This window comes from Balaenoptera physalus (assembly GCF_965194825.1).
Source record: "Balaenoptera physalus genome assembly, chromosome: 6".
NCBI classification, from domain to species: Eukaryota; Metazoa; Chordata; class Mammalia; order Artiodactyla; family Balaenopteridae; genus Balaenoptera; species Balaenoptera physalus.
This window is the reverse complement of record NC_138885.1, coordinates 99,827,173-100,299,002: the sequence shown is the minus strand read 5'-3', so window position 1 is coordinate 100,299,002 and position 471,830 is coordinate 99,827,173. Positions and strand designations below refer to the sequence as shown.

The 471,830-nt window shown below is 36.2% G+C and overlaps 3 protein-coding genes across 49 annotated transcripts; 2 read left to right on the top strand and 1 right to left on the bottom strand.

Moving 5' to 3' along the window:
* Positions 1–13,989: 13,989 nt before the first annotated feature.
* On the bottom strand, positions 13,990–292,224 carry MAP2 (microtubule associated protein 2). 47 transcript variants are annotated; one of them, XM_082466895.1, is made up of 21 exons: positions 291,986–292,223; positions 281,020–281,100; positions 262,389–262,496; positions 259,741–259,848; positions 158,739–158,806; positions 118,939–119,016; positions 89,828–90,112; positions 66,595–66,708; positions 63,827–63,904; positions 53,718–53,963; positions 48,235–51,993; positions 47,832–48,038; positions 47,525–47,659; positions 44,585–44,646; positions 40,971–41,141; positions 39,884–40,031; positions 35,067–35,407; positions 23,965–24,057; positions 21,928–22,009; positions 18,094–18,206; positions 13,990–17,875 (listed from the first exon to the last, which is right to left on the bottom strand). In XM_082466895.1, exons 7-21 carry the CDS (start codon positions 90,087–90,089, stop codon positions 17,660–17,662), a joined length of 6,027 nt encoding a protein of 2,008 aa, XP_082323021.1. In that variant the 5' UTR covers positions 90,090–90,112; positions 118,939–119,016; positions 158,739–158,806; positions 259,741–259,848; positions 262,389–262,496; positions 281,020–281,100; positions 291,986–292,223; the 3' UTR covers positions 13,990–17,659. The 47 variants fall into 47 exon arrangements, with proteins under 47 accessions (XP_082323021.1, XP_082323043.1, XP_082323053.1 ...); XM_082466917.1 differs by lacking the exons at positions 259,741–259,848; positions 262,389–262,496 and adding an exon at positions 267,795–267,880; XM_082466927.1 differs by lacking the exons at positions 259,741–259,848; positions 262,389–262,496.
* On the top strand, positions 291,988–394,017 carry LOC309663367 (uncharacterized protein). Its single transcript, XM_082467361.1, has 4 exons — positions 291,988–293,313; positions 294,638–294,762; positions 355,930–365,228; positions 386,016–394,017. Exon 1 carries the CDS (start codon positions 292,050–292,052, stop codon positions 292,632–292,634), a length of 585 nt encoding a protein of 194 aa, XP_082323487.1. The 5' UTR covers positions 291,988–292,049; the 3' UTR covers positions 292,635–293,313; positions 294,638–294,762; positions 355,930–365,228; positions 386,016–394,017.
* A 43,407-nt stretch (positions 394,018–437,424) lies between these two features.
* On the top strand, positions 437,425–447,595 carry LOC309663370 (uncharacterized protein). Its single transcript, XM_082467362.1, has 2 exons — positions 437,425–438,696; positions 447,577–447,595. Exon 1 carries the CDS (start codon positions 438,128–438,130, stop codon positions 438,644–438,646), a length of 519 nt encoding a protein of 172 aa, XP_082323488.1. The 5' UTR covers positions 437,425–438,127; the 3' UTR covers positions 438,647–438,696; positions 447,577–447,595.
* Positions 447,596–471,830: the final 24,235 nt, after the last annotated feature.

Below are 471,830 nucleotides of genomic sequence, written 5' to 3'. Positions count from 1 at the left end.
CCAGACCATCAGTTCGGGCTACAGCTCCCTAGTTAGTGAGACTGGCTATGCTCTGTGGGCCTGCTCCTCCCTGCCCCTTTGCCAGGGTTTAGCTGTCTTTGACTCACAGTGTCCTTAGTGGTTCCATAAACTGTGGTGGAGTTGGGAGGAGAAAGGTCATGTTCTAAACCGTGACTAAGACAGCAGGAACTGTGGGCAGAGGGGCGGACCCGCTTTGAATCTCTGTGACAGTCAGGCCATGACTGACAGCTTCAGGATAAGGGGACAGCAGAAAAGGCAGCTGCCTAGTCTTTTCAAATATGAGAGGAGCCATCTGGATGTGAAAAAGAGAAGCCTGGACTTGGGGTTAGAAAACCTGGGTTCAACCATAGCTCTTTCATTAACTAGCTGTCTTCTGTATAATCTTGCAACATTACTTCATGTCAGTTTTCACTACAGAAAATGTGGCAAGAATATATACCCGCCAGGATTGACTTAAGGATTAAATAAATAAAAGGTTGAAAATGCTTCGTAAATCTGAAAGCATCAGACAAATGCAAAGGAATAATTACTTCAATGGACCAGAATGTCAGGTTAATTACTACTGTAAGGAAGGCAATGCAAGGTGACGGCTTATAAATAAATATCAGCTTGGCTGTCTATTTTAACTCATGTATCCAATATATTAATGTAATACCTCATGTGTGAATTTTCCAAAACACTGAAGAATGAATACTGGCCATTACTTAACTGCTTTCACATGAATTAAGGGCATCATGTGGATGATTTCAACTTCATTATAAGTGAGGAAAAGCTGACTTTCAGAGAGGCTAAGTTGCTTAAGTCTACACTGGTGGTAAATTACAGAGCAGGATTTGCAGTCATTTTGGACTGTGGGAGGGTGCAGCTCTTTCCTTAAGACTAAAGGGCACCAGTCTCTTCAACCAGTTGACCTCCTATCTATGTTGTCTCCTCCCTTGCCTTTGTTACATGAAAATCAGGCAGCATGAATCACATGTAATCACATTACATCTATTCAAATTGGGGTCTGCAAACGACAGCCTAGGCCAAATCCAGTCCTCTGTCTGTGTGGGCTAATAATGGTTTCTACATTTTTAAATGAAAAGAAAATTGAAATAAGAATAAAATTATGAGAAGTGAAAATTATATGAAATTCAAATTTCCATGTTGATCATTTGTTTACATGCTGTTCGTGGCTGGTTTCACATTACCAAGCAGAGTTGAGGAGACAGAGAAGGTATGGCTTGCAAAAACCTAAAATATTTACTATCTGGCTCTTTACAGAACAAGTTTACAGATTCCTGATCTCAATTACTGGTTGCTTTTCATTTGTTTTCTTATTAATAAGAAAATAGTGTCTCATCAATTGTTATCAGAAGCATTTAAAGTGAAAAACTAATGGATGTACAACAAATTGGCAAAGCTAAAAAAACTGCAGTGGGGAAAATCCCTCTATTGTGGGAATAAAAAGTAGCACATGATTTCTGGAGACAATTTTGCTACATGTCTAAAAGTTCACATAAATCTGGATACCCTCTGACTCAATAATTCCATTTCTATAAAATTTTGCCAAGGAAATAGATATCTGTACAGAGATGTAGGAAAGGAGAATCATTTATAACAGTGAAATTTATAAACAGACCAAGTGTCCAAACATGTATAATTAGCTAAGTAACTTAGAGTATATCCATCAAATGGAATGTAATAAAGTCATTAAAAAGAATAATGCAAACCTACGTTTATTGAGTTGAAAGATGTGCATAATACGTGCTTAGGGGAAAACATCATGGTACACAAGAACGTGTATAGTATGTTCTTTTAGTAAAATTATATGTTGTGGTATTTCATTAAATGCGATTTTTAGAAATATAAAAAGTGGAACAGCAGAAAATATAGCATTTACGGAGTTTTAAGTACTCTATTAGACAAACCTACACATTATTTCATTTAAAATTCCCAACAATCCTGTAAGCTATTCACTCATTTTTAATTTAATTATATTTTTAATGTACTTAAAATTGTCTCCATTTTATGAGTGTTGAAACTGAGGCACAAAAAATTAATTGCCCAAAGTTACATAACCAATAAGCAGTAAGGCCAGGATTAGAAAGCTCATGTTCTTTATATCCTACACCACAGTTTCCTTTCAGGGGTCAGGTTGAATATTTTACTTTAATAAAAATCAAACAGTAAACTTTAGTATGTTCTTTTACTATAAATGGCTGAGGCCCTTCCTGAGATACAGCAAAGTTTAATGGGAAAACTGTGGGAATTCCAATCAGAGAGATCCATGTAATTCACTGCTTAACCATTTACTGTTTGTGTGATACTGGACGAGTTATTTAGCCCTATGAGTTCTTCTTTCCTTAAAATAAAATGGACATAATGATATTTATCTCATAGTTATTGTGACGATTAAAAGCAATATAAGCACGTAAAAAAAAAGCATATTAAAAAAGCATGGGGCTTCCCTGGTGGCGCAGTGGTTGAGAGTCTGCCTGCCAGTGCGGGGGACACGGGTTCGAGCCCTGGTCTGGGAGGATCCCACATGCCGCGGAGCGACTGGGCCCGTGAGCCACAACTGCTGAGCCTGCGCGTCTGGAGCCTGTGCTCCACAACAAGAGAGGCCACTATAGTGAGGGGCCCGTGCACCGCGATGAAGAGTGGCCCCCACTTGCCGCAACTGGAGAAAGCCCTCACACAGAAACGAAGACCCAACACAGCCAAAAGTAAATAAATAAATAAATTTAAAAAAGCATGTAAGACATATTTGAAAAGCAATAAACTTTGATTCCCTTAAGAATGTAATAAACAATGAGTACCATAATTTATCCCTGTGTGTCTACATATGGATTTCTAAAATACTAAGCAGTGACCATGTAATTTAATTTTGCACCTTAAGACTGGCTGTCATCAGTTTAGAGCTACTAATTTAGAAATCATTAGTTTGTCTTTTTGAAGGAAATGATGCTAAAGGAAGAGACTGACTTATCACACACATAGCAATCATTCTCTGAGTCCTTGATGTAAAATTTATACAGCCCTTCCATTACAGATAAGCACAATTTACATCTAGAGATATTACTTAGCATGCCTAAGAATGACATTTGTCTGCTAAGAAAAATATGTTAGCTGGCAAGAAAAATATCTAATTCTTCAAAAGAATGACTTGGGAAATTTCCTTTCTGATAGTGTTAGGACTACAACTTAGCAAGTTAGAAAAATACCAAAAATCGAGGATTGGTTGCTATGGGATCCTCTTGTAGGTGTCATGGCTGGGGCACCGAAATAGCTGAGTACAGTCCTAGCCACTGGTTCAAACACAAGAAAACAGATTCAGTCAAGTGTCTTGAGTAGGGAAAAGTGGCACCTGTGATTGATACACCTTTAAAACAACAAGGGAGTTTCATCTTGTTCCATGATTTGTGCTGTGCCACATCTGGTAATTTTCATCTCTATTTTTCTAGCATTTTTTAAAACAAGCCGAACAGACTTCTCTTGATGTTTACTTCTTTTACTGATATCACACCTACTTCTTTTACTGATATCCCACCTAGAGTCTTCCTTTCCAGTGTCTGAAATTGATTCTGTGAAACTTTGATGTCTCTGTAGAAAATTGGTGAGAAATTTCGCTATAAAAATGGAATGACATTGGATGTGGCTGTGAAATTCAGGAAGAAGTATTCTACTTCCTCTCCTATATTTAATCCATGTTCCAAAAAGAGTGGAAGGCCCATTTATACTCTGATATTTAATATGATTTCATTTTTTATTGGTAAAAATTTTCCTTACAAAGCAGAGGTAAATGCCCCATCTCCTCTTGGATTTTTCTTGAAGTAAGTTGTGTTGCTGCTAATGTGGTTCTCCAATTAAGCACCACAATGCTTGATCCAGATGATTCCTCTGACATCAGGAATGAAAGAAAGCACAGGCAACATAATTGGGAAGAACTACAACCCTGCTGTAAGAGCTGGCTGCAGACTGAGCCCCCTTTTTATAAATCCAGAGTCATCAGAAACTCTTCTCATTTCCCAAGAAATTGAAAACTAACTTAATTTTAGGATGGGCATGTCATAGACTATTTAAAGTGTGCTCACATGCACGTATGTGCAAAACCAGGAATGAGATCAAAATATCAATAGAATATAATTCAAAGGCGATTACGTACAAATGATTGCATGATTGTATAATGCAGTCAAGTCTATCTAGAGAAGAAATCACAATAAATTATGTAGCCAAAATTAATCTAGTGTGGTTTTCCAGACTGTCCCTGAAGGCAGAGGTTTTTAAATTCATCAACTCATCATCTATTACTATTCTAATGTTTAAATGAGAAAACTCAGTAATCTTCATCTGAGAATCACAAATCACTCTGCAAATCTAATTGGCTAAAACACAAGGACATAAAGAAGAATTATTATCTTCATTTCATTGGTTAAAAGATTTAATCTAAGACCAACAAATGAAGCAGTTATGAAACAGACATTAATCTCTTCCTTTTAACCCCTGAGATCCTACTGAGATGCTTCATATACTTACGAAGTCTGTTTACTCTTTTTTAAAATTTTAGCCATGCTATTACATAAGAAATAAATCTACTTATATTCATTTAGAAGCCAGTATAGAGTGAGCAGTCATGTGCCAGCAAGATAGGAAATGCAAGTGTTTGTGAATCAGGGGAAATAGAAACTAGTTTTCAAAAATAGTCATCGGACTGATAGGGTGAGTTGCCAAAGTGAAGAGAGATTGCCTTTTCACCCTTGACAATGCTGACAAATACTGTGTGCCCTGGATGAAGGGCGTTTCCAGAAGAAAACATTTATATTCAAAGTTCCCCAAGCTATGAGTGGGAAATGCATTGCAGATTGCCCTTTCGGAGTGGAGAAGATATTCCTTTGCCAATGGCTCAGTTATGTAATTTGCCCCAGGTCATATGTAAGTGAAATGAAGAAGTACAGCCCAAGAAGCCTGTTCTATCTTCAGCATCCACCATCGTTCTGCAAAGTCACTGATCTATTCTAGAATTCAACAGCTTCTCATTTCTCACGTTTGGCAGACTCCCTGCAGATTTTAACCCTATGCAACATCTACTCCTGTGGTTTCTGTGACATTTTCTCTTAGTCCCATCCCTCAAATGGCTGGTCCTCAGTTTTTATGATTACCCCCCCCTTTTTTCCTCTCTGCTTGTCCCTTAAGTATAGGAATTACACTAAGTTTCATTTTGGACTTTTTAACTCCTCTCTTTTGTGAGCCCAGCCTACATGAGCTCATCCATTCTCCAGGACTAATATCATCATTCGTATGTTAGGAATTTTTCAAAGCCCTGTTTCATATTATGAGGAAAGGAGAACAAATGTCAAGTATTATGGGAACACAGCAAAATTAATAACACTGTACTGGTCCTTGCTGACATGAAAAATGTTATTTCTAGATGACTTGATGTTTCATCCCTAAACAAAATAAATGGAGCCAAGGTAACTGATGTTTAATGAGTGGATGTCAAGAACAAATAAAAAAGTGGAAAAAAAGACCTTTTCCCTACTTAAGATCAAACAGTCTTAGGGGCAATGGACAAATTAAGAATTAGCGTTGATGATGACATAGGAAGAGTTAAGTATAAAATCACTGAACCAAGGAGGGACTGTTGCAGCCTGCATCCTACCGACTCATGATGTTTTAAAACGTAGCACCTCTAACTTTCCTTAAAACTAGTAACATCTGCAGAGATTTACAACAGGGAAGTTGTGGACCTAGGGTGGTCACCAACATTGCATTCATGTCGACTGAATTCATTCATCCTACGGGATGATGCCTGAACTCAGAGAGAACCACACTCTGGGATGAATGGCGAGAGCATTGCTCATTATTGAGCAGTATGGTCGGGTTAGAAATGATTGGGGCAAGCCACCCCCTTCCTCTTATTTACTCCCCCTGGCTTGGAACCATCTGGAATCTGGGGTGGTATTCATATACCCATCTCTGGTCATGATTCTACTTCTAAGATCTAGATATGAATTGACAAATTTCTGAGATTTGAATACTAGTAGCCTAATGAATACTCCACTGACACCACGTCCTTTCCACCTGCCTACTTCATTTTTGTTAATGGCAGTATCATCCACTTGGTTACCCAAGTTATAAACCTCAAGTTTATTTCTCCTTCTCTATTAACCAATTCACATTCTGTGGTCTCCAAGTTCTGTCCCTTTTATGCTGAGGGTCTTATGCATCTTTCTTCCTCTAGATCTTCGCTGCTGCTCTCCTAGCTCAGGCTCTTAGTCACCTCTCCCTGGTTTTCCCAGCTCTAGCCCCTTCTTTCCAGTCCAATCTCCACACTGCTGCCAAAATTACTCTTCTAAGACTCAGATCTGATCACATCATTTCTCCTCCTCACCTTTAATGACTGCTCTAGCTTACACAATAGAATCCCCGAGCTTGTGAATATGATAGAAGACCCAATATCTATCTCCAAGCTTTTTTTTTTTTTCCCTTGGCCTCATTTCCTCTGACCCACCTATGCTCCAGGTATACCAAACAGTTTCATGTTCTCAGAATGTGTCCTCCACTCATGCCTTTATGCATTGCTTTAGAAATTCCCTTCTATTCCCTCCCCCTGCTGGACTCCTTTTTCCCCATAGGTTTTGTGTAAACTTGAGTTTCCACCACTTATCACTGTTTATCCTGGGCTGTGGTGTGTCGTATATGATCTGCCTCCCTCATTTGACTCTCAATGCCTTAAGGCCATTGGACCAGATGAGGATGTAGCATTCAGTAAGTGTTTGTGGCATTTATTCATTTCCTATTTAAAAAGGTATACACATTTTGAGACTACTCTAGCCAAAAGTGCAGAAAAGCCAGAAGAATGTTAGAATTGGATTTTTTTTTCTTTTTTTTTTGGCCTGAGAATCTACTGTGGGGCTGGCCTGACAGCAGGACACAAAAGTGAGAGTGAAAAATTGTCCCTGTCCATGTGCAGATTTATAAAGGAAATGGTCTCCAGGACTTTGTTTCTGTCTGATTAAGGACACAAAAAGGGGATATAGAGATGGATTGGATAGAGGAGGTTGACGAGGGGGATTCTTTGGACAGAGATGCCATGCCATCTGTCACACTTTTGGGGGAGGTCTGGGGAGCTGTTGCCTTCTAACCCTAAGTTTAATAAAAAGAGGATTTAAATGCTTGGAGAGCATTGAAATGTGTTCCCTGATGTTGGGAGACACACATGTTGGGAGACACTAGATTTCTACAGGCTGGAGAAATCCAGCAGCCAGAGAAGGGCTGATGGCTCTGGTTCTGGTACCCTTCAGCGTTTTTTGTTTTTTTTTTAACCCTATGCAACATCTACCCTATGCGATCCCACCTCGCGGCCTGTGGGATCCTAGCTCCCCGACCAGGGATTGAACCTGGGCCCTGGGCAGTGAAAGCATGGAGTCCTAACCACTGGACCACCAGGGAATTCCCTAGAAGCGCTTCTGAGTTGGGATTTGCCTCGACTCCCAGTGTAAGGAGGGTTGGTAATACAAGAGGGCCAGGCGAGGGCCAGGTGAGGGCCAGGCGGGAGAGGGAGCTGGAGAAAGTTGTCTTAGGTCCTGTCCAGTAAGGCTGCCTGGATGGGAGAGAAGCCTCAGCAGAAAGAGGCTGGAGGTACACCACTGGAAGCCCACAGAGAAAGAGAAAGAAATCTGCTAAACCACCTGCCTGTCATGGGATGCCCAGTCTCCAATCAAGGAAGACATCTCCTATTCCCTTATTTTTCCTTATTCCCCCAGCTTTATCCCTAGAAGGAGCAAAAGCAGCTTTGTCAGGAAGAAGAGAAAGTGACTCCACAGAGAAGAAAGCAGGCTTGATGCCTGAGGCAAATCTGTGCTATAAATCTTATAACATCAGCTTCGGAGTTTTGACTATTCCATGGGCTGTGTATTTTAATTTCTGAATTGAGACTTTTTAATAATTGAGATTCTTTTTATAGCCAGAAGAATGTTATTATCTGAGAGTGACTAAAAAGTCACGAGTCCGTCCAAGTCTTCAGCTTGAGGCAGGGGAAGATTTCTTTCACTGCATAATGTTTAAAGGAATGGCGAGAGACAAAACGAAATTTGTGTTTTGATCACAACTTACATGCGTCATGCTTGTTCAACACACTGGTTACACAGGAAAAGACAACATATTAATATTTGGGTGTCCACATAATGAGTGCTTTCTGATTTTTCTACAGTTGAAGCAAAAAAAATGGCTGAGGAGTTCCTCTTGGTATCTATTTGTGTCTTACTTTTCTGATGTTAATGAAAATCATTTTTTTTGTTTACTATTATTAAAAGTCAGACTATCAGAAGTGTGTATTGCACATCTAAAGCTTGATCAGGCATTCTTACATTTTATGCTATGAATTGTAGATACTTGTTTTATAAGGAAAATCTAAGTGACACACCATGCTTGTAATGAAAACAAGAAATTTAATTCAGTTATTGGTGTCATAATAGAGAAAGAAAAACAGCCTTTAAGAAAGCTGCATGGCGCTGGAAGCAAAAGTAATGTTAAAATACAGTCATCCCTCAGTATCTGCTGGGGACTGGTTCCAGGATCGGCCTCACTGCAGATACCAAAATCTGGGGATGCTTAAATCCTCTATGTAAAATGGTCTGGTACAGTCGGCCCTCTGCATCCGCAGATTCTGCATCTGCAGGTTCTGTGGTTGGTTGAATCCAAGGATGCAGGACACATGGATACGGAGAGCCAACAGTATTTAGCAACTAGCACATCATCATAAATTAATATATACAATAGAAAAAAATGTTTTTATTCTCTAAACAATATGAATTACGAAATTGCTTGTCAAGTGATGTGTGTTTTGGCACAAATAGTTCATCCAATTTTCCTAATAATTTCCAAATATATTGGTGATTTTCAGAAATGTCTGGTTGAACTTTGCTTGACATAGGAGTCACTCGCTAAATGATGCCTTTGTATGAGCCATGACTTGACATAGAGAAGGGCAGAAAATTGTTCCAATAGTTCCCATTTAATTGTCATTGAATGACTTGCATTTATTTTTTTAAAAAAGAAAATTTCTCTTTACATACATGATATTGTTTAGGATCCACAATCCTCTGTCATTGTTTGCTGAATTAACAGGAAAATATGAACATTTTTCTAGCCCTCATAATGCTGAGATTTTTACATAATATCTATTTGGTATCTTTATCACTGTCAGGAAAATTGTTTATTAGAATATTTAATTGGATCAAACCTAATCCATTAGACCAGATGAGACATCTCGGGCTGCTTAGGTTCAAATTCCAGCTTTGCCCATTAACTTTTAAACAACCTCTCTATTTTTCTCATCTGTTAAATGGGGACGCTGATAATTACAGTACTCATAGGAGTTAACATATGTTTATAAGGATGCCTATAAGAGGCAATCACTAAATAAGTATAAAATTAATGTTAAGGCCCACTCCATTTGGGCTTTTGGTGGGTTTTAGATGGAGGTGAATTTCAACAGGGACCATAAAAGGCTTTCCCTTAGGCACTGTTAACCCTGCATGGTCCCATGGGGCCTATATGTTGCTCACAACCTCCTGTTGTTGGCCTCAGGAGCCCCCATTACCTCCTCAGTGCCTGTTGCCCGTCCCTATACTCTGGTGAGAGTTAAAAGTCTTGTGGTGACTGCAGTTCCTACAGGCAACTGTAGGAGAGGAGTCTGGGGAAAAATGAAGACTGGTACCAGCTGGCCATAGCCAAAGTATGGTTATATGAGCACCAGGTACTCGCCTACCAGGATGCCCAAAAGTGCTGTCTCCCCTGTAGGGTTCCGGTCTTCTTCTGACTTGGAGGACAATGCATGCATAGCAGTAGTTGACAAAAAGCTGTGGCAGGCTGGCTGGCGGCCAGCAGGTTGCTAGAAGCCAGCGTAGACAATCTGGACTTCCTTGAACTGGTGCGCACAGGCCAGTCCTCCAGAGCCCCGAGGGGATCATAGCAACTGGTGATGCCTGGAAGGCAGGACTTTTGGGGGCACTGGAACAGGATCTTGGAAGCTCTCTGCTGTACCAAGCATTAACTTCATAGAGGCTAGGAACTGGAGGTGTCTATGACACCTGTGGGAATAGGCCTCGGTGGCAAAGGGCAGGCACTGATGAGGAGAAGGCTTGGAAAGCAAGTCTTTTAATATTATAACAACTTATTCAACTGAATAAGGTGTATGTTGACTGAAAATCAGCCCTGGGTTTAAGAACATGTCACTCGCTTGACTAGGTTAGAACATCTTTCCTCTATGCCTTTCTTCTACTTCTAAAAGTAATAGGCAAGGATCCCATAAGTTCAGGGCTACTAAGTAAGATGATAGTTTTTGCCATTTCTCACTTGACAAGGAGATTTCTATTTATCATAGGGTGGGGAAACAAGGAAATATACTCCACTGTATTCTTCTTTTTTCTCTGCTTTATGATAAAGGTGGGAGCAGAATCTTAAATGTGTTTATTACGAACATGAAATTACCAGTTTATTTAATGGTAAATAATTACCAATTATTTACCATCAAATAAACATACTAGTTAAAAGGGTGTTTTTTTCTTTTTTCTTGAGACAGGGCAAAATCTATTAAATATTGATTTCTCAGTCTCCCAGTCTCCTTGAGGATTCTGATCTGACCCACCCCATCTGACCTTTTCCTTCTCCCACTCTAGGATTGGGGCTTATGCTTTTGGGTTTTTGTTTCACAGAATGAGGAAGAAATTGGGAGGTAGAGAGGGAGGGAGAAACAAGTGGGTCTAGGCCAGAGGTTACAAACTCTAAATCCCACAATAATAAGTGAAAGGGAATAATGTGGGCTGGGAGGAATAATAGGCACAGATGGGTGGGGTGGCCGAGCAGAGGCCACACGATTTTATTTCATCATTCATGGACCAGCTCCAGCTAATTATGAATGCGGGCCTACTGTTGCCAAATCTTTTAACTTTTCAAAGATCCAAATCTGGGATTTTGTGTGTATGTGTGTGTGTGAACCTTCTTGAGTTTGCAAACCAAACAAAGCACAGCTGGAGGCCACAGGTCTATTACCTCAACGAGGCCTGGGGGTAGGAGATTTTAATGGAATTTGAGGGCGAAGTGGGAACAGCTGTGGTGTGTTTGTGAAGGAAAAGGCATGAGAAGAAAAAAGGCAGCTTTAAGGGTGTGTCTGTGATGTTTCTTCAAGGTACTTAAGAAAACCTAGCGAAGGACGGTACTTTGAAACAATTTTAGGTTGCTGGAAAGAGTACTTTTGACAGGGACAACATTCTAGCCTTGAATTACTTGGGTCATAGTTCTACAAGTAAGTGCCACATCACAAAAGAGGAACATTTCCTCCCCATAAGCTACATAGAGGGTTATCCTGCCCTCCTACATTATATCTGAGTTAATTTGTCTCTTCTTTGTCTTGTTAATTAATAAAAAAAAGACTTTCATTGTGTCACATAGCTAATTATTAGAGAAATGCAAATCAAAACCTCAGTGAGGTGTCACCTCACACCTGTCAGAATGGCCATCATTAAAAAGTCTACAAACAGCAAACGTTGGAGAGAATGTGGAGAAAAGGTAACCCTTGTACACTGTTGGTGGGAATGTAAATTGGTGCAGCCACTCTGAAAGACAGCATGGAGGTTCCTTAAAAAACTAAAATTAGAACCACCATATGACCCAGCAATCCCACTCCTGGGTATATATCTGAAAAAATTGAAAACACTAATTCAAAAAGATACATGCACCCCAAATCTTCATAGCAGCACTATTTATAATAGCCAAGACATGGAAGACATCCCAGTGCCTATCAACAGATGACTGGATTAAGAAGCTGTGGTATACATACAATGGAATATTACTCAGCCATAAAAAAGAATAAGATATTGCCATTTGCAGCAACATGATTGGACCTAGAGTTCTATGCTTAGTGGAATAAGTTGGACAGAGAAAGCCAAATACTATATGATATCACTTATATGTGGAATCTAAAATATGATACAAATGAATGTATTTACAAGACAGAAAAAGACTCACAGACATAGAAAACAAACTTATGGTTACCAAAGGGGAGAAGGAGGTGGGGAGGGACAAATTAGAACTACAGTATTAACAGATACAAACTACTATACCTAAAATAGATAAGCAACAAGGATTTACTGTATGGCACAGGGAATTATACCCAATATTTTATAATAACCTATAATGGAATATCATCTGCAAAAATACTTAATCAGTATACTGTACACCTGAAACTAACACAATATTGTAAATCAACTATACTTCAATTAGCAAAAAACAAAAAGACTTTCATCGTGATTCCTGCTACCAAATGTCTTAATACCTTGTGGTTTAAAGACTTCCTTTAGGAAGTATAACACAGATGCTAATCTTAAAAAATTATTAAAGAAAAACTCTAATGATCTTGGCTATATTGTTCCAACTCTGTATTATTACCAAAGGAAGAGTAAACAGAAGGTGATGACACTATTGGTAGAAGTAGGTTTCAGTGAAGTGAGAACATGAGTCTGGAAAACCTTCAGTACAAAAGTAATTCTTCCACCAGTCACACGTTTCTACCACTTGAAAACTAACCTCTTCGACATCGGAGTTGGTGACGTTGTCTCAAACAGTTTTAGGGGTGATTTTTACCTGTAAGCGGTCTGCCACGGAGCTCTTTCTCCTTAAACGCGTTAGCAGCGACTGGATGAGCTGACGCTTCTCAAGCTTTAACGTGCAGATGAAAGCACCTACGGGAATGTTGTAAATTGGCCTGGGCGGAGCCTGAGGATTTGCATTTGGAACAAGCTCCCAGGTGAAGCTGGGCACAATCTAAGCAGCAAGGAGCTAAAGGATGAATAAAGATAGAGAGTAGGGCTTGTGGATGTCGAGGATGTCTGTTTTCACAGCCTACACAGCACTGATTTCTCTCTCTTCTGGCAGTAGCAGCCTCACTTGACTTTGGAGGAAATAGTTTCTCTCCATGGTTAGTTTATGGAGTTCAGACGAGGCCACTTCTCCCTTTACTCTCCACCTACCCCAACCACCTGCGATAGAGTTAGGTCTGTGACCCACCCTTGCCAATCAGCACAAGTGAGCAGGTGACCCATATAATGCAATGATTTTCAGACCCTGGATTTTGGCTAGTGCTGTTGGGAAAGAGGCTTTCTTTGGGAGGCTGTGAAGCCTGGAGCTCCCAGGGATCATCAGGAGGGGGGTGCCTGCCTGAGGATGAAGCCAACATAGAGGAAGCAGAACTAAAATTTGGAAAAAGAAAAATTCCTGATGACATCTTTTGAGAGCCTAGATCCAGAGTTGAAGAAAGAAAGTCTTTTCTATTTTATAATTTAAAAAAAAAATTATTTATTTATTTATTTTTGGCTGCACTGGGTCTTCATTGCTGCGCGCAGGCCCCCTCCAGCTGCCGGGAGCGGTGGCCTCTCCTGCCGCGGAGCACAGGCTCCAGGTGCACGGGCTTCAGCAGTCGTAGCACGCCGGCTCAGTGCTTGTGGCTCGTGGGCTCCAGAGCGCAGGGTCAGTAGTTGTGGCGCAGGGGCCCAGTTGCTCCGCGGCATGTGGGATCTCCCGGACCAGGACTCGAACCCGTGTCCCCTGCATTGGCAGGCGGACTCCCAACCACTGCGCCACCAGGGAAGCCTCAAGAAAGAGTCTAAATGACATTTCTTGAGTGCCTGGATACATCCTTGACTGAGGCAGATACTCCTGCCTAGTTGGATAGTTGATCCAATAAATTTGTTTTTATGCTTAGGCCAATTCGAGTTTCTGTCACTTGCAACAGATAGCATCCTGCTAATACAGTAGCGACAGGGCCGGACACATAGTAGGCATTCAGCAGATAACTGAATGCCTTCTCTTCATAATTTTTCTTTGGTTGGATTGAGCAATTTATATTAGATTAGATTAGATTAGATCATATTATATTATATATTATGGTTTTTTTCCAGAGAAGAAGAAACAATCTGAAACTATCAGTTAGGTGACAAGCAACTTTATTTTGCAAAACAATCACTATACAGCAACAAATACATTTGCAAATTTTGCTTGAAAAACATGAACTAACTACAACCAGCCATTGAAGAAATGCCTTTCTATGGTAACAGGCTCTAGAATTATCAGAAGAAAGAAACCCCCACAGATTTGTAGCGGCATGTTGGAACCTTGGAATCCCAGCATACAGAGTATAACTTTTTGTTGATTTTTTTTCTTTTTGCTAAAGTTGAAGTAGATCTTCATGATTGACATTTTAAGAGTCTAAAAATAAGCTTTTTCCTGCTAGGGACTTGGCCTCAACCTACATACCCAGGCTAAAAATCCTAGGTGTTAGAAAACAAACATCAGTGCTGATTTTAGCACATCAGTCTTTGAAGGAATGTCTAGAATTTGCCTTTCCAAGCCATGGATCTATCTTTTCTGGCCACTTAGACCATGAATAGTTTATTTTCCTCCTTTCTGTGGCATGAAGAATAGGAGAAAATACTATACTTGCAGCTATGTCAGAATCAACCACATTGAGCTTATTTCTTTAATAATATTGACATGATATTATATTTTGGCTGATGATCCCATTTCCTGCTCTATAACCATATGAGTGTGTGGAGAAGGTCAGCTACCATCAGTACATTTTTCCATTTAACCAAGTTCTCTCTTCAGCCTTCTTCAGCTATACCTAGTTAGTGTTACACAGGTGTCTTGCTTGTGGGTGGGATTTTAGCCCATCACCCTGCTGGAACTCAGCAGGAGAATCCAGAGAGAGTTGGTTCCTAAATGAACATGGCCTTTGAGACTCATCATGAACTCGGATCTCTCCTGCATCATTGTAAGGTACCCAATTATTGGTTGCAGGTGACCCAGAGAGAGTGAGTGGGCCTTTTAACTCTTCACAGCTCTGGATTACTTATGTTTCCTTAAACAGGTTCTCAAAGGCTAAAGCCAGAGAGAAACTGGCATTAATAGATCTAGAATTGGAACTATGAAGCCTTAATTTCTAGATCAGCGTATGGATGTCCCCACAAGAGTGGTGTTCAAAAAGCTTAATTTGTGTCGTTAATCTTGAGTGTAAAGGCAAGATGGGTTCCACCCCTTATCCCCATAAGAAGACATTTAGCCTGTGTTTCTTTCTTTTACTTGTACAAATTATCAGGTTCATTTTGTTAACTTTTTATAAAGAATTGTATTTCCATACGAAGCAAGGGCATTTATTCATTATAATTTTGCTGTGATTTGAAGTAAACATTTGTTTTAATGCCAAATCTAATAACTTGGTACTTTATATAATCTTTATTTTAGACACGTATTTGTAAGAAACAATTTTAATATGTAGATCATGTTTACTTATTCTTAATGCTTATAAACAATTTAAACCAGGTTGAAAAAAAATACTTGTTTCACAGGTTAAAACTGTTGTAACCAGCTGTTAACTTCAGCTTTAATCACTATCTAACACTACCAAACACATAAGAAAATACTGTTAAGTCTCCACACTCCTATTCTTTCTTCTCCTATTTTCTGGTGCATTTCAAGGGAAGCTGATGAATAAAATGCCCAGATGGGACAAATCAAACCTCACAGCAACAATTAGGCAGAAAACAGACACATCCACAGTCCTATCAGTCATTTCTAAATCTTTGTCCTATAAAATAACTGATCTATAAATAGTTTCAGAAATGTTTGCCTACGTAAAACCTCTTAGTTGAGAATGAATGGTGCACTTTTGCTCCTAGAGTTTCTTTTACGGAAGTCGCATTGGTTGTAATTTCCAACGGGTCACAAAATGGCACCCGCGTCTCTGTCTTTGCATCCCTTGGCTTCTTTCTTAGATGCTACTATACTAGCTTGTTGCCTCAGTCCATGTTCACTATTTCCTCCTTTATATTCGAGAACTGATTTGGCTCAAAGGAATCAAACGCCTACTGGACCATTTGCCTTTAACTGTTCAGATCCAGCCTACCATCCCTGAGCAAGAAAAAGAACAGATAAAATACTAAAAAGCATCCATCTAGCCTGGTAACCCACTGCCTTATTCAGGCTATTGACTATTTCATTGCTTATTCATACATCTAAGATGAATGATTTGTAAAGTGAATTAATTAATAGGTTTGTGATTTCTAGACCGTATCTAAAGTCAGAATGGTATTATCTACTGATAAATAATAGTGTTCCTTTACAGAGTACAATGTTGGAGTTATGAAAAACCTGATTTAGATATCTGCATCTCCAATGTTTTATAGCTATAGCTTCTCAAAATACCGTATTTTTCCCTTCTGATCAAGGGATCTTTGGGTATGGAGGTCAAACATTTTCTATAAGAGAATTTAATAAACAGGTACTATTTGGAAGAATGGGATAACATGCCCCCAAATCCCACTGTTAGTTTCAACTTTAGCAAATGGAAAAAAAAAAAAAAGAAAAAGAAATCTTAAGAAGTCTGTTTCATGAATGATTACAGGAATAAAACCCAAACTATCCTGTGATTCAAAATAAGATAAATCCATAATCTTACACCAACAATCTGTAAACCCTTTTATGTATAACTGGACCCACCCCCACAAACTCCATGTTGGTGAAAGCAAAGAAAAACAAATTTTTTCTAGCATCACGGGAGAGACTTGGGAGAGACTTGTATCTGGCACTAAAACAGGGTTACAGCTTTGAGTTGTTACAGAAAGCAACTTCATGCTAAAACTTTTTGTCTTTTTAAACTTTTTTTTAATAGGGAAAGAACCCTGCTAACACCTACTTTCACATACTTAAAACTGCAACACCAAAGGGTGCAGGAGACACAGATGCTGTGAATAAGGAAGTATAATATTCAAGTATATGAGGAAGTATCACAAATGGCCACAGAGAAATATATATATATATTTATATCTATAATACTGTATCAAACAGATGGAAAGGGGGTGTGAAACTGGTAGTGTGTACACAAATCTAGCTGATCAACCAACGTTCTAATCAGACACGAGTCCACCCTAATGAAAGTGCTTCTTTCCTAAGAGATGCACTTTAGACCACTTCCTCAACCACAGCTCAAATGCTTCGTAACTATTTTTTAATTAGTTAAATAATTTATTGGATTGACTTATACTCTGATATAATTATCCAGGTCCCAAATGTTAATAACTTAATTGAATCTTTCTTCCCATTTATACAAAATAACGCTTTAAAAAAAACTTATTTCTTACATGCTCTTCCCTTCCTGCAATCAGACTCCTTGATTTAATTTAACCTGTAATAAGTTACAATGGGCAGCTTTTTATCTTTTCACCCAGCAACAAAATAGTGAAATGAGCAGCTTGGATTTTAACAAGGCCTTTCAGGATGTAGTGGATAGCCTTCAGGCACATGAAAGGTAGAAATGCAATTTTTAAAATAATAATACTCCATGCAAAACAGAGCAGAGCAAAAATAATTGTCCAATTGTACTCATGTAAAGCCAGTATCTTCCTGTTACAAATGGAAATCAAGTCAATTTCTGCATATACTATTCTTTTTTTTAATATAAAATTGTAACAATTACTACATTTTGGGAATGAGATTATTTCTTTTATGGTTTGTAAAGAATGAATATAACACCTGCTCAGAGCCCACTCCTGCCAAGAGCTCATGCCTAAATAGTATTACTTCAATGCTAAACGAGAAATATTCACAAGCCCTGCTTAGCGAGTGCGGCAGTGACATCCTCGGCCAGGGTGGCAAGCTGGGGGGATTCGAGCAGGTTGATGCTTCCAGAAGAGGAGACGTTGCTGAGTCGTCGGGGGGATGCCACGCTGGATCTGCCTGGGGACTGCGTAATGATCTCAGCCCCGTGGTCCACACGGGCCTTAGCATGCTCTCTGAAGTTCAACTTTTGGCTGTCAATCTGTTTAAGACAAGCATCAGTCCTCGTTAACTCAAGCATCTTAACTGTCGCTTAGCTCTTTCTCTATATCCCAGAGCTGATGTTCATGTCACTTCTATTCAGCTCTACCATCCCTACTTCTAGATGTCCGGGCCTTCAATTTGGGACCCATTTTGATGAAGAGTATTTCAGAAGGATTTTTTAAAAAGGCAAGATCGGCTCACGATCTTGTTTCTTACCTTGACATTACCACCTCCAGGTACGTGGTGAGCATTGTCAAGTGAACCAACTTTAGCCTGGGCCTTTTCTTTGAAATCCAGTTTCACACTCTCAATTTTCACACGCCCACCACCTACGTAGGAGAGGAGAAAGGCTTTTAAATGCCTTGCTAAAATTAAATCTTATATTTGTGGTGACTAGTTCCCCAAAATGATTATAGTAGATAGACCATGGCAAACGACAAACTTAATGAACTCTACTATCCCTCCGACCATGGATGTGAAAGGAATCTTTTAGAATTTCTAGTCTATACCATTTTCCCCACACCATCTACGGTAGTGACATACTTTTTGTACCATTACGTGGATTGCTCTACATGTTAATTCCTTTCTCCTCTACTCATGTCTAACCTAAAATATCAGAGGGGTTTTTCTTATCTATGTGATAAAAACTCTAAAAATGACACAATGAAAATATCCTATGTAACCTTTCTCAAACTTGGCACATTTAGTCTCTTATTTCTAAGGGAGCAAACTAAATTGCAATGAAGCTCTTCTTTATTTTTCTTAATGGTAATAGGTCACTTGTTCAAAGAACTATTAGGCTAGCAATGGAGTGCATGTGGGTAATAATACCATTTGTCAATTTTCAGCATTGATAGCTTGACTGATGAAACTGGAGTCAGGGGCTAAGTTGATTAAGAGCTTCCATTTTAATTAGCAGATGGAGTGATAGGAAGAGACTCTTAGGAGAGCCCATTCTTTTCCAGATGCCATAGGACGAATGTGACTCTGACTTTGATCTGATAATACTGAGACTGAGTTTTGACCATGCCATTTCCTTAAATGCTAATTAGTCTGAAACTCGAGGATCTGCTGATAGATGAGAGTGCCATGAGCCACCCTTCTGTGGCACTCCCCATTTCTGCACACCTTTCTCAGGCTTATGAATGCAAGGAGTTCTACATTGAGTAGGTATCTGTTGTCCTTTAGCCTGTTCTTGAGCCTGTCTGCTGATGTCTTTGACCTGGAAGGAAGCTGGATTAGACACCTTTACCTGTCTCCACCTAAGAGATTAGCTTTGACTTGCATTATTAACTTGGTTTTGGCTCTATGCATTTTTTTGGAAGGCCAGTGGTAAGCCATGTGACCCTCTACTATCATTGCATCTCTCTTGGGGATTTTGATTTGGGAAAAATACCTGAGGGACTCTATGGAAACATGGAAAAGATTTTTCAGTTTTGGACTCTTGATGCTTATTTATCTCTGTAGACGAGAGAAAGGTCTGTTAAAACTTTACAGGTCTCTTAGGCCTGTGGTGTTTTTCTCATGTGATACCTGGACATTTATATTAACACCCAATTACCTGGCCAGGGGCCTCTTGAAATTGTATGGTGTTACTGGATTAAATTTTGAAGATTCATTCATTCTCCTCCTGAAGGCTTAGGATGTGCATGATGTTATTTAACTCATGCTTACAGAAGACATGTAGTTGTCCTTCCCTCAAAAGATGCATAACTGCAGGAGTGCTATCCTTCCAACATTTTACTTGGCCCCATGGGTCTCACTTGTTGGTTGTTACAGGATTAGTGTGATTCATAAAACATAATTATATTGGTTAGAGTCTAGAAGATGTTGAGCTTTCAGCTACATGAGATCAGCTTTCTTAGGATCTTACTTTTCTATTTTTTGGTGGCCTCTGATAGAAATTGCCTTTTCAAGTTTTCTTTTATGTTATATATTGTGTATATATAAAACCTTGTTAAAATTTTTTTGAACTGTATTTTGAGAGAGAGAGAAAAAAAAATAACAATGTAACATTGATCCAAAATATATTCAGAAAAGGAAGATTGAGAAGTCTATTTCTGTTGAAGTCCTACTAGGTATTTTTACGTAACTCTTAGAGAAGCCCATTTGAATTGAGACATCTCTGCCTTTGGTTCTGAAAAATTCTGGCCCCATCAGAAGCAGTAACTGCAGAAGACTATAATCCCCATCAAGCTTCATATGCCCCAAAGTGAAGTCGACAAGACCGGATATTTCAATTTGTGGCTCCAGGTGTCAAATTGTTTCCTTTATTTTCTCCTTAGATATTCCACAATCCAAAGTAACTTTGTGAAAAGCTTGCTGTTGTCAAGGATCATTGTGTTAATACATCTTTATGAACTTAGTCATCTGGTTCATTTATTACGAAGTAAGAGCTAGATTTAGAAAAAGGTGGGAGTCCATGACAATAGCCTTTTATGACCAGTAAAACATACACAGAATATTTTCTTATCTATATAAGATTTTTCTGTGCATCTAGACCCCAGGTGAATTTAACTAAATGTATACTTACTGTCTGGAATGAAAGACTCCAATATTGTCTTTTGTATTCTGGAAGAAAGTAGGCAGTGTAGCCAAATACTTCCATCATACTGTTGACACAGTACAAAGTCAACTAAATGTCTGTAGACTTAAGTAATAGATGGGGGGTTGTGAAGATACCCACATGGGAACATATCCCTGCTGTTTCCTAAATGACAGAGAGCTAATTCCAGGGTAGCAATTCTGAAACCAGGAATGGAGATTCCTTACTCGTAGTTTCTAACTCCTTGACTTGCCTTATGAACACCCTTTGCCAAAGCGAAGCCCGATTTCTAGATATGCTTCCAATTCATTTATCTATTTTGAAACGTATCCTATCTACCTTTGTTTTTCAACTAATAAATTCTTCTTAATAATCTCCTGGTCAGAAATCTCACTGGGCTCAATTGTTCTTATACCTTGTTTTGATAACATTTGAGACAATGATTAATGGGAATAACCTATTACCTGGTTTAATTAAGATGCCAAGCATAGACGGTTAAAACCAATTGCTTCCTCTTGTCTGTCAATGGTATATATAAATTGTGTCAAAATGTTCTCAAGAAAATTTACAAATTTGACAGTTGTCCATTATTTACATATGCATGGAGGTGGAACTTAGCAAAAACATAATACATGATACTCAGAAAAAATGACTCATAATACATTAGAGGGAATTAAAGAGGGAAAAATCCCCAGCAAGATGAGTAGAAGTTCTACCTTAGAGCATCAGTCTTATGAGATATTCTAGAAAAACAAGAAGTCCATGGTCAAATAAGTTGGGGGAAACATTGCATTCTGAGGATTCACAATACTTATTGACGTGGATCTGAGAAATTCAGCAGAAAAGTTAATTTCTTCAGCTTTGCTTAAGCATAATCCTTTTTTCACATAATGTAGAAAAACAATTTCTTGAAAAATCTTTGGAAATGCTTCTTTCAGTGCATGTATTATGTATAAATACATGGCCCAATGTATTTTATAGACTATATATTTCCAACGAGCTCCAACATGCATGTTGAGTACATAGAGATAAACCCATCTTATGTACCTTTTAATTTTTATTTATTTATTTTATTTTATTTTTGTGACTTTTTCTCTTTTTTTTGTACCTTTTAATTTTTTTTTTTAAACATCTTTATTGAAGTATAATTGCTTTACAATGGTGTGTTAGTTTCTGCTTTATAACAAAGTGAATCAGTTATACATATACATATGTTCTCATATCTCTTCCCTCTTGCATCTCCCTCCCTCCCACCCTCCCCATGTACCTTTTAATTTTTAACATGTCCTATGATACGTGGCCTGTTTGTGGTAACTAAGTTTACTTGTCCAAGTGAAGATGCCTTGAAATTTCTAATTTAAATTTCTATTAATAAAAGCATGAAGTATCAGGATTTGGAAAAGTCCTTCCAATTAGATATTTCATTCACAGCAACACAAATTTTGCTTGTCAATTTCTTGAATCCAATCTAATATCTCTCAGACTACTAAAAAGTACTGATTTACCTGGCCTGTGGCGGATGTTTTTCAGAGAGCCGCATTTGGATGTCACGTGGCTTAGGTCTATCTTCTTGGTGACAATCTGTACCTGTGTGAACCACATAAAATGTGCTTAAAATAGTTTAGACATAAACAACCCCAAGATCATACATCAAATCTAGAAACATATCCAAACTCACAACATACAACAACATATACACACAAATGGGAAAGCACAATTTTCCATAGATCCTCCCATATGTTTGGTTGGAAAGAAAAACCAAAGTGAAGGAAAATCCTAGAATAGAAGATTTTATTAGCAGAAAACAGATCATGCCACAAGGGGATAGAAACACCTGGATTCATAAGGCAAGCTTCCACCCAGAGAATGAAGCCACATCGTGTCAAACCTTTCCATAAGCAAAGAGCCAAGTGAAGAGAGAAATCATTCTTTAAAAAGTGATTTTTACATAAAAGTGACCAACTTTGCTCATAGAAACAAGAAGCCCAACACTGCTTTAAGATAACAAGAAGAAGAAAGCTCTAAACATGCTTTTCTAAAATACGATCGTCATGCCTTGGCTAAATGGAATTTTTATTGCACACCAAATTATCAATATAAAATGACAGCATTTTTTCTTCTTTGTGTCTTATTGAAATTATTTCATCTCCCAATATTTGAAACAGTGCTCTCCAAGTGTGGTTCCTGGTCCATTTGCATCAGAAATACATGGGAATTACTTAATTGAACACTGGAAATGGCGTCAGGGAATCTGCACATTTGAACAAGTGATTCTTCTCTAGCGGAAGACTACTGTTTTGGAGGTTGGAAGCTCCCCTACTTACTTTAGAGATCATTAGTTACCTCAATTTATCCTTTTCCATGTAGGTGTTTTGACAGGCAGCACCCGTAGTAGAGGGCAGCTGGGTCTACCCTCTGATACCCTCAAATTATTTACTAGGACCAAGATTGCTTCTGTGAGAGTACCACGTGGTGTGTGCTTACAGTCAGGGCAACAGGAAGGAGGGCAACCTTGTCAGTGTAAATGCTGAGCCTGAGGCTTAGCCCTGCACTCTGGAAAGAGCCCAGAAAACCTTGCTGTGGTCCTCCCACATGGCGTATTTTCACGCCCAGTGCAGCTACTTTGAACATCAGGTGACAGCTCCTGCTAGAAGGCACTTGTTTGTCTCTCCTTTCACTGTCTGACTCCATCTCTGCCCAGTTGAGGAGCAAGGAACCAAGAGTTATTAGACAGGTGAGAATTCCGGATTTGATAATCTATAAATTACTTGGGTCACAGATGGCCAGAATCTGAAGTTTAGATGACAGGATCTGTAGTATAGAGAGTCACCCAGTTCGCCTTTTTTGTTATTCTAATTTTACAAAGAACCATGCTTTCTTTAGCTTGAGTTTGCCTGTTTCAACTCTTCCTCAACTACATTTGAGAAACATGGATTCATCTTTCCCTGCCTCTCATAGGATATTATTTTCACTCAATTTAAGAGACAGGAAAAAATCCCATCAAGACAGAGTATACTGGGACTTGAATCTTTTCATTGAATTACAGACGAGCCATGCTTCACCAGTTTTGTGTTATTCCAAATGATATCCCAACTCTTATGAATAATGAAGCACAAAGTATTGACGTTATACAGTTTGGGTACTTTCAAGTACATCAGTCTTTGCCTCAAGAGTAACTTAAATGGAGCTAGAAAAGTGTGTGCACAGCTGACTTTTGCAGGGGAGTAGAGACAGCATGAGAAAATACCTTGAAGCCAAAGGCCAGCAAACAAATTGGCAAGTGAAGTGGGTTTTCCATCTCCCTGAAAACCATGGTGTACCCCATTGAAAAAGCAAGAAATTCACCAGTGATCTTAGAGGGAAGGATGGGAAGCCCATCACCAAAACTGCAAGGCTGACAAGCTCCCAAACCAGGGGGACGTGTGGAGCAGCAACAAGAAGGGGGGAGCGTGTTGGGAGGGACGCAGGAAAGGAGACGCAGTGCCTGCTGTGCAGATGGCTCCACACAATCAGGACGGCTCCTAACAGAAGCTTCTACTTACATTTCCGCCCCCAGCAGAATGTTTGATGTTATCCTTGGAACCACATCTGGACTGAACCTTGCTAAAATCAATCTTCTTGTTTAAAATCCTAACCTAAAAGGAATTGGAAGTAACTTCACTGTGCATTTTTCTTTCATTATGCTGGGTATAGGGAACCAGAAATGGGTAGCACCAAAGAGGCTCCAAACTCCCTTCCAGCTACGTAATCATTGAAGAGAAAAAACTAACACTGAAACTGAAGAGCAGATCTATCATATGAATATGAGCCCCTTTTCTCCTGCACCCCCAAGGGCCAAATGCTTGAGAGCCTTAGATATCCCAGCTGTAGGCTGCTATAATCTGGAAACAATATAGGAAAAGAAAAATAAAACTTGAATTTTCTGTGAGGAGGAGGCTTCTGATATTGTGGGCGACGCTGGGACTCAGGTCCACTCTGTGGAAGGTCCAGTAGTGTAGTTCAGCCCAGGATCCTGAAGGATACACCAGTGCCCCCTCCCCCCCCAATCCCTACGGTGTTACCCATCACAATTGTGAATCACCTGGTACGCTTGACTTGACTACGATTGGTCCACGTAGAACACGTGAGGTTCACATTGGTCTGGCTGAATGCTACAGGTGAGGGTTCTCATTCATCCAGGGGAAGAAGCCCTGGTTTCCCAAGACGGTCAACAAGGAGGCTCTGGGCCTTCTCTGCTGAAAGGATTTATGATTCCCTCGCTGGTTTGGCTTGGTAGCCTTTTGAAAGGCCTCTCTCTCTGACAACTGCTCATAAATAGCCGTTATTCTTGGATTTGGTGTGAAAGCATTATTTACATTTTTAGAGGGGAGAAAACCAAGGACCATTAGTTAGCTGACTTGTACTGAGTCGTGAACAGGTAGTCCAGGCCTTGGTTGGGCCCAACAGGTTTGAGGTTAGGTGTTCTATTTCTATTTTCAGGAAGTCCAGTACTCACCTTGAAGGCAATAGCAAATCCAGATAATAGCAAATCCAGATCTGGAAAGATATTACTCTGGTGAAATGTAATGTGCAAAGTAATAACTCTTGTAGCTTCTTTCATGTGTTTTTGAATTGTGCATGTTTTGGAGGGCCAACAAGCAATGTAAGAATGGAAAGAAAGGTTTATTTTTGTTTGTTTTATTTTACTTTGGCTACAACTACCCCCCAATAGCTAAAGAGAAATCACGTATTTAGTGCTTTAGGGGACAATTTATCCTTTTACATATGAAAAAAAAAAGCTTAATAAAATTACCCTAGATATACAGCTGTCTCTAAGAATGGTATCACATCTCTTGGTATTCGCAAAAAAGAGTAAAAAATTCAAAAGCACGTTGAATCCTGACTATTTTTAACTAGACAAAGCTTAAATTGCAGCATCTGCCTAACATTGACAAGACAGCTTGTTCCTTACAGGGAAGTATCATCGACAGCTCTCATCGGCAGCCCAAGGGAAGGGCCTCTCGTCAAAATCTGAATTCAGAAGACATGATGATTGGGTCACTCTTTAGGGCATAATAAAAATTCCTATTAAAAAAAGGGGGGCTATCACAGAGTCTATATCTAACCATACGTGTAGTTGCACTGTAAGAGTTTCACATAAATTGTAGATGCAGATAATGAAGTTAGTAAGGGCCACTACATTTCAAACCTCACAGGTAAGTTATTTTTAGAAAGCAAATAATTTTGATTTGTTATTTCTAATAATAATACTTTAAATTATTCTCCATAAGGATCTATTTATTTTGGCAATGAAATAGAATTCATCTAAGCCATTTTTCTAATCCTTGGGGATATACAGAGTCTCATATTTCATTTACAAATTTTAATTTAGAGATCATAAGAGTACCAATCAAGTGACTCATTACCAAGCGATCAAAAGCCAAATGTTAAATCTGACTCATTTGTTGCAAAAATGGAAATTCCAAATTCAGTTACATAAATTTGTTTGACTCTAACTTTTAATTAATTGTCTGACAATTTTTATGATTTCCAAAACAAATGATTCAAACCCAAAGGGGACACATTGCCTGCATTATTTAGAGATGATTCAAATCTTAAATTCTAAAACTTCAAGGCCAACTTCAAAGTTGATTTTCCTGAGAATCATAGATTTTCTAGTGAAAAAACTAGCTGGCCTTTTTTGATGGTAGACTATATTAACCCATGTTTGCTCAATTTGACATGCATTAATAGCACATTCTTTACATATTTCCATAATTGCAAAAACTTCATAGTATATCGCTTTTGTCTAAAATGAGGCAAAGTACGACATTCATTTTGCTTAATGGTTGAGTGGACAGAAATAAAACCACTCTGGGCAATGAATGTTTGATGTTCAGTAAGTTTTACACTCTAGCTTGACAACTTGTATCTGAGCCATGTGACTCACATTTATGCCTTAGCAAAATTACAAAATATTTCATGCCAAATATCTCTAGGATCATTGGCAAATAACACCTTAGAGAGTTAATTCCACAAATACTGGCAGTCCTCAGAAACCATCCCATAAAATAGAAAAATAGATGACTGCTGTGAAGGATAAGGCTTTATTTCAGATTAGTTTTTTTTATCAGAGAGTTGAGTTTAACTTTCTGTTCTCTGTGGATAGATTGAAATAAAAACTACTTTCTTTGGGAAGAAATTTTCATTGGACTTTGTTTTCCTAAAGCTTATGTCAAGAAAAATTATTTTAACATCTTAGAGACTGCCTAGAAAAAATATAATGAACTTCTGTTTTACAAATGAACTAATTTTCTATTTAAATGATATGAAGGAAAAATTATTTGAATAATCATTATCCAACATTAACTCTAAATCACACTTTAATCTTTGTTAATTTCTTTCAATCAAAATTTTTACTTGCTCTATTAATGCAAAGAATATGACAACCTTTCCTTCTGCATACTTCATAGCGGAAGTGAAACGTATTATTGTATCAATCAACTGGATCATCCTCCTAAAACTCTGCCTTATTCAAAATTCTACCAAACTCCCTATTTCCTATTAAATGCAACAAAACTTTTAGCCAGGCAACCAGGGTTTGTAGCAATTCTGACTTTTGAGTCCTCTCTTAATACTTTACATTTCATCCAGACTGTATTCTGGTCCATATTAAGGGCCTTGTTACATTTTCAGGTTCACCCCCATGCTTTCTTCATGTTATTATCTCTTGACAGAATGCCCTCTTTCCAAGTTTAGTCTGGAACAGATCATCCTTCAAGGCTCAGCCAAATGAGTCCCTCCAAGTGGGAGGCTGGCAAAAAAGGATTTTACTCTCATGGGCATACATTGATTACTTGTATGCACACACCACTGATTTTTCATTCATATAAGGATCTTATAAGCATGAAGAGTTATAAAGAATAGGTTAATGTAATTGAATAATTAATCAGAGTTATTTAATTTTAATTTAAATTAATTCTATGTATTCCTCTACAATGCTAGGAAAGAACAGAATAGTTACTTTCTGGATATTCTTGATGTGACTCTAGTTGAATTTTACCATAATGGTTCAATTGAAGCTATCTGCCACTGTACTCTCTCTGCATATAAGTTTAATTGTTCCTTTAGAGAAATGAGCTTTTTGTTTCCCCCCCCAATATGGGGTTACTCTAAGAAAGGGCAGGAATACAAAATGCAGGCTATGCCTGTAGACAGGAAAAGATCTCTCTTACTAGAGATTAGTTGGAAATATGAAACATGAAAAATGAAAGAAAATACAATCCTAACACAGTTTTTAGTAAAACAGTTTATAAACCAGAGGCATTAATCACAGTGTCAACTTGGATTTCTTGAGCAACAGAAACTTTATTTTTTTTGACACTCTCTGCTGCTGTTTATTTAAGTAAAAATATTCCCATGTCAGCTCAAGATAGCAAGATATGGAAAGTAATTGGGAGTCCAAAAGTTTGGATTCTGTTCTCAGCTCCTTTACAATCTGGTACTAGGTCCTTCAGGTATCTTCTCGGTATGAACCTCAATTACAAGAAATTTCTTTCTTTCTCCATCCAAGGTTGTCTTAGAAAGAAATTCTTTTTGAAAGGTAGTGGACGGTGACACTCAACTGACTTCCCTTCAACATTATAGGGGATTAAGCTTTTCCTTTGGGTTTGCATCATTTCTCAGGAATGCTTACGAAGCTTTTCTTTATACTTGTATTATAAAAACATTTTTCTGTCTTTCCCAAAAGTATTTCCTATTCCATAGCATTCAATTTTAATGAAAACTATTTATCTAGCCTCTATAGAGTCCAGAGGTATCATATATTAAAACAAAAATATTATTATATCATATATTCCTGAAGATTGAAAGTTCTCTGGAACAGATGATGTTTTTCAAACATTCATCTGTTAACAACCCTGTGCTCTGGTCAAAATGCATACAGGTATACAAACATTATAGTCCATTCTGAATTTTAATTAACTCTACCAACACTGATCAATAACTTCTTCAAAACTAAGTATATAAATATAAACAACAAGTATATTTCAATACACATTTAAATAGAAATAATAGTTTATGTCAAAACATACAATTCCACAGATCTCTAAGGAAAAGAATATGGAAGAGGGCCTATTCAGGCATCAGCCCAATTTTCCTGTGCAGACTGTCAAAAAGCACAGAAGGTAAAACCTTGTTGAGAAACCTTGGGGTGAATGCATAATGCTGAAAAATTTGGAAAGAACTTTTTGGTGAAACAGACATTGAGTTTAGCCATTAGAACCACTGTTAAATATTTTAAGTGGTCTGTCCATAGGCACTGGAAGGAAAGTTATGAATATAGCAGTCATTGTGACTCATGAGAATTAACAGATAATGAGCTTTATCAAGCTCATATGCCAAAATCTTGACATTACATTTTTTTCTTTAGTTTAAAATTTTAAGATATTTTAAGGAATACTGGACCAAGTTGGTAAGAAAGTAACTTTTTGAGAGTCTGTTCAGTTGTTTGAAAACAACCTGAGATTCAGTGCTGTTCCCATGTCCTTGCTTGGTTTGTAAATGAACAGCAAACAAAAAGAGACTCTACAGGCCGCAACTTTGTAAACCCAAAGTAAGAATTTTTCCATAGTTTTTAATAATTAATATTTATGAAGCTTAGCTCGATAACTTTTCATTACCTTCATTAGAAAAGATACTTGAATTACAGTTATAAAATTCTATTGCATAAAGACAGGGTCCCTGATCTCAAGGAGCTTTCATTTTGAGATAATGATGAATTTGATAGCAAAAATATGCCTTGTAATGTATTTTGGTGAACAGTTTTTCTTCATGCTGGGTTGTATTTTACAGTTAATGGGGTATTTTATTACACTTCTTATTTAGCATTTATTTGGAGGCCTAAGGAGATGGAAAGAATGGCTTGGAAAAAACTTAAAATTAAATAAAGGCAGGGCACTAGGGGAGGACAAGAAAAAACAAACAAACAAACAAACACTTTTTTTCTGCCTAGATTGTAGAGGCCAGTGGATGTTATTGTCATCTATTCCCCTTTTATCGTATAGTGCCCAGCATAGTCTCTGTAAATGATGAAAGAATAAATAAATATACAAATGAGAAAAAAGATCTAAATAAGCTTGTCTTTCTCTTTTTTTATAAAATTTATAATTTGTAAATTTGCCGATATATTAATAGCACTCAGTAGACGTTCACAGTGGTGACCATCATAATTTTATATAATGAGAAAAAAATCCTGTTTTACTATAACTTATCAGTTGCCTCCAGAATTAATTCCATTTTTTCATTTGAATATAAAATTGAAAGCAACTCATTCAAGTTAGCATGTGAAAGGCCAAAAAAGTCTCAGGATAATGCCTAAAACTTTATAAGAAAATATATAAAAGATTCCACTCTCCATTTCACACATTTCATTCTCTCCTTCCTCTTTCCCATTGCTCCCCCTTCCTCAATTACACTCCTATTTCAGAAACACTGCTTTTTCACTCAACTTCAGCTTGCCCTTTGTGGCACAAATATTTATGGAGTCTATTAGAGTACCTAAATGAATGTTTTTTGATGAGCTGCAATGCAAAAACACTGTAGAACCATGGATCTGAGAGCTTAAAGTATCCACATAGTCTATTTAAATGAGGTGGTGCTATATACAGAAATAAGTATTATTTTGTTGCGTCTATCCTACAAATAAGAAAGTCGAGGGCTTCCCTGGTGGTGCAGTGGTTAAGAATCTGCCTGCCAATGCAGGGGACACGGGTTCGAGCCCTGGTCTGGGAAGATCCCACATGCCGCGGTGCAACTAAGCCCGTGCACCACAACTACTGAGCCTGCGTGTGCTCTAGAGTCCGCGAGCCACAACTACTGAAGCCCGTGCGCCTAGAGCCCGTGCTCCACAACAGGAGAAGCCACCGCAATGAAAAGCCTGTGCACTGCAACTAGAGAAAGCCCGTGCACAGCAACGAAGACCCAACGCAGCCAAAAATAAATAAATAAATAATTAAAAAAATAATAATAAACTATAAAAAAAAAAAGTCGAGGACTAGAGAGGTCAGTATCTAAGGTCACACAATAATTTAGCAAAAAAGCTGGACCAAGAGCTCAGCTCTTACATTCTGATCCAATATTCTCTCAGCCAAAATTCACTGTGGTCCCAGTGTGGGGTGTTTCTTTGGGTAATAACTGTAAGAGCTTTAGGCAGTCACACTCATTCAACAAGTCACTAGAAAGAATGCATCTCTCGATGCATATAGTATACTACATTCATTCAACTTTCACTCAACAAATATGCCAAATGCCTACCATATACTGAACCCTGAGGACAAAATAGACCTCATCCCTGATTTTATGGAGCTTATGGTCTAGTAGGTGAGACAAGATAGACATTAAATAATCAATTATACAACGGAATGTATAAATATGGTGAGAAGCCCTGGCTACAGTATCGAGAGTATATCAGATAGAGAAAAGAACAGAAGTATTCTACTCAATATTCTGTAATAACCTATATGGGAAAAGAATCTGAAAATAATGGATATATGTATATGTATAACTGAATCACTTTGCTGTACACCTGCTACTAAGACAACATTGTAAATCAACTACACTCCAATATAAAATAAAAATTTAAAAAAAAAAGAGAAAAGAACAGATGAAGGGAGACTAGTTAACAACTATTGCAGTGATATCAACAAGAAATAACATATCCTGTGCTAGGGTGGTGGAGAGTGGACTGAAAGAAATGGGTAGAATAAGTGCTGTTTGGAGCACAAAATCATTAGCACTTAAAGATGGCCAGGATATGGAATGAAGGAAAGGGAGATGAAAAGAAAACTCTTAGTTCTGATTTGTGAAACCACCTCATTAGTAACTTTCAACTATCACAAGGTGCTTTGTATACTGATCTTCATAAAGCTGAGGGAGAAAAAACAAGAAACCTGTCAAAACATGTAGGAGTATTCCATATAAATCAAAGTGCCTATAAAAAAAATCTGATCCACAGATAGAAAAAGTACCATTCATTGAGTTGTTGCTTAAATTTTTTATGCCACACATTTAGAGAAATTGTTTATTTTCTTATCTTTGTTTAAATCAAGCAGCCAAGTCCTTAAAAAGCTAACACTATTTATTCTAAAATTTAGCTTTAGATTTAATGTAGATTAGGGAGCTAGGTACATTGACAGTTTTAAATAAATACACTTAATAAGATAGCTTTACCTATGCCTTGAGTTAAATCAACCAAGCTTACTATCTATAGTGAATCTGAGATTGCATATGTTTTTTACAGTAGAATGAATTTATATTTTAGCTGAAAAGATTAACTTTATTGCTTTTTGTAAAGCTCCTCATATCTTCAGCTAGCTTATCTATTCCATTAGGCATTGATTTTGCCTCACTGAACTGAGCCCTGAGCTAAGCCTCTTTGCCAATAGAAAATTGGACTTCAACAGAAGAAATAATAGCCATAAGCACAAAACTTATACATATGGAAGAGCAATAAATGTTCAAACTGGGGCAAATAATAAAGCTTCCCAGCTTGGAAAGTTGTTGAATTCCTAAGACACTATATCTTTCATTATACATTTCCTCTCCCTAATATTAGTGATTGCACAAATTTTAAAACAACAATAATACAGCTTCTAAAATTAAATTATTTACATACAATTAAACCACTCTGAATATTATGACAATAGAGTCTGTGCAGATGGTTTGAATTAATTAAATTAAGGTTACAACTACCAATTTACTCCCATCTTCACCAATAAGAGTTGTGTGACTTTTTTTCTCAATAACTATAGATGACATATGTCTGTTACAAAACTGGGCTCCTACAGAAGGTATCAATATTGTCTTGGTCCTCTTCAGTGATTCTGGGTTGGTCACTGTCCATTCAAATATCCTAGTATATGCAATTACTACTGGGGACAACATGCCACTGGCTTCAATTTCCCCAACAGGGTGCATTTATGGATTCTCTGTCAGATAACAAGGGTCTTTAGCATATCATCTTGACAATTTCTAAGAAGCTTTAACATAAAAATTCTCTTAGTCATTTTATAAAGTTGAACCTTTAAAACCCAATCAAAATTCCTAGTTTAACATGTACAGAAAAAGACCCTTTCCTCACTCCTTGTATTTGAGAAGATCATATACTATAAGGAGGCTTTTAGGGGGATAGTGTTAAAGTGTTGAGTGAAATACTTTTCCTACAAAAACAGTTCAACTGTAGTGCATCTCAATTTCCCAACTCATTTTCCTTTCCAATTTAAATGCATTGATGCCATCTATCACAAAATAGAAGGCAAGTATGTTCCCTCCATCTATTTCTTATCCTGGAGAGGAAATACCTCCTGCTTCTCCAACAAAAGTCACTTTATATCTCCACTGTTGTAGATTTTTTCCAAGTCATCTGAAGATGCAATAGGATAATTTTGCATCAGGTTACTACTTGCCTCATGGAACAAGAGATTTTCTTCAAATGACATGATGATTTGAGGCTATTTTTGTTCCTTCTGTAATTTTTTTGCGTCATATGTCTTTACTAACCCTTAATTACCATAATCTCTAGGGCAGCATTAGTTCAGCTCAAACGAGTGAGACATCTTTATATCAATTTTATCAATTAACAAATATAGTAGAAGTCAATTAAAATTAGACATAGAAATATTCAGAGCCAGATATCATAATGAAGTAGAAAGAGAAAATAAATAAGTCTTCATATTTTGGGCTTCGTTTAACTTAATGGTTCTAGCAAAGCTGAGGCCAAAACAACTTTTTGTCTGTCTTGAAAAGTCCTTTGAATAAAATCATTTATTGTCAAATTATATCAATAATTATTCCCTTTTTATTAGATTTTTTTTAGTTTCAATAAAATATCTTTGAGGTACTTAATATTCCCTTGTGATTCTAAGAAGAAACAGGTTCTTTTAAGTATCAGTATTTTCCAGAAGATAAGCAAGTAAACCTCGCATTTAGTTAAGGAGAATACCAGGACACTGGGATATTTATAAAAAGAGAATTGATTTTAAATACACATGATAATTACTCTATTTTAGGGGGTAGCTCAAAAGAGCTAAAATAATAAACTTGCAAATTGGTACTAAATTTATTTTATTCAACTTACTCTTTTCAATTATTTATGTATAAATATAAAAATAATATGACATTTGGATATTTCCAAAAGGCTCAAAATATTTCCTTCTCTGGGATGTGCAAAACTATGATAAAGGCAAGAGTATGAGATTTTTCGAATTACAGGCTTAAACTTGGTAGAACTATTTTTGTTTTATGCTTAAAAACGGTTTCTTCTAGCTCATATTTTAATAACATTTTTCTATGAAAAAGCATCTTTCTGTGACTATATTATTATAGAATGTTATAGTTGTTCTGAAAATGGCATACTGAGTCCTTTGTCCCTTCTTTGGTTGATTTTTGCTTAACTCTTTGGACTTTCTTGAACAGAATCACAATGAGAAAGCAAAGAAGTCTGTTGCTAAGGGAAGAAGCAATATTAAATTTTTGTTTCAACACTGAGTTAGGAGTCTTCGACAGCCTCACGTTTTGGCAAGACATTTCTTCTAAACCTGCTGAAAATACATTTTCTTTGGCATGAGAGAGGGATACCAGAAATCAGTGGCAGGGAATATAAGAGATAAGAAAAAAAGTGGAAGAAAATAATATTGAGGTTAAAAAGAAAAGCTTTTTTAGTATATTGAAAGGGCATTACAAGTTTGCTAATGTATAAAGGAAATTATTGCTTTCTTTCTCTCTTCTTTCACTAACGGATGGGTGTTTTATCTCTTCATTGACAATAAAAGTCAAACTATGGGTATATCAATATCACAAGGGAAATATTAAATGATATTTGTATTATCTCCTTCCAGGCTAATTGCTTTGTCCAAACACATAGTGTAAAAGCAAGGTTCAGGTTAAGGTAGAACTCAAAGCCCTCTGGTTGGAAAAAAATGTGAATGTTTGCTCTGAAGCTGAAGTTAAGAGTTAGTAGGTAGAATTTTACTAAGAACCCTATTCAATACAATTAATCTGAAATAGATTTTCCAATAGAACCATACAGAACTGTCTATTAATTATCAACATGAATATTTGCCCTTTGCAATGTTTAGGCAATAGCAGCCAGAGAAGAAACTTGGGGAACCATGCTCTGATTTGGAATGAACATGGGAAAATGGTAGAAGATGTCATAGGAAATCCCTGGGGAGAAGGAAGGAGATAAAAGTGGAATTACTAAAAGATGGTCAAAGGAACTCACAGTCAGGATCTAAAATAGATCACTCAAATTCATATCAGAAATGTAACTTTAATCTCTTAAGTTAAAATCCACAAGGCAACAGAGATACATTTAGAAAAGATCTGTTAGGTAGTCAACTAGAAGATTCTCTTACATGGTTAAATCAATTTTTATCTAGTAATAACCACAAGGAATGGACATGCCATATGATTTCCATCATATTTCATAAGGTACCTTTCTCAGATAAGATCCATACTCTCAGCAATAAATCATAACCTGTAATGCTTTAAAACCTCCATCTCCCTTTTGTTTTAAGAACCGTTAGCCTATAATATGAGGATGGCAACATAATAAGTAACGGGATTTTACTTTGGCAGCAAATACGTGTGTTCCTGTGATTCTTACCTGCCCCCCTTTAGGCTGGTATTTTATGTTGTCTGTTGATCCAATTTTGGATTTGACATTCTTCAGGTCTGGCAGTGGTTGGTTGATAAGCCGAAGTTGCTTGGGAGTAGCAGGAGATTTTGGAGGCGTACGTATAATGGCAACTTTCTTCTCACTGGGCACCAAGATGGCAGACTTGGGGGTTCCTGGTGTGTGAGGGGTCCTGGGGTAGCTAGGGGTTCCAGGAGTGCCTGGTGTGCGTGAAGAATAGCTTGGTGGGGTGCCAGGAGTGATGGCGGTTGATCCGGGGGTAGTGGGTGTTGAAGTGCCACTTTTTCCTGCTCTGCGAATTGGCTCTGACCCTATATTAACAAACAAAACAGAACCCAAACCACAGTGTCAGAAAGTTCTCCTGGAGACACCCCTCTTCCCATCCATTGTTAGAACTCATAATTCATTAAATTTCTAAAGGATTTAGAATATTTATGAATTACAACAATGCTCGAAAAGGTGAGAACCTCCTATTTTTAGGCCCATAAACTGGTGACATTCTTTTGATTCTATCAATGTGAAGATAATACTTGGGTTTTCCTGATTTATTCTTAATTCTCATTATGAATGTGTCAAAAGTATTTTCTTCTTGTGTGATCATTTAGGCATATGGATCTGCCTTTAGTTGGAAAAAGAGTCTGCACTTAACGTTCTTTGTGGGCTCATATTTACTGAAGAGTCCTTGAATGACATGCAGACCACTCGTTCTTTTGTGTAGTAAGTTTATTCCGAGATCCAGGTGGATACACAACATAAAATTGTATATTTAGATCACATGCTTTTGGCCTGCATAGAAAATTATTTAACTCTAAATAAAAAAAAAAATCTAGTTCTCTCCTTAGAAAAGTGGGATGTTATAAAAATTTATTCACAGTGACTCTTGTACCTGATTGTGTTTGCAAATATTTCCTTTATAAGGAAATATATCTTAGCTCTTATTAGAAAAAACAAAACAAAACAATTCCTTTCCTTAGAAAAGTAGGGTGTTGTAGCAATATGCTCACAGTGAATCTTGTACCAGATTCTGTTTTCTCCCATACTTTCATTACTAGTTTGCAGTTTGGAGTCAAATCAATAATCCTTCACTGTCTATTAATAATAAAGATATTGTGAGGTGTATTTCTTTGCCTCAACTTGATGTTAACCTCATTTTATCATTTAACTCATTTCCCCTCATTTTCCTATGCTATGTTTCTCACATTATTTTTTTAATGTGGGGTTAAATGCCATTTCAAATGCTTTTTTGAAAGAATAATGATATAAATCAGTATACACCTTAACAGATTTCAAAGCACTTTTGTGAATACCGAACATTTGATAACCAAACATACACACACGCAGTAGAGGCAGCTCTTATTATGTCTAATTTAACAGTAAGGACATTGAGGTTCATTTACCCAGATGATACTAAATGCTAAGCCAGATATGATATTTAGCTTCTTAATATTTGTTGAACTTTCTCTTAACTCTAAAAATCTTTTGTCTAAAATAATACATTGATTCCAATAATAGAACACTGATTTACATTGTTTACATTTATTATACAAATTCTTTCACTTTTTAAAATATTTTATAGAAGGGCATGATTTTTATTTTTTACTACTGAGTATGTAACTTTGTAAAATCAATGAATCTTCTGGAAATTTTGTAGAGGATAAAGATAAAACTCATTAATTTTAAAATCAATGAAGTAAAAGGGATCGTAGAGTCATCTGATGTAATTCATCATCAGTGCAGAAAGTTCTTCCTGAGAAAGGAGACAATTAATCTTTGCTTAAATATTTACAAGGAGTGAGCTCAAGAGCGCTTCTGAGATAATTGTAGTCTGCAGACAAAGTAAATCTACCCATTGGTCTAGACTCTGTCTCCTGGATAACCAGAATAATTTTACTTCCTCTCTCAGTGAACAGTTTTCACGTATCAAGGCAAAGTTGCCCTGTGTCCTTTTGGTCTTTTAGTAGAAGGGCAAGACATGGGTAGACTATTCAACTGGCAATATGAAATGGGATCTGAGAAGAGTAAAGTGATAAATTAGTGATTTTTATTGCTTTCCACAAATATGACATTTCAAGACCAGGATAATACAATCACATTCAACTTGTCTTTTTGCAGATTCCTGGTATAACATTTGTTTATGGTAAGGTTTTGATGTTGGTTTGAGTCAGTCACTATGTCCTGAAAAATCTCTTCAGAAACTTATTTCTTCCTCAGATGTATTCTCCATCACGTCATCACTTTTAAATAGCTCAGGTCTTTTGGGGAGAGGGATCATCTCTGTATTATTTGCTGCTCTACCTAACACTGGTGTCTTTTATGGGGCCTGAACACAGCAGGAGCTCAACATATTTTTTTTTAATGGTATGAATTTGATTCAGAATATATCCAAGTGTGCTGAGGTATTTTTCACTTCATGAAGACTGAGTTAAAGCAATAATCTGGATGTGCATAACAATATTTACTAAAAGAAACATTTGTGTAAAAGTAAGAGTTATTTCTACACCCCTAGAAAATGGCTTTAAGTTTTGAAAAAGTAAAGGAGGAAGGTTCTGTGTTATATCTGGAGAATGAGAAAAAAACACAAGTATTAAGAAGCTCTTAATGCTGCTGTTCAATAGATATGATCAATTTTTATTGTAATAAATTATGTTCTAGTCATCAAAAATGACAAATTTTTGTTTGTGTTTCTTATTAGTTCTGAAATAGAAAAGATTAAATCTAAATTACTAAAATGATTTAAAAAATATTTATGAGTTACTCTATGACACTATGTTCTTATCTATCTTGTCAACTCTTCAATGACAATGTCTTTCCCTCCTCTTGGGCTGAATGAACTTCCTGCATAGCACTTTCTTTCAAATCTTTTCAATAGCTGTACAAAATGCTAGAATATTCCTGTGCGCAGTTAAGGAGATGATAGGCAAATGGGAGGAGGCAAACTGATTGTTCTGCTAATTGCTATGCCTTTTAGCTATTGCTATGTAGAGCTAAAATAGACCCTATGTCCCAGATTATCAGAGTATCCGTTATGTTCATTACCAAATAATATAATGCTGTATGCTTATGAGCATTAAGTAAAGGTAAAAAGTCAAAACAGAATTGGCTCAGAACATAAAAAGCAATTTGTATACAGATACATTTTAAAAGGCAGAGTACAGTGGCTCAAAGATGTGGATTTATGTAAGAAAATGTCATTTTGCTTCCATAGCAACACATACAAGCATAATTCAAGGTGTGCCTTTGGGAAGCACTCGGTGCCTTTGTGTTGGGTCAACATCCCTGGGGTAATTGCTGATGCCCAATTCCAACTCCAGGTATTTGGAGTTAAATTCTCTTCTCTGGAGATTACTCTTAAACATCTTCTTTGCTAGTTCATTTGCATACTTTACATGCGTTAAGGTGAAAAAGAGTTTTAGTGATTTCAAAGTGTTCCTAGCATGTATTTCAAAGGATGTTAATGCTTCATGAATCCAAACGGTGTGGGACACAATGGCTTTAATTATAATAAACACTTTCACTGTAGGCAAAAAACACTGTTTAAGTGTCATACAAAACAGTCACATTTGAAGTGGGGCAATTATTATTAAATACTTAGAAAATAAGTGGTGAAATCAACTATAATGTGTTAGTAGTAGCAATTTCCAACACCTTTGTAATGGATTTTAAATGACAGAGATGCTATTCTCCAAATGTTTCCACCATTTTGTAATAGTTTTTAAATGACAGGGATACTATTCTCCAAGTGATTCTACAGAACAGTTCCCTAATACTATTTCTTCTAAATAAATACAGAGAAGACATTTAGAGGATAGGTTGTGAACTTATCAGTGGGCTGAAAACCAAATTCAACCATTTACTAGCTGTGTAGTATTGAACAAGTTACTGTCTTTAAAAGGTCAGTTTTCTCATCAGTAGATTTAATGAGGTTATTAATACCTAACCATCAGCATTGTTAATTAAACTGACTGAAAAATGTGTCTTAAGATTTTAGCACATATATGTGATTAATAAATGGTAGTATTTTTGTGGTAACAGAAACATGTTTATGAAAATAATTTAAACTACTAGATAGTCTTGGTAGCAACACGGCACATAAGTGGGTAATGATTGGAAATTTTTATATTCTTTACATAAACTGTGATAATTGCTGACCATTACATTATGAAATCAAAAGAAATTGAAGCTATTGCACAGAACACGCTATGTTTACAGCCTCACTGGAATGCAAATTCTTACCAAATTGAGCAGGATCCTTAATTTTGATTGTTGATTTTCTAGTGAGATTTTAGGACTTGGAATTCTAATAAAAGTTAAGCTTTTATATTTAAAAAGTCCCTGGACTTCCCTGGTGGTCCAGTGGTTAAGACTCCGAGCTTCCACTGAAGAGGGCACGGGTTCCAGCCCTGGTCGGGGAAGTTCGGTACACCGTGTGGTGTGGCCAAAAAAAAAACAAACCCTGACTATTGGTTTTCTCTACTAATTAGTTCTTTCGAATTTTCTTTTTTACTTTAAACTTGAAGAGAGAAAATATATTCTGAAAACGACTTTATTTCAATCCTATCTAATGGATAATGAGGTAGTATGTACTCATTTCCTCCATCAGTTGTTTTGACTCAAATAATTGTTTTGGACCCATTGAGAGTCTGGATCTCTGATTCTTAGGACAAATATAATCTGATTTTAATGCATATTTTATTTGCAAATGTAAAATATAAGTACATTATAAGCTACTCCACTTAAGGGATTTTTAAAAAATGAATGAAAACGAAGCCAAAGCAAAATAAACCTACTAGTGGTCCGCCGTGCAGAAGAGGAGATAGAACTGTTGAGAGAGAAGGAGTTCTCATCTCTGTCTCCTGATACGCCTCGGCGAGGAGGGAGAATGGAGGACGGTCTCGGCAGAGAAGAGCGCTTTTCTGGGCTCTTGGTTACTCCATCCTGATTGGGGAAAATAAAACGACGTTGGGTTCCTGTGAATCTTCGTTTTAATTATACAAAGTAATTACATTGATCTGGCTAATTTTCCTCCTGTGCTGATAGATGAATTTCTTTTAATCCACACTACTGACTTTTATATACTTATAAGCATTTCTGCTTCAAAACTTAGAAAGAATTCAGATTTGCCTAGAGGTTTTATAAAAATATATTATTTTGGAGTTAGTGCTAAAAATCGATGGTGAAATTCAAATTCTAAATGATAACATGGATAAAAATAATGTGCTCAAGTAGTCTCCAGGTAATTAATAATCTTAACTGAGAAGTCTTCATCAGCATGGTAATATATTAATCAGAAAGGACCGGCAGAAGGGCACTGCATGAGCAGTATTTAGCAATGATCACCACCATATACCGTGCACTTACGTGACAGGAGTGCTAAGCACTTTACATCCATTTATGATTTAATTTTTACAAAAAATTTTATATGCATTTTAGAGCTGAGGAAACAGCTTTCATCAGTTTATGTAATTTTTTCAAAAATCACTGAGTTGAGAGGTAGCAGAGTTAGTATTAAATCTTGATGTGTCTGACACTGAGCCCAAACTATTATATTATATATAATATAATTTGGTACAATATTATATATAATATGCCATATGTAACATCATATATATATTTTGTATTTGAAATTTTATTAAATATCAAATAAATAATAAATAAATTATGCATTGCATATCTTACAAAAAGACATCTATTTTTTAATGATTAGACTAGTTATAACTATTGAAACACTTAATTTGTACTTGTTTTTAATAAGGTCTATTGTTTATATGTCAAACACTTCAGAACTGAAAGTCTTTGCTTTCATACATTTACTGAATTGTGTCCTTCTCCCAAATTATGTTCCTTTCTGCACCTTTGATTGGCTTGCTGCCTTACCTTGTTCCCTGATTCTGAGTATGGTAAACGGTCTGTGGAGCCCGCTGAGGTGGGCTGTATGAATAAACTGTCAGAAAATGTAGCCCTTTTAGTCGTACTAGGGCAGGCTGAGCTGCATCGTGGGGACTTTGTGCTACCCTGTAAGGCAGGAATCTTTGACAAGGTAGAATTCTAGCCATGAAAGAAAACAAAGAAAAGCACAAAATAAACCAAACTATGAAGTAAAAAGAAAATTAAAAAAAAATATGTAAACATATAAGAAATTAAATGTCTGCTTTTAATAAGAACACATGATAAATGGTTATAATCAATGATAGAGATGTATATTATGTGAGAACAAGAGATTTTCATTGAACACATCTTTTTAACTGGAACTAACTTAAGAATACATATATAATGAGAATATAGATTAAAATATTATTTATAAATTCTATGTATAAGGTCTCTGATTAAGCCATAAACCTTATAATGACACCATATTTGGAAAATATCTTGAGAGTCTGTTGGAATTGTTCCTTTAATAAACACAGCCCTTAAATGGTATATATAATCAACATTTTGATCACATTTCAAGAACTTTAGAACAAAGTATATTTAAGGCCTAATATTGGAAAATAGTTCTTTTTTAAGTTGAGAAAATGCATTTTCAGATTATCTACACTGATTTCATCAGAAAATTGCAGATTTTATATATAATGAGTTTATTTTATGAGTCAAACGCATACCAGGGACCAAGTTATACCATAGAATTAATAACATTTTTATGCAGAGACCACAGTTTGTATGATGTGTTATAAATTCTAAAAATGAAAGTCAACACTGACTAGATTGCCCATAAAAATCACAAGACTTATTTCACAGGTATTGATAATCCCTGGGAAGATTGTCAGCAAGAGCAAGTGTACGTGGGTTGGACATATATATACAGCTTTTGGAGAAAGTTATGCTGGCATGCCACATGTCTCAGGGGAGACTGTTAAAAATACAGACAAGTATGACAAAGCCGAGGAGATTTTTATCTTTAAATAATTAATATGATTTAGCCAATACAAAAATAGCAGTTGAAACTAAGATTTTTATCTCAAGTTGTAACCTCCGTAGACACTCAAAGAGGCATAAGTATTCACAGATTGCACGAATCACTTCTTGTTTTACAGACCCAGCACCCTGAGTGGGAAGTATAACTGGGTCAGCACAAGTCATTCTTTTTTGACTGATGCTACCCACAAATTAGTGAATTTCAAAAGTGTGGAATAGGAAAGAAAAATGGAGTAATTGGATTGCCTCAAATTATGAAAGACATCTACTAATCTCCTGCTAAAAACAAAAACAAAATAAAATGAACAAACAAACAAACTCAAATGAAATGAAAGATTATAGGTTAGGTTCACAATAAAGATCAATTGAAAAATCGGAGAGAACTGTTCTGATGGATGTACTGAGTTAATCCTGAGGTTTTAGGAAACATAGGAAGAGGATGAGGTTACAAGGAAAAAGGAGGATTTTAAATGAGAAAATTAGAAAGAATGGTGGTCTAATCTCTCTTCTTCAGAAGGATGAGATGGGTATTTACAAGGAAAAAAAGTTAGTTCTTGTGTCAGATGTATATGGTCTCTGTCCAAGTGTAAGCATTGAATGCTAATTCTTGTTGAGTTACTTGAAGACCAACGGACTTGAAAATTTCTGAAACATTTTGCAAACAATGCAATCTTAAAAATTATTTTCCTACCAAGAGAAAGCTCAGACTTACTTTCTGTATCTGCTCAGAGAGAAAGCTCGGACTTACTTTCTGTATCTGCTCCTAAAGACTTCCACTTTTAAAATAATAATAATAATAATAATAACTATTGCTGCTTATTGAATAAATACTATGTTCTAAGCACTATAGAATATACTATTTCATAAAATTACTGTACTTAGTGTTTACAACTCACTTATGACATAGGAATTTTTACTCCTCCCCTTATTTTTGGAAAATTAAGACACAGGAAGAAAAAGACCATATAGTTAATAAACGTTCAAAACTTGGATCTGGCCTGTTTCATGGCCCTGCTCTTAACCAACACAACCCACTAGTTCCCCATCAGAAACAGAAGGTAAAGAGATACAAATCTTGAAATAGCAGTGTGGTCAAAATAAGGACTAAAATTACCAAAGCAATAAATGGATTCTATTGCTTGCCATAAGTTCAGGAATATGTCTGAAAACATTTACATAATAATCAAATACACATATATTTTTTAATCAACATAAAGTCCCTTGGCTTCAATATGATATAAAAGGTTTGGCTGTCATTGAAAATGAATTCCTATTTTTCACAATAAATAAAGAGAAGTCTAAAATTTTCTTAGTTTTTAGAAAGCTAAACAAAGAATTGTGATTTACATATCATACATGATGGCTAAGACCCAGAACACTGTGATACATTACTAATTATCATCACTCAAATTATTTGTTGTAATTTTAGGATTCCATGAGAAGTCTTTTAATTTTTTTCTTTCAATGAGAAAGAAGTAAAATACTTTGTGTTGGTTTTGGTCTTTTTAAAGTTTAAAAAACATGATTAATAATATAAAAATAAAATTTGCAAAATAAGAAATATAAAAGATTTATAAACATAGAAGAAGCTAAACATCATTAATACAACCAAATTAAAACAACAAAATATTTCATCTCCATAGCTTGGTAAATATAGAAAAAGTATAGAGATATCTAGTAATAACGAATATAAGCATGTTCATATACAGCTGGAGGACATATAAGCTGTAGAACCTTTCTGGAGGGCTATTTGACAATATGCAGCAAAAAGTTTAAATGCGGACTTTCTTTTTGAAACAATGATTTTGCTACTAGAAAATTATCCTAAGGAAATGCATATGGATACATTCATAGATGTAGCCAAAAAGATTTCCACAGTAATACTGCTAAAATAACAGAAAACTAGTTTGAATGTTAAGTAATGGGAAATTGATTAAGTACATCACTGTAAAAATATAAAATGCAATATTATGTAGTCATTAAAATGATGTACAAGCATGTTTAATGACATGGAAATCTGTTTATTGTTTAATTAAAAAACCGATATGTGGTGTTTCCATCTGTGTTATTAAACCTATAAATGTGTAAAAAAAATTAAGATTTTATGTCAAAATGGTAACTGCAGTTATCTTTAGATAAGGAGATAATATATTTTTACTTATTTTTCTCATCTACATTAATTTTCTCATATTCTGATTTTGTAAAACAACAATGAAAATGTGTTGTAAAATACAGTTTAGTGTTGATTATAATGGTCTATCTTGATTCTATGAAAAGTAAATAAATTGGGCTCCCCCGCTTTTGCCAGATCATTATGGTGTTTCACATGTTTTTGTCTTACTAACAAAGAGGCAGCCTAAATCCCAGCTCTGCCCTCACCAGCTACCATCACATTCCAGAAGACATTCGGACATGCTTGAATGCCATCGAGAATCAATCTGGGTGAGTGAATGATGTAAAATGTTTTAAAAGAGTAAACATCTAAAGTCTAAATTTTATCTAAAATTATTAAAACATTGCCACTAATACCAAAGGGAATGTTGAATAAAGAACAAGGAAAAAGTTATTTTACTCACAGACACTTTGTCCTTTGCCTGTTTAAATACACTGGGAGCCTGAGCTGATTCAGCACCTGCTGCTGTTGAAAGAGGAGACAAAAACAACCCCACACTTAGTGGCTAAAGACCACGTAAATGCATTTTTAATGCCTTCTGGATATTCAGTTGTGGCAACAGACTAATGCAAAGCGAATTTTGTTTATATTGAGACTCAAATTCAGTAACTGAAGAAACCCGAATAATAAGAACATTATAGCCTGTGGCTCCCACTATAGAGTGTGCTAATTACTATAACCCAGTGTTTACCAAAGCACAGGTAAGCACACCAACTAATTTTCTGTTACCAATGTACCCTTAAATTACTATTGATCCTTCAGAATGGAAATCATAGGACAGTAATCCGAATGCTGCAGAATTTAAGGAAAAGGGGAGTGATTGGTTTCTAGGGTGGGCATCACATAAGAATATTCACGGAGATTCCCAAACCTTCTTTATGTAGCCACTGTCATATCTACAGATATTTCTGCATTTTATATTTTAAACTGTCATGGTCTGCCAACCCCTTTCCCTCTGCACCCCTTCATTTCACAATATGAATGACACACTTGTTTGACGTGAAACGGACCACATGAGAAGGGAAGGGAAGAAAAATGGCTTGTCAAGAAGAGAAAACATGAGAGGAATTTTAAGTTCAGTAAAATAGACCATGTTCTACACATGCACTTCCTGTATGAAATTATTACCACATCTGTTACTGTTGTTTCTCTTGCTGCTGTTTTATACTTCTGGTTTCAATTTTAAACTCCATCATCTCTAGCATAATTTCTGCTGATGACTTACCTGACTTGACTTAAATATCTTTCATGATTGAACACAACCCTTTGTGTTTGGGGAAACTGTCCCTATTTAACAATTAGGCTAAAAAATAAAAGGCATAAACTTGTGTGTTTACTTCCACCTTAATTTTCTTTCCAAGAGAGAAATCCTCTGGAAAAAAAATACTTATCCTTATAAGTGCTCCAAATGAATTTCAAAAAGGTTTCTTATGCCATGTGCAGTTCTAACACAAAAATAGTAATGGTCTACAATATGTTCTATGCTATTTAGGACTGGCTAGTAAGATTATTCGCAGACTCTGAAACTAATTTTTTTTTTAAAAGAAGCAGTGCAAATTATGCCTCTTTACTATTTCTACAATAGAGCTCATTTTTCTGCGACATATATACTTTGCTTTAAGTCAATGAAACTCATGTTTGGTATATGCTTTCTGTTTGAGTATCTTAATATTTGAATAAAAAAGGAAGATCCTAATTAGTCCAAAGATCTTAAATTTCCTTTAATGAATGAAATAAAAAGGCAAGTTATTCTCAGTGTGGCATATTGAATACTACTGACATGCAGGTACTTCACCAAACCATTTGACATTTCCTCTGAAACTGTACAATCCTAATATATTTTTCATCTTTTTAGGTGGCATATAGGACTTTTATGCCCCAACCAAGAGATTCTGCCTGTGCAAGCATTTTTCTAACTAGAAGAAAAATTCCAAGTTTAATGAAAATGTACTAAGTAAGATGCACTATAAGATTTAGAGATGTCATGTTAATTCCTAACTCTTAACTTAGAGGAACCCTTCATTCTAAACTTTCATCATCAAGGTGTGTGTATAATTATGTCTTCTACTTTCAAATCCTGCCTTACATACTAGTTCTTGAAGGATGCTCATGAGATATTTCCTATATGAAGAACACAAATTAAAAATACTTGAAACTTTTAGTGGCTATCATGAAACCATCAACCTTGATTTTTTTTCTTACAAGGGTTAATGCTGTTCCTAACCCTTTAAAGCCATCCAAAGATTCATATAAAGGCACTTCTAATGTATAATGGATTGGGAAATATTCCTTTCTGACTTAAGAACTCTGATGCCTTCTTTTGTAGACTGCAATTGTGCCATTTAATCAATGCTAAAATAAAATATATTCTAAATGAAGAGTATCCTAATATAATTATACATTTAAAATAAATACTTTGCACTGAAATTTAGGAATAGAGTTTACATTATAGATATTATGTATGGTCTTTTATGATGATTTGTAACATGTTTCACTCCTTCATTCTACTACTTTTTTAAACAGTAAAAAACAAGTATATCTGAAGAAGACAGAACAATAAGAAGGTAGGAAAATAGAAATAAACCTAAATTCTAAGATATTGGGAGGGAAGGGGTTTATTAAATTTTAAATTTATTAAATTTTTGAATGCTACATTATGTAGGGGAATTTAGCAGTTTGGATCCAACACATTTAAGAAAATCCCAAGGACAAAATGTCAGCTAAGAGATGTAGTATCATCAGAAAGCCTGGCTAATTTTGGATATGAAAAATAAAATCTGATGGGATTACCAGACAATTTCCTTTTCCTTTTTTTTCTTTCATCCAAAAGCAAAGTAATTTTTCAACCACAATTTTACCCCAGATTTGCTTTTCATTTTCCATCTCAAAATCACTATGCATTCTTGGTGGTTCTCAGTAAATTCATCAACATCAGTAACAGATTTGGCAATAACAATATAGAAAATAGGACAAATACACATGGGTTTTTAAGCATGAGGGAGATAAATAAGCAAAATAATGAGAATGCATACCACGGTTATATTCATCGCCATCGTCTAACCAAACACACAGAATGAAAATAGGAATCCCCAGAACGTGACACTAGAGCACAATGCCAAGATACAATCACTGTTAAGTCTGAGCATGACAAAGAAACAGATGGTCATGACCTCTTCTGCAGGGAGGGAAAAAAAAAAAATAATGATACAAGACACTTAATAGCGAAATTGTTCATGACTGCTGAGATTCTTGGAAGAAAAACAAAACGAAGCTGCTACGGTAATGACATAAAAAAAAATACATGTCTATGTTTGCCAGCCACATTGCAGAATTGAACAGTCACCTGTCGTTTTCCGCTTAACACAGGAGAGATGAGTTGGTCTAGTATATTTGATAGCAGGTTTTAAAATGAATTTCCTGGAGGGAGAGTGGGCCTGAACTTCTGTTTTTTTAGCAAGTTCAGCCTTCTTATAAACTGCTATGAATAAGAAAACACAAAAAGCATACCATCAGGAAAAAATAAACACTTGGAGCAAAACCGAATGAAATTTCATCAATAATTAGTTACCACGGTTAGGCAGTTTCTTCTACAAAAGAGTAATAATGAATTACTTCAAAAACATTTTTAAAGAAGTGATTGTTAAATGAACCTTTTTTCCTTCTCACTTCATCTCTGGAGACTGTGCTAGGTTCCTTTTTAGCTATTTTTCTTTCAGGAGTGGAAATTCTGCCTCTCCCGGTTTTAAAAGGCTTTTCTTTTCTATGTTTCTCAAGAGATGGTCTCCGAGCTTCCTTTTCAGCTTTCTCCTCTTTAGGAATAGTTTCTAACTGTTCTGTCATGATGCTCCTATCATCATCTGCGGATCAAAGCAAACCATGACAACAACAACAACGAAAACATTAGTAACAAATGTACAAAATCCTTCATCTATTTAAAAAAATGCAAAATCAAGAGATAAAGGGTCATTTTAAAATGTTTAAAATGAAAAAAAAAATTCCACTAGGTTACTGGATTTTATTTGGGAGTAGAAAATTTAAAAAAATAATGCACACCTTGAGTGTCCACCCAGAGGCTGTCAGCATCCATGATGGAGTCATCAATGGTGGTCTCGTCTTTGTAATCGTCATAGGTTTCTGTCTTATATTCTGAGAGTCCAACCTCTTCTCGCTCAGGGGAAGCCGGAGCTTCTGGGGAGCCATCCTTGGGTTCAGCCTGGGCTTCAGCTGCCTCTTCTACATCAAGCTCTTCTTCAGCATGGGGGGATGGTCTCCTTTCTACCTCAGGCTGCTCTAAGGCTGCAAAGCGCACACTGTGGGAACCCGACTCCCCTTCATCAGTTGTGGTTTGCACGACAGTGATGAAATCGTCCTCGATGGTTACAACGGACTCAATCACTCCCTTGTGTTCGCCAGGGCAGGTCTCCACAAATTCCTCCCTGACACCTGGGACACCCAGGTCAGTAATCTGAAGGGTGTCTGAGCGGAAGAGCAGTTTATCATATTCTCCCCGGGCTTCTATCTCTTCTTCCTCATTCTCAGCCTCTGCTGGTTCAGCTCCAGTGGCTTCAGGCAATGGTTCTGTAACATCAGAGGGCGTGATAGATATATCTGGGGTCTCCTTATTTTCTTCTTTTGGCAGCTGAATAAATTCCATCTGGACGTCAGCTCTCTCATCTGCGGCTAAATCAGCCTCTGAAACAGCAGGTGCACAGGGTATTTCCACAGACAATTTGATGGCAATCTCGTCTTGAATTAGAGAAGATTCTGGGGAAATTTCCTTCTTGCCCTCATCAGCTTTCAAGGACTCCATGGTGAGGCTTTCATGCTCACCGCTGGACTCATAGGACTCCTCTTTGTCTACAGCCTCCTGGTGCACCAGGTCAGGCTTGGCCACCTTCTCCTTGACTTCTGTTTCACTAACTTTTGTGCCTTCTTTCACGTGGCCAGACTCAACACCTATAAATGCATCTGCCTCCTGAGGTGCTGTGGATGAGGGGGCGAGGTCTTGGGTAGCCTTGAGTTTAAGCTCTGTTGCCTTTCCAGCATCTATGTGTAGCCCTGAGGCCATCTGTCCAAAGTCACTGATTTTAACATCTATCTGACCCTGGTCAGCTTTCTTTGCGGCAAAATCCAGTTCTGGTTCAGCTTTTTGGGATGGTTCTACTTCAGCTACCTCTGGCACGGAACTAAGACCTTTCTCTGCTTTCTCAGCTATGAGAGGTGACACATCTTTTGAGACTGTCAGTTCTTTGGCTGAAGCTTGCTCATGGGTTACTCCTAATCCAAAAGTTTCAACTTTATCACCAGCCTCTTCTGTTTCCTTGGCATGTTCTTTTGAATCGGCATGTTCTTCACTTTTTTCTAGTAAAGTATCCAGCTTATCATTCGCTTTCTTCTCCTGATCAAACTCCCTACTCAGTCCTGATTTGTCACCAGAGATAGGCGGGGATGCTTCTTTCTCAGCACTGAGTTCATCTTTGACTCTTCCAGCAGCTGCCAGTTTGACTTCAATCAGTGAAAGATCCGTGACCAAATCTCTTCGTGCTTTATCATCAGTGCCTTCATAAAAGGAACCACTCTCCCCAGATAAATTCTCACTGTCTTGAACAGGTGATGGGAGTGGGACTGTGTATTTATTGAACACACAGTAGCCCAGGTCTTCGAGCTGACTGTCAGTTTTAACGATGACGTGGTTTTCATCAGTGACAGGGGGGAAGCCAGTACTACTCTCCTCCACCACAGTCTCTGATGGGACTGATTTTCTCCTGGCAACCTCAGCATCTGCACTCACGGAAGCTAATCTGGACCTTGTGCCTGCCAGGTCTAGCATCTCAGGCAGGTCAGGTGCCATGACAGTACCATTTTTGTAATAATCTTTGGCTAGGAAAGGTGATTCACACGATGTCTCGACTTGGGTGTTTTCCTCTCCAGTAGCTTTTTCCCCCTTTATCTGTTCTTTTTCTTCCTTGCTTTCTGTTGGGAAGCAAGGGGCTTTGTCCGCTGCAGGTGTTGTGGCTGGAAGGTAATCATCTCCTTCGTCCATACTTCCACTAGTGTTGGTTAGAATATCAGAAGCAAGGGGAGAAAGATCATGCCCCCGACCAAAGTTAAATCCAAGGGCTATGGAATCCAGGCAAGACATGGGCAAATTGATTGACATGCTTCTTTGCTCTATTGCAGACCTACCACCAAGTCCTAAACTCCTGCTTAGTGTCAAGTCATCCTTATTCTTACTGTGGAGATCCCTTTTCTCCCCATACACTTTTGGATCAATAGTGAACATTCTTTCTTGAGGAGAGCTGGGCTCTTCAGGTAAGTCAGATGGATAACTCTGTGTGAGAGTGCTATACCCTGCTTCTTGTGCTGGAGCACTGGGCTGGGAGTCTTTCTCTGCCGGAAGTGCCTTGTCGCCGTTTTTATACATGGAAGATACGGTATCAAAAGACTCTTGGGCACTTTCTCTTGTGTCACTCAGTTCATAGTAATCACTGCCTGGCTGGATACTTTTTGTCACTTCTTCTTTCAAGGCAGATGTTTCAAAGTACTTGGACATTCCTGACTTATCTTCATAAAATGGCATGTCAAGCTCAGCTGACGTGACAGCTCCAACTCCTTCAACCTTATTATCTTTGTCAGCAACTTTTTCTTCAAAAAGCTCCTGGGTGGCACTCTTTTCACTTAGTGCAGCTGGTTCAGTCATGACTTTTTCCGGTGTCTTAGAGGTCACGGCTGAATCAGTAACTGCTTGCTCCAAACTTACAGGGAATGAGTCCTGTTTTAATATATCTGTGGGAAGCTCCTGGCCTTTCGGTTCTTCTTTGGAGTAAGTGTGCTCTGTGGAGGGCTGAATTACACCTGTTTCTTCATCTGTCAATTTTGGGGCTTCGCTCTCTTTTGACACAGCTTCTTCGTCAGAAATGGTTGTTTGTTCTTCAAGCTTTAGGTGAGGTTCCTTTTCAGTAAGCACAGATTCCTGTTCACTGAAGGTGGGAGTCTCTTTTATCTGCACACTCTCTTGCTTTATGGTCCCTTTCTCTTCTCCTAAACCTTTCTCCAGACCATAATCTTCCACAATCGAAATGTGAGCATCTTTGGGTGATGTAACTGCCTCTGAGGCTGGTGCTTCTGCCATTTTGTCAGGTTGACCCTTACGGGGCTCTTCAACTTTAGAACTATCTTTGGCAGTCGCTGGGCTACCAGTTTCTTCCAAAGATTTTTTGTCATCTGGCTGTAATAGGGCGGGGGCAAAGGGTGATGTTGCTGCAACAATGTCATTCTTTGTGACATCTAAAGGAAGAGTGAAGCTTCCACCCTGAAAGGGACTTGGCATGGGAGAATCAAATTGTTTCCCTTCCCATTTTGGGATGTCCTCAAGTACGTCTTTTTCCTTCATGGGTGTTAGGGGGCCAGGAGATACTGGAGCAACTAAACCCCACTCATCCTTTTTTGCTTCCATTGGCATTTGGATGAACCAGTCCTTTTGCTCTTTTGCAGCTGAGGGCTCTGCGGGAAGGCCAATATCAGGTACCACTAGGCTCGGTTCTGTCTTCTGTTTTGTGTCTTCTAGGCTGGCACCCAGAGTATGCCCAAACAGAGTGGGAGGTACTTTTTCTTCTTCTGTGTCTTGCATGTCCTTTTTATCAGGGGAAGTTTTAGTTGTCTCAGGCTGAGAAACTAAGGCAGCATGTTGAAGGTCTTCACCAGGCTTACTTTCTTTCTCTGACTCCTTTTCCTTCTTGTCTAATGGCTCAGCTGGAGAGGGAGTCAATTCCTGTTGATCATGAAACTCCATCTTCGAGGCTGTAAGCAAACCTGAAGTAATTGGGTTGATTTTTAAACAAATAATAGGCAAGTGCTTTCAGGCAGTAAGCTTAAAATTATATTTTGAAATGGCAAATGAATGGTAGGGTATAAAGAAAAACTATGAAACATGCAAGCATGCTACTCATTTAAAAACCAATATGAAAATGTCAGGACTGAGATATATTTGTACGATTGCTAAAATGAACTCCCATTGTGAATTAATGTGTACAGAAATTGTAATAAGAGTATATTTTGAATACTCTTTTTTCCTTTGTTTGGTCTCTCTAAACAGTATGTGATGTGTACTGTAATAGAAAAAAAATTTCATGTGCTTTCTACAGATAAAATTACAAATTAAAGAATATTGAATAAGTAACTAACATTAAGGTACAAAAGAATCTATATAGTAATCTAAATATGGAAAAGAATTGATTTCTACTGACCTTTTTCTTTTGTTTTCTAATTTGTAAGTGAATTGGCAGGCCATGGGCAGAAGGCCAATTAAGTTACAGTTATATGTGTTAAATAAATTCAGTTAACTGGATTGACAAGTTTAGGATCAATTTTGGGGGCACTGAAAGGTTACTAGAATAAATTTTTAGAAGTCATCTGAGATTAAATTTCTGTAATACAAATAAACGATTACTACTGACTTTATATGATATGACCTAAATATTGACAAGTCAATTTCTACCACATATCAAAATTCTTAAGTCCTAATCATTACTTACTCTGTATGGTAGATGTAAGAAAATCTGAATTATACTGATAATACTGGGAAGTCATGTGACTAACAAAATTTTAAAGAGTCAACTATTAAAATTCTTTCTCTCCTTGGTCATGACCTCATTCCCTGGAATGTGACCAACTGGTGAAGCACTGACCAGTATTGGCTTTAGAGATGCTTCACAGAGATTAAATGACTCTTTTTAATTTTTACTTGTTCACCAATCCAAAAGGCTTCAGAGTCTCAATTGTATTTTAAGGTCAAAGTTATTTCACTGTGGTCAATAGGGCTAAACGTAATTATCTGGAAAATAAAACTCAGTCATGTCCTGAAGAGCAAGTGTAAGGATCATTATTACCTTATATACTTGTGTGTCTTGTTGTCACAATAGAAAAGAAATACTTTACGAACTTTCTAATAAAGGTTAGATGAATGAAAACTCAAGAGATATGGTGATTATCAAAGGGGTTGGCTGCCATGGAAAGGAAATGATATGAGAAGCATCAGCAGGCGCTTTTAAGGAAACCAAACCAGTATTCACTGAAGCGTAAAAAAATACAGCACACTGCGGTTGCAAACAAAAGCGATTCTACCGTTTAAGCCTGTATGTGCCAAAATCCATCTCTACAGTTTGAAAGAAAAGCACATGAATTGCTGTCCCCCAAAATAAAAATAAAAATATACATGTATTAGCAATGTGACTGGCAAACATTTGAGATGAAGAGGGGGGGGTGGAAAAAAGCTCACATAGTGTCATCAGCCTGGCTGCAAAGCGTATTGTATCATGGCAAAGTAAAACCAGGAATCAGCTGCAGCAGTGGAAAATCAAGCTGCCACACAGCACCTGCACAAGCCACACTCTCTGCTCATTAAGTCTCAAACAGTGGTTTTGGGATCATGAGAAGACCCAGCGATGGAATAGCATTGGAAAGGCATCAGGTTGGTAAGCTGCTGGAGAGATCTATCTTTTGCAACAAAACACATGCAAATCCTAAGAAAGACACACCTTCCCCGGCAGAGGAAGGGGTTTTTACTTCTGGAGACGCCTCCGCGACCTCTTTTATACTTTTCTCCTGTGGGGTCCCTGCTGGGGCGCTCTCTTCAGGAGCTATTTGGGCCTCCGCACTAGACTCCACTTGGACCTCACTGAGGCCCTTGGGCTGGTCTGAGGCCTTGGCAGCCTCACACTCTTTCCCAGGAAGAGTGGCAGGTTTCTCTTCCTCAGCCATTGGACTCGCTAGCGTTTCTTCTTCTTAGGGAGGAAAAAGATGTTGACATCATGACCACAGAAACATACATGAAACAACAGAAATATTATTCAAGGAACACTTTCAGCTCGATTATATTGACCTCACAAGAACCTCTTTTACCATTTGGATGAGCAAATTAATATCCTAATGCAATGGACATTATGTATTGCTTGGAAAATTATTATGCATAATCTGCAAATCATGATGCCTTTTACAGTCTCATGAAAAGGCTCTTTATTTTAAAACTTGAGAGCTGAAAGGGTTTTATTGCTCTATTACCCTCAGTGGAAATGGCAGTAAGTTGCACACAATGTGGAAAGCTGGCTGGAAATAAGAGATGGTACTGCCAGATAACAGATGGTTGTGAAAAGATAGAAGCATTGATGTGCTGAAACAAGCCTTTAAATTTGTTAGACATGTGCTGTTTTCTCCAATGCAGGAAGCCCCTACATACGAATTTCTGATTACTTAATTTAAAACACGCAAACTTCGCTAAAGAAATCTTTGAGAATAAAAAGCCTGGCCTCAAAATAATATCCAATCAACTACCTTATTATCAGCTTTATCACGAAATCCATCAAAACTCTTTAAAATATAATTTATTTAGTATTTTTAAGGCCAAAGACTACCTAACTTAATTTATTTTACCTTCATTGCATTATATGATTGGAGAATGTAAAAATTTTCGAGAAGTAAGTAAAATATTTTGAAAAACAAGGTCCAGGTAAGAGTTAATTTCACTACTATTTCGAAAAGTCTACCTCTGGGACACGACTGTTATCAGATTGTTCAAACCATTGAAATATCAGTAATATAGTTCTTGTATAGTTCTCTTTGACACTGAAGAAAGAAAATGTGCATATTATAAAGCATCATTTCTGCAATTCAAAGCAAAACCACCAAGGAAAGATAATTGAGTGGCAATAAAACTGCCAAAATATCCTCCCCAAAGATGTATATCACAGAGAAAGATGTTAACAATTAAAATGTAAAAAACAAATTTACGAAGGCCATGAATTATCGTGTTCATTTGTTTCTCATTTACACTTCAAATGTTAGTAAAATAAATCCCATTTTATTGCTTAAGAAATTAGAGGGAGGGACTTCCCTGGTGGCGCAGTGGTTAAGAATCCGCCTGCCAATGCAGGGGACACGGGTTCGAGCCCTGGTCCGGGAAGATCCCACATGCCGTGGAGCAACTAAGCCCATGCGCCACAACTACTGAGCCTGCTCTCTAGAACCCACGAGCCACAACTACCAAGCCAAGGGGCTCTCTAGAGCCCGTGGGCTACAACTACTGAAGCCTGAACGCCTAGAGCCCGTGCTTCACAACAAGAGAAGCCACCACAATGAGAAGCCCGTGCACCGCATAGAACAGTAGCCCCCGCTCGCCACAACAAGAAAAAGACTACACGCAGCAATGGAGACCCAATGCAGACAAAAATAATAAATAAATAAATTTATATATACAAAAAAAAGAAATTAGAGGGAAATATATAAGCTGTTTTCTAGTTCTGCAAATGAATGACTCTTACGAAATTCCTATGAAACAATTATACATTGTTTAAATGGACCTGTGAGAAAGACTACAGATGGAAAGGAAAGAAATTTTTTGAGAAATATTAAAATCCTTAGAGGGGGGAAGAAAAGAGGACTACTTCTATTTTCTCACATTTAGCACTCAGAAACTTTCATTGTTGTAATTTAATTATGTCAGTAACATTTTAAGCATTCCGATTCTAACTCATTATTAAGGCAATTTTTATAATGCCATAGAATTAGAGATTTTGATTAAAGCTAAGAGACTTTTAATATAGCTGCTTTAATATAGCACCTTATTGGATGAAATCTTATCAATTTAATTTACATGTTTTCCAAATCCATGTAATTTTTTAGCTTTCCATTTTCTCATTTTGTCTAAATCATGTTTATTTCCACACCTGTTCTTTATTCAAAAATTCACATAGTTTTCTGAATTGTTTTAAGTTCACTTAGTTGTACTCAATATGGGTTATATTTCTCCATCAGAGTGTCTGAGGCACTGGTGCTCTTGCCTTGGAACTATCTGCCCTTACATTAAATATTGTGCCATATAAAAATAAACTCTTCATTTAAGCAAGTTATTTTTCCTCATTTGAAAATAACTTCTTCACCTAAGCAAAAAAAAAAAATTGAGCTCTATTTTTTTTCCTTATAAAACTACCTTGTTAGAATGAGTCAAATTGCAGCCCACTGCCCACTTATTTTATCCTCACCAGAGCCAACGATACATAGGGTCTCCACCTTCATGAGACTGGAATGACAAAAGCTTTGGAGCATTTCCCTCATTTTAGCCCACTTCTACTTATTTGAAGCAAGATTTAGGTCACCTGGGGAAGCCTCTGTAGTTTCTGTAGATGATTAAGTGATTTGGAGAAATAAATTCATTCCATAACATGTATTCTACCCTAAACAGACCTTTCTCTTTTAAAGAGCTATCACATTAACATAGCACTAAAAAGAAGCCTAACTCTATTTAAGTCTGGTCCTAGTAATATTACGTATCGAAGAGGATAAAATTATATTAAAGTTCATCTTCTTTGGTTTGGGTAAGAGAATATATTCTTCCCCCACTGATTTATTTGCAAGGGGCAGGAAGAAGTCATACTTTCATTTGAACTTTTTTTGCTTCCTTCTCAGAAGCCGTGAAAAAAAAAAGGAAGTACTCACATGTCTCAAATAAGGCTTCTTAGACATAAATTGTTGAGGCATTTGGATGGACATGAGCTATACAGGGACTTCACTTTCATATGGACAAAACAGGCTCCTGTCCCTCCCACTCCACACATGAAGGCACACTTAGTATGATGCGTGTGGTCAAAGCTGCAGGCAGGGGAGGAGGAGCAAAAGGGGACCATGCTGGGTTCACCTTTCTCCTGGTCTAAGTGGGCCTCGGCACTCTGCGCTGGGACCCTGGGGAGCACACGAGGTATTCCACTGCGAACTGAACAAAGGATGCTTACAGTACTCCTCATCGGAACTGGAAGGGTCATCATCAGGCACAGACACCGAGATGGAGGGGGCTACGAGTCTACGCCTCTCCCCACCGGTGGCAGGTCCGTGGCTGGGGAACCTGTGTAGAGGACCCACTTGACCCTCAGCCCCTTCATCTACAAACAGACACACAGGAAGAAACTGCAGGGAGAACTGGACAAGACAGACACAAGATCAGACAGACGAGACAGACACCTGCACGAGGACATGGGGCCATGGAAGCAGCAGAGCAGGATTGGAGAATGAGCAAGACCAAGCTGATGGAGGATGGGAGACAGTGAAGTCTCATGCTTCAGTAGCCGCTGCATTTCAACTATCCCTTCAGTAATCTTGCCATTGATCTAAATGAATCAAATGCTCTGACGCCCCCACTGCATAATAGAAATTATCTTTACATTCCCCTCAAACAAGTTAAAACAACAACAGGACACTGGAATAGAAACAAAGCACTCTCAAACAAATACACTTGTTAGAAGAAATTCTTTCAAGTACATAAATTTTTCTCATGCTTTTATCAATATATTTATAAGTTAAAAAAGAGGAAAGCTGTTAGGATCTGATGCCTGCACAACTGTGGGGGAAATCAGTCCTGTTGAAGTACAACCTTAATTATCTAGTATGCTCACATGGTTAGCATTTTGGTTGATTTAATTTTTAGTTAATGACTTCAACCAGAAAGTAATTTTTAATTTCAATCCTGTTAAGAAAAATCTACAATGCATTATCTTTCTTTCCTGTCTTGCTTAGGGGAGCACAGTTGGCACAGCTTTTTCTTTGGACGCAAACTCCTAGGCATCTTTTTGAACCCTGGTTCTCATTTGCATGACTGTGAAAATATTAGAAAGTTTTAGAAAGTACCTAGCAATATACAGTTGTTTTCCTGTGTTCTGCTTCTCTTCTGAAAGCTTAATAGAGATTACAATTAGCTGAGAATTTCTACTGAGTTGGCTTCAGATTCATCAGTATTTTATTCTTTGCAGTTTCACTTGCACTACTGGCTTCTGACTGTTTTTATATCTCAAACACCTCATTGCATATTTCTCATTGAAATGCCAAAGGAACTGCTCTCATTTCTCTCCTTTCCTGTGTCTTGGCTTAGAAATCTGCATTATTTAAATATACTTCCTTAGTTACACGATTGTAGATCAATCAGCTTGCTTAGCATTTGGATTCTTGCATATTTCAGTAAGCCTTAAGGATGATGACAAAGAACAATATTTGGCTGCTGATGTAGTGCAGACACTACACCTCAGGCCTACATGGCAGGTTACTAAATTTGCTAATCACTATTTATTTACTTACATAGAGAAATAATTTTAAAATTTTGTAATTTTCAAAATCTGTACTAGCTATATAATTTTCATTTCTATCAAAATTTAAGTTGACAAAATTACAGCAATAATTTGAAAATGCACTGTATTTTTAGGGCAATAACTTATTTTCAGCTGACATTATATTACTGCTGACAACTGGAAATGAACCTGAAATCATAAGGATGCTAAAATAACATTTTGAAAGGAGAATACTTTTAATCTTTTGAGCACATTATTCACTGATTGTTCCGTGGAAGTTGTTTCTGGATGGGTGCTCAGAACTTTCTCAGCCAGGATGCTTATTATAACATGGGATAGAAGAAACCTAAAATTACATTTGATATTCTTAGTTCAACTCAGCATGATTTCTCAGCTGAGCAGACAACTGGCTGAGATGTGGCCTACAATGCTGGCTGAATCCTGAGTCCTGGGCTTGTCACAAGTCCCAGCCATTCATATTTCCTCTAGTGACTCCTGAGGCTGTAGACTCCCTATGGACACAAGTTCCTCCTAAAACTTCTAATACTTTCAACAGATTGCATGGACAATCAATTAGTGAAAATGACATATTTGCCTCTCTGCTTTTCAACATGTTCTGGGAAGTAGAGCAGACTACAGTTCAAAACTAAAGAAGTTAAAGCTGAGAGCTGATAGTTTAAAGGCAATACACCGTGGATGTTTTAACCTTTTGAAGATTTTGGTTTCCTTTCTTGTTGCTTGTTGCTCTTTTTTGCAAGTGCCAAAATGTGAAAACAGTCCAGAGTCTTGCTTCTGATCTATAATATTTCAAAGAAACAGTACTTGCTATTCTGAAAACTTTGACTAATCAGAGAACAACAAAAACAACAAAAACTTTAAGTGCTTCAGTGGAAAAGTAGCTTCTCTGCAGTATTTGTCTGGCCCTTAGCCAGGCAATGCCAAAAAGAATGTCTGGCAAAGCCCAGTCCTGTCTGGGTACTGTGAGCTGTATGCACTCCAAGTCTCTGTTTAGGACCTATGAGCCTGCAGTCCATCTACATTACAAGTCCCAGAGATGTGCCAGGCAAGTGACACTTAGAGGATCATGGCTGGCTAAGTTCAGACAGTGTACCAGTGCATGGGCTTCCAATGATAATGCTAGAAGACAAGAGATCCTCATTTGCTACAGAACTGTGTATGGCAGGTGGTCTCAGTTCATACCCAAATAGAGGTGGGACACATAATAAATAAACTGTAAATGAGTGAATTATAAATACATAATAATTATAAATAAATACATTATAAATGAATGAATTATTTACATGGGAGTGGTTTGTATAAAAAGGAAATCAGTCCAGTGGCTTGTAACCAATAAACTCTCATTAGAAGATCACTTCACTTTCATTGTCCCACAGTAAAAGCCTAGATAACATACAACTTTAGGGATGCAGTGAGGCTGTGTTTGTAGGGAGTTAGATTTGGATTTAAATTCTGGATAAGCCACTTACTAGCCATGACACCCTGGGCAAGAGTGGAAGTGAGTATTATCTGTGTGGGTTGCTTGGAGGATTAAATGGGAAGGTATTTGAAGAAAGCACCAAGTATCATGCTCAATTCCATATACGTTAGCATCTCTGTCTTCAGTATATCAGACAAGTTGTCATGCACCTTTGCTCTTTACTTTCATTTGACACATCAAAGCTAGACTTGAGAGATTTATGAAAAATGAATTCATAACAGTTTTGTTCTTTAAGGCCAGGATTGAATGTCTCCTTTTACTATAAGTACACTTGCTTATGGAGTCTCTGCTTCTGCCACAAAATAGTCTGTTTCATTTAATAATGTGATATTTTAAAGGACAGGGTAGCCTTATGAACCTTGGAGTTTTACATAAATTTCTTTGCGTAATGATAATCTTTAAAAATGAAGTTTACCTGGTTTCAGTGGAAGAATACATTTTCCCTAATTGGCTTTCACACAAACCTTTTTTTTTTTTTTTTTTTAAAGCATTTGAAAATGTATATTGGGTAAAGTTTGCCACACAAAATTCAGTCTTGGTATGTCAGTCCCCTTTGGTACAAATGAGTAGTCACTTTTACGAGAGACTGAGTCTCTTGGGGTATCAATGACTCAGTGATTTTGCCTGTCCTGGCATCACAGCCTCTGCCCCATGCCCTAGGGCAGCTGGCTCCACTTATATTGTTTCCTACCATCGCTAAGCCCTTTCCATTCTACAAGCTTTTGATGAGGACTCCTCAGTTGGCCCACTGTGTCTGCTGCCCCAGAATGTTATGGAGGGAAACTGCTTCAGATCAGCAGTTATAATGTGGCCAAATCATTGACACAGGAAATCATCACCCTAGGATTTGGAGCAAACCTAAGAGGGCAGAAGGATTCCTGGTTCTGTTTTCAGATGTTTCCACTGTTCGTGCACGGGCTTCCAAATTCTAACAGTTCGGTCCAAATGACAACTATTATGGTTAGGCCAAAAAGAAAAAGGAGATTAATTTGAAAATATCATAAATAGTACAGTATTGGTTCACTGTACCTGGGTTTCCTTTCTAAGCCTGCTACTTATTTAATTTTTTCATTAAAATCCCTTTGTTTCCCAGAATAAGCACAAATTCTGGGAATTATGAATATTAAATCAGTTATAATAAATGGATATTCATAAATGACAGTAATTAACATCTTAAATTATTTTTAGTGAGAGCTTTCATGCTTCCCCTTTGGGAAAGAACAGCTTTTAAAATGTTTGATAATTAATAAAAAGTAAGTATAGCCTCAAAATCATTGAATTACTCAATTTAAGAACTCTTTTACATTTGTACAACAGGATTGAATTGTGACATTCACTGTGCCTTTAGATTAAAGTTGCTTTGAGAGTGTTTTGAGGAGGGTAAAAAATCTCCTAGATGAAAAAATCCACGTGCTTTCCTTCCACCCAGTGTACTATGAGCAGTATATCAATGGAATTTTGGCTTGGTCTTTACAAACCGACTGGTTTGAATAATTGAAAAGCTGAATCCTGTCTTGCGGTCTTTCACTAATTTTTTCTGATAAAACAAAACAAATAAGTTGTTATACGTACTCTAAGAGCGGTTTAAAATAAAAGAGAGGGACTAGTTTGATTGCCTAGATCACATATCTTTCATATATTTAAGGTGAGAATATCTGATCTTTTAAATGAATGAGGTTGAGTTTTTAAAATACATACTTTTTTTCTATATAACTCAAAAATATGGTTATCCTTTTAAAAGCAAATCATTAGGCCTTCGTATAGGTTAATGCTTTCGTTTGAAAAAAAAAATAATTCAATAAAAATACAGGTTTGGTTTGAAAAATGTTAAAAATAAAATATCTTCCAATTACTTTCAGTAGGAAGTAAGTTGACATTTTCCCTAAATATACTGAAACGGCTCGAAGAAAACAATCCCGAAATGTGAAGGAACAGTTACTTGGGAAAGTGACACCTAAGTTACCAAAATGTGAAAGTGATTCTATATTTTATTTATATTTTCATTATATCCACTGTACCACCCTCCAGAAACAGACTGGGTGAATCTCAGATGGATGGGAGGACCCTGCTGCCCTTTCGGTTCCAACTCCCATAAAAGAGTAAGAAGAATAAATTACGTGACCTCTAGCTGACTTTGGAGTCAACATCATACCCTTCTCTGGGCTAAGAGGATTCTCTGACACTTGGAAGGTTTTAAGTACGGGTTCAGAAACATTTTCAGTGACCTGAGGGAAGCACAGCTGTCACGGAAGGCTTTCTACTGCATCCAGAGTAAAATCCAGGTCCCTGAACCAAGTCGGCTGCTAGTTACTCCCAAGCTCCTTCAATCCTCTACCCTTCCTCACACATTAGTCATGGGACTCCTTCAGTTCCTAGAGCACTTCATGCGCTTGCCCACCTGAGAGCCCTTGCACATCCTGGACCCTCTGCCCAAAATGCCCCTTTCCTCTTTCTTTGCTTGGCCAACACCTCCTCAGGCTTCTGAGATCAGCTCCCAAGTTGTCTTCTCCCCATCCAATAAACTAAGATTACTTTTCTATCTTAAAGCTCCCTGTTCTTTTCCTTCCTAGTGCTAAGCTTATTTATTGGATATCTGTTCTCCACCAGACTGCATGCTTCTTATAAGCAGGGATCACGTCTGTTTTGTTCACTACTGTATACCTAGAATTTGAAGAGTGCAAGGAACCTTGGGCTTCATAGGTATGTGCCGAATAAACAGAAGAACATAAGGCCAAGAAGGATCTTTCAAATCTATGAATTAAAAGATCAAGTCACATTTCCAGGGAGTTAACTAATAATCAGTGGCTATAATGACACTGATTATATGCAATGCTTATAGTCCTCAAATTTTCTTTTATTCCTTAGACTAATTTAGTTTAACATGATATCAGGCAGCAAAATTAGAAAAAGAGGCCTCAATTTAAGAAAAAAAAGACCTTGCTAAAAAAAGGTTTAAGTTTATAAATCTGTGACAAAAATAAATTATGTTTATTGATAGTTTATAGTTCAGTAATTTAGAATAATCTCCATTTAGGAATTCAAAGAGTATTTTAAACAAACCTAATTACAGATTATGAAAAGACAGTGAGTCTTTTGTGACATTATTCCATTTTTAGCACAACAAAATGAGCTCTAAAAGGGACAACAAAAGGAAAAATAAGTGAAGAAATAAATGAATAAAATGGAGAAGTATCAACATTCTGATTTTAGTATACAAAAACTAAATTATATTGAAACAAGTGAGCTTTCAATATATTTTAAAAGCTTTCTTCTGCCTTCTCCTGTAACTCTCAAACAATAGACGAAAGTTACCTGATCTAAGTCAGAGAACCAATAATAGTTTGCTTTTAAATAGTGCCTTTCATCTCAGATTCTAAATGAATATTCTTCAAAGGCTGCTTCATCACTGAGAACTGAAAAGCTGACATGGCATTCCATGTTGAGTAAATGCATTAAAAGATTCATGGACAATAAAAGGTCTCAGCAGGAAAGAAGCCATGATCTCAGTTTCCAGTTCACTACTCTCAATATCAGATTCATTCACTGACTTCTTCATTTATTCATTAATATTTATTGAGAGTTTGCTACAGCCCATGCCCTGGGGAAGCCCTTGGCAATACAATAGTGAGCACAACAGAGACAGTTCCTGCCAACCCTTCCATAAAAATGTGTTGATTTCATCAATAAATGTATTTTGGTTCAGTCACTTATAAAATTAAATTGTGTCTTCTCTGTCAAAACATTCTACATGAAGTAAACTGGTTCTCTGTAGTTATTCTAGTTAGCAATTTAAACACAAAGTTATCTTTTCCTTTAGCGAGCAGATTTTTCCTTTCTTCTTTTACCCTATTCATCTACTTTTGATTTTGTAGAGAGAAATGATAATACATTTAATTAAAGTCTTTGTCTCTTCTTGACTATTTGAAACAGACAGCTCCCAAACTGGGTCACATACTAACCCATACAGAAGTCCAGCGCTTATGGGTTGAGGTTTATTTACCCTTATTAGAAGACAAACCTCAAAGAGTCCAGCAAGCCTTACCTTCCTCCACTGTGACAGTCTGTTCTGAGGCTGGTGATGGGGGTGGAGAAGGAGGCAGATTAGCTGTCTCTTCAGCTGCTGAAGAGCAAACAAACGAAAAAATGAGATACAACAATTAATCCTATTACGCCAGTAGATGTGTAGGCAGTTCTACTATCTGTAAAAGGGACTCTTTATTAAATTCAGGGAAAGACTCAATAGCAAGCTGCGTTTGACTTATTTTTAGCCCCATTACCTGGTTCACATATTTTTGAAAACCTAAAAAAAAGAAGAGCATTTAATATTAAAAAAAAATCATTCTGTCCTCTCCATAAAAATGGATTAGAGATGGCTGCTAAAATTATGTCATTAATCCCATTAATTTGTGTCTGCTTGTTCAATTAATAAAATATTTCATTCTGGTCCTAATTTACTATATTCAAACCTACCCAGGCAAGCATTTTAGTTTGGATTTGGCTTGACTGATTAAAAAAATGTTAGAGCTCTCTATTGTTCATTTTGATCTGGAAACTAATCACAGTTATTTTAGGAGATGTATTTTTTAAACAACATTTTGTCCACTGATGATAATGTTGAAACCCATCCTCTGTATGTAGAAAAGAAAAATGAAGCTGTCACAGCTTGAGGCAACCTTAGATAGAAACGTACTAGTGGGAGCTGAGAAATATTCTAGCCTTGGCACTACACATCAAGAAGGACCAAAGAGAGAAAGGTTCTAAAAGATGGAATTCATTCACATTTAACTCCAAGTTTTCCTCTTCAAGGCCCTTACCTTCTTTATGACCACTCATATGAAGGTAAGGGATTTTAAAAGGAAATATTTATCAATCAAGGCCAGTGGTAAATTTTATTTTAAATAAGCCCTGTGGGCTTCTAAGGCATATTTTAAAGTTTCAATTTTTAAAAAAAATTTATTTATTTTATTTATTTATTTTTGGCTGCGTTGGGTCTTCATTGCTGTGCGCAGGCTTTCTCTAGTTGAGGCAAGCGGGGGCTTCTCTTCGTTGCGGTGTGCGGGCTTCTCATTGCCGTGGCTTCTCTTGTTGCGGAGCATGGGCTCTAGGCACGCAGGCTTAGTAGTTGTGGCATGCGGGCTCAGTAGTTGAGGCTCATGGGCTCTAGAGCACAGGCTCAGTAGTTGTGGCGCACGGGCTTAGCTGCTCCGTGGCATGTGGGATCTTCCCAGACCAGGGCTGGAACCCGTGTCCCCTGCATTGGCAGGTGGATTCTTAACCACTGCGCCATCAGGGAAGCCCTCAATCTTTTTTTTAAAAGGGAGATTTTTCTTTTAAAAAAGAATGACATTTTGTCATTTGTAGCACCATGGGTGGACTTGGCGGGCATTATGCTAAGTGAAAGAAGTCAGAGAAAGACAAATAGTGTATATCACTTACATGTGGAATCTAAAAAATATAGCAAACTAGTGAATGTAACAAAAAAGAAGCGACTCACATATACAGAGAACAAACTGGTGGTTACCAGTGAGGAGGGGGAAGGGGCAACATAGGGGTGAGGGTGTGGGAGCTATAAACTACTGGTTGTAAGATAGGCTCAAGGATGTATTGTACAGTTCGGGGAATATAGCCCATATTTTGTAATAACTGTAAATGGAAAGTAACCTTTAAATTGTATAAAAAATTAAAAATTAAAAAAAATTTAAAAAGGTGGGTTTTGTTTTATTTGAAAGAATACAAGTAAACCACAGAAAGAAGGTTAATGTTTTAGATAAGTTTTTCCCTCTCTGTTTTAGAAGAAAATAATCCTTGATAATCAAAGAACATTTTATTGACTGTAATGAGATTATTTTTAACTATTATTCTGGGAGAGGAGAAATTTTTATTGTTTAATTTTTAATAGACAGTGGAGTGCTAATCAGAAAATCAAATATTAAGGATACATTAGATTGAAAGACAGAAAAATAGATATGTACTATTTTTAGGCTTTAAAAACCATACCTTTCAATGGGTTAGTTATATGCACCTGTGAAATAAACATATATGTTGAACGTAAGAGAATTTCCTTTTTTATGCGTCTCTGCATGTACATACATCTACATTTAGCATCTATCTATCTATCTATCTGTCTATCCAGAGTAAGGACAGGGAGCCTTTGGCTAAGAGTGTTTTCCTTGGTGAGCACCATTATATTACCTGTTTGGCCCTGCAGGGCATTTGACTTGTGATGGAGTGAGAGGGCAAATGTTATCTCATTTTCCTTAAATGAACCAAGTGAAGACCAGTACCATATATGAAATACAATGTCACTGATGATTCTAACAATCTCTGGCTATAGGTTTTGTGTAGCCTGTTCAGGGAGACCAAAAAGAGACTGTAGTATAGACAATAATTAACGAAAACTCATAAAGGGAAAAAATCATCTCTAATTAAAGCATTAGAACATTTTCCTTATGAGTAGGGGCCATGACATCAAAATGCACTTTTATTTTAGTTATTATTAGTTATAATAATTATAATATTAGTTATTATTTTTATAATAACTATCTCCAGTGGTCTGGAAAAGGAAAATTAAGGGCAATTTAGGGGCAAAGTCTAATTATAAGTTGACTGTCCTAAAGACTACCGAAATACCACAATGCATCTGTTGAGAAAGGTGAAAATAGATCCCAGTGCATCCCAACAGAGATGTTTGATGAATGTCACAGTTAGGGATGAAGTATGAGATATGGCCTATCTTTGAACGTGAAGACTTGATCCTGTGATCAGGGTGCAGCAGACACCGCCCCTGACCTGAGGCTCTTTCTCATTTACCTAAAGGCAGAGCTGCAGGCTGATCTTTATGCTGAGCTTCTTTCTCTTGTTCACCTTTCAGAACTGCTACAGCTTCCGCCGTGACGACTTGAACTATCCTTGCAGACACCTCCTCTGTAATAAATAGTAACAAAAGAAAATACAATGATGAGCCACCCAAAACAGGTAGCAATGAGGAAAAATAATCAAACAATGTAGTCAATTAGGATTTTATTTTCACTGTCTTTCTCCCAAAGAAGTACAACAGAATTTATTAAATTGCAGATAAATACACACACACACACATAAACCAAAAAAAAAAAAAAAAAAAGTGAGAAAGAGAGAAAGTAAAAGGAGTTGCATTCTGGGAGCTAAGCAAAATGAACACAGAACTAAAGAGAAATAATTAACCTGTATGGCAGCTTAAATTTTAAAAACTGTTTATACAAACAGAAACAATGTAATATTTTATACCTAGTAAAACAAATTCTAAGAGGAGGATTCATTTTAGATTTAACTTAAAATACTGTTTTATAGTTTTCTTACAGTTTTATAGAAAAGTATATTAAAATAATCTTCTATGCTAATTTGCAGAAATACCATGATTTAAAATCGAAAGATGCTTCAAAATGTGAATGTGTGATTAAACAGCAGTATCTGGGGTTAGTTTGAACACGAGAGATTAAGAAAAATCTGGGAAGATAAAATCTAAGTGAAATACATGGAAATGATATATCAGATGGTCTCTTTCTAAAGAGCTACTACTTTTCTAGGTAGTGGATGGTTTAAAGATCTTTAAGGCCATATGATATATATTCAACCTAGTCAGTGCAATAGTTTCATTAAAAAAAAGCCAGGGTGGGAGGGAGGTTCATCATTAAAATGATCAGTCTGTGAGATGCCTGATAACTAGTTTTTGGCCTGAAATGGCATCCGCTGAACCATTAACAATGCTAACTTCATATAACCTAGTCAGAAAAAATTCAGGAAATGATGTTCCATATATCATCAACTAAAAAGGAAAGAAGCCTTTTGAAATTAAAAATATTTTCTAAATTAGAAATAAATTCTACAGAATTTAACTTTTCATCATCTTTATATAAAAACATCTACCATACTAGGAAATAAACCCACGTATAGCCTTAATAGAAACAAGTTGTCCTGGATAAGGGGATGGCTAGGGATTTGTTCTCATAATTTTAATCAAGATTTTAGAATAAATATTTCATTGAAATTATGGTTCCTGATTGGAATTTACACATTCACAAGCAGGTTGGGGGAGATCTGCCTGTTTTTACCTGGCTGGTTCATTTAGACACAGCCTCCTCTAGAAAGGCTTCGTCACCCCACCCAGGATGGCAGAGACCATAGTGCTTGAGAAGCAGGCTTTTGGGTAAGCAATCCACTTGGACATCATTTATCTGAATTTTAAAAGCTGGATTACCTGATTGAATACATTTGCCTCTATATGTTTAACTTCCTGCTTTTTTAAATAGCCACTTGACACTGTACCCTATGTATATAGTCTTAAGGGATGCGCTGTAAACACTCTTATCTACAGCCAGTAGCAGTAATAGCAGGAGAAGCAGTATTTTAAAAATATTATAGTGCTCACTACGTGACAAACACTTTACTAAGGTGGTTGCTCTCATCATTCTAATGCATTATTTACTATTATTACTCCCATCTTTCAGATGAGGAAGCAGAGGACAATAGGATTAGATCATATAATCAGACATTCTTATAAATATCATAGTTAGAATACCAATTTTCAAGTAATTAGTATATTATAAAATGCCTTAAATACTAAAACTAAACTAAGTGTGATTTAATTTTTTTTTAAAATTATTTATTTTGTTTATTTTTATTTTTGGCTGTGTTGAGTCTTCGTTGCTGCGCATGGGCTTTCTCTAGTTGCGGCGAGCAGGGGCTACTCTTCGTTGCGGTGTGCGGGCTTCTCATTGCGGTGGCTTCTCTTGTTGCAGAGCACGGGCTCTAGGTGCGTGGGCTTCAGCAGTTGCGGCTCGCGAGCTCAGTAGTTGTGGCTCACGGGCTCTAGAGCGCAGGCTCAGTAGTTGTGGCACACGGGCTTAGTTGCTCCGCAGCATGTGGGATCTTCCCAGACCAGGGCACAAACCCGTGTCCCCTGCATTGGCAGGCAGATTCTTAACCACTGCGCCACCAGGAAAGCCCTGATTTAATATTTTTTTATGTTTGAAGTATAATTTTAAGAAGCTGGAGTCCTAATTTAAATTTCAAGTATCCAAAGAGCAAGTATGGATAGGCTACTTAAAATTATTTCTGAAAAAGCTTTAATTTCTAAGCAAGGCTCCAGCAAATTCATTTCATACATTTATATACCAAGTATTTTTCATAAAGCAATTTTTTAGACAATACACTTTGCACTCAATTTAGTTTCAACAAGGAAGGATCTTTTTTCTTTACTATTGCAAAAATGTACAGAATAATTACAATATCAAATAGTAATGATACAATTCATTCTTATAAGGATGTTTTAAACTATACAATTTAATTCATAGCAGCACACAATTTTAGAGCTAAAAGAGCTCTGAGAGAAGATTTTGTCTAAATCCTCTCATTTTGCAGATGAGGAAACAAAGGCTGGGTATACTGATGAGATTTGCTCAAGTTCAGACAGCTGATGGAGGCAAACAGACTAGAACCCAGGTTTCCTACTATGATGTTTTTTCTCTTAAATAGAAGAACAGAAGGACTAATGGAAAAACAACCAGAAAATTCTCTAGCAGTCGTGTGAATGGCTAATGGAAATATATGAACTTTAAAGGTATGAACCAAGGAAACATACTCTCAGACCTGCTTGTCTATTCATCTATCTAATGTACACTATTACCATTCCTGATTATATTTTGAGACTATGTAACAAGTGATTGACCATGATTGAGTAATTATCTATCTATCTATCTGTGAGTAATTATCTATCTATTTATCTATCTAATCATCTACCTATCTACCTATATATCTTGTAGACCATGTTAGATACTGTAATAGATAATTTAACTCAAGAAGATGAATATTTTATTTCTGAGACAGTACTATTTTATTAGAATTTTTGTTCTATTTTAGTGTTTGAGAAGAAATTTTCATAGTTGTTCCAGGTAAATAAATGACAATAACAATCATCAAAGCACTGTAAGGAATACTAACTGCTACGCTATTTGGTGGGGAGGGCAGAAGAGGAGGAAGTGCTACGTGTTTTCATGAAGCCAGGCTGTTGGGGAGGGTTTCTCTGAAAAATCCCTGAAAGGCTAGTCTCCCAAAGCGACATTTTCAATGGGAAAGAACACTGCAAAAAGGGTTACAGAAAGTTAAATCCACTTTGAGACACCTCTTTGTTGTTTATACTGCTTAATAATATTGCAAAAAGAATTATTTTATGTTTTGCGAATTGTCACTTGCATATATTAATTTTCAATGCAATTCAGACCTTTAAAAATCAAGAGTGATTTTTAGCACTTCTAGCATCCAGGTGTTTTATGGAAAACTGGATATAATGGAGAGGTGGAGCAAGAATTGCAGAAAATGGGACATATATAGAACCCATGCGCCTTCTGGATCATTCCCGCATCTCCTTGTTGGCACGGATGAAAATTTAGTATCTCTCTATGGCATTTAGTAAATACATCTTGTATGGAATTGTGTCAGTACACAAGCCTTATCTCCACTACTATGTAAAGTTTCCCAAGTCAAGGACTTTCTCTCTGTCATTGCTGCAATTCTCGAAGCTTCTCTCATTGAACTTTACCCAGATTGGATGCTTAACACAAGTTTTTGAAAGGATGAAAAATTAACATGAAAGGCTTGTTTATGATGCTTACACAAATTCAGAAATAATCCGTGCTTGTTACTATATTTACTAACTTAACCCCAATTTATATCATTTATTGTACTCTTGTTTAAGTTTTTGATGCATTTTAGAATACTGCTTCTTAAATGGGGGTTCCAAATTCTTCTGTACCTACTGAAGAATTTTCCAGGATCTGAGAGTAGTTAACATAAATTAAATTTGTTTAAATTGGGAAAATAATCCAATAAAAATAAGTATCTACTAGTTTATGTGAACAAATTACAACTGAGCTATACTACATTATTCCAGTCTTTCTGTTTCAGATTGTATTTAGAATAATTTTGACACCGTGGAGAATTAGTTTATATGTTGTTGGCTAATGAGAACAGAGGTGAACTTAATAAAGAATGCATTCACATGAGGTGTAGGCCAAATGACATCATTAGGCACTGTACAGACTTTCAAAATATTCTAAACAGAGATAAGTAAAGGGAAAATTGAATCATTACTTATTTCCAGTCAGTATAGACATGTCCAACCTAAATAAAATGCACTGTATCAGCTGGTACCACGTATCTTGTGAGTGATAATTTAGTCTTAGCAAAACAATATTATTTATTTAGATGGGAAGAGGCAGGACATTTGAATTTTACTGGTTTTGTTGTTTCAGAGGACATTAATTTATAAATGTGTTTGAGTTTCATAGTTGAATAAGCTGATTTTATATTTGTATGTATTTAATCAAAACTAGTAAGAAAATAATTTAGCCCATTCTTGGGATAATTGATCATTTTTTTTCTTTAAAAGAATTTAACAGATTATAAGAAATGTTACTTTAGAATAATCAAACGGGCTGTATGGGAGTCAAGTTCATGACATGTTATCTTCCGTTTGGGGGAAAAATAATACTGTTAAAACTTTAAAAATAGAAAAATAAGTATTTTCTAATATTAATTTCATAGTGTATTTAGGAAAACATAAGTACAGGATTGCTCTGGGGGTTTCAATTGGTCCAGTCAATTCAAAAATCTTCCTCTAAGAAAGGGCTGTCATCAGTGCAGAGATGGTAGCTTCCCCCACGGAGGATGGCCTTTTCACAATGGAGGCCTAAGCAGCAGATCTCCTGAGTGAGGCTCACCCTTATAGCCTGGCTCCTGGAACAGGAGCAAATTCACTCAGGGTTCAGGTAAAGTTCAGGGAAGGTTAATGGTAAACGTGTCAAACATATACAAAAGATAAAGGAAGGCAGTCACAGAATCAGACCTATAAAAATGATAACATAAGAGTTACAATGTGTGTGTGTGATTATATATGTGTATATATATATAATTATATGTACTTAATTTTATAATTATATATATAATTTCTTTATTCATTCTACAAGTATTTATTAAATGCCTCCATCCATGCTCCCATCCATCCATCCACCCATCTACAGTATCTTTCTATCTAGAGGATTACTGTCTTTTACTTTTATTTATTTATTTATTTATTATAAATTTATTTTTTTTAATTTATTTATTTTTGGCTGCGTTGGGTCTTCGTTGCCGTGCACGGGCTTTCTCTAGTTGCGGCGAGCGGGGGCTACTCTTTGTTGCGGTGCGCGAGCTTCTCATTGCGGTGGCTTCTCTTGTTGCGGAGCACGGGCTCTAGGTGTGCAGGCTTCAGCATTTGTGGCTCACAGGCTCTAGAGCACAGGCTCAGTAGTTGTGGTGCACGGGCTTAGTTGCTCCGCGGCATGTGGGATCTTCCCAGACCAGGGCTCGAACCCATGTCCACTGCATTGGCAGGCGGATTCTTAACAACTGCGCCACCAGGGAAGCCCTACTGTCTTTTATAGTGTGCATTAGACAAAGTCACATGGACTTTAATTCAGAGAAATGTGGGTATAAACTCCAGCATTGCTACTTTCTAGTTACTTCATCCTAGGAATTTTACTCAAACTCATTGAGTTTCAACTCTTCAATCAAAAAATGGAATGATAATAGTACCCATCTCACAGGTTTTTGTGAGGAACTCAATTACAAAAATATATAACAGGCCTGGCACATCAAGGAACTCAAATAAAAAGAAGATCTCCCACTAGTTCTTTACCAAGATGTTTTTATTTTCTCTCAGCCATATATTGTTCTGAGTCTTCTACCTTTATATTTCTACTTTAAAGAAAGAGCAACAGCGATATGCCCTAACGGTCCAGCCCAACTAGGCTATCATTATGATGAATATCAGATAATATGCTTAGTCTGCAATCATCTATGTTGATGGCTAAGGGCAGTTTTTTTTTTTTTCTAGACAAAGCTAGAGGGATGTTATTATTTATTCTCTGGCTTTATACTCACTTCTTTGGCAGTGTAGGTTCTGGTCTACCATCTGCTTTAGAGTCCAGCCAGTAAGTCCCAATTTAGGACTGTCTTCTAGACAGTGTTCCTAAAGGCATGATAACCCCTATCTACTGCTGAGGACAATTAGCAACATGAAACATTCTTTTTGTAATTAAGACATTAGATATTTTAATTTTTCATTGCTCACTTGTTCTACCTCCTTATTGCCTTTCCTACTTTCTAGTCTAATTCTTTGTTGTTATTTTTTCTTCCAAACATTATACGTATAAAATTTTGAATAGGACATAGCTGTTCAGAAGATTAAAGATGAATACAGATTATGCATAAATTGAAAAAGTACTATTCAATATACTTCATTGAAAGTTAGCATTGATCTTCACAGCTGAAAACATGACACATCTTACTGTAATCTGAAATTTTGAAAGGCTCAGTTATGTTGCTTTTGAATGTCTAAAATTTTCTGGAAGTGGACATTTTTAGTCTGTTAGAAATTGTCTTAGTTAAGGAGCTTGTATAATATGTGTTTTATTCTCTCTTTTGTTAATGTCAAGGATTTCGAATTTCAGTGAAAACCTTACAACCAGTATTTGGGTATTAACTTGGTGTTATTTTATTAGCAGTGTCATTATGGTAATGATACAGTTTTTATAAATAATACAAAAATGGCTCATGATGTGGCTGTAAAGTCTTGTCATGCCTAAGCAAATGAATAACTTGGAATTGATTTGATAAATGATCTCCCTGTAAATCAGCTGGAATAAAAACATTAAAAGCCTCATTTTTTTAAAACAAATTCATCCTGTAACCTCTAAATAATGTTATTGATTATCGGCTGATATAAAACAAGGGATTTAAAGACACAGCCCAGGGAATAGAGCAACAGGTGATATCATATCATCACTATATAGATAAACAGCTACAGGTAAAAAGTGAAGTCTGTCTTGTAAATGTGTTCTGGATAAGATAACAGATATGGGGTCAGTATTCACAAGAGGATCAAAGCAGTCCTCAGTAGACTGAATTGAATTCTGGAAAGAAGAATGTTTTTTCTTGTTATTGGATAAATATATTGGTGGAAACATACCACCAATAGGAGTAAATAGGTATAAGAAACTAATTGAGGGACTTCCCTGTTGACTCAGTGGTTAAGAATCCCCTGCATCAGGTTCGAGCCCTGGTCCGGGAAGATCCCACATGCTGCGGAGCAACTAAGCCCGTGCGCCACAATTACTGAGCCTGCGCTCTAGAGTCCGTGAGCCACAACTACTGAGCCCGCGCGCCTAGAGTCTGTGCTCCGCAACAACAGAAGCCACCGCAATGAGAAGCCTGCACACCGCAACGAAGAGTAGCCCCTGCTCGCTGCAACTAGAGAAAGTCCGCACGCAGCAACGAAGACCCAATGCAGCCAAAAATAAATAAATAAATTTATAAAAAAAAAAAAGAAGAAACTAATTGAGACATGCTTTCATCCACAGAAACCTACTTGATAATACCTCAAAGACATGATGCTAAGATACTTACATTATCATAAATAATGAATAAGCATCATACTGCAATACAAGGTTATTAAACAAGTTGCTACACTAGGCACTTTTATTTCCTGTCAATATTATTTAATCCACACAGTAACACATTTCCCAGGTTGGAAAACTGGCAAAATAATGGATAAAGGCAATTTACTGTCTCATTTGACTATCACTTTGATTTACGTCAGTGCAGTACAAATATTTTATATCATAGTAGATTCTGGTGTCAGAAAATCTGGAATAAAATTCTCTCTTTCTCTCTTACTATCTACAAGTAAGTGACAATCTCTCTAACCTTCAGTTTCCCCATCTGTGAAGGGGAATAGAAGTGATATTCATCTTTTGGTATGTTGTGACAATTAAATGAAATTTATATATCAAGTGCTTATTTAAATTACATATTACTGTTTTAATCACTTTTACAGTCTTGTTATCACCAAGTCTACTATCATCATTTGATTGCAAAATGTAGGTAAATGCCTGAGAGTTTTTGTTATACATTAGGACGATTCTCTCATTTTTCCCAGTGAGTACCTTCTTGCCTGAATTTTGGGTCACTGTCTAACAGACTCTATCAGGCTCCTGCCACTTATTATTTAAACTAAAATGATGAAGTAAATTTTACTCTACCCTTGTACCATACTATTCAGTATTTACAGTTGGGTTGCAGTCCTCTGTTTTCTTCCATGATGCTGATTCATGCTACACCATTGCTATGCTCTGCCGGTCACATTATTTTATCACGTCAAATTTTGTTGCCGGTCTCAGAACCAGTTTTTAGCACCTATTTTTAATTTAGTTATTTTGTTATATTAATCTATCAAGATTGTTTCATTGATTTATAACAAAAACAATGGAGTTGAAACTTTCTCAGTGGTCCTGACAATTCCAACTTTGTCCTGAGCAACATAGGACATTGTTGGTTTGCACAGAAGTCTGATTTTGAATGTGTACCTTTTGGGTTTTCATCAGAACCAGCTGTGATTACTTGAACATGTAAAGCCTCATCAATTAGACAGTGAACAAAAAATCCAAGCAAGTTGGCATATGCCTGAGAACATATTTTTGTTGATTTCTTTCAGGTTGTTTAAGAGAAAAGTATGAGACATCAACAATAAATTCAACCACATGGAATATAAAAGCCAGTAAGTGTTTCTGCTTTTAAGAATAATGAGCATAATAGTGCTGTGTTAAAAGAAATGACAAGTAAGCCTACCGTACACTTGTGAAAGAAGGAAAACAAAACAATTTTAGAATGCTTCTGTCAAGAAAAGGTTATTCTCAGTAGGGTACAGAATGGTTGCCTAGGAAACCGATGCTAATTGCTGCTGCTGATGGAAACTAGTCAACAAGGAAAGCACTGTGTTCGAAGCGCTCTGCCAAACAAATACCTTAGATAAATTCATAAAAACAGGGAAAGAAGGAAAGTTCTTGCTTCTACTCCTTGCTTAATTTGGAGAGTAAATATTCTCTCTGAAGCTATTTCCTGTAATCAACTGGTGATGAAGGAAATTAAAAGAGCAGATTGGATTTTTTTTGTTGTTGTTGTTTTGTTTGTTTCTCTGGCACCTTAGCACTTATTAAAGAGGCCAGTGTTGGCATATCCCTCGCTAGTCAGACTCCCATTGATTTCAAAGGGTCACCCTGGCCAACACTACAGCTGTAGATCTCTGCATACCAGCTTTTTCAAAGATTTCTTCCTAAGATTTACTGACTAAAACCAGGATAAATTCAATCTATGGGGGGAAATGCTTTTGCAGTAAAGTTAGTCTATGGAGATAAATGCATTTAAGATACACGATCATGATTGCACAAAGTTCATTCTGATGGGTACTTAAATTTAAGAGAATTTATATCGCATCCACTATAGACGATGGAACTATGCTTAGTCATTACAGGGGCCACAAACATGAGTAAGACATGGTGTTCCTACATTTAAATTGTTCTTGAAAGCGGGGCAATCTCATAGAAGGGCATGGTTTTGTTTTTTAAGATTTTTCTAGCAATGGCCACAGATTTTAGCTGATCTCACCATAGTCACTCATATGGTCCTCTTCTGAAATGCATTTGGGCTAGGATTAGGAGTACAGTGTACGATTATAGGAGAATTTTCCCTCTTTCGCTCTCTTTTTTCCTATTTCAACCTGTGTGCTTAAATCCATAATCTTGTTTAGACTGACAATTTAATTTACTCAAATGAAATTTTTAGAACTTGGATAGAATTGGCTTAACATTTAAATTTAGTCAAAGGGAAAGGCTTAGTAAATTAAGATGGTTATCAGTGAAAGGATACTGCAAGTTAAGGATATTATAGTATGGAATCAAAAGTAACTAGAAAAGCAAAGCATGGATCAAAAATAGTACCTACTGGAAAATTTTACTTGTAATTTTAAGGGTACAGCAGAAGAAAAATAGTAAGCAAATATGGTCTAGCTTTATATTTACATATTCTAGTTAAAGATTTTTGCTGTTGTTGGTATTGGGGGATCCCAATATAGTAATGTGTGTATATTTATATTGTTGTTTGTACTTCATATATTAAACATTTACTAATTAAATCAGCTTGTAATATTTTATTGATCTTAAATTAATTTGAGAAAGAAATGTCTTGGGGAATATGCCCCTCTGAAAATTTCAAATAGCTTAATATTAATAAATTGAATACAATAATTAAGGCACTGAGGGAATTGATAAAATGCTTTTAGAGCTTTGAAATGCTCAGTTTTGCATTTTGTCAAAACCATTACAAATGTACTACTTCTTGTAGACTTTGAGAATTTGGATTATCTTCTGCATTATCTTGAACACATCACACTCTTGAAGGAATGTAGCCTGAGACATTATTAATAACATTAATGAAAAGGTGAAATATCAATAAATCTAAGAGAGCTTGAAAAAATTCATCCTTAGAGTAACTGTGGGATAAACAATACAAAATGTACTGTGCGTGCAGAACAGCACTTGCGCACACGCGTGCTTATGTATGTGTGAATTTTGCGTATGTGTGTGTATGAATTTATGTATGTGCCATCATTCATGCACATAAGGGTCTCTCCATGTCTTCAAAGCTTCATCTGTATTTGGGTACCTCAAAGGACTTGGGCACCAGGCGCAAGTCTACGATTTCATATGGGGAAATCATTGCTTCTACAGTTGCAAAACCTAGGAATGTCTGAGGCAGAGGATACAATGGAAAAATGGAAAAACATTCTAGATTCCAAAAAAAGTCACTGAAGTGAACTTTTAAAGTATAAGTGCTCCATACACCAGGAAGAGTCTTTATTAGTTACCTCTATTAATTTAAATATTTCATCTAGGGAAAAACTGTTACAATAAAATGGTAAAAATCACCGGCTTAGCTACCTTTTGTTTGCTCCTTCTAACTCATCCCCAGCATAATAACTTAAGTAAATCTTTGGAGGCCTTGTGACCTAGAGGCATACGGAATCAGGAACTATGTGATGAGAAAATCACTTTGTTCACAATACACCATAGCGTGCATTCAATCAGCAAACAGATAAACCAACATGACTTCTGTGCAATTACAGTTTGCTTAAGCCTCTAGTCCTAACATCATTCTGAGAATGAACGTGCAAATAGCAACATAACAGCATCTACCTTATGTGCTTTCTTCTTAGCCAGTCTCTCGTGAACTGTAAATATTTTAAATAAGTGATTCTCCATCTTCTACAACTGCCTATTTTATTTTTGCCATTGGAGCTATATAAAATATTGTCCACAAATATTCTCTTTGTATCAGTCCTAAAAGGACTTGGCAGACTTTAAGTCACTAAGTGCACATGGTAATTCTTTATAATTTTCAAATTATAACTGAATATATATAACCTGAGAACAATGTTTCAATTATACTGTGGGTAAAGGGGACAATGGAATTAATTACACTGTGAAATTCTGAAACTAAAATGCTATGGTGAAAAAGAAAACAAAAAAAAAATGAGAAGAAAGATAATTTTGAGTCATCCTTCTTTTATCCTTTACTAATGTTTGTTAAATTAAGCTCAGTCACAACCTGAGAGAAGGAGGACCGCTTCTCTGGAAAAATTCCAAACAAGCAAAACTGTTGATAGTTAAAGACTTTTTTCCATGGTCTCTGAGTAGCAAAATCAATAGACTTTGCAAGTGAGAAAATAATTTTTTAAAGTAAGAAAATAAGTGTTAGGTCCAATGTTATATTTGTACTATTATGATAGTATTTAAAAAGCAAAGACTTTAATATAATTTTAAAATTTCTTTATGTCAAAAATTATTCTAGAATAAAATTTTCTTTTGTGTTCTGGATTAATACATCCCATGGAAAATACTATTAAATGAATTTCTCTCCAATCATGGGATACAAAAGTTCATTATGTTAAGACAAACAAGAATAATAGTAACTTCAAAGTTATCTTCAGAAATTTTAAAATAACATACAAATCCTACTTTAGAAAATGTCCCTTAGGGATCTGTTGAAATAAAATTTTACATTGATGATTCTGCTTCAATGCTGTTTACTTATTTCAGTCTATACCTCTTCTCAGTGTAGTGGGTCTCACTGTTACCAATCACACCTCTAGAAATACTTGCCAATTGTGGGTGCCAAGGGTGATATATCACATTTAAAACTGTCAAAATATTCATTCTTTATTTGAAGACACTAACGCTTTATATCAGAAAGCAAATGATATCTAGGAAGCGTAAAATTGTAACTCACTACGGCAATAGCTCTGGTTGTTCTACTGTAGGAATGCAGCAGAAAGAGAAAGGTAGATCAATTTTGATGGAGTGGCAGTGTTGAGAAAAATGCAAGAATGTAATGATAACTAGGTAGGTAGCCTAACGTGGGGCAAGGCAACTGTACTTTGCAAATGGCATTGAGAGTGGGATCCTGGGCATATGTGGTATCTGCAGGTGACTGCTGACAACCTGAAGAAAATGAAGAAATAGGATTCAGGAAGCAAATGGAAAGGTGCTCAAGGCAAGTTCTATTTACTTCATAATTTAGCTTCGGATTGGCAGATGCTACTGTAATCATACACTATGCAAAGTCAAAAAACACAGAGCTTCATTTGGCATAAAAAACACAGTCCTAGGGAAGAGTTATAAGGGGCTTCCTGATGATATGAAAATTCAAGTTCCCTAAAAAGGTCCTGAATTTTTCTTAGTAAAATATAGCAATAAAAATTCAATTTTTATTCTATGAAAATATCTATTATTTTCTTCCTGACATATAAAAAAAATTTCTAAATCAGGACTTGTATTTTTTCAAAATGAAATTACAATTTCAATATTTCATATACAATAGCCCTGATTATGGAGAGGCTGACCAAGTTTTGGTTCTAAGAATATGACCAAAAATAGCTTGGTTTCTCTGATTCATTTTCATTCCCCTGCTACATTATCAGTCACTCCTTCCCAACTTTTACAGAGGTCCTCCACCCTTCAAAAATGTTTTATTTGAGCTTGTATTTGGGTCTGATTTCCTAAAGAGAAGTTTGTTGTATAAGTAAGAACTCTTATGAAACCAGGGAACTTTGTGGTTTCTGCTCTTTTTTTTCTTGGATAATTCTGAAATGCAACATGAAATGCAGAAGCAGGGTTGACTTGGTCTGACAGTAACAAGGTGATCAAAAGCTATGGGAAGAGAAGTGCAGTTTTAATGCAATCATTATATTAATTGAAGCATTATAGTTAAAATTTTATAGAAAAAAATAAAAGAAACACCTTGACATTTTAATCAAATAGCTATTAAAAATACTTTCTAACATTTTCCACAGACCTAACGAAGAAAGGCATTTTGTATTTGTAGTTTTTTTCACACCCATTTGTATCAGAGAACATAAGGGAGAGTTGAAACACCATTATTTGAGCATAGGAGACTCAAGCATTTCTAGTTAGAATTGAAGAAATGCTCATTATTTTAAAATTTACTTTAAAAAAGTTAAACATAATTTGGGAGGTTTTTATTCCTTCATTTAAAAAAAATAAATCAACTTTCTCTGGTGATTCCAGTCCTAAGACGCTAAACTATCAGCTAGGGTAGCTTCAATTCACTCATAAACAGTGAAATCCAACTAGAAAGGAAGCGTGTGTCACCAAAACAGCCAAGTCCTTGAGCAGTGTTTTCAATACAGCATTCAGATCATATGTGCAAGTTCACTGTGGTCCAAAAGCATTTCAAGTACTAAATTTTTCTGAGGTCGGAGAGCAGATATTTTCACGAGGTCAGAAATCACTGTTATCCTGATTGAATGAACTTCCTCTCCTAAAATGTGACTTTTGAAAGTGGCATCTGTATTTGCTTCAAACCCATTTCTCTGTTTCTTTTTTTCCTACGATCAAGACGTAAGAATTGGGTGAGAACTGGCCTGGAGGAACTATCTTACATGCTTTGTGACTTAGGCCAAATTAGTGCAATTTTTTTTGAGAAAAGGCAATTCTGGTAAAGCTCTCAGGGGAGTAGGTTTATTCCAATCTTTTCAGTGCATTAGTCACAAACCTTGGTTTTTCAAGCTGATGAGAAAAACATCCAATAGATAATTTTTAAAGAGAGAGAAAAATATAATTTGGCTTTAAGATAAAGAATAGTAACATGCAAAATGCAACAAGGAGAAAAAGTATCCAATGAATTGATTCATTTCAAAAATTGCTTATAAAAGTAATAGTAGTTGTTTTTCTTGTCATTTTATTATTTTCCTCCTTGGAGAAAAAGAAAGTCCTTTAAATATTGAAAAAATTAATAATTAGAATTAGAAAATGTAAATGGGAGCATCTTTTATTTTAATATGTCAAAAAGAAAAGAAAATTATCGATTATGAACAGCTTTTATCATTTTTTAAAATAACGAAACTAGAGAAGTATATCTAATTGAAACATTTTCCCTAAACTTAGTGAATAAATATCCCTGTTATTCAATAGGGAAATGCTGTTTATTAGCTAAGAACTTATCATTTTCAAATAATTTTATAGACTCACAGATGAAGTAGAGTAAAAAAGAACATTGGTGATATTTTATTCAGGTTAACCTTCAGAAGCAGGGTATGTAACATCTCTCCAAGACGATACTGCTATATTCCTTTACAGAAGTATAATTAAGTCTATGATTTAGAACATCAATTTACTTTAAGATTCAGTTTGTCCATTTGTCAGAAATGAAATTTATGTGACCTCCTGATCTATAGCAGTGAGGCAATCCTTACCTTACAGCCAGAGGATAGGATCAACAAAGACGTGCATTTTAGAGTTTTGTTTGCAGGATATTTCAGTATCATTTTCTATCGAGGCCAACTCTATTACATGAGGCTCAATTTTGCAGGAATGAACAAGAAAAATTGTTCAATATCTGTATACTTCTTAGCTGTTATTGATGTCTCTTAGAAAGGTCATTTATCCTGTTTTTTCATATTCTTCCCAGTTCAGCTGTTTTCATCATCAAGACAGTATTTCTAATCAAATGTTTTACTGCTATCTTAAGTCAAAGATATATTTTCTTTCTTTGCTTCAAACCTTCACTCCTATTTTCAGAACATATCAAGTCTTCTGCTATATCCCTCCATGACATTCCCTTTATAACCATATTTCAGAGTTCCTACTTGATTGTCCTAATCAAGTTCTATAGTCTTTACTTTGAATCTAGCCTCCTCTCGTTGTTTCTCCATCTGCCTCTTTAGTTCCAGTGTTCCTTTCTAACATCATCTTTCCCACAAAGGTATTGCTTACACTGTGGTGTAATTTTTGTAGCCCCATTTTGTTGATGTGATTTCCATTCTCAAAACCGAACATGGATACTAACGCTCTCTTTCTTTATCTCACTTCAAAAAATGTTTATTAGCACCTACTATGGAACATAAGCATTGCATTATATACCAGAAGGAACATGAAGATGAATGAAGCACAGCTTCTACCTCAAAACACTTAGAACCTAGTGATGGGGATTAAAACAAGTAACAAGTAACCTCAGTAAAATGTTTTGATACGATCAATGCTATTATTAGCAAGATATAAACATGGTACATGGGGGTGTTTGAAAAAAGAAGAGATTCATTTGAGAGAATAAAATGAATCAGCTCTGGATCTTTGATCATGGACTTCTGATAATCTCTTCTGTTATATGTACCCTTTCAAAATATTTTTCCATCACTTGTTTCACGATGCTGCACACGAATGAAACCATAACAGATTGCTTGGGCAAATTATCTTTGTTTGCAAAAGAGAAGATTGTTAGTTCAATCAAAGGACTGACCATTCATGCTAGAGTCACTTATGCAAGAATCAGAGGTGCTCAGCTCCCAGCACCGCTTTGACCTATGTTTCCAAACACAAAATCTGGACTGAAAATATTGAGTCTAATTTTCAGGCTGCTGAGGCTGAATCATCTCTATTATACATGATTTTTCTCTGAACCTTGATTCCTCCCTTGGTATCCATTTTGCCTAATATCTTCTGAAGTCTGAGTTTTGCTGAAATCAACTGTAAAAGTGGATATTTAACTCTCATTTCTGTGTTCTAATAACCACCTACCATTTGCATATTTGTTAAAAGTTGCCATGAGAGCCTAGGACATATGCTTTCCTCTTTCTCTGCTTATCAGCATGGCTGGTTTTAGAACTGTATTTTCTCTGAGTGTTGTTGAACGGTGACTCATTCTGTGAGGCGAGTAACACAGTGAGAGGGCAGGGAGCGGTTCAGTGTCCTTTTCCCCCGGGGGACTCATGATGCCAAGTCAGATCATGCTTAAACAACCAGGTCTGCAATGCAGCACTAGTTGTTCTGTTCATCTGCTCCTGGTATGAATTTCCAGGCTCCCCAGACAGTCAAAGCAGTGTCTTACGTAACTTGCTAAGGTGCAGTGAAGTGTGAGGGAGCAAGAGGGCTTGATATACTGAAGCAGAAAGTCAGTTCATCTCAAGTAGCTTGGGGGGAAAAGAGGGAGGTGTGATGACTGTTAGGTACTCCCCGGCCTACTAACCTCCCAACAGCAACAAAACCAAACCTGAAGCCAACCCTCAAGGGGGTATTTGGTATACAGAGACAGATATTTTTCTCAGGTATATACAAGCAATATAATCAATTTATATATACATCATACTTTTCAAAAAACGCATTATTGATTGATGATGAATATATTCCCCAGATATTAGGGAAATTTATTTGTTCAAAATTAGTATTAAAGTTTTTCTCATCTTTTTTTTTTTTTTTTTTTTTGTCTTTCCTCTTTTGTGAGGAGAGAATGCTTAGAAATTGAACAAGGGACAGATAAAGGCTGTGCATAATCCTAACCAAAACACGGGTTTAGAGGGTTGAAAAATGAATCAAGGAAAACTTGTTTCCATGACTGATTACTGTCATCTACTCACTACAAATAAAAAAGATTTTATGAACTGCTTAGAGATCTTCTCTTAGCGGAGATTTTAAAAACCTCAAATAATTGGAATATATTAAAAGAAAAATATGATGACCCACCATGACAGCAAATTAGGAGAAAATTTGATAAGGTCTTGAAAAATACAGGATTAGGAGAAAGGCTCAAGGAAAAACTACAATGGTATTAAATTATATTTACATCTAGAAACAAGAGAGACAATAATTTTTACAAGTAGTTCTGAACTATTCTTAGCTCAAATCTGTTGCATTGATTAAGACTCAAATTCAAAACAATTTTTCAAAGTGTCAGTGGACCAAACAAAATGATAAAATAGCTTTTTTTTAAGTGTTTGTGACGTGGTTCTGACATTTAACACCAAACAAGACAATAAGGAAAAGAGAATGATTTCCACAAGTGCATGGGAGGAATTTTCTGGAGGACCATACATGGGAGTAAATGCGTATGCAAATTAATCTTAATTTTAAAATATCATATTATATTGTGTTACATCGAGCCTTGCTTTTCACAACTCTAAGTGTTTGTAGGCAATTAAAATTCCAAGGAATAAAATCATGTTTTATTTGTTGCGTCATTGGGTTTAGTTAAAAGGAGTCTAGAGAAACCAAGTTTTCCTTAAATTTTGATTCATAATTACCAGCTTAAGACAATCACATTCTACACTAAGACTTCGGCTGAAGAGCAAAGAAAGATATAAGGTAATTTTATATAGGAAGAACTACCCTCTAACTGCACATTTAAATAAACAACTGTATCTGGTACCTGTCTTTTCTTCTAATTTGTAAAACATTATAAGCTCTAGTTAGCAATACATGCCATAAAGAAGCTCATACCTTACCTAGATTAAGAGAGGCAGTTCTTTATTACAATGTCCCCGCAAGCTAGCCCCCAGTTAGGTTCAGATCCTTCTATTTACCAACAAGACAAGTCACATATGATTGAAGCCAATTCTCCAAACCTGCCTTCAAATAGTATAGAGACCGCATAGGACAAAGCAAACGCGACAAATACAAACCTCATGCCTTTTCTATCAATCCTTGTCTTTCTCACTCTTTCTAGCCCCCGATGCCTAACCTTTCGAAGGAAAACACTGAAAAGATCCCCATTCTCTGTCCTCATCCATCGGCGCCGCCAGGCCCAGACACTTCGCAGCGAGGCCGTGTGCTTTTCTGCAGATCCGCCCTGAATGCTAAATAACTGCTCGGCACGCTCCTCTCTGTGGAGCTCAGGGAAATGGCAGCCAGAGCAATGAGTGGTTGGCATGGCAACAAGGAAAGGAAAATCTGCAACCTCTTGTATTGTTAGGCCAGCTTGTTTATTTGCCTTAGGGGGTCTTCCGGATGGCTTCAGTCGTTTCACAGGAGAAATGGTCCTGTACTATTTCGCTCTGCCTACATTAATATATATTATATACCATATGCCACAGTTTGAATGGGATGGTGACTCCTACCAGTAACTCTCAAATCTGGGGATGGAGGAGGGGAGAATGGGGAGGTAAGAAAAGGCAGAATTTTCCAAGATTGAAAAGGGAAAGAGAGAAGTTTAAAGGTATATTCAGATTTTTGTCTTGTGAGTGATGACAACATTTTTCTCCACTGTGCATTTTCAAGCTTAAATTTATAATTTCAGCAACAATAAACTTAGATATCCGAGTATGTCCATGACTTGGCTGCTTGAGTCATGCAGATGTGAAAGGGCAGCCCAGGCTTTAGAAGGCACATCTCCATTGGAAAGCTCTAGAAAAACTGACCATGGATAACCCAGAAGAGCTTTTACAGATCTCACTGCTTTGACAGGGAGTAGACCTGGAAAGAATCCCGGGAAATGCTGGGGAAATACAGCAGCCCTGGGAAATCAAGGGGCAGTTACTGCAGGAATGCCCTTTAATCTTTAAGTTTACTCAAGGAGATACCTGATGCTGGCTTTTGATGATCACGAAGGCACTTTATACTGTGAGTGGTGTTTTTACTAGTATTCAAAGCATTGTACCTTAAAACAGTCAAAAATCACGAAAGCATGATTTAAAATACTTCAAAGTTTTGGTATCTGTAAACGTCTCAGAATTGCCTCCTTTCTTTCTCCATTCACGCTGAAAACTGGGAATAAAGGTCTCATTTTCTGTCATGCTTCAAGGTACATAGGTGTGACCGTTCTGCAATGGAAGAAGAATTGCCTTCTCTGCCTATGACTGGTAACAGCCGCAGCTGGGCGTGCAGCCCTGAATCAGGCTGCGTGGGGCAGTGGAAAGAGCACTCGCCTATAAAGCAGGAGACCTGCATGTTGGCTGTAGCCATGTGATCTTGGATGGGTCGCTAAACCCATAAAGAGGAGGAGTGTGAAAGGTCATCTTACAAGCTAACATCCAGTTATCTTGATGTTATCATGATATAAATTCTCATATGAGTTTGGGCCCCACCCACGAATAAGAAGCTTAAAGATGAGCCTCCTAATTTTCACTCAGATCAAACTCTATAGGGACAAAAATGCATTCTGCTTGCTTTCTTCAATGAAGATAAGGTGGAAAAGAGAGGAAGGGATTATTACAAGACTTTACTCTTATTATTCACGTAGGGAAAACAATTTAAAAATGACTGCTTTAGTCACATGTTTTATTCGCTTATCAATAATAATAACTTTACTACATGGCCTGATTCTCAATGTTTTCTCACTTCTTTTGTTAGGCTTCTGTGGCATGGCTTCTAAAAAGGACACGTCAATAAGCAAATGTAAGAAAAATTCTTAAAGTAATAAGTGAGCATTTAATACTATCTGCCTTTCTATGGATTAGCTTTAAATTGGAAGGAAAGAGACAAAAATCTAGAAGGGTAAGCTGTAAAGAAATATAATGTAAAGTATAATTTCCTTCCAGCTTTTCCTGTGCAACTCCTATCCTCCTGCTGCCTCCCCCACCACCTCAGGGCACAAGATCAAAGATAAGCTGACTATATGGCCTTGCACCTTTAAAAATTAAAAGTTATTATGGCCCAGAAATGAAGGTGCACATTGAAAAGGGTGGATGAGAGACAATGAGGTAGACCTTCGGGTGAAGTAAGCCCACTCTGATAAAGGAAGGAAGAAGGAGGGGGAACTGATGATTACAATTCATTTGTTATGTGATCTTGTTTATAAATAAAAATAAACAATGTTGAGGAAAAGATTTATTTCTAAGAATGAAGAGAAGGCTACAGCAAAGAAGGAAAGCAGAAGAAAGATCTTCGGCTTCAACCAGGAATGGTCTGGACACTATAGCATATAGCTGAGGATGTCACTGGGAAATGTTTCATGTTCACAATGTCCTGAGAAATATCCATTATAGGGGAAATTGCAATATAACAATACATTATATGGAATGATAAAAGAGTGGGCTAATATACAGCCTGGTCCTCTTTCAAATAATCACCTCAAAATATTGATATAATGCCAGCTCATATCAATGGTCTCCATCATCAAAGGATAGCATTTTTAAAGAACATATCTAAGATTTGAGAACATTTCTTTTTACTGGGGATAATTTTTGTTTGTGATTTGTGAAACAGTTATATATAAACCATCAATAATATAATTTATTCTTTTATTAAGCTAAAGTTTGGAGAGAAATTTAATTGCACATTAACTTATCACTGGGAAATCCTCTGTAGGTTTGAGAAGATAATATTTTACACTTTTCCCTCTCCTACTGCTTTCCACATGTGGATAATTGATGGATTCAATACTTGGCCTGTTCTTTCTGGAGGGACATTGATTTAAAATCACATCATAATTTGGATTGAAACATCACTCTGGTAACCTAGAGCAGGCTGTTTACACAACCTTTGTCACTTTGAATATACATATAAAACTTACATAATTAGTCTCCCAAAGGTAATGTAATATTCATTTGATACATATTAGGTTGAATTCAAAATTATCTCTGGATGGTCCTGAACCCACAATTTAAAGAAACATCTGTTAGTCTCTTTTTCATTTATATTATTTTCTCAAAGAAGCTGGCAAGGACACACTGACCTGGCAAACAGATTTTTCTGATGCTCTTAAATACTTAATTAAGACCATTGAAAAAATGAAATAGTGAATGATGTTGGTTCTCTACTGCTTGACCAAGCATGCTACAGTGATTTTTTACTGGAGTATGTAATAAGCCTCCATAATAGTCAGTGAGAGTCAGCTAGGGAAAGTTCAAGAGACAAAATAAGACTTTCCAATAGTTTTCACCATTAATTTGAAAAAGACTTTCTTCTTTTTGCATCATTCATTCAACCACTCACTCAACACACATTTATTGAGTCCTCGAGGTATAATGTCAAGTGCTGCAGGGGAAGATGATGAGAAAAATCTTGGTCTCACGTTATCTCCTTCCTTCCCACAACCATTTTGTTCTAACATGTCCTCAACTCTTCATGCCTCAATCCCTTCAAAAGTTTCCCAGTTAGTGCTCCTGACACCCAAGTCCCACCCTCTTCAAGTTGAATTACACTCAGCTGTAGAAGAATATTCCTAGACCCAGAATGCCCTGTTGTCCATATAGATACAACTACCACCACTGATAATCATAATAATAATAATGGTAATTAATAGACTATTTCTTGAGTCATTCATTTTATATACTCTACTATCTCTTTCAATCCTCCTTGTAACCATGAAAAGTAAAAATAATATTTTTATTTCATTCTTAACCACAATTTCTTACTAATGGGACATTTGTGTCTATAGGGCACTGAACAGCTTTTCAAATCTTTGAATTAGATTGGACACTGCCACCCTGTTTTTCCATTCCACATACATCTCTGCAGGGTATTTGTTTTTTATCACAGCAACTGCCAAAATCCAGCTTCACAAAGACAGGGCATCTTGAGAAGGAATGTGGTGTGATCTAATAGTGAAATGGAACTATCTTGAACTAATAGTTCATGTAGTATTTGAAAGCCATTGAGTATCACAGTGTTTCTTCTGAGTATTTAGAACACTCTGCCATACTCTTGTGCCTTTGCTGTGGCACCTCAAGATGCTTCTGTGCACAATCTGGGAATTTTGTTTGGAAACAATCCCTCTTTAGCTTTGTCTTCCTATATTGCTTATTTGGCACTTAACACACTGTGTTCTGCATCTGAATTAATTGTACACACACGTCTAATGTCTGCTACTAGATCATCTGCTCTGTGAAGTTCAGAGTCCATTCCTTGCACACGCCCTGGCACAGCTTGTACGTAGAAAATGCCCAATAGTAGTTTGTTGAATGACTGGATTTAAAAAAAAAAATCATACTATATTTGAAATGCCTTTCATACTTGCCCATTAAAATTTAAATATATTTTTTGAACTGAGTGTACAGTGCACGTGTTGCTAACTAATTGAGTGTAGAAAACCAATCTTTGAATAAGTAAGGGATGATTTTGAAGGGGGTATAGCCTTTCTTACTAATAGTTTACTTACTCTCTTTGGAGTAGCATGTCAGCAAGTTGCTGTGTTCAAATGCATTAAATTCTGAATTATGGAAAAAAGGGAAATAATGGTGTAGAATATTATAGGGCAGGCTAGTGTTTCTCTAAGCCATTAATGACAGTATCATCAATAGTAAAGAGGACTATTGGTAGAAATTACACTTTGAAAGGAAGTACTTAAGATTAAATTATATTATGTTCTCCTTTAAGCATCTGTATATTAGTTCTTAAAAAGCTATCTGAGGAAGTATTAAATGGTTCCTGTGTATGTATGTGTGTGTTTGTTTTCTTTGCCTTTTCTCTTTTATTTTTTAAAGGCTGGGAGATAGACTCTACATTCCTTTCTGCCCTAAAAAGTAAATATGCTTCTTATCAGTTAATTGATTTAAGTCCAGTATCACTCAAGAGTATCAATAAGAAACTATTTGTGAAGTTTTCTTTCAGTAATTTACAATGCTGACAGTTACTAGCAAAACATGCATACATCAAGCCATTTGTCTACTAAAATTAAAGTGGTAAAAACTAAATAGAGAGATGAGATTGAGCATACAACTAATTTGGGGGAAATGTCAGGCTAGTTCCCATGATTTTTCTCTCCTTTTGGTGTCTATTTCCCCTGACTGACTGGAATTTCAGTCCTAGCACTAGTGAAAGAAGATCAGTGCTGTAAATTAATTCACTTTCAGCCTAAACAGACTTCAAAGCACAAAGCAAGCCCTGGTGACAGAAGAGCCGTTAGTTACCTGCTGTTTCTCTGTCAGCTGAGGTCAGCTCTCCATTGATCCCATTCTCTTTGGTATTTGAGTAGGTGCCCTGTGACCCATGTTCTCCAAAGGCGCCCTCTTCATCCTCCCTGTACGGGAATCCATTGGCGCTTCTGACAAGTCCTTCCCCTGCCCCACCTTGATCCTTGATCTCAGGTGGATGTGGGTGGGCGGATGCCTCTGTTAGTTGAGCTGAAGTCCAGTGAGGCGCCTTTGCTTCATCTTTCCGATCATCTGCCATTCTTCAACGTGCTGTGACTTCTCCTGTGATTGGAAGAGGAAAAATGGCAGCCATGACTTTGGAGAAAGCTTATCTGATATTAGTAGTACTAAGATAGGGAAAATTTATAGCAAACTCACTAGTTAGCTACGGTCAAAAAACATATTCGACAACCCACTTTTAATATCAAGAGATAGCTATTGTTAACACCTTGGTTTATACAGATCTTTTCTGGAATATCTATTCTTTTAATATAAGATCACCATCAGTTTACATATACTCTTTTTTTTTTTTTTTAAACTAGTGCTTGGCATTTAAAGACATATCTGAGCTAACTTTCATTGACATGTGACATTGTACAGTAAAGGAATTCTTTAGTACAGGGAAAATCTGTAGGGTGACAAAACTGGATAGAAAACAGTGGGGAAGAGAATGGCTGCGGGGAAATGCTGGATTATGGAAAATTATCCCAAATACTCTTTTAAACCACAACTCTCTGCGAAACCTAGAAAAGACAATGGCCAATATATTAGCCCTTTCAGTTTCAAAGATGATCAATTCAAACCAGAGGTAGATATGTTTTTCTGGATACTGTGTATTAAGAGAAAGATAGTTTTGACAATTTTTCAGCAAACTTTTCTAAGCCCTATGTATAGATTAAAAGGGAATGAATTTTTCTCAGTATAAATCTTACATAGAGAATAAAAATTATAATATCAGGCCTATGTCATAACTTACAGTTTTATTTCACAATTAAGTCAATTAAGTTAAACCACTAACATATATTAGGTGGCCGTAAATTATAGTAAAGTTTGAATAAGTCGTGGAGTAGGTGTTCTGTACGTGTTAAGCAAATGGCAGATACCGCAAGGCCTTCATTTATATGCCGATGCCACTAAATTTAGAGATGTAGTTGATGAGAGGTGATAAATCACTCAGTTTTGAAAAGCTGTTGCCAGCAATGTAGCTTTGTTGATGGTCTATTGTCCCCACACTCATGATGACATAGACAGTGAGAGTCTCTGATGGAAACTAAGAACACTTTCCTTTCTTTCAAAAACAGTAACTCAAGCAAAACCCTCCAAACAAGGAAACAAAAACTGTATTAAAACAAATCTACTTTTGGCTACCAAGCTCTGTTTAGAGACATCACAAATAAATTAAGCTGTAAAGAAAGTAAGCTTCCTATCAGATTCCTAGTAAGGATCTGTCTGTTTTTTACTGAATTTCAATCTATTCTCAGGTCCCTATTCTAATTTTCTGTTCATACCAGGAAGAACTAGATGAATCAATTCATTTAAACTAATTTGATGATAACACACCCCTAACCCCAGCAATTGCTTCCCATAAGGATTCTGTTTATTGTCTCTAAGAGCATATTTAAATAGGAGATAAGAAGTTTAACTTTTAAAACATTGATTGAAGGGCTTGTGAATAAACCAAAGAGCATCCCCACAGCACTGATGATGTACAAAGAACTGTATGCACGGAAGAGTTTCCTCATATGTCAAATGAGGACAAGGATGCCTAGTTTTGGTTTGTTGCGAAGTTTGAACAGAATAAAATAAAGGGCTCAGCACAAGTCCCTGGCAAGCTCAATAAATAGTAGTTACTACCTTTGTTATTATTATTATAATTATACTAACAGTCATCATACCACCAGTCATTACATATAAAATATTTTCAGTAGTTTTTCTGGAATTGCTGGCATAGGGAGAAGAGCCTGAAAACTTGGTAAGTCCAATAATAAAGAGTTACTTGCAAATCTGCTCCCAAATATCACAGAGAACTGAATGAACGTTCCAAGACAGACATGGCAGGTGTCTGGGACATGAGAGCCTGATGGGAGGAATGTGTCCCAGAACTAACCACTCCATATGTACATCTGAAAACTTAGCTACGTCTTTTATAAATACAGGTCTGCAGTGTTCTAGACTCCACTCTGCCATGGTCTTCTAGTCAACTATCAAAGGACCTAAATTGGGAGTCTGAAGATTATGTTTCTTCTGAGAAACATAATCTTGTTTTGGCATCCTCATATATCTAATGGGCTGAATAAATTATTTACATTCAAAGCGTGACTTTGATCACAATAGTTTATTGCTAGCGAGACTGTTGGCTCAGCATCCTTATCTTTACATGCCTTGATTTCTTTACTTTTCCTTTACCAGAACAGCTTAAATAAAATTTCCATATTCTTACACGGTCCAAAATATTTTTTGTGCAGAGTGAACACCTGTAAATAGAAAAAGTTTCCCACAAAAAAGTACATGCCTGGCTAATATTGTTTTTTAAAAAATTTATATTTTTAGAACAGTTTTAGATTTACAGAAAAATTGAGCAGATAGTACAGAGATTTCCTATGTATCCCCTGCACGCAATTTTCTGTTATTAATATCTTGCAGTAGTATGATACATTTGTTATAATTAATGAAACAATACTGATGCATTATTATTAACTAAAGTCCGTAGTTTATTTAGATTATCTTAGTTTTTTCCTAATGTCCCCTTTTGCTTCTAGAACCCCCATCCAGGATTTTACACTACATTTAGTTTTCCTGTCTCTTCAGGTTCTTCTTGGCTGTGAGAGGTTCTCAGACTTTCCTTGTTTTTGAGGACCTTGAGAAATACTGGTCAGGTAAATTATAGATGCCCCTCTATTGAAATTTGTCTGATATTTTTTCATGAAGAGTCTTTGATTATGTGTTTTGGCAAGGAAGATCACCAGCGGTAAAGTGCTCAAATAAGCTTGAGAGATGCTGAGATACATGGGCATGTATAACACAAGCTTTCTGAGAGCTTTTGCTATTCTACTGCACATGGCAATCTTCAGGGAAGGTCAGTGGCGTGCAAAGCATCTCAAGCAATTGGCTACAGAACCTTCATCGGATGCCATGTTTATTAACATCTCCAAAAGGATCTGGAATATACTTAGGTTTGCACTTTAGCCCGTGTTTAACTCTGCGTGCTCTAGCCATCGATATTCAAAGGAAATAAAATAATATGAGCACTCATAACTCCCAGGTAAAACTGGCAATTCTTCCCCTAGGGCTATCTGGAAAAGAGTTTTCAGTGACTAAAAGCCTTCATTTTGAACCTAAAAATCCAACATGGAAATGAGCAGTGTGTTACTTGGCAATCACCCATTTAAAAATGTTATGATACTTTGTCTTCAAGAGACCAGGCATTCAAAAAGTGAATTCCTTAGCGTTCAATACTTTAGCGTTTTTAATTCTTTCTTTTTAAGTAATCAGTAAAAACTAATGTTGGAAGAAGAAAGGGCAGGCTGGCTACACTGATTTCACTTACTATCAGAGGCACAAATAAAGTGAATTTAGTATCTGAAATGCATCATCTGCCTTCCTGGTAAGACTATTCAGATAATACTCCTTAAAATGTACACAGATCAGTCAGATATGACTTTCTACTTTGTTGGGCTTTTGAAATGTACATAGTCTAGCTCTCTATTAAGTGACAATCATTTTAGGAGATTTCAAGCTAGAACTGGCATTGCTCTGACAAAACTACTTTGACAGAAAATATGATTTGGAAAGATTTCCTTAGGTTTTACTGAAAAGCAGCTGGAAACAGAGGAGACGCCATTTAGCTTCCCTCGCTTACAATCACAACATGGTATTATTAAAATACCACCCATTCATGGTAAATTTCACTTAAACTCCCAATCAATGTTTTGGGGTCACAGATTATCTCTACTCTTCAAAATGGTGTTAAAACATAGTTAAAAGTGATCACAGCTTCCTTTAATTTCTTCTTCCTGATGTATAATATTACTTTTACCTGAATCTCTCTGAAAATTGTGCTTGTGGAATTAAAGAAGATAAGAAAACTGAGATAAAGGCAAATTCTCTCCAAATCTATTAAAGAAAACTTGTGAGGTACCAGGAATTGTAACATCCCATTCCTACTGTGTAATGGAAAAGACTCCTCTCTCCCTATTGCAAAAGATCACATATCCTCTTGCTCCTAACTGCTGAACAGCTGGGCATCCGCCATACAATCTTCTGGATGGATAAAGCAAGCTGAGAAGCTACCTACACTCTTCTCCTTCTCCTCCTCCCAAAAGCCTAGCTTGATAATGCGAGCAAGGAAATTCCTGAGTTTTAAAAAAAAGGTACTAAGTCCAAGACATTGACCTACAATTCATAATAAGTTGCAATGGAATCTTAGCTGTTAGGGCTAAACACAAATGCCAATATGAATGAGGATACTGATACCTGTAATATGGATTTTTAAAAAGAAATCCAAGAAGTTCAAATTTCTATTTATTTGATTTGAGAATGAGATATTTCACTGGACTCTATCATATCATGGCTATTATGCTACATAAAACAGGGCCCCAGTCTTCTTCCCAATTAAGATATACAGTTGGAAAAAAAAGCTAAGAGGAGGTCTTGTGCCACCACAAATGTTAGTTATAGACTTGAGTGGTGAGCTTCAATCTTTGCCACCATTTGCTATTAAACAATTTCCTTTTGATATTTGAAAGTTCTCTAAGGACAGACATTTCTTCTTTCATCAAAATCCCAGCTTTTAAAATTCCAGTTCTTCCAGTTTTTCCCTTAATAAGCCTTAGACCTGGCTCTGTCGATCTAGTGCTCCTTGGCAAGAGCATGCAGGTTTTTTTTCATGCCAGCTGTTGAACCCACTAATCATGGCTATACTCTGATTCATATCACTGATGGATAATTATGAAAAAATATAAGGTTCTTTAGTGTTTGGCAACCTGTCATTATCCTTTGATTACAATGACATGAGCCAGACATTATGACATGGCATTGATCAGATTTCTAACTTGCTGAAGATTCAACCTGTATCCTCTTATATCATGATAATAAAACTGCTATAACCTGAATGAAAACAGTCTTTCTACAGAGTAATTTCTAAGTTGAAACGGTATACAAACTAATTTCTTGTCTATTTAATATATGTAAAATTCATCAGTTTTGTTTTTAGGTAGATTTAATGCATACATGTTTACTGTTGCAGAGTAAAAATAAGTACCTTCCCGCATGTTGATTAGAAGGTTTTTAATTCTATGGATCAGGAGCCTAACAATTAGCCAAGGTCCTTAGATAATTCTAATTAAGAAATACTGAGAGAGAGAGAAAAAGCAAATAAAAGAGTGGAAGGAACAACAACAAAGAGCAAAAGAAAGAACAGGGAAAAAAAAACAAGGAAATATCCAGCTCAACATAAAACAAGGCTATGATGGCAAAACTCAATTCATGGTTTGGGATAGACATATGCTAATTTTCAATTACTTAATAGAAAACGTTTACCTTATATGATAATTAATGTAGGTTCTTGGAGACCCATTTTGTAGCTTATGGGTAGGTCTGTCAATCAGTACTGCTATTACTTAGATTACTAGAATATTGACTACAACATCAATAATTAGATTTCTACTATATTGAGAGTCACTTGTATTTAAATGCATCTGCTTTAAAAATTTTCCAGGCCTAAGACTATAATGTTCCATGTTTCAAAACTCTGGGACTTTACTTGAGTACCTGTCCAGATACTTAAATAAATTCATATTTTTGTGTGTGTAAGAAAAAATTTGGATTTGCCCACAAGCAACCTAAAAGTCTGCCTCCAAATCACTCTTGAAAACAGTCTTTTGTGATATGATTGTTCCTTGCATAAGGATACATCCAATAAGTTAATTTATATTAGAATTTAGAAATAAGATGAGATAATGTGTATTTTGCTGATTTCTGATATTTCTTAGTCAGGTAATATATCTGTTCCCACATTTCCCCTTAATTACCAGGAACTCTTTTAATGCTTAACTGCAGTATTTACCTCATTCTAAGTCTTCGGTACTGTGTCTGTTTATAGAAATAAATTATATATAAATATAATTTATATATAATTTAATTGTAAAACTTATCAAATCTTTCCTCAAGTCAGGCAGGATATATATTATAAATAAATAATAACTGTATCTGTTGCCTTCTGACATTTTATTTTAGGGTATCATTCTTTTGAGCAAATTACATAATATTATTTAGCACACAATAGCTCTGATATTATCCTTCATGTATATAAAGTGAATAAAATACAAAACAGACATTGATCTTTTTCATACAACATGTTTTATAAAACTTCGCTTAATATTCTAGATCTTTCAGACAGGTTATAAGTTAAATTCTAATAAAAATATAATTTCTTAGAAAAAATAACATTACTTGGCTTTTTAAAAAAGTTTCTCTCCTTTATCCATTTTCCCTAGAATACTCTTTTAATTACCATCCAAGCAAATGTTGCTAATAAGTGAATGATAACTTTAGAACGACGAAGTATTTATTACTTTGAAGGTGGCCAAATAATACAGTTTTGTTGGTTCTCCCTAAAGGTTACAAAACCATATGTGTACATTAAAACTTAATGTGTTTAAAGGCTAGTTTAAAAAGAGAAGCATTTTCATCTGGACCTTGATCTATCATTGAACTGCCTGCATATTGTACATTAAAAAAAATTTGATATGCTTTGATAGTTCCTGGAGTTTCTGTTCTTTAAAGCAAGTGGTGAATGTATTTATTTAAGTGAACCAAACAGTAGTTCCTGAGCATATATGTCCCAAGGGCTTGCAGATACAAAGAAATAAAATAAAATAAGGTACATCTGTCACATTTCCTCCACTATAAAGAGAAGAAATAAGAACTAAACAGAAACACTCAGAAGAAAATGTCCCTGACAGCTCTGCTGTCTGGGCTACCAATGCATTTCATTCCTCAGGGCAAATCCAGGACTAAGAATGCAAATCAGAGATACATTTTTACTAAAAGAAACCATTCTCTAATTTTCTGCCTACTTAGTTGGAGCTTTTCATATTTTTCCTTCAAAGTATGAAAAGGGTTATGTAAAAGTAAGATGCACACAAGCAAACCATGACAGTAATATTCAAACCTACCAAAGGGCCATTTAGTCATAAGCTGGGCTTCAAACATTTGTTGAATATTGAATTAATTAATATATCCAGATAAACACAGGGAAAAAGGTTCTGTCAGCTATAGATATTTGGCCAACATTAGCTCAATCAGTGAGAGAAGAATGGTTTTGAAACCTAATTTTCAGGCATGGTAGAAGAAGTGAGACTCAAGTTCTAACTCCACTGAGAGCATATGAAAAATAATGCTAAGTAGAACAAACTTCTAGACCTGAATATGACCTAGCATACATAGTAGTGACCATGCAACATACAGGTTCAGAAATATCTTTAAGATAAACCGTTTCATCCCTCTCAGAAAAAGGCTTTAAAACATGAAACTAAAACGCTCTTTGGGGATCATCCATTCCAATGTAACTTAAAGTGTCTTCAGCCAATCACCTCCAACATCCATCCAATAAATGAGAATTTCTGGGTATAGGGCTTGGAGATTGGTATTTTAACAGGTTTAACAGATGACTCTGAAACAATGAAGTTGGAAGACTGGTGCTTTCAGGCAAGCCTGCTGCACAGGACCTCAGGAAAGAACGGGGAGTGATAGAAATGCACACATGAAATATCCCTGTAGAATAACAGGAGTAAGGGGTTAAGGCAATTATCTTGATAGGTCAGGCAGTCATTCTCAAAAATAGAAGCTGAATCTTTCATTGCCTTAGTCCAGGACATTTATGATGATGGGATGGAGTCCAATCACTGCTTTCAGTCAGCTTCCTGGGAACACGCCAGTTCTTTGTTGTGTCTAATCCTACTTGAGGGAAGCAGAAATGTCTCAGAAGCATGTTTAAAGTTACCCACTTTCTGTGGTAAAAAACCTACTGCACACTGTAAAAACAGTGACTAGTCCTTGGTCAGTTTAACAACACCTTCAAGATGTCTTTAGAATATTTATTTTAGATACTTCTTGGCACTGAGTAACGGTTTAGGACAAAAATACACTTTGCCTAAAATACCTCAAATCCAGTTATAATCTTCTTTATCTGTTAGATCACTTTGGAGATGGATGTGGGGTAATAGGCATGGTGTGAATATGTGATATTCTGAACTAGCAAAGCCCTCAAAGGAGTAACTGAAGGATTTAATATCTAGATCGTTGAGATGTGTGCCGAAAATGTCATTTAGTCAAGAAGAACTTTTTTCTCTTGGGATTCCCATAAAACCACAAACCTCACTGTTTTTCTTTGGATTACAACATTAGAAAGATCACAAAGCACAGAAAGAGTCACTGATTATAGTTATTACCAGGCAACATTAAATACTCTCAAAAATTGGCAAAAGGAGAAACAGTGAAAGCTTGGAAAATCTAAAGGAAAAATACACTGTGTGCTAGATAAGCATGTCTCCATTTTTATAATGCACTTGGCATTAGCAATTCTAGAATGTTTTCTGTGATATGTTCTGCCCTGTCATCATGTAATGTGCCAGTTCAATAAAAACACTGGGATTCTAATTTTGTACTGATACGTATCCAAGGATGAACAAAAGAATACAACAACAAGTTATATAATACAATTAAGCATATGAATATTGTTTCCCTTTTCCACGTAGGCTCAATTATGCTTTATACTACTAACTATCCATATCAGTACTACAAAACAGAAACTTTTGTTTTGGTCCCTAACAATATAAGAAATTTATGCAGAATCTGTATCTTTCTTAACAAATGCTGAGGAGTTCTAAGCTTAAATAGCTGTTGACTAACAAATTACAACCCTACGTATTTTCTCTTTATCTCTATACAAAACTGAGGAAAAGTTCTTGATGACATGAAAATTTGAAAATCCAGATATTTGTTTCATGTCTTTTCTGCTCTTTTCAGGCTGACTGTAAAATACCGATAAGGATGATTCATTCTTCACCACACACCATGACTAATAAACAATTCACATCAAGAGAGTTGTTGAGTGCATCATTATTTCTGATGATAATGGACACAGAGTATACAACAAGCCAGTGCTATGTTATTGATAGAATTAGATAAGGTAATGCAAGTAAAGCATAATGCCAGGCAAGTTGGAAGTGCTCAACAAATGTTACCTATTATTTGTTATTATTTTGTGGCTTTTATTTGAACATTTTTAGCAATAGGATTCAATGTATGGTTTGCCACATATTGAAAAACTGAGGCCAGAGAGAGAAAATTATTTGACAAAGTTAGACACTTCCAGGGAGATCTGGAATGAGAAGCTCAATCTACTAATATCCATTCCATTGCTTGCTCTTTTGCCAAGGAGTGAGTTGGTGGAATGGGGTAGGAACTAGGAGAATCCAGTCCAGATAAGGACACTAACTTCATACACCCATTCCACTGATAACAGTCTGTCACATTAAACTGGGTAAGGAGCTTTATGTGACCATGGCATACAACCTGTACTTCACAGTTGTATATTATTTCTGGCCCTTTTTCATATTATATAAGAGAACTAATAAATACAGTATACATATCAGAAATAAATAACATTTAAATGCTCTAAAGCTTTAGCCTCTACTGATGATATTTCACTAAGGACCTGGAGACATAGTGTAATAAGTAATAGATTTCTATTACAAACTTCATGTCTAAGTGTACAAACTTAGACATGAACAAAACCTGAGTGTCAGTTTCATAAGCAAGGGAACTATTGAATGGATAAATTTTGACCCTTACATCAATACTTTTCTTTTACCATATAAAGAGAAATTCAATCATAATAATTTTAATACGATTTTCTTTAAGCATAAATAAAAAGGATAAAAAGCATAGGAGGGAAATTGTAATTTGGATTTTGACAATTAATAATTTTGTTTTAAACTTTTTCCAGTTTGAAATCTGACTCCAGATTTGTCAGACTTTGTCCAGTGTCACATAATAAAGCACTGTAAAAATAAATCTCCTTTGGGTACAAAGCTAAGACCTATTCTATAGAATTACAGGTTTTCCAAAAAAAAAAGTATGTCCTAAGTATTTACTGGCACCACCATCAAATGAAGATCCTTTAGTTCCAGACACCTGAGAACCACCTTATAGGGAACTGGTTGGGTGTTAAAGGGGCTACAACCTAAAAACAGCAATCAGTGCTCGAGGGCAAGATGCTTCAGAGATTTCTTTACAGGAGGGGGGAGGAGGGTCATGACCCAGGTAAACTTGGAGGCTGTGCTATATATCACAAAATAAGATGCTAGAAATAAAGACAAACAAACAAAAAAAGTTGGAGAAGAAAATAGGAATTATGAAAAGAAAAAAAAAAAGGATGGAGAGTTGGAAGTGAAGGATTTATTTAAAAACTAAATACTTTATGGTTTTCCATGAATAGGATCTGCTTTTAGCTATTTAAGACAAGAAAGGATGAAGTCCTGGGAAGTTATAAACAAGATGCCATTTGTGCTCTTTTCTGCCACTTTATCTGATCTGCTCAGTCCCTTTATCTTTTGATGAACAATTCCTCTTTCACAAACACAAGCCATGCGACTGAAGCTCTGCCTCTGAACATGTTCAGATTAAAATCTTGTTCTAAATATAGTAAGTGTATGTGGACTTCTAGGATAATGAGTTGCCGCATTTGTTTTCTGCACTTCTTTGAACTTAACGCACTCCTTGTCAGTGGACGTGTTCAAGCACAAGTTGAATGCCCATCCTGTCATGAACGTTATAGAATCAAGGGGATGTTGGCCTATATGACTTCTAAAATGCCTTCCAACTGAGGTTACAAATCTTAATTCATTAAGCAATTATTAATTGTTTGAGAAGTGTCTCCCAAACATTAATGGAAAGGCTCTATGTATCATAGGGAATGCACTGGGGATACAAGAAAAAATATATAGCACTTATGCTGAAGGAGCTCACAGACAAACCAACAACAAAAAGTCATGTGGTCCACGCTGTGACGCAGATAAGGACAGGAAATTGTGGAGGCACACAGGCAGTTCTTACCACACTGGGAAGTCAATACTTCCCGGAGGAGGTAACATCGAGTTGAGTTTAAAGGACAAGTAGGAGTTAGCCAAAGAAAGGAGGGGAAGCTTTCTAGGAAGAAAGAGTCTGGGTGACCACATCCTATGCTATTTTTGACTTGGGCGAGGCGACACCTTCCAGGAAGATACCATAATGAGCACTATTTTGGCATCCCTAACTCCAGTTTTCACTCTGTGTTAGATGTTCCTCCCTATTCTGTCTGTCTTCCTCAAGAAGCGTGGGCTCTTGGAGGGGGAGGGTTTCATATCTGCATCACCGGCACCTAGTACAGTGTGTCGCACAGAGTAAGCTCAACAACACGTTTACTACACGAATGAATGAGGAACATGGGTAGAGCACAGGATTGTTCACTGTGGTCCAGAAGTGAAGTGGGACATGGGGAAAGGAGGCTGACAGGCAGGGGTGGAATCATAAAGGGGTACAGTAAGCCATACACTTAGACTCTCCTGAAGGCCAGAGGGCACCCACAAAAGATGTGACATAATCAAGTTTATTTTTTAGAATGATTGATCCAGCAATGGTATTAAAAGTGAATTGGAAGGATGCGTGATTAAATATGGAAGCAACTCTTAGAGAAAGCAACTTTAGAAAAGGAGTACATAGACCTGGACTTGGTGATGAGATCAGGATTGAAATGAGAGGCTAGGTTCCATGTTCGAAAACTTAATTAATTAAAATAAAACCTGTCTTCTTTTACCAGACTGCTTATAAATTAGAGTTTCTCTATTTTACCTATCCATCTATCTACCTATCTATCATCTACCTACTTACAAACCTTACTACCGATCTGTTTGTTGTGAGAAGTATCATGTTTTATACTATTTTGACAGGCATTTACTTTATTATTTTCTTGAGGTCAGTTTGGAACTCAAGTTCAGATTTCTTAAGTTCAGTCACATACCGTGTTGTGAAGAGTGCTTGCTCTTCCATTAAACTACACAGCGTTAGGGGATATTTTGCTTGATTTTTGATGAACACTGTAAGATGGAATTCTTTTTGTTTTTTGTTTTTTTTGGTTTGTTTTTGTTCAGTGTGAGTCTCATGAGGTTCTTCTAGACACCACTTTTAAAATTTTATTTATTTTGTTTTTATTTGAAATGTGATAGTGGCTTACAGAGACACATGAGCCCGGTCAGATCTGGATTCATCTGATGAGACACTGAAGCAAGAAAATGGAGAAAGCTGAGAAAAAAGAGAGCCTGAACAGACTAAAGAACTGGACTTTTCCTTAAGAGGCACTATTTATAAATTGCTTTAACAAAGCATGTATTGAGCCTTCATTTAACTTTCAGATTGTCATCAATTATCGATTTATTTATTGTGCTTTCTAGAATCTCATTCAATAAACATTTATTAAATACCAGCTTCATACCAAGCTATTAGGCACTAGGAATACAATGATGATTAAATTATGGATTCTGGCCACAAACAGCTCACGCTATACTGAAGAGCTCAGATGTGTTTGAAATATATATGCTACAAGATAACACAGTTAATGCAATGATAGAGGCCATCACAGGCACTACATGAATATAGACCTTCTAAGTCACATATATTTAGAAAGAAAAATGGATAGATGCAAAATATTTGTATAACATCCATTTTTAAATATACTAAACTACTGCATCCAGGGAGAGTCCAAAATCTAGTTAATTATAATACATACTAATTTTCTTCTAGGGAAAGGTAAAATATGAGTCATATAAAAGTAAAGTATGAGTCATATAAAGCAGATCAACTTTTTTCTATTTTCTTTCTTTTCGGATTTGGGTCAGGCTGTGTGCCATGTTGCACAGTGCATCTGCTGGCTGTAATTGTGACTCAGGAGAATTCTGAGTTAAGCTGAAAGTAGCTTTGTTCACTCCATCAGCTGAGTTGGGCCGAAAAAAAAAACACCTCACAGAAGCCTTATCATTTGGAATTCCCTCACAACTCATGTCTGATCCAAGTGGGTCAGTCAGTCCTCATATACTGTTTGAGATATTTCTTTGAGCTGACATATCTTTATGTACCCTGGAGTGAATTCTAGAAATCAGTTCAACTTTTATGGCTTGCGACTTGTATTCTGCTAACCTTCTGGAGTGATATGATGTGACATAAATTTGCTAAATCCTCCAGGCCTGAAATATATGTAATTAGACTATGTTTATGAGATGATTAAAAACTGAGCTGAAAAAAATATTCAAGTAAAGAAATATTCACAATAATTAATTTTTCTACGAAGACAAATATTCCAATCTTACATGTAGAAGTCTTAATGCATGTATAGGCATTGATGTGGCAAAATTATATGGTAAGCTCACAGATAAAAACATTCTGATATAAAAACAGACCCATCTTAGGCAATTAAGGCAAATGGGACCTGGCCAAGAGCAAATAAAAACATGGTTTGGAATGTAAAAAATGCTAAATTAATTTTTAAATGAAACACATTTCTACGAAAGTCACAAGAATTTTGAGGAAGCACGTTAATTTTTTAAATATATTCTTTGGGCCGTGCTTACTTTTTTTACTAAACCCAATACGTTTTTAACACTTCATTATAACCATTGCATTGTTAAAGGATAGGAACTTTATGCTTTTTTAATGGCAGTAGGAGAAGGGGAGAAAAGGGGACAGATAAGGCTGATGATAAACCTCTGGGCAGGTTAGAGGTGTTGCTGGTGATAACATCTCTGAAAAGGAAAGAGAAAAAGGGCTGCTGTGGACTGTGCCTCGTCTGCCTGGGACTGCAGATGACCTGAGGCAAGAGGAACAGAGTAGCAGTAAACCTGATTCATTCAGGTAGGTTGTGTCTGAGCTTTTGGTTGGCACTCTTTGATTTTTAGATTTATAATCTATACATCCAAGAATTCACCTTAGTGTTCTTACAGAAGCAATAAATAGGCAAATCTGGAGAATCTTTCTGTCTCTGCCACTGTTAATCTCTAAAATGTTTTCTGAAATTCTTTTCAATTCCATGCTGAAGAACTTGGGTACCACAAGTAAATCTATAGATTAAGAATTGGCTTCTCAGCAAGAAGCAAGCATATGGATTATGTCTACATTGTCTTCTTTTTAAATGCTTAGAACCTATTGTATTAGAACCTATTGTTTCAATACAATAGGGTTTTTTTTTCAAAACGAAGAAAAGTTCACAAAAGTTCTACTTAGTAAGGTTTCTCAAAACCCTTAGACATTGATCATTACAATGAGAAATTTTTATTATTTCTGGAAGCCTATAAAGAAAGTGATGTACTGTTATAAAAGAGAAATATCAGACTGTGGCATCAGATTAGAGGACATGGGTGATGGGACTTTCAGAGCATGGCTCATGGGTCTCCATTTGGTCAAACCAAGTACTAACAGACCACTCATTTCCACTTGGCAGTTCTCTTGACACTAGATGAGTCTATTGAAAAGTGTCGGACAGAAATAGATGGAAAAAGCACTACCCTCACCCACTGAAGTATGGGACCAAAAGAATTTGCTTCTTTTATTTTTTCAAAATCTTTTACTTTAACTAAACTAGGAGGTAAACCAAGGCGAGGAAATTCTCCAAATTTAGGTTAGAAAGTCAGCGTTAAGCTACGTAAAAAATGTGAACTCAGGATGGGATCAAGAAATTCAGTGAAATAAGGTAACTGCATTACTCCAAGAAAATGGCCATAAACAATTGTCATTTAGCTTCACATGAGATCCATATTTCCAGTAGGCATTTTGGTTGAGAATTTCTAGCAGCAAGATTTAATTTTATCTTTGTTACCTTGTTTTATCTTTTAAAAATTAGAATGAATAGTTTAGTTTTTAAAACTAAAACTATATTCCACGTCTGGCATTTTAATTGTAGAGGTCAAGGGAAACAGACATTTCAGTTAAACATAAATATTTTCTTGGTAAGGTCAGGATAATGCAAATTACGATGCACAGATATATCTCCTTTGAGGAACCACAGATCTCAAATGTAAAGGAAACCAAAATTTCTTAGGAAAAAATAAAAGTCTGTTCAGAAATAATTTTTAAATAAGAAAGAGACTGCCTCACTCATTCTTAACTAAATGAAAAAAAAGTGACACAAATGCCTTAATCATGAGCAGTAGAAGAGAGACATATGAGGTTAGAAAATGCTCTCTTCTGGTGAAATTTAACAATATTTATTAAACACCTATTACGTCACAGGCATGGTTCTAGATGCTCAGGATATGTAAGTACTAGCAAGGCTCAGCTTTTGGTCTTAAGAAGCTACTGAGAGAAATCAACATGACATCATGCAGTTAAGTGACGATATGATAAGTGTTTTAATAGAAGTATACAGGGATTCTGTGGAAGTGCCTATGAAATCAAAAAATCTGTGGGAGACTTCATAATGGCAAAATGTGCTTTCAGTCTTCAAGGGCATTCATGGTGGACAAGGGCATAATTCTAACCACAAAATCAGCAACACTAAGACATGGGGGTAGAAGAGAACTGGCAACATGCTAGAAAACATCAAGGATGTTTCAGAATGCCAGAAATAGGAGAGTGGATGTGCTGCAGAGAAGCAAGTGTCCAGATGATGAAGCATCTTGTCAGCCTGTGTAGGATAAATTTAAGCATTATTAACGGTACATCACTGAGAAACTTTAAGCCAATGATGAATGAGAAAATGAGCCATAGAAAGGGTTATAGAAGGTTATGATCAGAAACAGGAAAAGTAGATAGATGGTCAATAATGTGATAATCAATGAGAGTGCATATAAGACTTTGAATTAAAGTAGTGCTGGTGGGATTGGAGATGGGGGAAGGATATAAGATATTTATTTTGAAACACAGGTAGGTCACTCAATGCCCCACAGGTCATGCAAAATTCCCATCCTCGTGAAAGTTACATTTTAATGAGGTAATCATATAGTTACCAAACACCTAATTAAAATATTAAATTTCATATGATTAAATATTAATTTATATTAAATTATTAAATCTTGCATTTCATATATTTAGTATAAAATTAAAAATGAGAAGATAGCAAGGCAAAAGGAAGCCACTCTTTTCCATAGGGTGGTCAGAGAAACATCTCTGAGGAGGTGAGTTTGGAGGAGGGATTCAGATGATATGGAGGATGCTAGCTATGTAAAGAACCAGGTAAGGATGCTCCAGGAAGGAGGTGGTGCTATAAGTACGGAGGTTTTGGGGTGGGAATGAGCTTCGTGTGTTTGAGGCTGACTTGGAGTAAGATGCAGGAAGAGTGCTGTGAGAGCTAAGCAGAGCCAGGTTGTGTAGAATCCTGTAGAACTTGGTCAAGAGTTTGGATTTATTTCTAAGTAATGTACGATGGGAAGGGGAGAAATGGGGAGATGTTGATCAAAGGGTATAAACTTCCAGTGATAAGACCAATAATGTCTGGGGATCCAAAGTACACCGTGGTGACTATAGTTAATAATACTGTATATTATATACTTTAAAGTTGCTAACAGAGTAGATCTTAAATGTTCTCACCACAAAAAAGAAAGGATAATTATGTGGGGTGATAGAGGTGTTAGTTAATGCTATGATAGTAATCATTTTGCAATATGTAAATGTATCAAATCACATTGAACACCTTAAATTTACATGTTACATGCCAATTATATCTCAGTAAAGCTGGGGGAAAAATGTATGATGCAAAGTCCTTGCAGGATTTTGAGGAGGATGGTAATAACTGTTTAAAATGCCTTATGGCTGCTGTGTGGAAGGTAGAGCACAACAAGGCAAAAGGGGAAACAGAGAGGCAAGTAGGAGGCTACTGCTGTTGTCATCTGAGAGACTATGGCAGCTTTGATCACAGCACACTAAGAGGATAAGAAGTCAGTATATTCTGGATTCAAGAAACAATAGTTGCAAGGTAGGCTTGTCATGATTTAAACTCTTGAAAAATAAGAGAAGGGTTTTCAATGTATTACCTATGTATAAATATTTCAAATAGAAAGATACACCATGTTCTTGGGTTGCAAGAATCAATATTGTTAAAATGACCATACCACCCAAGGCAATCTACAGATTCAGTGAAATCCCTATCAAAATACCAATGGCATTTTTCACGGAACTAGAACAAATAATTTTAAAATTTGTTTGGAAACACAAAAGATCCCGAATAGCCAAAATAATCTTGAGAAAGAAGAACAGAGCTGGAGGACTCACACTCCCTGACTTCAGACTATACTACAAAGCTACAGTAATCAAAACAGTATAATACGGGCACAAAAACAGACACAGATCAGTGGAACAGAATAGAGAAGCCAGAAATAAACCCACACACTTACGGTCAATCAATCCATGACAAAGGATGCAAGAATATACAATGGAGAAAAGACAGTCTCTTCAATAAGTGGTGCTGGGAAAACTGGACAGCTACATGTAAAAAAATGAAATTAGAACATTCTCTAACACCAGATACAAAAATAAACCCAAAATGGATTAAAGACCAAAATGTAAGACCAGATACTATAAAACTCCTAGAGGAAAACAGGCAGAACACTCTGACATAAATTGCAGCAATATTTTTTTGGATCTGTCTCCTAAAGTAAAGAAAACAAAAGCAAAAACAAACAAATGGGATCTATATTACATAATATAGTTACTCAGCTCTGTAATGAGAAAATTATATAAAAATTATACATCAGTATGTTACTTCCCTACAGAGCTTCATTGAAGAACTTCCCTGCCCTCGTGCTGCATTCAAATAACACTTTTGTAGTGTATATTTAAATGATCCGTAGATATATGTCTGTATATTATAGTTGAGTGTGCATGTATGTTATATTATCTTACATTACTCTATTTTTCAATTCCTCTTCCTTTTAAAACAAAGGTTCCTTTAGAATTCTTAGGTTCCAAAAACAAGACCTGCTCCAGTTGTAAACATATGTCAAAAAGGAATACACAAGCCTGAAACAAAGAGGCTTACACACTGCTTCCCAGTAGCAAGAACTTTCTAGTATCACAGCAGTCTGTCTTGGAAAAAGGTCTTTTTGATTGTTTTGGTCCTTTGCTCTTTATTCAAGATTGATTACTACCGGATCTTTCCTAGAGCGCTGTTCACAATGGTTTTAAATGACTCAAGCTTTGGCACCCCCTCACTAAAGTATTTGCTTTAGTGAATTCTAAATTTCTCTTACAGAGACTACAACTGTCTCGGAATCAGACTGCCTTCTGTAGTAATTACTGAGCACGTGGTACAACGGGAGTCCTTGACATTCATTAAAAAAAGTGCAGGGGGTGGGTAAGGAAAAACAAGAGTAAGAAAAATTAATCACAAGAAATTAGCATGTTTAAGTAAATCATTATAGTGCTCAGGAAGAAAGATCTGACAGAGACACTCAGAAGGAATCAGCCTCCAGGTTCAGCCAAGTTGGAGTTTTGCTTATCACTTATTCTTCTTACACAGGCTGACGCACTAAACCATTTTTCCTTATATACTTGCAGGAAGGGCCATTTTTATTAGGGTTCCTTCATTTTAAAATGCTCTCTGATGCCATGAGAACTTGATTAAATTGCTACCCATTCTTAAAGGGAAAAGGAGTTTTAATCTTCAAGGAAAAAACAGTGATCATACACTTACTGCAATGCAATATGCTCACAAAGACCCAAGCGTTCCACAGTCACAGGAACCTGAAGTGTTGTGGCAGAATTATTAGCAGGCAAGTTGATTTTGCAGAATGTTTACCTGATTGAATGGCTTTTAAACAACACTGTAACACAATATTCTGGTCACATAAAATTATATGCACAGCTACCCTCCATATAAACAGCAATATTTACTACTCTCCAAATAAATGGTACTGATAAAACAAATAAAAAATATAATATGGGGCCTATATTATTTGTGAGTTCATCCAAAAATCAAAATTCTTTAAAAATTTTTGCAAAAGTACAAACTGTGGGGTTTTTCCTCAATATTTTACCTTTACTTATTTTTCTTTAAAAGGGCACCTCTTTTGTCAGTTCAAAATGAGTTTTTATTTTACCATCCCAACTCATGTCTTTTTATAATGCATTTTAGAAACTCATCAGAGTACAAATATTTATTTTGTTCTACAATGATGCTTTCTACATTTATCAATTAATAATTTGATTCTTTTAGCAAGCAGTTATTGAAGAAAACCAAGAGTAGTACCAGGCACTATACTTTTTGAGACATTATCCTTTTGGATACAACATATATTTCTATAAGGAGCGTTTTAAAAAATATCTTATTTGTGTACTATTGTATGAATTAACTTTGATAAACTGATGTATCTACTATATTTACTATTTTAACATGATACTGAGATTATGATTCATAGATTTATCTCTATGGTATGAATGGCATCTATTCTTGTCAGGGCTTGAACTATTTGATCCATATGTTCAAATATATTAATTCCATAGACAGATTTTCTTTGGGTATAACAGAGACTGCTAGCAGTTTATCAAAATCTCTGTCTTCTTTTTCCTCAGCACACAGCAGGATTACATCTCCTAACCTCCTTTGCAGTTAGATGTGGTCACACGACCCAGCTCTAATGGAACGTGAGGAGATGTCATACGTTCACTTCTAGGTTTCACTCATACACATTTCCATGTGCTCCTCCTTGGTCTCTGCCCTTCTACCAGCTGGACGGAGACAATAACAAAGCCACAAATAAAAGGAGTCTGGATACCTAGTTGACTATGAAGAGGGAAGACAGCTTCCCAACCCAAACACTCAGCTAGGACTGTTAAATGAGCAAGAAATAAAGTGATAACACACTTCTGAATCTACTTGTTTTAGCAATTAGCCAATCCTAACTAATATACTTGGAGAAAAGTTTGAAGAACTATATAATGAGATTAGAAAAAAAATAAAAAAAGCATGAGACTAATAGAAGCAACAGGGTTAAATGAAACAAATTTCAGTAACTATCCTCCATTTGTTGCCAACACAGCAAATCCCGACAGCACTAGGACAGTCCATGGGTGTTGGAGTGGGAGAAGGGAGAGAGTCAACTTGCGGCAAGAGCATTTCCTGCTGCTCTTCCTAAATTACCTTCTTCATGCCCCTCACTTTTTCTGGTATGGATGGTGCAAAGAGCCCAGCCTTCAGGTTGGTCCTATTCTAATGCCTGCCTTGAGGCCAAGGTGGAGACAGAATTTGCAATCATTTTCAGAGAATCTTAGGACAGTTTGATGTTTGCCAAGGACAAAGTGAAAGCACTGCCTTTCCTGAGATGATAGAAGACTTTACACCTGGTCTATTTCCTGTCTCCACAGTCCTTCTTCATCCTCCCTTATTGTCTTCACTTTATCTTAGAATAGGTGGCCCTTGCTTTTGTTAATATTAATATCTCCACTTGTTCTTTAGCAGATCTTTTCCCGCCTCCTCCAAAGCTTTGTTTCCTTAAATATTCCCTTTTGGAATCAGTGTCAGCTTTCTCCTTCCTTCTGACTATAAACATACTCTTTTTTCTTATCCACAACAAACACTCACACACACAAGAGAAATGACAATTAAAAAACAACTACCGGGGCTTCCCTGGTGGCGCAGTGGTTGAGAATCTGCCTGCCAATGCAGGGGACACGGGTTCGAGCCCCGGTCTGGGAAGATCCCACATGCCACGGAGCAACTAGGCCCGTGAGCCACAATTACTGAGCCTGCGCGTCTGGAGCCTGTGCTCCGCAACAAGAGAGGCCACGATAGTGAGAGGCCCGCGCACCGCGATGAAGAGTGGCCCCCGCTTGCCGCAACTGGAGAAAGCCCTCGCACAGAAACGAAGACCCAACACAGCCATAAATAAATAAATAAAATTTAAAAAAAAAAAAAAAAACAACTACCATCATAAAACCTATTTTGTAAATCTGCTACCTTGGGCTACAGCTCATTTGTTTTTCACCTCTTTAACCCCTCATTTATATACCACCTACTCACTCTTTCAATCATTATTTACTTATTATTTATTGTTGTTATTAGCTATTAACAACAATTTATTAAATATTAATTTGTTTCACATCAAATAACACGTTTCCGGAGGCACAAATATGATGAAGACAAAACTTTTGCCTTTGAGGACTTCACAGAGCTGGGGAGAAAGACAGATGAAAATAATTACACAGCAAGATGATTTTTCTGTAGTCTAGATACACTTAAAGGGCTATGAAAGTGGCTCCTCCCTCAAAAGGCACAATTAATACTACTTTTCAGCCTGGAGAAGAAAGCTTCATAGAAGGAATGACATTTGAATTGAAAAGACATAAGCTTTTGTAAGCCAGACAAGAGGAAAATGAGTATTTAGGCAGGAGTTGCAGAAATAACAAAGGCAATAAGTAATATGAGAAAAACATGGTGTACAAAGAAATAATTAAGTTGAAGAAACAACAAGTAGTCTGCTGTGGTTAGAATGAAGGAAAGGCAATTGAATTAGAGACGGGGATTGGAGATTGTCCAGAAGTGGCTACTTAGAGCCCTCGTTTGAAGGGTCTTTAGTGAGTTTGGACCTTTATATTATAGAAAAGTTTTAAATAGGGAAAAGAAGTGATATGATCTATATGAAAAAGTCACATGATGGAGAGTCAGGTTATACAAGAGTCAGGAAGAGGGAAACTCATCAAAGGCCATTGAAAGCTTCAGGTAAATGTACTGGAGGCCCGTACTGAGGGTTAAGAGTGTCTGGCACTTGCATTATGAAGTACCTCAGTGACCATAAAATAATTTTCCCTCTTCTGCTTGAGCAAAAAGTAGACTTATTGACTTTGACTCCTTCCCCAAATTGACTGAGAAAAGGCTACTGCAACAGGTCTACAGAATTTTCTAAAGGCAAACATCCAACAAGATTTGGCTTTTAAGACCGCCCACAGTAAGCCTCCCTTATTAAGTGACTTGTAGTCATGGCCAAATGAAAGAACTAAATGCATAATAACTATTACTTATTCTAAGCATTAAAAAAGTGCTCATCAGCACCCAATTTTTGTCTTTTCCTATCTCCATCTGGCCAAACTGTTAAAAGGCAAGACTTAATAACAGCACCCTCATGAACGAGAACTAGAGCCTTTTGCAGCAGGTGGTGCCCACCTCTGCCTACAGAATTGCAGCCCAAACAATCTGCTTGGAATTGCAGAGAACTCAGTAGAATGTGCTTATGACTCAGCCTGTTAAGTAGGAGGACTGTTATTGTTATTTTAACTCCTGCCAGAGTATGTGGGCAACTCTCCCTCTTTCTGTCTTGAGTTAACCAAGAGACATCCCTCTTCAAAACCTCACCCCGGAATAGGTTCTTGCTCAGTTAGAGCCAGAACAGTTTGGGGTCTGGGTATGACTGCCAGCTGATAGTGCAGATTAGAAAAGGCTTTCATAAAGGGAACATCTGATATCCTAATTTACCAATAGAATTTTATTTTTAGAATGTTTAATCTGCCTTTAAAATTATTCACACAGAGTGCCATAGACCAGAGCTGAATGCTGATGAGACAGTAATCAGCACAAGTCAAGGTACTTATTTTCGGAAAGGATGGTGAAAATACCAGGGTTTCTTTCTCTTTCCCTTAACTCTGGGGCTATTGTGGTCCTACTGTTTGTCTTTCTCTTGCCAAATGTTCTCAACAGTGTAAACATTCATCAAGTGCTGCTCCTAAGGAATACTGTAAAAATGAAACAAAAATCAGCCTATTTTACAGAACATTGTCTTAAAGGATAAACTTCACCCATCAATGTATGATGAAAAGATGTAAATCTATTTGAAGATAAAGCAAAATCTAAGCAATGTCAGGTTGTGGCAAGTCTTATTATTACGTAGACAAAAGACGGCATGGAATAGGAAAATAAATATGTTCTGCTTTCAAAATGGTTTTCTCACTTCCACTCAGCTAATTTTTCTCTGTGTTTCTGGTGCTATAAATTAAGATTCAAGATTACATATCAGTAGAATAAAATTTTGTCATAATGCTATAAAATCATGTGTCAAAAAGATGCAGGAAAGCTCCTCAGCATTCCAGAAGCGAGGGACTCTATTAAGACAAACTGAAAGAATCCTGAAAAGGGCAATGACCGTCACTGGTGTGCGTGAAAGATAGCATGTGTATTCCAAAGCAACCTTTGCATGCCTCTCTAGTCCTTCAAAAAGTGAGGGTCCACCAAGATAGAGATACCATTCTAGACACAGCTCAGAACATCACATAGTCTCTGCCCTCAGTGGGGAGAGAGGATGCTGAGATGACATCAGGGAGGTAGAAGATGTCAGCTTATATAGCACCTTCCTGGCCACAGCAGGAGTGTGGGTTTCCTTCTGACTATTAAGGGCAGTCATTGGTGGATTCTGAACAAAAGAGTCATATCAATTGATTTATAAAACATCAGACTATATGTGAACAATACATTATACAAGAGCAATACTGAGCACAGGAGGTTACTGCATTCGCTAAAATGAGAGAGAGTAGATTCCAATGATACAGGTAAAGACAACGAGAAAAGATTAGATTCTGGACAGAGGTGAGCTTGTCACTGTTATTATCTGCAATGAGGCTTAAGAAGGTTAAATAATCTGCCTCTAATAGGTAGTGGAGGCCAGAAATAAAGCAATGGTCAGGGTCGTTCACTACGCTTTAAATGTCTACGTGGGACTTTTGCGTCAAAAAGATGCTGAGATTATATGAAGTAGGCAGACTTAAATGTTAGAGAGATATAACAACCTTCATACTAAGAACTACACGTATTAGGTTTGAAAAATTCAATTCTAAATTTTACAGAATTAGTAATATTAGCACATGATTATAAAGATTTTGCCATTTACAAAGCATTTTCACTCCTATTATCCCATTCAATGTTAGCATAGCAAAATAGAGATATCTAACAGTCACATTTATGATATCACTGAAGTGTCGACTACAAATTGGCACTTGCCATTGGCACTTGTTATCTACCTCTACAAGGATTAGATCAGGTACTGCAGCTGCTGATTTTCAACATCCCCTGAAAGGAGTTCAGGGTGGACAGCAGAAATGAGGTACTCTGTGCTCCGGGGAGGGGGGGGTGGCGTAAACAGGCAGAACAGGTCTTCAGATAGTTAGATATTTTCAGGAGCCGATTTTATGAGCCCAATTCTTATATCTCCTCAGATCTAGAAAAGCAGTAAAATCCTTCATGGTGACTTCTGCTTTCCGTGACTAGCAGTACCCTGCACAACACTAGCAGAAACCTTCTGTAAAAAAATATATGCTTGATTGCATGTACTCCCCCTTCACCAAAATCACATATATACTGACCTTCCCCCCTGCCTCCTTGGAGCAGTTTCTCAGAGCTATCTGAAATGCTGTCTCCCGGGCTGCAGTCCTCATTTTGCCCCAAATAAAACTTAACTTGCAACTCTCATGTTGTGCATTTTTTAAGACGACAGAAGGAATTTTTGCCATTCTCAATAGCTTGTTTTCTTTTTTTAACATCTTTATTGGAGTATTATTGCTTTACAATGGTGTGTTAGTTTCTGCTGTATAACAAACTGGATCAGCTATACGTATACATATATCCCCATATCTCCTCCCTCTTGCGTCTCCCTCCCACCCTCCCTATCCCACCCTTCTAGTTGGACACAAAGCACCAAGCTGATCTCCCTGTGCTATGCGGCTCCTTCCCACTAGCTATCTATTTTACATTTTGTAGTGTATATATAAGTCCATGCCACTCTCTCACTTCGTCCCAACTTACCCTTCCCCCTCCCTGTGTCCTCAAGTCCATTCTCTATGTCTGCATCTTTATTCCTGTCCTGCTGCTAGGTTCTTCAGAAGCATTTTTTACTTTTTTTTAGATTCCATATATATGTGTTAACATATGGTATTTGTTTTTCCCTTTCTGACTTACTTCACTCTGTTTGACAGTCTCTAGGTATATCCACCTTGCTACAAATAACTCAATTTCATTTCTTTTTATGGCTGAGTAATATTCCATTGTGTATATGTGCCACATCTTCTTTATCCACTCATCTGTCAATGGACACTTAGGTTGCTTCCATGTCCTGGCTATTGTAAATAGAGCTGCAATTCACATTGTGGTACATGACTCTTTTTGAATTATGGTTTTCTCAGGGTATATGCCCAGTAGTGGGACTGCTGGGTCATATGGTAGTACTTTTTTTAGTTTTTTGAGGAAACTCCATATTGTTCTCCATAGTGGATGTATCAATTTACACTCCCACCAACAGTGCAGGAGGGTTCCCTTTTCTCCACACCCTCTCCAGCATTTATTGTTTGTACATTTTTTGATGATGGTCATTCTGATCGGTGTGAGGTGATACCTCCTTGTAGTTTTGATTTGCATTTCTCTAATGATTAGTGATGTTGAGCATTCTTTCATGTGTTTGTTGGCAATCTGTATATCTTCTTTGGAGAAATGTCTATTTAGGTCTTCTGCCCATTTTTGGATTGGGTTGTTTGGTTTTTTGATATTGAGCTGCATGAGCTGCCTGTAAGTTTTGGAGATTAATCCTTTGTCAGTTGCTTCATTTGCAAATATTTTCTCCCATTCTGAGGGTTGTCTTTTTGTCTTGTTTATGGTTTCCTTTGCTGTGCAAAGCTTTTAAGTTTCATTAGGTCCCATTTGTTTATTTTTGTTTTTATTTCCATTGCTCTAAGAGGTGGGTCAAAAAGGATCTTGCTGTGATTTATGTCATAGAGTGTTCTGCCTATGATTTCCTCTAAGAGTTTTACAGGGTCTGGCCTTACATTTAGGTCTTTAATCCATTTTGAGCTTACTTTTGTGTATGGTGTTAGGGAGTGTTCTAATTTCATTCTTTTACATGTAGCTGTCCAGTTCTCACTGCACCACTTATTGAAGATGCTATCTTTTCTCCATTGTATATTCTTGCTTCCTTTATCAAAGATAAGGTGACCATATGTGCATGGGTTTATCTCTGGGCTTTCTGTCCTGTTCCATTGATCTATATTTCTGTTTTTGTGCCAGTACCATACTGTCTTGATTAATGTAGCTTTGTAGTATAGTCTGAAGTCAGGGAGCCTGATTCTTCCAGCGCCGTTTTTCTTTCTCAAGATTGCTTGCGTATTCAGGGTCTTTTGTGTTTCCAGACAAATTGTGAAATCTTTTGTTCTAGTTCTATGAAAAATGCCATTGGTAGTTTGATAGGGATTGCACTGAATCTGTAGATTGCTTTGGGTAGTATAGTCATTTCCAGAATGTTGATTCTTCCAATCCAAGAACATGGTATATCTCTCCATCACTTTGTATCATCTTTAATTTCTTTCATCAGTGTCTTATAGTTTTTTGCATACAGGTCTTTTTTCTCCTTAGGTAGGTTTATTCCTAAGTATTTTATTCTTTTTGTTGCAATGGTAAATGGGAGTGCTTCTTTAATTTCTCTTTCAGATTTTTCATCATTAGTATATAGGCATGCAAGAGATTTCTGTGCATTAATTTTGTATTCTGCTACTTTACCAAATTCATTGATTAGCTCTAGTAGTTTTCTGGTAGCATCTTTAGGATTCTCTATGTATAGTATCATGTCATCTGCAAACAGTGACAGTGTTACTTCTTCTTTTCCAATTTGGATTCCTTTTATTTCTTTTTCTTCTCTGATTACTGTGGCCAAAACTTCCAAAACTATGTTGAATAATAGTGGTGAGAGTGGGCAACCTTGCCTTGTTCCTGATCTTAGTGGAAATGGTTTCAGTTTTTCACCATTGAGAACGATGTTGAATAGCTTGTTTTCTCTCTCTGGGTAGATATTGTGCCTTCCTTACTTTTCTAACACCAGTCCCCTCAACTCTCATAAATGAATCCTAATAATATTGGTGGAACAAATGAAACTGCAATTGAGGTATCAAACAGGTTAAGTTTTCCCCATTCTTTTTCTGGTAGGAGTATAGCTTTGAAGTCTGAGAGAGATGAATTTGAATCTGGGCTCTGCAATCACTATATGATCTTAGTAAGTTACCCGACATATGCTGGCCTTGATTTCCCATCTGCAAAATTGCATTGCACTTGTGACCTGCAAGGCTTGCATCAAATCTTACATGTACTCATATTTGCCCAGCAAAGGTTAGTTAATCTCTTCTTTCTCTCCCAACTCCGTCAGAGCAGTAATTTACTCCCTTCAGAAAACAAAATGGTTATGAAATATTCTATGTCTATAAATATTATTATATATTGATATTTCTTTTACCTTAAACGAATTGTAAAATTAAATGTATTGATACAGAAAATTAGAAAAAAATCCTTTTTAAAAAGTTTCTCTCATGATTTTTGAAGGGCATATGAACAGCTAACATGGGCCAAACAAGAGTGTTTTTCTTTTATGTATCTTTCAAATTTCAAGGGTAGTATTTACATTGTGTTTGGGAATAGTCAGTATTTCACCTATGGGGAAATAAAACAAATTTCAATATTGTGTTATGGCAAAAGCAGTAAAAAGTATGAGTACCATTAGTTAGCAAGATCCTTGCAGCCAAAAAAAACAAAACAACAAAAAAACTTTTCTAATAGGAAAAATTGAAACAAACAGAATTGGCATGATATCACATATTAAGATATTTGGATCTCTTATATAGAAATCTGGGAGATGCTTTGAAAGCCATACTTAACCCATTGTAGCATTAAACCTTCAAAATGCTGAAAGTTATTTAGAAATAATAGTTAATAAGACTGAGCACCAGACTGAAACATTACAATGAGTCAACTTTACCACAGAATGAGTCAACCAGATCTTTATGTATCAATATGGATGAATCTCTAAATATAATGTTGGGTGAAGGCAAGGTGCAAAAGAATATCTGCAGTATGATGCCATTTATACAAACTTTCAAAATGTAAATGATTATATGGGATATTGTTTCATACATATGTCATTAAATTTAGGACATCATTAAACATAGGAAGGTTATATCATCTTCAGGATTACGACACATTTTAGGAAGAAGGGAAAGGTTTATTTCTTTAGAAAAGATTTCAACACAGCTGAATGTTAGCATTTTTTTCAAATTCATGTGGCTGATACTCAGGTATTTCTTATAATATTTCCCATATTTCACTTTGGAAATTTTGTAAGCTTTCTTGATTAAAAATAAAATAATAAAGAAATAATGAAAAGAGAAAAGTGCATACTGCTCCAGCAGATTTAAGACTGGATATTCAGTACTTCCAGTGACAAGAGATTACATGAAAATGCAGCCTTCATTTCCTAGAATAAGAAATCATTCATCTGTACTCTTTCCGTAATATTATTCTGCTTTTATCAGAGGAATTTTGAGTTCAAAGACGTAACATGAAAGAAAACATTCTTTCTGCTTGTAAACTGAGCTAAAGTGTACACACTCCTTTATTTACTCATGCAACAACTGTAAAGTAACAAGTACAAACCTAGAGTAAATGTTTCCCTGCCGTCTCTTTGGGCAAGTGCATTGTCTTTTTTTCTTCCTTAATCAGAGACAACCAACTCAACACAAACAAGAATCTGATGACTAGGCATTTCTACCACAACTAGCCTCACAATAATAGCTGGGCTGACGTTCTTTCCAGTGCCTTGATCCCAGACCCCAGGATACAACCTTGGGTGAACTTCTATACCTACCTACCTCCTCTGTGTCGGCCTCATGCCCCTAATCTATAAAAGGCGCACCCTTATATCTACTCACAGGGTTGTTATACAGAATAAATGGGTTAGTTTATGTGAAGTAAGTCATGTAGGACCACAAATGGCACATAGTAGGTGTTGAGAAGACACTATTGGTATTGTTAACCACAGCAGGAGAGACAGGCTTAGTTCAATCCTCATTTCAGAGAAAGATTTTTTCATTCATTTACTATGAAATCATTCAAAACATTGTGAAATGCTATTTTAATAATCCTAAATCTATTAGCTGTAGAATGCATGTATATTTTTCCCTTATCAAAATGCATTGATACTTATTTAATAAAGATTTTTTTAAAAATGTGGTTAACAAAGGTTTAGTTTCCACAATTGTGGGTAAACTCGTTTATTGTAGAGAGGATAGGGTCTTACCTAGTCAAAGAAGTGGTAAAATGGTAAAGTTCGTTATATTGTGTTCTCAAAGGGTTGATAATATGTTCTGGTTTCTTTCTGTAAAAAAAAGAAGTTAGGAAATTAATAATTTAATCTCTGATCTATGTATATCAATTACATCATGTAAGTCAATACTAAATTCAACTCATGGCTTTATTCTTATATTGGGTAACTGAGACTATGAGATGAATTTCATGATGGTTCCTTATAGTCATACACTGAGCATTTACAAACAGCTAGGTCCTTTTCTGAGTGTTTTGAATAGAGAAGTGAAAATGCTAACTGTTGCAGACTTTTTCTTACTTTTTAGCTTCACTCCAGTGAAGCTTTTATAAAGAAAATATAATATTTTAACTTGTTTAAATTGTTTTCAGCTAATAAATAGTAGGGAATTGTATTCTCTCCCAAGAGAATATATTTGTCCTGGTAAATTGTTAACTACACCCAGTAAGTTTTAAAGGACTGGGCCTCTAGCCCAGTCTGCACTGATTCTCTACAGCACAGGATGGAAGGGAATTTTTTTTACCAACTAATTACATTTTCTGTCTAGAGTACTAAACTTATTTTGACATTCAGAATCCTAAAAGTCATTCTGGATTAGTAGTAGTTCTGCTTAGAAATTCCACTAGAACAATACAAAGTATTTCTTACTGAAATAAACACAATTACTAGAAGGCACTAGCTTTGTTTTGTACCTTATAAGCCATTCATGTGTACTCGCCCTCAATACATGAGTGTCCTTAAATGCAAGGGGCAGAGCTGAGGCTCATTTTTAAGTCCTGCTCTCTTACAATAGATGTCTAAATCTACACATCACTATGTGTCTCCACCAAGGCCTGTGTGATTTTCACGTCTGGTAAAACAGACCCCATCCTGTTCTCAAGGAAGATGTTGCTCTACAAGTAAGGAGCCCTAAGAGTTAAACTGAGAGCTATTAATTCTTCTTCAAGACCCAGAAGGAAAGGTAAACTTGGAAAGACATAAAGCAGGTGCCTCAGTTCTTCTCTGTGACCCTTCAAAGAAAAATGTGTATATGGATATGAGCAGACAAGGTTTTGATTCAAAAGTGACAAACACTGACTGGGCCAGGACCTGTATTAAGTGCTTTTACATGTATTAGCTCACTTAATTTGTGAGCATTCACATACAATGTACAGTAGCAAACAAATCTATTAACGCATATTAAAGATAGAAAGGCTTAACATTTAAAAAAAATAAAGAAAATTCTGCAGGCAAGAAGAAACACAGTAGAATTTTCCATTCCCTCAAATAACTTGATATTTTAGGAAAAAAAAAATTGACTACCCTTTAGTCCAGCTCAGTGGTTCTCAACTTTGGAATATATATAACATTATTATACAGAGTGCTATACACAATAACAAGACTCTATAATACAGAGTTCTATGCACAATAACAAGACTAAAGAACTTTTTTTTTTGCAAATGCTCAATAACTTTTATTGAATTGTTAATGATTTCAATAATTGGAAACAACATCAATAAATTAGTTAAATAAATGACAATACATTTGAAGACTAGAATATTTTGCAGCTTTTAAACAGTATCAACTAGTGTTATGAGTACTGGTATGAAAAGATAACCAAAATATAAAACAAATGTTTAAACAGAATGTAAAGTGAAAATAGCAAGTTGGAGAATGCTATACATATAGTAAGACTAAAGAATTTTTAAGCGTAGTTTTGATCAAAAGCAAATTAAACCTCACAGGTTGATTTTAGAAGAAAAAGAAAATGGTAAATCAGCTCTGGACCTTGTTCAGAAAGAAAGAGTTTTTGGGTAATTAATCAATGAATACTGAATAAAATATCATCCTTTATTTCTTCTTTAAGTTCCTTCTTTTCCTTAAATTCTTTAACGTGCATAGTTTTTTCACTTCATCTACATGATTTTCAAATTAATGTGCACACACATATATGTGTGCAAGTACACAATTATATATGTGTGCATGTATATTTTACTCTAGTAAAAATAAGAAAAATTGGAATTCTCTAAGAACGGGGGTCAGCTAACTATGGCCCATGGACCCAGTCCATCCTGATGCTGCCTGTTTTTCCAAATATAGTGTTCTGGGCACCCAGCCACGTCCATTCATTTCCTTGTTGTCTATGGCTGCATTCATGCTCCACTGCCAGAGCGGAGTAGTTGTGACAGAGACCGTGTGGTCCTTTATATATTTATGTATCACCTCAAATGTTTACTATCTGGCCCTTTACAGAAAATGTTTATTTACACCTGCTATCAAGGAACATGTTCGTCATTTGAGTAACACTAAAAACAATATTGAAAAATAATCCCCCGTCTTTTAAAGTTTTTCCAAAAATTAACTCAATAGTTATATATGAATGAGAGAAATTCCAGCCTTAAACACTTAAAAACTAATTTCATTCCAACAGAACTGGAGAATTATTGGCCAAAGGATGAGATGATTATTTGAAAGTTGACCGTGCCCAGGACCTATTAGCCATAAAAATAATGCCCCATTTACCCATCATCCAGACTTTTGTGTGTTTTTTTTGTTTGCTATAAAATTAAAATGACTTTGTTTTTTCTAGGCTTTATTTTATGAGAAAAAGATAAATACCATCTGGGAATTATTACTATTATTATTTTTTTTTAGTTAATTTTTTATTTGTTTTATTTTGGGCTGTTTTGGGTCTTCGTTGCTGCGTGCAGGCTTTCTCTGGTTGTGTCGAGCAGGGGCTACTCCTCGTTGCAGTGTGGGGGCTTCTCATTGTGGTGGCTTCTCTTGTTGCGGAGCATGGGCTCTAGGTGTGCGGGCTTCAGTAGTTGTGGCGCTCGGGCTCAGTAGTTGTGGCTCGTGGGCTCTGGAGCGCAGGCTCAGTAGTTGTGGCACACAGACTTAGTTATTCCGCAGCATGTAGGATCTTCCCGGACCAGGGCTCGAACCCGTGTCCCCTGCATTGGCAGGTGGATTCTTGACCACTGCACCACCAGGGAAGTCCCTGGGAATTATTTTTAAAAAGCAACTTATGGTCTATTCCATAAGGCACATAAATTGAATAGTCATTTTAAATTAACACAGTGCAGTTAGAGGTGATCATTTTTATTCCATACCAAAAGGTTTAAATTAACACAGTTTTTGTTAAGAATATTATTTGGCACAGTTTTAGTATTTGATATATTATATAGACTGGCTGCAACACCCCTAAAATAATATTAGCAAACACTTACACAGCACTTATTATGTGTCAGACAATGTTCCAAGCACTTCATATACATTAATTCACTTATTCCTCACAATCACCCTCTAAGGAGGCAACTGTTATTATCCCCATTTTACAGATGAGAAAACTGAGGTCAAGAGACTTTAAATGCCCTTCCCAGCATTACACAGCTAGAAAGTAGTCAAGCCTTTCAGCCTTTATAGACCCTGAGAGTTGGTTTTAGATCTTCAACTCTGGTTAATGACAAGTTCAGACATAAAGGCTTTGTGGCTTCTCTGAGAAGTGGTATTTCACCAATGGAAAATTGCAGTTTACTGGAAATACTTAGCACATCTATTATTCAGTATATTCAGCTTCTTGAACAAATTGAAATTTACTCAGCTGCTCCATTATTTCTATCAGGTTTGCTTATGCCACTTTCCAGAACTTCTTAGAGCTGGGTCTGAACATTGTCGAGAATCATGACTGACACCTGACAAAATCAACTGGTTGACAACAATATTTACGGGCTGCCTACCCATGATAGAGAACAGGATGTGCACTGGCATCACAAAGTAAGATGTGTGAATCATTTAAGGAGGAACCCAAGACAAACACTTGTTCAGCTATAAACAAAATCAGCTTTTATCAGCTGGTTACTCAGATAAATAGGACGTGCAGTCAATGCACTTAGGCTGCATATAATACATGTTTGGCTGTGGTATATTTATATGCAAGTTATGTGACACCTATAGGGTTGACGTTAGAATGATAAATTCATGCAGACTTTCAGAATCTCATGAAGAAAATATTGCCAAGGCGTGGTTTTCCCAACTGATATAAGAACCCAAGTTTCATTAAGCAACAAAGTAATGATGAAACCTTTCCTGGATTGCCAGACCAGGATATACTTTTCATTAACCTTTGAAATACATTCTAGCATTAAGTATCATTTGATTATTTTTCACGTTTTGACAGACTTTGTTAGGTAACCTAAACGCTGAGATGCTTGAAGTTGCTGGAATCTTGAATAGCATTTCTGCCGGCTAAGCTTAACCTCGTCGGCTAGCGTTAGCCTACTCGGTTAGCTCTCAAATAAACAATATTAACATCGTTCTCCACCTATATCAATCTGCTTTGTGAGGTTTTGAACAGTTCATGTAATTCAGTGCACTTGTCCAGGATAACAAGATTGCAACTAAGTTGCCAATACCGCTGGGAAAATATCCACAATCCAAGCAGTCTTTAAACAGGAGAGCAGCTACGCACGTAAACCATTTAGTCGAACATACTACTAAACCATTTCTATTCCCTAAAGGTCCAGAAGCAGTTCATTAGCACTGGTTATTTGTGAGTAGCTGAAAGTCACAGTGAACCAAACTCACTGATAGTTGGACAGATCAGAGAAAAGATCTTCCTTTCTTAGCGCTTTTGCCAAAGATCTTTTAGGAGAACATTATGTTTCTTGCAAAGGAAACATGCTTAAAAATATACACTGGAAAGAACTAAGGACAGTTAACACAAGCCCTATTCAGAACATACGGTCTCCAGTTGACCAGAGAATCTACGTAAGGTAGACAGTAAGAATTTCCCCTTTTAATACTCAAACCTGCTACTCCAGGCTATTGCCAAGGACTAGCTGACTGCATGAAGGTGACTTAAGAGAAATTATCTAGTCTTGTCCAAAGAATCTCAACATAATTCAGAAAAGTAAAAATAGGCTACAAATAGGTGAAGGGTAAAGGATTGGATCAGTCAGAAAAGTCAGTCAAGTTTCTGAGTCTTCACAAAATAAAGGTTTATGTACTGTTCATACAAATCCTGATGTGAGTAGGGTAACTCTCCTGGTGGAGACCCAGTAATCTGGCTGCATTCTTCTCATTGCTCAACTAACTCATGGCCTCAAGATTGCTGCAGCAGGAGAGGAAGCCATCTGGAGGGCTGTGCATTGGTTCCCCCATGCTTAAACACGGAAGTGACACACCTCACTGGCTCTCACAGCCTCCTGGACTGAACCAACCACACGGCTGTGCCTCAGTGCAAGGGGCTGAGAAACAGGAAAGACACACGGAGGTTTGCTGAGCAGTACGAGTCTCCACTGCACGAGGGGAAAAGGCACGATGAGATGCCCAGTGGCTGTTTTAGGGCCCTGTTTAGATTCCTTCCTTGTTATTATCACTGAGAAATAATGCTCAGTGATATCAGCTAAAAACTTGTTTTGCTAAATTAACGCGTGCTGACTCGTGTGTGTGTGTGTGTGTGTGTGTGTGTGTGTGTGTGTATAAATAAATAAATAAATAAATAAATAAATATTTATTTTCTTAACATGAATTGGCACTGCAATACAGAGAACCTTAGGGGGCAAGAAGGCACCTGTGTCAGTGTTTCCACTTGCTGATGTATTGCACTGATGTTTTCTGCTCAGAATCAGACACAGCTGAAGAACTAACACTTCTTTGCTTGACTGAAAGCCATCTGTTCATTTGTTTCTAATTTTTATACAAACACAAACCATTTTAAAAATGGTAGAATAAGTTAATGCAGATGCTCAGGTTCATGAGGTGTAAGGGAAGGGACTGGGTGGGGAGGGGCACAGAGGAAACAAGGCTGCCACAAAACTTATCGTGCCAGATGTCACAGAATGATTTGACTGTCATGTTCAAAACTTTTCTGTCAAAGTGATAAAAACTAAGTTTCTTGGCCTGGCCTCAAGGGCTTCCATACGGTGACTATACTCTACTTTTTCAAGTTTATCCCCAACTTTCTACCATCACAAGCGCTCACAGCTTCTTAGACTAGTTATTTTGTAGACCTATTAATTGCCCTTTTCATTGCAGCTTCATATTCTTCTTCTTCCCTTCTGCAAAGTCCTCTTCTTTCTCTTTTCCGTCTCTTCTTGCCTCCCTGCCTCCCCCTCTTCTCTCCCTTCCTTACGCCCTCTAGGTTTGGCAACACCTTGTGGAACTGAAGCCCTCTTCTCTAAGATCTCTTCCCCCTGTCACTTCCAAGAATGCCCACTGCTGTCTGGCTCTTGTTTTTATCACTTATTTGGCATTCATATGAACTACTTTGTGTTGTCACTTAAGCTTATTGACATGGAAACAAGTTCACATCCCCACCCTTTTTTCTGCTTTATTTCAATTCTAGAAGTCATTGGTTTCTATCAAATATATGAATTTTTTTTTCATAGTATTTTGAGTTCAAAACAAATACAAATGAAGGACAAAAAATATTAAGCCATATAAGAATATACAATGCACTTCAAGTAAGGCTGCCATATTATTAAATTGTCTCAAGAGGTATTAGCAATTTACACTTCTGTTTCCTTACACCATCAGCAGCACTGTGTACTATTAATCTGTTTAATGTCTGCCCCACCTCACCTCAACTAATCTGTAAACTCTAGATGGCCAGGGGCCATTTTCTTTTGTATGTACTCTCTTTTGTATTACTGTACTCCCTGGCTGGGAGCAAGTACTTAACAACTATTCATCAAATGAATGAAAAATTGAAGTATGTACTCCAAAAATGGAAAAGTATGCTGATACTTTAATCGTGTGTATATGAACTCCTCTGTTTCAAGCAATGAAATCTCCTTATCGACCTGGCTCACTGTTTCCCTGATTTGAAAGTGGGTTCAATGAATGAAAGAATGATAGCAGTTTATTTCCCTAAACATTCTGGTTAGAACTTGGTTAAATTAGATCTTTGAAATAAAAATAACACAAACTTTAGATATGGAAGCTGTTTTGGAACCCTGGCCTATCAGCTACTGGCTGTGGAATACTGGGCAGAACTTCTGACTTTTTTGGATCCTCCGTTTTATCATCAGTAAAATAGAGATTATCCATGCTATTTCCCTTACAGAGCTGCTGCAAGAATTAAATAAAATCATCTGTAGAAAAGTGCTCTGACAATTGTGGGAAATTGTGATGTGTCAATATCAGTCTTCTAATAGTATTTCTTCACCACTTAGCACAACTACATACACTTGCGAAAAGATTATGTATTAACTTGAACAAACTTTATGCCAATACAAGATTTCTTAGCTTCAACTCTTCTCTTTACTTTTGCTTAGCTGCCAAATCCCTTTTGTAAGTTCTGAGGACACAGGATGTCTTTGGGAAGGACTGTGTCAGATAAAGAATCTCCTTCACTAACAGCCCCAAGCTCACCTGCTGGGAGCCATCTGTCAACCTGCAGCAGCGTGTAGAGATTTCACCAGGAAGGCATTTGGCTGAACCCGGGTGACAGAGCACCAGGCTATTTTTGAGGTCACAGTGAGCACTCAAATTCCAGCTGTGGCCTAAAGAAATAAGAATTCAGCCCACTGATGACGTCCTTTGCCTGAGCTTCTGCACTCTCTGAGGATGACATTCTTGACTGCTGTTATCATTTTAAAAGGCACGCATTTAGAAAAGAAGACTCCACCAGAGAGAGGAAAATACATGCTGTGCTATAGTCATCTGACCAGAAAAATAAAATTCTGGCAAATCTACTTTTCATCCGAAGAGCTGAAAGCTCTGGAAGCAGAGGGATTTCATCAACTCACTGGAGTGCTGGGGAGGAGTTTACAATTAAGGGTGATCTCCAGCTGATTCAGGTCCTTCATCTTTTGCTGCATATTGTTCAAGAGGCAACCCATGATAACTTAATTAGCACAGTGGGAGCTAAGTTGCCACCCACCCCTCCCCCTTCTGTAATGCTAATTTGAAATATCTTCTTTTCCTGCTCAAGTTATTTTCTTAACAGTGGCAGCCAACATTTCATTACTAAAGAAATTGTCAGTAATGACCTATTTTAAAAAGTGAAGATTTCTTAATGGAGTGAGGATATTACTTGCTTGCTGAGAGAATGTATCAAGATAAAAGCTGGCCTTGAAAGGTATCTGACTCTCCAACATTAGCACTCCAAGGTGTTCTGGAAATTCTGTAACAATATTTATGCATGCATGATATGTCCCATCAATAATCTTAAAAATATTAAAACACACAAGGATAAATCATTAAGATTTCACCAAACAAAAGGGGAGGACTTGGCATGGAGATGCTACTAAAAAAAAAGAAAAGAAAAAAAAAAACAGTTTCAGGACTTCCCTGGTGGCGCAGTGGTTAGGAATCCTCCTGCCAATGCAGGGGACATGGGTTCGAGCCCTGGTCCGGGAAGATCCCGCATGCCGCGGAGCAACGAAGCCCGTGTGCCCCAACTACTGAGCCTGCGCTCTAGAGCCCTCGAGCCACAACTACCGAAGCCCACGCGCCTAGAGCCTGTGCTCCGCAACAAGAGAAGCCACCTCAGTGAGAAGCCTGCACACCACAACGAATAGTGCCCGCTCGCTGCAGCTAGAGAAAGCCCGCACGCAGCAACGAAGACCCAATGCAGCCATAAATAAATAAATAAATAAATAAATAAATAAATAAATAAATAAATAAATATATTAAAAAAAAAAAAAAAAAGAGTTTGCCTCCCTATAAATAGGAGGCAAAGGAGGAGGCAGATCATCTGCTGGGGGAGCTCTTTAAAGCATTTTCTCCCCCTCTTCTATTATTCTGTCGGTGGCCATGTAATTTCCCTCCTTTCTACTCTTTTCAGGAGGGTGTTCTATTATTATGCTTTATTTAATTGGCTTAGATTTAAGTAAATAAATAGACACCACTGAGTTGAAGGGCAGTCGGAATGGAGGGAAGAGGAAAGCAGAAATCAACACAGGAGGAGGGGCACAGAGAGATAGGGACTGCAGGACTGGAGCCAGATACCAGAGAACCCAAGCACTGCATGTTAGTGAAAGGCTTTTATCTAAAGCTCCTAGTGGCCACTTAACATCTATAATCAAGCCATATGTGTCTGATTTATACAGAAATATATGAAAATAAGATTAAAGTCTAAGCATTAAAGAAAACAGCAAGGGAGCCAATGAGATTGCAAATATTCCAGCTGCTCTAATTACTGTGGTTCCAAAGGAAATGTGAGGGCTGCTGATGCCTTGCTTGGGTTCCCCTGGGACCACATCAGCCACCTTTGGTATTTGCAGGCACAGAAGTTTGCTTCAGAGGTAAGGTTTTACCCTCACACTCTGAGAGTGGTTTTTAGAGCTACTCTAGGCCAATGAAGAGGCAACAGTCTTTAAACAAAATTATTGCAACTTTAAAGGTGTATAACTGGATCACTTTGCTGTATACCTGAAACTAACACAACACTGTTAATCAACTATATTCTGATATAAAATAAAAATTTTTTAAAAATTTATTATCTTTTTAAAATTGTGGCTTCCCATAAGTACACTAAAAAGTCTTGGAGTCTTAGGGTGGGCTAACTCCACGTGCCAGTCTACTCTCCCCCAATCCCACTGACCACCCCCATCTCTCAGGATCTTCCTAACACAGTGAAGTCCAGCAGCCTGTCCTGTGAGTACCCCCTGCACCTAGTGACTGGCATTATGTCATCTTTAGCAGAGGCTTGACTTCAAAGACTTCAGAAGTACCTTCTTAGTGAAGGAGCCCAGATCCTACAGGACAGTGGTTTTGTTTAATTTATTAATGATTTTACTTCTCCCGTCTCACATCCATCCTATTTTTAATGTAATGCCAAGCTGAAAGTCATTCAGCTAAAAGAAAACTCATGCAGCTAAAGAAAAACAACGAAAAAATAAAAACAGATAAAAAAAGAGACTGGAAGCCATTTGTGACCTTCTCTTTGCCTCACGTTTCGGATGCTCTGTCTGGTTAGCATGAACTTGAAATTTTCGCCAGGCATAGCAAGTCTGCTCCAAGTTCTCCACTGGTTCTTTGGAGATCTCCTAGTGACCACAGAGGGGGCTAGGCCCTGATCTAATGGAAGGTAATCTTACCAACAGCCTCCAGAAATTCACTGAAAGCCATTAGAGTAGAGCACAGACATGAAGGAGTGAGGACTCATTAGGTCCAGATATAACTTTAAAATAATACTAAAATCTGGAATACAGATTTCTACTAAATTGTTTGTAAGAAAATACATATACCTCCACTGCAGGAACAAAAGATACAGAACTTTAAGTGTCAGAAGGAAGTTATAAGCTTCGCTGTCCTCAAGATTCCCTTGGAAACTTGTTCCAATATGATTTTATGCCTTAAAGGAGCCCATGCACAATCACAAAAGGCCCTTCATTTCTCACCATGTTCTTGAATCTTATATTGACTGAGTGTAGCATCACCTAACAGTTTCTAAAGTTTCAGTGTAAATATAAATGTGTATTTAATAGTTCTCTCATTCACTTAACTACTTGCTATAGGTGGCGACTGAAGAGCAAAGTTTCCAATGGGGACCATAAGGAATAGCACTTATGCCATTATATGGCTGGTGATAAGCCCAGTCATAACAGACCCAGGTGAAATTTCTGGTTTCCAGTTTCCCAGAGAATTCGTTTTGAACATTATACAAACCAACAGTCATTTCTCTTAAATAATTAAAATTCTTTTCACCCCAAAGAAATAGTCTGTGAAGGTATCTTCAAATAAATCATTGTCATTGTAAGAAAACCTCCTTAAAAGTCAAATTAAATTTCTTAATCTGATGATTTCATAACTGAAATGCCAACATTTAAAAAATTACAACTGAAATAATAATTAGAAAATTTGTTTTTTGTCACTCTCAAAATTTCAAGAATTGATTAAATTATATTTATTATATTAGCAAAGAGATTTAAGCTCTTCTCAAGTAAAAGCCTATAAAATAGATGATTGTGAGGATTTTAAAAATTTGAGTAACTTCATTATTAATGCCCAATGAAGGCGTTGAATTAAGTGAAGCATAATTCAGGTGACATAGCACACACATATCACAGATTGATCAACCTTAGGCAAAAATCTGATAAAAGCTCATGTTTTAAAGAAGCCCCACAGACCTCTCTTCCAGCACCTTTATTGGGTTACACAGAGCTTTCTTCCTTTTTTTTTTTTTTTTTTTTTTTTGTTCGATGGTGATACATGCTGGTAGATTTTAAGGTCACTTTACAGGATGTAAGGCTTGGTTTTCCTGTATATTTTCTGCTTGTTAAATTGTTACAACTGGAAGCAATTTTCTTATATTCACACTATTTCTGACTATAAAGTGTTACCTCTGGAAGCTTCTTTTAGACATGTGTCAGCCAGTTGTACTTAGCAAAAGAGGCTCATGTGTTCAACTTTATTACAAATTTGTAATTTTGTTGATGACCGTGGACTTCAGTGGATGTTGACTAGGGTTGTGAGACTCATATATAACTCCATTCATTTTCTTTTTTCTGGATACTTCTTGCAGTGGGTCACTAGTATAGCAGTTACAGCAAGAGGCTACTTGACAGAGTGGTAAAAAAGGCTTTGGAGCCAGCAAGACCCCTATGTAGCAAGTTATTCAATTTCTTCATCTATATATTGTGGATAATAATATCTACTTTCCTGCAGAATGGTTTTAAGAACTAGGGGTAGGTTAGGGAACGTTTCTGATACATATCAGTGTTTGTTACATGGTAGTAGTATTGGGTACTAGTACCATTACTACTATACCTAATGAATTGGGTAAGGCTGGTTTATGAAGACACTGAACAGAGAAAGGGTATTGCTATTTACTATGTTTTTTAGCACTTTACAAACATGGGTAGACATCACAATCAGCCGGGATCCTGGTTAAAAATTCAGACTCTTGGCTTCCATTCTAGGGATTCTGACTTCAGAGGTCTGAAGTGGGTCCAGGAATCTATACCCCTAACAAGTGCTCAATACAATCCCTAAGAGGGTGATCTGGGGGTCACAATTTGAGAATAACTGCCATATAACAGAGAATTAATCCTATTGGTATAATCATGATTATTCTGACTGTCACTATATCAGTTTAAAAAAAATAAGAATATTGTTCTCAAGATATTACCTTAGTTTAAATGTTGTTGTTATTGTTTTTTTAACTGTACAGGCTTTAACTTCTATAAGTGATACAAAATAAGTCCCAATATTTTTTCCTAATAATTTATGGATTGTTTCTCTTGTTAAAAAGCCTGATTTTTAGCTTTTTGTGCATGATAGACTCTAAAATTTCATGAAAGCTTTGGATTCACACCCACGTAGGCATGACCTTTATTTGTATAAAGGCTTCCTGGGTACCATTCATATACTTCCTGGGAGGCAATGGACGCCAAGTTAAAAGAATTTAGGCTAAAGAATTTGGTATTAACCATTTGCTGTTTAGAGAACTATTTCTGTACTCTTTAGATTTTACAGGTCTAAAACATGGTTATTGTGCAATCGAAAAATAAATGTGACCTTTAAATATCTATTTATTCCTTCTCAAATAGCTTTGATTGCTTATCCTGTAGGAGGATTGGAAAGAATAGTTCTTTACAAAATTGAATTGGAAAATTCTAATAATGAGGCTGTTCATTCTGTGAAAAGAACACAAGTTTCTACTTTGGATAACAAGGAATTCGGTAAAAGCAAACTTTAAATGCTACCACATTAAATTCTACCACAAGTTTTGGCAAAGCAGATATGTATTACCCAGCAAGTTTGATAGTTTGTAATGCAACTAAGCCTTAGGAGAGAAATGTAGGCAATGCCCAGTTTCTTTTTGCTTGCATTACCCGGGGGATTAAAATACTTCAACGGTCCAGTGCTCTTAGGAAAAAGACCAAAACCATTTCCTTGTCTTGGAATACCTGGCTTTATTTATCGCTCCAGCCTCATTTTATACCATGCTCCCCTTCTCCTCAGTTCTTCTGTTACACTGGACTCCTGGCATCCCCCCCTTATATGCCATGCTCCTATAGCCACAGGGCCTTTGCATGTGCTTTTGCTCCACTTGGAATGCTCTTTTCTGCCCTCTTTGCTTACTTAATTATCACTTACTCAAAGATCACAGCTAAATTATCCTCCCTGACAAGGTCAATTCATGAATCTCTCTTACACAGCCCTCATCATAGTTCTAATTTTGCATTTATTTATGACTATTTGATTATAAGCTTATTCCCCACTAGACTGTAAGTTTCATAAGGACAAGGACCATAACTGTTTTTGCTACCCAGACTGTTAAGGACTTGGTGCTCTCAGACTATTAACTATATGGAAGAATGAATAAAAGAATGAATGAAGGCTTGCATCATATTGTATCAACCTAGCATCTAAAATAATAAGAAACAATAAGTATCTAGATAAAGGTCTAGGAGTACCTCTTTGAGCTTTAGTTTCATGTGCATAAAAGGAGAGCATCTGAGTAAATAATCACTGGGTTCCTTTTCAGTTTTAAAAATCAGTGATTTAACAACCAAATGTTCATCAACTGACGAACTAATTAACAAAATGAGGCAGATCCATTTGGTAGATTATTCAGTCAGGAAAAGCAATAAGTACTGATACTTGCTACATCATGAATGACCCCTGGAAATACTATGCTGAGTAAGAGAAGCCTCTCACAAAAGACTATATTTTATTACTTTATTTATATGAAATGTCCAGAAGAAGAGGCAAATCCACAGAGACAGAAACTAGATTAGCAATTGCCAAGAGTACATGGGAGGTAGAAATGGGGAGTGACTGCTAATAGGTATGGGGTTTCTATCGGGGTGATGAAAATGTTCTAAAATTAGATAGTAGAGATGATTACATAACTCTGAATATACTAAAATCACTGAATTGTGTATTTAAAAGGCTGAATTTTATATGTGAATTATGTCTCAATGTAGCTATTATTAAAAAATCAATGACCCAGTGGCTACATTAATTCATAGCTTTAAAATTAAAATCTAAAATAGTTCAGTAAATATTAATTTTTTAAAACATTTGTTTTCAAAGAGTTAAGCCTATCTTCCCATAATAGAGCCAAACATTCAGAATATCTATTCTGAATATTTCTTCATTTGTTACCATATATTAGACACTGAATTATACCCCGTCTACTTAGACCTTATCAAAAAATGCAGGAAACACCCTCACTGATTTCAAGGAGCTTATATAATCATATCTGGGATATGATTATAACTGTAACACAAAACACTGGGTTGAGAGTTTTGTACAGAAGAAAAAGCACAAATCAGGGATTATGCTGAGCCAAAGGAAAGATTATACTCAATTCCAATTATTCAGGAGAGCCTGGTATTTCAGATGAGCTTTATAAGGTTACATATGATTTGGGCAAGCAGAGGATGAGGGATAGAAGAAGAAGAAACTGAGAAAATAGCAGAAGCAAAAGAAAAGAAGCAGGAGAGAATGAGGAAAGTAGTTCTCATTAGAACTACAAGTGATTGGTGACACAAGGAATTTGGGGAGATAGAATGGGAAATATAGGCTGGGGCCATATGACAGGGAGCTTGGAATCCTAGTTGGAAGACTGTATATCCATTCTGTAGTAATAGGGTTTTAACTGGAGGTTTTAGGTAAAATATCATAAATTAGTTGTGTTTTAGGAAGATTAATCTTGAATTGAAATGGATGAGTTCATCAACTATGTGTGGAACGAATGTCTTGGGATGGACCAACAGTCTTGGGATAGACCAATGGTAGGGTGGCAGGGTGAGGAAAGCTAGTAAACAATAATGAAGGAACAAGACAAATCAACATTGCAGAATCTAATGAAAAAAAGATTTCAAGGAGAAATGGATGGCCATGAATAATATATTTTATGTACATGTACAGTATTTAATCTTTAACAGTCTTCTGATGTATTATAACCTGTCTGAAGTCTCACCGTCAGTTGTGGGTGGCACAGTCAAGACTGAAATCAAGTTTTCAGTATTCTTTTCGCGGTATCATTGCTGTGACAAAGAGAAGTCATTCAGCATAAAGGCTAAGAGGCAACCGTTCAGTATTTTAATAAGATTCAGGGGATCTCTCAAAAAGTGTTTCACCAAGTAGTAGGGTGAGAAAAAGAACCATTTAGCAAAACGCTAAGAGGAGAATGGGACAGATAAACGAGGCAGTAAGTGGAGTGGCCATGTTACAGGAGTTTGGATAGCAAAGGGAATGAGAAGACGGTAGCTAGAAATATTAGCAGGTTTAAGCAGTACGCTTTTAGTCTGGGACTTTCAGAATACGGATTCTGGAGGATTCTGGAGTAAAAAGGTACCAGACTGGTCAGGATCCAGCAATAGAGCACACTCACAGGAGTAAGGCAGCCATGTGACGTCACACTGAAGACCACTGAAAGGGAGGGAATGATTTACCTTATTTCCAAAATCTGTTTGATATGGACTACTGACCCTGATATCAAATTTTATATTTTCTCCTCATTAATTCATCTTAGTCGATGGTACAGTTGTTTCTCCTTGTATTTAAGTATATCTCTTAGGACAGTGGAAGGAAAAAAATTAAATATTCAGACATCCCTCAACTTTTGAAAACGTTTTAAATGTTAAATTGTATCCAACGTTTATACAGTTCCCAACTCTATTTGAAAGTGGAATGCCACCTACTGGAAATGTATCTTGAATATGTACACTATAACACAAAAAGTGTTGGAGATCAGATGAGCTTTGTTATCATTTCATTATACTACCTGGCAGATGCTATTAGTTTTTCTGATCATTAAAAATAGAACAACTTCAAAATACATTTAAGGTTAACACATACTTCTGCTGGAGTTTAACAGGAACACAACAGCAAATGATACATTTAATGTCATAATGCTATAAGTTCACTGTGGAGTCCTCTTAAAATAAAAATATCAGTCCTGCTTTACCACATGTCATTTGAGTCTCTTGAGCATTTGACTACCTGCTGTGGTTATTGTTTCTTTAAATGACAATTTAATTATGGGGTTACTCAGCTTCAAAAAGGAGCATCATAGATGCAAAAATAAATGACTCATAGACATGATCTCAACTATCAAATGTCAATTATTTATTAGATTCAAAATGATGTCATCAAAACAAAAGAATGATTTGTACAGATTTTTCTAAAGCTTCCCTATATGCCCAACTTAATAGAGATGGATGCTAATTAGTTTCTGATTACAGTGGGTCCACAAAGTGAATCTGCTATATTTTTAACACCTTTTCAATTTCCTTATTCTTTCTTCACATGTTACTACAAAGAGGAAACCTGCCCTTTAACTGTGCCTGAAAACAAAATATGTGTAGTCATGGCTGGCAACTCTATTTCTTTCTTTCTCTCTTTTTTTTTTTTCCTTTTTTAACCCTTGGCCATATATTTAGAAACAGTTTTCAAGTAAGTTTTCTGAAAAAGCCAGAAATCAGAAAGACTGAATAACATTACTAATGGCCCTCTGTTGTGGTGTTAAGCAAATGGATACTTTCTCAAAGAAAAGCCTTGATATATGATTTTAAGTGAGGAAGACTATTTTCCAAATTTGGAAAATTTCTTTTCAATTTGATTCTTTCATCATAGCATGAACATAGGTCACGGACTAATGAACTGACCATTTATAAAATGAGTATGCACACGAACAGCCATCTGTTCTCTGGTCAACACTAGCTTCTATCCCTTCTCAAAAGGTCAAGGTCTTGCTCTTTGGCTGATTCCCAGATGACTGTCTGAAGTTGTTAATATCTAACAATGCTACCTGAATTTGATACCATCAATTGCAAGCTGAAATTGCAACTCGTGCAAAAGATGCAGGATTTCTTGAAGAGCATGAAGGCAACGTTGGAGAAATGCTCAAGTAACAGACAAATCATGGAAAAATAAATATCTGGTATAGTTAGATCAGTTCCCCAGGGAAGAACAGAAAATCCATAAGGATGAGGACATAATATTCACTTTAGCAGATAATTATTTGTATGTCACAGTAATTATAAAGAAACTAGGGAATATTGATTAAGCTCTTGAAATTTTTATAAAAACAGCTTTTCTAAGGAGACACAAAAGGTCAAATGAGACATGAAGGATGTTGAACTGTACTATACTAAAATTTGTAGGGAAATGATTCTCAACAAAACCAAACAACACTTGATTCATTCCTTTTTCTTAGAATCAGCATATTGTTGTAATTATAATATAAATATTTCTATGAATAGTGATAACAAACTTATTTCATAACATCTAATTTTACTTTTTCAAATTAAAGGTTGCCTCACACTTTTTTCACTGCTTTTAGTGAAATTTGATCTGTGTTTGAAGAAGAGGTACTTCAAGTGTCCCCTATTCTGATACCAATTATTGTCAGTTAATGAGGGCCTTTTGTACATGTTTAACACAAAAGATCTAATTTTGAATAAATCTATTTCCATAAGTGCTACCTGGAAGTCGTACAAAACTGTCTAAGATATTGAATTATCACCAAAATAGTTTAGTGGAGAAAACTACTAACGAATAGCAGCTAGAAGAAACCGCATTTAAAAAATTGTTTTCTAGAACAGTCCAGTTACTTCTATTTAAATATTTTTCTTTCAGAGCTTATTTATTCATGTTTGCAGTCTCTCTCTCAGAATATTTCTGCTGCATTAACTAAAATATAGTGGGAAATTCCTGATTATGTTTAAAATCTCCATCTCTTTGGTTGTGCATAATATACCATAACTCTATAGTCTTGTCAACAGCCCCTGAAGTTCTCAGCATTTCTGTGGGGAGGCCATTAGATGAGGGAGTTTATTTCAGTAGCAAAAGTATTCTGTTTTGGGATTTGCCGACACTAGCACTTTGTCTTTCCTGCCCCCTTCTGCAACATGCCTGGCAAACTATAATTATCAGTATTTTCTTCTATAGCGGATAATTATTTGTTATTTTTGCTTAAGCAATAAAAGAACCTAACAGTGTTCTCCCCACAAACAAGACTCACGTGCAAAGGGTTATAGCCTTGTCTGCCTGCACAATATGGAAAGATCCCAACTGCTCTCCATAAAACAGACTGCCGTTGTAAGTCACTCCAGTGAAATATCAGACAATTTTATGGAAATCCTTGATAAAAGGCTTCCAAGAGAAAGCAAGATAGTCACATTTAAGAAGATCTCCCTTTTCTTAGTTCCAATTATCTTTTAACTGCTGATGTTCATACCAGAGAATGTATCAACAAAATGAATGCTGGTAAGATTCTTAAGGCCAGGAGCAAAATTCTTTTTGCTAGAATTTATGATTATGTAGCTAGGGTACTGAACTCCCTATGTGACAGTCATTTTAGTTAACTCAAGGGTCAAACTACCAAATTAGCTCATCTGGATTAGGGCAGATTAAGACAGGGATTTGTGCAGAATTCTCGTCTCAACGGCGTTGGGCACAGACTTAATGAATACCTCAGTATCTGCTAGGAATACTAAATTGAAGTTATGATTAAACAAATGCAATGATCCTAAGATTACAAGTCTGTTCATCCGTCTTAGTCCCTACCCTGATCTATAGCCTCTTTTTGGTACCTCTCCTTAAGGCTGGAAAGATCCAGTGGATCTCAAGGTAAAGTAGTACAAACTGGTGCAAACTAGTGAATGCACGTGGTATGCAAAACAAAATCCTTCAGCAGACCATGGGACCTGCCAAAGCTCAGCAAGGCAGAGCCCTTAGCTTACCGGAATGTGTAACACGTCCCCCCAGGCGACTGCACATTCCTCTCTCCAGCAAAAGCAGGACATCTGTGGTTTTACTGTGGCGTTATACAAGCTTTTCCAAATCTCTTTTTTTGCCACCTGAGCATACATAGCCCTAAGATTGTTAGATCAATTTTGAAACCAGTAGTAGTAATCGTGGGTTGTTCCACAGATGAAAAGACTGGGATGGTTACTAACAAGAAATGTTCTCTTATAGTATTATATTTACTTCAAAAATTGAGAGATTCTGTCAAAAATGTGCAAAACTGTGGCTTCTCTGTTATGTGGTCAAAAAAGGATGATACAAAGAGACAGAAACAGCTATAGAGGGATTAAAGAGTGGGTAATTCCTCTCCCCAATTAGCTGTTAACATGGAGCAAAAGGACCTGCCCACCATCAAGCAGAAAAGCTTTGAATATGTGCCCTTAAATTACTCTGTGCCCTGTTTCCCTCTTCTACACATACAACAAGGTCAATGGTCTGTGCTAAGCCCCACTTTCTTTAAGTTTCTACATCAAATGAGACAATAACTATGAAGGCACATTGGAGGTGATAAAGTTCTTTCTGTTGATTATTGATTAGTACTTGGGCATCTGTCATGAGCAACATGCTAGGTAGAAAAGATAATAATAGCCATGCCATACTGTACTTTCTACATTGTACTTCAGCCTTAAATAAATGGAGGGGTTTATTTTTCCCAGAAACTTCTTATTTAGACCAGGTCTGAACCCAAGGTCTGAACAGGCAATCCTATTCAACTAACTATTATTGTCCCCATGATTGAAGCCAGCTGGACTCCTGGTGGAGTTGAATGAAAGAATGACAGTGCACAGCCAGTAGTCCTCTTTGTTAAGGATGTCTTATCTTTCTTTGATATTTGAGGTTAAGCAGTTTCTTTTGTAAATGGTCTCAGTTCAAGCTACTGATTTTTGAACTTGAGATGTCTGCCTGAATCATTAGCCTCCCTCCTAGGGCTGCCAGTGAGGTGTGGTCGCCAAAGCATCTCTTGACACTTTGCTTCCTATTTCCAGAAAATGGGGCAAGTTGTGAAGCCATTTTAAGATTTGGTAGTAAATTTCCAATGTGTAATATTTACTTCAGCGAAGTGGCCCCAAGCACCATAGGTAGCTCTTCACTTTCATGAAAACCCCAATGGAGTGGAGATGAAAGCAGCTCTTTTGCCCCTTTCTTGTTTACCTATTTCTGTCCCCCTGTAACCTTATAACCCTAATTATAGGAATGAGATCACTAAGCAGTTGAAACTAACTCCTGATTTATGCTTTTCTGAATGCACACCATGCCCTGCCTAACCTGCCAATTCTTTTCCTAGATAAAAAGAAGTAAGAATGAAGAATTAAGTAGTTAAAGAATGATTAGTTATCTACAGGCAACAGCCCCCTACGGAGTCCTGCAGGCAGATCACTCCAGCAAGATAACATCTGAAGAGAGAGTCAGCCAGTCTGCATGCAATGGAGAATGATGCAGAACCCAACCTCCTGCCTTGATGATTCACTTTCTTCCCCCCACCTTTTCCTTTAAAAACTGTCCTGGCTGAGCAGAATCTTCCAAGTTGGTCTCTGAACACGAGTCCACTTTCTCCCCAGATTGCCCGCTTTTCTGATTAAAGCACCTTTGCTTTCTACTGACACTTGCCTCTCAAATTATTGGCTTTTGAGCAGTGAGCAGCCGAACCTGAGTTTGGTAACAGAGTTAGTCCAGTTTTGGCGTGCTCAGAATCTACTAAGGTTCTTACAATAACCTGAGTCTTCCTGGTCTCTTTCAGTTGTCAGGAGAGCTGGTTCCTGTTCTTCGAGCTCATTAAAAGAGATCGCCAGTACAAATATGTACTTTTATCGGTAGTAGGTATTAACTATCAATACTAGTAAAAGAGGTTTAGGATTTATTTCCGTATTCATCTTCCTATTTACAGTAGCTCTTCAAAGTGCTGGGATTCTGATCCAGAGAGCTTACAAAAGGCTCAATCTTCTGACAGCTCAGGGAGGCCAAGGTGACTCCAAGCCAGCTGAAGAGGAGCATGTGAAATCAAATGCAGTGTTTTCATCAGCATTTAGTTTATCACCGAATGGGTAGCCTACTGCATCTTGGCATGTTTGCTAATTCTACCTAAATGAATTTGAAGATAAAAAATTTTAGTAGTTTTATATTTGTTTTAAAAGCCAACGACATTTTTAACCTCCGTAGTAAATGCGATCTGCCAACTTTTTCTTTTTAACTGAGAGTTGATTTGTTTCATTTTGGGGGAGAATATAAAAAGCAAATAAATGGTTGACCTTCATTTGAGCTGAAAACTGAAGCTTAGGCATATCAGGCAATTTCCTTTCAGACTAGATAAAATTTAAAAGATGAACAGGTAGTTTAGAAAAGCAACAATGACAACATTATATGCTTGAGTCAGATGTTGTATAAATTAGTTTGCGAGATTTTTCACACAAAATGTCTGTGAAAAGAGGAATTTATAAAGATGAAACTTGAAGCTTGGAAGAGTTTATGCATGTCACATAAGTAAACAAATGGCCTTTCTTTAAATGCCATTAAGTAGAAAGTCTGTTTTACAATTTAATTTTAGTTTGTAGATACAAGGTGTCTTTGAAAATTAAGATTTATCTTTAAAAATATAAGTAGTACTCCTTCAAAGGGGACTAAGATGCTGAATATCCCTTATCCTTTCTTATCTGCAGGTCCTAACAGTAAAATATATTGCCAGTCAAATGTGATTTAACCTTCCAGAACTGATTCGCAGTAAACTTAAGAACCATTATTGATGGAACCCAGAATCAATCAATATTTTTCTCATTTACATACTTGGTAAGTCATTAGCAACAAAAGGGGGAAAAGACACTAAAATAATTAAACTCCCAGGAACAGACCTCTATAGCATACTGATCTCCAAGCTCACTATTATTTTGGCCATAATTCATTAAAGTTCTCTTTATAAATAATGAATAGCTATCTACCTCTTTTTAAAGTTATGTTTTACATGTCAAAGATTATTAAATATCTTATGAAAATCAATAGCATTTTCCCTCTAGATTCAAAAAATTATTTTCCTGAAGTATGAAACATGGTCAGAGTTAAGCCTAAAAAGAATAAGGAATAATTCTTCGTGAAAATGTTCCAAAAATAAAATCCTACACTATTTTGACTAAAAAAATAAAAGAAAGAAAAAAAGAGGGAGAACTAGAAAAGATTAATTGATGAACTAGAACTAGTGTATGTCACTAAATATAAATAAATACAAATAAAATCATTGGAATACCAGCCTCCATTTATTGACCATCTCTAAGTACATACTGATTTGTAGTAGAAACGTCGTTAAGTAGAGTCTGTTTTATAACCTAATTTTAATTTATAGATACAAAGTCTAAGTCTTTAAAAATTAAAATTTGTAAAGTAAAAGTACTTCACAATCTTGCTAGGTACTTCACAATCAAAGTGACATTTATTCCTCACAACAACTCTGAGGCAAGTATGATTGAAATTTACTGGTGAGAAACCTATCCCCCCAGAGTCACTGGCCAAGAGCACACACCTGTCAATGGGAGACGCTTAAACCTGAACTGACATGAGCTATTAGCCTCTCAACAATATGCTTGCTAGTCATAAAAAACTGAGCATGAATCTTTGCATGCAAATTAAGCATAACCTGAACCTGCAGGAAGGGTTGCATAGTCACAATCCTGGCTTAACTGATGGAGTCCTGCAGAGAAGCAACAGCAGAGCATTTGAAATCAGTCGGCCCCAAGCAGCACTAACACCTGGGGAAGGCTGCAAATTCTAGGCAGTGGCCTCCGAGCTACACATGGTGTCTCAACTCCACCAGCCCTACAAAGATATGTGTCACTTTTGATTCTGCAACAGGGGCTGACGGAGAGCTCCTGCAAAAGATCACATCTATGAGGCCAAAGGCAGAGAGTGGAAAATAATTACTCAATAATTCACCTTTCTTTGAGTCAGGCAATAATGGACCCTTGCAACTCCGGGGATTGGTAGGGATTTTGTTACAAATTCGGAGGGGACAAACATCTATCCAGAATAGGTTCTGATGGTGGATGACACAGGAAGCGTGTTGTAGAGAAGATAAATCCTATGAAGCCAGCTGGGAGGAGTGAGAGCAGCTGGTCGGTGTAGAGGCTGAAATAGCTAGGAAAGGCTCAGAAAAATCTGCATTGCAGATAAGACTTAAGGGAGACAGCTGAAACTCTTAACATCTCCCCAAGCCAGCTTCTCTCCAGGGAGCAGAGTGGCCTCAGGTGGTGTAATTTAGAATGTATATAATTTTCAGGCTTTTCTGGTGACCTTGGGTGATTTAACACGATTCTACCTTTTGTCTTGCTGCTTTTCACCTGTCATTGTCTTTTTTGTTTTGGTGGGGTGGGGTGGGCAGAAAGGAGAGGGGCACAGTAAACAGAACTGTGCAGTACCTTCCACACTTCTTTTATAAGTCTTATTTTTTAGTTAGTGTTAGGTTTTACCTTTATCAAATTTATATCACTCAGCATCAAAACAACATAAAGAACTGAGCATCCACCTCGTCTATTAAGAAGGGGGTGGAGAAATATAAACTTGGAAAGTCATAATAATCACTACCAAACATAGAGCTTCTGCTATGTAAATTATCTTCATTAATTCCTGCAATATCCTAATGAGGTTGTTATTATCATTCCTGTTTTATACAACCGAGTCTTGGTAAGTTCCCAATTTCTCATAGCTGATGAGGGCCAGATCCTGGATTTGAACCCAAGGGTATCTAACTTCAAAGTCTGTACTTATGTCACTGCATTATAACCCAGCATTTGTTAAATGCCTTTTATGCGCCAGACATTCTGCTTGCAAAAGGCAATAATAGCCATAGCTTCCAGAAGTTTCTGCTCTGTTGGGATGAAGGCAATTATAATAAACAACTTTTTAAATAGAGGCTGTTATTATGAAAAAATAAACTTTTTTTAAGACTTCATATTTTCTAGAATGTGTTCCCAAATAGTAATTCAAGTCTAGTATATGATCTCAAGAAAAGTAGTTATTGGTAGGAGGGAGAGATGAATAGGTGGAGCACAGAGGATTTTTTAGGGCAGTGACAATACTCTGTATGATCCAATGATGCATATATATCATTATATATTTGTCAAACCCACTGAATGTACAACACCAAGAGTGAACCTTAAGGTAAAAACTATGGACTTTGGTGATTATGATGTGTCAATGTTCACCCGTGGTGAAAAATGTACCATTTTTTAGTAAGTGATGCTGATAATGGGGGAGCTATGCATGTGTGGTGGCAGGAGGTATATGGGAAACCCCTCCCTGTACCTCCCTTTCAATTTTGTTGTAAACCTAAAGCTGCTCTAAAAAAAATAAAGTCTTTAAAAAAATGGGTGGGGGGCAGAAAAAATAAAATAAATATCTAATTAAAAGGTGAGAGCACATGCATGGTTTGGATGACCCAGAGAATGCATGGGATTTTGATACGTGGAACTCTGGTTGCGATGTCAGTTAGCTATGCTTTTTAGGGAAAAAGAAGAAAATAAAGGATCAGTTTGTCAGTCAGTCAACATTGTTCTTTGAGCACCTACTCTGTCCCAGTTCTTTCAGCGGGTTCTGGGGTTACGGTCAGGAATGGGACAGACACTCAATGGGCATTCTAGTCTTGTGGGACAGACATGCATTAAATTGATAAATATAAGTGAGAGAAATGCAGAGTGCTATGAGAGCATGTGATACACAGGCCTATATTAGACCAGAGGCTGGGAGATGGCTTAAGGCTTAACCATGAAATCTGAGACCTAACTAACGAGCAGGACTTAGTAAGTAGAGGGACAGAAGAAACAGGAGTGGAATGGGAGGTGAGGAGAGTAGAGAGAGTGCTCCAGGCAAAGAGAAAAATAAGTGCAATAACCCCAAGGCAGTAAACTCAGGATGGGCTGGAGAGTGAGGCAGAGGCCACATCATGGATGGCCTTGTAGCACGGTTTATAGATTCCTGACTTTACTATGAATACTATGGTTTTCAATACAGGCATATCATGATTATATTGTATTTTTAAAAGATACGTCCAGCTACTACGTGTATAACAGCTTGTATGGAGCAAGTGTCCATGCAGGAATCTGTCACGGTTGTTAAGATCAGAGATGACGGGAGACAGACTAACACAGTCTTTGGGGATAGAGAAATGGATGGATTTGAAAAATGTTTAGGAAGTGGAACTGATGGGACTTAGTAACTGACTGGACAGGTATATTTTAGGTAGCAAATTTAATATAGTCAACTATTTATATAGTCAACAATAATACTTGCTAAAATGACGTTTCAGAGTTTTCAAAAGTAAATATAAGGTTGCAAAGTTGGTATACAAATGATGACTAGGGTAGGCTGTAAGTAATGGGAAAACTCCAAATAACAGTGGCTTAAACGAAATGGAAATTCATTACAAGATTATTTCATATTCAGAATGGTTGCTGAAGCTCTAGCCATTACGTATGAATTCCCACCAGCAGAAAGGAGGAAGGAGTGATGAATAGCACACTCCTTCTTTTTAAGCAGTTGAGTTAAGTTTCACACACAACTTTTGTTCATATCTTACTGGCCAGAAATTAGTCATATGGTTACACCTATATACAAGGGAGGCTGGGATTCTGGATCTTATTCTGAATGGCCATGTGATCATGAATCCTCCAAAAAGTTGTGGTCCTATTCTTACTGAGGAAGAAAGAGATAATCGATATTGGGGGCAAAAGTAATCTGTACCACCTTAATTATGAGCTAAGGTCTTACGCATGAATTAGAAAAAAAATAAAACTTATAAATTGTACCAGGCTTTTAAAACAACAGAACTTTAAACCACATCAAAATGAACTCACTTTGAATTAGCACTATGCATTTTGCCTAAGTTGCCAAGTACATTTTTAAACCTTAATTATAATATAGATGGGCTGGGTAAGTTAAACAGAGCTTCCCCATCAATAAATATGGTTTTGTACTGCCACAAAGCAGACTCAGCTATGCCAATATTTGAACATAGTTGTTTATGGTTTCATTTCCTTTACTTTTAATAGTGGCCATAAAAAGCCAAACAAATTCATTTTATTCACATTCCTTTGAATGAGGCCTTGAATTTAAATTATGTCACCGGATCCACTAACATTTAACTATGGCTGGTGACTTATCCTCTACAGACATTCAACTTTGGAATAATAACTGTATGCAGATAATGAGGATTAATAGCAGTCAGATAGCACATTGTATATGCATCACTCAGCATACATTCACATTGATTTATTTCATGTTTCGTCTGTTTCATGTGTTCTCAGTTTGTTTCTAATAATAAAGGCTATCAATAAGATGCTGGGTTTTAAGAATTTAGGAAAAATAGTCCTTTTATCAATTATCCACAAATGGTTCCCAGTACGCTGAAGTCAAAGACTGCTGTGATTCTTAACTTTCTTTCTACATTTAAATTTTTCTTAACATTTTTTCAGCTTTTACAATTAAGCCACTCTACTGTTATTGCCATTTAAAAATTTTTCCTTTTCCTGGGTGCTTCAAGTCCCAACTTCATTGAGAGAGAAGAAACTTTCAATGAACTGAAGCCACATGAAATAATATTTTTGATAGCTAATTAACAGCACTACATTATACTCATTATTACCTAAATATTCACATTCTTAATTTTGTCAAGCAAAAGGATCACACAAAATTAAGTTGTACATTCTATGCTAAACCTAAAATTCACATTTGTTTAATTTAACTGCAGTATTTCAACTACATTCTTGATCTGCTTTTATCTTCGTCTTTCCATTAGGTAAAAAAATATATCCATGAACAACTGCTTATTTTAGTATTGCTACTAATACATAATTTCTGGTTCTTCTGCATCACATATAGCATTTTAGTTCTAATATCAACTTGGCATCACCTTGCAATTTCTACTGGGTAGGGAAGGGGTTTTCCTGTAACTGTGGCTCATCTCCAGGTTTGGATTTACTGGTTACTCTGGATCCTTGACAAAGTCTTATATATAAAGATAGCTTATATTTGTTTTCCACTTTACAGCTTTCAACATGCATTCATAAGTTCCATCTCAACCCTCAAAATCAGATACCATCATTATTTTATAGGAAAAATAAGGCCCAGAAAAGGGAAATAATTTTTCCATTCGCTAGTAAATAGTAAAGGTAGAACAAGGTAACTAGCACAAAAAAGTGCAGTGTAAACATATATGGATGCTATGAAAATGATAAAAATGTTGAAAAATAATGTAACTCTAAAAAAAAATTTGAAGATATTCTAGAAGTCAGAATGCAGATAGGCTGAGATATAGAAAAAACACCAGGGAAACTGCTGCTAGGAGTTTCAGCAGGTCCATCCCAAGGAAACCTGGAGAAACTCCAAGCTGAAAGTCTTCAAATACAGAGTCCGAGGGGGCTGTGAGACCAATATCATGGCAATTCACTAAGAAACGTATTCAGAACAATTGAGACCCTTTCTCTTCTTCTCCTTTGCTACTACATTTTTAGCTGAAGGAAGAAGCTTTTGCCCCCAACAGTAAAAATAAAAACTAGTCTTTAATGAAAGCGGGTGATCAGTTTTGGAAACAGTTCTGGTACGGATAAATCCATGCAGAACTGAAACACATTGCGGAATTGTAGGGACCCTAACCTGCTCACTTGCTAGTTCCACCTCCATGCTCCTTCTGGGATGCCTGCTCCTGACGAAGTCAGCTCACTTACCTAGAACTTGCGGTCAGCCTTCACGGTGAGGAAACTTACAATAGCTACCTATGATCCTCAGCCTAGTTCTTCATTCATTAAAACAAACAAACAAACACAAACCCTTCAAATCAAGGCATTTGAGAAAAACCAGAGGCATGAATAGAAAAGTACTTTTAAAAATGACTCCTGGAAATATTTTCTCCCATTTTGAGGGTTGTCTTTTCTGCGGCAAAGTGAGGGTAGCATCGACATATGTACACTACCGAATGTAAAATAGATAGCTAGTGGGAAGCAGCAGCATAGCACAGGGAGATCAGCTTGGTGGTTTGTGATGACCTAGAGGGGTGGGATAGGAAGGATGGGAGGGAGGCTCAAGAGGGAGGGGACATGGGGACATATGTATGCATATGGCTGATTCGCTTTGGTGTACAACAGAGACTAACACAGTATTGTGAAGCAATTATACTCCAATAATGATCTATTAAAAAAAAAATGACTCCTGGAGAAATAGAGATGATTGAGGGAACAAAAGAAAACTTACAGTTATAGGTGTCTTTCTCAGAGGCATGTGAAAGAATATTGCATACTTTAAAAATAAACTTCCTTCCAAAAATGAATTACAGAAAATTATCAGAGAATAAGAAAAAAATTCCTGTAAATTAACATATGATTTAAAATATATAATTAAAAAATAGAATTGGCAGGATTAAAGGCAAATAATAATTCAGCTGATTAGAAGAAGAAAAAAACTCCTTGAATGTAGAAAAAGTGAAAAAGGGATTTTAAAAATATGTGAAAAAGGAGATGAAACAGATCAATCCAGTAAGTCCAGCATTTATAAATAGAAATCCTCTAAATATGGGACAGAGGCAGAGATAACCAGAAAAAGAAGAGAGGAAAGTGTCTGTTAGTTTAAAAGGTTTAAATAATTTAAACTAATAACTAATTTTAAATAATCTTATTGCCAAATTAGATGACTATTAAAAGACCTACATATAGACACATCCTTTTGAAATTGCACAAAACTCCTAAAACTGACTATAAAGAAAAAGAAAATCAAGGTTATTCACAGAAGAATGAGAACCTGACTGATATCAGAATTCTTATCAATAACACTAGATGCTAAAATATAATAGAGCAAAACTGCAGATCTAGCCAAATTACCAATCAAGTATGAGTACTATATGAAGACATGGTTTGAGACATGTAAGGACTCAAACTTATCAATAACCTGCCATATATGAATAAATGCCTTTAGAAGAAGCTCCAATAAAACAGAAATGGAATATAATAAAAGATAACATGGGATAGAAAGTACAGGGAGAGAGGAATATAGCCTAGAAGAAGGGTTGGAAAATTATGGTCCATGGGCCAAATACAGCCACCACCTGTTTTTGTAAATTACGTTTTATTGTCACACAGCCATGCCTATTCATTTACTTACTATCCATGTTTCTTTTGGGCCACAATGGCAGAGCACACTGTAGCTGTATGATTAGCTGTAATGGAGACTGTATAGCCCTCATAAACTAAGAGTATTTACTATCTGTCCCTTTAGAAAAAGTGTGCTGACCTCAGTCTACAAGAAAGGAATTTGGTTGCAAGAGATTAAAGTCACTGAATCAGAATCAGAAGAATTCTTAGAGTATAACAATTATTAAATTGGCTTTCACTGGGATATGAGGTTGAGGATGGGTTTAGGGAAGAAGACTCTAATTTTATTTTGGTCCCTTTGTTTGGCTTGATTTTTTTTTTACCATGTGCAGGTATTTGATTAATTCAAAAATAATAAATTCAGCACTCATTCAAAAATATACATTGCATGCCTACTCTACAGTAAGTAGTTGTCAATGCACTGGGGAAATAGCAGTGGACAAAGCAAAGTCCCCATACTTTTAGAATTTAAATTCGTTTGTGGGGGGAGACAGAAAACATACAATCTTGGCATTATTATTGACATTTTGAGCCAGATAATTCTTGGTTGTAAGGAGTTCATCCATTGTAGGATACTTAGCAGCGTCTCTGGCCTCTACCCTTTAGATATCAATAGCTCTTGTCCAGTTACGACAATCAAAAATGTCTCTGGACATTTCCAAATGAGCCCTGGCAGGGGAACAAATTGTCTTTGGTTAAGAACCACTGGTACAGAGTAAAAGGTCTGGCTTTGGGGCCAGCAGACCTGGGTCTTACTTCATCCTCCACTAATTATTAGCTATTTATCCTTGGGAAATATACTGAACTTCATTAAACCTCATCTTCCTCTTCTGTGAACTGGGGATAAAAAAACTACTGTGCGGGTGGCTTCTGCTGCTGCTTCTCCTTTTCCTTCTTCTTTTCCTTCTTCCTCCCCTTCCTCTTCCTTTTCTTTTTCTTCTGAAAATGTATGTCCTTGGCACAAAATACACATTAAATAAATAAGAGCTATTATTATTTAATTATAATTGTAGCAATGAGGATGAGGAAGAGGAGGAGAGAAGTGTGTGGAGTGGAGTGTGTGCAAGGGTATTGAGGGATGCAGAGGAGTCACTGTAGGCCTTGGATATTTGGGTGAGGGTCTGGTTATGCTCTCGCCAAAGAAGCACTGTGGTGATGGACTTGTACTATGATATGTAATGTTCTATAAAAATAACGTGGCTAGGGAGCACTTGAAATGTGGTTAGTATGACTAAGGAAGTAAACCTCAATTATTTTTTGTTTTAATTCATTTAAATTTAAGTAGTTGCCTATGGCTAGCTGCTACCACATTGACCAGCACAGCTCAAGAGAGCAAACAAGAACCACTGGAAGGAAAAACATGGGAACACAAAGAAGAGCTTATATTACAGTTTTTCTGTGAGATGAACGGGGTGGTGGTGTTCAGGGCAGGGAGAGCAGATAAAAACATTTCGGTACCTCTGGCACTGAGAGCCTGGATGAGGGTGGTGGACAGAAGAATCTGGGCAAGAGGTGGGCCACTGCAATGAGGATGTCCTCAGTGGATTCATTCCTATTGGTGCTGCCTTGAGATACTGACCTCAGCTCTGACCCTACTCAGTGGCCTCTGAGGTTATCGTTTTTCTTTACATGTGCCACCCTGAGGTCAGAACTGAGATCCACAGCTTCCAGCTCAAAATTCTTCATAAGCTCTTATAATTATCCTAATATTAGGCAAAATACAATGCCTGCTTTTTAAAATGTTTTTCCATAGATCTGATTTTCTGAAGCTTTAATCATTTTCTTTGTGATCCTGGGTTCTTGCTGAGCTGTCTACTACTTGACTAAAATTCTGTGAAACTTAGAACTAAATCATGAATTCTTATTAATCTATCCCTCCAGCAAATGCTTTTTAAATCAGTAAGATGACATGTTCTGTGATATATTTAGACTTAGCTCCTTTTCATACTGAAAAGTTTAAAACCATTTCAGTAATAACTGATATTTTTTACTAGTATTTACTGAGCTCCACGCCCTGCTCATCCAGGATTCTAAAGGGAGAGCGGGGAAATCCATTTAGTGGAGGTCACAGCTACCTTGGAATGGGTTATTTTAGCAGTCAAGTCAATGCATTATTAAAATAGTCTAGACTTAGAACAATATACTCATTCATCTGTTTTGGCTGCATGGCAGTAGAAAGTAAAGGTTTCAGGGCCAGAACAAGTATACAAGCCCAGGTTAACTATCTTCTAGTGGAGTGACTTGGGTAGGTCACTGCATTCTTTACACTTCAGTTTTCTCATCTGTAATAAATATAACAAGATCTGCCGTTCCCATTCCAGAGATTGTTGTGAGCTTTGTGATGTCATGTATTAGAAAATGCTTTGTATCACTTAAAAAGAGGTACTGATTTTTTTTTTTTCTTAAAATCTAAATGCAACTTCTTAGCCGGTCACATTAGTTTAACAATTTTATATTCCAAAGTCTACATCCTGGGTCTTTTTGTGAGCATAACATACAGAGTAGAACTAAAAATGCATGCACATATTAAGCTATATATTACATTTATTATGTCCCTTTGATTTATTGGACTATCCACCGTCCTGTAGAGGAAAAGTGCAGCAGTGTGACCAGAATTATTTGAATTACTCAGGACCATGAGTGCTTGTATGATTTAAAATTTTTTTTAATTGTTAGATCTCATATTTCCTCAAGTACCAATAAAAATCTTGGAAAGTCAGTCATTTTAGGGATTTCTGTCCTCAACTATTTAAAGTATTGGCAGTGTAGGTGTGCTTTTTAAGATTCTAGAATATCACAAATTCACCTGCAGCTATACCCAAAATTGTGCTAACCAGTTGCTCTTAGACACTATGTGAGAAGAATCCTAAATGCCTACGTGTTGCATCTTATTCTGTATACGTAACAATGAACTCTTAGCATGAGAAAATTCTACAATGAGCAATAAAATATTTTTAAAGAAAACTAAGTACAAATATGGTTCACCTTGGAAATAAAACATAAGATCTTCCCGAAATGAAACATCATTTCCTAAATTCCTACACAATGCAAAGAAATATATGTTCGTTGTAATCTGTTAAATGGAGTAGCTTTCTTTTAACATTTGCCAGATGTGGATCAATGTACTTCCTCTGCTTTAAATGGTCATAATCCAGAGTCATTAACACCAGAGAGAATCTGAAGAAAGGTTAATTCAAACCATCTGAGGCAGACCCAAGTGGAATTCACAAAAAATGACGATTGATTCAGACTTTTTTTTTTTTTTTTTTTGAGAGAGGGAGAGTTTGCGTCAGAAACACCAGAGATTATCCTGTCTACTCTGAGACTCTTAACAATTGAATGAATGATGAAAGGGCACAGACATGGTATTCAAACTCTGGCAGTTTTACCAATCCCAGTTTGACTGTGCAAAGAAGACCAGCACTGTCCATTACAGAAAAACTACAGTTTCACACACACTTATTTTCTTAGCTTCAACTTGGCACATGTATTAAGGGCATTTTCTGTGTAGTCAGCAAGGAAGTACTAAGAAGTACTAAGATGCCTTAAGACATGGTCTCTCTCCTCAAGGATTTTCCCCAAGTTTTCTCCTTGAAGAAATGTGTTTTTCTATTTAAGTTGACTTCTGTTCATATGAAAACGAATTTGATATTTCCCTGGAAGTTTCAATTTAAAGTTTCTAATGACACTGCCCCTGCCTACTTGGCTGTTAAACACCAAATTACAAAATGACAGTGGCAAAGTCTAAAGATCAGGTCATGACATGGCTTAGAGATAGAACCAGCCTTTTAGCAAAGGATAAATGCTGATAAATGTGAGGATATCACAGGTGTTCAATATGCACTTAAGCTGTTTTTCCTTGATGACGAGTATGCCGTATTTCTTTGACTTGTTATTTTCTTAGATATTGCATAGCTGAAACATGTGCTGTGGAAGGAATCAGCCAAGTATAGGCACCCATGTTCCTACAGCTATAAGGGAAGATTGAGAGTTACAGCCTAGCAGTGAGGCAGAAAGATAACACTCCTCCAGATGGAGTCTGTCAAGGCTTCTTGTGAACACTTAGCCCCTCTGAACACTCTAATCGTCTACAAACACATGCATCCTTCCTTCAGAGGAATGCAGGTTGCTGTCACCAACCGAAACAGTCCTCCAAAGGGAAATGATTTTGTTGGAAAAAAAAAATGCATTCTTTAAATCAGAGACTATACTCAATAGCCTCCTGTGACTTTAAGGAGAGTCCTCCAAGGCTTGTACTAGGCTGTGTGTGGCAAGAAGACGGGATGTAAAAATTGGGAAGCTCTGCTACTAAGCACAGAAGAACATAAGGGATGTGAAGAGCTAGCAGGCCAGAGAATTTAGCAGGCTAGGACTGTGCTGATCATCCAGGCAGAGAGGAGTCCAACGAAATTATGAAGCAGGGAACAGAACTGGAGTTAAGAAACTGGCCCAGGGTTATATGCACTCACATTCCCAAACCTGAGCCACAAGAATTCATTATATGGCTTGATAAAGCATTGAGCGTGGGCGGAAAGAATGAAATGTCAGTAGCTCATTAGGACTGGTTCAATGGCTTTCATAAAATAACTGATTGGAATTGAAAAAGCTTAGAGCTAAAGAGGGACAAATCTCTCTCACCATCAAAGAGGCTTAAAAGTATGTAGTGCTACTGCAGGAAGAGAAGGACTCACATTTGACTTGCTCATAACAACAGCTCCTATCATATCGATTTTTTTTTTTTTGGTCTGGAAATTTGCCTTCTAACTTCTTGCTAATCAAAGCATGCTCCACGGTCCAAAAGTAACAACATCACCTGGGAGTTTGTTAAAATATAGAATCTCAGGCCCCTCCTCAGACCCACTGATTCCAAATCTGCATTTTAATAAGATCCCCAGTTGATTCATCTCTGCTGTAAAGTTTGAGACGCTTATCTCCCAGTATCTACCCTTATACCTTATCACCCATTCTCTGCATAGCTGACTCAGTAATCTTTTAATTTGGTTTACCGACTGATTATTTCCCCTCACTAGAAAGAAAGTTCCATTAGGGAAGGAAAAGGGCATGGAATTGGTGTTCAAGAAATATTCACTGAATGAATAAGTGAATTTTCCTCCAGTCTGAGATAAAGTCTGGATGATATGTTAAGGTCCCCGTATCTTTACCACTAGACAATCTCACTCTCTTTTCTTTCACTTTTATCTGTAGGGAAGATGAATTTTGCTTGCCAAGCCCAAATCCCTGCCTGTGCTCTTCATCTCCCTTCCATTAGGACCTTGCTCTTTAAGTGTGTCCTTCTTCTGCTTCCATACATAGCACACCCCCCTGACCCCCCCCAGCCCGTCTCTATCTGCCCCCTCCCCTTCAGTTTAGGACTCTACTTGTTAGTAAGAGAAGGGGAAGTCACAGCCCTCCTTGCCTTACATATTCTATCTCTTTCCTGTGAACCCTGGCCTTCTTAAAAATGTTTCCTATTATTTTCATATCCTTATTTACTTATTTACTTCTCGAGGTCTTGCTTCTGTCCCCACAGTTTGATTGGTTTGAGTCAGACCCAGATTCAAAACTTGTCCTAAAACTTGTGCAATTCTCTCAGTCCCTGGTCCTTCATTTTTTAAGAGGAGATATAAGACTCTACATTGGAGTCACTGGGATAATTAAAGTGCCAGAGGCTGGCACATGGCAGGTGCTAAAGTAATTTTAGATTCTCTTTCTTGGAAGAAAGCTGAGGCTAATTTTGAAACCAGTAAATTATATCTGACCAGGAACTTGACAATATAGAATACTGTGATTCTTTTGTTAGGAAATATCTATTGGAAATCACTTGAAATATCATGTAAAAGTGACATAACGAAGTATCTCATTGCACTATTGTGATGACAGTGAAAAATTAGGAACAATGGGGAATAAACATATCCAACGTCTACATGACAGAACATTATGCAGGTGGCAAAATGCTGTAAGAGATGAGTGGAAAAAAGGCAGAATTCAAATTGTATGGTTCTGATCCTGATTATGTAAATTTAAATGCAATAGAGGAAAAGAAACAAGCTAAAAGGTTTAGAAAATGTTAACCATAATCTCTGGATTGTGTAATTATGGATTACACAAGGAAGGATTATTTCCTTCCTTACAGTCTTCTAAATTTTATAAACTTTACAAAATGTTGATGTATTGTTTTTATAACAGAAAACATTACTGAAATAAATAATAAATCCAGCGGTCTCTTATTTATTCTCATTCTTCAATTTTTCTGGAGAATTTGCATTTTAGCCTTGTTTTCTGTTACTTCAACCGTCTTCTTTTTTCTTTGCTTTAAAAAAAAAAAAAATCTTCCTTGAACTTTGTCAACCCTTCCCTCATTCTGCATCCTAAATGTGAATGCTGTCAAGAATTTCCTCTCTGGTCCTCTTCTCATCTTTCTTGATAATGTCATCCACCTCCTATTTCCCTAATTTCTCTTCTCAGCTTTGGATCTACATGTTCTGCAATCTAGTAGACCAGTCCACCCACATCCAGCCAACATGGCCTAAACTGGCCTCTTCATTTTATTCACTCTCTCACTCATTCAGTCAGCATGTATTGGCTGTCTACTACGTACTAGGCTGTCTGCTAGAGACTAGGGATACAATAAAGATAAAAGTGGGGGGGCTCTTTCCTCAAGCAAGTTTTACCTACCTTTCTCCCCTGATTTTTCCAGCTGTCAAATTCAAATGTTAGAGTCACCATTGAGTCCTTCCGCTTTTCATCCCTCCTACCAATCAAGAGGTTGCAATTCTCAGGGTATAAATTTGAGTTCGGAAACAACTTTCACTTTCATGACCTCTTTTTTAATGCCCACTGTCAACACCCTCTTTGAGCCTTTATTTTTTCCTGGATTATCCTATGACAGCTTCCAAAGTGATGTTTTCTTCAATATGCTCTCACACACAACCCTGTCATATACAGAGCTATAAAATAAGTCCTGTGAAAACAGTGTAGGTAATTGTGGTCTCCTATCCAGAATACAGTCAATAGCTTTTCAGTGAATACTGAAAAACATCTCCTCAACTTGGCATTTACAGTCCTCTTTCAATGTGTTAGGTTGAACTGAATGAAATTTTCATTTTGTAGTTCAAAAAGGGTAGAATATTAGGCATTCCTAATATTAGGAATATTAGGCATGGTACAACCTAACAGTATTCACGTATATTTCCATCCTTATCTTCTAAGAATCCCCTTCTTTTGTCCTGCATTCCAGAATATAAATGGGATCAGTCTATGCTTTTCTTGCATGTTCACTTCCTTTGGATCCTTTGCTAATGTCATTTGTTCTTCGGAGCTCCTCCAGGCATTATCTGTCCCTTGAATATTTCTATTCGTCCCTAAGTTCCACCTCAAAAGACTCATCCTCCACTGCTGAGTCTCTTCTCAATTTTTAGTAATCCTGCCCTTCAATGAGCCTGGGTGCTACTTCCTGGTTTTAATCCGCTGCACCCAGCTGAGCTCAGAAGGTGTTCTCTTGTATATACTCCCTTTCAAGTAGACCATCCTAATACATATTTGTGTAATTGTTAGTGCCCTCAGTTGTTTTTCTGGGTTAGTGAGTTGTACTTTACGGGTGCATGCGCATTTTCACACTGTTTTCTGCTTCTTTATCTATTTTGGCCGTATGAAACTTCGGCCATGATTTCAATTAAAAAAAAAAAAAAGCCTTTGCAAGATATGGCATCAGTTATACTATTTAGCACTTGAATTTTCTGGCTAATTTTCTTATATAGATGATGCAATTCAGTAATATGACTTCACTGTAATGACATAGGAGATATTTTATGAATCCACTTATTTCAAAACTAATTTATCTCTGACATTCTTCTTTCAAGAATAAAAATCCTCAGGTTAAATATAAAATATATATTTAAAATATAAAATATACCAGAGCTTGAACATTACAGTTAAGTATTTTAAGATGTATTCACTCCTACCTTATATATATAAAAACAAGAATCTACAAGCATTCTGTTTTAACCTTATTTCAGTAACATATATTTCATGTGCATAATAAAACATTAAAATGATGATTATGAGCCAAAAAATCTACTAGAAAAAAATGTAGTATTCTGTGATTAATATGAAGGACTTTGGGCCAGACTTGCGTTGACTGTCCAATTGGAATCTCAGTTCATTCATAGTATGGAGACCATACCCATCTCCCCGGATTGTAGAGAGAGTTAAAATGTAATAACGTATGTTAAGGGCTTAGGATATTATCTAGCACATAGTTAATAACAAAAATTATAGCTTTATTAATAAAAATAAATGACAAGAATAGCATTCCCTAAAGCTATTATGATTCTAGAAATTTCCTTACAGATTATATATATGTATATAAGCATATATATATAAAATGATGTCATACTTAGTAGTTCATAATAAGCAACCAAGCGTTTAAGAAGATTATGACGTCATTCCTAGTATTACATTGAGAGAGAAAGAGAACGGCCTCCCCGCCCCGTCTGCTGCAGCAAAATTTTGGCTGAAGACGTGAAGAGCAGTAAACAATGCCAAGCCTCGGAGTAGTATTTAGGAAGCGTCCATAACGCAAAACTCATACTGCAGTTTGGGGTCTTTCCCTTAGCTGGTGAAAGTGAAAGGGGACATTTCAAAAATTCTTTCCATCTTAACCTAAGACCAGAAAAACCCTTTTGCATATAGCCTGAAGAAATTTTGGCACATGGTTTGCTTGATTTTCTACCTGATATTAATTATTTAATTAATTTTGATTAATTAGAAACATATAATGAATATTTGGGGTAACTGAAAAAAAATGTACCAAATGTCTGTTTTAGAGTCTGTCATCTCATGAAAAACAAGAACAAAAAAGTAATGGGGGGAAATATCGACAAAGTCATTTATCCATCAAATAATTAAATAAATATTTATTGAACTCCTGCTGTTGTCCAGGGACTATTCTATATGCTGAAGATTTCAGTGAAAAAATCAGTAAAGGGATTAACTAATGTCAAGACGATATTGATTAGAAAAACCATGATACAGGTCCCTGACTCTCTGAGAGTCCAATAGCCAAATTCTATTTTGATTTGACAATGTAACAGACTATTTGAATAAACCCTGATTTATTACACAAAATCTATTAACATACCACAAGATGAATTTTAAAATGGTCCTAGAAAATTTAGGAATCAAGAAACTTTTGATGAGGTAATATGCCACTTCTCTAATACCCAGATAAATCATAACAGAGCTGATTAATGCCTAGCGACAATATACTGAATACATCTTTTAGTGGTTAAAAAACAACTTCATCCTTTTCCAATTCACGTAAATACCCCAAAGTTCAAAATTAATTTAGTGAGTTGCTAAATGAGTCTGAAGATCAGGAAACAGTTTCTCACCTGAAATATATCCTGTAGAAATTTAGTTAGATGGTAAAATACCAAATATATATATATATATATATATTTTTTTTTTTTTCACCAAATATGAAATGTTTTCACTTACTCTGAGTGAAACCTAAAAAGAGAGAATGGTCCTAAGGGTTTTATAGTATCCAAGAGGAATAGTAAGTCCTGTTTGGAAATTTCATACATGATTCCACTGAGAAATTTCTGAGGAAAAAAACACAATCTATTTCACATATCTCTGAGACTAGCCTATTAGATTTTGTTCAATGTCTGAAATAATGCAGCTTCCTTTTTTAGAACACACAGATTTATTTTAATGAATTCATTCTCCTGTGCAAAAATATTATGTGAAGTTGCCTACACTCTGGAAGGGGGGGGGGGTGACAGTGGCATCTGCCCCTTCCTTCTCTCCCACAATAACTACCCACAGCAGCAAGGCTCTTAATAAGTGCTTGTGGAATGAATAAATTAAGGCTCTCATAATTACACATTGCGGAGAAAATTAAATAAGCACAATGCGTTCATCTCCTTCAACTGCTACAAATATTCACACTCACAGGTGTACACTTGCATACTTCTGGTATTTCAAGATCAGTCGTTAAACATTAGCCATTTTTAAAGTACATTTAAGAAAACAAACCTTACTGCATAAAATATTTTGGACTGATACTCGAGGTGAATGCTAAGGAAAGACTTAACAGATGTATTGATCTTCTCAGCAAGGTGGAAAATGTCTTCCGTTTTTTAAAAGGCAAATTATAAATATTGGTTTTACTGACATGAGCATATGTTCAAGTCAAAGATCATCATAAAGAATTAACGATCCCATAATTGGCATCTCCGATCAATATATATCCTGATGTTGAATTTGAAGATTAATATTTTTCACATAAGGCATAGGGCCCAGGATCAATGATTCAACTGCTTTCACGGCAAGATGAAAGATTACTTTCTTATGCTGTCAATGCTAAATAAAGCATATGTAAAATCGGTTCTTTCAATAACAAACAACCTCAACCTTTAAATATATACAGTGTTGAAGACTAAAGCATCAGTGAAGAAGTTACAATATTTTATTCGCAAAACCCAACAATACTGAGTCATTCCTGGGCTTTCGTCTCTAGTGCTCATTCTACCTGGGAAGGGCAAGCCATTTTATTTAGCCATTTAAAAAATATCACTTACTAGCAGGATTCCCTCAGATAAAATCATTACTTAGCATATTTCTCTTAAATTCAAATTATTTAATTTTTCATTAAGAGAGAATTTTGGATATTTTTTTAAAGCTGTTACAGTGATGAAAATACCTAAAAAAGCCAGAAATATTGATATTTGCTAACAACTTGCAGCACAGACAAAAAACATAATTCTTTAGACATCTTAGAATCAAAATAGCCTTGGACAATGGCATTCTCGGCATAGCAAATCATACATGCTATAGACAATGATCAATGTAGGCTTAAGGATAAAAGACCAACCATAGAGAGATTAATTTAAATAAAACATTCCAAATCCTCCCTGATTTTCCCTCATTTAAACACCCAAACAAAACATGTGGTACCTTTTACTTTTCTGAATGAGTAGTTTCCAATCAATGTTTCCTCGGTTAGAGACAACAAGCTGAAGAACCTACCGAAACAAAACAAAAGAAAAAAATTCATATATAGATTTATTAGCTAAATATTGAAAACTGTAACTCACCAGCAAGCAAACGCATTCTTATATCCAGATAATAAATCTACGTCTTGAGATCTGTAGCACAAAAAATGCAGTACTTGAATTTTTAGGAAGCCCAGGAAGGAATTTAAAAGCATTTTACTGTGAGATCACATATAGCAGATGCTTTGAAAAATGGATTAAAAAGAAAACAAAATAAAATGTAAAAAAACCCAAACCATTACCAGAGCATATGCAGCGATACCACCCAAGTCTAGCCTTTGAGAATTGCTGCAGAATCCTTCTCCCCTAGCATTATCTCCGCGGGCTGGCTCAGGCTCTCTAGCTCCAGACAGACGCAGTCTGCAAGCCACCAGCTCCTGTCTGTGTGTGTCGGGGAAAGGGAAGCTGCAAATTAGAAAAAGTCCCCGCAGTGGCGAAAAGGAAAATAAGGCGAGTGGGAGAGGGTGAGAGAGCTCACTAGCCTCAGAATTTTCGAGAATGATGACAAGCCACCCAGTTCCGCCATCATTCACTGACAATAAGATGTAGCCCTGGCGTATGATTTAGAGGTTTGCATAGGGGCTTCTGGTATCAAATGCCTGACAGGCATCTTAATTGCCTCCATCCAAGTGTGTCCCCAGGAGTCGAGTCTATAAGCCTATGAATGTCATCATCTGTTCTCCTTTGTGTTAATGCCAGACACAGACACATACATACACACGCGCGCACACACACACACACACACACACACACACACACACACACCCCGTGCTTAAATAGAGAAACCGTTTTCCGGCATATAGGATTACAAAGAAGTTGGGCTACATAAACTGGACATGACAAAACAATAGTTTATGGGAATTTTTATTATCTGCATTCATGGCATCAGAGATTTTTGAGGTTTTGTCATTAGCAGAAAATTACAATATTTTTAAAAACTGAGTGTCACATATTGCTTATTTATATTCCAAATAAATAACTGTGTTCATTAGAGACATGTTTATATTTATGTATATTTTTAATGGAAAATTCAATCCCCTTGTAACTGTGATAATTACGCACTTGGCAATGGTTTCCTTACAAGGGAGAATGCAGCAAAAAACAAAGAGGATTAGGAAACCAGGGTTGATGTGTGATTTCTGGGGGCAATCTATTTTATTCCCTTCACATAAACAAGCAAAAAAGAGGTAGCAACCAGCTTGAGTATCGAGACTTTACAGTCCCTGAGGACCAAGACAGGGAATTGAATCTCTGACATAATCAGTATCCCCTTTATGTTAGCAACTGAAAGTAACAGTTGAATATCCCAGTTTTACAGTGCCCCTTATGTAGGCAGGTTAAGTATGGAATAATTCCCTGCATTTATTTCCTGGACAAAAGGGATGGGGAAAATGTTAATAAATAAATTAACTTTTACAGCATTCTTAGCTCCCTGCATCAGTGAATGTAGCAAAATTCCATGTGTACCAAAAGGTCCGGCTGTGAAGAAGATTGCTGGGAGGGAGCATCACCATGGTTACCGGAAACAGAAAGTAGGAAAAAAAATAAGGTGATGATAGAGAAGATGGAAGGAGACTACAGTGGAGGAAATTCAGAGACAGAATGATAGGCTTCATTTTCTTCTTTCTGGAAAGAACTGTCTATCAGTTTTATATTAGATTTCAAATGCATTAGGATGAATCTGCATTCTCTATCAGCCACCTTTCTTCTCTACTTTTTGATCACTAGGTAATTTTGCTTTCGTAAGTTTGGTTCTTTTGTATGACATGGATCCTGAGACTCCTTGCCTCTGACCCCATCCTGGACTCACGGACACCTCCCAGCCTAGTCCACACCCTTTGCCTCACAGTTGTGAAAGCTGAGGCCCAGGGAATCTGACCAAGGTCACAAAACTGACAGGAGATCCAATAGAGACACCATCCCATTTTCCTGGTTCGGGTCCCTTGTTTTTCTTCTCTCACCAAGTGACTTTCTTTCTGTGCTCTCTTCCATTCTGTTTGCAAGCATAACAAATTCCAGAAACATCCTTCGTCTTTCATTTTGTAAGCCTTCTTCTATTTGTTAAAGCAGAGATCTTCCTCTTTAAAATTAGGCATTGCAATCAATCCGAGGACTAGCTTTGTTTAATAGCTGTGCTGTACTGTACTGGACGTCTGGAGAATCTGGGGTAATTATGTCACTGCTTTTCTTTCATTTCCAGTCTGGCAGTCAGATTGGCATGATCGCCCTTTTGTGAACCTATCTTGTACAGCCTGAACTTAATCAGCATATACTAGGCACTCCATCCTCCCTGGCATCATTCTTTCTGCAAGCATGAAATTGGGCAATCGAATTGAATCAGCCTCCCAAGGTTCTTCCTAGTTACAGACAATGTGAACCTTCCTGGGGTTACCCAAATAATGAAGCTGCAAAATTGGGAGCTCATGTAAAATTAAAAAAAAAAAAAAAAAAAAAAATCACTCAAAGCAACCACTGGGGGGCATATTTCTGTTCTACTCAGTAAAAAATGGGAGTAGGGTTTTGACCTTGATGTTTTACTGCTTTTATTTCCTTTATAAAATGTTCTTTCAATATTCGGTTCTTATGACTCATTGCTTTTAGGTTAACTCATTGATAAGTAGAGCCATATTGCCTTTTTTGATGTCTAAAATACAGTTGCTGCCACCACTATTACCCTCTGTCCCCAGTTGTCATCTATAAAATAAATTAGTGACAGTAAAAAATATATATATATGATTACCCTAGGTAATAATTACAAGAGATTTCAGGTTTCAGTGAATCCTACATAGTGGTTAGGATTCTTTTCCCCCCAAAAGTATCCTTTTAAATATGATCTTTCTATTAAACGTCTATTTTTTTCTTCAGTGATTTTGGACATGAAGGTTACTTTTCAAAGCAAATGTTTTAATATGCTGTCCTCTATTGTTCACTTCTGAGCATAAAAAATGATGCACAAGACTGTCATTTCTTGAAACATGAATCATATTTTATCAGGATCTCATAAAGCACACATAGTGGTCTTGGTCAGTTTAGAAATTAGCTCAGCTTCCAAACATATTTGATACTCCTCGGGAGTCATTTAATATTTGGGGATACCTGGTTCAATCATTGAGAATGAGTAGGCATATTCTTTTTCTTTCCTTTTGTTAGTAGAACTATTACTTTAACTTATCTGTTGTAGAATAAGCACCATATGTAAAACATAATTCTTGCCTTTAAGTATGTTATATTCTGAGAACTCAAGATAACAGATATTTGAGAGACTTTCATGATTTTTTATATTTATGCTTATGAGCCTCAACTATAGTCTAGCACCCTTTGTCGGCTCATTTAACCAATTTTAATGGCACACACACATATATTTCAGACATTTGACAGGTTCTAGGTATGGGAAAAAAGAGAACAACATTCCTCCTCAAGGAACTTCAGTTATACTGAGTGGAACACAGAAGTAAACAGAAATCTAAGTTCACAGTTCTTTTTCTCACTTTGATGAGACATGATGTCTCTGCCACTCTGGTATATCTGCTTTATCTCAGGTCCTGATCTTTATGAATCCCCTGATCCCAAATTCAGTTAGCTCACCCCTGTGGCTCTTCTGGAAGACTCTTGGTTTTGTTCCTTAAGTATACTAGTCTGTGTATTTCTTAAGCACTTTAGGAGAGGATAATGGAGGTACTTCTTCCTTACGTCCTTGAAGCCTTTGGTCATATCAGTTTCCCAGCTAGGGCTTTCATACCTTGCCCATTAGAGCCCACCATAACCACTAGTTTATTTCAGCAATAGTCTACTGTTTTTTCTCCAACCCCAATCTTACGCTTCCTTTTTAGTCCATTTAAAGTTCTGTCCTCTTTTATAATGGCTTCCAGGACTCTCCCAGGACACAGTGCCACAAAGCTCTTTCCTTCCTCTGAATCACCATGATATCAAAAAAAAAAAAAAAATCACTGTGATACTATAATGCCTGATATATATGACCTCTGGCTGGTCTTCAGTTGTGTATACTCAGTTATTCTGGTATTGACCAATTAAAAAGGCATAAGATATGCTTCTCATATAAATTATTAAGTTCCTATAATGTGCCAACCTCTTTGAACACATTATTTTATTCAACAACTCTGAGAGTTAGGAACCTCCCTTTCACAGTTGAGGAAACAGGTCCAATTAGGTTTAGTTAAATGCTAAGGACACACAGCTGGTAAGTGGTGGAGCAGAAATTCAGTCCCTGGACTTCTGAGCTAATTAGGTTGTAATTCAGCTTAACACTTCTAAGGTATCAGAATAGGAGAGATAAATTCAACATAGAATTAAGACTTTTCCATTTTTCTAGGACAGGTACTTAAGACAGACTACGTATTGCTCTAGGTGTGCATGAAAGAGATAGTAGCAGAAACAAGAATTTTTACTTTCAGGATTATTTCAAATTCCATCAGTTCATATTTAAATGATGTATAGTGTGAACACAAACATTCCTATAGCTGAGGAAGACATGGTAATTTTATTTACTACTATCTGGTCTATTCTTGGCAGAGTATACAGAGCCACATGCATGGGATACATGCTCATGTGTTTTTAAAAAACTTCATTGTTTGACAATTTGAGTTTATTGTGTATGTTTTTAAATATCTTGTTGCAATTAACCTATGTCTAAGCATAGATTATAATAATAAAATACCTGTCTCACCTAGTCAATCACTACCCTCATTTCATTATATCAAGTTAGAAATAATCAAATACCATGGTGAATCTTAAAGGTTACATCAGAGAACATTATATCAACACCATATTATATAATGCCTGTCTTATTTAAATTGAATTTATTTAGTCAGATTTTGGCTGTGGACACTTTTCTTCCAAATAACTCCATTCCCTCTCTCAAGCCTTTCCTCAAACATTATCTTCTCAAGGACGCTTAACCTAACCATCCTATTTAATACTGCAGTCTGCAATTCCCATTCTTTTTATTTTTATAATTAAAAAAAAATTTTAAACATCTTTATTGGAGTATAATTGCTTTACAATGGTGTGTTAGTTTCTGCTGTATAACAAAGTGAATCAGCTGTATGTGTACATATATCCCCATATCTCCTCCCCCTTGCATCTCCCTCCCACCCTCCCTATGCAATTCCCATTCTTAATCTCCTTTATCCTATTTTGTATAATACTTATCATTGTCTAATATATTATATAATTTACTTATGTTTATTCTTTATTATCTTCTCTCCTCATTCACTTGTAAGCTCCATGAAGGCAAACTCTTTGCCTGTTCTGTTCACTAACGTATCCCAGGTACCTAGAACTGGGCCTGGTACATAACTGATACACAATAAATATTCATTGAGCTCATGCTTATATGAATAAATAATTAAAATTATAACACTAAAATTCATATAAAGAGCATGAATTACCTCCTAAAATTTCTGAATTCTGAGCTCATCAGTTGAGTACATTCAGTTTCAGAAATCACTAGACAAAACTCATGGTTTAAGTATTTCATTTAGTTTATGTCTTGGTTAACAAATATACAACTTTTAGGTTTTTCATCTTTGGCACATTTATAGCCATTCTGAGTACATCTCTCCTTTTACTTCAGATGTTTAAAAATGCTTATTATCTATGTGTTTATTATTTATTTGTACAAAAATTCTTCTAGCAATTTTTTTACTTGCTTGTGAATTCTTAGTTATGACTTGCATATTTATCTTCATCTTTCCAATCACTTAAAAGTTGATACAAACTGCTTCCTTTCACTACCGGAGATACAACCAGCCTGTGGGGAAACCATATTTACTGGAGAAATGGGCAAGCCATGAAAGAAAATTATAAGAATTAGTGTTGAGGAATTCTCACTTAATAAAATTTTAATTTAAGTCAAGCAGAATCAACTTCAGGAGTTATGAATTGCTTGGCGGATCATCCTGGAAGCAGGAAATGAACCTTCATTTTATCTAATGTCTCCACAAGTGGGAACATTACAGTTTAATGGAAGACTGGATAAGGACACAAAATCAGATGCTGCAAAATCAAATGCTGCGTTGCATGACATTAGATCTAAAATCCTGATTTCTTTTTGAAAACTGCTAAAAGGAGTTATTTTGTTTACTGCTCTCCAAGCCTTGAAGACTGTTACCTCGATATTCTAAATCTTTGTCATTCCTTCAATACTCAGAAACCTTGGAGAATTGGAGAACTAGCAGTAATTGAGAGGTAAGCTAGAGCCAATCCATTTGAGTTAGGCAGTCTTTAACCTGAACATCACTAGATTATTCTGAAAAGGTTTAAATTCTGCAAGCTCCTATGGCATTTTTTTTTGCAGTGTTTAGTATTTCCAGTTCAAATCATAAAACGTCTGCTGTGATGGTTTAATAAATGCAATGTCATATGTGAAATGATTTCGGAAAATGTATATATTACAGGAATTTATTTCGTGAATAGCCAAAATCCACATTCTGAAAATTCATGAAATCCATACTTATTCTCTCTGCTGTTTAGGAGAGAGTAGACGTTAAGGTGATCGCCAGCAAGAAATACATATGAAATTTCTTAGTCCTTGTCATTCCTCTTCCTCTAGTCCTTGTACCAGGGGTACATGAGAGATGGGAGGAGAGAATTAAGGGATATGGGTATGTAGTTACACATAGTTTAAATAAAACTGCTTGTCAGAACTACATACACTTTGACTGTTTAGAATACGTTCAATGGTATATCTATCTAAAAGTGCACTAAGGTCCTAAATCCTCCTATTGATTGGAACCAAAAAATATAATGATGGATACCAAATCCCTGTGTGAAAAGAAAGGAGAACTGTAATGTAGAGTGGGGACACTTTTATGTTTCATCCTATCATCAGATTTCTAAGCTACGAAAGACATACTAACTTTTAATTTAAAAGGAAATATTATACCTGATCAATGTCTATAAATGAATATTCTTTCTCAACTGTACCATCAAGTTGGCTAGAAAGAGTTCATGTGGGAAGGATTCTATATGGCAATGTTTGAAATTACATTATATTTATACTATGATTTTTCCATAGTTTTGTGGCTTTTTTTCCCTCTTTTGCTTCTAATAGCAAACCTATAATTGAAGAAATAAGAGTGTTTTATTTAATACTCCGGAAAAAATAACTCAAGATTTTTTTTCTAGACATTTTCCATCTACTGTGACTTATTTTTCAAGAGGATTGTGACAATATGCTGTTTGCAAAGGTAGCCATTGTAAATATCTGGGCCAACAAATGTGTCTGGGAGAGAAATTTCCACATCCCTAAGACCCTTAACTTTTTTTTCTTAAACTGCCTCATTCTTATTGGTTTTTTTCCTTCCTTTCTAATTCTTTATGTTTTGCCTACCCTTTTCCAACTCTTCCTTCTCCTTTTACCCCAAAGTCAGGGGGAGCATGGTCAAGGAAACAGGAAAATATTTAAGGAATTATTTAAACAAACTTTCTACCAAGGTCCTGCGGTTTCAAGTTAGTTGAGGGCAGACTCCATGTGTTTTACACCACTTTCTTTCTATAATATCTAGTGACTCTTTCTGCATTGGTGCACAATAAATAATATTAATTCGTTTTGTGGATGTTGACTTAGAAAAAAATGGAATTGGAGATGGGGAGAAAAACATGTGGTTATTGTGATCACTGTACAGAGTACTACAGCACGGTATCTATTTATTTTGAACCCAGTAGAAGTAAAGAAATAAAGAAAAGGGAATAGAGTGCCCAGCTTATAGACACCTTCTGCTGAAACACCTGTGGGCACATAGATGCCACACAAGAAAAAGCAGAAGGTGCTAAATGACATGTTTTTCTAGATAGCAAAGGCTGATTATAATTTTCTCATTACTTCATATTTTAATTTGGCGCTGCTCAATAAAATGTATGATCGATTGATTGGCTGATGAGAGAAGGGGACGTGAAAGCTGTGTTAAATGAACAAAGACTGCACAAAGGGAAACCTTGAGAAACTGGCAGTCAGGACATTCCATTAAAAGCCAAGTGCAATGAAAGAGAAACTTATTTTACAATTGGGGAAAAGTGAAAATGATAAAATAGCATAGAAATTCTAAGATGGACCCAGTGCTGTATGTACCACCTGAAGAAAAAAAAGTAAATGAAAAATTATGGTGTGTGTTAGGAAAGTTAAGACGTTCAGATCAAAAGGGGAAAAGTAAGAATATGTGAGAAGGGCAGAGAAGGGTTAGAGGATCAAAAGCTTTGGAAGCAAACAGGGTTTCAATTATAAACCAGTGAGCTAGTCTGACAGGTGAGGCGGGCTGAGGCACTTGAAAGATCTCATTCAATGGCTGGCATTACTGAATGCCCAGCTGAGTCTGAACAAGAGTAGTTTTAAACAGACACATTGTTCTAAAGAAATCTTAAGTTTCATGGGCCCTCCAATGCAGCCTTATAAATCTTGAACAGCATCTATATTCACCAACCACCTGCAATTAGCTTTACTCCAGAATTTGCTAGACACAGCAAGTCCTTGACAGGGAATATTTTAATTTGGATGGCTGGCCCTCTACTCAGGATTTACACGTATTGATGATATGCAAATCAGTTCAGTTCAGTCTCATCAACAGCATAAATTAAGTGCATCCTATCATGAGGATTATCTTGGAAAGAGAGAATGTCACCATCAATATGCCTATGGCCTGGAGGTGAATAGTCTGTCTCTGAGTGAGGGAGAGTGAAAAACAGACAAAGAGCATTTCCTCACTATTGATGGGCTGCCTGCATGCTTCTTTAGGTTAAATGCTTGATTACTTACAGAAAATACCTTTGCTCGGAATAATTTTCTTTTTAACACCTGTTCATAGAGATAAGAGATCCAAAGATAGCATTTTGATTTAGAATCCCTGATACTGCACATAGGCAAATAATAGGAGAAAACAATCTTCAATTTTGACCTTTGTTTAAAGAGTGCATATTTCATTAATAAATGATACCCTTTAGCATAGGACACATGTTTTGTACTAGTGAGGATGGATTTACATCTTCCTGTTACACATTCTAAGTAACTTAGTAAACAAAGAGCTAAAGGCTCTAAAGAGGAAGGTCACAAAATTATATGACAAATGTAAGAAAAAAACCCTATGGTTTAGGAAGTACTACCAGTGACTGATATTTTTAAGAATTTATAAATCATGCCTGGAAATAGCTGATGAAAGGAAAACCACATACAGCTCATTCTACAGAGTAATTTAAAGACATTTTCCATGGAGTTTGCAATTCCCCCCAATATACGTTATCCAGCCAGCTTGTTAGGACACCATCAATGTAAAATAATTTTTAAAGTCTGGATTTAATAACAGACAAAAGAAAATGGTGAAAGTATTCTTGAGGCCCAATTACAAGTGGACTGGTCAAGTGGTGAACCTGTGTGAGGTACCTGGACTCGGTGTTTCTGATGCCGGGCATTGAAGACACTGCGGTGCTTACAGTGAGGGGTAAGAACAAGTCAAAGGTGGTGGTAGAAGGAGGCCTGGAGTCCTGCACAGCTGTTGGAAGCTTTGAACTAGGTGAATGTATGACAGTATTGAATGGAAAAGGCATAAGCAGAATGGCATCTCTACCAAGGATAGATGTACATCAAGCATGTTGCAATGAGGGTATATGGGGAGAGGGAAATAGAAGTGGAGGTCAGAGATAAAAGGGAAAAATTTTAATAATGTGAAGCAAGAATAGGCACTGTCATGTTCTGATGATCAGGTGCCCTCAAGATGAAGACTATGAAGAACTCAATTCTTTGCCCCTGGGGTTCACATTACCACCACTGCCACCAGCAACAACAAACAACAAAAGGTTATGAAAAAACACCACGACAGAAGATTGAAAAAAAATAGGATAATTTCCACCAAATGTAAAGGTATTTCGTCTCTTATGCCAGTGAAGCCAACAGGAGTTCCATGAAAAGAGGGGTGAGGGGTCAAATTATGTGTGAATATGAATTTGTGCCAAGAACAAGCACATATCTTCTATAACTAAAGATTATATTAAAATTAGAAAATTCATTTTTTAAAAAACATGACATTTTATTGTTTCCTTTTATTTTTTTAAATTCATGTTTCCTTTCCTATTATTCCTTCTTTACTAGCTACAATCAGTAATGCCAGGTAGCATCCAGAAAAAAAAAAAATTGTTCTAATCAAGGACATTTTAAGATGAACTAACTTTCATTTCACACTGACTATTAAGAGTCAAATGAGGATACAAAGAGGATTCCAAGATTGGATTTATGACATACACTTTAAATAAAATCTGCAAATCTTGCTCATAAAATTATAACGTTGTCTTCACCATTCTTGCTGTATTTCTATCACCTACCACAAGTTTTGCTCTTGATGCTTGTAAACTGACAGCCACAGAAGAAAGCTTACTCTTTCAAGTACAAAGTAACTATAAGATGAATAAAAAACCTGTTTATGTCAGATGAGTGCAACGTTACTTTAGCTTTCACAGTTTTATCTTGATTAAAGACCAAAACCTCTATCTGGGATTTGGGGACAGCACAGCTCATACACATGTTAATATTAACTTGGTCTGTAGAGCTTGGGACTGATTTCAGAGCTTGGGAGTTCCACTGTTGATTTAGTTTGAGAGGCCAAGAGATTCCACTATGAGCTAGAGAACTATTCTGGGTTTGGATGGGGAGGCTGGTGTGGGGGGATGGCAGGCGATGGGGGTGTCCTTAATCCTAAACTTGATTCAGATGGCCTTTGAAGGAGGATTTTTTGAAGATTATTTGATTCATTTGTTGACTGGATTGTTTCAAAATTTTCTAATGTTGATGAGAAGTGATATTATTTTCTTAATATTTCTATTTAGGCAAATGTAAATAGTAACAGTAAGAGCTAATGTTTGTTGGGTGCTTAGTATTTGCCTACACTATAGTAAGCACTTCACACATATTAATAGGGCCTTACAAAGAAAATCTTTTATTACTTCCATTTTATAAGGGGGCAAGTGGAGACACAGAGGGGTTAGATAACTTCCTCAAGGACAAACTGCTAGTAAACTGAAGAGTCTTCACGAACTAGAAGATCTAACATGAGTTTCACCATGAGCCTAAATTTTTCTGCCTATGTTTTGAATTCTTGATAGGAGTAGCCCATTCTGTTCACTATTGGGAAATGGGGAATTCCTGAAACAGTTCAAACAGAGCACTACCAAACCCAATCACTTTCCTCACTTAGCTCAGCCTTCCCAACAAACACACAGGCATTCAACATCCCTTCATCTGAATTTTATGCAAAACCAAAAATATAGAAGTAAAGGACATTCCAACATAGACCATACAATCACATCTCCTTTGTTCTTCGCCATCTTTAGCCTGGCTTCCTCTGAAAAGAGAACTTGTAAAACCATTGGGTCTCTGTGTACGTCTTCCTTACTCCATCCTCATCCCTCCCTTTACCACCACTGTCAAAAGAAATAGTCCTGGCAAAGTTAAAAAGAAAAGAATTGCTGTTTCCTGGACATCTGGGCTATTTTGCATTCCTTCCCTGAAATTAATGAGATGCTAAGTGTCACCTGTTTACCGATCTCTGTCCTCTGTCCAATTTATCATAATGTATGATCTCACAGGAGATTGTCATAAAAAAGTTTTAATTTGAGAGTATAAAGAGATGCAGCACAAGCAGGAAAGCCTGGAAATTGAACCAAATGGTATTTCTGGCATAAATCATAAAAATGAAATTATAGACAAGTAGGCATGCTCTTTATTTGTAATAAAGTCACAAAAAGCAAAACCCTCACCAATCTATTTGCCCACAACGAAACTCAAAGATGCCACCACACTAACTCAAACATGACATAGGTACTACATCCACTGGGGAAAAAGAAGTTATATATTTGCAAATTTGTAAAGATCTCAGAATTCTTTAAACTACACTGTTCCTTCGGAACCTACTAAATAAATGCAAGAAAGGTAAAAGCAGAAGAAATCACACATTTATGTCTCATCATTTTTCAGATGAATGTTTCAAAAAGATTACAATTGATCCACAAAATAAAATGCTTTATACTTTTCTATCTGAAGAATTAAATAACAAAGCAACCTCAGGAAAAGGTGAGAATACAGTCAACAGTCTTTTCTTCTGTTCTATTTACTATCCTAAAGCTGTAAGACAGGATTCACATTGCATCTGACAAAGCTAGCTTATTTCTCCCCCTGCTTCCCATGTGTCCTGTGTCTCCTAATTATCCTCTAAACACAGAAAGACTCACTATTTAGCATTGCTCCAAATAACTGAATGCTTGTTTGATGACATGAGTAACAATCATGATAGTGTGGTACTTTACGTTTTTTTACTAAGCACTCTCACATCAATTACTTCATTTTACCCCCAAAGCAATGGCATCCCAGTCTTAATTTCTAAATACCATTTATCACTAAAAGGAACCAGAACTTCTTAGAAAAAAGTGGGTGACCCCAGGTCCAGGGCAGGGAAAGTACAAAGAGTCCCTGGACATCTTGTTGCCCCACAAAACAGGGAAGTGCTGAAGGATTAACGGGGCTTGTCAGAAGGACACCACTGCTGTCTTGGAAGGGCTCCCAGTGGCCAAATTTGAGATAATTTAGGCATCAAATATAATAATGATGGCGCTAGATTATAAGGCATTGAATAAAATAAAATCCTTGAGTCTATAGTGGTACTCTGTCAGAGGTGGAGGAGGGGACAGACAGGTGGTGAGAGGGAGGGAAGAAAGAGAGAGAGAGAGAATCCTAGAGAACGGGAGTGGTGCAAAAGTCTTCTTTAAAGAAGAATGCTAGTTAACAGGAGTAGAATGATATATATATATACATATATATGTATTTTTTTTCAAATCACCATTGCATCCCTCAATATAACAATGAACACAGGCAAGAATCATGAATGTATGCTGAAACTACTGGGTGAAAGGTTGTTAGGAAAAGATATTCCCATGGCCTCAAAGTATCACCCACAGATTCCTTCTTCATTACAGAGTGAGAAAGGTGCTTTAAACAATTAAGTGCCAGAAAGTTCCAAGATTGCCAATTTCCCCCACAAAATATATACTCTGAAACTAATCATGAGGAAGCTAACAGAAAGTTCCATCATGTGGAACATTCTACAAGACACCTGGCCTGGAATTTCCAGAAATATTAATGTCATGAAAGAAAAAATAAAAGGTAGGAGCTCTCCACTGTATTAAATGAGACTAAAGAAACATGGCAATCTTGACTGACTCTTGGATTAAAAAAAAAAAAAAAGCAATATGGGATGTTTTTGAGACAACTGAGGAAATCTAAATATAGGTTGTACACTAGAAGATATTACAGAATATATGTTAAATTTCTTGTTTCTGGTAAAGGTATTGTGGATCTGAGGATGTCTGGGTCTTTAAAGAAAAAAAATGAATATTTAAAGGTGAAGTATCATAATGTCTGCAACTTACTTTCAAATGGTTGAGAAGAAAATTGAGTATATAGATAATATGTAGTAAGAGAGGGATAACATTAACATGGCAACATGTTAACAATTAGTAAATCTAGTGAAAAATACATAGACATTGTACTATTCTTTCAACTTTTCTATAGCTGTAAAATTATTCAATATTAAAAGTTGGGAGGATAAAGATATTGTTTATGTTGCAAAAGGCTCACAATAAAGTGGTGGAGAAAGGTAGGTTAAATTGTTTAGAGTTCAATGTCATCAGCCCTTCAATAGAGTTTCTCATAGGAAGTCAGGAAAGCACAGAGCAGGATGAGCTGGATTCTAACTCCAGGCTCCTGAGACCATATCCTGAGCTTCTTCTACTCTTCTGCACTGCTCCTCACCTCTATCCTCACCTCTACATCACTTCAACCTCTTATCTTTACCTGCCTAATAAAAGGAGACCTAACCTAAGCTGAAGACCACCTGATTCCTCCTCAGTCCCCAGGTCCCTTTGGATCCAGGACTTCTGAAGATTCCAGGACAAGGAACTCATCTTACAGACTTATTTTGGTATTTGTAAGCCCACTTGGAAGAAGACTAGGTGAGGCTCCCAGCGATGTTTGAGACTAGAGTTGGATAGTAGCTGCGCTGGACAAGAGCCTTCACACCAGATTCACTCTTGGGTATAATTATATTCTGTGACTGAGTTGGAATGTGGCTGTTTAAACAGAAAGAAAATAATTTTCCTGCTATTTACCTTTATACTATCCGTGAAGAACTGGACATTAGTCTTCTCTTCTGACCAGATATGTAACACAGACATCATTTTGCCATCAGAGTAGCATTCTACACTAAGTTTTAGTCTTTTATTGCTTCAAACACGGTCACATTTCGTGGGTGAGCAAGAAGATGCCATAAGTTGTCTGATCTCATTATTAGAATTAAAAGTCATAGAATTCAAGAATTTAGATGAACCTCAATGGTAATTCACTGAATGTATTTTGAATTAATAGTGAATGTGAGATTGCAGATTTTTCAAAGCCTACTGGGTGTTATTAATGTCTTAACTATGTTAATTTTTTAAATTAAGATTTTATTTTTTTAGAGCATTTTTAGGTTTACAGCAAATTGAGGGGAAGGTACTGAGATTTCCAGTATACTTCCTGCCTCCACACATGCATAGCCTTTCCCTTTATCCATATTCCTCATTTCCCACTAGAGTGGTACATTTGTTACAACTGATGAACTATACTGACCCATCATAATTACCCGAAGTCCACAGTTCACATTACGGTTTGACTATTTCTGTTGTACATGTTATGGGTTTGGACAAATATATAATGACATGTATCCATCAATACAGTGGCATACAGAGTATTTTCACTGCCCTAAAAATCCTCTGTGCTCTACCTATTCATCCCTCCCTCATGCCTCTGCCTCCGCCACCAACCCCTGGCTACCACTGATCTTTTTTACTGTCTCCACATTTTTTGCCTTTTCCAGAATGTCATATAGTTGGAATCATACAAAGTGTGTAGCCTTTTCAGATTGGCTTCATTCACTTAGTAATATGCATTTAAGATGAAGTTTCCTCTATGTCCTTTCATGGCTAGATAGCTCACTTCTTTTTAGCACTGAATAAGATTCCATTGACTGGGTAAACCATAGTTTATTTATTCTTTCACCTCCTGAAGGACATCTTGTTTCCTTCCAACTTTTGGTAACTATGAATAAAGCTACAATAAATATCCATATGTAAGTTTTTGTGTGAACATAAGTTTTCAAATTCTTAGGGTAAATACCAAGGAGCGTGATTACTGGATCATTTAGTAAGAGTATGTTTAGTTATGTAAGAAACCTCCAAACTGCCTTCCAAAATGGCTGTACCATTTTGCATTCACACCAGCAATGAATGAGAGTTCCTGTTCCTCCATATCCTGACAAGCATTTGGTGTTGTCAGTGTTCCAGAGTTTGGCCATTCTAACAGGTGTGTAGTGAAATCTCATTGATGTTTAAATTTGTATTTCTCTAATGACATATAATATAGAGCATCTTTCCAAATGCTTATTTACCATCTGTATATCTTTTTTGGTGAGGTGTCTCTTAAGGTTCTTGGTGCATTTTTTAATTGGGTTGTTTGTTTTCATATTGTTGAGTTTTAAGTGTTCTTTATATATTTGTATACTAGTCCTCTATCAGCTATGTCTTTTGCAAATATTTTCTCCATGTCTATGACTTATCTTCTCATTCTCTTGACATTCTCCTTTTTAGAACAGAAGTTTTTAATTTTAATGAAGTCCAGCTTATTATTTCTTTTATGATTCATGTCTTTGGTGTTGTATCTAAAAAGGGTCACCATACCTAAGATCATCTAGATTTTCTCCTATGTCATCTAATAGGAGTTTTAAATCCTTGTTTATCAAGTATTTTCTATCAAACGAACCTCCCTGGGGTTCTAGGCAGTAACATAGAATCAAACAAAAAAACAGACATAAGGTCATAAAATTAAGGATAATCATGATTTCGGTGGGCAGTGAGCACTCTTTTGCTGTCTTCCTGTACACATCATCTGCTATTTTCTAGTTCTTTAGTTAGGAGCCCTGTGAACCAAGACTGTATAATTGTTTGGCCATTCAATGGCTAACCTTAAATTCTTTCTGACACTTTAAATCCCTTCTGAAACAAGGCAGAAAATAAGTAAGTAAATAAATGAATAAATGTGTGTGTGTGTGTGTACACAGATTGGCTCCCCTTTGTAGTTCAGTGCCTCCATAAGATTTACTAGGGGCATCCAAAGCAAACAGTCCTGATCTTCTACATAAGATGTGCCAAGCAAACATTAAATATATTTCTGGATTGTGTGTGTGTGTGTGTGTGTGTGTGTGTGTGTGTGTGTATAACAAACAGTAACTGTTTTAAATCCTGAGGTCTCAGTTTACCTGTTGTTAAAATGAATCTAAAATTTTAGCCCCAGAATAACCTTTTAGACGTTCATTCTTCTCCACTCTAATACTCAGCAGCCTAGTGTGGCGGCATTTAATAGTAACTCACAATGGACCGGACCATGGTTATACCTGTCTGAATCTTGTACCCTTGGGGAGAGGGACAGTGGAGAGGAACCACATAGCTAGAATGTAGGACACTTGTGGCCAGAACGGGGGGCTGCATTTGGAGGGGACAGAATAAGAGCAGAGGATTCCTCCTGGAGACAACAGGCTGCCACAGGCTACGAGGCTGGGCCAAACCAGGGTCTCCTGGGGAGAGTTTAGAATTAATACCCAAAAGAATGAATTTAAATGCTCCATTGGAGACCATAAGTAGGTATTGTGGTGACAGTCAAAGACCCAAAAGATCATCAACTGAAGTAGAACTGTATATTTCTGTCCATGCCTTTGTTCTCAGTAGGTTCCTCTGTGAACAGGTATCTGGAAGCCGTCACCTTGAACACACCCATCTGATTCAGGACCACGGTGTGTGCGTGCTGGACTTGGCTCCCTCCTGCTTGCAAGAGCCAGGTATGTGAGTCTCTTCCTAACTCTGTGGTCAGTGACATTACGATGGCAGCTTGAAACTGGCCCCAGGGGTAGTGTTTACACACAGAAATTGGCGAACTCTACAAATCAGAGTTTGTTTTCATCCTATCCTACTCAACCTCCTTCCCCTTGAGAGCTAGGTTAACAACACACGACTAACTCTCAAAAGTTTGAGATTCTTCCTCCTTTTGGCATAACTTTTACACTTCTTTAGGCAGTGGTAACATTTCCAAATACCTCAGTTTGGGATGAGGACCAACTAGCTAAATGTAGTAGGGACAGTCCAAAAATAAGAGAGGTACAAACACAGGAAAAAAAAATTACTTGAAATGACCTGTTGGTCCTGCCATCACTAGTTTAGGTGATGGTATTCATAAGAGCAACAGTCATTGACACCTGGATATCAATGTACTGTTTACCAAGCATTTTCTGTGTGTTGTCTCTTATATTCTCCATGAGAATCTTGTAAAGGTGCTGGGCCCAGGGATTGTTTCATTCCCATACATACATTCATAAACTCAAGCATCTGATTTCTGGAGAAGGCAATACCAGGACCTGTGTTTCATGATTTCCAGTACAGGGCTCTTCTCACTATACCACTCTACCTCTTAAAAATAAATGTGTATGTGTTTTATTAATATTTCTAACTCTGTTTTGTGATGACCCAGTTCTCTCAAATAGTGTTTGTTAGATTTTCAAAAATCCACCAAGTGTAATTAACCTTAATTTTAGTTAATGTTAAAAGTAGGTATTTTGAAAGCAAGTATAGGACTTTTAAAAGAAGAGATTATATAGGAAAAGGAAATGACAGTGACACACAACTGCAAAAAGGGTTAGAGACATAGGATTGCGTACTTTAAACTCCGACGTTATTAAGAGCATAAATTCAACTTTATTTAAATATATTATATTCCTGGCACTGTGCTAAGTCTGTCTCTAAACCCCAATGTTAAAAATAGAAGTAGATGGAATGAATGCAGGAAGTCGTTTTAAGCAAAGTTTCCAAATGGCTGGAAAGACGGTTTTGCTCATAACAGGCGAGGGATCGACAATTTTACAGTGAGTTAGGAACAGTGAAAAGAACTAAGTCTATAATTAAACCTTATTTTATTATAGGTATTTTTATTTATAAAAGTTCCTATCTACACTTTTCACAGTAGAGAAAATAATTAGAATACATGCTCTCAGTAAACACTTACGCAACCTTTCTGCTCGGCAGAAACTTCATGTGCCATCATTCCATAATAGAAATAATTAATCAAATCATAAAGTGTATTTATTCACTTTGAGTCATTTAATCTTCCTGGCCGTATGGTGCACTGAGTGGTGCATGGCTTTGGGAGGAGACTTAAGTTTAAAATTGAGTTCTGTTATTTGCTAGCTGTAAAGCCTTGAGGAAATTAAGTAGCCTAGACTCAATAAAGACCTCACAAGATCATCATGTGAAATAAATAATTTGATGTGTACAAAGTAACAGCACATCATACCCTCCGAATAAAGGTAGCCTCCTTTCTTTCTTAATAGGCCACACCATACTCTGGTTTCCCTAAAAAGAAATCAATTTTGACTTCCACAGAGAGAGCCTTTCAGTGCCTGTAAGTTGCTCAAAACGTAAGTGCTTTCTCTACCAGACTGCCAGTCTTGAAAACGGAAATTCTTACTTAAATCAGAAAGCAAAATCTTGAAAATTAATATCATTAAGCATTTCACCTACATTAACTCTGAATACAACGAAATTATCAAAATGTTTTCTAAAACAGAACAGGTACTTTAGAGCTCTCTGGGCTCTATGCAAGGACATGATAAGCACATTTAAAACTAAACTCTTGAACAATTATGAAATTTACCTTAGTAACTTAGTAAATACAGTCAGCTTGCCAGAATTAATAATGCAATATAAAAGAATGTTTTTAAAAAGACAGTATTTTATGTATGCTACTCTTGAAAGGAACAAAATGAAAACTGATAGATAAAACTAGTAAGAGTAATTGATCCAAAACAAAAGACTGAGGAAGAGATGGACCCCCCAGGACAACACATTCTGTAACAGATACCCACACACAATCTATTTCTATCTAATAATAAGCGAGCCTTTCTTCTTTGTAGGCCTCAATTTTCCATTAATAAAAAAGCGTGGATTGTATTTATTTCTATCTAGCCCTTTAACTTTGTACCCAGTCAAACCTTTATTCCCTGTGCTAATAGAGAGTTAGTGGCACGATAACATGAAATCCTTTATAAGATGTCCTTTATGGTGTTTGAAATTGGACAGCATCAGCATCACATATCTTCTTCTGATTGTTTTGTTTAGAACAAAACTGAAATGAGGATGTGACAAGAAGAAATATGAGAAGGGATCAGGGTGGCCTCCTCAATGTGACTAGGAGATCCTACCTACATTAAAATCCCTGATGCAAGTTATATATACAATTTAGCGTTCATTCGGAGGGAACTGAGATGACTAAACTTTGTGAGGTTTTATTACTTAATTTATATTAAATCAAGCAAAAGTACATTATGAGAACTGTGACAAGTAGGAAGTGTATCCAGAAATATTTTATCCATGACAAAACCAGTTCTATTCTTGGGTCTTCTGAATGTTGCAACTGTTACACCCTTTAGTTAACTGCAATAACTAATCTTGATTATTTATTAATCATCTAAAAATTGTATCCTTGCAACATTTCCCAAAGGTTCTAGCTATGTCTGGTTAACTCTGGCTTAGAAATTAAGAAATACTAGCCAGGAGTCTGTTTCATATTCATCACCAGTGTTTCAGAAGTACTGCTTCAGGTTCAGAGAAAATATCAAGTATAGGAGTTAGTATCAGAGAGATCAAATATTTTTTTGGAAGAATATGCAACAAACTTCTGATTTCTTTGAATCTTTCAGTTAACTTTTCTAACTAGACCTAATAATACATTTTTAATACAGCACTCATGACAGCCTACTGCTGAAATTTAGAATAAACATTACTTTATAAAGCAGGATGTATTTTATTGCTATAAACATAAACACATGGACTCCCTGCACATTTCTTTTTCCATCAAATAGATATTGTGAACAGCTTTAATGTTTTGAATACAGTTTGATAGTCTCAGAGGAGGAGAGGGAGACAGGGGCTGTTGTTTAAAATCTGGCGTTTTATTAAGTATCTTATTCCAACAGCAATCATACTTTTAGTGTTTCTGATGTAAAATACAAAGCTGACTAATTAACAGCTATAGCTTCCACCAGGATTGATAATAATGAAATTAACCAAATGTTTGCTTCCTTTCTCTAAACAGTCAAAAATCCCTTTTCAAAATATTCTGGGAAGATTTACAAACAGATTATGTTGGAACTTTGTGTTATAAAGAATCAGCATTTTTTCCAGCATTTGAAGCAGCACAGAATCGAACGTTACTAAACAGTGTCCAGGTAGCCTTCTCTACATAACGTCAATGGGCAAAACATGCAATTAAGATTAGCTTGGCTTTGTTCACTACCAGTTGCTAAGATGCATAAAACCTGTAGTTCCCAGAGGGTTAGAAAGAGAAGCTGAGTAAACTGAAGCTGCTTTTGAAGTGTTTAACAAGGCAGAAACTGGAACGGATGTGCCACAAACCAATATCCATTACCACAAAGTGATTGCCAAATTTTCTTGTAAAATAGCTCTCAGCTGGCCTATTCAGCATCGTCCTGTTATAGCTAAAAAGAGCATCCAACTTGTGATTGTTACCATGAAAATAAGCAGGCAGCAGAATATACAGTAGCTGCAGAGAAGAAAACAATAGGCTTCAAGAAGTTTTCTGACAGATTTAAATCTACATCACTTTCTTTAAAGGTCTAAAGAAAATAGAAATATCTCTTTACCAAGGATTTTTTCCAGACATTCAGTATGGTGATATACTATAATATATATTATATGTTTCCAATTATTGCTTAAAGGTAATTAAAATTGGCTTTCAAGAATAATAACATAGTTCTAGAGAGAATTTCAATGAAGTCTTGATTGATTAATGGAGGGGTACACAGCTTGTAAGGTAGAAGCCACCAGAGTTAACTAACACTTCTCTGCAGCTAACCGTGAGACGTGTGTAAGTCTGTTCTAGGGAATAGACTGGTTTCCTCACTAATCAAAGAGAGATGCAACAGATACTCTCCACTGTCTACTCAGTAGACAATTCCCTTGGCCAGTGATTGGTTGGCTTAGAGGAATGGTCCAGTTCTGGCTAATAATATACAAGGGAGAAACACTTAGAGAAAGCCTTTCATCCTAAGTTAAAACACAAATTTTGGGAAAGACAATGCTTTTTTACCATTCTTTTTTTCCTGCCTGGAATACAAATATGATGCTTAAAGGTGTAGCAGCCATCTTGTGACCATGAGGCAAAAAGTAGGATTGAAAAAGTCAACATTCTAAAAATATAGAAAGATGTAAAAAAGATATAAGGACACTAGATGGCTAATGGTATCATTGAACAATTGATTTCATTTTTGACTCACATATTTCTGACATTTTGTACTTGTGTCATAGTTTCTATGACATCTGAAAAAGCTTCTCCATCCAGATTTGCCAAAATGATTCATAAATTCATGTGTGGATCCAGCCAAGAGCATAAGTTCTCCTATTTGTTTAGCAAAGAAAAAATACAGAAAGGAGATAGAAGTTCTGGTGAATAGCAGGAAGAGGACAAATTAAAAAATGCAATTAATTTGTGGCTGGTCATCATCTTAATTGTCCCTCTGAGCACAAGTTAAATGTACCTAGATAAAAATACAAGGTTTGTGGAACTCCTCACGTTCCCCACCAAAGCTGAGTACATTGTTCCTTGTAGGACTGCCTTAGGAGTTTTTATTACAATAATGTACATTTGGTTAATCGACTCAGGAAATATTTTCCTACTGATGCTTGGATCCTAAAGCCTAATTTAGTGTGGAACAATTTACATGCCTAGATGAACTGAAGCAATCAGGACACTTTGTGTCCAGATAATGAACAGCAGTCAATTTATTTCTGGTGCTTTATTGAGAAAAACACTATATAAAGCTTCACTGTTTGAGTGGAAAAAAATGGAAAAAGGAGAAGCCTTGTGTTCTTATTTCTTTTCTTTCTTCCATTTAAAGACCGTTGCACAATGAATATCATTTTTGGTAAAAAGACTGACTATTTTCTAGTATTAAAAATGTGAAAGAATTCTAGCATTCAAGCACAGTCTTTGCTTCTATGCAATATGACAAATATTTAATAATAGCAATAATGGAAATTACGGCAACAACTAATCCTTATTTTAACATCACTGCACTAAGTAACATGGATTTCCTTTTTTTATTATTGAGATATAATAGAATTTCTCATGTAATTCTTATAACATTTATACAACCACTATGAGCTCAGTGGTTTTATTTTCCTACTTGATAGCGGGAACTCAGGCACAGAGAGGTTAGGTAACATGTTCAAAGACACACAGCAGATAAATGGTATAGCAGGAATATGAACCCAGGTGATGTGATTCTGGAACCCTTGATATTAATATGAAATACAACTATTTTTATCACCAACGTCATTTTTCTTCTTTAGATCTTTCAAGCTCTAAAATCTGCTGGTATTTTAAGCATTGCTGTCACTGAATGTCTGATTATTTGGAGCTCACTTACCATGAAAGTATTGATAACTACAAAATTATAGGAACTTAAGGACTGAGTAGAAGAAGGTGGTTTGGGGACTTTTACATTGGCCAAGCAAACATACTGCTTTTAATTCAAATGTATATTTTGTTGGTTTTCTGTTTTTGGGGAGTGGCTTTCTGAGAGGATCGGGTGGGGAGCAGTAGAATGCTGAAGCCTTCCAAGTGGTCACTCCAAAGCCACCGCTGCTCAAGGGTCATCATTCTGGCAGCAGATCTCTCCACACGACCTCTGCACCAGCCAACATGGGTGTCTTAGAAAGAGAGGATGAGTTTTTGCCAGTTTATAATATCTAAAATATCTTAGAAAGAGAGGATGCATTTTTGCCAGTTTATAATATCTAAAATAAAAACAAAATTTAGGATATGTATAATTGGAGTAATTGTTTTCCAGTTGAACAGGTAATGTGAGTGTTTCAATTATTTTTTTTTTAACATGTATCAAGTTAAAAAAATTGTTCTCCTATTTATTTATTCACTGGAAAGATATAACGTGTGCTCCATGCTTGAAGCATTTTCTTGGCCACTGGACTATTTAAATCCATAATTTCATATTTTCATCAATCTTCCTATTTGACTCAAAGACAAAACTAGTAAAAAACGAAAAGAGAGTTTTAGTTATTTAATTCTTCTAAAATCTGGATTATTTGGAGAATTGTTACATAACAGAACTACATGATTTTGGAAGCCATAGCATATTATATTCTTCATCTCATTTTTAACAAAGAATGGCTTTTTGAGACTCAAATTTTGTATTTCTTCTCTCTTATGGGAAGGTCAGCTAACTCTGAAAGCCTTGTTCTGTGCCTGACACGTTTCATATTGTCTCATTTACTTTACACTGATATTCTTTTTTATATGCATTAAACTTACAGCCGAGGCAATTGAGGATCAAAGAGATGAAAAAATTATGTAAGAAGTAAAGGGCAGACTCAATTGAATTCAGCTTTATCTGACTCCACAGACCAAGCTTTTTCCTCTATAACAATATTGATAATACATAACTACATAATCATTTGACTTTTTAGATGTAGCATTAAAGATACTCCCAACACACACATATAGATACACATGCATATATAAAGACACACACATTTAGTTATATAATTGAATATATATGTATATACGTAGTGTGTACCTACATGCATATACGTATATACAAGTACGTATGTATATATGCAAACACCCTTACACATGTGAAACGAACAGGACCATAAATTATAAAAAGCTGCATTTCTTAAATTAGGGTTTTTAAATATCATCAAGTGTTATATGTGGATTTAATTTAATACCATTCACTTTCTCACAGTCAACCCACAATTTATGGAACATAACTATGCAGTTTTGACGTCACAAAAAAGTCCCGAACTTCACCTAACTTCTTTTTTATTTAATTAGGAGTTTAAATTGTAACAAAAATAAAATACAAATGCACTAATTTTTGTGCTATAAACAAGCAATAAGGTAAGTTTTAATTTGATTTTTTTTATCATCTCTGTAGGAGAAAAAAGCCATGATTAATTTATATCGAAAACAAACTCTCAGGTTAATAGGACACTAGCCATGTGACTTGACTAATAATGTTACAATACTCTCAGCTGCACTGTTACCATAATACTGTTATCACTAGGACAACTGATTAATATTTATTCAATGCCCTACACTCTAAAAATAAGAAAAAAACAAAGTGGCATTAAAAGTAATCATTACTTGCCTCTTGTATTTTACTAGGACTTGTGTCTCTAATTTAGAGACCCAATATTACAGTTTTGGTAATTTACAAAAGTGGATGCCTTTCCAAAGGTGGATTACATCTGCAGTAGGATTCTATTGCACAGAATCTATTAAATCCTTAAGACATAGACAAATGGTAAAGTGTAAACTAAGGTGCAGCAAATTGCAAGAAATTCACAACTACCTTTAGTAATTGGTAGAGTTTAAATAACCTAACTAATATGTGTAAAATAATGCAATCACTGCCAGATTCCCCCCACCCACCCAAAAAAGAAAAGTCTTACAAGTATCCCATAGCTGAAATCCTCCTTAAAAAATTAACAGCAGTGTTTTTCTTTAAAAAGTGACAAAAATAGTTTGGATTTTACTTTATCTACTTTCCTTTCCATTGCTCATGTTCTAATAGATAGTTTAATGAGCAGTGAAATGGCCAGAAGAAGAATATTCCTGTTCAAAAAAGGCTGATGCAATCTAGATACTATTCCAGTCCTATTCCAGTCCTGAAAAATCAAGCACTTGCTGCACTTGTACTTTAATGTACGCATAATATCTGTTTCAATCTCTATAAAAATATTGGTGGTTTGCAGTGCTGACTATACACAGAATTAAATCATATGATTGGGTTAGCATATTTTTTGAAAACGGATGAGGAATCTAGGGTGAGAAGTCCACGATTGTGATTTCATTTTTCTGCCTTTACCCAGTAATTCAACAGTTTCTAAGCAAAAAATTGCTAATATATGTTAGTGTTTACTGAGCGCTAGTACTTTACATAGGTTATCTCTTTTAATTCTCAGAAAAGAAAATATCTATGGTGAGGGTATTACTCTTTTATAGAAGAAGAGCTGTGGCTTCAGAGGTAAATGACTTGCTCAAGGTTCCATCCCCCTATGCTGACCTAAGTAGTGACATGGGAAGACAGAGGACATCAACGGAAGACAGAAGAAGGGACCAGCTTCAAAAGATATGCATAAAACAATAATTATTTTAAAGTCTTTAGTCTCCTATAAATAAAATTATCCCATGTATAGCCCTCCCCTCCATAGTAAAGGTGAAAAAGTGTTGCTTTTCCTTCCCCACTGCCATAATGACGCCTCTCACTGCCATTTTGTTATTCTTGTCATTTTCAAGATTGTCTTGATACTGTTGGGGTGGAGGACAGGAAGGAAGGAAGGAAGGAAGGAAGGAAGGAAGGAAGGAAGGAAGGAAAAGAGGGGAAAAAAGAAAAAGAAAAAAGAAAAGGAAGGTTAAAAAATGATTCAAATAGAATGAAACCTCTTAGAGAAGGAGAACTTATATATTTATGACACAATTATTATTTTTAAATAATTATAAAATAAAACCTGATACCACATTTTCATGCAGCTTTAAAGCCAAGATTTCAATGATCTGTTTTCTACAGGGAGATGTATTGAGAGAAAAAAAAGTATCATTCTAAACTGCCCTTAAAATCTTTAAAACATGTATGACATCTAAAGAAACTTGAAACAATCCTAAAATAGAGAAACAGATGCAAAATAGTTTTAAATGTTTTCCAAATGTTATTTTACCCACAATGTTAGTTAAGGTAGCATTGATTATGTACAGAGAAGAGTTGTATTCTAAGGACATTTGTGAACACTATAACCCGTTATATAATTAATATGTACAGGATGTTTATATCTACCACCAAATAGGACTTGTTACAGTTTTATTTCATTAAGTGATGATAAATATATTACATTGTATCTTTATTTTTACTGAATATATTTTGTTATATCTATGATTTATAGACATTGAGATTTTAGTCCAAAATACATGGTGAAAATACCAAATTATTCCCTTGCAAAACAATCCATCTAAACCAATCTATCCTATGTTGTCAGTTTCAGGTTCACTTATAAGTAAAAGATACAGTAAATAAAGTGAATTATATTAAAGAAGGGTGAAGTGAAAATACCTCAGGAATTGGAATCACACAAATCTGGATAGGAATCCTGGCCGTGACATAAACTGTATGTTCTTGGGCAAGTTGTTTAATCTCTCTGACCTTCAGGTGTCTCATAGGGGAACTATAACACCTACTTTGAAGAACTATAGGGAAGAAGAAATGAGAGTCTCTCTATAAAAGTACAACAGAATTTCTGCCCAGAGATTTCAGTCAATAAATGGTAGTTACGATGAATAATTAAGACTTCATTTCTTTTGTAAAGTATAGATTTCTGCCTACTGTATGCCTAAGTACCCTAAGTTTCTTAAATTACAGAAAATCTTTATTCAAAAATTCTATATTCTGAATTAAAATGATGATCAAGTGAAACAACTTTTTTTCAAGATAAACTCATATTCTCCATGCCAAATTTTAAACTGAACACTAATGCAGATCCAAGTTTAACTAAAAAGTGAGTCACTAAAAGGAATGAAACAATAAAATTTTCAACTTAATTTGAATTAATTTATACCTGAGAAGGCTCATTTGTAAATTAACAAGGCAACCAGAAGCATACAGAAGCATAATGAAGAAAAACAAATTCTGGTTATTTCTACACTGTGACTATATTTAGATTAAATGGTTAAATGAACCAAAAACTCTCATCCCATCTTCATAAAAGACAAATTGTATGATTCTGTAGATAATGCACTTTAGAAACTAATCACAGGTTTGTGTATGTGTGTGTAGTGTATGATTTCTGTGTGTATATTAGCTTTGTCTCCTTGAATTGCAAAGGCTTTGAGGGCAATGACATTGTTTATGGGCCGGTACTATGGTCCTCATCACTATCTAGCACAGTATTGAAAAATCAGTAGTCATTCCATTAGTATTTGTTGATCAATTTGTAATTAAGCTAAGTCCTTTTAAAGGTCTGAAATAACTCTGGGGTCACAGCGAACACTCTCTAGTTGATATTCTTGAATATATTACTTATTTCCTTCACTTGCCTCTGATTCAGTCTTCAATGCATTTTATCAGGAAGGTGCATTACTGACCAATATGAGCTTAAATTCCTTTCCCTTCGGCTGCTCATAGCGGCATCAATGAGCACTGAAATGATAATAGAGACCAAATTTAGTGTTTGGCACCTGTGCCGAACACACTGCATATGACTTTATCTCTCATCTTCAGGTGGAAAACAGGATCTCGCTCACCAAGATTAAGTAACTCGCTCAAGGTCACAGTCTGTTGGATTCAACCGATCCACTTCACTTGAGCATTAGTGTAGAATATTTTGATCATGAACACAGATCATCTCTGGCTGAGTCTCACACACAAACCTGTTGGTTAATTTTTGCTGAGGGGACTTTGACTTTTTGGATTTGTGCCTGTGAATATTGTCTCTGTGGGATAATTTACAGGTGGTTAATACAATTTATGATACGATGAGATAAATTAATTGCATGTTGAAAGTAACGTTTGGAGAAGGAAGGGAAGAAGGCAGTGGAGTAGGTTGATATTTTGGATTCATGACCTTTGTGGTGACAGACATTAAGACAAAGAGTTAGTGAATTTCCTACCACGACTTTGACATTTTTGCTATTTTATATCATTGACTCACATGCCAAGTTCGTCAAATCCTTTTCAGCAAAATAATACTGTAATGAAGTGTACTTAATGTTTGCTATTTTTTATCCAAAAAATTGATGAATCAGTGAGTCAGAGCAAAAGGGCAGAAGAGTACCCTTTTGTCTTTTCTCTGCACCTAACTTTGGGGACAAATGGAACTGGTCATGAATTGGTTGTGGAAAAATGCGGTACACATTGGAAAACATGGATGCAAAAGGCAGGTATACTTTGGATTAAAATATATACTAAATTTCCATATTATTCCCCTCTGCCTTTGCCGTTGATAAAAACACATTGTGTAACTGGGATCCTGATAAAACAAGAAGGTATTTCTTTCCCAGCACAGATCACATTGATTTAATCAAATTATTGTTGACTACCCTAATGTTTGCTCATTGAGAAGGAAGTTAACCAGCTCCTAAATAGGTATGTGTTAGAATAGCTAACAAAGAACATCACTGTTGTTAATAAGTTAGTTGTGGAAAAATAATCAGTGGTTTCCTTCTGTAAGAATCAAGTACATTTTAATAGCTTAATTAACTTTTAAATCAAGACTATACCTGTACAACTGGTTTTCAACAAAATATTAAAATGATATCTTTCCTATGTGATCCTGATGTTTAAGAGAGAAAGCAATATCATTTTGGTAACTGATGGTATTCTAGACCAAAAACTTAAATTTTTATTTAAATCCTATGTTCATTTAACCTGCCCATCCTATGATTGTCCAGGGTCATTATCCTTTGGGGGTTACCTTAAAATTTATGGATTTTTTTCTGTTCCTACAGAAAGAGTGCCAAGTATAAAGACCAGAGTAAATAACTTTAGTATTAACTGAACAATGTTTCTGTAATATATTTGAATCTACTCTGTATATAATAAACTGTTGAGCGTAATTAATTCTGTATTCATCTCCACTCCTTCATGATTCAGCCACTTGTGACCTAATTTATGACACGAATCAGAATATATGGACTAGACCTTTAAAATAGCTAATATTTTCTGCAGGAAAAAATATTTTCAATTCTGAGTACCTAAGGAAAACAATGTATTGGCCTTTATGCTGAGATGCTCATTTGAGTATTAAATACAGAAGCAATTTTGTGATCTTATTATTCCTAAAGGACTCTTTTCCCTAAAGAATACCCCCAAATGGGGACTTAATTTTAGGACTAAAGATTTCATTGGTTTTCTTTTTCTACGGTTTTGTGATCCTCATCATTGTTGTTGACTGTTCTGAAAAGAACTCACTGATCATCAATATTATTTAAATGAATATTGTAGTCTAATTATATTTACATTTAACAATAATGTCAAAAATTTAAATATGAATTTTAAAATAACAATCTGCTTTCTTATGCCTGTAATGAGAGAACAGTGCAAATTTGTTCTTGACAAACTCAAGGAAGACATATTTGTTTACTTGCCCAAACCACACAAAAGCCATGTTGGTTTTTGAATAGTAGATTTGGCCCCAAATCTGTCACTGACAGTGAGCTCAGAGGACACCAGAAATATGCAGTAACCACTTTCCGTGATTACTGGCTTGAAGAAAAGTTACAGAAAATTGTAAGGGGAGTAAAAAAGATATATTTTGAAGTTTAGCATTTATATAATACATTCTTGGGTATTTTCTCCATTAAAAATTTAATAAAAAGCTATGGCACTTTATAAGGTCATGATCATTAACTAAGCCCTTTTAATTCACAAGTCAGTGAAGTATATCTTTTTTCATGTAATTGATGAAACTGATGTCTAGGGCTGATAAACCTCATTCTAGGTTTACATATGTATTACTAAATAGTTGTATAATTATTTGCTAAGTTACAATGAATGGAGCAAAGATCTAAACATTTAATCCCAGTTCAGTTACTGTTATGTAGAAGGTCAGTTTATGGAAAAGACAGTGAAGAACAAAGAATAAGTAAAATTTGAAATTATACTAGCTTCCATATTAATCAAACATTATATTTAATTTGGTATAGCTGAGAATACCTAAAAAGCAATACACACAACATATTAATACATACAACATAGTAATACATACAGCACACAAACAGCATAGTACAACTGAGAAAACCTAAAAAGTAGTACACAAGTAATACATTATTTATCAGCAGTTTTACTCTGGCTTTGCAATTTTATTAATGGAGGTTAAAACTATAAACCTCCTCCAACCCTTTGATTAGTTTTCCTCTGCGGTAAAAGATACTTCACAAGATTATAAAGAAAGACTGCACTGAACCAAACATGCATGGCTGAAAAACACATTTATGATGGATGAAAAGGTACTGAGGAGGACATGACCATCTCTGAATTAGTACAGAGTGTTCTTGGAGCTCTGCAAGAACCAGACCTGCCTACAACACTGCAAAATTTAGGATTCTAAGTGCTCCCAAAACTGAGTCCCCATAAAACAGAGTTCCCCTACCGAGTTTATGATTAACCTCTCTATCTAAAACGTTATTCCCTTTTTTGTCCAACACCTGTTCCCCTCAAGATTCAGGAATATCAAAGAAAAGGGGGGACTGAAACTGAGCAGGACCCTGTGGGGCCCTCCCAGATACAAAAGTCTTTCCGTGCCCCCTGTTTCATGTTTGTAGGAAAAAGGCTTCAGGCTCCTAGACCTTCCCTGTGTTCCAAAGGGCAGATTCAAACAGTTACTAATTAGGGAAGGAAGGGAATGCAGAAACAAAGGAGAAGCATTCAAGAAACTATAGTGCAGAGATAAAGCAGGGTCGTGGTTCTTCCTCAAGAGATACACATAAAAGTATATCTCTGAGTTCTTCTACAGGAACTAAGGCCCCCACCCAGGTGGAAAAGGTAACTTCAGGCTGAGCAAAAGCACTGGTTGGAACCAGGAAGCTGATGATTGAGATTCCCACAGTTACCTCACCACCAACCAATCAGAGGAGGGTTACACACCCTGCAGACCTCCCCGTAAATTTTGCCTATAAAAACTCTTCCCTGAAAGCTATCAAGCACGAGCCGCCTGTTCTCCTTGCTCAGCCCTGCAATAAAACTTTCTTTGCTCTAGACTCTGATGTATCCATTTGTTTGGCCTCATTGTGCATTGGGCACATGAACTTGCATTTGGCAACACTCCTTGGAAATGTTATGGATATCCAGTGTTGTTTTCAAGCATAAATAGGGACTCACATTTTAGTGCCATCAAGGGTGAGAACCCTTAGATAAAAATATAATACACAGAGCAATTGAGTGGATGTTACAAACTGGACGAACTTAGAAAATAGTATGTAAACTGGAAGAAGTCAGTCACAAAAACCCACAAATTACATGATTCTATTCATATGAAAATTTAGAACAGGGAAATCTCTATAGAGGCAGAAAGTAGATTAATGGTTGGTTAGGATGGATTGGGGGTGCAATTTGAGGAGGTAACAGCTGAAAGGTTCAAGATTTCTTTTTTGACATGACAAAAATATTCTAAAGTTGTCTGTGGTAATAGTTGCACATACCTGTGAATAAACTAAAAGCCACTAAATTGTATACTTTAAATGAGTGAAATGTATGGTACATGAATTTTATCCCCCCAAAACTATTTTTAAAAAGTAAAATGCAAATATTCCATTTAATAGAATATGCAAGTATTCTATTCAATAAAATGTAAGCCAGGGTACATGACCTTGTGATCTCATGGACATTTCTTAATGTCACTACAGATTACCTTTGGAACTACTGCTATGTCAGAGCAGTAATTCACTTAAGTACTGAATTATAACTCTTGTGGTATTTGTGGCAATTGAAAACAGTATTCTTGTTAAATAATTCTATGTTCTATCTGAATAAAACTGAGGTTCAGCTCAAAAGAAAAAAGGTGTTGACAGAATCAAGAGCCCAGGATACATCAAAGTCAGGAGATAGTTTGAATAACTGATGTATTTATAGATGAGGTTTTCATAAAGTAACTTAGAAGGGCTAAGCAACGTTACCTTTGTGTATTAATTTGAGGACCTCCACAAAATCCACCCCCCCAACAACACACAGACACACACACACACACACATACACACACACACAGCAATTTCTTCTAACAGATTAGAATCCCACCATAAACCCTAGACAAAAGACTAAATCATAGACCATGCGACAGTTTACATACAGTAAGAGCTCTGGAGTGAGACAATCCCTGGATTGCAACTCCTATTCCTCTATTTATCCTAGTGGCCTTGGGCAAAGCCATCAATTCTCAAGGCCTCTGACTCCTTATCTGTAAAATGGAGATCCTAACAGTAACTGACTTCTTTTAAGAGCTAAATCAGATAACACCAGGAAATAGATTAGCCAGTGCTGGACACATACTCAAGAAATGTTAGCTGTTATTAATGGCAAACTAACAAAAGTTACTTACGGGGCTCAGAAATAATCAAGCTGGCCTATGTTTTAAGGTGGAGGTTCCACCTGCTTTGGCAGGTTATCTTGGTATTTGCATAGACCCTTGGGGCAGCCAGGCAGCTGGCTGGCCCTTTGGAGCTCTGGTCTTTTGAGATCCCCTGGTTTTTTCTGCCAATGCTCAGCTCCCATTCCCTCCAGCTGGGTCAGGTCCCTGCTTCTACCCTCCTTGTGTTAAAAGAATTCCTAGAAACACCTCTCTTAGCTGAACCAGCTACCCTCACCCTGTCTCACCCCAGTTCTCTCAGAAACGGTCTTGACCTGTGATCAACTCTCCTGTCCTCCCCTGGAGGGGAGGCATTACATCAATTTCTCTAACACAAACCAATTCAGTTCCTAACTGAACCCCCAGAACCACCAGAAACTTGTGTCTAATCTGAACTGGAAGTAAGCCCTAACAATCAAGTCTTTGTTTTAAAGGGCTGTATCCTATTAAAATAATTCCTTATGGCTCAGAAATTTTTCATACAGCCAAAGAAGGCTAGAAGGAAATTTGCCAAAATGCGTACTGTAGCAGAATCTGGGTGGTAGAGTCAGGGGCTCTGTTTCTTTCTGCTTCTTTATACTGTTCTGTCTGTACTTTCTAAAATTTCCACAGTGAAAACAGAACTATTCAGAAACCAGAAAAAAACCCCAATATTTTAAAACATATCTTGACTAGGGAGGTGTGGGCAGTAGGGAAGAATAGTGTGTCAGTAAAGTCTTATTTTACGAGACTTGGATCGAAGTGGTGAAAGGGGGCATTGAGCACAGAATGCAGTGTAGAATCCTTGAGAGAAAAAAGAAAGGGAAAGTGGTGTGTGGGGAAGTGTGAGAGGTGGGCAAACTGAAGCTATTTCATGAGTTCACCAAAGAGCAGGGTAAGCCTAGTTTTTAAGGTACATTAAAAATCACCACTCAATTCATTGGTGAAAAATTCATCAAGTTTGTTAGTCAACTAAAACGATCAACCATTTGAGTCAAAATGGCAAATGCAAAAAGCCTGTAGATGTAGGGTGTAGGGTCTAGGGTGTCATTTTGTGACCCTGAATTGCAGGGGGCCAGCTAAAAATGGAGATAGAAGATTTAGTGAGAAAGCACTAAAACAGGGTCATGTAAACGTGGACAATTCCAGAGTTAAGAATCTGTGAGTTAGTGTATACGGGTGTCATGTGGACCGGCTCCGGATTTCAGACTGTCTCCACTTAAATCCAGGCCTAGCTAGTTATAAGCTGTGAGACCATGGAAAAATTGTTAAACATCATCTTTAAAATGGGATAATGATATGACCTAGTTCTTAGAATCGTTAGAAAGATTTAATGAAATAACACATGGTCAGGGTTTAGCACTTATTAAAAATTAGGCATGATGATGAAAAAATTGATTATGATGATGAAGAGCTTATATGAAATAAGTAAAACCTAGATCATATGAGAGTTGAAATCATATCAAGGGCTCCTATTCTCCAATTAGTCAAAGGAAGGAAATGATCACATGTATATTTTAAAAAGGAATGACATTGTTTAAAGACACGTTTTCTCAATAAGACTTCCCTGAGGAACCTAAGGTTGGTTGCGTAAGAGTACCCTATTTTGTTTAACGACCAAAACTGTTTGTTCGTGGCTAATTAAACTCACTTAAATTTAGCATTATAAACAGAAAGAATAAATATCTGCAAAAATAATTTAAACCAGTGATCCATATACTGTAAATTTCATTATTCAAATTTCAGCATTTACTTCAAATAAATTTTAAAAACCATTTAAACCCTACTGACAAATGAGTCATATTAGCCAACCAATAAACATCTCAAGAGTATTGAAGGCAAATTTTATTCAACTTCTGTTTCAGTATTCTCAAGGCTAATATGCATAAATGTGGCAAATGCACATATAATTATTTTATAACTTATTTCATGAAGTCTGTTTTAGGCTCATAGAAGTACTGTTTGCATTTTCTTTACTGTGGCACTCAAATGTAATAAGCACTCAATGGCACTGATATGCTTTCTTAAATTAAATAGCTTTAAAAGCTATGCTATGAAATGAGGAAAACATTTTGAAAGAGGAAGAGCAGATGTTTCGGGATACAGAACATGGACAAAGTGAGCTGACAACATGAGGAGACTCAGGTGCAAGAAAAACTGAGAAACAAAGAGAAGGAAATTGTCTTTTCTTTCCTACTAATCTGTTTTTTTCTTTCCTCTGTTTTTTTATGAAGAAAAAACTGGAGTTTCCTACTTATCATGTCAGCTAATTTGCTCAATAAGATTTTAGCCATTATCTTGATTTGGTCAGAAATTAACATACCAAAGGTACTATATGGCTTTGGATAGTCTATAAGTTAACGAAATATATATTTCATAGCATCAGCAAAATTAGTAGATTCAGTGTGTCATTTATTCAGTCAGTAGCTACAGGTACTATCCTTAACAAGTAGGATCTAAAGATGGATGAAATAAATCAAATGCAGTGCCAGTGACACTGAGAAGCTTCTAGGAAACAGAAAAATATGGGGGGGAACACATTTTATAATCTTACAGACATGGGTTAAAATTCAACTGCATTTCTTATCTATGTGACCTTGAGCAAGTTAATTCTTCTAATGCCCAGATTCTTCAACTATAAAAAAACGTAAAAACCTGTATTATTAGATGGTTATAAAGAAAAAGATGTTTGTACATATCAGGAACCTAGCATGCTGCCTGTAACTTCATAAATGTTTGATCTCTTATCAACACAAATTACTAGGATTTATGATTTAATTCAAGCTGGGAAAAATACTCAGCCTCATAAATAATAGGCAACTTTAAGATCTCAAATTACACAATTTGCAGGAGATATTTAATTTCCTGTCTATATTTGTCCTATAATCATGTAACTGAACAGTGAACATTCACTGCAGGCCTAATAATCTGCACTTCCTCCTCTGATTAACAGAGTAAATAGAGCTAATTCTAGTGAGGCAGAGCTACAAACTGTCTTCTGTTATCCATTCTCCTCTTCTTCTTCATCAAAAGAATCTTCAAATGTTAGTTGGGCATATGTTTACTCTGAACAAAGGCCCATTTCACCTTGATAGCAAAGTATGACCAAATAACTAAGTTCTGGTCAATAGGATTGAGAATAAGAGGTGCGTCTGGTCAAAGGGTAGGATCATGCCTTTTCCCTGCTCTTTCCTCTTCCTGCTCTCCAGGATGTATGTGTGATGAGACAGTGGAAGCTGAAGCAGCCATCTTGGACGTAAAATGGAAGGTGCATGTTGAGGGTGGCAGGGCAAAAATATAGAGGGCATCTGGGTCCTTGGTGATGATGGAGCACTATCCCAAACTAGGATTGGCTTAAATTTACTGTTATTTCAGGTTTTTTTCATCATTCTCCCACGGATCTAGTCAAAATTACTATACCTAAGAAAAACTCTGCTCTCAGCACTCACAGAATTATTGGATTTGTTTTCCTTCCACAGTTACTAATGGAAAAGAAAAATCCTAACAAATTACTTCAGCTGCTCAGAAGTGAGTGACTGATCTAAAATAGACAGGAGTATAATTAAAGTTGATAGTCAAAATGAGAAATAAATAGCTTATAGGTACCTACTGACATATGGATTTGCTCAAAGTATTTATTGCTTCTCTCTGAAGCATTTTTCATCTTGCTAATATCCTTTAGGGATTGATGAATCGGCTTACCTTTTACTTATTTTAAATGGAATTCTACTTTCAAAACAATTAAAAAGGAATTTTAGAGGACAATTTGTAATTATAAGACTGGATACAATACTAACATTTCTGATTATTAGACCCATATTTTCTTCCTAAGGAGCTATTTTAATGGACTTAACAGTAATGTCATGATTTTCAAAGGAAATGTATGATTTTTTTTCCCTCACACCAGGCAATGTCCCTCATCCCATGAGTTCAATTACTATCACATTATCAGAGCACACACACAATTGTTTGCTGAGTAGTTTACTTACTCAGTTTAGTCAACATGCAATGCATTGACTACATGTTGATTTGGACTGAATGCTCTACTAATTAAATATAATCTTGAAAACAATAGAACTCCAGCCAGACCTTCAAGATGGCGGAGGAGTAATACGTGGAGATCACCTTCCTCCCCACAAATACAACAGAAATACATCTACATGTGGAACAACTCATACAGAACACCTACTGAATGCTGGTAGAAGACCTCAGACTTCCTAAAAGGCAAGAAACTCCCCACCTACCTGGGTAGGGCAGAAGAAAAAAGAAAAAAGAGACAAAAAAAATAGGGACGGGACCTGCCCCTCTGGGAGGGAGCTGTGAAGGAGGAAAAGTTTCCAAACACTAGGAAGCCCCTTCATCGGCGGACACAGGGGGTGGCGTGGGGGACGCTTTGGAGCCATGGAGGAGGGTGCAGCAGCAGGGGTGCAGAGGGCAAAGTGGAGAGATTCCCACACAGAGGATCTGTGCCGACCAGCACTCACCAGCCTGAGAAGCTTGTCTGCTCAGCCGCTGGGGCGGGTGGGGGCTGGGAGCTGAGGCTCGGGCTTCAGAGGTCAGATCCCAGGGAGAGGACTGGGGTTGGCTGCGTGAACACAGCCTGAAGGGGGCTAGGGCGCCACAGCTAGCCAGGACGGAGTCTGGGAAAAAGTCTGGACCTGCCTAAGAGGCAAGAGACCATTGTTTTGGGGTGCGTGAGGAGAGGGGATTCAGAGCACTGCCTAAACGAGCTCCAGAGACGAGTGTGAGCTGTGGCTATCAGCGCGGACCCCAGAGACAGGCATGAAAGGCTAAGGCTGATGCTTCAGTCACCAAGAATCCTGCGTGCAAGCACAGGTCACTATCCACACCTCCCCTCCTGGGAACCTGTGCAGCCCTCCACTGCCAAGGTCCTGTGATCCACAGACACCTTCCCCGGGAAAACACACGGCACACCTCAGACAGTTGCAACATCATTCTGACCACAACGTTATGAGACTAGATATAAATTACAGGAAAAAATCTGTAAAAAAATACAAACACATGGAGGCTAAACAATACACTACTAAATAACCAAGAGATCACTGAAGAAATCAAAGAGGAAATCAAAAAATACCTAGAAACAAATGACAATGAAAACATGATGACCCAAAACCTATGGGATGCAGCAAAAGCAGTTCTAAAAGGGAAGTTTATAGCAATACAATCCTACCTCAAGAAACAAGAAACATTTCAAATAAACAACCTAACCTTATACCTAAAGCAATTAGAGAAAGAAGAACAAAGAAACCCCAAAGTTAGCAGAAGGAAAGAAATCATAAAGGTCAGATCAGAAATAAATGAAAAAAAAAAAGAAGGAAACAAGAGCTAAGATCAATAAAACTAAAAGCTGGTTCTTTGAGATCATAAACAAAACTGATAAACCACTAGCCAGACTCATCAAGAAAAAAAGAGAGAAGACTCAAATCAACAGAATTAGAAATGAAAAAGGAGAAGTAACAACTGACACTGCAGAAATACAAAGGATCATGAGAGATTACTACAAGCAACTATATGCCAATAAAGTGGACAACCTGGAAGAAATGGACAAATTCTTAGAAAAGCACAACCTCCCGACACTGAACCAGGAGAAATAGAAAATATAAACATTCACTGAAATTGAAACTGGATTAAAAATCTTCCATCAAACAAAAACCCAGGACCACATGGCTTCACAGGCAAATTCTATCAAACATTTGGAGAAGAGTTAACACCTATCCTTCTCAAACTCTTCCAAAATATAGCAGAGGGAGGAACACTCCCAAATGAGGCCACCATCACCCTGATACCAAAAGCAAAGATGTCACAAAAAAAGAAAACTACAGGCCAATATCACTGATGAACATAGATGCAAAAATCCTCAACAAAATACTAGCAAACAGAATCCCACAGCACATTAAAAGGATCATACACCATGATCAAGTGAGGTTTATCCCAGGAATGCAAGGATTCTTCAATGTACGCAAATCAAGCAATGTGATACACCATGTTATCAAACTGAAGGATAAAAACCATATGATAATCTCGATAGATGCAGAAAAAGCTATCAACAAAATTCAGCACCCATTTATGATAAAAACCCACAGAAAGTAAACATAGCGGGAACTTACCTCAACATAATGAAGGCCGTATATGACAAAACCACAGCTGACATCATTCTCAATGGTGAAAAACTGAAACCATTTCCATTAAGGTCAGGACTATGAAACTAACAATGGCATTTTTCACAGAACTAGAACAAAAATTTTCACAATTTTTATGGAAACACAAAAGACCCTGAATAGCCACTGCAATCTTGAGAAAGAAAAATGGAGTTGGAGGAATCAGGCTCCCTGACTTCAGACTATACTACAAAGCTACAGTAATCAAGACAGTATGGTACTGGCATAAAAACAGAAATAGAGATCAACGGAACAGGATAGAAAGCCCAGAGATAAACCCACACACATATGGTCACCTTATCTTTGATAAAGGAGTCAAGAATATACAATGGAGAAAAGACAGCCTCTTCAATAAATGGTGCTGGGAAAACTGGACAGCTACATGTAAAAGAATGAAATTAGAACACTCCCTAACACCATACACAAAAATAAACTCACAATGGATTAAAGACCTAAATGTAAGGCCAGACACTGTAAAACTCTTAGAGGAAAACATAGGCAGAATACTCTATGACATAAATCACAGCAAGATCCTTTTTGACCCACCTCCTAGTAAATTGGAAATAAAAACAAAAATAAACAAATGGGACCTAATGAAACATAAAAGCGTTTGCACAGCAAAGGAAATCATACGAAAGGCGAAAAGTCAACCCTCAGAATGGGAGGAAATATTTGCAAATGAAGCATCTGACAAAGGATTAATCTCCAAAATTTACAAGCAGCTCATGCAGCTCAATATCAAAAAAACAAACAACCCAATCCAAAAATGGGCAGAAGACTTAAATAGACATTTCTCCAAAGAAGATATACAAATTGCTAAAAAACACATGAAAGGATGCTCAACATCACTATCATTAGAGAAATGCAAATCAAAACTACAATGAGGTATCACCTCACACCGATCAGAATGGCCATCATCAAAAAATCTACAAACAATAAATGCTGTAGAGGGTGTGGAGAAAAGGGAACACTCTTGCACTGTCGGTGGGAATGTAAATTGATACTGCCACTATGGAGAACAGTATGGAGGTTCCTTAAAAAACTAAAAATAGAATTACCATACGACCTAGTAATCCCACTCCTGGGCATATACCCTGAGAAAACCATAATTCAAAAAGAGTCATTTACCACGATGTTCATTGCAGCACTATTTGCAAGAGCCAGGACATGGAAGCAATCTAAGTGTCCATCAACAGATGAATGGATAAAGAAGATGTGGCACATATATACAATGGAATATTACTCAAACATAAAAAGAAATGAAATTGAGTTGTTTGTAGTGAGGTGGATGGACCTAGAGACTGTCATACAGAGTGAAGTAAGTCAGAAAGAGAAAAACAAATACCATATGCTAACACATATATATGGAATCTAAAAAAAAAAAAAAAAAAAAAAATCTGAAGAACCTAGGGGCAGGACAGAAATAAAGACACAGATGCAGAGAATGGACTTGAGGACTCGGGGAGGGGGAAGGGTAAGCTGGGATGAAGTGAGAGAGTGGCATGGACATATACACACTACCAAATGTAAAACAGCTAGTGGGAAGCAGCCGCATAGCACAGGGAGATCAGCTCCATGCTTTGTGTCCACCTAAAGGGGTTGGATAGAGAGGGTGGGAGAGAGACGCAAGAGGGAGGAGATATGGGGATATATGTATACATATAGCTGATTCACTTTGTTATACAGCAGGAATTAACAAAACATTGTAAAGGAATTATACTCCAATAAAGATGTTAAAAAATAAAACAAACAAACAAAAAAACAACAGAATTCCAGTCTTCCCAAATGTGCTTATTTCCCTTCAATATTCAATGCCCTTGTTGCTCTAATGTTGCGCGTTTGACATGCTGCTGCTTTAGCCACAACCCCATTTTCTTAGCTACAACCCCCATCAATGTTCATCTAAACCAGGCAAATTCCATTCTGAAGGACAAATAAATAGCACCTCCTCACTCAGTTCAGATACAAAGATTCTTAAGAAACCATAATTTATTGGTCTTCTCCAGAAAGAGAGGCTAGAGATGTGATTCTGCTTTTAAAAGTGTAAAAAAAAACGACTGAGGAAAAATATGTGTATGTATTTCTGCAGGTCCTAAGATAACACGGGTTCCACTACGCTTCCAGTTGCTTTTATGAAGGAGAGCCCTAATCCTGGTGCTCTTTTAAGCCACAGTGAAAGGTCTGGGGGCTCGAAGCCACGTCTGCAAAGACTGAACTGTCAATATGTTAACCAAATTATAATCAAGTTAAGAGTGAAATGTGGCGTCTGAAAGATCGTCTCAGAAATGATAGAAATGGTTTCAATTAAAAAAGAAATGCAATATTGTATTATTATTTTGTAAATCAAAGCAGATTTAGTACACAAAAATTAAAAGATGGACATTCATTCCTGTCTCTAAAACAGAATTATATAGAATTTCCAGGGGGAAAAATAATATCTGTGTAGTATTTTGTTCTAAAATATTTTATTTTTTAGCCTTAGACCCAATTAATTATTTTGAATGTTTTCCCTGAAGGACTATGGCTCACATCTAGCAGGTTCTGGGGTTGAAGTTACATGTGCCATGAGGATGAAGGAGGCAGGCATATAACAAGGAGTCGTGGACTATAGTTGAGTCTTCCAGAAGCTTGACTTTAGATGTTTTCAGGAAAAAAAAATAACGACTACAGTGCAAAATTCTACAGAAGCACATAATTTAATAGGTTCTGTCCAGCATGCCCACAATTTACTAAATAAATTTTAAGCCCCTGTATTTATTAACCCACATAGAGAACTTAGCATAATAAGTCCTATTGGATCCCTTGAAAAAATGAACTCCGAGAAATTACAGGGTTTTTGAAAGTTAAAAACAAAGTCAGGGATGCAGCCTGTGTCTTATCACTGATTCTCAAATTTTAGCATCAGAATCACTTGGAGGGCATGATAAAACAGGTTGTTGTACTGCAATCCACACGTTTCTGATTCACTAGGTCTGGAGCAGGGCCCAAGAATTCACATGGCTAATAAGTTCCCAGGTGATGCTGATGTTGCTGGTCTATGGACCACACCTCGAGAGCCACTGTCCAACCTGAGGAAGAACATAAGGAAGCCAAAGAAGGAGCTCAAACTTCACCTCTAGGAGGGCACAGCCACATGTGGCATCACACTAAGCACCTGAGAAAAATCTAGAAGACATGGCTCCTTAATCAATTGTGTAAACTCACTGTAGTGAAGAAAGCCACTACCGAGTACAGGAATTGTGGGAAGTGGAGAGAAAGAGAAGAGAGGCAGAGTGATGTGTTTGAGGGGGAAGACCAAAGACCAGTGGACATCAGTGAATGTGTGAAGATAGCTACTAGATTTATTCTTTCAACAAATATTGATTGAGCATGTACTCTGTGCCCCAAAACTGAGCTGGGGGCTAGGGACTCATCAGTGTCCTATCAAAACAGAAAATGCCCCTGCTTTCTTGAACATGGTGGCTAGGAGAAATAAACTATAAATAGTTACACAAATAAATATAAAACACATAAGATATATCTGCAATATATAACAGCTATGGAGAAGAAGAACAGGGCAGGGTAAGTTGAATTTAAGTGTTCATTTTTCACACAGGTGATGTGGTGATGTGGGAAGGATGCCCACCAGATATCAGACGTAAGAGCTGCCACAAGAAACTGAGACAATTCCAACTGGTAACTTTATTAATTACTTATCCTCCAGATGCCAAGATTAATATAAAGAACTCCATATAGTGAGGGTGTAGACTTCATGAGAGCCCTCCAGCTTAGAGGTCTAGTATATTCATATATTCACAGATCTCGTTTAAGTCGGTCTGGGAGAGAAGAGAAAGTATGTACTGGTTTTGTGGTGGTCAGCTTTACAGATTCAGAACTATATCCCATCCACAGATGTGCTGTGGAGGATCAGGCTTAGAAAAGAGGTTTGCATATTTCATATTTCAGGTCTCAAATGAAATTTTTCCAACACACAATGATCATGATCAGAAAACAGTAATTCTGTTTGACTTAGTTTTAATTCTAATTATAGCAACAGTTCCTTCTTTCACTTTCAGGATGGCAAAAAATAGTCAGGACTTAGGTCAGCCAATACTTCTGAAAGGATCTAGCACAGATGGTTCAATGAAGAGAAAAATTATATGAACTCTAAGGTAACTTCTTGGTTATTTTTCATCCTATAGTACAAAGGCAGAAGGACAGAGGATTCCCTCCCAGGCAGAGTCCTAGCCTTTTTAAATTTATAAATGCTTACGTCATGGAATGCAAATGCTCATGTGTCTTATCCAAATAAGTCTAGTATGCTCTAAACATACCAAAAAAAGGGGGAAAAAAAGGAAAGAAAAAAAAAAAAACCAAAAACAAAGACTGAAAAAACTCTCAAACACTTACTGCAGTACCTCTTTCCATGTACTCCTTTGTGGACACTCGTTTGCATATTTGAATTGCGTTTCCCTCCACTTTGAGAATTCTCCTACACTCAGACAGTGAAATACGCTGTTTGAATATTATTATTATTTAAGCTCTTAGTTTTCTGCGTTCTTATGAGGTCACTTCCTAGACTCCTTTCTAGTTTCCTCTTTTAAACCACAGCTACATCAAGCTGACTGCTACTCTCAAAAGCATAGGACTTATGAAAAAAGTGGTTGGACAGTTCCAATCCACTGATGGTTTAAAATACTTTCTAAATTATCAGATCTTTTTTAAAAGCCCATGGTATGTTTAATTATGCAGACATATCTCCTCTGCGTTGCTTTTTAAGCTTTGAAAATATCAAAATCATGACAAGACATGAGAAGAATTCTATTTTGACAAAATGAAAAACACAAAAATTCTTCTACTCAGAAAAGAAGGAATGTAACGGAGAAAATAAACGCAAAAATAGAATTGGCTGAAAACCAGCAACCACAAGAAAAGAAGTACTGCAGGAAATGGAACTAATCAGTTATTATAGTGAAGATTTTTTTCCCAGACTTTCTTGGGGTAAAAAAAAAATTTAAATTAATGTAGAAACTAGGAGTTTGGACAAAGCTACATATGTAATCAAAGAATTCCATGTGAATATTTATTTTTTGAAAGGACAATAGAATTTTTATTGAGGGAACTTCCAAATTTAATCTCCTTGAGATTCTTGTGATATCTTAGTGAAACTTTAATTAGAAGCGTTGGAGCTTTTGAGGAGTAAGGTCTGTATAATTATGCCATGATATCCTTTCTAAAGATATAACTGTTTATGTCCCTAATTCAAGTCTCTTCAAGGGTCAGTCCATTCAGGAAGAGACTTGCTTTGGCTGAATCCCCCCTCAGCTCAGCAATAATCATTGCCTATAGATTAGGCTTCCTTGAATTAACAGTCATTCCCACACTGGCAAATTTTGTAATATGAAAGCTGCTTCTTCCAGTTATCCTCTCATCATAGCTTACCCATATCATTTGGTTATTTTGGTATAAAATATACCAATCGTTTTTTAACTGTGTTATGCCTAAGCAATGCCATTTCTAAATATGGATATGGAAAATTGATCTCTGTATATGTTAAAATAGATTTAGAGATAATTGTCATTTACTTGTTAGGGGTTTTTGGAAAACCAGTATCATCAAACTTGCCAAATAGTCTGTGATTCTAAGTTTTTTTTTTAAAAAATTATTAGCTAATTTACTTAACAATGGCATTTACAAAAGTGTGACAGCCTCTGGGCATATCTGCAGAGACGGCAGATTCAGGACTGTAAAGGATGGAAAATAATGTATACATAATCTCCAATATCATAATTGAACTTAGTGTGTGGTGTCAAGAAAAAATGGTGCCCAGAAACTCAGACCTTGTCCTGATATCTTGGGCTGTTACAATCAACATATTTAAAAACTATATACGTTAGAAACCATGTGACTTATCTCCACTTGATTTATACACAAGAAAACACAGGTCTCAAGAGTTGAAATTCATTATTCAAGGTCACACAGCTACTTACTGGCAAGAATTGGACCCAGGTCTCCGTATGTCAAGGGACATTAATGGTCACTAATAATCATGGGGTAAGAGAGCTCCAGTCAGTTACAGAATAACACAACAGGTAATGAGTTGAAAAAAAATTAATATGGACCTTTTTTCACACCCTTGTTTTAACTCACAGAAGCTTATTCATATATAAATTAGTGAAGGTTTGAGACATTTTAGTCACCATTTCACAATATTCAGGCAAAACACATTAAGGACTGAAAAGAGTTTGGCTGATGAAGAGGACTCTGAGTCAAAGTATTTTGTGGAATATTTTTTTTAACTCATTCTCTTTGTATTTCATAAATATAAGAATGAAAGTTGATGAATGTGCACTTTCTGCAAGACACTCTGCTAAAGAGCATTATATATATTACATCATTTATTTCCTTTGATTACTATTAAATCAATTTTTAACCTCAATTTTTTGAGACTATTAACATAGCAATTGTCATATAGCCAGTAAGTGCTGGAACCAGCATTTGAACCCATATGGTTCCACAGTCTTTATTTGTATCCAACAAATTAAATTGCTTAACTCTTAAAAGTTATCCCCTGACCCTGCCTACCTCCTTATTATTTTCTAATAAAATGTGTTTCTTTTAAACAATTAGACTAAAGAAGCTGCTTCTGCCCAAGGAAAAATTTATATTCCTAAAATAAGACAGAAACAAACATTAAAATTGATTCTAAATAGGAATAAATAAGATAACCAGGATGTTCAATTGAAAATCTTTATGTATCGAGCATCTAAGATGCCTTCTCTGGGTTTCCATGCCAACCTTTCTAGAATGCTAAAACAAGCTGTGCAACAACATTTACTCACACTGCATTATGTAGGCTTTTGATACATTAAAAATTATTTTTAATAAGCCCAATTAAATTTTGAATATTTAGCACATGGGAGAAGTAGCATTGGCACAAGTCATTGGTGAGGCAAGCAATGTAGCTTTTGTTTTTCTAAATGAGAGGAGCCTTAAAAAACAGATTTGAAGGAGATTTTTTATTTCCGTTAACTTTCTTTTTATGTATATCCATAGTTAGTCATAGCTTTTCAAAATAGAGTTTTATAAAAGTTATGCTTAAAATATAAACAGCTCTAAGTGTTTAACACTGAATCTGTAGAAGACAAATCTGGAAATCTAGGGCACTTCCATCCTCGATTCTGACCACCTGATAAAAGAAAAATAAATAAATAAATAACCACATGGAGCTGAATAGGTCTCTGACCCTCTCAACAGTTTGAAGAGATTTCTTTTTATTTACCAAGCTCATTAAGGACAAATATATTGTGGCTTGACTGACTGTTAAGTATGATAGGGGCCTCTAATGGAGAAGAAGGGACTACTGCAGGTCAAGAGAGGAGAGAAGGGGGACCTGGCAGGTAGGTTCAGCCTTCAACATGCAGAAGGCCCAGACTGATGGCAGTACAGACAGGGTGGTTAGAAAGGGGATGCTCAGATAGGACATTCTATCCAAAAACAGCAGATTACACTTTATTCTCAAGTGCACATGGAACATTCCCCAAGACAGATCACATCTTGGGTCACAAATCAAGCCTCAGTAAATTTAAGAAAATTGAAATCATATCAAGTATCTTTTCCAACAACAACAGTATGAGATTAGAAATCAATTACAGGAAAAAAACTGTAAAAAACACAAACACATGGAGGTTAAACAATATGCTACTAAATAACCAACAGATCACTGAAGAAATCAAAGAAGTAATAAAAAATACCTAGAGACAAATGACAACGAAAACACGATGACCCAAAACCTATGAGATGCAGCAAAAGCAGTTATAAGAGGGAAGTTTATAGCAATACAATCCTACCTCAAGAAACAAGAAAAATCTCAAATAAACAATTGAACCTTACACCTAAAGGAACTAGAAAAAGAACAAACAAAACCCAAAGTTAGCAGAAGGAAAGAAATCATAAAGATCAGAGCAGAAATAAATGAAATACAAACAAAGAAAACAATAGCAAAGATCAATAAAACTAAAAGCTGGTTCTTTGAGAAGATAAACAAAATTGATAAACCTTTAGCCAGACTCATCAAGAAAAAGAGGGAGAGGACTCAAATCAATAAAACTAGAAATGAAAAAGGAGAAGTTACAATGGACACCTCAGAAATACAAAGCATCATAAGAAACTACTGCAAGCAACTATATCCCAATAAAATGGACAACCTGGAAGAAATGGACGAATTCCTAGAAAGGCATAACCTTCCAAGACTGAACCAAGAAGAAATAGAAAATACAAACAGACCAATTACAAGTAATGAAATTGAAACTGTGATTAAAAATCTTCCAACAAACAAAAGTCCAGGACCAGATGGCTTCACAGGTAAATTCTATCAAGCATTTACAGAAGAGCTAACACCTATCCTTCTCAAACTCTTCCAAAAAATTGCAGAGGAAAGAACACTCCCAAACTCATTCTATGAGGCCACCATCACCCTGACACCAAAACCAGACAAGGATATTACAAAAAAAGAAAATTACACAGACCAATATCACTGATGAATATAGATGCAAAAATCCTCAACAAACTACTAGCAAACAGAATCCAACAACACATTAAAAGGATCATACACCATTATCAAGTGGGATTTATCTCAGGTATGCAAGGATTTTTCAATGTATGCTAGTCAATCAATGTGATACACCATATTGACAAACTGAAGAAAAAAAAACATGATCTTCTCAATAGATGAAGAAAAAGCTTTTGACAAACTTCAACACCGATTTATGACAAAAACTCTTGAGAAAGTGGGCATAGAGGGAACCTACCTCAACATAATAAAGGCCATATACAGCAAACCCACAGCAAACATCATTCTCAATGGTGAAAAACTGAAGGCATTTCCTCTAAGATCAGGAACAAGACAAGGATGTCCACTCATACCACTATTATTCAACATAATTTTGAAAGTCGTAGCCATGGTAATCAGAGAAGAAAAATAAATAAAAGGAATACAAATTGGAAAAGAAGAAGTAAAACTGTCACTGCTTGCAGATGACATGATACTATACATAGAAAATCCTAAAGATGTCACCAGAAAACTATTAGTGCTAATTAATGAAGTTGGTAAAGTTGCAGGATACAGAGTTAATGCACAGAAATCTCTTGCATTCCTATACACTAACAACAAAAGATCAGAAAGAGAAATTAAGGAAACACTCCCATTCACCATTGCAACAAAAAGGTTTACCTCCTTAAACCTACCTAAGAAGGTAAAAAACCTGTACTCAGAAAACTAAAAGACACTGATGAAAGAAATCAAAGATGACACATACAGATGGAGAGATATACCATGTTATTGGATTGGAAGAATCAGCAATTGAAAATGACTATACTACCCAAAGCAATCCACAGATTCAATGCAACCCCTATCAAATTACCAATGGCAGTTTTCACAGAACTAGAACAAAAAAATCTTAAAATTTGTATGGAGACACAAAAGACCCTGAATAGCCAACACAATCTTGAGGAAAAAAAAAAAAAACGGAGCTGGAGGAATCAGACCCCCTGACTTCAGACTATACTACAAAGCTACAGTAATCAAGACAGTATGGTACTGGCACAAAAACAGAAATATAGATCAATGGTACAGGATAGAAAGCCCAGAGATAAACCCACTCACCTATGGTCAACTAATCTATGACAAAGGAGGCAACGATATAAAATGGGGAAAAGACAGTCTCTTCAATAAGGGGTGCTTGGAAAACTGGACAACTACATGTAAAAGAATGAAATTGGAACACTCCCTAACACCGTACATAAAAGTAAACTCAAAATGGATTAAAGACCTAAATGTAAGACCAGACACTATAAAACTCTTAGAGGAAAACATAGGCAGAAAACTCTGTGACATAAATCACAGCAAGATCTTTTTTGACCCACCTCCTAGAGTAATGGAAATAAAAACAAAAATAAGCAAATGGGACCTAATGAAACTTCAAAGCTTTTGCACAGCAAAAGAGAACATAAGATGAAAAGACAACCCTCAGAATGGGAGAAAATATTTGCAAATGAATCAATGGACAAAGGATTAATGTCCAAAATATATACACTGCTTATGCAGCTCAATATCAAAAAAACAAACAACCAAATCCAAAAATGGGCAGAAGATCTAAATAGACATTTCTCCAAAGAAGACATACAGATGGTCAAGAGGCACATGAAAAGCTGCTCAACATCACTAATTATTAGAGAAATACAAATCAAAACTACAATGAGCTATTACCTCACACCAGTCAGAATGGCCATCATCAGAAAATCTACAAACAATAAATGCTGGAGAGGGTGTGGAGATAAGGGAACCCTCTTGCACTGGTGGTGGGAATGTAAATTGATACGGCCACTATGGAGAACAGTATGGAGGTTCCTTAAAAAACTAAAAATAGAACTACCATACGACCCAGCAATCCCACTACTGGGCATATACCCAGAGAAAACCATAATTCAAAAGGACACATGCACCCAATGTTCATTGCAGCACTATTTACAATAGCCGGGTCATGGAAGCAACCTACATTTCCATCGACAGACGAATGGATAAAGAAGATGTGGTACATATATACAATGGAATATTACTCAGCCATAAAAAGGAATGAAATTGGATCATTTGTAGAGATGTGGATGGACCTAGAGACTGTCATAGAGAGTGAAGTAAGTCAGAAAGAGAAAAACAAATATCGTATATTAACACATATATGTGGAATCTAGAAAAATGGTACAGATGGACCGGTTTGCAAGCCAGAAATAGAGACATAAATGTAGAGAACAAATGTATGGACACCAAGGGGAGAAGGGGAGGAAGGGATGAATTGGGAGACTGGGATTGACATATATACACTAATATGTATAAAATAGATAACAATTGAGAACCCGCTGTATAGCACAGGGAACTCTAATTCACTTTGCTGTACAGTAGAAAATAACACAACATTGTAAAACAACTATAGCCCAATAAAAAATAAATAATAAAAAATAAATAAAATTTAAAAAAGAAAGACAGAGGATGCTCAGGAGAGCAGTAGAGAGGGGCACACAAAGCACTGGGAAGAATAACAATCCAGCAATAGCAATGAGAATGACAGTGAAAGTAATCAACACTTAACAACTACAAAAATTGTATTGGGCAGGGTGTAAGTTTCCAGAAAGATAGAAATGACAAGGCATATATGGTCTCTGCCTCAAAGAACTTAGAATCTAATGAAAAAGAAAAATAAACGTTGATTAAGGAATGAGAATAAAGTGAAATGCCATGACATATCAGATTTGGAGTGTTATCGGAGTGCAGAGCCAAGACATATAGCCCAGTGGAGCGAAGGCTGCCCTGAGAAACTGATGACTAAGCATGCATCTCAACAGGAAAAATGGAGAATAAAGGGGAGGAGGTGACAAGAGATGAGGCTGAGAATTACTTACAGGTGCTAACTAATTTAAGGTGAATACAAATATAAGAATTTAATTTGTGCCTTACCAGGCTATGCAGAAGCACTTAATATGTCATATCTAAAGACCAGATTTAGGCAACCATAGATAAACAGGAAAAGACAACTGTAAATTCGTTAGAGTCATGACTACTCTTATTTCATCACCCATAATTGTGGACTGCACTGAGCTGACGTCTCATTGATCTACTGGCCTGTGTTTCCTGTCCATAAGTTGTAATATGTTTGAATGGAATACTTTTATTTCTGAGAAGGTAGCATCAACTATTACTTTCTCCAAATGAGGAAGATTTAAAATCTGACCAAAGGTAAATAGACAAAAATTTCCACGTAAGAACTTTTTAAAAGACCCTAATTAATGACTCCTCGGATGACAATTTCGTGGATTGAAGTCACAGGCCATACCCCTCTCCATGGGAGAGACCTACAGCTGCAAGCCTCTTATACATATTAATAATTTTGAAAATTATTTTATGTATTGATTTGAACCCTGAATCAGTGACTCCAAATCATAAAATACTTTTGATAGTCATAGCAGTTTCAAGTTATTTTGAAAAGTATTTGTCACGAACATTTCCTGAAATATCATATAGAATGGGGACAATATTTTCTTCAATCTGAGATTTAAGATTCATCAACCGACTTCGGTTACATGATTTAGTATCATTTATAGTTATCTGTAACACTTCTTGCAGCTCACTATTCTTCCTCTGCTTTTAGAGTTCAAAATACTGTCTTAAGGAAATGTCCATCATTTTTGCCCTGGCCATATTTATAATGCTGTGACGTCTGCCTTGATTCAGATGTGCATGGCCATGCCTTTCTGCTCTGATTAGTTCTTGATGTCTAAGTTTCTCTCTTTTCCTAATACATTCTGTCATATCACAGATGAGATCCAGTTGGTGAAACAAAAGGGGCCCCACCCTTTGTACCAGAGCACTGGTAGAAATGATGCTGCAGTGAGCTGTCTGGTTTTATACTCAGTGTGAGGAGTAGCTCGCCACCGTTTTGCTGCTTCTCTAAAGGTGAGCAGACAAACTCTCCTCGTTTGAATTATGTTTATGAAGACAACATTTTTTTTTTTTAACATCTTTACTGGAGTATAATTGCTTTACAATGGTGTGTTAGTTTCTGCTTTATAACAAAGTGAATCAGTTATACATATACATATGTTCCCATATCTCTTCCCTCTTGCCTCTCCCTCCCTCCCACCCTCCCTATCCCACCCCTATAGGTGGTCACAGAGCACCGAGCTGATCTCCCTGTGCTATGTGGCTGCTTCCCACTAGCTATCTATTTTACATTTGGTAGTGTATATATGTCCATGCCACTCTCTCACTTTGTCACATCTTACCCTTCCCCCTCCCCGTTAGAGTCTGTCATACAGAGTGAAGTAAGTCAGAAAGAGAAAAACAAATACAATATGCTAACACATATATATGGAATCTAAGGAAAAAAAAAAGGTCATGAAGAACCTAGTGGCAAGACGGGAATAAAGACACAGACCTACTAGAGAATGGACTTGAAGACAACATTTTCTGAACTCCAACTCTAAACATATGGTCTGTCAAAAGATTTTTCTGTGTGATTTATGATTTTATTTATATGAAGTCTCATAAAGCTGAACAACTGAACTACATCATCAAATATTTAATCTATCATTTATTGAAAATAATAATATCAGGGGGGTGCTGGTACTTATGAAAACAATAATTATTGAATTTAGCATGTGAAGCTTCTCCTTAAAAATATGCTATAGAATGGAATATGTGAAGCTTAAACTATTGATCTCAAAATCCCAATTTCTTGGCTTAAAGGGTCAGATGGATCATAAATGTGCTTCTAATGTAATCTTTACAAAAGGCACAGAGTCCCAGTTGACAGAGTTCTAATATGGCAAACTCTCTTTCCTGTTTTTTTCCTGAGAAGTCAGAAGGGAGAGATATCCATCCTTACAGCTGAAGCAGCTTTTTTTAATTTTTATTTTTTAAAAGAAGATTAAAGAGTTTACAAGAAGCAAGGAGGAAGCATAAAGACAGACAGATGAAGGTGGGAGGAAAAGGTTATGATCCAATCAAACATCCTTTATTCCTGAAGAATAAATTGTGTCGTTTCCTAGTAATGATAAAAAAGGAAGGGGGGGAACTTGACAGGTGCTGCCACAAAAATGCTTTTAAAAGCCATCGGTTGCTGCATTTTAAAATTCTTAATAGATGAGGACAAACCATTTAGCAAACTGCACATTATATTTAGGGGCATCACATAAACGTGCTGTACAGCACATGGATGCACTTCGAAGGCTGTTCGAGTTACCGCCTCAAAAAGAAAGGGCAAGACTGTGCCTGCCATGTTCCCTTCTAGCACACTTCCTGGCACACTGTGGTGTTCACAACAGCATTTCTTTAATGAATAAATAATTTACTAAGTGTCCATTTACACAGGCTAGAAATAAGGTTAGTCTGACCCAATACTAAAATAGGAAATTATAAAAAGCTCTAAACTTGACTTTGGAGGCAGATTGGCATAATGAGTGATTTTCAAAAGAAGGTGCCATGCGTTATCTTTCATCGCACTGACATTAATCAACATAATTGCAACCAGACAGTATTGACAAGAGACTGTCACATATCCCAATGTGCAGTCAGCATGAGCAGTTTTGTTCAAAGGTTTCTGTGTGATATGGGCCAGGTTCAAAATAAACCCAATGACACTCAATGAAATTTAAAACTGTGAGTCTGAAAAGTGTAATAGGGAGCAAGGTAAACAATACTGCTAAAAACTAGCCTATGAAATTATAATTCATCGAGAAGTAAATGGCCTTATGAAAGGGAAAATATTTTGCCTTGTTAAAGAATGACTCTCAGAAGGCCTTAGGTTGTCTGAAGAATTTTCCCTTAAATACACACCCTTATAATTAGAAGTTAGGTCTTCTTGCACTTTCTTAATCCCCAAATTAAGAAATCAAAGCAAAATAAAATAATATGAAATAATACTTCTGCTGGAAAAATTGAGCCCTGGCGACATTCTTTTCTCTTTGCACAGAGAAATAAAATTTGTGTAGGTGAAGGCTGCTGCTTCATTATTAGTCATTATTAGAGTTTTCTCCATGTCCTTCCTTAGAATAATAATTATATTCACACACACAAAAATATGCATTTTAAACTGTTTCTACTAAATTTAAACAGAAATTGAAAGAAAAAAGTAACCCATATGGAAAAAGTATGCTCTTATTAGAGCATATGGGTTTTAGCTCTGTATAAGTATACATATTAAGAAACGAATCATTGAATGTCTTACAGGGAAGCCTGGACTTAGTAATCTCCTGATCTATTTATCATCAGCAGATGCTTACTCTGGTTGCAAGCTGAATGATTGATTATTCCCAGAAAGCTCATAATTGCTGTAATTAGGGTCACATGACCTCCAGCTTGCCTTGCTTAGAAAAAAAAGCAGATGGCCAAATATTAACATTTGAATGAGCACCAAAGATCCTTTAGTTAAGGAGAGTTTAAGTTAAATGCACCAGAAAGCTGTGAATGTCTGATCTCAAACACACTTAGAGGAGTAGTTTAAATTCTTTTTATATTGTCCATTCTGCTCTCTGCAGAGGCCCGCCTTCCCTTACAAAGGCCAAATCTGAGCAGTCCTACTCCTCTAGTCTACCCAGCAACCAGGCTACTATAGAGTGAGGAAGGAGTGATGACTCTACTTAAAATCTTTCCATTTTAAATTCTACTTTTTCTTTGTTTTAGAGTATATTAGCAGAATATTTGAAAAACTGAAATCATTCATTGACTTTTCTTAGTAAATAATGATATTACTCATTGTAAGGGCAAATACAAATTAAAAATAAGGGGCTTAGTTCTCCCCGTTGAAAATTAGGGTAGAGACTTTCCCCTTTCTTTTTTCTTTTAGAATTTCTTGCACCTTCCTTTTCAAATACATGTAAATCTTTATAATAGCTAATTAAGTCTCCAGCCATCCTCACATTCAGAAATGTTTTTTTCAAAGACCTGGGAGCCACCTTTTTGAAATGCAAACATTGAAGGGGAATAGCTCCTCTATCTCCCAATTCTTGCTGGAGAGTATTAGAGCCTAATTTAGGTTGGCTTCTTGCTCCAAGTTGTAAAACTACTTCCTGTTGGAAAGGTACCAGAAGTCTCTCCCTCCACTAAAGAAAGCCAATTAGCTAACACAGATGGTCACCCCAGTTGCCAAGTAAATTCGGTCCTCTTACTTGAGAACTAGTTATTGTTTCCCTTGAAAGCATGCATGTAATGGGTTGTATCTGCTTGGCTATTTAGAAGGGTGAAATTTCTTTTGGTCTTTGCAATCTCTTAGTGGATTGCCTCTGATGCCCATCACATTCTAATTTAGCACTTATTCATTAACAGAAGTGTTTTCTTTCTCTACTAACTTTGTGGAAAGGATTTTTGGGTTGGGAGAAGTTTTTGTTTTTAATTATACTTCCCCAACAATTTGAATTCCAATTAACCCTTCTCCCTGGAGTGGAGGCCTTTTAGAAAATTTAACAGATAATTCAGATGGTGAAATTCCAAATTTCCCATGTGAAATTTATTAAAGAGATATTTAATTTTACTATTTCATTTACCTTTAATTATGAACAAGCTTGGTAATATTAATACCAAAATAAAACAAATCCAGATAGCATGAATGTCAGTTAGAACATTTGGCTCCCATGTGTCAAGATATTGATGTTTATTTTTTCTTCTAAAAAAACCTAACATATAACATAATTTTATTAATGGAAGCTCTTAGAACAGACCTTCAGATTAATATTTCTCTATGTAACTATTCTTTGTGCACAAAAGGAGCAGGAGAAGTCTCATGACGGATTGGATTCCTGCTCATAGTTTAAAAAAATAGATACACATAAAAGTTCAACAAATATTTGCTGAAAGAGAAAAAATGGAAGGTTGAGACAGAAGGGGAGATGGAAGAGGCAAAATCCAGGTCCAAAGTAAACTTGTCCTGCATTCTCTGTTCCAGGTCTCCTAACTTCCCAGTCCTTTCTCTGTGCCTAGGCTTCTGTAGACCCCTTTTAAGAAATGCCCTTCTTTTTCTAGTTCTCACATTCTATGTCTATTTAAATTTTATTCACTTTTAAACCCAGCTGAAATTCCTTTTTTTTTTAATGTGGTCCTTGTAAATCACGATGAATTATACCTTTTCTGGATCTCTCTAGAAAGTTATATCTGTACTTAGTATTTGATTGTATTGTCATGTATTAGTTGCTATTTATATGCATTCATTTTCCCTTCCCTTAACTTGACTACAAGTTACTGGAGACCAAAGGAACCATTTTTAATACTTCTAAAGCATCCATAGAACCTAGGACTCAAATGAACCACAAGTGTATTCTCAAAACTTGATTTAGTAATAACTGCTCTGTTTCATTAGAACTGTATCTTCTTGTGTAGGCTTACTTTATATATGCAGAGATTTTACTATGAAAGTACTGGTAGTAACCCATGATTTAGAAATACCATCATTTATGAATTTCCATGGAAGTACGAAACTGAAAGAAGCAATCTGATTCCCCAAAGTCTAGATCAGAAAAAAAAAAAAGGTTATCATCTGGGCTGTTTTATTTTTTATTTTTTCTTTCCTTTTAAAAATTTGTTTGGCTATCAGGCATTTATCTGTGACTACGATTTTTTTATACAAACTCTTCTCTTCCTTGGGCACACTTCTTCCTTTCCCCACTCCTCATCATCCTCCCACCCTGAAGTGGTAGACTTCCACATGGGGCACCTTCCACATGGAGCTAATGACTTCTACATCCAAGAAAGCAGTACACTGTTTGACTAGTTGAGTGGGACACCATTTACGATAGTGTCAAAATGGTGAAATAAAGAGCTAAGTATCAAGAACAGTATCAGTGTGGTCTTTATGAGATAAATAATGAACTGGTAAAAATATCTTTGATCAAACCATGACACAGAAGATACGATGTTTAATCCAAAGAGAAACCATTTACCTGAGAAAACTTTCTGAAAGCAAAACCAAATCAAATCACGTTTCAAACACTTTTACTGTCTCCCACTGGCATTTTGCCATATGTTGCGGTGACAAAACATATTCCATTTCTGAAAGTTTCCTATGTTGCCTTGTTGAATGATGAAGTAATTGACTTTTGCATCTTCTTTATATTTATGTAAAGGTAAAGAGCTTCTATATTTTCTAAACTCAAAGTTAAAACAACTTTTGCCACTTGGTCCCGTTCTTCTTCTGCAACTGAGCACCTGAGTAGTAACCAAGAAAGTTTATGAAAACTGCCCAGATATGGGAAAATCAGAAAATTAACAAATATTTATTCAGCCCCTATAATATAAAAGAAAAACAGCAATTCCAGGTATGGTAGAGGAGAAGAATCATGTTTGATAGAGAGGAATAACAACTATTTAGGTAACTCCTTGGTGGTGGTGGGGTTTCCATTTATACTTGATACATGATTATTCAAGTACCATAAGATATTTTAGAGTAACTTAAGTAATTATTAAGTAACATGGATTTTCTATGTTGTGCAATACTTGTATGAAATAGAAGGAAAGCTGATTACATTCCACTGAAACACCTATATAATATCCTAGCCTGAATATATAAGTATAATTTCTCAAATTAATTTCACCTAGCCTACACGGCTGCTTGTACGTGCCTCAAACATACTACTAACAGGAAAAGATTTACATCTTCATTTCCAAATAGTTAAAAGAGGTAGAAAACCCCAAAAGGTAATTATTATTATTATGTGATATTAATGCCAGATGGCCTATTAGATCTCTGAGTCCCTAAAAGAAATGGAAAGTCAAAGTGAAATTTGCAAGTGTTTGGATCGATAAAGTTGCCTATCAAATCAAACATCCTACTCACTGACCTACTTTTTCCATATTTCCAAACTTACCTAAAATTCTTAAACAATGAAAAAAACTTGGAAATAAAAATCACAATTAGAGAACGGAATTCTTGTAATTTTACTTTGCCTAATGGTTTCAGAAATGAAGCCCTCCTTTCCTCCATGGACACATATATGTTTTCTACCGCTTTTGTCTAGTTTAGTCTCATTTATGGGGCTGATATTCTTTAAGACAGTCTTAAGACCCCTTAAAGATGCCAGCATAGGTGTTTTTTAAAAGTGGACTAACTCATTCTTGTACCTTCATCTTGTACCTAGAGAGCTACTTCTGGCAAGGCACTACTATGTGATAACAGATTTAGGGACAAGACTGAAAAAGTATTTCCACTCTATAAGCAAAACATCTTCAGTCAAACGATATCAAGTTCACTCTCATTTATCATTCTGAAGATTAATATCTTATAAATGAAGCCACTATTGAATGGCATATACACATATACTATAAGCAAGTAATTACATTTGGGTAAATATGTATTTTTCTACTTATTTTTATCCTCCAAAAGACTGTTCTGTATTTTAAGAACTATTACATTTCACAGAGGAATAGTTTATTATAAAAATTGTGTCTGATTTAGTGACTAGGTATCTCTATTCATAAAATGAAGATGATAATATTTAAAGTTCCAAATATGTATTTATATTCTAAAAATTAGCTAATAGACTTCCTCTATATTTGAACTCTAAACTTTATTTGACAGACATACAACTTTTACTGGAAGATAGAAAGGAGAGAGAGGGAGGAGAAGAGAAAGAACAAGAGAGAGACATGGGTAGATACACAAATATAGATGTATGTGTATAATGCATTTTTTTTTTATTCGGCTCTTCCCTAAATAGATTTAAAATAGGGGAAAGAAAAGTAAACAAAGACTCTAAAGTAACATAAGTTGACGGTCATAAGACACTGAATAATATGGAGTGAAACCAAATCCACTTTGGTTTATTAGCACAAAATGGTTTTTTAACTAACATTTTTATATTGCTAAATAACTAGAAGGAATGATTTCAGAAAAGGCAGATAATTTTAGCTGCTTTAACAGGAATGGCCCATCAAGTATGCTCCAAAGTGAAGCCCTTGTATTGTTCACTGGCAAAACTGTCCAACATCAGCATGCATATCTATGTATCTATCTAATGTATGCGTATTATACACTGTATTACTTTTTCTACCATGCAACTGATGATTTTCTATCCTTGGATGAATAACTGATGAAACTTAGTAAGTCTCATGTAGATTTATAGAAGCTGAGGAACAAGAAAGCAGATCCCATTTTAATAATATAAAGTTCTTACTTTGCAATATGTAGGCCATAAAAGCAATAAAGGATTTCAAAATGAACAGACTCCTTCCTACACAAGAAGAAAATGCACTTCTTATGTTTTTAAATTCTCTAAACTGCCTTAATAAGATATAGGCCCAAATTAAAGTCATGGTATTCTTTAATGATAAAAATGATATAAAAAGATCAGCTGTGCTATTCTTTGGAATGGTATTCTTTCTTTCAGATGAATTCAGGAAAAGAATAAAAATTAGCTGGTCAGTGAATTAAATCCATAGGATTGATTTCATAAGCATGGGGTTTGTATGAAAATATATCCAAGAGGTTGTCTCTTGTAGCCATTTGACACTACAAACATTTAGTTAAGACAAAAAGAATCAGCTAGAATATTTTTTTCTCATGTGGGAAAAACATATCTGTTACTTGTTATTTAAGATGTTTCCAATGGGTTGTATTTTCCTATTTGTCCTCTGGGGCATCAACAAGCCTATTTCCTCAGTATGTTAAGACTGTCAAAATAAAGGAGCAATTCTGGAAACATACATTCCTGGGGTATTTCACTGGGTCATATGAGGAGATTGAGAGGTGATAACAAGTTTGCCTCTCACCCTCACTCCAACTGCCTCCCCACCAATCCCATTCCATATCATGTCATGAGGCTTATTTCTTGATTGGCATGTTTGTAATGGGAAAGGATTACTTTTTATAAAAAGGAGAAAGTAAGTATGTATGATGCTTCAGATTTCAGAAAGCTGCACAAAAGAAAACAAATTCTCCAAAGACTAACTGGCCTTTCCAGTTTGAAGTGTGATTCTAGCAGCTTTGCATCTCTCCTTAAAGTGGTAAAGAAATAATTAGGTAGTCTACAAATCTTTCCAGAATCTCAGTCACTTTATCACGTCAATCCAATAATTAGAATTCTGAATATGTTTTCATCCATAAGTATATCATCATTATATTATGCTCAATGTAGGAATAAAGTAGAATGACAAAGCAATCACCCTTCTCATACCTTTACTTTTTTAAATTTCCCAAATTAAACCAAGTAATTATTACTATCTCAAATGTCTTTTGGGTGATCTGGTTCCTACTTCTTTTTTTTTTTTTTTTTTTAATTTTATTTATTTATTTATTTATTTATGGCTGTGTTGGGTCTTCGTTTCTGTGCGAGGGCTTTCTCTAGTTGTGGCAAGTGGGGGCCACTCTTCATCGCGGTGCGCGGGCCTCTCACTATCGCGGCCTCTCTTGTTGCAGAGCACAGGCTCCAGACGCGCAGGCTCAGCAATTGTGGCTCACGGGGCCAGTTGCTCCGCGACATGTGGGATCTTCCCAGACCAGGGCTCGAACCCGTGTCCCCTGCATTGGCAGGCAGATTCTCAACCACTGTGCCACCAGGGAAGCCCTGGTCCCTACTTCTTTGCTCAACTTTTTTCTATCACCAAGGGAAAGAATACAGTGATTAAAAATTATTATAACATATATACACATATGTGTATATATATATATATATATATATATATATATATATATACACACACATATATATTTAGCTATATATTTAGTTTACAAATATATAATAAAATTGTCCATTGTTGCTTCTACTCTTTACAATTCATTCAATAAGCATTTTCGGGGTGTCCACTCCTATGAGGCCCTACCAGGGCAGGAAGCAGAAGAGTGAAGACCCCAGTTGCTGAGTTGCTAGCGAAGATAAGACATATCTGGAAATAATCATAACATATAACATAAAGAAGCATGAATGAATGCTATGAGAGATGTGTGAAGCAACATGAAGCAAGTTAGAGGGGAAATAGAACTTCTTCTTGAGGCGGTAACTGAAGGTTGACTATGTAGCTGATCAAAGACTTGTTTATCTTGACTCTGGAAAGCAACCCACTGCAGCTTACTAGTAAGATTTAAGGGTATCCTCAAAGTGTTAGCATTTTATACACTGGTTTTTTTTTTTTCTAAGTGAAAATCTGCTTAATTGTGCAATACGCTGCTTAGTTTGCTAAGAGTATCTTTAATAAAAGATATAATACCACTCAGCAGAGCACAGAGAAATTACTTCCTGATCAGTTTAAAACAAAATATTTATATTCCAGCTTTTTCATTTATGTATTTTATTTTATGACAATAATTTAAAGATCTTCATTGGTTTTATTCCCTGTCTTGGGAGAAACACCAGAATGTATTACTCATGTAAAAACTATGAAAAGAAAAGGCCTTTGACAGAGAAATTAAAAATGAATTGAAATCTTCCCTATTTAAGATCCATAAATATGCATTATCTCATTTAATCCTTAAATGAAGTATAAGTTATTTTTATTCCCATTTTACAGATAAAATAATAAAGTCAGACAATGTGACTACAAGCAGCTGAATTCAAGGCAGAGGGATAAACTAGAATAAGGAGAGAAATCCAGGTCCAGGTAGAAATAATGAGATATTGAAAATAGTCTGAATGCCCAACAGTGGGTAAATGGTGAAAAGAATTATGGAATAGGGTGAAATATTACACAGTTGTTAAAATCACATTTTCAAGAAACCAGGAGTCACAGGATACAAAGTGGAAGTTCACTTTTGTGAAAACAAAGCAAGACAAAAACTGGAGGGAAGTATGCCAAAATACTGGTAGCAGTATTAATAATAAAAAAGAAAAATATCAGAAAAATCAATACATGTTTTTTAAAAGGTAAAAATTGTGGTATAAAGTGTTTTTAAGAATCAATATCAAGCTTGACTTTCTAGTTTCTGGACTTCACTCTGATTTCCTTTTGCAATAACTTGAGGAAATTTAAATTGTTTTCCAATCTGAATTCAGTAATACTATATTTCAAAGAATCTAAGATAGAATCCATTGTAGGGCACACTTTGCCACCAAGAAAGAAAAGAAAATTGCCAATTTAACTATGGCATTTTTTGATTTTACATAGCTTAATGTAAAAAAATGTATATCTTAGAGTTGATGAAATATTGCAAGGACATTTAAAAAATTTTTATTGAGGTACAACTGACATACACCATTATATTAGTTTCAGGTGTACAACATGATTCAATATTTGTATATATTGTGAAATGATCACCACAGTAAGTCTAGTTAATATTCATCACCATTTATAGCTACACAATCTTTTTTTTGTGATGAGAACTTTTAAGATCTAGTCTCTCAGCAACTTTCAAATGTGCAACATAGTATTATTAACAGTAGTCTCCATGCTGTACATTACATCCCACAATTTATTTTATAACTGGAAGACTGTAAATTTTGCCTCCCTTCACCCATTTCACATTTATATGATATCTTCTTTATCCATTCATCCATTGATGGACATTTAGGTTGTTTCCATATCTTGGCTCTTGTAAATAATGCTGCAGTGTACATGGGGGTGCATATATCTTTTCAAATTAGTGTTTTCACATTCTTCAGAAAAATATTCAGAAGTGGAATTGCTGGATCATATGGTAGCTCTATTTTTAAATTTTTGAGGAACCTCCCTACTGTTTTCTGTAGTGGCTGGGCCAATTTACACTCCCACCAACAGTGCACAAGGATTCCCTTTTCTCCACATCCTCTCCAACAGTTATTTCTTGTCTCTTTGATAGTAACCATTTTAACAGGTATGAGGTGACATCTCATTGCGGTTTTGATTTGCATTTCCCTGATGATTAATGATGTTGAGCATCTTTTCATGTACCTGTTGGCCGTCTGTACGTCTTCTTTGGAAAAATATCTATCGTATCTTCTTCCCATTTATTAATTGGATTGTTTGTTTTTTGCTCTTGAGTTATATATGTTTTATATATATTGTGGATATTAGCCCCTTATAAGATATATGATTTGCAAGTGTTTTCTCCCATCCAGGAGGTTGCCTTCTCATTTTGTTGATGGTTTCCTTTACTGTGCAGAAGTGCAAGCACATTTCTGATATCCCATTTTATATATCTCTATCTATAACTTGCTTTTATCTAGCAACACTAGTTATTTTGCTCAGGTAATATTATAGAAAAAGAAGCTTTTCTATGAGGGAAACCCCTTTTTTTCCTGAAGCAAAATAACCTGGCTCTAGTTGAGAAAAGAATAGCAATTCTATTATATATCATATTTTGTGTTGAGAATCTCGCTATTTCTGGTGAATTAATGTATCTTGAAAAAGTCTTGTTATATCTAGCTGCTTTTCCAAAATGTAATTTAGATAACTGATTACCAAATTTAATTTAAATATCTTATCATTCTCAGCTGGAAAGAGAAATAATACAAATTGTACTGAACCATACATATCCAAGTGAAAAGACTTGGTAATATGAGACGTTTAAACATGCTTCCATTTCTATGCACACTTTATATATTTTAATAGATATATATTTATTTTGGAGTAAGTCATCCTGACTTTTCACAATCAGACCAAACACACCTAAATTATGTTCACACTCTCACAAAAGAAACACTCCATATGGAAGATGAGTAGAGGATTACATTAAGAAAAGTTTTTGTGTATTACTCTTAGTTATTTACGCTTCTATTTAGCAAAATCTTTTATTTCTTTTCTTTTTACATGTTTCTTTTTAGCTTTTTTTTTCTGAAAAGTAGCCAAAATGAAATGAAATTTCAAGTTGTCATGTTGACCATACCAACCATAAAACAAAAATCCAAAAGGAAGAGGACAAAATACAATTTACTTTTTTTTTTTTAATTTTATTTATTTATTTTTGGCTGTGTTGGGTCTTTGCTGCTGCACACGGGATTTCTCTATTTGCGGCGAGTGGGGGCTACTCTTCGGTGCAGTGTGTGGGCTTCTCACTGCAGAGCACGGGCTCTAGGTGCGCAGGCTTCAGTAGTTGTGGCACGCGGGCTCAGTAGTTGTGGCTTGCAGGCTCTAGAGCGCAGGCTCAGTAGCTGCGGCACACGGGCTTAGTTGCTCCGCGGCATGTGGGATCTTCCCAGACCAGGGATCAAACCGGTGTCCCCTGCATTGGCAGGTGGATTCTTAACCACTGCGCCACCAGGGAAGCCCCAATTTACTTTTTTTTTTTTTTAATTTATTTATTAATTTATTTATTTTTGGCTGTGTTGGTTCTTTGTTTCTGTGTGAGGGCTTTCTCCAGTTGTGGCGAGCAGGGGCCACTCTTCATCGCGGTGCGTGGGCCTCTCACTGTCGCGGCCTCTCGTTGCGGAGCACAGGCTCCAGACACACAGGCTCAGCAGTTGTGGCACACGGGCTTAGCTGCTCCACGGCATGTGGGATCTTCCCAGACCAGGGCTTGAACCCGTGTCCCCTGCATCAGCAGGCAGACTCTCAACCACTGCGCCACCAGGGAAGCCCCCCCAATTTACTTTTAATTAAAATTTAAAAATAACAATTCAAACTTAACCCTTTGCATTGAAAATATTCCTGATTCAAAGATTTTTACTTTGCCAAAAATCTCATTCCACTTGTAATTTTTGATTGGCAGATGGGTAGAAGCTGGCAGAGAAAGAAGAGCAGGAAAAAGTCCAAAATAGTCTTACAAGAAATTCCATGTTTAAATGTGTGCAAGTTTACATAGACTATACTGAGTGAATATAAAAGGGAGTCAGCCTAAGTGTCTTCAATAAATTCAACTCTAAACTATATGAACACATAACGAAACAATGAAAGATACAGAGACTTTTAGCTATGACTATTATAGACATGTTCCTTTTATTACTTATTAAGTTGCCAATTATCAGTAGTCATGATTCCAGTATATCCTATTTGCGTCAATCCATCCAGATTTCAAGGATAAGAAAGCACAGTTTGTACATGAAAAGGAGAAATAATAGTAGTCGTGTGTGTGTGTGTGTGTGTGTGTGTGTGATATATTGGGGGTGGAAGAGTGAGGTCAGAATTGAGGCCAGAAAAGGTACATATTTACTGTGTGCCTGCTATGTGTTAGACACTGCAATCTGAAGGGTAAATATGGGCTTTTGAAGGCTAAATGCCTGATTAATGTACACATAAAGGAAAAGCCTATGTTTTTCTTTATGTTAATTATTAATCAAAAGCCTATACAAAAAGTTTAGCAGAACCTGGCATTTTGCTCTTTTATAAGCAACAAAAGTCCTTATTTTATTCAGGGTTTAGTTTTTTTTTTTTTTAAACTTACTTTTTTTTTTTAATTAATTTATTTATTTATTTATTTTTGTCTGTGTTGGGTCTTTGTCTCTGTGCGAGGGCTTTCTCTAGTTGTGGCGAGCGGGGGCCACTCTTCATCGCGGTGCGAGGGCCTCTTCACTATCGCGGCCTCTCTTGTTGCGGAGCACAGGCTCCAGACGCGCAGGATCAGCAATTGTGGCTCACGGGCCTAGTTACTCCGCGGCATATGGGATCTTCCCAGACCAGGGCTCGAACCCGTGTCCCCTGCATTGGCAGGCAGATTCTCAACCACTGCGCCACCAGGGAAGCCCAGGGTTTAGTTTTTTTATTTTGTTTTAAAATATAAATACATGTTCTAGAGAAGAAAAGAGAAGGGATAAATGAAAGTCTAAGCCAACTGATGTGAGTGCCCTCTAAGGCTGTGTTATTACTCTAAACTCAGTTAAGCTGTTTTTGAGCCTCCCTTAAAACCAATTAACAAGGAAATAGAACAAAAGGAATGGCACCTTAAAACTCTGCTAATTAACTGAAATTTGCAATTGATGAGCAATTTTTCAACCCCCATTCTTAGGAAATGTGGCTACCCAGTTGTGGGTTTCAAAAGTATTTTTTTGCATATTCAGAAAGCTGACCATTCTTTAAAAGGCTAGTCAGCTTTACAAAGAAATCATTCTTTTGATATGTTTATTAAATGAATGAATTATATCTTTTTACTTCATCAAAATTTAGCAAGTAAGACAGGTAAGATAAATGAAACTCGATAATCCAAGAAATACTAACTACGAAAACAAACACTGTTCAGGAAAACATGTCTGTAAGTGCCCCAAGTCTGAAATGTATCCAGTTCTCAACAAGTTTCAGCTTTCTACCACAACCTGCAAAAGTACTCTGACCCAACTGTCCAAAGGCCCATGATGCCTCTATTTTATTTCACAGTTTATTCAAAATCAATATATAAACACACCACCAAACTTAATTCCAGCCAGCAGTCACAAGACACCTGGGATCAGATCAATAAAATGTGAAAGATAAACAGAAAACATCCCATAAATTAAATCAATGGAATGATTTAGTCTTTTATTTTACTAAAGAGGAAGATGATGTTAAGTTACTTGGATCCCTGCACATAAAATTTACTGGCTGACCATATATCCAATCCATTTACAACAAGGGGGTTATGTAGTTATAGAACTTTAAACTTAAAATTATCTTCTGGATTTCATTTAAAAGCATATATTAGATGTCCAAATTAGATACTATTTTTATTTTCAGCAGTTTCTATTTATTTAAAGTAGGACAATTCTTATATTCCAAAACATCAACCCAAAGTATTTTTTAACAAATTCTGTACTGAATATACTACCATTTAACTTAAAAGATGTTTAATTAAAAATAATAAAACTGAGGGATTTCCCTGGTGGCACAGTGGTTAAGAATCCACCTGCCAATGCAGGGGACATGGGTTCCATGCTGGTCCAGGAAGATCCCACACGCCACAGAGCAACTAGGCCCGTGCGCCACAACTACTGAGCCTGCGCTCTAGAGCCCACGAGCCACAACTACTGAGCCCACGCACTGCAACTACTGAAGTCCGCACACCTAGAGCCCATGCTCAGCAACAAAAGAAGCCACCGCAATGAGAAGCCCATGCACCATAAGGAAGAGTAGCCCCCGCTTGCTGCAAATAGAGAAAGCCTGCGAGTAGCAACGAAGACCCAAGGTAGCCAAAAAAAAAAAAAAAAAAGAAATGGTCCACTTAAAAAAAAAATCTTTAAAAAAGAAGTAATAGGGGCTTCCCTGGTGGTGCAGTGGTTGGGAGTCCGACTGCTAGTGCAGGGGACACGGGTTCGAGCCCTGGTCTGGGAGGATCCCACGTGCTGTGGAGCAACTGGGCCCGTGCGCCACAGCTGCTGAGCCTGTGCTCTGGAGCCTGAGAGCCACAACTACTGAAGCCCACGTGCCTGGAACTCATGCTCCACAAGAAGAGAAGCCACCGCAATGAAAATAAAAAAAAATAAAAAAAATTTAAAAAAAAGAAGTAATAATAAAACGGATGTATTTGGATCCTTAATCTGATTTAACATCCACAGACGGTCTGCAGATTCAAAGTGCACATCAACAATCTGTTTAAAGGCAACAAAAGTCAAGTGTGACAATTCCAATGGCAACCTAGCAATCTTCCCATCATTTTCTTACATCTAAGTCTTAACCACCAAATCATGCTGAGAAGCGCATTGTCAAGTGGAAGTAACAAGAAAGTAAACCAAGGACAAAAGCAAACCCCAAACTTCTGTGCCAAAAGTCAGCCTGTCTTTTGGACAGTTAGTAAAGAAAATAACTTTAAAATGACAGAGTGAGACGCTTGGCTTGCTGCAGGGAGCATCCATGGCTAAATCTCCAATTAAAAAAAATCAAGTTAGGTTCTAGAAGTGTGTTTGTGACTAACTGGTTGGAAATTGGAATATGTTCCACATGATATTGTTAGAAATGGTTCATTATTAGACTCCTAGGTTACGTCCAAAAGCTAATTAACCTAAAAATCATAATTATTTAATGAAAAGAACCATCTAAAATAATATTAATATATTTTGAGATAATATGTTAATTAGCTTGATTGTAAGAATCATTCCACTATGCATCTGTATATCAAATTATGTTGTACACCTTAAATATACACAATTTTATTAAAAAGTAATATAAAGGGAATACTAGTAAAAATACGATTGAAAATGAAAGTCTTGATTTTTAGTCTTAAGAGCAGGTGCTTAAGACAAGTGAATTTTATCACACAAGAATGAAATTGTATCCATACAACTTGGATAAAATTGTGGAAATTAAAAAATAAGGCTTGGGCTTCCCTGGTGGTGCAGTGGTTGAGAATCTGCCTGCCAATGCAGGGGACACGGGTTCGAGCCCTGGTCTGGGAAGATCCCACATGCTGCGGAGCAGCTGGGCCCGTGAGCCACAGTTACTGAGCCTGCGCATCTGGAGCCTGTGCTCCGCAACAAGAGAGGCCGCGACAGTGAGAGGCCCACGCACCGCAATGAAGAGTGGCCCCCACTTGCCACAACTAGAGAAAGCCCTCACACAGAAATGAAGACCCAACACAGCCATAAATAAATAAATTAAAAAAAAAAAGAAGAATGCAGGATCTAGCTATTAAAAAAAAAAAAAAAATAAGGCTTTGTAGGCATTTTGAGGGACTTCAAGACTAATGGTGTTGATATGCCTACTTCCACTTCAAATATCTGACTTTATTTTACTTTGATACAAATATTATTTTAGTATAAAACCATCACTTCCCAAACCATGTGCTATCGTACCCCAGGATGCCACAGTAAATTCACTGAAGGATGAAATATTTTCAATATGTGAAAAAATACAGCAACATCCATCAGGCACCACACAAACTACTAGCCTGGAGTAATTCACAGTTTCAATATTGGATTATACTACATTCCTTTCAATGATACCACAGCTTTGCAAAGTTTGGGTTTTGATGGTGTTTGTGATATAATAGCAAATACTAACACTGCATGAAAACCAATGTGGAGTAAGAAATGAGCATGACAATACCCGATCTGGCTCTTAGGTTTGAGGGCTGGGCAGTAGTCAACAGGCACACATATCCCATTAGTAAATAATTGTGAGTTTCTAAGTATAAAATAAAAAGATTCTTTTCAATTTATGTGTAATTTTTTTTTTCAAAAGATGACTAAGTTAAGACCTAAATACTTCCTATGTAATTAAATAAAACTGTGAGGTACTACTTTTAGCCTAGGGGTGCCATGAAAAAAATTACTGAGAAACTCAGAATGCCATAAACTGAAAAAGTCTGGGACATTCTCTATTAAGCATAGTTGTTTTGTTTCAGTTTTGCTCCACAAATTTAAAGAAAAGAGAAAGTAGGAGAGATTATTAAAAAAAAAAAAAAAAAAAAAAAGACTGGTAAAGAGAGAGAGATGTAAAAGGAGAGGAAGAAAAATATTTTCCTAAAATCAGAGAAAAAAATACTAGGAGAGTGGGAAGGACAGTGGTTCAACACACTGGGCATGTGGACTGTGTATGCACGTACATGTATGTGTGCATGTTCATGTGTGCTACTGGGTGTGCAAGAGGTGGCTAAAATAGTACACGTGAACATTAGGGGATGAAAGACAAAGGACAAGGAGTGGGTATGCCGTATATGCATACATGCTAACCTTGTTGATCATCAGTCATCATTCCCTAAGAAAAAGTTCCCTAGTTGCCCGGAGACAAGGGAAAACCACATAGAACCACATGTTAATTTGTGTGCAGTTTTAAGTCAATTTACTGTTTGATCACAATCTCTTCTTGCTAAGAGCTCTTTGGCATGCTAGATTGATGTCCTGATATCTTTAGATTCTTTTAAATAGATTGGATTTTATCTGTTCTGCAGGCACTTTCAAATATACACTGTCATAGTAAAAACAAAATAAGATTTGTGGAATTTTTCAAAAGTCAGGCTTTATGATACATGAACCTGGCTGCTTTATATGTTCCATAATGTGACTGGGTGGGGGGACATTCCGACCTGCCCCCATCACTGTCCCCCAACCCATCCCCTTCTCCAAAAAATTCTATTTATTTTCTTTTCAATACAGCATGTGTCAAATACAAACTTTAAGATATTAACACTATTTCAGTTATGTGAACCTTGTATTTGAACCCGCAGGTTTAGCAAGGTGTTCAGTGAAGGTGCTTAGTGTTGTACTTTTCTGATGCTGTTGTCAAATTTAAAGAAAGAGTTGAAAATTGCCGTTTTGGCAGAAATAAGAAAAAAAAAAATCCCATCCTTAACCCACCTGATCTGCATTGAAAATATGTAATGGAAACAGTTCTGAAGGAGAAGAGTTCATTTTTGACCCGGTGAGCTCACACTGTCTAAGGATTTGTGTTTGCTTGTTTGCTTTTCTTATCTTAAGGGGAGCACATCCATTTGCAGTGCCTAGAGCAGCTGCTTTGTAAAAAACTCTCTGAACCTTTTTTTTTCCCCCACTCAACCCATTTAGTGAACAAATAGGCACAGAATAGTGAAGATTTATGTTTCCCTAAGGCTCAGTCCTCACTGTGAACATCTGCCATTTCAAACACAGAGGTCAAGACTCTTTTTGTGTAGTATTTTGCTGAACAATGCTCTCCGCATAACTCAAATGAAATTCTTTTCAGTAGGATTCAGCATCTGCTTCTAGGCAGCTTAACTTATCAGCATATTCAGAGCACCACTTCTTCATTCTCCAAGTCTCTTTCTCCACACCAAAAAGGTAGGGAACATGTCAGCAATCTTGAGAGTCAACTGCTAAAGCTTTTTTCCCCCTCTTTTTCCAATGAGAAATAATCTTATACCTGTTTATCACAAATCATGTTGTGTTGGTCAGATCAAATTATAAATCCTATATCAGGCTGAAGTATTTCTGTTTACATCTCACAAGGAATAAAAATTGAAAATAAAAAAAAAAAAAAATTGAAAATAACAGACACATTTTCAGTATTAGGTTATCCAGGTCAATTGAAAAGCCACTTTTCACACTTCCTGTGCTTCTCCCTCCTTAAAGTTACACAGGAGTCTCAATTTACAGAAACTATGACTGCTTGAGTCATAGAAAAGTTAGTGCTTGAGCTTCAATTTACAGATACACAAGTAGGAAATACTATAGTTGCAAATTAAAATTAAAAATTGATTCTATTTAAAAATACATATTTAAGTGTTTTCTATTTGTTAATAATAAATATAATCCTTACGTTTTTAAAATACAGAACAGTTTTTTTTTAAATAGTATTGTTTACTATTTCAAGGACCCAAAGTTCCTTGCCATCAAAGAGCTTACTTAGAATCTAGTGGGATAGAGGTGGTCATGAAAAGTCAAAAGACAAAAAGCCAAAAGCAGAACATGCCTGCTGTCACCAAGAAATACCAACAAAGAGCTATGGGAGACAGGAGATCAAAGAAGGAAAAAAACCAAAATCCTGTTATATATTGATCGATAAGGATTCACAGAGGAGGTGTAATTGAGTTGGGCCTTGAAGGAGCCAAAGGATTTTTTTTTTTTATTGTGGTAAAAGTCACATAATATAAAACATACTATTTTAACCATATTTAACGGTACAGTTCAGTGGCACTAAGTACATTCACATTGTTGTGCAACTCTCACCATCATCCACCTCCCGAATTTTTCACCTTCCTAAACTGAAACTCTGTCCCGTTTAAACACTAACTCCCCATTCCCCGCACTCCCCCCACCCCCGGTCCCCTGGCATCTACCAACGTACTTTCTGACTCTATGAATTTGACTATTCTAGGTACCTCGTATAAGTGGAATCAAACAGTATTTGTCTGCACCTAATGTATATTGGAATGCATGTTTAAGGTTAATATATGTGCTGCAAACAGAGTATACCTTTTTTTTTTCCCCTTGTACAGTCAGCCCTCACCAGTCATCTACTTCATACATTGTAGTGTACATACGTCAATCCCAATCTCCCAGTCCATCCCCCACACCCCCTTGGTGTCCATATCTTCGTTCTCTACGTCAGGATTTTGATAGGTGGAGACAGAATGGGAATGAGACCAACTCAGACAATGGACTCAGCAGAAAAAAGTAATGAAAGAAGCAAATCCCAAGGCGTATTTGGAAAAACACCTGCAGTCCCACCTGGCTGGAGTAAAATACACAAGAAAAGCAATAACTGGGTGAAAGGCTAGGTTGGGTCTGTATAGGCAGTAATGATCTTGAATGACAATCTGAGGAGGATACAGAATTTAATACATTTAATTTTGTATGCCAAAGTGAACCACTGAAGGTTTTCTATTCAAGAATGACATAATTAGGACATTTAAATGGCAAGGCTGTGTAGACTGGATCAGAGATGAGGAGAGATTAAAGAATAGACCATCTAGGTGACTCCTTCAGAAGTCCAAGTGATGGGTAATGAAGAGTCAGCTTGGGGAGAGGCAGTATCAGTGTCAATGCAAAGAAGGAAGAGTGCTCCAACTACTGCAGAGGCGAATGTCTTAGACCGTTCAGGCTATATAACAAAATACCATAGGCTGAGTGACTTAAACAATAGAAATGTATTTCTCACAGTTTGGGATGCTGGAAGTCTGAGATCAGGATGCCAGCTTGATCAGATTTTGGTAAGGGCCCTCTTATTGGCTTGTAGATAGCTTTCCTCTCACTATGTCCTCCCATGGTCACTGTCAAATTAGGGTCACCTTTGTCACCTTGTTTAATATTAACATCTTGAAAACCTTATCTCTAAATTCAGTCACGCTGATGGGTTAGGGCTTCAACATATGGAGTTTGAGGGGACAAAGTTCCGTCCATGGTAGTGTCTATAACCTGTGGGAATTAGGGATTGGTTGGATATGAAAGGCACGTGACAGAGAAAAGGAGCAAAGAGAATCCTGAGGGTTGAAGACACAGACTCCCAGAAAGATGGTATCGTTCTTAGAAACAGGGAAGGCTGAAGGAAGAACAGGTTGCTGAGCAAGAGGAGAGGGTGACAGGCTTTTTTAGACACATTAAGTTTGAGTTTCTGGCAGGATAATCAAGTGAAGATATGTATCAGACAACTAACTTACTCATGAAAGGTATGATTTTATGCGATATACAAAAGAGTGAAAATTTACTTAACATTAAAACAAAAATGAATGAACATTGTGGTAATATAATTAGAACCAGCCCACATTACTGTATATTTAATCACACTTCGACTTGACAGACAGGGATAACATTAATAGAGCACTGGCTGTGTGGAAGCCCATATTGTTCGTAGTGAATGCCACATCCTGCTGCCCAGACTGTGGGCTGCTCTGGGTCAGCAATCCAGCAAATCCATGTTTGTATCTCAAGCACTTAGAGTGGTGGATGGCACAAAGTCCGGGATCTATAAATGCAGAATGAGTCACTCCCGAGGAAAAGAGGCTGAGTCATGGGCACTTCAACTAACTTCACCTCTAGACTTGGTATTATTCACATAAAACAACATCATAGGAAGCGAGGCACTAGGTATAGAACCTAATGGAATGTTCTGAACACGTGCGCTGACATGTTCACTGTAGCTGCTGTGACAAATGCTTAGAAACAGAGATTAAGGCTAAAGGGGAGCAGTTCCACGCTGGGATTTTGTATCTCCGTCACCCATCTACTGTCACAACAGAGGAAAAAAAAAAAATAACCAGGTGATGCAGCAACTAAAAATAATAATAACTACCCATTTGAATTGAAGAAGTTTTAAATGCCTCAATTATGGAATTTGTTTTATGAAAACTACAGTACTATCTCTAATACAAAAACAACAGTATAGGAAATAATCTTTAATACAACCCAGGCATTGTATAAACTATGTTGCAACCATTATTAATTTAATCCTCACAAGAACAAATAAAGCAGATACCATTATTATTCCCAAGAGAAAACTAAGCTTATAAAGATTAACTATCTAGTACCTATGGATTAAGATTGGTAATTAATTGATTTTACAAAAATGCCATTTAATAAGGCAAAAAATGACAACTGTAGTCAGAGATAAGGTGAAATATATACATATATTTGGTATATGCCCTGTGTATATTTATATACGTTTTTTTCATTTTTAAGTTAAGACACTAATGGTTTTTCCTAACTGTGCAATTCCTTAAGGAATTCTGGCATATTCAAATTCAGGCAGAAACAATAAGGGTAAGCATGCTTTGTAAACACTATATGAAAACAAATGACAAAATTTTGAAGTAGAAAGCACCCAGACTCCTGTAGTTCTAAGCATTTTTAGTGGGACAAAAATTTTGGAAGAGGCAGCATTTTTATTTTTTAAGAAATGTTTGCTGTATATGTATAACTGAATCACTTTGCTGTACACTTGAAAGTAACACAACATTGTAAATTAACTATACCTTAATATAACATAAATATTAAATTAAAAAAAGAATTCCAAACTCAGAAAAAAAAAAGAAACTTTTTGCTGACACTACCTCAAAGGTCTATGGCAAAAAAGCCTAATATATTCTTATCCCAGATCGTTTCATTTTTCCTTCTTTGTAATTTTTGTATTATGGATGTTAGGCACATAAATTAAGAAGTTGATCTATTCAAGGCTTATGATGAAAAACCGCAGTAAGAAGTATGTTTTATTTGAGAGCTAAAATGCATCTGACTAATGCTATATTTATTTTGATAATGAGATAGTACAGTTGAGTGAAGATGGAATCTGCAAAAGCCAATAAGCTTTTTTTTTGCAGTATGAAAACCTATCTGCTCGCTCAGATCATTAGTCTTTAAAGTCTAAAGTTTCCTTTGAAATGGTTTTGTAGTAAAGTGAGTGCATTATCAACTACTTGTTCAAAATCTTTAATGGAGCACCTTCTCATCAATACTTGGATTTACAACTGAGATTTGAAAAGATGTGGGATATATGTGAGGCATTCACTGAGCAGGCAGTATGTACCTTGGGTCTAACATCAGGATTTTTTTTAAGATTAATGCTACAACCTAGATTTTTTTTCTAATTCAGAAAGTACACATTCTCCTAAGATTATCAAAAAGCCATTTTGTCATCTCAGTTAAACTTGAATTTCAAAGGAATATAGGCAGTTATAGGCAATCCTTAAATAATAAAGTGAATCTCTTCCCCAAAGCTCTAATTTCCTGAAAACTCTAGTAAGGCACTAAGAAGCCAAACTGGAGCATTCCACACATTTCTGGACCCACTTCTCTGAGTCAGAGGCTTTCTCCAGGGTGAATCCAGGGGTATTTAACTCCTACATATGTTGTTATTATAACTAATTTCCAGCATAATTTAATTAATTTAATAAAAAAATTTCAACCCCCCCCGCAAAGAGGTATAAAAGGATTGACTTCAGAACTATTTATTGAATATCATAAAGAACATTTTCATCAATTTTAATATTCTTGTCACATTGCATGTTATATACAAGGGACCAAAAATGAGGTCAGAATTTATACATTACAATCAAAAATCCTACGTCTGGAACAAATACAGCTACAACAAAATTTAGGATTTCCTGTAAGTCTAAAAGCATTCATGTAGAAAACATCTGCTGTTACCACATGTTAAATATTAAGTAGTTTCTCAGACTCTGTCATCCCTCAACTGTATTAATCAAGGGTTAGAGTTTCAAATTTTCCCTGAAGTAACAGTGGACCAAAAAGCATTACAGTAGAATAAAAATAGCTTAAATTAACTGAACATCTTTTCCCTATTATTTACATACAGGTAGTCCTATACTTATAATCTGTTAACCATTTATTTAAAGCTATAAGGAAAATATTACAAATGGTGGTTAAATTCCTAATCTGGTCTATTTAATCCTTAGTATAACTGAAGTACTACTGCATAGCTAAATTAAATGTTGATGGCCTGACTGTGATGCAAGACACAGCTTCATCATGATTTTACTGTAAGAATGTTTTCCCAAGCAAATGGAGTACGCTGGGGAATTAGTTATTCACTCTTTTGACTAATGATTTTTGAATAACTGCTTCATGGCAGGCACTTTTCTAAGGACTGGGATATAATGGTGGGCAATAAGTTATCAAAAGTTTCCTGTCCTTTTGGAGCTTGATTCCCTTGTGAACATAAATACATAAGAGAATGATGACCTCTATAAGGAAAATAAAGCAGGGTAGGGGGTGAGGTCTGAATGGTGGTGGGAGCTTTCTCCATGCCCAATTTCAGCAGCAAGAAAGAGGGAGAAGCTGAAATGACATTTATCACAGCAAGAAAGCTAGACCCTCACCTGCTGCTTTTTCAGACGAAAACATTTCAACGGGCAGATCCCTGACCTACAACTGTTCTTAAGTTGGAAAGTATAAATATAGCAAATACATGTGAATTCTGAAAGTGCACAAAAAGTGCAATTTGGGAACTAGTGTGGGTTTTACTAGTAGTGTTGGTGCCAACACTAAAACTAATGTCTTGTATGTGTAGGACATTAAGTTTTTCCACATATATAGTCTTGCTTAATCCTGTAAATTAAGGTACCTTTACTGACCTAGATTTAGTTGGCTCTAACTCATTATCAGACATGACACCTGTTTTCCAATGAAAGGTAATCTCTAGTATGGGTTATCTTCAATTGTTAGCTTGCCAAAGTGTCAAGCGTCATGCAGGAAAGAAAATACTCGAGAGACAAAAAGAAACAAATTACCTAATGTTTGATATCCTTATGAAATGAAATGTTTCCAAATAATAGCATGTGCTTCATTTCCAAACCTTTGACATAATCAAAAAAAAAAAAGGTTACAGAAGGTGGGATCTGTAATCCATCCGTAATGAATTGCTTAACTCTTCTTGCTTGGGCCAGGGACAAAATCATTTACAATATACCACTGACTGATAAAATTCCTCTTGGTACACACATCTTCAGCCAGTTAGCAGAGAAGGAAATAAGCTTTGACAGCAGTCAAGCAACACCAAAATGCTGTCCCCTGTAACTCATATGAGCAAAGCCAGCACTAGCCTGTACAGCAGGTCACCTTGTCACTTCTCAGAGCACTCGGTGTTTGATGGCCCTAGTGCCACAGCAGAGTAACTGTATACACTCTTTAGCACTAGAGAAAGTCAACAGGCCCTTCCCTGTCTGTAATGAGGAACTCAATTACCAACTTCTGTTGTGTGTGTGTCAGGGTTACAGTCATGCTGCACAATTGCTATTGTGTTTCCATCTGCCAGTTTCAGTGAGCTTTGGAAACAGAGCTAGAAGACTTAAGTTCTTTCACACACAATTTTTTTTTTTTAACTATTCCTAATAGTTGACAAGGGACATTAAAATAACTGAGGAGAGGGTGGGAGGGAGATGCAAGAGGGAGGAGATATGAGGATATATGTATACGTATAGCTGATTCACTTTGTTATACAGCAGAAACTAACACACCATTGTAAAGCAATTATACTCCAATAAAAGATGTTAAAAAGAAAAAAAAAAAGCGAAAATAAATAAATAAATAAATAACTGGGGAGGCATTATTTTCTAGCCAATCCCAAATCAAGAAGGCCAAGTTGCTAAAGGAAGAGTGAAAACACAAAATAAGTATGTCCTGACTTGCAATAATTCATTCCCAAGCAAATGCACTGAGAAAGATAAGATTCAGTGTAATGATGCATCAAAGAAACTACCTTGACTTCCTGGTACAGAAATGAAAAATATCAACCACATATCAGTAAACGTTCACTGCTGTAAGAAGGCAGCCTGTGCTTCCTACTGCATTCAGGGCAAGTTAGTTTACTGTTTTAACAGTCAATACAAATGGTACCCATAAGAGTTAAAACATTTTTTTTCCAAACACAAATGAATTTTTCTTTATAACATCCTTAGATGGATTAGAGGGTCTAAGGGTCTTTACTCTTACTTTTGAAAAAGAGAATCAAGCTTGAGAAGATTAAAGGAATGTCCTAAGGTCATCTAAATTGTCAGACACATGATAAGCACCAAGTTTCCTGATGGGATGATAACCTGGGTAAAGCTAAAGGAACTGGCAGAAAATGCTGCATAATCAATCTTCTGGAAGGGCTCTGTGGAAGGGCTCTGAGGCCTCTTAAGAAAATCTCTCCCAGCTGTCACCCACCTTTCCAGGCTCCATGCATTCTGTTTAATCTTCCCCATGACGAAAGGATGGTTAAAAGTAAATGGTGTCTGCTCTCTGAAGGCAAAGCACACTGATGTGACTTGGAAACTTTTCAAATGATTACTACAAAGTCTGGTATTGCCGTAAGGCAAATTGAGCAGTGAATTATGACATTTTGACTTCAACTTTCAAAACACATTTTTTCCTATATATAAACAGGAACCATAATAGGTAGGATGTACCAACAAAACACAGTAAGTAATTTCAAGAACAACTTTTTTTTCAACAAAGGGTGAATGTGCCATTGAATCTTGGTACTAGTACTAGTTAAAAAAATCAACATTAAAACACTGTACATTTGTCAATGCTGGGATTTTTTTTCTTTTAGATTTATCTCACTTTTCTGTATTTGTAAGTTTTTTTTTAAATGAACATGCATTATATCTAGCAATAAAAATATAAGCAAAAATATTTGTTACAAAATATTTTCCTCTGTTGTTAAAGTACAAAAGTCCTGCATTAAGAAAATATTCTAAAAACAGAATTTCAGATCATGTTGACAGTCATTAGCGTGATATCAATAATTTAGATTTTAAAAAGTCTTAAGGGCACCTTCATGACTTTATTTCTAAATGCATTGCTTTGTTAACATGAAACTTTGTGCTTCTGTTTCTAAGTTCTAAAATAAGGATACTAAAATCCACTCCTACTTAATTGCTAGGGTAAGTGTAGCAATAACAAGATAACAATCACAGGAATAATAAGACAATTACAACCTGTTTCAGGTGGTAATATTTCCTTAAAAACTGGCTACGATTCTGAAAAAGTGGATAGTTCATTTTAATCAGAATACTATCATGTGGTTTATTAGTATTCAAATGTTATTACTACAAATATTTTTTAATCTTCCAGAAGCAAACAAAATTCAAGGCAGCTGGTGAGATGGAAAGAGCCCAGGCTATGTGTTTGAATCCCCCAATTTTCTTAGAAGTTAGTGTTTAAGTACGTCTGAGCCTCGGTCTCCTCATTTTTAGAATGGGGATAACAATACCTATTTCCCAGAGTACTTTGAGGATTAAATGAGATAATATGTTCACAGCCATTCAGAAGGTTTGGCATATAATAGGGGCTCCATAAATAAATTTTCTTCATTCTATAACATGCTTGTGCAAGTCTGCTTACATTTTGTGATTGATACTTATCCTCACTAATAATATATTGCCCCATATGTCAAATGACAAAGGGTTGACCTAGTTTTTCCTAAGGCTGAGTCTGATAGGCTAAATGTACTAACACTGAAGTCAATGAAGATGATATTGGATTTCTGATGGTGACATTAATGATTTTACTTAATATAAGGCTTAACTATCCATGATTACTCTCTTTGTTTTCCATCAGCATAAACTTACACACTATGCAAATATTCTATATATCTACACTGTGCAGGGTTGGATGTTATGTGATCTAAGAGATACAAGGCATGCAAAGCACTCCATCTTCAAAGAGTTACAATTTAGTAAGAGCTAAAACACATGATCAATCTTTACAAGGGAACTACAAATATTATTATGAATAGATGGGGTGATTCTACTACTGTCTTTGAGATTCTGGTCAAATCACTTAACCTCAACTTTTCTTACGTGCGTTCCCTTGTAAGATTTATTCATATACACAAGAATACATTATTTTGGGGAAAAAATGAATAGGATTTTTATATACTTTAACTCAGAAAAAAAATGTAACATCATAAACTTTATATGAACAAGAAGTTCATGCAAGCCAACTGTCCTTTTACTTATATTGTGAGGTAATAAATGCTTTATAACAAAGGAGAGGATAGGTTTAGAACTAAAACATATCCAAATTCTATCTTCTGAATAAAAATCTATCATCATATTTCCCTTTATTTTAGAAACCTAAAGACAACCTGGCTTCATAATTAAGGGACCTAAGTCAGGGATCTTCATGTATATGTTGGTACAACACCTCCTCTTCCTTCTTCTGGAGTTGAATTCACCTTTTTTTTGTGGGGAACCAATTTTACATGCTTTAGATGGGGTTGACAGCACACCATCCAATCCCACCCCAGCCATAGGAAAATACAGGTCAATTCATGGACTCCATTCTTTGGACACACCGATTGGTTGAGTGCTGGGAATTCAGAACAAACTAAGCTAGGGTGGCCACTGTGATGCACTGCCAAAAGACATGTCTCAGCTGTGGGAAGTGCTGTCAGTAGTAGAAGCTCAGTGTTGGGCCCCTTCTGATTGTCTCTCTTTCCCTGGGTGACCCACATCCAATGATGGATCCACTCAGGGATGTAAAGACCCAGCCACCTTCACCCAATGGGAGGCAACTCTGAAAAGCATTCCCTCATTGGGGGAGTCCGTCACTGGGCCAGCACAGCAGCTCAACTTCTCCCTCTGCCCACTCCAGTTTCTCTCTGTCTTCCATTAGCATTGATCCCAACAAATATCCTGTCAGCTAAACTCTGTCTCAGAGTCGGCCTCATAGAAACCCAATTTGTGACACAAGCCAAAGGGAGTCTTCCCCTACAGAGAATGCTGCAGGGAGACAGTTTCTTTACCACTGGGTTAACTATGTTACAATCATGGCAGCTTGAAGCTGCTGTTATCTATCTTTTCACCACAGAAAGGTTCATCCTGAGGTTCATTGTCTCAGGATGAACCCAGTACTTCAAGATAAAACAGAGCAGAGGGGAGTGGAGAGAGAATGAGAGGGGGAGGCAGAGAGGGAGGAAAGGCTAGAGGAAGGGAGAGAGGGAGAGACAGGGACAGGGAGAGGGAGAAAGAGAACACAAGTGACAGCAAGAGTAAGAACAAGACTGATGTAATGATTTCATTGGAAAACCTGGATCCTGCGGTCCCTGTACCAGTAGCACTTCTGGATATTTTTATTTTAGTTTAAACTTATTTAAGTTTTTTCCTATTTATACATGAAAGATAATGATTACTAGGGGTAAATACTGATATCAAATATTATAATTAACTTCAAATAATACGTTTCGACTGACACATAAAGCAGGGTCATGTTTGTCCAATGCCTGCCAATGGACTATATAACAAAAGTAGGTATAAGGAAAAGAAAGTTTTAGATCATCTCGATTGCAAGTTACTTTTTAAAGCAAAACATATGTGATTCCAACAACAAATAAAGCAACACTAGCTTATAATCATACTTGAATATTTTGCCACGTATCCACAGACTCAGCCAGCAATTCAACACTATTCAAAAGTAAATGTAAAAAAACAAAAAGTATACAATAGCCTTCTTGCTCCTTGTGTAAACTAGAATCCAGTAATTTACCTCCAAATGGAATAAAAGATTCTAGTTAATAAATCCAATTAGTTATAGTACCACATGGAGTCTACCAACCTAGAAGACTAAATTATTATATTCTCAAGTTCCTTCTCCTAAGGAAGCATCCCATCTTTGGCTGAACATCATCATGCTTTCCCTTTGATACACTGATTGTGTACTTATTTTAAGTTTTAATTAACTACTCTTAGTCAATGTGCAAACGTCACTAAAAGCCTATCAGCTATTTCAGTATGTACATTACTAAGTAAGGAATGGTGAGGAAAATTGTGAAAAATGTCAAATGCAGCTTCAACTGTCACACCATAATTAAATTTATATGACTTATTCAAGTAAAACAGAGGAAACAGCAGCAGTAATAAAAAAGTTCATGAGTTCAATAGTACAAAAATCATTTGGGCTTCCTACTAGTAACTCAATTTTATTTTGATGTATACTTTGAGAAAGGTTGTAATGTTCAACTATTACACCTGCTGAGGCTGAGAGGTTATGATTGACAGTCTTTCTTAAAGATTTAATTAACAAACTAAAAATTTATTTGGCTGCATTTTTTTCTTCCTTTTTTTTTGGTGATGGAACACTGAGTACTAACATATTTTTTTAATCTTTTTTTTTTATTGGAATATAATTGCTTTACAATGTTGTGTTAGTTTCGGCTGTACAACAAAGTGAATCAGCTATATGTATACATATATCTCCTCCCTGGTGGACCTCCTTCCCACCCACCCCTCCATCCCACCCATCTAGGTCATCACAGAACATCGAGCTAAGCTCCCTGTGCTAAAATATCTACCAACAACAAATGCTGGAGAGGGTGTGGAGAAAAGGGAACCCTCCTGCAATGCTGATGGGAATGTAAATTGATACAGCCACTATGGAGAACAGTATGGAGGTTCCTTAAAAACCTAACATATTGTTTCATATAGTGCAAAGTTATGATGTTTTCCATCTCAAGCTAGAAACAGATCTACTGCATTTAAATACCAAAATCTCTGAATATTTCTGTAATGTTTTGTCTCCAACCTCTTATTACTCATTCATGTACCATGCCCTTGGCTCAGAGAACTCTCTGAAGTCAGCACTGTCACTTTAAGAGATAGGAACGAGCCCAGCAAATCTAACTACCTTATCATTTGAGCATGAGATTTTTAAGCTCTTTCTTTATTGAGTGTCTAGTCCTATACAACTGATCAAATAATATCTTTATTAGTGTAAAGATAAATAAATAAAATACAGATAAATAGTGTAGTTCAATAAAGTTGAACCACACTAATCAAATCGTAACATGACTTAAAATATAATTAGACTGACCATTGATGGAGTAGTGTAAATGTCAGTGTAGTTGCTGTAATGAAGTTTTATATAAGTTATCTATAGTATTAACAATATTATTTCAGCAGATTCCTATGACAATTTCAATGAAAACCCACAGAATTCCTTCTTTGGTTAATTCTAATTAAATATAGAGCCTTATAAAAATGAGAGATGTGTGTCCTTTGCAGAACTACTTCAAGGAGAATAATCACTTGCTTTTGTAACTTGAAAATAAATCAGTATATGCTAGGACATCAGAAATTAATATTCATCTTATTCATTATCCAGAACACTTTGCTGTTTCTCAATAAAGAAAACTGCTTAAGTGAAGGCAAGTCAATAAAACTGTGTGACTGGGTAAATGCTAGATACTTCTTTACAAAGTTGTCTTGGAAAAGTTTATTCACCTTATTGAATTTCATCTCTAGTTACAGTGAATAAGTCCAGTAAAATATAGGCAACTCCTTCAAATTTAAGACAAATATCCCAGGACATCAATTAAAAAAATGTATACTCAGATAATTAATACTGGAGAAGAAATGGGAAACGTACCAGCAAAGTAAAAATGTAGAACCTTATAGTGATTTGAAGATAGCAGTTGTCAAGTTACCAATTTGAAGATACCTACTGCAAGTTGGCATTTTAATAATGTATGATAAACACCAGCAGAAACTGGTGCCTGCCTGACATATATTTGGAAAGTGGATTGTGCAACAAGAGAGTCAAAGTAGCTGTGATGTGCTGGGTGTCAACGACACAACAGTCTTTTACTGTTCGTATTTCAGGATCTTCTCAAGTGAGGTTTTATAAGCTGTATTTCAAATATCCAGAAACACTCTGAAGACTCGGCAGTACTAAATATTTGCCTTTAGTTAGCTAAATACGTTAATACACACTGAATATTCTATGTTGGGCACTCTTCTAAGTACTTTAAATATATTAATTCACATGGTCCTTTCAATAGGCTTAAGAGGTAGATAATATTATGGTCAGCCCCGTTTTAAAGATGAGATATTAAGCACTAAAGGTCACATATGAGAGCCACGATGAGGATTTGAATCTGAGCCGTTTGATTTCAGAAGCTGGGCTCCTTACCACTGTAACTGGCGTCCTTCCTTTACAGGTAACTATAGCAATAACGACATGTTTGTTACGATTTTGTGTTTTTCCTTTTCTTCTCCCCATATCTAACTGATCTAAACCAGGCTCTACAAAACTTTGGCCTGAGTGGTACTTTCCTAATGCAACCGAATTAGAGTAATCTAGCAATATTTTTAACGTCAGAACTGTCAGAGTAGAGGGAGAGAAGGAGAAAAGAGAGGTGGGGGAAGAGATGGAGACAGAGACAGAGACAGACTTAAATACCATTTAAAATCTACTTTGCTTTGGTTAAACAATAACCTAATGCTCTTTTTTCCCCACTAAGTGTAATTATAAAGGATTTAAGGCATAGTAAGTTAAGGCTCATATGTATGTAGCTAAACCAATAGAAAGAAAAAAAAAACTTGTTTTATTTTTATTCTGTTCTTATTTTTTTTATTTATTTTTTAAAGATAGAGCCATACTTAGGTATTACAGTTTGGTTTCGTCACATTTAGTTGTTCTGGTTATCCTTTTTTTTTTTTTTTTTTTTTTAATATGACTCTTTATTTTGAAATTGTTTAAGCCTCACAAGAGGTTGCAAAATTGGCCCCGGGTTATTGCGCACTTTTCACCCAGAATCCTGCAATTCCTTCATTCATTTTTTTGCATGAGAGAAAGTGAATGGATCTCTTTCTTTGTTTCCAAATCTACCATCTGAAAAGCAGAGACAATAATACTTGTGCAGGAGGCATGCCCCTGGCCTGCAAGGTGGCTTCACTGCAGACTCTTGAAGAAGCCGAACAGATGCAGTCAAACCCTGGCCTTGAACGTGAAATCTGCTGGCAACCCGCCCTCGCACAGGATGGTCCTCGTCACGGGTGCCAACAAGACTTGGCCTCATTTAAAAAGAAAAATAGTTCAGCCAATCTTTGTGGTGAAGTTTCTGAACGCGTAACTGAATTCAATTAAGACAGGAAAAAGGATTTGCCTTAATACACACAGAATGAAAAAAATCTTTTGTATTTTTTCCTCCCAAGAGCTCACTTTTCTCGCATGAAAGAGGACGTTTCGTTTGGTATATAAGGAAGATGAATTGTAAAAAAGAAAACTTAAAAGGCTTTGTATCAAGACAGGTCACATTCAAGAGCAATATTTAGGTGCTGGGTTAAGAGAACAGCTGACACAATTAAGGCCTGGATGTGCAGCCTATGGTTGAAAAGAAACTGAAGAGCATTTAATCATATGGACATTGTGTATTTTTCAAGAAATAAAACCTGCAATGTTGCTTTTCCCAGACGAAGGTTAGTGGAAAAGCTCTGAGACTGTTTTTATTACATCCGCTTCTCTGTCCAGTTTTAATCTCCATTAGGGAAATGGGGCTTTGACCAGAATAGTACGTTTCATTTTCAAGACAGCTAGTGGTAAGCAGTGATGTATTTCCTAAACGACGGCCTACATTGGAAGTACAGCAGAATGAAAAAAAAAAAAAAAAACAATTGTGGGGAGACTGCTTCAGGTTTGGGTATTTTACCTCCTTCTGTGGATGAACCTCTTTCTTCAGCATCTGTTTACCGAGATGCTTCATTCCAAAGTAAGGGAGACAATCTCATGTTAGAAGTCAATGGATCTTATTTCTAACTCACTGCTTGCTATCTCTTTTAGATGGACATGACTCTTATTTCCAAAATTAGGATCTACAATCATGTCCTCGGAGAAGGCCCTAGCTTAAAATTCATAACAATTTTTTTTTTAACTTTTTTTGGGGGTGCTGCATCGGCTCTTAGTTGCGGCACGCAGGATCTTCATTGAGGCATTCGGGATCTTTCCTTGCAAGCACCAGCTTCTCTCTAATTGTGGTGTGTGGGCTTCTATCTAGTTGTGGCGTGTGGGTTTTCTCTCTCTAGTTGTGGCATGCGGGCTCCAGGGAGCATGGGCTCTGTAGTTTGCAGCACGCAGGCTCTCTCGTTGAAGCATGAGAGCTCAGTAGTTGTGACGCATGGGCTTAGTTGCCCCCATGGCATATGGGATCTTAGTTCCCTGACCAGGGATCAAACCCATGTCCCCTGCATTGGAAGGCAGATTCTTTACCACTGCACCACCAGGGAAGTCCCTAAAATTCATAGCAATTTTTAAAGGATTTTTTAAATGTTTGTTTATTCTAAAGGCTTTCCTCTATCTTGGAAGATAAAGAATTTGTTTCTTAAGACAAGAAGTTCTCACTATAATAAAATACATTCAACATAAAAGGATAAAACTATTTTACTATTGAAAGTGTCTTCTCTGAGGGAGAAGAAACAGAAGTTTTGCTAAAAACAGCGTGTACTAACTGACTTTATATTAGTTCTCTCTTACAGTGCTCCTAGAGACTCTTCATAGAAGGCTCTAGAATACTACATCATGACCTACCCAATTCATGTCTCTTGTTGTAATTAGCATATATATATGTCAACAAAGTTGAGATAATTGTATAATATTAAAATACAAAATGTGTGAAAAAACAGAAGAATGCATAGACACAAACACTGATACTCATTTAGAATTGATACATAAATAGAAGCTAAGAACTATAGTTCAAAAAAAATTATTTTTAATGTATATGCCTAAAATGAGAAAAGTATTTGTTCCCATTTGAACATAGGAATATTGATTTGACCTCTAAGTTGTACTTCACTATTTGACATAATTTCTGGTTATAAGTTTTGTAAGGCTTTTCCTATTATATATATCCTTAGTTAAAATAAAAATATATCTATTAAACATTTATTACTAAATAAATTTTTTTTTTGGCCTTAATGTTATAAAAGATTGTGCTCTCAGGACAATTGCATTGGGGTAGGAATGAAAGGGAGCACTTTACTTGGCTTTTCAGTTGAGCTGAATACAGTGGTTTAAATAAAGAGTAAGAATAAAATTCCATCCATAATTTATATTTTTTGCAATAAATAAGAGACAAAATCTTGCAAATATGTGTTTTTAAGAACTGATTAGAAGGTTGTTTTACATTCATTAACTTGTGATTTATCTATGATATGTATATGTGTACAATTACATAGTAGGATGTTACGTCCTTAACGAAAACTTCATTATATAAGCAAATTGCTTCACTATAATAGATTGCATTTAAGGATATATAACTATAAATCAATTTTTCAGTCTGCTGGACCTATATAAGGGATAGAGCTAAAACTCATTCCTCTCTGTACACATAGAGAATTATTAGGTAGAGAAAATATGCTTTCAACTCAAGGAAGGGTAACATAGTGAAAAGCCATCACTTGCAAAAGTCTCTCTTTTAAAATATATTTGAAATTATACCGGTTAGGAGGGAAAGGATAAATCATAGCTAAATTGTATTCAGAAATGCTGTTGTTTGAATTAAGAAAATGATCTGCGCTCTCTTTGTGCCTATTTATAGGTTTAAAGTGTATGTATATATGTAAGCTTGAAGTAACAATTTTCATGCATTTTACTCACTGTGTAGTAAAATATAACTTAATTTTATTTATCTGAAAATTACCTATTTCAAACTGCAAGCAGCATCCCTTTGTCCTATTATTTTGTGACTTAGTGAAGTTGTTATTTGTTATTTATATGCACATTCAATTTTTGTAGTAATGTTTATTTTTGTAATAACACATAAAATTTGTAATATATATAACATACAAAATTTGCAGTATCTTTGTAAAAATATATACAAAAAACAGCTTCCCCCTCTCTCTTTCTCATAACAATACTGATCTCCAAATGTGGGAGTACTGAATATAATGGGAAACCATTTGTCAGAAACCGATACTAATAATTTTCCTATAGATTAAGTATTGTTCCTGGGCTAATGGAATAATCAATTATTAACTCTTTTAAAAGCTATATGATTGCCTTTCTACTATCAAATAAATTATATGAAGAACTCATAATTTTCCTTCTGGCTAAGAAAAAATATCCAGCTGATAAAACATATGCACTAAAGTCACTGTCTTCAGGCACTTACCACATTTGGCTCCCCTGAATTGCAATGACTTCCTAAAAGTTAGATCAAAGTGAAGTACATCTTCAAAGATCAAACCACAAATCAGCTGTAACCAAAATTGCTTTGGTTCACCTCCTGGCAGAATGCCCGTATCTCAAGCTCTTCTTGGGTTAACCACTATAGGGTGCATCTAAGGTAATGAATACTCAATTCTAAATTTGACCCCGGATTGGTTCAATGTCAGAAAACACCACGAATCAGGTTTGTGAAATGTAAGTAAAGCACCGGGAGGTAGACCCTCCACTGGTGAAACCAAAGAAAATAGTAATGCAAGGATTGCATGGGGTAAATAAATACAGTAAGCTGGAAATATTAATATTTTCCCCCAGTGAAATCTTAAGAGGAAATACACGATACTATTTTTAAAGAATACATGCTATGAAACTCCAGGGTATAATTATGTGTTCGGTCATTGACAAGGTGCTTTTAAGAGAGTATTTTATAATTTTAGTTTTATTCTCCAATATGTTCTAATTTATTATTAGTTTCTTCATATCTAAGTTCTGTATTAAATATGTCATAAACTAGTCTCATACACACTTCGGAGGGCTCTATTAAGAATTTTTGTAACTTTTTACTTAATAGGCCAAAGCTATCTTATAAGGGTAGACAACTGTACATCTCTATTGTATCTCATATCTATTTCTCTTCCCAAGCACAAAATTTTAAATTAAAATTCAGACATTTCAGAATGATAAATCATACTATAAAGTTGTACAGATCCCCTGATGAAAACATTTTTGATTAATGTAAAACCCTCAAATATACATGCTCCTTCTTCCCCCTAGGCTCTGCTCTAGCCTCTTCACTCTCAAGTCCCTCACTCTGTAACAAATGGATTTTCATCAACTAATTAATCTCCATAAAAATATGCAGAAAAATGAAGGAAAAAAATCATTTCTACTTGTAGATAAATCTTCTAAATGTAACTGAGTAGAAAGCTATAATTCAGTTTTTGATCACTTATTTTCACAGCAAAGAATAATTATTGCACACCACAGCTTGCCAATCACTGTATAAAACATGTGGGATTCACAGAAGAACAAAACACAGTTCCAGTGATGATATTAGGTGGTGGAGACAGACCAGACCAAACACACCACTGTACTAGGTAGAAAGTCCAATAATGGTTGAGGTGGGGACGGTGTGACCTTGAGAAGGGTCTGACCCAAGGTAGGCCAGAGAGCAGTACCCTGGTCCTGGAACTCAGATCGCAATCCTAGCCATCAAAACTCTCAGTCTGATATTGGGAGAATCAGAAGAATGCAAAACAATAAATATGTATCCAAACCACCTGGAATTCCTTCGTATTGGCTTGACAATTGCCAATCCATTAATTTTCTTTTCTATAAAACAAGACTAGACTTGAAGATCTCGAAACTCCCTTCTAACTCAATGCTAGGATTTTATCAAATAGTGTAACTATTTTATACAAATTTACAGTTGCCTGTTCTTATATGCAAAACGATGACAAAGCAATTTCAGTATTGGCAATAACTTTCTTTTGAGTGGTCCGAACCATTCATTTCTGTGTTCACAAACCTCTGCTTTTATTCCTCCTCCCTCAAACCCGTTTCAGGGGGCAAATAGTCAATAGTAATTAGTGTTTAACTTCTCTTTCAGTACGAAGAGACATTTCAAGGTTGATGCGTCTGTCAGTAATTTGATGGATTTTTCTTTCAGTCTTTTGGAAATGAAAACTGTGGACTGAAAGCCTTCGCTTTTCCTGAGAGTCACCTAGCCCTGAGCTTTAGGAGGGTCACTTTACAAGTCCAACAAAACTCAGGGCTGGCTCCCTGAGTTAGAACTCTGGCCAAAATGAAGCAGAAAGCCTGACTCTACTTTTCAGCTTGCTGCTATATACCTGCAGTAATCCTAAGGGACCCATTTTCTCCTTAAAAAACCTAGTTGCCGACTTAAATCCCTGACTAATGGCCCAGACACACATATGCTCTGAGAGCATCACTAGTAACATCCCAGAGGGGCTCCAAATGAAAATTAAAAATCAATTGCTCTATAATATGTATTTGCCTGCTTTTCATAACTTATCTAGTATATTAACCCTAGTGGAAAGTCTTTACAACGAAGAGGAAGGGAGTAAACAGCAGCTCAATTGACTTTGAAACCCTTTTGACTGCAAAATTTGACTTATCCCTCTTCACTGTAGCAGCGAGAATGAAATATCTCATTTACATGAGCTTCTGTTAGGACTTTTTAAAGCCAGAAAATGCTAGAGACCAGGTTTATGTGTTTTCAAGGTTATCATTAAAATGTTTCCTTATTTGGCATTTTTAAAAGTAACAACCCCTTATTCTCAAAGAATGGTAAACACTTTCGAGGTAATAACATATATCCAATGAAGGAAAGTGGACTTCCTTGTAGAATACGTTTTCCCTCTTTATTCTGTTATTAAATGGGGGGGGGGGCAGGAGCATGATACAAATTATTGAAGTATTCGGATACAATGCTCCTACTGCTTTAAAAAACTTTTAGTAAGTAATTTTTTTTTTTTAAAGATTGATTGATTGATTGATTGATTGTTATGTTGGGTCTTCGTTTCTGTGCTAGGGCTTTCTCTAGTTGCGGCAAGCGGGGGCCACTCTTCATCGCGGTGCGTGGGCCTCTCACTATCGCGGCCTCTCCTGTTGTGGAGCACAGGCTACAGACGCGCAGGCTCAGTAGTTGTGGCTCACGGGCCTAGTTGCTCCGCGGCATGTGGGATCTTCCCAGACCAGGGCTCGAACCCGTGTCCCCTGCACCAGCAGGCAGACTCTCAACCATTGCGCCACCAGGGAAGCCCCCTAGTAAGTAATCTTAAGATACTAACCTCCTTTACTAAATTTACCTACAATTTTAGAACAATTGATCAACAACTAATTACTATCTCTCCCCTTCCATAGAAGCTCCTACCTTTATTTATTAATTCTCTGTAACTATTATTTAATTATTATTAATTAATCCTCTGTAACTATTGATATTAATATGTATATAATGTATGAATACGTTAAATATATGCCAGACCATGCTAGGTACCGGGGAGATCATGGTGACCAAAAAAAGACTCAGTTTCCACCCTCAAAAGGCTTATAATCTCATAAGGGACACAGGTATTAATAAAATAATCAAATAATCAATATTTAAAATAGTTCTAAAGTAATTAAGAACTGAAAGAGATGTTCTGAGGAAAAAGAACATGAAATGGTTCGGGTAAGGATTCCCTGAATATGTAGGATGAATCAGAGTTAACCAGAAAGAGGGAAAGTGGGTGAAAGCATGAACTAGAAGAAACTGCATCGAGCCAAAGGAAGGAGAAAGGAGGCAAATTTGAGTAAATTGTGGCAAAGTGGAGACTGGTGTGAGACTAAGGAAGCAGACAAGAGTCAGACCATCTGGAACCTTGTAACCCAGGGGAAGATCTGTATTTATACCAGAAGACAAATGGGAAGCCACTAAAGACCTTTATTCAGGGACATGGAAACTGATAGATTTGTGTTTTTACAAAATTAGTCTACTCCAATATGGTGGACACGTAGGAGGGCAGGTAGAGTGGATGCAGGGAAATTGGTTAGTAAGAGGTTATTAAAGCAAGACTTTGTGTTCCTTAGATAGAATAAAGGGAGAAAAATCTCATGCAAGTGGTTTTGACCCTCAGGAAGGTGTTCAATTTTGGAATCCAGATGTCTTAGCCTGGGGAGAAGATGGACCAGAGAGGTAGTGTGGCCACACTCAGTCCCCCTAGCTAACCTTGGAGTTGAAAGCATAATGTGAATCAGAGCCAAGATGGAGACAGGACAGTCAAGGGTGCTGATGGAGTTGAGGTTGAAAAACTGTTGGTGAGAAAGATGAGGTCTCTTACTGATTAGGTTTTGCTATTGCCCACTGTGGTTCAGTGACATTATCTTTTTCAAACACAAGAAGGCGAAAGGGAATTATTGAAGAAAAAAAATGTTTAATGAATTTTTTTCTAAATAGGGCAGAAGAGAAGTCTGCAAGAGGGAAGAAAAAAAGTATGTGTAATTACAGTATAGCACAAGCTCAAGCTGCTAAAGAAGACACATTAATAATATGCCCAGCTGGATAAATATACATAAGCACTTTGCCATATGTAAAATCTATTTTTTTTTTTTTTTGCTTTTAAAACAGTGCCAAGGGGCATTGCTCATCTATATGACTGTTTCCAATGATCATCTCCTCCTGCAGAGCATTTGCCTCACCCAAAGCATTGTTTGGATTTTCACTTCTTTCAATTACAAGTGTTTAAATTCAAACATGCTATACTAATTTTGAACACTGAAGATTTGCTGTATTAAAAAAATATGGGATGACTAAGTTCTGAAAGCAAACATATGTGTTTGATGCAGCAAACCATAATAAAACTGGTAGGTGGGCTCTTGAGAATGTAGACCCACAGTAGAACGGAAACTCATAGTTCTTGAGCACTTATTATTAGAAGCCAGGCACTCTCACATTTACTATTTCATTTAATAGTCACCACTTGCCAGTGTGAAAAGAATTCAATTTTCCATTTTGCAGATGAAGAAATAGAAGTGCACTGAGTTAGCTAGTAAGTGGCAATGCTGGAATTCAAATCTTCCTGTGTGCAGCTGAAAGCCAAATTATTTTTATAATACTAGTCTGCAGGCATGAGCTACACTTGCTTAGGCAATTCTTAGTCTGAGCAGGAACCAAGGCACTGAAGTTTGTGTGTGTGTGTGTGCGTGTGTTTGTGTAAGAGACGGAGATAGAAAAATAAAGAAAGAGATGGAGAGACAAACAGGTTGAGTGTGAAGGGAGGAAGCAGCATATCACTGCTTTTTCTCTTCCTAAGAAAATGGAGAAGAAAAGAAAGTAGGGCTCATTAGTCACCACCATAAACAGTATACTGTGCATATACTTACTTGAGTATGATCAAAAAAAGAGGTTTTTAAAAATGAAATATAAAAATTTGTGCCACATTAAAAACATTTGAGAGAACTAAGGATATTTAGCCTAAGGAAGAGGACTCAGAGAAGGGGTATGGTATTTATCTTCTCATCCTGGAACAATCATCCTATGGAGGAATACGAGACATATCGTGGGTAGTTTAAGAGAAGAGCTTGCACAAATGAATGAAAACTGAAAGAACACGAGCTATGGCATAACTCTAAGAAGCCTTTCTAGCAATGAGGAAAATGTGGTAAGCTGACTTAAGAGATAATGAGTTCCCTAACACTGGAGGAATTCAAATAAGGACTGAATGAACTCAGATCATAAATTTGTTTAAAAAGGATTCATGCATAAGTAATTGAACAAGATGATATCCAAGATCTTTTCTAACGCTCTGATTCTTATTAATCAAATTCCATGATCTGGTTCAGTCTGGGGCTCACAGTGTGGTCCTGATAGTAATATTCCCAGAAGTTATCCTGGAACCTTCAGAAGCAACATATCCTGGAAGTTCAGCACAACAGAGAAATGCTCCCACATGGCAGCCCCGGGTACTGGAGTAGTCAGAATGGCTCCAAGTCCCATCCACATCGCTTGACTGCCCTGTGCCTCTGCTTCCTGTTTCCTCACCTAATAAGTAAGGGTAATGTGTACTCAGATTAAAGACATCTACATGGGATAATTGGATACAATCCATAAAACGCTTGGGCAAGGATACCGTATCATTGTCTGTATAGTTTGCGCAAAGACACAGGAACCATAAAACCTGTGAGGTTGAGAGCTGAGGGGATAAACTCCCAATCAGTTGAATCCAAGTCTTTGTGTGCTTAAAAAACACTGTACTGAAAAAAATCCTCTTTTTAGTTTTCTTAAACATTCAATTACCTTGCTTGGAGAGGTATGACACAATGAATAACCAGATAAGGCTGGCCCAAATCTTAGAGCAATTCTATTGAGAATGGACTATTCTCAAGGTAGAAGTTCACTCTTTCAAGAACCAAGTACCGAACCCCATTATGTGCAAATACAAGCATGACAAAACAGACAGGGTTGGGAGGAGGTGATGAGTTCTGGTTGGGATATACTAAGTTTGAAGTACCAGCGGAACATTCAGGGGAAAATGTGAACCGCCGGCTGGAAATGTTAGGGATAGGGATAGGGATCGGGATGGGGGGGTATGGGGGGGTTGGGGGATGGGGGGGTATGGGGGGAGAGGGAGCTAATACTAGAGATTCCATTTCATTGGTGGCAAAGGCAGGCACTAATAGCTGAGAGAATCTAATTTTCTTCTCAAATTTTACTCTACCAGTACTTTAGACAAAATCTGTGATAGTATTCTTTGGACTAAAAACTGTTTCTTCAGAAGTGTTACAGGATTTTTATAGGCACCAGCCTGTTCAGAGTTTGATGATATTTAAATTTATACATTAAATGATAGCTTTAAGTAATTTGGCAAGGAAATGTTCTCCACAGCCTAGAATAACTGCCAGTATTTCTGATTCTTTTGACTCTTTGTCCAGTTGTCTTAACTGGGTCTAGACATTAGAAGACCTAGGCCTTCATCAGTGAAGAGGCTTGGTTTCACCATCACACTGCTCTTGGAAAATAAAGCATAGCTCATTGATGTACCTACTTAAAAAAAAAAAATCACACCTCTGGATACCATTAGAACAGAAAAGGCAAAACTCTCAAGAACTGACATGTGCCTTAAACCTCCGGGCATTTTCCAACTAAACTGTCGTTTAGAATGATGAAGAAGCCATAAATTAGTGTTCACAACACTCTATAAGGAAATGAAATGTAAGTTAAATGCCAAGTAGTTACATCCTAGAGTGGAAAAAGTATTATTGTTCTTGCAATAACTTAGATTATTAGAATGGAAAGAATTTTAAAAGCCAAGTTTACTTTTCAACGTGTGCTTACTTTATAGCCATGCAGTTAACCTACCTTGAAGAAAGTAGACTGGAAATTCATTTTCTGATTTTCATACAATGCCATATTTTGTGTGTCCCTCTCCTACAGTGATAGAGACTATAAAAGTTGTCACATGAATGCATTTTGCCTTTAAAATGGGAAGAAAATATTTACAGCGAATGATATATTAGTCACCGCAGTGAGATTACTCAGCCACATTTTTTATTCTATTTTGAATGTGCCTTGACAATTAAGTTTATTTTTCTTTCACTTCTATTTTTTTAAAGAAAAAACGTATTTCTGGAATTACATAACTCGTATTTATTTTCTAAAGAAAAAAAAAAATCTCTAAGTCAATTAACCTTTCTAGACCTTAGTCCTAACTATAAAATCTAATTATATAAGGAAAGGGACTGGATTAAATCTTCTCTAAGCCCCCTTCCAACTCTATGATTATATTAATCCATGACCTTTGGAAATAACTAAAGTGCCCAATAGCAAGAGAATGGTTACAGCCCACTCTTATGATAAAATGCATGTAGCATTTTATGACATGACATGAACAGGGTGGGGTACAGAACAGTGTACAGTTATTCACACACAACTATAATCATCTGTGGGTGTTAGTGTACAAACACACACACATAGACACAGCCACATACACTAATTTTAAAAAGAACACTTTTTAAAGAAAATGTTACAAAACTATTTCAGTTGTTAGGGGAATAATACAGGCAATTTTAATTTATGTCTTTGTATTTTTTTAATTTTATTAGTTGTCCGTAACAACTTTATGTTATGATATTAGCAGATAAAGTTGTTTTTAAAAATCCATGTTATTTTAACTTTTAATATAAGCTGATTTTTTAATCTGGGCATTTTTATTATTAAAATATTAGTGATAAATATGGTATAAGTAACTGAATATAGGACAGTCAATTGAATGCTGGATTAGAAAAAATCACTCACTACTGAAATCAACCAATAGTGTAAAATTCAATGTCTATAGAATTATATCTCTGTTTACCAGTTCATTCTTTTAGGAAAACAGAAATAAGGTCTCCTCCTTCAAGCTTTCTCAAACTCTCCCCAAACAACAAATATTGCCTGATAATATTACAAAAAAAGTCTGTCCACAATCATTTTTCTTCCTTAAACAGCATAGTTTAAATAAATCTAAGTCATTTCATTGAAATTACTGTAAGTAATCACATGTAGGGATTTTTAACACATTAATTCAAGGGTAGGGAATAGATGGCTATGAACATCTAATGAAATCTATATTATTTTCATTCGAAGTACCTATGCCATTTACTCCTCAGAAATCAGATTAAAATTAAAGCCACGTCAACAAGAAAAAAGCTAGTCCTATCTTGGTACTGAGATGCAATGATTAATGTATTTTAGTAGGCCATTTCAATCACTCATGAAATTTGGAATGGGAATGGCAAAGAGTACATTCTCAAATTCCAGACTTGATATTGTAGACAGATCTGTTCATGATAAAGAATAATATAGTCCATCTGCCCTGGTCATTCGTTGAACATTCCCAAACACTGTGATTTGAGCACCTGTAACATTCATCATGCTGAGAACTGGACGTTCCAGAATGAGGGAGACGTTTTCCTGCCTGAAACCTTGTAAACCACCCAAATCTAGGGACCAAGAGATAGTTCAGAAGTGATCCCTATATCGACAATTTTATTTACTTCAGTAAATCTACACTCTCTAATTTGACTTACACAAATAACAGTGTTTTACAAATTTTCGAACCTTCAGTAAAGAGGTACCTACAGAGATAAGGATGGAAAAGGGACTAGACAACTATCATAGATTATTTCAATTATTTGTTTTAGTAACAGTTTAAAAAAATGGTGTTGCAGTAGGTGACCTGTGGGGTAACTGGAGGCTAAATCTATTCCTGATTTTTCCTACAGTTTCTTTGATATAACCCCGGTTTTCTCTCTGATCCTGTGCAATTGAGTTTGTCTTTCTAGATTCCAGTTTCCTGATATGTGAAATATGGGCATTGGTCTTTTGGTACATACATTTTTATGATTTTTTTACTTTAAATGTGTCATTATTGTACCTCATTGATATATATTATGTATGTTATAATGATGATTACTAATTAACTAGCATGTATTTTAATTTTTAAAAATCCAAAAGAAAAGAATAAGTTAAAACCTGTTTTCTCCTCAGAGACAAATCAAAAAAAGAAGAAAAACATTCTCAGGTATCCACTGGCTGGGGAAGTCAGACCTTACCTAGACGGGGACCCTAAAGCGCTAAAGGGATGCATTGCTAAAAGGACACGTTTTGTGAGACAATAAAAGTTAAGAAATGGTAGGAAGTTGGGTTTTATTAGTTTCTATAAAGTAAAACAAATTAGACATAGCATGACTTATCAGAACAAAATTTAAAAGGCCATACTACTAAGTGAAGAATAAGTTTGAGGTGATGAGAACCAAGTTATAGAAAGACTATATAATGATTCAGTATAAAAACAGTTTTCTTCAACCTTTCTTCCCTCTCTCCCTGCCTTTCCTCTTTTCATCATCTATCAAATAACCATTATGGGATAGATACTGAGAACACAGAACATAGAACTTGTCTTCAAGTTGCTCATGAGCGTGTGTGTGGGTTTGTCTGTGCTCGTGCATGTGTGTCATTGTGCTGGGGGTTGACAGAGGAGCAGGCAAGTAAACAGATAATTACAAGTTCCTCCTCATTTAAAGGCGCTGGACTCCTGAAAGCCACCATGGTAAGCTTATCTACAACTGAAGATTTTAAAACTAAGTTGAGAGAAACAGTGCCAGAAAAAATTTAAGTAATCTCTTTAAAATATATTTGTGTTTCCTAAAACCAAGAACTTTCTGAGCTGACTAATATGGTAGCCACTAGCCATATGGAACCTTCAAAGGATGCAATTGAGGAACTAAATTTTAAGTTTCCTTTAATTTTAATTAATTCAAATTTAAGTAGCCTCTTGAGGTTAATTTTGGAAGCACAGACTTTCGAACAAAAGCTTTACTTTTACTTTGAATTATTATGAATGATTTTCTAGTAATAATTACATTTATTTAATTATTAGGTTTTATGGAGTATTATAATAAGTTTTTTGTTTTTACTTTCTAGTAGAACTAGTTTATATCTTTAAATTTTTCATTTTTTAATGACCCATTTAAACAATCCTACTCACCACAACCAATGAAATTTGTTTAAAATTATTTAAAAGATGAAAAAAGAGAGTAAGAAAGGAAGAAATCATTCCTTCCCAGTTTACCCAGATCATAGCTACTAAGAAAATTTTTTTCTCCTTGAGATCTAAGGCACCTGAGTCAATTTATTGCACTGCAATGATTTTCTGGGGCAAACCAATGTCTCCATTATGAAACCAGAATTCATACCCAAAAGGACCAGTTTGTTCTTTATCAAACCACCCATGTTGTTTTCCCATGGATAGGTATAACATTACATAGACTGTCACTGAGAACAAAATTAGTCATATGTTAGTAATCTCCATACATTACGATGGCGAATTTCTCTCATCTATTCTATGTATCTCTCCCTTCATTAAAGATATAATTCCAAAATTTACTGAGGAAACTATGCACATCCAAGTGCACACACACACACACCAATGAAATACCACTTGTACTCACAAGTATAAATATGTCACTTCATAAACACTGAGATATAATTTCTAACAAGGAGAATTTGATGCTGAGTTGAGAAAATCTGGTCTACTTATTGTATCTTCAAGTATTTGTTGTTATAAGGGAAGTTGGAATCATGGAATATGAATTAATGTAGCAATAGATCTTGCTTGTTCATTGAGGCTATAATTAGTGAGCAAGGCAGACAATAAGGGGCTGAGACCTGGATAGACTTTTCATGGAGATGGGAAGATTTCAAGTACTAATAGAGGCTCCTTTGAATAGTCAGACATAACAGGATCAAGACCTGTGGCACATACAGCACAATCCTGTAGGCACAAGGACTAGGGCCTGGAAGTCCTCAATTGCTACCACTCAAAAATGCACGGTGGCCTGGCAGGTTGTGAATAGCAGAGAGGTTTGCCAATGAATCTCAGCTATGTGCCTGTCCTGCAGGGCAGAAAAGGACCCCAGGGGCAAGAGAGTCCAGGGAGTATCAGCAGAGTGCTAGAGTAGAAATCAGGACACTTGAACCATAATAGAAAGCCACATATGAAAGCCAGACAAGATCATGATTTGTCTGGAGGACAAGATGATGTAATCCTGAGGCATAGAGTGATGACTTAAAGATTACCTGTATCTTTCAATTTAGACCAGGTTGGCCTTGAATATTAGGGAAAGGGTAGATACTAGGGGAGTATTTAGTGGTCCCAGTTACAGAGAGGAAGAAAGTTGCAGAGGAAAATAATGATAACAATAGTTAACACTGAATGAGCAGCTAGCGTGTGCCAGACATTGTTCTACGGCTTTCCATGTCTTATCTCACTTACTCATTACTTAACCTCAGAAAAACTTTCTGATTTTTATCATCCCTGTTTCACAGATGAAGAAACAGAGGTATAAGAGATTAAGTAATTTACCCAAGATTACAGCTAATAAAGAGTGGAGCCACAATCTCAACACAAGCAATCTGACTTCATAACTCATGCTTTTAATCACTACATCCTACAGATTGGACATGAAAGGGCCCAAATACTGGAAGAGAAATAAAAGTCTTATGGAGGTAAAATTAATTTCATAATAGCAATAGATTGATTTAAATTTGCTTGTCATTCAAACTTGTTCAATAATTATTCATCAGGTAATGTTACCCTTATTTATTCTAAGGGTTTTACATATGCGAAATCATCTAATCTTCCCACAGCCCTATGTGATAGGTGTAATTATTACCCCTGCTTGACACATGAGGAAACTAAGATATAGAAAGGTTCAGTAACTAAACCAAAGACACTCCAGATGCTATGCTCTTGGCCAGTGCCCTCTACTGCTTCTCAGGAAGGTAGAGGGTGGATTGTATTTATCATATACCTTTATAAGACTTCCAACGTGCAAAAGGTAGTCTGTGTGATTTGGGGCCTAAAATTTCCAGGTTTGGGACTATAGAGCTCTACTTATATGAATTATTATTGTGATTGGTAGTAAACAAGACTGACTTGGGGGGAAATCTGTGATTCAGAATATCTTTCAGCTTTTCCAAACTCCCACTTGCTTTATTATTCCAATTCAGACACCCATCCCCTGAGCCAATCCCAACCATTTCTCAATGGGCAGTCTGACCCCTTAGTGTGAGTGAGTTCTAGTTACTGAATGATTTTGTATGGACCATATTTTGGTTGGTATTAATCTCTATATCTGTCTCCCTGTTTCCTTTGCTTCCAATATTACTTCTACCCTTTTTTTAAAAAGTTTGAATCAACAGAGGGTATAGTTGGAATATATCCTATCATCTAACAGAGGTATAACTCTAAAGTCTTTGAATTGTGTCGGGGAAGTAATTTCCCTCCAGATCTTCTGTGTTGCTTTCTCTGGATAATGTAGATTCTTCCATGACTCCAAACAGTGAGATGAAGACTTTGCTAACAAGTGGACTCTCACTGGGGAACCTCCTGTTCTGGGAGTCAAGCTAAGCCCTTTATAATGATTCTACTTTATTAAATGGGATTCCTGGCATCTTAACAAAAGGGACTTCTGTCAGAGAGAAAAATTTTACCTGTTTATTTGTATTATTATCTTGATTCTTAAGACACACTAATAACCATTAGTGGTTACACAGTGTGACATTTTTTAAGTTAATAAAAAGACAAGTTTGCCAGTCACAGCAAAATCAAGGAAAAAAACATGCCCTGAAGATGTCTTCCTTTGCAGGTGCAAGTCATTTGAATGGTTGAGATGGATAGTGGCATATTGTGGCCCATGGTTCTTAACTCACTTTGGACCATCCTAACTCAAGAAGGAAGGGCAAAGGTGGTGAGGACTTTGGACCATCCTAACTCAAGAAGGAAGGGCAAAGGTGGTGAGTAAACTCAGGTCCCTACACCTTTAGGACACATCCTGGCCTAACCTCTCCCCCACCTCCATCCCTCACCCCCAGAACACTTCTCAAGTATCCTTCAGTTTTAAAAGAACCTTCATATGTTGCATTGAATTTGGTCTTCTCAAGGATCCTATGAAGTTTACAGAGTGGATATTCCCATCCTATTTAATGGATGAGAAATTGATGCTTGGAGAGAAGAAGTTAAATGTTCAAGTCACAGGAAAACTGGAGTTGAAACCTTCCTATTTTGGCCATGAATTCAGCACTCTTTCCATTACACTAAGTAGCCCACTCATTCAAAAAAATTTAAACTGAAAGAATTTCTGTAGGCCACATTAGTTTGTTGTGTTTTGACATTCTTGCTTCCAAAAATGGGTGATGACATAGGGTTCTCTTGTGCATGTATGCAGTAATTTCCTGCTGGCTGGCTCACTGCTCTCTAGTTGAGATAATTCAGTCAACAGGTACCTCTCCAAAATGGGTAATTTAATATTTTACAAGACCCAGCGAAGTGCAGAACAGGTATGCCAATACCCACGTAAAAGCTATTCTGGGCAGCTGCCATAAACAAACCATTCATGCTCTTCAAGATTCATTCTCTTTAAGACTCAAGGTCCTCATCTATAAAGCCAAGAAAATAATAACTACCGCTTCAAAAGAGGTTGTAATGATTAAATGAAATAATGTACGTAAAGTACACTTTTACACAATGAAGCACTAAATAAATATTGTGATTAAGACTGTCACTTATTGGTGGAGATAGGGTTCTTATTAAAATGATCCATCTGCTTTCTTTGATCCGTGTGCGTTTGCGTGTGTGTGTGTCTGTGTGTGTGTGCATGCATGCACGTATGTATGTGTTGGGACAGGGGAAACTACTAATTTTCTTCTCCTAAAATTCCTGCAATGTGACCATTTTTCTATTCCAAAGATTAATTTCCTTTAGTAAAATAAAGTCCTTCCCAGCCCTGCCATTCTTTAATTCAATGAGCAGGGAACCAATTCTCCCAGCCTGAGACTATAATTCCTAGGCTACACTGGAAGGTTTTATAAACCATTTCAGCTCACTCTGTCAAAATGGGAAGATTCACCATTTAGCATCTCAAACGTGCCTCACGACATGAAAGAGGCCATTCAAAGAGTACTCAGAGGCATGAGAGGGACAAGATGTCCAGGAACTTAAGTGACAGTTGCTTCTTTTTATTGCTGCTTTAGATTAAAGATGCTGAGGTTTGATAATAAAACTAGGGTAAACTAATCTAACAAAATCACTATGAGAATGAAGTGAAATGTAGATCTAGTGCTTAGTAGTATGCCTGGTACTTACAACATCTAAGTAACTTTACAGTAATGCTTATAGTAGTGGTGGTGGTGGTAGTAGTAGTGGTAGTATTAGTAGCAGCAGCAGCAGTAGAGCGGTAGTTAGTACTCACAAGGACGATGTCAGTCAAGTTCAGAGCCAGGTGAATGATTAACAGGTAAGAATCAGAATCCAGTTATTCTCCACGAATCACCATGACCATTCTTCAGGCCTAGGATTTCTAAGCAGATTTTCTAAACATTACTGGAAGTTTTCTTTAAAATATTTATATGGCAGGGTCATCCAGCTCTAAATATATTAGAAATCTGAAGCAGCAATTTTTACTAATGCACTACGTATTACAGGAGTATTTAACACTAATAATTTTTGCACTCTGTCAGGAAATCTTTCTAAAGATGCATCTATATTTCAAGCATTTGGGGATCATTACAAGGAATGGTAAATATGGAATATAGGTAAACAAAATTTGCTCTTCACCTTGGTTATCATGAGTACAGACCTGCATTCACATAACTGCGAACAGAGCTTGAGCAATTTCAAAGATAAGACAACTTGTCAATCCATTATATTTTAACGTACCTTTAAAATATGATAGTTGAGAAAGACTAAATACCAGACATAATGTAGAATAATTTCATAAAAGGAAAAACATTACCTAGGTAACCTAACCTAAATATTTCTTTGAAACACAAAAAACTAGAAATCCATTAACACAATTATATCAAGAAATCAAGGATGAGCAAATGGACATCCTGAACTCAAACCCACATGAAAGAGAACAGACATGATTTGATTTTAGAGAAGAAAGTTAGTTCTAGTTAAGATTATGAAATAGAATTATAACCTTACTACTAACTACCAGTGTGATCTTGGACAAAGTATTTAACATCTCCTTCTCCTCAACTTCATCATTTGTATAATAAGGTTAATAATAGTACCTACGTAACAAGGTTCTTGTAAGGAGTAAATGATTACACACACACTGGAAAAAGTGCAAGGCACATGCTTAAACCTTATACAGTATGTAAACATTAGCTATTATCACATATTTACATATCACATGCTACTAGATATTATTATATATTGCATATTTTAAAACAGATGGCTTTATTTGAAATTTAAACAAATTTTAAGATATTTAGCACTCAGTGAATATACTGATGATTTTCTAACACAGTAGTTTTATTTTTTATAACTTTATTTATTTTTGGCTGTGTTGGGTCTTCGTTGCTGCACACGGGCTTTCTCTAGTTGCGGCGAGCGGGGGCTACTCTTCGTTGCGGTGCGCAGGCTTCTCATTGTGCTGGCTTCTCTTAGCTGCAGAGCATGGGCTCTAGGTGCACGGGCTTCAGTAGTTGTGGCTCACGGGCTCTAGAACGTAGGCTCAATAGTTGTGGCGCACGGGTTTAATCACTCCTCAGCATGTGGGATCTTCCCAGACCAGGGCTCGAACCAATGTCCCCTGCATTGGCAGGCAGATTCTTAACCACTGTGCCACCAGGGAAGTCCTAACACATTAGTTTTAGATGAACAAAATTCTGCCTCACACCATGAAGAACATAGAATTCCTTTTTTCTGATTTTAGGATTGAGCTTTTTCACTCACTGCTGGGCTGAGCTAACGGCATTAAAATTTGCTATTTAAAAAAAAAATTCCAGTATAAGGGTGACTCTATCTAGTCCCATCTGTGTATGCTACTAATGCCCACAACAAGACAATTACTCATGTGAGAAACACTGCTTTTCATAACATGACACTCCATCTGAGTAAATACAGAACCAGGGAGCCCTTGGTTGGAAAAATAATTTATTTATATAAAATAATTCTAAATAAGAATTTTGGTTACTACGAGAATGAATGTACGGAATCTTTCTCTGGAAGACTTTCAGTGTTAAGATGAACACAAAAATGTTTGGGATGATTTAGGTTTTACTCTTTTGGAAAACAAATATAATCAGTAACAGTCATAGGTATTTATATGTAATCCTAACCTTCTTCTAGCCCATCTTAAATTATGTTGCATTGTTGTTTACTAAAACTGTATATTTCAATTTTAAAATATTTTTATATTAAATGATCCCTCTGATATTTTATTTCTTAGGGGGAAAAAACCTTGCTTTTTGACATATGAAATCTGACTAAATTAGGACTGAATGTGCCAAGAAAAGTGCCAAATTATTATTATCATTGCCAGTCTGTCATTAATTTCTTAATCAAAAGCATAAACACAAGATGGATACTGGCTAATTATGCATCATTAAAGCCGAGAAATATCCAGGGGTTTGGATAGTTTACAAAAGAAACAATAAAATCTCTGTAATTATATTGTCATTCTGAGATGTGATAACAGAGTATACAACACAAAATCCGTAAGGCACACTTCCACTCTGTCTAAAATGTGTCTTTATGTAAGCTCAGAATTCATTTTTTGGCTATTCAATATTCAAAATATAAATGAGTAGGAGAAAACAGGAACAAAGAAAACAACTGTAGGACTGGAACATGAGAATTATGAGGGAAAAAATAAAGGTTAAGGCTAAATATTCTCAATTTCTTTTATAGTTAAGAGGAAAAAGATGGATAGATGTAAATTATTATTTATATACACGAAAGATCAACAGTGTTTGTAGAGAGGATGGTGACCAACTAAGTGCATCCCCTTTGATTATTAAACAAAATAATGCTATAACGTTGCAGCAAAGGTGTTTATGTAAGATATTAAAAACATACCTTTCTGCATCCCTCCATGTTTCAACTTACATTGACAACTGTCAGCTGGTACAGAGGTGTGTCTACAGCCTAGGAACTGAAGGGATGGCGGTACATCATGACAGATGGGGCTGTGTGCTGCTGGTACCAAACGTACTGCTATGGAGGATGCAAAAATTTGGGTCAATCCTTTAATATGCTTTTATTCTAATCCAACTGACAGTTTCCTTCTGAAGATGTACTTCGTCAGAAATGTCATTATCAAAGATAGAAAGAAAATAGGATGCCTAGGGATACGCCCCAGGGTACCATAAAAGGATACTAAAATACCACTTTTTTTTTTCCTTAGGTGTGTGAGAGAATACAAAATGTATAAGGAGGTCCTTAAATTAAAGAAACTGATCTGTGCTCAAAAAGGGAGAGGAGAGTTCCAGATAGAATGCCTTTCTAGGGAGAACGACCTGCCAGGGGACTAGATGAAAGTGGGTTTTATCTCCTTGAAGAAGCTGGGGAAACCAAATAGCTCCTAGAAATAGGTCTTTAGCATTTGCATATAGGTCAACCCTCCCCCTACTCTGTCAGCTTCTAGAGATCACAGGTACATCCCTAGAGGAGAAAAATACCTAGACTGTCACTTCATACCCTTCCTACTCTTACCCTCAAAGACACTATCAGGTTTACTCTGAAGGCTAGGCTTCAGAAAAGACCTATTTTGATTTCAAGATTTTCTTTTGGGTCCTTAATAATGTCCACATCAACTTAGTGCTGCCTAAAATTTCATTAACAGTCAATACAGTCTTTCTATATAAAATTAGATAGAGAAAGTTGTAAAGGTAAATGCAAGGCTGCGGTACGCTTCTTCAAAATTCATCAATTCCAAAATACTGTGTAGGCAAGTAACATGGGTAACTTCTAATATCAAGCTCTTTTGAGAGTAGAGAGAGGATCAGATTGCAAGAGAAAAGCTGGAAGTGAAAGATAAAGTCCTTACTGAGCCCCCCAAAAGGAGTTTAGAATTGCAAAAGATTCTGAGGAAAAAAAGGATGCTTTGGACAGAGCTATTCTTAGCTTCCTGCAGCTGTGCCTACATATACCCGAAAGCAAATTATCTGCAGATCTGTATTAAACGCTCCAAACTTGTTCAGCATGTGTATCTGTCATAGTCCGATTAGAAAAGTAGGGTGTTGATGAGGGGATTCCTTACAGAGGTGTGGATAAAGTTAAGGAAACCAACAAGGGATGTTGCCAGACCAGGAACTAGAAAAGTAGTAAGCAAGGGGAAAGAACAGTGTAACCAGACTCCACAAAAGCTATAGCCAGGGATAGGGGCCTGCCCTATCTACCAGAGAGACACAGGTATCCTTAGCAGCAAGAGGGAAGTGGGGGAGGGTGGATAAATACCTGATTATCCATTCTTGCTTCCTATTAGCTGAACCCACAAGAAGCCAGAGAGAACAGGAACCTGGATGAGGCAGATCCTGAGGGTTATACTCAACACCCCCACCCCCCCCCCAAACCAGGTAGACAGAGTCACTAGAGGTGAGGAGTAAATGATGAATCTTTTTTTTTTTTAATTTATTTTTATGTACTTATTTTTGGCTGCGTTGGGTCGTCGTTGTCGCACGCGGGCTTCCTCTGGTTGCAGAGAGCAGAGTCTACTCTTCGTTGTGGTGCGCGGGCTTCTCATTGCCATGGCTTCTCTTTGTTGCGTAGCACGGGCTCTAGGTGCGCAGGTTTCAGTAGTTGTGGCACGCAGGCTTCAGTAGTTGTGGCTCACGGGCTCTAGAGCTCAGGCTCAGCAGTTGTGGCGCACGGGCTTAGTTGCTCCGTGGCATGTGGGATCTTCCCGGACCAGGGCTTGAACCCGTGTCCCCTACATTGGCAGGCGGATTCTTAACCACTGCACCACCAGGGAAGCCCCAGTGATGAATCTTTTATAAATTTCTTTCCCCCTTAACATGGCCCAACTTCATTTTAACAAATCCTCAGTACCAAAAGGTATAATATGGCGGTATCAGTGAATAAATAACTCAGTTGTTCAGATGCAAATTATGTGGGTTTGGATTATATCTCTCAGGTTACCAGTCCAAGGGATACTGTCTTACTCAGCAGAGGAAATAAAAGGTAAAACTCAAACTTGCTAATAGCTTTGAAAAAAAGAAAACTCTTTCAAAAAAGAACTTAGAAATTCTAATAATTATAGCTGACTACTGTATAGTAGCCCATAGTTTGCAAGACAATTCAAATATTTTTTCATACCATCTACTATACTGCCTATTTTAATAAGCTACATCAAGATGATTCCTATTAGATTCTGATTTTTAAAATTATTACAATGAATCAAAAAAAAATCATAGAGAAATTGGGTTTTCCAATTAGCTATAGACCTTAATTACTGTTTTTGAACATTATTTACAGGTGCTTTCAGATGATATGTAGGTACTGATGTGTAAGATATGACCTTCATGTTCTTTACAGATATTCTGAGGAGTACGTATATAAACATACTTGAGCAAAGGCAAATAATAAAAAGGTTTAGATATTCAAGTACTAAGTGATATAGTAAAAATATGTGGGCTGTACTGCAGTGTAGGAAGTAAATGTTAGAAATTCCATTTATAAATTTTTTCTTAAGAGGGAAAAACGAAATGAAATGTTACTAATATTTAATATGTAAGTTAATATTGACCCCTTCACTTGGTCTATATGTCAAATGCCACATATTACCAAGACTACGTTACCTATCTAGCAGAAAACTGCATGGTCCCTAATAAAGGGAGTGAGAGCAGTTTCCACTTGTTCAGGGCTCTTGGCTTATAAAATGTGTAACAGTTTACATGTGCCCAGGTCAGTGGATATGAGGTTTCTATTTAAACACTCTGATGCAAAATGGATAAGTGAATTTAAAATGTCTCTATTCAGAAACAGAAAATGGAAAAAAAATCAAAGTACATGAAAAAAACCAATAAAAACAGAATGCCTCTAGCCTTTAATCTAAAATCTCTTCAGATAAAGACAATGGAAGCCTATACACATCTGACAAGAAGTCAGACAAAGAAATCAGAAATCATCAAGTTGGTTATTTACAATATAGATTTATATCCAAATTCATTAATAAGAAACTCATATTTTCCTTTGAGATGTTAATAAAGCCATTGTGATTTTCAAGAAAAAAGTCATTCTTTCACACTTAATTCACTTTTTAATTTCTTTTTTTATATTTATAACAGTTCAATCTACAGAACTTTTTAAAATATAGTAAAATTAATATGCATTAGGTAGTATGTTCACTGCTGTTTAAGTAATAGGGTATGCTATCAAAATAGTTTGAGGTCACTGGTATAGACTGTGAAGGTAGGAAGGCTTGATGGAGGAGGTGGGACTTGAGATGAAAACATAGGGTTTGGTTATAGAGAGGCGAGGGAAAAGCTTCTCTGAACATCTGGTTTTCTTAATCTGTCCTTCTCAAAAGCATTTCTGTAGTTCTGGGATAAGGAGCACGACAGCTTGTTGCTTGCTAAACGTTTGCATCTGTTGGGGCTGAAACAGCTTTCTGACCCTATTGTTCCTTCCTTCATTTAAGAAAATGTATTCTCTGCATCTATTATGATCCAGCCAATGTGCTAGGTGATATACTGGTAAATAAGACTCAAGGGATTTATAGTCTAAGAGTTAGATCTTCAGTTGCCTCTTCAGGCCAAGGTGCTGAACTTGGGTAGTTCCATTTCTAACCCCTAGAAATTCAGGCATTAAATCAAAGTGGACTGAATGGAAGTAGGTTCAAGACATATCAGAGTTAGTTGTGGGGTTCTAATAATGACATTATGAAGGCGGCCTTTAGGTACGGTGTCTTCATATCTCTCTAGTCCAAAAACCACAGGCATAAGCATCAGTGGTATGCAGTGGCTACCACATTTTCCAGAAAGACCAGAGTAATGGGCTGAATGATGATCCCTCAGAAGGTAAGTCCACACCATAATCACCAGAACCTGTGAATGTTACCTTATTTGGAAAAAGAATCTTCGAAGATGTAATTAAGTTAAAGATTGAGATGAAGAGATCATCCTATATTATCAGGATGGACCCTAAATCCAATGGCAAGTGTCCTTATAAGAGACAGACAGGGGAGATTTTAGAGACAGAAGAGAAGGCCATGTGATAACGGAGGCAGAGTGATGTACCCACAAGCTACAGCTGAAGGAGGCAAGGAACGGAATCTCCCCTAGAACCTCTACATCTTAATTTCAGAATTCTGGTCTTCAGAACTGTGAGTGAATAAATTTCTGTCGTTTTAAGGCACCAAATTAGTGGTAATTTGTTACAGCAGCCACAAGAAATTAATACAACCAGTGAAGACTCTGGAGTCCAAGTATGTGGTCCAGGGATGTTGTTCTAGTCATCCTTGGCATTATTAAGAATTCTAGTTTGGCAGGCATGCAAGAGAATGGCTTGCATCTCTCTGAGCTAGGGCATGGAATATCTGAGTGATCAGGACATAACTGGCACTCTGTTTCTCATTTGGAAGCACTGATAGTACAGGTCTCTCAAATTTAGAGGGTCAGAAACAACCTGACATTGGCTTAAATAATCATCTGCTACATGACCCTTGGGAGTTAGCAAAATCACTACAGAGAGTATCAAAACATACATGGCTGCTCTTTCCAACACCAAGTGTGTCCCTTGAGACTTTCTAGACTAAACAATATTGCTTCTTTCACTAACCACTTGGATTTTTAGCAAAACTTTCTCCATATGAATGAGGAAGTTTTACTAAAGTGCAAGGGAGATTTCTGTAGCTTGACATTATGTATCATGTTATATTTTAGCCCCAGCCAAGTGGAAAAGGTCCTCAAGGAGCCACAACAGCTAGGTTAAGGAGACATGGCTATCAAAACCTCAGTGGTTCAAGGTATACTGGTGGGGTAGGATTTGGTAGTTCCATGAAGGTGGTCTCCTGCGTATGATCAAACGTGAAGGCTTGTAAGCCACTAAAAAGCCACATTTTTACCAAATAGAAAGTTCATGATCAATTGAGTGGAATATCACTTAGAGCGGAACACAAAGGGTGTCTTAGTCTAGACACTAGGAAGGCCACAGTCTCAGGTCCATGTAGAACTCAGGTCTGGGAAAAGAAGCCAGGCAGCTACTTTGGTGTCTCACTGCATTCCTCCAGTTCTTCAGCTAGATATTAGCTCCAGAAATGGTAAGCAAGATGTAGGCGGTGGCAAACTGCAGCTTTGCCAGAAGAAAAGAATCGTTGGCCTTAAAGGACCTATGCAGTCTTAAACTACCTACAGTACCTAGATAGGTAAGATCCAGGAAAATATCTGCTATCCAACTGACACTGTCAAAGCTTTGAAGTCTTGGAAAATGAATACAGCTTTCTGTCCTTGAACTTGGCAAGGATTAATTAAATTTCCATAGGAGGCCAAAGATTTTAAATTCTGCAGAATTTACTTAAATGGAATAGTAGGATGGTGTGAGGGAACAGGCTCTTTGACTCTCTCTGTTGTTAGTTTCACAAAGGAAACAATTACCAGGATCTGAAAAAAACAAGGTGTATTTATTCACACTTGGGTGGAGAGATAGGACAGCGAGACCCTCCTCTCCCTCCCACTCATTTTAATAACGTAATTTTAGATGTTTTTGTTGTTACTATAAAATTGTTTTCCTTGGCTCATTCATGTCCAGATAATTCTAGGTTGACTATCAACACAAAAAAATTTCCACCATTGTAAATTTAAAGTGTGTTTCATTTTTATTCATTAAATAGCCAACATTTTCAAAACAATTTAATGTAGCAGCTTTTTTTTTCTTTTTAAACTGAAATTGGTGATGGTGGCAGGGAGGGTAAATATATCCAAGCTATCCTTGGGATTTTTCTTTTTCAATAAAAAGGATAAAATATACACTGTAACATTAAAGCTAAGTAAGTCAAAGGAGGAAAAAAATCCAAGGCAGACCCTTGGATGCAACTACAATCAAACTGTTGACTAAAGGTTGACATGAATCTAAAGAAAACCAGGTATGGTCTGCCAGGACCACATTCAGCAGTCTACTAAAGTTTCCTTTACTTCTGTTTGTTAGTCAATGAATAGAACTGCGAGGAAGTATATGAAAAGTGACACTTTTCTAAAATAATTTCACTTTTTCTAAAAACATGTCAAGCTTATAACCATAGTATGGCATTAAACTGAGCAACTGTAAACAATTACCAACTCCCCAAATCCAAACGTTTTCTAGCATTTGGTTGTTTGGCATCTTGCAGATGCATCTTGTGATGGAAAACTAATTTTTTTATGGCATTTTATAACAGGCAGGAAGCAGAGTTACTCAGGTTATGACCATCAAAAAAAAATGTGGCTTTTTGTTCATTTAGTTTACGGTATGTTCCATGTTCTGTAGACAAAAAGAAAAGAACTGCTTTGTTTTCTGGTTGAGTTTAAACCCACATATTATTAAAACATGCTGCTTAATACCTCAATGCAAAATTGCTATTATGAGTAATTTTCTTGGAAGATGTGGGTGTCTGAATGGTTTGCCAATGCTTCTGATTATTATTCCCAAGTTCAGTCCTGTTGGTAGAACATGATTTTCTCCATCATATATTATAGGCCATAATAGTTAAGATGTCACATAAAAATGACATCTTACTCTCTCAGTGCAGACTATGTGCCCAGCAGAATCTTATGTTCTGAGTGATTTTGCTTTTCCATAAGAAACAAGAGTACCAACTCTTCTCTTGCTCCATCCATATTTTTGGCTACATGTTTTAAATGTGTTGCAATTTCTCTGCAGAAAAACCAGTGCCACATAGCTTTAGGGTTTTAAGAAACCACAAACACTGAAACCACACTCTTGTCAATCTATCCTGAACAATGATTATGATGTAGGTTTTACTTTCATATATATTCACTATCTATCTCCCTTGCCAAATCAGAAATTTACATTGTTCATCCCACAGTCAGTTTGGTTGTTTTTTTTTTTTTTAAAGTGTAAACATAAACCCCTCTCTAGAGAGCAAAAAGACAATAATGATATTAGTGTCCTTATTGCCCATTAGATATGCTAGAATAGGACAGTGCTTTATTAGTGATTTTTAAAATTTCTTAAAGAGGGAGCCATTTTTAAGTGGAGCTAACTAGATATTATGTGACTAGGTATCACAATCTGAATATTCTCATAGATCATAAATCCAAATCTGAATGATCCAGAAATATTATGCTTTAATTCCAAAGGCTTTAAAACCATATAATTCTTGGAAATTTACTAATTATAGAATCAGACAAAAGGTTGTATACAAACTAAAATGATGAACCACGTCTTCTTCAGAGTAATGCTGATAATCCATCCATCTTCACAGCTCCTTGATTTATGCTTTTTTAAATGTAACAACCAAATATTTTTGAAAGTGTGGCATTTTATAAAATTTTTTGAATTTTAAAATGCACTGTTTAAAACTTGCTCCCAATTAAAAAATTTTAATGCAGAATCCAAGTGTTTTCCACATTTCTTCCAAGGATATTTGAATAGCAAACTAAGTCTCAATGATGGCTCTGTTTGAAAAATATTCATTATAATTAAATTCCAGGTTAAATAAATAACTTACATACCCCTGTAGAAGTTACTGTGATGGGATCTAAATTATACTATAATTTTCATTTTCCCTCTAACAAACTATTTTAAAGTAATTTTATTAAGCTGCAACCAAAAACTTACTAAAGATCTCGATTCAAATTATCAACCCAGTTCAAGTTCACATTTTAGACAGATAGCTCTGCCTCCTCATACATAACACTGACTGGCTCGATTTAATTGGAATGTACGTTTATACTTGACCTGAGAGTGCCCCATAAATGTAATTCAAGTCTTTTAATTACAAGATACTAATTAGTATTCCAAATATGTTCACTATATATTATTTAGGCATAAATTATTAATTTTCTTATTCACTGAGACTGAACATTATAATGAATCCTAGAGCAAAGACAAATATTGAATGCAAAAGTTATACAAATTTCATATTTTATTCCCCAAGAAAGACTTAAAGTTTAAAGACTTAAAGGTCCTAGTTCCCTTCACTGATGTGAAACAAATGCCCTAAACTTCTGATGGGTTTGCTGGTTTTAATGGTTAATCTTCTTGGTAAATCACTTATTGCCATTAAATTAAGTTAACCTAAGCAAAACAATATAGATTTCAAGCATACTAGCATCCTTGTTGACCTTATGAAATGCTAATATCATTGCCATTTAAGTTCTCCATCACAGCGAACTCTCACAAGAACCCACTGAGAAAGCAATTATCTAAGGTAAAGAAGCCTTTAGTTTACCCAGGGTTGGGTGTAAAAATGAAGTAACTGCTCTTTGAGAGTGGATGGAGAAGAGACTGGGAGCATAAGTCAAGAAGCATGAGGAAATTACTTGGTATACTTAAGTATTTGACCAAAGTTAACTCCCAGGATGGAAACTCAATGTAGTAGACAAGCACCTATTTAATCAATCAGCAGCAAAAGGTAAACAGAACCATAAACCAGCATTGTTCAGTTCAACAAATAATTACTGAGTGTGTAGTGTGTGCCAGGCCCTCTGCTAGGTACTGGCTTTACAATAATGAATATGATAGTTCCTTCCCTCAAGCATAAATATCCAGTAGGAGAGAAATACAAAAGCTGACCTGGTTTTGAAAGATGAAAAGCAATTAGTCATAGGGAAAAAATCTATAATGGGAAGGATAGAGCAAGTAATGTGTGGGGAGAACTATAATAGTTTGGTAGTTCTGAGGGAGGCCAAAAAGATAGGCAAGGAGTGGCTGAAAATAAGATGGAAGAGATAGCATGCTTATAGATTTGCATGGCTTTACTGGTCATGTTAAAAAGACACTGAAGGGAGGATTTTAAACAGAAGAGTGATCTGGTTAGACATACAGCTTAGAAAGATCACTTTGGTTCATCTAAAGACTGAATATAATGTGGAAAGATTGGAGGTAGGAAAATCAATAAGCTAACTGGAGAATCAATTCAGTAAGAGTAGAGTGGAAAAGAAGAAAACTTTGAAAGAAATTTATATTTTGGAAATACATTAGGAGTCTAGGATAACTTTTGGTTTCTGACTTGGAATAGGTCCATTACCTAAAACAGGGACTGTAAAAGGAATGTAGGATAGATGTTGAAATAAGTTTCGTTATGAACATGATGAGTTTCAGGTGCCTACAGAACACTGAGTAGAGCCACTTGGCAGGCAGTGGAGTATATGAGTCTGACTCTCAGAAAGAAGCCCAAACTGGAGATACCGATTAGAGAGTTGTCAGAATACAGGTGATTGTAAAGCTTTGAAAACAGAAGAAATCAACCAGTAAGAGTGATGGATCCAAACCAAACCAAACACTGTGTGTATGTGTGTGTGTGTGTGTGTGTGTGTGTGTGTACGTGTGTGTAGGTGATGATGGGGGGAGAGGGGAGATGCCAAAATTTAAGCTGGTAATTAAACATTTATTTGCTAATCAAACCCCTTACTATTTCAAGCATTAACTGAGACCTGGTCTTTAGCTGTTTCAACACTAAAGAAATTATTCATTAGCTCATATAAACTTTATGGTCATATGAAAGGCAAAGTCATGGATGAATGTTTCATAAAAATGTGTATAAAACCCCCCAGACCCCAAAATTTTAAAGTTCTATTATTCCTTCACTTCCGTAGTTTGTGTAAAACCCAATTATAAATCAATATATTTATAGTTTTCTTTCCTCATTGATATTTGATTTCTTCATTACGGAACCATGATGTCTGATTGACACCAAATACTAGGATTAGATCAGTTCAAATAAGCATATACCTATATGAGTTATGTGTAGCCCTTTGGACTTTTTCTGAAGTACTTAAATTTGTATAAAAATACAAATAAAAACTAATTTATTTGTGAAAATCCTTGGATTTGAAAGCTTTCATAGATTTTTGTTCTATGGTGAACATAAAAAATTTTGACCAAGCTCTTGCATAATCTTCCTATTTTGTTCCCATGTGGCACTGCCTATTGTATTCAAAGACCACTGTTTTGATTCATAAAACCACATGAATTGAAATGCAACTCATGCCAGCACTATAGTTCAATTTACAATCCTGCTATGGTACTAATGCAGTGACTTCCTCAGTTCTGTGCACGGTTATCTCGTCATTTGGATTCAGTCCCAGCAGAATACGAAGTTCCGTTCCTCTATTAATTCAACTGCCCAGAGTATTAGACAATCTATAGGTTGTGTCCACTTAGTTCCTTGTAAGTCACTTCCCTCCTAGCCTTTCAATTCATCTGTGACTTATGCATAGTAGAAAATCTCCCTGAACCCTTTTCTCACTGTGATTGCATTGGGCATTGTCTGAAAAGAATGGCTCTCATTATTCCCCTTTGATCAATTACATTTTAATTCTAGTTCCCAAACAGCTGGCCTCTGCTTTGAAAAATAGTACAACAAATCCTTTGGGCACACTGCCCTCTTCTTCCCTTCTTTTCCAAAGCACCATGCCTTCCAAAGGACTTACATTAGAAGTGGAAGACATTCTCAGAGAATTTAAGGGATATATGAAGATCATCTAGAGCTAACAAGAAATTTAAAGGATTTATGAGAAATGTTTTCTCCATAAGTCTGATGGATTGTTTTAAGACTTACTACACAAGGAATATCCATGGCATCATATATATTAGTGAATAAAACATTTTTGCCTGTCTATTGCAAAATAATTTTTTTCAAAAGCAATCCTTTTCTTTTTAAAATCCACACTTGCTATGAGAAGGGCAAATATCTGCCATGCGTGTAGAGTTGCATCCATCTTTTCCTAAAGCCTTGTCTTAGTCTCATCTTTCCAACAGCTCTGATTATTTGTATCACCCATTTTCGCACATAACCATATTATAACTTGGCTCTTATTTAAGGCTATCACATATATGTTTCCTCCCCTAAGTGCTTTAACAGGTAAATTAGTGATGTGATGTGGTAAGTGTTCATGTATACCCTGTTTAGTTATCCAAAGGATGTGAAAGTGCTGTCTTCCTCAACTCCAGAACAAGCTCCTGGAGGGTACGGATGCAGTCTTGTGTTTTTCTTCCTTCTGCTAACATGGTTCATCACAGTCAGGGGCTCATAACAGATTCTTAATAAACATTTGCTGAATATAAAGTAGATGCTCACAATGGATACCTGTGTTCCTCTGAAAGACACATAATTCCAACCTTCCTTTGTGACATTCAGTTTTCCTTAATAAAAAAACTTATCTGTCAGCATTCTAATCACTGAAACCTTTACTGGACAAATAGCTATTTAACATGACAAACTGATTTGTGCAAAAGTATGAAATTAATGCAATGTCCTTTCAATTAACCATAGAATGTGAAGCAGTCTTGGAGACAATTAGATTTATCCCCTCATTTTGTAGATTAGACAACTGAGGCCCAGAGAGTCAAATGACTTTCCCAAGGACTCAATAAGAGGGGAGAGTGCTAATGTTTAATATGGCTTAAAGAAAGGTAAAGATTGGGTGTTTTAGACATATGGAATTGGTTGATTTTTTTTTTTTCTTTTAAGAGAAAGAGACAGTGTTGATTCCTTCAAACCTTACCACCCCAAAAAAGAGTGATTATTTCCTTTTTGGTATAGTACTAAACAGGCTGTGTTAAACTTTTTGGGGTTCTAAACTAATTTCTCTAAAACCATTCATTGATTCAAAAATATTTATTGATCACTCCCTTAATCCACATAATTTTCTGGACAGTAGGGATATCTTGCACTGTGCAAGCAAGCAAATAAAATTATATAGTGACTAAGGTCTCATATTCTCTACCTTAAAAATGAGATTATTGAAGTTTTCAAAGATATTTAAAAAGTGACCTACTCTATGAAAATGTACACAGCCTACATACAATGATCTAGATGGATAAATCTAAACACAATATAACAAATAGTGTTTAATTCATCGTGATAAAATCACTGTGTATACTATAACATACAATAAAATAAATAAGGGTCTGTAAGATATTACTTTCATTTACATCTCCTTCCAAATAAATTCAGTGCATTGCCCATGTCTATTCATGTTGTTTATCCCAGTATCAACTAGTGGGATGACTTAACATTGATTTAAAATTTCATGAATGCTTAGCTTTATGCCCCTTAGTCCAAGAATGGCTGATATGACCCATAGGTGTTAGACATCTCTTATGTATGGTAAATCTGTCCACATTGCCTTTTTCATTGGAGTTACAATTGTGGCATGTAGATCATTTTGTTAATTTTGTTACTTCCTGAGGAACAATACATCCTGGTTCTAAAAGACAGCCTTAATTTGACTTCCAGGTTCTTAGATCTAAAACAAACAAAACAGAACAAAACACAAAAAACTTGAGAGATGTTTTGGAACTTTCCTCATTTTAAAGATAATGAAACAAGGGCCAACGAGGTTGTAGTTTGGTTTGGACTTACATTTTTTTTTTGGTACTTCCTTTAGGAGTCCATGCAAAGACAGTTGCCCTTTGTAAATCTCACACACACACACACACCATCTTGCTCAAAGGATTAAAAGTATTAATAAATGTGGACCTTAGCAATCACGAGTAGTTGTGGAACTAAGTAATTAAGTATGTGTAGTCTCATAAACGACAAAACAGAGCATCAATGTGGACTCACAGAAATAACAGAGCAAAGCAAAGCTGGAGTTACACAAAGTATTGCCATATGCTTCCCCTCTCTGTTCTCTATTTTATCCTCTCTATCCTCAAAAATGGAGAAGAAACTTTTATAGACCTTCGGTGATGAGTCATCATAATGTCTGTGTACAATTTCAAATGTTTAACTTTCCAATTTTATTAAGTTAAGTGATGACAGAATAAAAGTCAGTAAATTATATTTAAGTATAAAATAAAATGAAATGAAATTTTTATTAGAGTTGCATAGATTTTTTCCAATATGGGGTCCATTTTTATTCTATTTTTAGGTTATATTATAACTAACTATATAACACAGTTATCCCAAATTTGAAGTACTGTTTGTATGTTAACTATATCTTGTGCTGTGGATACATGTACCCCTAGATTTTATGAAGATGGTATGTAATAGTAAATCTGACCACCAAAGAGCTGTGTCATTTTAAGGTTAGTTTTCACTCCATCTGGAGGACTCCAACCTGAGTTCAGAAACGGCCTGATTAAGTGCCACTCTGTCTAAGTCAACAGCAGGAACATTTTTCACACACGTCTTGGCCTAAACCAGGGCTCCTCGGCTCACTGGTGGGAGCAGATTCTCCACATACATAACCTTCTCTACAGATCTAAGAACCTCTGAGGGGCATAATAATTTGGGGAAGGCAACTGCAGTTGTTCACTATCTTTTCCTCATTCTCTTTCCAGAAAAAGGATTCTGAATAAATTCAGTAGAATTACTCAAACAATAAACTATTGATATATTTTATCACAAGATATAAAGTCAGTTATTTCATTTGTTACAAAAATCTCCAGTGGTTGCTCCCACGTTTTTGATATGTCTTGTGATGTGAAAAATAACCCCACATAATACAGAGGCCTTAAGCAATTTTCACCTTGAAATAGTTATTTTAAAATAAAATGGATGTTCTCAAGGTTAAATATGCATACTCCATTTACATCCTTCTTTACAGACTGTCTCCATTTACATCTGATATATACAATAAAATGTAATTTTTTTTTAGCATGAGAAATTCAAATCGAATTTGCTTTAGGAAAATATGATGCCACTTTTTCATTATGACTAACTTAATACTATTTAACCTAACCCTCTTGCTAATGTTAGAGATACTTTGTATATTTCACTAACAATGAAATTAGAACAGTATCACACCTATTATGATCCCTATAAATATGCCTAGGCCATGATATTTTTTAAACCTGGCTCTAACTATATCCATGGCCCATCACTCACCGTTCTATGTTCCAGTCTAACTGAAATGCAACTTCTTATAATTTCTAATTCTCTGTGATGCTAAACCACAGAAAACTATTACAGTGAAACAATCTAAACACAAGTATACTGATAAAGTGGAACAAACCTCTAACTAATACCAGGGGCTTTCTAATTTATCCTTTTCTTATACGGTATTCTTCTCTCTCTTTTTCTTAACTTTTAAAGAAGAATATTGTCATTTCCCATGACACTTCCCTGATTATGTCTAAGAATCATTTTTAAGTCACATCTAATTGATAATATATTTTTCAGGTGAATGGTCACATGAAGAGCTCTCTTGACCACTATACCATTTCCAGAAGAGTCAAACAAATACATTTCACTATTAATTGAACAGGACAGTCAAAATTAGACCAATTATTTAATTCCAATGTATTAAAAAGACCTATTATTAAAAATAAAAGGCAACAGTATCATTTCACATGATGAGTATTTAAAACAAAACAAAAAAAAGTCAAAACTCATTACTTATACCATGAGTCCAAGATTTCACTTTGAAGTGAGAAATCTCATGTAGCATTCTGTAGAGAAAGAACAGTATTTAAATATCTGATTTCTAATCCCTAGAATATTTCCGTGTTCATGCATTCATAAAAGAGAGAATATATTTGAAACTCAAAATGGATTAAAGACCTAAGTGTAAGGGCAGACACTATCAAACTCTTAGAGGAAAACATAGGCAGAACACTCTATGACATACATCACAGCAAGATTCTTTTTGACCCAGCTCCCAGAGAAATGGAAATAAGAACACAAATAAACAAATGGGACCTAATGAAACTTAAAAGCTTTTGCACAGCAAAGGAAACCATAAACAAGACCAAAAGACAACCATCAGAATGGGAGAAAATATTTGCAAATGAAGCAACTGACAAAGGATTAATCTCCAAGATTTACAAGCAGCTCATGCAGCTCAATAACAAAAAAACGAACAACCCAATCCAAAAATGGGCCGAAGACCTAAATAGACATTTCTCCAAAGAAGATATACAGATGGCCTACAGACACATGAAAGAATGCTCAACATCATTAATCATTAGAGAAATGCAAATCAAAACTACAATGAGATATCATCTCACGCCGGTCAGAATGGCCATCATCAAAAAATCTAGAAACAATAAATGCTGGAGAGGGTGTGGAGAAAAGGGAACACTCTTGCACTGTTGGTGGGAATGTAAATTGATACAGCCACTATGGAGAACAGTATGGAGGTTCCTTAAAAAACTACAAATAGAACTACCATACGACCCAGCAATCCCAATATTGGGCATATACCCTGAGAAAACCATAGGTCAAAAAGAGTCATGTACCAAAATGTTCATTGCAGCTCTATTTACAATAGCCAGGACATGGAAGCAACCTAAATGTCCATCGACAGATGAATGGATAAAGAAGATGTGGCACATATATACAATGGAATATTACTCAGCCATAAAAAGAAATGAAATGGAGGTATTTGTAATGAGGTGGATGGAGTTAGAGTCTGTCATACAGAGTGACGTAAGTCAGAAAGAGAAAAACAAATACAGTATGCTAACACATATATACGGAATCTAAGGGAAAAAAAAAAAAAAAAAAGGCCACGAAGAACCTAGTGGCAAGACGGGAATAAAGACACAGACCTACTAGAGAATGGACTTGAGGATATGGGGAGGGGGTGGGGTGAGATGTGACAGGGTAAGAGAGTGTCATGGACATATATACACTACCAAATGTAAAATAGATAACTAGTGGGAAGCAGCCGCATAGCACAGGGAGATCAGCTCGGTGCTTTGTGACCATCTAGAGGGGTGGGATGGGGAGGGTGGGAGGGAGGGAGATGCAAGAGGGAAGAGAAATGGGAACATATTGTATATGTATAACTGATTCACTTTGTTATAAAGCAGAAGCTAACACACCATTGTAAGGCAATTATACTTCAATAAAGATGTTAAAAAAAAAAAAAAAAAAGAGAGAATATATTTGGATCTTAGTAGCTTCCTACCAGGACTACTGAGGTCCTGGGGGTTGAAAAATGGTTTGAAAAGCATTTGTGGTAAAACAAACACAGCAAAAGGTTTAGCAGCAACAATCCCATTTTTTTAAAGTATGAGGGTAACAGATCTAATAGTTGCTCTGCAATAGCATATTCACACAAAAGTCACAGGTTATTTTTGAGAAAATGATTTCAGTTGTGGAAACTGAATAACACGAGCAATGCAATCTGTCCTAATTGAATAGCAAACATGATTGAAATGCCATGTCACCTTTACTCCTGGAAAGGAAGAACTCTGGTCAAAGACTTTAATTGTAAGTGGATCTCTGATGAAAATATAGAATGTAGCTTTATTTATACCTTACACCTTGTTCTAAAAAGGATTTAAAAAAATTACAAATGGAAATCTAAGAAAGTAAAGCATGAAATAGTTAGCATGTGAAATGTATACTTTAGGTTCTGCCCAGTTACTTGAAGTAGGACACAACTTTATTCTGAGGTTATTAGAGGCCAAGGAAAAAACAGAAACACAATTAGTGTCCATATGATAAAACCAAGCCAGTGGTTTAAGACAAAGTCAAGTAGTTTTTAACACGCTCTGACTTGAAAGAAACCTAAAGATTCCATGGGTCTTCATAAAGAGAAATATATAACTATTGTCCTTACATAGTCTTTATGTATTTGTGACCTCTTAAAAGTATGGTTATTATAATTTTAAAGACATTTTCTAGATTCACGTTCAACCAAGACAGTATATGTCAGGTGGTGCCAAACTACAATCCACTGCTCAATGGACCTGTCATGTGTTTTTATAAATAAAGCTTTACTGGAATACTGCAATACCCATTTGTTTACATATTGTTTATGGCTGCTTTCTTGCTACAACAGCAGAGCTAAGCAATTTCAACAGAGACTATATATGGCCCACAAAGCCTGAAAATTTTTCTGTCTGACCCTTTACAGAATAGCTTGCTAACCCTGACATTTGATATTATTTATAAAAACATTTTTAGAATGCAACTATTTAAAATCAGAAATAAATATCTAACAAAAATGTTTGTAATCTTTTGCAAGAAAATCTGTTTACTTAATTTTAGACACTCATACCATTGATTTTCAATAATTGTTTACTAAAGTAATTTGTGTAGTCACATAGTTCATTTCCAATATGGCCTAGAAATCAGAGGAGTTGAATTGAAATTTGTCCTTATTTCTTTGCTTTGTCTTCCAAGGCCAATGTCTTTTTAAAAATACATATTTTGCATGCACATGACATAACCCCAATAGGAGAGCATACTATTCACTGACTACAGTTCTACATGGCTTCTAACTCTTTGGGGCTATTTCAAGCCTGTATTTCTGAAATTTTTGACACTGGCATTCCTCACCCCATCTTTATCAGTGTCACCACCTCCATTCTTTGGTATTGATATTTTCTTAGCTGTTTGTGAAAATGTCTGCAACCATAGCTCCCAAACAAGTCCCTTAGTCTCTGCCTCTAAATAGGTTGATGTCTCTATGCCACACCATATGTAGAAATTCTAGACCTGCCACTACATCCTCTCAAATTTTTCTTGCTAATCTTAAAACATCACACTCCTTACCCTCCTCCCCAAGTCAAAATCCTTCACTGACTCCAATGGCCTTATGATAAAACCAAAATCCCAAGTAAGCCTGGTATTTAAGGACCTCTACAAATCCAAGACCACCTACCCATCTTACTCTTCTCCAAAAGGAATCCCCCACTGCAGGCAATACGGTTTACCTTGCTCTTTGTCACCTCAGTGTCTTTGCTTTTGCTATTATCCTACCTGGGTGCTTTCCAAACCAAGCCACTTATGCAGCACCACTCCACATCCTGCTTCCCACATGAAATCTTTAGCTTCTGCACATGGTGATATACTTCCCTCCTCTAGATTTGTATAGCACTTACAAGACATGCTATTCTTTACCATTTACCTTATTGTGCATTATATTCTTTTTAATATTAGTTTTATGTCTTGTGTCTCTAGCGAGTGGCAACTAGAGGAGAACAACATGCTGTATATTTTACATCCCATAGCATAAGCATGGTTGTACATATAGAAGAAAATCAATCACTTTCTTGTTTTTCTTAAAGCCTTTCATCAGTTCTTCGAAATAACAGTTTATATTTGATATTTAGTGATATCTCAATATTAAAAGGCCTACATTTAAATAAAATTCCAAGAATGCTATTTAGAGTTTAATATATATTTGAATTATTTGTTGGTTTGTTATTCATATATTTAATATTTAACTTGAGTAATTGCAAGTCTGGGAGATAGATATATCATTCTACCTAACTGTTCCACATTAAAGCAATTTACATCATATAATTAATTAATCCTAAAAACAAAACAAAGTGGAAGTCAAGAAAAGAAGCTTGAAGAAAAATCAACAGTAATTCAATTCTTCATTATAAAATAAAAATACTACTTTCTCCTAAATTATGTGATATTTTGAAAATGCCCTATAAATAATATTACATGAAAGAATAAAAAAATTAATAGTTTTGTTTTCTATTGAGGAAATGCCTAGGAAAAAAGTAAACAGCCTTGAATTATGCCAAAAGTACAATCAATCAAAAGTCTGGCAAACTGTGTTTAATGCTAAGTTCAGTAGAGCATTATACTAGGTCTACAAATATTTGAAAAGTACATTTAAGTATTTTAGCATAAGCAATATACATGAAGAGGTAAACTAACCATTAATCTCAAAGGTGATTCAAGATCATCATGAAATTGGATCAGCTCACTTACTGAATTTCAGGACATTTAGGCCATTACCTGTAAAAAGCAAAATATGTGTAACTCCGTTATTTAATTCATTTATAAATTTCAGTACCATATTGGTTGTTGCTTGGCACCTGGCCTTGTTTATAACTAAAGCTGCTGTGGGGAAATAGCCAAAGAACACATTCATATTGACACTGGAGTGATTTTTGTGACTACTTTCCTCAAACATGGATTTATAATTTTCTGTTTAGATTTTTTTAAAAACTTAGTTTCAGGTACAAAAAAGCTGCAGGGGTTAAAATCACTTACATATGTAATTCTCCAATATCTCAAGAAAATGACACAATTTGGGTTGCCCATGTTTAGAGCATTTTATATCAACAAAAATCTAATCTTATCTCTATCACTGATTTCTAATTTTCTAAATGATTTCTCTCTTGTGATTTAATGCATTAGTGATGTTAACAAATATATCTACAGAGATTTAGAAGACATAATTAATCTTTGAAAGCTCTTATGAGATTCTCAAAAAAAATTTTGCTTCTACTACCTTAAAAATTAGAACGTACTGCCAATTAAATAAAAGTCAACCCCCCTTATCATGGTCAAGAGAACCTTGTGGCCTGCTATCTGCCTTCTGCCCTGATTTCCTCTCCCATCACCCTCTACCACGTTCATCAGACTCCAGGGCCACTGGCTTTGTATTTGTTTCTCAAATATTCCAGGCTTCTTCCTGCTTTAAGGCTATTGATTTTTCTGTTCCCTCTGCTTGAAAACTTTTCCCCCAGATATTCATATGCCTGGCTACTTCTCATTACTCATGTCTCCAAGAACAGCCTATGCCATCCCAGACAAGCTCTATTATGTGTTCTTGTTTTCTATTTCTTGCAGCATTTTTTTTGTGTCTGTAATTTGGTTTACATGTTAATTTCTATCTCCCACTACTAGAATATTATCTCCATGAGGGCAGGAATTTGTGTGGTTTGTCCCAATATCCTATATATTCAAAAAAGTTCCTCCTGTATATTAGGGATCTAATAACCATTTGGTAAATAAATAAATGATTATGGACCATGATATTAGAAGTACTTTGGGCACACCAGCGTGATATTTAAGTGGAAGAAAAATAAAGAGTATCTATTTGCCCTGTAGTGTTTACGTTTAAAATTTTGTGACATGAATTTTTCTTTTATAAATTTTCTCCTATTTAAAAATTTAAAAATCTGCAAGACAAAAGCTATGTTTCTTTCTTTTTTTAACTTTTTGTTTCATCCAAAAGAATACCTGTGCAACATTTTTTACATTTCAGAGAGTTTGGCAGTTTAAGAAAGATTATAGGGTATCATTTTTCAAGTATGGAGATGAATAATATCCTTGTTGCACACACTAACTTTTCATGAGCAATTATACAAATATGTATTGTCTGTAAAATACCACATATAGATTATACATAATACAAAAGTTAAAATTAAAAAACGAATTATTCCCAAGAACATCATTTACTAAAAAATATTATTATTATTTTTAACATCTTTACTGGGGTATAATTGCTTTACAATGGTGTATTAGTTTCTGCTCTATAACAAAGTGAATTAGCTGTACATATACATATATCGCCATATCTCCTCCCTCTTGTGTCTCCCTCCCATCCTCCCTATCCCACCCCTCTAGGTGGTCACAAAGCACCAAGCTGATCTCCCTGTGCTATGCAGCTGCTTCCCACTAGCTACCTATTTTACATTTGGTAGTGTATATATGCCCATGCCACTCTCTCACTTAGTCCCAGCTTACCCTTCCCCCTCCCTGTGTCCTCAAGTCTATTCTCTACGGCGGCGTCTTTATTCCTGTCCTGCCCCTAGGTTCTTCGGAACCATTTTTTTTTTTTTTTTAGATTCCATATATATGTGTTAGCATACGGTATTTGTTTTTCTCTTTCTGACTTACTTCACTCTGTATGACAGACTCTAGGTCCATCCACCTCACTACAAATAACTCAGTTTTTACTCTTTATGGATCATTTAGATTTTCAGACTATCAAATTCAATAAACCACATCTAAGAAGAAAAGCATAAAATATCTTATTTTAAAAGATGTGCCTTCATAGGTATACATTCGTGATGTGCAATTAAGATGGCTTTTTCCTATATTTATGGCTCAAAATAAAGATACTTCAGGAGAAGCCAATATGTATAGCCCATCCTTTCTCAAATGTTCATGGAAAATATTTTAAGGAATTGTTCCAGCTACTCAGTGATAAAACGGTAACTCCAATTCTGATTAATGACTAAGTACATTCATTTAGAGAATTAGGACATACTATATGACATTCTTTAACAGAAGGATGACATTAGAATTCCTTCACTCCCTAGATAGTGGTATACAGTTTCAGTTTTCAGTGACTAGGAGTATACTTCTCTTTAAATATTTAAGCATGCTTTCTGCTTAATTTCTTTCCTCCAAGATGCTCTTCATGCCTTTCATGTATTTGTCAGCTTAAGACTCTATAATGCCTAAGCAGTGTGGGTACGGGTGAAGCTCTGCTGAACACAGTAACCATGGAAACAACTAATTCTTATTTAATTTGCTGTCTCCTTGGATGAAGCAAAGAAACAAGAGGACTGGAACACTGGAGGCAGAGAAACAGGAAGACATACGAGAGTAGAAAAGTTAAGAGGGAAACAGACACAGAGGCCACAGCCTTTCTAGCTCACTTCCTTTTAGCTAAAAATGTTAAAGTTGCAGAGACACAAAAGGAAAGCTATTTTTGAGAAAATTTCATAGTGTTATAGGTCATAAAAAAGTTTCAACCTGGCTATTTTTGTTGGATTCCCCTTGAACACAGAGCCAAGTTTAAACACAAACTCAATCAATCTGGAGGCATCAGTACGGATATTTCAAGTTCAGAGGAAAGCTCCTTGGCTTTTTAAGTACCTTGAGTCTGGGCACACAACCCCAGAGAGTTTAAACTTCTGTCCTAAGAGATCCAAACCACAAGAATGAACCTGGTGCAGCAGCCCTGTCAGTGTTTCCTGGACCGGGTTTAGCCTCACCACGTTCCGCAGTGGAGCTGGCATGGGGCTGGATGGAATGGCCTGAGTCCCTCCCTCTTTTATATTCATGTGAAAGTCACAGTTGAGTCACAAAGTGGGGCAGGTATGACTGCCAGATCACCCCACCCTTAGGTCAGAGAACAAAAATATAACCAGAATTGGAAGCAGAGAGTCCGAGTGAGATGGTTCTTTACTGGCATCCCCTTACCAGGCTGCGTTTGACCTGAATAACTAAATCTTAGGCCCGGTTCCACTACTCAGAACCTCAGGAAAGTCACTTAACCACTCCCTGTCCCAGTTTACTTATATGTACATCAGAGGTTCACACCATTTGCTCCTAAGGGTCCCTCTTCCTCTCCAAACATCTAAGTCATATATAATTAGCAAGTCTTAAGAACTGATGTCCCTTCTGTCACAGGGCAGAGGCACAGAACAATAGACTTTGTTTCCAGATGTATAAGCACACAGTCCTTCTAGGCCACCAATTATTAGGGTTACAAAAAGCTACTGTTACACGGACTATAAATATATTAGGAAGGAAAAGGAAAAGATTTCATTAATAAGTTTACTCATTTCAATATCAGTTTTTTAATGGAAAACTTTGGATTCTTATCACAAAACTTGATGGTAGTCTTTGGGAAGAGGCTGAAATAGGGCAGTGAGACTGTCCAAGATTGTACCAAGTTGTCATAATTTACAATTTTGATATGGACCACCCTCACTTAATGTGGTATTTTTCAAAATAAAACAAAAAAACCCCAAATAATGGAACTAGTGATTGGTCTGAAAGTGATAAGAACATTAAAAAAACCCCCACAAAACCTCAGTTTCACCAAAGACCACTTAATGGTCTATAATAATTTTCATCATGTAATCTATGAATGAGGCAAGCTTTAGTTTGAGGCACAATGGCCAAACCCATTAAAATAAACCCTAGATCATACTCACTTGGTTGTTTTATAAGAGATTTAGCTTCCAATAGGATGCTCAGTGCTTTCTTAATGCTTTCTTAGCAGCAAAATTTCTAATGTTCCTGGCTTCTGCTGTTTAAATGAAGATAAACTGCATTTTCCATGCAATAGCAGTGCCACCTGCACTTCTTAAAAGATAAATTTAAGGGACCAGTATTTCAATTCAGGACATCTGATCAACATGGAGATGCTTTGATTTTGAGCACAAGATTTAGCTGTATCATTTGATTTTAATAATGGGCAGTGAAATTTGGACTATATCTCTCCAAACAGAAAAATATAGTAATTGTTTGAAATTCATCTGATTTGATTTCGTTAATGAATAATTATGTCATTGTTTGTCCTATAAAATTTTATTTACTACCAAATATTCTCATATGCATCAAAGCATCAAAGTATAATTTTAAATTTTCTATAAATCAACTGATTATATAACAATTTATCTCAACTATAGAAAATGGCATAAACATAAGGCTAACTCTGTGATTATTACACACATACACAGCGCCGCCCCCCCCCCCAACAAATACCACCATGCTAGCCCTTTGTGAAACACAAGGTAGACACATTTGGTGGACTAATAAGTTGTTACAGGTGTTATAACTCCATATTCTTGTCCACTGAGCAAAGAAATTGTATGCTACAGATTGCAGATTTTTGTTTGAACAATATAAGTATGTGTAGTAAATTACAGAATCAGATCTTTTCCTAGCTATATTAGATGACATTAACATAAAAAGAATGCATAACTGAATCCTAAAAACTTTTTATTTGCTTGTTTGTTTTCAAAGTGGGCCAAAGGAATGTGGTCTCATAAACACCAGAAAAACAGGCAGCATATTGTTTAAAATATTGTTCTGCTCAAAAATGTATACTCTAAAGGAAAGACTAAATTACAATTTTGAGAGGCACAATACCCAAATAAAATAATACAGTTTCAAAGCTGAGCATTATTTAATTGTGCTGCTTTCTAGCCAATAAAATTAGAAAACATTTTCTCATACCAATTTATTATATAATTTCACTGCTGTCCATTAACAACATAATACAGTATGTTGCAATTGTTACAACATGGCCAACTATAAATCCATTAATACCTAAAGTAATGTGATATAAAAGGTTCATATTGGCATGATTATTCTATCTCAAACTAAAAGAGCTTGTTTGTATATTTACTTATAAGTTAGCTTTAAATATAAGAGAGCTAGATATTTAAGCAACGAAATATACTCATGGATATTCAAGTACTGTGTTTTATGATCATTTTGAGATGGATTCAAGATGGCTAATGCTGATGCTGTACAAAGCAATGTAACTAGGAATATTTCATTTAAAATTAAATTAATGTAGTTCAACTTAGGTGAACATCAGTGTAGTTAGCTAGCATAAAACGAAGACAGTGGATTGCCTGACACATAATGACTTTACCAATCAATTTCAATTTTAAAAAACAGTCAAACCATTTTATTTGATATCAGGTTAATAAAATAACAAAATACAGTTGGCCAATCAAATTTTTCATTTTGAAAGCAATAAGTTGTACAGGTGTACCATATTTTTCTTTTTTTAACTAATTTGAAGAAGGCTGGAAAGGACACAATTGGGATAAGCAATTGTCTGTAAGATAAGGGAGTCTGAGTCAACTTGGGTACAAATAATGGGAAGAAACAAGGAAGTAACTTTTCTTCCTGGTTCAGAAAGGCCTTCTAGAGGAAGGAAGCATGATCAAAGACTGGTATACAAGGAAAAGATTGTTCAATGCTAGAGAATATAAAAGTCAAGATCAAAGAAGGGGCCAAGATAGGGATGGAGCCCTGAAAAGGAGGAGAAATTGGCATAAAACCGCATGTTAAATGAGAAATATAGATATAATAGAAAATAAACTGCAAGAAAAATAGCAGGCTATATTTGCATTTTCTAATGATCAGTGATTTTTTTTTTGCCAGTACAAATTGAAAGGAAGGAGCAAAGGAAGAAAAGGAGAAAGGAAGGAAGGGAAAGACAGTGAGAGAGAAGAAAGGAAGAAAAGAAGAAAGCAGGAGGAAAGTTAAGTTGTGTGATCTTAGTTAAATTATTTTCTCTAAAAGGCCTATTAACATAACAAAAAGCAAAACATAAGAGTTGTCCCCTCTGGTGTATATTAATGAAAATCAAATTGTTTAAAACTTTCTTTAAAATCCACAATATAAATTTAACAACTGACTGAAAAAGGAAATCCTGAGCTCTGTCTTAACTTCCACAGAATTTCACTGAAACGTCTATGTAAAACGTATCACAGTTAAAAAGTATCACCACTCAAAGAGTTTACCTCTCTTGAACAGGAAAGACTAAGTTCAAAGATTACATTCACAGTGTTTCTCATAAAAAGTCAACTAATTGTGTTCATATTGTTTTAAAAATTTTAATTCACTATAGAATTGCTTCCAAAAAGCACCCTGTATAAATTTTACAAGAAAACACCTATGGCCTTAGTTCAAAGTAATGACAGGGGAGGGATTCAAAGAAAATATTATGTTGAGGTAGAAAAACAAAACAGATTTTTTCCCTCTTCACCCACTTAGACAAAGGCTCATCTCCAGCCTAAAGGGAATATAGCTGAGAATTTGCTTTCGTTCCTCATCTCCCTCTGCCCCCACCTATTCACCCAAACTTTCTCACAGACCCTCTCCCATGATTTTGGCCCTTCGTGTGCCACTTCTTACTTTGTAGTTCTTTAACTGCTTTGGTGCCTGGAATCAATTCCTGGGACTGATAATTTCTTGAGACACCAAAAGTTGCTTAGAATAATCTGAATTGAGATTTTCATGTGCTGTCCAGCATTTAATGATCTGACCTTCTACAGCTGATTCAGCTGACTGGCTGAAGCATTTGAGATACTTAGTACTTCCACTGTGTGTCAGAAATGTTATATTTACAATTCCCTAGTTTATATATACAAATATTTATATAATTATATAGAGAGAATACATATATGGAAAAAGAAGGATATACAGGGTGTACATTAGGACATTTACATAACTGATACATAAAAGCTTGTCTTTGAGGTGTTGGGACATTACCCTGCCCAAGTGCAGTCCCTCGCACTTATGTATCATACCTGAAACACAATAGCTGCTCATTTAAATGTTACTTCTTAGTTATTCCCCATTACAAAAGAAACAAATCCCTCTAACTTTATTTGTAAGTTTCCTTTTTTTTTTTATATATCTTTATTGGAGTATAATTGCTTTACATAAGTTTCTTAAAGTCAGGAGCCCTGTAGTATTTTTTGTGTCTCTATACATAGTCCCCAGTACAATATCCTACATCCAATAGAAACTTAAGAGATACATAATAAAATAAATAAATAAATCAGAATAAATACTCTCCTAAATGAAAAGTTAAGGCTAAATTTGTATTGAGAGTAACAGTATTGAAGACAAAATGCCTAGAGAAGACTAACATTCAAATATGAGATTTTAAAGAATGGAATGAAAAGAGAGGGAAAAAAAATCAGTGAAATGATCAAAATACTGCTCACACATAAGAAGGTCTAGATTGAGCAGATCATCAAGGCAATGGCATTAAGAAAGGCATAGGGAGAACTAAAGTAGAAAAAGAACAGACATATCTGAGAGAATCAGATATGACTCAAAGAGCGTAACAGCATCTTTACCTGATGTTTCAGAGACATAAGAGTTTATGACTGTTCCAGAATGTTATCTTTGGATAACTTTTACTAATGCATTACTAATAACTTACTTAAATGACTACTTTTAGCATTAAGGGATATGGTATTGACCTGGGGGTGGTGTTATCACCCACTGTAACTGTTATTTCAGATTCTTTATCTTAATCTGTCAAGAGGAAATTAAGCATTGAAAGGAATTCATTAACCAAAGTGATCAACTGGAATACTAAAATCCCCAAGTTGGTTTCATATGGTCAGTCTTATGGGGACATCAATGAATATTTTAAGTATCCACATATTGTCATGTATACATCTAAGCAAACGTTGTAACTATTTCATTTTAAAATCCAACAGTGCAACTCCATTTTTCAAAAGCGTAACAATCCAGTCTGTTATCTAGTTGCTAGTAAAATTCCACAAAAAAAATGGGTGTCATAAGAAAACATGCAAAAATACACCAACAAGCATTTTTCTTCCTTCTCCCTCCTGATGTTTAGAAAATTTGCAAATCGATTTAAGCCAAAAGTGGTAAAGGAATGAAATTATTCCTTCGGGTATGCTGTGCCAAGTTTCATTTCTGGTTGCAATACTTATGACCAAGTTCAAGATCCTTGAAAAGAAATCCATAAAAGAGAAAATATCCCTTTAACCTCAGCAGAGCAACACAGTAGAGGCTGCTATGGGAGGAGAAAGGCTTCTGCCTTGAGATGGGTGTGCTCCTGGTGTTTGGTTTCCACTGAGAGGATGCCTGCTCTCTCAATGAATCTGAAGTAGCTACTAGGATGAGGTAATGGCTGTGCCAGTTTCACTGGGTCATGCTCTCTCAGCACATTTTTTCTCCTTTTCCTCCCTGAGAAGGTGCTGTAAACAAGTCATCCTGGGAGAGTTGCTACAGAGAATTAACAAATCCTAAATTTGAAATTCCTGAGAACACTGGCTCTACTTTTGATAGTCTAGACATAACTAGAAGCTGAAAGCAGCATTGACAGAGTCACAAAGAAACAGGTTACTTGATGGGGGCGAGGGAAATGAAAAGAGGAGGGAAACAAAGAAAATGAAAATTCATGTATATAAAATACTATTTTTTTAAAAAAAAGGAAGCTCAATTTTTAAATTGCTTAGATCTCCAGATGTATGTTAAGCAAATTTCTGCTTATGGGTAAAATAAAAACAACAACAAAAAGAATTCTGGAAATTAAATAACATTATAGCATATTGTGAAATACTAAAATTAAATAAAGCACGGACAGATAAACAGCATGTACCACTGATCCTAAAGGCACAATAGCTCTATCACATGCAAATCGTGATTCCAGATGTAAACCTACGATAACCAGATAAAATTACCAGGAAAGCAACGTAAAATCACACACACAAGCATGCACAGGCATATGGTGGTACACACCACATACATACACACGCAAATATAACACTTTTTAGTGAAAGACAAAAACGCCTTTCACCTTTCCTTGAAAAGGAAATGCTTTTGTGCATGAAGAGGGGGTGACTGAAATGCCCATGATTTTTTACAGATTCATAAAGATTTCTACCAAAATATGTAGACACCAATTGCTCAGTTAAATGGGTGTTTTGAGTCACATTCAAGTGAAAGGCTATAATCTTCCTCCTGGGCATTCTCAAGAGCTTTTATTTATTTAATCTATTTTCATTGCCAAAAAAATTATAATTGCCCACAGTGAAATGACAGGGTTACAGAGCTATGCTTTATACTAGGCTGGTACCTGCAGCTCAAGCATGGGACATTTTGCATAATGTGGCTCACATAAAAGGCTTTGTTCTCCATCGCCTCACTGAGGCTGCAAACCTCAATTTCAGTTAGCAGTCATTTCCTCTCCCAGACCGATCATTTTAAAATAAATTATATTTTTAACATTTAAGTTAGTACCTTACCGATATTCATTAATCCTTTCGCCTCACATCCAAAATTATATACCACCCAACAACATATATTTATTTGTTTTGCTCTACAAATTTCATTCACACCATAATCCCAAACCTTCAAGGATAAATATTTAAAGATTCGTCTTTAAGTATCCACTCCCTTTTGCAACATTAGGTATATAGTGTATTATATATGCAAATGTGTTTATGTGTGTGTGTGTGTATGTGGTGTGTACCACCATACCCCTGTGCATGCTTGTGTGTGTGAGCTCATTTAAACAAAAACCCTTCACATCGAGTCAGTTTTAAAGGGTCTATGTGCTGGAAGCATTATGCTAAGGGCTTACAGCTGATGGCACACAGCAATTGTTACAAACGGGCTTGTTGCTAATAAAGCTTTTTTTATTTTCTGACAAAATCTTGAAACCCTGATGCTAGGCAGTAATAACATCCATTTCCAGTTTTCGAGGATTTTTTTTCTGACCCCATGCGTTTTACTACCCCCTCCCCCCTACATACACCCAAACACACACAGGAGCCCCACTCCTGGCTCCTCTCACACACTCCTTTAAATTTCCATCCTTAAACAAAAGACGAGGTTGGGGAAGGAAGGCATCCAGCACTGCAGCCCCCAAAGCACCTTTTAAGAAGAAAAAGAAAATAGATGCACTGTATATGCTGCTTCCCACCCCCATCGTTTAAAAAGAGACTACGTGGACGCTCAGGCTCACCCAGACTCATTTTTTCGTGTCCCGCCCTCCAACAAGACCAGACATTAATTTTTCATTTTCCTAAAATTATAAATATTCATCAATCTTGCTCTTCCAAGCTGTTTCTGGGAGAATTACAGGGAAAATGATGTCAACTTGACAAGGCTTCTCTAACTTACTCATTCGTCAGTGTGCAGTTCTCTGCAGTTAGATGGACAAAACAAACAAACAAAAAACAAACAAACAAAAAACCCCAGAAAACAAAATACCTCTATCTCGAAATTCTTTCACAAGTATATCTCTCAAGACAGATATCCTAACCCGACGTAAATTCCCGGGCGTTTCAAAGTGGTACTTACCGAGGTCACACACCCTTCTACAAATCTAGAGCCCAGGTAGCAGCCCTGGTCCCCTGCTGCGTAGTAGTGACACCTAGAGAGGCCGGGCCTGAAGCTTCCGCCAGCTGGAAGACTGGACAGCTCGGCCAACCTGTGCCTGCTTCCAAGGCACAGAGGACGAGACAACCCCTCCCCATTCCCATTCCTCTCCTGGGCTCCTTCTCCTCCCTCTACGCGGTGGGCGAGGCAGGAGAAAGACAAGCACCCTATACAGAGGTGGGGACGGCTCTCTTACCTGGGCGCAGAAACTGGATGCACCCGCGGTCGTCGCTGCCACCGTTCAGGGACCTGAGGACCTAATGTCCTCCGGAGAAGGAGCAGAGCGGGGGACGGGGCAGGGGAAGAAGGAGAAAGAAAAGAAAGAAGCGGAGGGGAAGAAAAGAAAGAGAGGAGGAGGATGCTGTCGCCGCGGCGCCCGAGAGCCCGCGCAGCCGGAGCGCCCGGCCCAGTCTGAGCGTCGCCCTGGCCGCCGGCTCCCCGCGCGGCCGCCCCGCCCCCTGCAGGCCCCGCCTCCCTCCCCCCCACAAGCCCCGCCCGATCGGCGGCCGGGTCGGCGGCGGGGGAGGGGCGGGGGCGAGCACAGCCGCAGTGTCCCGGAGGGGAGCGCGACCGCCCCGCCTTTCGCCGCTGCCAGCCAGCCGCCAGGCGGGAACCGCGCGGGTGGCAGCCTCAGCGCGCCGGCCAAACCCGGGCCACCTTGGGCCTGGGACCATGGGGCCCTCTTTAGAGAATCCCTCCACCCTCACCGCCCACCTCCGCCACCAGAAGCTGTGCGAGACCAGCATCCTCGGGACAGAGGGACCCAGCGAACCTTCTTTTCTGACGTCCTTGGTAAACTCAGGGGAGTGTCAGCTTTAGTCTCTCAAGGAGGAGTTCCCCCATAGACGCCCCTCCTTTCCCTGCTCCATCTCTGTGAGATGGGGGTTCCGGTTACCCCCCAGTGGCGAGGGCTCACAGGCCTTGCCTCTGCAAACCTCCGGACAGTTGCTTCCAGAAAAGACAGGAAAATTGGGACGAGCATGAGGACAGAGAACAACGCTTGTCAATACTAAAGGAACAATGGTTGAGGGTTTAGAGAATTATTGGACCTCTTCCGTCACTAATCAAATTTGTTCATTCATTTATTCGTTCAACAAATGTGTATTAAATCTGCTATATGTCAGGCACTGTTCTAGGCACTATGGAAACATCAGTGAATAAAACAGGACGCCCCTCCCCCCCAAAAATCCCTGCCTTCTTGGATATTACATTCTAGGTACCCAGGTGTATGATCCAGAGTCAATTCATTTCATCTAAATCTCATGTATGACTGTGTCAAATGAGGATTTAAAAATGTCATCCCTACCCCATGGCATATTTAATATGAAGATATAATTAGATAATGAATAAGAAGAGTCTGTGAAGAATATGAAGCACAGAAAACGTTGACCTTGAAATGTCACCATTTAAAAGAATTACCTCTTAAATACTTTTGAAAGAGATGTGCCCAACTGAGAAAACAGATGATTGTTTACCATGGAATCTTCATAATCATAGAACATCACTTCATTGTAAGCAAGACAGGTAAGATGCAACTTAGAATTGTTTCAAGCTCTATATGGAGTACTAACAAGGTGTTTTTGAGGTTACCAAGATAATGGGGTATGGTCTGTGCAGTTTCAACAGTAGCTATAATTTGGTTTTGTCACTTAAATTATCCATAGAATCATAAAACCATAGAACATTAGAGTTGATTTCTCAGACATTTGGTCCAATTCCCTCAATTTTCAGATTGAAACAGAGACCTAATGATGGGACACTGTAAAGATTAGAAACCATAACAGAACAAAGTCTGAAACCCTGGTCTCCAAAATCATACCCCACGCTCTGAGTATTGTTTCCCTCTGTCCAGTTTCATCCCACATCCCAGTGCTCGAAGTGAGATTGGAAGTATCAGGGCATACCAAGTAACAGAGAGGTTGGAGGATTTAGGGCTCCTCCTCAGAAAGTGACCCGATTGAGAAGAAGGAGGTCTTAGGGGACTATGAAATGATATGGTTGGAAAGAAGGAGTAAGAGTCCTGCTAGAGTGTTAGCAGTTGACATTCTTGACCTGGCACACAGCTACAGATGCTCATCGAGAGTATATCTTCAATCCTGTATAGTCCTATTATTGAGTATTTCTCAGTTCCTATTAGTTCTGTGCTATTTGACGCAACAATAAAGTTCTAAGGTGGTGTTGCTCTTTCTGCCTTCCTTCATTTCAGGTAGAACTACCCTGGGTCTGCATCAACTCTGAGTTTAAAGTAAAAAGATATTGTGTTCCAGCATTGAACACAATCCTGCCCAACCTCATTGTCTGCAAACCAAAATATTTCTTTGATTACTTTAGTTTTACTGTTAGTCTTGAAGTCAGGTATTGTCAGGTCCTACAGTCTTACTCTTCTTTTTCAAAATTCTTTTGAATCATCTAGTACTTTGCATTTTTACATAAGTTTTGGGGCCTTGTCAATTTCTATTAATACTGTTTTTAATTGGAATTGTGGTGAACTTATAAGTCAATTTTGGCAGAATTGCCATCTTAATAATATTGTCTTCTAATCCATGAGCGTGGTATAGATCTTGATTTATTTAAGTCTTCTTGAGGTTGTTGTTTTTTTTTAAATTATTATTAACAGGTTTTATTTCTCAGAGCAGTTTTACATTTCAAAAAAAACAGATAAAATTGAACAGAAGGTACAGAGTTCCCATTACTCTGTGGGAGTGGCTTTATGCCACTTCTCTTTTACAAAAGACCTACATTAGTACGTGTTTTCACTAACTGAAAGAAATCAAAAAGGATTTTTGCTTTTACAAAAAAAAAAAAGACAAAAAAAGAGCGAAAATAGCATTCAATGTTTGTTTTGCAGCCAGCCGTTATAGAGGCAGACACACCCGAGAAGTGAGAGTGACACCGCCCAACTCCATCAAGCCCCCGTAGCTTTGAACTGTGTCTATGAGCATCTGTGCATCCATTAGCAAGCCGTGTCCTAAGGTAATTTCTTCTTCACTTTATGCCGTTCAGCTTACAAAAGGTCTTATAGAAACGTTGTACTTTCGGTTAGCAGGGGAAAATGTGTCTTTCACAGAGCAAAAGTTTTTAATTTTAATGAAGTCCAACTTATCAATTTTTCTTTCATGAATCATGCTTTTAGTGTCATATTTAAAAACTCATTGTCAAACCCAAGATTTCTAGGATTTTCTCCTACATTATCTTACAAAGTTTAAGAACTTTGTGTTTTACATTTAGCTCTTAGTCCATTCAGTCTGCTATAATAAAAATACCATAAACTGAGTGGCTTATAAACAACACTTATTTCTCAGTTCTGGAGGCTGGGAAGTCCAAGAGCATGGTGTCAGCAGATTCAGTGTCTGGTGAGGGCCCATATCCTCATGAACAGAACCTTCTTTGGTGTCCTCACATGGTTAAAGGGGCAAGGGAGCTTTCTAGGGCCTCTTTTATAAAAGCACCAATCCCATTCATGAGGACTCCACCCTCATGACCAAAGCACCTCCCCAAACCCCACCTCCCAGTACCATCACATTGGGCATTAGGTTTCAGTGTATGAATTTTGGGGGAGATACAAATATTCGGCTTATAGCAAGGTCTATGATTCATTTTGAGTTAATTATTGTAAGGGGTGCAAGGTCTGTGTCTAGATTCATTTTTTGCATGTGTATGTCCAGTTGTTCTAGCAACCTTTGTTGAAAAGATTATATTTTCTCCATTGATTTGCCTTTACTTCTTCATCAAAGATCAGTTGAATATATTTGTGTGAGTCTATTTTTGGGCTCTCTGTTGTGTTGCATTGGTCTATTTGCTCCTTCGCCAATACTATCCTGTCTTGATTACTGTAGCTTTATAATAAGCCTTGATGTCAGGTAATATCAGTCCTCCAACTTTGTTCTTCAAACTTACATTGGCTGTTCTGGGTCTCTTTCCTTTTCATATAAACTTTTGGATAACCTGTCCATATGCACAAAGTAACTTGCTAGGATTTTGCTTGTGATTGCATTGAATCTATAGATCAAGTTGGTAAGAACTGATATATTGACAATATTGAATCTTCCTACTCATTTATTTATATCTTCTTTGATTTTCTTAATGAGAGTTTTTTTAGTTTTTCTTATACAGATCTTACACATAATTTGCTAGATTTATACCTAAGTATTTTATTCTCTTGGTACTAATGTGAATGATACTATGTTGTTTTTTTGTTTTTTTGTTTTTTTAACATGTTAACCCCACCAACTAGCTGACATTAAGACACTATTTTTTTTTTTTATAGCTACTTTTTAATTTTTATTTTTATTTATTTATTTTTGGCTGTGCTGGGTCTTCGGTTCGTGCGAGGGCTTTCTCTAGTTGCGGCAAGCGGGGGCCACTCTTCATCGCGGTGCGGGGACCGCTCTTCATCGCGGTGCGTGGGCCTTTTCACTATCGCGGCCCCTCCCGTTGCGGGGTACAGGCTCCAGACGCGCAGGCTCAGTAGTTGTGGCTCACGGGCCCAGCTGCTCCACGGCACGTGGGATCTTCCCAGACCAGGGCTCGAACCCGTGTCCCCTGCATTAGCAGGCAGATTCTCAACCACTGCTCCACCAGGGAAGCCCAATGTTTTTAATTTCAAATGTAAATTGCTCATTGCTGTATATAAGAAAGAAATTGACTTTTGTATATTAACCATGTATCCTGCAACCTAGTTATAAACTCTTATTAGTTCCAGGCAAATTTTTTTAGTCCATCCTTTGGAATTTTCTACATATACAAAGAGTTTTACACCTGCAAACAAAGAGTTTTATTTCTGCTGTCCTAATCTGTATACCTTTTATTTGCTTTTATTGTCTTATTGCATTAACTAGGCCTTCCAGTATGATGTTGAACAGGAGAGATGAGCGGGGACAATTTTACCTTGTTCCCAGTCTTAGGGGGAAAGCATCTAATTTCTCACCATTAAATATGATGTTAGCTGTAGGTTGTTTGTAGATGTTCATTATAAAGTTGAGGAAGTTCCCCTCTATTCTTAGTTTGCGGAGAGTTTTACTCATGAATGGGAATTCGATTTTATCAAATGATTTTCCTACAACTATTGATAAGATCATATGACCTTTCTTTTTTATCCTCTTGATGTGAGACGTAAAATCGATTGATCTTTTAATGTTAAAACAGTATTGCATACCTGGAATAAATTCCACTTGGTCATGGTGTATAATTATTTTTATACATTGTGGGTTTAATTTGCTAATATTTTATTGAAGAGTTTTGCATCTATGTTCATGAAAGATATTAGCTGTAGTTCTCCAGTTCTTGTAATTTCTTTGTCTGTTTTTGGTATTTAAAGTTATGCTGACCTTGTAGAATGAGTTAGGAAGTGCTCCCTCTTCTTCTACTTTGTGGAATAGATTGAATAAAAATGGTGTCATTTGTTTAAATATTTGATAGACTTCACCAGTGAAACCTTTTAAGCCTGTTGCTGTATGTTTTGGAAGATTATTAATTATTTATTCAATGTATTTAATAGATTTAAGCCTATTCAGATTGTTTTTCTTTGTGTGGGTTTTGATAGATTGTGTCTTTCGAAGAATTGGTCCATTTCATCTTTGTTATCAATATGTGAGCATAGAGTTGTTGGTAATATTCCTTTATTTCCTTCTAATGTCTGTGGGATCAGTAGTGATGGCACTCTTTCATTTCTTATAATAATTATAATAATTTATAATTTATATCTTCTCTCTTTTTCTTGATTGTAGGGCTAGGGGTTTATCAATTTTATTGAACTTTTCAAAAACCAACTTTTGATTTTGTTGATTTTCTGAATTATTTTCCTGTTTTCATTGATTTCTGCACTGGTTTTTATGATTAATAATAATTTTATTATTAATATATACATTTAATGCTATAAATTTTCCTCTAAGCACTGCTTCGACTGTTTCCCACAAATTTTGATAGGTTGTATTTTCGTTTTCATTTACTTCAAAATATTTTTAAATTTCTCCCAAGGCTTTTCTTTGACCCATGAGTTATTTTGGTCTGTTGTTTAATCTACAAATATTTGGAAATTTTCCAAATATTTTTGGAGTGATCTGTTATAAATTTCTAGTTTAATTCCATTGTAGTCTGATAGCATAATTCTTATAGTGTCTACTCTTCCAAATTTGTTAAGCTGTCTTATTGAATATTTATCTGCAATGTTTTGTTGTGTTTGTGGACAAGTTTCACATATACGTCTTTAAAATTATCTCTAAATTCCTCATGTTTCCTGAAGCTATTGTAAATGGTACTGGTTTTTTATTTTAATTTCTAAGTATACATTGCTTGTACATAGAAATACACTTAATTTTTTAGAGGAATCTTGCATCCTATGAATTTTCTAAACTTGCTTGTAAGTTCAAGAAGCTGTTTGGTACATTTAGTAGGGTTTTCTATGTACATGATGATATCTACAAAGAACTTTTTTTCTAAACTGTATGCCTATTTTTTTTTCTTCTTTTCTTGCTGCAATGTCTAGCTCCTCCAGTACAATGTTAAACAGAACTGATGAGAGAGGATGTCTTTGCATTTTTTTCTGATCTTAGAGGGATAATTCACATTTTAAACTTTGCCTGTCATGTTAGCTATAAATTTTGTTACTTGCGTTTTATAAGATTGAGGAAGTTCCCTTCTATTACTACTTTGCTGAGAGTTTTTATCATAAATTTGTATTTGAATATTGTTAAATGTTTTATCTCTATTGAAATAAAAAAATTTTTTTCCATTATTATCCATTATTCTAAATGTATGATGAATTACATAAATTTTTGTATGCTAAACCAATGTAGAATACTGTCATAAATCTTGATTTGTCATTATATACATATATGTTATATATATGTTAGAATAGTTTTGCAAGTATATCTCACAGAAATTTTGCATCTGTGTTCAAGAGGGATATTGGTCAGTAGTTTTCTTTTTTGTAAAATCTTTGCTTATTTTAATCGGGTATTGCTGGACTTCTAAAATAATTGGTGAGGTATTTTTTTCTTTTCTCCTCATATATATTTGGAAAAATATATATATATATAATTAGTGTTATTTCTTCCTTAAATGTTTGATAAAATTTACCACTGAAGTGATATGAGTCTGAAGTTTTCTTTGTGGGAAAGTTTTTTATAACAAATTCAATTTTCTTAATAGATATAGTACTATTCAACTTTCCTGTTCTTTTTTTTTTTTTTAACAAATTTATTTATTTATTTATTTTTGGCTGCATCGGGTCTTCGTTGCTGCGCGTGGGCTTTCTCTAGCTGTGGCGAGCGGGGGCTATTCGTTGCGGTGCACAGGCTTCTCATTGCAGTGGCTTTTCTTGTTGTGGAGCATGGGCTCTAGGTGCACCGGCTTCAGTAGTTGTGACACACGGGCTCAGTAGTTGTGGCTCACGGGTTCTAGAGCACAAGCTCAGTAGTTGTAGCACAAGGGCTTCGTTGCTCTGCAGCATGTGAGATCTTCCCAGACCAGGGCTCGAACCCGTGTCCCCTGCATTGGCAGGTGGATTCTTAACCACTGCGCCACCAGGGAAACCCCTCCTGTTTCTTCTTGATTCAGGGATAATTTGTGTCCTTTGAAGAATTTTCTCATTTTATGTAAATTATTGTCAAATTTTATTCGAATTATTTATTATCCTTTTTTATCTTTAGGATCAGTTTGTATCATTTAGTGTTGCCCCTGCTTTTATTCTTGTTATTGATAACATGTCTTCTATTTTTTATCTTTATAAGTCTGCATAGAGCCTTATGAATTTTAATGATTTTCAGAGAGCTATCTTTTAGTTTCATTGCTTTTCTCAATCAGTTTTCTCTTTTCCGTTTCATTTATTTCTGCACTTATCTTGATAATTTTCTTTCTTCTTCTTTCATTGTATTTAATTTGCTACTTTTTGTTGGCTTCCTAGGATAGAAGTTTATATCAATGAGTCTAGGCTTTCTTGTCTCCAAAAATAAGCATTAAAACTATAAACTTCTCTCTGGACACAGCATTACCTGCATTCCACAAATTTTGACATTATGTTTTCATTATCATTTAGTTCAAAATACATTGTGACTGTCTAATTTGCATATAGAAATGGATTTGAAAGATACTAATTGATAATCAATTTCTAATTTAATTCCATTGTGGTAGAAAACATACCTTGCATGATTTTAATTCTCTTAAATGTTTTGAGGCTTGTTTTATGGCCAAGCATAGAGTCTATCTTGGTTAATATTCTATGTGACCCTAAAAAAGTGTATCAGAAGTTGACTCAAAATGGATCAGAGATGTAAATATAAGAGATAAAATTGCAAAACTAGAATAAAACAAGAGAAAGATCTTTGTGACTTCAGATTAGGCAAAGAATTCTTAGGTAGGTCACCAAAACTGTGATACTAAATGAAAAAAAATGATATAACCAAAATTAAAAGCTTTTACTCTTGAAAAGGCTCCATTAAGAAAAAAATAAAAATAAAAAACCAAGGACTGGGAGGAAATACTTCTAAATTGTTGTTGGAGGTGATCATCAAGAGGGCCTGATGACCAATTGCCCATTGAGCTGGACCCAGGCAATCAGAGGCTCCTCACCCCCACCCCTATCCTTGGGATGTACTTTCTGCCCACCGTTTGCACCATGGGATCCATTTTCAAGTATGAAGCCTTGAGAGAGCAATGTGTTGTTGAGACCATCTGGTTGGTATATGTGACTGAACCCAGTTAAGGCCTCTATATAAACTTTTAAGATTCTGGCAGGCAGGTGCCCAAGACAAGTCTTGCAGGTAAATTCCCTTGCTTATTAATCCTGCAACCTAACAATCTGGAGTACTGTGCCTCTTTTTTTAGTCTCTCCCTCCATGTACAAGGGCCAATTTCAGATTTTGCCTGGGAAACTCCGAAGTTTACAAAACGACAATTATGTATCCTGTAAATGTTCTTGTGTATAAAAATTATAAAGAACTCTTCAGAACTCAGTAATAAGAAGATAAACAGCCTATCTTACTCGCTCTAAAGAGTAAAAATTTGAATAGATACTTTACCACAAAATATATGGTAATGGCTACTAAGACATAAAAAGATGCTTAATATCATTAACCATTAGGAAAACGCAAATTCAAAACATGAAATACCAGTACATACACACTGGAAAGGATATAATCACAAAGAATGGAAATATGAAGTGTTGGTGTGGATGTGAAGAAACTGGAACTCTCATACAGTGCTGGTAAAAGTATAAAATTGTATACCCGCTTTGGAAAAGAGTTTGTCAGGTTTTAAAAAATTTAATGTGCACTTATATATAACCTCGGTATTCCACTCTCAGCTATCTCCCCAAGAAAAATGAAAACGTGTCCACACAAAGATGTTTATCTTCATGTTCATAGCAGCATAATTCATAATAGCTAAAAATTGGAAACCATCCGTATGATCCTAAACTAGTGAATGCATAGACAAATTGTGATATAGTTCTCCACTAGAATGCTACTACAGAATTAATGGGACAGAATACTGATACCTGCAACAATCAAGATAAACCTCAAGGACATTTTGCTAAGTTAAAGCAGCCAGACACATTTAGGTGTTTGCTTCATTTTGAGTTAATTTTTTACATGGTGTGTGGTACAGGTCCGACCAGTTGCCCCAGTACCATTTCCTGAAAACCATTTCTTTGCCATTGAATTGTTTTTGGCATATCCTTTGAAAATCAATTGACCAAAAATATGAGGGTTTATTTCTGGAATCTCACTTCTGTTCCATTGGTCTATATGTCCATCCTTATGCAAACACTACACATTGTAATAGATTTTGAAATTGGGAAATATGAGTCTCAATGATAGGGATTACGTTAAATCTATAGATTAGTTTGGGAATATTGCTGTTATAACAATACTGTCTTCCAGTCCATGAACCCAGGATGTGTTTACATTTCTTTAGGTTTTTATTAATTTTTCTGTGTTATTTTTAGTGTACAAGTCTTACACTTCTTTTTTTTTTTTTGGCCAAGACAATTCGGTGCAGGGTGGGAAGAGTAGCCTTTTTTTTTTTTTTTCCACACACACACACTGTATGTTATTTTTACAAGAGATAAATAAACTGACACCAAGCATTGTACATGGATGACCACAACAAAAGCAACAATGATTGCAATTACCAAACACGAAACACACCCATACTATGTCATAATATTGACATTCAGTCCAGTAATCCTCCACTGTAACAGCTCCTTTACTTTGCAGTGAAAATTGATTTGTATATTTTTTGCCTCTGAGTCCTTGTGGGATTTTTTTTTTTATTCAAACAGAAAGTCACAAAAATTATAATCATCCTCATCAGTTCACTCAGTCCCATGTAATTAATTTTTTTTTATCTTGATCTTTTGTTAGCACTTTTATGAATTCATCAGTTTTCCATTAGAGTTCTGAAAATGCTTATTCATTCTGTTCAGCAGTATAGTCAGTTACCAGAAACCTGTACTTGTCAGAGTCTTTTCCATGAATTCCTTGAAGATGAAACCCTTTTATAGGAACATTTTTGCAAAAGCATCAGAGTACACCCAGAACTGTCTGTAAATGACAAAAGACTTAAAAATGACCACAGTTAAAGATTTGATGAAAGTTCATAATAATGCAATTGACAAGGAAATTTAGTTATTTCTGAGATATACATTTTAAAGTAATAACTAGAATTATGACTTATAACATTGTACCAGAACATATAAGATTTTTAGAAATTTCATGTAATGTCTGAAACATTTATATTAACATATTTCCATACAAATAACCCAAAGAAAGTTTAGTATTACTTGTTTTTTATTTGTTTGTTTTCTTATACTGCAGGTTCTTATTAGTCATCAATATTATACACATCAGTGTGTACATGTCAATCCCAATAGCCCAATTCAGCACACCAACATCCCCACCCCACCGCGGTTTTCCCCCCTTGGTGTCCATACGTTTGTTCTCTACATCTGTGTCTCAACTTCTGCCCTGCAAGCCGGTTCACCTGTACCATTTTTCTAGGTTCCACATACATGCGTTAATATACAATATTTGTTTTTCTCTTTCTGACTTACTTCACTCCGTATGACAGTCTCTAGGTCCATCCACATCTCAACAAATGACTCAATTTCGTTCTTTTTTTATGACTGAGTAGTATTCCATTGTATATATGTACCACAACTTCTTTATCCATTCATCTGTCGATGGCCATTTAGGTTGCTTCCATGACCTGGCTATTGTAAATAGTGCTGCAATGAACATTGGGGTGCATGTGTCTTTTTGAATTATGGTTTTCTCTGGGTATATGCCCAGTAGTGGGATTGCTGGACCATATGGTAATTCTAGTTTTAGATTTTAAGGAACCTCCATACTGTTCTCCATAGTGGCTGTATCAATTTACATTCCCACCAACAGTGCAAGAGGATTCCCTTTTCTCCACATCCTCTCCAGCATTTGTTGTTTGCAGATTTTCTGATGATGCCCATTCTAACTGGTGTGAGGTGATACCTCATTGTACTTTTCATTTACATTTCTCTAATAATTAGTGATGTTGAGCAGCTTTTCATGTGCTTCTTGGACATCTGTATGTCTTCTTCAGAGAAATGTCTATTTAAGTCTTCTGCCCATTTTTGGATTGGGTTGTTTGTTTCTTTAATATTGAGCTGCATGAGCTGTTTATATATTTTGGAGATTAATCCTTTGTCCGTTGATTCGTTTGCAAATATTTTCTCCCATTCAGAGGGTTGTCTTTTCATCTTGTTTATGGTTTCCTTTGCTGTGCAAAAGCTTTGAAGTTTCATTAGGTCCCATTTTTTTATTTTTGTTTTTATTTCCATTACTCTAGGAGGTGGATCAAAAAAGATCTTGCTGTGATTTATGTCAAAGAGTGTTCTTCCTACGTTTTCCTCTAAGAGTTTTATAGTGTACAGTCTTACATTTAGGTCTCAAATCCATTTTGAGTTTATTTTTGTGTATGGTGTTAGGGAGTGTTCTAATTTCATTCTTTTACATGTAGATGTTCAGTTTTCCCAGCACCACGTACTGAAGAGACTGTCTTTTCTCCATTGTATATCTTTGCCTCCTTTGTCATAGATTAGTTGACCATAGGTGCATGGGTTTATCTCTGGGCTTTCTATTTTGTTCCATTGATCTATGTTTCTGTTTTTGTGCCAGTACCATATTGTCTTGATTACTGTAGCTTTGTAGTATAGTCTGAAGTCAGGGAGTCTGATTCCTCCAGCTCCGTTTTTTTCCCTCAAGACTGCTTTGGATATTCGGGGTCTATTGTGTCTTCATACAAATTTTAAGATGATTTGTTCTAGTTCTGTAAAAAATGCCATTGGTAATTTTATAGGGATTGCATTGAATCTGTAGATTGCTTTGGGTAGTAGAGTCATTTTCACAATGTTGATTCTTCCAATCCAAGAACATGGTATATCTCTCCACCTGTTGGTATCATCTTTAATTTCTTTCATCAGTGTCTTATAGTTTTCTGCATACAGGTCTTTTGTCTCCCTAGGTAGGTTTATTCCTAGGTATTTTATTCTTTTTGTTGCAATGGTAAATGGGAGTGTTTCCATAATTTCTCTTTCAGGTTTTTCATCATTAGTGTATAGGAATGCAAGAGATTTCTGTGCATTAATTTTGTATCCTGCAACTTTACCAAATTCATTGATTAGCTCTAGTAGTTTTCTGGTGGCATTTTTAGGATTCTCTATGTATAGTATCATGTAATCTGCAAACAGTGACAGCTTTACTTCTTCTTTTCCAATTTGTATTATTTCTTTTTATTTCTTTTTCTTCTCTGATTGCCGTGGCTAGGACTTCCAAAACTCTGTTGAATAATAGCGCTGAGAGTGGACATCCTTGTCTCGTTCCTGATCTTAGAGGAAATGCTTTCAGTGTTTCACCATTGAGAACGATGTTTGCTGTGGGTTTGTCATATATGACCTTTATTACGTTGAGGTAGGTTCCCTCTATGCCCACTTTCTGGAGAGTTTTTTTCATAAATGGGTGTTGAATTTTGTCAAAAGCTTTTTCTGCATCTATTGAGATGATCATATGGTTTTTCTTCTTCAATTTGTTAATATGGTGTATCACATTGATTGATTTGCATATATTGAAGAATCCTTGCATCCCTGGGATAAATCTCACTTGATCATGGTATATGATCCTTTTAATGTGTTGTTGGATTCTGTTTGCTAGTAGTTTGTTGAGGATTTTTTCATCTATATTCATCAGTGATATTGGTCTGTAATTTTCTTTTTTTGTACTATCTTTGTCTGGTTTTGTATGAGGGTGATGGTGGCCTCATAGAATGAGTTTGGGAGAGTTCCTTCCTCTGCTATTTTTTGGAAGAGTTTGAGAAGGATGGGTGTTAGCTCTTCTCTAAATGTTTGATAGAATTCACCTGTAAAGCAATCTGGTCCTGGACTTTTGTTTGTTGGACGTTTTTTAATCACAGTTTCAATTTCATTACTTGTGTTTGGTCTGTTCATACTTTCTGTTTCTTCCTGGTTCAGTCTTGGAAGGTTATACCTTTCTAAGAATTTGTCCATTTCTTCCAGGTTTTCCATTTTATTGGAATAGAGTTGCTTGTAGTAGTCTGTTAGGATGCTTTGTATTTCTGCAGTGTCTGTTGTAACTTCTCCTTTTTCATTTCTAATTTTATTGATTTGAGTCCTCTCCCTCTTTTTCTTGATGAGTCTGGCTAATGGCTTATCAATTTTGTTTATCTTCTCAAAGAACCAGCTTTTAGTTTTATTGATCTTTGCTATTGTTTTCTTTGTTTGTATTTCATTTATTTCTGCTCTGATCTTTATGATTTCTTTCCTTCTGCTAACTTTGGGTTTTGTTTGTTCTTCTTTCTCTAGTTCCTTTAGGTGTAAGATTAGATTGTTTATTTGAGATGTTTGTTATTTCTTGAGGTAGGATGGTATTGCTATAAACTTCCCTCTTAGAACTGCTTTTGCTGCATCCCATAGGTTTTGGATCATCGTGTTTTCATTGTCATCTGTCTCTAGGTATTTTCTGATTTCCTCTTTGATTTCTTCAGTGATCTCTTGGTTGTTTAGTAACGTATTGTTTAGCCTCCACGTGTTTGTGCTTTTTACGTTTCTTTTCCCTGTAATTCATTTCTAATCTCATAGCGTTGTGGTCAGAAAAGATGCTTGATATGATTTCAGTTTTCTTAAGTTCACTGAGGCTTGATTTGTGACCCAAGATGTGATCTATCCTGGAGAATGTTCAGTGCACACCTGAGAAGAAAGTGTAGTCTGCTGTTTTTGGATGGAATGTGCTATAAATATCAATTAAATCTATCTGGTCTATTGTGTCATTTAAAGCTTCTGTTTCCTTATTTATTTTCACTTTGGATGATCGGTCCATTGGTGTAAGTGAGGTGTTAAAGTCCCCCACTATTATTGTGTTGCTGTCGATTTCCTCTTTTATAGCTGTTAGCAGTTGCCTTATGTATTGAGGTGCTCCTATGTTGGGTGCATATATATTTATAATTGTTATAGCTTCTTCTTGGATTGATCCCTTGATCATCATTTAGTGTCCTTCCTTGTCTCTTGTAACATTCTTTGTTTTAAAGTCTATTTTATCTGATATGAGTATAGCTACTCCAGCTTTCTTTTGATTTCCATTTGCATGGAATATCTTTTTCCATCTCCTCACTTTCAGTCTGTATGTGTCCCTAGGTCTGAAGTGGGTCTCTTTTAGACAGCATATATATGGGTCTTGTTTTTGTATCCATTCAGCAAGCCTGTGTCTTTTGGTTGGAGCATTTAATCCATTCACGTTTAAGGTAATTATCGATATGTATGTTCCTATGACCCTTTTCTCAATTGTTTTGGGTTTGTTTTTGTAGATCCTGTTCTTCTCTTGTGTTTCCCACTTAGAGAAGTTCCTTTAGCATTTGTTGTAGAGCTTGTTTGGTGGTGCTGAATTCTCTTAGCTTTTGCTTGTCTGTAAAGCTTTTGATTTCTCCATCGAATCTGAATGAGATCCTTGCTGGGTAGAGTAATCTTGATTGTAAATTCTTCCCTTTCATCACTTTAAGTATATCATGCCACTCCCTTCTGGCTTGTAGAGTTTCTCCTGAGAAATCAGCTGTTAACCTTATGGGAGTTCCCTTGTATGTTATTTGTCGTTTTTCCCTTGCTGCTTTCAATAATTTTTCTTTGTCTTTAATTTTTGCCAATTTGATTACTATGTTTCTCGGCATGTTTCTCCTTGGGTTTATCCTGTATGGGACTCACTCTGCTTCCTGGACTTGGGTGGCTATTTTCTTTCCCATGTTAGGGAAGTTTTCGACTATAATCTCTTCAGATATTCTCCCTGGTCCTTTCTCTCTCTGTTCTCCTCCTGGGACTCCTATAATGCGAATGTTGTTGCGTTTAATGTTGTCCCAGAGGTCTCTTAGGCTGTCTTCATTTCTTTTCATTCTTTTTTCTTTATTCTGTTCCGCAGCAGTGAATTCCACTATCTTGTCTTCCAGGTCACTTTTCCGTTCTTCTGCCTCAGTTATTCTGCTATTTATTCCTTCTAGTGTATTTTTCATTTCAGTTATTGTATTGTTCATCTCTGTTTGTTTGTTCTTTAATTCTTCTGGGTCTTTGTTAAACATTTCTTGCATCTTCTCGATCTTTGCCTCCATTGTTTTTCCGAGGTCCTGGATCATCTTCACTATCATTATTCTGAATTCTTTTTCTGGAAGGTTGCCTATCTCCACTTCATGTAGTTGTTTTTCTGGGGTTTTATCTTGTTCCTTCATCTGGTACATAGCCCTCTGCTTTTTCATCTTGTCTATCTTTCTGTGAATGTGGTTTTTGTTCCACAGGCTGCAGGACTGTAGTTCTTCTTGCTTCTCCTTACACTTCTTTTGTTAATTTTATTTCTATGTATCTTATTCTTTTTGATATTATTACAAATGGAACTGTTTTCTTAATTATATTTTTGGATTGTTTGTTGATAATTTAGAGAAATATAATGGATCTTGTTTTCTGCAGACTTGCTGAACTCATTTATTAGCTCTGATAGTTTTTAAAAAATTCCTATGCTTTTCTATAATTAATACCATGTTATCTGCAGATAGATATAGTTTTGCTTCTTCCTTTTTAATATACATGCCATTATTTTTTCTGATTTCCCTGACTAGAAACTTCAGTACAATGATGAATATCAGTGAAAGCATATATCCTTTTCATGTTCCTAATTTTAGAAGTAAATATTTCAGTCTTTCACTAGTAAGTGTGATGTTATCTGTGGGTTTTTCATGGATATCCTTTATCAGGTTCAGAAAATTCACATGTGTTCTTGGTTTGTTGAGTTTTTTTTTTTTAATTTTATTTATTTATTTATTTATTTATTTTTATTTTTGGCTGTGTTGGGTCTTCATTTCTGTGCGAGGGCTTTCTAGTTGTGGCAAGTGGGGGCCACTCTTCATCGTGGTGCGTGGGCCTCTCACTATCGTGGCCTCTCTCGTTGCGGAGCGCAAGCTCCAGATGCACAGGCTCAGTAGTTGTGGCTCATGGGCCCAGTTGCTCCATGGCATGTGGGATCTTCCCAGACCAGGGCTCAAACCCGTGTCCCCTGCACCAGCAGGCAGATTCTCAACCACTGCACCACCAGTGAAGCCCTGTTGAATATTTTTATCATGAAAGAGTATTGGGTTTTGTCAAATGCTTTTTCTGCAGCAATTGAGATGATCATGTGGTTGTTGTCCTTTATCATATTAAAATGGTTTATTATATTGTTTGATTTTTATATGTTGAAGCAATCTTGAATTTTCTGAGATTAATCACATGATCCTAGTGTATAATCCTTTTTATATGTTTTTGGACTTGAATTGTTAGAAGTTTGTAGAGGATTTTATTTACATATTCATATTTCAGACTTTTTGTATCTGACTATAAAATGTTTCTCATATAGACAGCATATATTTGAAACAATTTTTAAAATTAATTTTGCCAATATCTGCATTGTAAAAATTCATTATATTTAATATCATTACTGATAATTATAATTTACATTTACATTACTGATAATTTACATTTGTGATGCATCTAGAAGTTCCATTGTTTTTGACTCTTCCATTTTTCTCTTCATTGTGTTCATGTTTTCCTTCAAATATTTGAACATTAACATTTTTGCCTTTTTAAGACCCATTCATTCCTAGTTTCATCATCTCTCTTATCTCTGCTTTCCTTTACTTTTGAGTGACATTTCTCTTGGCTATAAGTCCTATTTTCTTTCTTCTTAGCCTATCTGGTAATTTTTTTTTTTTTTGGCTGCACCGTGCAGCATGCAGGATCTTAGTTCCCTAACCAGGGATCAGACTCATGCCCCCTGCATTGGGAGTGTGGAGTCTTAGCCACTCTGGACATTTATTTCTAATATAAGCAGTTAAATTGAAATCCTCTCTAAATATTACTTTAGTTGCATCTCACCATTTTTTATGTTGCATTTTAATTATCTTTAGGTTTAAAGTATTTTCTAATTTCTTTTGTGATTATAATTGTCATTTAAATTCAAAATACTGTGTTGTTTAGTATCCTAGATATCTTAGTTTATTGATTTCTAATTTATTTACACTGTAGTCAGAGAGCATATTCTGAAGGACATTCTTCAGCCTGGCTGTCCCCAACATAAGGTTGTAAGGCATTTTTCCACGTTAATTTCCAGAAGTCTTTTGATTAAGTTTTATATGTAGATGTACAGTATACCTAAAATTAATGCTGATGGCATGATATAAAATTCCTTTTTTAAACCATGTATTTCCTATTCACTAAGCACCATTTATTGAAAACACTTTCCCTTTTCAAATGATCTGAGTATCACTTTCACCATATTTCAAGGATCTAATATCTGTGATTCTGTTCCTGTATTCTCTATTTTATTCTGTTGGTCTGTTTATCTAGTCTTGTGACAAGAGCACACTATCTTAATTACTATAGCTTTATTTTAAGTTTTGATAATTCATAGAGTATACACTCAAAATTGTTCTTCTTTAAAATTGTATGTTTTACCCTTGAACCTATACATATTCATATACAATTCAGAATTAGTAAACTAAATTATATATTACATTGAATTTATAGATCATTTTAGGAAAAATCAACAACTTCAACTAGGTCTTATTTGATACATTTCAATAATTTTGTATAGTTTTATGTGAAGAGATATTGGATATCTTGCATGAGGTAATTTGTAGGCATTGATGTTTTCCTCATGTAAATGGTATAATTTTTTAAAATTTTGTTTTCTAATTTTTTGTTGCTGATATATAAAAATATAGTTAATTTTTATATAACCTTGCATCCAGTGAAATGGATAATATAAAAAAACTTCAATTTTTAATTCCAGTACTTTCCCTTAGATTCTTTTAGAATTTTGTGTTCGCAATCATTTTATCTGTTTTATTCTTTATTTCCAATCCTTATAAATTTTACTTCTTTTGCTCAGCTTTGTTACTGGCTAGGACCTCCAGAACACTGTTGGATATGAGTCATGATATTGTACAACTTTGTCTCATTTCTCATTCCAGGGAGAATTCTTTCAATATTTTACTACTAAGTATGATGTTTATATAAATATACGTGTTTTTTTGTAGACATCCATCATCAGATTAAAACGACTACTTATATTTTTATTTTGCAAATAATATTAAAAATTATGAATGGGTATTGAAATCTATCAAAAGCTTTTTTATCTTTGTATTACTTTTCTATTGCTGCCATAACAAATTGCCACAAATTAAGTAGCTTAAAACAAAACAAATTTATTTTACACTTTTGTAGGTCAGAAGCCCGGCATGAGTCTTTCAGGGTTAAAATCAGAGTGTCCACAGACCTGCCTTCATTACTAGAGGTTGTAGGGGAGAATCAGTTTCCTTGCTCATTCCAGGTATTGGCAGAATTCAGTTCCTTGTGGTTGTATAACTAAGGTCCCCATATATTTATTTGTTTATTTTTTGTTGGTTGTAAGCTGAAGGCTATTTCCAGCTTCCAGATTCTGCTGCATTTTTTGGCCTCCTTCCTCAGTCTTTAAAGCCAGTATGGGTGGAGGCAGGTGGGGGTGGGGGGTTCAGTCTTTCTCACATTGCATCTCTCTGACCAGAGCGGGGAGAGGTTCTTCACTCTTAAGGACTCATGTTATTAGAATGGACCCACCTGGTATTCCAGGTTGATCACCCCATCTCAAGGTCCTTAACCTAATCACATCTGCAAAGTTGTCTTGCCATGTAAAGTAACACATTCACAGGTTTTGAAGATTGGGTGTGGACAGCCTCAGGGGAGGGGAATATTAGTCTATCTGCCACAACATCTAATGAGATAATCATATAATTTTTCTTTTTTATGATGTTAATATGGTAAGGAGATTTGTTTATTTTTGAATGTTATACCAATCCTGAGTTCCTGGAATAAATTCAACTGCATTATGATGTGTATCACCTTTGTTCTATGTGGTTAGACTTGGTATAATACTTTATATTCATGTTTCATATTCATTGTCCAACATCTATGTTTATGAGAGGAATTGATCTATAACTTTTCTTTACTGTAATATTCGTATCAAGCTTTGGTATCAAGTTTATTTGGCCCTATAAAGTCTGTTTGGAAATTTTCCTTCTTTTCTATCTCTGGATGAATTTGCATAGGTTTGGTGTTCTTTCAAAAATGACTGGAAAGGGCTTCCCTGGTGGCGCAGTGGTTGAGCGTCTGCCTACCAATGCAGGGGACACGGGTTCGAGCCCTGATCTGGGAAGATCCCACATGCCACGGAGCAGCTGGGCCCGTGAGCCACAACTACTGAGCCTGCGCGTCTGGAGCCTGTGCTCCGCAACAAGAGAGGCCACGATAGTGAGAGGCCCGCGCACCGCGATGAAGAGTGGACCCCGCTTGCCACAACTAGAGAAAGCCCTCGCACAGAAATGAAGACCTAACACAGCCATAAATAAGTAAATTAATTAATTAAAAAAATTAAAAAAAAAATGACTGGAAGAATTTGCCAGTGATGCCACCTACGCCTGGTGTTTTCTTTGTGGCAAGTTGTTCAATTAGAAATTAAATTTATTTATTAAATGTACTTAGATTTTTATTTCTACTTAGATGTGTTTTTAATATGTTGTGTTTTTCCAGATTGTTGTCTTGCTCTTCTAAATTTCCAGATTTATTGGTATTAAGTTGTTTATGATATCTTAATTATTTTACATGTAATTTTCTTTCATACTATTGGTAATTTGTACCTTTTATATTTCTTTTTCATCAACTTTCCAAGGCTCTATCATTTAAAAAAAGTTTTTCTGGTAAAAACTATTGCACAACTTTATTTTCTTTAAATTAACAGCAGATCTAAGTAAAATCTCATCACACTTCTGGGCTGGCAGGAATTAAAACTAATTATTTATTAGTGCTTTCCTGTCCCGAGCATTGTGTAAAGGTTCAGTATCTTAAATGGTGCCAGAGCAGAGTGAAGATCATAGCTCTGGTCATTGATCATTGGATCTCACTGGATAATATGGAGAAAGCCATTATCCAGCTACCTTGGTCCTTTTAGACTTTGCTTCTCCACTGCTTCTAATCCATGCTTGGTGCTCAGGAACCTCTGAAAGTACTGGGGGCAAAGCATCCAACCTCTCTGGGTGTACCACGCTGACACTCCTTGTCTTACCAGATTCTGTATCTCACTGGACCTTCTAAATCCTGACCTCTTTCCAATATTGAGAAAACTTTTCCTCTTCCCTTATGTTGCCCTAGAAGGTACTCCAGCTATCCCATCTGCTTCCAGGCCACATGGACATACCTCTTCAGTGAGTGTAGACATTGACAAGAGTCAGGAAGAGCTGTAGAATCCAAGTGGCTTCCACTCTGTGCCCTTTAAGATATTAAGGGTTTGGCCACCTTCTTGGAACTACTGAGGTGTGCATAGAGCAAAACACGAACCCAAGTTATTCTACTCCAGTGGCATAACAAAGGCCTTCTCTTGGCTTCAGCAAGGCAGAGTTTTGGTGAGTATACTACAGATCATGGGTGTCCTTTTATCTGGGTAAACAGAGCACACAACATTCTCTTCTTGATTTCTTGACTGTACATAGACTAAAGAACTGTTTTTCTTTTTTCATCTAGCTGCTATAATCTCAGTACAAGAGAAAAAGGAAAACACTTCTTTATTAACTCTAAATAGCAATAATTATAATAGTTTATAATTTATACTTGTTGATAAATACCTCCCATAACATTAGTGAACATCACTTCTCTGGGCTGGTTATTATTTTATCTTATTTTTTTATTGAAGTATAGTTGATGTGCAATATATAAGTTACAGGTACACAGTATAGTGATTCACAATTTTTTAAGGTTATACTCCATTTATAGTTATTATAAAATATTGGCTATAGAGTCTGTCATACAGAGTGAAGTAAGTCAGAAAGAGAAAAACAAATACCGTATGCTAACACATATATATGGAATCTAAGAAAAAAAAATGGTTCTGAAGAACCTAGGGGCAGGATAAGAATAAAGAGGCAGATGTAGAGAATGGACTTGAGGACACGGGGAGGGGGAAGGGTAAGCTGGGATGAAGTGAGAGAGTGGCATGGACATATATACACTACCAAATGTAAAATAGATAGCTAGTAGGAAGCAGCCGCATAGCACAGGGAGATCAGCTCAGTGTTTTGTGTCCACTTAGAGGGGTGGGATAGGGAGGGCGGGAGGGAGACGCAAGAGGGCGGAGGTATGGGGATATATGTATATGTATAGCTGATTCACTTTGTTATAAAGCAGAAACTAACACACCATTGTAAAGCAGTTATACTCCAACAAAGATATTAAAAAAAATATTGGCTATATTCCTTGTGTTGTACAATATATCCTTGTAGCTTATTCTGTACATAATAGTTTGTACCTCTTAAACCTCAAATTCTATATTGCCCCTCCTCCCTTCCCTCTCCCCAATGGTAGCCACTAGTTTGTTCTCTATATCTGTTAGTCTCCTTCTTTTTTGTTATATTCACTAGTTTGTTGTATTTTTTTAGATTCCATATATAAGTGATGTCATACATATTTGTCTTTCTCTGTCTGACTTATTTTACTTAGCATAATGCCCTCCCAAGTCCTTCCATGTTGCTGCAAGTGACAAAATTCCATTCTTTTTAATGGCTGAGCGTTATTCCATTGTGTGTATATATATTACCACATCTTCTTTATCCATTCATCTGTTGGTAGACACTTAGGTTGCTTCTATAGCTTGGTAATTGTAAATAATGCTGCTATGACTATTGGGTGCATGTATCTTTTCAGATTAATGTTTTTGTTTTGGGGGGATATATACCAAGGAGCAAGGCTCTATCATTTTTAAAGTCACTTTGAAAAACCAGTTTTTGCCTTTGTTGAAATAGAAAACAATTCTTTCCTATCATATTGATTTTTTTCTATTATTTTTCTTATTACTTTGTACTACTTTCTTTGAGTTTTATTTGGCATTCTTTTCCTAGCTTCCTGATATAGAAGGTGAGATTCTTTTCTAATATATGCATTTAAGGCAATAACTGTCTAAACATGGCTGTAGGGCTATCTCATAAATATAATATGTCATATTTGAATTCTCAGTCTTTATTTCTATTTTCCATTGTGATTTCCTTCTTGAACCATAGGTTATTTAGTAGAGTATTATTTCATTTCTAAACATTTTAGTATTTTTTACATTATAGTTTTGTTATTGACTTCTAGCTTTTTTTTTTTTTTTATTTAATTATTTTTGTCTGTGTTGGGTCTTCGTTTCTGTGCGAGGGCTTTCTCCAGTTGCGGCAAGCGGGGACCACTCTTCATTGCGGTGTGCGGGCCTCTCATTATCGCGGCCTCTCTTGTCGCGGAGCACAGGCTCCAGACGCACAGGCTCAGTAGTTGTGGCTCACGGGCCTAGTTGCTCCGCGGCATGTGGGATCTTCCCAGACCAGGGCTCGAACCCGTGTCCCCTGCATTAGCAGGCAGACTCTCAACCATTGCGCCACCAGGGAAGCCCCACTTCTAGCTTTTTTTAAAAAAAAATTTCTCTACTCTGATCAGAAACTATACTCTTTTATTTTACCAAATATCCCATTTACACTTAAAAATAATGTGTAGTCTGCAGTTGTTCAAGTCATTATTTTTTGTATATATCTACTAGATCAGCTTTTAATTTGTGCTTTTAAATCGTTTCTTTCCTACTGATTTTTTTGTTAGCTTGTTCTATTAATTTCTGAGGGCTGTGTGTTGAAGTCTCCCATTGTGATTATCTAAGTCTTCTTTTAATTTCACCAATTTTTGCTTTACATATTTGAGGTTATGCCAGACATTCAGAATGATCATCATTCTTGGTTGATTTGGCTATTTTATAATTATGAAATATTCCTCTTTTTGTGGTAATGTCTTAAAACCTCCTTTGTCTTATAATAGAACACTTCCATCAACTTTCTTTTGGCTGGTGTTCACATGGCATATCCTTTTTCCATTCTCTTTTCTTTTGGTCTTTTTATTTTAAGTCATGAGCAATTTGTATGCAACATTGAATTGAGTTTTGTTCTTTTTCCAGCCTGACAGTTTTGATCTGTTTTGTCTGTTTCCATTTACTATAATTCATTTACTTTGAGGTTTTAATCTATCATCTTATTATTTGTTTTATATTTGTCCAAACTGATTTATGTTCCTTTTTCTTTTCTTTCTTTCCTTTACCTGGATTAATCAACTATTTGTTAATTTCATATTACCTCTATTAGATTGTTAGTTGTACATTTTTTATTGGCCTTTTTGTGGTTATGCTAGTGATTACAACCTGCATACATCCTTTTACAATTTCCTGGAAATGCAAGAAACTTAGAACACTTCAGTTCCACTTATATCCCCTCCTGACTCATGTGCAACTGTCATACATTTTATTTCTCTGGATATTTTAAACTCTAAAATACCTTATTATTGTTTCATATCATCAGTATTCATTTGGAACTACGTTCACACAGTTATATGTTTGTATTTAGTCCAACTCTTCTCATTCTTCTTGGAGGGAGAATCAGTCTACAATAAACTATTCTATAATTAAAGAAGCTGAAATCCCTAGCAGTCCCTTTCATTATCCAATCTTGAACTTTCCTATGGAAAACAAGAATAATTCTGTCCGGATTACCTTGCAGTAAACAAAAACTACTCAAAATACTTTAGGCAGAAAGGGATTTAATACAGTAATTAAAATATGCATTTTTAGAACAGGTAGAATAAGGGGGCTCAGGCCTGGCCTTCAAATAAGAATGAGAAAACCATTTCTAGATTGGTCCATCAGCAGAGCTCTTACCTCTATCACAACCAGAAAACTGAAAATCATGCTGCTGCTATTGTAACTTATAAGTTTAAGAACAGTGCCCTAAATGAGGTTGTATTATGAGGGAACCACTACTGCTCACACCACAACTGCCTCTTGACAATCATGCAGCTAGTGACAGATGCAGAAAAGTCCAACATCTCCTCACATACACTTGTCAGCAGCAATAGCCAAATCACCAGCCTTATTTCTTTCTAAGCAGCAGAAAGTAGTTAACCTGATTGCTAGAATCCTGTCTACAAGAGCATGGGGCACATGTAGGTTTTGGTGTTCTAGCATCTGCAGTGTGCAATAGCAGGATGAGGTTGAATTAAATGCTGTGCCAATTTATCATATTCAAATTGATTAAATTCTAATATGTAAGCAAGTTGTTCTCCAAATATGAGTCATTATGATTTAGTTCTTCTCAATGCTCTGTACAACTCAGCATTTCAGAAGAAGCCATTTGATAATGTGACATTGCTACAGAGAATTAATGAACCTCCTCTTGTGCAAAATAGCACATTTTTCCTGTTCTACCTAAACGATACTCTCTCACTGATCAAGGTTATTTTGGCTGCACCTCCAGCTTTGCAGGGCAATGTTCTAGTCAACATAAAATGAGAATATTTATTCTTGTGAAGTGACAGTGCTATGAAGATGTATGTGATGAATATTATAGCACAAGATACCATAAACTCTAGCTGCCGAGAGAAGCCAGGTTTCCACTCCAGGTCTTGTCAGGTGCCTAGAGGCCAACTAATAATCCTAATCAGCAACACCTCGGAGCTGTTCTTACCGTTGAAAAGGAAGTCAGAAATCTGAGTACAGTTGTGCTGGAAAAGGCACAGGGTTGAACTGCTCCTGACACACAAGTCAGTTTACCTCAAGGACGATGGGGATAATTCAGAGGTTTTGTATTTTTCCATCAACAAGCAACAGTAGTTTTGCGTTGCATTTAAGCGGCCCTGAGTTATGATGATTGCTACTGAGCATGCTCAGACCTTGGACATTGTGAAATTTCAACCCATCTCCAATTCTGCAGAAAAAGACTCCGGCACTGCAGCAGCTGCCTATTCATTTTACTTATACAAAAGTAATATCGGCAATACTTGAGAGTAAAAGAAATGATAAATAAAAGTACAATTTTTCTAACGCATGATAGAGTATTTATACTCTCTTCCTGGCTTCTCAGATTCTCATCCTTGCAAGCCCACCTAACCATACACACACACTCCGCACTCAAAACACCAACACATATTTAAATGATGACCTCATACTGAAAGTAGCCAATATAATTAAGAAAAGCATTTCCGATTTGAGTGCCATTTTTCAAAAATCATTATATTTGACAAGGTCACAAGACAAGGTCTTCAAATATCTAGAGGCCAGATAATTTTGCAGTGATTGCTGTGGCACTCTGAATAAGTCTTTGTGTTTTTAATTAATAGGACTGAAAAATGCAGAGATAAATGTAGTTTGACATAAATTGAAGAGACTCAGAAGCCTCCTAGTCACATATGCTGCCCCCAACCAGTCTATTGCCATTTTATTGTGAAATTACTAGGGAAAAAGGGAAAAAACAACTGGTTAACTATGCTATAACCTAAAATATATCATACATTTAAAGATATTTCTCAAATTACAGCAGTGAGGTATAAAACAAGACTAGTCCCTTGAATAGTGAATCAAAATATTTGAATGTCATTTGTTTTAATTTAGCTCTTTTCACATGAAGAATCCAGAACACCTGCCAAATTAAAAACTCAAGGAATTCATTTTTATTTTAAGTAAAATAGAAATATACTCATTTTACCATGGAGTAATTTTTATTATTTAGATCAAACTAAAATTCACGCCAACATTTGAAATCTTGACTAAGCTGCATTTAAAAATTTATTGTATGCTTTATATCATTATTTATTACACAGTTCTTTAAACTTTATTCTTAAAGAAAGGTATTCATAGAAAGTCAAAATAATATTTCTGATATTGCTCTAAATTGAGCTAATGAAATAGGTGAATGATGCCTTTTAATGATCAGTTTCATTGAAATATGCTTTTTTAAGGTGAAGCTGGTTGATTCCATGAATGAGGAGAAATTTGAAATTAATCTCCAAAACAAGGCCACAAAGAGGGAGGAATGCATTACATGCAACAGCAGCTTCTGTTAATAGCTTGATCTGATAAAGATCAGTTACTAAAGTTTATCTTAATTGACATGTAATTTAATCCAAGTTTGTCATATTAAGAAACAAAGTGAATATTGTATCTGCTACTTAAGAATAAAGATTGAGGAAAAAAGGAAACATCATCATTATGATAATGAATTAAATGTGGTTATTTTTGCAAGGAATGCTTTTTGCTTGTGAAGATCTTAAAGACAGAAGGGCTTGCACTTTTCATGAGGCATTTCGAGCACCAAATTTAACAAAGAATACCATGGCAGTTCCTAAAGATGGAAATAAACCAGCTACAATACTACTTTCAGTGTAAGAATATACGTAACAATGGTGTTGGGGGAAAAACTGTGAAAGTTTGCTATTAAAGTATAAATTAGATATCATTCTCAATAAATTTCTTTCCCTTTAAACATAGTGATATATTTACTAAGTATAATTTTCTTTTTTTATCAATTGAATTTCCATGTATTCCTTTAAAATTTTGTTTATTTTTTATGATTCCTTCTGAGAAGTACAGGGTACCCTACTGGAGCACCCACTCCCTCGTATGTAAGCATGTACACATTCTTCTCACATTTACCAAGTAATAGAGTCATATTAAGCAAAGAGCAATTCTTTCTTATGTTGAAACAAGTTGGTGAGAATTTATTTGTGTGTAGAAGATGATACCATCAAAAATATTCTCAAACTGTACCAAGTAAAGTTTCATCATTTTTTCAAAAACATTTTGAGCTATGTAAAGGCCTAAAGCTTATTATTTGAATAATAAGAGAGAAGAATGGTTAAAATTTGCTCCATTAAAAATTGAGTTTTATCAACCAATTTAATTAAAAAATTGAGAAAATATAAACGATGTCAAATAGTTTGTACATATATATAAATCCCAACCGTTCCCCAAATTTGTATTTCTTTAGATCTTGCTCTAAAAGTACCCCCACTTTACCACTGATAATGAGTAGTGAGTAGTTAGTATTAATGCTTTGTTCAATGGAATTCGTAAGCAAGTAGTATATACAAGGCATTGTGCTGGGTGCCATGTAATAAGTAAAGATAAACCAAATGAACAGTTAGGTTTTTATAGAAAAATGCATTTCTTTGTACTATGTGCTTTGCTCATACCTTCTCTTAACTATAGTGACGGTAATCCTAGTGATCGGATGTTGCTTTATAAATGCAACATCAGCAGTCACCTGGTGGCTGACAATGCAGAATGTATTAAACGATAAGTATAAATAAATTGATTCTGTAAATCTGGTCTTGCGAATCAGAAAGTAAGTTACTTGGGACTTAAAGTAATTTTCTTATAGGCAAGTTAACACCAAGGTTGTTTTTCTGGTTACTGATGCTCAGTGACACCAGCAAAGTCACTCTGTATTCTCTGCTGGATAATTATCCTCCACTGCCCTTTACTGAAAATGCATTTATTGTTCTCTGGTATATCTTCCTTTACACAGACAGTTCTCCACCCTTGGCATTCTTAAATCTATTGCTATTTTTTTCCAACATTTCTTTGTTACCAGGCATTCAAAAACCAAATGTTTGTCTTATTTCCCCATATGCTGCTTTAGGATGTGATTGTCTTTATATCTCTCTCAAAACCATTTTCTCTGTTATGAATATTTCTCCTAGCTAGGTCATCCACAGCATGATTTGGTGTCTCCTTGGCAACCACATGGTCTTAACATTTCTCAGTATCCTATTTTACTCCCACTCATCACATTTCACTTTTTCTTTCTAATCATTTCTAATCATTAATCCTTGAAATGTCTTCACCTAGTCCTTATCGTTGCTTTTATATCCTCCATTTTAATTGTCCACATTCTCATGCGTATTCTACATCCCAGTCTTTTAACGGCATTGATTAATTAATTAATTAACTGATGTTTAAAATGAGACAGATCAGGTCATTTAAGCTATAGATAGATAAATCTCTCCTATAATTCCCTTTGCTGCGTTATTAGGCTTTACAATTTCCAGTTGAAGTGGAAGTTTGGTAAATGAGGATGATGCCTGATGTTCCTATATCAAGGTTATATAACCTGTTTTGATCCAAGATACAAATCTGAAATTTAAACAGGTAGCCAGTTTTTATGAGTCTGCTCTACCCTGGAATTGAGCTGCTGTCTCTAACCAAAAGTTAGATAGTAGAGTGTTTTAAATAACAGGCTTTGAAATCACAGAAAATTGCTAAGTTTGAATCCTGGTTCTGCCTCTTACCAGATGTGTGATGTTGGACAAGATACACAAACTCTCTTAACTAAAGTAGGAAAATAATATTCTCCTCACTGGTTGGAAAGATTCATTGAAATAATGTTATATATAGCAAGTAGTTAGAGCTTAATAGGTAGTAGCCTTTAATGAACAAGGCTTCCTAGCCACATAGGATAATTTGAGGCCTCTATTTTGAGTATATTTAGTCCACATCCACTTACAGTTGATTTTCTAACTCGACATTAGAGCACCTTATAGAAAACCAAGGTAGTATTTTTACCCATTTTCTTCTCCTGCTTCGTTGGTTCAATAAACCCTAAAATGTATATGCTTTTCATTACCTTTCATTTAGCTCTAGAAACTAGCTTTACTAAGTACTTTATATTTCAGTATCTTTTACCTGAAGAGAGGAAAAAAAACTGTATACAGCATCTGAAAGTAAGCTTATAGAAATACATCTTTTGTTGCAGTGGTTTTTCATTAGTTTATTTTTAGTTTCTCTTGTGTTACAAATTTTGCAATTTTCACACAGACCTAGAAGAAAGAGAATCATGCATTATGTTACCTATGTTTGCATAGGTGATTTCATGTACTGTTATGCTTTCTGCAGTCATGAGTTTTCTACAGTATAATTCTTACCTTCACTGGGCCTTGGAACTTTCCCTGGTAACATTACTTCACAGTTATGGGGTAGATACATCATAACATGGAGGAGTGTGTGTGAATGGAGAGGACATATCCCCAGTCCCCTGACTCTTGTCTGGCTACTGACTGCCCACACTTCTTCACTAACTCTCCAACTCTTCTCCTTCTTCTCTTGCTGAGCTTACACATAGCTGAAATAATATTAGATTTAATTTTATTTTAGATTTATATCATTATCTTCAGAAACTGATTGATCTATTGTTTTGAAGTATCAGTCCTCTAAAAGAATATGTCATAATCTGTTATTTTTTTTTCCAGTTACAAGTGAATATGTAACTTTGTGCTCTGTGTGTAGACTTAACAGGATTTCAGCACACCCATTCCTTTGGTATTAATGTGTTTTATATTTCTGTTTTCTTCTCTCTTCATTGGATAATGCCTGTCAATGTTTTCTTGAAAGAACTGGTGCCAGGGTTAATTTTTTCAGGCTGCTTTCCCAAACCTGGAATGTTCTGAAACGCTTAGCCTTTAACCTATTATGCATGGCTTTTGTAAGTCTTATTCCAATCACCTACATGCATTCTACATTGTTTGTCTTAACTGAAATTGCATTACTTAAGGGGATAATGTTGTGACTTTAATTTTTTCTGCCCTTATTCTACTTTCAATATGGAGCTAAAAAAAGATGTTTTTTTTAACATCTTTACTGGAGTATAATTGCTTTACAATGTTGCATTCGTTTCTGCTGTATAACAAAGTGAATCAGTTATATGTATACATATGTCCCCATATCCCTTCCCTCTTGCACCTTCCTCCCACCCTCCCTATCCCATGGCTCTAGGTGGTCACAGAGCACCGAGCTGATCTCCCTGTGCTATTCAGCTGCTTCCCACTAGCTAACTATTTTACATTTGGTAGTGTATATATGTCAATGCTACTCTTTCAATTCATCCCGTCCCAGCTTACACTTCCCCCTCCCCGTGTCCTCAAGTCCATTCTCTATGTCTGCGTCTTTATTCTTGTCCTGCTCCTAGGTTCATCAAAACCATTTTTTTTTTTTTTTTTTTTAGATTCCATATATATGATATATATGTGTTAGCATACGGTATTTGTTTTTCTCTTTCTGACTTACTTCACTCTGTATGACAGACTCTGGGTCCATCCACCTCACTACAAATAACTCAATTTCGTTTCTTTTTATGGCTGAGTAATATTCCATTGTATATATGTGCCACATCTTCTTTATCCATTCATCTGTCGATGGACACTTAGGTTGCTTCCATGTCCTGGCTATTGCAAATAGTGCTGCAATGAACATCGTGGTAAATGACTCTTTTTGAATTATGGTTTTCTCAGGGTATATGCCCAGTAGTGGGATTGTTGGGTCATATGGTAGTTCTATTTTTAGTTTTTTAAGGAACCTCCATACTGTTCTCCAGAGTGGCTGTATCACTTTACATTCCCACCAACAGTGCAAGAGGGTTCCCTTTTCCCCACACCCTCTCCAGCATTTTTTCTCTGTAGATCTTTTTATAATGGCCATTCTGACTGGTGTGAGGTGATACCTTATTGTAGTTTTGATTTGCATTTCTCTAATGATTAGTGATGTTGAGCATTCTTTCATGTGTTTGGTGGCAATCTGTATATTTTCTTTGGAGAAATGCCTATTTAGGTCTTTTGCCCATTTCTGGATTGGGTTGTTTGTTTTCTGATATTGAGCTGCATGAGCTGCTTGTATATTTGGAGATTAATCCTTTGTCAGTTGCTTCATTTGCAAAGTTTTTCTCCCATTCTGAGGGTTGTCTTTTGGTCTTGTTTATGGTTTCCTTTGCTGTGCAAAACCTTTTAAGTTTCATTAGGTCCCATTTGTTTATTTTTGGTTGTATTTCCATTTCTCTAGGAGGTGGGTCAAAAAGGATCTTGCTGTGCTTTATGTCATAGTGTGTTCTGCCTATGTTTTCCTCTAAGACTTTTATAGTGTCTGGCCTTACATTTAGGTCTTTAATCCATTTTGAGTTTATTTTTGCGTATAGTATTAGGGAGTGTTCTAATTTCATTCTTTTACATGTAGCTGTCCAGTTTTCCCAGCACCACTTATTAAAGAGGATGTCTTTGCTCCATTGTATATTCTTGACTCCTTTATCAAAGATAAGGTGACAATATGTGTGTTGATTTATCTCTGGGCTTTTTGCCTCCTTTATCAAACATAAGGTGCGTGGGTTTATCTCTGGGCTTTCTATCTGGTTCCATTGATCTCTATTTCTGTTTTTGTGTCAGTACCATACTGTCTTTATTAATGTAGCTTTGTAGTATAGTCTGAAGTCCAGGAGCCTGATTCCTCCAGCTCCGTTTTTCTTTCTCAAGATTGCTTTGGCTATTTGGGGTCTTTTGTGTTTCCATATAAATTGTAAAATTTTTCTTTTCTACTTCTGTGAAAAATGCCACTGGTAGCTTGATAGGGATTGCATTGAGTCTGTAGATTGCTTTGGGTAGTGTAGTCATTTTCACAATGCTGATTCTTCCAATATAAGAACATGGCATATCTCTCCATCTGTTTGTACCATCTTAAATTTCTTTCATCAGTGTCTTATAGTTTTCTGCATACAGTTCTTTTGTCTCCTTAGGATGGTATATTCCTAGGTATTTTATTCTTTTTCTTGCAATGGTAAATGGGAGTGTTTCCTTAATTTCTCTTTCATATTTTTCATCACTAGTGTATAGGAATGCAAGAGATTTGTGTGCATTAATTTTGTATCCTGCTACTTTACCAGGTTCATTGATTAGCTCTAGTAGTTTTCTCTTAGCTTTTGCCTGTATCTAAAGGTTTTAATTTCTCTGTTGAATCTGAATGAGATCCTTGCTGGGTAGAGTCATCTTGGTTGTAGGTTTTTCCCTTTCATCACTTTAAATATGACCTGCCATTCCCTTCTGGCTTGCAGAGTTTCTGCTGAAAGATCAGCTGTTAACCTTATGGGGTTTCCCTTGTATGTTATTTGTTGCTTTTCCCTTGCTGCTTTTAATATTTTTTCTTTGAATTTAATTTTTGATAGTTTGATTAATATGTGTCTTGGTGTGTTTCTCCTTGGATTTATCCTGTATGGCACTCCCTGTGCTTCCTGGACTTGACTGACTAGTTCCTTTCCCATTAGGGAAAGTTTTCAACTATAATCTCTTCAAATATTTTCTCAGTCCCTTTCTTTCTCTCTTCTTCTTCTGGGACCCCTATAATTTGAATGTTGGTGCATTTAGTGTTGTCCCAGAGGTCTATGAGACTATCCTCAATTCTTTTCATTCTTTTTTCTTTTTTCTGCTCTGCAACAGTTATTTCCACTATTTTATCTTCCAGGTCACTTATCCGTTCTTCTGCCTCAGTTATTCTGCTATTGATTCCTTCTAGAGAATTTTTAATTTCATTTATTGTGTTGTTTATCATTATTTGTTTGCTCTTTTGTTCTTTTAGGTGCTTGTTAAACATTTTTAGTATTTTCTCCATTTTCCAAGATTTTGGATCATCTTTACTATCATTACTCTGACTTTTTTTCAGGTAGACTGCCTATTTTCTTTTCATTTTTTTGGTCGGGTGGGTTTTTACCTTGCTCCTTCATCTGCTGCACATTTCTCTGTTTTCTCATTTTGTTTAACTTACTATGTTTGGGGTCTCCTTTTCGCAGGCTGCAGGTTTGTAGTTCCCAATATTTTTGGTGTCTGCCCCTTATGGGTGAGTTTGGTTCAGTGGCTTGTGTAGGCTTCCTGGTGAGGGAACTGGTGCCTGTGTTCTGGTGGGTGGTCCTGTATCTTGTCCTTCTGGTGGGCAGGGCCACATCCGGTGATGTCTTTTGGGATGTCTGTGAACTTAGTATGACTTCAGGCAGCCTCTCTGCTAATGGGTGGGGTTGTGTTCCTGTCTTGCTAGTTGTTTGGCATGGGGCTTCCAGCACTGGAGTTTGCTGGCGGTTAGATGGAGCTGGGTCTTAGTATTGAGATGAAAATCTCTGGGAGAGCTCTCGCCGATATATATTACGTGGGGCCAGGAGGTTTCTGGTGGTTCAGTGTCCTGTTCTCGGCCCTCCCACCTTGCAGGCTCCGGCCCAATACCTGGCCAGTGCACCAAGACCCTGCCAGCCACATGGCTCAGAAGAAAAGGAAGAAAGATTAAAAAAAAAAAAAGAAACTGACAGACATAACCTTAGGACAAATGGTGAAAGGAAACCTGTACAGACAAAATCACACAAAGAAGCATACACATACAGACTCGGAAAAAGAGAAAAAGGAAGAAAAAAAAATATATATATATATTAAAAAAAGAAAGCAACAAGGAAGAGAGCATCCAAACCACTAAAGAAATCCATCAATGATAATAAGCTTTAAATACTAAACTAAGATAAACATAAAACCAGTAACAAATTGGATGCAGAAAGCAAGTCTACAGGTGCTCCCAAAGTCAACCACCTCAAATTCGGGAACATTCGTTGTCTGTTCAGGTATTTTTCAGATGCAGGGTACATCAAGTTGATTGTGGGGATTTAATCTGCTGCTCTTGAGGCTGCACGGAGAAATTTCCCTTTCTCTTCTTTGTTTGCACAGCTCCTGGCATTCAGCTTTGGTTTTGGCCCCGCCTCTGTGTGTGGGCTGCCCTCAGTAGTCTGTTCCCCACCCAGACAGGAGGGGGTTAAAGCAGCAGCTGATTAGGACTCTCTTGCTAACCCAGGCTGGGGGGGAGGGGGTGTATGGTAGTCATAATTGGAATGTGGAGTGAGCCTGAGGTGGCAGAGGCTGGCTTGACGTTGCAACAGCCTGAAACGTGCCATGTGTTCTCCCAGGGAAGTTGTCCCTAGATCACAGGACCCTGCAGTAGTGGGCTGCACAGGCTCCCTGAGGGAGTGTGGAGAGTGACCTGTGCTTGCACACAGGCTTCTTTGTGGTAACGTCCACAGCTTTAGCGATTCATGTCTGTCTCTGGCATCCGAGCTGATAGCCACAGCTCGAACCCATCTCTGGAGCTTCCTTAGGCAGTGCTCTGCCTTCTGTGGGCACACTGGGAAGGAATCCCCTCTCCTCACGTACCCAGAAACAAAGGTCTCTTGCCTCTCCAGCAGGTCCAGACATTTTTGTGCACTCTCTCCCGGCTAGCTGTAGCACACTAGCCCCCTTCAGGCTGTCTTCACGCAGCCAATCCCAGTCCTCTCCCTGGGGTCTGACCTCCGAAGCTGAGCCTCAGCTCCCAGCACCCACCCACCCTGGCAAGTGAGCAGACAAGCCTCTCAGGCTGGTGAGTGCTGGTCAGCACTGATCCTTTGTGCAGGGATCTCTCCACTTTGCCCTCTGCACCCCTGTTGCTGCACTCTCCTTCATGGCTCTGCAGCTTTGCCCCCGCCTACCCGCCATCCCAACCAGTGAAAGGGCTTCCTAGTGTGTGGAAACTTTTCCTCCTTCACAGCTGCCTCCCAGAGGTGAGGTTCCCATCCCTATTCTTTTGTCTCTGTTTTTTCTTTTTTCTTTTGCCCTACCCAGGTATGTGCGCAGTTTCTCGCCTTTTGGGAAGTCTGAGGTCTTCTGCCAGCATTCAGTAGGTGTTCTGTAGGAGTTGTTCCACATGTAGATGTATTTTTGATGTATTTATGGGGAGGAAGGTGATCTCCATGTCTTATTCCTCTGCCATCTTGAAGGTCTCTGGAGTTAAAATTTTATCCGGCATATATCTTTCGACAACTGAGGGACCTTTTTTTTTTTTTTTGTCTTGTTTGTTCGTTCCTGAACCAAATATAAATGACTAAAAACTCTACACATGTACATACCTTTTGACCAGCAATTCCATCTACACATAGGAGTACATACAAAATAAAAATGATAAATATTTTGCAATAAGAGTGTTCATTGTAGCTTTGGTAATAATAACAAAATGTGGAAGGAACCTAAGTGACAATGCAGGTGGACTGATTAAATTCGAGTATAACAATATAATGAGATAATATGTAGCCATTAAAATGATAAAAATAATGAGCATTAGTATATACTAAGCACAGTGCTAAGTATTGTATGCATAATCCCATTAGTTTGTACATCAGTCCTATCAGGCAGGTACTTTGATTATCTCACTATATTTATAAGGCAGTTAAATCTTAGAGAAGTTGAGTAAGCAAGAGTATACAAGTAGTAAGTAGCAGAATTTAATTCCAGAATTTCTGACTTCAGAGCTCAGGGTCTTGACCTGTAGTCTGTCTTGAATTTGTAATAGAGGGAAAAATATTCATGATATATAAGATTTATTTCATGCAATAAAAAGGGTCTTTATTTTTATTTAATTATTTATATTTTCTATGCCCACATATTACATAAATTACTGTATAATAAAATAGTACACACTGAATTAAAAGTATGAAAAAAATACACAAAATATTGTTTAATAGAAATTTATATGTAAATATAAAATACTTAGCCTAACTATTTTCTTTAAAGTCATGATGTTTTAAAATTGTTTTCAAAACAGATATTCTTTTTAATATGGTCAAAGGGCTCAGTGCCATGAATGTAGCTTTCCATTCCCATTTCTGTTCAACACTATAAATATTTATCATTCTTATTGACTATGTCCCCCATTTTATAACAATCAGTTAGACACCTCTTTGGACATGCATCAAGTACACTTTCTGCTTTAAAGCAAACAAAGTAAAATGTATCCTCCAGTGTTATTTTCTCTTGACCATAACTGGACTCAGTAACCACTCTTTCTTTTCAAAGTTCACTATAATTATCCTTCAGGAACATTTTATAGGTACACCCTAACCAATTAAGTGATGATGATATTTTTATTGAGCATTCCTATATGTATTTGTTTAATTGAGATCTTTCTTACAAAAGTGAATAGAAATAACCTAGGACTGATATAGAGGACCTTCAAGATGGCAGAGGAGTAAGGCGTGGAGATCACCTTCCTCCCCACAAATACATCAACAGTATATCTACATGTGGAACAACTCCTACTGAACGCTGGCAGAAGACCTCAGACTTCCCGAAAGGCAAGGAACTCCCCACGTACCTGGGAAGGGCAAAAGAAAAAAGCAAAAACAGAGACAAAAGTATAAGGATGGGACCTGCACTTCTGGGAGGGAGCTGTGGAGGAGGAAAAGTTTCCACACTCTAGGAAGCCCTTTTGCTGGTGGAAACCGGGGATGGGCGGGGGGGAAGCTTCAGAGCCACCGAGGAGAACGCAGCAACAGGAGTGCAGAGAGCAAAGCAGAGAGATTCCTGCACAGACAATCGGTGCCGACCAGCACTCACCAGCCTGAGAGGCTTGTCTACTCACCTGCCGGGGCAAGTGGGGGCTGGGAGCTGAGGCTTGGGCTTCGGAGGTCAGATCCCAGGGAGAGGACTGGGGTTGGCTGTGTGAACATAGCCTGAAGGGGACTAGTACGCCACAGCTAGCCGAGAAGAAGTCTGAAACTGCCTAAGGGTCAAGAGACCATTGTTTTGGGGTGCGTGAGGAGAGGAGATTCAGAACACCACATAAACGAGCTTCAGAGACAGGCGCGAGCCGCTGAGATCAGCGCGGACACCAGAGAAGGGCATGAAATGCTAAGGCTGCTGCTGCAGCCACCAAAGATCCTGTGTGAAAGCACAGGTCAGTATCCACACCTCCCCTCCTGGGTGCCTGTGGCAGCCCGCCACTGCCAGGGTCCTGTGATCCAGAGACAGGTTCCCCGGGAGAACACACGGCATGCCTCAGGCTTTTGCAACGTCATGCTGGCCTCTGCTGCTGCAGGCTTGGCCCGTATTCCATACCCCTCCTTCCCCCCGACCTGAGTGAGCCAGAGCCCCCTAATCAGCCGCTCCTTTAACCCCCTCCTGTCTGGATGAAGAACAGATGCCAGAGGGCAACCTACATGCAAAGGCGAGGCCAAATCCAAAGCTGAACCCCAGGAGCTGTGCGAACAAACAAGAGAAAGGGAAATTTCTCTCTGCAACCTCAGGAGCAGCGGATTAAATCCCCACAATCAACTTGAGATACCCTGCATCTGTGGAATACCTGAATAGACAACAAATCATCCCAAAATTGAGGGGGTGGACTTTGGGAATAACTGTAGACTTGGGGTTTACTGTATGTGACTGACTAGTTTCTGATTTTTATGTTCATTTTAGTATGGTTTTTAGCGCTTGTTATTATTGGTGGATCTGTTTACTGGTTTGATTGCTCACTTCTTTATTTTTTTAAATTACTTTTTAATTTTAATAATTTTTTATTTTTTATTTTAATAAGTTTATTTATTTTATTTTTTTTCTTTCATTTTTTTTTCTCCCTTGTCTTCTGAGCCGTGCAGCTGACAGGGTCTTGGTGCTCCAGCCGGGTGTCAGGCCTGAGGCTCTGAAGTGGGACAGCCGAGTTCAGGACATTGGATCACCAGAGACCTCCTGTCCCCACATAATATCAATCAGTGAGAGCTCTCGGAGAGATCTCCTTCTCAACGCTAAGACCCAGATCCACTCAACGACCAGCAAGCTACAGTGCTGGACACCCCATGCCAAACAACTAGCAAGACAGGAACACAACACCACCCATTAGCAGAGAGGCTGCCTAAAGTCATACTAAGTTCACAGACACCCCAAAACACACCACCGGACACAGTCCTGCCCACCAGAAAGACAAGATCCAGCCTCATCCACCAGAACACAGGCACTAGTCCTCTCCACCAGGAAGCCTTCACAACCCACTGAATCAACCTTACCCACTGGGAGCAGACACAGAAAACAATGGGAACCATGAACCTGCAGCCTGTGAAAAGGAGACCCCAAACACAGTAAGTTAAGTAAAATGAGAAGACAGAGAAACACACAACAGATGAAGGAGCAAGGTAAAAACCCACCAGGCCAAACAAATGAAGAGGAAATAGGCAGTCTACCTGAAAAAGAATTCAGAGTAATGATAGTAAAGATGATCCAAAATCTTGGAAATAGAATGGAGAAAATACAAAAAACGTTTAACAATGACATAGAAGAACTAAAGAGCAAACAAACAATGATGAACAACACAATAAATGTTATCAAAAATTTTCTAGAAGGAATCAATAGCAGAATAACTGAAGCAGAAGAACGGATGAGAGAGCTGGAAGATAAAATAGTAGAAATAACTACCACAGAGCAGAAAAAAGAATGAAAAGAACTGAGGACAGTCTCAGAGACCTCTGGGACAACATGAAACACACCAACATTTGAATGATAGGGTTCCCAGAAGAAGAAAAGGAAAAGAAAGGGACTGAGAAAATATTTGAAGAGATTATAGTTCAAAACTTCCCTAACATGGGGAAGGAAATAGTCAGTCAAGTTGAGGAAGCACAGAGAGTGCCATACAGGATAAATCCAAGGAGAAACACACCAAGACACATATTAATCAAACTATCAAAAATTAAATTCAAAGAAAAAATATTAAAAGCAGCAAGGGAATAACAACAAATCACATACAAGGGATTCCCCATAAGGTTAAGAGCTGATCTTTCAGCAGAAACTCTGCAAGCCAGAAGGGAGTGGCAGGTCATACTTAAAGTGATGAAAGGGAAAAACCTACAACCAAGATGACTCTACCCAGCAAGGATCTCATTCAGATTTGACAGAGAAATTAAAACCTTTACAGACAAGCAAAAGTTAAGAGAATTCAGCAACACCAAACCAACTTTACAACAAATGCTAAAGGAACTTCTCTATGCAGAAAGCACAAGAGAAGGAAAAGACCTTCAATAACAAACCCAAAACAGTTTAAAAAATGGTAATAGGAACTTACATAATGATAACATCCTTAAATGTAAATGGATTAAATGCTCCAACCAAAACATGTAGATTGGCTGAATGGATACAAAGACAAGATCCATATATATGCTGTCAACAAGAGACCCACTTCAGACCTAGGGACACATACAGACTGAAACTGAGATGAAGGAAAAAGATACTCCATGCAAATGGAAATCAAAAGAAAGCTGGAGTAACAATTCTCATATCAGACAAAATAGACTTTAAAATAAAGATTTTTACAAGAGACAAAGAAGGACACTACATAATGATCAAGAGATCAATCCAAGAAAAAATATAACAATTGTAAATATTTATGCACCCAACATAGGAGCACCTCAATACATAAGGTAAATGCTAACAGCCTTAAAATGGGAAATCAACAGTAACACAATAATAGTAGGGAACTTTAATACCCCACTTTCACCAATGGACAGATCATCCAAAATGAAAATAAACAAGGAAACACAAGCTTTAAATTATACATTAAACAAGATGGACTTGATATTTATAGGACATTCCAACCAAAAACAACAGAATACACTTTCTTCTCAAATGCAGATGGAACATTCTCCAGGATAGATTGTATCTTGGGTCACAAATCAAGCCTTGGTAAATTTAAGAAAATTGAAATCGTATCAAGTATCTTTTCCAATCAAACACTATGAGACTAGATATCAATTACCGGAAAAAACCTGTAAAAAATACAAACACATGGATGCTAAACAATACGCTACTAAATAACCAAGAGACCACTGAAGAAATCAAAGAGGAAATCAAAAAATACCTAGAAACAAATGACAATGAAAACAGGACGACCCAAAACCTATGGGATGCAGCAAAAGCAGTTCTAAGAGGGAAGTTTATAGCAATACAATCCTACCTCAAGAAACAAGAAACATCTCAAATAAACAACCTAACCTTACACCTAAAACAATTAGAGAAAGAAGAACAAAAAAACCCCAAAGTTAGCAGAAGAAAAGAAATCATAAAGATCAGATCAAAGATAAATGGAAAAGAAATGAAGGAAACAATAGCAAAGATCAATAAAACTGAAAGCTGATTCTTTGAGAAGATAAACAAAATTGGTAAACCATTAGCCAGACTCAGCAAGAAAAAAAGGGAAAAGACTCAAATCCACAGAATTAGAAATGAAAAAGTAGAAGTAACAACTGACAGTGCAGAAATACAAAGGCGCACGAGAGACTACTACAAGCAACTATATGCCAATAAAATGGACAACGTGGAAGAAATGGACACATTCTTAGAAAAGCACAACCTTCTGAGACTGAACCAGGAAGAAATACAAAATATAAACAGACCAATCACAAGCACTGAAAATGAAACAGTGATTTAAAATTTTCCAACAAACAAAAACCCAGGACCAGATGGCTCCTCAGGAGAATTCTGTCAAACATTTAGAGAAGAGATAACACCTATCCTTCTCAAACTCTTCCAAAATATAGCAGAAGCAGGAACACTCCCAAACTCATTCTACTCTGATACCAAAACCAGAAAAAAATGTCACAAAAAAAGAAAACTACTGGCCAATATCACTGATGAGCATAAATGCAAAAATCCTCAAAAAAATACTAGCAAACAGAATCCAACAGCACATAAAAGGATTATATACCATAATCAAGTGGGGTTTATCCCAGGAATGCAAGGATTCTTCAATATACACAAATCAATCAGTGTGATGCACCATATTAACAAACTGAAGGATAAAAACCATATGATCATCTCAATAGATGCAGAAAAAGCTTTCAACAAAATTCAACACCGATTTATTATAAAAACCTTCCAGAAAGTAGGAATAGAGGGAACTTACCTCAGCATAATAAAGGCCATATATGACAAGGCAACAGTCAACATCTTTCTCAGTGGTGAAAAACTGAAACTATTTCCACTAAGATCAGGAGCAAGACAAGGTTGCCCACTCTTGCCACTATTATTCAAATAGTTTTGGGAGTTTTAGCCACAGTAATCAGAGAAGAAAAAGAAATAAAATAAAATCGGAAAAGAAGAAGTAAAACTGTAACTGTTTGCAGATGACATGATACTATACCTAGAGAATCCTAAAGATTCTACCAGAAAACTACTAGAGCTTACCAATGAATTTGGTAAAGTAGCAGGATACAAAATAAATGCACAGAAATCTCTTGCATTCCTTTACACTAATGATGAAAAATCTGAAAGAGAAATTAAGACACACTCCATTTACCATTGCAACAAAAAGAATAAAATACCTAGGGATAAACCTACCTAAGGAGACAAAAGACCTGTATGCAGAAAACTATAAGACACTGATGAAACAAATTAAAGATGATACAAACAGACGGAGAGATGTACCATGTTCTTGGATTGTAAGAATCAACACTGTAAAAATGACTATACTACCCATAGCAATCTATAGATTCAATGCAATCCCTATCAAACTACCAATGGCATTTTTCACAGAAATAGAACAAAAAATTTCACAATTTGTATGGAAACACAAAAGACCCCGAATAGCCATAGCAATCTTGAGAAAGAAAAACGGAGATGGAGGAATCAGGCTCCCTGACTTCAGACTATACTACAAAGCTACAGTAATCAAGACAGTATGGTACTGGCACAAAAACAGAAATAGAGATCAATGGAACGGAATACAAAGCCCAGAGATAAACCCATGCGCTTATTGTCGCCTTATCTTTGATAAAGGAGTCAAGAATATACAATGGAGCAAAGACAGCCTCTTTAATAAGTGGTGCTGGGGAAACTAGACAGCTACATGTAAAAGAATGAAATTAGAACACTCCCTAACACCATATGCAAAAATAAACTCAAAATGGATTAAAGACCTAAATGTAAGGCCAGACACTATCAAACTCTTAAAGGAAATCATAGGCAGAACACTCTATGACATAAATCACAGAAAGATCTTTTTTGACCCACCTCCTAGAGAAATGGACACAAAAACAAAAATAAACAAATGGGACCTAATGAAACGTAAAAGGTTTTGCACTGCAAAGGAAACCATAAACAAGACGAAAAGACAACCTTCAGAATGGGAGAAAAACTTTGCAAATGAAGCAACTGACAAAGGATTAACCTCCAAAATTTACAAGCAGCTCATGCAACTCAATATCAAAAAACCAAACAACCCAATCCAAAAATGGGCAGAAGACCTAAATAGACATTTCTCCAAAGAAGATATACAGATTGCCAACAAACACATGAAAGAATGCTCAACATCACTAATCATTAGAGAAATGCAAATCAAAACTACAAGGAGGTATCACCTCACACCAATCAGAATGGCCATCATCAAAAAATGTACAAGCAATAAATGCTGGAGAGGGTGTGGAGAAAAGGGAACCCTCTTGCACTGTTGGTGGAAATGTAAATTGATACTGCCACTATGGAGAACAGTATGGAGGTTCCTTAAAAAACTAAAAAGAGAACTACCATATGACCCAGCAATCCCATTTCTGTGCACATACCCTGAGAACATCATAATTTGAAAAGTGTCATGTACGACAATGTTCATTGCAGCTCTATTTACAATAGCCCGGACATGGAAGCAACCTAAGTGTCCATCGACAGTTGAATGGATAAAGATGATGTGGCACATATATACAGTGGAATATTTCTCAGCCATAAAAAGAAATGGAATTGAGTTATTGTGTAGTGAGGTGCATGGACCTAGAGACTGTCATACAGAGTGAAGTAAGTCAGAAAGAGCAAAACAAATACCGTATGCTAACACATATATATGGAATCTAAAAAAAAATAAAAGGTTCTGAAGAACCTAGGGGCAGGACAGGAATAAAGACGGAGACATAGAGAATGGACTTGAGGATTTGGGGAGGGGGAAGGTTAAGCTGGGACGAAGTGAGAGAGTGGCATTGACATATATACACTGTCAAATGTAAAATAGGTAGCTAGTGGGAAACAGCCACATAGAACAGGAAGGTCAGCTCTGTGCTCTGTGACCACCTAGAGGGGTGGGATATGGAGGGTCGGAGGGAGACCCAAGAGCGATGGGATATGGGGATACATGTATACATATAGTTGATTCACTTCGTTATACAGCAGAAACTAACACAACATCGTAAAGAAATTATACTCCAATAAAGATGTTAAAAAAAAAGAGAATTAACCTAGAACTGTATTATATTTCTTCCCTCAATATAGTTAAATGTTTTATTCACTCAAATAACTTTAGTGGTCCTCCTTTCTCTTAATTCTTGCCACTTAGTGTTTTTGTCTGTCTGTCTGTCTGCCTCTCCTCTCTCTTTCCATATATAAATATCTGTATATACCTATAGCTATAGCCAAAGAAATTAACAGACTGATTTCTTACAAGGAAGGTGGTTGAGAAAATTAATGAATCAACCTCCTATTAACAGATCTCCTGCTAAAGATAGTCATAAATTAACCCAAAGCTTTCTTGTGGATAGGAAGAACACTTAGGAGTCTGTTGTGAGAGTCCATGCAAGAGATATTGATGAATAGGAGCCTTGTGGTCATGGAGAAAATATAGATAAATGCATGGATTTCAGTGTAGTTGGAAGCTAGCGCATGATAAGTTTGTAATAAGTAATTATTAAATGAATAAATGAGTAAATGAATGTAGAAATTACTAAAAATAAAATCTTTTCCCTCCAGTAGCACATAATCTAATGTTGGCGACACATCTACAGAATTATAATCAGAATTATTTTTAAAAATCATTTTTGTTGAGTGACTCGAACAGAATAAGCAAAGGGTTTCACTCAATCCATTAATCCCCATATTATTTTGGAAATATTAATAAATAAATCTTTTTTAATGTTAAAGAAAATCAAGATTAATATGAAGATTCTACAACGGAGTTGCAATAGATAGGATCTAAGAGTAAAACAGATAGTAAGCATGTCTTAATACTGCAATATTACTTTATATGTATTTTAACTTCAGTTGTTTTACTATTGCAAAGTGTCTTTTCAAAAAATGGTAATGGATCAAATTACCATGAGCACAGAAATATAAAAGTTAACAAAATAAAGAGTACATAGGATTATGCTCTTTAGACTTACAAAAATAATGATAACATTTATTTTACTATTACTCTGTGTCAGACCCTGGGCAAAGCATTTACTATACATGACATCAGTTAGTAATGATATTTAATAAATAAATAACACATCATTTAATAAACATTGACTACTAATTTGAACTATTTTAAAAGTGTAATTTAAATTCTAAGCAAAACTGTTTACTTTAACAAATGCTAAATTTTTTTATCAGTGAATTTGTCCAAGTGTATATTGATACATAATGTTAAAGAGTTTCATTCCAGAATAATAGTTTTTGAATCATCAGGCAAACACACAAGCATGATTCAAAGGTTGATGAAACTTCACTCCAGTCATTTCCTTTTTTTTTTTTTTTCAGTCATTTCCTTTTGTAACATTAAAGTATTTATATTTCTTTACAAGTGCTAGCAAAGATGCTGAGGCAGAAATTTCAAAGTAATTATAAAGTCTAAGTAGAATAGTATGACTCTTCCTTTCCTGATATTTCTTAATATTTGTGGAGTAAGTGAGTGATGAGATTTAAGGAATGATCTATTTTGGTCGTGAGCAAAATGGCAGGGGTTGAGGGGGGAGAGTAACTTACTGAAGTAAGAATACCTGCTGTTTTTCTACAAGATTCAGGCTGCCATGCAAGTGAACCACCTAGCACAAAGGCCATTGCGGTAGTCCTCCCTTTTCCTTGGATTCGCTTTCCATGATTTCAGTTACCCCCGGTCAACCATAGTCTGAAAATGTTGAATGGAAAATTCTAGAAATGAACAATTCATTAATTTTAAATTGCACATCGTTATGAGTAGCTTGATGAAATCTGGTGCTGTCCTGTATGGTATGTGAATCATCCCTTTGTCCAGCATATGCCCCCGTTAGTCACTTAGCAGTTCTCAGATCAACTGCCGTGCTTGTGTTCAGCTAACCTTTATTTTACTTAATAATGGCCTCAAAGCACAAGAATAGTGATGCTGGCAATTCACATACGCCCAAGAGGAGCCGCAAAGTGCTTCCTTTAAGTGAAAAGGTGAAAGTTCTCTACTTAATAAGAAAAGAAAAAAATTAGATGCTGAGGTTGCTAAGATCTACAGAAAGAATGAATCTTCTAGTTGTGAAATTGTGAAGAAGGAAAAAAAATTCTTACTAGTTTTGCTGTTGACCTCAAACTGCAAAAATTACAGTGATGATGCATGATAAGTGATTAATTAAGACAGAAAAGACATTAACTTTGTACAATAAGATATTTTGAGACAGAGAGACCACATTCACATAACTTTTATTGCAGTATATTGCTATAATTGTTCTATTTCATTATTAGTTATTATTGTTAATCTCTTACTGGCCTAATTTTTAAATTAAATTATCATAGGTATATATGTATAGGAAAAAGCATAGTACAGTTGACCCTTCAACAACATGGGTTTGAACTGTGCACATCCGCTTATACGTGGTTTTTTTTTCAATAAATATATACTGCAGTACTACATGGTTAGCGGAATCCTTGCTTGATTGAATCCACGGATGCAGAACCATGGATACGGAGGGTCAACTGTAAGTTTATAGGTGGATTTTCAACTGTGCAGAGGTTGGCGCCTCAGATCCCTGAGTTCAAGGGTCAACTGTATAAATAGGGTTCAGTACAATCTGCAGTTTCAGGCATCCACTGGGGGTCTTGGAAAGTATCCCCCATGGATTAGGGGAGACTACTATATTTCAGAGAAATCTGAAATCCTGGCCTCAGACACGGTCAGAGGAGTGCTGGGAAAAGTTTTTCCTATCCCCCAACTCTAAAACAATTTCCCTGCCTTGCTCTGCAGTAGTGTCTGTAAAACCCAACTGGCCATCTTTTGTGGTTAATTTATGGGAGTTATTGGACAATATAGAAAAACTTTGTTAGCAAGAGGAACAGATTTGGAGTCAGCTGGTTTGCCTTGAATAAGCTGGTTTATTCCCCTGTTGCAAAATGGGAAGAATATCTTCCTCAAAAGTTGTTTTGTGAGAATTCAGTGTAATTATGTAAGTATTTGTGTACTAGAGAAGGCTATGTAGGGTGATGCTAATTCACTTAAAGTTTCCCATAGTGGATGGCTCACAGGCTTTGGGAGATGAGAGCACCAGTTGCCTGGTAAGGATTCAGGTAATACTATGAGTAACACTGCACTGCAGAGAAAGGCAAGCAAGTCACATGTTGATGATTTCAGTGTTTTGTATGAGGCTGGCCATCAGTGAATACACTGAAAGTTTGATAAGCATGTGGTGAGATAGAACTATATTAAATGATCTGGAAATTCAGGCCTGTCCTTCAGATTTCAAGATGGCATTGTTCCCAGACAAGTTACTCATTCAGTTCCTAAAAACTTCAGAGAAAGAGCTTTCTGCCTTAGTAAAGCACCCCAGGGTTTGCCAGCCACAACAAGGTAGAAATCCTTCCAAATATCTCACCGCATTCCTGCTGCAGTTGGCCTGATTGTGCCCTTATTGGAGATGGAAAAATACAGACGGGATGCTCTTAAAAGAAATCCATTATGTATATATATATCCCCCCAAAAAAGATGATGCTGATGATTCGCTTTGCAAAAACTTTAAAAAAAGGTTTTACATAGAAAATTTATTGTTAAACAAAATACTACCTTTGAACTATTTATAAAATAATCAAGTACCAAAATTAAACAGATAATAAAAATGATTAAATAAACATACAAATATTGCTGTGGTTGATGGTTTTATGGAATATAGTTCTCCTTTGGGTTCCTAACACTTGCAGTTACCAAAGGCCTAGATTGCTGAAGTCACTTTTGAACCATTTTAATTAGTCTTAGTGAATGGAGACTTTAGAAGGGGGGGACAATAAGGAGGGAATGAGGGAGAGGAAGAAAAGAAGGGGACCAGAAGGTCTAGTAAAATTGAAATTCACTTGTGAACTGAAATGTAAAAATCTTGTGGCTGAATTACAGTGAGATATACAGAAAAATTGACTCTGGATAGACTGAAAAATAAGTTTGTTTAAAGAAAACATGAAAAGGGCTTATTTTTACTGCTTCTTAAATATTAAGCAACATAAATGTTAACAGTGGTTTGCCAATATTTCCAAAGAATGAAATTTAATAAACTTTCTACATTCATTATATGCATTAGTTTCTGCTAGTAATTTCTAACATGATAATAATAATGCTTCGTAATAGACTTTTTTTTTAAACATCTTTATTGGAGTATAATTGCTTTACAATATCCTCTAGGATATTATCTTTAAAAATTTTTTTTATTTTTATTTTATTTTTTCTGAAGATTTATTTTTTATTTTTTATTTATTTTTTAAAAAATTTATTTATTTTTTAACATCTTTATTGGAGTATAATTGCTTTACAATGGTGTGTTAGTTTCTGCTTTATAACAAAGTGAATCAACCAGACGTATACGTATATCCCCATATCTCCTCTCTCTTGCGTCTCCCTCCCACCATCCATATCCCACCCCTCTAGCTGGTCACAAAGCACCGAGCTGATCTCCCTGTGCTATGTGGCTGCTTCCCACTAGCTATCTATTTTACGTTTGGTAGTATATATAAGTTCGTGTCACTCTCTATGTCCCAGCTTACCCTTCCCCCTCCCCGTATCCTCAGGTCCATTCTCTACATCTGCGTCTTTATTCCTGTCCTGCCCCTAGGTTCATCAGAACGAGTTTTTTTTGTTTTTTTTTTTTTTTTAGATTCCATATATATGTGTTAGCATATGGTATTTGTTTTTCTCTTTCTGACTTACTTCACTCTGTATGACAGACTCTAACTCCATCCACCTCACTACAAATAACTCAATTTCGTTTCTTTTTATGGCTGAGTAATATTCCATTGTATATATGTGCCACATCTTCTTTATCCATTCATCTGTCGATGGACACATACGTTACTTCTGTGTCCTGGCTATTGTAAATAGAGCTGCAATGAACATTGTGGTACATGACTCTTTTTGAATTATGCTTTTCTCAGGGTATATGCCCAGTGGTGGGATTGCTGGGTTGTATGGTAGTTCTAATTTTAGTTTTTTGAAGAACCTCCATACTGTTCTCCATAATGGCTGTATCAATTTACATTCCCACCAACAGTGCAAGAGGGTTCCCTTTTCTCCACACCCTCTCCAGCATTTATTGTTTGTACATTTTTTGATGATGGTCATTCTGATCGGTGTGAGGTGATACCTCCTTGTAGTTTTGATTTGCATTTCTCTAGTGATTAGTGATGTTGAGCATTCTTTCATGTGTTTGTTGGCAATCTGTATATCTTCTTTGGAGAAATGTCTATTTAGGTCTTCTGCCCATTTTTGGATTGGGTTGTTTGGTTTTTTGATATTGAGTTGCATGAGCTGCTTGTAAATTTTGGAGGTTAATCCTTTGTCAGTTGCTTCATTTGCAAATATTTTCTCCCATTCTGAGGGTTGTCTTTTCGTCTTGTTTATGGTTTCCTTTGCTGTGCAAAAGCTTTTAAATTTCATTAGGTCCCATTTGTTTATTTTTGGTTTTATTTCCATTTCTCTAGGAGGTGGGTCCAAAAGGATCTTGCTGTGATTTATGTCATAGAGTGTTCTGCCTATGATATCCTCTAAGAGTTTGATAGTGTCTGGCCTTACATTTAGGTCTTTAATCCATTTTGAGTTTATTTTTGCATATGGTGTTAGAGAGTGTTCTAATTTCATTCTTTTACATGTATACCTCCAGTTTTCCCAGCACCACTTATTAAAGAGGCTGTCTTTTCTCCATTGTATATTCTTACCTCCTTTATCAAAGATAAGGTGACCACATGTGCATGGGTTTATCTCTGGGCATCCTCTCCTGTTCCATTGATCCCTATTTCTGTTTTTGTGCCAGTATCATACTGTCTTGATTACTGTAGCTTTTTAGTATAGTCTGAAGTCAGGGAGCCTGATTCCTCCAGCTCCGTTTTTCTTTCTCAAAATTGCTTTGGCTATTCGGGATCTTTTGTGTTTCCATACAAATTGTGAAATGTTTTGTTCTAGTTCTGTGAAAAATGCCTTTGGTAGTTTGATAGGGATTGCATTGACTCTGTAGATTGCTTTGGGTAGTATAGTCATTTTCACAATGCTGATTCTTCCAATCCAAGAACGTGGTATATCTCTCTGTCTGTTTGTATCATCTTTACTTTTTTTCATCAGTGTGTTATAGTTTTCTGCCTACAGGTCTTTTGTCTCCTTAGGTAGGTTTATTCCTAGGTATTTTATTCTTTTGTTGCAGTGGTCAATGGGAGTGTTTCCTTAATTTCTCTTTCAGATTTTTCATCATTAGTATATAGAGATGCAAGAGACTTCTGTGCATTAATTTTTTATCCTGCTACTTTACCAAATTCATTGATTATTTCTGGTAGTTTTCTGGTAGCATCTTTAGGGTTCTCTATGTATACTATCATGTTATCTACAAACTGTGACAGCTTTACTTCTTCTTTTCCTATTTGGATTCCTTTCATTTCTTTTTCTTCTCTGATTGCTGTGGCTGAAACTTCCAAAACTATGTTGAATAATAGTGGTGAGAGTGGGCAACCTTGTCTTGTTCCTGATCTTAATGGAAATGGTTTCAGTTTTTTTACCATTGAGAACGTTGGTGGCTGTGGGTTTGTCATATATGGCCTTTATTATGTTGAGGAAAGCTCCCTCTATGCCTACTTTCTGGAGGGTTTTTATCATAAATGGATGTTGAATTTTGTTGAAAGCTTTTTCTGCATGTATTGAGATGATCATATGGTTTTTATCCTTCAGTTTGTTAATATGGTGCTTCACATTGATTGATTTGCGTATATTGAAGAATCCTTGCATTCCTGGGATAAACCCTGCTTGGTTACGGTGTATGATCCTTCATGTCTGCTGTTGGATTCTGTTTGCTGGTATTTTGTTGAGCATGTTTGCATCTATGTTCTTCAGTGATATTGGCCTGTAGTTTTCTTTTTTGTGACATCTTTGTCTGGTTTTGGTATCAGGGTGATGGTGGCCTCGTAGAATGAGTTTGGGAGTGTTTCTCCCTCTGCTATATTTTGGAAGAGTTTGAGAAGGATAGGTGTTAGCTCTTCTCTAAATGTTTTATAGAATTCACCTGTGAAGCCGTCTGGTCCTGGGCTTTTGCTTGTTGAAAGATTTTTAATCAGAGTTTCAATTTCAGTGCTTGTGATTGTTGTTTTTATATTTTCTATTTCTTCCTGGTTCAGTCTCAGAAGGTTGTGCATTTGTAAGAATGTGTCCATTTCTTCCAGGTTGTCCATTTTATTGGCACGGAGTTGCCTGTAGTAATCTCTCATGATCCTTTGTTTTTATGCAGTGTCAGTTGTTACTTCTCCTTTTTCATTTCTAATTCTATTGATTTGAGTCTTCTCCCTTTTTTCCTTGCTGTGTCTGGCTAATGGTTTATCAATTTTGTTTATCTTCTGAAAGAACCAGCTTTTAGTTTTATTGATCTTTGCTCTTGTGTCCTTGATTTCTTTTTCATTTATTTCTCATCTGATTTTTATGATTTCTTTCCTTCTGCTAACATTGGGGTGTTTTGTTCTTCTTTCTCTAATCGCTTTAGGTGTAAAGTTAGGTTGTTTCTCAGAGATGTTTCTTGTTTCTTGAGGTAGGATTGTATTGCTATAAACTTCCCTCTTAGAACTGCTTTTGCTGCATAGGTTTTGGGTGGTCATGTTTTCTTTGTCATTTGCTTCTAGGTATTTTTTGATTTCCTCTTTGATTTCTTCAGTGATCTCTTGGTTATTTAGTAGTGTATTTAGTATTTAGTAGTAGCCTTCATGTGTTTATGTTATTTTCAAATTTTTTCCTGTAATTGATATCTAGTCTCATAGCGTTGTGGGTGGAAACGATACTTGATACAATTTCAATGTCTTAAATTTACCAATGCTTGATTTGTGACCCAAGATATGATCTATCCTGGAGAATGTTCCATGAGCACTTGAGAAGAAAGTGTATTCTGTTGTTTTTGGATGGAATGTCCTATAAATATCAATTAAGTCCCTCTTGTTTAATGTATCATTTAAAGGTTGTGTTTACTTATTTATTTTCATTTTGGATGATCTGTCCATTGGTGAAAGTGGGGTGTTAAAGTCCCCTACTATAATTGTGTTACTGTCGATTTCCCCTTTTATGGCTGTTAGCATTTACCTTATGTATTGAGGTGCTCCTATGTTACGTGCATAAATATTTACAGTTGTTATATCTTCTTCTTGGATTGTTCTCTTGATCATTATGTAGTATCCTTCTTTGTCTCTTCTAATAGTCTTTATTTTAAAGTCTATTTTGTCTGATATAAGAATTGCTACTCCAGATTTCTTTTGATTTCCATTTGCATGGAATATCATCTTCCACCCCCTCACTTTCAGTCTGTATGTGTCCCTAGGTCTGAAGTGGGTCTCTTGTAGACAGCATATATATGGGTCTTGTTTTTGCATCCGTTCTTCTAGTCTGTGTCTTTTGGTTGGAGCATTTAATTCATTTGCATTTAATGTAATTATCGATATGTATGTTCCTATTTCCATTTTTTAAATTGTTTTGGGTTTGTTATTGTAGGTCTTTTCCTTCTCTTGTTTCCTGACTGGAGAATTTCCTCTAGCATTTGTTGTAAAGCTGGCTTGGTGGTGCTGAATTCTCTTAGCTTTTGCTTTTCTGTAAAGGTTTTAATTTCTCTGTCAAATCTGAATGAGATCCTTGCTGGGTAAAGAAATCTTGGTTGTAGGTTTTTCCCTTTGTCACTTTAAATATGTCCTGCCACTTCCTTCTGGCTTGCAGAGTTTCTGCTGAAGATCAGCTGTTAACCTATGGGGATTCCCTTGCATGTTATTTGTTGTTTTTCCCTTGCTGCTTTTAATATTTTTCTTTGTGTTTACTTTTTGATAGTTTGATTAATATGTGTCTTGGCGTGTTTCTCCTTGGATTTATCCTGTATGGGACTCTGTGCTTCCTGGACTTGATGACTATTTCCTTTCTCATATTAGGGAAGTTTTCAACTATAATCTCTTCAAATATTTTCTCAGTCCCTTTCTTTTTCTCTTCTTCTTCTGGAACCCCTATAATTTGAATGTTGGTGTGTTTAATGTTGTCCCAGATGTCTCTGAGACTGTCCTCAGTTCTTTTCATTCTTTTTTCTTTATTCTGCTCTGCAGTAGTTATTTCCACTATTTTATCTTTCTGGTCACTTATCCGTTCTTCTGCCTCAGTTATTCTGCAATTGATTCCTTCTAGAGAATTTTTAATTTCATTTATTGTGCTGTTCATCATTGTTTTTTTGCTCTTTAGTTCTTCTATGTTCTTGTTAAACGTTTCTTGTATTTTCTCCATTCTATTTTCAAGATTTTGGATCATCTTTACTATCATTACTCTGAATTCTTTTTCAGTTAGACTGCTTATTTCCTCTTCATTTGTTTGGCCTGGTGGGTTTTTACCTTGCTCCTTCATCTGCTGTGTGTTTCTCTTTCTTCTCATTTTACTTAACTTACTGTGTTTGGGGTCTCCTTTTTGCAGGCTGCAAGTTCATAGTTCCCATTGTTTTTGGTGTCTGTTGCCAGTGGGTAAGGTTGGTTCAGTGGATTGTGTAGGCTTCCTGGTGTAGGGGACTAGTACCTGTGTTCTGGTGGATGAGGCTGGATCTTGTCTTTCTGGTGGGCAGGACTGCATCCAGTGGTGTGTTTTCGGGTGTCTGTGACCTTATTATGATTTTAGGCAGCCTGTCTGCTAATGGTTGTGGTTGTGTTCCTGTCTTGTTAGTTGTTTGGCATAGGGTGTCCAGCACTGTCGCTTGCTGTTCTTGAGTGGAACTGGGTCTTAGCGTTGAGATGAAGATCTCTGGGAGAGCTTTCCCGTTTGATATTACTTTGGGCGGGAGGTCTCTGGTGGACCAATGTCCTGAACTCTGCTCTGCCACCTCAGAGGCACAGGCCTGACACACAGCCAGAGCACCAAGACCCTGTCAGTCACACAGCTTTTGGGAAGTCTGAGGTCTTCTGCCAGCGTTCAGTAGGTGCTCTGTAGGAGTTGTTCCACGTGTAGATGTACTTCTGATGTATTTGTGGGGAGGAAGGTGATCTCCACGTCTTACTCCTCTGCTATCTTGAAGGTCTCTGGAAACATTCTTGAGCAACTGTGTGTTTAGGTCAGTCACATGCCGTCTTACAGGACAGCCATAGAGACTTATGAGTTCACCGCACCCTGATCAGAAGAGAAGCTATAAGCTTCATTCAGAGTCTTTCGGGTAGGAAGCTCCTTCCTGTGCTCCTTCCTGCACCAGGAGAAAAGCGTGCCCCTGTGCCGATGCTCTTCCACCTGGGCCCAGAGGTAGAAGTCCAAGTCAAATGGAAAAGAACAGCCTCACTGAGCAACCAGGAGTGTCACCTGTACCCAAGGTGATCTCAGCAGCAGCAGCAAGTACCTGTGGTGGATTTTCAGGCAGAACTCCATAATAGACTTTTGTTATTATTAGGCTAGAGTGTGTTAGGCAATTAAGCAATGAAATGCTTACTTTGGAGGCAAATAAACATGTGGGCAACTACACTACTATCAATTAAATGAGCACTTTAGTGCACTGAATGGTACCCTAACGAATGGTTCTGAAATGATAAAGTAATAATAGCTAATATCTCTTGAGTGCTTATGATATGTCAGGCACTGTTAAGTGCTTTTCAAGTATTGGCTTATTTATTTCTCACAACTCTGTGATAGAAGTACCATTTTTATTCCTATTTTATGTATGTGGAAACTGAGGTTGAAGAGGGTATGGAAGTTGCCTGCAATCACAGAGCCAGGAAGGGACTGATCCAGCAATGGAAGCCAGATTGTCTGCTCCCAAAGGCCTATTCTCACTGGGCAACACCTTCTCAAATGGTGAACGAAGTCAGTGATGTGAGCAAACAAGCACAGAAGTTCAGAGTTAATGTCATTACTGCTACATAAAGTTAGAAGATACACCAGGGCACTCTAACCTTCTAACATTTGTCAAAGGAGATTATGAATATGCAGTGATTAGCACTGAAAAGAGCTACATTTTGTAACATGATGAATTACAAAAGCTGATCCTCCTAAATCCCAACAGAGAGGTCTGTACAGGATAAAAACATATCTTTTAGCTTGTTTCAAAATGAAAATATTATACAATACACAAAAAAATTGTGGTGCAGTACTGACCAGTTTCTTAGGACTTCAACTTTGCTCTTATTTGTTCATTTTCTGAGGGAGGAATAAGTTTATATAGAAGTCTTATATGACAGATAGCACATGGCATCACATTTTTCAGTTGATAACTTGATACTTTGAAGTAATCCAGTTCAATCCTGTCATTTTAAAGAAGAAGAACCCAAGACTCAAATATTAATATCAAGCCGTAAGCAGGAGTGATTAAAAACTAGGGCTTTTGAATCCTTGTGTTGAATATTTCCAGACAGCTTGCATAAATAGAACCACTGGAGGCAGAATGAATCCATTCCCCAACCCCCATTTCCACCTGCTTTGTACCCTGAATACTCAATTAGCTCTAAGAAAGCAAAATGAAGAGAAAAGCTTTTGGATGGGATTTTATTCCTCTCAAGACGTGTCAGAAAGTCATGAAATCTGGAAAAGAATTAGCCCCTTCTGCTGGGCAAGGGATAATCTTTGCTATTGTGGATATGGTGGTCTGACATGACTAGTGGTTCCCTGGGGCTATTTGATATTTCTTAAATAAAGAGTCTTTGGAATGCCTTGCGAGGATAGGTTGCCATGGAAACAGTGAAGTCAGCGGTTGCAGTCCTTAGTAAAAGATTTCATCTATTTGCGTACCTAGCTGGTGCAAAACATAGCTGGTGCAGATTTTCAAAACAGCAGCCTTGCTTCTAGAGCATGTGACATTGACCATTAACTCTGATTCAGGACGTCATATGTTAAATGTCATTCTGCAAACAATGATGCTAAAGCAGTCTGGAGAAAAATACCATAAGGATTGCCAGGCTGACAGTAGTCTCGCAATAGAACCTGAAGTAGCAAAGCCTGGGTTAAAAAGCCTGCAAAGCATCGTTAGCTCCCTGTCCCTTGCCCCCACTCTCCACCCTGGAAAAATCAGCCATGAGTATCTCTTTTCCATGTCAGTGATGGAGGGTAAAGAAGAAACTACATGAGGGAGGAAGGGAGAGTGGGGAAGAAAGAAGGAAGGAGAGACAGAAAGAAGAGATGGGTCCAGGATGACTTGCAAAATTGAAATGCACAATAACAAATGTGAACAAGGAAGGAACCAGTGTGAATTCTTAGGCACTGCTGGTGGTAACCTTTTTGGAAAAAAATTAACACTCTTAGTGGATTTGAAAATGTACATAGTTGATGACCCTGCAGTTGCATTCCTTGGAACAGAGTCTCAAGGCATCCTTGCACATGTGCAGCAGAACAGTGAAGAATGTTCCTGGCATCCCTGGGTGTAATAGCAAAAATGCTGGAGACTTTACATAATTCTCTACACACATCAGCATGGATGATTCTCACAACCTAATGTTGAGTGAAGAAGCAAGCCATACAAGGATAAACGCAGTAAGAAAGTGAAATATTCACCAACTAAACAGTAGGTCGTTTAAGGAAGCATACACAAAGGACACAGTTATAAAGAAGAATGAGAGAATTATTAACACAAAATCCAGCATTGCGTTTATGTTTGGAGAGGAGAGAGGAACATTTTGGTTGGGAGAATAACATGAGTACTATCAATATTCTCTTGCTTTAAAAAAAATTTTTTTATAACTATGTATATCTCTATAGACAGTTAAAATTACTTTTAAAATACTAAAAATTGAAAAATAGAAATTCACATACCATCTTATATCATTTTAGTCATTATTTTTATCTTTCTCAACAAAGAACATTATAGATGGACATTGTTATTATCAAACATAATAATAGCTTTTACATAGAATTCTGTAATTTACGAAGACTGTTCCCAACGCTTTAAGGTGGATTTGATTATTTCTGAATCACAACCAAATAACAGAGGCTCAGATGTGACATATACAAGGAGACAGAGCTAGAAAAGGAATAAAGTGAAACTCTGGTCTTGTGACTCAGTAGCCTGATAATCATTCTACTGTAATCGTACCAAAACCTCACACCCATTCTTGCTGTCCTGCTTACGCGGTACACTCTTTGATTAGAATCATTAGACTGTTGTTCTGTACCTCAAACTCCATACTCCTATTGCTCGCAATTCCTTTAAAATCTTGTATTCTCTCACATGCCCAAGTCTTTGCACATCTTTGTACATTTCCTCGGCTTGTGGTGCTCTGTCAAATCACAACTCCCCTCCAGCCCTCTTAGCTTGCTCATTCTTAGTCATCCTTCAGTTCTGAGCTTAGATGTCATTCAGTCCAGGGCACCTGAGTCCCCAGAATCAAGGTAGATGTCTCATAGTATCCTTGACAGCAATTTTTTTCTAATTACTAATTTGTTTCATCTACTACATTGTAAAGCCTTGAAAACAAGGGTTGTGTCTTGTTTACTGTCTTATTCCCAGCACCTGGATCAATGTATCTGTTGGCTGTTGCCACAATGAGACTACAAAACAAAGCACTTCAAAACTCAGTGGCTTAAAGAGACAATTGTTTATTCTTGCTTGTGCATTTGCAGGTCTGCAGGGGTTTGGCTAGTCTGGGTTTGGCTCCAAGATGTGGATTGAATCCACCTCTGTTTCACATGGCTCTTTAATCTTCCCTGGACCTGTGCACTAGCTCGGTTACGCTCTACTCATAGCTATTGCAGAAAGGTAATAGAATGTGCAAGCATATTTGAGTTATGTCTGCTAGTATTCTTTGGGATAATCACATGATGAAGCCCAAAGTCAATGGCAGGAAAGGACACTCTGCCATTAGTAAAGGGAACTTCAATGACATGTGGAAAAGAGGGTGGATATAAGGAAGTGTGAAAAATCAGGTCTAATCATTCAAGATACCACACCCAGTGCATGGCATACACAGGAGGGCTTCTAGATGTCAGAGTATGGCTTTGTTGCTCGCTTGCTTTCTCTTTCATGGGCCCCTTCCCCAATCACAGAGTCCTTTCTGTCTCACTCTGCCTCTTCAACCAGTATCTAACTGCACCTTTATTTACTTCTCCCCAAAACTATTTCCTACGAAAGCATGTCCTCTTGTTCAGCTTTGTGCACTTTAATGGAAGACTAGGTCATCAAAATGTCTCAGAATCCAGGATAATGGATTTTAATAGCTTAGGTAGGTGATGGGGAAGATTTGGAGGATCCAGTAACCTTGCCTGAAACTCCTTAAATTCTTCATCAGGTCCCAGGAATATGCTTTATGGATAGTAGAGCTGAGCCACCAACATTCCCTTACCTCTGTCTCTTAGGGCAACTGTTATTTTATCACTATTGTGAATGTCACTCATTTACTCCTTAATAGTAAAGAATTTTCTACCCTTCTTTCTATACATCCTTTCTTGTTCAAATGGATAAAGAGGAACTGGGAGTGGAAGGAATAAGTAATGAGTATTTTTAAAACACAATCTGTATTTAGTCTCTGCCTCAAATATATTTTATTTGGGAAAAGAAAATGTTTTATAGGTTTTTGAGGAGCCAGCATAATTATATAAAAATCATTTTATAGCATTCATAAAACCTTTTACTATCTTCTATATGACTAGCATAGTGTATATGTAGAATTGAAACGAAGTTTAATTATGGAATTTTAGTGAAAAACTTGAAAGTAAAGGTAGTAGCAATAATTTTACCCTATATTCATCATCATTCATTCAGTAATGCTTTTGTTAGGAAAACTTTTTACATTACTGGAAAAAAATTACAAGTCTGTAAACTGTTTTCTTGACGTCATATTATTGGGATGTAATCAAGTTTTATTTGTTTCTGTTCAACAGTTAATAGAAAGCAAAAAAAAAAAAAGATTTAATTTATAAACCTTACTTTGGCATCACATATTGAGAAATGTATGAATGTAATATGAATATGATCCTAAGTGTTTTGATTATTTGATTTGTAGTGTTCTCTGTGATTTTAAACAAGCCTGCAAGTTCTTTGGTCCTTTCCCCATTGAGATCTGTTTATGGAGACTGCAGACTTATTACAAGAGGTCCCTGAATTTCTGAAGTGTGATCAGCACTAGCATAATGATTTTAGCTTAGATATTTGCCACTTAAGAAAGGGTAACTAATTTTTCTGTTTAATATGTATTTTAATTTGATTGTGAACCCTAAACTACGTGGAAGTATCAATATCATATTGAACTCTTGAGAGATGGCCTCTTCTAAAGATGAAAGCCAGCTCACCTTGTTTTGTGGGTTCCAATTAATTTGGAACTTCTGGGTCCTAACTGTTTGTGAATTTGTCATAAATAGGACACCATTTCTAACAAATCAGCAGATTCTTTGTCATTTTTGAACATCTAAGGATTAAAGCAGAGAATAATATGGCTCTGTGACTAATATTTTACTTTTGCAATATTGAGGTCTCTAACATTAGTCTCATGGCATTTAGCTATGTGTTTATTTTAATCCTAAAAAAAGCTTAATTAAGCTATTCATGTCACATCTCTTACTTTCTTCCATAATTATGTTTATTAGAAAAAAATAATCCGAGCTTTAAGCTTCTAGATCCCAGGTAGTTGAGCTCAGAGTTGTGTTTGACTTGTGAGACAATAATAAGACCTTGAAGAAAAAACAAACAAATAATACAACCCCTTAAAAACAGGAAATATTAAAAAATAGATATTTTCTACCTATTCAGGATCATTTGCTAGGGAACTCTGCTGCTTTCCTTATCCCAAAGCAAGGAGGTTGTCTAATCTTAGAAAAGTTCTCTTACAGCATGAAACTCTCTGACTCAGTGGTTATGACTCAGCATGCTTGACAGCCAGGTCTAGCCTTGAAACATCAGATGCAATTTCCCGGAAGCTGTTGTCAAATCTATTTACAAAGCCAAGCAGAAAAAGTTTCATCAGGAACTCAATTGTGCTGTCTTGGGTATCTATAGAAGCTCCTTTATCTGCAGCAAGGCAATAGAAATTACATGGAAGAGGGTGAACGGTGAAGTGCTTACCTGTGGCAGTACACTGAAAAAGGGAACAATGAGTTTTATTGCTTTTCTCATTCCTCCACTCCCGACACATGAACATTAAAAAAATTACAGAACGCGTGCATGCGTGCACCCATGGAAGAAGGGGGAGTATGGGAAGGGAGGAAAGACAGAAGGTTGCCGTTTCAATGAAGACCTTTCAATGAAGGCAAGGTGTCAGAATAAAGCCTCTGGGGAAGAGATTATAAGAGCTAGAAGAACTGGTTTGTTTCTCCACTGGTGAGGTGAAGAAAGAGTGTGAGAGTGAGAAGAGCATCAGAGAGAAGGGATTTGGAGAAAGGTACAGGAGAGGTGTGCTGTACTTCTCCAGTCCACCCTCCTCGTTATGGGGCTTGGTGGTACTTGACTCCTCTTCTCATGCAATTGGATGCCCCTAAGTTATTTGCCCGTGAAATTTGGGTGTGAGTCTTTAATTAGGGAACTGGTGACTATTTTTTGACTGGAGTTTGTGGAGTAACAGAATTTGGGGGCAAAGAAAGAAGAGGGCTAGAATGGTATTTCTAAGAGAGAAAGGGCAGAGCCCATCCCCATGTCCCATTTGGGAGTGTCAGTCATTTCTAAATTTCTCATATAGGCTGAGAGAAGGCCAGAGAACTTAGTTTGAATCAGGAGCCAGGTCACTAGTTCCCCAAGAAATTGCTCAGTCGTATAAGAATACTCTTCAACAGTTTTTGAGGTAGATGGTTGTAGTTAGGCATACAAAGATCAAGTGGTAGACAGACTGGGACTTCAGACTCCCATGAGTCTTTACATCTGTCAACAGCTGGTCATCCTGGACACCTGGCTGAGAAGCAGACAGGGTGGAGAGAAGGTGGTGGTACACTGACTCAATCCTCACAACCCTAACTTCTGCCAGCTCACTGGGTGGCTTAAACAATAAAAAATCATTCTGTTACAGTTCTGGAGGCTAGAAGTCCTAGATCAGGGTGCCAGTATGGTCAAGTTCTGGTGAGGGTCACTTCCTGGCTTGCCACCTTCTTGCTGTGTGCTCACATGGCCTTTCCTTGATATGTGTGCTTGGAAAGAGAAAGACCTCTCTTTCTTTCTCTTCTTATACAGTGGCTTTATAAGATTTTATCAGATTAGGACTCCACCCTCATGACCTCATTTAACTTTAATTACCTCCTAAAAGCCCCATCTCCAGATAGTCACACTGGGGGTTCGGGCTTCAACGTATGAGTGTGGAGTGGAGTACATAATTCAGTTCCCAGCAATACTATTCTCCATCCAATTACAATATCATTTAGGTTTTAAGAGGAGCCTGCTGAACTTTTCATAATTAATCAATCTGAGATCATGGGGCAGGTGTTCTAAGCATCCAACTTTTAGTTACCTCAAATGATTTTTAGGATTAAAAGAGATGAGTATCATCAGAAACTGTTGAAGAATTAAAATAATGAAAAGTATTGGTAGAACCAAAGAGGGAAGGCCATAATCCTGACTAACATGCCCCTTCTGGATACACATCCTCGAAATCTGAGCTTAGAATGAGAGGTCAGCAGCAAAGGACACTCAGTTTTATGTGATGAGTCTTGTTTTCATTCATTCTACTTCTTCCTTTTAAGAACTCAAAGTTGTAAATCTTTTATTTTATTATTATTATTATTATCAGCCACACCACACAGCTTGTGGGATCTTAGTTCCCTGACCAGGGATTGAACCTGCGACTCCTGCACTGGAATCACAGAGTCCTAAACACTGGACTGCCAGGGAATTCCCAAAGTTGTAAATCTCATATGTCTCATTTTAGCAAGAAGGCCTCATTTATTTTGGCATAAGGAACTTGACAAAGAGAAGTGATTCTTAAAAGGAAGCAAGAGAAACTCCAGGTACCACACAGAGATCAGATTACAGATTGAATTGGCCTTTTATAAATATTACGAGCCACAGTAACTGCTCTAGTACATCTCCTAGGTTTTGTTTTGCAATGTCCTGCCTCAATGTTCCACTGCGTAAGCTCCCATTACAGAGCTACAGACCTTATTGACTCATTACTGGGGTCAGTTAGGTGTGGAATGGGTTAGGAATTGCTATAATATCCCATTTTGTTGCTGTCGTACCCCATTATTCGAGCTGACGCAGGGCAGTGCACTGGATGTAATGCTCTTCTTCAGTACAGAAAGAGACAGCTTAATTCAGAGACTGTAACAGCTCTAACAGACCTTTTTAAACAGACTTTTAACAGGGAGAATATTCTAAAAATCAAGGCACCTATACAAACAAATGAAGAAGTCTCAGCTCCTACACACTTGCTATCTACAAATGCTAAGACAGTTCCAGTATTCAAGTTCAAATGCTGAGAGAGTGGTAAGGAGACTCCTGTGGTCATAGTGACCATTTTGAAGAACAGTGCCGTTGAGATCAACATGCAGATTTCATTTCACCTACAGGTTCAGGAGAAGAAGTCCCTTTGTTCTTGGTCAGGGTTGTCCAGGACCTGGCACCAGACCTCTTAATTCCCTGGGGTATTGAGCCAGGCCACATGGCAGGGTCCACAGTTCTCTTATTCCTGACTCAACCTCTCAGGCTACTTTCCTGACATCTGGTTTACTATTCCCTTATGGTAACACTACCCACAATTCTATCTCCCTTCAATGCAGAGTCTTAAAGTGCACTGGAAGCCCTTAGAACTGTAAAAATCCAGGGCAAAGGCAGCAGGCAATCCCATTTGGGTATAAGGGTATAGAACATTAATTGAAATTAGATTTTTTTTACATTAAAAATAATACAGCTATTTTGGAAAAATTAGCAGCTGTTTTGCACATATTGGGTATTATGGTAACTAAATATTTACATTCATTTTAGTGCTACTCACACTTGAAATTAAATGTTTGTTTGGGAACTTATTTGTTTCATGACTGTCTTCCTCAGAGATGGTTAAGTCCTTGAAGGAAAGGATCTAGTCTCTCTTGACTGTCTTGTCATCCCTAGACTTAGTACGGATGATTCATAATAGATTATCCATAAATTATGGTTGTAAAAATGGGCAAGCCCATGGTTTCCCTAACCATGGTGATTTGGTGACAAAGACTATTTTAGCCTCTTTTCTCATCTTTCTGCTACTGCTGTTTAGTGTCATTCAAGTTGGCTACTACTTTTACTTCTTTGCAAGTGGAGCTTGAGTGTATCTAAGTGTATTCTTGTGACCTAGGGCAGGGTCCATCAGGAAGTGGCATACTCATGTTTCATAGAGCCTCTTTAGATACTTAAATAATGATGACATCAGAGGAAGCCACAGGGTATAAATGGGGGATCACTAGACTGGAAGCCAAAGGCATCTTAGTTTGCTAAACGATTTTAGGATGCTATTTAATTTCTCTGCACCTCAGTTTCCTCGTTGAAAAGAGATGGAATGAAACACCTATTATATTTGTTTTTGTTTGTTTGTTTTGTTTTTTTAATCTGAAATGGGAAAACAGCCTGGCATATAGTACACATTCAATTCACGTTAAATCTGATTTCCACAAATCTAAACAGTTGTCAGTTACAGTTTAGATGCACAAGATAACAAGTGGTCTTCTCCAATCCTGACCTCAAGAGCAAGTTCGCCAGCCTTTCAGTTGGACCACTTATTGCTTAACTACCTCCCTGCTCCCACAACTACAGTGCACTGCCATGACGTATTTGCCCTTAGACTGACGTAGCAGCTTATAACCTTGGGAATGCTTAAGTCATCTTGCAGAAGTCTTAGTAGAAAGAGCAAAATGTGAAGTAAATAATCTGCAAGGTGTGGGTGCTAGGAAGTCTGTAATCTAAGGATGGAAAGGACTTTAGAATTCCCTAACTTTCTGCTCAGACTATCCTTCTTGATCCAGAAAACTTACAGAAACCACCCTACAAGATTTCCAGGTCATGGTATGCAAGAATTTTCAGAGAGAACTGAGTACCTGTCGTCCTCAAGCTTCCGCAGGGGTAACTAGATAGCGAACCATGGGCAGAAGCCAGAAGGATACAATTACAGAAATCACAAGAAAATAACCATGATATTTTAAAAAATATCAGTCTTTCAAATATCATTAAGACAAAATATCTTTCTCAATTATAAAATAGCAGATAAGGGAGATTCTGGAACTCTCTAATTGGGCCGTTGTCTCTTCTGCAATCCCTAAGGATTTATTAGTTTTCACATCTTGAACTACGAAACAGAATAAAAGGATGGTGACAGGTGGACTCACATGGTGCCTTTTAAGTGAATTAGTCATTTTGATTATACAGAGTATAGCAATATCCCTCAAAATTTGTTCATACCACTAGGATTCAAGTGTTGTTCAAAGCATTTTCTCTTTGGTGAACTATTGCCATAGGCCAGCGGCCCCCAACCGTTTGGCACCAGCGACTGGTTTCGTGGAAGACAGTTTTTCCGCGGAAGGTGGGGTGGGGATGATTCAGGCGGTAATGGGAGGGATGGGGAGCGGCAGATGAAGCTTCAGCTCACCTGCTGCGCACCGCCTGCTGTGCAGCCCGGTTCCTAACAGGCCGCTGACTGCTAGCGGTCCGCGGCTGGCAGAGGGGGGTTATGGGCCCCTGCCATAGGCCGTTAAAAGCTCCAGTGATTTTCAGTTGCGGAATACGCACCCCACATTCATTTTCAGTAGATGCCTGGTTGCTTGAGGTCTGCTATATAATGCCCTCATTTTAGGTCCTTTGTTAATTGTTTTATTTTTCTTCACTATTTTTCCTACTAATTGCTATTGGCCTTCATTAAGGAGATTGAAAACCTGCCCACTGCCTTCTACTGCAGCTGGCCTTATGGCTGTCCTTTGAATAATAGTCATTAACATCTGTGCAAAGTGATTTTTATTCACAGAGTTCTGAAGCATTAATTAGTGTCATAACAACCCTAAGAGGGAAGTAATTATAATTCTCATACTTTTTACACAGGAGAAACTGAGACACAGCTGGGTTAAGTCATATGCCCAAGCTCATGCATAAGAAGGTGAAGAATAGACCAGGACCTGAGGTACACAAGAGCTTCCCACTGCCTGACACCGGTGAGCAATCTAGACAGACTGCATACAGCATCACACTGCAGAGTCTCCTGGATGGGTAAAAAATCTTGTTTTGATTCTTATAATGGGGACCTTGAGTAGAATCTCATAAGGATGGAAAGTTCCTGAGACATCAAACTAGAAAATAAGCATAGGTTTTCCCCATGGGGAGCTCTAGGGGAAATGTGAAGTCCCCTTATGAAGACATGTGACGTGCATTGAAGGTACATATGATGCTAGTCAGCCATCCCTCTTTCTGTTATCATTGCATCTAATGGCTTCATGAACATTACTCTTCCCCAAGACTTCTACCTCAGACTCTAATGTAGCACTAAGGAGAAAAAAAATCACTGTCATACATTTCTATATCAAACCTCAAACCATAATGGATTTTAATACAAGAGTATTAAAAATAGACTATTTCAAAATTATTTGGCTAATCTGTGAGTTAATAGCTTCCCATATGATGCATAAGGTTTGGGTATGATCCCATTAATAACAGTGGGTATCTCTTTGGCCAAGCCTAATTTTGAAGCTAACATTTATTGATAAGACTTAGGGAGGTTGCCATTTTGTGTGCACATGCTTAAATACTTGCTCAATAATCAAAGACATAATTTCTTAAAAGCATTCCATTTTTCATTATTTTGTAGCTTATTTTTTAACATTCTACTATCTTATATAAGATAAAATGAAAATTATATATTAGTCTTCTCCAAATTTTTCCCCTAGAGCAAGAATTGTTCATTTAAAACAAAAATGGAAAGGCTTTTGGAAAATTATGGAGTAATGAACTGGTGTCTCTAGATGCTTTTATGGAACCACAAAGTTAGGAGCAATTAATATCCTTCCTGACTCCTCACCTCTTCCCTTTTGTCTGAAGTAAGGCAGAAATGAGAACCCATAGGCTGCACCTGACTAGTTCCCTCTGCAGATCCATTGGTCAGTCAGTCTTGGTCTGAGTTTAATTTAGGAGAGAAGTAAATATGATTGTGTAAATTTGACTTAACCCTAGACTCCAAGTTAAGAGGTAGGCACTACTGCCACTTTAGATAAGAGTATCTTCAGATAAAACACTGAGTTGTGTGATTTCTAAATCTATACTTAGTCCATTTGGTAATGCAGCAATCCAGTGAGCTGGGTTATATACTATTCTATACTACCTTGTCCCCCAAATAGTCTATGAATGACTTGGGGAGGAAAAGCTTGGCAAGTTTTGGGAAGCCACTAGGAAGGAAAGCCATCAATTATATTTAAAGGCACCAAGTGTTGTTAATTCCGCTCTAAAATAAGAATGAAACTGCCACCATCTCTTCATTCTCAGTGCAACAACTTAATCCTGGTCTTCCTTCCCTTCAGTTTATTCTCTTTATTGTTCAAATTAATGTATTTAACCAGTACTTACTGACAGAGAAAATCTAAAATGCAATAGATCATGTCATTCACTCCCCTATGTAAACTTCCGTAGCTTTAAATTTTAGATTTAAAATTCCATAGGTGGGATAAAGACTATTCATCATGTGGTTTCTATACGTTCTGCAATTTTCTACTGAAACCTTGGGGTTCATTCAGACCTACTGCACTGCTATGATTTTATTTGTCTGAAAGAGGCATTATGTACCTTGATATGTAATGGTTTCTCTTATAAGACTGTCCTTCTCCTGTTTGTCTGCTAAGTGAGATCTTACTCTTTGAGAGACTCCATTAAAGATATTTTAGGAATAAATTTCCACCAACTCCTACCCACCCACAAACAACAGTCAGTGTTCCTACTCCTGTGCTTCAACTGTGCTTTGAACAGATCTCTCTTCACACACACCACCCTGTACTGTAATCACATTAAGTGCAGAAATGATTTTTCTCCTTCACTTGTAATGCACATAATAAGGGCTCAATAACTGTTTATTGAACTATCATTTCATCTGTGCTATGTCATTCTCCCTCTGTAAATAATAGTGTTGTACTGTTTCATGAATGTCCTGTTTTATTAGATACTTTATTTAACCAAGTCTCAGTTGTGTCATGGAAAAAAAACTGTGAAAATTATAATTATTCACTTTGCAAGGATATTATGTAGATTAATTAGTAGACTCAAAGTGCTCAGAAAATGTAGGACTTATTGTTTAGGTGTTAAGTTCTATTATCTAAGATCAGCAGTGAGGCTTTCTAAATGTCAGGAGTAAAGTTTGAGAAACCGCTGCCACAGAAAATCTGTAAGAAGGTGCAAGCTAGGTGTGAAGTTTCTTTTTAAGTAATTTTGGTTCTGAAACGTCACATCGTTGGCTGGTAATTGAGTTTATAAGAATAAGATTAAGGGGGAAGTGGAGTGTTCGGTGTTCTGTAGACGGATGTGTGACTGTCTATTTATAGGCATATATGTATTATATATACCACGGGTACACAAATAATATATGTTATAGGTGTACAAAATCGTGATGCACATATCATATATCTAAATATTCTATACACACACATACGCAGAGAGTGAGGGGAGAGAGAGTAAGAGAAGAGTTAGTTAGCTAGTTAGCTAGTTATTCCTGGGAAAGCCACTGCGGTTGAGGTTAAGGAAGGCTCTCTGGGTTACACTTCCAATTGATGAGCATTGGAATTTGTGTCCTTTCAAGTCACAGTATGTATCCTCGTGGCTTCAGAACCAGCTATACTCCAGTCAGTTCATTGGTGCTCAGGGAAATCTTTATTACCGACTTTGTGAATTATTGGTAAAAACAGACGTGGGTACACTTAACTAAAATTTCTATAAAGCTTGAAGACCTGTAAAGTTCTTTCATATATATTTGAGATAAAGCCCTGTTTTCTGACATTATCAGGTTCAATGATTGGTTGGTTAGTTGAAAAAAAATTATTTCATTGAGGAAGCTTAAAAATAATACATACTTTATTTTTATTTAAATGGTCCTAAAATTAATATCAATTTGTCAATATTTTTATATTGTGCCAGGTCTTTTCCTTTATTCTGGATTCCCTGCTTTGAATTTCATCTTCTTGCCTAATCCACATCTAAAATTCATCATATACAATTTTCAGATTTGGGTTCCTTAAAGAGGAGGGAGAATTTAAAGATATCTGTGAAGACAGTGGAGTACAAATTTCTTTGACATATTTTATGATTTTCCCTTTAAATTTTTAGTTTTCTTGATATACCTGAATTGATAAAGATTTTTGATAGATTTACATTTATGGAGTCTTTCCAGAGCATTCAACTTAGTTTTTATAGAACTGACTCTCCTTTTACATGTATATTTACGTTAATTTATATAATGATTGAAATACGTAGTTACCATACATACCTAAGTTGTAAATACCTAAGTCCATATTCCATGAATTCTTGTCCAGAACTTTTCATTCACTGAATACATATATTTTTCCTAAATGCTTACTAGTGCCAGACACTGTGCACTATTTATGTTTCCATAAGAATGTGTGCTTCTCATTCTGCATGTGACATTTGCTATAAAAATTAATTCAATATTGGTGTTATTGTCGTAGCTGTCAGGGCCTATGAAGAACCCCAAGACTCTCTCACCCCTTGTGGCTTATGGACTTATGAGTCTGACAAAGTATACAAAGGGGCAGATTCAAGTGAGTAGAATTGCATGGGTAGATGCTAAATGTAAGGATGCTAATTCATGTATGTGTAAACATGAGAGGTCCAAATCAGTGAGCACCTGTGAAAGTACTTCAACCTTGGAACCATCTGCCTGGACTCAGGTAGCTCTCATTCTTCTAGATGAAGAGCATCTCCACCCATTCCACTCTTTAGCACCCTCCATCTTGACATACACTACTCCAAAAATTTTGAGAAAGACCATAAATGCTTCCGTAGTAATGCAGTCTGCCAGATGACTGCTTTTTGTCCATAATTTATACTGTACTTGTCATTATTGTACAACATTTTATTACCAGTCAGATCAATTAAAAAGTAATTTGTTTCAGATAGTAATACATTTTCTCCCATCTTCATGATGTATAAAGAAAAAAGGAATACAAAGTAGTAATGTGTCCTGCCAAGACTTGCAAACAAACAAGCAAACAAAAAAGAGGTGGTGTTAGATTGTTTATGGCTGCACTTGTTAAATGGCTATGTCTTGAGGTGGAAGAAGAATTAGCAGTCTTCTCTGCCAAATGCTTGTATTTCTTTGCAGCAGGACTGTTTTCCTTCTTAATAAGGGCAACAGTTAGGTCCATAGATTTTGTTTTACTCTATAGTTGCTTTGTCTTCACAATAGACTAAGATAATTGATGTTTCACTTTTTAAAAAGCACACCCTATAGTAGTTGCAACATTTGTCTGGAATACCCAGCTCTAATGTTTTTAATATAATGTTATACTCATAGATGAGGCTAGAGGAAGTTCAGAAATACATGTTTTAAATGTGGTTTTTGCTCTGATTCAAGAAAGAAGTGTCTCAGGAAATTAATTGCTGGAAAATCTTCTAGCCATGACTTGTCAACATGAAGCCATAGCTCTGGTTCATGAGTCTACAATGCCATTGTTATCAATAAGACTTCTAGTTTCAGTACCAATTGTTGGTTTCATTCCAGCGCCATGAGTCAATGAGCTGAGGTGGCTTTGCCTCAGCCAACAGGTGTAAGAGGTGAGAATTCATGACAAAGCTCCGATCAGATAAGAAGCAGTCTAGCCAGCTAGTGATGCCAAGTCACCCTGAGAATGCTGCTGTTGTCTGGAATTAGAACTACTTTATTATGATTAACATATAAAACCGTTTGAAGATTTGAATTTTACTCTAGGCAACAAGAAGAACAAGAATTTTCTTGTTAAATGCTTGAAATGCAGTTTCAAATACATAAGCTGGTCTCATCTTGAGAACTGGTATTTTACATGACAGATTGAGATATTCTTTTCTCTTATGTATGCAAGATCCAGGGGTTGCATGAAGCTTTATTGAATATTGAAAGCCACAGACTACCTAGGCACGCACTAGCCTTCAGCAAAATTGCAAAGGGATGAAGCTAGTGTTTGGGCTTTACTATCTCTCTTTTTCTGTGATCGTTTTATTGCACCCCTCTCTTGGTTTCTAATAAGTCAGCGGCGGGGTGGAAAGATCACTGAGCTCGGAGTTAGAGGAGTTAAGTTCGCCTCTCACCACTCAAAATAACAATTAGACTTACCCTAGTAGAGCATATGTAACAAAAATAACAAACCCTTATATAGTCAGTCAAATACTGTTTTAAGTGAATTCAAGCATTAACTCATGTAATCCTCAAAACCACGCGTGATGTAGGTACTATTCTTACCCCCATTTTATAGATGGGGGAACTGAGACAGAGTGGATAATAACTTGCCCATGTTCACACAGCTAGTGGCAGCTGGAGCTGGGTATGGATTCAGGGAGTCTTGCTCATTGTTTTCATTTTGTGAGTTGGCCTCTGCAAACCTCTCCTCTCCCCATCCACTTGTTCTAATAAAAAATGAACAACTTGTAGTTCAACAGCATGCCGTGCTGTTCTTACAAATGTATGCCTTTAAACATACTGTGACTTCTCTCTGGAATGTCCTTGTCCCCCTGTCTACCAAGTAAACACCTTTGTCTTTCAATTCCCAGTTCAGATATCACTCTTTTCTCCAAATCAGATAAAGTTAACCTATCCCTTGTGTGTGTGTATAATATGTGTATTTAATTGAAAATATATTAAATTTTTTAAAATTTTGAAGTTCTTTAAGAAATGTATACAATATGGTACCAATAAATTTATGGGAAGAAGCATTCAAAAGATAAGTAAGAAATCAGAATAAAAATAAAGCACAGCTAAATGCAGGAATACAAGGTATCTTATTTTAAAATATTTAATAGCATAGCTAAAGTTGGCTGCAAATACAGTTCTAAGTAGCCAGAGAGAGAAAGAGATTTTTGAGATTCAGAATATCCATGGGATACATTTTTTAAAAGCCAGATGCTTAAGAACTATATAACTTTATATCATTCTGAAAGAAATTTCTGCCAACAGTCTTCATAAATAAGCTATTGGCTGATATACTAATAAATATTTTCAACTGCATTCAGGATTGCTATTCAGTGAGTATGCATTAGTATGGCCATCCTGGTTATTAAAATGCTGAAGTACTTCCTTACTGATTGGTAAATAGACGTTGCCTTGAACGCCTTTTCTCCATCCCTCAGTATTCTCTGCTCATCCGCATCATCCAGCAACCAGAGATGAAATGTGGCAAAGCAGGATGCTTTAAGAACTGCTCCAGCACTCTGGAGGTGTTCCTCCTGGTGGGCCAGTGTCCATGCCTCACAGGTTGTTAAATATGTTGGCTATCATCTCTCAATTAAAACAATACACCTCCTGAGACTTAGAAACTCCATTCCCTACATTACATAGCCACTTGGATTTCTTACGGATTCCTCAGTGTTAACACGTCATAAATCAAGTTTTAAGAATAATGAGTAGATACAATATTGAGTTTTATGTTTTCCCTAATAGTTTTCTCAACTCAATGATCTAATGCCAAAGTACAATTTAGTAAAAGAAAATCTAAGAGGACCAAAGAATTTATACTTCTGGATGAACAGAATAACTACTCATTCTAGCAACACTCCAAATAAAAGTATTTATCACGGTCACACTTTTAATGAGATTTAGCAACAGGGTGCTCCAGAGTTTCATTTTTGGTGAGACCTGAAAGGCAGCTATTTTGTGTTGCTAACTAAGGACAGATCCACAGGCTTTGATACTGTGCCAGACTGAGGAGCAGAATCAAAATTTTCAGTGAAACTAAAGAAGCCAATCAGGACAGTTGTCTGGAGAGATGGCCCCTCCATCTCAGCACAGAGGTGGCAGAGGATTTTTCCACAGAAAATAGTACTGGGGCCATGCCAAATATGACAAAATGGGCACCAGAGCCCATCTATACACCCAAATCATGGCCAGGTTATGCGGCCATGAGAAATTAACAAAGCATGTAAATTAAATCTTCTGGTGATCATTTTTTCTTAATTTTCAATTAACTTTATTGAGATATAATTGACATACAATAAAATGAACCCATTTTAAGTGTATGATTTGATAAGTTTTGAAAAATGTAATTACCCATGGAAGCCACCCCAGATCAAATTATGAAATATTTTCATCATCCTACAAAGTTCCCTTCTCTCTCCTTTCAGTCAATATGTTACTCCCACCACCAGCCCCAGGCAATCACTTATGTGCTTTCTGCCATCATAGCTTAGTTTTTCTTATTCTAAAATTTCATAGTCATAGAATTACTTGATAGTTACTTTTTGACGACTGTCTCATTTGCTCAGCATAAAGTTTGTGACAATGATCCTTGCTGTAGCTGTTTTCAATGGTGAATAATATTCCATTGTATAAATGTCACAACACATTTATTCACTCAGCTGTTCATGGATGTTAGGGTTGTTTCTAGTTTTTTGGTTTTTTTTTTTTTAATACAATTAAGAGCAATGCTGCTGTGGACATTTGTTTATAAACCTTTCTGTGAGCATATTTTGTATTTGCTTTTGGATTTCATTTTAACTTTTTTGGGAAAAAAATTAAACTTACAGAATACTTGCAATAGTATGAAGAATTTTCATTTACTCTTCACTCTAATTCCCCAAATGTTAACATCTTACATAACAGTGGTAAAATTATCAAAACTAACAATTAAATATTGGCACAAAACTAGAGACTTTGTTCAAAGTTCCCCAGTTTTTCTACTAATGTCCTTCTTGTGTTCCAGAACTCAATCCAGGGCACTGCGCTGCATTTAGTTGTCATGTCTCCTTAGTTTCCTCCAGCCTAAGACAGTTTCTCAGTCTTTCCTTGACTTTCCAGTCAGGTGTAGAATGTACCTCAGTTGGATTCATTTGATGTTTTCTAATGATTAGAATGAGAATATGAATTTTTAGGAAGAAAATCACAGAGGATATGTGCCCTTTTTAGTGTATTGTATCAGAGCTAAGTGATATCAATATGTCTTACGACTGGTGATGTTAATCTTGGTCGTCAGTTCAGGTGGTCCCTGTCAGATTTCTCCACAATAAAACCACTATCCGTCTCTTCCTGTACTCTGTGTTATTTATTCATCTATTTATCTATATGTATAGATTTAAATATATGTATTAAAATATACACCTTAAAATAAGATGAACTGTTATATATATTCCAATTCCAAGCCACCCTCACAGGATTCATTCTAACATGCCCCTTGTGCATATTTGTAACCATACATTGCTGAGTAGAATTCTCTGACAGTGAGGAACTCTCATCATTCACAGTATACTTACTCATTTCTTTAGTTCCAGTACACATATAAAATAATTTCAGATTGCTAACATGTACCTCTGTAAGAAACAGACTTACCATTTAGAGTACAGTGTTTTGTATAATTCTTTTTTTGTCTCTATAACTAGAGTATCAAGTCAAAACACTATTACTAAGTTACTTTAGTCAGCTTCTTTCTTTCCATAGCACCACTGCCAGTCACAGCTCTGCTATGTACTAGCTCTGGGGCAATAGAAAAATTACCTGACCTCTTTGCCTTAAGTTTGTCATCTATAAAATGGAGAATGTAATGGTAAGGATGTTCTCTATTGTGAGTAGATGCCTGGCACATAATATTTGCTAGATAAGTATTTGCTATTATTACTGCCTATTAGTCATTATCAAGGCAATAAATTGACTTGCAATTATGACACACATAACTGCATTATAATCTAGTTTTGTCTTTTTCCTCTTTAGGTTGTGAGCTTTTTGAGAATAGGAATTAGGTCTTTATTTCTTTACACAGGTGTCTTGCATGATAAGTTCTCAAAAGATATTTGTTGATGTTATTGAGTATTAGGTACATGCTATATATTAATAAAACCAAACAATATGATATGGTAAGTGCATATTAATGTGCTAATAAATAACTGTTTAGTATCTCTTCCTAGTCACAAGTTTGTGTTTTTGACATAATCTTTCCTGAAAAAGGACCTATTCACATATGCACATATTTCTCTTTCAGAAACTTACAGAATGGTGTCTAAAATTCCCTCTATTTGATCTATCCTTTGGGTTAACAGTTTATTTAAACTACTTTGGAGGGAAGATCCAACATAATCTGTCATAAGAGCTAATGAGATCTCTTTCATTTTTCTATTTCAAAAGAAAAGATTTGACCAAGATGGCACAAAAGGAAGAGGAGTCAGGGGATGTGAAGGTAAGAACAAGAATTTTGCCATTACTCTGAAACAAGGATGAATATTTAGCAAGGATTAAAATGTAAACATTAAATCATGATTTCTCTCTAGGGGGAAGCTATAACATTCGCTTTCATAATGACAAATTTTATTCTTCTGGTAGTAATCTGTTCTGATTGTTGTGTTCCCTTTAATTCCCACAAGCATTTTGCATGGAAAAGCATTACAGAGATATAGGAGAAATTTTTATCTGTCTTTATTTTAAATTTATAATTAGGAACTCTTTTGCTAGATAAATGTCAGATATAAATGAAATAAATACATGTTTCATATTCTTTTATTAAACATCTGGGGAATGTGGAGAAATCATGTTTTAGAGAATCAGGAAGTAAATATTACCCTGAATATAATAATTTGGAATCATACAAAATTAATATAAAGCAAATAAGTAAATACCTTTGAAATGGTTAACTTTGTGCTTTAACAATAATAGCACTTGACAATGTTTAAACAGCTAACAAAGAGGGAATTTAATTTGCCTAAAAAATATTATTTAACCAAAATGATTAATATAATTTCTGGTATCTGGGAAATTTTCATAATGTAATATCAGAAAAGAAAAGATAATATTATTAGATAATAAGACACTGATTTCCCCTAAATTTCTGTAAAAACTTTATGAGGTCATCTTCATATGCATTAGCACAACTTTGAAGACTCTCAAAAAGTACAAATTTTTTTTATCAGGTATAGGAGCCTACAACTCTGAATTGAGACAAAATTTACTGCCTTCCTAGAGAAAGAGATATAATTCTTTTATTGTCACTAACATGTCACAGTAACCAAAAGCTTAGGTTTCTATGGAAGCAGGAACATTCAATTGCTAGGTACTGAAAAATAAAAACTGCATTATTGTGTTATAGCCAAGATGATGAAATATCTTCAGTAAACCTACACACTAGTTGTCAAGCATTTATTCATAAAACATTTATTGATGAGGCATTCTGGTCAATGTACTAGTCTATGCATCTGGGGAATATAAAGATCAATAAGACATCCTATTTATATACACACAGAATTATAATACATGGTTGAAATTGGAAGGAACCTGATTAACACTTTTGGAAGTATATAAATGGAAGTCAATATTAAAATTATGTTAAGTTTCAGTAAAATCAGCAACAAAGAAGGGCTTAGTGACATGCAAGGAAAAGGACTTAGCCCTGCCTAAGATGTCATTGTTGCGTCAAATCATAATCATTTTAATATCAGCATATTCTAGGGGAGATTTTGCTAGAAAACATTATGGTAAACAGACACAAACATTTTATTTTCTAAATAATAACTACTTGATTTTTTCATATTATTTTCTATCGTTTTCTTGTTTAGCATCACAAAGTTTGTTTTCTTCACATTTAAGGTATAAAGATTAGTTAACTTACTTCAGGTCATTGGCAAATACGCAGATTTAGTATCACCGGTTTATATTGCTTTTCATAACATGCTTTTAACCACTTAAGCATCATTAAGATTGTTAATATAATTTCAAAGCAAAATTGCATTTCTTATTTAGCTGAATATATAGATTTATTTTTCCTTTAATTGAAATTTGCATTGTTGGAATTTAAACAGCTTTTCTTAAGAGTCAGCCAGAAGCTTTAGACAGATACGTTTTAACAACTTCGAATAAATTGGAGGTCAGATCAACCTCCTTGTCTCAAAAATTCTCTGATCTGTTCTGCAATGACTGTCAGGTTTAACTGTCAGATTCCTCAGTGTCAAAACAAACTTCAGCTTTATCTACTTGTAGGTCTACTTTTCTTGGGTTGGTTCTGTAATGCAGTTGACTATTGCTTTACAAGAAGATATCTAAATATGGTAATGCTTCTAGCGATGACTATTTACCTCATTTACAGCTAATATATATTCCATAGATCTAGGCCCATTTCTTCTGCTGTTACCAAATCTTTTTGTTTCATAAATGCCAGATGTGGGTTAAAATGGAGTTTAGAAAAATGAAACAAGAAAGAGGAAAATGTTTTGCTTCCCATTGTTTATATGTACAAATCCACTACACACATGTATATTTTTAAGGAATGATGTGGCTTAACCTATGAAAACACAGGTAAGTCTGTTGCTCTAGCCCAATGGGGGTGTGAGTCCAGATGGAGACTCTAAATTATTTAAGCAGACTTGGCAACAGTGCTCTGAACAATAGCTACCTGAACTGGACTGGTGTGTTCATTCTCCCAGAAAAAAAGTCCCATAGAATCTTAGTCACTTCCAGTGAGTCTATAGCTAAGAGTCTCAGGAGAAAGAATTGTTCTGCTTCAATAGAAGCAGAAAAAATATTTATATTGCTTTGCAAGAAGCTGTTTCTATTTTTCAAACTTTATTGCTTTTCAAATTATGAAAGCAATAATGTTCATTGTAATAAATCCCAACAATATAGAATAAAATGTTACCAAGCTTCATCCCCTTCCTACTGGTCTCCCCCTCCTCAGGGATGATCATTGTTGGGTATCTTTTAAGATTTTAGTGCATGCAAACATTCTCAACATGTGTACATTCCTACGCACGTTAAATGGACTATATCATGTATAACCATCAAGCCTATCACATAGAGATCTGCCCGTTTTTCAACAATGCTGCAGAATATCTCATTATGGGACATACCATTGTTTACTCCACAGCTCCCTTATTGTCAGTTCCATAGGTTGATTCATTTTCTGTTTTCTTTAACAAATCATGCGGTCATAAATACTTCTATGTAGAAATATTTCTAAATTTATAGTTTATTTTTGTAGGAATTTTAGAAGTAAAATCATTGCTACAAAGAGTTGTGTGTAGTATCTTGATAGATAATAAAAATTGTTTACAAAAATGAAATTGTGTTCTTTGATATCCCCACCAAATTAGGCATGATTCTCTATACTTTCACAAATGCTGGTTATTATTATATTTTTTAAAAATTTTATTTTGTACATTTAAATTTTTCATTACTTGGAATTTATTTCATGTATAGTGTGAGGTAGGACTCAAATATAGCTTTTTCCCAAATGAATATCAAGACCCAGAATCATTTATGCACTGAGTATCCTTTCTCCGGCACTTTTATTATGGACTATATTCTCAAGTGTAATCCATATATTGGTTAAAGTTCTTAGTTGCCCAGGAACCCATCACCAGAATTTGAAAATTGTCGTGGGGTCTGCTGAGCTTGACAGCTAATGGTGTGCTGAGAACTGTCCCTCCAAAGAGGCCTTTCCATTCCTTTGGGAGACTCTGGGCAAACAGCAAATCTACTTGGGCTCGTCTCTGCATAAAAGAAATTTGTTTCAGGATGTTATATAGCTCAGAGAATAATCAAGTTGCTGAAAAAATAAATTAGAATCAAGTTTCTGGGATGCTTCTTGAACCACTGTCTGGCACAGTCAGCCAAGAAAGCAGCCACATCAGCTACCACTAAAGCTACCAAAAATAGAAGCCTGTTTATTCACATAGGTCAGATCTCACATAGGTGTGTTTTATTGCAGGAAGCTTGTCCACATGCCTGCCCTCTAGGTCCAAAGAAGGCTTGAAATACCAGAGTCATTAAATCTAAGATGCTATCAATTGTAAGATACATGATTATTTTATGTACCACTAATAAAAACAAAACACTGACCACTAAACTCTGACATAATGTTTTCACTTAGAATATTTATTTTATGATTATTGAAAAGGAGAATATTTTAAATTTATTTAGACAGATTTTTATTGCATGTTCTTATGCATACATTAAAAAGGAAATTATAGGCAGAATGATTTGGTTAAGCAATTCTAAAACTTCAGTGAAGGAGTCATCCTCCAAATATTCCTAATTTCAAACAGGGAAATAGAGGCAATGACAGATTCCCTAATTAATTTTCTGAGACTATAAATAGCAGCCTCAAGGGAGACTAGGAGGCACACCGCTCTATCCAGAGTCACAACTGAAAATAGGATTCCACCCAAGTGGGGAAAGGGGCAAAAGGTTCCCTCTTCTTTGCACCCATGTTTCCAATCATTCTATTAGAAAAGACTTACATTGTGGCAATATTCCATTAAGTGGCATTAACAAAAATTGTTCTGTTGAGAATATAGAAAGAGTGTTTACCATCCTTTGGAGACACAGCCAAGAGTCCAATTTAGGATCACCATCCCTAAGAGGGCTGCCCTCTCTGACTCAGCCTACATTCTAAAACAGAAAGTACAGAACTTCACATTTATAATCTCTTTGTGAAATAATACTATTAGAAAAAAAAAAAGCTTGTCATAGATATGAAGAAAAGTTTGCAGAATATAGGTATGCTAATGAAAAGAAAATGCTCCAGAAAGAAATCCATCAAATAAGTAGCAGTGAATACCTCTGAGGATGATACCGAGAGGAGGGAGAGATGGTGAAGGTTTGATTAGAGACTTTCACTTTTTACTTTTCAGTTTCTGTTTAGGTTTTTTTTTTTTTTTTTAATTTTTATTTATTTATTTATTTATTTATTTATTTATGGCTGTGTTGGGTCTTCATTTCTGTGCGAGGGCTTTCTCTAGTTGTGGCAAGCGGGGTCCACTCTTCATCGCGGTGCGCGGGCCTCTCACTGTCGCGGCCTCTCCTGTTGCGGAGCACAGGCTCCTGACGCGCAGGCTCAGTAATTGTGGCTCACGGGCCCAGCCACTCCGTGGCATGTGGGATCTTCCCAGACCAGGGCTCGAACCCGCGTCCCCTGCATTGGCAGGCAGACTCTCAACCACTGCGCCACCAGGGAAGCCCTGTTTAGGTTTTTTTAACAATGAAAAAGAATGCATGCAATCCTTTATGTAGCTAAAATATTGATTAACCCTTCTATAAGGATATAGATTAATATTATCAAGATATTAGCTGGGTCATTCCTGCCCAATGAAATCTAGGTAGGATTGCCATAAAACTCCAGCTCCATGGTTTAAGGAATCCCTAATCTCCAGATTCCAGGAATTTACTCTTTCATGGGCCTTTGTGCTTCTTCCTCCATCCTTATGTGCTGTATGTATTGTAGTAGGTGGGCTGAGACATATAGCTTGACAATCCCTAGGTTCCCTCTTAAATATCCATATGAAAGCTCTGAAGGCAATGCAGACCTTTATGAAGACTTTACATGGGGAGTGAGGGAGGACTAGACACCACACAATCTAAACATGCTTATTTACACTTCTGGTTTCCAAAGTTGCTTTTCACTGCTCTCCTGCTTCAATTTACCCTTTCTCCTTCCACACACTCCGAGGCTCCTTGGATTTTCTGTCTCCCTTCCAAATTTTCAATTCCTATCCTTCTATTTGCCTTAGTTATTTAGCTCCTACTGCCAATTTTCACACATAAACATCTCAAGGTGCTCTACAGAACAGAGCAATGACTTTATTGTTGTGGGTGCCAATTATTATTATCTGTCATTGTTATACCTTCCTCCCTTGAAAGAAAAAAAAAATATTTGTAATTCTTAAACTGTTTCCAATTCAAGGCTTGTTGCCTTTCCTTGTGCTTGGAGTTTTCTTGCCTGGTACTTTCTACCTAACACAGGGAGTATCTTTCACCTTCTTCTCCAAGGTGAAAGATACTTCTCCAGTCACCACCTATTCACCACTCTGGCCTCTACTCCAACCGGTTCAGGAAAGGGCTTTGCTTCTCATTATTTCTGCATCTGGGCTGGGTCGTACTTGCATGAACTCAAGTTCTCCAGTTGCTTCCAGTCCTAAGAAGATGGTTCAGTTTTGTTCTGTGGGGGATGCTGAAGTCATTTTCCTGTCTTCCTCATCCCAAATTTTCTCCATGTACTATGATAATTTATGGAGACACTCAGCGCTCTCAGACACAGTGTGCTTCCCTAAATTATTCTGCACCAAATTGCCTCTGCAGTGACTTACCACAACCAAACCAGATTTTTCAAACTGAGTTCAATAGCACCTGCTTTTATGGCTCATTGGAATCATCTTTGATTTGAAAGTATATGTAAAGGACTCTTCAGATAAACATCACCTACAATTGTGAAAAAAGAATCCTGGACTAAAACCAAATGTTAATCAATACTGGAATAAACATGTGCATGTTTCATTGGAGTGTACATTGGGATATGCAGTGGGATGAAGTGATGAAGAATCAGTGATTGAGAGGTGTCTGCGGCCACCTGAGTGAATATCATGATAAGAATACTGAGTGGAAAACAACTTATATATGAATGCTGGTAGTATAATTCCATTTTTATGAAATTCAAAGGCACATAGGTTCAAACAAAAAACACAAAACATAAATATAGGTGGTAAGCCTATAAATAAAAGTAGGAGGATGATAACCCCCAAATTCAGGATACTGTTTATTTCTGAAAGGAGGTACAGGATTGGAGAGGCACACTCATGGCACTTCAAAGACATTTGTAATAACATACTTCTTAAACTTGATGGTAGTCATGAAGAGGTTTTTGCATCATTATTTTTTATGCCTTATATAAAGTTATACATATTTTGTATATGTTTACAAGCCCAATATATAAAATAATACTAAAAACTCTTGTGGTCTATTAGTCTAATTTTGAGATTGGTGTTAGTTTTTGAAACGTGTTGTTTGGAATATGTTTGGGGACTAAGGTTCACTACGTCTCAGAGGTAACTAAAGCAACAGGGTTGAGAGAAGTGCTAGATACTGGAGCAAGAAACTAAGTTTCCTGCCATTTCTGGTGAAATAACCTGTTTTTCTGTAAGTTTAGAAAGAGAAACTATTTTGTTAGCTAAATATGCTAGTTGCAGACTGGTACAACAGATAAATGAGGTACCTTGACCTTGAGAAATCCCTAAGAGATTAGGCACACGTAGATGAGAACATTGAATGAAAACACCCAGGAGACTGAACCGCAAGAATTGGATGAATGTCATGAGATAACGTCAGGTAGAATTTCATCCTGGAGATTTCTGTGAAGTGGGAAATAGATTTTACAATGTCTTCCTCAGTTTTCTAGGGCAATCTAGCCAGATAATTAAGAACAAGTGTTTGAGGAGAAACTGGCAACTAATGAAAGAAGCTGAGAACAAAGAAGCTGAGAACAAAGAAGAACAGAAGCTGAATACAAAGCTATGCAACCTTAAAACAAGTTCCCAGATCTTCTCTCTCAGGAGAGGCACCTTTATACTAACACGTGCTCCTGCGATTGCCCAAGAAGCATCAACCACTAGCAACTAAGTGCTGCTCCCCAGAAATGGCATGTCCCTTTTACTCCCACTCCATTCGCCAAAGCAAGTCCAGTGGTAATACCTAACTGTAAGAGTGTGGCGAGATGCAATTCTCCAGAAGTAGAGAAGTATTTGCACGTGCACACGCAGTAATAACATCTATTACCCAGACCAGGCACCAAAAGCGTTTCATTTTGCATTTTAATTTATCGATGTGCAAATGTTTCTATAAGAAAAAAAGGAAAACATTATATGATCCAAAAACTAATCAGTTTTCAGCAAAAACACTAACTGTAAACCTAGAAACTATTAAGAAATCTCTTGTCAAATCCATCTGCCTTCATCTGCTCATTAGAAGAGATGAAATTAATGTAAAACTGACATGTAAAACTGAGGTAAAGGGAAAACGCTCATTCATTATATGAGCATTTATCACACAGCTTCCAGGGAGGACCCTGCACAGCATATAGAAAAACAGAGTTTTTGCCCTTTCAAGAGCTTCCTCTTGGAGCAAAAGATAAACTCCCATACATCATTTCAACAGACTCTACATAGATCACAGGCTGCTTGGGTTAAAAAAAATAAGAAAAATATGTTAGAAAAGAGAAAAATGTATGAGAAATGGCAGAATATTATTTAAAACAGAACAAGAGATTAACTTTGAACAATTTTGCCTAACTACTTCTCCATCTTTTCTGTAGTTAGGCATGTTAATCCGTTTTTCAAAATTAAAGTTTTCAATTTCGTAAATGAAAATTGTGGCTCTCATACTGCTGTGACAAAAATTAGGGGAACATTTAGCTGGAAGGGATATTAGATTCTGTTTTACACTTCTCTCTGCTTTTGAGAAATCCACCTTAGAACAAAGTCAGATGTATTCTGAAGTCACATTTTGTATGTTTATCTTTACTGGCCAATTTTTTTTCCTTCAGCCCTTAAATGCCCTTGGGTATAAAGAAGGTGAAATGTCCTTCCTCTAAATCAGTGATTCTCAAAGGTCTGTATGCTTAAGATCCAAGTAGAGTGGTTGTTTAAAAAAAATCCTTATTCCTGGATGATATTGCTAAAGGTACTGATTCAGAAAATCTCAGACAGGGTTCAGCAGTCTCCGTTTTAAAGCAGAGCCCCTGTTGGTTCTGATATCAGAATCTGAATACCACCCTTTGAGAACCACTGTTATGAAGTGATCAACACGGATCAATCCATTCAAGTATTTTTTCAAAACCTGCTATGAGTAGCCAGGAGACTGGCTGGGTACCACCCATGGCGGCACTCCAAGGAAGTTGTGTGTGTTTTATAGCACTGATTCTCTGTGGAATCACTGACATTTTCTATCCTCTGACCTCCGTCAAACTACTAGTGAGTTCCATCATGAACGAGACACTAATTTAGTCCCTGTGGAGAGGCAAGATAAATAAGACATTGGCAAGGACCTCAAGGAGCTTACAGGTTTTTAGGGGAGTAAAGCCAGGAAGACCAGGTACAAAGTGGAAATAGATGGAGGTGCCATTTGGTGCAAGGAGGTGGCATTTGGCTGGGTCTTGAAGGAGGAGTAGCATTTTAATAGGAGTCTAAGTGGATCAAATACATTCTTGTTAGTGGGAACACTATGGACCCAGGCTTAGGCAGAGAGATGTGCAATTGCATGTTATATGAGGAGGTGGCTAGTGATCCAGGTTAACTAGAATGCAGTGATGTGACGATTTTCTCAATGATTTATTTGCAGTCTAAAAATTTTTAAGGGAATAATTTTGTGCATGCAGGGGAGGAGAGCAGGGTAAAGGAGAGAGGGAAAAACAGCTGACATTATTCCTCCTGATAGTAACCATAATAAACTCTGTAAAATGTAATCATATTTAATTCTCAGGTTAATCCTTTAGTGAAAGGACAAGGAAGTAAAATTATGTAAAAGCAGACAGCAGGAGGGAGGGAGGACAAGGGAGAGAAGCAGAACGGAATGCGAGCTAGATGGCTGCAGTGTGCTGTGAAAGAACATTACCCCATCTCTGGGGTTGCTGTGATTCTGTCTGATTAAGGTTGGCATAAAAAAAGCTACTTAGGCGCTGGCAGCCACACAGAGGAAGGCAAAAGAGATAGACCTGATTTTAAAACACAGTCGGCTCAAAAAGCTCCCAAGAAATGACTCAATATACTCAAGCAAGTGTAATATGTGATTTGCGTAAGAATAGTATACATAAACATCATTTCTATTTGTGATAATAGGTCAAGTTCAAGAACAATACTTTGCTCCTAATTAGAATGACTCTTAGAGAAATAAAAATCAGTTTGCCTGAGGAATTTATTCCGTCCTATATGTGTTTATTCCATTGTATGCCCCATCTCTAATAAGAAATGTAATTATGATGCATCACTCTTATTTTTAATTTATTTTTGACACTATTTTTTAAAGGATTTCTGAAATCAGAAAATGAATTACTTTTCCTTTTGCCAAGAATAGGCTACATTGCAGTAGGTCCTAGAGAAATCCACTTACAATGCTTTGATCAGAAGGAAGGTTTCCCAAATTGCAATAATGAGCTCTGAGAAATAGAAAATAAATTTGAATTGCTATTTTTTGTGAAGACAATATCTCTGAATGGAGATAACATAATTTTACATATAAAAATTATTAATATAATAATTCATCTATCTGTGCCATGTCATCAAATTGGAGTCTAGAATAAGTTAAGTTTGCTTTTAAGTTCCATTAATTATCTAGAGTTCTTCCAATTTAAGATATCATGGTAAACAAAATTCCAACTTTTGAGATTTTCTAAAAATTTCTTCCTATTTGATAGAACGCATTATTCTCTACCCAAAAAAACAAAAAACGAGATTTTTTCAAAGCATTTAAATTGCAATTTAACCAAAAATTCAATTTCCACATAATTTCTAGGAATCTATCTACTTCATAAAGCAAGGCAATCTTTAACATGGTAGCAGATATAAAGGGAGAAGATGGGAATGTCAGATGTATGTATATATAATAGCATGAGGTTGCAGGGATGCAGGAGCAGCATTTATCCTGAACAGATAATGTGGGTAGACTGAAATGCTCTAGCAATGGGGATGTGCCCGTTTTGAACAACTTGTGTAGGAAAGTGGAAAAAGTACCAGAGCAATCTGTCTGCATTGAACAAATTGCTTGGCTTTGAACCAGTCACCTAACTTCTCGACCTCACTTTATTCATCTGCATTATTAATGGACTTGGACCAGGTGCTTGTTATTGGAAGCTTTAAAAATGCAGAATGCTGGGTTCCACCCAAATCTACTGAAACAGAATTAGTATTTAACATGAGCTATGGGTGCTTCCTGTGTACGTCAAGTTTGAAAAGCACTGTCCTAGATGGCCTTTATGTTACCCTAAGTTGTACTTTTCTTTGAGGCTCTCTTGTCTTCTCTACAAGTTCTCCCTTCTGCAAGGAAGGCAACAGGCTTTGGAAAAAGGTCAATGTTTTCCTGAGTTTGGGAGTCAGACAAACCTGGGTTGGCATCCTGGCTCAGCAGTTAGTTCCTTTGTGACTCTGGATAGCTGACTTCATTTTACTTAATCACAGTTTTCTTATCTTCAATATTGCATAGTAATGCGTTCATCACATGTTTTGTGTTTATTAATGTTTGTCAAGTCTCTGACACATATTTGAGGCTTAATAACTGGTAGCTGTAATTACTGCTACTATTCTTATCATTTTTACAACCCTGAATTCCCCTCCTTAACTCTTGTTAACTAAGGGATAAATGTAGCTAATAATGCCTTAAGGATTAATCTCTCCATCTCTTTCTGTGCTTCCTTTCAAAAGATTCTAAGAGGCTATTGGTCATGGAAGGACATTGTCAAAAGGGCCTTCAGCTCACCTCTCTTCTCAGTAGCCTCTGGGCTGTGACTAGATTCTGGATAAGCATCCACACCCTATCATCTACACTAGAATTATAGGGAGGAGTGATGACTCAATCCTATGATCAAATGCTTGTCTCTGTGGCAGACCCTAGACCCACTTCCTCTACTGCTCATGAGGAAGCAAAAAGTTTCCTGTCCTAGAAAGACTGCTGAACTCTGAGTTAAAGCTTGAAAAATATCTACCATCAGGTATTGTTATGTTCTAGATGAGCTGAAAGAAGAGTCCAAATATCCTCAGTGCTTGCCACATACACAGCCATTTTTGGAAGAAACTGGCCTAGCCGGGTCTCTCCCCATTTTGGTAGCCGTTGCTACCAAGAGGAAGTAACCAGCCACTGACCTGGCCATAGCCACTTTCATCTTGACAGTTGCCTGACCCCAGAGCAGGCTGGTTCCTAACATTTGGCATCCTGTGTCAAGAAAACAAATGGAGGCCCACATACCATTATCTCCAAAGTATTTGAAGTTATAAATTGAAACTTAGCATTATTTTGATGTCTAGGATTTTTAAGTTAAATTTAAAATTTTAAGTACATTTAAAATTTTCTTTTATAAAGAAAATAATTATCGAGAGTTCTAGTGTTCAGTATCTTACGAGTTACCAATGAAAAGACTAGTATTACACTTCATCTCTCTCTCTTTCTCATTATTTAATATATATATTAAGTTATTTAATGTCACAAAATATTCTTCAGTAGCCTTTTGCAACTGTTGAAAATACCCCACTAATTTGTGAATTTCTACAAACTGAGATATAAAAGGAAGCAATAAAATGGACCATCATTATTCCTGGGAAACAATATTTAACAACGTAAGAATCAGAAACATGGTATCTGAGAAGAATGTTGCCACATTACTTAATTAGTTTTTTCAGTTACTTAAGGGCTTAAACTGCTCAAATTTCTCCCACATTCTGAAGCATTATATTTTTCCAACATAGCCAGCATAGTAAAACCCATAAACTTTCATGACATTTGTGTGCATGTTTTTCTTTTGATAGCATAGAGCAAAAGATGTTGAGACGCTTTTTTCTGGAGCTTGAAGGGTGTTCATCACAAGAGAGGATGCTCAGGTTATAGGTCATCTGCCTCAAGAAGACATCCTTGTGCTCTTCAACACACTCATTATTTTGCAAAAGCATGATATGCGGAGCCCTCTAAATAGAGTGTGGAAGCCCCTTTTGCTTGGGTTTAAGGACAGTAGGTTTCTGATCACACCAAGATAGTTGGCTAAAACTGCCTAATAGAACTACAGCACACCGAATGATATCCAAGCCACCCCAAGCAAACTCTTCCGTTTGGAAAATGGGTGGTTTGTGTGGCCAGAATTTCTGTCTTGAGAATTGTCAGGCAAATTTTCTGTGTGCTTACGACTCCTCTATATCATGGAATCTGGATAATTGAACCTGAGTTAATGTGTTGCATAAACTGATTTCTGCTCCTACCTCATGCACCATCATCTTTGCAATAAATATACATAATAATGGATGAGCTGGGATTTTTATTTCTTGAGATCCTGGGTGGCCTAAGTAGCAGGTCTAATACACATTCTTTATAAATAACTTCACTTTAATGTCACATTATCTTGTACAAGCCATTAATATCACAGAGCTTCAATGATCTATTAATATAAAATGAGGAAAATTATATCTGTCATGCTTCAAGGACTAAATATGTTCATATGCTTAGAAGGTGCTCAGTTAATTAAATATGAATATAAGGCAGACATGAAAGCAACCTAAACGTCCATCAACAGAGGAATGGATAAAGAAGATGTGGTACATATATACAATGGAATATTACTCAGCCATAAAAAGGAACAAAATTGGGTCATTTGTAGAGACGTGGATGGACATAGAGACTGTCATACAGAGTGAAGTAAGTCAGAGCAAAACAAATATCGTATATTAATGCATATATGTGGAATCTGGGAAAATGGTATAGATGAACTTATCTGCAAAGCAGAAATAGAGACACAGATGTAGAGAACAAACGTATGGATACGAAGGGGGGGAGTGGGGGGTGGGATGGATTGGAAGACTTGGATTGACATATATACGCTACTATGTATAAAACAGACAACTAACGAGAACAGACTGTATAACACAGGGAACTCTACTCAATTGTGTGTGGTGACCTAAATAGGAAGGAAATCCAAGGAAGAGGGGATATATGTATAAGTGTGGCTGATTCACTTTGCTGTACAACAGAAACTAACACAACATTGTAAAGCAACTATACCCCAATTAAAAAAAAAAAATATATATATATATATATATATATAAATATAAGGCAAAAAAAGACAAGACCAAAACCCAGAAATGCTTTTGCCAGTAATACATTTACATTTCATGGTAAGGCTGTTGAGGTATTATTTCCTTTTTGCCATAGTGTTGTTGTTGTTGTCAAATACTTCTGAGAGTCACTTCGATGCAGGTAGTTAGTGCACTTAACTGGAGAGCCACTGGTTCCCTACCTTGACAAAGGTTAAGGAAAGAGACAACAGGGAGCTGCAGCTGGTTGTTGAGTCAGGCTTCTACCTGAGGACTGCCGAGTTCGGATAAGCCTGCAGATCTTCCAGGCTCAGACAGAGGAAATGAGCTTTTAGTCAGCAGGAGCCTGAGGGCATGAGTAAAATGTCATTTGCTACATTTCTGAGATGTATTGCATAGAAAACAACTGAAACATTGATTGTCTCCAGCTGCTGCTTACTCCAGTTTTGTTTGTACTTTACTAGTCTAATCATTGGTGGACACTATTGCTCCTACCCAAACTCTCATGCTTAGATTTCCTTAAAGCTACTCTTGTGTTGTGACTTTTGAGGTTTCCTAGAAACATTATGTGGTATATGTATGGTTCAGAGTTACTTTGCAGAGTTGATATACAATATCTAACATTGGATAACAATGGGAAATACAGCATAAAAAACATTCAAATGCATGTATTTAAATGTTATTTTCTAATTGTTTAAATGTTTTGTGTTTTGTAGTTCGTCTGTTTTCTAAAAGGATTTGGAATAACTAGTGGTACTGATATGCATCCAAAACAAACACTTGAAATAAAAATTTTAAATTCAGACCAAGATCCATGGGAAAAGAGAGTGAATGCTGAATCAGAAAGGATTAGGTAGCTACTCTTACTGCATTCAAAATTTAAATCTGTGTCCCAAAATCTAAGAGGAGGAAGTGTTCACATTGAATGAAATAGCTGTCACACTCCTCACGTGAGAATAAAATGTCCAAATTTACCTGTAGACACAAAACTACTAAATATGTATCCTGTCCTCCAGTAGACTGCATGCTCCTTGTATCATTTGTCTTTCTAAGCCTAACACTCAGCACAAAGCCTGGCTCATAGTAGACCCTCACAGGTGTTTGTAAAATAAATTAATTTACTGCATGGATTCTTGTATCATCATAAATATGAAACATAATAAAAATGTAGTCAACGTTTTGCAAGAGATTCTAAATATAAAATTGGAGCCTAGTTCTTGTAGAAATTTTTCTGTGCAAAGTTATTCTTAATTTAATTTTGTTTTCAACTTTGTTCCTTTCCCTAGTCCTGCTGTAGTATTTGTTAATTTATCCTGGATATATAGATATCCTTATACAATATGCAATTTTTTTGCATTTGTGTATTTTCAATATATATAAATGGTATATTGCTATAGAGCTTATTATTCTCAATTTTTTTCATTTGACACCAGGCAAATTGCAGTATTTGTGTTAATTGGATTTAATTGCAGAGTATTTCATGGTGCTTAATCATCCCATTTTGTCTGTACATTTGCTTACCGGACACCAAGATTGTCTCTGACCCCTGTTGCCTCAAAAACAAACCCAGGTCAGCCTGAACAGTTTTTTCTCTGGGGTACATTCCTAAAGCTGGATCACTGAGTCATAGTCTGCCTGGGTTTGGCGTCATCAATATGCCAGATTCTTCTTTAAATAACTGTTTTACTTCTACCTGCTGGGCAGGATGGTTTCCATTTCCCTACATACTTTCCAACATTTGATATATTCTGATTTCAAACTTATGCTGATTTGATGTATTTAGAGTATTATCTTATTTTAACATGCCTTTCTCTAATTACTGATGAAGCTGAGTATTACTTTACATACTTGTTCGCAATCAAATTTCCCATTTTGTCTTTCTAAAATGTCCTTTGATCATTTTTTCTATCAATTCATTTCTTGTTGATTTTTAGGAATTCCTTGTATATTCTATGTATTAATCCTCATTGAGCTTTAGATGTTACAAATGTCTTTTCCCAGTCTGTCATTAGTTAACTTTGTTTATGGTTTAATTCACTGATCAGACATTCTTAATATTGATGTGGAGGACTTCCCTGGTGGCGCAGTGGTTGAGAGTCTGCCTGCCAACGTAGGGAACACGGGTTCAATCCCTGGTCCAGGAAGATCCCACATGCCACGGAGCAGCTGGGCCCGTGGGCCACAGCTCCTGAGCCTGTGTGCCACAACTGCTGAGGCCCACGCGCCTGGTGCCCGTGCTCCGCAGTGGGAGAGGCCACTGCAGTGAGAAGCCCACGCACCGCAGCAAAGAGTAGCCCCTGCTCGCCGCAGCTGGAGAGAGCCCGCACGCAGCAACGAAGACCCAAAGCAGCCAAAAATATATTAAAAAAACATAAATATTGATGTGTTAAAATCCATTTATTTTGGCCTTATGGTTTGTATTTTGGGGGTAGTAAGAAGTCCTTTTTCACCTCAGAGTTCCCAAAATAACGATCTATACTTTCTTCTGTAAGCATTTTACTTTTATTTTCATGTATGTTTAAAACTCCTATCAGTTTCTATCACACCTTTGTATTTTATTTTGTTTTATTTTATTTTATATTATTTATAGGACACACCAACATCAGAAATAATGTCATATATTCCTTTCCTTATTTTTGGTCTATCTTTGTGTACTGGAAAGTAGGCTCCGTGAAAAAGAACTTTGTCGGTTTTGTTCTCCACTTTATTTCCAATGCCCAGAACATGCCTGGCACAGTTTCTACATAAATTCATTATTAAAATGTTCCACTTCAACATTAAACAATGCCCCCCAGATAACACAACTTTTAGCTCTATAATAGTTTAATCAAATATGACATTTTTAGAAACATTTAATCAGCAGGTTAAGTTTCTTAAGGCTTCTTAATTTGTGGATGCTAAACAAAGACATCACCATAGAGAAGAATGATTATTTTTATATATGTGGAACTCATTAATTTAATGAATTTACCAAGTTGCTTAAATATATTCAAAATGGAGGTATGAAGATAGCTTCTTTTATGCTACTTAGGATTGGAATTTTATCTGGCAAATTACCCTTGTGAATTCTGGCTGTCATGTAAGGTATGACAACAACTGAAAAAAAAACGTAATTAATAGCCTCGGATCTATGCACAGATTATACATAAATGCATTCTGAATCTGGGATTCAGATTTGTTGGATAATTGCATCAGGTAATGTTGGCGCCCCATTCCCAGCCCCTAATGCCTTGGTACATTTCTGTACCTTCCTTCCCTGCCTGCTTCCCCAGGCACCTTTTCACTCCTTGGTTTTCAGTATGTTTTCAATAGCCAAACCTAAGGCTCTCCTTCAGCCCACTGCCTTAGGCCTGGTTTATGTGGCCCAGCGCTCCATGTGGGAATATTATATTTCAGTTCCCTCATCCCTGCTGGGGACGACTGTGAGGAGCACCTCATACTCCAGGGTTCCTCTGCAGGGTCAGTGGGAACTACCCTCGATGAGACTTTCGCTAGAGACCCCCCCTTCATCTCTAGCATGACTCACTCTTGGGGAACACTTCCTGAATAAATTACTTGCACACAGATCCTCTTTGTAAGATCAGCTTCTGGGAAACCCAATCTAGCACAATAATTGATGAACTCTAAAAGACTCTTAAGCCTTCTCTCTTGGAGCTGACACAGAACAATAAAGTTTAGGTATACCTCAACTCGATTTGTTTTTCAGAGTTGAGGAACCCAATCTTCCAGTGTTAAAAAGGAAGTATGTTTAGAAATTTTAAGAAATATAGCAAACTCGTTTGTAATTTTTTTTTTTTAATTCTGAAGATAGGATAGGTTTCTCTTTCACTTCATCCCAGGAGAAACATGACCAAAGAGCAAAGAGCTAATTAGGAGAAATGGATATGATAATAGCAATTCTACAGTGGAAGAGACTCTCTCTTAGAACTTTTAAATCCTAGATAATTAATGGAATGTTTTAAAATAGATCCTGATCCTGGATTCTACCTAGGAAAACAATTAAATCTATAAACTGTAGGCATATCATCCTAAAGATGTGAATTCTTCTGAACTGACCCAGCAGGCATATGGTTTCTCTTACCAAAACTTTGCCAGAGGCAAAAGGATTTCCAAATCTGCTTTTTTATTGACCTCAGAAGCTGTCGTCAAGCTTCATTATATCCAATTTAATTTTCTCTGGTACACTGTTGTAATTAAAATATTTTTGAACAGGTATATTTATATGGTTCAAAACAAGTCCCACATTTCTGTTATAATTGGCCTGTTCCCCACCTTCATTCCCACAGATAATCACTATTATCATTATATTATGTATTCTTCTAGAGTTTCTTTTTGTAAATAAAAATATGATTTCTTATCCTTTCCAGTGCCCTGGTGCCCAGGTATAGAGCAGTTCGACTGGGTTGCAGCCTAGATTGCAACCTAGGTTGCAACAATAGATGTTACTATGAGGTTGTAGAGATGGCTCTTCCAAAAGTGCTGATCAGCATGCTGAGAGTTCTTTAGACCTCAACCTCATCTTCCTGATCAATTTCTCTTGCGATAGTAACAACAGGGGAGTATTTGTATGGGCATCTTTTGAATTTTCTAGGGGTCAAATATTGAATATTAGCTTCCCGTTATAACTTTCGATGGCAATGAATTCAGATGGACCCTGTGAATGGGCATGTCTAATTGTCATTTGCTGACATATGACACTGACCTATTCAATACCACATGTCTATTTTCACTGTGTATTTTGTGGCATCAATTATTAAGACCTGAGTGTACTCTGTACATTAGTCAAACTTTTTTTTTCCTAAACAAAAAGGAGACAGGCAAATTAACATGGGAAGACAGAAATCTCTCATGCACAGCCCCTTAGGCTTTGTCTTTGAAGCCTACGTAGAATAGAGAATTAAACATTAATTTTTAAAGAAGGCAAATATTCTTTTTCATCTCCTTCAAAAGTAATTTTTATTTTTTACCTAGGAAGTGTTAAGTTATAAAAGTAATGCGTAAGTATATTCTCATTGTTAAAAAAATCAACGATACATAAAAAGCTAAGTTACGATGTGGTGACTTTTCCAGCCCCCACAAATGTTATCCCCAGAGGGAACCACTGCAATCAGTTTTGTCTTTACCCTTCCAGACACTCTTCCTGTACATTTATACATTTGTGCCTCTATAGACATCATAGCTTTGATACACTCATTTTCATGAATGGAGTCATACTCTGCAAAATGCTCTCCCTACCTTTCCCACATAGAGATAAAATTTGAATTTTTTAATGTCGTAATATATACATCTGACCTAGTAATACATACATACATCTGACAAACTGCTTAACCTCTCTTCATCTTAGATTTATTTTTCGTCGATATAGTGACAATCTTAAGGAGACATACCACACTGGGTTATCATGAGGACTGCCTGAGGTAATGCTTGTAAAACGCCAGTATCCCCTCCACCTCTTCAAATGTTTATTGGATATCTTTACTTCTCTTCTTGTAAATTACCTATTCATGTCCTGATTTTATTTTTCTACATGATTATTTTTCTTATTGACCTGTATGTTTTTTATTGACCTATACATTTTTTATTTTGTTAATTAGCCTTATGTGTATACATATAAGCAAACATTTTTTTTTCACAGCTCGTCTATTTTCTCTTTTTTTTTAACATCTTTATTGGAGTATAATTGCTTTACATTGTTGTGTTAGTTTCTGCTGTATAACAAAGTGAATCAGCTATACTTATTATTTTCTTTTGACTTTGTTTAATGGCATTTGAATTTTTGCCTATGGGCAAAAGCGTTATTTCATTTAAGACATATATGTGTGGCATAGCTATATAAAACATTCCTCACATTTGCATTCTAGTGAGGAGATAGGAAATTTACAAATAGACATACTGTATCATGTCAGTTAAGTCTAGGAAATGCCAAGTACTTTAAGGACAAAGTAGGGAAAGAGAGGAGTGAAAGCTGCTCTAAAATGGTGATAGTTGAATGAATATCATAACCAAGTGAGAGAACGCTCCATGGAAACGCCTGTGTTAATAGAGTTTCAGGCAGAGGGAACAGCAAATGCAAAGTCCTCACTCAGGCACAGGTTTGATATGTTCTGGAACCAGAAAAGGCCAGTGTGGCTTGTACAGAGTGAGTAAATGGGAAGAAGAAGCAAACTGAATTGCATAGGTAGCCACCGATCAGATCGTGTATGGTCTGAAAGGCTGGAGAAAAGTTTGTGCATTTTGTCTATATAGTAAGGGAAGTTATTGGAAGATTTTTAGCAGGGAAGTGACATGGTGTGACTTTAAGAGTTACTACTCTTACTGCTGTGGTGGAAAAACCAGATAGGAGGCTACTGCAGTAATTTGAGTGTGAGATATAGAGACCTGGACTAATGAGGTAGTAGGTAGGAAGTTGGTTAAGAAGTACTTGTGTTTGGTTACTTTGAAGGTAGAAATTTGTTAGAATTTACTAAGAAAATTATGGGGTAGAGAGAAAAGGGAGACTTGCAGATGATGTCAAAGGTTTTGGCTTGAGAAACTGGGTGAATGGCAGGATATTTACTAAGATAGAGAAGAAAAAGTGAAGAATAGATTTATGGAAGGGGATCAAGTTGTGTTTGACTTACTATATGTGAAATGACTATGAGATAGCCAAGTAGAAATGTCAAGTAGACAATTGAGTATGGAAATTAGAACGAACAGGGCATAGAAATATGAGAATCACTAGTGTATGGATGGTATTTAAAGTCATGTTACTGGATGAGATCACTCAGGGTTTAATGATAGTGAGGTGATGAAGACCTAGGGAACTCCAACATTTAGAGATCAGGAAGAAGAGGTAAATTCAACAAAGAAAGATGAGCAAAATCGTCTTACAAAGTAGGAGGAAAACCAGGATCATATTGTGTTCTGCAAACCAAGTATGGAAAATATTTCTATTATGTATAATGCTCCTGAGAAGTTGAGTGATAGGAGGATTGAAATGGAACAGTGGATTTAGCACTATGGAGGTTACTAGGATCATGAAAAGAGAAGCCCTAGGAATAATAGCCAGATTAAAGTGGGAAGAAGAAATAACACATCATTATTTCTCTTTAAAGCATCTTCATTTCGAATCAAATGGCAAAGGGCTCCTCTATGCAAAGATTCTATAAATTCATGATGAAAGACATTATAATGGAACTATTTTAGACTCAATTTTGGCTGAGGCACTATAATGACAGATGCACAACCCACAGTGAGATATGAGATGTAAAAAAGTTTGTAACAGAATATTGGTTTCCATCACTGGTTGATTACTTACCTCTAACAGGTCTTGGATAGGCTAAGAAAATAGATGATTGGAAATTCAAAGAGAATTGTTGGATAGAGTGTTGGTGTTTTCTATGGTTGTTCTAAACTGCAAAAGATGAGGTGCTTTCCCTTTTTTTCAGACAAAAAAGAAGGGGAGTTGCAAGGAAAGAACATGGAGAGCCTAACACATTCCCTTCACTATGGCCTTGTTCAACTCATGCCTGAGAAAACGCAAAGGATAAGTCCTGGGCTGGCTTTCTGGTTGCTGTAAGGAGGTTGCTGTTGCTTCAGAAGCATCCCACACTCTCAGGTTCAGCAAGGCAAAGCTGTATGTTTCTCCTATGCCCGATAGAGGCCATGTCAGAAGAAAGACAGTGTGAGCTTGTCTTTGTTCTTGCCTAAGTCTTGTATCAGACTCTGCTGTATAGGAAACCAACCTAAAATTCAGTGGCTTAACATAGCCAATGTTTGTTATTTTCATGCGTCAGCCACATGATTATTCTGTGGTCGTCTGGCAATTTGGATTGCCTAGAATAGCTTCATTCATATGTCTGGTCATTGGTTAGATGTTAGCTGGGGTGATGGTGAGGACATCTCTCATCTTTAGTAGGCTAACCAGCACTGTTCACATGGTAGTGGTCACAGGGAGGACCGAAAATTTCGAAGAGTTAGTTTCCCTTATGCCCCTCAATTACTTTACATTTTTTTCTTTGTATGAGTGTTGTATGTTAATTGCAAATTTTATTCCTCAGTTATTTATATTTTTGTTAGTATTACTGTCAACAATAACATAATAATGACATTAACATCTACTTTTTCATATTTACTAGCAATTTATTGTGGAATTAATAGTGAATATTTAGAAATTTTATGGATGATTATAAAAAATAAAATGCATCAATCAATTTTCAATTTATTGAATATGATATATATCTGTAAGACCTGCTTAGTTATTTTTTATTTTGATTCTCTGTTTTGGATCTACTTTTTTGCCCATAGAGATGAGAGTGTCACCGACTATTGTGTTTTTATATATTACCATTTACATTTCTTGCAGTTTTATTTTAATGATCTGTAATTTGATGTATAAATATTATTGACAGGTAGTTAATGTGATTTGCTCTCAGTTATGATTATAAAATATCTTTATTTTTCTCAGTTCAGGATTGTTGCCTTGAACTCAAGCTTATAAGTCCCTACTTACATTCTTATTTTAATAATAGTTTTTCCAAACTTGGTGAAAGTTTGGTAATTCATAGTTTGTCATAATTCAGACAAAAACTGAGCTAAATTTATATTTAGTTAATGAATTATTTTTTCATAGACCATTTAAATTATTTACCAAATTACAAATTTATTAAGTTATTAATAAAATTCATCAAATTATTTATCAAATTACAAGGATTAATCTTCAAAAATTTTAAGAGAATAAATTTTTTTTAGTATTTTGGAAGTTATATTTTATTTGCGAATGGATGTTTAAACAGCTACACTCTGCACTTGCCCTAAGAATATTTTCTTCTTTGAAAGTGAATCTTGGGGCCAAAGATTTTGCTAGAAACCATATGAAATAGTTCAAATATTAGAGTAGTGACACATATTAAAGATTTTTGTCCTCCCTGCAACAAGCACCACACAAAAACTGCTAATATACTACTTACAAATCAATAATATCTATTCAGTTATATAACCATTATTTTCTCAGCCCTTATTCTGTGCACTTAACATTGTGCTAAGCATTTCTGCACATTATCTAGTTTAATTCTCACAGTGATATGTGAAGCAAGTATTTTTATTTTTATTTGTAAATGAGAGAATTGAGGCTCAGAGATGTAAAGTGACTTCTCATGGTCACGCAGCTAATAAGTGGCAGAAATAAGATTTGGAGCCAGGTCAGTTTGATGCCAAAGAACATGCACTTCATCAGCTTTGCTCCTACATTTAATAAACCCTTCCTAGGAAACAACCTGAGTGCATAAAAAGATGTTAGCTTAATAAGTAAGAAATGTATTTACAGAAAACAATGTAACAGTATTTATATGATTTGGGGTTTTTGCTAGGTCAGGTAGACAGGTCTTTTGGCTAGGGTGAACTAATGAGGTTTCACTATTAGCATTTTTGTATTATGACATTACTGGGGACTGAATGATTTTAGAGCTTGAAGTGCATCTCGATCTTCTAAAAATGTTGATTTTCTCGAAAAATAAAAAGTAATGATCTAAACAGTTTGCAAAGTTTTCAATATAACTACATTATGCAAATATATGATTTGGGGGCCAAACTGAGAACTCTGCCGTGAAAGTCTTAGAAGATACTCAGATATCTAGGAGAGGAAGTGGTAGCGCTGGCTTTCAGTGACCCCCACAATCCACAGGCAGTGCACAGGGCAAGAGGGGGTTTTCCTTCCGAGGCTGTCGTATGAGAAGCACTAAATTCTGCGGTCTGGACCACTGGTGCCCTCTGCAGGACAGATGGATGCTCTACAGCCCTAAAACGTTCTCTTAGCAATGGAAGCGTTGAGTCAAATTGCCTTCTACAGTGGCATTCTTTGGCTGTTCGTTGACTAGATATTAGCTGGGGTGATGGCGATGACATGTCCCTAATCCTTCAGCAGGCTAGCCTGGGCTGTTCACATGGTAGTGGTCATAGAGAGAATTGAAAATTTCAAAGAATATGTTTTCCTAATGCCCCTCAATTGCTTTTTAATTTTTTTCTGCATACAGGTGTTATGTAACTATAATGCAACACTCATATAACAACTTTTTAAGTTGTTCGGTTAAGTCAGGATGGTGATTTTTTAAAAAAGGGAGTGGAGACGCAGAGGTGGAGATGGCAAGAGTAGACTTTTCTTTAAAATGTAAATTAAAGACTTTGCGAGGCTGTGTGGCATATTGCAAAGAACACTCTCTGAAATGAGAGAACAGTGAGCAGATCCTGGCTTTCTCATCCAGTCACCGGCTCATGACTTTGAATGTGTTATTGAACATCTCTGAGCTTTACTCTTCTTATATGTGAGTATCTTCCTCATTGGTTTATTGTAAGAATTAAATAAGTTCTGTAAAGTACATGGCATTCAGGACCTCTGAAAGCATTTATTATTACTTGATCTATTAAGTTTTAAACTTTTATGTGAGAAGCAAGCTAGGGTGAGGATGGAAGGGTTGGGGGTTGTGGAAGAAAGTAGGCAACATGGAGGAAGGCTCGACATAGTCGTCACTGAAAATATATCTCAGTAAATACATCATATATAAAAAATAGAAGAAAGGACACAAAATATAAACACATGTTTCAAGCATAATAAAAGAAAAGCCATGTAAGGTCAATATTATGCACGTTTTTTTTCTAAATTAGAAGCCTAACTTGCAGCCTTGGCTCAGGGTCAGACTTTAACTATTGGTTAGGTTTATTTACAACCTTTTTCTTGACGATTTTCTGACAAAGACTAATTTGGAACTTCCTGACTTTGGTAAAGAGACAATCTCTAGCTTTGTCCTCTTATCTGTTGTATGGAGAATAACAGCATCCTAACTCCACTAAGGCTTTTGTTTTGTTTTTTAGGCTAAATATGAAATTCATATAAAAACACCTAAGACATTATCCTGGGCATAGCTATGAGTTCTTCACATATAATAACTTATTTGACTCTCACAGCAATCTTCCAATGAAGGGACTGTTACTTTCCTCATTTTTCAAAAGAGGAAACCAAAGTAGAAAGAATTTTAATAAATTGCCAAAGTTGACACAATTTATGTGTTGGACCCAAATCCATCTTAGGCAGTCTGGTTCCGGTTATCTATGTGCTTTCCTGTATATTCAACCTTGAAAGGTTTTTATAAAATGCTATCTAAGTTAAGGCATCGTTATTAGGATTAATATTAATCAGGTCGTTACTTCTCACACTCAGCTAAACTGCTTCATATTGCCAAACTTTCTAAAATTACGTAATTGTTAGTATCAGTCTAGAATGAGTGGCAATTCTAGCTGAGGCGATTTTTTTCTTCTTACCTGATGACAGCTGATTTTAAGGGTACCTAATGACTGTTTTTGCTTAGAACTTCGTGTACCTGGAACCTTTAGCTAACTCAAGTCAATAAAGGCTTAATAAGGTATTTTATTTTTAGTTGGCCTGACTCTTGCCCTGTGCTTGCTATACTTTAAGCTTTTCATACTCTTCAGAGACAGAGCAGGGAGGAGCTGGAGGCTTTTTACTGAGCAAATTTCAAGATATTAGACCAAGCTTATAGCTAATTCAGTTTTTCTTTTCCAACCAGAGATTCTTATCAAAATAAAAAAATAGTTCTCTTTTAAACTCTCTTTAATGAATAATTTATTTAGCAATATTTTATTTCATCATGTTGCAGTTAAATTTTTGCCAGAGCTAATGGTAACTCTAAGTTGTCATTTTTATTTTTCAAAACTTAAAATATAAGTTTGAACTAATTTACCCAAGAGAAAATATAAAATAACTTACACATATAAAATCATAATTTTCTATTCATGACAATAAGTAACAAGGGCACAGTGAAATATTTCTGTGTGTTTGGACACTTTTTTTCATCTGTAGAATTACAAAGGACATTATACAATGTGTTACCTCACTAATGTACCTGAGGCTATATGACAATGAGGGTTTTGTTAGTCTGCCAACACTATGGGCTTTAAATTTTGAGAAGTAAAAACTGCAAGCCTAGGGCTTCCCTGGTGGCGCAGTGGTTGAGAATCTGCTTGCCAATGGAGGGGACACGGAGTTCGAGCCCTGGTCTGGGAAGATCCCACATGCCGCAGAGCAGATGGACCCGTGAGCCACAACTACTGAGCCTGCGCGTCTGGAGCCTGTGCTCTGCAACAAGAGAGGCCGCGATAGTGAGAGGCCCGCGCACCGCGATGAGGAGTGGCCCCCGCTTGCCACAACTAGAGAGAGCCCTCGCACAGAAACGAAGATCCAACACCGCCAAAATAAATAAATAAAATTTAAAAAAATAAACAAAACTGCAAGCCTAGACTAAAACTCCTTTCCAATTGATGCTTCATAAGGAAATTAAAATTCTAAATCTGTTATAATTTTTCTCTAATATTATTACCTATAAAGTCTTATTGAGGTTGCATTTTCAGATTTAATGCTTTTTCACATTATAAATTGATAAAAACTCAAAGTGGGAGGAGACCCAAACTCAACCAACAAACTACAATCAGGTAAGTGAAGGCACTGAGAGTTTAAATGCCTTCCTCAAATAGGTGCACAACTAATTACTGGCAGCCTTGGTGATATTTAACAAATTTTTAATATGTTGTAGTTTCATTTTCATTCTGGTCAAAATATTTAAATTTTTTCTTATAACTTGTTTGACATCTGGTTATTTAGAAATATTATTTAATTTGTAAACATTTAGGAATTTTGCAGATATCTTTCCTTTGTTGGTTTGTGATTTGATTCCACTTTGGTCAGAGAAAATACTTCGCATGATTTCATTTCCTTTCAATATACTGAGAGTTTATTTATGGCACAGAATATAATCTATTTTAGAAAGAGTTCTTTGTACACTTCAAGAGAGCACATTTTTTGCTCTTGTTGGAAGTCACCCACTGAGGGTGTTGCTGAACTTGCCGAGAAGCTGCTGTGCAGCCTGCAGAACTTTCTGGGAAGATGTCCATGGGTGTGTCATGGAAACTCACTGGGAGTGAGCTCATCTGGGTGTCCCACTCGCCAGCTGAACACTGTAGAAGCAAGAAGGAAAAAAAATAAGGCACACCAGAACCAGAAAGAGAAGGCCCTTCCTCCTTCTGCTGTGTCCATGAGGGTCCGTCTACTGGCAAAGCTTACCATCTTGCCAGCTGGAAAGAGAGAAATATTTATAAGATTCAGCTCCAGTATCACAAACAAGACAATCAAGAATGGATTTGGAGCTGAGAGGCAATAACTTGATAACTGGCACACTTAAAACATAACTCTCGCTAACTTGTATTAAAATAGATCTTATTTTCTCTATTCCATTGTATCAATAACAACCATCAATAACAAATAGATTAGGAATTAAAATCTTTGGAATGGCCACAAAATAAATAGAATCATAGTTCTTGTAATTTTCATTTTAATTTTCAATGAAATAAAATTAAGCTGTCTTATAAATAAATGGATTTCTCAGTAGATGGTGCTATTTGCCTTATATTTTAATTTTTTCCAGACAGCTTAGCAATATTTTTATTTCCCTTTATTTAACTGATATATACCTTTAAAAAGTTACAGAATACAACTTATATTTAAGCAGTTTACAAAAATACGTAAAATTTAAGTCACATTTGATAAACTAGGCACACTTTCGCAGAGCAATAAAAAAATGCAGAACAGTGAAGTTTTCAGACAAGTACACATTCTGACAGCCGTCGTTAGTTCTTAATTCTAAGTTCCTCAGTATAAAAAAATAAAGTAAAATTGATGGGTAATACTAAAAATCACTCACAATACCTTTGTTGAATTGATTTTCAGGTGAGTGATGTCAGGAAAGTGGACAGAGCACTGAAAACAACTTTCTAACAACCTAATGGAACATGTGAGTTTTAGTATAATAGAAACAATTCAATTGTAGAAATAGAAAACGGTGTTGCCTAGAGTTTTGACGAACGGTAAGTAGTCAACTGACTGCTAAAGATGAGAATCGGACATATGCTAATGATGGGAATTGAACATGTTTTACCACTGAAAGGAAATAAGAATGGGATTGAGAAGTAAGTCATATGTAAACTTTCATCAGCTTAAAAACTTCAAAGATAAATACTTTATTGAATACAATTTTTATATTTTACTCAAAATACATAGTTTCTCCTATTAGGAAAAGGTATAACATTTTGCTTTGGAGAGTGCATACCATTTATATGCTAAAAGTTGATTTTGAGATTTGACTGATAAGGTTTTGCAGAAACCTGTGGACTCAGAATACTGTGATAAATTATTCTTTCTGACAGCATTGTCCTAGTTATCTTGGGAGGGTTTTCAGTGGAACATATTTGATTGTTTGTCCTCCAGTTTACAAATACCCAATTTGTATATAAGTAACCTTTACATATAAACATGTGCCTCTACAACACTTCACTTCCACTTGAGTCTTCCACTTGAGTCTCTGTTATTGTTGCTGTGAGAATTGTGGAAACAAACCAATTGTGTGCTTTCTTTTCTTCTTCCATTTCCTTTCATTCCTAAATATTTTTCCAGAGCAATTTAGTCCTAAAGCTTTAGGTAGGGCAGAGAAATGTAGGGAGGGGGGAAGGAAAGAGAGAGACAGAGACAGAGAGAGAGAGAGAGAGAGAGAGAGAAACTGAAGAATACTAGGCTGTCTGCCTTGAAGGGCAGCTTGGTGCAGAGCCTGATCAAAAACAGAAGGAAGCTGACCTGGGAGGGCACTCAGCTAGTGGTATCAGAGGAGGGTGAGGAGGGCATCCGGGCAGGGAACAGATCTGATGTGGGGAGTCAGAGCCCACTCAGGGTTAGGAAGATATACATGTGGTGGGAAGGAGGCACAGTATGGAAGTATGAATGGGCTGAGCAGGGTGCCCATGCACACCCAGTGTGGAGCGTCTGAACCTGAGGACTGTGGTGAATGGCGTCTCCACAGTGGAGTAGCGCAACCTTGAGTGTCCAAGCCCAAGTAGGGTGAGGAGGGCATGCACATGGCAGTGGGCGATGGCCTGGTGTGCAGAATCGCAGTCTGAAAAGCATATATCTGAGCATCTGAAGTGGTCCTGTGAGGGATATTGGACATCAAAATGGGCATCAGCACACTTGGATTTAAAACAGTAGGCTGAATGCACTAAAAATCAAATTTGCATACTAGGATGAAATACTTGCCCTTATTATGATACGAAGTCATCCTATGATGTTAATAATTGTCTTCAGTCACCGGATTTTATGAAGCTCCACATTTTACAGTATCTCAGCTCAGGATGTGTCAGTGAGAAAGCAAGAGATGTTCTTGGAATAGGTGCCCTGATCTCCTTGGTTTCTTAGACAAACACTGACCAGCATTTTCCACCAGGGAGTCTAGGACATCCTCATCAGGTCTTAGCATGTTGAAAAATTATGGAACGTCCCACAGACTTCTTCCTGTTTGCCCTTACTGGTAAGTGAGACAGAGGGGGCATTTGTCTACCTAACAAGATACATGGGAATGCACTTAACCCTTCCATGAGCACCCTTAGCTCTTCGTGGTTTGGGAATCACCTACATCCCACTCACATTTCTACACCTCAAATATAAAAATTCAAATATGTAATAGTGGTTTCAGGACCAACTTTACTCTCTTATCCTACTACTGAACAGCATCCTCTGCCCTACCGAACTCCCAAGGAGAGTCTGATTTTTCTGAATGGATATCCCTTATGACAGAAAACTCATTACTCATCAGATTGCCCATTCTGTTTTCAGTTAGAATGATGTGTTTTGCCTTGAAACAAAACTGTCTCCCTGTATCTTTGGCCCATCAGAACTTATTCTGACCTTACAGCCACACAAAATGAAGTGTAACTCATGTTTCCCAGGACAGCCATTCAGACACTTAAAACCGCACTCCCTGCCCTAATACCATATCTTCTTCACAATAACCAGCCCCGGTTCCTTCTGCAACTCATTGGATGGAATGGTTTTCTGATCTCATATACCTATTTGAAATTTATTCTTCTTAACACGTTCCCATTTTTCCTATTCCTCCTGACCTACATGTGCAGAACTGAACATGATACCCCAAATAATTTCATCCCCACCAAAAATTTTGGTATTGATGTAATTTCCTATTTATGTCTATGAAAATTAGCTCTGCTTACTATCTTTGCAATTTTTCTGTAAATCTAAAACTGTTCTAAATAAAAAATTCAATTAAAATTTCCTGAATTGATTTTTAAATAAAAATATTACTACTTAAATATTTAATTCAATATATTAAACATGTACACACTCATATACCTAAATGCACCTTCATTTTTTTTATAGAAAAATTCTAAAATCCCACTATTAAACTTAATGTGGAAGTTTAGTAAGTCATTTAATTTTAGAAGACCAGTTTCCTTATCCAGAAAACAAAAATTTGAATTAGATATTCTCTAACTTTTATAAATTTTTAAATTCAAAGCATGGGACTTCTTTTACACATTATTTTCAGTAGAATTTAGAAGTTAGATCAAAGCATTCCAGATTCTCAGCACCAGTACTTCAATAAACTTTTCTGACAGTTTCTGTAGTATTCCACGAGATGGTGCAACGTTACTATAAGAAAATATTCAAATTTCCAATTTCACAAAGCTTGTTGCTAATAATCCCTATATTTCATCTGTTAGGTTGCATCTATTTTTTCAAAAACTGTTGGAGAAGATAAACATAACTAATCAATCTAATTAACAAAGAACTTAACTTATGCTAAAATCCACTATTTAAATCAGAGATGGGTAAACTTTCAGAAAGGTCCAGATAATAAATATATTAGGATGGGTTATATTGTAGCCTCTATTGCAATTACTCAAATATGCCAATGTAGCACAAAAGCAGCCATAGACAATTCATGAATAAATGTGTGCGGTTTTGTGCCAATAAAACTTTATTTACAAAAGCAAGTGGCTGGCTCATGGGCCAGGAGTTTGATAACTCCAGATATAAATCACAGATGAAATTGAGCCACCCTTTTTGTTGCTTAGCAAACTGGCCCCCATATGTGGAAGGCAAGGAGACTGAAAAAAGAGGCAGACCACTCCAGATTGGTAGGTGGCAGGTTTAATAAGCAAAGGAACTTACATAGGCTTGTCTTGGGTGGCTGCAAGATGAATAGATCTCCTCACCTGCCTACCAGAATCTTATAAGTTTATGGAGAGAGCATAACTGGGTTCAGTCATGCATTCAGTCCATATGGTCTCAACAGCACCTTACTTTCTCAAGGCTATGTCCATGGAATAGTTCCCACTGTGGGAATGGTGGGCGGAATATACATCCCAAAGACAGGGGAGAGGGTGAGGAGCCTCTGATTGCCCAGGTCCAGCTCTCAGGTGAACGAGCAGTCATGTCCTCTAGATGAGCTCCCCAACAATTTATTAGTGGCCATGTTTACTGAGCCAAAATTGGTACTTCTAGAGATGGACAGACTCCAGGGTGGCTCCTCCCTGATCCTTCTGGTGTTTATGCTTTTTGATGATTCCCTCCCCTTGAGCGAGGGCAGAAGATGAGACTTCCTTTTAACCCATAGAATATTGCAAAGGTGATGAGATGTCACTCCTGTATTTATGTTTTATTACATAAGACTCCATCTTGCTAGTAGACTTGCTCTGGAGACTCTCCTTGCTGGTGTGATAAATAAATGGCCGTATTGGGGAAGTCTACTTAGAGGGAAGCTGAGGGTCACCTCCAGCAGATAGTCAGTAAGAAACTACATCCCTTAGTCCTACAGCCACAGAAAATGAGTTCTGCTGACAAATGAGCTTGAAATTGAACCCTTCCCCAGTCAAACCTCTAGGGGAGAATTCAGCCATGGCTGACACTTTAATTGCAGTCTTGCAGAGGACTCACTTAGGCTGTGCCTAGACTCCGGACCCACAAAACTATGAGATAAATAATATGGTTGTTGTAAATTGCTATTAGTTATGCAGCTATAGAAAACTAATCTACCATAGTTTTCAAAACTATGGATGGCTAGACCTCTATACATACTTATTTATCTATATGTATTATATTTATATTTAAATATTTCTTTACATCTCTGCCCTACATGCAAAATTCATTTGGTTTGACATATACCAATTTATTTATCTATACATATACATATTTATTTATCTATATGTATTATATTTATATTTAAATATTTCTTTACATCTCTGCCCTACTTGCAAAATTCATTTGGTTTGACTGTGGTTTTTGCATTGCTTTAAAGAAGTTATAAGACAAAAGAACAAAACCAGAGAAGGCAGGATTTTTAAAAACAGAATTATAGTTTTAAAAGTTTCTACTCTTAGGAGAACAGAAAAGACTCTTGGAAAAAACCAGTGGTCAATATTTGGTAGGTCATAGCTCAAATCTGGTTCCCGTCATTTTACTTTGGTGAAATGTTCTCAAAGCATTTGAATGCTATCCAACTGGCATCTTTGCATTGTTATTACATGCCTGAAAGCCTTTGAGTTTGAATCCCATGACGCAGACAAAAAAGGAAAACAAAAACAAACAAACACAAAACAAAAAAAAAGGAATGAAGAAAGGAAGGAAGGAAGCATTGTCAGTAAAATATCACATCTAGCTCAAAATGAGTTGCCTTCTTTGAGAGACAGAAGAGGTCTCAGGGAAAGCAGTGCAAGTATAAATGTTGATGCATCTTAAGGTAAAGGATTCTGTTCTCTAATCCTCACGCTGAGCTTAGGGAAGTAAAAAAACAAACAAACAAACAAAAAAACAAGATTTGAAAACTGAAGGGATCCCACAGCTGATTTGCTTCCCTGAGACATCAATGTTCATTTAACCTCTTCTCTCATAACCACACAAGTACAGAACGTCATTTTCTGGGACTCTGAAAGCTGTGCTTTAGAGTCATGAGTTTTCTGCTGTGTTGTTGCCATGCGGGTAGTGTTGATGTCTTTTCTATAACCATATTTAAAGGTTAATGAAATTGGTTCTGGGTGAAGCCCACTGTGTCACAGGAGTTTTATTTTTAACCTAATTCCAAGAGTACTGCTGCTGGTTGAGCAAACTGGGAATTATAGTGACTGTTCGGAAATGAAAAATAAGAGAACAGAGGAGTCTGGACTTCAGTGTCATGTAAAACCAATGAATAAAAAACTTCCAAAACAAGGAAATAGATAAAAAGGAGTCAAGTATATATCTCTATCCTGATGTTTCCTTTAAAAATGAGAGTATTTCATGGTGCTCTGAGGCCACAGATGCTGCTTACTTTAAGTAGTGACTACACACTCCCCATAGAAAGTATGAACAGAATGGAAATTCTCTCATCTTCACAAAATTTTTTCTGACATCTTTGGCATGATCATTTGAGAATGTTTCCTAATTTATACTGTAATGTTCTATCTAGCAAAACAATGTGGATGCTTTTTACTTGAAGAATTTCAAAAAAGAATTATCTTTGTCTTTAAAAATAAGCTACACATATTATAATTCTTTGTGGTTTCCAAAACTCCATCATATATTTTTATCAGTATTTGAGCAACCATAATTCTTTTGCTGTTAGAAGCAAAAATGTTTCATAATCCCTGATTTATAGCGAATACTAACTACTCTGATGCGTTATTGTAAAAGTCACATCCACACTTATGGGTATCATTCAAATGCTGATTTTTATCTCTAAGCTGCTATTACTCACCGAGAGTCAGTGAGAAATGTGTTTTCTTTGGATTTTGCAGAAGTTATGAAAGATTTATACAAGGCATTTGAGTTTTTGACCAATGTCATCCATTTAAAGAAAATACTTATTCTTTTGTGCTGTGGAGTCAAGACATTATCAATATTGTACGATTACTCTGTGCATATATTTTTTGCTTTTTGCTTTTGGTTTTCATTTTCTTCTTTGGTAAACTTGAAGTAGGGTAAAAGGTAGCTGTTTTAGAAAATGCCAAATTCTAGACAAGGACATTTAAGAGAGGTGAGATTTATTTTCCTCCCTGTAGAGCTGGTAGGCTCTTTACAGTTCCATGTGACAGAGTGGATGGCCGTCAATGGATCATTGTAGAGCAATGGCTGTCTTCACGTTGTAGTACCTTGGCCCAAGCTTTCTACATTGACAAATTTCCTTTTCCTCAGAAAACAGCGTTATAATAACCTCCTGTCTAAGGGAAATGGAGGTGGATGATGAAACGCAACTTCTCCATTAAATTGTGGGTAATAATAGCATCTGAAACTTTGTCGCTCATTGCCTAGATAGACTAACTAGCAAAAATGAGGTATGCATACATATATGTATTTTTTTCTTATTCTGGATTTTTATTTTTTTCTGTTCATAGCCAGACGGAAATTTAGAAAGTCACTGGAATTATCTGCATCAGGCAGTGTAATCTGATATCATGCTGTTACTATCTGTAAAAGATAACTGCACATAATTGGATAATTGGAATGTGGAGATTTTTTTCAAAAGCAGTAGCATCTATTCACATTGAATCACTAAACTGGATTGTTTCAAGGAATATAGAAGTGCAAAGAACAATCAGTTTCAGAATTTGTTTGCATTAAATATGAGTCAAGTGATTCAGTTTATCTCACAAGTGATGGGACTTATGCAAAATAATGAGAGGTTCAATAATTCAGTTAGAGTTTACGCTCAAATTAACCCTCATCAGTCCTAAAATTGTTACAACTATCCATAATGCATTTCCTGTGTGATCGTGACTCCTAAGGTCCTAAAGTAACATAAATTAATACCACAGACACTGTGGGGCCGTAGAATCTCAGAAGATGTGCCATCCTTCAAGTTGTGAGTATGACTTTTCGGTCAATACTGACTTAGAGAAGGAGGCAGGCTTTCACAGAGATCTCATCAACTTCAAAGTTGCCACAGGTTTACTGTCATCTTCTAGCTGCTCTTTATTCTTCCTAATGCTACTGGTCAACCGGTCAACCATCTCTTTTTCTGTAACCACAGGGAGGGAAAGAAAGAAACCATTACCCAAAGAGCTTACAACCTGTGGGACTTAGGGAGTGAGGTGTGATGTTCTGGAGACTCCTACAAAATCTACTCCAAGAATATAGTAGTAGTGGTAAAGTGATCCAAATACATACATAGTTATTTAAAGCATGGGAGGAATGTACCTACATTTTATTAAGTTATCCCCTTTTGAAGAGTTTCTTGCCAAGGCCATAGAGTAAGTAGGAAATTGGGATTTGAACCCAGCCAGAGTCAGAGTGTGTGCTGTTAACCACCAGGGTGAAGTGTGTCTTCTGACACACTACAGAGTTAAACCCATTGACCATCAGCCCACAATAGCTTCTCAAGATCCCTTGTAGATGAAACACTCCAGAATCTCTTTCCAAACCCAGAGGTGTGTGATACAAAGGATGCAGATTTTTGCACTAATTTCCAAGTCCAGAACTAGGTCATAGTAAACGGTTGATCCAGAGAATAATGTATCCCTCACTGAGTAGAATGCTAAACATTGATTGGTGATACTCTTTGAATGCAACTTAGTTCAAATAATTGCAGGGTAAGAATAGAAATAGTATTGAAGGAATTCTCTCCTTGAAGTCAGTGGAAAATTGAAAGATTCAATTTACTTCAATTTTAATTCTATTTTTTCCTCTTAATAAATAATAGTGAGAGTAACATCAGGAAGTATTTGAGGAAGGAGCATTAAATATACTATGTTAGGGCTTCCCTGGTGGCGCAGTGGTTGAGAACCTGCCTGCCAATGCGGGAGACACGGGTTCGAGCCCTGGTCTGGGAAGATCCCACATGCCGCGGAGCAACTAGGCCCGTGAGCCACAACTACTGAGCCTGCGCGACTGGAGCCTGTGCTCCGCAACAAGAGAGGCCGCGATAATGAGAGGCCTGCGCACCACGATGAAGAGTGGCCCCCGATTGCCACAACTAGAGAAAGCCCTCGCACAGAAACGAAGACCCAACACAGCCAAAAGTAAATAAATAAATAATAAAAATATATATATACTATGTTATGTATATTTAATTGGAAATAGAATTTTCAACTTATTATGCACGCTGTATGTGATATGCATAGAGAAGCTAAAAATGTAAGTTCCTCCCATAGGTGGTAAAATTGCAGGCCTTATATATCACATGCTGAGTGCTGTATGAATACCAATAATACTTCCTTGTCTTCTGTCCCCACATATGAAATCAACAAGGGGCCCAAATATTTTGGGACTGTGTCACTTAATACTAGTTGGGATTTCAAGTTCTTAGCTGAGAAGTATTAATGAAATCAACTTCCATCATTTTCCAGGAAACTCAGCATTGTACACTCCACAGAGCAGCTTATCCATATGTGAGGAAATGATTTTTGCTGTTATACTTTGATGGAGCTGTTACCGCCTAAGAAAGGCCTTATAAAGGGACTAGAACAAGTGCTTAAATGCTGACAGATGGGTTAAACACAGACTATGTCATCTAAAACAAACATTTATTATTCTTATGAATAATCAAGAAACTTGATGTATAGGCATGTGTGTGGGTAGGGTTTTGCATATGAAAATCTAGACACACTGACTGAGATAGCATTTTATGTGAAAAAACACTAAATGGCCTATAAACATAATAAGCCATGATAAATCTTTCTCCTTTTTAACTTTGAATTTTCTGTAACCTTATATGTAAGATGTGTCTCTTTTATGCAGTGTCTTTGTTTGCTTTTCAATCCAGCCTGAAATATTTCTTCTCAATTGAAATGTTTAGTCTATTTACAGCTAGTATAATGAGCTTATATCTACATCTTATTGTTTGTTTTCTATCTGTTACCCCCACTCTATGTACATTTCTTTCTCCCTTCTTCCACCTCTTTTTGATTAGCTTTTTTGTTGTTGTTATTTCCACTCCATGAACTTCTTAGTTTTACATCCTGATTCTTCTTTTAGTGATTACCTTGGATATTATAATATGCATTCTAGCCTTGTTAAAATTTAATATAAATTAAATTTACCATTTACCACGTCCCTCAAAATTAAAGAACTTTAAAATAGTTTAACTTAACTTGCCTCTCTCTTGCCTTTTGAAAACCATTTTGACATTTTTACATATATTTCAAACCGTCAAAATATTATTGTTGCTTTGTACAGGCAATATTTGCTTTATATTTATTATACATTTACTCTTTTTGGCTCTTCATTTTTTCCTGAATCCCTATGCTTCCATCTGAGCATCTAAATTTGTTTTCTTTATGGCTGAAGAACTCTTTTTAGTAAAACCTGCTGCTTCTGATTTCTATTATCTTGTTTTTATGACAGTATCTTTATTTCGTGTTGAAGGATATTTTTTCCTCTGCATCTAATTCTAAACTGAATGTTATTTTATTTTAGTTACATTTTAAAGATATCATTTTATTTCACTTATTTAATTTTTTGGCTTCCATTGATTCTAGTGAGATATTATCTTTTGGTCTCATTGTTGCATCTTTGGAAGTAATGTGAAAGATTTTCTTTTGTATTTGGTTTACAGTAGTTTTACTTATTTTTACTATGATATTCTTAGATGTGACTTGCTTTGCATTTGTCATTCTTGGAGTTCAGCGTGCTTCTTGAATCTGTGACTTTCATCCTTGGAAATATGAAATATTGCTTTTACCTCATTTTTTTCTCTTCCCTATTAGTCCTATTCACCATTTCCTACAATGCTCTTATGATCTTTGGTGTCTTTTCCATACGTTTTACTTGCTATACTTCACTCTGTATATTTTCTCTCTTTCAGTTCAAGTAATGTACTGTTAAATATATGTATTAAGTTCCTAATTTTAATTAGTTGTAGCTTTTAGCTCTAGACATTTCACTTAATTTTTTTAATTAGTGATTTTATTGTATGTAAATTATACCTCAGTAAAGGTGATTTTGTTTTGTTTTGTCTTGTTGTTTTTCTTATTTTTTATTTTTAATTAATTTTTTAAAAATTTAATAAATTTTTAAATGTTATACTCCATTTATAGTTATTACAAAATATTGGGTATATCCCCCATGTTGTACAATACATCCTTGTAGCCTAGTTTGTACCTCCCACTCCCTCACCCCTATATTGCCCCTCCCCACCCCCCCATGGGAAACCACTAGTTTGTTCTCTGTATCTGAGTCTGCTTCTGTTTTTGATATATTCACCAGTTTGTTGTATTTTTTAGATTCCACATATAAGTGATATCATACAGTATTTGTCCTTCTCTGACTTATTTCACTTAGCATAATGCCTTCCAAGTCCATCCATGTTGCTACAAATGGCAAAATTTTGTTCTTTTTTATGGCTGAGTAGTATCCCATTATACATATATCCACATCTTCTTTTTCCATTCATCTGTTGATGAACACTTAGGTTGCTTCCATATCTTGGCTATTGTAAATAATGCTGCTGTGAACATTGGGGTGCATGTATCTTTTTGAATAGTGTTTTTGTTACTTTCAGGTATATACCCAGGAGTGGAATTGCTGGGTCATATGGTAGTTCTATTTTTAGTTTTTTGAAAACCTCCATGCTGTTTTCCACAGTGGCTGCACCAATTTACATCCCCACCAACAGTGTAGGAGGGTTCCCTTTTCTCCACATCCTCGCCAACATTTGTTATTTGTGTTCTTTTTGATGATAGCCATTCTGACAGGTGTGAGGTAATATCTCATTGTAGTTTTGATTTGTGGTTTATAATTTGATTTTATAGTTTCTGGCTCTGTGCTCAAATTCGCCATTTTGTCATTTAAATTCTTGAAAATACTAGTTAAAGTTAGTATGGGGTCCATGTGTAATAACCCCAATGTCTAGATGTCACATGGGTCTGTTTGGTTGTCTGTTTTTATCTCAGGTTTTGTTCAATTTAAATTCTTGTCATTTTTCTTGCCTGGAGATTTTTGATTGAATTATTGGTATTATGTGTGAAAATTTTACAGGTAATTTGAGGCTGGTGATGATGTTATCTCTTTACGGAGAAGGTTTATAATTATTTCTGGCAATTAACTATGGTAGGCCCAGGGATGCCACCAGAACCTGAGGTGTTTCCAGAGATCCTCCTCCTCCAGGGGTCCTAAACATACCCAGGAGGTTTCTAAAGGATCTGCTTGCCTTCTCAGCTCATGCTTTTGAAACAGCAAATGTTTTGAATATAGAGATAGTGGTGTCATATAATTTTATAAAGAATGTTTTGTTCATATTTTCTAATTTTTTTTTCTGTGACGGCAGAACTTAAATAAGCTATTCTGTCATTATCTGAAATAAATACCTATTTTTAAAATATTGAGACATGCTTCAATTTCCTCAAGGTCAGTATTATCCTTTTTTATTTTTGCTGTATTAAATCTATAAATGTGAGCTTGGCTTTAATTTTAATATTGGTGCCATTTTTGGTCAGTTTTTTTCCAGTAATAAAGCAGTATTCTACTTATACTGATTAAAAATGAAATAGATTGCATCCCATTTTGTAATTAGGCCAGTTTAAAATATGCAGTAATTATTCATAAAATATCTTTATGAAGTTGTGAAACATATTTCTTATCCTTCAACCCAGGAAAATATTTCAATTAGCTTTAATTATTGCCTCTTTTTATTTTTCTCTGACCTTTCATATGTTTCAGTCATAAGTATTTGTTTTTATTATCTAAACTTCATTTCTAGCACCTGGCATTTTAGAAATATTTGCCCCTTTTCTTGACATTCTACTCCATTTTGTGCTCCAAAGATTTGATTTTTTGCACTACCTATGTTAATTTTATTGGTGTTAGTTTTTAATAATCCTCACTTATCTCAATTTTGTCCTATATCATCTCATCCCTTTTTCCTGTTTTAAGCATTTTAATATTTTTCAATTCTGCATTTTGTCAACTCATCTATGATGACATATTGTTTTCTCCTTTTTTCTGTCGATGACAAATTGTACACACCTTTGACAATAACAATACTATATGGATGTATGTATGTATTACCAAGCATTTCTGTTTTTAATTTTGGATATTTTACTGCTACCCACATATATTAATTCTTAGGAACATTGTTTTCAAAATCCAGACTCTTAGCAATATATATAAACTTTTCCTTCTCAGAGATAAGAGAAAGTTAAGGTAGTGGCAGGTTTAGTTATCTATCTTCATTCTTTATTTCTCAATAGCCATATATGTCATCTTCACCTTTGCCATAGCCTCATGGCAAACATGAGGTAGACCTTTCCCATCCCATTAATGTAGATCTTGGTCACATGACTTCTTTTTGGCCAGTGGGATGTCAGGGGGTAGGATACAAGCAGAGCATTGAAAAGTGCTTGGTCTCTTGCATTTCTGTCATTGCCAAGAGAAAAACATACTGTGAGTAGCTCGTGGGTCTCTGAAGAACGAAAGGTACATGGAGTAGACATCTGCAGTCTGAATGCAAGCCCTCTTGATCTTCTCTGAAAGCAGCTAAGCTCTCAGAACTTGTGAATGAAAAATAAATACTTCCTGTCATACATGGCTGAGTTTTGGGGTTGTTTGATATGCACAATTTTGTGGAAACACCTTACTGATACACGTCTATAAATAATTTGTTAGTATTTACTGGTTTTAAAATAACTGATAACAGGGCTTCCCTGGTGGCGCAGTGGTTGAGAATCTGCCTGCCAATGCAGGGGACACGGGTTCGAGCCCTGGTCTGGGAAGATCCCACATGCCACGGAGCAAGTAGGCCCGTGAGCCACAACTACTGAGCCTGTGCGTCTGGAGCCTGTGCTCCGCAACAAGAGAGGCCGTGATAGTGAGAGGCCCATGCACCGCGATGAAGAGTGGCCCCCGCTCGCCACAACTAAAGAAAGCCCTCGCACAGAAACGAAGACCCAACACAGCCAAAAATAAATAAATTAATAAAGAAAAAAAAACTGATAATAAAGTAACTTCCTTCATTCTTTATTCTTTATTACTATTCACAACTTCAGGACAGAGACTTAGGGCAAATATAATTCTAAGTAAATTCCAAATCAATTCTTATTGGTTCTAAATTGGTTCACTTGTCTGTATTTCTTAGATTTTTTTCTCTCTTCTGTTGATTTGGACTTATCTATATCATGTTTTTCTTAGAAAAACTCTGCAAAGTAATTTTCAATGTAATGTCTTTGAACCTGACAAGTAATATATTCAGCAGAATACAAGGGAAAGGTATTTTATCATACTGAATGACTCATTTGGCAGTTTCTTATCCTACCATTGATTATTTTCCAAAATAAGTCCTTATTTTTTTTAAAAGAATAATTTCCAGTTCCATAGTAATCACACTAATTAGAATTTTCCAAGCAGGTATATTCTTAGAATTTATTTTATAACAGTACAATAATCTGAAACTCATGGCACACACTATTGCACCTTAAGTATTTTTGATCCTTAAAATGAACAGTTCAGTGCATTATCTGCTGAGAAATAGTATTATAATAACCACAAGAATCATTAGAACATAGCTAATTTGCTACCATGGGGTGGTTTCAGTACACACAAAAAATTGAATTCTAAATAATAAGAGCAAGACCACAATGTTAAAGTGTTGGCTAGGTAATTTTTTGAATCTTAGAATTTGAGACCTAATTCTTTTTCAAGACACATGCAGATTCCCATTTATAAGCTCATCACATTGAAATGTTATTTTCTCAGATCTTTAGGATACCTCAGTGTCCCTCAGTCTCTACACACAGTCTGACTTTGATAATCCTTTGGTTGTCCTAAAGCAACTCAATATTTACTCATAGGGCTAATAAAGCAAGTAATTCTAAGTGGGACTGAATGAGAGAAAGAGATAAAAACCACTCTAAATTGGTTTGCTCTAAACTGAAAACAGTGAGATGACTTGTGAATGCTTTATTCTCCTCTACTTAACCCAGGCTCAGGTTCTCTTTGGAGGAACACACTCTGAACCACACCTCAAGATCTTCATCAGGTAAATCTTCTCATAAGAAGTAGCATAATTATTTTTGTGAAACCTCTAACAGTCCCACACAGACGTAAATGCTTTGCCACTCTGCTTCCCTTCCTGTTAGCTACTCTACTGTTTATTATTTGGCACTGTGTTACTCTTTCCTTTAGATAGTGAACTCTTTGAGAGCAGAGAGCATGACTCATGCTAATATAATGTTGGGAACTTCGTTGATACCCAAAATATATCTGTAGAATTAAAGGATAATCTCAGACAGAGAACTAAGAACAGAATCTAGTTTTTCCCTTCTTTTACTCTTAACATTGGGAAACTAAATTACACATCTTAATTGAAAATCTTTTCTTAACCACATATATTAGTGTTAAAACAGTTAATATTTTTTCTAGTTTATTTGATATTAAGTTTACATAGAAAACAAAAATTTGGCTTTGTTGTTTGGGCACATGAATGTCTCATGTACACTTAACAATTTTTAGAATTATCTGGAGGACCTGCAGATACAGGTTTTTCCCATTTACTGAGCTATCGAATTGAATCAAAATACTGTTTTTCAGTGAACTAAAATTAGGTTGTCTTTTAAAACATTTTCAAAACCACAGTATGCAGTATCATTTTCCCACTTTCCTATCTCTTTATAAACTTTTCTAAACTTTTTTCTTAGGAATTTCTAATTCCCACTTGCTCCCACATGGTTTTCATGCTTTGTCAAAAATCATCCTAATTTCTGTTCCTCTCAGCAGTTTGAGTTATTCTGGTTGACATAAACTATTAATTACTCCTTTCTATGGAAAATTTAAGTGTTGTTTGATACTGAATAGCAGTAAACTGAAGGTGGCAAAAGACAGTAGCTTTTCTGCAACAATCCTTTTTTATGACAGATATCCTTCAACTAGTTCCACATTAAATAATTACAATATGCAACAGTGAGAATTGGAAAGAGTTAAAAATATTACACGGAAACTGTGTCCCTGCACAGGTAACCGGAGATAGACTGTTGAGGCCATCAGCTGACAGGAGATGGAGTGATTGCAAGGCCTCATGCTAATACTTTAGGAAGCCTCAGGATTAAGCTAATCGATGTACTTAAAATTTTATTTTTGGCAACTGTGAAAGTTGAAGAAGTCTAGTAGTTCTATGTCAGACTTTTCTTAAGGAAAACTAATGTTTGTGAACTTACTCATAAGAAAGAACTGTCCATTCTCTTACAAGTAAGTCGGTAAGCTGCTAACAGATTCTTATAAGGGATTGATGCGCTGCTGATGGTGAGAGCGAGTGTTTCTGGAGGTTCTGTTTACCGTTATGGCTGCAACTCAGTATGTATTTATATGGCATCATGGTCCTTTACAAAGAGAACTGTGGGTTTGCGTGATATTAGGAGACAGATGGTTAATACAACACATAACGGAAAGAAACTTCACTGAAGAAATATATTTCCATATTTTTAGACATTGATATATGTTCCAGTGACCTGTGAATAAATCACTGGGACAAGTATGGAACAAATGGCACTGACATTCCAGTGCTCATGAGGTGCTATGTCTGGACATGTTTGCTGTAACTCCACATGAGTCATCACACACTTCTGAACCACTTCATGTCACAAGCAGAGTATGCTACTTTCTCTCTCTAATCACACTGAAATTTGCCCTTTTAAATCTTTTAATGCATTAGTGATTTGGGAGTACGTGATAAAATCCAGGTGATTTAGTCTTTTCAGAGAAAAAGAAGAATTTGATAGTTCTTCTCTTAAGAAATGTATTCAAGTGAAAAGAGTCTCATTTAGAGGAAAGGATTTAACTGACTTTTTAAAAATATAATTGCTTGTTTCTTTAGTTTTGTGTTCAGGTAATGATGGGAATCATTTAACAGCCAAAACTGCAAAGAAAAGAAAGGTGCTGATTTTAGAATTTTGAGGTGTATTCTTTTGTTCAATCAAGTAATTTTACCATATGAGAAGAAATGAGCTATAGATTCTGAAGACACAAACTGAGGATTTAACATCAGAGGACAAGGCAAAGTTAATTTACCTGACTGCCCTACAAAAGAAAATTTTAAACTAGTCTTAGCAGATTAAGTAGCATTATATCACAACAATTTATCTTACTGTAAGTAAATATTAAATTTACTGGGAACTTTAAAAAAGGCTCCATCTTTAGATAACCATTTAATTATTTTCATCATTATTTAACTACAATTTTTGAGAAAACATAAGATGTTATTTTGGGTATTCAGTTCACTGAAAGGATGTATGAAATATGTGAGCTTATTTTTTCAATGTTATATTGAACTGATATATGCTAAGGCTTACAAAATGCTAACCTATTAGATATAACTTCTTAAAACAAATCATTTTTTTACTTATTCTTGTTTAAAACTTGGTGACATCATGAACTCATTGGGGGAGCTGACCATCTGTCATTATCACTCTTATGAAACTGACTTGAGACACTTAGCAACAATGAGACATTTCTCTACGAGAATTCTAGATCCTGTAACCAGTTACAATTACTCTTTCCTTTTTCATATTTGCCTTAAAAATTTGCAGATAGAAGTTGGAAATTTACAGGGAATTTGTACTCCTGTTTATGATCCTTCTAAATTCTTCTGTCATTCTCCTGCATTTATGAAGCGCATGGGAGTTGGCTTCTAGAGGAAGGTAATTTTGGACACAGACATAATTCTTTTTTTAAAAAATTTTATATTGGAGTACAGCTGATGAACAATGTTGTGTTAGTTTCAGGTGTACAGCAAAGTGAATCAGTTATACATATACATGTATCTGTTCTTTTTCAAATTCTTTTCCCATTTAGGTTATTACAGAATACTGAGCAGAGTTCCCTGGGCTATACAGAGTTCCCTGTGCTATATCTATTTTGGTTATCTATTTTAAATATAGCAGTATGTACATGTCAATCCCAAACTCCCAATCTATCCCTCCCCCAATCCTTCACCCCTGGTAACCATAAGTTTGTTCTCTAAGTCTGTGAGTCTGTTTCTGTTTTGAAAATGAGTTCATTTGTATCATTTTTTTTTTAGATTCCGCATATAAGTGATATCATATGACATTTGCCTTTCTCTGTCTGATTTACTTCACTTAGTATGATCATCTCCAGGTCCATCCATGTCGCTGCAAATGGCATTATTTCATTCTTTTTAATGGCTCATATTCCACTGTATATATGTACCACATCTTCTTTATCCATTCATCTGTCAATGGACATTTAGGTTGTTTTCATGTCTTGGCTATTTTAAACAGCACTGCAATGAACACTGGGGTGCATGTATCCTTTCAAACCATGTTTTTCTCCAGTTATATGCCCAGGAGTGGGGTTGCTGGATCATATGGTAGCTCTATTCTTAGTTTTTTAATGAACCGCCATACTCTTCTTCATAGTGGCTGTACCAATTTACATTCCCACCAACGGTGTAGCAGGGTTCCCTTTTCTCCACACCCTCTCCAGCATTGATCATTTGTAGACTTTTTGATGATGGCCATTATGACTGGTGTGAGGTGATATCTCATTGTAGTTTTGATTTGCGTTTCTCTAATAATTAGCAATGTTGAGCATCTTTTCATGTGCCTCTTGGCCATCTGTATGTCTTCTTTGGAGAAATGCCTATTTAGGTCTTCTGCCCATTTTTTGACTGGGTTAGTTGTTTTTCTGATATTCAGTTGCATGAGCAGTTTGTAAATTTGGAGATTAATCCCTTGTCTCTTGCATTGTTTGCAATTTTTTTTTCCCATTCTATGGGTTGTCTTTTCATTTTGTTTATGGTTTCCTTTGCTGTGCAAAAGCTTTTGAGTTTAATTAGGTCCCATTTGTTTATTTTTGTTTTTATTTTCATTACTCTAGGAGATGGCTCGAAAAAGATATTGCTGCAATTTATGTCAGAGTGTTCTGCATAGGTTTCCCCTAAGGGTTTTATAGTATCTGGTCTTACATTTAGGTCTTTAATCCATTTGAGTTTATTTTTGTGTATGGTGTTAAAGAATGTTACAATTTCATTTTTTTACATGTAGCTGTCCAGTTTTCCCAGCACCATTTATTGAAGAGACTTTTTCTCCATTGTAGAGTCTTGCCTCCTTTGTTACAGATTAATTGACCATAGGTGCATGGGTTTATTTCTGGGCTTCCTATCCTGTTCCATTGACCTATATTTCTGCTTTTGTGCCAGTACCATACAGTTTTGATGACTGTAGCTTTGTAGCAGAGTCTGAAGTCAGGGAGTCTGATTCCTCCAGCACTGTTTTTTTTCCTCAAGATTGCTTTGGCTATTTGGAGATTGATCACTTGCTAGGCTACAAAGTGAGCTTCCATAAATTTAAGAAAATTGAAATCATATCAAGCATTTTTTCTGACCACAACACTATGAGAATAGAAATAAACTACAAGAAAAAAACTGTAAAAAACACAAACACGTGGAGGCTAAACAATATGCTACTAAACAACCAATGGATCACTGAAGAAATCAAAAAAATACCTAGAGACAATGAAAATGAAAGCATGACAATTCAAAACCTATGGGACATGGCAAAAGCAGTTCTAAGACGGAAGTTTATAGTAATACAATCTTACCTCAGGAAACAATAAAAATCACAAATAAACAACCTAATCCCTTACACCTAAAGCAACTAGAGAAAGAAGAACAAACAAAACCTAAAGTTAGGAGAAGGAAAGAAAGCATAAAGATCAGAGCAGAAATAAATGATATAGAAACCAAAAAAACAATAGAAAAGATCAATGAAACTAATAGCTGATTCTTGGAAAAGATAAACAAAATTGATAAACCTTTAACCAGACTCATCAAGAAAAAAAAGGGAGAGGGTTCAAATCAATAAAATTATAAATGAAAAAGTTGAAGTTACAACGGACACCACAGAAATACAAAGGATCATAAGAGACTACTACAAGCAACTATATGCCAATTAAATGGACAACCCAGAAGAAATGGACAAATTCTTAGAAAGGTACAATCTCCCAAGACTGAACCAGGCAGAAATAGAAAATATGAACAGACCAATCACAATACTGAAATTGAAACTGTGATTTAAAAACTCCCAACAAACAGAAGTCCAGGACCTGATGACTTCAAAGGCAAATTCTATCAAACGTTTAGAGAAGAGCTAACACCTATCCTTCTGAAACTATTCCAAAAAATTGCAGGGGAAGGAATACTCCCACACTCATTCATGAGGTCACCATCACCCTGATACCCAAACCAGACAAAAATACCACAAAAAAAAAAAAGAAAATTAAAGGCCAATATCACCGATGAACATAGATGCAAAAATCCTCAACAAAATACTAGCAATCTGAATCCAACAGTACATTAAAAGGATCATACACCATGATCAAATGGGATTTATCCTAGGGATGCAAGGATTTTTCAATATCCGCAAATCAATCAATGTGATACACCACATCAACAAACTGAAGAATAAAAACCAAATGATCATCTCAGTAGATGCAGAAAAACCTTTTGACAAAATTCAACACCGATTTATGATAAAAAAACTCTCCAGAAAGTGGGCATAGAGGGAACATACATCCACAGACATTACTCTTTGCTCACCTAACTAGTTAATCCCAGCTTCTCAGCCCTCTCTTGCCTTTAGAAGGCTGTTGTAGTCTTGGAGGCATCACCATCAGCCAGCTGCCATTTACCCTCCCAGGAAAATAGCTAAAGCACATTTAGCTGTCTTCTTCCCTGAAATTGAAACTCATGGGCCAGTTGCACATACACTGAATCTTGAGATGCATGTCCCAAGTATTAAAGGATGAGGCCAGAGTGTGGTTCAAACTACATTCATATTTTTTACACATATCATTAGCTTAAACCATGTACTTAGACCTTAGCTTCCTTGGACCCCTCCTGATTGGCCCAGGAAATTGAATGCATAAGGCTATTATGGATGTCCTTTCTTTTGCTTCCCTGGTGTAGTCTGAACTTGCCTATGTCTTTACGTTTGTCTGACATCTGGATCTTAACTTTAACTTTGTGTAATGGTGACATATTCTATTTCTAAAGAATTATCCCTTTTATCATAATCAGTAGCTTTCACATTGGCCTGGATGTTTTACATTCCTCTTGCCCTCACCTATTTGTAATCTTCATGACCCTGTCTAAACCGTGACTGAAATAACCACATGGCACAGACTTTCCAGAATCATTTGATTTACACTATATGTCCTATTATCAGTCCAGGTGGCAGAAAATGTTTGCCCACTTTTGATTTAGAAAACAGTGTCTAAGTTTGGTCATATCCTACTGCTAGATACCTCATAGGAAGTGAAAGGAATGTCATATTAGCCTCAGCCTGAATGATCATGTATTCCAAGTTAGAGTGTCTTACGGAAACATTAAATATTTGTGTACTAAAGACTCTTCGTATTTGAATATCTGTAGATATAAAACAGCTTTCAAAGACAAGATTAAGTAGTTTTTATCTTCTGTAGCATTTTGTAGGCAATAATATATTTAATATTCCATTTTAAAATAGGGTTCTTAGATGTGTAAGAGATGATTCAAGAAATATACTGTTCTTTTTAGGTTCTTCGTATGATAAATATGACTTGAAAGATCTAGGTACTTGTTTTTCTTATTTTCTCACTTCCTCTTAGTTTTTCCTCTCAGTCAAATTTGTTTTCTGCTTCCATCACTTTACCAAAGCTACTTTTGTTAAAATTACCAATGTATTAACTTGCTAAGACTGCCATAACAAAAAGTACCACAGACCAACTGGCTTAAACAGTAGAAGTTTATTTTCTCACAGTCCTGGAGGCTAAATGTCTGAGTTCAAGGTGTCGGCAGGGTTGGTTCCTTCTGAAGCCTCTCTCTTTGGTTTGAAGATGGTCATCTTCTCCCTGTGTCTTCACATTTTCTCTCCTTAATGTATGTTTGTGTCCAAATTTCCTCTTTTTGTAAGGACAGCAGTCGTATGGAATTAGATTAAGGCTCACCTAATGATCTCATTTTAACTAAATTACCTATTTAAAAATTCTATCTCCAGATATAGTCCGTGGCTAAACATATGGCCATCTACAAACCAAGGAGATTATGGTGTGTATTAGCTATTCACCATTTTATGAAATAGTTTAATTAAAAAAAAAATCTTACAAGATTGACCCTCTCTTCCTTCCCACAAAAAGAAAGTGGCAGGAATTTTCAGATAACATTTTGCAGAATGTAGGAAATCTAGTTAATCCTGAGTGCAGTATGTTTCCAAATTCATAAGTTCTGAAGGTGTATTTCACAGAACATCTCTTAAAGTTCTACCTGTGATCATCTCCACCAGCAAAAAGATGACAACTCGCTGAAGGCTCAGATGATATTGAGCCTTTTTAAACAATGAAGTATTTTTAAATTAAGATATGTATTTTCTTAGACATGACGCTATTGCACATTTAATAGACTAATGTATAGTGTAATGTATAATGTATAGTGTAAACATAGTTTTTATATGCACTGGGAAACTAAAATATTTGTGTGACTCGCTTTATTGTTATATATGCTTTATTGTGATATATGCTTTATTGTGGTGGTCCGGAACCGAACCTGTAATACCTGCGGGGCATTCTTTTACCAAATATGTTCAGAGTTAGGTGTTGAGTGTGTTTTGTTGTAAATAAGAAGGCCAGGCTAAGGAATATGATTTCCCATGTTAGGTAAGTGATTGGGTCATTAGTCCTTTTCTGACTGGATATTAAGAGAAAAGGAGGTTTAAAAGGCAAGCTCCCACTTTCGCTGTAACAGTGGGAGTAGGAGCATTCAGAGGCATGTTTCTGACAGACAGGACTGTGGTGGGAAGGGCAAGAGAGCAGAGTGAAGACCCAACCCTGACCTGGGAATGGAGGCTGCTGTGGTGCAAATCCTGCTTATGCAAATTATAATTTGAGACTAAACAAGACCCCTATGTGATTCTCTAAAACAACTATTCCATAATTCAGAAAGAGTCAGAAATATCACAAATGTCAGCAGCCATATTCATCTTGAGTGAGATCGCTGAGCCAGGCAAGTGCCTTCAGCTGGGGGTGAAAAATGGGGAAAGCGCACCTGGTACCATTCGTATGATTTCCTTGTCCACAAAATCTCACCCAGTTCTTCACTGTTTTCTTTTTTCTCTTTTTAAAATGCTGGATGGTACGATTTAAGCCAAGCTGAGGGTAAGAATGATTTGAATGAGGTACTCCAGAGACTGTCCAGTGTGACTCTGATAGGTTCATCCAAGTCCATGAATCTGAACCAGGAATTTTGAGTCCTGTGGTCAAAGCTGGGAGACGAGTAAATAAACTCTTGTCCTTCGTTAGGAATAAAAGATGTTTTATTCAACAAAGCAGCATTCACATTCTCTCAACTTTCTGAGCTTTCAATGAGACAATAGCTCCAAAGGGCATAAGAAAACTTGAAACATAAAATACAAAGCAAACACCCTTGCCCACATTTATTGAGTAAAAACCTTACTCTTTCAAGGTTGTCATTCCGTTACCTTTTATAAACTTCTCCTTATTATAATAATTTGACAAGGATGAAGTATTTTGACTGAGATCAATTTATTATCCTCCATTCCTGTTGAGAAGAAAAAAAACCCTAAAACTGAAATACAACTTCAAAGTCACTGAAGTCTCTCTTAACCACAGTAGAAAGATTACATTAAAGCCAGAAGCATTTTTTCATCTGTGTCAAAGATGTGATTATTGGATTGTTTGAGCAAGATATTAAACCAAATGAAATTCTGCTTAAGTGTCAACGCACAAGCTCTACAGGTTTTTTTTTTTTTTTTTTTTTTTGGACAATGGAGACACATTGCAGGTTGACAGCAAATAGAAAGGATAGCTTTTGAAATCGTGTTAGTTTGGTGGGGTCTCCCCTACCATTCCTCCATCAAAATGTGCTATCCCATTATTAAGAACTTCCACTCTGCTTTTATGGACTTCATATTCATTGTATTCCTGTCCTAGATGATATGACTTCTGTTCAAATAAGAACTCTTATCTTTACTCCATTATCTAGACTCTCAAAAGAATCAAGGTATTTTTGCAGCCTAATTTTATGAGACCATTGAAGCCAATTCTTCAACCTGCCTCTCCATACAATTCCTCTAGCAATTTAACATTTTCAAAACAATTATGAACGATTATTTTCAAATGTTACATATTTTATTGGGTTAACTTTGTTCATTTCCTAATTAGTAGAAAATCTTTAGTATTGGCATGTAAATTTATAAGGATCCATTAGGTCATTCATATTTAATGGACTTTTTCCAATAATCACATCTACTTTCTTTCCACTTAAGATTCTGTTAATCAATCTGTTCTCTCACCTACTTACCCCCTAAAAAGCCACAAAAATCTTTTGATATGTTCAACTACAAAGAGCTATTTTGAAAAAGCTCTATGTATGTTTATAGTTTTAACTTATGTTTTTGCCCTAAGTGAATAAAAATAAATACAGATAAACTAAAATATTCATATAAAATAGTTTATCTTATAGTCATAAAAATTCTTGAGAAGTTCACTTGGTCTTTTTCTTCTGTCTTCACTGTAGCCATTTATTAAGTCATTTTAACATATTTATTAGATTCATCCATGTAGTCCATGTGATTTATACCTTAAAAGAAGTATTTTTCCCCAAAACTTAGCAAACTAGAAATGGAAGAAAAACTTCCTTAAATTAATAAAGGGTATCTGTTCCTATAATCAACTTTTGTGTAAACAAACCACCGCAAAACTAGTGGCTTAAAAAACAATTTATTATTATCTCTCATGTTACTTTGGGTTGACTGGGACCAGTTGGAAAGTTATCACTTGGAGTTTTGTGGCTGAAGAACTGAACTTCATAGTCATGCAAGATGGCTCACTCACAGGCTGGCAGTTGATGCTGATGTTGGCTGAGAGGTACCCGGGCCTTTTACCCAGAGAGCCTACACATGGCCTCTTCATCTTGCTTGAGTTTGTCACAGTATGGCCGTCCCCGGATAGTTGCAATTCTTACATGGCTGCTCAGTGGTCTAAGAGTGAAAGTTCTGAGAGACAAGAGGTAGAAGCTGCTAATCTATAAGGGCCCAGGCCAAGGAACCTGATGTTTTCTACCATTCAAAGTTTCACAAAGCCCATCCAAATTAAACAGGAGGGAATTTAGAACCCATCTCTTAATGGGAAGAGAATGTAGGAAGGTGAGGCAGTCTTTAATCCACCATAGCATTTAAGAGAAATCTATGACAAAAAAAAAAAAAAAAAAAAGAACATTTAAAAGTAGTTTAGTTAAGTTCAAAAATAAGTCAAAAATTCTATCAACAATATTATTGCTAATAATTAGGAGGTCCTAACTAATGCAATAAGCAAAGGGAATTAAATATGAGACATAAATATTGAAAAGAAAAACCCTGTCATATTTTACAGGCCAAAAAATCACTTCCCTAGAAAATAAAAAACTTAAAAATTCAAACCAATGTTAAAATTCATCAAGATGATAAAATAGAATATTGACATATAAAATAGTCTGCTTTTATAACATTTGCAAAATCCAGTTTAGAAATTTAAGGGGAAGAGACACACGATAACAAAAGAAAAGAAAAGAAAATCCAAAAAAATCCCAAGGCTACAAAATACTTAGTAAAATGCATAACAAGAAATTTCTAAGAACTTTATTCAAAGGCATGAAAGAAAGTGAATGAATGGAGATTTACGATATTACTGTAGTACAGTGCTGGAGTACTGTTTTTCCTCAAACTAGTCTATAATATATATATATATATATATATATAAAATGCAATCCTAATGAGTAACTTAACAGCATTTTTATTAAATTTATGATGTTTAGATAATTTTTGTAAAATTTGATGTTTATTTTAAAATGCATCAAATGAAAAAGGCAATAATAGCCATAAAAGTTTTTTTAAGTTTACAGATGCTTACTTATATCTAAATATTCCATAGGTCTACATAAGTACGACATTGTTTTATGAATGCAGAAAAAAGGGAAAGCAGGGCTTCCCTGGTGGCGCAGTGGTTGAGAATCTGCCTGCCAATGCAGGGGACACGGGTTCGAGCCCTGGTCTGGGAAGATCCCACATGCCGCGGAGCAACTAAGCCCGTGAGCCACAGCTACTGAGCCTGTGCGTCTGGAGCCTGTGCTCCGCAATGGGAGAGGCCGTGACAGTGAGAGGCCCGCACACCGTGATGAAGAGTGGCCCCCGCTCGCCGCAACCGGAGAAAGCCCTCACACAGAAACGAAGACCCAACACAGCCAAAAATAAATAAATAAATAAATAAATGTATTAAAAAAAAGGGAAAACAATGAAGAATTAAAAAATAAAAGAACAAAAAAGCTGACTTATGCACATATGGAAATGTAATACATAGCAATCAGTGGTGATAGGTTACACTATTCAATAAACAAATCTCAGACAGATTTAAGCATTAAATGTGAAAAAGCTGATTAGAAATGAGTGTGGGAAAATATATTTGTTAAATGAACAAGAGTAGGAACTCATATGGACATAGATGACAAATAATCAAAATCTTGGTTCACATAGAATCCAAGGTCAAAGTTAAAAGACAATTATTAGAGTAAATGAAATTAGTTACATAGTATGTAATAGACAAATGATTAATATTCTGAATACATAGTAATTTTAATATAAACACAAAATCTCAAACTCTTAATTTATCCCTCCCCACCCTTCCCCCTTTGGTAATGGTGTTTGTTTTCTGTCTGTGAGTCTACTTCTGTTTTGTAAATAAACAGAAATTGTATCATTTTTTAAGATTCCACATATAAGTAATATCATATGATATTTGTCTTTTTCTGTCTGATTTAACAGACAGAGAAATTAGGAGTTTGGGATTAACATGTATACACTACTATATATAAAATAAATAAACAACAAGGACCAACTGTAAAGCACAGGGAACTATATTCAATATCTTTTAATGACCTATAATGGAAAAGAATCTGAAAAAGAATATATATGTATGTGTGTATATGTATAACTGAATCACTTTGCTGTATACCTGAAGCTAATGCAACATTGTAAATCAACTATACTATAAAAAATATCAACACAAAATCACATTTGAATGTAGGGTCTTCTAAATAGAAGAAGCATAAATAGCCAATAAGCTTATAAAGATTTTCGCTGCCATTTAGACATATATATTAAATCAATAATACAAATAAATACAAAACATTCTATTTTCCTTAGAGACTAAATATTTTCAAATGCTGATAAATATCTTATTATGACATCATGAGGAAAGTTACTCTCATACACTGTCAGTGGGATTATAAATCAACCCAAGTCTTTTTTTGATAATGACTATTACTTATCTTTGGCCATGCCAAGCAGCATGCGGGATCTTAGTTCCCCTACCAAGGATTGAACCCGTGTCCCCTGCAGTGGAAGTGCAGAGTGTTAACCACTGGACCACCAGGAAAGTCCCGATAATGACTACTGAAATTAAAAATCTACATATTGTTTGAGTCAGCAAGTGGATTTTTTGTGTCTTTCCTAGAAAAATAAGTTGGAGAGTCAATATCCTTAGAAGTATAGAAAATTTCAGAAAAAAATGCTATTGGTAGGGAAATTGGTGAATAAATTATAGTCCACTCACACAATGAAATACTATGAAGCAGTTAAAAATGCTTAGCTAAATTCTTATAATATGATGTGAAACATGAAAGATGTAGACTGATACATAAAATTGGTCTCTTTTGGTTTTAAAGGTAACACTTTCAATTTAATAAAAAGAAAAGAAAGAAAGGGAGGAAGGAGGAGAGGAAGGGAGGGAAGGAAGTAGGGAGGGAGATGTGGAAGAAGGAAGAGGTGAAGGAGAGAGAAAGAGAGAGATTAGGTGAGAGAACTGGAAATTCAAAAAGCATAATTGAATGTCCCAAAATTACAGTGAAATGAAAGAACTAAACCTTCAAGCACAACTTCCTTCATATGCAGTATCTTTCCACCATATACCAATGATTCAATTGAAAGGAAATAAGAACGGACATAGCCTACATCAGTAGCATCTGGGAAAGGGCATGATACATCCAGTTGAACTACAGGGTTAGTCCTGGCTTTGGATCCCAACTCTGCCTCTCACTGTGTGTTCTCATAAATGTCACTTGCAATTCTCTGCATTGTGCCTTAAACTACCCCAATTTGGTCATGCTCAGTATTTAGTTTGTTTGTCTGTTGTTTGTTTGTATTTAATCATTTTCCCCTATTGTATTAGAAAAAAAACCTGCCAAAAAGTTTAAACTGAGTGGTACTTAGTTAACCTCTCTCCCCAACACTGCCAACTCTCTAAGAAGTAATAATGAAAGTTCAGTCTAAATTTTGCTATACTTACAAGGATTAATTCAGTAAATATTTATTAGCAATCAGGTATACCATGTGTATGATTTATTCTGCAAGCCAATGAAACACATTTCATACTATCTATCCTGAAATATATAAATTATGAACACTTTTGCACTGTGTTTCCTGTTTAAAAGAGTAATATTAATATGCGCCTCAGAATATTAAAATGAATTAGCACTAAATAAGATGTAATTTGTGAATTGGAAAGCACCATTCAAATATTATTGGTATTACACAACATGAACTTTACCTCATGTCATGCTATTCTTAAGTCAAAATCAGAAAATATTTCTCATTTTTATTACTCCACAGTCATATTTTTGTCTTCCCAAACCTAAGGCTACCCTACACCTTTTATTTTATTTTTTCCATTTAAAATACTGCAACAATCCCTTCAACAAATGTGTGGGAACAAAATCAATCTCACCTTCGTTCAAATGTTAATTCAACCCTAAGACCTTATTTGATACCATCCAACATGATGTTTTCTTATATTTAATGAAACTACAGCCTTTGCCAAAGAGATTATTTGGACTTTGCTCGAAGGGCAAGTTTTCTTTGCTTTTAGTGATTTCTGCCTTTCTCAAGACTGCAAGGCAAACAAAACATAAAATAACTCATCTAAAGTCCTTCCTTCTTTAATCTTCTCATTTTATTTTTATTTAAAACAAAAAATTGGATATGCTGAATTTTATAGATGTAACCTTTAGGTTATCCTACACAATTCTTTTTGAATTTTATAATTCCCTACTGATACTGCTTAAACACAATCCTTTTGCTATTCCTTCATATCCAGTTATCTATTATTAAAGAAATAACTCCCTTATTCTTCCATCTACTAAAAATATTGTCATTTTGTAAAGACCTTACAAAAAAAATCCAACCAATAAGATTAAACCCAGCCTCATCACGGTAAATAGACAAGCATCATAGGGACTAAAATTGTTAAATTTGTCTTATTTCTCATCCCCTTGTCATGGAATTGCTTGTATTTGTTTTCTCTTATATATCAACTGATAGCTGAAGTATTTCCTATTTTTCTTCACTACCTTTTCCCCCATTCTTCAGCATAAATGCTTAAAATAAACACCTTCTTCCTACATTATACTTGTTGTATGAAGGAAGTCAACCTGAAATGGGATTTTTATTTTTATTTGAAGTAAGTTTGATCACAGTTCATATTCTCTGGGGGGAAAATGTCTCAGAAAGGACTAGCTTCTTTTAAAACAATCTCACTCAGTTGTATGGCAGTAAATCTAATAACTGTCAAACTGTCAGGATAAAATGTCTTACTGCATAAACTTCAACATTTCAGATTAAGCACTTTTCCTTATGAAATATTTTGCTCATAATTTTTCTATAACATTGGTTTATTAAGGTTTAAAAAGTTATTATCTAAAATTTCTATTATATTTAAAAATCTAAGAAAAAATTATTTCAGTTGGATTTTATAACAGTCCTATAAGATATATTGTTATATAATTTTTATTTTTTCTATCACTTTAGGGATCTCAAGCCTAGCAAGAATTAATAAGTTGTTCAGCATTTTGATCAAGTTAGGCAACATGGCAGGATTTAAGGTAAAATTAAACCTTAAACTATGGTATTTGTCTTTCACAACTACAGCAAGCACTATAGCAATTTAGAAGTGTGTATATATATATATATATATATATATATATATATATATACACACACACAGTTATACATGTACAAAGTTATAAACTGATATATATATGTATGCATATGTTTATAATTAACAAAAAAAATAGAGTTAGAGCTCCCAAATGCCAAAGTTAGAAAAACTAGGGTAACAAAGTAGACTCTTTTAGATTTTTAAAAACACACACACTATTTTTTCTATCTAATTGTTCTATATATTCTTATGAACATAGAATTCTACTTTCTCATGATATGGATATATCTAACCTCATGATCAGAAGTCACTCTGTGTTATTATGAACACGCATGAGAAAGTCCTGATTATTTTATGGAGAAAAAAATTCCTTTTTTCCTCACAGCTGTATCAATTGGAAGATTATCTTCTGTATATGAAATAAATTTCATTCATTTATTTGATTCTCATATTTACTCAAAATGTGTTTTTTACTTCTAAGTTTGGCATAGTATTCATGATCTTGATGTTCATGAAATATGTCTAAATTTGAATTAAATGTTTCCTCACATACTACCTTATTTATCTAGACATTACATAAGATCTTAATTAGAATATGATTGTTATAGAGTAAAAGCACTATAGTTATACTCAAAAATTTAAAATACAAAAATTAAAATATTGAAAAATGTCATCAACTGCAAATAAATCAAGATCTTCAACTTCATCACATCAGCCTAAGTCCCCTTTGCCACATGAGATGACATATTCACAGGTCTGGGGAATTAGGACATGGTGAGGGAGTCATTATTCTACTTACCACACTCCTATGAAAAGGTGGGATTTATCTGAGCCCTTTGATGGTTAAGGTTAAGCTTTTTTTTCAGTTTTGAGGGATTGGGAAAAATATTCATTAAGATACAAATGCATTACCTAAAAATAACAGTCTTAAAGTCATATGTAAAGGAGTTAGATGAAAGATAACTCAAGAAAATAAATAAATAAAATGCCATATTTAAAATCCACATTAAAAGTAGAATTGATTTGACACAACCAAATCATTTATGTAGAGGAGAAATTCTAGGCACTCACCCTGAAATCAGAGTTTTTACTATGATTTCAAAAAGGAAAAGAAACGAAAAATTTGATGCAGAATATGTACAGATTTCAAGATCAAATAAAGGGGTTTAAATACCGTTGTCATCAATGTTAATGTAGTGAGATTAAAAAATCCGCAATTACTGTTAAGTCTCTGATTTTACATTCCAAAATCATGCTCACTAAACATAATAATCTTGTGTAGAGTTTGTGATTTTTAATATCCACATTTAGACTTTTTTCCTAAAAATATACATCAGTATTTCAGTTACATGCACACACATATCATGTCTTGACATATGCTGTTCTTACTGTTTCTAATTTCCATTTTCTATATTCAGCAGTGTGCTATACATTTTTTCACATGATTTACAAATATGTGTTCCTTACCTTATCATGCTATTCATACTTTATATCTAGTATAAAGAATAAATGACCACATAATTCATATAAAATTAAAAATTACTCTTAATAGGTATATTACTTCTTGGACACAACTATGAAGTCTGAAACTTGAAGTAGTCTGAAAGATATATACAGTTTCATCATATGTAAGAGTTTTGTATTTATGTGTTATTTTAGACTCATGGTAAAATAATATTACTATAGCATGAATGTTTTAAATTTTGTTTTACTTTAAATAAAATATTCCCCCCTATTACGTCATCTTTGTAATGGACATTGCTTAATCATTAGGAGTTTTTTAATAATCCATTGTGGATCAAAGATCAAAGCTATGATAGAAAGTTGAACATAATTTCTATTTGTAGTTGCATACGTGCTCACCAAAAGTCATTCAAAAATAATTTGCAATTGCTTCTTCAGCCAACAGTCTTTAAAAGCAAGTTGATTTCACAAAAGGTGAACATTTTTCATGTTTTTTAGTACTGTGCTTTTCCCTGTCCTTCAATCATATGCAACATCTTGTTCAGAAAGAATGACTTGTGATTTGAATAAAATACCATGTTTTATAATGATAAGGTTCTGGTGAGAAAAGAAGAAAAAATGTTAACAGGTAATAACTCCCCCCAAAATCCATTTAACCAAGACATGACTCAGCCCAGTGTGGAGTGGCGTGCTATGTTGCTTCTTGCTAGTTTGCTTCACCACCTCCCCAGGAAGGTGAACAATTACTGTTAGAAAAAGTGAACATAAAATTATTATGGGGAAATGTTAGATTCATAGTTGTGTAAAAGTTCTTTAAGCCTCTGGCAAAGTGGTATGTTTCCTTAAAGTGAACAAAGGAAACCATAGGGCTTATAGCTTTAAATAGTTCTTTTACTTCTACAAAGCTACTTCAGATCTTTCAATCTATACAGAAATTCTGTAAACAAGTAGACTATTCTTATACAGGCTCAATTCAGCAAATATTTTCCAGAGATAGTTACTGAAATAAAAGTTCAAAGGGCTGTTAATTTTTTGTTTATAAACATTGAGAGCTGGTATGTTTAATGGTCAAATAAGTTTAAGAAACAATGAATTAAATGAAGTCAATTAGCTGTATTATGAATCCCAGGACTGGGAAAACTATATCTGTATCTATTTCTGTACCTTTCATCACAAATGCCTTAGAATATGCTCCTCTCTCAAATTCTTAAGATGTTTCATATTGCTAATGTGAACCTTTTATTTTTGTGCATTTTAAATCTACACAATTTTCACCAGGACAGAAAATTCTAAGAAACACATTTCCTTAGAAATGTTAGTTAACATTAAATGACATGAAAGTTGTCAGTGAACTGTCTTGACAGTCTGTCCTGCTCTAAAGTGTAATGGCATTACACAAGAGATACTGAAGTTTTTAAAGTAAATATTTTGAGCAGAACAGTGCATTCTTTTAAAAAGTAGTTATATGAGACAAGACTGCTTAGCTACAAATATTTATGTTGGAGTTCGTAGATGTGATAGTGGTATTATTTCTTCTTTGTGTTTGAGATCAACCAAGAGCTATTTAGACAAATAAATTTGGCTTGGGTCTGGGACCACCCTCCGGCCCCTGATGCTTCCTTCACAGTTGTCCTTTGAGAAATCCCATCCAAAACTCAATTGCAGAACAGATTTACCGGAAAATCATGACGGGAATAACTGCATTACCTCATACCTACTAGTTCTATTAGCCCATACAGAGAACGACAGGACTTCAGATGCTGATGAAGAAACACTTGGGTCTTCTCCAGCTCAAATTGCTGGATAGAAGGTGGAGCAGGGCAGAGCCCACATGCTCTTGGAGCAGATAACTCCCAAAGGATCTGAGCCAGGCAACACTCACTTTCTTTTCCCGGCTTCACTAAATCAGTCAAGGAAAATTTTAATCCTCTAAAGAGAAATAGGTTGGGTGATGAGAGAAGAAGGACAGAGGTCCCTTTGTATAACAGTTTGAAATTTTGTGCATTCTTTCAAATATGTGTAAATATCTAGATTTTTAATTTTAGCCAAAGTGTTTAGATACTCATCTATAATTTTGGATATTAATGAACATCATATCATCTTTTTTATGGAAAAATTGAATAGCTAGCTAGGTATTTTGGTGGAGATCACTTAACAAATGGGGTGGGGGATTCTTGGATACTTGGACTCTATGGCATATGACGCTGAAGCTACGTTTCACACTGGTTTGAGAAAAATGTTCTACTACAATTAAACTAATGCATAACACATGAAAAATTTATCTAGAAAGTTGTTTATTAATCATGAGCTCAAATTAGGAGATGTGGCAAAACCAACAACTACAGAAATGTGACTATTCTTATGGAGAACACGATTGTCTATGAATAATAAATGTATATGGCTCAATACATAAGAAATAAGAATTTTTAGTGAAAGATGGAAACATTTCAAACATTAAAAATTATTTTAGTAAAGTCTTTATGGAAAAAATAAGATGGATATAACACATGGTCTGAAATTTCTTATCTTCACATACAAATTCCTGCTGAAGGGACTATGATTAACCAAAATCAGGTTAATTGACTCCTGGTTTAATTACTGGTAGCCAGGGAGTGGGTTCGTATTGTGTGAACATATGCCTGGGCTTGGGGAGGCGGGGGAGTGTGTGTTGGCTGAGCAGACAATTTTATCTCTGGGTTGTGAGAGTGCAGATGATTTTTGCTCTTCTTCCATTTGTATATGCATTTTTAAATGTTCTTAATAATTAAATGAATAACTAAATTGCAAAAAGATTTTAAAATTTAAAATATGATTATTTAAATATCCTCTTTAAATTCAATTAATTTTCTGTACTTTGGTAAAGAAGTATGTTTAGTTCCATGGACTCATGGAACATGCATTTGTATAGTTTCTTTAGTGGGATGATAGCTAAACTGAAATATCTGGCCCTTGCTTACATTTTATGATAATCCATATCCTGGTGAAATTTCTGGTTGAAGGCAGAAGTCTTGCTTTCACTGTGACAGGAGCGCTAATGTGAGACGTGTCAAGTATACTCACAGGGTGGACTTGGTATGCCTTAAACTTCAAACCATGGATACACTTGTACAGTGACATTTTTGAAATGTTTGGGTTTAGTCTACTCTTGGTTTGTTTTTTTTCTGGACAATTTTTAGGAACTTTAAGAGAGTTAGTTCCAAAGTACTTTGAGAAATTAAGTCACTTTGAGAAATGAATTTCTGCAGTTACTTTAAAATGGAAGTTAGGTAATGAACATATATGATTATGTTCATAAAATACCACAGGATAACAAAGAAAAGTTACGTAAGCAGTATATAATATCTAAATTTTTAAAAATGCCCTCAGCCCATTAAATGACAGCTAAAAAATTTGTTTTTACAAACAAGCAAAATCTTCCCAACCATTTTTTGAACTAGAGAAAATAATACTAGGGACAACAATAATTATAGGTAACATTTATTGGATGCTGACTATGTACAGACTGGATGCTAATTAACCCTATTATATGTATGCACTCAGTTAATTCTCCCAACAAGCATATGGGGGTAGGTACTGTCGAGTTCCCATTGTACAGATGAGGAAACTGAGGCACAGAGGTGAAGTAACGTGCCCAAAGTCACACAGCTAGAATAGATGGAGCCAGAATTTAAACCCAGACATTTAGGCTTCAGTTTCTATATTATTACTTTTTATGCTACAGTAAATGTAATGAGAAATAAATATCAACATTTTAAGCTTTGATTTCCCTTTTCAAGTTATTCTAAGCAACTAAATAGCGTGGGTTTGAATGTGGGATATTCTAAGATATATAATTAAACTGTCACTCTTTTTCCCAAATTCACTCAAAACTTATTCTTTGCCTTTGCATTATTGTCCTTTCTTTGGTGGCATTTGATTAAGTAAGAGTATGGCATGTTAAGTGGTATTTTCTTCCAGGTTAAAATTTTTTGGAAAACAATTCTCCTTAACATTTGTTTGAGAGATTAGATCTGTTGTCAGTAGTTTAAATTATAAATGTTACATGAAAACACATATTTGTACTTCTAATATCTTTTAAATTAACCATTAAGGCAATCTTTATATTCTAGCAAGATTTTGTACCTATAGGTGAAGCAAGAAGTTTACAGAATTGTTTAAGAAATACTAGGAAAGCCCTGGTCTCAAATTTGACACTCAGTACTATAAATCCTAAAACTAATTAATTGCAGATTCATTCCTGCAGATTTATATTCATGCTTTGCTATCATATTTTAACCACTAACATCATAAAGTTTAATAACAAATTCCAAACGACTAATAAATAAGACCAAAGCTACCTTTTATAATACAGGCTAAAATAATGAAACCATATACCATAAGTCTTAAAATCATTAGTGTTTAGTTTAACTGCAGATTAATTTAACAAGTAAAACTTGCCATTTTCAGGAAGTCTAATCTTAGAATAAACCTAGCCTAATTGGAATTGTTTAGTTCAAATAAAAATCAACAAGTATGACATGTATCTATCTCATGCCTTTATGGAGAGGGTTTGCTGTGAATGGTAGAGGAAACATTCTCTGACCGTTTTAACTAGGATAGTGCTTGCTGCATTTTCCCATATAGCATGTAACACAGTTGTGGTTTGTGGATTTGAGAATGTACTTGTTTAACATTCACAGGCCTGTGCCCATTTACCCCAGGACATGAGTGCCTGGAACACAGGAGCTGCTCAATAGGCACTTTTGAACAGACAAAAGAAGAATAAATGAATTGATCAATCTTCCCATCTTTTCTATTAAGAAGAATTTCCAGGTTGGAAATGGCCACACAGAAACAAAGAAAAAGCTCAGAAGAGAAGAGAAATGAGCGAGATAACACATAGCTACTTCAAATGAATGTGAGAGGTAGATTTAATTTCTAGGCGCTAAAATAAATTTGTCTCTAAAGTCCATTCATTCTTCTTACTAATGTGCCAACTTCATGAAAATATGACACAGAAATTAAAAATATATATATAGATATTTCTGTACCTCACATCCCAAAATTTGAATTTCGTTTGGGATATAGGTCCAGGAATCTTTATTTTGTAAAAACTTCCCAGTCAGATCTGAGAATCGTTGCACAGAGAATGAAGTAGAGGGATCAAGATTCATTTTGTACATATGGAGATCACATTAACTCCACATGATTTAAAGAAGTGCTGAAGTATTCTCACTGCTTCACATTTGTCACTAAGTGGCTGACTGTATATATCATTCTGCTTCAATTACTCCAGTGTTTGAAAGAAAAAGTCCAAGAATCCCACATCACGACAGCAATTTCTATTGTTAGTAAAAATTAAACATTCTTAAGTTAAGCCTACTTTTCAGCATCAGATTCCCAGATCCACAATAGAGGATGTCTGTAATACATTGTTTCCTTTTGTCTTAAGTCCTTGTCATCATCAGGATGTCTCTGCGCGAAGCTGCTTGATGAATGGCATGGTGAGGAACTTTATATGGTATTATTGTCTTGGCATACAAGTAGAAAGGAATGTGAGATTTTAGAGTTTTATCTTGTCAAATCTTTTTATAGCAGCTGAAGGATAGACATTTAGACATTGTTCTTATGACTTCTGGTAATAAAAATTGGGAGAGTTCAAGCTTCACAGAACTAACTTGTCACAGATAATAGCACTTACCATCCATTCATCTCATACCCAATGTTCTATTTTATTCTAAGTTCTAAGACACTTCATATATATCACTTAATTTTTTCACGTAGGATTTCTGTAAGTGGCATGTCTTATTCCTCTATAAACATAAATCATTATTATGGGAAAGAAGGAAATGTAAGTAGATTGAAGCATAAACCTAAAGCAATCTACATTAGTAGGAAAATGTTCTGGTGACTGTCGTTATAGCATGAGGGTATTAATTTTTCCTTTTGTAGTTACAAAACAACGATGTAAAGAAAGTAAATGTATTGTGGTTTTTAATCACATGGATATCATACATTTTTGGTTGGTCAGTTTGCATAAATATCATTAAACTATTTCTAGCAATTAGATATCAAAGCCACTATGTGACATAATGTTAGGTTGCATGATAGTCGTTCCATATTTTTGAAAGCGTTGAACAAATAAGTTTTTCTGTGTCTGTAGAAGACAGTGAGATTTCCCTTGGGTCCACATTGTGTCCTGCTTGGATATCATTTATGACATTACTTAGGACTTGTGTGAAAAATTTTATATTAACAACACAAAAATTTCTGTTTCTCAGTATTCCTTATATAACATTGCGCAGCATCCTGCTGTTGAATTGCCATTATCATCGTCTTCATCAATATCATCAAATAAAAATGATTGAAATAAATTTAAATGTATAACAATACTAAGTGAAAGAAGTCAATCTGAAAAGACTATATACTGTATGATTCCAACTATATGAGATTCTGGAAAAAGCAAAAGTATGGAGACAGTAAAAAAAAAATTAGGGGAGGGTAGAAAGGAGGGATAAATAGAGCACAGAGGATCTTTAGGGCAGTGAAAGTACTCTGTGTGAGGCTATAATGGTGGATATATGTCATTATACATTTGTTCAAACCCATAGACTGTACAACACCAGTAGTGAACCCTAATGTAAATTATGGATTATGGATGATACTGATGTTTCAATGTAGGTTCATCAGTTATAAAAAAATGTACCTCTCCATTGGGCGATACGGATAATGGAGGAAACTATGATGTGAGGGAGCAGGTATATATGGGAAATCTCTACTTTCTGCTCAGTTTTGCTGTGAACCTAAAACAGCTCTAAAAAATAAATTCTATTAAAAAATGAATGGAATACTAGTAAATAAGAGTTTCAAATTTAGTTGTAATTTCACGCTTTTCCACTGTGGTAACAAATGATATCTATGTTTGTGAAAAAAAGCAAGCCCTTTGACCGAATAAAGAAATATATTTTTCCAAACAGTAGCAAAACACAATGAATTAATTTGCTGTTCTGTTTATAGAGAAAATAAAGTCAAACCAAAGATATCAGTTAGAGGATTAAAGTTGTAACTAGGTTAAGCATTTATGATGGATTTTTGAAACAAGTTTTCCCTATGGAAATAAAAAGTAGTTCTTCATCTATTATCACTTCAAATGATTTTGAAAAATCCAACCACAACTTCCTCCTTAAAACTGAAGTTATCAATCCTTGAATTGCTACAAATCAGAATAGATACTATAATTAGGATAGACCTTCTAGCCATGTTAGTTAATTCAGCCTGCAAGAACAGGCAATGAGGGTCCATGTTCTGTAGGGCCACCAGCTGTAGTGACACATATACTCAGATGCAGCACCATCTTCAGGACAGACCGCGTTCCTGGGAGCAAGCCACCCTGAACCACACTCCTGGAGTTGCCACCATCTTTGCCTACCAGACTCTCAACTTAATGAATGTGCTCATGAATATATGCTTGTAACCTCCAACTTGTTCAACAATGAATGACTCTTTGATTAATACCTGCATGGCTGGATGTACCACAGCCCTGCAACCTAGGAGATGACTCTTATCCAGTAAGAATGCTCTGTGTTGCAAGTGATTAAAGAATCTATTTCGATCCTGTTTCTTGGGACATTTTGAGTTATCGAGAGGGCCATAGAAGTAAGAACTGTAAGTATAAGTGCAGCATATTGAGGGAGAAGCTGACAAGGAACTGGTTTGTAAGTAGGGCAGAGTCACTAGAGTGGGGAGCAAGGGAGAGCTAGCTTCTGAGGGGATGACGAGAGGCCCATAACTCCAGCACTTCTTTTGGTTCATCTAACATGCGATTGTATCTTGAATGGTTACCGTCTTCCAATTCTTCGAAGGTTCAGAACAGTTCCTGGGTTTCCTTACTTTCTGGCATTCAGGTAACAAATCTCTATCAGGTGACCCTGGTCCTTGTTAGACGAAAAATCTTAAAGTTTATGCAATGACAAAAATGAAATAAATAAATTAATGCTACTACTATAGCACACACTCTAACAGCAAGCCAATCTCACACCATACTATTAACATTTAACTTTATGCTGTTTCTAATCGTGTACAGTCATCAATGATTGTATGTTTTTGCCAAAATCATATGAGTAGTGTTGAATGCTATTGATTGAAATATCAGGTTTCTTTATGACAGCAGACCTTTTTAAAAAAAATTATTACTAAGAAAACCAACTAGGAAATCTCAAGAAGGGATTTTAGGATCTCAATTATATTAGAAGAGTTATTATTTGAATTAAAGTATAATTTTAAAAAATTCTTTTTTGGAAATTTGAATAAACTTAAGGCAGACAAATATGTCATTTTTTCCATGGACTCTGCCGAATTTAAGATTAAATACTTTTGCAAACCTTCAGCCTATTTGCAGTTAAAATTTCATGTCTCCACAAGAATTGCTGAGCAGAAACACATATAGAATATGCAAAGTGGTTTTGAAAGTGCCTCTGAGTTTAGTTGTTTTAGGACTGACATTCCAATGCATCCAGGCAATTAAGTAATAGAAGTAATAAAAGACAATCCTCATCTGAACCATCTATATATATTGTGGCTATTCTCAGTGATCCAGTGTGCAGTTTCTGTAGCTCTCATTAGTTAGCAGAATGCCTTAACTGTATTCAAGTTTAATAAATATGGGTTCTCTTGTCTGCATTTTATTCCCTTTCCCATCTTCCCTACACCATATATTCCTATTCTCATCCCCTTTCCTGGAAAATGCCTTTAACGTATTGAATGTAGAATATGATCACTTACTGTTTTTAGTGCCCTGAGGGCACCGCAGGGGCTTGAGAAAAGTACTATCATCTCTGTGCACATAGAAGCAAAAATTCAAAATAAAATAGATGAACCCGTTCAATTTTGCAGATGCACTTTGTCTCCTAGACAAAACCGATACCTTTCTTCAGTAACTAAGATTGACTTGAGCTCTAGAAGAATCTAGATCTATTTTTTATAAAAGATGCCAGAAAGATGTTTTAATTTGATTTAGTTTGTTTATAAATTCAACTTAGGGGATATAGAATTCTATTGTTTTTAGACAGAACTGGTTAATACAGGGATTATGACAATATGTATACTTTCCCTACCTTCTACCACTCTGTAGATTTCAAAGCATTTTGCAAATATGACTTTAATTCACACACCCAGCTCTGTTACACATATGTTTTATTGAGCAAAAACAAAACAAACAAACAATAAAAATACTACAAATATATAAAGGTTAGAAATATGCTGGTATTTTCACTATACAGTGGGGAGTACTCTAAATTCAAGAATTTCATAAAAACAATGAGAAAATTTTTAAATGCAGGAAAGTGAGAAGACAGTCAATAAAGTATTACTGCCAAAAAATGATTAAGCTCATCCTTCTTTCTTTTAACTCCTGAATATATGGACTAGTATATTTAGCTAGGTTAAAATCATGGAAATACTATGCATAACCATAATCCTGACTGCTTCACTGTTTGTAGATTTCTTTTTATTGACTCAAGTAGTTTTCAAATATTTACTCAGTAAAAAATAATGTCTCATATATAAAGAACATTTACCAGGGGAAATTTTTATTTGCTCCAATAATATTAAAAATGTTTCTACTTCCTTTTAAATATTTGCAAAGGCTGCAATGCATTCTTGAGATATATGTCCTCAGCTATGCTCTTTTAGATTCTGTCCAGCGGTTATTGAAAGTTGGAACTTGACATCAAACAGAAAATATTGCCTTGTTGCCCTGACAGATTGCTATTTTGTCTACTGAAATTCTACACATATAAGATTTTTTAAAAATCCTTTAGAACATTCAAGATATTTATTCTGAAGTGCTGTCAGCTCTCAAGATGTGAAGTATATTCCATCTTCAATCAGAGATAAAAATACTGGCCTTGTATCAGAATCAAATCATCTACTTTTTCTGGATATTTATGATATCCAGATTATGATTAGAGAGAAAAAGATCTTCATAAACTGGAGATATGGTTAAGGGTATGTTTGCTGGAGCATCCAGAAAGTTATGCTACCTAATTAAGTGAAAAATTAACTTTCATAAACATTTTCCAAAGTAAACATCATGTTTAATGTATTGCATGTGCCATAGTGGCTATGTATTCATTTTTGCTCTTATGATATGTACTTATTAGTTTAAACTGTAGATCATTTGACTTTGAGTAAAGTGCTTATCCTTGGGTGCTAAGCCAGAGTTCAATTCTTACTTACTACCATCAGATAAGCTACCTCAGTTCATTTTTAAAATAAGTAAAGTATAAATATCATGTCATTGCCTTACATCATTGTTGAGATGTTCACGCTGGAGCAGAACAAGAGGAAACCTAAGAGCCTTCAGCATCCTGAGATGACAAAGTTGTGGAATGACAGAGATTTACTCTCTAGAGCAAGTTCATGAGAATTCAGAAGCACTATAAGTGTAATATAAGTAGTTTTTTCAAAGTATCTCAAGTGTTATTATATATTTTTGCTGAAATATTGAATAAATGTAAAGAAAAAGTGGCCTATCATTCTTGTAAAGATTCCATTCCTCGTTGTTTTTACGTCAAAGAAAAATCACTAGGTGAATAAAAATAATAAGAAAAATATTTAAGTTTTATTGAAATGGTATCATGTCCCAGGATTGATGTCCACAATTCCTTTTTCTCCTTGGTATTTATCTTTTCCTTCTTATGATAAGCACTTTTATATCTAGGTATGTTTGAATCCATAACAGTGATCAATAAGAAAGTCCATCATAGGAAACTGGCCAAAGGATTACACAGAATAAAATTTTACCTTTTGAAGTAGTTTTGTTGATGCATAAACTGCTTACATCTCTTTGAACTTGAAATATGTTTGGCTTTGTGGCCATTTTTCTGTGATACTTATATATCCTTCCATGAAGTAATTGCCTTGAATATTTAATGAGATGTGATGATGGAACTAATAATTCTGCTAAAGGAATAAAAATACTTTCTCAGTGACCAGAAAAATAAAATTACTTTCAGTAGTGAATCAATGTATTTTCACTTTACAAGATAAACAGCAGACTGCAGTTCTGAAATGCCACACTTTCAATGAAGAGGAACTTACCTGAAGAGGGGTCACATGCTATTTTCTGTATTACCCATACAAATCTAAAATTGGGTTCATTTTATTTATCATAAATAAATTGCATGTCAAACAAATGCTGAGAATTTTTGATTGATAATCTCCTAGGCAAAATGAATCTTGGTAGTGCCTATAATGACATAGTGGAAACCTTCAATTCTTTTTCTGAGGGAGGCATTGTGCCTTATATTCAAATAATATTTTGACAGTCTGTAATTCAGAATTAGCCAATAACTAGAAGGTATAACTTTTTGAAGATCAAAACACATAGATTCATGGGAAACTGATTCCAGTTTATAATATCTGACTCTTCCATGTAGACCATGTCTGTCATATGTCTGTCATAGCCTTTACCTTCTAATTAATTCTTCTTAAATCACTGTCCCAATGCGCTGCCCTGACTTCTTCTATAAACCTGCATAAGTTAACTAGAACTCCAGTTAAAGGGTTGTGAGAAGTCTGCATTATCCATCAATCTCTAAATGTATAAATGTACATTACATATTTGGACTTTAGTAATGGAAAATTGGATTCACCCATTAAACCTTTATTTTTAGTGACATTTGAAAAACAGTTGTCTTTTCCTATAGCAATATTTTAAAAAATATTTTCTCTAAGGAGAACAAATATATTTCTCAAAAGAAAATAAATCAACAGGTACACCAATCTTAGGGTCTTTGATATGTGTTACTCTTGATGCAATATCTTTTTAAAATAGACTTTATTTTTTAGAGAATTTTTAGGTTCAGAGTAAAATTGAGCAAAAGGTACAGAAGTTTCCCTCTACCCCAAACATGCATAGCCTCTGCCATTATCACCATCCCCCACCAGAGTGGTACAATTTTTACAGTTGATGAAACTACACTGACACATAATTATCACCCCAAATCCAAAGCTTACATTATGGTTCACTCTTGATGTTGTGTATTCTATGGGTTTGGACAAATTTATTATGACATATATCCACCATTATAGTATCATACAGAGGAGTTTCTCTGCCCTAAAAAATCCTCTGTACTCCACCTATTTATCTACACACCCACTCCCTGACCCATGGCAATCACTGATATTTTTATTGTCTTCACAGTTTTACCTTTTCCAACATGTTATATGTTTGAATCATACAATACGTAACCTTTTCAGATTAGCTTCTTTCATTTAGTAATGTGCATGTTTGTTTCCTCCTTGTCTTTTCATGGCTTGATAGCTCATTTCTTTTTAGCACTGAATAATATTCCATTATTTGAATGTACGACAGTTTGTCCATTCACCTACTGAAGGACATCTTTGTTGCTTCCAAGTTTCAGCATTATGAATAAAGTTGCTATAAACATTTGTGTGCAAGTTTTTGTGTGGACATAAATTTTCAGCTCATTTGGGTAAATACTAAGGAGTGTGATTGATGGAGCACATGATAAAAGTATGTTTAGTTTTGTAAGAAACTGCTTACTTGTCTTCCAAAGTGGCTATACTATTTTGCACTCCCACTAGCAATGAATGAGAATTTCTGTTGCTCTGTCATCACCACTTTCTGGTGTTGTCAATGTTTTGGATTTTGGCCACTCTATTAGGTGTGTATTGGTATCTCGTTGTTTTAATTTGTATTTCCTTGATGACATATGAAGCGAAGTATCTTCTTATATGCTTATTTGCCCATCTGTATATCTTCTTTGGTGGGGATATGTTAAGTTCTTTGGCTCATTTTATTAGTTGGGTTGTTTGTTCTATTGTTGAGTTTTAAGAGGTTTTGTATATTTTGGATAACAGTACTCTATCAGATGTGTCTGTATCTATTACAAAAGTTTTCTCCAAGTCAGTGACTTGTCTTTTCATTCTCTTGACTTTGTCTTCCACAGAACAAAAATTTTTAATTTTAATGAAGTCCAGTTTATCAATTCTTTCTTTCACAGATTGTATCTTTGATGTTACACCTACAAAGTCATTGCCAAAGCCAACATCGTCTAGATTTTCTCCAGTGTTATCTTCTATGAGTTTTACAGTGTTGGGCTTTACATTTAAGTTAGTGATCCACTTTGAATAAATTTTTATGAAGGGTGTAAAGTCAGCGTCTACATTCATTTTTCTTTTTTTGCATGTGGATGTCTATTCTAGCATTATTTGTTGAAAAGACCATCTTTGCTCCATTGTATTACCTTTGCTCCTTTTTCAAAAATCAGTTGACTAAATATATGAGGGTCTATTTCTGGGCTTTCTATTCTATTCTACCGATATATTTGTCTATACTTTCTCCAATACCATTTTGTACACTGTCTTGATTACTATAGCTTTATAGTATGCCTTGAGGTCAGGTAATATCGGTCCTCCAACTTTGTTCTTCTCCTTCAATACTGTGTTGGCTATTCTGGGTCTTTTGCCTTTCCATATAAACTCTAGAATCAGTTTGTCAATATCCACAAAATAAGTTGCTGAAATTTTTATTAAGATTGCATTGAATCTAGAGATTAAGTTGAAAAGAACTGACATTGTGACAATATTGAGTCTTCCTATCCACGAGCGTGAAATATCTCTCCATTTATTTACTTCTTTGATTTCTTCATCAGTGTTTTGTAGTTTTCCTCATATAGATCTTATAAATTTTTTGATAGATTTATACCTAAGCATTTCATTTTTTAGATGCTAATGTAGATGGTATTGTGTTTTTAATTTCAAATTCCACATGTTCATTGGAAACATGTTATATAGGAAAGCAATTGACTTTTGTGTATTAACCTTATATTCTGGAACCCTGCTATAATTACTTATTAGTTCCAGGAAAGTTTTTTTCCCTTCTGATTTTCTATGTAGACAATCATGACATGCAAGCAAAGGAGGCACTTAGTTTTTTCTTCCCAATCTGTGTACTTATTATTTCCTTTTTTGGTCTTATTGCATTAGCTGGGACTTCCAGTACAAAACAGAAAAGGAGTGGTGAGAAGGGACATCATTTGGGGAAGGTGTGGGATAACTTAAGTTTTACTCTAGAACAGTTCTATCCAAAAGAAATATAATATGACCCTTATATATAATTTAAAAAGTAAAAATAGTAGGTAATGTTAATTTTAAGAATATATTTAATTTAACCCAATGTATCCAAATAATAATGATATAAAATATATTAATGAGATAGTGTATATTCTTTTTACTTTCATACTGTCTTTGAAAGTCAGTAACTTATTTTTACAGTACATCTCAATTTAGATATTACATTTGTATCAGAAATGCATTTTCATCTGTGCAAATTAAGTCAATCTCCTAACTCTTGTGTCAATGTGGTATTATTAATATTGAATTCAAAGCAGTATTGCATAAATTGAAAAGCAACTCTAAATTTTTATATGTATAACAAAGCATTCCTCAAATTTGTCTTGTAGATTTTGCAGCATATTTTCATAATGCTGTTCATTAAAATTAAAACCTTCTGCATATTCATGTTAGAAAATGTTTAAAATTATTTTTACTGATTTGTATTGTCTAAAGTTTTAATGTCAACATAAACACCTGTACCTGTATCCCAAGTCAGAAATAAGCTTTTCCTTTCCTTGGAGCTTTGAATTTAGCTGGTTCATAGGCAGTGTGGTAGCAGTGAGAGAACATAAATTACATCACCACGTTTTTTGTACTTTGAATATTGAATATCTGCCAAGCATTTCTTTTGTTTCAAACAATTTTGTAAAACTATCCTAATATTTAACCAATGAGCATTGGCAAAAAATAGAAGATCATTAAATAATCTTCTATTTCTTTTAGTAGTTTCATAAGCTGGGGATAATTCATACGATTTGCATATATACACTATACAATTTTAATAACTGTTGCTAACATATTTTGCACAGCTTGCTTCAGAAAAGAAGAATAAATAAAATTTGAGTATGGATCACACACTGAAATGTTGCAATAAGGGAAACATCAGCGTCTTGTTCTTAAATTTCATTAAATATCTGGAGCATCAACCATCATAATAAAAACTTTTCATATCTAGCTAAAGTACTTCTTTAACAGATATGAGATTAAAAATTATCTGCACCCAAGTTCAGTATTTTAGGCCTCAAATTGACAACATTCTCTGTAAATACTGAAGTCCTGATCTGTTTTGAGAAGGAGGCACTCAGAAAACTTCAGCGCTGTAGAGACTGCTGAGCCCAGAGCCCTGGATGGAGAATGCGCCTGGCCTCGGAAACCTTTAACCACACTGCCCAGGTCTCGGTCGCTAGTGGTCAACGCGCGTCTGGACAGGAGGGAACTTTCGGACACTCCCCGAAGACCCAGGGCGCCCCTAGAGACAGGGCGTTGGAACCTCGGACAGAGTGGAGGGAGGCACACACTGTGAGAGCTGGGGGTGGCGTCAATAGTGCCCTGAAAGCTCCGTTCTCGGGTCCCCTGAGCTACAGGACAAAGACTCGGAGGAGGAATGCGAGCGCGTCCCAGCCGCTCCTGCAGCCGCGCGGGGCGCGAGTCAGGGCCGGGATGCCAGCAGCTCTCCCCGGAAGTATGGACCAAGCCGCGAGCGGCGGCGCAGCAGGACGGAGACCCAAGACCCGCGGGGCGCCGGCAGCCTGGCCCCGAGCATCCCCGGCCGACGGCCCCAAACCCGACCGCCCAGCTGCACCGCGCTCCCGTTCACAAACTTGCTTCGCATTGGCCAAGTTACGAGTGTGGAGCTTCCCTGGGTCTCCGTGAAAGCGTCCCTGCTCCTCCCTTGGGCTGGTCCAGGCTTAGCTGGAATCCAGGTACTAGCCCATGGCCCACAGTTTCTCTGAGTCTCCGGCCGGGACTCGGCGCCCGGCGCTCACGCTAACATATCCACGCACTAACACACCCAGAGGGAGGGAGGGACGGAGGGAGGGAGAGAGGGAGAATTGTTAGTGATGGTAGCGGAGAGTGTTGGTTTCGTAAAGTAAGAAAAAAAAAAAAGGTATATATATTATGCATATATCAGTTTAGACAATGTGTGGGATTATTTCACAACGGTACCTCTCCGATGTGAAAATAACCATTCATCTGCAGATCTATTGAACCAAATAAAATTTAAGATTTGCACTTAGTTATTTCAATGAGTGAAAAGAAAGTGTGTAGTAAGGGACGCTAAAGAAAGTTAGCTCAGTGTATTTAATTTTAGTTACTTTTTATTTTAACCTCTCTGTATGGTAGGGGGCGCGCTGAGACCGTCCAATGAAAGTCTTAGACGCATGTTTCATTATTGATTCATATACTGGTATGATATGAAATAATACAGTACACTTGGCTTTCAAATGACTAGATAAAAGTTCAGTTAGTCCCACATCTGATTCCCCTTTAAACTACCTGTCAGGGGCTTCCCTGGTGGCGCAGTGGTTGAGAATCTGCCCCCTAATGCAGGGGACACGGGTTCGAGCCCTGGTCTGGGAAGATCCCACATGCCACGGAGCAACTAGGCCCGTGAGCCACAACTACTGAGCCTGCGCGTCTGGAGCCTGTGCTCCGCAACAAGAGAGGCCGCGACAGTGAGAGGCCTGCGCACCGCGATGAAGAGTGGCCCCCGCTCGCCGCAACTAGAGAGAGTCCTCGCACAGAAACGAAGACCCAACACAGCCAAAAATAAATAAATAAATAAATTAATTAATTAATTAAAAAAAAACAAAACCAAAAACTACCTGTCAGTCATAATAAGTTACTCCTACTAAAGAAAAGCATCTCTAAGTTCTTTGGCTTTAACCATTGTGCTCAGAGGTATAAAATAGACTTATTCTAAAGCCAAGCCACTTGTGTTCCATGAATTAGCTAACTATATGAGCAACAGACTGTTGAATGTAATCTCATAATTTATCTTGAATTTTGCCACTGAGTTAGTAGGAGGAGTACTAGTGCAGAGGAATCTATCTTTAAAGACTTTGGTACTAAATTTACATGACACGTACAAAACACGTGGTCCTTAAACCCTTTCTTTCTATCTCATGGGATATGTGGATAAAATGCTTGAAAACACTTTTTGCTTATAAATGGTACAAATGAACTATAACAATGTATGTTCTCCTTCAGAAGTGTTCCAACTTCCTTTTTCTAAGGTAATGGAGAGTTGCTGTTTTGTTGAGCAAAGAGAAAAATCACTACAGGATTATATATACAATATTTTGTATTTATAATCACAATTAGCTTCTACTTTTAAATAACAAAACTGTAGTGGAAAATTATTATTTTTCCAAAAATAACTTCAAACTGGGACTTCCCTGGTGGTCCAGTGTTTAAGACTTTGCCTTCCAATGCAAGGGGTGCAGGTTCAACCCCTGGTCGGGGTGTTAAGATCACACATGCCTCACAGCCAAAAAACCAAAACATAAAACAAAAGCAATATTGTAACAAATTCAATAAAGACATTAAAAGTGTTCCACATCAAAAAAAAATCTTTAGAAAAAATAACTTCAAACTGATGAGTATTTATGGCTGTAGCTTGTGAATCATATAAAATGATAATTTATGATGATATGTGAAAGGTGACCAAGTGTTTGGTGCTTCAAAAAACTTTAAATGCTAAATGAAATTGATGTTTACATATAACACTTTTTCTGACCTTCAGTTTCTTCATTTTAAAACATTGCCACTAGGCCAATCTTTCCTCAACTCCACAATTCTCAGGCTACAATTTTGAGTTATGGTTATTATATTTCATTTATTTATCTGAAGATATTATGCTATCTGAATAATACAAGGGTATTCAAATGTTTAATGTACATTAAATAGTGATATTAACACAAGATAGATATAGCAGTTTAGGAAAGAGTGAGGTGAGGATGGATGAAGAGGAAAAAAATATGTTCAATTTTAGATTAGGTGTTTGAGTAGCCTCATTGAAGAAGTGTAAGCAGGTTGGATACATTGATACAGAGTTTTGGAAAGAGGACTGGATTTGAGGTATGGATTTAAGGTTTAAATTCAATGAGAGTAGCTGAAACTCCATATGTAAATAAAATTATTTAAGAAGAGCTTAGTGGGAGAAGAAAAGGCTGATTAACCAAATTCGTTCTTTTGGAGAAACATGCAGACTAAAATTTTATTAGATTCATGGTAGATTAGAAACAGTTTTGTATCATCTGTGATAGATGCTCAATACATTTTTAAAGGAGAATGTTCGTACTTAGTCTTTTAAAAAAACATTATCCTCTCAATCCCATTTGAAATTTAAGTTTCTAATCGTTTTTAGTCTTGTCTTTAAACAGGTAATTGTGTTCCAAGGAAAAGGGATGTCTAAAGCCAAGTACAGATGGTAGAGCTCACATGGATAAAGACACACGAGAGCAATAGTTGTGTGTTTCTGGTAAAGCATTTTTTCACAACATTCAAAAATGCCACTCTTTTAACTGATATTCAGAGCAGGCTAAGTGTTGTGCTTAACGATTGTATTATTGGCTGATGGGGTGTAAGAGGCCCATACAAAGAAAATTATCTTTCAGGGGAAGAAATACAGCAAACACAATGGCCAAGGTTATGGCCTATAATTTTAGACAATTGAATTTGAGTCTGGTCAAGATACAGGCCAGTGGTGAATTAGTATAGCAGTATGTTGTTCAACATCTCAAAAACTCAATTCTTATTCTGTAAAGTGATGATGGCAAGAGGAAACTTTATTGGAATGTTGTGAGGATTACATGAAACAACCCAAGAAAAGCATTCACCCTAGTCAGTGCTTGATATATAGTAATTCCCCGAAAGTATAGAAAGTGTTAGTCATCATTAATCACCACCATTTCATTTGTTTTATGTACTAATTGTTTATAACCATAGTAGAAGAATTTTCTTGTTCTCAGTATTGATGAGGCATCCAGTATTTGTGTGTTAAAAAAAAAAAGGAAAGAAATCTCTTTCAATAGGTATATTCCTTATTTCCTTTTTCCCCCTAATCTTACTGCATTGGTAGGATTCCAGTACAATGTTGAGAGGTAGTGGTTACCACAAGTGTTGTCTTATTTTAGTGGTAAGATTCCTAAAGTTGTATTATTATATATATTTTGTATAAGTTTTTGGTAGGTATAATACAATTTATAAGCTTGATAACTTGACTACATGTCAGAGAAGGTTTGAATTATTACAAGAGATATAAGTTTGAATTTAAAATTTACAAAATTTAAAGTTACAAAAAATGTAATTTATTTTGAACATATGTAAATAAGTTATATTGAGATCCTAGTCCAGATTCTGGGCTGAAGGCAAGAACTGATTCTTCATAACTTGCTCACTGTGACTGGCACCTAGTAGATGCTCATCAGATGTTAGATGATGTCTGTATGACTATAGCTATAAAAGCCATTATACATTTCAACTTGACAGTTCTCAGCCAACAAGTCAGACATTTTTGATAAAGATAAGATGATACAGATTGGTCACTTGCATTACTAATATGGTTGGATTGGTTCTGTTTCCTATAAAAGAGAGTTTTTAAGTTACTTGTATTTACCATGTATTTGGACCAATTGAGTGGGCATGAGATGTATATGAGCTTGCCTATTTTTCTGCCTATCCTAAAAGAGAATGTAGTTTCTACAGTTTCAGAAAGATATTCACACATACTATGAGTTTCAAACTGTAACTTCTGGTCTCATCACATATTCTGACAGTTCATTTCCTGGATGAGTAAAACCTGCAAGACACAAAAGTTCTTAATAGCCTTTGGTTGTCATGTACACAAAACTTCAGTGCGTTTGTGTGTGTGTGTGTGTGTGTGTGACTAATTGTACTTTTTTTTTTTTAACATCTTTATTGGAGTATAATTGCTTGACAATGGTGCGTTAGTTTCTGCTTTATAACAAAGTGAATCAGTTATACATATACATATGTTCCCATATCTCTTCCCTCTTGCATCTCCCTCCCTCCCACCCTCCCTATCCCACCCCTCTAGGTGGTCACAAAGCACCGAGCTGATCTCCCTGTGCTATGCAGTTGCTTCCCACTAGCTATCTATTTTACGTTTGGTAGTGTATATATGTCCATGCCACTCTCTCAGTTTGTCACAGCTTACCCTTCTCCCTCCCCATATCCTCAAGTCCATTCTCTAGTAGGTCTGTGTCTTTATTCCCATCTTACCACTAGGTTCTTCATGACCTTTTTTTTTTTTTCCCTTAGATTCCATATATATGTGTTAGCATATGGTATTTGTTTTTCTCTTTCTGACTTACTTCACTCTGTATGACAGACTCTCAGTCCATCCACCTCACTACAAATAACTCAATTTCGTTTCTTTTTATGGCTGCACATTATTCCATTGTATATATGTGCCACATCTTCTTTATCCATTCATCCAATGATGGACACTTAAGTTGCTTCCATGTCCTGGCTATTGTAAATAGTGCTGCAATGAACATTTTGGTACATGACTCTTTTTGAATTATGGTTTTCTCAGGGTATATGCCTAGTAGTGGGATTGCTGGGTCGTATGGTAGTTCTATTTTTAGTTTTTTAAGGAACCTCCATACTGTTCTCCATAGTGGCTGTATCAATTTACATTCCCACCAACAGTGCAAGAGGGTTCCCTTTTCTCCACACCCTCTCCAGCATTTATTGTTTGCAGATTTTTTGATGATGGCCATTCTGACTGGTGTGAGGTGATACCTCAATGTAGTTTTTTTTTTTTTTTTACATTGAATAACATGACCTAGAGCTATCTGAAAGCCTAAAGAAATCTCAAGTGAAAACAATGCTTGCAAAATTCTCTGGTTCTTTTTCTGCAGGCTAAAACATGTCTACTAAATCAGTTCCAAGTACATCGGATCACACCATTACGCAGCAGATTGGTAATATTAGTCATGGCATTCTGTTTGTAGGCCTGTTGCCTTTGGGAACACACATGGAAGTCGTTATATAGTTACTTGTATCAAAAATTCTTGAGACTGTATTATTCCTCCTAAATTACCTGGTGGCCATAACCTTGCCTTGACCATCTGCCTTCTGCCATGGTGCCCCTGGAGAGCATTTTGCCACATATTTGTTGAAAGAGTGAACTCAATAGTCCTTGCTGATATACAGTAGAATTGGGTCTGGAATTTTGGTAAACATGGATAAAGATTTCTCTCACTTAAAATTCTTTTTTCTTAGGTCTTCTCATTTTCAAAATAACATGTTTTACTGAGATGCCAAGCAGTATATAGATTGTAAATGTCCAATGATTAAGATGCGGCCTTTACCCCAAAGGTGCTTAGGGGAGGACACAGGTGAATTGACAATAATGCAACGATGTGCCCTTTGCCACCATCCTTGACTTCAGTGTTTCCCTGTACTATCTATGTCTTTTGGGGGTTTTGCCCTGCCTCTGTAACTAAGCCACCATTTAATTGAGTAAATAGTTGAAAGCATTTCAATAATGAAAAAAAAATTGTATCATCCATGATAAGATGCATAATCTCTTTTTTTCTATGCAGTTTTTTTAAAAAAATTATTTTGGGTTCCTCTTACCAAAATCCCTTAAGACATATAATGATCAATAATATTATAGCTGTTTTGCAGAAATCTTTGAGTAATTCATAATGAATCTAGTTTCAAAATTTCTTCCAATGATGTGATTTATTGGTTTTACTAGAGAAGTTGTTTGAATGTCTTTTCTTCATTTGTTACACATATGGACCAAAACAATTAAAATTTTAAGCTTTATCTAGCTAGATAAATTCTCAGAATTATGTTACACTGTGTTGATATGTGAAGCTATTTTACTTACTTTGATTTTATTGAACTTAGTAAATTTAGATGGAAAATAAGTTACACTCTAGCAGAATAAAAATGTTTATCTTACCTGAGTTGTCTGCTAAATTAAAGGCAAATATTGAAAAATGAATGCTTTTACATTTCTCTTTATTATTAAACATGATGAATGTAAAAGTAAAGGTGAATACTAAAGATATGTATTTTCTTTTTCTTCAACCAGTTGCATTCTTATTTTTCCCTGCCCCAGGCTCATTATCCTTGTAAATAAGGAAATTTAACTCTTGATTCTCTTTTCTCTTGAATCTTTATAATTTTCTTTATATAAAACGATTTGGTCTTCTTTCTCCATTTTTATTGAAAGTGGTATCTTACCACTATCATAATAACCAACCCAATTTCCCCGCTGTTAGAAGAGACACCAATGTGCATGCCATCACATGAAAGTATTCATCCTGAGGATATCATGCAGTCACTACTTTATTGCCAAGCATCAAACTAGAATATTAAACTAGAATATTTTCATATGCATATTTTGTCAGAAACCAGAAGGCCCAAGGATTCCAGTTTATTACCTATTAAAAAAAAACCCAATTTCTATCTTAAGTAAATAAATATTATGGGAAGTATAAGTATTTATGTTGGGGACCCTGCCCTCAAAAAGACAAGCAGTTTCATTTTTTTCTTGATCTTGTGTTTTCCTTCCTGATGATTTGTGTCATAACAGCAATTTTGAATTTGTAGGGTCTATTGTTTACAAAACACTTAATAGCTAAAATTATACTTAACTTTTTGATGCAATAAAATCGTAAAATTATAAATCTGCTAAATGAACTAAAGATTCCTTCCACCTATGCTTTTTATGTGCTGCTATTTATTCCTAGTGTTTACTGTCAATGTCTTTTAGCCTAATTGCAATGAGATAGACTACAAACCATAGAGAGCCATGGGGCATCTCAGAAAGAGAATGTCAGAAAAGACTCACAGGGTTTGAGGTTTGGTTAGGTAATTTTGTTTTGAATTTAGTACTATTTTATTCAAGTTGTTATAATGTATTACTAACATTTGATGATCAAACTGTCCCCAGTTTGGCCAGTGGGGATTCTTTCAAGCTGACTTCTCTGTCCTTTTAATGTGTTGTCATCTTTCTTTGAGCACATTCTTGCTTTCTGGCGAAAAAAAAAAATTCTGGGCTCATTTTGTAGTTTTTCTGGTAAAGATGTAGAATCATCTGTTTTTTCAAGGATCCATGTTTGTTTGTTTTTAAATACATAATGGTGTTTTTAAACCAAGAACTGGGCATTCTGCCTACTCATTGCTGTTGAGCTGTCCTTTAGAAGTTGCAAGCCTTCAAAATAGTTCCAAAATAGTTATATCAGACAGATTCTGACAGTGCAATCATCTAGGTAGAAAATTTATAATATCACTGACTTTGTAATAGCACTGACAGACCCTCACCTTTTAGCTATTTTAACACATTCAGGGATCAGAAATGCACATCTATATTATTCTCATTGTACATTGGAGAGTTTTTCTTATGTTAATTGGAAGTCTCCTCATTACCACTTCTATCCTTTTGATCTCTACTACGTGGTCCTCATTCAGTTTCTAAAGTAAAAAGTACTTCATTTCCCATCATGCCTTCTTTAACAATTCATATTTTTGTTAAGACGTGAGTTTATGTTTGTGCGTCTATTATACATATGGAATTATCTGCTAGCAAAATTTTTCCTTGTTCATGGGATAAAATTACATGTGAAATATATGAATTTTGTGGTGTTCAGAAAGGAAAACTGACTTTTAAGTGCTCTAGCATCTAAAATATATCTGAAATCTAATATTCCAGTATAGTCTTTTTTCCTATTAAATTACTTCAACATTAAATCTCTATATTGTATCATCCAATTTTTGTGTATAAAATCTGTCTTTTCTGAATCATTGAGTGTGAAAACATCTTGTCAACAAAACCAGGAGTTCCATGTGGGCAGTAGTAAAATGTGTGTTTCAATGGAAAACTTTTTGTGTCAAAAACACTATGTTCAATAGTAATAGGCTCTGAAATGTTTATTGATTGATTCATAGTGATCGGTTTGGCTATAGTTTTAGATTGATACTGTTTATTGATTAGTTTTAAACTGCAAGTTAATACAAGCTGAGAATGATTAGGAGACCTGATTTCTCTTGCATTTATTAGCTGTGGTACCTTCTCAGGCTGAGTTCGAGTATAATGAGGATAATGTCCTTATCTTGTAACTAAGGTTGTGAGTCTGCATGTTGCCAGGTAACACTCCATCTCTGAAAGCATTTTGTAAACTTCAAGTTCTAGATAAATATTAGGAGATGGTCAGGGAATCACTAATTGGTAAGATCTAGTTGTTCTATATAAATGGAAAAGAAAACCTTGATAGCATGTCTCCTGCTATTCGTGGCTAACAGCTGTGAGCTGTTAGCCATCAGTACTCCCAAAAGTTAGGGGAATGAGTATTCTGCCCTAAAAGGGATATTTCTATAAATTCTTGGGACAATAATTGTCATGGTTTTAGGCTGAAAGTGTGGAAATTATTTATTATAAATTCCACCTTTTATCTAGGTAAGTCACAAGTGAGTCACAGGTAAGTCCTGAGTGTGAGAGGGCTTTCTCTATCACAAAATTTGGCTGCTGTACTTCATTTTAATGACAACAAAGGTAACTTTTTGTTTGCATTATGCTTAGAAAAGTCTTATAATTTGCTCTGTTGCTCTAGGATTAAAATTCTGACTATTTTGAAAAATAAAATTATTTTATAAATAATTACAGCAATTCAGAAATAGTTTACCCCAGTTTGGAGGAATTTAAAAAGCTGGAAAGCAAAGATTATAAGGAACCTGACCATGAAACACCTGGGATGATGGTCAGGCATATAGGTACAGATTGATGACGGTGATTGGTTGTCTGTCTCTTCTGCTAGATTGTGAGTTCTTTCAGAGCATGGGACATACCTTATTCATCTTTCACCAATCAGAGCATTAGAGTAAATGAGGTAAGTGCCAGGAGAGATGCATGTACAAAGTGCTATGGGAATATGGAAGTGAAGTTTGATTCAGCCTCATGAGAAGTCAAAGAGGTTTTATAGGAGTGATGATTCCTGGGCAAAATTGACTGTTGAAATTTCCCAGGTGGAAAAATCTCAGCAGAACAACAAGAGAGATTCACAGTATTACTGGTCAAACAGGTGTTAATTTGGAAAGACACAATGTCAGGAGACTATGTCATATGTTTGTGGAATAGTTAGTACTGAGGTACCACTTTTCTTAACAAGACCTGGGCATAAAATTTTTTGAGTCCTTTGCTTTCTTGGCTTTGTCCTTGAACACAGAGCCACCTGCCAGCTGAAGCCAGAAGGCTGTTTTCAGTCAGTACACTCCTGAGTTATTTCAGCAGGCAGCCGTGCCTTTTCAGAGAACTAGGTTGCCAAGATGTGGGTGGGTGTGCAAACAGTGTGGAGGGGGGACCAGATGTATGCCAACCAAGTCAGTTCCCCAGAGCTGGATGGTGATGTCAGCAGAAAGGTCTGTCTCAATGAATGAGTAGACAGGCGATGACCAGTGCATATATTTAAAGCCTGACACAAGTTACTATATTCACTATTTCCCTACATTGATCCAAACTGGCTCTACACTTGTACATCTGTGAGCCTTTCACACCATATGTCCCGATGTTCCATTTTAACCTAGTTTTTAGGTACTAATATCAGGCAGTAGGAACAAGCAAAGTCAAGTTTTATTTGGAGAAGAGCCTCCAGAGGTATTTAGAAATTCATAAAAGAGGAGAGTATACAGTTTCCTATTTAGGATAATGTTGAGCAGGACTTGAAGTTTTTTGCAAGTACAGTTAATGCTGTTTTCCTTTGACTGAACTGAATTGAATTTTAATGCGGTGAGTATCCTCCTGGTGCCCAGCCCAGCCCAAGTGGTGTTACAGGAGGCACCCAAGTAGTCATGATTCAGGAGGAAAATGAGCTTATCCCAGGGAATAATGGCGAATGAATTGGGAGCATATTACAATTAAAGCTAAGGTTATGTCCATTGGGAACATCCAGTGCCTTTCACTGCCTGGGTACTTATTCATGGATGCTGCCACGAAAGAAATGAACCAATCAGGACTGCCTTAAAATTCCCCTCAGCTTGACCAAAGTTTAGATAGACTTCTTCCTGCCTGTAGGTCCTGACCTTCCTTTCCTTAGAGCATTTACTTTAAGAAACTCATAATTCTTTCTTTGCCCTTTTGAGATATAAATCTTTTTTAAAAAAACCTCTTGCCAGTTTTACAACCCAGGACTTCCTTTCTCAAAGACCTGGAAGCCTTCTCTTTGAAACGTGATCATCAAGGCCAATAGCGCCCCTATCTCCCAGTTTCTGTGGGAAGGTAGGAGCCTCACTTCAGTGGCCAAGAAGAAAGAGGTGGGTCCAAACTGGACCCTTGCCAGAGATTCTGTGCTCCTCTTGAGTTTCTGTAGGATTAGAAGATAGTGACGTGATCAGGAAAATGGAGGATATGTTCCTAATAGAAATTATTGTGGAAGTGTAATTCTTATAGACTTGCTTTTTTTTGCACACAATTTTCATATGCAGGGATAAATAAACCAAGTCAAGAGGTGTTCTCTAGACTTGCCAGACAGATGATGTAAAATGGGAAGCTGAATCCATTTCTTATTCTCAATCCAATGTGTTTTCTTCTCACTCACATTTCTTGTTTTGAAAAGGAAGAAAATAAGAAACTGCTGGAGAAAAGGCTAGAGAGAAGGATATTGAAATCATCCCAGTTAAGAAACCCAGGTTATCAGGACTTCAGTGATTCGAAGAGGAAGGGAGATATTTGAGAAATGGAGTAAGAAAGAGGAATCCGGATTTAGCAGTGTATTAGATAAAAAGTAAAACTGACAAAATAGCCAGCACTTGTTGGGTTTAGGAGGTGAGAAAGATAATAAGTATCCTCCAAAACACAAGAATATATATAGAATATATGTGATGTATAAGTTGTCTGCCTTGGGGATTTATTACAAATTGTTGGTGTTGGTTAAAAAATGGACAAAAGTGATCTATAGGCAATTTGAGATACAATGCTTGCTGGTTAGAGAATATGTGGAGATGGAAAAAGAAAAAAAAAAAAAAAGCACAAAACCAACAACAGCAACCAAAACAAAACAAAGAAAATGTAGGATTGACAAATTAAATGTCCTAGAGAATAAATGCTCATCAAAAATAATTGGAGAACCAAGAAAAGAAACAATGGAATTTGTACCCAAGAAAACCAAACAAAAAAGCCAAAAAGCTGCCGATGAATACATAGGTAGTTAATTTGTACTGACCAGAAGCCAATCTGAGATAATAGTGCTCATCTTTTGCAGGCAGCCAAGAGGATCACCAGAGCGACTGAAGGTCTCTAAGATTGCCAGCATGAACTAATGCATTACATTATTTTGCCATTTCTCTGGAAGGGAAAAAAGGCTACAGAAAGAGTCACATTTGTGTTGAAGAGAAGGGACAGAGAAAATGTAGACCATGGCAATGATGCTCAGAGAGGAAAAGCTTTAAAAGTCCATTACCTTACAGGGCCCTGGGGTAACAGAAGGACGCAGAGTATCTGCAGGATGAGTAATGCAGAATCAGAACGAATGAAAGGGGAAGTCACAGAAGACAGTATATTTTCAGAGGCAGTCTATGGTAATAATTAAAAGATTATTAATCAGGCATATGTATAGTCAAGCACATGTATAATCAAAAAATACATAGCATTTGGACGTTGGATACTGGAAGAGACTCAGTTCTGGTGGAAATGTGAACTGTGCTGCCCACCTGCTGAGCTGTGTGGCAGCATTAGTCACATTAAGAATAATTATATCTTAAAACAAATGTCTTATTCCTAGCTACTTAAGGTAGGTGGGTAGAGTTGGATAGGATTGAGAAATAGAAATAGAAGTGAACAAGTAAGTAAAATAAGGGGACTTTGCAGACTGATGACACTAGTGGGCCATGAACTGAGCACCGGGATAAACTTTTCAATGAGAATTTGAGAGCAATGTAAGACACAGTCAGTTCTGTGACATACAGTGCAGTAACTTTCCAGGCAAACAAACTACACTGACTCCAAACCACTCCGATATATGTGGATATTTTCCATTCCCTGGGATTCAATAGGTCTCTTCTTAGCCCACTAACCTCTAGGGCTTCTCCAAGTATATAAGTGACAACATCGTTTAGATGGTCTTTGGTAGTATTGTAAGGCAGTATCTGCCTGTCTCCATAGTTACACTCCAAACAGATTAATCTTTATAGATCTGATGTCAAGACAGTGAAATTACTGGAACTTTTTGGCAGCACTTAATGGCAGAGCTCAGTAAGTAGGTTTTCGCTATTTCATGGGAGAGAAAAGAATAAAGGCAAAACTAATATCATATAACATGCATAAGAAAAATGATGATCTTTTTGTGCCTACCGGCCAAGAACTGACAAGATTAAAGAGAAAAGCATAAACATAACACATGTTTTAGATTAATTATAAAGGTAAAAATCAGAGCATGTCTCATGACTTTCTGGTTTGGATAATGGATGATATTTCCAGAATTATTTTCTTTAAAGATTGTCTAACCAATAGTCTCCTGTTATTCTAATTCAAGACTTCTTCAGCGCTGATTTTTGAGGTGCCTAGTATGAATGAAGAGAACTTGATAATGTTTCTGGGTCAGTAATTTACTTTTTCGACAATGAATACTCCTTAAAATTATCCAAAGACATTTTTGACATAGTTCCAGATAAATCAGATGGATGAATTATAATGTGGTTGGAAAAAGTCTCCTAATATAATGGTGAACTTAAAAAGGAAATTTCAGATCAATGTGCATTATTTAGTCCCATTTTTGTAAAAATCTGTGTTTATGGGTTCTTAAAATTTTAGGAAGTATATAAAACAAAATGCAAAGAGTGGTTATATCTGGATAGTTTTTTGATTGTATATAATTTGTAATTTTTTCTTTAGTAAAATCTGGGTTATTTATATAATTTTTTTTAATTTAAAAATGTTAATATTTCCTTTTCATAAAATAAAAGGCAAGACATTTTATCCTATTTGTTTTGTGAGTGATGCTGTCTTACTATGATTTTATTTTCCTGGTTAGTAATGAGTACAAGCATATCGTTTCCTTTATGGCCATTTGTTTCTTATTTTAATTTTTATTTTTGGCTGCGTTGGGTCTTTGTTGCTGCGTGCAGGCTTTCTCTAGTTGTGGCGAGTGGGGACTACTCTTCATTGCGGTGCACAGGCTTCTCATTGTGGTGGCTTCTCATTTTGCAGAGCTCGGGCTCTAGAGCACAGGCTCAGTAGTTGTGGCGCATGGGCTTAGTTGCTCCATGGCATATGGGATCTTCCCGGACCAGGGCTCGAACCCGTGTCCCCTGCATTGGCAGGCGGATTCTTAACCACTGCGCCACCAGGGAAGTCCTTGTTTCTTTGTTTTTAATTTTGTGATGAACCTCTTCAAATATAACCCATTTCTCTATTGAGATTTCCCCTCCTTATTTGTAAGCTTATTTATATTTTCTCGACTTTAGATAGGCTCTTATACTATCTTTTGTACAATTTCCTTATACTGTCTTTTCAATTTATTTATTTTTAATTTTTAAAAAATGTGTTGTCAACAGAATTCACTTTTTTAGGCATACAGCTCTATGAGTTTTAAATATGTGTAGATTTTCATAACTACCACCACAATACAGAACAATTCTAACAACCCAATGAATTCCCATTTGCTGCCCTTTTGTATTCAGACTCTTCTCCCATCTCTGACCCTTGATAACAACTCATCTGTTTTCTGTACTCATATTTTTAGCTTTTCCAGAATGTCATATAAATGGAATCATCCTGTATGCCACTTTTTTGAGACTGTTTTTTTATTTGGCATAATACATTTAAGACTTATCAGTGTTGTGTATACCAATAGTTCATTCTTTTTTTTTATTGCTGAGTAGTATTCCACTGTATGGACCTAGTCACTAGTTGAAGGACATTTAGGTTGTTTCTGATTACTGGCGATTGCAAACAACGATCCTGTATTCATGCACAGGTTGTGTGAACATGTATTCAATTCTCTAAGATAAACAGAATTAGAATTGCTGGGTCATATAGTGAATGTGTGTTTAACTATTAAATAAACTCTTAAGTCTTTTGATGAAAAGAAGTTTATAAATATGAATTTTAGACTCTTTACAATTGTTTTGTTTTTCTGTGTCTTGTTTAATAAATTCTTTCCTTCCCTCAAGAGAAGAGGGATATCATGGAGAGTTTTCACCTACGTTATTATCTAAAATCTTTACAGCTTTTCCCTTCTCATTTAGATCTTTAAACCACCTGGAATTGAGGCACAAATATTCAGGGTCTTCATCTGTTTAAATACTCTGGCATAATAGTAGGCTAACATTTTGGTTTTATTTTTCAACTATTTCCCCTGTAACTGTAATGTTTCTTTCTAATGTTAAAACTATTTTAATGGGAAAACAAAGTCAAAACAAATTGGAATGAATTTCACAATATTATTGTCATCGAATTGAATTGAATGCAGAAATTCTTACACGTGGCTTGTTTTTTTTTTTCCTTTGGTTTTAGCATGAATGAAATGATAATAAATACAGATCTCAAAATATGCAGCAAAAGCATGATGTTTTCTATTTGCATTTTTCCCAAAAAAAATAGCATTAATAAAACATTAGACAAATAAGAAAATCATCAGGAATAGAAAAGTATGACTTGATTGAGATTTAAACCAAAACCATGCAATATCAAGTTGCTTTATCATTGCTCTTCAAAGAATTACCCTATATGAGCTTGGTTCAGTGTAATGGAATCTTTCCTAGTATATGCTATAGGTTTTTTTCACAAAACATTTTTCTGGCCTTATTCAGTGTATAAATAGGAAAATATTAATCTGAGGCTCTTTCCAGGAAACATTTTGAGAGCCATTTCTGATATCTTTCTACCTAAATCAAATAAAAGCCGTATTACCTTGAGCTTGCTTTTAGGATCTGTACTACTTCTCGAATATATCCTTCATAGATTGAGCCTTTTGACCCTCAATAATGACTTTATTCTGTGGATGACAGCTGCCAGAAACAAACAAACAATCAATCAAACAAAACCTCATAGACAGGAAGATCTGCTATCCCTGTAGGGATAGGTAGCAAAAATGACCTCCTCACCAAGAAATGCTGTGTGAGTTTAAATTGCCTTGGAGGATATTAGGACACAAGTTGGTAAAAAATGGTTTAGTTCTTAGTGTTCACTGGAAATGGATGCTCTGCCTTGGCCTCGCTGCTCTCTTTTCTGATTTTTCCTCTCTTCCCTTCCTGCACAATCAAGTTAAGCTAACAATGTTTAACTTTTTATTTTGAAATGTTAGTTTAAAATTTTAAGTCCAATTTATCAATGTTTTTCCTTTTATGGACCCTGCTTTTGGTGCTGCATCTAAGAAATCTTGGTCTAACCCAAGGTCTCAAATATATTTGTTTTGTAGACTATGGTTTATTTTTTGACTCTCTAATCTGTTCTATTGAGCTACTTTCATGCCAATACCATACTGTCTTGATTACAGTAGCTTTTGAAATTAGGTGTTTTAGTCCTCCAACTTAGTTCTTTTTCAAAGTTATTTTGGCTCGTTTAGGTTCTTTGAGTTTGCATATGAATTTTAGAATCAGTTTGTCAATTTCCACAAAAAAGCTTCCTGGGATTGTGATCCAGATTGCATTGAATCTACAGATCAATTTAAGTAAAGTAGACATCTTGAAAATATTTAATGGCACAATCCTGAACAAGGTATATCTCTCCATTTATTTAGGTCTTCTTTAATTTCTCTCAGCAATGGTTTCCAATTTTAAGTGTTCAGACATAATACAGGCTTTGAACATATTCTTTCAGATTTATCTCCAGGCATTTTATGTTTTTGGTGTTCCTATGAGTGATTTTGCTTTTTCAAAATTTCAATTTCTGATTGTCCATTTCTAGTTGATAGGGTCACAATAGATCTTCATATACATTGATCTTTATGTTTCATATTGATTTGGGGAGTTTTAAGGTGTTTGTTAACACACTTTCTTCTTTAATAGCAGTAACACTCAAATGCCAAAAAGAGTATTTCCTACTTTTGCCTAACTATTAAGGATTTTCTTTTTGTCTTTTGTTTTCAGCAACTTGAATGTGACATACCCGTGTGTGTGTGTGTGTGTGTGTGTGTGTATGTGTATGTGTGTGTGTTTGCATTTACTCTACTTTTTGTTCTCTGAGTTTCTTACATGTGTGGTTTAATGACTGTTGTTATTTCCAGACAACTCACACCTATTATTTCTTCAAATATTTCATATATCCTGTACTATCTCTCATCTCCTGAGAATTCAATTATATGTATGTTAAAACATTTGATATTTTCCTACAGTTCTTGATTGTTTCATTCTGTTTTGGTCAGTCTTTTTTAATCTTTGTATCTGAGTATGAGCTGTCTCTTTTGACCTGTCTTCAAGTTCACTCTTTCCTTGGCTTTGCTGATTCTACTGCTGAGCCCATTTCAGGCATCTTTCATCTCTCTTACTGTTTTAAGTTTTTGTTTTATTGATAGCATCTTCACTTGATTCATTCTTTTTTTTCCTTTTTATTGAAGTATAGTTGATTTATAATGTTGTGTTAGTTTTTGGTGTACAGCAAAGTGATTCAATTATATATATATATATATATATATATATATATATATATATATATATATGTTTTTTCAGATTCCTTTCCATTATAGGTTACTACAGATATTGACTATAGTTCCCTTATTGTTTATCTATTTTATATATAGTAGTGTGTATCTGTTAATCCCAAACTCCTAATTTATCCCTCCCCCCCATTCCTCTTTGGTGACCATAAATTTGTTTTCTATGTCTGTGAACCTGTTTCTATTTTGTAAATAAGATCATTTGTATCATTTTTTTAGATTCCACATAGAAGTGATATTGTATGGTATTTATCTTTGTCTTACTTCGCTTAGTATGATAATCTCTAGGTCCATCCATGTTGCTGCAAATGGCATTATTTCTTTCTTTTTATGGCTGAGTAATATTCCATTGTGTATATATATATATATATATATATATATATATATATATATATATACCACATCTTCTTTATCCATTCATCTGTCAATGGACTTTCAGGTTGCTTCCATGTCTTAACTATTGTAAGTAGTGCCACTGTGAACATTGGGGTGCATGTATCTTTTCTAATTAGAGTTTCCTCCAGATATATGCCCAGGAGTGGGATTGTCGGGTTATATGGTAACCCTATTTTTAGTTTTTTAAGAACCTCGCGTGATTCATTCTTTTTGTTCCATCTCTTTGCTGAAATTACCCATCTGATCTGGCATGTTATCTACCCTTTCTGTTAGAACATTTACCATATACGTAATAATTATTTAAATTCTTCAGATAATTCCAACATCTGTGCCTTATCTGAGTCTGGTCTGCTGATTAATTTTCTCTTGGCAAAGAACTAGTTTTCTTGCATTTTTTCCTATGTCATGTAGAATAGTGGAGTAAGGTAAATGTTTTGCTTGGAAATGGGCATATCTTTCTTTCTGCTAGGTATTTAGTGTGAGATTACATTAATCTAGTTGCACTGTGATTGACATTTCTTTTCACTACTCTTATTCTCAGTGCAGGGGACATTTGGCAGTATCTGGAGACATTTTTGTTGATCACAGCTGGGCAGTGCTCCTGGTGTCTAGTGAGCAGAGGTCAGAGACGCTGTTAACTATCCTTCGGTACTGAGTACAGCCACCACAGCAAAGGTTAATCTACCTCAAAATATCACTAATGTCAAAACTGAGAAACTGCCCTGGGAGTAGAGGGATTTTTATATTTGTTTATTTCTGCTCCCTTCCCCCAACAGCAATGGGTTTTCACCAGTTCCTTAAGGGCTATAGTTTTATTATCGTGGTTTGTTTGTTTTTTCTTCTAATCTTGCCCCCCACCTTAGATTAATGCTTTTGGTCCATAAAAGCAACTAAGGTGAGGATTCTGAGTGTTTCCTATCGTTCTGTAGCACCTGCTCCTCCAGAACTGTGCCACTGCAGGTGAAGAGTGCAGAAGACAAAGCTGGCAATAGTGATGGAACCCCTCCCCCTATCTAGAGCCTCCAGGGCTTCACGTTTTCTTGCCAGCCTGCATTCAGCCCCCACTAATTCATCACAGTTCTATCTGAATGTTTACCATGTTTGGCTGGCTGGGCCTCACATGAGCAAGTGGTGCCAGCCTGTCCAGGGTTTCCCTGCAGGCCCCTGTCTCTGGCTAGTTAGGTGTTATGCTTCCTCAGCTCACTACTGGGTTTAAGTACACTCATGAACTTGTAATTAGTCTGAATATATCTTTGTTGTGAGGATAAGGAGCAATATTCTTTCTAGTTCTCTAAATTCCCAAGCAAAACATGGAAATTACACCATACATTTTTGCAATAAAATTAACCATCAAGAAATATGTGTTTCTGAAACAGATAACCCACCTCAAATTTTTAAGCTTGTTTTTGACATTAAAACATTTCATATGACAACCTATCTCCTGCATTTTTTTTTCATCGTTTGTTTGAGTAAGTAAGTAAATTAATCCAAGCTTAATTTAAAATAATATTCTCTATGTAGAGAACAGATTTGTGGTTGCCAGGGGGGAGGGGGGGAGGGATGGACTAGGAGTTTGGGGTTAGTAGATGCAAAAGATTACATTTAGAATGGATAAACAACAAGGTCCTACTGCATAGCACAGGGAACTATATTCAATATCCTAGGATAAACCATAATGGGAAAGAATATAAAAAGAATGTATATATGTGTATAACTGAGTCACTTTGCTGTACAGCAGAAATTAACATTGTAAATCAACTATACTTCAATAAAAAATAAATTTAAAAAATTAAAAATAAAATGTCCTCTATGTTAAAATTTCACTCAATATTTATATCTACTTAAGAGAAATAATAAAATAAAAATATAGTTATGCCTTTGTTGTTGCTTCGACTTGTTTTTAAATTTTACAATGTGAAAATTGATCTATTAGTGTCTACCAAATCTGCCCTCTTATGCATTTCATGTATCACTTTTGAGACTGCACATATCACCATGCCTATAACTTAGGAGTAGCTTAAAACCTGATGGCTAGGGAAATGGCTCTTTTAGAAATGTGCAGAGTATCAGAAATTTCCCTATTTCTGTGGTTGAAAAAGAGGAGTAGTGTGGAAGTGGGGTACCCCATAACAGAGATGCCTATAAAAGTCATGAAACATTCTCTGGATAAGTTTCTTCTTTTTTCCTCTTCTCCCCTCTCCTTCTTCCCCCACGTCTTTTCTCCTTGTTTCACTTTTCCCGAAGACTTGACTGAAATATTTTGATCTTTTCTTCTTCATAATGAAAAGTAATTTCTTTCCACTTCTTTCATTATTTCAAAGTCATTAGTAATTCTTTTAAATGTATCTAAACATGAAATTGAAGGCTGTGTGGTGTTAATTATATTTGTTCAACTGAGGCCCCTTAAACCTGAGTTTCTCTGTGTGGGAAGAACTCACTGACAGAAGGGGAGAATGACGAATCACTGTGGGAAGGCTGAAACTTGTCTAAATCTATCAAAATGTCATGAACAAATTAAGGTTTAATTAAAAGCTAAAAAAAAAAAAATCACCTGATGTTGAATCCCAATTGTTTCAGAAAATAACTCTTTGCAATATTAGAATTTAGTATTTGAGTCTCTTTCTAATCCTTGTGTCACAAATTTGATTTTCAACTATAATGGATGCTTGCCTTTTTCAAAACTAGAATGCTGGAAGTATCTGACATTTCATCCCTAGAACTTTACTGTATTATTGAGCTCTAATGGAATTCTCTTGAGTCAACTGGTCAATAATAATTCACTGAATGTTCTCTGGGTAAGATTAGAGCACTTACAGCATGGTAGCCCTGCCATGAACGCTGTTTTCTCTCCTTCTGCCTCACTCTGTTCTCACACAAATTACAAAGTAGTAGGATGGAGAAACTAAAAGACCATAAGATGTTCATCAGACTGCAGATCTCAGCAGGGACCATGCATCATTATATTTGTATCAATAAAGTACTAAATAAAATGCTTTTAAAAATCCAAGAAGTACAAGAAGTGCCAAAAAAGGCAAACAAGTATAATATTTAGCAGTGTTCTTCATTTTACCAAAGGGATTGGGTTTTGTTTTTTTTTTAATATAAATTTATTTATTTATTTACTTTTGGCTGCATTGGGTCTTCGTTGCTGTGTGCGGGCTTTCTCTAGTTGCGGCGAGCGGGGGCTACTCTTCGTTGTGGTGCGCAGCTTCTCATTGCGGTGGCTTCTCTTGTTGTGGAGCACGGGCTCTAGGCACATGGGCTTCAGTAGTTGCGGCACTCGGGCTCAATAGTTGTGGGGCACGGGCTTAGTTGCTCCACGGCATGTGGGATCTTCCCGGACCAGGGCTCGAACCCGTGTCCCCTACATTGGCAGGTGGATTCTTAACCACTGCGCCACCAGGGAAGTCCCGGGATTGGGTTTTAATAGGGTCCACGGTATCTTCATATGATTTGGGCATATCCAACATAACAATAATATTTGACACAGTCTTGAAATGCTTCCTTCATTTGGCTTTCAAGACAACACCCCCAGCTGGTTTTCTTCAGTCTTTTTCCCCCACCCTTCTCTCCACTCTTTCCCAGTATCCTTTGCCAGCTTCCTCTCATCTCCTTTCCTCTATGCCTTGGAGAAGACAAGGAGGTAGCCCAGGATATCTTCTCTTTCATATTCACATGAACTTCCCTCCTGAACTCTAGATGCTTAGAAGGAACTGACTGTTTAGCATCTCCACTTAGATGGTTAATACACATCTTGAATCTAACATCTCCCAAACCGAGCAGTCTTCTCCTATCATTTAATGACAACATTATTCTTCTCATACAGTGTGGGCTCACTGGAGCCCCAGCCTTGCTCTGGTGAAGGCAGGGATTTTTTCCCATTTGTTGGCTGATGCATCCAAAATGCCCACAAGAGTGCCTGGCATATAGTAAATGTAAAATAAATATTTGCTGGCTGGATGTATCTCTGAAACCTAACAATATCAGAAAACCCAATAAGTCCCAATTAGTATCTGCTGATCAGTATTGGAGCTTAATAACAAGTTCGTCTCCAATGACCTACGTTAATTTCATTAAGTTTTTTTATAGGAACAAGGTGTAAAATGCTTTTAATGTAGAATTAAAAGTTACCTAGGCATAGGCATAGGCATATTTTACATCTAATCCAGAGATGGGGTTAGTGAGAAATAGTTTCTTACCCTTGGGCCGATATTTAAAATCCTCTCCCACATTCCAGAGCTTATACTATGCACACCTGTATTTGCATATGGTATTTGCCTTAATATAATATATAAAATAAAACCCACTGATCTTAAAATATTTTGTATTTTAAACAACTAAAGCTATTCTTGTCTTTGATTGGTTAAACATTGAGAAGAGACAAAAATTTGTCAATTAATGACACATTATTTATTAAATTTTGTGCATTTATTATGTGCCAGACACTGTTTTAGACACTGTAGAATACCAGTAAGCAAGACCGGCAAAATTCAAGGTGTTTACGTTCTGTTGAGGTAAATAATACTAGAATTTTTAAAAAGAGATCATTTTAGATAGTGTAGTGAAAAGATTAGGGGTGTGATTTGACTAGAGGAGTGAGCAATGTTCTTTGAGAAACATCTATATTGTAGAAAATGTGGATTTGAAGGGGAAACTATGCTGACCCACAGTATTTAATGCATCCTACTTAGATAACTGGCTGAGGGAGAAGAGGGGAGGTAATGATCAACTGATGGACCCTCTGAGGCCTCAGGGTTTTTTCTGTGGCCCATTTAAATCCCCGAGCACTGAAAACTGAGAGAAAGCATGCTCCTCAGATGAAAGAAAGTGTTTTAAAAATTAGGACCCAGGGGCTTCCCTGGTGGCACAGTGGTTGAGAGTCTGCCTGCCAATGCAGGGGACACGGGTTCGAGCCCTGGTCTAGGAAGATTCCCACATGCCGCGGAGCAACTAGGCCCGTGAGCCACAACTACTGAGCCTGCGCGTCTGGAGCCTGTGCTCCGCAACAAGAGAGGCCGTGACAGTGAGAGGCCTGCGCACCGCGATGAAGAGTGGCCCCCGCTTGCTGCAACTAGAGAAAGCCCTCACACAGAAACGAAGACCCAACACAGCCAAAAATAAATTAATTAATTAATTAAAAAAAAAACAAACCTCACTCACTTTAAAAAAATAAAAATAAAAATTAGGACCCAAACCCACACTGTCAACTGCCCAAGCTCACACCTCACAAATAAATCTTCCCATTCAAAGAAAAGAAATAGTCAAAAGAAATATGTGGAACATCTCTGAAGAACATCTCTGAAGAAACTGATGCAAAGGCTAGTGAAGACAAAGTATCACAAGAATTACTGGAGATAAAGGGGAAGGCACTGGACAAATAATTCCCCATAGTCCCAAATGAAATATTGACCATATCAACCATCTAGAAAAATCTCACTGAAGGAGTACAACATAATGATTTGATATTTATATGCATTGTGAAATGATCACTACAGTAAGTCTAGTAAACATCAACTTACATAGTTATAAAATTTTTTCTTGGGATGAGAACTTTTAAGATCTATTCTCTTAGTAACTTTCAAATATGCAATATAGTATAATTAACTACATTCACCATGCTGTACATTACATCTCCATGACCTATTTATTTTATAACTGGAAGTTTGTACCTTTGACCCCTTTCATCCATTTTTCCCACCTCCCCATCTGCCTCCTCTGGAAACTACCAGTTTGTTCTCTGTATCTATGAGATTTTTTTTTTTGTTTTGCTGTTGTTTTTCTTCTGTTTTGTTTACATTCCATATACAAGTGAAATCATACAGTATTCGTGTTTCTCCCTCTGACTTACTTCACTTAGCATAATGTTCTCAAGGTCCACCCATGTTGTCACAAATGACAAGATTTCATTCTTTGTTGTGGCTGAATAATATTCCATTGTATATCTATATATCACAATTTCTGTATCCATTCATCCATTGATGGACACTTAGGTTGTTTCCATATCTTGGCTATTATAAATAATGCTGCAATGAACATAGGAGTGTCTACATTATTTCGAGTTAGTGTTTTGTTTTCTTCAGATAAATATGCAGAAGTGGAATTGCTGGATTGTATGTTAGTTCTATTTTTAGTTTTTTGAGGAACCTCTGTAGTGTTTTCCACAGTGGCTTCACCAGTTTACATTCCCACCAACAGTGCACAAAAGTTCCTTTTTTTCCCACATCCAAAATTCAAGAACATTTTCTTTCTTTCTTTTTTTTTACCAAAAATAGAATGAAAAAAATGACTACAAATAGGAAACTTTCTATTAATCTACCCTATTTTCAGAGTAAAGATACTTGTTTGAAAACAGTACAAATGATTTAAAAAATGATTACTCATAATTGAAGGATTTCAGACTTTTTCTTCTGCTCTTTTCTATATCATTTGATGTTATACAGTCTTATATAATATGTGTATCATATATTTTAAAAAGTTTAAACTCAAAAACCTTAAACAACTCTAGTTAAAACTATAATTTTATTTTTTGAAAAAATTAAGGAGGAACTAACTAACACATTTTTAAAGACACAGATATGTAAACAGTGATTATCTCTAACAAAATATAAGCAGTGATTAACTCTTGGTGGGATTTTGTAATTTTGATTTCTTATTTATGCTTCCCTTTGTTTCCCCCAATTTCCATAACAGACATATGATATTTGAAATTAAAATGCATATGTATTAAAATGAAGTTACCTTCAAACACACACACACATATATATACACATACATAAAACCAACGCATAAGTTCTAGTCCAAATATCAAAGATCCCTAGATTGTAGATATGTACAAAAAAGAATGGTGTGAAAAAAAGTATTTCATATAAAATTCAAACCACAGCATTAAGAGCTTTTGTTACGTTTTGATTTGATTTGTTTTATTTATATCTTCATTTTACTTGCAATGTCTTTATCATTTTTATTGAAGTTGGATTATAGGAAAAAAGAAGGGAGAGAAATGCGGAAACTATAAAAAGTGAAAAGACTCAGGGAATAGAAAGTGAAAGAAAGGTGTTAGCAGATAAGGAAAAAATAAATGAATCATGGAGCTTACCCATCCATGTCTCTTGTTTTCCATCAGGATTTGATAAAGCAAATGACAAACAGTTGTCATGAGTTAGGTATTTTTATTTAAAAACCCATTGGTCCATAAATGAACCTCTATTAGACATTCTATTTAAGTTAAGATAATGAGGATGGTAAATATATGTGTCAACACCCAACATCCTGCTATCCATATGGTTCCATGAAGGACCCATATTCTAACAAAACTGACTCTACCAAACTAGTACAACTCAAGTCTCCATTTCAGTGACTGAGTATCTTAACATAAATAGACTCATTGATTCATTTTTCATGTACCAGGCACTGTTCAACAGAAAAGGGAATCATCAATGAACAAAACAAGGCTTATGTCCTTACGGAGCTTAATTTTAGTGGGTGAAGACAGGCTATAATAAATAAACAGTTTAGAATATGTTAGAGGGAGGCAATTTCTACGGGTTAAAAAAAAGAAGTAATGGTGACCAGTCATGCTGGGGCAGGAGGTGAGTTGGAGTATGAAATGCAGATTGCAGTATCAAATGGGATGTTCAGAAAGTGATATCTGAGTAGATTTGAAGGTTACAAAATTGCCAGTCAAGAAATCTGGAGAAGAACTTACCAGAGCTACAGCTAAAGAAAAAGCTCTAAAGTAAGAGCGTGCTGGCTTCCTCCATGTAACTGTTTCAGAGTAAAATAAGGGGAGAATAGTAGACAAGGAGGCTAGAGAGATAACAGAGTCAGGTTATGTAGGGACTTGTAAGCCATATTAAGGACTTAAGCTTTTACTTTGATTGAATGGAAATACTTTGCCAGAGTTTTAGCAGAAAAGTAACATCATATGACTTATGTTAAAAAGGATCACGCTGGCTGCTGTGTAGAAAATAGACTGTAGAAGGAAAAGGTAGAAGCGGAGAACCTTATTATGAAACTATTGCAGTGACCCAGACACGAAGCAACGGTAGGCTCAGTCCTTTGTGCAAGTATCAGAGCTACGGAGAAATGATGTGATTATTTGATATACATTGAAAAAAAAGCTGAAAGGCGAATTACATATAGAATAGTAAAAGAAGAATAGTCAAACATAACCCAAGAGTTGTTGGTTTTGATTTTTTTTTCATTTTGAGTAACAGGAAGGATGAGGGATATAAATTGAGAACCAGGTTTTGAAGGAGAGAGTAGCATGATTTGGCAGCCTAAAACGGGAAAGGTATTTCAGGTAGTTAACAACAAGTGAAATAGCTCAAATCATTGATCAGAGCATTAGGTGAGGCTTAAGTGGGCACAGCAGTTTTTTTTAAAAGACCAATTTGTCACTGCATGGCAACTCACACTATACCCGGTTTTAAGTTTATTTATACTCTACTTCTAAAATTGAAGTAAAACTGTGAATACCAAAAAAGCAGATGCTATGAAAACAATGAAAAAGACGGGAACCAAGTTTTATAAAAGAATAGTCAATAATGGAGGTAATGACCAGATTTTCTGCCACAAATACTTAAATTGTCCCAAGACTGCTGCTGTGAGCAGTTTTGCCATATGCTTTCTCTAGCTCAATTATTGGCCCCTCCTTTGTTTTGCCTGCTTGCTGATAAACCTTTATGTTTAGCCGAATTTTATGTCCTTTCCACATGGTAGACATGGGGTTAGGAAGAGGCTGGACATGGCTTCCTTTTAATTCCAGTCACCACCAGAGGCCAGCAGTACTTCCCTGAACATTGTTAATCAGCCCAATTGTAAAGTGAGTGCCCAACAAAGACACAGCCATTGAAACAACGTATCGAGAAATAGAGTTGAAAGTTTGGCATTTTCTTCTGAAGCCTTCCTGATTGCCCTTTCTGTTGTTTACCCAGCTGATCTCTTTGTTCCTTCCTGTCAGCATGTGAGGTCAACAGCTACAAAGCAACCTCTACACTTTTCAAGTTGATTTTAAGAAAAACCAAACCATGGTCCCAAAGTAGACATAGGTCCTCATTCCTAGAAATGTAATTGATTTTGTGAAGAGATAGGAGGAAGACAAAAGTGTAGGTCTCAGAAAGTTGGGATGTTTAGGTGCTGACAGTGTAAAAGTGGGGGAATAAAACCCACTACCCACTGAAACAAAGATCAACACTCTCAACGGCATTTTTCTTTTTTTTTAAGTTTTACTCATTGTCTTTTTTTTTTCTGAGATATACATTTTAAAGTAATAACTAGAATTATGACTTATAACATTATACCAGAACATATAAGATTTTTAGAAATTTCATGTAATGTCTGAAACATTTATATTAACATAAATGTTAATGTCTCAGCGACATTTTTGAGTCCCTACTCTGTAAGAGGGAACTCATTTAGATACCAGAGAGACCAAACGTCTGAAACATAGCTCAGAGCCTTTAAGGAAGATAACAGAAATGTTAACAGGAACACAAAAAATGAGAAGTTAAAGGTTTGAAAGACCAAACAGAGAAAACTTTTAGGATTGTATTTTTTTTTTTTTTTTTTTTTTTGCTGTTTAACTTTTAATTTTATTTTTCTAAAAAAATTTAAAAGTTTTCTCTAAAATTGATTTATTTTCTGTATACATATATTATACATAAAGAATATTACACATAAAGTATTAAACATTCGATGTCCTTATTTCCTGGGAAATTGAGCAATATTCTCTCTCTCTCCAAACACACACACATGTGCATGCACATACACACACACACATTAGGATTGTATTTGCCTTTCTTTGTCCCTTTCAACTAGAGAGCATTGTATTTCCTCTGGGGAACAGAGATGACAGTAAAGACTTCATTTGATTTGAACTATTAAAAAGGACAGAGCTGATTGAAATGAGGGTTTGAGTTGCCAAAAAGCTCTCTTTAACCTTCAACTCCTCCTAGCCTGTTTTAGAGCGCTCTGTTCCTTCTGTCCTATTTTCCATCAGTATTTCTTCATACCAGTAATATGCTGAGCTCTAAATATAATTTTAAAATAAATGAGTGAGAGGTCAGGGGAAAAAAGACTGATTGTCAACCAACAGATTGTGTCTTTTCCCTGAGAAATCATTCTTGCAAGGAAGAACAACAACAACAACAAAATAGGCCCTTTTAAAAATCACACTTTGAGGTAGGAAATGTTTCCATTTAACTTTGGCTTGAATGAGCTCTGACTTGTTTGTACTGTCTGGGGTCAAATTCCATACATTTTTATTTTAATAGCACATCCCTGTGACTACATTACCTTGCTTTTTAATACAATTTTATTTTCTGGACTTGAGTATTTGGAACCAGAAACTTGAAGGGTTGTGTTGCTAAGAGACTGAGTCTTAGGTTGAAAATCAGACAACCAGGATTCTCTTTGCACATCTGTTGCTGACTGTGTAGGACATTGTGGAAACCACTTATACCTTATGCACATCCACTTGTTCAAAAACATTATCTTTTTATCAACTTTGCTGCTAAAGGATCAAATATAAAATCCTACTGTAGAGCAGGGAATTAAAGAAAGTTATTAGTAAGAAGAAATAAATTGGTTTTAAAAATTCTAAGATTATTTTATCTGTGGCATTGTGAGCCACATACCCTGAAGCCTTCCTCTGTGTTTTAGTTTAACAGCTTTATTAAGATATAATTCACATACTACCCAATAACTCACTGACCCCTAGGCAACCACCAATACCCTTTCTGTCTTTATAGATTTGTCTATTCTGGAAATTTCCTATTAATTGAATCATACCATATATGATCCTAAGTGACTAGCTTCTTTTGCTTAGCAAAAGGTTCATCCATGTTGTCACATGTACTTCATTTATTTTTACTGTTGAACAATATTCCATTGTATGAATATATCATATTTTTTCTATCCATTCATCACCCAAATATTGGGTCATTTCCATCTTAGGTGAGTATGAATAATGCTGCTATGGACATTTGTTTGCAAGTTTTTATGTGGACATATCTTTTCATTTCTCATGGGTAAATATCTAACATTGGAATTACCGGATAACATGGTAAATCTAAGTTTACCTATTAGAGGAACTGCTGGACTGTTTTCCAAAGCCACTGTACTATTTACATTCCTACAGGCCTTGTATGAGAGTTCCAATTTCTCCACATCCTGTCCAACACTTGTTATTATCTGTTTTTTTATTTTATTTTATTATAGCCACCCCAGTGGATGTGAAGTGTTATCTCATGGGGGTTTTGGTTTGTATTTCCCTGATGGCTAATAATGTTGAGCATCTTTTCATATTTTCTTTGGAGAAATTCTATTCAGATCCTTTCACTCATTTTAAATTCAGTTCTGTGTCTTTTTAGTATTGAGTTGCAATAGTTACTCTGTGTTTTTACAAGTGTCCAAGTCCTGTTACTCCTTATACAGTTGATTTTACTTGATGAAAGTATCCACTTGCTCCCAGAAAGCCACCTTCTCTTGCCTATGCATTTTCCAGCAAAAGTTCCTCCACTTGTAAACCAGGGTTTTCACTGTAAATTTAAGCTGGGATTTCAGTCTAAGCAAAAATGTATATCTAGAGATGAATGAACTCACTTTACATTGTCAGAAAATAAAAGCTGTTTAGCCCATCACACTTCCCTTATTTGCAGTAGATGCTGCAGAGCTTGGAGACTATTACTTCACTGCCCCAAAGTGCTTTTGAGCACTTTAGTTGAGATCTGCTCAAATAAAGTGGGTTTTGTTTATTTGAAATGGGATTTGGTTTGTTTTAGACTTAAATGCCTCTTTCCCTGTATATTTTAATCTCTAAATCATCTCAATCCCTTTCAGAAACAGACATGACAAATCTTTGATATAAAAATGCTGGGAGATGTGGAAAATGTACTTAAAGTTCTTATCTTTTAAAGAAAAAAGTCACTTTTTGTTCACTTTGTGCCATAGAAAATGAGCAGTATCCTTGAGACTGAAGTCTAAAACTACCTGTGGTGTATTAAATCGTAAAGGTCTAAGTGTCTTCAACAACAAAAAGGAAGCCGTAAAGTCTTTCTGAATGTGAGAAGGTTGAGAGTAGAGGGAGGTTTTGAATTGATGAAAGTGAGATACAGTAAATTCTATCATTTATAGTGACCTGGCACTGCCTTTCTTCCCATTACCTACTTTTGTTATGTGGAGGTATCACATAGTATCCATTCTTTTCCTGCCCCATAGGTAAGGCCTAGGCAAGATTTCAGATTAGATACAGATTTTTTTTTTCAGATAGACACCCCTCCTTTCCTTTCAACAATCATGTATTTAATACTATCTCTTCCAGTTCCCACTTTCCTCACCAAGTTATTTTTGGTTATTAGTTTATTCTGCAATTCTACCACTCAGGAATATTTTCATTTTTAAAGAATATTCTTAAAGAGGAAAGAGCTTTCATAACCATAAGAATGCATTTCTCCCAGTAGTCTAGTATTCCTCCAGGAAAATGTTTGTTGATTTATTAAACATTTGTATATTTTTCTGAAGATGGTAGTGTAGACTTAAAAAAATACGCACAACATGAGAGTTGTGACTTAATTTTATTTGGGGCAAAATGAGGACTATAGCCCTGGAGACAGCATCTCAGATAGCTCTGAGAAACTGCTCCAAAGAGGTAGGGGGGAAGGTCAGTATATATGTGATTCTGGTGAAGGGGGAATATATGAAATCAAGCACATATTTTTTGCAGAAGGTTTCTGCTAGTCACAAGGAGCAGATGTCACAATGAAGGGTTTTAGTGCTTTTCTAGATATGAGGAAATACAAGAACTGGGCTCATAAAATGGGCTTCTGAAAATTTCTATCTGAAGACCTGTTCTGCCAGTTTTTCCCAGAGCACAGAGTGCCTCATCTCTGTTCTCCACCCTGAACTCCTTTCAGAGGGTGTTGAAAGTCAGCAGCTGCAGAAACATGTGATTTAATCCTTGTAGAGGTAGATGGCAAGCGCCAATGGCAAGTGCCAATTTGGAGTTGACAATAGCAAGTATTTTTCGTGGCCCCACTCAAATCAGAGGGAAAATATTCTGCAATTGTTTGCATACATGTTTTTCTTAACCTCAATTTTTTTATCAAAAACTGTATTGCCCAATTTAATCACTCACCTAATTTGTCCCCCTTAGTCATTAGTACTGATGAATAAGTCAGTTCTACATTCAACAGGAAATTTGTTATCTTGGACAATTATCAAAAAAGAAATGTCAAATGTTATAGCAGAGTTTCAAAAAAAAAAATTTCCAAAAATACTTCTGAACCATAGAAATGTAAATAACTTCCCAGCAGGACTATTTGAAAAATCCAGCATTAATATCAGTGTTTAACTATTTTAAAAAATATGTCGTGTTATTATACAAATAAAAGTTTTTACAGGTATCAACTTTTGTTATTTTCCTAACGTAGAACATGGACTATTTGTGCTTGGCCTGAGACAAGTGAAAACACAGCACAGTGGTTATGACCAAGATGATGTCTTACTTTCTCCAGATTGTCTCATGGCCTCTTGGAAAACAAAGTGCCTCTTGGAAACCAATCTGCTATGCTCTCTGCTTGAATTGAGTAAAGGAAGGAGCTCTAGGAGAGGTTCTCCACTGGCTGTAAATTTTAAAAGCGAAAAGATATGTTGCCCATTTCTTCATATTGGTTTACTTTCCTGATTTATTTATTTTTTTATTTTATAAATAAATATTTATTTATTTTTAAGGAATAGGCTTCTGGTCTTTTCAAATCCTGCAAACTTTTTGAAAAATGACTGCCATCATTAGACTGTTGATCACAGGCTCAAAAAGTGAAAACTCAACCTGAAATATATCAAAACTAATATGTTTTAGAGGCTTAACTTTCATGTAAGATGCTTTCAGTTGCAAGGAACAGAAAATTCAATCTAAAATGGCATAAGAAAAAAAGGGGAATCATTGGTTTAGTGTAGACACCAGAGCTTGGTTCATTCTCATTCATATCCAGTGAGGAATCGAAAGAAAGTTCAGTTCCCCAAAATTTTCAGTTTGCAGACTGAAGCTCTTTGACCATAATGGGCTGGACTTGATTACGTGCCCAAATCCATTCCACCTAGTGTCTGGGATTTGGAAAAATATAATTGGATTAAACTCATGAGGGCCTTCTCAGGAGCTTTAGAAGCAGTTTTTCCCTTTCTCAGATACAACGCTTTGGGCTCCATGTAATAGAAACTCCACCTCAAATTAGCTTAAACTATATTTAGTATCTCCCATAGTAGGAAGTTCAGAGAGGGGAGTCTCCAACTATGGTTAAAATAGGACTCCAGCTTCTCTGCAGTTTCCTTGGCTCTGCCTGTCTCCATGCATTGGCTTTCTTAAGATGGGATCATTTCTGGACTTTTCAAGTACTATAAACCTACCCACGAAGTTTCAAGATGGCTAAAATAGCCACTCGGATGACCCAGCAGGACAAAGAAAAAGGTTTTACTCCAAAAATAGAATAACATTAACTCAAGATTGAGTATGTTTGCACCAGTTCAGGTCATATGTCAACTCTCATCTGGTATCAGTCACCAGGAGAATGCCATGATCTGTCTGGCTAAAAGCTGAGTTCTGTCATTGGATAGGCAGGCAGGATTATCACAGTTGGTCTAGGACTAGTAACCACTTTTGAGCTGGAGGTGGGATCACCTTCCCTGAGAATCACAGAGCACGTGGAGAAGGCTGAACACTTGAACAGGATTCGCATTTTGTAAGGAGGAGGAAGGAGATAATAGAGGAGGATATTCAGCCATCAGTGGTCAGGACACACCCACATTCAGAAAGGAAGAGACAGTAGTTGATGAGGAATACAGAGATAAATTATTCTTGTGACAATGCTGTTTTCTTCTTCTAACATTTGACTGATAATATGCATAAAACTTGCCTGAATAAAATATGGTAACTCAGGAGTACCACTCTGGAAACAATCAGATTTCAATTGCAAAAAATATTCAGAGGGACCACCACTTACCTGGTTTCAATTCTGGATAGAATTTGAGGACCCTGATGATGTTCAGTGATTTTTTTTGTTTAGAGTTCCAAAAACTCCTGAATAAATTTCCGGGTTCTCTGCATTCAGTCAACACTGATGCCCAGAGAGAGACCATCTCCTTTCACTGGATGAGCATTCTTTTATTCGTAACTTATTTCCTGGTTCCTAAAAGAGAAATTTCCATTTCACACTAGCCCTTGTGCATCACAATGCGTTGACTGGCAATAATAGCATCTGCAGCAAAGGAGACAAAACAACTCAGAAGTTTGTTTCTCAGATCAGAGCAGATTTCAGTTCAGACGTCACCACCCTCTTCCTGGGTCCCTCCCTTTCTCCACTGATCAGCTTCCTTTCTGAACAAAGGAAGAACAGGACCAGGATAAGTGAAACTTTATAAATGGATGACAAACCCTGGTTGTACTTTGAGAATACTTTACAGGCTGAAATAACTTACTAATGGAGTTAAAATAGGAAGACATTGTGCGTAATCTTATCAATATGTAATAGAGACATACTGGAATTCAGAGAACCAAGATTTTCTGTTCTAAGTTTTTTTTTTTATTATTATTTTGTTATTTAGTGATGGCAACTCATTAGGTAAAACCAATCCAATAGTGGAAAGATTAGATTGTTATATTTCTTAAATCTAATATAGTCAGCTATTAATCTCAAATACAGTCCTTTTAAATTAAGAAAAGAATGAAAATCAAACTAGCATTTATTACATGCTAGCTACTTGTCTAGATGGTTTGCCCCACTTTTCTCAATATCCTCACTTGACTGATGGGTAAATGGAAGGCTCTGAAATACACGATTTACCTAATGCCTTCAACATAGCAAATGTCCCACTGTGAACCACCAGGTAGACAGAGCAATCGATTTCAATGAGGAAAGGAAAAGACACATACTGTTACTAAACACCCAGTCTGGCTCTGTGCAAGGCAAATCCATACAATATCTCACTCCCTCCATTTAGCAGACAAAAAAATCATGATTCTGAAAAGTTTGATG

What these genes read in the sequence shown, in the direction of transcription:
- MAP2 (XM_082466917.1), bottom strand. Translation starts at nt 90,089, where the DNA reads ATGGCAGATGATCGGAAAGATGAAGCAAAGGCGCCTCACTGGACTTCA. An exon ending in AGCTGACAGAGAAACAGCAG is followed by an intron (nt 66,709 to 89,827) that starts GTAACTAACGGC and finishes TATTTATTACAG; the next exon opens with AGGAGGTGTCTGCAAGGATA. An exon ending in GCCTGCAGCTCTGCCTTTAG is followed by an intron (nt 63,905 to 66,594) that starts GTAAATGAGAAA and finishes TTTGCTCTTCAG; the next exon opens with CAGCTGAAGAGACAGCTAAT.
- LOC309663367 (XM_082467361.1), top strand. Translation starts at nt 292,050, where the DNA reads ATGTCCTCCGGAGAAGGAGCAGAGCGGGGGACGGGGCAGGGGAAGAAG.
- LOC309663370 (XM_082467362.1), top strand. Translation starts at nt 438,128, where the DNA reads ATGCGCCTGGCCTCGGAAACCTTTAACCACACTGCCCAGGTCTCGGTC.